Source organism: Orcinus orca, chromosome 9, assembly GCF_937001465.1.
Source record: "Orcinus orca chromosome 9, mOrcOrc1.1, whole genome shotgun sequence".
NCBI lineage: Eukaryota > Metazoa > Chordata > Mammalia > Artiodactyla > Delphinidae > Orcinus > Orcinus orca.
In genome coordinates this window covers 48,083,153-48,659,868 of record NC_064567.1, presented here as the reverse complement: position 1 = coordinate 48,659,868, position 576,716 = coordinate 48,083,153, and the positions used below count along the sequence as shown (strand labels likewise).

General features: G+C 41.3%; 5 protein-coding genes, 2 long non-coding RNA genes and 3 pseudogenes across 12 annotated transcripts in view; 5 read left to right on the top strand and 5 right to left on the bottom strand.

Moving 5' to 3' along the window:
- Positions 1–3,768: 3,768 nt before the first annotated feature.
- HOXA13 (homeobox A13) lies at positions 3,769–6,911 on the bottom strand. The gene is made up of 2 exons (XM_033420407.2): positions 5,970–6,911; positions 3,769–5,262 (listed from the first exon to the last, which is right to left on the bottom strand). Exons 1-2 carry the CDS (start codon positions 6,886–6,888, stop codon positions 5,018–5,020), a joined length of 1,164 nt encoding a protein of 387 aa, XP_033276298.2. The 5' UTR covers positions 6,889–6,911; the 3' UTR covers positions 3,769–5,017.
- Positions 6,912–46,141: 39,230 nt separating this feature from the next.
- On the top strand, positions 46,142–49,916 carry EVX1 (even-skipped homeobox 1). The gene is made up of 3 exons (XM_004265668.2): positions 46,142–46,801; positions 48,361–48,608; positions 49,249–49,916. The coding sequence occupies exons 1-3, from the start codon at positions 46,375–46,377 to the stop codon at positions 49,789–49,791; spliced, it is 1,218 nt and encodes a 405-aa protein (XP_004265716.1). The 5' UTR covers positions 46,142–46,374; the 3' UTR covers positions 49,792–49,916.
- A 55,335-nt stretch (positions 49,917–105,251) lies between these two features.
- On the top strand, positions 105,252–252,956 carry LOC117199856 (uncharacterized). Its single transcript, XR_004481205.2, has 6 exons — positions 105,252–105,800; positions 112,265–112,311; positions 127,121–127,296; positions 231,627–231,741; positions 242,142–242,269; positions 247,240–252,956. It is a non-coding gene; the product is annotated as an uncharacterized LOC117199856 (long non-coding RNA).
- Positions 252,957–253,754: 798 nt separating this feature from the next.
- HIBADH (3-hydroxyisobutyrate dehydrogenase) lies at positions 253,755–386,935 on the bottom strand. Of its 2 annotated transcripts, none has more exons than XM_033420588.2 (8): positions 386,736–386,935; positions 376,945–377,105; positions 365,772–365,881; positions 363,189–363,310; positions 296,354–296,487; positions 294,702–294,778; positions 287,216–287,372; positions 253,755–253,873 (listed from the first exon to the last, which is right to left on the bottom strand). In XM_033420588.2, exons 1-8 carry the CDS (start codon positions 386,824–386,826, stop codon positions 253,853–253,855), a joined length of 873 nt encoding a protein of 290 aa, XP_033276479.1. In that variant the 5' UTR covers positions 386,827–386,935; the 3' UTR covers positions 253,755–253,852. The 2 variants fall into 2 exon arrangements, with proteins under 2 accessions (XP_033276479.1, XP_004265717.1); XM_004265669.3 differs by lacking the exon at positions 253,755–253,873 and adding an exon at positions 281,599–282,561 and having other exon boundaries at positions 386,736–386,932.
- Positions 386,936–431,222: 44,287 nt separating this feature from the next.
- Positions 431,223–431,782, top strand: LOC117199809 (AP-2 complex subunit sigma-like; annotated as a pseudogene).
- A 10,777-nt stretch (positions 431,783–442,559) lies between these two features.
- On the top strand, positions 442,560–530,762 carry TAX1BP1 (Tax1 binding protein 1). 3 transcript variants are annotated; one of them, XM_049714843.1, is made up of 20 exons: positions 442,560–442,701; positions 450,074–450,242; positions 458,485–458,587; positions 464,740–464,927; positions 468,450–468,608; positions 484,478–484,626; positions 484,722–484,812; positions 492,320–492,505; positions 498,166–498,390; positions 498,970–499,116; positions 499,473–499,596; positions 500,839–500,936; positions 504,324–504,449; positions 507,055–507,126; positions 517,040–517,223; positions 517,579–517,727; positions 528,157–528,239; positions 528,859–529,014; positions 530,297–530,462; positions 530,554–530,762. In XM_049714843.1, exons 2-19 carry the CDS (start codon positions 450,081–450,083, stop codon positions 530,421–530,423), a joined length of 2,529 nt encoding a protein of 842 aa, XP_049570800.1. In that variant the 5' UTR covers positions 442,560–442,701; positions 450,074–450,080; the 3' UTR covers positions 530,424–530,462; positions 530,554–530,762. The 3 variants fall into 3 exon arrangements, with proteins under 3 accessions (XP_049570800.1, XP_049570799.1, XP_049570801.1); XM_049714842.1 differs by having other exon boundaries at positions 530,297–530,762; XM_049714844.1 differs by having other exon boundaries at positions 442,561–442,701; positions 528,859–530,762.
- On the bottom strand, positions 472,246–473,179 carry LOC101288544 (endoribonuclease YbeY-like; annotated as a pseudogene).
- The window catches only part of JAZF1 (JAZF zinc finger 1), a 339,872-nt gene continuing 293,904 nt past the window's right edge, over positions 530,749–576,716 (bottom strand). For 2 of the 3 annotated variants that reach the window (XM_049714869.1, XM_049714871.1), the window contains exons 4-5: positions 538,868–539,037; positions 532,871–533,177 (exon numbers count right to left, since the gene is read on the bottom strand). In XM_049714869.1, coding sequence (XP_049570826.1) covers positions 533,001–533,177; positions 538,868–539,037 — 347 coding nt within the window. In that variant the 3' untranslated portion in view covers positions 532,871–533,000. Of the gene's footprint in view, positions 530,895–531,426; positions 531,509–532,870; positions 533,178–538,867; positions 539,038–576,716 lie in introns of those variants that run through there. The other variant, XM_049714870.1, reaches the window with a different exon arrangement.
- Positions 539,032–550,398, top strand: LOC125965412 (uncharacterized). Its single transcript, XR_007479255.1, has 3 exons — positions 539,032–539,275; positions 547,415–547,549; positions 550,228–550,398. It is a non-coding gene; the product is annotated as an uncharacterized LOC125965412 (long non-coding RNA).
- LOC125965410 (heterogeneous nuclear ribonucleoprotein A1-like) lies at positions 551,374–574,927 on the bottom strand (annotated as a pseudogene).

The following is a 576,716-nucleotide window of genomic DNA, read 5'->3' as shown; positions in this document are numbered from 1 at the left end:
CCCCGAGGGGCGCGGCATCGGGTGGCTCCCCAGGTCCGCGGCGGTGCTTCTCCCGCGCGTCCCCGTCCCTGCACCTGGGAGAGGCCCCGCGCCGCTGCGCGACCGCCCGCAAAGGTTCGCACATCTCCGAGGCCCCGTTGTGAAGACTGCTGCCGGGTGGATCCAGCTCTTCGGCGGCGCGACGGAGCCAGGCAGAAATGAAATCAACTGTGGCGAGGCCTTCGCTGCTTCCACGGAGGACTTTTCTGTGCCAGCGTCTTTTTCCTTCCCTTGAAAATCAAATTAAAAATAGCAAACACCTTTCAGGCATTCGTCGGCGCTAGGCAGATGCGCTAGGATTGAAGCAGCCGATCAGAAAGTGGGTATTTTCATAAAGAATGAAGCCGGCTGTTATTGACCCGGCGGCCTGGCGGGTGAAAACTTAATTATTGTGTGCGTGTCCTAAAACTGAGGCATAAATCTCCCCAGGCCTCTTGGATAACGTTACATCTTTGCTTATGAAAAATGGGATGTGGACAACTCGCTGCACATTTCTCTGATTCTCCAGGTCTTGGGCTGCTGACACGCATTCGGTCAACTTTAAAGGAATGAGCATAAATCAGCAAGCCCCTAGCGTCTCCTCCATAGAGGTTCGCAAATCCGGAAGGGCGCCTCTGAACCCCCTGGGTCTGGAGCTTAGCAGTCCCGGGCAGGCTCCGTCTCCCCTCCGAAAGAAACTCGGGAATTCGCAGAGAGGAAACGAGTAGCCGCATCTTCACCAAACCCTCCAAACACACTCAGCAGAGTGTAATCCGCACACGTATTATCATTCGGAGAAATGTGTCATTAGCTACCCGCACACACATGTATCATCCTCAGCTGAATTTCGCTGCCTCGTGAATTTTAAGAAAATATCTCAATTAGGTTGAATTTTTAAAAAGAATAATTTTCTCCCCCTTTCTTTAAAAAGTTGTTTTCTGTTTTCAAAAAAAAAAAAACAACAACTTAAATGGATGGCTTAAGCTCTGTATCAGGCATAAATAGTTGTGAAATGCAAAGTGGCGTTTTACAATCATCCACTTAAAATACCTCAATAAATTTGACAGTATTAAGAGCAGATGGAAAAAGTAGATTTTTTAAAGTACCATATTTACAATTTTTTAAAAATGGTCACATGACAGGCCATTACAGGATTAAAAATCATTGCTAATTTAATAGACGGAGACGGTGTCTAGTTGTTTCCATATTACAATTTCTTATTCTGAAAGTGTGTCCCTTTTAGGAAAAAAAATACTTGAATCAGCTATTCACCAACACTATCCCAGTGTTTGGTGTTATTATTCCTACATAGTGGCTGGCATCCTCCTGGATGTCTTTTTCCTAAAGGTTCAGATTAACTGCTATTTGGGTATTGGGGAGTCATCATAATCCATGCTTACTTCAGGTTATCTGGTAGATCCAGGGGAATTTTAAGTAAGAGGTAAGACCCACATTATCAACATCTGTTTCAGAACAGGCAGAAGAAAGCTCTGAAATATCTTCTGTCATTAGTTTCAAAAGCTGAAGGGAGGAAAAAAAAAAAGAAAACTACTACTTTACCCAGAGTTCCTGCAGTGGCGATGGCTTGTGAAAGGGGTGGTATTCCGGCTGTAGAGCTGCTGTTGGCCTCCTTCCTAGGCCTGAAGCTCAGAATATTTCTTACATCTAAAGAAAAATATCCCCCAGTCAACAGAAGAGTCCCCTTCGGAGCTGTTCGTAAACACACAGTTTGATCCAGCTTTGAGGGGATTTTCCACCACTTTAAACACTTTGGGAGAAAGCTGTTATTTGGGCTTGATGGCAGCTCACTTAGAAACGGAGTGCTGTGGAACAAGCTGTGGGGACGTTGATCTGAAGCATCATTTTCATTTGCTCCCACAAGTGGAGTGAAAATCCTCGGGGCAGCAAAATTTGATTGCACTTCACAAGACCACTCCATGCGTACATTTCAAGACCATGCTGTTTTTGAGACAGCTTTAGAGATTCTTTCTGTAATTCTCCATCAATAAAGGAGGTTTAAGTCTTCAGGTTGGAGAGGTTTCCGTCAGCCAGGTTTGTAACCAACCAATACTATCTTCCATAAAATGATGAATACGTTTACTCAGTTCACAATTACTTTCCTCTAACATAAAGATAAAATTAACCTCATCTTGAAATTCTGCACCCTAAGGATCCTGCCTCCACCAACGTTTCAATACATATTTGCGTAGCATGTTTCTGACAAAACACATCACCTTATGTTTATATTAAACATATAAACATACATATGTGTTAGTTACGACTCTAAACACATCTGATGTATTGTTTGGGGTCAATAAGTAGTAGAGATGATTATTACCAGTATAGTTTTGATGGTGGTTGTTAATATTAAATGTATATATTTCTTCTATAAATCAAATGGCAGCTTAGAAAACATCAGTATAAGATTGCACACCACCCAGGCGCAGCACTCAACCCTGAGCTATCCAGGATAACTCTCCTTCTGCATCCGTATTATGGTCATTTTGTAGATATGAGATCTTTAAGCTCTCCATACTGACCTCTTAAGAGGTGAGTTTCTTTGAATTTCTGAAATGTAACTCTAGAGCTCTAGAGTTAGAAAGGCATCTGAAACTTTTAATTTACCGTATAGATTCCCCTATAGCTCTAATTAGGATGGTAGACCACCTTGGAGGGTGAGGGCCAAGAAAGAATGGTTATTTAAGAACACCTCTTAGACTGTAACAAAAATGTACAGCTTAAAAGCAGATCTGCAGAAATCCGATGCAGAGCAAGCCACTGTGAATACAAATCAAACCTGGCCATTAAAGAAAAGGAGCAAAACTTCATCAGGTACATTTTGTACCTGAACTCTTGAAATCACCTTAAATTATATCATCCTGGGTCATCAATAATTAATGATACTATATCTGTACAGATTCTACAAATACATATACAAGCACACACAAGCACTGATATGCAAATGTATACACGTATACACATATGATATATATTCACATATATACAGGCACATGTATAACTTACATATATTCAAATTTGCTCCATCTGGAGCCAAAGAAATGAGTACTAAATCTCTAAAACAAGGAGTCAAGGAAGTAAGACTTTTGATTCCCTTGAAGCTGAAGAATTACAAGGAAGCTTGTCAACGCGAGGTGGCGCCCTTGATCTACTAATCCAGCCGAGGCCAATTCACGAGCTGTCAAAAGTCAAGGTCACAAATTGTCTTTTTTCATCAAGGTCAAGGTTTAAGGCCTTTCCTAGTCCTGTCATTTCAACAAATATCAAAACCTGCCCTCTCAGACACATGCAGACCCAACAGCAGACTTTAAAATACGACAGCCTGGGCATCGCTGATACTAAACAACTGGTTTTCATTTTCCACAGGGAGCCTGGGAATTTATATTATCTCTTCCTCCTTTCTTTCTCTCCCTTTTAGAATACCTGACACTTTAACCTTCTTGAAGCACTTATCTAAATTTTTAGGATTTTAGTTGTGAGGGATTTCTCCTTTTGCTTGAAAAATTTGTAGCCAAAAAACAAAACAAAACTGAATAATATAGAAAAGAATGGTCCTTGGTTTGTATAGGACAAACCTGCTCCTTTTCTTTCTGTGCAGTGCATGTTTAGCATAGGAAAATAACGAGTATTTCCTTCAGATTTTAATGGCAGTGACTACTTTATTAACATAATTAATACCACTATATCAACTATCTACAGGTCTAAGTTGTTTCTTTTTTACTATTATTTTTAGTAGAAATATTTGAAAAGCAGGTGCACAAATACATTTTCACAGTGTGCTGAATGTCTTTATTTACAAGATAGCATTTTATAGTGAATATGAACAAGATGAATGTGCTGGTTGAAATAACTGCTTGATTAAAGATGTGCTGTGAAGATGAATCCCTAAACTTTCTAATGCAGTCTCATAACACAATAAACAAGGAAAAAATACTAATCCCTTAATAGATCAAAATATAGAAAGTAAACATCTAACTGTCACAGGGGAATGGATTTCCATTCTGACTTTTCTAAAAAATAAAAAAGGAAAATTATTTCTCCAGCAATATGTTTATTAAGTATTGGGGAATATCAATTTAAATGAAAAATTGTGTTCAAACCAAAGGCCACCATGTTAGGGTAGGACCTCTCAGGAGATCTGACACAAAGTGAATTCCGTGAATTATCTGATGCTTTAAATATTTTTTAAAGCTATCAAATCCTTTGAAAAGTAGATTATATTGGGGCGGAAAATATTGTCCAAATGCCACAAAAAATCTTGTCATAAGCAAGTAAAAATTATTATCAGAAGGACATTCCCAACCTGGGGTTCCCCTGTAGCCTCAAAGGCTCACTCAGCTGGTTGTATTTACTACCAAGACAAACGATCCTCGGAAGAGCTTTCTCTCCCTTTGCCCCTTCATAGTAAATAGTCCAAGATCATTATTTCAGTACCTTCTTCTCCTTTCCTTTCTAAATCTATACATGACATGTTTTGCAGAATATACAACAATGGTAGGACTTTCACTGAGATTTACCTGAGCAGTCACTTAACATGCAAAGGGGATTGTGATGGTGACCCAAGGACAAGCATACGTTTACAACAGCCTCTTGCATTTGTAACCAACTTTCGGATTATTATCATATAACATACTGTCCTAAAATATAACGGTCACATAAATACTTACAAGATTTCAGTAAATGTGTAACTTATCTGAAATTGCGTATTTCGGGGTTGATGTTTGACTCTAGAGTTTTTCATTGAATGGTCTGGTGGGGTTGGCGGGAGAACTGGCAGTCTTTACCATTTCTTAGAGTAAAGTTTTAAAAGAGTTGTAGATTCCACAGGAGAAAAAGATTCCCCTTAGGAAAGCAAAATGCCAGTATCTCTCTTTCTCTTTCCCATTCTTCAATTATTATTAGCATTATAATCATTATCTGGACAAAGCAACGAGTTCTGAAGCATTTCTTCAAGTTGCCCTCTAGCTCCACTTTTAATCCATTAACTAGTGGTCTTCAGTTTGTTGATAACTTTTTTCTCTTTGACCCTCCTGTTCTGGAACCAGATTGTAACCTGCCGCTCAGAGAGATTCGTGGTGGCTGATATCCGCCTCCGTTTGTCCTTGGTAATGAATTTGTTTGTAGCGTATTCCCGTTCGAGTTCTTTTAATTGCACCTTGGTGTAAGGGACGCGCTTCTTTCTCCCCCTCCTGTAGGAGCTGGCGTCTGAGGGATGAGAGACCACATCTGGAAAATAGGGAAGGCAAGTTACAGAAGGGTCAGATCCAGGCCAGGACACAGGCAACAGCTCTATCTGAGACACCGCCTTGCAGTGCCCGGCTGCCCTTTGCCAGGCTGTACAATCCAGCCTTTCTGCCAAAATCTGGAGGGCCAGTGGGGAGGGTGGTTAGTTCTGCACTGAAATGAAATCGCCCAGGGATCCAATGACCACCCCAGCCCAGGCCACTCTGCCCACACAGCAGCGGGCTTTGCTTGATCTCCTGGCCCAAACGTTAGCACCAGGCTCAGGGGACAACACTTCTACGCCCAGATTCCTCGCTGTATCCCCAAAGCCCCAACACTTGATGTTTCTACACTGAAGGATTTTTGAGAGAACGAATACGGGCAATTTGGTGAACCATTTCCAGGTCAATTTCCCATCCTTACTTAAGTCGATGTCAAGGGCTGGCGAGGGCGGGGCGCAGAGGGAGAAGGAAGCCAGCTAGGGTCCCCACAAGCTTCTTCTCAGCTATCCCTCACCCAGGGAGAGCCAGGACCAGCCCAACTCAAGAGCAGTGCGGGCAGGGCAGGCCAGCCGGGATCGGGCTCCCAGGGGTGCAGCACCACTAGGACAGGCCAGGGAGAGAGCAGAGGGGCACGAGGGTGACCCAGGAGCGAGCGGAGAAGCTGGAGCAGAACCGGAGGACCGGGACTGAGAAAGGGGCGCCATTTACCGGGCAGAGTGGACTTCCAGAGGTGGGAAGGCTGTGCCTGCTCTTTGGGGCAGTACATTTGGCCGTTCCAGCCGTTGGGCAGCGCCCAGGGCTGGTAGCTTTCCATGGGAAGACCCAGGGGCTCGTGGCGCGACTCTCCAGGGCCCCCGAGGCCGGGCACCACCGGCATATCCAGGTAGCCAGGCACGGGCTGATGGTGGTGGTAAGGCCCGGGCGCATAGCCCTGGTGGTAGAAGGCGAACTCCTTAGCGCGTGAGCTGAACTCCTCGGCCGCGGGGCCAGCGGTGTCCATGTACTTGTCCGCGAAGGCAGCGGCGGCGGCCGAGGCTGGCTGCGCGCACGACTTGATGGCGTTGGGGTGCGGGCCCATGCGGGCGCAAGGGTAGTAGCCGCTGCCGAAATAGCCGTAGGGCAGCGCTGCGGGCCCCGACGAGCTCTGCGCCGCCGCCGAGCAGGGACTGCACTGCTTGGCGGCCTCGGCGCCCGCTGGGCCCGCGGGGCCCGGTCCTCCCGAGGACGACGCCGCCGCCGCCGCTGCTGCAGCAGCGGCGGCGGCGGCAGCGGCGGCGGCGGCCGACGGGGGCGCCTCCCCGGGCGCGCTGCTGTAGGCGGCCGCGGCGCCGGGCGCCAGGGGCGCCGGGTGCGCCATCAGGTTGCGGCACTGGTTGGCTGCGGCCGCCGCGGCCGCCGCAGCCGCCGCCGCCACCGAGAAGTTGCCCCCCGCGGCCGCAGCCGCCGGGTGGGGGAAGCCCCCGCCCCCGGCCCCAGCCGCAGCCGCCGCTGCCGCCGCCGCCGCCGCCGCCGCCGCCCCTTCCATGTTCTTGTTGAGCTCGTCGGCCACCAGGCCGCCGCCGTTGTCGTAGAGAAACATGACGGTGGGCTCGATCCAGCGGGGGTGGAGGAGCACGGAGGCTGTCATAGCACGAGCCGCATGGAGAAGACCCCAGTGGCGCTGTTTTAAAAAGCCCCCAAGAAGTGAAGAGCGCGCGGCGCGGGGCCGGGGCCAGAGCGAGGGGGGCGGATCGCGCCCCGCGGGGTCGCGCCAGGCGGCCGCCCATTGGCCCGGGCCCCCCCCTTCCCGCTCCGCCCATGGCGTATGCAAAGCGGGCGGCTCCAACCCGGGCTCTGCTCTGTACACCCGCCGTCCCTGCCGCCGCCCGCGAGGTCCCCAGCGCCAGCGCCCGCCGCGCGGCCGCGCACCATTCACCCAAGGGAGAGGCGGGGGGTGCGGAAGGGTAGGGGCGGAGGACAGGGCGGGCGGGACCTGGAGGGAAGAGCGACCTCCTTGCAGCTCCCCTTCCCTTCCCCTCTCCCAGTGAGGCTCGGAGCAGCCTAAGGCGGGGAGGGTATGGGGCGAGATGTTGGGTTGCGACCTGAGGCGATGGGAACAGGTCAGGTAAATCTGCGGACGGCTGGGGAGGCGTAGCGAGGCGTAGTAGCGAGGCGTAGACCAGGCTGGGTGTTTCTTGGGGCCTCCGGCGCTGTTTTCTTTCCAGGTATCCGCGCCTCTTTCTGCAGCGAGACACCAGCACGGACACTTGCGCTTTCGGCTTCGACAGCGTCGCGATTTGGCTCTCTTTCCGGGGGAACCGTGGCGGGGCGTTTGTGGATGCGCCTGGCTTATGGGTCCCAGGACATCCCACTGGAAAACTTGGACTACATATAGAAGCTTCCTCCCCTTCTTTGTCCACAGTGTTGGTGGGCAATCTCCTACACTCGTATTTAGGCCCATATGCTCAGAACGACCCATCACACCCACACGGACACACGCGCACACACACAAACCCAAGTGTGCTCTGATCACACACTCACACTTTTATATACAGACGGTTCCTCACTTTGTCCCAGTAACAACTCTTCCTCCTCCAGAGACTTTGAGATGGAGAGAGCGATCTTTGTGCACCGTTATTCAGTGCTCCCACATCTCCAGCCTGGCTGGCCTGTCTTGGAAGGTTAAGAGGAACAGGCCCCAGCTGGGTGCTGAGCTGGGACTCGAGCCCCCCTTCTGGGGCTTTAATGAGGCTTCACAGAGCCTGGGCCGGAGCTGACTCTCCAGGCACCTGGGCACTCTATTGCACTCCGTTTGGGGACAGGAGAAAGGGACTCTTTGGGGCCACTTCATACCTTCCCGCCCCCCCCCCCCCCCCCCCGCTAAGTAGGACTGGGGAGAGCACTGTCTCCAGCCTGCAGCGGGTGCCCGGTCCTCCTCTGGCCATGAACCAGCTCGAGAAGCTTTTTTTCCTCTGTGCCTGGGAAATGCGACCCTTTCCTGAGAGCACAGTGGGGTGTTGGTGCTGGAAGAGGCAAGCAGCTGTCATATTTTGGAGAGGGATTCTGGGGGTCCTGTCGCTTTCGGTCACATACTCTCACCTCCGATTGTGGATGCTGTGAGCTGGTCAGATGCCCAGAAAGGGAACATGCATTCAAAGTGAACATGAGTGCATTCCACCAGAGCATCAGAGTTTGGAAGAGTGCTGGACTCCCTTCCATCCCGGGCAGACTGGTGAGCAGCCAGGCTTGGACCTGTCTCCTGTCTCAGCTTGCAGACTCAGCCCTCAGATCAGGGCGCTGCGAATATCCCCATACCCTTACCAATATCCCCTTACCCCCGCCCTGGTCTGCTCTCTAAGTTTCCTGTTCTTCCCAAAGTGTCCGGACCAACGAGGCTGGGCTCCGGCTTTTATCCACCCTAATCCCAGGTTTGCCCGGACCAATGTAAGTGTTGCCCAATAAAACCTTCCATAACCCGCCCCCCCCCCCGCACCGCCATACACATACCCAGTGTGCCCTTTCCCTCCTGCCTTTTTAGTAGCTCCGGGTAAATATTGATTTGCCCCCAGTTTACCTCCTCCCTGACTGACCATTTGCAGACTAAAGAACCAGCCTCTGTAGGGACCTGATTTTTGTGTTACTTTCCGGCCCGTTCGCCCCCCTTCCTTCCTCCAAGTGGCATTGTAAAACTCATGATGACAAAGAGACAGGGTAGGGTTTGAGGCCCCAGTTCCTGAGGACTTAAGGGCTGTTTTACATACAGGTCAGACACGGCTGGAGGCCAAGGTCAAGTTGAAAGTTGCAGTCTAGCCATCTTGAGAACTGCCATGCAAGCCTGGAGACCCAGGCAGCTCCTAAAGGCCCACTGCCCACCTACCCTCACCCTTGATTCCCTTTTCCTTTAGAATTCCTCCTGTTTCTGGCTCTGTTTGGTTACCCAGCAATTTTTGCTGCCTTTGTGGAGTTTTTGGGGCGGTGTTTACAGACTCTTCTTCTCTGCCTCCGCCCTGCTCTTGGCCCAGGCTTCGTTCCTCTTCTGTTTTCCAGCCAGACCCGGAAAAACGAAAACACAGCTCGGGGAGCCCCCACCAGCCAGCGCCTGTGCCAGCTCACCTCTGGCCATGGTGCAGCTGCCTCCCGGTGCACACCGCGGCCAAGGCCAGCTCCACATTCCTCCCTCACTCTCCCCACTTCACCGGAGACCGAGCCCTGCATGCAGAGGAAGGGCCCCAGCTCCACAGACTGCCAGAGCCAGCTAGGTCCCTCCTCACCAAAAATGGTGAGACAAGATTTCTGCTGAGGAGCCCCAAGAAGGTTTGTCTGGGAGGGACGGCACTGGGGGGAAGGCTTTGGATTGCATCTCGAATTAAGCTTTGCTTCCTAAACTCGGTAACCCCGCAAAGGAAGGGCGTCAGGCCTGAATTATTTATTGAGCTTTGTGGTGGATCTTTCGTGATCAAGTTATTGGGATGTTTTCTTAGTTCTGAATATCTCTCTATCAAATTTTAAAAACTCGCGAGATGTGATTACTTAGAGGGAGGCAGCCCTGCCTGTTCCCTTATTGTCTTGGATCTCAATATACACAAAGTGATTTTTCTACCAGGCAAGTTAGTGGTGTCCTGGTGTGCCTTCACTGTTTTTAAAAGTCTGCGGGTCCCTTTAGATACTGAGTTGTAGCCACCAGTGGGGATGGTTTATAGAATTTGAATGAACTCCATGAATAATTTTGGGTTTCTAGAATTTCTCCTTACTTTGAAGTAAACCTCTTTCTCTCCCCTTCTTGTCCATTGCTGAGAGACCCAAGAGATCCACTGTAAGTTCCCAATATCGTTTCTTAGCCTCTTAGCCCTCCAGGCAGCCACCAAACCTGCTTGCTGTGGAAAAAGAAAGGTTGGAAGGCAGTGAAGAACTGGAGAGTGCTCTGGGAAGCGAGCACAGACTCTCCCAGCGTTCTTCCTCTTTTCCCAAAGCAAGGTCAAGACTCACTTGCCTGCGCAGCTGGTTGGGTCTCATCCTCTGAGCTGTCCCTCTGCTTTTTTGTCTACCAGGCTCAGGAATTCCTATGGGATTGCAGGGAGATGCCTCAACTTGAATCCCGGCAATGACAAGTTTATCCTCAGACCCTTTGTAGGCTTTGCTGGGAAGCCATGGCACTCATTGGGATCTGCGGGTGGCAGTGGCCCCTTGAACAAGAGGGTGGCAGGAGTGGAGGTGGACTTTGCCCGGCGCTCCCTGATTTCCTTTAGAGGAGCCCCGAGTGGGCAGCACGGCAAGATTGGAGGGCAGCAGCTTTTGTTCCAGGAGCTGCCAGATCCTCTCTCTTGCCAGTGCCTTGGCAGGCATAGCTTCCGACCTCCTAGGGCAGGCTGGGGTGCCCTGAGGGACTTTGGTTGCTCTGGAGCTGAAGAAAGATACTGTGGCTGGGTTTTTTTGGGAGGGGGGTGGGGACTCGCTGCCAGCCTGAGCTATGAGGCCCTGGGTTCCCAGGGTTGGAAGAGAAAAGGACAAAGGGAAACCGGGTTTTAATCGAGTTTGATTTTCACTAGCAAATGAAATTTACCTGCTCTCACTTTAACTTGGAGGAGGCTGTCAGCACTGCTCTCTGGCACTATTTCTCTGCATCCATCCAGCATTAGGATAAACATTCCTTGGTTGGTTTTAAAGACACTTTGTATTTCAGGATATTCATGTGTTTCTAATGTATCCAAGCAGCTTTACGAGCTGCATTTGCAGAACATCTTAACCCTCTCTCTCCCATTGCAGGAGGGGTAGGGGCTCAGAGATAATGGCAAAGGAAGAAAGATCCAGACCGGGAAATGGCTGAGGAGCTGAGGCTAGCTAAGAGAGAAAGAAAGAGAGAAAGGGGGCAACACCAGAACAGGATAGCACTTCCAAAACTGTAGTCAACCAGACTGTTTGGGACAGATGCAGTTGAGGGACAGCTTTGTCCATGGTGGGCTTTATGAGTTTCCCCACCAGGGTGGAAACTGTACTCTTTCTTAAGGAGAAAGCGTAGGTTCTGAAGAAATCTGGGCCAGCACTGGCCAGTAGGCAGAGAAATGGCACATCCTGAACCACTTGCTGAAGCTTTTGTTCTAGATTTTTTTTCTTTTCTTTCTTTCTTTCATTTTTTTTCTTTTCTTTTCTTTCCTTTTTTCTTTTCTTCCTTTTTTTTTTTTTTTTTTTTTTGCCATTTGAAGGCAACACAAGGCCCAAGGCTGTAGGGACAGTTTTGGGCTGTGGGAAGTCACTTGGCACTGTGGTGACTGAACGCGAACATGGTGAAAATGGGAGGGTGTGCAAGATGCAGGAAGATCCACGAAGACCCCACTTTGCCTTCAAAGATGCCCTCATCCTGTGGGTTTTGAGGACAGTGAATTTTTGGAGGAGCAGCTGTCCCTCTGCCTGGTGTGTTCCTTCTGGTACCAGGCCTTCAAGGCCACCAGGGCACAGAGCCCCAGAAAGGACCCCACTTCCAGCCCTGCCCTGTGGTATTTCTCACAGAAAGTCCTTGAGCAGGAATAGGGGCGTCTCCCCTTTTAGAACAACCAGGCCCAGGTCCCAGGCTCCCTTGAGGAGCAAGCCCTTCTGCACAGTGCCAGCCAGCGGTGCCCAGACTCCGCAAGCTTGGCGCAAACTTGGAGTGAAGGGTGCGTTCCCACCTCTGAGACCAGCGGCCCTCCGGCTCAGGGAGGCCTGGGTGATTCCCCCAGTGGCGGCGGAGGCAGTGATGGTGAGGGGAGTGCTGCCTGCCCCGACGGTGCTGCCGCTGCTCTGCTGTTAACAGGACCTGGAAACTCAGCCTCCACTTAAAGGACGGGAGCCTGCGTTAGAAGCAGAGGGAACTCAGAGAAGTGCTCCTCAGAGGCAGGAAGCGCCTTCTCGAAGTCCTCAGTGGGCCGGCCAGGGTACCGGTCCACAGGACTGCGGGGCCCACGCCACCCAGGGGGTGAGCTCCCCATCACTCCGCCGGGGCGCCGGGAGAGCGCAGGAAGGCCGAGGAATTCTGGGAGGCTGCGGTGTGAAAAGGGCGAGAGATCTCTGTCCCGACGCTGTCTGTTTGTCCCTGCCACAACCCAAGAGGAGTCCCAACTGCCGGCCTCCACCCCCATCCTAGCTTGATGTTCGGGCCCGCAACAAAACAGGAAACCAGCTCTGGGGGCTGTGGATTCATTATGTCAACAAATACAGCGAAGACATTCGAACATTTGAAGGAAATAGGGGGCTTGGACGTAAGCCTGGCCCCGCGGGAGCCCCCAGCTTTCTTGCCGAGAAACCGGTGCAGGCGGCCACGCGGCCTGGGCCTGGGCCCGCGTGAGTCCGTCTCTCCCCAAAGACTCCCACGTCCCTGACCCGGGTGGCAGATTCTTAATGCATAGAGCAGCTAAGGGAAGAAAACTCACCAGCGCAGCCACGAGAAAGGGGAACTCGGAACAGAGCACCGAGAGGTGTGATCAGACTTTTACGTGCAGGTTATATGCCCTAATCGTAACGATGTGTGTGCACACACAGATTCACGCATCAAATGAGCGCACACACCCAGTGAACGTGGACATCCAAAGCCCTGTGGGTGAAATACAGGCATCATACCAAGTCTTGAGGAAGAATAGTTCACCCTGTCGGACCAGTCTGGTGACATATTTCGGGGTGGCTGGCGTCTCCCTACCCTTGCTGATTTTTCCAACCACTCACCGTTCCCTCCCCCGCGGTTTTGCAAATACACCTGTCCCCAGTGGAAGGCAAGCCCCCGATTGGCATTTACCTGGTTCGGGTGTTCTCCCCAGAAACTTTGGCTGGCTCTGGGGACCCGCGCTGAGCCGATCAGAAGCACCGACGTTACTCGTGGCGCAGCTGCCGCTCCGTTGTCCCGCTGCTCTGGCCCCGCTCGCCCCAACGCTCAGGGAAACGAAGCAGCTCAATAAAAACTTTTGATATTAGTTTTTATGGGTATTTACACTCTGGTCAGAGGAGCTGAGTACGGAAGCTCCATTAATCAGCCCCCAACCTCGGGTTCGGATGCTCAGTTTATGGGTTGGGAAAGTGAGCTTGCCGGAAAGAAAGCATGGGGATGGCTGGCTGATTCCAGAGAAATGAAGAAGGGAGCAAGGTCGTTTACCGTTTTTGGAAAACGAAGATTAAAAGGGTAACTCCAGGTGCTACCCGACGGACTACGTTTTTATTTGACCCCCTGGCAGGGATAATTTTTCCACCTTTGCCTAGCGCAACATTTTTTAAAAAATCTTTTTATTATGGAACTTTCCAAACACACACAAAAGTACAACGGACCCCTATATACCCAACTCTTAGTTTCAACCATTATTATCATTTAGTCTTTCATGTTTCATCGTCCACTTCCACTCTTTTTTCCCCTGGAGTATTTTAAAGTAAATCCCAGGCATCACATCATTCCACTTCCAACATAGGATTTTGAAGATAAATTCAAGGTTAAGCAAAATTGCTCAATAAAATGAATCCTTCCTATGTCTGAGGGTAAGAGGTCAGTGTGTTTGAACTTGAATTTTTCTGATTACAATCTAGAAAGGACTTGAGGGTCCACCAAAGAGAAATCTGGACAAAAAAGGAGAGTGGTGTGTTGGGCATCTCGCCTGAAATTTTATGTGTCTCTTCATCAAGAATACATATGTATGAGTGAGACACATGTTACCCTTTACCATGAACGTGTCATCCTTTAATTGAAGATTTCTACTGCTGCATCAGGATTTGGGAGGAGAGATGAAAACCATGCCTCAGTCCTTTCTATGTCCTAAATTGACATCTATTTCCCTCTTATTGGACAAATAATCATTTCCCATTTCAACACACCTCCTCCCCTTGTAGAAAGCACAGAGAGACTTCTAATGATTAATCTAGGAAGGGAAAGTTTGTTCTGGGTTGATATATCATTGCAGTAACGACAGTTTTCAAGAACAAATGCAATTCTATGTATTTAAAAAAACTCTTCAGCAGTAAAATATTTTTTAAAAAGAATTACTAAAGGTGTTGTGGCTTGCTTTGTTTTAATTCAGTGGTCTAATTGACAATGAGTATGATCCTCCTCTGAGGCGTGATTTCACTAAAGCCTTGGCAATTTTAGAAAGCAAAAAGGCAAAAATGGAAAATAGCAAACCGTTGAATCTGACAAATTCTACACCACCCAGCTACTTAATAAATTCGAATCCCACTTGTCTGCGTGGATATTGGCTATCCTTTCTGGGGCAGAGTATTGGGTTATTTTGCATTTGGATTGTTTATGTCTCCTTAATTAATTTTTTTGAGGAGTTGTGAAATATCTGGGACACTTTGACCCTGGGATGCTTTTATGCTAATAATATATCCTAAGATATATGCTAAAATCACTGCTCATCACAGTAGAAAAGAGCTATTTGGCTAAACTCATAAGAGATGTGTAAATTAAGCAAAAGGAGAAATTACGTGCACAGATTTTATATAACTTTCTGACAACTCCAACTACACCCAGCAGAAGCCCCTGGAGACGTTGGCCTCGAGTCCCTCCCCTGCAGGCTATGGAACATCAGCGAGATCAGTCCCTACCAGGGATCTGGGCAGCTCCTTCAAGGGTCCCTGGTCTCCTGATTCTAGGATGGAGTTCACCACCACGGGTATTACGGTTTGGGTCAGGGTCACCGGTGGAGACTGCAGAAGTGGGAAGATTCGGAGGAAGAGGGAGAAGGGACGAGAGATACCGCAGCAAAGCTGGGAGACAAAGAGGAAAGGGGAGACGGGAGGGTGCAACATAAAAAGGAAACCATAACTCCCATCAAAAAGTCAAGCCATGCAGCCCAAGTCAGGCCCATGTTTTTAAAGCTGCACAGAAATCCATTCTCTGCGGAAGCCTGTTCTCCGAGGAAGCTTGGCTGGGCCCCCCACCCCCACCCCGCTGGGGTGGAGGGGACGCTTAGGCTGTAGGTCTCCCTGCGATTTCTTTAACGGCACAAAAATAATCTGAAGCTTGAAAAACCGATTGGAGTCCAGAGTTAAATGTGAGCATGAACTTCTGCCCATAGAGAGTGGGAGCAAGGAATTCTGGCTGGTATCCGCTGCCCCGGCATAGGTCTTGAGCCATACTTGGGACAACCCCTCGAGCCTGCTAGCAATTATGTGCTCTCAGCCACTTTTAAAAAGGCCATATTTCTTTACATTTCTAGGACCTAATGTGGGGTTATGTCGGGTCATGGGACCCTTGGCTGGTGCAAAGTAATTTGATGTCACTGAGAGCAAACAGACTCATTTGTCACCCAGAGGAATAGACATCCCCACGGGCCTGAGCTGGGAGCAGAGCAGAGCGGGGCTGGCTGGGGCTGGGGGATCCAGCCATGGGTCCAGGGCTGGCTTAGCCAGGTGGGCTGGGAGGGGGCTTTCTGGGTTGTTCATGTAGGTGCAGGGGAGTGAGGAGTCAGCTCTGTTCCAAGCACACATATCAGCCCGTTGAGCTTGTGTGGGACCCAGATTGTTTCAGGCCCTTGCATCCCAAGTTCATTTTCAACAGGACCCAAGTCTCAGTTTTTCATTCCCTGAAGTTAAAGCTGGTTAAACCGGGAGCAGTCCTTTCCCCCTCACCCCACTCCACTCACTGCTGCTCTCATGGTCTGTATCGGACTCAATAAAACCGAAGGGAGTCTCTCTACCTGAGGAACGAGATTCACCCAGCTAAGAGGTATGAAGAGGAGAGGGCACAAGACACCATACACCTTATACTCCTTTGGGGATGACTTCAGTGTTGACAGGGCTGGCTAACATCTTGGTGAAGGGCTTCAAATCGTTTGCCTACAATTGTCTTATCCACTGTTTCCAGTTCCTTTCATTTTGGGGGGAGTAGGATAACACAAAACAAAAGAACAGGATTCCCTGAGCCCTCCTTTGAGAATCAGGGAATGTTTAAGCCCTGGAGTATGGGTAGGTGTGGAGAAGGCAACTTGATGGACAAAAGGAGGAGGGAGGAGGCCACTTCTGACAGCCCTGGACTGAGCATGAGGTGGGAGTCCTCCTATCGAGGGCAACTCTCAGCAGTCATCACTGTCCCCTGCAGGCCCCACCCCAGAGGGCCTGGAGGGTCTATCAGCGGGGCCGCAGGCCCACTCTTGGGGGCCCCGGTCGTGGATCCATGAAGTCCTGGGATTCACACATTGCAATGTGGCACATACATATCCCTTGGCCTCCTGCATCATAAGAAGGCATCCCGGGGCTGCTCCTCGTCCCTGATAATTCTTAGATGATGTAGTGGAACAATCAATGGAACAAGAGGGAAAAGTTAGATCCAGCCAAAGTGGTCCACCATGAGGGCCCGAGGAGAAGACCCTGCTTTAAACAGGTGAAGCCAGCCAAGAGAGAAGTTGCAACTGGCATCTCTGAGGCAGATGGGGAGACCTGCAACAGAATCCACCTATCTTTCTGCCCACCTCCAGGTTAGGAAGAGGTGCTGGCGCAGCTGGGAGAGCTAATGTAAGAGACAGCATTTCATGGCGGGGCCCGTTCTCCCAGGGTTGTGAAAGGCGCCCAGTCCTCCATAGAAATGAGACAGTCTGGGCAAGAGAAAGAAGACAGGGCAAGGTCCAATGGCTCTGCAACAGAGATGCAGTGAAAACACACCTGTGCATCCTGGGAACCTGGGCTCCTACAGCTCTGCAGTGTGCCTGGCCAACACCAGCCCGCAGGTGGTGAGGGCTCAAAGCAGACCACTGGGTGGGATGGCCTTCAGGGCATTTGCCTCACCTGAATTCTGCAGCGATCTTTTGGTTCCCAGAGTCACTCGGTACCCTGGAGGAGAAACCACATATGTCGCTCCAGCACTCTACTGGCTCTGGGTTCAGGATTTCCAGGAAGAGTTGAATGGATATCCGAGGATCCTGGGCCCAAATGCCCTCCGTTGGCTGACCAGGACCCCAACCTGGAGAGAGGAAAGCCAATGAGAGCTAGACCTTTCCTCTCTGAGGTGGAAATAGTGCCTCGGTCCTGAGTGGGATCCCTGCCCTGGCCCGGGAACATCGAGGCAGCCGCATGCTTCGAAGGGGCGGCCGGGGAGAAAGGGTCTTCTCTTCTAGGCCCTCCCACCCCCGCACAGTTTAGCGGCAGTCACGGTCGCGGCCGGCAGAGGCCGAGGATGATCTCAAGGCGCCGCTGCAGTTGCGACCTCTTCCCACTAGATGTCTTCCCAGTTAATCGGAATTGAAGGGCGTTGTCTGTTCCCGGTGCCCGAGACTCGATTTCCCCCGTTGCTTTTTGAAGTCTGGAGTTCCGCTGGGAAAGCAAACCTTTTTCTTTCTTTCTTATGGCCCCTGCCCCGCCCCGTGCTCCAAATTCTGGCTCTGGAAATCTATCAGAATTAAGCTCCGGCTCCCTATGGGCCCACTTCGGACCCGCTCAAGGCATTGGAATCTTTTTATGACCTTTGATGTGTTTAAATAACATGGCAAGGCTGAGTGCACACCTCGGATTAAACTTTAATCGGCTGCAGTCAAGGTCGCCCAGGTGGTAAACGCGTTTCCTCCGACGTCTCCTGGCAGACACTGCGGGGTCCAAGGTCTGGGACTGAGGCCCTCACTGTGCCCTCCTGCCTCTACCCAGGCCTGGGTGGGGGGGCCAGGGCCAGGGCCATCCCACTGTGCCCCAAGGAGTACTGAAGAAATGGGATCGGAGGCAGACACCCAGGGTGGCCTAATGACCCGAGCAGTTTTTATAGCTACTAGACAGAAGAGTTAAAAATTCCAAGAGGCACTTCCAGTTTCCCCTGACTCCAGAGAATAGTTGTAGGTCCAAAGTCATGGTCAGCGCCTTGATTGTCTCCCCCAGCATGGTTCTGGTCGCTCAAGGAGAGAGGGGTGTTGCTGGTAACGATGGATTGAGCAGCCAAGTTACTGATTGTTTTTAAGGTTGCCAAGCCCTTGAGAGGTACTTCTGGATCTAGAACCCAGGCCCTTCCCCCATGCCAGGCTACACAAAGTTAGCTTGAATGGTCAGCTGGATTGAGTCACCAGGGCTGAATATAACTTTCTGAACCAATATTCGTGTCATGGAGAATTGTCTTGGACAGTTATTTAGGAAAAAAAAATCCAAGGCTAGAGCAGAATGTATATTGAAGGCTACCAGTGTGGTTTATAAAAAGGGGGTGAGTAATAAGGGCTGGAAGGATAGTCAAGCCACCAATAACAGTGGCTTCCTCTGGGGTGAACTGGGGGTCAGAGGGTCAGATGGAGAATTCACTATTTTGTATTGTTTGTAATTTGCACAAATTTCACGTGCTAGCCAGTGGGGTAGCACTTGTCAGGAAATAGGGTGCCCTGTTTATCTCATGGCCAAACATCCTAGGAAATTCCCTCCACATATCAAACCAGATTTGGATTCAGAGGAGACATTGAAATAAGGCACCTCCAAACTTAGATCTCAGCCCTACAGGCATCCACTCAGATTCCCATCCCCTGGGAGAAGTTCTCAGGCTTTTCTCTGCTGGGCTTACCCTGACCTGGAAGTGAACATGCCACCCCAGGATATAGAACCCCAGCTATTCACAGCAACAGGAGAACCCCACTGTCTCAAAACGAATTAAAGCCTTATCTTCAATTTTCCCCCAACTCATGAGTGCCTGAGGGTTTGTAGACAAAACCCCTCTATGCTCCTTCAGTCTAGAGTGCTTACAGCCCCTAACCATGGTGTGGATAGTAAATATCCTTTCTGTGTATATTTGGTTTGTCAATTTTTGTCTCTAAGGGTCAAGAAGCTCCACATACTTGACTGGGGTGTTGACTTCTTGAGTTAGAGACAATAATATTATCACTGACTAAAGTTAGTTTTAAAAGTGCTTCTTTGTGGAGCCTTTTGGGGGTTGGTAATGCTCTATATCTTGATCTGGGTAGTAGTTACACAAGTGTATACACATATAAAAATTCAGTGAGCTGGGTGCTTAAGATTTTTATGCTTTGCTATATATGTAAGTTATATGGCAATAAAAAAATTTTTAAGTGCTTCCTCATAACAACCTGCGAAGTAGGTCCTGAGGTTATTATAATCATCTCCATTTTACAGACACTGCAACTAAGACTCAAGGGAAGCTAGAGCGTCCCTGGCCTCCGTGGGAGAAAATAACCACTCCCAGCTTCCTCCTCCCAATCTGGCTGCTTCAACAGGGAACTCTTTCTTTCCCAGCAGATTTCTCAGGTAACAGGAACCAGCCCAGTCTAAAGACGCCCTTCTCAGGGTGGTTGTGAGGCAGGAATGTGATAGCCAGCTCCCTCTTCAAAATTTTTAGGCTTTGAGTAGGGAGAGGATGCGGAGGACAGTGCCCAGAGGCTGTAAGGCTTAGAGGGCCCCACTTGTGCCCCTCTAATGAGGAAAAGCGGCCTCTGGGCCTCGGAACCTATTTTCTTCTCCTTATTCCAGTCACCCCTGCCCAGGCACCCTGCACCCTGCAGCAGAGCCTGCGTCCTGGAAGAACCCTCGTCCCGGGAGACGCCTCCAGAAGGCTGCACCCTCCCGCCTGTACCCCCCCCCCGCACCTTTTCTCAAAAGCACTAGAGGGGGTGGCGTGGGGTGTTCTGAGATTACGGTGGCTGCAGCGAGATGGCCGAGGATAGAGAAAGCGGTTGTTGTTTATTCCAGGCACAGTCGCAAAAGGCTTCCAAAAATATCGAGCCGAGATATTTTATTGTTCAGCCTGTCTGCAGCCTGTAATTATGCGTTCAAGATGTTAAATGTGTGCAAATGCATTAGCCGCTTTCGCTGGTGAAAACCCTAGCTGGGGGCGGGGGAGAGGCAAGTCTGGAGATAATTATGTCGTACAGTCGCAAACAGTATTCTGCTCTTACTGTAAACGGCCCCGGCCACCTTTACGAGAAGCCAGGAAAACTTGGAGAGTGGCTCGTCGCGTTTACGCGGGCAAACTGGTTTCTTCCTTTCGTTTTCTCCCGTATTGTTCGAAGTGTCTATTGGGCAGCGTCTGTGCCAGGTTCAGGGGGTCGCCAGAGAGAAGGCGCCGGCCGAGGAGAGCCCGGAGCGGCCGGCACGGGCGTGCGGAGCCCGCGGCCCTCGGAGGCCGGGCCTGGCGCGCGGGCCTGGCAGCGGGAGGCGGCTGGGCTGGTGGCCCGGAGCCCTGACGGCCCCAGGCAGCCCCCGGCTTGGGCAGGAGCGAGCACTCCCGCTCTTCCCGGCCGTTCGGGTCTCTTCCCTCCTCACCTCCTCATCAGGCCGCGATCGGCACACCCGCAAGCCCACTGCGAGGCGGCTCCGGCTGCAAATGCGAACGCTGGGCCGAGGCCCTGGGCCCGCGAGCCCTTACTGGGGAGGGGTGCGGGGTCGGCTAGCATTGGGCTGACCCGGGGTGAACTGGCTCTTTTGGGTCCCGGGTGCTGAGGGGCCGAGAGAACAGCTGGGTTGGGGGAACCCCGCCTCCACACCACCGGGCCGGCCTGTCGGCGCACCCACTCCACCCGGCGGAGGCTTGGCGTGCGGCGCCAGGCGCTCTCCGGGAAATTTGTAAGGTCCTGTGCTGGCACCTCCCACCGCGCGACACGTACATCTCGGTCCCCATATTCAGGCAGCGGCTCCGCCAGCCGAGCGAGAGTGACCAGCGCAGGGAAAACAGCAGTCCAGGACGGACACCAGCCCCCTGAGGGACCAAGGCGTACGTTTGCAAGACAACAACAGCTCCCGACTCCCCAGATTTCTGTGTCAGCTCAGGCTTTTAGGACAAAAACAAGGCCGCGGTGTGGAGCAGAGGCGGCTCTGGCCCGAGTGCCAGGCGGGGCGCATCTCTGGCTCCGCGATCCCCGGACGCGAAACCCCTGGAGCGCGGGCCTTGGGAGGCGGGTCTGGGGCAGCTGCGGGAGGCTCCTCTTTGCTGGAGGCCGGCAGACTCCCTACGGGAATCACTGGGTCCGGGGTCCCATTAGTGCAACCTTCCGCCGCGGACCTGTGTCCTCTCATTTCTCCTTAGGAAACGACCGGATTTTGAAACTCAATTTTGGCCGCTGATTTCAAACAAAACAAAACGTAAACATTGGGCGTTCATTCCATGTTGTGGGACACGTAAGAAAATCGGTGTAGGATCCAGGGTGCATTTTCTGAGGCCTGGCAGCGCTGTTGCCCCTGCCAACCCCCTGGCCCCAGGGCATGGAGAATAGGCGGGTGTGGAAGGATCCGGGAGGATGACATAATCCCATAATCCCAGGAAGGGAAATACTCGCACAGAGCAGAAAAACAAAACCCACCAGAGATGATTTGTTTCTGCTTCAAATGCATGATCCATGGAGAATCCCTTTGGGCTACAGTGAGTTGGGCTCCGGGGTCGGGGTCCTTAGATCTACCAGTGCTGCGGAGGCTCCCTGAGATGTGAGCTCCCAGCCTCTCCCCTGCGGGTGCAGGCTCCAGCTAAGGGGGATGAAAGGGAGAAGGAAAGCCTAATGGGGGTCCTGGGTGGTTACAACCCCTAAGCAAACACCATGCCTTGGATGCCTCCATGAAATGAATTTGCCAGGCTTGGAGGAGGTTTCCAGACTTGGAGGAGGCAGTAGGTTAGTGATGCAGCAGCTAGAAATCTGGGGACAGCCAGACCTGGCAGGAGGTGCAGACTGAAGCTTTCAGACTCCCTCGCGTTGTTCTTCCTCCTTCCCCTTGTGTCTCCCTTTCTCTCTCCTATCTTTACCCCACTCAAGGGGGTCAGGCCTCCAGGTGCAAGTGGCTTTGTTCCCAGGCTCTACTTGGATTGGATGGAGAGACTGGGAAGTTTGAGGAGGGGTCTCACTAGTGGTTCAGATTTCGGAGACTCCAGAAGTGGCCACCTCCTACTCCCCCACCGCCCCAAAAAACCCTCACAAACTTAATCACTTTCAGTGTCCCACAGGCTCGTGCCTGGAGGGCCTAAAAGATGCCGTCTTCTAACCCAGAAGTTCCTGGTTGCCTGAGCAGCTAAACAGAATTTTGCAAGCAGAAGGGAACGGGGGTGGGGGTGGGAAGCCACTGTTTCTGTTGATTTCCTAACTTAGTTCAAAATCAGTGCTCACAGAAGAAGGGCATGTGTCCCGTTACTGCTCTCTTAAATGTAATTTTTCTGTCTCTCTTTCTCTCTCGTAGAGTTGAGGGTTTCTAAATGCCCTCACAGCAATTCAATATTTGATCCTCCCTCTGGGAAGTGAATCTGATCAGGGCCTTCCTTGCTCTCCTCCTCCTCTGTTCTCCAGCCCCTCAAAAGAGCCCACAGAAAGTCCCAAGGGGAGTTTCTTGCTCTTGGAAGTGACTCTGCCTGGGACCCAGAATCCAGAAATGGTGAGTGGTTTCTCTTCAAAGGCTGCCTGGGTCCTGGGGCTGGGGGAAGGCTGGGCTGGGCTGCCAGGGGGCCTCCCTTGCAGCTGCACCCAGCCAGGGAAAAGGGTAGGCTCTCAAGAAAATGGGTGAATATAGGCCACCTGGAAAACTTAGATTTCTCAGCTCTCTAGATTGCCCGGAGGAGGAATTCTCTGGCTGGGACTGATTGTTGCGAATTCCACTTTCCAGATTTGGTTTTCCGGCCCAGGAAAATTGGGGCCTTGTTTAAGTCTTTTCCTAGAAGTTGTATGCTCGTTCTTCGGCTTTCTGTTTCCTATTAGCCAAAGAGAGACTACACATAAGATAATCTTGGTTTCTCCCTGCGACCTCTGAAACATGTAATTTGGGGGAGATACTGTATTTAAAATGCCAATCCCCGTAATGAGCCCAGTTTAGCAGTGTGAGCTCCCGCCCTCCCCTTAATGAACGGAGCTGTCGAGAAATAATTTCACTTTGATCTAGTTTGTGACCTGATTTTCTGGCTTAAAGAAGACTAGGCAGCTAATTGGATTCTTCAGGTGCCTTTAATCTCCACCTCAACACTTGGAACCTGACCAAGCTGAATTAAAACGAGTCTGATAAACAAGATGTAGCTCCCAGGGTAACCGCAATAAGAAAATCCCCCATCACGGTGGGGTTTAATGATCACAGCGTGGCTGGCACCTCACAAAAAATGTGAGGCTGTAGGCCCCCAGAACCTGCAGCACGGAAGTCTTCAGAATCCTTTCCCCTTCCCTCCCAACACCCTGGATGTGGTTTAATTAGAGCGAGAAGGCGGGGTAGAGGGAGGTGGGGAAGAAAAACTTACAGTTGGTGAAAGAGGCAGGGTTTGGGGTATCGTCTCAAAGGGAGGCAGGACGTTGAGGAGACTTTGTCTCTAGGAGAGGAAGCAGGCCGAGCCTTTGAGGGCTGGACAGTAAAGATTGCAATTTGAATTTCCAACTGTGCTCCAAGAGTGAGGGGTGCAAGAGGGAAATAGGAGATGAGGGGCAGGGTTATGCAGCCTGAGGGGCTGGGAATCATGGGTTTCATTTAATCTTTTCAGATGCCAGGATTCTGTGTTCTGGACGCAGAAGCAGGAGGAGGATGGAGTCTGCTGGGACCTCCCCATTCTTAGTGTTGGGCCTGAGAAAGGGTTCTCTAGGGCTCCCTGCCCCACCCCCAGCCCCATGCTCCAGTTTGCTCTCTGCTTAACTTGCTGGAGGAGTTCGGAGGGATTACTTCCTCCAAGGCAGGGAGAGTTTGGTTTAGGTCCGGATCTCTCAGTCTAGGCACTATTGACATTTTGGGCTGGAATATTCTTTGCTGTGGAAGGTGTCCTGTGCAATGTAGAATGTTTGGCAGCATCTCTGGCCTCTATCCACTAGATGCCAGTAGCCCCTACCCCAGTTATGACCATCAAAAAATATAACAAAGCTGATTCACTTTGTTATAAAGCAGAAACTAACACACCATTGTAGAGCAATTATACTCCAGTAAAGATGTTAAAAAGAAAAATGTCTCCAGACTTTGCCAAATGTCCCCTGGGGCCATAATCACCCCCTGTGGAGAACTACCAGTTTAGGCCTCGGTGAAGCAGGCATTTCTGGGAAAAAGAGTGGAGTACTTTGCTTGAAATGATCTTTGTAGGGTTCTAGAGAGCCGGGGGAGCAGGATGGGGGACTCTCTCTTCTTTTTTGGCCTTCTGGCCAGCCGGGTCATGAACACCTTCTCAAGGCTGCCTTGAACCTCCATTGCAACACCTTCATGAAGCCTTTCAATAACCATGTAGCTTCTAGAGCATATGATCCAAACCTTTAGACATACTGAATCTAGGATAAATGTGTGCGTGTGTTTAGGTGCTGCAGGAAGGGGATCCAGGCCTCACCTTTTCGGGCAGATTTGAGTGAATGAAAGCTCCTTTCCTTGGCACACCTGGCCTTGAAGTGGGAAATGGCTGAGCTTTTGTGCAACCTGTGCTGTTGATGCTATCAGGGAGTGGAGGGCCTATTGCAAGTGTGGAGGTGAGAGTCGGTCTCTGTGATGCTGGTGGGGAGATACTTATGCAGTAAGGGGCCCTATAGCTTTGCAGCCATTGCTTCCCTCCAGCTCTGAGACCCAGCTGACCTGACTCTGAGCAACGTCTTCTGACCTAGGTTTTCTAGAAACTGTAAGGTCCAGGAAATTATGTTGGGCATAATTTATTGAACATTGGGCATTATTATTCTAATGCTGATGGAAAGTAATTTAAAAAATAAGAATTGGGCTTCCCTGGTGGCGCAGTGGTTGAGAGTCCGCCTGCCGATGCAGGGGATACAGGTTTGTGCCCCAGTCCGGGAGGATACCACATGCCGCGGAGCGGCTGGGCCCATGAGCCATGGCCGCTGAGGCTGCGCGTCTGGAGCCTGTGCTCTGCAACAGGAGAGGCCACAACAGTGAGAGGCCCGCGTACCACAAAAAAAAAGAAAAAAAAAAGAAAAAAGAATTTTACCACAATCCAGCCATCTCAATCTGATCCTTCCTCCCTTCTTCCCCTCTCCCTCCCCTTCCTTCCTTCCTTCATTTCCTTCTTCCCTTCCTTCCTTCCCCCCTGTTTTCCTTCCAGAATATGTCCACGTATAACACAAATGAAGGAATGTAAAGATTGAGAGAAATTAATTTATTCCCAAGGACAGTTCTTTCAGGGTTAAATATCAATAATAAGACCAGGGTTAGACTGGGTAGTCCTTATGTATATTTTTACTACAGGCATCCTCAGTCTCTCCTCCAGAGCAGGTTATAACCATTTCGGGCTAGCTAGACACCTTTAGTAGTCAGGGTCTCTAGGTGCATTAAGCTTTAGGTATTTGACAAAAATCACTGACCGAGTGCTTACAGAGTGCTAATCGATGTACAAAGATGAACTCATTTAATCTGTTGAACTCTAGGAACTATTACTGTCATCATCCTCATCTCACAGATGGAGAGACAGAGACACAGCCAGGTTCAGTAACTTGCCCAAGGTCATCCAGCAATAGGATTGAACCCAGGCCCTGGGTCCAGGGGCCATGTTTTCAACCACTCATGTGCTGCCTCTTGTTAATGTGCTGTGTACAGACAGTGGCCCAGAGGACAGAAGTTGGGGAGGTGGGCATCTCTGTGCTAAGCAGGTAGCCACTGCTCTAGGACCCTTACTCTGAGCTTCAAAGCCAGATTCCTGGTCAACAGCAGGTCTAGTAACTGAAGCTTTTCTGATCATTGAAAGTAAGTTATGGGAAATGTAATGCATATCCCTGGTATTTACTACCTCAGGAACACAGGAGACGTAATGAAGGAGGGAAGGTTGTAATTGTAGAAAAACATCAATTCTAGTAACAGAAATCAGTGGCAGCCAGAGACATTCTCCCCAGGTTTCTGGCCCTGCTGGTGGCCCCTCCACCAGGCTCCATGCCCGGCAGGAACCCCCCAGAGGCGGAAAGGGGCCTGTTATAGGAGTCATCAACCTGTCACCATGGCTAGGGTGAATATGGCTTCTGAGTTGGGGGGAGGGGGTGGAGACTTAGTCTTTAGCACCACCAGCTGCAGGGAAGGGGGCAGGGGGCTGTGGGGTGAGGTTTGGGAGGGGGAGGCTGGAGGTGGAGCAGGCCTTCTCTACCTACAGCCCCCAAACAGACATTTATTGAGTCAGCAAGGCTCTGTGCTGGGCACCACTTTGCATTTAACACTAGCAAGGTGGGACATCCTCAAGCAGCCTTAATAGTCCATAAGTGTGTGCACGTGTGGGTTTCTGAGAGAAAGATGGGGTAACCCAGCTACATAAATGATTGCACTGAAGGCTGAGATAAGGACCCAGGGACAGAGCAGTATGAATAGTGCGCTGAGAAGGGCGAGGGAGTGGGGGTCCGGTTGGGGCAGGCAGCCAGGTGGCCAGGGTGCTTGTTCTGGGCCTAGAGGGTGTCTCTGACCTGGGGCAGGCAGAGAGGGGGGTTGTTGGGAACAAGCACAGACGGCAGTTTGGCTAAGGGTCAGGGAGGGTAAAGGAAGTACTGTCCGGTGCCCACTGTGTTCTAAATGATGTGCTTTGCAGGATTATCTCATTTAACTCTCAACACACCCCTATGAGTTGGGCAGGGTTATTATTCCAGTTTTACAGATGAGGAAACTGAGGCAGAGGGTCAGGGAGTCGTGCCTGGTCCCAGCGCTGGGTGGCTAAGGCCAGGATCTGTGTGACTGGGGAGCCCCCTCTCTCAGCCACTCTGAGCCAGGTCCATAGGTGGCCTTGTGTAGCTAAGTCCAGGTCAAGGGGAGCCCACGTGGGAGGTTTTCGTTTGCGGTTCGCATAGGAAAAAGCTGTGTTGTTCTTACAGTTCTGTATTTCCCTCCTGCCGCCGTCACATCCTACGTTTGATATCCAATAGTGCTGAGAAATTGGGTCTTTTTTTTTCTGGGGCGGGTCAGACGGCCCCGTCGCTCGGGTAAGGGGACCAGGGAACGGAGGCCGCGAAGGCTTGGACGGACGGACCGGAGCGGCCGGGAGGACGGCAGGCCCGGCGAGCGACCGCGAGAACGCGAAGCCCGGGGGAGCGCGGGCCGCGGGCGGAGACCGCGCCGGCCTGACCGAGCGCGCTGATGCCTCCTCACGCCCGCCTCCGCCGCGTCCTCGGAGCTCGCTCGGGGCTTCGGGCTGGAGAGTCGCCTCCGGCAGCCCGGCTTCTTCCGGCCGCCTCGCCCGGGGCTGCAGCAGGACGGGCCGGCGCGGCGGCGAAATCGAAATGGGGCAGTGATCCACCCTCTTCCGGCTGGGGGACAGGAACCGAGGCTCCCGGCTCTGCGACTTAACCAACTGCGTGGTGGGGCAAAGTCCTGGAACGTCTTCTAACCTGTGAAGAAAGGTTAGTAATGACAACAGTATCAACAGCACTCTACGCGTCTGCTTATCCTACGTGATAGGATCAAATGCGGTCCTTTACTCCATGAACACATATGAGATGTCCACCTACTATATGACAGGCATTACGCTCGGCTCTTTTCATTCCAAACTATTTTTCATTTGTGCCTTTTCGGATAAATTTTATTGAAATACTATGTACCCAAAAGTGCGTAAGATCAACAAAATATCCCGAAGTACCTGCGTAACCAGCAAGAGATCAAGAAACAGAACATAGCACCTTACTACTCCCCAACGGGAGCCACTATCCTGACCTCTAACACCAACAAATAGTTATTTTCATTCGACGAATAAATGATGTGAAAGGGCACTGCACACAGGCAAGAAAATGCTATCATTATCAAAGTTAAGTGCTGTTGAGCCAGGGTGGCATTTATCTGAGCATCTGCTTCTCCTGGATCTTTCCAAGGGACTGGAAGATTTGGTTTCTCATCCCCAGAAGACCTAGGCACCTCCTGTGATCTCAGGGCTTCTTCCGTGGAATGAGGGGCTCGGCTTCCATTCTGAGGACCCTTCCTTCTGCAACGAATGAGGGTGGCTTGGGTGTATCTCAGAAATAATAGGACAGATTTGGAGCATGGCTTGTTGTTGTGTTTATTATTCATAAAACAAATATTATTAATGCATTCATAATACTGACACGTTTGAAGGTGAATGTTGCCAGCCTGAGGCTCATCATGAAACCTCAAAGAGGTTTTACTATTGTACTTTAAACAACAACTGGAGTTTTCTTTAGAAATCTTTAGACAAGAGTGTTTCTGCCTGTGCCAGCAGAATCTTCCTACTAAACAGTTTTCTCAAGTACCACTGGGTGGTAGATGGATCTGAATGTTCTCAGAACAGGGCAGCATCAGGTATGGAGAATATGATGGAGTGAAAACTCCTTACATATGAGTGGGGATTTACAATTGACAAAGCCCTGGCCATTTCTCCATCTCTTTCGTGGGGTTAATGTGAATGTTTCCTTGGATTTTGTTTTTGTGATGCTGGAAGGGTATGAAATTTCAAGATTTGTTAATTTTGAGGGTGACTCTGGCTTTAGTTCCTGTGTGAGACAGATTTAGATTTAAGTCCCCACTCTGCCACCTACTTGATTTGTGACCTCGGGTAAGTCTGCTCACAATTCTAAACTTGTTTCCTCAACTCAAAAATGGATATGATATCACCTAGATAAACCCATAAGACGGTTGTGAAGTTTAAGCTTCATGATGCAAATAAAGCAGTTAGCCCAGTGCCTACAGTAATGTAAGTGTAATAATAGCTTTAACTATATAATATCAATATTGTTATATAATGTAATTCTCATAGACATGGTAGCAATCATTCTAATATTACAGGCAATAAAACAGGAAGTATTGAACCACTAACATATGCTACATTATGGATGAACCTTAAAAAATTATGCTAAGTGAAAGAAGACACAAAAGACTAGTTATTGTATGATACCATCCATCTAAAATTATTCAGAAAAGGTAAATTTTTAGAGACCGAAAGCAGATTAGTGGTTGCCTCAAGCTGGAGGTGGGAAGAAAGATTAACTGTAGGTCATGAGGGATCTTGGGAGGGAGGGAGGCGAATGAAAATGTTCTAAAACTGATTTATTGTGATGGTTGCACCACTTGGTAAAGTTACTAAAAATCATGGAATCATACATCTGGAATGGGTGGTTTAATAATATATAAAATATATGTCAGCAAAGTTGTTTTAAAAACTCAGAGGTTATCACAGAAGAAGAGGTAGGACAGAATCCAGGTTTCTAATTAGATGTTCTTTAGACTGTGGTATAGTCATTTGCCTCCCACTGGGTAGGAGAGAGAAGGCAGAGCACAGGGGAGAAGCTATTGTTAGAATCTCCGTTAAATCAGGGATGGAGCTGAAACAATTAGGAGAATGTGGCGTGGACAGTGTCTTGAGGAGGCGAGAATGGAGGAAAGCATAAGCTTTTTTAGGGGCTGTAAAAGAGTAAGTAATAGCTGTGGCTAACTTTTATTAAACTCAGTATTCAGCAAGCTTTATATTCTAAAGCTATGTTCTTAGTATTCTAAAGAGCTTAGCATTCTGAAAGCTTTATGCACATCACCTTGTTTAAACTGCATAGCACATTGTAAAACTTACAGGAAAAATGTCAAGAACTGAGATCGTGAGGACAAACGGAATAATAACTAAATTCATAACTATCAAAATTGCCTCCAAAGAGGTTTTAAAGGTTTGTATGTTTGTTTTACCTTTAACCAACAGCGTGAGGGTGAGTGTCCTTGTACGCCGTCGTCCGTCTTCAAAGTTCTTTTGCACAAACTGAACCATGTAGAAAATCGGCTTCCGTATTTGAACTGGCCAGAGCTCCACCTCCGTGGAGGGCTGACCTGAATAGGTGGGGGGCCTGGAAAGGAACACCACGTCGGGGAGCACTGAGGTGTGTCCAGGAGAGGGGCGGGTCGGAGCAAGGGCCCCCGGGGATCGGGGTGTCTGCAGGGCTCCTCACAACTCGGAGGGATGGGACCCTGCCGCCTGGAGCCCAAGGCTTTCTCGCAGGTGGAGGATCCATGTTGAAGCCGGCAGGAATGGTCTCGCCCAGCCCACTGTTCCTCCAGGGTCGAATTTCCTCCCGATAAATACGTGGCGTCGGTTTGGAGATTCCCCGGCTACGCGCCCCCCTTTCACCCCGCGCCCCCCAGCCCGCCCGCCGCCGACAGTGCCCGCGGCCTCCAACGCCTGAGTCACCGAGTCGCCCCGCACCTGCCCGCGGCATTGTTGGCAACGAGCCCGCCCGTCTCCGCTTTGGCTGGACCCTGGAGGTCCGGTACCCACAGGCGAGGGGTCGGTTCCTGCCTGCTACATCCTCCTTTTTCCACCCCGGGAGTAGAGGTAAACAGGCCAGGCTGACCTACACCACTGCAGGTGGGCCCGGGAAACTGAGGCTGGGGTAGGCTGGGGTAGGAGCTCAGACGAGCCAGCCCAGCTTTGGCCAGCACAGCCGTGTCCTCCACGTGGGGGACCCTGCATCTACCACCCTTCCCCGCCAGGTCCCCACCTAGTCGGTCTCTTCCTTGGGTCAGTGGAATGCAGAAGTCCCCAAGTGCCTTAGTAGGGCACTTCTGACCTAGAGTCATTGGCCAATACAGAATTTTATAACAATTCAAATTAGTTGCCAACATGTAAAAACACTTGAAAATGAAACATCTGGCAACTCTATTGGCTGGTGCTGAGAATCTGCCATCCCAGTCTTCTCAATTTCCTAATATAACCAAGACATCTCTCTCATTGCTACTACAGGGCTACTCCTGTAGGTATCGGTGTGCATCCCCTGCTGGGGTCACAGAATGCCGTGGTGGGGACACCCTGAAAAACAAATCCCTTTAGCTTCCTCTGATACTTGATGCTGTGAATTGGCCAAGGTCACCAGTGTGTGACAGAGTTGGGATTGGCACTCTGTTTATTGACAAGGGCCCAGAGGAGTGAAGTGACTTGTCCAAGGTCACCCAGCCAGGCAATGGCAGGGGCAGTACTAGAGTCCATTTCCCTGACCATTGGCCCATTCTCTTGGTTGCCCAGGGGCCTCAGTAAAATGCAGTCATTGGCCAAAGATGTTGCATATGACCCTGACCTGGGCTTTTGGGCTTTTGACCTAGTCACTGGTTAGACCAACCATGTTTCCCTTGCTTCCATCTACACCTATAGAATGGAGAAATCCGTAATGGCTGGCGTGTGTCTAACTTTCAGCTTTCAGGGGATGGATTCTCGTCTAAGAAACATCACAGGCCTGTGGCAGCTATTCCTCATCCTCATGCACAGTCTGAAAATAGACCTGGTTGGTACTATAGCAATTATACTTGAATGTGCTAATCTGATCCCATTGGAAATCCACCTAGCCATCAGGGGAATTTTCCAGAACCTTCAAACTTGCCACCTACAGGGTGGATGAAGACAGCAAAAGTAAAAGCTGTGTCACGTGAGCAGCCCTGTCACAGTTCCTCGTTCTGTCTCCGGTTTTTCACTGGGGAGCCAGGAAGAATTGGCTAGACTAGCAGAGGGCCCACAGTGGTGGAGACTCCCCATCATAAAACCAAAACAGGGAAACACGGTGGGTGAAAAGGGAGTTGTCAGAGATAATAACTGATGTAGAAAAGGAGGAAGACTTCTGAAACGGCTTCTTATTTTACTTTGGAGCTTTTCTCACCCAAGACTAAAGCGCATAAAGCAGGCCAGAGACCCTCATGTTTCTCCATCAAGGAAATAAAAATCGGAGGCATTTATGTTAGATTAGAATATGGAAGATCTATCTGTAACTGCACGAGCTCTTCAAACAGATCCCCTTACCTCCTTAGCAAAAAGTGAACAGCTTTTTCCAAAAGCTACATTTTTGTGTGTGAGAGAGGATCAATTTGGATTTGAAATCAAGAAGGTTTAACAATAGTCACTCTACATGACATTACCACCCATTTTAATAAGGTCCAAGATGTTTAATAGCTCACTTAAGGTCTTACAGCAAATTGAGAACAGAAATAGAAATACAAGAGTTGGCTGTTTTTCTCAGTTGGTCTCCTGAGAAAGGCTTGTTCATTTTCATTCTGTCTCCAGAGGAGCTTCTCATATGCCCTCTTCACAATCTCTCTACAGTATCTCACTTAGGTGTTATCACTGTGCAGGTAAAATGATTTTTTAAAGTGACATATTGTACATGTACACATAATTAGATGACTGCTTGTACTCTAGCAACTTTTTCTTCGGTTCAGCTGCCTGCCTGGAAAAAGGCTTAGTGTAGCCTGAAGTTCTATTAAGATGTTGTATAATTTGTCAGTGGAAAATATCACACACACACACACACACACACACACACACACACACATACACATGCGCGTGCACACCCCTTTATCACCACCCAGAAACCTTGGGAAATTTACATTTTCTTATAGTTCTCTCTCTCTCTCTCTCCACCTCCCCCCTCCCCGTTCTTGTTCTCTCTTTTTATTTTTTTATTATTATTTTAAATAAATTTATTTATTTATTTTTGGCTACATTGGGTCTTCGTTGCTGCGCGCGGGCTTTCTCTAGTTGCGGCGAGGGGAGGATACTCTTCGTTGCGGTGCTTGGGCTTCTCATTGCGGTGGCTTCTCTTGTTGCAGAGCATGGGCTCTAGGCGCGCGGGCTTCAGTAGTTGTGGCTTGTAGGCTCAGTGGTTGTGGCACATGGGCTTAGTTGCTCCGCGGCACGTGGGATCTTCCCGGACCAGGGCTCAAACCCGTGTCCCCTGCATTGGCAGGAGGATTCTTAACCACTGTGCCACCAGAGAAGTCCTGTTCTCTCTTTTTAATTTGGAAAACAGAACTCCTTCACTTCCCGTTCTCTTGTGGGCCTGTGCTCTATGATGTCAGAGACCCAGGCTTCTTCCGCCTCGTTGCTCTGCCATATCTAGGTCCAGGATGTCAGTAGACAAGCTCCAGGCAGCAGGACAGAGGAACAGTAAAGATGACAGTGCAAGGGCTTATATACTTCTGTTTTCAGTGAAATGTTGGGAGGTGGAAGGAATACATTACAAAGATTTCTCCTTTCTCCAGAGAGCTGGCTTAAAAGTACAGCCAATTCAGAAAGGAAAACTACCTGATTCCCCTTCACCAGCTTCCACTTCCAGCCTCTTACCCCCATGCCCACTGAAAACAGTGCCCAACATGGCAGCCTCTTTGCATTTCTTACACTATCCACCTCCCACAGATACCAAAGAAAGTCCCATGCCACCAAAACTTAGTCTCTTCCCTCAAAATAGAAAAGAGACTGACAGGAATAGTTCTCATTTAGCAATTTACTATACTTGTGGCATCAAACCAGGGACATTACTGTAAGGCACTGGGCGGGATGCTCCTCAGTTGACAATGTGAAGGAAGTGAGAGGTCTTGGAGGTCCACTCATATCCTGCTCTCCTCACTTCCTCAATCCTGCCTCCGTGCCTCCTTCCTGCCCTGCCCCGGCCTTCCTCTCACCCACTCCCATAACACTGGTAAAGTGTTGTTGGGTCTCTAAGGACTGAGCAGGTGATGGCGTAAAATGTCCTTCCTCCCAGAGGGCGTACTCCTTAATAAGCAGAAGAAAACTTCATGGTTCCAAAGATTAAAAGCTAAAATGTAGGCAATAGGGATCTATCCGGGCCAATAACTGCATGAAGACGGCCATGCAGCTATTGTTCACCCCCATTTTACGGGGAAGCTCCTGAAGGTTGAGAGACTTGTCCGAGCCAACTAGTGGTGGAGTCAGAATTGAACCCCAGGTCTCTTTGGCTCTGAATAGAAGTGGCTCCCCACTGGTATATTTGCCCCAGGCATGGAGTGCTTCCTTCACTCATCTTCCTTTCATTCCACAAACTCACAGAAATCCCTTGGGCTCACAGGGAAGTAACACACCACAGTAGTAATAACTAGCATTAACTGAGACTTACTACAAGCTAGATACCCTTCTAAGTGCTATATATGTACTAACTCATTTTATCTTCATGTGGCCCCATTTTACAGATGAAGAAAAGAAGTTTAAAGAAGGTAAGTAATTTGCCTAACATTACACTGCTAGTACAGTGAGTGTCAGAACTGGAATTAGAACCCAAACAGTCTAACTTGAGTTTGGGCACTTAACCATTATGCTAAATTTCCACTACAGTTAAGAAAGCAACAATGGTTCCCTATTATTATTTATGTATCATCTGCCTATGCCTTTGATCTACCATAAAGGGGAAATTCCATTATCACACTAGACATATCTAGATTTTCTTCTCACTACCCAGTTCCCAGTGAATGGAGTTACAGGGAGGACACAGGAACCTGGACGCCATCTATGATGGTACTGCAAAGATGCCAGCCAGATAATTTCTTTACTTCAGTTATACAGTTACCATCTCCATATTTGTTTGAACTCCAACAAGTGCATGAATGCACGCCAGTTTTGCTATGTAGCTATTTCTGGGAAATGTTAGCCACCATGTAGGGAGAGGGGCGTAAACATATTACTGGTTCCCTGGGCACCATTCCACTTCACATTCACTGCTGGTTCTCACTCACCAAGAGTATAATGTTGAGAAAAGAGGATCGGAAACATAGGGTGAAGTAGGGGCACTGAAGTGAGTACCCACTGTAGGCCAGACACTGTGCTAGGCCCTTTCCACGTGGTATCTCATTCAATCTTCAGAACAGCTCTGAGAGGCAGGCCTCACATCATCCCTTAGATCTGACATCCTGCAGCTTCGATTTGCTCAAGGTCACTGAAGTAAGTTCCAGAATTGGAGTTCAAGCTCTGGCCTCCAACTGCATGCTCTTATCTTGTTACCAACTGTCTTTGAGGCACCAGAAGTCTTGGCTGGGTGAGTTTGAGAGCACTCCCCCACCATCGATTCTGTTCTCATAGAAGTTGCAGATCATCTTCTATCTTCCCAAAGGTCTCTGGGATCTGTCTTTCTTCTATCTTCCCAAAGGCCTCTGGGATCTGTCTATCTTCTATCTTCCCAAAGGCCTCTGGGATCTGTCTTTCTTCCTCCTGGACTCAAAATTCGGGCCTCACTACACTTCAGAACAGCTCCTTTTTGTTCCTTTCCTGCTGGATCAGACCTCAAAATCTACATCCACAGGGAAAGTGGATTTACAGCTATTGGAAATAAAATTTTGTATTTACAAGCCTGGATTTTCCCCTGACTCTCCCATTGACTATCTGTGTGACCTCAGGCTAGTTGGTTAGCTTCTTTATGCCTCAGTTTCCTCATCTGTAAAATGGGGAGACCCATACTTTCCTCTGAGGATTGTTGTGAGGCTTAGATGAGAACACATATCATGTCCTTAGCTTAGAGCCTGAGCACACGGGCTTTTGCTTTTTCCCATTAACTGTACTGAGAAAAGATAAGGGTTGTAGTGAAAGGCAGATTCTAATAAAAGGAAAATTCATCAATTTTTGGAGGTAGTCTGGCTCTTCACTTGCAGATGGGCCATATTCAGGATTAAATGTATGGCCTGAGTGTTGCCACTTGTGAAAGTGCAGACCCCTTCCTCAGGGCCTAAGACCAGGGCAGAGTTACGTCCTGGATCTGGGTTTCTTTGGTCCTTTCCATGCCTATTTTTAAAAGTGACCTTTCTCTCCTCTTCTAATTCTTTCCAAGAACAGTAAGGCTGACTCCAGAATAATTAGGAAAACATTCCAAAGTTGACATATTGCCAATAATGGAAGTTATGAAAGAACTTTAAGTCCATTCTAATAAAAACTTGCATTAACATTATGTTTTATAAACTTGTAAATTGTCAGTAGTATTTCACAACTGTCTGCCTGTCTTTTGAGCGTCTGTCCGTATTGCCAGGCTTTAAGGATGGACAGGGACTAAGAATAATTCATTCTATAGAGTTCTCTGCAAAATTCACACTCTTGTTTGTGAAATGCCCAAGACTTCGATCCTTATTGCGGCTCTGTGACCTTGGTCAAGTCCTCTGAACTCTCTGAATCTTGGCTTCCTCAACTGGAAACTGGAAAGAACAACTCTGACCTCTTCGACCTCATTAGAGACTTGGGGAGGAGCGAACAGCAGCCTGAACTAGTAGAGAAGTGTCAAGGCTTAATATGACATACATGAATGTGTGTTTAAAGTGAGAATGAAAGAAAAAATTAAGAAACAAAGCCAAAGAAGTCAAAAGGAATAACAGTGTTCCTTGCTTTGCCATTCATTAGCTGAGTGATTTGGGGGAGGCACTTACCTTCTCTGGGCCTCAGTTTCCTCATCTGTCAAATGGGGCTTATGATAATAGCTGCTCTTCCTGTTACACAGAATTATTGTATCAAATGGGACAGTGGGTGTAAAAATGTTACCTAAGTAAGAAAAGACCACCCAATGGTTAATTGTTCTTAATATTAGTAGTAGTAATGCCTGGTGAAGTTGCATTATCCACAGGCATCAAACTAGTTTAGTCTTCTTTGGAAATGAAATCAATCCACTGAGATCCCAGGGCATGACCTGTTGGCTTCCACAGGCACAGGTTGAATCCAGTGAGTAGGAGAGTGGCCTCTAGCATCATAGTGTTGGGATTCAAATCTCACCTCTAACAGGATATGTGACTTTGAGTCAGCATTTTACCCTTCTTTGACTTGATTTCTCCATCTTGCCTCATGGAGTTGTGAGTATTAAATGATATAATACATGTAAAGCATTTAAAGTAGTACCCAGTACACAAAGTTATTTAGGCCCTCTCTTTTTTTTTGCGGTATGCGGGCCTCTCACTATTGTGGTCTCTCCCGTGGCGGAGCACAGGCTCCAGAAACGCAGGCTCAGCGGCCATGGCTCACGGGCCCAGCCGCTCCACGGCATGTGGGATCTTCCCGGACCGGGGCACGAACCCGCGTCCCCTGCATCGGCAGGCGGACTCTGAACCACTGCGCCACCAGGGAAGCCCCTATGGCTCTCTTTATTCTTGGTGGCACCTTGGCCTCTTGCTGCCTAATTTATAACATTAGTTGTAAATTTAATTTATTAAATAACATTCCAGAGTATGTCTGATACTAGATAAATATGACTGAATGAAAAAGCATTTACATATATAATTAGATGGTTAGGCCTTTTTGATTCCTACTAAAGCTGCTTGCTTTTAACCAACCACAGCAGATGCCTGAATCACCATCTTGAGATATCTGAAAAGAAAAATACTTGTATATCTCAAGCCTAAGAGGCTGCAGGCAGGAGGTACTGACAGAACCCCTTGAGTCCCTGCCCATAGTCCTTGGGGGACCCTTAGAAAACCCATTTCTATGCCTCACCTTTCCTTGTACCCAGTTACTCCCATGGCCTTTCTTTCCATTCCATCTGTCCTCTAGCAGGATAGGGGTACACAGACATGGAAGATCTACTCTTCCCCACTCTAGAGCCAACAAACCAATCACATCTCAAGGCCTCTGATTTCTTTTGTGAAGGAAATGTCTGGGTAGGGCAAGTTTTCAACTCTGCTCCAGCTGCTGCAGTTGCAGAGCAGTTTCTAATCTGCCACTGAGTAAGGTATGTCCTTAGGCAGTGGATGAATGAGAAGATGAGTGAGGAGCTAAGTTAGATGATGACATCATTAGGTAGTAAGTTAGTGTGCAAAGAGATACCTAGAGTTGCTAAAGCGTAAAGAACATGGGTGAATAAACATGGGTGAAAGAGGCATAAAGCTCTGCACCAGAAATTTGAAATAAATAAAGAAATAAACAAAACAAAACAAAAACACTTATAAGAAGCCATTCCAGGCAGAGTGGAAAATCATGGGAACTTAGAAACCAGGATGATGGAATCCACAGGGCAGCAGTTCTTAAACTAGAGTGTGCACCAAAATCACTTGGAGGGCTTGTTAAAGTGCCAGTCGCTGGCCCCCCTCCAGAGTTTCTAATTCAATAAGTCTGGAGTGGGGCCAGAGAATTTACATTTCTAACAAGTTCCCAGGTGATGCAGGGACCACACTTCAAGAAACTCTGTCGGAGGGAATCTGAGAATTGCTACGAGCAAAGTTGTTGCTCAGAACTAAGTGAGGCTCAAAGAATCGCTGGAGGACTGTGGAGACAGGAGTGTCCAAGGGGCTCCCCAATGCCTGGGGAGCACCACAACAAATAGGGTCGATCCGTGTGTTGGGGGCATGATTTGATCATACTGGCTGATCAGGGGAATCGATAAGGCACCCTCGCCTATGCGACCCTCCTTTAGGCAAGCCTCGACTGGTTGGGGGGGGGTGCGGTGTCAGAGGAGGGGGGAGGGTAGCGTCCCAGAGCTGTTTTGCTCCCTCCAGCCCCTCACGGGTAATTACCCTTTCCTAGAAGCCAAGGCTAAGGGACCGCGACCTGCCTTCCATCCCTCCTGGGGTCCAGCTCAGAAGTCGGGCGCGCAAGGCGAGGTGAGACTCCCTACCGAGCGAAGGTGGGCTTCCCGGATAGGGGATTTGGGCTGCCGCCCACTGCAGAGTCGCGGGATCAGAGCCAGCGAAGATGCTAAGACAAGCCGCGACTTCCTCCTCTGGCGGTCGGCAGTGGGGGGCGCACCAAGACAGCAGTTCAGGAGCTGCGCTTTGTCACTGCGGCGGCAAGGGGCGGGAGCGGAGGAGGGCGCAGAAAAGGGCCGCGGGGACAGGACGGGGCGGTTGACCGGCTCTCAGGCCGGACAGGGACGTTCAGGGGGCTCCCGGCCGCACCTCGCACGGCCCTGTGGGGGACAGGAAGGGACTGAGGTTCCAGGTCCGGGCCCAGACTGTGCGCGCACTCCAGTGCTGGGCCGCTGACACCCTGTCCTCTGCGCCGACATTCCTCCTGCTCTCCCTCCACTACAACAACCCCCTGATAACTGGTACCCCACCTACGAAACTCACAACTGCAGGCTCGTGCGCACCCTCACTGGCTCGCCGAAAGGCTCTGAACCAGGAACTCACAGTCCCTCCACGTCGCGGCGCCCTACGGCCCTCCCTGTTCTTAGCCGCCCTTCCCGCTGTGCCCCGCTCCTCTGAGACTTACGGTAACAGCTGAAGCTGACCTCCGCTCACCGCTCACCCTCTGCTGGGGCCGCAGCAGCATCCACCCAACCAACCCGAGAAAGGTGGCCTCTGTCCAGGTCTTTCAGTCATACCCAAGGCACCACAGTGGTCTATCTGCGGTCTCAGGGAACGTAGTCCTCGGTCCTGGGGGCGCAGCATTAACCTCACAAAGAGAATCTGGCTTTTGCAGGCTGGACTACTTAGGTTAAAATCCCAGCTCGGCCACTTCCCAGCTGTGTGACCCTGGGCAAGTCCATCAACCTCTCTGAGAGTCAGTTTTCCCTCTGCATAACCGGAGGCGCTGTACCCCATCGGGACTCCGTGAAGCTCAATAGGAGGAAGGGACTAGCCCGGGTCAGGAGGGGCTCTACAAAAATCAGTCCCCAGAACTCCTCACACAAAGGTTTTTCCATTTCGTAGAGAGAGGCTTAGCCGGCCCAACTGGTTGGACTTCCTCGCGTGGGGGCGGTTCCCCTACCCCTCACCCGGGAGACCAACTCCTCCGTTCGCAGTCCGGCGCCACCGCGTCTCCTGACCCGGCGAGGCCGAGTGGGGAGAGAGGAGGGGGCTGCGGCCTCCTCCTTGGCCCGGGAACCGGGAGAGACAGACACGCGGTCAGCGAGCACGCAGAAACAGAGACTCACACAGAGACCCGCACCGGGAGGGAGCGGTTAGGGCATTTAAGGCTAGTTAAATCTTAGAAGAGAGATCCTACTGGGTAACGACTCCACCAAGTAGGGGTCCCGGATCTCTCCCCCCCACACCCCGCGCTGGACCACCCAGACGGGCGCCTCAGTAGGCGGGTTCCCTCTACCAGCACCGGGGTGAGAGTGGGGGGCGGCGCCCCACTGGAGGGGGGAGGGGAGCTGTCAGGCTCTTTTGGCCTTTGGGCAGTCCAGAAAGCTTGGAAAGGGTTTGTGACCCGGTCAAAATCTATTAAAAATGAAACCGAAGGACTACTACCGCCACCCCCCACCACACCCAGGAGGGAAAGCAACCCATGGCGTGTGGGCCTCCATAGTAACCACCAGCTCCTTGCACTCTGGATTGCCCTTATCCCAAGGGAAGGTCAGCCCCAACTAAGTCCTGCCTGTTACAGCAGAATCACCAGCGCCGCCATTCTCTCCACCCAGATGCACCTCCAGGGTCTGGTTTTAAATGGAGGCACGTGCAGAGCCTTGAGGATGTGTGGGGAGGCCTAGCCAGTCCCTCAGGTTTTGTCCCTTGGGCCAATCAATCCTGGAAGACAGGTGGAGAGAGGTAGCTGCCATCTAAGGGAAAACATCTGGTAAAACCATACCCCCCCCCCATCAAAGGGATCAGGCAATTGTGTCTGAAGTTTGGTGGCTCTGTAGGGGCTGTAGAGGGTAGGGGAATCTTGGAAACTGAAGGCTAACTTCAATGTCTCTGTGCACTTTTCTGGAGAGAGATTTGCCAGATATGTGAATGGCCATGACTCCCAAGATGTTAAAACTGGTTAGGTAAGCCTGATGAGTTTGCCCCTTTCCAGATAGGTGCTCAGGGCCTCAGTGGATTGTAATGGTCAAAGACGGACCAGACTTTGTGTCTTAGGGTCTCCAGAACCAGCTGCTGCAGTGACATTCCTATTTTGGAATTCAGGCCCTGAGGACTCTTCCCACCTGCTTGAGTAGATCAGTTAGTCTCTCTTACCCCACATCCCTAAGGGTGACTCCAGCCACTCTGCAGATATGCATAATCCCCACCCAGCCTCTGATCCCTTTCTTAAAAGAGGGTAAGGCCTGGAGGACTTCTCTGGGACAAGTTTCCAAATGGCTTTGGGCCATTTTATTATTTACTCTCCTTCATGCCCAAAGTGAGTGGCTAGAGGTTAGGTGCCTACACCTCTCCCCACACACCCCCACCCTCCAATGCCCGCAACACACACTTCTCCTAGCCCCTGTGAATTTTTCTGGGAGTACGGAGGAGAAAAGGCCTTGGCAAAAAAAAAACACAAGTGGAGTTTTGGGAAGGAAAGATTCAGAATGCGATGCCTGGCAGTTTCTAATGGCTCCAGTTTTGAGTGTGGACCTGAAGTTAGAGGGATGGGAGTTGAGTCGTTTATATATGAGCCTCCTCTCTGTGCTTCAGAAAATAGGGATGATTCATAATATCTTCCTTAGGGCCTGTTGTGACAATGAAAAGAGCTAATACAGGTGAAATGCTTAGAACAGTGACTGCTCTTTATCATGTGGGGCTTCCAGATTTCCACATGGGGTTCCTCTTTGCCCTCCTGGGAAATCATGGAGGAGCAGGGTGAGGACAGCCCAGGTATGTGGGTCTTGAGCCTTCTGATTCTGGGGGCGGGTGGACACCCTGTGAGGCCCCTGGACCCAGCTTGATCCCAGAAAAGCCTGGGGGTTTGTGGAGGATGCCTTATGGAGAGTTAAGGCACTGTTGGGTGTTTGGGCATACCTGCTCGCCAGGGAGGGACAGGGACTTGGAAGGAGCATTAGTCCAGGGCCCAACATTCAGCCAGGCCCTGGCCATGAGTCAAGACCACCGGTCACCCTATCTGTGTGGGAGAAAAGGCGCTGCTGCTTGTTGAGGTCTTTTAAAGGAAGTGCTATGTAGATTAAAGGAGAAATGGGCATCAATGCACTTTGTAATGAAAGCAAATTTCAGGATACTAATGGTGAAAAAAACCCATACCATCTCTGCTAAGATAGGGGAGGGGGACGTCTGGGTCTTTGGGTGCTTGCATGTTGGGGAATTACTTGACCAGAACTTGGGCCCTTGCAGCTGGTGGCTTGAGGAAGGAGCAAGCCTTGAGCCTGGGGAGGTCCTCAGGACACCAGTCCTGCCCTTGGTCCTCCAGCTCCCGGATGGGCAGGTGGTAGGTGTAAGGATGTGGGCTGTCCAGTCCATAACCCCAAGCTCAGGGTTCGGATGTCCCCGGGCTCAGGCCTACAGGAGCCTAGAGTTGACAGGTGTAGAAGCAAGAGTGGCTGCAGGACTGGCTGTCTGTGAGTACCTGAGGAGCAGGAGTGGTGGGGTGGTGAAAGCCACCAGTTTCCTGTCCCTGGTGCCTTCACTCCAGGAGGTACAGAGAGAAGGGGGTGCTTGTTTGGAGTTCCAGAAGCCGCAGGTTCTGCCTGCCCCAAGGAGAAGCTGCTCTGTGGAGCCCACTGCCACCAACTCCCTCTGCACGGTGGGCGAGGGGCGGGGCGGGGGATGTGGTCAGGGATGATCCGCACCGCCGCCCCCCCCCATCCCGGAAAAACCCTACCTCTGGGCATCTGAGATCCAGTGGACCTTGGTCCAAGTGGGGCACACCCTGAGGTACCTCTGGGCTCTGGGTTCCCAAATGGGCGTCGGCAGCTGCCAGGGATGAGACGGGGACCGACCGCCAGAAGTCCCCTCACCTCCCACTATTACAGCAGCGGCGACCCAGCCGCGCGGGAACTTCGACCGCCACAGCCCGCGCGCCACAGCTTGGAAGATGACCGAGGGCCCCAAATCAATGCCCCGGGAGCCCGGCGACGCTTATTGTTCAAAGGGAAGCTCCCTTTGTTCTTACATTTTACTAAAGTGAGAAGCGAAAACAACTTTTCCCTGATCAATATTTTGCTGGCACTGAAGCAGCCAAATTAGCTCCCGAACCCTATTCCCCTGTCCCAGGTCTCCTCGCCCCTTCCTTTCGGCGGGGACTCGTGCTTGCTGCCGGGAGGCCCCGCAGCTGGCTGGAGAGGGTGCTCAGGGCCTCAGACTATGGCCCCGAGAGGGTCCGCAGGCCACCGAGGCGTTCCCTACCCCCTGCCGCCGCTCTCCGGAGCCGGGGTTTTCTCGGGAAGCGAAGAGGCTCCAGCGGATCAGCGCGTCTTGTGCCCAGGCCCGGCTTCCGATTCCATTTAACACAACCCGCGCATCTTATCTCCGCGTCTCCTCCCCGGGGTTCCCACCCACCCCCTGCCCAGCCCAGCCGGGCGGAAGCGGAGCCGCGAGCTTTTGAAGTCCGGAGAATTTCAATCCCTGAGGAGCCGGCTGGACCTAAAACCGCCGCCCCAGCGGGGGAGGGGACAGCAGGCCCGCGGAGGGGAGGGGGTTGTCCTCCCCGCCGAGGGAGGTGAGAAGCCTTGGGGGCCCGGGCCGGACCCCAGTTAGGCTGCTATCACCCCCTCTCTGGTTTTATGAGGTTGCCCAGACCTCGGCGACGCGGGCTGCATCCCCTCTGCGAATTTACCTTTTTTCTCCTGCCGCGTAGGGAATAACCTTCATGACACAGTGATAACCACGCTATCAAAACGCCTCCCCCTAAACCAAAAAACCAACCAAACAGAAACAAACACCCCCCAAAAGAAACACACACAAAACCCCAACCAGAAACAGTGCTCTTATCGAGTCCCGCCTGTTTTCTTCTTTCTCTTGTTAAAAATTCGACCTCTTCATCTGATGTTGGTGAAAGATGCTTTTGGAAGAAGTGACATTTGGTTAAAAAAAATTTTTTTTTCCTCTTGCGCTCGGGGGCATCTTAGGCCCCTAAAGACAGGGAAAATTGAGGTGTTTTGAAAGGGCGGAGGCAGGAACCGGGAGAGGGATGGGGCATCCCTGAAGCTTCAGCTCCGAAGCCACAAGGAGGCAGCCCCCCTACCGGAGAGGCTGAACCCGGACTCGAGCCTCCTTCCTCCTGGGACGCAAGGGGAAGCCCCGCTCGGATGGGCCGGACCCAGGAAGGAGACGCAAGTGCCACCTCTTGATCTTTCAATCCTACTCCGCTTTCATCTCGCAGGGAAAACCCCAGAGGAAAAGAGGATCAAACGCAGAGCACTCCCATTGAATGCAAAGTGGGGGCGGGGCGGGGCGGGGCGGGAACCGGGAGTCCCTCTGAGGAACTGGCCTCTTGGAGGTGAGCACAGCGGGGACGGCTGTAAGTTGGTGGAGGTCTGCGGGGGATGAAGGGGGGGAGGGAAGGCTTGCCCCAGGCCCAGTGCTGGAAGGGCCCTGCCGAGGGTGGAGGACAGTGGCAGATCTAACACAAACGCTGGTGGCTCGACTTTGACAGGAAGGAAAGAGCAAGCCAACTGCTCCCTCAGCCTCTGGCTACCAGCTGGAAAGCACAGGGCACCCCAGCACCCTAGGACAACTCTGCACCAGGGCAAAAGCCTCTGGGATCTGATCCCAATTGCTCCTCTCACCTGTAAAATATTCTCCAGGATTTGGGGGCTAGCAGTGCTCAGCACCTGGTGGCTTTGGGAGTTCCAGGGAGTGGAGACGTTTGTGCAAACATTACCGTCCAGATCCTTCTGCACACCCCACCCCAGGGGAGGTTAATGAGCATCTTCTCATGGAATGGGGGAGAAGTCAAAGGCAGTACTTGAGAAGGGACTTTGTGTTTCCTTGTTTCCTCCACCACCTCTGGAAGCCCACAGATAGGAAGACTGAGGCAGGGAGAAGAGAGAGGAGTAGAGAAAAAGAAAAAGGAGGAGAAGGAGGAGAGAAAAGTAAGAGATAGAAGACCAAAAAAAAAAAAAAAAGAAAGAAAGAAAGAAAGAAAAAACTTAGTGACAGAAGGACTTTTCTTTAGAATTTCACAAGTTGGGGCTTTGTCTTGGAACATCTAGAAGGAGGTGGTGCAAGGCAGACTTCTGCGGCTGTCAGCTTAGCGCTAGAAGCTCTGAGGAGGGGACAGAGAAAGGAGAGTTGTAGGGTTGCAGAGCCAAGGAGGGGCCTGCCTCCCAGCCTCAGCAAAGTGGGGAGAGACCCAGCCCACCTACCTGGCCCGGACACACTTGCTCAAAGCTGGCAAGGGGTCAGTTTCCTAATGGGTTCCACCTTCCCTGGAAGAAGACCTGAGAGGGAGCCTGTGGCTGTTCCCAAATATATTCAGCACTGCTCACGCCCCTCAGCCCTGCCACGGGGGTCCCCTTTCTGTTCGCGACGATTGATGAGAACCCCAGTCACTTGTGCTTTCATGGCATTTTCGATGACTTCTCTCTCTTCTCTCCCAACGCCACCCACTTTTGGAGCAGGGGACCAAAGCCCCGGGGCAGGGCGTGAGGGAGAACCCTGCGAGTCAACCCTCTGTGAACCCCAATGCTGCGTGCTGGTCGTTCTCGACCCCTGCACCAAATCTCTGGGTGAGAATAACACCTTCTCCCAGCTAGGAGCCTCTGCCGCTGCCGCTGCCGCTGCCACTGCGGGGGCCGCATTTGCCGGCGCTTCTGAACTCCCAAAACCTGTTTCGGGGGAATTCGTTGACTCTGAACAAATACCTTAAAATACAGGCAAGAGAAGAAAAAAGGCTACCCTTAGAACCTCTCCCCACCCTACATACCTGAAGTGCAGGCGAGGCCCGAGCAAATGGGAAAGCGATTTCTTCCATGAATAGCCTTCTGGAGGTCAAGCTGGGCTGTGGAAAGCTTAAGGCCACCTAGATGGGGAGGGGGGGATTTAAAAAAAAAAAAAGCGAACATTTGGAGTCAGCAGCCAAGGCCGTCTTTAAAGAAAAATATTAAGACATTTATCTCTTGCCCCTTGGGGACGAAAAATGGCAAAGTTCTCTTTTAGTTCCCAGGAGGAAGGAGACAGCTGGGGGTAGGGGCTGGGAGGGAAGAGGAGGGAGGAAAGAGACCCCAGGCTCAAGCTCTCCAGACAACTTGCGGGGGAGGGAATATGCTTTTCAGTAGCTGGTAAAAAAGACGTTGGAGCCCGGGCGAGGTTAGCTCGCCAGGGACAGGCAGTTGTAATAATGACGAGAGAAGGGAGGCTTGTGAACCGGCCTTCACACTTCTAAAATTCAGTTAAGGATTCTCTCATCGGTGTTAGAAGAAGGCACCAAGTTAAGAAAACAAAAGCCCGAACAACAATAAGAAAAAAAAATATTCCAAAAGCGTATTCAATTACCGAGTCCCGCAGCCTCTGCGGAACTCACCGCGTTAAGCTCTCTTTTCTTTCTGCGGAATTCCATTTGCATCCCCTCTGCCTGGGTGTCTCCCTCTCTCAGTGTGTGTGTCTCTCTGTTTTCACACTCTCCTCCCCATTCGAGCGAGGCCCACACCTGGCGCATCACTGCCGAGCCATTAGCTGCGGGTCTCCTTTCATCTTCGCTGTAGCAGACGTTTCTATTTATCCACTTGCGCTCGCCGAGTGGCGTCACCAGCGGTACTGTAATGACGATTGCAGCAGGAGGATGACAGCTTAGAAAGAAGAGGGCAATGGGGCTTCCTCCCAGAGGCGGTGCGGCACAGAGGAGCGCTCGCATCACAAGGTGACCCCCAGCTCCCCACCGCCACCACCGCTGTCACCGTCGACACCGCGTTCCGGCCGCTCCGCGCTCGCCCAGTCGCCTGGCCTCTTTCTCCCCCCCGCAGCCAAGATCTGTCGGACCGCTGGGGACCCAGGGAGCCGGGGGGCTAGGAGCTCACTTGGGTCTTTCCCCCTCCCCCCACTCTGAGAGCCCGGGATGGAGAGCCGAAAGGACATGGTTATGTTTCTGGATGGGGGTCAGCTTGGCACTCTGGTTGGCAAGAGGGTCTCCAATTTGTCCGAAGCCGTGGGCAGCCCGCTGCCCGAGCCGCCCGAGAAGATGGTGCCCCGTGGTTGCCTGAGTCCGCGGGCTGGTCCTCCGGCCGCCCGGGAGCGCGGCGGGGGAGGCCTGGAAGAGGAGCCGGTCGACGGACTAGCAGGCAGCGCTGCGCGGCCGGGCGCCGAGTCGCGGGCAGCCGGGGCCGCAGTGCTCGGCCCCGGACCTCCGGCTGCCTCCGCCGACAGCCTCTCAGGCCAGGGGCAACCCAGCAGCTCGGACACCGAGTCGGATTTCTATGAAGAAATCGAGGTGAGCTGCACCCCGGACTGCGCCACGGGGAACGCCGAGTACCAGCACAGCAAAGGTAGCCACCGCGCCCCTTCTCTCCCCCGGCCTCCCAACGCGCCCACCTTCCACTTCAGCTCTGGAGGAGAGGAAGACACTCCTTTCCCCCAGGGCGGGGTGGCTGGGGGGACCCACCTGAGCAACTCTCCCCCGCTATCTGCGCCCTGGCGGGGGGTCTCCTTCTGTGCTCTGGCATTGGCGGGACTGAGGGTGACAGCTGTGCTTTGGGGGAAGGAGGGAGACGCAAGCCCTGGGCTTGAGGGGGATTCAAAGCGCACCCCAACCCCCCAGAGCTTTGAGGCACTGCTTCAACGGCGCGGGGAAGACACCTTCTCCCGGCGTGGGCGAGATCAAACGCGGGTCCGGGCAGTTTGTGGCTGGCGGAGTGTAAGGAGTATCCAGGCGCGGAAGCCGGGAGTCCATAAAGGACCGTAAAATCGCGGCCAACTCGGGCGCCCGGGTGCTGCGGCCCTTCGGCCAGTTTGCACGTCGGTCAGAGGTCCAAATTACCTTGTCACTTCCCGGGCTCGGTGGCGCCAGGTCGGAAATGGTCCCAATGATCTAATTGCCTTTGGTCTCCGGTTGCATTTGAAAAGGCAGAGCTCTGGCCCTCCCCCCTTCCCCTTTCCTTCCTAGTCCCACTTCTCCACCCAAAGGAAAAGGAGCTGCAGGGGGCAGGAGCCCCCCCTTCCTTGGGTTACACTCATATGGGGGGGCCGTCACACTGCTGTAGCTGGAGAACCCCTCCCTGACCAGGGGCTAGCGGGGAGGGGGGGGTGAATGAGCAGGAAGGGAGTCTCCCTGAGAGGGGTGGAAAGCTAGTTGGAAGAGCCCACCAGCAGACACTCCTCCACAAAGCCGTGCGGGTGGGTGAGAAGAGCCTGGTATGGACGAAAAACCACCCCCTGGCCTTGGCAGCCAACACCTCGTTGAGTACCCACATCCACCCATTACCATCTTGTCCACTCGGTCCAGACTAAGCATAGCATACCCTCAGACTAATCCATACTCCATTCATACGTAGTGAGGTAACAGGATACTCACACACCCCTGTGCCGTTCCACAACATATGCAGCCTAGTGCACATTCCCACACCTGCACCGCAGCCTGGCACACAAAGCAAGGAAACTCAGTCCCTGCCCAACTTCCTGCAACGCTCCAGCACAAAGGTGCATCTCAACTCACTTGCCTGTCAGATATGCATATCCTTGCCCACACCTGTCAATGGTGGGCAGAAAGTTCAGAGCGGCTGCATCTCCCCTGTGCCCCGAGGCAGGTAGCCAGGGCGGCTGGGGCTTTTGTTCCCAGCAGGCCTTACAGAGAGGCCTCCCAAACAGCAGCCCAGCCAGGCCTAATGGTTGCTGTGTGCTCCTCTGAATGGTGAGCCTCTGTCCTCCATTCCTGGGTTCTCAAAGTCCCTGCCACCCCCGCAGAGGCAGAGTCTGAGGCTACTGAGAAGGGGAATGTCCCCTTCCATCACCCCTCCATACACACCCTTGGCCTACAGCCCCACATGAGCAGTGTCTGTGTGTCTGTTGTGTGTGCTGTGTGTGCGTATACTCTGGGCTCCCTGCACAGGGCCTGGCTCCGAGGCACTGGCCAGCAGTCCCAATGGCAGCGGCGAGGCTCCCAAAAGCAATGGCAGTGGTGGCTCCCAGGGCACCTTGGCCTGCAGTGCTAGTGACCAGATGCGACGGTACCGTACTGCCTTCACCCGGGAGCAGATTGCACGGCTGGAGAAGGAATTCTACAGGGAGAACTATGTATCCAGGCCTCGGAGATGTGAGCTGGCGGCTGCTCTAAACCTGCCGGAAACCACAATCAAGGTAAGAGCTCCAGGGACCAGGAAGACGGGGTGCACCCAGTCAGGAGGAGATAAATACCAACTTCCCACTTCCTAAATCGTTAGCTAGGAATTGGGGCCTGGAGTCTCCCTGCCCACATGGCAGCTAGGCCGGGGGTGGCTAGGCCTGGTGCAGGTGCCAGGTGCCAGCAATTTGCCCACCTGACGGTCCCTAGGCGAGCGCGGCTGCCATGCGCTTGACGGTCCCTTTCCTAGCCAAATAAACAGCGGGGATGAAGTGCCTGTGCAGGTGACAAGGAAGTGCCCCATGCGAGAGCAGCAGGAAAGGGACATGTTTCCGGGGAATCTCTGCCCGCCGCCTCAGACCGGTGGAGTCCTCGGTGCCCCCATTACTTTGCCATCCACACCGGGTTCCGGCGTCCTGGCGGCGTGGGCAGAGGGGAGGAGGGACAGAGACTGGAGTGGCTCCCTGAGCCTCTCCGGGAGGGATTCCAGCTCCGGGGCGGGGGGGGGGGGGAATCTGCATCCGCCCCCGCCCAGAGGGGCTCCGCCTCCGCTCTTTCCTGTGCTGCCGGCACCGTCGCCCGCAGTGGGGCGGGACTTCTGGGCTCTGCGCACCGGGCCCGCGCGGCCGCCGAACCCGCTCCTCTCCTCCCCGCCAGGTGTGGTTCCAGAACCGGCGCATGAAGGACAAGCGGCAGCGGCTGGCCATGACTTGGCCGCACCCGGCCGACCCAGCCTTCTACACGTACATGATGAGCCACGCGGCGGCCGCGGGCGGCCTGCCCTACCCCTTCCCGTCGCACCTGCCCCTGCCCTACTACTCGCCCGTGGGCTTGGGCGCTGCGTCCGCCGCGTCCGCCGCCGCCTCGCCCTTCAGCGGGCCGCTGCGCCCGCTCGACACCTTCCGCGTGCTTTCGCAGCCCTACCCGCGGCCCGAACTGCTGTGCGCCTTCCGCCACCCGCCGCTCTACCCGGGCCCGGCGCACGGACTGGGCACCGCGGCCGGCGGTCCCTGTTCCTGCCTCGCCTGCCACGGCGGCCCGGCCAACGGGCTGGCGCCCCGCGCCGCCGCCGCTGCCTCGGACTTCACCTGTGCCTCCACCTCCCGCTCGGACTCCTTCCTCACCTTCGCGCCCTCCGTGCTCAGCAAGGCCTCCTCTGTGGCGCTGGACCAGAGGGAGGAGGTGCCCCTCACGAGATAAGGGGCCGCCCGCCGGCAGCCGACTCCAGGACGCCCGTGGGCAACCCCCGGGGACTCAAGACAGCGCCCCTCCCCGCCCCCGGGGTACCGAGGGGAAAGAAGAGGGCCGCTGAGGACCAGCGGGATTTGGCCTCGAGCATCCGGACGCCCGGGAAGCGGCCGTGGCTGGCGCTTTTGGGGAGCAAGAGTGGGGGTGGGGAGGCCGTGGCTGAGAGACCTTCCTCTGGGGTGGCGCCTCTTTGTCGTTCTTCACCGGCCGCACTCCCCCTGACCCGGGCTGAGGCCGTGGTTCCAAAGCTAAACAAACTTAGCTGCAACAGCAACCGATATGCAGCCCCTAAGCTCCCCAGCCCCCCACTCCCAACCCCTTTCTCACCTGGAACCCCTCCCCACTGCCAAGGCCAAGCCCACGCAATGGAAAGGGAAATTGCTGTCTCTCGGAACAAAATGCTGTGTATGCAGAGCAGGTAGAGATTAATCTTTGCCAGCTTTTCCAAGGCATGGCAAGGGGTTTGTGGATGGCAACGCACCAGCCATCTAGGAGAAAGAGGGAGAGGACTTACTACGGCGGAGAATCCTGGCCCTCCCAAGGAAGCTGGGGGCTCTCTGACCCTCCTGGAGCCTCAGTTTCACAATATTCTCTGATTCTAGCATCTACCACCACCTGATCTCTTTCCTTTCTCCTAGCTTCTTGATATCTCTCTTGTAACTTCATCTCTACCCCTACTTTTTGTGTACCGAGGGCAGGGAGGCTGCAGATACCCCAGGCTCCCCTGGCAGCTTCTACCAAGCCTCTTCTCCCTGAGCCCAACACACACCCTGATTAGCAAGCGATGTGTGTGAGGAGGGTTTTTGAATGTTGAATGTATAATATGATCACCATGCGGCTGGCTGGCCGTGGAGCCCAGAGCTGAGCTGTTAACAAGGCGCCCAGGGAAGAGCTTAGGGAGCAGGGACCTCATCTCTCTCCCTCGGTATCTGGTGGCAAATTAGAAGCAATTTCCAGCCCTTGCCTTCCCTTCACCAGGAGCTTTCTGGCCCTTCCCTTTGCATTTGGCATTTTACATTCTTCTGTCTCCCAAGCTGCCAATGGGGCTTGACTTTCCAATTACTAGCGGGAGCCTTCTGCCCCTTCTGGGGACCTTGTCTCTCCCCTCCATCAGGGTTTGTTTGGGAACCACTCCCAAACTCTCACTTCCACAGTCATTCTTGCAGCCAATTTTTGAGAGAGGAGAACTTGTACCCCACCCCACCCCCTACCTCCAAGGCAAGTTTCACCCTGACTGGGAGGGAGTGGTTCTTCCTGTAGGGAATGAATTTGATTTGGTTTTCCTTTGACGCCCAAAGAATTTGCTGTTACAATTTGTTGACCATGTTGCAATAAAGCTGGATATGATTCTCACTTTAGCATTTTAAATTTTTTGGCAGCGGACAGTATGTTAAGTCCTTTTAAATGACTAGTTCAGCCGTCATAGGCTTGGGTAGGCAAGGAGTCAAAAGACGGACACACAGTCTCCCAAGCCTCTATTGGGCATTGGGAGGCTCCAAATGGACATTGCACAGAGGTGGAGAAGGAGGGTTCTGAGCTGAGCTGCCCTGGCGTGTAAGTTTCCTTAATTCTGTGCATGCTAGGAGACTTGGCTCAACTGGCCCAGCAGAGCGCTGATCCCATCAGGGGCTCACCCTGATGGTTCCTTCTCCAGTTGCCCCAACCCTTTGAGGAAAGGGGACTCTGGACTCTGGTCTCTGTGGATCCTACCTCCACCCCAACCCAAGGTGGAGACGAATGAGGTAGTGGGGGTGGAGCTTGAGCACTGCAGAGAGCTGGGTTTGTTGGTCAAGCTGGGTCTGCATCTTAGGGTGAGGGGAGAGGAGGGAGGAGGACTCCTGAGTTGGGATGGGAGGGTTTGAATCTTCTTCAGACTGGAAGTCATCTCCAAGGATGGAATTCTGGTCAGGGCAAAGGGACAGACAGTGCTGAGTGGCCACCTCATTGTCACCCTCTGTCCCCATAGGAGAGCCACTGTGGCTGTCTCTGAAGAGATGGGTGTCATCAGCAGGCTGGGCGCTCAGGATTGCATGGACTCAAGGGTCCTCTGCTGGTGTATCCATGGGCAGGCAGGGACTCTTTAATCTGCCTCCATCCCCCCTTGGGGTTTAGAGCAAACCCTCCCAAACATAGCACCCCCCGCCCTCCCAAGCAAAGCCTTGTGCTGAAGTTTCCAGTATCCTCTCTGCCACGCACCCCACCCCCCAGCCCTGAGCAGCTCCCTCTGCAGTTGGGAAGCTCCAGGTGCCAAACCCCGGCAAATTTCTCGGTTACTTCACATCGGACCAAGATTGCTTGCGACAGGTAAATGGGCTGCGGGTTGCCGTAATGCCAGGCGTATTTTCAGTTAATAGGGAGGGAAAATGAGGTGTCTGCAGCAATATTGGAAAGTACAAGATCGATGATCTGGCCTCGTGTCCAATCAGCAGCCTTTAATTGACTGTATTTTCTGGGTAATTGAGCCTCTCTTCCTCCAAATTGCAGTGGAAGATATAACAATACATCTTGCCAGGAGGAATTACTCATTATTTCATAATGAAATTTCCCTTTTGCCAAGGTTTGCGGTTTGGTGCTAGGCACGCACTACTCACACTCCCTCGAAGACCCCCACACCTAAAAATAGGCTTTTCTGCCTGTGCCGGCAGCAGCATCTGGCCGGATACTTCCATTTTGGTGATGGGGTGGGGGGCGGCTGGATGGGACATGATCGTGAACAAGGCCCTGCTCGTCCACAGCCTCCATCTCTTCATCTGTAAAAGGAGAAGGCTAGACCAAGCAGTAGGACTGACACTGTTGTTTTCGTATTATTGTTTTTGTTTTTCAATTTTCTGAGCATCTCTACTTAGTTTTCCCCCATCTCGGTCCCATTTTGCAGGTGGAAAAACGGAGGCTCTGGTCTCACACAGCTATTAGTGACTCATGTAGCTATGAGCTCCCGGCTCCGTTGGCTTCCCCTCCCCTGTCCTAGGCCTCTTTGGGGCCCAGAGTCCATGGTCACCCCTCGCGAAGTCTGACACCTCACATCCGACTCACACTTTCCCTGGGCTCCTCAACCTATTCGAGACCCAGCGGGGCCTGGGAGCGCAGACCAGCGCTCAGCCGCGGTCCATCGGTCCGGGAAGGGAAGACCAGCCACCCAGCAGCCCGAGTGCGCGCTCAGCGCGAGCCGTCGCCGTCTTGTTAGCGAGTGATTGATTGCCTTATTAAAGCGTGTTCTTGTAAGTGTGACCAAACTGATTGCATTGCATATGTTTGGGATAATGCTCATTTTAAACAACAGGATAAGGAGGATGAGCTCGGCAGAGCCTCCGAAGACGAAATGATTCCGGCCAGCAGCTCCTTAACTCTGGCATTAAATTGCCCAGTTACATAGCAAATCACTTGGTTCCTCCACCCTTGTCCCCATTTTTTTTCCTGGCCTGCAGTTTGATCGCATCCCCCAATGTTGTCTGTCCCACGAATGATTTCTCTAGTGACTATATCGGCCCTGCTTTCCCAACCGGGAAACCCGCGCCGGCACATTCCAGACATCGAGTCCCTCTGCCCCCATCCCAGGCAGAGGGAGAGGTGATTCAGAATGCACCCTCTCACCCCAGGCCTCCCAGGGGTATATGGCCCTAGACGGTCGTGGCAAACGGGAGCTTAGGTCCCCGCTGCAGTCGCGTGCCTCCCCACCCCCAGCCTAGGACTTTCGCAAAAGTTTAAAAGATTCTTTTGTTCTCCAGGCTTTTCCCGCTCGATTGCTTCCATTATTCCGCAATCGAGGAAACACCCTTCGCCATATGTCGGCTGAAGAGCGTGGGTGTCACGGGCGGACAGTTGTCGAGGGTGGCCAGACGAATGGCATTCTCGTAGTGGAAAGAGCTTTTCCTTCCTAGCATCCTCTCCAAGCACCGTCGTCCGGAGTGAGTGAGGGAGTAGTGTCAGAGAATGGGGGGAGGAAAAGGAGGTTGGGCCAAAGAATTGGGATTTTCTTCCAATTACTCTACCCCCAACCAATCCTTGTGGCCAGGTTCTCTTTCTGGGCCTGTTCCCTAACAAAGAAATCCTCAGCCAGCCTCCACCCGCTCCAGTCGACTTGCACGGGAGCCAAACTGCTGGCAGATTGAACTTCCTAAGGGACACCTTTCAGATACTCTGGAATTCTGATTTGTTCAAGCTGATGGTGGTTATCAGGACAAGTCAGAAACGACGCCACTCTTTGGGGTGTCATTTGTAAGTGTAGTCGCACGGATTCGTTTGCAAGACCCAGCTAAAATGTGTCTGGATAAGTGACTTGATCTAAACGGCAAATTTCTCCCATCACCCAGCTTTTCCCTGGCTTTTGCGGGGGCAGACATATCAGACCGCATTAGGGCGAAACCGAGGCCCAGCTCACCATTGGTGCCAGGTTGTGGACCCCGAGATGTTGATTCTGAAGGGGGGAAAAAAACCGACGGCAAAACGCATGCTACCATCTACAAAGCACAAAGAAACACAAAGTCGTTTCCAAAATCGCCTTCTCAGCAAATAAGTGTGTGATATTCTGAGCAGGAGAGAGAGAAAGATTGCCACTTAAAAATAACATGAAAGCATTAAGTAATTATTTAAAACAAGGCTGTTTAGAAAAATATTTGTATTTATCGCAGCTGCTCAATTGGCCTCGTTAAAGTCGGCGAGCATTTAAATTGTGTTACAATCTCATTTAAATCCCACGCCGTTCCAGCAGGCTGAAGAGCTTGAATAGACCAATCACTTCATAATGATGATGAATGAGAAATTAATTCAGATACAAGCAAGACAATTTAGGCCTTCATCTGTTTAAATAGGCTTCCAATATTATTCGCGATCGCGGGTCACAGATTGAATCAATTGTCCAATCTTGTGAAAGTCATATCCTTGCATCTTCATCGAGATTATTTATAGCGCAGTGAGGACTGCTGAAAGGTATACGCTGTTAACAGGGACAGTTACTCAAAGGGAAGCGTTTATAAAATGGAAAACAAATGCCGGGGTTAGTAACAAATGGGATCAAAAGCAGTCATTGCAGTCTGGCTCCTCGAGGGAAGCGAGCTGGCGTGGCCCCCGCAGTATGAGGGGCGCTGGGGGCTCGGCCTCTAGCCTCTCCTCCACCCAGGTGAGGCCGGGGCTTCCGGGCGCGCCAGCCAGCTCTCTGGCTGCCGTGGCGACCCGGGGCCGCCCTCGCCTAGGCCCGCTTCAAGTCTGGCGGGAAGCCGCGGCAAGGCCCCCGCGCCCCGGCCCGGGCGGCGGCCGGTGTGGCCCGGGCCCCGCATCTGGAGGCACCGCGCCGCGGACATCGACCCCAGGCCGTGCCCTTTGCGCCGGGGCCTCGGCCACGCCCAGGATCCACCAGAGTCCGACATACTCTGGCCTCAGCCGCAAGGGTCGGGAGGCCTCGCCGCGCGCACGGGGCGGGGTAGCAGGACTTCTGGACTCTGGACGCTCGGTTTCTTCTTACCCTTGGCCTCGGGCTAAGCCGACAGCCGAAGCGCCCCTATTTCCACGGGGTCGCTCACCCCGCCATTCCAGGGCCGGAAGCTCGCCTGGGGTCGCCTCACTTCCTGCGGGGCCTGGGCCCCTCCCCGGCCTGCTTCTCCGGGTGCCCTCGGGCCTGCGAGTGGCATCCAGCTCTGCAAAGAAGAGCCAGTTCCTTCCTTCTGCCATCGAAGTGCCGCTCCCCGCATGCTGAACTAACCCCTCCCGGGGACGCCGGTTCCCACGAGCTGTCCGCCTCGCATCCCCAGTGCAGCCCAGGAGGCCGTCACGACTTCGAGGTGACATGTGCCTCCCCGAGGTGTCCGCTTCCCCTTCCTCGGCCGGGTTAGGCAGAGACCCTGAGCAGTGTGCGCGGGGAAGTGGGTTTGTTTTTTCCCCGAATCGGTCCGGGCGCGTTAGTGGTAACCTAGTGTGCCGCGTCTACACGGGCTCTGTTTGTTCGCGGGCCCAGAGGCGATCGAGTCTTTCCAGGCGGAGCTCTGTGGGGATAAATGTGAGATGGGCTCAAAACAGACGAGCGGGAAAGATCGTTTGAGGTGCCGGGCCTGGAGTAGGAGAGGAGAGCGTGGGGCTCCCAGCGAACACAGAGCGGGGTCCACGCGGTACAGCACCCGCCCCACCCCCGTCGCGTCGAGGTGCTTTTTATTTTATTTTTTATTCCTCTGTATTTCTGTGTTTTGAAACAAAGGCCCAACTAATGGATTCCTGGCGCTCTGAGGACCCACTCCCGGGAGCGACTTTGATGTATTGCTGTCCAATTAGTGCCTTTAATTGGTGTCCTCGGGGACAGGCCGGCCCGGAGCTGGGACACAGCCTCCTCTCGCCTCTCCTACACACTGGAAAGGTAAAATTTATAACGCACTGTAGCAATCCCTTGGGAGAGCGAGCGAGGGAGGGAGGCCGGGAAGGAAGGGAGAGGTACAGCTCCGTTTTGTAGAGCCCGGACCCTCCAGGCGCGAGGTCGTGGATAAGGGTCCAGATCCCCCGGTTTCTACAGTTTCCTGACTCCCTCGCGGTCCTGGCAGGAGGGCTCGGGCGTCTGAGTCGCTGAGGATTATAAATTTGCTCGCAGAAAGGCCAAGGGAGCGCGCATCGTCTGTAGAAGCCCACCCCATGTGGTCTCTCATCTCGTTAATAATGGCTGTTTGTTAACAAGGATGCGGAGGTTAAATAATCTGGGTGGAAGATTAAACACGCCTCATCAAGGCGCTGGGAGCCGAGTTGCACAGAGACCTGAGCCGGAGCCGCCTGGCTCCCTGGAACCTAGAGGAAGGTGGGAATAAAGCGCCTGCAAGGAGCCCTGGGGTAGAGGAGGAGTGAAGTCCTAGGCCCCCTTTTCAGGGTGTTTCCCCCATAAAGTTAGCACAGACCCAACCCCATGTAGTGTTGAATAGAAAATCCATCTAGGAGCCCACCCCATTGAAGTGTGGATGTCAAACCCTGCCAGGAGAGTCTGCTGGAGATCAGAAATGGAGACCTCGGTCTGAATCCAAGGCCCCACTTTGAGGAGTGGTGGCTGGCTGCTGCCTCTCAAGGCTTACAAACTCATAACTCTGGGAAGTAAGGGGTATTTGTACACACGTCATTCACAGTGAATTGCAAAGCGGAAGATGAGGCTTCACGCTTGGGTTCTGTCCTTAAATAGCTGTGTAATCTCTATTACATTATTTTCCTAGCTTCATTTTCTTATTGTATAAGATAGACAGTAGATAGGGCTTGATATAGATGATATATAATATTTCTTTTTCTTTCCTCCAGCTCTCACCAGAGTTAGGGATGTGGGCATCTTCTCAGGTACTCTGTCTCCATCCAGCCTTGGAGGGTTCAGTCAAGGAGGATTTTATTCAGCAAACACTTGAGGGCCTACTATGTGCCAGTTACCGTGCAGTGTGTATTTTTTTTTTAACTGTGACAGCAGAATATCAATTTGTATACCCCCGTGTGTATCATTCCCAATTCCCCAATATAATCTTTTGTGAAGGAAAACAAGACAGAAAGAACTCAAGGGAGAGAGTAGAATAGAATGTGCGTACGTGTAGGGTACAGTAGAGAGACTGTAGAGTGCGGGACAAAGGGATCAGTAAAAGAAGTACAGAACTTGTTAAAATGGCAAGGAAGTCAGGGAGGATGAATACTGCAGAGGTAGTTCCGTGATGGAGAGTACTTTCAAGGGAGCAGAGAGAAAGTCCTCTTCTGGATGCCCCAGTGCTTTGACAGTGAACTAAAGGTAAAGGATCCCTGAACTTGACTAGGAGACCCGTGACTTATTCATCTGGTATTGCTAATTTTCTACTTATATGTTATTTCCATAGTTAGAGTTCCACTCTTACTAATTCCCCAAACATACCACTTTCTGAAGCCACCAAACAGGAAACCCAGCTGCTAGGCAGGGTTTCTTCAAGCTTCTGGCTGATGGCATCTGGGCTCAAGAAAGGCAGTGGGCAAGCGCTCCATTGAGGTTTTTCTTCAGCTCAGCAGTAATTGTGGCTCCTACAGTTCTCTGCCTTCACTTGGAAAGTCCAGTGACCAGATTTGTGGCACTGGGCAGTGAGGTTGAAGAGCTAACCTTTATCGAGTACTTGGTCTCATGCATTTACTGGTCTATGCTTTCCATGCATTACTTCATTTAATTCCCACAACAACCCCTTGAGGTGCATACTGTTATAATTCTCATTTTACAGATGAGGAAATGGAAGCATAGAGAGCTAGTAAGTTGCCTGTTTCACACAGCTAGTAGATCAGTCTGATTCCGGAGTTTACATTGCTGATCATGTCACTGAAGCTGCTTTTGTGGTGTAGTATGGTGGCTAAGGGCAGACTGAGAGTATGTCGCGCCACGAGTTACTAACATCAGAAATGGGCTCTAGATAAGGGCAGCTAGTGAAGGAGGCAGGGTGGACTCGTGTCTGCTTGTAAAGACCACAACCCTACTCTGCCTTCCAAAAATACCATCTCCAATTTCTTTGGTGGACGTGCAGTGAGCAGTGCAGTCCAATGACTATATCAATAAGTATTTATTGAGCACCTACTCTATGGCCATACCAGACTCATGTTTACACAGTATTTCTCTCTCCTCCAGTTTAGTGCTGATGTGGCTTTGACTGTGTTTGTAATCTATTACAGCTGCCCAGCTTCTCCTTATCATAAAGTTATAGCTTCAGCTGGAGCCATGAAAGATGATATGGCATGAATGTAGTCCGGGGTGTGGGGAGGCAGTATGTCAGATACTTGGTTAGGACTCCCAGTCCTACCTGACCTAGCTAGTACTATCGACTTAGCTAAAAGCTGACTCAAAAATGGGCAACCAGGAGGTCCAGTAGCAGCACCCGAAGGGGCAAAAGCTTCTTCTTTTTTTTTTTAATTAATTAATTTTTGGCTCCGTTGGGTCTTCGTTGCTACACGTGGGCTTTCTCTAGTTGCGGTGAGCAGGGGCTACTCTTCGTGGTGGTGTGTGGGCTTCTCATTGCAGTGGCTTCTCTTGTTGTGGAGCACGGGCTCTAGGTGTGCAGCCTTCAGTAGTTGTGGCTCATGGGCTCTAGCATGCAGGCTCAGTAGTTGTGGTGCACGGGCTCTAGGGACGTGAGCTTCAGTAGTTGTGGCATGAGGGCTCAGTTGCTCTGCGGCATGTGGGATCTTCTCGGACCAGGGCTCGAACCCATGTCCCCTGCATTGGCAGGCGGATTCTTAACCACTGCGCCACCAGGGAAGTCCTCAGGGGGCAAGCTTTTGATACTGGGCTACATAATTACAGAAGTGGAGCAAAAGTAGCAAAAGGATGGAAGATGCATTATTACTCAGCAGCCTGAGGTAAAAGATAAAAGCTATGGGACTGGCAAGAGAAATTGATGCAAAGAGAGCAGGACAAATAAGGCTCTCAGACTTGTTAGGCTGCTGATGACGTTCAGGTGAGGGCTGCAGTCCTAGAGGGGAAGGCTGGAGTAACAGGAGGAAAACATGGCTGAGACCTAATTGCCCCTGTCCTTTTATAGTAAAAGAACCCCTGTTTTTAGCTGGATAAATGGCCACCCTGTAATAAAGGCTACCAGCAAGATGTGGCCATGTGACCAAGTTCTGGCCAATGGGAGGTAAGCAGACCTGATGTGTGCGGCTTAATAGAAGTGTCTCTTTATTGTCTTTAAATATACTTGATATACTCAGATTATCTACCGAGTAACCCAGGTTTTAGTAGTTTGGATATCCTGCGTAACTGGAGGCCCCCTGATAGTTCAAAGCCAGGAATAACCTCAAGGTCATTTAGCCAAACTACTTTACTTTACAAGTCTTTCAGTTTTCTCTAGGTAAAATGAACCTCGTATGGCTACTGTGGTTTTAGAGCAGACACAGGATGTTACATAGGATATATGCCACCTCTATTCTCGCTTTATTTTTGAAGCCAAGTCTGGGGTGACTGCACATTCCTTTCGTATTTGCCTTGGGCAATTCTAAGTCCCAACACCAAGTCCAGATCCAAAGGCCAAAGCTGCATTACTTCACGGCACTCTAGGAACTTCACTGGAAGCTGGCGTTGCAACTGTACATCTCCAGGGTTAGCAATTGAAGTTAGTGAAAGGCAGGGTGCTGAGAAAAACAGGGTAATTGGGCATACTCTTGCCTGGATGTTACCCTCCTAAACCCCCAGGAAGGAAGTGCAAAGGAGGATTTACAAGCGGCTCCAGAAGGTAAGCCTCCTGTTGACTTTAGTGTGCCTAGGGGGGCAGAACCTTTGGAGAGCCCCACCAGTTTCTGTTATCTAGAGGACCAGAACCGGCCAGGTGACTTTGGGAAGCACGATTGTTCAAGATCAGAGATAGGGTTTGGGGGTGGCGGTGACTCTGGAAGAAATATGTATAAAAAACAGTCTTGCATCTCCAAAGAGAATTTCTAGAATTCCAGAAAAGTGATCTTCACACTGCCTGAAACAGGGTCTTTTTCTGAACTATTATGATGTTGTTGCAGAAGAGCCAATAATTCTACTTTCTGCTGGGAAAAAAAGGGTTATTTTATTTCTTTCAGAAATTGATTTGATTCAACACATACATAGTAATTCTTGAAATACCAGAGGCATCTTGGTAAGGATGTCTTCTCTCGGCTGCCATAGCCAGAGGCTTGCATTTGCTGGGATGTCTGGATCCGATCAAAGGAGATAAAAAAGAAAAGAAAGGGGAGAGTGGAGTATAACCACAAGTCTTAGCAAACCACTCAAGTAATAAAGTGGATGGATGGAAACAGGAAACACCACTTGGGTTGGAGACCCACACTTGGATTTGAACTCATGGAATAAAGTGCACAAGCTCTTGATCGCTTGGAGGAAAGTCACTAATCTCACCCCTAGAATATACTAATGACTCTACCCCAGATCTGATAATCTCTTAATAAATTAGAATTACCATTTTGGCCTGGTGAACATGTTACTCTTATTTTATCTATAACAAGGTTTTTGTAAAATGTGACAAAGTGTTCTTAACTGGTCTCATTGTATTTCTCCATCTTTGGAGGAGTCAGGATTATGGATACACAAGTGGGAGCACTGCAGAAACTTAGATGACTTCAAATGACTGTCTATTTGAGGGTGGACACTGTTTGTATGTTATACGATTGCCTGTCTCTGGTTTGGGAAGAGGAAGCGAGAGGTTTATATAGGCTCTGAGAAGCAGCAGGGGAGTTCTTGGCTTTGTTGATGGCATGTGCTGGTTTCCTGGACTATTTGTGGGAAGGTCTGTGTCAGACTTAATTTCTTAAACCTGGCGTTATCCTACAGTGAACTGAAGTTCAGATCTACTTCCCTTGACCCCTGTATCCACAGTACTACCCAGGAATGCTCTGCAAATCAGAATCTCTACCTTATTAGGATGAGTTTCACAAAACTTTTAAAAGATTATTAGAAGCCTTTCAAGCGGCAGTTTCTGCTTAAGGTTAGATGTGAATTTAACTGAGTGCTATTTTAACAAGGTATATCTACTTCCGGATGTGTGGTATGGGTTTGCCTAGTGATGGGATAGTACTTCACATCAGTGATGATTTTGAGATGGAATCCTACCTTCAGTGATCAACTGTGGAACCCTTAATTTGTCTCCTCACCTGTGAAGTTAAGTCCCAGTGACATATAGTGTTAGTTTGGCCCTTTTACTACAACGTAATTTTTAGATGCTGTCCCTAAGAAATTGCCTCGACTTACATAGTGAGTGTTTGAATGCTCTGTTGATGGACAGTTTCGTTGGTTAAAGGAAGTAGCCTTGGTTATTGGCTAATAAACATGGTTTAGAACAAGTTCTGTGCCTTATTCCTTCCTTCCTTCAAAGTCAATTATTCCAATTTCAGGACAAAGCAACACATTCTTGGGAGAAGGGGCATGTGAAATAGCCTCATTTTTGGCTTGCACTCTGCCTTTAATCCCATTCTTCAGGCCATGTCTCATTTCCCATCAAGTAGAGTCATGAAATACAAATGAACGGCACAGGGACCTAACAGTGCTGTATGGACGGGTGAGGATAATTGAGTCCCAAAATTTTGTTTATCAGTTACTTGGTAGAGTATAGTAAGTAGGTCAGTGTATATGGTGATTTTATAAAAGGTGAAAAATTAAGCTTCTTTAGTGTGGCTTATCTCAGAGGAAAATGTATGATTTGAGAAGCAAAAACTGAGCCAGATTAAAATGAATATTCATGTAAGAGTGTTAAACAGCTTTCAGAGAGTGAAGTCTTAAAAAAGCACCTTTTCATTTCAAGGATTTTTAAGTACTAGTTATAAATATATGAAGGGTTGATACAAGTGGACTTAATTTTATATACTTGGTGGGGGCATGAAAAAACTTTACTAAAAGAAATTGTGTATTTTGAACCATACTTTGCTAGTGATTTCTGTTATAATTTTGGAAATATGTCCTTATATAAACAATTTTCATCTAATACATATCAGAAATCCAGCACTAGACTTCTGGTATTCATGTCAAGCTGTATTATCTATGCTTAGTCTCTGTGCATTTAATTCTCCTACTGTCTCTTTAAAGAAGCAAGTCAAATGAACAATCAACCTGTATGATTTTCAATTCCCATTGAAAACAACACTGATCCCTGTTCATTGTAAATTCATTTCTACAACACTGGTCTTTGCTATTGCTTGAGAGTCATTTGAACACTTTAGCTGGGAGAGCAGTATGAACAGTTTCTAAAACAGCTCAAATGGAAGTAGATCCAGATTCCTATGAAATGTCAGTCAGAAACAAAAGAGGCAGCTTGAAGTAGTGGAAAGTGTAGGCTTTGAAACCAGGAAAGCCTGAGCTCAAGTTCCCTTTCACCACTCTAGTATCTGGGTGTGAAAATTAACCTCCTAAACCTCAGGGTCTTCCTTGAGGAAGGTACCGACCTAGTTCTTGTGTAATATGGAATGTAAAACTGATAGCAATGCCATAAACTTCCTGCCTGCCCCCAAAGCCTGAGCGATTAGTAACACACTTCCTCCTAACAATTCCGGCACCTGAAGATAAGGTAGGAAGCTTTGAAGTGCAGACTGTGTCAGCAGGGGTAATCTTCCCTGGAGGCAATGTATACCTAAAATCTTCCAGGAGCGAGAATTGCAAATTGTATCACTAAAAGATAAGTTTAAAATCCTGTTTGGACCATTTTGAATTTTAGGAATATCAAGGTGATGTGAGACACAGCAGCTGGAGCAAAGACTTTAGAAACCCTGGTTGGTTCGGCATGGTGAGTTGTTTGGTGAAAAATAAGAAAAGCCAAGCCACTGGCATATGTCAGAGCCTGGGAAGCCTTTCTCTCTTCCCTTTTCTCAAGGATTCTGAGATAAATTTCAGAGGGTCAGGTTGGGGATTTGGGCCATGGGAGCAATTTCAATCCTGCTCTGTTCCATACCTTCTCTCAGCCCTATTTCTGGTCTGGAAAGATACCTCTCCTTATCCCCCTCTTTCTACAGACAACTAGATCACTATTTTTCAAACTCTGGAATGTTTTTCACATTAAAAAAAAAACAAAAAAACCCCGGCATCTTATATCATGACGCAGTACACACAGATTCCCGCCCCCCCCCACAAAAAACCACAAAGGTTTGCTTAAACAATATTTATACTTACTCAGGCACTCTGATGGTTTCTTTTCCATTCCATTTACTTACATTCCATTCCAAAACATGCTGGTGGTAATCCACTAAATTTCTTGACTCATTCAAGGGTCTCGATCCACGGTTTGAAAAGCAGTAGACTTGGATGACTTCTCAGTGACACTGACACATTAGGGAAGATTCGAACACTAGAGAGTAGCCCTGGATTCATCCTCCCCACCCACACTGCCTCTCAAATCTTGTCCAGGCTGTAACTGGACCACAAAGATTGGCCTGAACTAGATTAGGCATTTGAGGGCCATTCATATTCTTTCTACAGTTTTGGGACCCCCAGAAGTTTCCAAACTGGACTTCTAGCTCTATTCCTAGGGCACAGCTGATTCGGATTATAAAGTTGTGGACATGAAGGCCAGAAAGGGTAAGTTAATGACCTTAAGTCAGAAAAAGGAAAGAAAGCGTTGACCATGTTCACATCAAAGTGAAATGCTGGTTCTCACATCCTTGCCTTCATCCTTTATAGCAAGTCCTAAAACTTACTTGAGTGGACTAGCTCAGATCCTTTAGGCTGTTGAATAATTGGCCTGGCTACGTCCAAAAGTCTGGCCTGAAGGGACATGAGGAAGGGTGGAAGAGGGCAGAAATGACAAAGAATTTAGTAGTTTGCTGAGGTACTTGGAAATATGTTCCAGAGAGTGCTTCTCAAATTTGAATGTGCTTCCAAACCACTTAAGGAGCTTGTTAAAATCAAGATTCCCAGCCTAACCTCCATAGTTTCTCATTTAGATCTGGGGTGGGGTCTAGAAATCTTCTTTAAAAAAAAAGTTTTTAATTGTGGTTAGAAAAAACATCTAATATAAAATTTACCCTGTTAATAATTTTTAAGTGTACAGTTTGATAGTATAAATTATCTTCACATTGTTGTGTAACAGATCTGTAGAAGCTTTTAATCTTTCAAAACTGAAACTCTGTACCCATGGAAAAACAACTTTCCATTCCCCCCTGCCCCGTAGCCCCTGGCAACCATCATTCTACTTTGTTTCCATGATTTTGACTACTCTCGATATCTCATCCAAGTGGAATCATACAGTATTTCCTTTTTCTGACTGGCTTCTTCCACTAGGGATAATGTCCTCCAGGTTCATCCATGTTGCAACATGTGACAGGATTGCCTTCTTTTTAAAGGCTGAATAATAGTCCATTGTGTATATGTCATAGTTTCTTTATCCATGGAAAATTTGGGGTGCTTCCACTTCTTGGCTACTTCCAGAGCATCTCTCTCCTGTGTCCAGTGACTTCCTTTATCTCTTGAGAAAAACTAAACCAGATATAGTAGATATTGTGTCCTGACATCAGAGTCACGATGTTTCATTCATAGACACAGTGTCAGTTAGACAGATAAATCCTCAATCTGTAGTTTTTTTTTTTTTTAAATAAACTTATTTTTGGCTGCATTGGGTCTTCGTTGCAGTGTGCGGGCTTCTCGCTGTGGTGGCTTCTCTTGTTGTGGAGCACGGGCTTTAGGCTCGCCGGCTTCAGTAGTTGCAGCACGCAGGGTCAGTAGTTGTGGCACACGGGCTTAGTTGCTCCGCAGCATGTGGGATCTTCCCTAGCCAGGGCTCGAACCCGTGTCCGGTGCATTGGCAGGCGGATTCTTAACCACTGCGCCACCAGGGAAGTCCTTTGGAAAGGGTTTTGAATGGTCAGTTGATTTCTGTAGGCACTTGGTGGTGTCAAATGATAGCAAATAGAACTAGGTGCTAGATTTGGTTTGGTCATTATCTCCTCACTCATGAGAGCAAGAAGCAAGTACATAAGTGAAAAGAAAGAAGTAAACTTATTTACTTGCTCTGTATTTGTGCTATTGTAAAAAGACCCCTAAAACGAACTGGATGAAAGGACCTAATTTTCTAGATTTATCTCTGTTCTGAGCATTGTGCTTATTATGCCATTCCAGGACTCTTCCATTTCTGTGTTTAAAACATTCTCCTCTAGTGTTAACAACATGTGTCTCTCCTCACTGAAGCAAAATGTCCCACTAGAGAGAAGCATGTGCAAGATTTGTGGAACCTTGTGAAAGAGAAACATGACAAATATTTTATAATAGAAAGCTACCAAGAAATGAAATTCTTGAACATGCCAGGGAGGTTGCTATATTAAGAGACATTCACCTTTTTTAAAAATGTGCTTACAACAGACCCAGTGAGATTTTGTAATTATCCTTATTATTAAAAGATTTGATTTACATCCATACAACTGATGCTGAAACTGCTCAGCAATAGATTTTCAAAACGCTGTACTTTATACATAGCATATTCAATTGATTTTCTCATTTCTAGATATTACGGTTTAAACGTTTCTTAAATGCTATGCAGAATATTGAAGATTTCAGCAGACAGGGATTTTATTGAGGATGGTATATGTGCCCTGCAATTGGGCTTCCCAATGGGGCCATACATTTCTGAGAGAAACAATTAGTGTTGAGTAATTAGTTACAGAAGGTGCAAAAAGGTATCCCGAAATGTCAAGGTAAAAATGCTTGATGATTAAGTGCAAATTATTTAACAAAGATGCCATGTGGTAATATGGTATTTTTGTAATTCAGCATTTTGATGTTTCATGCCATTTGATATTTTTAATGTACTAGGCACAGTTTCATATGTGTGTATGAGTATACACACATATCATTTATTGCACTTTTAAAAAGTTAACTGATATTTTAAATTATAAGAGTAACATATGTTCGTGGAAAAAAATTAAAACTATGCAAAAGACAGAAATATACAAAGGGAAAAAAAAAAGTCTGCCTCCCTACTTCTTTCACTCCTCAGTCCTACTACCCAGAGGTAAACAATGTTAAAATTTCCTGCCACCAAAGTTCACTGTCATATATACATATGTCCTTTTAAAACTCTATAAATATGCTTATAATAGTCTTCTGCAGTTTGCTTTCTTTAGTAAACAATGTCTTAAACTTCATCTCTGTACATCTGTACATACAGATCACTTTCATTCTTTTTGATGCTGCATTACATACCATTTTAAGAATGTGCTTGTATTTATTAACCAGATTGATGGAAATTTTGGCAGTTTCTAGATTTTTTTTCTTTTCTATTGCAAACCTATGCATAAAAATGCTCTTTACATCATTATCTATCCATACATGTGCAGGTATAGTGCTGGATGGTTGAGTAATTTCCTAGAAATGGAATCTCTGGGTAAAAGGACATGTATGTTTTTGATGAACTAGTTTTATACATTTACGAAAATATGCGCTTAAGGTAAAAAATCAATCAGTACAGAAAGTGAAAAGCATAAAGTCCCTTCTAAAGCTCTGACCTCCCCACCAGCCATGGTTAAAAGATTCTCAGTACCCTCATAACTTTAAGGTAATGTATATTTTATGTATGTGCATTTAAAAAATACAAGTGAGATGATTCAATATGGGGTATGTTCACTTTACATTTGCTAGATGCTGTGAAATTGCTCTTCAAAAAGATTACATCTGTTACATTCCCATCAAAAGTATGTGAGGGTACCTCCCCACCTCCACTATCCTTGACAATAACCCTGGATAGTATCACACTTTTCATGTTTTGCCAATCTGACAGATAAAAATGGCATTAAAAAACATTTAACTTTGTATTTCTTCATTTATGAGTGAGGTGGAGCCACATTTGATTGACTTCCTTACTGGTTTCTGTACTTTCGTGGCACTCATAATTACACACAAGTGTCTCTACTGTTACTTGAAGCAGATGTCTACTCTGTCCCTTGGTAAGATGCTGTATTTCTTCCTGATTTCCTCCAACCCCCAAAACAAGACCTTTAGATGAGACCTCTGTACATCCCCGTTTCTCTGTTTCCTTCCTCTTCCAGATGAGATCTTTGAAATATTTTCATTCCTCTTCTCTTCTTATCTCCTAGGTTAGGCTGAGATATCTAGTAATTTTAGTTCTAGACTGTCATTTCTTCAGACGGAATACAGGGGTGACACATTCTTTGAATCCTCCCAGATGTGTACATATCATCCTTTCACCTCAATAGGTGAATGATATCTTGAAAGACTATAGCATTCTTAGGTTGTAGCTTCCTTTTTCTCAAATACTTGTGAGGTTAGTTCAGCTTCCCGTCTTGGGGATAAGAAGTCCAGGGTCAGTCTGTCTCTTTTGTGAGTTACTTATTCTGTCTAGAAGCTGTTAAGCTTTTCTTTTTATACTTGGAGTTCAGGAATTTTACAATGATTTTCCTAGGGGTGTATCTTCTATCACTGAACTGCTGGTAACTTGGCATGCCCTTTTAAGCTGAGACTAAGGAACAGTTCTTCCATTTGTTTAATTATTATGTCTCCCCCATCTCTTCTTTTTTCTCTCTTTAGAACTCCTATTATTCACATATTAGATACCCTCTAAGGCTCTTAGTCCTTTTCCTCATAATTTCTATCTCTTTGTATTTTGGTTCTATCTACTCAAAAGATATTTCTAACTTTTGGCCTCTAAATCATACCTCCGCAGTGACCAACCATCCTCTTCTTTATTACTATATTTTTTTAAGTCTTTATTGAATTTGTTACAATATTGCTTCTGGTTTGTGTTTTGGTTTTTTGGCCCTGAAGCATGTGGGATCTTAGCTCCCTGACCAGGGATCGAACCCACACCTGCATTGGAAGGCGAAGTCTTAACCACTGGACCGCCAGGGAAGTCCCCCATCCCCTTCTTCTTTTTTTTTTTAATATAAATTTATTTATTTATTTATTTTTGCTGAGTTGGGTCTTTGTTGCTGCATGTGGGCTTTCTCTAGTTGCAGTGAGCGGGGGCTGCTCTTCGCTGCGGTGCGCGGGCTTCTCATTGTGGTGGCTTCTCTTGTTGGGGAGCACGGGCTCTAGGCGAGCAGGTTTCAGTAATTGTGGCACAAGGGCTCAGTAGTTGTGGCACACGGGCTTAGTTGCTCTGCAGCATGTGGGATCTTCCCGGACCTGGGCTCGAACCCGTGTCCCCTGCATTGGCAGGCGGATTCTTAACCACTGTGCCACCAGGGAAGCCCCTCATCCTCTTCTTTAATTTGTCTATTAATTTTTTAAGTGAAAAAATCAGTTTCATCTCCAGAAAATCATTTTGTGCTGTAACTGAATCTCCTTAAGTGCTCTTATTAATTTTTAGATAGAGTTAAATAAGCGACTATCTAGATAAACCCTTACTTTTACTGAGACTCAGTGGGAGTTCCTAGGTCTTCTCACAGGTACAATGCAGATAAAATCTGGGCCACTGAATCTCTGATCCACTTTCTTCTCCTCTTTACTGGGCTATTCACAGGAAACAATTTTGATGATATCCAAATAAATCCTATTCTGAAGGTCAGAAGGTAAGGCATCTCTGTGCTCACTTTAGCAGCACATACACAGAAGGTAAGGCATTTATTTCTGCTGATATTTTTAAAAGCAGGTAGGATAATATTTTTAAGTTCATGGACATATAATGGAAGTAGTCACGTGGATTTGTGCTATGAGAATAGCTCTGGAAGGACTACCACCAGGAAGTCTCTGATTTCCTTAAGGTACTCTTTCCTAAATGTCACCAAGTTTCATTCCACTGTGATTCATAGCTATGACTCAGGGTTGTCTCCCTTCTCTCTAGTAATGACTTGAACCATATCACATGACAGTTAAATGAAAAAGGTAAAAGTTTATGGGGCAATTATTCTTAAAATCTCCTCACTCTAAACTAGTTTGTGTGGCTTTCCTGCCAGCCTACTAATAATAATTGTGCATGAAAGTTACATAAGGCAGAGTAGATTTAGGGTGTGGTAAAGATTATTGAATGATGTGGAGGCGACTGCGTATTCCAGTGGAGAAGAATGAACATGCTTGTTTTGGGTCCTCTTCCAGATACATGTCTATCTCCTGGATTATTATTAAACTATTTTGATTTTTTAGCATCCTGAGTGCTTAAATGATTTTATTTTTGTTATTTGATACCAAGGTAGGGAGGAAAGATTTAAGATCTTTCTCATGCTGTTTAATAAGTAGAAAACTGAAGCATTAAAAAGGTACCATATAGTGTCTCTTAGAGCCAAGAAGGAAAGCAGACCACTGACTTTCAGGCCATTATGTCCTCTCTGATTCTGAAGCTCTTTATGCAAGAGTTAGAATGTGTACTCCTTATATAACCTCTAAACTCAAGTTACCATGGTCCCCTCCTAATCAAATTGACTGATATTTTCAACTCTTCTTTCTCTTTGCTATTTTTACGATATCTGATGAGGAAGAATCCTTTCCTTCCCCTTCTGAAGCCCCTTTGGCCTACGTATTACATGCTCCTTTGCTTTTTCTCTTAACTCTCTTATCACTCTTTTTCTCCCTTTCACTGGTTCCTCTTCCTACTCTCATTGTCTAAGACCTAGTTCTTGATGATGTGTTCATTCATTCATCCATTCATTCAGCAAATATTTATTGAACACTTATTATGTGCCAGGCACGATGCTAAGAAGTGGTCGTAAAAGGGTGAACAAGAAGGTGGTATCATGTTCATGTAGCTCACATTCTAGAAGGGGAGACAGACAATGAGAAAACAGGCAAAATAAGGACCAACTGTGCTAAGTGGAATTAAGGATTGTGATAAGTATAACTAGGAAAATAAACAAGGTTTGGTGAAAGAGAGCAATGGGGTTTGAGCCTGTGAGACCTGCTTTAAATAGTGTACCCTGAGAAGATTTCTCTGAGGAGGACGGATCTGCATGAGAAGGAGCTGCTGGGTGAGACGTGGGAGGGGAAATCGTCCCCAAGTCAGGAACAGGTGCAGAGTTCCTAAGGAGGAACTAACAGAAGGTCGTCATGGCCATGAAATAATGGAGAAGAGGTGAGGAGCCATAAGAAGTACAGTTAGAGGCGTAGGCAGGACCCAGATAGTGCGGAGCATTGTAGCCTAAGTAGGGAGGTCAGACTTAATCTAGGCAAACTGGAAATCTTTGAATTGTTAAGTAGGAGAATAATAAAATCAGAGTTAAAATTTTAAAACAGTGATGTGTAGAGAATGGACCATAGGGGAACAAGTCTGGAAACAAGAAACTAGTTAGGGAGCCATGGCAGATACTGTTGATTGACCACATAAAACTTATTCCTATCTCTGCTCCATACTGTCTGGAAGCCTAGTTGTTACTTTCCCAGTCTCCCTTGCAGCTATAGGTGGCCATGTCACTTAGACCTGACCTTTGTGCCATAGAAGCAAGTTTTCTGGAAAGCTTCTGGCACAGAAACTGTGTTTCTTGATAAAAGGAACAGATGTGAGGGTTGGCTGGTACTGTCTTGCCCCCATAGTGATGTGTCCTTGCTTTCTGCCTTTGATCTAATGATACCTGGAGTGGTGGCAGCCACTCTGTGACCGTGAGGGAAAGGCCAAGAAAGTTACAGAGATACAGACATGGAACCACTGAAAGAACCCTGGAGCCACTTTGTCCAGACTTTTTGATCTAGAAACAACTAAGTGCCTTTATTATTTAAGCCACTAACAGTGAGCTAAATTGCTACCTGCAGCTGAAAGCATTTTTATTAACCCAGAACCTCTTGTAGGACATAGGTGAGAGCTGGTGGCTTGGACTAGGGTGATAGTGCCAAGTACCAGCTTCATGCAGGTTACTTCATATTCAATTCTGATCTCTTCTCTCCTTTTCTCTCTCTCTCTGTCTTACCCTCTCTCTCACTCTTTCAATTGGTAGCTCCATTTTCTTGAAGTTTCCTCATGTCTAAACACTCCAAGAGGGACTTCCTTGGTAGGCCAATGGTTAGGACTCCATGCTCCCAATACGGAGGGCCTGGATTCGATCCCTGGTCAGGGAACTAGATCCCGCATGCCTCAACTAAGACCTGGCCCAGCCTAGTAAATAAATAAATAAAAATAAACACTTCAAGAGCCTCTAGTTTCCAACCACTAATTGATACTTTCTCCATCCAATCTTCCCGGAATTGTTGCAACAATATCAAGGTCACCTTCCCCAACCTCCATTCAAGAGCTGACAGGAGATCCCGATAGTGATTTTGAACAAACCTAAAGTGATTCAGCCTTGTATTCAAGGCACTTTGCTGGGTGAACCCACTCTCTTTGTACAACCTCATGGAGTTGTTACTCTTTAAACATATTCTTTGTGTCAACTTCTGGTTACAACTTTGTTCCCCCCATTCATTTAAAGAGCATCTCCATTCCTTTTATGTCAAACACTTAAACACCATACTTTCACATATGCTCACTAATTTAATCTTTGCAACCAACCCATGAGATAGGTTTTATTATCCTCATTTCACTGATGTGACAACTAAGGGTTATGGGGCTTGCCTTGTTCAAGGGCAGAACGCTGGTAAGAGGCAGAGCCGAGATTTCAACCCATGTTTTCTGATTCCAAGCCCAGTGTCCTTTCTTGGGCCTTTATGCCACAGTGTTAATCATCGCAATCTGTAGTAACTCTCTTTTGCTTTCTGCCAGTACACATCTACCTCTACTCCCTACCCCTTTCAAGACATTTTTTTGAGATTTGCCTCATCCAGGAGTCTTTGTCATCTTTCCTCAGAGCTTTGTATGTAGTTGAAATTAGATCATTATAGATTGGGGTTTTTTAGTGGTAATATTAATTGCAATTGGTTAATTGATCTCTGGTGATTCCATTTCTCTATGGCCTGTCTCTCCAACCAGATTTCAGACTTCCCAAGGGCATGAGCAAGCAACATATACTTCTTAATTTTTTAGTATTCACTTTTAATACTTAGGAAAATGCAGTAGGTGATTAATTGATACTTGTCTAATAAAAGGCCAAATAAAACAATGAGAATCTTGCATTAAATCTATGTTTCTGGCTCCAGATAATTCCCTATATCCTTTGATTTCATTCTTACATACATTCACAAAATCTAAGTACTAATAAACACCATTTTCTTGTTTTTTACCACAAAAATTCCAACATGTTCCCTATTATAGTAAGTATTGTATTTGATAACCTTTCTAATTAGCATTACATTTTAAATGCCTTTAAAATGCTCCATTACATATTTGTCCGATAGTCCATGACAATCCAGATATGTAATTGCTGTTATGGATTACCTGGTGACCATCATTAAATAAGTAGAGAGACTTAAACATGTGTGATGCTAATTAGGAAAGTTATCAACTATGGGAAGTTAAGATAATAGGGAACATGATGGTTTTGTTTCGCAACTGCAGTAAAAACATGGCCACAGGGATACAGACGCATCTTTTGTGAATTTAGTGCCCTCAGAAGCAAGGAGCCATTTTACAATGGAGAATACAGCACAGCAGAAAGTGACTTTGTGAACTGTGCCCCCTTTTTGTCACTCCGTTAATAACTGACTGTGACTGCCAAAACATTTCTCCTGGACTGTACCAGGGAAGCACAAGAGGTCGAGCCCTGAGCAAAATATAGCCAGAGAGGACCTCTTTTCTGTCCCCTTGAAATACTCCCCCCAAATCAATATCACTCTGTTTCTAGCCTTGCTTTCATAGCCCTACAATCTATTAGGCCTCTATTCAACATGTTCTATTAAGTGATGTGGGTTTTTTCCTTTACTGAAGAAATTGATGAGTGCCTTATTAAAAAATCATCCAAGATTGCCCCCAGTTCTCACAAAGGCTACTTGACCCTGACTGCTGTTCCAAGCAGTTCCTGGAATCTTGGAGAATTGTTATAGCATAAAAGCTAGGTAGCTTCTCTGAAGGAACACGACGTGGTTTGGGGACATTTCATTTTTTTAAAGAAATAATATTTCAGTATTCCTAAGCTGTAAGAAGTAGGTTTGGTGGGAGTGGTGAGGGAGCAAACTAGTTTTTTTTTTTTTTTACATCTTTATTGGAGTATAATTGCTTTACAGTGGTGTGTTAGTTTCTGCTTTATAACAAAGTGAATCAGTTATACATATGTTCCCATATCTCTTCCCTCTTGCGTCTCCCTCCCTCCCACCCTCCCTATCCTACCCCTCTAGGTGGTCACAAAGCACCGAGCTGATCTCCTTGTGCTATGCGGCTACTTCCCACTAGCTATCTACCTTACGTTTGGTAGTGTATATATGTCCATGCCTCTCTCTCCCTTTGTCACAGCTTACCCTTCCCCCTCCCCATAGCAAACTAGTTTTTTAAATGTCATTTCGGAAACATATATGAAACAATATGCAACATTTGCACATATATGTGCATTTTTCTTAGGAGAAGGACTAGAGCTTTCATCAGATTCTGCACATGAGCCTTTTGGTAAACTGTGAAATAGATGCACGTTACATGCCAGGCACCAAGGAATAGTACCATGTAGGAGACTTAGAATGTTCTATGCTTAATATTAGCAAGAAACCAAAAAACAAAAAACAACAGGCTAAAATCCAGGGGTGAAGCAAACATTCCCTCACGGCGCTTTCTTTCATAATTATATGGCAAAGAGCTGTGGAGCCTTCGGTCTCAGCTCAGCGTTGCCTGTCGGGGACCTGCTGGCTCCCTGGAGCTTTCTGGAGTCTTGGGAAAATAGAGAAGAGGGTGGGATTTTTACCTCTGTTTACCACAGAGCCTTCCAGAATCACATTGCCACCTTATGAGTCAGGCAGTCATGATTTGTTTCATAAAGCCAACTTTTAGGTAGGTTTGAGGTACATCTCTCTGGAACAGGGGTGGCTGACCTCTGAAAAGATTGGGGGCCAGGCTCATACCAATAGCTCATATAGACCCATATCTGTGCTCTAACTGCCCTTTTCCCTCCCCACCCAATCATAATTGGGAACCCAAATTGTGTGTTCAGACACTCGAGTTTATCATTTGATTTTATTCAGTCTTGATATCGGGGCCTGGAAAATTTCTGACTTCTTCACACATGGAATTCAGAAGGAGATAAACAGAGTAAGGATGATAGATTTAGCAGCTATTTACTCTTGCAGACGAAATAAAAGCATCCTCATATATTCTGTCTTTTCCTCCAGTCGAGTGCCTGTCTAGGTGTGGCTGGGCGGGTTTGCCCTACTCTATGTAGATTGGAAGCTATTTCCTTTTGCCCGACCCAGGTACGTGGGAGAGTTTCTTGCCTTTGGGGAGGTCTGAGGTCTTCTGCCAGCGTTCAGTAGGTGCTCCGTAGGAGTTGTTCCACGTGCAGATGTATTTCTGATGTATTTGTGGGGAGGAAGGTGATCTCCGCGTCTTGCTCTTCCGCCATCTCGAAGCCGTCTCGGAAGCTATTGTCACTCTTTTATTCTCTTAATTCGGCAAATGTTTGTGGCGCGCTGCTGTGCTGCGTGTGTGGCGCTGGGCTGTGTGCTGTGAAAGAAGCGAGACAGGCCTGCGCACTGCCCACGCCCTGGGGCCATTGAAGAAGGCAGGCTTATCATGGGAAGTTTAGGAGTGTAAGCGTTGAGTAGAATTCAAGGCCGCGTTAAGGGAGGCCTCACAGGCTCTGATCACGGTGTTCCCCTGCGTGAGGTAAGGCTTGAACTGAGTCTTGAAGGATGGCAGAGAGGAGGCGAGGAGGACATCTCAAGTGGAGAAATTAGTGTAAACAAAGGTTTGGGGTTAAGGAAACCTTTAACCCCAAGGGCATGCGTGTGTGTGCGTGTGTGTACTGAGTGCATGTGTCGAAAGCAGAGGAAGGAGGTAAAATTAGAAAGGTAGACTTGGAATAAATCATGGGAGACCTGGAATTTTAAAACTTGATCCAGTAGATAACGGAAATTATTAGAAAGGTTATTGATGTGTTGAAAGAGGAAATCTGACATTTGTAAAGCACCTATGATGTGCCAGGCTCTGTGCTGGCCCTTTACTTACACATAAACAATTTGATCTCAAAATGATCTCTCCAGGAAGCATCCCCATTTTTCAGTTGGGAAAAACAATTAAAAATATTTTATTATGGACGCTATGTGCCTCCTGATAAAAGTACAAAAATCATCTATGAAATATTCTTGCCCAAAATAGAATTTCTATGTGATCAAGTCTCTAAACGCCACTAAGAGTTTATAGGACATACAAGAACAGAAGAGCGTGTTAAATGATACATGAGATGCAAACAACAGAATCTAGAATCTGAGAAATTGCAGGATTGAAAGCGAGTTTATCTTGAGAAAATTTCAAAAGAAGAAGAAATACTATAATGAACCCCCTATGTACTTATCACTCAGCTTTAGCAATTACCAATTATGGCCAATCTTGTTTCATCTTCACTCCTCACTTTCCACCCACCACTGATTATCTTGAAGGAAATCCCAGTTGTCATACCACTTCAGAAACATTTCAGTGTGTCTTAAAAAGGTAAGGGCTCAAAACCAAAAGCCAAAAACCAAAACCACAATACTATCATCGTACCTAAATTAATAATAATTCCTTAATACCACCAAATAGTCATCATTCACACTTTCTGAATTGTCTCATAAATTAGAAACAATATCTTTTGTTTCAATCAGAAACCAAATAAGATCTATATATTGAAATTGCTTGCTGTCTCTCAAGTCTCTTTTAATTGAAAAGCTCCTCTTCCCTCTCCTTTTTTTTCCCCTCAAAATTTGTTTCTTGAAGAAATCAGGTTTTGTTCTTAGAGTTTTCCACATCCTCTGAACTTTGCTGATGCGTCCCCTTGTTCCATGTAACATGTTCCTCTGTCCCTTGACTTCCTGCAAACTGGTAGCTGGCTCAGATTCTGAGTTGTTTTTTGGCAAGGATACTTAGAGGGAGTGGTATGTATCTTCTAATTTAAGCAACTCTACAGCCAGGAAATGGAGAAGCCCTGGAGTTTCACTGAAGCCTCTCTGGTTCCAAAACTGTGTTCTGGCCAACTCTTCCCTCTAAGATTAATCTGACAGAGAAGAATGGGAAGAACTGACGGGATGGAGGCTGGGCACTGTGAGACTGATTCATCTCAACGTTCATGTGCTAGACACTCCACTGGGCAGGAAGAGAGCAGGCAGCTGTTGTAATGACCCAGGCATGCGGTGATGAAGAGTGCGACCGCAGAGACTCTTGTCTTTTTGCAGAGGAAGGTGCAAGCCACAGGATCTTGTAATATTTTGGTTCCTGCAGTTATGTTCTAAGGGGTTCCAGGCACCTGGTTATGCAGAAATGTTTAGGTTTCTGTGATTTTTGAATGCTCTGCTGAACTCTGGGGGTTAATGGAGGAATCAGAATTACCCAGACTGTTAATAGATAACTTTGATGACTTTTAAAATATTTTTATTTCTTTGTTCTGCCCCTTTTTCCAAAAAGGATTTGAGATGGAAATTTTTTCCTTTTAAAATTACAAACTCTTTTTTTCAGATAACAGCATTACGTGTTCATTCACACACACACACACACACACACACACACACACACACACACACACACCCTCTATCTCAGAAATATTTAACATAGAAACCCCACATGACAGGGCTCTGCTAGTGGTGGAAGGAGAGGATTACCTGGAGCTGACATTTAGAGCTAACTCATTCTATGTTTGAATTTGTTTGTCATGTATTCTATTTGTAATTAAAAAACCCCAAATAATACAGATGTGATTAAAAATTATTATAAAATGGCATCATGTTGGACATCCTTTTACAACTTCCTTCTTCATTTAACAATCTATCTTTAGAAGTGGAATAGTTATTATATAGGCAGAGTTATTATAATAATTATATAATAATTATACAAATTATTTATAATAAAGTAATATATTATAATATATAATATACATTTATATAATATATTTATAATACAACTTAATTATTAACTATTCTTATGTTAACTATTATTATACTATTATACAATTATCATATAATTTCTAAGCAATGCCTATATATAGTTACTAAATATTTTCTGACTTAAGCATAAATTAGAAAAAATCGGATAGAAAGATAAAAATCTAATATAGTTACTATATATAGATATTGCTTAGAAATTGTAATCATGGAGGTGAACAATTGAAATCATACTTATTAATTGATCAGTGGTAACTCTATATATTCCTTAGGAGAAATAATTGGTTTGCTACTGTCTTAATCCTGCTGTTTATTTGTCCTGCCTCTAGCCACTGCCTAGATTTGGCCCCAAAGTCAGTGGTCCAGGAAGCTCTGTAGCACGTGAACCTTCTCAGGACACTTATTTCTATTATGGGCAGAGGTTCTCTTTCTTTCTTTCTTTCTTTCTCTTTCTTTCTTTCTTTCTCTTTCTTTCTTTCTTTCTTTTTCTTTCTTTCTTTCTTTATTCCTTCCTTTCCTCCTTTCTCCCTCCCTCCTTCCCTCTCTCTTTCTTTCTTTCTTCTTTCATTTTTATCTTTTGCTTCCATAGACTAGGAAATAGGATCCTCTTTCCCAAAACCTAAAAAAAAGATTTCCACTACAGTATATCAAAGAGAGACCTTGTGATAAATGTACTTGTCTATTAATCAAGTACCTGAGTGTGCAGGAATTGAAGTGAGCACTGAGGTTCAAGCAAAAGTAAGAAGCAGAGTCCCTGCCCTGAAGTTCTGAAATATATATTTTCCTTAATAACCCAGGGCTGAAATAAAACTGTCTTAACTTTGACGGTAGTCCCGGTGCCTTCGAATCCATGTCCCCTCTGTATCGCCAGGTTGTAGGATGGGCTCGGAGGTAATGCTGCAGCCAGAGACTGATCATTGGGTTTCTGCATTCATCTGCAGTTTCCTCAAATGCAGTGCACAGGTCACCATGCAATTAAACGCCCGAACTGCCAAGTTCAGTTTCTGAATCCAGTATATCTCCCTAGGCCTGACCTGCATATTAAAGACATCCGCTAAATATACAATTTGGATGTATAATCTGTTTATCTGTCATATGCACTGATACCAAGTTTATCTTATTTTAAAATAATTATTTTAAAGACTAGTCATCGTAGATACGGAACTTACAATATAATTATTTAAAAAATGCACTAATAATTAGCAAAACAAAACCACCCTGGAAATTGCACTCATGCAAGCATATTTCTGCCAGCTTGGATTTTACATTAACACATTATCTGCAATAGTTTTCTCAAATGGAGTGCCATTTATAGATATCTGCCAAGCCTCGTCAAAACAAACAAGCCCCTATAATAAGAGTTAGCATGTAAAGTGAGGGTGGACAGAGCAAAAATCTTTTCCCCAGGGCTCTCTTTTATCAAACGACCCTGCCTGAAGAATAGAGGCCAGTGTTTTATGTTTCAAGTGGACCATATGGCACGATATGAGTGCACTTTAATGACTTATTAGCATATTCTTCCAACTAGGCTTTCCTAGTTAAACCAGCTTGACAAAATGTGAATTTTAAAATATTTGCATGAAACCTCCTGGAATAAACAAGGCTTGGTGATTTGTTTGCTCTTCCTTGTGGATGAAAGAAAAGACGGTTGATCCTTCATGACAGTGCTCATGAAAAAATCAGGTCAGCCACCTCCTCTCTAGCCCTATGAGTGGAAGATTTTTGGAATGTCTGCAGCGTTATTCAGACGTTTTGGCTCTCCATGACAAGAAGATTCCCTGCTCTACCTAGATTCTGTGCTTTAAAAATGCTAACTCTGGGGCTTCCCTGGCGGCGTAGTGGTTGAGAGTCTGCCTGCCGATGCAGGGGACGTGGGTTCGTGCCCCGGTCCGGGAAGATCCCACATGCCGCGGAGCGGCTGGGCCCGTGAGCCATGGCCGCTGAGCCTGCGTGTCCGGAGCCTGTGCTCCGCAGCGGGAGAGGCACAACAGTGAGAGGCCTGCGTACCGCAAAAAAAAAAAAAAAGCTAACTCTGTCTTCTGTGACCGTGATCCTTCCTGGGGAATGAGATGTTCTGGCTGAGATCTAGTTGCCTGCCTGCCTCATTAAAAAGCCTTTTAGCATTTGAGGAAGACCAGGAACCAGATCAGGGCTTGGGGCTTAGGACTTCTTATCGTGGCTTGGTTATGGAGGTATGTGAACCTAAAGGCTAGTTGTGTCTGCTGTGACTGCTCAAATAGTCTCTGAAAATGGAATATGTAAGGAGGAACAGAATGGAGCTGCCCATACTACCTAGGCCGAGAAAGCTAGCCTCTCTATATGCTATTGCACATGCTGGAGCACTTATTGTTCTTTTCAGATTTGTCAGAATGTAAATGTCTCCTTTTCTCTCTTTCCTAAGTTAGTTCTTGGTACTTTTTGTGGATCAGGATGCTCTTTGTGGAGGTTGCCACTGATCACATACGATGACAATCCTTGGTGACTCCACAATTAAGACTGTCATCTCTAGTACAACCACAGTGATGTGGGCATGTGAATATGGATTTCACTCCAGGAAGCTTTTCTACTTTATGGCAGATACTGCCACAACCCCGTTTTCCCTAGTTATTTTCCAGTTAGAGGTCTCCCTGTGACAATATCATGGCCAATGAGATGTAAGTGGAAGTTTGTTGGATGCAGTTTCTGGCAAAGCTTTTGCTTTCCTGGGAAAAAGAGACAAACCTAGCTGACCTGTGCCTTGTCTTTACTCCCACCTTCTCCTTGGGTGGAATGTGGATGAAATGGCTGGAGGTGCTGTAGCTCTCTTGCAATTATGAGTTGGCAAGCAGTAGGAAAGAAGCCAACACACTAAATACATGAAACAAATAAACTGATTAGGAAACTGAAGCCAAAGTGGCTGAGTGACTTGTTCAAAATTTACTAAACAAGTCCTCTGACTTCAAGTACTGTGGTCATTCTTTATATTTTGTAACAAGTCAAAAGGCAATACTTCTTATGGTTATTGCACTCTTACTAAATGCCAGACCCTAAGCTAATTTTTAACATGTATTACTTTTTTTTAAATTTATTTAACCTTTATAAAAATCTGGTAAAGTTGTGCTATGGACTGAATTGTGTCCCCCCAAATTCATATGTTGGAGACCTAACCCCCAATGTGACTGTATTTGGAGATAGGCCTTTAGGGAGTAATGAAGTCATAAGGGTGGGGCCCTAACCAGATAGGATTAGTGTCTTTTTAAGAAGAGGCACCAGAGAGTTTATGCTCCCCTCCCCCCACCCCCCTGAGTCTCACTCTCTCTCATTCTCTGCTCTGTGAGTACACAGAGAGAGCGCAGACTTCTACAAGCCAGGAAGAGTGTTTCACAAGAAAATGAACTGCCTGGTCCTTTGATCTTGGACTTGCCAGCCTCCAAAATTTTGGGAAATAAATTTCTGTTTAAGCCCCCACGTTGGTGCTATTTTTTTAACAGCAACTTGAGCAGACTGAGGCAAGTAGGTACTATTATTTTGCCCCTTTTGCAGGTGAGGAAACTGAAGCTCAGAAAGATTAAGTATCTTCAAGGCCACATAGCTAGTAAATTGCACTTTTCCTTTCTTCAACAGATGGTGTCCCCTTGGCCAGTAAGTGGTCAGTCCTGTTAATGAGTTTATACTAGTGATTCCAATTTCTAAAAGTAAAACAATAATACTTGAGAACAGGGGTTGACAACTTTTTCTGTAAAGAGTTAGATAGTAAATAGTTTAGGCTTTGTGCACCATATGGTCTCTGTTGGAACTGTTCAACTCTCCCTCTGTCGTATAAAAGCAGCCACAGATAATACGTGAATGAATGGGCTTGGCTATGCTTTATCTGAAAGTTTTATTTACAAAATCAGGTGGTAGGCTAGATTTGGCCCATGGTCCAGTCCGTTGTTTACCAGCCATTCTTTAGAACAACACTAAAAGGACAATGCTTTCTGAATTAGTTGTACTGGATTTGAATTCTGCCATATATCTTTAGGTGAATCCTATCATCTGGGCCCCATTTTCCAAGTTAGAATGGTCATATCTGCCCTGCCAGACGACCAGGGTCATTGTCAGGATCATGAAAGATACTAGCTGTAGAAGGGTTCTGAAGAAGAGCAAGTGCTTATGCAGATACAATTTGATACCAGTAAAGTTTGATACCCATATAGTTCAGAGTACTCCTGGAAACTCCACCCCGGGCAAAACATCTTTGGTTTAAAGAGTGGAGTCAACTGAGGCTGATCTGGCTGCCCTCCAGGGAAGGTCCCTCTTCCTCTCACCAGGGCTCTTTGGGTGCCCGTCAGGCTTCAACTTCCAGTTAGATCTGGGGTAGAGTTGTCCTTGGGCTGATTCCAGGCTCCCTGGCATGCAGAGCTCTCTTTGGCTTTAAGCCTGCATCTTCAGTGACTGAGTTGTTTATTTGAACTAGGGATGGGTAGGGAGGGGTGCCACGGTGTGTGATACTCCTGGTAAGGCAGAAATGGGCCAGCCTGGATCTCTGCAGGGCACAAGTCTAAAAGTGAAAATGGATTCTGTCTCCTTCTCCATGCCTTGAGAAACCAGGTTGGGGGCCCAAGCCAGAAACCAGAAAAAATTCTGCCCCTTTCTTCCATTCTTGCTGCTTTCACTTTCTGAAATATTAGTTATTTCTTCAAGTGAGATCATATATGTAATTTCTGGCCTATGAAAATTATTTTGGTCTCTGAGAATTTAGGATGCCAACCTCTTTTAAAAATAGAGAAGAAAGGGCAGAAGAAAACTCTTAAAAACATCTTGGGGGTCCAGGGAGAGCTTCTTTTAAATGTTGCTGAAGTGTTTTAGAATGCCATTCAAAGGCCTTTGGATTTGGGCCTCAAATACTCTTTTAAGCTTCCTCTCCAACTGCATTCCTGATCTGCCCATGAGCACTCAGCCTGGATTTCTCATCCTGGCTGGATCACGTGGGTTAAAGTGCGTGCCTTAGCCAGCAATTCCTCTCCCTGGAATGCGCTCCCATTTTTACCTTCCCTCCTTGTACACATTTTCTTCCCTCCAACCAACTCTCTGGGCAACTCTTACTTTGCCTTTGAGGAAGTCTCAAAACTAAAGCAAGCCTTGCCCACCCTGCCCTACGCAGCAGAGCTATCCCCTCTCTCTACCCTATCCCCTCAACGCTTCATGTAGATCTTCAGTTTAACCCTGCATTTTATTCATCTATTCCTCAGAGTTGCTTGTACATAGTAGGTACTTAATAAGTACCAACAGAATACTACTGAATGAAAGCAGCCAGGAGTAGAGGAAAGCAATGGCCTGGGAATAAAGAGACTCTGGTTCCCATCTCTCCATCAAGAGCTAAGCAGGGTATGTTATGCGCGAGAAAGTGCTTTGTAAACTGAATATGCCACGCACATTGAAAGTCATCCTTTTTTCTCAGGATCAGTTGTATTCATTGCCTTCCTGCTGCTTGCCTTTAATTCCTACTTGTGTGTCTCCATAAGAAAGATCTCAATCAATGAAATAGTGATTTGAGAACAAATTAGTGCCAGTCATGCTCTTTTATCTCCAAATAGAACTGAATCTTCTCTGAGATTCAGAGGATTTTATTTCTGGCCATGTCCTCATGTATTTCTATTTCCATGTTCTAACCTAATACCAGATTCGGTTAGCATGTCAGCGTGAAGAGAGCCTGCTCTCTGAAATCCGATCCTGACCAGCTACATCTCTAGACTGCATTTTCTGGAACCCTCCTCCTGATGACTACCCTATTAGAACCTCAGCCTGCTGCGTGTCCTCATCTCCTTAGCTGTATTTTCTATGTTCGTAAACTCAAGGGACAGCAGTGTTGGCAAATTTCTGAGGCTTAATGTGCCTAATTAACTCGCATATGCCACAGACAGGAGCCTGTGCTATTTATGGCACCGCGAAGTGAGAAAATGTCCCCTACCATGGGTATCAGGTAACTAAGGCAGTTCTGCCAAAGTTTGGTTGTGAAACGCGAAGCCTCTGAGACCCATTGGTGTTAAGTGCACACCAAATATTCAATCCAGACTTGTCGTGCTTGAGCTATTCTGGGGCTCATAAACCTTTCATCAGCATCAGAGGTGAAATATTTGGCCTTATTTGTAAGTCCCATATTTCTAAAGACCTCGGGGGCTCATTTAGTATTCCCAGCAGAAAGGTCACAAGGTTGGTTTTCAGGGGTCCTGGTTGAGTGGAACTGATGACTCGAAGCAGGAGATACTTTCATGATTTTCCAGGAACCAGCACCTTACTCCTCCTGTGTGTTGTCTGCTCTGTCCCTTCCCCTAACCGCCCCCCAGCCGATCCCCCTAAACACAAGCACTGTTGTATAGAGCTGTTCAGGGCCCTTACATTCTCTGACCAAAACACTGAAACATTTATTTACTAGTAATATTAAGGAAGAAGGCTACTCGTTTTTAGGCAAACTATATTACAAAAGGCTTTGAAAATTGTCGTTTTATTGGCAGAGGAGAGGTTACTTAATTTCATAGAAACCTGAAATCTAAGTGTTAGAGAGTCCTTTGAGATCATCTAGTCCCCCCTTAGTTTTCCAGGTGAATGGCCTGAGGTCCACAGAGGTGAGGTGACCAGCCCAAGAGCTCACAGCTGGGTCGTGGCAGATCTGTGCTCTATTACATACCAGCTCTCGGACCTCAGGCAAGTCACCTAACCACTCATGGCCTCAGTTTCCTCATAGAGGTTCTGAGGACTGAGTGAGATAATCCACTCCAAATATAATAATTGGCACGGTGCCTGGCACAGAGTCACTATTAGCTGTTGATGTTACTGTTACTGCTATTATTTCCCAGATCACTTATTTCTAAGTTGCACTTTTCCTAGCACCAAGTTCTGTCCTTATACGACCGCAGTACACCTAAATCTGGGCCTCAGAGGCTACCTTATAATGGGATGCTGTGATGTTGTTTTAGAGAATGCAATGATCTTCCTCTCTGAAATATTCAAAGCCTCCAGAGGTTCAGAAACCTCATGAACAAAATAGCACAATAGGCCACTCCTAGATTCCTATTATCACATAAGCTAAGAACTGAATTTTTAAAAGAAAGGTGAAACTGTTTCCCTCATAAACAAGCTGCATACTTAAAGTCATGGAAAAGCCAATTTGCTGCTGTTTCCCTAGGAGTGGTTTATTTCTCACTTGGTGATTGTTAGAGATGTTTGGTCAACCTGGGCCCATTACCTGTAAGCATTCTCATTTGCTGACTTCGCTGCCTAGAATGTCCTCAAACAGCCTTGCTTGAAGATGGTGGCACTAAAACAGGTCTCTGGGGGAGTCTGAGCTCTCCCTTACCTCCCAACACACCTGCCCTCTGGGTCCTGTCTTAGAAACTGTGCTGTAGCCCTCTCCTCCGGAAGGCGGTGGGCAGGAAGGTGGTGGTTTGGCCCGTGGCTGACTAACAACAGCTAATGTTTCTCGAGCACATATTACGTGCCAGGCTTTGCTTTAAGCATTTTGCATTTATTTTCTCTTTGAATCTACATAGCAATCCTATGAATTAGGTATATTACCGGTTCCATTTTGCAGATGGAGAAATTGAGGCACCCACGAGTTAAATAACTTTCCCAGAGTGACATAGTATCCTCCCAACTGTCCAGGCCGGGATCTGACTCCCAGAGCATATGCCCTGCAGTGCACTGTCCCATCCATAGTCTTATCTGCTATTGGGCAAATCAACTAGGTGTTCATGCAAAACAGGGTTCAAATGTAGTAATGTTCCTTCCTGAGCAACCATTTTTTTCTAGTTACTAGTATACTATATATGGGTACTAGTATACCCATAAAGAAACATAAAGAGTTTCTTTATGCAAAATCAAGCAAGTAGGAATATAGACTTCCTATCCAAACTTTTATTCTATTTTATTTTACCAAAAGTTGGCATACATATGTACCTGCTCAGCACCTTCTCTTCTTCATTTAACCTTATATGCACTTTTTTTTTTTTTTTTTGCGGTATGTGGGCTTCTCACTGTTGTGGCCTCTCCCGTTGCGGAGCAACAGGCTCCGGACGCGCAGGCTCAGCGGCCATGGCTCACGGGCCCAGCCTCTCCGTGGCATATGGGATCTTCCCGGACTGGGGCACGAACCTGTGTCCCCTGCATCAGCAGGCGGACTCTCAACCACTGCACCACCAGGGAAGCCCCTTATATGCATTTTGAAAATAGTATTTTTGTCTGGGAAGATTTTTCTTTCCTGTTTGAACTTTTCCTCTCTGTGCTTGAAACTTGGAGATCCACAGTCCTGGAAACACTGATCTGACTTCCTGTCCTTTAACAAAGAAAAAAACTCGATTTTCCCTTTAAACTTGAATTCAGATTTCAGTCAGGTCCCAGCCAGGTCTCAGCCAGTCAGCGGTCTCCCTCCTCGTTCCTTGCATGAGAGCTACTCATTGACTCAAGTCCCTATGTCATTTGATTATTTTGGATTATGTGACAAGCTTTTTTTTTTTTTTTTAAATTTATTTATTTTATTTATTTTTGGCTGCACTAGGTCTTTGTTGCTGTGCACGGGTTTTCTCTAGTTGCGGCGGGCGGGGGCTACTCATCGTTGCGGTGCACAGGCTTCTCATTGCGGTGACTTCTCTTGTTGCGGAGCACAGGCTCTAGGCACGCGTGCTTCAGTAGTTGTGGCACTTGGGCTCAGTAGTTGTGGCTCGCGGGCTCTAGAGCGCAGGCTCAGTAGTTGTGGTGCACGGGCTTAGTTGCTCCGCGGTATGTGGGATCTTCCCGGACCAGGGCTTGAACCCGTGTCCCCTGCATTGGCAGGCGGATTCTTAACCACTGCGCCACCAGGGAAGCCCTTTTTTTTTTTTAAATTAAATTGTATAAATTAAATTGGTTCCCTCTAGGACAGGGCCAAGCATTGGTACTTCTTGGAAATCAGCCAGCCTGTGAGGGGATGCAGACAGTGTTGATCTGGACCTTTGCGCAAGAATCCCCTGGGGCGTTCTTAGGCAGCATTTCCAACGGTGGCTGGAGGGGACCCTAGGAGGGGACCCTGGCAGGACAAGTACCTCTCGCAGGACAAATAACTCTGGAAGCTCCGACTGCACTGGAGGTGACCTAGACATTCGTTTAGAACTAGCTCCTCTGGATTTCAGTGCAGAGGGAGAGTGGCTCCCTTTGCCCCGTTTATATATATGATGGGCCTCCAGCAGCCCTGAAAGGCAGAAACTGGGAGGCCCAGAGAGACTCCTAAGTTGCCTTAGGAGTCTAAATGTTCAAAAGGCCTAGGAAGAAAAATGTGGCTTGGTGCCAGTGGTGTGACTCTGTGATGGGCACTTCATCCCGTGGAAGCAAATGAATGGTGTGTTTTGAAATTAAGCACTTAGTGATTATTATGTTAGAGGTCTTAAAACATTTAGCTCTCAACTTATCAGGCCTCCATGTATGACATTTCACGTTAGCCAAAACGGCTGTATTTTTTAAAGACCTAAAAGATAAAATACATACCAACTTTCAAAATTATAAACAAAGAATTAGAATGACAGATTACTACAGGTTAAAAGAAACTGTTATCTTGGGTGTACATACAAAAGGTTCTCTTCTGATTTGGGAGGGACATGCTCAGGTCACGATAATTAAACATTGTTTTTCTCTCCTTAGTTCCAGAAAGTTTAGCACGAAGTTGCAGCAGGCAAAAAGAACAGCTGGATCATGCATCTTTCAAATGGGAAAAACTTGTGCCCTTAATCATGGATGAACCTGTGAGGAAATACTTTAGAAAAGACTGAACTCATCCATCCTTTCCTAGAATATGCAATCTGATCAGCACTCCTAGAAAAGCAGAGGGGAAGGATTAAAAATAATAGTCTGTGTTTATTTTTGTCTGGGATCTATGGAAATGTAGGTTTATGACTTGACTTGGGCTCTTATAGTTAAAATAGATGGTGTATATAATAGCCCTTGCTGCCAGGCCTGGGCTGGGCCTCACTGGATTTCACGAGCTAAGTGGTGGACCGTGGGCCCTCTAGAGTTGCAGACAATTTCCATTCCTGTCTCAGGTTTGGAACTCCTTGCACCAAGCCCTCAGCGGAGTTCCTGACTGCATAGTGGCCAGCTGTGACCATTGCCCTGCCGTCTCCTACCCTCCACCTTCACAGTCACTGACCCCCATAACAAAGTCACAGTCAGGTCTCTGATAACCGTATTTAGTTATAGTTTGCTGGAAAGAGAGACACCCAATAGTTTAGGTCTTCTTTCACTATTTTATTTTTAGTATACAAACTAATATAGTTTATTTCAAGCTTGAAAATGATATTCTATTTCTTTTTTGCAATTTGATCTCAGATTTTTGATTTGTAGTGTGTTTTGGGGGACGAGTCTAGGTACTCTTTTTTTTTTTTTGAACAGCTTTATTGAGATATAATTCATATAGTGTATAGACCATCCACTGAAAGTATACAATTCAGTGGTTTTTAGTATATTCACAAAGTTGTGCAACCGTCACCAGATGTCATTTTAGAACAGGTTCATCACTCCAAAAAGAAATTCTATGCTTCTTACCAGTTACTCCCTATTTCCCCCACTCCCCTGTGATTGGCAACCATAGTCTGCTTTCTGTCTCTGTAGATTTGCCTATTCTGGCCAATTTCATATAATTTGAAATCATTCAATATATGGTCATTTGTGACTGGCTTCTTTCACTTGGTCCATTCATGCTGTAGCATATGTCAGTACTTCATTCCTTTTTATTACTAAGTAGTATTCCACGGTATAGATATACCACATTTTATTCATTCATTCATCAGTTCATGGGTATTTGCATTGTTTCCACTTCTTGACTATTGTGAATAACATTGCAATGATCATTCATGTACACGTTTTTGTGTGGATGTGTGTTTTCATTTCTTTTGGGTACATATCTGTGAGTGGAATTGCCGGTTATGTGGTAACTTTACTATTCTCTGATTTTTTACAGAGCCAGGGGTCTCTGTCAAGATTTGGGTGAAGAGCACATATTTGAAAGGACAAAGAAAAGTCTTATCTCCAGACTTCTAAAAAAGTGCTAAATGAATACTATACTCAATTAAGTGTAACTTTTAATGATTATTGAATTGAAAAATATGAGGTGAAAATGAAGTTAATCAAACACTCTCATTATTTGAGCCTTAAAGCTTTTATTTAATTGGGCTTTATCTCATTGACCTTCAAGTGACTTCATTATTTGGGAATCTAAAGTTAGCTTTATTTTTTTCCCTTTTTACTTTTCTCCTGTGTTCCTACTGCCATTTCAATACAACTTCCCCTAAGACTTGGTGCCGTATTTGTCAATATAGAGGAAGGTTTAGCCAATCTGCAAACAAAAAAAGAAGAAAAGAAAAAAGAAAACGCTCCTCCCCCAACAGTGGTTTTACATAAGCATTAACATATATTTCACTTGCTAATAAGGTACAACATTATACTAATCTAGTTGAATCTTTTCTTAGTCATCTGCCATCTGGTCTGTACCCTGAGTTACCCTTGAATTCCAGTTTAACACAGCAGACCCATCTAACCTCCCCAAAAGTTTAAAATTCAAATATGAGGTCTTCACTGCTACTCAACTTATCAAAGAAGGCCGAGTTCAACCAGGGTCCAATCTTTCTGGGGTGGAATCTAGGAAAAACCCAAGTACTTTCTTGTAATACTGTGAGCAAAAGACTTCTGAGCCATTGACTCACTTTGTTCCAATACTCCACACCACCCTATGGCAAGAAGAAAACCAAAGTCTGACAAATTAAACCCCAACTTTCAAGGCTTTGAAAGCGCTGTGGAAATAATTTTCTTTCCTATTTTAGTGCTTCATAACCCTGATTATAATAATAAATAATGCTTCCTTCATGTCTAATGGGGCTGACATCACGTATCATGGCACTTTATCTGAGGAGGCATAAAAATAGAGCAAGAAATCATTACTAAGAATGCAAAGCAAATTTGAAAAATCAGCAAAGTTTAAAATGAAATCTTCCTGGTTGATTTCATGTGCTACTTGCCTAATGATATTGTAACAGATAATTATAACTCAATCTAGAACATTTTTCAACTTCTTCTGTGGTACTGCACGGCTTGGGTGACTCCTCTGTGTATACCTGGGCACATCTGTTGCTGAGGAAACTCTTGCTTCTGGGCACATAATGGGTACCTACTCTTTTTGTCTGCCCGGCATTCATTCCCCTCTTTTCTAGTAACCAGATTATTTTTAGGGAATTCCCTCTCCTGTATTGCATGCAGTTTTGGAGGGACCACCCTGCCATTCCCCTGATTAGGTGAGGGTCACGTGACCTGAGCCTGGCCAATCAGATGTTCTCTCTTGGTAATCTGACTCTTGAAGAGTGGTGCTTGTAAGACAAAGGTGGCAGGTAATGATTCCTCCGGAGGCACACTGAGGAGACTATCCTTAAAGCATGGAGCTGCTCTGGTCCTGGCCTTTCAGCCTTTCTAGATTTTTCCATTAAATTCTCTTATCCCCTTGTTAACTTTGTCAATTCACTTCTGTTTCTTGCAACAAAAACCCAGCTGCCATGAGGTTCTTAGTGTGGCAGTACATGCACTCACGCACCAAACCTTACTTCAGAAGGAAAGGTCATGTCTGTACCTTCTTAGAACAGAACATCTCTCACTGAGCACCCACCTATGGTTTAGATTTCAATTGTGGTACATTTTCTTCCTTAGAAGGCAGCACAGTGTATTGGGAAGACAGTCCATGCCCTGGAGTCAAACTGCCTGTGTTAAAATCCTGGCTTTGTGTCTTAACTAAGTCTCAGTTTCCTTATCTGTTAAAAAAGAATAGTAGCATCTACTTTACAAGGTAGTTGAGAAAATTAAATAAGATCATTCACATAAAGTGCTTAACCTGGTGCCTGGTACATAATAGATCCTCAACAACATTAACTATGGGGACAATAAGCTTAAATATACTTCCTTGGATTTCCTTTTATTTGGTCTGTGTGGCATCTCTCTTGGGATAATAGGATCAAGCAAATGTGATGTCCCTCAGATACAAAGATACATTATCAGGTGAAAATGTGTTTAGATTTATTTAGCAAGTAGTGATTGTAAGAGCCTTGAGTCAGGGACTTTGTTGGAATAGAGCTCTCTGTATTTAATTATTATCTGTTACATTCTCTCTCTCTCTCTCTCTCTCCCATTACGTCATCTCTTTGGATTCCTCCTTTTTCCTTGACTCTTTATGGTCAAATCTTGAAGCTGAACAGTACCTCCAATTCAAGAAATAGTTATTGAGGACCAGGCCCTGAACATAAGGATTAATTAGAATGCTTTCTGTCCTTAAGACTTAATACTCTCCCGCGTCTTCATGTCCATTTCTTTCCCTGACATTCATGCTCTTGGGAATTCTTACACAAATGGTCAAAAGGACTTCCTAACTGATCTTCCCTACTCTTCCTTCCAGCCCTCAAATCTCCCTGCTAGATTAATCTTCCTAAAATTCAGCTCTGACTACATATATCAGCAAAACCCCCTATAGCTCCTCATTACCCACCAAATAAGGGCACCCATCTTATCTCTAGTGTGTGGGGCTCTTACTATATGGTGTTACCTTTTCTTCTCTGTTGCCTCCCTTCTGTTCTCCATTGCCCTAACCATTGTCTCTTCCTTCCCAGCAGGATTTGCAATCCCCTCCCAACATGGGTCAAAACCCTGACTATTCTTTAAGGTCAGGAATAAATGCCACTTGTCTAAGTTTTTCCTGGTTTCCTAAAACACTCAAAGGCTCTCCCTCCCCTGAGCCTCTAGAGCACATTGTAACGCTGTCTCAGCTTTTTAGGACTCTGCCTTGTCTCATAGACACTGAGGTAAGACAGAGAGGACTCTTGGACTGTAAGAAAAGAGACTCTGAAATGTACTTCCAAGGAAAGAGTGGGGAATTTAGCTTTCTCTGGAAAATTTAAAGAAAGAAATATATATTTCAGGGAAATTTTTTTATAAGGTTCTGTCCTGCCTGGAAGTCAGTCAATGAACTAATGTCTGCCAAAAGTTTGGGCTAATTAAAATTCTAGTAAATTTCTTGAGATAGTTTAAATTTCTTGAGACAGCACACACATTTAGTTTAGATTGGAGAACACTAGCACAGACTCTCACGAAGAGATTAAGGACTAACATGGAGGTATTTTCACTTTGCCAAAGGAAATAGTAGTCATGATAAAATCCTAGAGGATGGGTTGTTTTGAGATTCTCTGTACTTTCTTGGGACTAGATAAGTTATTTTTCTTTCTTCCATGGTGAGTTGGGTTCTGGGATCCTTATCCAGTTCATTTCATGGTTCTTTGCAGAAACTTTGAGTACATGAGTCCCTATCAGGAAACAGTGTGAAAGAGGAGAGATATTGTATTGTCAGCACTTATCACATGTATGTTTAACTTCCATATCAAACCATAAGACACATACTACTTTCTCCATTTTTACAGGTGTCAGAATATTAATATTAGAGAGGTTTATGGACTTGTCCAGGATTACACAATAAGTGTTGAAGTGGGTATTCAAACTGAGGTCCCACTCTTTCTGATTCCATTCAAACTTCCCACCACCCCTTTCTTATCTGTTCTCTTTTATTGACTTTCTCTCCCATGTGGCCCCAGAGCCATCCTACTCCCCAACTCCTTGCCCCAACTCCCCACTGACCTTTCCCACTAACATATCAATCTAAGGCCTGTCCTTCACCTTCCAAAAGAATCAAAGGGAACTTTTCCTGTGTTTCTTTCCTTCAGGACTAGGTTACAAGCCATCTCAGAGATGATTTTGAGCTAAATTATCAGTCATATATCATGACTCAGAGACTACAATTTATTCACCTATGATTGCAGATTTATTTATTCCTCCTTTTAGTTCTGTCAATTTTGCCTTGTGTATTTTGAAGTTTATGTTAAAAGGCACACGTGAATTTAGGATTGTTACATCTTTCTGATGAATTGACTCTTATCATTATGAAATGTTTCTCTCTATCTCTGGTAATATTCCTTGAAGTCTACTTTGATAATATGGCCACATCACTTTTTATGGTTGGCATTTGCATAATAATATTTTTTTCCATACTTTTATTTTCAACCTCTTTGAGTCCTTATATTTAATCTGTCTCCTGTAAACAGCATATAGTTGAGTCATTGAGTCTTTTTTTTAAAAAAATCAAGTCTGATAGTCTCTGTCTTTTAATTGGAGTGTTTAATTCATTAACATTTAATGTAATTATTGACATAGCTGGATTTATGTATCCCATCTTCCTGTTTGTTTTCTGTTTGTTTGTTTTCATGAAGTACTGCATTTGAATAGGAAACTCATGGATACAATGCTTCTACCCTTATTTGGTAATATATTTAGAATACCTTAGCCCATGAAGTAAGGGGTCTTTCAGATATTACTCAGGTGTTGCTGGGTAAACATCTGAATTTTTTGCCTATCAGTAAGGAAATGCCCAAATTATTTGACACTTAAGCTATTTTCAGTTTTTACTTCTATAAATGGCAGCTCAGAGACCATCTTAGCCCATACCTTTTACCCCATTTTGGGCTGATATAATACAATAGAGTTCCAGAAGAAGGATCATTGAGTCAGAGTATTAAACATGTGTATAGTTAATGGTACACATTACTGTGTTGCTTTCCAAGTGGGTGGTAGCAATTTACTATGCAACCAGCAGTGCATGAGAGTGCCAATTTTGCCACACCTTTACCAGCATTGGATGTTTTCATGTAATTTAAAAATTATTTTATTTACAAATTTAATTATACCTTAACTTTTGGGATTGTATTTAGTATATCTTAATTTTTTTTATGTTCTGTAAGAACCTCAGAGCAGTAGGGGAAAATACAAAATCACTATTATGCTGAGAATTCTAAAGAATGTTTTTATATAGGCAGAGTGAAAAATTGTAGAGAAGATCCAGGGAGACTAAAGAATTCCCTGGTTGATTCCTGAGGAGCACAATTGCTACTTAATAGATCTCTCCATCCCCTCCTTTTCAAAAATCTCATGCCAAGTCTATATTCTGTTTCATTCTAAGGCATTGTCTCAAAAGGAATTTGCAAGATGCAAATTTTGATGCACCTAAGGGACAACTATGTGCTTAGAATAGTGATGCCTGCCCCACCCCCCCCACATCAGGGAAAAATGAAAATCTTTGCTAATTAGGTACCTTTGTAGTAAGGAAACACGATTTCTATTATGCAATCGAGTATGAACATTTCTTTCATTATAAACTGCAATTCTTCTTTGTTACGTGAAAGCAAGAACTAATTTTATTTTCAGATCAATAGTTGGTGTGATGAATTAATAGATGTGAAATGTTGATATAGTGTAAAATAGCAAATTAGGCTGGTTGAGTTTGGGAGCATCTTTCTCATCAGACCACATGGCTATGGACAGGTTGCATGAATCACAGTAGGTTGTTGCTCTGGAGTTTTCTGGGTTGTAGAGACCTTCCTGATTGAGACAGGCCTCCTGAAAAATCACAGTGGGACTTTGAATAAATGCTTTCATCTTTCAGGCTTGTCTCATAAAGTTGGTGTGGTTCTGAAATGTGTTTTCTAAAGGGGTGTAATGTGCATCTGCTTTCTGCTGGGCAGGCTGAGCCAATAATGATTGCAATCAATAAGAAACTCTTTCATCACTAGAGTTTTATGATAGCGGCTTTAAGGGTCTCCTGACATGAGATGAACTCAGTTAAGTTTCATTGGTAATTTGCCAGATATACTTCATGAAATATACTCAGAGGAGTTCAGAATTCATTTTCACCTGCACCTATTGAAAGCCTCCAAAGATTATAGGAGACCCAAACCCATTTCCAACCTGGCCAGCACCTGAGGGTACTAGCCTACACAATCGGCTCCCAGCTGTCTCAACCAGTTTTCACAGGGACATTGGCTGGCACAGATTTTCTTTCTTTCTTAAAAAAATATTTATTTATTTTCTTTATTTTATTTTTGGCTGTGTCAAGTCTTAGTTGCAGCATGAGGGATCTTCTGTTGCGGCACGCGGGCTTCTCTCTAGTTGTAGCTTGTGGGCTCTCCCTAGTTGTGGCGTGTGGGTTTTTTTTCTCTCTAGTTGTGGTGCACGGGCTCCAAGGTGCATGGGCTCTGTAGTTTGCAGCATGTGGGATCTCTCATTGAGGAGCACGAAGGTCAGTAGTTGCGGCACACGGGCTTAGTTGCCCCCCACCCCGCATGCGAGATCTTAGTTCCCTGACCAGGGATCGAACCGCGTCCCCTGCATTGGAAGGTGGATTTTTTTATCACTGGACCACCAGGGAGGTCCCTGGCATGGATTTTCTATCCCAGCTTTATTCCTCTCCTTTACCTGTCTTTCCTCTAACTGCCCCTCCCCACCCCTACACACATACACACTCACATACCCTATCTAGTTGCCCCTTCCCCACCCCAGGAGATATTCCAGTTTTGATGGTGTCCTAAGCTCTAGCAGCCTTCATGAAACTTAAAAAAAAACCATAAAACACTCCTAAATTATTTTTGAGTTGTAGTGATGCTTTACAGCTATCATTTCACCTAAGCCTTACAATGGTATTTTGAGAAAGTAATAATTATTTTATAGAGGAGGAAATTGAGGCTCAGAAAAGTTAAGCAACTTTCCAAAGGTCATGCAACTATGACTTGGTGGATGAGGGATACTGAACCCAGATCTAATTTGACTTCAAAGCCCATAACCTTGCCAGATACTACTTTGGCTTCTAGGGAGAACTAGGTAACTGAACACTTGCTTTAACCTTGTCTAGACCAGTGAGTAGGTGAATAATCCATACTTTACTTGCTCAAATGAAAGGTTGTGTGTAGATATGCTTTATAAGTGCAAAAAGCACTATAGAAGTATAAGTGGATATCATAACATGTGATGTGATTGTTACTTGTTTGAAGGTCAACAAAGACATCTAGGTCCAAGGATCTCCTGACATCCTGGCAAGGCTTCTAGAAGTGTCTTTGTACTTAATTCTTTGGGTTGATGGGTCTGGCCCACCTTACTTCTTCTACCTCCGCCATCCTTGGCCAGCACCAATTTATCTATTAGGCATACTAGGCACAGTGCCTAGGGCCCATGGTACTTTTAGAGGTCCACAAAAATGTTTTAGTTTCTTTAAAATCAGAAGAAAAAATGTGAATAGAATCCAGCCTGGATTTTATTTGTGACTCCGTCACAAAATAAAATTTTTAGTACATATAATATAATTTTAAATATATGTATATTTTAAATGGAAGAAACAGCCCATGAAGGCAAAAGTGCCTGGGGTCTGTGAAAGTAATAATGTGGTGCTGACCTCAGCTCCTTCTGGCTGGGGCCATCGATGGGTCCAATCTGAAGTCTGCACTCCAGGCCACAGCCCCACTCTCCAGTGGGGTTTGGAGTTAAGTTTGGGTGCTGTGAGCTAGGGTTGGTTAGCCAGTTATAACCAATCTTAGTTGGTTTGTGGGCTCTCATGTATGTCCCTGCTTACCATGTGTGTCCTGAGACTTCTAGCCCACACTGCTTTCTCTGTCTGAATGCTTTCCCTTCCAATCTTTACCTGCCTAACTCTTGTTCAGCCTTTGAGATAGCTTAACTATCACTTCCTTAGAAAGTCTTCCTTGACAACCTCTTCCCAATCTAAATTTTGTATCCTTGGTGTAATCTAGAGCAGGGGTCCCCACCCCCGGGGTCGAGGACCAGTACTGGTCGGCGGCCTGTTAGGAACGGGGCCGCACAGCAGATGAGCGGCAGGCGAGTGAGCGAAGCTTCATCTGCCGCTAAACCATCCCCCCATTTACATTACCACCTGAACCATCCCTCCCATCGCTCGCAGTGCCGCCTGAAAAAACCCCTCACCCCAGGGTCTATGGAAAAATTGCCCTCCACAAAACTGGTCCCTGGTGCCCAAAATGTTGGGGACCACTGATCTAGAGCATCTTGATTCACCTATGAAGTACTTGCTACACTCCATTGCTGTGTTTATTTGTCTGAATCCCATAATGGCTTAAGATCTATCTTCCTCTCCCTCAAAATGGGAGAAAATATTTGCAAACAAATCAACGGACAAAAGATTAATCTCCAAAATATATAAACAGCTCATGCAGCTCAATATTAAAAAAACAAACAACCCAATCCAAAAATGGGCAGAAGACCTAAATAGACATTTCTCCAAAGAAGACATACAGATGGCCAAGAAGCACATGAAAAGCTGCTCAACATCACTAATTATTAGAGAAATGCAAATCAAAACTACAGTGAGGTATCACCTCACACCAGTTAGAATGGGCATCATCAGAAAATCTACACACAACAAATGCTGGAGAGGGTGTGGAGAAAAGGGAACCCTCTTGCACTGTTGGTGGGAACGTAAATTGATACAGCCACTATGGAGAACAGTATGGAGGTTCCTTAAAAAACTAAAAATAGAATTATCATATGACCCAGCAATCCCACTACTGGGCATATACCCAGGGAAAACCATAATTCAAAAAGACACATGCACCCCAATGTTCATTGCAGCACTATTTACAATAGCCAGGTCATGGAAGCTACCTAAATGCCCATCGGCAGACGAATGGATAAAGAAGATGTGGTACATATATACAATGGAATATTACTCAGCCATAAGAAGGAACGAAATTGGGTCATTTGTAGAGATGTGGGTGGATCTAGAGACTGTCATACAGAGTGAAGCAAGTCAGAAAGAGAAAAACAAATATCGTATATTAACGCATGTATGTGGAACGTAGAAAAATGGTACAGATGAACCAGTTTGCAGGGCAGAAATTGAGACACAGATGTAGAGAACAAACGTATGGGAGGAAAGCGGTGGGGGGTGGAGGTGGTGGTGGGATGAATTGGGAGATTGGGATTGACATGTATACACTGATGTGTATAAAATGGATGACTAATAAGAACCTGCTGTATAAAAAAATAAAATAAAATTCAAAACAAAAACAAAAACAAAACTTAACAACAAAAAACCAAACAACCTGATTGAAAATGAGCAAAAGACTTGAATAGATATTTCTCCAAAGAAGAGATACAAATGGCCAATAAGCACATGAAAAGATGCTCATCAGGGAAATGCAAATCAAAACTGCAACGAGATACCACCTTACACCCATTAGGATGGCTACTATCAAAAAAATAGAATATGAGTGTTTGCAAGGACATGGAGAAATTGGGACCGTGGTGTACTACTGGTGGAAATTGGTACCGTCACTATGGAAAACAATATGGTATTTCCTCAAGTAATTAAAGATAGAATTACTATATGATCCAGCAATTCCACTTATGCACATATATCCCAAAGAATTGAAAGTAGGATCTCAAAGAGATATTTGTACACCCATGTTCATAGCAGCATTATTCGTAATAACTAAACCATGCAAGCAACTCAAGTGTCCATCAGTGGATGAATGGATAAGCAAAATGTGGATATACATGCAATGGAATATTGTTGTCTTAAAAAGGAAGGAGATTCTGCAGTATGTTTACAACATGGATGTATCTCGGGGACATTATGCTAAATGAAATTAGCCAGCCAGAAAAAGATACATACTGTATGATCCCACTTATATGAGGTACTTAGAATAGTCAAAACCATACAAACAGAAAGTAGACTGGTGGTTACCAGGGGCTGGGGGCAAGGAATAATGGGGAGCTATTGTTTAATGGGTATAGAGCTTCAGTTTCACAAGAGGAAAACAGTTATGGGGATGGACAGAGGAGATTTTTGCACAACAATGTGAACGTATTTGATACCGCTGAACTGTACACTTAAAAAATGGTTAAGATGGAAAAAAAATTGTTTGTCATGAAATATATCAAATACAAAGTGTAAATAAAATACATATGTATAATTTAAAGAATAAAAAAAAAGATCTATCTTCCTCTGTTACATCTATGCATTTTCACTGGGTATCTCTGGTACCTAGTACAGGGCCTGATAATTGCTAGATGCTTGATAAATACTTGTTGAATGAATTAATGATTGATAAAATGTCTTCATAGCCAACCAAGTCCTGTAACCAGTGGTCCAGGGCAAGCTCTGGGCCATATCCATACAACCCTCCCATACCTTCCCATCGTGTTGGATCTCCCCCACGATAGAGTTCCAACTCATTGAGCTCTAGCTTGCTTGGTTACCTTGAATAGTGCCTCAGATCCCCTGGGATTGGGGCTCACCTTCCACTAGTCAGAAATTAGACTGACACTTCTACCTGGATGAGACAACCATACTGAAAGTTTGCCCAGTTTACTTCTGTGATATGGGGTCAGATCTTTGGCAAGCATGACTAGCACCCTCCCTGGTTCCTGAGTGTTCAATTCTCATCTGAATTCATCCCTTATGAGCTCTGCTTCAAGACTACTTCACTGTGGTGTGGATTCTGCTTTGGTCTCAGATTCCTCTTTCTCTTCCATGGCTTCTATGTCTCTGTAGGTTTCATGCTGCTGCCCATCCTAGGATAAAACAGAAGTTACAGAAAGCCTCAGCTGAAATGGAAGGGGTTTATCTATTAAGCCATTATCAACCATTAACACCAAGTGACTTTCTTTTCTGAATTCTTGCAATTCAGGTGAAGCTGAGGAAATATGAGGCATGATCAATACTTCAAAAATTTTTCATTATGAATCAATATATATTCATTGTTGAAGATTTGTAATACAAAATAAGCAAAAGAAAGAAAATAAAAATCATTCAATAAATGTTTTTCTTTTTGCTCATCTATATTTTCAATTTTTCGACATTCAGTATTTTTTTGGGGGTTTTTTTTTCTTTTTTTTGCGGTACGCAGGTCTCTCACTGTTGTGGCCTCTCCCGTTGTGGAGCACAGGCTCCGGACGCACAGGCTCAGCGGCCATGGCTCAGGGGCTCAGGCCCTCCATGGCATGTGGGATCTTCCCGGACTGGGGCACGAACCCGTGTGCCCTGCATCGGCAGGCGGACTCTCAACCACTGCGCCACCAGGGAAGCCCCTGTATTATTATTTCTTTTAATTTAATTTAATTTTTTATTTCTTTACAATGGTGTGTTAGTTTCTGCTTTATAACAAACTGAATCAGTTATACATATACATATGTTCCCATATCTCTTCCCTCTTGCATCTCCCTCCCTCCCAGCCTCCCTATCCCACCCCTCCAGGCGGTCACAAAGCACTGAGCTGATCTACCTGTGCTATGCGGCTGCTTCCCACTAGCTATCTACCTTACGTTTGGTAGTGTATATATGTCCATGCCTCTCTCGCGCTTTCTCACAGCTTACCCTTCCCCCTCCTCATATCCTCAAGTCCATTCTCTAGAAGGTCTGTGTCTTTATTCCTGTCTTACCCCTAGGTTCTTCATGACTTTCTCTTTTTTCTAAAATTCCATATATATGTGTTAGCATGCAGTGTTTGTCTTTCTCTTTCTGACTTACTTCACTCTGTATGACAAACTCTAGGTCTATCCACCTCATTACATATAGCTCAATTTCGTTTCTTTTTATGGCTGAGTAATATTCCATTGTATATATGTGCCACATCTTCTTTATCCATTCATCCGATGATGGACACTTAGGTTGTTTCCATCTCTGGGCTATTGTAAATAGAGCTGCAATGAACATTTTGGTACATGACTCTTTTTGAATTATGGTTTTCTCAGGGTATATGCCCAGTAGTGGGATTGCTGGGTCATATGGTAGTTCTATTTGTAGTTTTTTAAGGAACCTCCATACTGTTCTCCACAGTGGCTGTATCAATTTACATTCCCACCAACAGTGCAAGAGGGTTCCCTTTTCTCCACACCCTCTCCAGCATTTATTGTTTCTAGATTTTGTGATGATGGGCATTCTGACTGGTGTGAGATGATAGCTCATTGTAGTTTTGATGTGCATTTCTCTAATGATTAATGATGTTGAGCATTCTTTCATGTATTTGTTGGCAGTCTGTATGTCTTCTTTGGAGAAATGTCTATTTAGGTCTTCTGCCCATTTTTGGATTGGGTTATTTGTTTTTTTGTTATTGAGCTGCATGAGCTGCTTGTAAATTTTGGAGATTAATCCTTTGTCAGTTGCTTCATTTGAAAATATTTTCTCCCATTCTGAGGGTTGTCTTTTGGTCTTCTTTATGGTTTCCTTTGGTGTGCAAAAGCTTTGAAGTTTCATTAGGTCCCATTTGTTTATTTTTGTTTTTATTTCCATTTCTCTAGGAGGTGGGTCAGAAAGGATCTTGCTGTGATGTATGTCATAGAGTGTTCTGCCTACGTTTTCCTCTAAGAGTTTGATAGTTTCTGGCCTTACATTTAGGTCTTTAATCCATTTTGAGTTTATTTTTGTGTATGGTGTTAGGGAGTGATCTAATCTCATACTTTCACATGTACCTGTCCAGTTTTCCCAGCACCACTTATTGAAGAGGCTGTCCTTTCTCCACTGTACATTCCTGCCTCCTTTATCAAAGATAAGGTGACCATATGTGCATGGGTTTATCTCTGGGCTTTCTATCTTGTTCCATTGATCTATCTTTCTGTTTTTGTGCCAGTACCATACTGTCTTGATTACTGTAGCTTTGTAGTATAGTCTGAAGTCAGGGAGACTGATTCCTCCAGCTCCGTTTTTCGTTCTCAAGATTGCTTTGGCTATTCGGGGTCTTTTGTGTTTCCATACAAATTGTGAAATTTTTTGTTCTAGTTCTGTGAAAAATGCCAGTGGTAGTTTGATAGGGATTGCATTGAATCTGTAGATTGCTTTGGGTAGTACAGTCATTTTCACAATGTTGATTCTTCCAATCCAAGAACATGGTATATCTTTCCATCTATTTGTATCATCTTTAATTTCTTTCATCAGTGTCTTATAATTTTCTGCATACAGTTCTTTTGTTTCCTTAGGTAGGTTTATTCCTAGATATTTTATTCTTTTTGTTGCAATGGTAAATGGGAGTGTTTTCTTGATTTCACCTTCAGATTTTTCATCCTTAGTGTATAGGAATGCCAGAGATTTCTGTGCATTAATTTTGTATCCTGCAACTTTACCAAATTCATTGATTAGCTCTAGTAGTTTTCTGGTAGCATCTTTAGGATTCTCTATGTATAGTATTATGTCATCTGCACACAGTGACAGCTTTACTTCTTCTTTTCCGATTTGGGTTCCTTTTATTTCCTTTTCTTCTCTGATTGCTGTGGCTAAAACTTCCAAAACTATGTTGAATAAGAGTGGTGAGAGTGGGCAACTTTGTCTTGTTCCTGATCTTAGTGGAAATGCTTTCAGTTTTTCACCATTGAGAACGATGTTTGCTGTGGGTTTGTCATATATGGCCTTTATTATGTTGAGGAAAGTTCCCTCTATGCCCACTTTCTGCAGGGTTTTATCATAAATGGGTGCTGAATTTTGTCGAAAGCTTCTTCTGCATCTATTGAGATGATCATATGGTTTTCTCCTTCAATTTGTTAATATGGTGTATCACGTTGATTGATTTGCATATATTGAAGAATCCTCACATTCCTGGAATAAACCCCACTTGATCATGGTGTATGATCCATTTAATGTGCTGTTGGATTCTGTTTGCTAGTATTTTGTTGAGGATTTTTGCATCTATGTTCATCAGTGATATTGGCCTGTAGTTTTCTTTCTTTGTGACGTCCTTGTCTGGTTTTGGTATCAGGGTGATGGTGGCCTCGTAGAATGAGTTGGGGAGTGTTCCTCCCTCTGCTATATTTTGGAAGAGTTTGAGAAGGATAGGTGTTAGCTCTTCTCTAAATGTTTGATAGAATTCGCCTGTGAAGCCATCTGGTCCTGGGCTTCTGTTTTTTGGAAGATTTTTAATCGCAGTTTCAATTTCAGTGCTTGTGATTGGTGTGTTCATATTTTCTATTTCTTCCTGATTCAGCATTGGCAGGTTGTGCATTTCTAGGAATTTGTCCATTTCTCCCAGGTTGTCCATTTTATTGGCATAGAGTTGCTTGTAGTAATCTCTCATGATCTTTTGTATTTCCGCAGTGTCAGTTGTTACTTCTCCTTTTTCATTTCTAATTCTATTGATTTGGGTCTTCTCCCTTTTTTTCTTGATGAGTCTGGCTAATGGTTTATCAATTTTGTTTATCTTCTCAAAGAACCAGCTTTTAGTTTTATTGGTCTTTGCTATCGTTTGCTTCATTTCTTTTTCATTTATTTCTGATCTGATTTTTATGATTTCTTTCCTTCTGCTAACTTCAGGGTTTTTTTGTTCTTCTTTCTCTAATTGCTTTAGGTGCAAGGTTAGGTTGTTTATTCGAGATGTTTCCTGTTTCTTAAGGTAGGATTGTATTGCTATAAACTTCCCTCTTAGAACTGCTTTTGCTGCATCCCATAGATTTTGGGCCGTTGTGTCTCCATTGTCACTTGTTTCTAGGTATTTTTTGATTTCCTCTTTGATTTCTTCAGTGATCACTTCATTAGTAAGTAGTGTATTGTTTAGCCTCCATGTGTTTGTATTTTTTACAGATCTTTTCCTGTAATTGATATCTAGTCTCATAGCGTTGTGGTCAGAAAAGATACTTGATACAATTTGAATTTTCTTAAATTTACCAAGGCTTGATTTGTGACCCAAGATATGATCTATCCTGGAGAATGTTCCATGAGCACTTGAGAAAAATGTGTATTCTGTTGTTTTTGGATGGAATGTCCTATAAATATGAATTAAGTCCATCTTTTTAAATGTATCATTTAAAGCTTGTGTTTCCTTATTTATTTTCATTTTGGATGATCTGTCCATTGGTGAAAGTGGGGTGTTAAAGTCCCCTACTATGAATGTGTTACTGTCGATTTCCCCTTTTATGGCTGTTAGTATTTGCCTTATGTATTGAGGTGCTCCTATGTTGGGTGCATAAATATTTACAATTGTTATATCTTCTTCTTGGATCGATCCCTTGGTCATCATGTAGTGTCCTTCTTTGTCTCTTCAAATAGTCTTTATTTTAAAGTCTATTTTATCTGATATGAGAATTGCTACTCCAGCTTTCTTTTGGTTTCCATTTGCATGAAATATCTTTTTCCATCCCCTTAGTTTCAGTCTGTATGTGTCTCTAGGTCTGAATTGGGTCTCTTGTAGACATCAAATATAAGGGTCTTGTCTTTTGGTGGGAGCATTTAGTCCATTTACATTTAAGGTAATTATCGATATGTATGTTCCTATTCCCATTTTCTTAATTGTTTGGGGTTCGTTATTGTAGGTCTTTTCCTTCTCTTGTGTTTCTTTTTTAGAGAAGTTCCTTTAGCAATTGTTGTAAAGCTGGTTTGATGGTGCTGAACACTCTCAGCTTTTGCTTGTCTGTAAAGGTTTTAATTTCTCCATCAAATCTGAATGAGATCTTTGCTGGGTAGAGTAATCTTGGTTGCAGGTTTTTCTCCTTCATCACTTTAAATATGTCCTGTCAGTCCCTTCTGGCTTGCAGAGTTTCTGCTGAAAGATCAGCTGTTAACCTTATGGGGATTCCCTTGTGTGTTATTTGTTGTTTTTCCCTTGCTGCTTTTAATATGTTTTCTTTGTATTTAATTTTTGACAGTTTGATTAATATGTGTCTTGGCGTATTTCTTCTTGGATTTATCCTGTATGGGACTCTCTGTGCTTCCTGGACTTGTCTAACTATTTCCCTTCCCATATTAGGGAAGTTTTCAACTATAATCTCTTCAGATATTTTCTCAGTCCCTTTCTTTTTCTCTTCTTCTTCTGGAACCCCTATAATTCGAATGTTGGTGTGTTTAATGTTGTCCCAGAGGTCTCTGAGACTGTCCTCAGTTCTTTTCATTCTTTTTTCTTTATTCTGCTCTGCAGTAGTTATTTCCACTATTTTATCTTCCAGGTCACTTATCCGTTCTTCTGCCTCAGTTATTCTGCTATTGATCCCATCTAGAGTATTTTTAATTTCATTTATTGTGTTGTTCATCGTTGTTTGTTTCATCTTTAGTTCTTCTAGGTCCTTGTTAAATGTTTCTTGCATTTTGTCTACTCTATTTCCAAGATTTTGGATCATCTTTATTATCATTATTCTGAATTCTTTTTCAGGTAGACTGCCTATTTCCTCTTCATTTGTTAGGTCTGGTGGGTTTTTATCTTGCTCCTTCATCTGCTGTGTTTTTCTGTCTTCTCATTTTGCTTATCTTACTGTGTTTGGGGTCTCCTTTTTGCAGGCTGCAGGTTTGTAGTTCCCGTTGTTTTTGGTGTCTGTCCCCAGTGGCCAAGGTTGGTTCAGTGGGTTGTGTAGGCTTACTGGTGGAGGGGACTAGTGCCTGTGTTCTGGTGGATGAGGCTGGATCTTGTCTTTTTGGTGGGCAGGTCCACGTCTGGTGGTGTGTTTTGGGGTGTCTGTGGACTTATTATGATTTTAGGCAGCCTGTCTGCTAATGGGTGTGGTTGTGTTCCTGTCTTGCTAGTTGTTTGGCATAGGATGTCCAGCACTGTAGCTTGCTGGTTGTTGAGTGAAGCTGGGTGCTGGTGTTGAGATGGAGATCTCTGGGAGATTTTCGCCGTTTGATATTATGTGGAGCTGGGAGGTGTCTTGTGGACCAGTGTCCTGAAGTTGGCTCTCCCACCTCAGAGGCACAGCACTGACTCCTGGCTGCAGCACCAAGAGCCTTTCATCCACACGGCTCAGAATAAAAGGGGGGAAAAGTAGAAAGAAAGAATTAGTAGAAGTAGAAAGAAAGAAAGAAGGGAGGGAGGAAGGAGGGAAGGAAAAAAAGAAAGAAGGTAAAGTAAAATAAAATAAAGTAAGATAAAATATAATAAAGTTATTAAAATAAAAAATAATTATTAAGAGAAAAAAAGAAAAAAAATTAAAAAAAAAAAAACGGACGGATAGAACCCTAGGATAAATGGTGGGAGAAAAGCTATACAGACAAAATCTCACACAGAAGCATACACATACACACTCACAAAAAGAGGAAAAGGGGAAAAAATCATAAATCTTGCTCTCAAAGTCCACCTCCTTAATTTGGGATGATTCATTGTCTATTCATGTATTCCACAGATGCAGGGTATATCAAGTTGATTGTGGAGCCTTAATCCGCTGCACCTGAGGCTGCTGGGATTTCCCTTTCTCTTCTTTGTTCTCACAGCTGCCAGGGGCTCAGCTTTGGATTTGGCCCCGCCTCTGCGTGTAGGTCGCCGTAGGGCGTCTGTTCTCCGCTCAGACAGGACGGGGTTAAAGGAGCCGCTGATTCGTGGGCTCTGGCTCACTCAGGCCGGGGAGGAGGGAGGGGCACGGAGTGCGGGGCGGGCCTGCGGCAGCAGAGGCCGCCGTGACGTTGCACCAGCCTGAGGCGCGCCGTGCGTTCTCCCGGGGAAGTTGCCCCTGGATCCTGGGACCCTGGCAGTGGCGGGCTGCACAGGCTCCCCGCAAGGGGGGTGTGGATAGTGACCTGTGCTCGCACCCAGGCTTCTTGGTGGCGGCAGCAGCAGCCTTAGCGTCTCATGCGCGTCCCTGGGGTCTGCGCTTTTAGCCATGGCTCGCGCCCGTCTCTGGAGCTCTTTTAAGCAGCGCTCTTAATCCCCTCTCCTCGCGCACCAGGAAACAAAGAGGGAAGAAAAAGTCTCTTGCCTTTTCGGCAGGTCCAGACTTTTCCCCGGAATCCCTCCCGGCCAGCCGTGGTGCACTAACCCCCTGCAGGCTGTGTTCACGCCGCCAACCCCAGTCCTCTCCCGGCGCTCCGACCGAAGCCCGAGCCTCAACTCCCAGCCCCGCCCGCCCTGGCAGGTGAGCAGACAAGCCTCTCGGACTGGTGAGTGCCGGTCGGCCCTGATCCTCTGTGCGGGAATCTCTCCGCTTTGTCCCCCGCACCCCTGTTGCTGTGCTCTTCTCCGCGGCTTGGAAGCTTTCCCCCTCCGCCAGCCGCAGTCTCTGCCCGCGAAGGGGCTTCCTAGTGTGTAGAAACCTTTCCTCCTTCACAGCTCCCTCCCACTGGTGCAGGTCCTGTCCCTATCCTTTTGGCTCTGTTTATTCTTTTTTCTTTTGCCCTACCCAGGTATGTGGGGAGTTTCTTGCGTTTTGGGAGGTCTGAGGTCTTCTGCCAGCGTTCATAGGTGTTCTGTAGGAGTTGTTCCACGTGTAGATGTATTTCTGGCGTATCTGTGTGGAGGAAGGTGATCTCCGCGTCTTACTCTTCCGCCATCTTCCCGGAAGCAAAAAAACCCTGTATTATTTTTATAATGAGAAAAAAGTTGTTTTTAATATTTAAAAAGTTCAGGAAGGTATATTCCAAAACGTTAACAGCTTTTTTTTTTCTGGATGGTAGGATTGTGGGTAATTTAAATTTTCTTCTTTGGGCTTTATTTCTTCCTATTTTTATATAATGATAACTGCTATTTTTGTGATAGAGGTGAAACAATTTCACAATAACTGTTATTAAAATTAATTCCACCACTCAGAAAGAAATATTGCCAATATTTTGGTGTGTATCATTTAAGTCTTCTTCCCTATGTCTAGACAGAGGTTTTTTTTTTTTTTTTTTTTTCCAGTACGCGGGCCTCTCACTGTTGTGGCCTCTCCCGTTGCGGAGCACAGGCTCCGGACGCGCAGGCTCAGCAGCCACGGCTCACGGGCCCAGCCGCTCCGCGGCATGTAGGATCTTCCCAGACCGGGGCACGAACCCGCGTCCCCTGCATCGACAGGCGGACTCTCAACCACTGCGCCACCAGGGAAGCCCTAGACAGAGTTTTTAAAAAATTGTTGTAGTCACACTGTATTGAAGCCTTATTATTATTATTTTTAAATTAATTAATTAATTTATTTTTGGCTGCATTGGGTCTTTGTTGCTGCGCGCGGGCTTTCTCTAGTTGCGGTGAGCGGGGGCTACTCTTCTTTGCGGTGCGCGGGCTTCTCATTGTGGTGGCTTCTCTTGTTGTGGAGCATGGGCTCTAGGGCCCGTGGGCTTCAGTAGTTCGGGCGCCTGGGCTTTAGTAGTTGTGTCTCACGGGCTCTAGAGCGCAGACGCAGTAGTTGTGGCACGTGGGCTTAGTTGCTCCGCCGCTCGTGGGATCTTCCCGGACCAGGGCTTGAACCCGTGTCCCCTGCCTTGGCAGGCAGATTCTTAACCACTGTGCCACCAGGAAAGCCCTGAAGCTTTATTTTTAAACTTACCCACACATCTTAAACATCTTTCTCCACGATTAAGATTTTGTCCACAAAATCAGTTTAAATGACTCCCTAGTACTCCACTGTACAACTATAACATAGGTTATTTAAACAATTCACTGTTGTTGGACATTTATGTTGTTTCATACTATCATCATTGTTAGTAAAACTAATGACTATTTCCTTTGAGCAAATTCCTAGATCATTTTTTTTTTTGCATGCCCATTTGTAAGGCCTTGTATTCATATTGGAAATCCAAAATATAAGGTTCTGTTGGTAGAATCACCACAATGGGAACTTGAATGAAGTGGGGGACCTGAGAGGGAACAGGAGAAAAATATTATGGTTATGGAGGACCACAAGTCTGGGTTGGGTAATGAGGCCTGTGTAAACTATACCAAGGTAAATACTGGTAAAGCCATGACAGCCTAGGATGAGGCAAAGAGTTATGTTCTTGCTGTGGATGCCTGTACCCATCATCCAAAATCCAAAATTTCTTCTTGGCTTTGACTCTTTTGCCCAGACTCTTCACTTGAGTTCCTGATCCAACGCTCAGTCTCGTTGCTGTGTTTTAAATTTCTGTGTCACTATTGCTTAGGGTTGCATTGCAATTTGTTTAGGCTGTGTCCTATGCTTTCTAGGGGACACCACTCGTTGTAGTTTGTGAGTTGTACTGTCTGCACCACACAAGGGCACAACTCCAATGCAGTGGTCTTGCTCCTAATACTATTCCCATTCACTTTAGAAGGTTGGTGCTATTATGAATGTAATAGAAACTCTGGATGGAAATTCGGACAGAACAGTTCCTTGAAACTCAAACTATCTAGGTTTCCTACAAATCTTTTTTTTTTTTTCATTTGCCTTGGGAACCAGCTGAAATCAGAAGCATTAAGTATAACTGATCTTAAAATACATTAAAGATAGAAAAAAGATCCAAGTACCTGGTGTGCAGTCTAACTGTCCCAAATACTAAAATTTTATGTTCATCCATTATACTTTCCTCTTAGAATAAAAACATCTGAATGTAATAGTAAAGCAGCAGGGACTCACCAAAGAGTGAAGTTATCACCTGCCTGCAGGAGAGGAGACATTTAAAAGCACTCTCTTCCTTGTGACCCTCTCTATTATAAAAGTTTCATGATAAATCCACCCCCAGCTCATGCCTAGGGTGATTTAAATATATGGCAGCAGAGTCTCCGGTGGTCAATTGAGGGATAATGAGTTGTAGAACAACCAAAGTGAACCGAAAAATCTTCTTAGTTCAAGCTTTTTGTTCTTCCTTTTTGAAGAGATGGACCCATTAATTGCAAAGGAAAATAACAGATGAAGAGGAAAGGGAGGAAGAGAGGCTAAGTGAAAAGACTGAGTCTAGGCTTTGTGCTTACATCCAAATAAACACCAAGTAGTGTGCTAAAAATTCTGTATAGCACACAGCATATTCCATGTTGAATGTCCAAATGGAACATTTCTAACATCTTCCAGTGTTGGTCATAAGCAAAGAAGTGTATTTGGCATAAAGAAATATTTGGGTATATTTTGTGAAGTGGGAGATAACAGAAGATTCACCTCTGAGATCTGCCTGTCCCACTATGTACGCACACACACACACACACATACACACACACTCACAGTTGTTATGACTTTCCACCTCTCTATACTTTTAAATATACCAAAGACCTTGAGGTTGGAAATCTTCCTACCCTTCCCTCTCAGGTCTCCCTTCTCCTCTCTGTGAGTACAATCACCAAGTATAATCAGCTTCAGAATGATGCCTTTCCTTTCAAAATACATGGACAATGATGAAAAATTTATTTTTCATTTGTGACATTTTATCTGTGAGTAACTTTGAACACTCATCTTTGTCATATGTTTAGGAGTACTTGGCAATAGGCATCCTCAAGAAAAATAAAGCAGAAGTCTGGAAGCTTGAATATTGAGTATTTTATACTATTTTCTAGACCACAACAAATTCCTATAAGGCAAGGAGAGTGTCTGATTTATGAAGAAAGTATTTCTCTGTTACATATCCTTGGAATCCAAAGAGCCAGGGATTCGAAGTGAAAACATATATATGTTCTCTTAGACTTTATATTCTTAGAGAGAGGAGAGAGAGAGGAAGAAAGGGAGGAAGAAGAAAGAAAAGTAACAAAAATAATAACCCCTTAAGCATTGGAACACAGTAGTTCTTAATGAAAGTCTTTTGTATTTACCACACTCTCTGAATGATTTTAAGATTTTTCTCTTTATCTCTATTTTAATTATGACATGCTTTTGGCATGGTTTTCTTTGAGTTTCTAGTGCTTAGGGTTTATTGAGCTTCCTGGATCTGTGGGTAGTGAAATTTGGAAAAATTTCATCCTCATTTCTTTACATATTTTTTCTGCCTCACTCCCTCCTTCAGGGATTCCAGTTACATATATGTTAGGCCTCTTGAAGTTGTCACACAGTTCACAGATGCTCTTTCCTTTTAATTTTTCCTCTCCGTGTTTCATTTTAAATAGTTCCTATTGCTGTGTCTTTAAGTTCACAAATTCTTCCTTCTGCCATGTCTAATCTGCTGTTAATGCCATCCAGTGTACTTTATATCTCAGACATTGTAGTTTTCATCTCTAGAAGTTTGATTTAGGTCTTCTTTTCTTGGCACGTGATGTTTTGTGCTGTCACTTTTTAAAGACTTATTTTGAAATAATTTTAGACTTAAAAATGAATTCAAAGAAAATTAAGTGCCTTGGAATGGTTTGATCCTTTCAGGTCTTGTTTTTAAGCTTTTTTAGACAAGACCAGAGCTTTAGTCTAGGGCTAAAAAAAAAAAAAAAAAAGCCCACTACTGAGGCAAAACACTTCTGAGTACTCTACCAAATGCCCCATGAATTATGAGTTTCTCCACTCTGGCTGGTGGGAAGAGGAACTACTTCAGCTCCTGGATTTCTGGAGATTATTTCCTCTAATCCTTGTGTGCTGCTTTTCTCAGCTGTAGGCACTTTCCTTACTACAGGGCACTAATCAGTACTTAGTGTGAGTGCTTGCTCAAGGGCAAGTCCTCTGTAAATCTGTGAAGCTCTCTATGCAGTTTTCTCTTCTCTGGTACTCTGTTCTGTGTACTGTAGCTGCCTTGGCCTCCCTGTATTCCCAGTTCTCCCCAATGGAGGGAGATCTTGGGGTTTTCCTTGGGGTTTTTCCTGGGTTCCCCCTCCCTATGCCAGAGCCAGGTCGTAGAAGACTGAGGTAATTTCAGGACTCATTTCATATGTTTTCCATCTTTCAGGGATCGCTGCTCTTCATTGTCTTATGCCCAATGTCTTGAAAACTATATTTTGCATTTTTGTTTGTTTTTTACTGTGTCACGGCCAGAGCAAAGTCAGTAAATGTAATAAATATTTTTTGAATGAATGAATAAACTCTGTATCCTGTCCTATGGTGGGAGTTATTAAAATGTTTTTACTGAAAATTGTTCTGTTCCTTGGAAAGCTAGATCCGAAGAGAACAGTAGTTCCTAATGGCAAAGAAGTTGGAACTATTTGACCATTTTGTCAGGAAACTTTGCTGTAACAGATGACCTCCAACCATTTAGTTTCCAAAATCCCAGGGGCCTGATGGGTCCAGCTTGGACCACATGCTCTTCTCTTGGCTTGAGAGTGCAGTGTGCCTTGGTTGACAATCCTATCAAAGCTGCTTACTGTGACAGGAAGGTAAGGCGCCAAAAAGAAAGCAGGGGTACTCTGTCCAAACAAAGGAGATGGAATCTGTGTAGCCAGACAAATAAATGTGTCCTGCCAGGAGTCATTTATGAAGAGGTTTATTGGATTTTTTAGTAATGAAATCTTATTAGCTTATGATACCATGGACTTGCAGGTAAATGACTGCTGATCCCTTTTCGTGTGTTCTAAAACATTTCTAATGATATAATTCTCAGATGATTGATGTTTCATCCTATTATTAGGAGAATTTAGACATATATGCCCTGCTACACACACTTGGCTCCTTTTCTGAACTTTTAAAAATGCTCTTATACCTAACATATTTTGGCAGCAGGATGGCTACAAGATAGGGCAAGCCTAGAGGCCTCTGGTCTGGGAACCAGGCCAGGTTGGGTCAGGCAGAGAGCTTGATGTGAGGGTAAGAGGTTAGGAGTACAAAGGTTCAGAAAGAATAGTTGGAAGTGTGTGTGTGTGTGTGTGTGTGTGTGTGTGTGTGTGTGTGGTGTTGGAATCCAGAGAGCATGATTAAGATCTAGACCTGGGGTGTCTGCAGTACCCCAGATGGGCAGATGGATGAATCACAGCATGTGGGCAGAAACAGAGACTAAGCATACAGGTACAATCCAAACTGAGCTTGAAGGAATAAGCAAAGAACTTATCCTCTAAGTTCTGTAAGATGAGGAACCATAGCACAGCGTCAGTACACATGGGAAGACATACCCAGCACCTGAATTTCTTGTGATCTTTGAGGTTGGGCCGTTTGTTCCCTGTTGGCTAGTGATTAAGGCATTGATGCCCTGTGGGTTCCTTACAATTCTAGCATCTGTTTGTTTCTTAAGTAGCTTAGCTGGTCCTTAAACTTGTGCCTGTGGCAGGACACCTGCATGTCATGGTGCTCTTTATGAAATCTCATAAAGTATTGATATGACAAAATATGTAATTTTGTGCTAAATCAGATATCACCTTATTTGGATTCTTGTACAGACGTGTAGTAATATGTGTTAAAGATTTAAGAAGAACTTGAGATTGAAACTCAAAAAATAAGAAAACATGCATTATCTGGGTTTTTGTTTTGTGAACATGGAAAAAACATAATCTTTTCATCTTTCATTAGTGGAATACTTTGATTTAACTTGTATAACACTGGGGTTCTGTGTGAGTAAACGTCAAGAACACTTAGAATGGTGCAGTCCTTTTTCTTAAAGAAAAGCTTTTAATTGCAATATAATATATTTACATATCACATATATTCACATATCCATATTACTGTGGATATATAGTTACTATAAATCCATAGTTCACCCCCTGGACTGTATGGATCTATGTACTGCTCAAACTGCCTTTAAGAAAGAACTCATTTTCCAGTTGTAAGGAGTGTGGTCAGCTGACAGCTTCTCATTGTTCATTCCTTCAGGTCTGCTTTTGAGCTGCTCTTCTCAAGGTGGCCCCAGTCAAGACCAGGTAAGGCTTTTTACAAAGACTTAGTCATTTCTACCTACCATGGAATCCCTCCAATGAACAACTTTTGCTGTGGAGCTCCGAATGAGCTGGTAGATTCTTTGCCAGCTCTGCCTGATGGTCTGACAGCTCTTCCTGCCAGTCCTACTTCTTCCCTTTTCCTCACCAATGTTACTCTCTAATAAACCTTTTGCACCCTCTCTCCACCTTGGCACCTGCTTCTGACCCAGCTGACGGACAAGTGCACATATCACAAGTGTACAGCTTGATGCATTTTTATAAAGTGAACACACTCATGTAACCAGCACATTATGAAGAAGATTATAAACAGCACTCTAGAAGTCTCCTTGTGCTACCTGCCTTCCAGTCATTACCCCGCTTCTAAGGGTAACCACGATCCTAACTCTTTAACATCCTGGATTAGTTTGTCTGGTAGTACTTCATGTAAATGAAATTTTAGTGTATCTCTTTTGTTTGACTTCTTTTGCTCAAGATTATGCATTCATTTAAATTCTTTTAAGTACATAATAGTTGAGGTCTAAGTTTTCAAGTGAATGTTTGTACTTTTTCATCTTTCCACTCTGTTTACTTTCTCTGTCTCTTTGTTTCTCTGTCTCTGTCTGTCTTACACACACACACACACACACACACACACACACACACACACACACACACACACACACACCCCCCACACACAGAAAACAGTGAATCTTTTCCAGTTCAATTTCCAATCTGATGTAGAATATATGTGTGACAATAGTAAAAATTTCATAGTATGTTCAAAATACTAAATTAGCAAAATTAAGATAGGCTGGAATTGTCCATGCCTCTATTTGTCTCAAGCTTACCAAGTTTCTCTACTTTAGCTTCCACTAGATCTGAGTCATGAGAGATAGATCACCTTTCAATACTATTCCAGAGGACAGTGACTGGTTTCAAATGACTACCGATGGACCATTGATACGGCACCTATGTTAAGCAGATCTTTCCCGAGTTTTAGTTTAATCAGTTCCCCAGCTCTGCCCTAGAGAAGTGGGGATCTTATTACACAATCTTTTTTTGTTCAATTCTAAAGACATTTCTTTGCTCATTAACTGCCTCCTGGTTCAATAGCTTCTAGAAAAACTCCTCTTTCTCAAGTTGTTTGATGGTCTAGGATTTCACTATATGTCTTGAAAGAATTTCCACCTCTTGATTCTTACTCCCTACCCAATTTAGGAGCATTCTTGAAAATAATAAAAGGAAATTTAAAGGCATTTCTCCTACTTGAGTATGTGCACTTATGTATATTATAGAGTCCTCTGGTGAGAGGACATCTTCCAAGGTGTTTTTGTTTATAGCTCTCTTGTTGGTGGGATTATTTTCAAACCATTTTGGAAAGAGAATTCTCCATTTCTCCCTGGAGCAGAGAACATCTTGCTACAGATTGCTGTACTTTTGCATATGATTTTGTTTCAAACTCTTGAAACCAAAATGTTAGTTTAGTATAGTTAGCCTTCTCTTTCCATCCTTGCAAGCATTCCTAAATCTTCATGTTAGAAAGACAAATGAGATCAGCGTTCTTCTACCTTAGAAAATCAGTTTTTCCCTAATGCAGTGATATGTCAGTAATATTGACCAGATATAAACTCTCTATTGGCTTTCTTTGGGGAATCAAATGCTGCACTATTCAGAGTAAACTTCAATAGAATGAATTGAATTCATATAAAAGCCTTTTATGTTTATATGTTTAAAAATCTAAATAGTGACTCTAAAGAGAGGGGTAAATGATGTGAATTTCTTCCCAAGATTTTAAAAGGTTTCTGTTTTTATGACTCACACTAGAAGTAGAGTCTGTTATGAAGTGGATTATGTGTGAATCTAGGTAATTTCTTTGAGATCTGATCTGTGAGCAACAATGAAGTTTCATAGCCTTTAGCAGGGTTATAGTTAATTAAATGTAGAATCTTACTATTTTAGAACTATAAATGACCTTAAAAATAATCTAAGGTAACTGCCCCTCCCTTTGCACACCTTCACAGATGGGGAAGCTGACACAGAGAACTGGGAAACAACTGACCATGTCACCCAGCTGACAGATCTGGGGCTTTTCATATTGTCCACACTTTAGGGACTCTGGCTAGCCTGGACAATTGTTTTCCAGAGGTTGTTAGTGTTGTAACCTTGAATTTACATATTTTCAGTAAAGAAATGACTGACATCCAAGGGTCATCTCATTTACCTCAACATTTAATGTTATTCTAACCTATTCTAACAAGTTTCTCAGTCAATGTCCATAAACATGCATTTAAAAAATCCAAACTGTGCTGGATGAACCAGATTTAGGCCCTGCCTTCAGGGAGTGCAGAATCAAGAGGAGTTGTGATGATCACAACACCACGTGAAGAGTGTGATGATAGACGAAAGTTACAGAGGGACCATTAACCCCAACTTGAAGGGGGCCTGAGGAAACAGGAGCGGACAAGAGCACTTCAAGGAATGGGCAGAGTGTGCCGGGTTCAAGAGTCACACCTGTGAGTCTACAGGGAAAAGTGATTTTAAATTTACCATGGAGAAAACCAGAAGGGAAAACAACAGAAGTGGAGAACTTGATCTAAGGTTAAGAAAACCAATAAGCTCTGGATGGGAAGTCTGGAAACCCAGATTGTCTTCCTGGCTCTGCTGGTAACTGGCTGTACGACCTGGGCACGTCACATAACCTCTCTTGACCCCGGGTTCTTCACCTGAACAAAAAGGACTGTGGGGTGATATCCAGAGTTCCTCAGACTCTGACATCTGAGGATTCTGTCAGTCTAGGTAGCTTTATGCACTTATGCTTACTACTTGAGGACATGTAATAAATAAAATTTCTGAATTCTGTCCCATCCTGATCAGAATTAGATTACTAATTAATAAAACTGATTTAGAGAGGCATAGGCAATGCAGACTTTCCACTGTCTTCCTTACCTTTTCTAAGGGGAAGGAGAATAAATATTTATAATTTATTGTGTTTCAGGTATTTTATTTAACCATTAAAATGATATTGCAGGCTAGGGATTACTATTTTCATTTTACAAATGAGGAAAGTGGGGCCCACAGAATTTAAGTCATTTGCTCTTCCATATACATTAACAGTGGTGCTGCTGGGATTCGAACCCAAGTCCATATACATTAATCCACTCAAACAAGTTCAAGAAAGAAGCACTTTATGTAAGAATTAACATGGATCTTCATGGAATTCCATGAGTACAGCTAGAAAAGGACCAGGACCTTACAAAGTCCAGAACTCTAGGGCATTTCTGGATCCAAGGTAGCCCTTATGACCCAAGGACCAGGAGTCTATGAGCCTTACTCTGGTGTTCCATCAGTGATGTGATTTGACCAACAATCAGGGTATCTATTTATCTTTGTCTCTGATTATGACTAGCTCCAAAGCACTTATTCTTTTCATCTACTTTATCCTTTAAAAAATTCATAGTTTTTGATTTCTCATGGTTTTGGCTTAATCATAACTTCAGCTTGCCAGGACCCCTCGCAGCTCCTACTCTACCTCCCTCTCATGACCCCTACACTACTTCATGGTTGCCTTTTCTACATTCTTTAAATTTCTACTCTTTCTCCTAATTGCCTACATTACTCCATGTTTCCCAAACAAAATTACCAAGGAACTGGCCCAGCTCATCTTTCGTGTGAGCAATGTGAAACACAAACCTCCAAGCACACCCAGATCAACAGTGGGCACCTGACTCAGAGAAGACAATTCAGTGGCTAACCAATGACTTATGACAGAGCTTGGAATGAAAATACTAGTAAGACTTATAATTCGTTGCCTGAAAGCTTATTTTTTTTTAGGAGGAAGTCTATGGGAGTCCACTCAATATGTTAACAAGTAAGCTGAAAGAACAAGAGAATTAATGCCCCCCAAAGCAGCGCTCAACCAAAGATGAATGGGGATTGACAGACATGTTCCTGAGTTGCTCCTGCTGGAGCACTTCTAGGTGCTGAGAGTAGTAAATGACTTGATAAAGCACCCCATTTTGGCTCCCTTCCCTTCCCTGATTAATTTCCCACCCCCTATTGGCAGTTCCTGGGATCACCTCCTAAGTGTACTATTTGTATTTTAATCCTTGACCCAGGTTCTATTTCTGGGGGAACCCAAACCAAGATCCTTCCCTGTTGTGTGTGTGGGGTACACATCAATTAACATCTAATAGGTCCTGAGAGATGTTGATCCAAGGTACACGAGAGCTAGGAAAAATGACCTTTATCTCAAACTAGTTGAATTTCCTGAGACTTGTTGATAGCCAAATGAATAGCTCAAGTATTTTTGATTCAAGGTGTTATTCACTGGGAATAATTTGACATATATGAGGATCCTTGAATCTTAGATGTGTAACCATTCCATTTTTATTTTGCCTCTGTGTTACTCTCACTGAAACACAGTTTACATTGTATTCTTTTGTATCTTCTTACACATCTCACAAGGAAGACATAGTAGAGCATTTTTCTCAGCATGACTGTAAATCCTGGTTGTGCTTTTGAGCTGGATCATTTTAGGTGTGATTCTGGGGACTCTACGAATTACCACAAACATCTTTGTGATGTTAACAGAGGCAGAGACACAGTTTGGTCTGTCAGTATAAGAACTTTCTCCATTGTAAGATTTAGAAGCATAATGGTTTTCCAAGACTACATTTATTATACAAAGCTTTTAACTAATAGATTTCTGACCATTTCATTATTCTGATCTCTGAATTTTTAATCACATGTTATTATTAAAATACTGAGATGATTCAGGAGAGGGGTGAATTTGGAGAGAGGAGACCTAAATTTGTTTCCTGACTTCAACAGTTACCAGTATGACCTCAGGTGATAAATCAACTCTTCTGAGTCTTAGTTTCACTACCTGTACAGTGGAAATATTATCTACCTCACAGATACCTCGAAGCTCGCTGTGAGGATTAAATAAACTTGGATGCAAGGGAGAGTGCTTTGTAAACAATTAAGATCCATACGTGAGAGATATTTTAAAAGAGGAGAAATAATCTGCCATTTATGTAAACAAAAATAACCATGCTCGAGGAGGCTGCAAGGAAAAACACCTGGAAGAATTAGAGTGTATGAGTAGGTTTTCAGTGAAACAAAGCTGATTGATGAACAATCTCAACAAAGTTAGTCTCTTCAAACTTTTTTTAAAATTAATATGCTCAGGAGGGGGTTTAGATGTACAAATGTGTCACCTGTTCTTTCAACTTCTGAGCTTAGGAAGGGGTACACTGGCCCGAGACTAATTAAGAAGCATGTAGACTTATGTTTTAACACAGTTAAGTCTGGAAACCAAAGGTCTTCACCATCACAGCAGGCTTGCTCTCTTCATTATGACCAAGTTCACACAAGGTCCTGTTACCTGGTGAGAAAGCTTGGTCACCTATTTAAGTTCTAACTAGCTCAAACCTGTGCACTTTTCCAAATGGCCTACCAGAAAAACATAATTTTCTTAACTAATAAGTTACTGGATCTCAGTTTCTCTCCCTTCACCCTCATCCCTTCAGAGACTGAATCTTCCATTTCCAGCCTTGGTCCTGAACTTCAGTGGCTCACATTGAAGGAGGCTCTGTTGACCGTGAGCTCGAGAATTTGTTATGTGTTTTAATATGGATGTCATTAAAATATAACATTTACCCGCTGAGAACATTATACTATTTATGAAACTGTACAATTTCAATAACTAAACTCAGCAAGATTTTATTGCTCTCCCCACCTGTAATCACAGAAGTGCTGACTCATCATTCTAGAACCACAGCTTACCGGTATGCAGCTTCACTAAAATATGCACCAAGTCTTGTTTTTCCATCATTTCTGTGTAACCCTTTTTTTTCGTAGTTAAACAACCCCTTTCTAAAAGGTTATAATTAATTAAAGGCTCAAATTAACACCAGGAAAACTTTCATCTCACAAAATTCTCAGTGCCGCCATGGTTAGAAAGAACTATATTTCTAATACTATGAAGATAAATTAAAATTCATGATTGTCTTTTAAAATTTTATAGTTTTTTAATGAATCTTTTTTTAAGATAAATTTATTTATTTTTGGCTGCATTGGGTCTTCATTGCTGCATACTGGCTTCTGCTCTTTGTTGCAGTGCGCGGGCTTCTCATTGCAGTGGCTTCTCTTCTTGCGGAGCACGGGTTCTAAGCGCGCAGGCTTCAGTAGTTGTGGCACGTGGGCTCGGTAGTTGTGGCTCACAGGCTCTAGAGTGCAGGCTCAGTAGTTGTGGCTCATGGGCCTAGTTGCTCCGTGGCATGTGGGATCTTCCTGGACCAGGGCTCGAACCCACGTCCCCTGCATTGGCAGGTGGATTCTTAACCACTGCACCCCCAGGGAAGCCCAAAATTTTATAGGTATTTTAACAGTCAATTTCGCTTTCTCTGAAGATATACCAAAAGAAGTCTTTGATGTACTGAAGTGACTTCTTCCTTATTTCCTTACCCTCTACTCTGGCTTATGTATTTTATTTTATGTTATACACACACAATTTTTTCTAAGTATCAGTCCATTTTTATTGGAATGTTTAAGTGATTTTGTATTTCTCTTAAGGTCCTTTAGACATAGTCAAATAACCATTTATACTGCATTACATCTTGATTCCCCCCCCAAAAAAGGGAGGGGGAATAAAGAGTGCCACATAGAAATGGACAAATAGTTCACCTGATCCCATTTTCACTTTGAACCGCAGTTGACATGAATACAGTTAAGGTGAGAGGAAGGTATGAGAACAGCAGAAAAAGTTAATTGTGCACCAGAGAGTGCTATATTTATATCTCACCAACTTATTGTTAGTATATTGAGGGCATGAGAAAAGTCTTCCGGTCTTCAACTGTGGTATGAGTGTATGTACAGAAATGTGACGATTGATAGAGTTACCAGTCACTAATACCATTCTGATGTCTAGAAGTTTTACATCATTTAAAATTTTTTACTAAGCTGTTCACCTCAATCATACCCTGAAGCAGTTATTTCCACAGGTTAATAATGTGTTATATAAAGAACGACTTCCTTTTTATTCTTGGTGAATTTGCCTTTTAATTTCATTTAGTGACCATTTTGTCTTACATGATGGAATGGTGTAGATTTAAATGAACTCTCCAAAGATTGATAAAAATCGATGTCTGTTCACCACGCTTTGAACTATACTTCAACCTGATAAATGAAATTTGCTGTTTTCTTTTAAAAGGGAGGATCATAAAGAATATTTGATTATTTTGGTAAAGACAGGCTTCCCTTTGTAAAAAAGATGGTCTATTATGGAATGACATTTATAACCTAATGTTATTTAGATAAAGTGGGGGGAAAAAAACCCAGCAAGACCTCAATGAGGGAAACAAATCTGGAAAATATGGAAATCTGATAAAATATAAGGCAACCATTTTCGTCTTGTTCTGTGGGACCTTGTCGTTACCTGCTGGGGAAGTCTGGCAGGTCTGTTCAGACAGAGGCTGGCAAATGCATTTATTAATCATTTCAGGAAAGATGAAGAAGGCCTTCAAAGACAACACTCTCTCCTTGGCTTCACAGGATCTTTTAAGGTTTTACTGTTAATAAGATTAAATAGGAGATGGGCAGTAAAGATATTGGAGCAGAGTTTATTATGAGAAAAAGTACACATTAAGAATCGGGCTCCTCCACCACTTAGTTCAGCATTCTGTACACATTCTTCCATTCAGATTTTTTTATTGCTGTTTGCTTAGGGAAAAAAAGTCCCTGGTGAAAGAATGTGGGCATGAGTACATTAGCTGCCTCTCTAGTGCTCTGTCTGCTGTGCGGGGCCACTACAGCTTTGTAGTTGTCTGCTGGTCAGGGTTGTAGGCCGTTGCTGGCTACAAACCAATCTTCTCCTTACAAATAAAGGAGTCATCTGCCAGCATTGTATTTGTTGAGGCTCTTCGAAGCCAATCAGGACTGCCCTGGATGGAGGGGATGAGGAGAAGTTTATAATAGGATCAGTTTTGTTTGCAATTTGTTTCTAATAGATGCCAATAAGCCAGTTAACTAGGCTCCAGTTAATGGACATTTTATTGTTTCTCCCCCTGCTGTGCACATGACCTCTCCTTAGAAGCATTTGCAGTGCCCGAAAGCATGGATCTGCCGCCTGGTAGCCGAGCGCTCTCTCCACTCTAGAAAACTTGTTCACCAGCCCCAGGCTGCAGACCAGGCCAAAATACTTTGATCAGCCTGTCATGGGAAATTTACAGCAACATTCAGGCTTTTGTTCCATGTGTATTTCTCCAAATATAATATCTCCCTCAAGAAATCAATGATAAGCTGTTAAACTAAAGAGCATGGTAACATCCACAGAGCAGTAAATTAATGGTCTTTTGTGGATAGATGGTTACAGATTTCATCATAAAAAATGGATAAAAGATTACATATCACGTAGAGCGAAACTTTTAATAACTCAACATGACTTTTCTTAATGGGTTTTATTCATTTTAATCATTATAGTGTCAATGATGATTATAGCCTTATTAGATTGTAGTGATTGAGGGGACTGTTTATGAGATATTGAAAATCTCAGGCTGCTCAGAATAGCCCAGCAGCCCGTGTGGGTTTGATGTGTAAGTTTATCTGGAGGAGTAGGGCTTGTCAGGAGAGTTTCAATTAATACTTTTACTAAATTGCTCCTGTCTTTAGTGACCTAGGTCACAGATGACTTAAGGATTCCACAACATCAGCTTTTCAAAATAGTTGAGCTGCAGCAGTGTAGATCAAAGAAGGTTCTGAGTGAGCGTGTGTGTTTAAATAAGGTAGGGCCAGGAAAGGCCTCGGACAAAAGTGGCATAAGTCCCTCTACCTCATTCTGCAGCCAGGAGAGTCCTCATTCTGCCTTATAGTTCCTCCCCAGAAAGGAGGTACTTTAATAACAGGATATAAATTTGGCCACAAGAATTTGGAAGGTTAAATTCTCAGTTTTTCTCTTAATGTCTGGACACATGATTAAAATGTAAGCCAGGACTCTATTAGTGATTAATAAGGTGTTATTCCAGAGAAATGCCCCAGGACCCTGTCATCCTAGGAAAATTATAGTAACTAAGGTGTAAATGTAACTAAAAAAAACAAAAAGAACCCTACAAATGAACACCTTCAATGAGACCATGATCAAAATACCATCCACCTGATATCCTCTTGATTTAGTATTGATTCTTTAGAATGTCTATTTCCATTACGAACAATTCTGTCACCTATCAGTTATTCCAAATGTTTCACTATAATGGAAGTCATATACAGCAGGCCCAGTAGAAGCAGTGCATCATGGTGTCGTAGCAGGAGACCTGGTTTGCGTTTGGGCTACCCTCCTTTAGCAGCAGTGTTCTGGGGGGGCAAGTCACTTGAACTGTCCCAGCCTCCATAGGAATAAGAATAATACCTGTTTTGCTTATCTCTTTCACAAGGTGATTAAGATAATCAAATAAGCCCACATCTGTGCTTAAGAAACCTTATGTTTTCCAGTTAATCTTTAGAGCTCCACTAAGATCCAGGAGCCAGAGGACCTGGCTTTTGTACAGGGTTCAGCAATAGGTAGAAAATATCAAGTGGTTTGATGAAGATCTGGAAAAATCAAATTCAATCTTCATTTAATTGATCTAGCCCTAATTATTTGAAAAAAGAACAATGAAAGTCAAGAGAAACCTAGAAGAGCTTCTCTTTCTTTTTCTGGAGGGAGAAGAGGTGGATATTTGAGTTCAAAAGCATAGTACAAGCCACTGGGAAAGACTTAGGAAAGTACGAGTTGTCTGTGTTCATCTGTCAGATGGGCAGAGCTGAGAATCAGCCTTAGTCTAGACCTTACCAAAAGAGAAAGGAACCAAGGGCTGCAGAGGAGAGCAGTTGACAAGCAGCAAGTGGGTGAAGACTATTGAATGTTCCAGTGAAAAGGGAATACACAGAAAGTAGGGAGGTGGTCTAGTAGGGGGAAGAGCATGGGTCTTGGGATCAGACAACCCTAGTGCAATTCTCCACCACCAATGATGATGCTCCCCGCCCCACCCTGGCCCCCCAGTGGCCAGCCCTACTCAATATCCACTCACCTAACAAGGGAAGCATGTGGAGTCAGCCATGTTTACTTCTGCTAAGGGTAGGTCTAGTCTAGTTGGTGGCTGGGGACACTCAAATGGCCTCAACATTTAATTCCCTCTGTCTGTGCACTCTCCCTGGGAACTTCTATTCAAACCTATGGCCTCCTTATATACCAGTCACTCCCGGATTTCTGCCTCTAGCTCCAGCTTTCTCCTGGGGTCTTGACATAACTTTCTGTCTTGCTGGTCATCTTTGCTTCAGCATGTCCACCTTAAATCTACCTTTTTTTCATCAAACATGTTCTTCCTCCTGAATTTCATAACTTGATTGGTAACATTCTCACTGACCCAGAGGTTACAAATTGAATGTTTTTGTACCGCCTCCCCCCAATTTATATGTTGAAATCCTAACCCCCAATGTGATGGTGTTAGGAGTCGGGGCCTTCAGGAAGTGATTAAGTCATGAGGATGGAGCCCTCATGAATGGATTTAGTGCCGTTATAAAAGAGACTGCATGGGGACTTCCCTGGTGGCACAGTGGTTAAGAATCCGCCTGCCTACTCAGGGGACATGGGTTTGAGCCTTGGTCTGGGAAGATCCCACATGCCACAGAGCAACTAAGCCCATGCACCACAACTACTGAGCCTGTGCTCTAGAGCCCACAAGCCACAACTACTGAGCCCACGTGCCACAACTACTGAAGCCTGCACTCCTAGAGTCCGTGCTCCGCAACAAGAGAAGCCACTGCAATGAGAAGCCCACGCACTGCAATGAAGAGTAGCTTGCCGCAACTAGAGAAAGCCCACGCGCAGCAACAAAGACCCAACACAGCCAAAAATAAATAAATAAAATAAATAAATCTGAAAAAAAAAAAGAGAGAGAGAGAGAGACCCCAGAGAGCTCTCTTTTCCCTTTTGCCATGTGTGGACACAACGAGAAGCAGGCTGTCACCAGACACTGAATCTTCCAGAACCTTTATCTCAGACTTCCCAGCCTCCAGAACTGTGAGAAATAAATGTTTGTTGTTTCAGTCATCCAGTCTATGGTATTTTTGTTATAGCAGTCCAAACAGACTAAGATACCAGGTGACTGATTTTGGAGTCATCTTCCACTCCATATTCCTCACTCCCTACATCCAATCAGTCACTAAGCTCTGTCAATTCAAATTCCTTACTTGGTGGTCTGAAAATAGATCCCCAAGTTCTTTGCTATTTCTCCCATTGACAGGTGAGTCTATGTCTCTTCCACTTGAAACTAGACTTCTGTGACTGTTCTGACCAGTAGAGTGTGAAAGTGACACCATGTGACCCAAGGCTAATCCATAAAAGGTGGCTCAGCTTTGGTGGTTTCCTCCTTGGAACTCATCAGCAAAAGGCCTTCATGCTGTGGGGAAGCCCAAACTAGCACATGTGAAGGGATTGCATAGAGAGGCCCTGGGACAGGAAGAGACAGGGATGCTTGGCTAGCTCTCACCAACTCTGCCCTTCCACTTCTGAGGTTCCAGCCACCATCTGACTACAACTATGATAAACCTCTGAGTAGATAAACTGCCTGGCAAGCCCTTCCCAAATTCTGACCCACAGAAACCATGAGAGTTGATAAAATAATTGTTGTTTTTAGGAATCTGAAAAGAGGGTTCAAGTGAACTTACCTACAAAACAGAAATAGAGTAACAGATGTAGAAAACAAAACATGTTTACTGGGGGTAAGCCGGGGGAGGGGAGAGATAAATTGGGAGATTGGGAGATTATACACACTACTGTATATAAAATAGGTAACTAGTAAGGACAGGGAACTCTGCTCAATGCTCTGTGGTGACCTATATGGGAAAAGAATCTAAAAAAGAGTGGGTATATGTATATGTATAGCTGATTCACTTAGCTATACACCTGAAATTAACACAACATTGTAAATCAATTATACTCCAATAAAAATTTTCAAAAAGAGAAATATTTAAAAAATAAACTGTAAAAAAAAAATTGTTGTTTTTAGCCACAAAGTTTTGGGGTAAACTATAACTTAGCAATAGTAACTGGACCGCTTACCATCCATCTCTTCCGTCCTACGACTGCCACCTCAGGCCCTCATCACCTTGCATGGCCAGTGGCTGGCACAGAGGAGGACTAATCATCAGTTTTGCCTGAAGGAAAGCCAAGTCCATGAGAACAGGCTTTGTGGACAAGATTAGGATCTTAAATCTAGTTAAGCCAGAATTTTCTGACAATAGATTTCTCTCTACATTGTAAAACTACAGATCTACAATCCAGATAAATCCAAGAACGATGAGACACGTGCCTCCACCAGAAATGAACAATGAAAAGGAAGAGAAAAGGTTTTTAAAAATGAGTATTATCAGGTCGTATAAGAATGATTTGTTTAGAGTTGGTTCAGATCATTTTTTCTCCCCAATTTACTCGTTTTGTTGTCTTGTCAGTTGAAATCAGTCCAGTTACTTGAGTTTTTCTTCCCAAAGGGCAAAACAAAGATTGTCTTACATTTTTCTTTTCATGCCAGCTGGTACTCTCCAGTTACCGTTGGAGACATTAAGGTTTTAACTTCTGTTAATCCTTAGACAACACTAAAAGGATTCAGAGAGCTTCTGATTTACACATTTAGTGAGAAACAGCCTTCTGATTCCTATTGCCTTTTACATGTTCCATTTTTCAGTTTTATCTATTGGAATGTAAAATTTCAGCTCTTTTATAAATTACCTATTAATATTTAATTTCTTATATCATTCTGTTGTTACCGGATAACCACAATTGCTACAAGGAACAATAACAGAAGATGCGTTAACTATCAATAGACAAGGACTCAGATAGAAGAAGTAATATACATGAAAAATAGACTGTCAAGCAACATCAGCCTCAATGAGCGTGAATTTACAGTCGTGTACAGTAGCCACAATGGCTCTCACTGTTGATTCATCCTCTGATTACTCTGTGTGCACTGTAGACAAAATGGTCTAAATGAAGACCAAGGTAATAAGTGAACTATCTATCATCTCTTTTATTTTTATTCCAAGCTAGGGGAATTGGCAGAAAGAGAACAGTAAATTGAGATTCCTGCTGGTTCTGTGTCATAGGACTCTTAAAAACACTGAAGTCTCCGTGAATTATTTAAGACAGAGGATAGAAAGTAGGACTTTGCAATTTTACTGAAGCTTTATTTCAAGTTCCTTACCACAACTGTCATCTCAGGCTATGGGTTTTTGTTGTTGTTCCGAAACTATCAGTACAAGAACATTTGCTTTCAGTAAAAGGTAGAATGTCCAAGTCAGGAATTAATGGAAGAGTCAAAAATGGAAACAAATATTGTAGGTGCAGGTTGAGAAGTCAGAGGAATATTTTCAGTTACTCAGAGAATCTCTGATTTTAGACCCTCTTTAAGTAATTTTACCACCTTGACATGTCTACTTGGAGGTCCCACAGCATCTTAAACTCACCATAGTTAAAATAAAACTTGCTATTATATTTTCCCCTAACCATTCTACAGCACAACAAAACTAACCCCATCACTTTCGTCTCGATTTTCTTTCACGCCTTAATGGCACCATAATTTTTCCCCTCACTGGTGCTCATAACCTTACTTCCTGCTTCTATGTCCACTTACAATATTCAGTCATTGCTGGAAGAGACATTTACCATGAAGCAGATGAAGCTTACGTTCAGGGCTGCTCTTGTGCACAGGTCTTTTCCAGGGCTCTGGCAGCGGCACGGCACTGTGTTTTTGTAAAGGCCATATGTTTTTGTAAAATTGGGGGAAATAAAATATTTCGGCTGCTGTCTCTTTCCACCGTGACCTCTCCTCAGCCACACTTGCCCTCTTGTCAGGTGCCAGCTTGGAGACTGGGCAAAAGGGACGTCGAATTGAGTTTGGGGACACATTTATTTGGGTTTAATGGGACATATTTATGTGTTCTGGAGGCACTTCTGTTTATATTTAGTTAGTGCTAGTTGTTCCAATGTAGGGAACACCTTCCAGTATATTCCTACTGTCCACTGTGCTGAATCTTTGGTCTCATAATATAAAGAAGCAAGGCCAGCGGTGCATCATGCAGTGCGGGTGGGGAGAAGAAACAAGACATGAGTGTGTGGAACCAGAAGTTGGGCTATGGAAAGTTCTTTCAGTTCCCAGGCATGTAAAGTTGTAAGCAGATGATTCGCTCCTCATCAATGCCTGGTCAACAGAATAGTTCTTTCCTATCAAGAATGTACTCTAAAATGCAGTGTATACAATTATGAATCCACCATACATTTTTTTCTTTTGCAATGGGAATAGTGAAAAATAGAGTTTATCAGCCTCTGTTTGTATGGTACAAATTGGTAGCAGGTCTGTAAATATTAAGTCTGTCTCTAACAACTTACACACAAAATAAATTTAATAGAAATGTTTTTCAACTTTAAAGAATCCTAAAAATTTACATGACATCACCAATAACGAGTTGTGAGTCCAAAGAAACTTTTCTCAACTATCAATAATAGAAAACGAATTTTGGTCACCGATGCTAGAGGAGAGACTAAGTTATCTTCCTATTCTCTCCATAGAAAATGGTATTATAAAATATTGGCTATATGAAGAAGCAATCAAGGAGTGTATAGCCAAAAGTGTACAGAAATAAGAATTATAGAGGTTTGGCAGGCAGTTCATTTTTAAAAATATGTTGTTTTTTTTCTCGATTTTGTAATTCATGATTTCTTTTCTCATTCTAAATAGATATTCACTTTTATACTAATACTTTATTGTTTTTCTTTATAAAGGAATCATATAAGCTTCTTGATTATATGAACTTCATACCCACCAAACCTGGATTCATCCTGACCCAGCCCTATGGATTCTTCCTCCGTGGTGTTTCTTGACTCTGCTCCATCTTTCTGTTTACTGCAGAACATCACCTTTCTTCAGACACCATTTCATCTTGTGGTGGTCCAGCAGAGTAAGTACCAAAAGTGGTTCTCACTGCATCTTCTCCTTACTCTCATCCATGCTGCTTCCTCATATCAGATTACTCTTATTGATAACAGCAACAAGTACGATCTATGCAGTACCTGTTAGGTACCAGGTACTTTATAGATACTGTCTTTAATTCCCACAATCACCCTAATAAGTAGGTACGACTACCATTGCGGAGATGAGGAAATCAGTTCCTTATAGTCCTTAAGGAACTTGCCCAAGGCCACAAAGTAACCACATGACAGAGGCAAGATTCAAACCCAGTTCCCCCAATTCTCAGTCTGCCAATAGCATGCAGCCTCCCTCTTTTCTAAAACGCTCAGCTTCCCTCACTGGTTTCAGAAAGAAACCTTAACCTTCAGCCCTCCACAGTAAGATGCTGGCCTCTCCTTCCAGGAAAATGTGTCACCTTTCCTATTTACATGCCCCCAAGGCAGCCAAATGGAATCCCTGATGGTGCCCAGATGTGGCACATCTTTTCCCTGGCGCTGAACTTTCCCCTCCACAGTAACCCCTTCTCAATTTTCTGCAACCCTTGAATGCAAGTTTCACATGCCATCTCCACAGTCTCCCAAATGGGTGTGATAGCTGCTCCTCTTTAGGTTGCAAAGCATTTTGGTGTTGCTGTTAGGGATTATAGCACTTACTCTTCTTTTGATTTATAGGAGGAATATGGGCACTCATCTGTACATTGTTGCAATCATCTCATTTTATAGTTTACTTAGTTCACTTAATACCATAGACATTCTCCATATTTCTGCACAGTCAGTAGTTTCCATGTTGAATGGCTACATGTTTTATTTTTTGACATGAGTTATTTAAATATTTCCGTATATGCAGACTTTTTTTGTTTCAGTTTTTGTTTATGTTTTTATGGTTGTTGTTGTTTGTTACTGTTAAAGTCAGCATTGGAAAGAACATCTTTGGAATGTAGATTTCTATGGCATTATTTCCCCAGGGTAAAACTCTAGACATGGTCTTACAGGATCAAAGAGCGTGGACATTTTATGACTCCTGTGGCCCTGTTGCTTTTCAAAGGTTTCAAATTTACGTTGTGATTGGTAGTACTGGATTGTACTAGTTTCACCTTAAAGCATTGGATGATATTTAATTTTCTGGTTTTTGCCACAAGAAGGTTGTTCCCTTTGTGTCTTGGTTTTCTTTTTGAGATTGTCTTTTGAAATTGGGGTAGACAAAGGAGGGACACGAAAAATTACGTGAATAAGTTGCTTTAAATTTTTAAAATTTTAAGTTGAATGGTGGAGGAAGGAGACAAGCTTGTGAATAATTTGATACACAAATATATCATAGTCTTCAAATCTACACAACTGTTACCTGATAACCAGGCTCAGTTGGCTGATTGGTTGACTATATGCAGATGCAAATATTATGACTATGCCAGATGTGTAATTGGACAGCCACTGCCAATTAAACGAGGCAGCAAATTGAAGAGGTCTGGGAGATAATTGATTCTCCAAATTAGTAACGCAATTGGTCAAAATTACAATACCTGTTGAAGTTACTTTAAATTTTGATCTAATAGTAATTAGAGGCTTTGCCTCATGTTCTATGAAATATTCCTCTTTGCCGATGAAGTATTAAGGGACTGGTAATTTAGGCAAATAAATGATGATTGCCTGATCAAAGTTGCCAGATTAATATAAAATGTAATGGTAGTAAATTCTCCAATAAAAGAAAATTGTTTAATATCTCTGTAGGGAGGTAGCCAAAAATACATTCTGCAAATATTTGGATACATTTTTTACAAGGTCCAGCAGCCCATTCCATTTTGCAGGTTTTCTTGATAGGTTCATAGACCCATCTTTTTTCTTTTACTATGGCAATAAGTAATAGTGTCTATTCCATGCCTTTGTCATACCTAATTGCCACTTTATTGTTCCCAAAGGGCAATTGGACTAAGACTTAAAAAGCTGAATTTAAAATGACTAATAAGAATTAAAAGAAGGAACCCAGAGATTGCAGAGCCATCACATTCTGATCCTATTTCCTACAGTTATATTTTAAGGTAATTAATAAGAATCACACATTGTTGAGAGAGTAACTGTCCTTTCTCAAGACCTAAACTTTAAGAACCACCTATTTACTCTCATTTGTGACACAGCATGTTCTGATTCTCTCAGATACCTTTGGCCAACCTTTCCCATCCAACACTGTCATTTATTGAAAAGTAAAATTATCTCGATGTTGAGCAGGATCCTGAAAGGAAAAGGAATCTGAAATAAAAACTATTGCTTCTCCACATACTGAGAATTCCACTTAATATGCAGCATTTAGAGTGTGATAGGATTTCTGGCATCTTCTTAATTGTGGCTCCTGGTTGCTTTATAGAAAAGAAGACTACGGCTCAGTCTATGCCCCCTAGAACAGAGAAATCTGGAGAGCACTCACTTTTCACTTAAAAAAAAAATTTTAAGTACCCACTAGTTGCAAGACCAAGTTCTGCAGCCATGATACTTCTGCATAGGTGAAGAATTCGGCTGCCTTGAACAAAAGTTATAGTCGAAACTGTTTCTGGGACTCTTGAGTAAATATAACCTAAAAGTATAACCCTCTACTGCTGCAGAAGCAATGTAAAACTTGAACATGATTTTTAGAATCTTTTTTGACAAAGCAAGTTTCTCCTGGATCCTGGGTAAGTGCACTAGGAAGGAGGCGGCGCTTTCTGTGTTTAGAACTTACTAAGAGTTAGTGAATCCGAACCTTAATCATTGCAATTCTAGTTGGTATGCTCCAAGTAGAGCACTAAATTGTGTTTTAAAGGGGTGAGTAGATGCTTTAAAAATGTTTTAAAAATAAATGTCTGAATGTCAGTTTGGTTTCTGGGTTAAATTGCCTCTAAATTACCCAGTTCTAAAATCGCATTTCAAAGCTTCGGGAAACCCTGTCTGGGGCCTGTCTAGACCTCAGAATTGGCCTGGTTTGTTTTAAGGTTTCAACAAGGCCCCGGCCTGCTGGGTTTGCCTAATGCCAGGGAGAGGCATGTGTGAGACGTGATGCAGATTTCTGAGGTACTGTTGTGGTTTTTTTTTTTTATTATTAGTATACTCTGTGTGGAAAAACAATTTAAAATATGATATCATGGTATATTTCTGGAATTGCATTATCCCTTGTCTTCAGAGCTTCTTAAGTGAAGAAGGGCAGAGTGGTGGATCACAACCAATGAAGTGGGATCAGAGGCCTGGCTTCTAGTCTGACACCATCACTAACCCACTGGGATCTGGAGAAGTCACTTAATCTCTCTGTGCTTCATTTCTAAAATGAGGACATTTAGAATATAAACTCTCTACAGTCTCTTTGGTTCTATGCATCTATAATATTACAAAAAGTGCTGACAAGTTTTCTAAATTTTATTGTATGCAATATGTTTTTACTGGAAAACAAACCAACAGTTCAGCTCTAACTATATACCAGGCAAATCTAAACCTTAGAATGGACTTAGCAGCTGGGCTGTCATGAGTTAGTAAATAGGGGTTTATGGAGCCTCAGAAGCTCACGCAATTAGGGCACCAAGCCAGCTGGGGTTATACATCTGTCCCAATTGGTGTGATGAAAGAGTCTAACTGAACATACACTTTTAAGACATAGACAAGCTTTGGCTATTTTTTTAAAAGTAAAGTTTTGGAGAAAACTAGAAACATTGATCAAGTCAATTAGCTCATACCTTAGCAGTTCTGCTTTGCATGCATTTGACAGGATGGAACATTCATAAATAGGTATATTTAAGCCCCTTTCAGGGCTGGATTATATACTAGTCTGGCATGTGTGACTTCTACATTTCTTTAATTACTGCTTCATGCAGCACCTGCATTACAAGTCGAGCACTGTGGGTCTGGTGGGCCCAACTCACACTGAAGGGATGAAGGGTATCACTCATGTCTGTTGCCTGATCCTTTGAAGTTGGACAAGTAAGCGGGTCAGTCATTGGAGGATGGGCAACTGGGCATCATACTGGGCCCTGTCATTCTGGCCAACAGAGGTGTTCCCTCAACAACCAAAGCCATTTACACATGAACTTTGAGCAAGGAAGCTCCTGGCATACAACAGTGCTCCTACTTCTGGCACCTCCATCCTAATTTATGTGGTTCTTGCTTTGTGAGGAAACCTCATCTAGAGAGAGATATATTCACTGTCTACCTAGGGAAAATGAGAGGAAGTCTTTTTAGCTAGTTGAGAAAAAACACTCTTCTGTCTCATACAATACCTATTGAACAGACTCATTGGCTAATTGTTAAACTCTCTTCTTTAGACCCATTTGGTGATGTGAATTTTCTCTTGAAGCATATCCCTGAAACTCTGTCTCATAAGAAAATTGGCTATAGAATGAAAAGGGAATGAAACCTGTGACAAGAGTGTTTTACATTTTTAAGAAATTGAGGCGCAATTCACATAACATACATCTAACCATTCCAAGGTGTACGATTCAGTGGCAGTGCACTGAATTCACAGTGTTGTACAATCACCACTTTCTCTCTAGTTTTCAAAACTTTTTCATCATCCCCAGAGGACACCCCATACCCATTAAGTAATAGCTCCTCATTTCCTCTTCCCCCATCCCCTGGCAACCACTCATCTACTTTCTGTCTCTGTGGATTTGCCTAGTCTGAATGTATTTTAGGTTTCGAGGAGCTACTTTTATTCCAAAGTATTCAGCTCCAAAAGATAGGAAGGAAAAGAGTATGGATCTGAAGAGAGAGCGTTTCTGTGATTATTAAATGTTTATCTGTCAGGGCCTCCGGCTTCCTTCCCTCTGAATTACAGCCACCTTCAGAGCACAACAGGCTGCTGACCAGCCAGGAGGGAAGAGTGATGTCCATTTAGAGTTCCAGGAAAGGCATAAATAGGGCCGAATAAAATGATTTTAGTTGGAGTTTGGTAATATTCAAGGGCTCGTTAATGGGGATTATGAACAAAGTGAGGAATGTGCTCCCAGCTGCCACCAAGTTATCAATGTGGTAAAGGATGGCCTGTGAGTTTCCTGACCTCTGTAGAAGGACACCCTTGTGCTCCATCCAACATACTGAATCTGTTAAGTGCTGAAGAAAACTGGACTCTCGGAAAAGGATGTGTAGTCTTTTATTCAGTCTCTGAGAGGTTGGTGCTTAAATCTGTGGGAACTTGGACGTTCACTCTTTTTTTTTTTTTTTTTTTTGCGGTACGCGGGCTTCTCACTGTTGTGGCCTCTCCCGTTGCGGAGCACAGGCTCCGGACACGCAGGCTCAGCGGCCATGGCTCACGGGCCCAGCCACTCCGTGGCATGTGGGATCTTCCCGGACCAGGGCACGAACCCATGTCCCCTGCATTGGCAGGCTCTCCACCATTGCGCCACCAGGGAAGCCCCAAACGTTCACTCTTTTGATCTCAAATCTCAGAGGGAAGTGGCTTGGTTAGCAGGCTCTGTTAGGGTACCATTCTGAAGCTTCACAAAGCAAAAGAAGAGATCTTCTACCTTTTTCCCTTCTAACTCAGACAGTTACCAGTTCCTACAGTTGAACTGAAAATATTTCTATATAGGTACAAAATGAGAAAAAAAATGCATGAACCAAAAAAAGCAGCTCTGTGATCTTGTTTTTTCATTAAGTATTTTATAAACCTGGGAACTCTAGGAATGCTAGGCTGGGAAGAGAAAGGGAAATGAAGAAAATAACAAAAAATGCAAAAAGGTCTTTTTATCCCTCAAGCATCATTCTTCAGTGAGTAAAAAATGTTTCCAAATACCTGCCTATGTTCCAGGAATATTTAAGAAATCTTAATAAACTCACTCCCGTTTCCTTATTATTCCATGACCTAGTCATTTTTTCCTCTCTAGAATTAAGTACCAAGTTGCACGGGATATGGAAATACATGAGTTTCATCCAAAACCTGTAATTTTTTCTAGGTGAGCTCTTTCATTACTCACATAAAGTAGCATTGTACATAAACATTTTGTGATTTCCAGCCCATTTTTTTTTCTCATTTATTTTCATTTTGTATGATCTGTCCATTGGTGTAAGTGAGGTGTTAAAGTCCCCCACTATTATTGTTACTGTCGATTTCCTCTTTTATAGGTGTTAGCAATTGCCTTATGTGTTGAGGTGCTCCTATGTTGACAGCATATATATTTATAATTGTTATAACTTCATCTTGGATTGATCCCTTGAGTGTCCTTACTTGTCTCTTGTAACATTCTTTATTTTAAAGTCTATTTTATCTGATATGAGTACTACTACTCTAGCTTTCTTTTGATTTCCATTTGCATGGAATATCTTTTTCCATTCCCTCACTTTCAGTCTGTATGTGTCCCTAGGTGTGAAGTGGGTCTCTTGTAGACAGCATATATATGGGTCTTGTTTTTGTATCCATTCAGCGAGCCTGTGTCTTTTGGTTGGAGCATTTAATCCATTCACATTTAAGGTAATTATCAATACCTATGTTCCTATTACCATTTTCTTAATTGTTCTGGTTTTGTTTTTGTAGGTCCTTTTCTTCTCTTGTGTCTCCCACTTAGAGAAGTTCCTTTAGCATTTGTTGTAAAGCTGGTTTGGTGGTGCCGAATTCTCTTAGCTTTTGCTTGTCTGTAAAGCTTTTGATTTCTCCATTGAATCTGAATGATATCCTTGCTGGGTAGAGTAATCTTGGTTGTAGGTTCTTCCCTTTCATCACTTTAAATATGTCCTGCCACTCCCTTCTGGCTTGTAGAGTTTCTGCTGAGAAATCAGCTGTTAACCTTATGGGGATTCCCTTGTATGTTATTTGTCGTTTTTCCCTTGCTGCTTTCAATAATTTTTCTTTGTCTTTAATATTTGCCAATTTGATTACTGTGTGTCTCAGCGTGTTTCTCCTTGGATTTATCCTGTATGGGACTCTGTGCTTCCTGGACTTGTGTGGCTATTTCCTTTCCCATGTTAGGGAAGTTTTCGACTATAATCGCTTCAAATATTTTCTCGGGTCCCTTCTCTCTCTCTTCTCCTTCTGGGACCCCTATAATGCGAATGTTGTTGTGTTTAATGTTGTCCCAGAGGTCTCTTAGGCTGTCTCCATTTCTTTTCATTCTTTTTTCTTTATTCTGTTCCACAGCAGTGAATTCCACCATTCTGTCTTCCAGGTCACTTATGTGTTCTTCTGCCCCAGTTATTCTGCTATTGGTTCCTTCTAGTGTATTTTTCATTTCAGTTATTGTATTGTTCATCTCTGTTTGTTTGTTCTTTAATTCTTCTAGGTCTTTGTTAAACATTTCTTGCATCTTCTCGATCTTTGCCTCCATTCTTTTTCTGAGGTCCTGGATCATCTTCACTATCATTATTCTGAATTCTTTTTCTGGAAGGTTGCCTATCTCCACTTCATTTATTTGTTTTTCTGGGGTTTTATCTTGTTCCTTGATCTGGTACATAGTCCTCTGCCTTTTCATCTTGTCTATCTTTCTGTGAATGTGGTTTTTGTTCCACAGGCTGCACAATTGTAGTTCTTCTAGCAGCCCATGATTTGTTAAAAGCAACTTGCCTTCCCCCCTAAAGTTCTGCCCAGGTAATACAATAAATGAAAATGCTTATTCTTTGCCATCTAGCTTTTAAAATTTGTCAACAGTGAACATTCACTGAAATTTGCTCTACTGCATGGGGCATAAGCACTGTTTTAAGAGAAAAGGGAAAGGTATAAGCAAATGGGAATGTAGTTTGTTTTCCTACTTTTGAATTGAAAGAAGAGCTATTTTGCATTTCCTCAAAATTTGGAAATAAGTGGGGCAGGTTGGGATGGGTATGCATGGGGCAGGAGGATGAGAAAGAGGAGAAGAGAGAAAGCTGCCTGCAGGGATTTCCCTAAGCATGGCTTGGGCTGGGCAGGCAATAAGTCTCTGAATAGACAGGGGCTTATGGGAGGTTTGTGACTCTCTCTCTCACTGGGAATCCCTCCCAGGTGTGGCTTTGGTGGAAGGCTGAGCTGGCATCATGAGTATGTGACTTGTGCAATGGCGCAAGGCCTGGTGCTCAGAGGCCCACACCTGGTTTAAAGCTCTGCTGTCAGTATCTTGAAATTCTTAATAATTTTATTTTTGAACTTGTGTTTTGTATATTAATCTGATGGGGCATGGAGTATGCGTGTGAGCATTCCCGTAATATTCGAGTTCGCTGTTCCTTACACCCCATTTGTATATAGGGCTTGTGACGCCTCAAAAGCACAAAATTCTAGTGGACCCACCATGTGTGGGAGTTCAGCAAGACTCAAAGTGAGTACATAGGTAAGCCTGTTATGCCTGTCACTGAGTCGGGGGAGCTGAAAGCCCCAAGAGGCCAGGCTTTGAAAACTTGCTTTCCAGAATTTGCATCGAATGCAAAAAGAAGTGGAGTTCTAGGAAACACAGATGAGCAAGGAATGCTATCCTTTCTTACCTTTGTTACTTTCTTGTCAGAGTTACCATTTATCCTGAAAGTGATGATGTAAAAGGAAAGGGAAATATAGGGCAAACCATAATTGCTTTTCCTTTCTGTCTGACCCTCCTCAGTCAGCCAGAGCCGAAAGTAAAGTGCTGATAGAACACGTACTTATGCAAAAGGGAAAGAAAGCCAGCTGAACTCATTTTGTGCAACATTTTCACTGTTTTTGATAAGAACAAAATACATATGCATGGATGAAGTACAAAACATGAATTGTGTAATTTTGGTGATTCCACATATACGTTCAATGCTCTTATATTTTCATGTAAAACTGGCATTGCACGTTATAAAGATAAACAGTAAAATAAATAAATAAAATGCTAAATAAATAAATAAATAAAATAAATAAATAAATAAATAAAATAAATAAAATGCTAAAATTTAGATTTTTAATTTTTCTTTATTTAGTACTGCATGTGGCAAATAAGAACATACCATGACACGTTGAAAGACTGAGAAAGGCAGGAAAAAACTTTGCAGTTTAGCACCTGTAGTTCCTCCTGATTTTTGAACGAGGAATGCCACACTTTCATTTGTGTAGCTGGCCTAAAGGAAGGTGTGCAGGTGCAGTGCTGGGGCTGGTGGGGCTACATAGTTTTTCAAAATGACTCTGCGTACTTTGACGATTCCTTCTTTTTTCTTAATAATTTCTTAATACAGAATACCATGTTTCTCCTCCAGATCACTTTGCCCTGCTCTATTTCTATGAGATGGGCCCATTTTTCAAGTGAAAGCATGAGCCCTGAGGAGTAGTTTGTACTTGGTGTCTCCTTGGGCTGATGCAAGGGCTAAGAGCTCAAGTCCCTCTGTTCTTTCCCCAGAGCTGGGCTGCTTCCAGTGAACCTCATGTTCAAGTTTATATTATGGGTCATTAAAAACTTTCTATAAAAAATTTTAAAAGAACAATAGCAATGTAAACAGTTTTTAAGTAATATAAAAAGGGTAAAAAAAAATCATTTGGGTGCTTTTTTTTCAAAGGCCTAAAACCACTATCAGATATTAGTATAATTTGGGGCATCATGAACATCTCTTTTTTTTTTTTTTTTTTGCAGTACGCGGGCCTCTCACTGTTGTGGCCTCTCCCGTTGCGGAGCACAGGCTCCGGACACGCAGGCTCAGCAGCCATGGCTCACGGGCCCAGCCGCTCTGCGGCATGTGGGATCTTCCCGGACCGGGGCACGAACCCGTGTCCCCTACATCGGCAGGCGGACTCTTAACCACTGCGCCACCAGGGAAGCCATGAATCATCTCTTGAATGTATTTTCATATTGTAACTGTGGGACTTACTCATCTCAGAGCTGTAATACTTTTTATAACTGTAAGTGGAAGCTGTTCCCTAGGTTTGATTTGTTAGTCTTCTCTTCTGCTGTTAATTTATTGGTTGGGTCTACATATTTTACAAAATTTAGCCCTTGAAAAACAAGCCTTGGCAATTGAGCACCATATACACTTTAACACTTAAGAAACGGCTAGATGTATTTCATTTATATTCTTTATTATTCATTTGACTTACAAAGTATATAGGCATAGAAATTGCCTGTCAGTTTTACTACTGAAAGCTCCAGCTACTCTTACTTAAGATTAAAGTCATTCTTTTTATAATCACTCACTTTCCTCCAGGAAAATTCTCTGTGTGTGGGGGAAATCTTCAGTGGAGAAGGATCCTCTGTGGACTTCCACCCCTTTAACCTAGATTATAGTAGGATGGTAAGTCAGGAAATGACATATCGGGGCAGGAATCAGTTGTGCTCCCTCCCGAGTCTATTTTAAAGCACTTTCCATTTTAAATATAGCAATAAAATATCAGCCTCGAAATATCTGATAAGGATAAAAGCAATAGATCCAAATCCAATCTAAATCTGATACTGCCAGGAATAAGAATTCACATTGGTTAAGTCAGGACTCATTTATGGAGCCATAAATGGGTGGACCAGCTATAATTTGGGTATTAAACTTGTAAAATATATTGATGGTATGTAAGAGCTAAATAAATAATTTACTACAAGAAAATTGGAAATCTTACATGGTACTTAATTGACCAGTTGGTCTCCCAGATTCTTGATGGTGCCTTGCTTTTGCATTTGTGTATTTTTCACAGGCTAGATTTTTCTTTTCCTCACTTCAGTTTAATTTCCCTCTGCAGTGAATGATCACAAGTTAGTGCATTTCTGAAAACACACACAATTTCCATTTAAAATTCTGCCGATCCATTACATGCCTTTGACAATTTCATTTACCTTTTAGGAGGATAAATGTACCACACACTCTGTCTGTTCTGGGATTAGACAAATTTCTTTCTGGCCCAGAAAATCTTCTTCAGTACTCCATCTCGGATTTCTGTTCCATGCACAGAACAGGAGGGGTTTCAATGAGATGCTTTAAAGAATTTACTGTATTCTTTTGTTTGGTATTTTGGGGAAATACTGAATGGGGAGAAAAATTGACGTTGGGAAGCTCTGTCACTGCCTCCTACACATCTATGAGATGCTAAGTACAACTGGGGAAGGGAAAGGAGAAAGAAATAGGGAAACTCAAACTAAGGCATTGTTATTTACCCACGTGTATCCAAAAATACAAGTGGATTTCTTGGACACATTATAAACTTACCTATGAAGAGTAACAGCATCTCACATGTATACAACAATGACAAGTTTCAAAGGGCTTTTTTGTATCTTTGATCTCTTCAACCCTAGTAATATTTCCCCAAAGTAAACAGGACAGGTATTATGATGTCCAATTTTTCCTCAGATGAGAAAACTGAGGTTTGGGGAAGTTGGGAATTGCACAAAATAATTTGTACAGTAAATAATTAGGCTGGAGCCTAGCACCCAATTCTTCCAAATCCCAGATTGGCTCTAGTTTGAAAGGTCATTGTGTGCTTTCAGCTACAAGGAATAGAAAGGCCAACTCAAGCTTAAACAATACAGAGTTACACTGGCTTGTATAATGGGAAGGTCAGAGGCGGTGGGCTTCAGGCTTGGTTCCATCCAAGTTTTGACTCTATTTCTCTGCAGTCCTTCCTCCTCCATGCTCTTCTGGGTGCTGACTTTGGCTTCTGGCTGGCTTTTCTCACGGCTGCACAATGGTGGTCAGTAGCAATGGGGGCAGCGTGCTCCCTAGTTCACTCCTAGCAGGCAGGAGAGTCTGATTTCCCCATTGCTATTTCTTAAAAGCAAGGTAGAACTTTCCTAGCAACTTCCAAAAACCCCTTTCTTTCTCCAGAATGATGGAGCTAGGGTCATGGGATTAGTATGATTGATTTAGTCTAATCAAAGCAATCCCGAGCCACATGGAATATTCAGGAGAAGGGAGCACACCCAGACAAATCAGGGTTCTTATAAGAAGGAAGAAGTGGGAAAGGTTGCTGAGTAGATAATCAACAGAATTCTCTGCAGTTAAAGTGATTCTGGTAGCCAGTGGATATGAGAAAATCTGTGTGTTTGTCATGGACTGAGGCAGCAAAAACAGATTATTTTATTTGGTCAGAGGGACTGACCAAAAATTAAATTCTGTTGTTTCACTGTCTCCTATGTCTTTCCTTATTTTATTTCCCTAGCAACATCTCTGTTGTCCCCCGTGGCTTCTGCTTGCCCATGTCAAGACCGTGGACTTCTCACAGGCACAATGATTGTGCACCACTCTTAGGAACCCACTGCTGTGGCGGAGCATCCACTTCCCCAGAGGCCCAAACTTAATTCTATGCTGGACCCATTTTAAAAGGGAAAACGTGCAGGGAAGTTAGTCGTATGGAATCCTATGTAATTTTGAGGAAAGGCAGATGAGAGTTCATTGCTTTTCTGTAGTGATGTCTGGCAGTCCAGAATATTCCCAGATGTGCTGAAAGTTAGTTTATCAGCAATGTATTTTTCTTTTTTTAATTTTAAATCAGCTTTATTGATGTATAATTTACATATAATAAAATCCACCCATTTAATTTACTTTTTAAAATTTAATTTATTTATATAACAGGTTCTTATTAGTTATCTATTTTATACATATTAGTGTATATATGTCAATCCCGATCTCCCAATTCATCCCGCCATTGGTGTCCATACGTTTGTTCTGTACATCTGTGTCTCCATTTCTGCCTTGTAAACTGGTTCACTTGTACCATTTTTCTAGATTCCACATATAAGTGTTAATATATGAAATTTGTTTTTCTCTTTCTGACTTACTTCACTCTGTATGACAGTCTCTAGGTCCATCCACGTCTCTACAAATGACCGAATTTCATTCCTTTTGATAGCTGAGTAATATTCCATTTATATATGTACCACATCTTCTTTATGCATTCATCTGTTGATGGGCATTTAAGTGGCATCCATGACGTGGCTATTGTAAATGGTGCTGCAATGAACATTGGGGCGCATGTGTCTTTTTTTTTTTTTAACATCTTTATTGGGGTATAATTGCTTTACAATGGTGTGTTAGTTTCTGCTTTATAACAAAGTGAATCAGTTATACATATACATATGTTCCCATATCTCTTCCCTCTTGTGTCTCCCTCCCTCCCACCCTCCCTATCCCACCCCTCCAGGTGGTCACAAAGCACCGAGCCAATATCCCTGTGCCATGCGGCTGCTTCCCACTAGCTATCTACCTTACGTTTGTTAGTGTATATATGTCCATGCCTCTCTCTCGCCCTGTCACAGCTCACCCTTCCCCCTCCCCATATCCTCAAGTCCGTTCTCCAGTAGGTCTGTGTCTTTATTCCTGTCTTACCCCTAGGTTCTTCATGACATTTTTTTTCTTAAATTCCATATATATGTGTTAGCATACGGTATTTGTCTTTCTCTTTCTGACTTACTTCACTCTGTATGACAGACTCTAGGTCTATCCACCTCATTACAAATAGCTCAATTTCGTTTCTTTTTATGGCTGAGTAATATTCCATTGTATATATGTGCCACATCTTCTTTATCCATTCATCCGATGATGGGCACTTAGGTTGTTTCCATCTCTGGGCTATTGTAAATAGAGCTGCAATGAACATTTTGGTACATAACTCTTTTTGAATTATGGTTTTCTCAGGGTATATGCCCAGTAGTGGGATTGCTGGGTCATATGGAAATTCTATTTGTAGTTTTTTAAGGAACCTCCATACTGTTCTCCATAGTGGCTGCATCAATTTACATTCCCACCAACAGTGCAAGAGGGTTCCCTTTTCTGCACACCCTCTCCAGCATTTGTTGTGTGTAGATTTTCTGATGATGCCCATTCTAACTGGTATAAGGTGATACCTCATTGTAGTTTTGATTTGCATTTCTCTAATAATTAGTGATGTTGAGCAGCTTTTCATGTGCCTCTTGGCTACCTGTATGTCTTTGGAGAAATGTCTATTTAGGTCTTCTGCCCATTTATTGATAGGGTTGTCTTTTTAATATTGAGCTGCATGAGCTGTTTATATATTTTGGAGATTAATCCTTTGTACATTGATTCGTTTGCAAATATTTTCTCCCATTCTGAGGGTTGTCGTTTCATCTTGTTTATAGTTTCCTTTGCTGTGCAAAAGCTTTTAAGTTTCATTAGGTCCCATTTGTTTATTTTTGTTTTTATTTCCATTATTGTAGGAGGTGGGTCAAAAAAGATCTTGCTGTGATTTATGTCAAAGAGTGTTCTTCCTATGTTTTCCTCTAAGAGTTTTATAGTGTCCGGTCTTACATTTAGGTCTTTAATCCATTTTGAGTTTATTATTGGGTATGGTGTTAGGGAGTGTTCTAATTTCATTCTTTTAAATGTAGCTGTCCAGTTTTCCCAGCACCACTTATTGAAGAGACTGTCTTTTCTCCATTGTATATCCTTGCCTCCTTTGTCATAGATTAGTTGATCATAGGTGTGTGGGTTAGCTCTGGGCTTTCTATCCTGTTCCATTGATCTATATTTCTATTTTTGTGCCAGTACCATAATGTTTTTATTACTGTAGCTTTGTAGTATAGTCTGAAGTCAGGGAGTCTGATTCCTCCAGCTCTGTTTTTTTTCCCTCAAGATTGCTTTGGTTGGGCTTCCCTGGTGGCGCAGTGGTTAAGAATCTGCCTGCCAATGCAGGGGACACGTGTTTGAGCCCTGGTCTGGGAAGATCCCACATGCCACAGAGCTACTAAGCCTGTGCGTCACAACTACTGAGCCTGTGCTCTAGAGCCTGTGAGCCACAACTACTGAAGCCCACGCACCTAGTGCCTATGCTCTGCAACAAAAGAAGCCACTGCAGTGAGAAGCCCACGCACTGCCACAAAGAGTAGCCCCCGCTCGCCGCAACTAGAGAAAGCCCGCGCACAGCAATGAAGACCCAACACAGCCAAAAATAAATAAATTTATATATATATAAAAAAGACTGCTTTGGCTATTTGGGGTCTTTTGTGTCTCCATACAAATTTTAAGATTTTTTGTTCTAGCTCTGTAAAAAATGCCATTGGTAATTTGATAGAGATTGCACTGAACCTGTAGATTGCTTTGGGTAGTATAGTCATTTTCACAATATTGATTCTTCCAATCCAAGAACATGGTATATCTCTCCATCTGTTTGTATCATCTTTGATTTCTTTCATCAGTGTCTTATAGTTTTCTGAGTACAGGTCTTTTACCTCCTTAGGTAGGATTATTCCTAGGTATTTTATTCTTTTTATTGCAATGGTGAATGGGATTGTTTCCTTAATTTCTCTTTCTGATCTTCCATTGTTAGTGTATAGGCATGCAAGAGATTTCTGTGCATTAATTTTGTATCCTGCAACTTTACCAAATTCATTGATTAGCCCTAGTAGTTTTCTGGTGGCATCTTTAGGATTATCTATGTTTAGTATCATGTCATCTACAAACAGTGAGGAGTTTTACTTCTGCTTTTCCAATTTGTATTCCTTTTATTTCTTTTTCTTCTCTGATTGCCATGGCTAGGACTTCCAAAACTATGTTGAATAATAGTGGCAAAAGTCAAAATCCTTGTCTTGTTCCTGACCTTAGAGGAAATGCTTTCAGTTTTTCACCATTGAGAATGATGTTTGCTGTGGGTTTGTCGTATATGACCTTTATTATGTTGAGGTAGGTTCCCTCTATGCCCACTTTCTGGAGAGTTTTTTTTATCATAAATGGGTGTTGAATTTTGTCAAAAGCTTTATCTGCATCTATTGAGATGATCATATGGTTTTTATTCTTCAGTTTGTTAATATGGTGTACCACATTGATTGATTTGCATATATTGAAGAATCCTTGCATCCCTGGGATAAATCCCACTTGATCATGGTGTATGATGCTTTTAATGTGTTGTTGGATTCTGTTTGCTAGTATTTTGTTGAGGATTTTTGCATCTATATTCATCAGTGATATTGGTCTGTAATTTTCTTTTTTTGTAATATCTTTGTCTGGTTTTGATATCAGAGTGATGGTGGCCTTATAGAATGAGTTTGGGAGTGTTCCTTCCTCTGCAGTTTTTTGGAAGAGTTTGAGAACGATGGGTGTTAACTGTTCTCTAAAAGTTTGATAGAATTCACCTGTGAAGCCATCTGGTCCTGGACTTTTGTTTCTTGGAAGATTTTTTTTTTGCAGTATGTGGGCCTCTCACTGTTGTGGCCTCTACTCTTGCAGAGCACAGGCTCCAGACGCGCAGGCCCAGCGGCCATGGCTCACGGGCCCAGCCACTCCGTGGCATGTGGGATCTTCCCGGACCAGGGCATGAACCCATGTCCCCTGCATCGGCAGGTGGACTCTCAACCACTGCGCCACCAGGAAAGCCCTCTTGGAAGATTTTTAATCACGGTTTCAAATTCATTACTTGTGATTAGTGTTCATATTTTCTGTTTCTTCCTGGTTCAGTCTTGGAAGCTTATACCTTTCTAAGAATTTGTCCATTTCTTCCAGGTTGTCGATTTTATTGGCATAGAGTTGCTTGTAGTAGTCTCTTAGAATGCTTTGTATTTCTGCAGCGTCTGTTGTAACTTCTCCTTTTTCATTTCTAATTTTATTGATTTGAGTCCTCTCCCTCTTTTTCTTGATGAGTCTGGCTAATGCTTTATCAATTTTGTTTATCTTCTCAAAGAACCAGCTTTTAGTTTTATTGATCTTTGCTATTGTTTTCTTTGTTTCTATTTCATTTATTTCTGCTCTGATCTTTATGATTTCTTTCCTTCTGCTAACTTTGGGTTTTGTTTGTTCTTCTTTCTCTAGTTCATTTAGGTGTAAGGTTAGATTGTTTATTTGAGATTTTTCTTGTTTCTTGAGGTAGGCTTGTATAGCTATAAACTTCCCTCTTAGAACTGCTTTTGCTGCATCCCACAGGTTTTGGATTGTCGTGTTTTGTCATTTGTCTCTAGGTATTTTTTTATTTCCTCTTTGATTTCTTCAGTGATCTCTTGGTTATTTAGTAATGTAGTGTTTAGCCTCCAAGTGTTTGTGTTTTTTTACATTTTTTCCCCTGTAATTCATTTCTAATCTCATAGCATTGTGGTCAGAAAAGATGCTTGATATGATTTCAATTTTCTTAAATTTACTGAGGCTTGATTTGTGACCCAAGATGTGATCTATCCTGGAGAATGTTCCATGCACACTTGAGAAGAAAGTGTAATCTGCTGTTTTTGGATGGAATGTCCTATAAATATCAAGTAAATCTGTCTGGTTTATTGTGTCATTTATAGCTTCTGTTTCCTTATTTATTTTCATTTTGGATGATCTGTCCATTGGTATAAGTGAGGTGTTAAAGTCCCCCACTATTATTGTGTTACTGTCGATTTCCTCTTTTACAGCTGTTAGCAGTTGCCTTATGTATTGAGGTGCTCCTATGTTGGGTGCATATATATTTATAATTGTTATATCTTCTTGGATTGATCCCTTGATCATTATGTAGCGTCCTTCCTTGTCTCTTGTAACATTCTTTATTTTAAAGTCTATTTTATCTGATATGAGTATTGCTGCTCCAGCTTTGATTTCCATTTGCATGGAATATCTTTTTCCGTCCCCTCACTTTCAGTCTGTATGTATCTGTAGGTCTGAAGTGGGTCTCTTGTAGACAGCATATATATGGGTCTTGTTTTTGTGTCCATTCAGCAAGCCTGTGTCTTTTGGTTGGAGCATTTAATCCATTCAAGTTTAAGGTAATTATCGATATGTATGTTCCTATGACTATTTTCTTAATTGTTTTGGGTTTGTTTTTGTAGGTCCTTTTCTTCTCTTGTGTTTCCCACTTAGAGAAGTTCCTTTAGCATTTGTTGTAGAGCTGGTTTGGTGGTGCTGAATTCTCTTAGCTTTTGCTTGTCTGTAAAGCTTTTGATTTCTCCGTCAAATCTGAATGAGATCCTTGCTGGGTAATCTTGGTTGTAGGTTCTTCCCTTTCATCACTTTAAATGTTTCCTGCCACTCCCTTCTGGCTTGTAGAGTTTCTGCTGAGAAATCAGCTGTTAACCTTATGGGAATTCCCTTTTTTGTTATTTGTCATTTTTACCTTGTTGCTTTTTTTTTTTTTTTTTTTTTTTGCGGTACGCGGACCTCTCACTGTTGTGGCCTCTCCCATTGCGGAGCACAGGCTCCGGATGCGCAGGCTCAGCGGCCATGGCTCACGGGCCCAGCCACTCCGCGGCATGTGGAATCTTCCCGGACCGGGGCATGAACCCGTGTCCCCTGCATCGGCAGGCAGACTCTCAACCACTGCGCCACCAGGGAAGCCCCCTTGTTGCTTTTAATAAATTTTCTTTGTCTGTAATTTTTGTCAGTTTGATTACCATGTGTCTTGGTGTGTTTCTCCTTGGGTTTATCCTGCCTGGGACTCTCTGTGCTTCCTGGACTTGGGTGGCTATTTCCTTTCTCATGTTAGGGAAGTTTTTGACTATAATCTCTTCAGATATTTTCTCGGGTCCTTTCTCTCTCTCTTCTCCTTCTGGGACCCCTATAATGTGAATGTTGTTATGCTTAATGTTGTCCCAGAGGTCTCTTAGGCTGTCTCCATTTCTTTTCATTCTTTTTTCTTTATTCTGTTCCACAGCAGTGAATTCCACCATTCTGTCTTCCAGGTCACTTATGTGTTCTTCTGCCCCAGTTATTCTGCTATTGGTTCCTTCTAGTGTATTTTTCATTTCAGTTATTGTATTGTTCATCTCTGTTTGTTTGTTCTTTAATTCTTCTAGGTCTTTGTTAAACATTTCTTGCATCTTCTTGATCTTTGCCTCCATTCTTTTTCTGAGGTCCTGGATCATCTTCACTACCATTATTCTGAATTCTTTTTCTGGAAGGTTGCCTATCTCCACTTCATTTAGTTGTTTTTCTGGGGCTTTATCTTGTTCCTTGATCTGGTACATAGTCCTCTGCCTTTTCATTTTGTCTGTCTTTCTGTGAATGTGGGTTTTGTTCCACAGGCTGCAGGGTTGTAGTTCTTTTTGCTTCTGCCGTCTGTCCTCTGGTGGATGAGGCTATCTAATAGGTTTGTGCAACCTTCCTGATGGGAGGGACTGGTGGTGGGTAGAGCTGGGTGTTGCTCTGGTGGGCAGAGCTCAGTAAAATTTTACTCTGCTTGTCTGCTGATGGGTGGGGCTGAGTTCCCTCTGTTTGGCCTGAGGCGACGCAGCACTGGAGCATACAGGCTCTTTGGTGGGGCTAATGGTGGACTCGGGGAGGGCTCACGTCAAGTAGCACCTCCCAGAACCTCCACTGGCAGTGTCCCTTTCCCCATGGTGAGCCACAGCCACCCCCTGCCTCTGCAGGAGACCCTCCAACACTAGGAAGTAGGTCTGGTTCAGTTTCCTATGGGGTCACTCTCCTTCCCCCCTGGGTCCTGATACACACACAACTTTGTGTGTGCCCTCCAAGAGTGGAGTCTCTTTTTCCCCCAGTCCTGTCAAAGTCCTGCAGTCAAATCCTGCTGTGCTTCAAAGTCTGATTCTCTGGGAATTCCTCTTCCCGTTGCTGGACCCCCAGGTTGGGAAGCCTGATGTGGGGCTCAGAACCCTCACTCCAGTGGGTGGACTTCTGTGGTATAATTGTTCTCCAGATTGTGAGTCACCCACCCAGTGGTTATGGGATTTGATTTTATTGTGATTGCGCCCCTCATACCATCTCATTGTGGTTTCTCCTTTGTCTTTGGATGTGGGGTATCTTTTTTGGTGAGTTCCAGTGTCTTCCTGTTGATGATTGTTCAGCAGTTAGTTGTGATTACGGTGCTCTCGTAAGAGGGAGTGAGCACACCTCCTTCTACTCCGCCATCTTGAACCAATCTCCAATCCACCCCAGCAATGTATTTTTCTAATACCAAACTACTGTCCCAGCCACTACCCTGTTTAAGACAGTAGGGCCATATAGTAAACATAATCCTATCTATCTTCCCTGGGAATGACCTTATTTAACAGTACATACTAGGAGCTTTTATTTTTTGGTCTGGAAGATTCCCTGGTGTTCTAAATATGCTAAGCCTTCCTTACAGTGGGCACCTGCCTCTCACCCTGAAAGTTGGCATTACTGGTTAGCTGTAAAACGAGGCAGGTCACACACACTGGGTCCCCATGAAGCAGACCCTGCTTTACAGGGGATACACACTCAGAGAGCAGTGTTTCAAACAGCACTCACTGGAGTTGCTGAGGACGAGAAGGTCAGGTAGACATTGATAACATCGCATGTTTTCCACTGGAGGAGTCACTGAAGCAAGGGAAAGTACTTTTTCAATAGGCATCGGGCCCAAGTAGGTAATAAAAGCAAAGAACAGAACTTTAAACCCCAAGTGCTTTTTTTTAAATGAATTTTATTTATTTTTTTATACAGCAGGTTCTTATTAGTTATCCATTTTATACATATTAGTATATATATGTCAATTCCAATCTCCCAATTCATCACACCAGCTCCCCCCACACTTGCCGCTTTCCCTGCTTGGTGTCCATACGTTTGTTCTCTACATCTGTGTCTCTATTTCTGCCCTGCAAACCGGTTCCTCTGTACCATTTTTCTAGGTTCCACATATATGCGTTAAACCCCAAGTGCTGTCTTTTTAAATGAGGTTTGAGGCTTAGTTACTCACATGTGACTAGCAGGACTGGTGACATAATTTGCAGGGCCCCGTGCAAGATGAAAATGTGGGTTTCTCATTGGAAATTACTAAGAATTGTAAGACAGTGACAGCAGAGCATCAAATCAAGCATGGAGCCCTTTTAAGTGTGGCCCCTATACGCCCGCACAGGTCTTAGGCCATATAGCCAGCCCTGGTGACTGTATTCTTCAAAGTGACAGAACAAGTTTTCTATCACTATTTACTGTATATACTTCTTAGCTCTAAATAATCATTTCTTCCAAAGAGCTCAGAACATGGAAAACTAAACTGCTTGGCTATTAAGAATTGTTGTAATTGGAGGGGCAGAGCTTAGAGAGAGATTTAAGAGAAGTGGAGATTGCATCAATAAAATTGTTTTTCTTCTGGAGTCACTCTTGGTTTGCTAGGGTCACTCCTGGTCGGATTCTGCTTTAATCCTTGAATGGCTTTAGGTGAATTGCTTAAGACTCAATGTCTTAGTCCCATTTTCTGTAAACTGGGAAGAATTCTAGTAGCTACCTTATTGGTCTCCTGTCAGGATTTAATGCAATATTGAAAGTAAAGTGCTTAGCATAATGCCTGGCTCATAGTAATTGCTCAATAAATATTAGCAGTTGCTATGATAATTATTCCCAGTTCCCAGAGAGAAGGGATGGTTGAGGACTGGGAATCCTCCAAAGATGTCTTAAGGTTAACAGGCTCAAGCTGTGTTGTCTTTTCTGAGCCTAGTTACCACCAGAAAAAATTTAAGTGTTTTTTTTTCTCTAATAATATTGCTTTTTAATTGTAGAAAATTTAGAAAAAAAAATTTAATGATATTTACTCATGGATTGATCATTCAGAGATAACAACTGTGAGTATTTAATATATTTTTACATATATATTGTATATATATGTATAAAAATTGAATTCTAGTGTATATAGTTTTAATTAATTTATTTATTTATTTTTGGCTGTGTTGGGTCTTCATTGCTGCGTGCAGGCTTTCTCTAGTTGCAGTGACCAGGGGCTACTTTTCATTGCAGTGCGCGGGCTTCTCATTGCAGTGGCTTCTCTTGTTGTGGAGCACGGGCTCTAGGCGCGCGGGCTTCAGTAGTTGTGGCACAGGGCTCAGTAGTTGTGGCTCGCAGGCTCAGTAGTTGTGGCACACGGGCTTTGTTGCTCCGCGGCATGTGGGATCTTCCCAGACCAGGGCTCGAACCCGTGTCCCCTGCATTGACAGGCTGATTCTTAACCAGTGCGCCACCAGGGAAGTCCCTATATACAGTTTTATATCCTGCTTTTCACCTCCTGACTCACAGTGAGTATCACCTCATAACATTGTGACTATCACCTCATGTTATTAAGTGGTGTTCAAAACACTTTCATGACAGCTTCATCCAGTATTGGGCAGGTGTTCCACAATTTATTTGTTTCCCTATCTTTTGAACTTAAGTTGTTTCCAACTTTTCACTATTATACATTATGCTGCTATGAATGACCATGTGCATGTATACCTGGTCACCTCTCTGGTATACATCTGATATAGAGAAGTGTTCTCTTTTATAGAAGGGTAAGGAGCAGGGACAAATTTGAGCCTCTTGATATGTACTTCCAAAAAGATTATGCTAGTTTCTCTCCCACTGGGTGAGGATGGGAGGTTCTACCTCCTGAAACCTTTACCAGCATCAAGTATATGCATAGCTGCAAACCTTTTACCATTTTATAGGCAAAAAACTGATTGTCAGGCTTATAATAATTTGTTTGCTTTGATCAGTAGTAAGGTTGCACATGTTTTTATCTTTATTGAGTATTTGTCTTACTTTTTGTGAATCTTAAGTTTATGACTTCGTCAGTTTTTCTACTGGGAAGTTTGATTTGTGCCCTATATTATTCCCAACAACGTACCCCAAATTCTTGCATCTTCCTCTAATAATCTCATACATCAGGTAGTTTTCTGTAAGAATGTATTTTTATTTCTAAAAACACAGAGGACTGTGGACGGCACCTCTCTCTTTCTCCGGTTCTCTCCCCACCTCACCCTTTGTCTGTCTCGGTCTCTCTCACACACCACACACTCACACTCTCTTTAACCTCAACAAATTGTTGTGCATGTTGGAGGGTATACATTAGTTTATTACTTTCAACTGATTTTCGTTTTACAACATCTGGTTGTAACCACAAATATGGTTAAAACAACTAATTGGAAGAAGATTGGAGACAATCAATGACAAGTTTAAATTAAATAATGTGTTCCCTTTAAATACAAATATATTACTTTTAAGCATACTTTATGACTGGAATTAAGCATTAGAAAACAGAAGTCCTGCTGGGCCCTTTGGAATCAACAGACAGACTCACTGTGATTAAGACAGAGGCCCAGAGATGCAGTCAGGAGAAGTCCTTAAAACAGCTCTTTCTCCCAGGTACACGGGTAGGCCCTATCAGTCTTAAACTAAATGCTGCCTATCGAATTGGCAAAGAATTACAGCGACTCTAATGCTAGTAAGGAGAAATAGGCATTCTCATATTCTACTAGTGAAGTGTAAATTGAGACTGTCATCTGGATGGTATTGAACCCCCTGTGTATCATGGATGAATGTACAGTTAGGTGCAACTAACAGAAAACTTAGACAAAAATGACTTAAATAAGAAGGAAACTTATTATTTCACATAACAACATGTCCAGAGGAAAGAGAGTTCCAAGGCTGGTTAATTGACTGACTCAGTGGTCACCAGGATCCAATGTCCTTTCCATCTTTCTGCTCTGCCATCTCCAACATGTTTGGGTTGTCTTTGTGATTAAGTCCTCATAGTTGCAGGATGGCTGCAGCAGCTCCAGGCATCACAGACTCATTCAACAAAGTACAAAAGCTGGGAGAAAGAATGTCCCTTTCTTATGTTGCTACTTAAGAGGAAGAAAATTTCCAGAAGCCCCTCTGTCTACCCCACTGTGCAATTTTCCTTCATGTGGTTCATTGGCTACAATCATATCACTTGCCTATTCTGAACTCTGTCATTGGCAAGGAGAATGAAATTACACAGTTGACTTGGGGCTGGCTCTTAAGCACAGACCCTCTCAATATCTGAATCAGATGTAAGGTCAGTTAACAGGGAGGAAATTGGTGAATTCTTACTGTCTAGGCATCAGTAGGTTCTGCCATCTTGGCTAAGGTAGTACTTTCCAGTGATTTCCACACATAGAAAATTATAATACCTGAATGCCACATCGGAGGAAATTGGAGGGGATTGGGGAGCCTCTATGGGGCTTGGTGAATATAATCACTACTTATGTTATATAATTATGATAAGAAAAATAATTAAAAATACTAAGGAAGATATTAAACATTGAATTTGTATAACACTTCCAAATAAAACCTTTTCAAGTTTTAAAATGAGAAACTTGAGCTTTCTTCTCTAGACATATTTTTTTCCATATCGGGTTTCATGTTTGAAATGGCTACATTCAACTCCTAATCAAAGACTTTTAAAGACTCCCTGTAGCCACCAGAGAAAAACTTGATTCTCAAAATAGGTGATAAAAAGATTTTAAACCACTTTTACAACCATTCAGAAATTTCTACAGTTGCAAATCTATTAAAAATTTAATAGGTCTTCCTTTTCTTTCACTGACAAATATAACGTTGAAAATTCTGTTATTAATGCAATTGCGTTTCAATCTCGTTTGAACTTTTTCATAGCAAGTCTTTCAAAGTGACAACAAAGTTCTCATGTCCGCATGCAGTGTTAGAGCATACATCAGTACCTAGCCTAGAAGCTAGGGCATCTCAGCTGCACACAGAGGTATATGGTATATGTGAAGAAAATGGTTCCCTGATGTATACACTGCTGGTGAGAATGTAAATTGGTACAGCCATTGTAAAAAACAGTATGGATTTGATTTGTGGTGGTTAAAAACAAAATTCAACTGAGTAATTTTAAAGATCTTACTGGCTTTATTCAGCAATTCATAAACAGGGCAGCATCCAGTCTAGCAGATAGAAAGGAGCTTCGAAGAGCTATACAAGGCAAGGAAGGGTTTTATAGGCAGAAGGGAGCAGGAACAAGGAAGTTGTACTGGGCAAAACAATGGATAGGTTAATGCAATAACTTTCCTTGTGGGGGATGGCAGGGGTCTATCAAGCAGATTACCTAACAAATGCTGCTCAGGTGATTCCTGATTGACTGGTTAAGATTCCATTTCTGGGAGAGCTGAAACTATAATGAGGTCTTGGTTTGGTGATGCGAGGCTTAGCATAAGTTACTCCATTTAGGGCCTATTTCCTTGTTTTTAACATGGTGAAGCTGAGACTTGTATCCAAGTATTTTGACTCTAAACACTGTCCTCTTCTTGCCCCAATACAAGAACTCCTTGTCATTTCACATTACTCATCCTCAGCAGATCAGAGTCAATCTCATTCTTATAGACTTTAATGATGTTCTTTCCTGGTTCATAAAAAGTGGGGGAGTTTGGGATTAGCAGATGCAAACTAGTATATATAGGATGGATAAGCAACAAGGTCCTACTGTATAGCACAGGGAACCATATTCAGTATTCTGTGGTAAACCATAATGGAAAAGAATATGAAAAATGTATATCTATAACTGAATCATTTTGCTGTACAGCAGAAATTAACACAACATTGTAAATCAACTAGACTTCAATAAAATCTTTTCCTCACCTCAACTTCATGAAGTAATTACTCATCTAGCCCCATTTTTTGGGTAAGGAAAATTGAGGCACAAGGTATTAAGTAACTGTCCCAAGATAAAATAATAAAACGACTAGGGGACTTCCCTGGTGGCACAGTGGATAAGACTCTGTGCTCCCAATGCAGGGGGCCTGGGTTCGATCCCTGATCAGGAAACTAGATCCCACACGCATGCCTACAGCTAGGAATTCACATGCCCCACAGCTAAGGAGCTGGTGGTGAGCTGCAAGTAAAAAGCCCGCCTGCTGCAACCAAGACCCAGCGCAACCAAAAAAAAAAATCAAAAAAACAAAAAACCAATAAGTGGTTAAACAGAGATTTTAAGCCCAGATGGTATGACTGCAGAATTGATGGGCCTAACTCCAATACCATGTTGACTTTAAATAAAGAGATCCCTGATAACCTACTTCCTTTTTGTACAATTCCTTTATTCTGTCTCTCCAAATAAATCCAGCTGCTTTTGTAGTTTTCCCCAGGTCTTACCATCCAGTTCATCTCTTTTTTTCCCATTAGCCAGACTTCAGCAATAAACACAGGCAGGAGCCTTTTTGTACATTGTTTGATTCCTGGGTTATTACTTACACTGTGGTAAAACTGTTATACCTAATTTGGGAGTAGAACTCCCTCAGGAAGTTTTTCCAGGTCCTACCTCTTTAAAACTAGCAGGCATTTCCCTTCTATACTCTGCTCCTATTCCCTCCAGGCAACATTAGATAAAGACTCTGCCAGGACTTCCCTGGTGGCGCAATGGTTAAGAATCTGCCTGCCAGTGCAAGGGACAGGGGTTCGAGCCCTGGTCCGGGAAGATCCCACAAGCCACGGAGCAACTACTGAGCACCACAACTACTGAGCCTGTGCTCTAGAACCACAACTACTGAGCCCGTGTGCCACAACTACAGAAGCCCGCGTGCCTAGAGCCCGTGCTCCGCAACAAGAGAAGCCACCCAGTGGGAAGCCCGCGCACTGCAACGAAGAGTAGCCCCCGCTTACCGCAACTAGAGAAAGCCTGTGTGCAGCAACGAAGACCCAACGCAGCCTAAGTTAATTAATTCAAAAAAAGACTCTGCCAGACGTTTTTCTTGAACCTGCTCTAAAATTTCCCAATATAATGAGTACAAAAGATTTTTCCATTATTTTGAATAATTTTCAGGTTAATTTACATGGACTAATCAAAAGAAAATAACATCAAACTAAAGTCAAATTTTCAAGTGAACCTCTTTCAAAAACATGGAATTCAAGGACTCTGAAAGGAATGGGATTAAGCCCATCAGACTGCAAGGCTAAGAAAAAGTGCTTTCATCATTATTTCTACAAATCCAGAGCAGTTCTGGGCATGAGATTGGGGAACAGACACAGGGACTGACCCATCCAACAGGACACCTGTTTTTTCCCTGGAATGAAACTTTTTGCTAATTTGTTCTGAACCGTCCCTAGCTACCGGCATTGTCTGTGTCCACTTAGACATCTCCTTCTCTCTAGGGAGCCTTCCCTGATGCCCCCAAATTTGGATTATGTGTCCCATCATGCCTCTCCCGCCATCTCGTACTTGCCCATTCTGCCTAACAGCATGGCCTCCATCCTCACCCACACTGCAGGTCCTTTTGAGGAATGACCTTGTCTTGCCCTTCACTGGATCTTAGTCCTACCTACTAAAGGGACTCATTTACAGATGCTCAATAAACATTTAGTAAATGAATGAGTGAGTCCCTGTTAGTTGGAGACACTTTTTTTGTTTACTTTTTCATTTCTATAAAAAGGCAACCTGACTTTCCTATGTTGGTGAACATAATTAGAGTGGGTTTTTGTTTCCTGACTTCTCTCCTTTAATTATGTGGATCATGAAAAATCACAAAGTCCTATTAAAAATGAACTGGTTCGGAACACCCCTCCCCATTATTAGCAGCTCCCAAGGATTCCACAGAGTGCTTTCGAGTTGCTCCCCTTTCTTCATTGGTATTTCCAGAGCCTGGGCCCAGAAGAACGTCATCGAAGAGAGAAAAAAATGGCGTGCTGCTGGACTGCTCTTTCCAGGCGGCTCCCAGCCAAGCCTTTTTCTCCTACAGTTTCCCAGTGATCCAGCTGGTGACGGCTTCCTGCCCGCCTGCTAGGCTAGCCTGGGGTCGGGGTTGGAGGGCTGATTGTTTTACTGTTCTTCAGTAATCATGCAGATTAACAGCAGTGTGTTCAGTAGCTTGAGGCCTCCCTTAAATTGAGAAGGCTGGGGCCACACATTCCACAAGCGGTTGGAAACATCTCCCCCTTGGAGTCCTTATTATGAGAATGTGACTGTGGCTCTGGGCCAGACGAGGAATAAAGCAATGGTTTTGATGTCTTTTGTTTCATGCAGCCCATAAAAAGGTAGCCTTGCATCCCCAAACGCCCTTGGTTTGGGCAAGCAGACCCTCTGCCGTGAAGCCCTGAACTTTCTCTCTCACCACCCTCCCTGTTGCCTGCAGCGGGATGTCTTGCCTATCACTTTTCACTTTACACGGCAGGTAGCATCCTCACAACGCCCACACCCACCCAGTTGCTCTGAGACCCTGACTCGGGCCGCTAAAGAGTATTGTCTCCATTTGGTCTTTCTTAGAACTGTACACAGTTCATCGGCCTGCTACCACCTTCCTTCCATTAAGTAGCTACGGCCGAATTTTGTGATATCGTTTTCTTTTTTTTTTTAAATTAATTCTTTCTCTCACCAAGTTTTTTTTTTAATTTATTAATTAATTTATTTTTGGCTGTGTTGGGTTTTCGTTCCTGTGCGAGGGCTTTCTTGAGTTGCGGCGAGCAGGGGCTACTCTTTGTTGCAGTGCGTGGGCTTCTCACTATCGCGGGCTCTCTTGTTGCAGAGCACACGCTCCAGATGCGCAGGCTTAGTAGTTGTGGCTCACAGGCCCAGTTGCTTCGCGGCACGTGGGATCCTCCCAGACCAGGGCTCGAACCTGTGTCCCCTGCATTGGCAGGCAGATTCTCAACCACTGCGCCACCAGGGAAGCCCCTGTGATATCGTTTTCTTTTCTGCCTCTGAGGTGATTTCAGGGAATACGTGGAAATCTAAATCTGCTGGTCAACAGGCAAGAGCTGGGTACTAGAGGCCCTGTGGTTGATGGGGTATTTGTTTCTTTTTCATTCTGATTAAGCCCCTGGAGACTCATAGTCCAAACATGAAGGACAAACGGATTTTAAATTAGTTCTTCAGATCCAAAAACTCTGGGCTGCGAGTACAAAGAGGTTAATGGTCTTATAGGCATTTTTACTTGCGTCTCAGTTTTACAGCTTTGACTCCTTATATGAGCCACTGCGGGCTTCTCTTTGGCCAGAGATGTGAGAGAACTAAATCCAGGAATGATAGATATAGTTTAAGGAAAGACAGGTAACCTGAAGAAAGACTATGAGGCTGTTTGTCCCAGCAAGCCTGCCCTCAGTAGGGCAGAGGAAGACATGTGAAAGCCCCCTGTATCGGTCTGTAAGTGTCTAGACAGCACAGAATCAAGGGCAGGGAGTCAACCTTCCTCCCTGTTCTGAGTTATCCACCCAGGGGTGATGGCCCTGTTGCTTTTTTTTTTTTTAATTTTCTGAAGAGTGGACATTTGTTAAATAAGGAAAAAGTCCACTTGCAGATCTTTGTGCAATATGCGATTGTTCATTCAACACTGGGAATGGTGGAAGTCACACGTAAACAGCATATATGAACAGCTAAGCATGAGATGTGTGATTTCCTCAACTAGTACCAAAGAAAGTGATAAAATAACAGATACTTGATTAAGAGAAACTCAGATGAAGAAGATAAATAACCATGGCTGAAGTTGTAGTGGTCTTCGTTGTATATCACAATCATTCTTTCAGCTCAGATGAAGGTTTGAACATACAACTACCAGAAGTATTTTCTGATTCCAAAATTGAAAGCAAATTTTCAAGTGCCAGGATGAAATCTCCTGCAGTAATATATAATGTAATAGCTCCATTTACTATTACAGAGATTAGTAAATCTGTTGCTGTTTTTAATGGAAATGTGTCTTAATGTGAGTGTGCTTTTTCTTTTATCTCTCTGATGGAAAAATGGCCCTGAATCAGCATAAAATAGCCCTGCTGAGCACATTTCACACCTCTGCACAAGGCCCTTGGGATTCTATGGGAAGAGTCCGCTTGCTTGGGTTGAAAGAGACTTGATTTGGAAAGGGGGAGGGGGATTGTTGAAGGCAGGAGGTACTTCCATTCAATTAAGGCCACAGATAACTGTTGTCCTTCTGCCACCTTCCTCTAGATCATGGGGGCAGCAGTGGGTTAAAGGCGCTGTTGAGTTGGTGGAGGTAAAGAAAATAAAGTCCGTGAAGTCGAAGACTGAGTGCTAAGTGGAAAAGTTTTACCACCAAGCAGGGAATCTGTGTCTAGGCTGTGGGGTATGAGGTGTGAGGAGTGGGGAGAAATGGGGTAGGTCCTTCAAAGCCAAAACACCATAAACTTCTATGAGTTATATTAGAAAGCAAAGTCTCTGAGTGTGGTTGGAGGGCTGCTAATGTATGACCTGGTCAGTGGGCTGGCCGGACGTGGTCAGCTGCACATGTAGGGCCTCTGTCTTGAGGTATGGAGATTGGGATATGAGACACAGTGTCCAGCTGCCCCTGTTTGGCACGTGACACCCGGGTCAGGATTGCATGGTCCCATCAGCTCAGCAAGCTCATGGCCAGGTCAAGGTTTGTCAGTGGCCAAAGTAGTGGGAGATGAAGAGAGGGTCCTTCTCATATGTCGCTTTGGTTTATGATACTCCCTTGGCCGTTTCTACATTGAGTCGCAAAGGAGTCAGGAACAAGCTGTTTGATCTGGGCAATTTGCTTACCTTCTCTGAGCCTCAGGTTGCTCCCTGCTGATGACCCTCACCTCCCTTTATGCCCACCCCCAACCTCCAACCTCAAAGTGCGATTCCTTATTCTTGCATTTCTTCCCATATACTACTAACTCCTCCAAACACTGAATAACTCATTAAACTGGCTAATTTAAAAGGTGATCAATTGAAAAGTCAAGATGAGGATTAGGGAGCCACCTAGCAGCCCCAAAGTTGTTAATGTCTTCATATTGGGAAAAAAACATTTATGCTTTACAGAAGAAGAAAAAATGCATTAAACTCTGTGATCTAGAACATTTATAACACATCTGACCCCAAATTGCAAAACCCACTTAAATCTCATAGCACCCTGAGATTTAGCCAGCACCAGTGAAGAATATAGCTAAGAGATTGTGTTTCTTCTTTGACCTGAAGTTTTTTTCCTTTCAAATATGGTCTTGATAAATGATTTCCCATATACCTTCTTCCTTTCTCTGTTACCTAAAACCCTGAAACTTGATTTGCTATCCCCTGAGCAATACTGATTTGCAACTTGACTAGATGAGATGGGGGAGGAGGGATTTGCAGACACAAAACAACCCTGCTTTTCCCATTTCAGGGGCCAGAGAGAGGCCATCTCTGAGTGGGGCTTTGCTGGGTGTTACTCAAGGTAAGGATCTTGTGGGTGGTATTCCCAGTCCCCAACTGGGTGAATTACCCCAGGGAACCTTAGGCAGCCCACTGCTAATGCAAAAATGTGGGTCTGCTCTGCAGAGTGGTGGTGTTAATGCCCACAGGACTCTGGCTGCAGTGTTGAGTCATTGGATGAGAAAGCTGTACAGAGTGGCCTTCAGGCCTCCCAGGTAGAGCACAGGCCAGTTCTCTCTGTATGCATCAATGGTAAGCTAATAGAAATGCGTTTAAAAAAGCACGAAAGAGACATTAACTTTTTCATAGAGGGTGGATTTTCGTCCTAGTGCTAAAAACACATTATTCTTTAATTGTCTTATTTATGTTTCTATAATACCTATCATCTACCTTCTCTATCATTTCTTCTTTCTTGTATTCCTACCTCCAGTCCTGCATCTGGGCATCCTGAGACAAAATTGTGGTGTAAGCAGAGCTTGCCTGTGGCAGCTCCAGGACCCTGGAGTGCTGCCCTTCATCCCCCTGCACCCCACCCGCAGGGCCCAGGAAACACCCTTAGTGACTTGCTCTCCAGCAGGTGTCAGAACCCAGGCTGGGGGTTAACCACCAGCTTCCACTCCAACTTCTGTCCTTTACTACAGAGTCTCCAAAACCACTCTCTGCCTTGGTCTCTCCATATATATATAAAAAGTGATAATAATCCTCACTCTATCAGTAGGATGTTTTCAGCAGTGAATAACAGAAAATCCAAGTCAAATTGTCTTCAACATTCAATGCTTACTGACTCCTAGACAGGATGCTAGGGACGGGTTAACCCAGTGGTCCCGTCTTCCTTTCCCAGCATCTCCTGCCCTCCTTCCCATGTCAGCCACACCCTTCAGATAATCCAGAAGTGGTGGCAGCAATCCCCAGCCTGACAAGGGGGCATGGAAGCACCCAGTAGAGAGAGACAGGGTTGCCTCTGGAAGCTGTCCTGAAAGAGTAAGGTGAGCAAGAAATTGCCCAGCAGCCTGGAAAACCTGTTCTTGAATCCTAGTAACCTGAACTGAGTCACAGGGGAGTGGGATCACCCTTAGACCAACAAGGCTCACCTCTGGAGCCAGGGCAGGTAAGCTTCCCTGAGGGCACCGGTGCTGCCAGGTGAGGGAAGTGTGCTGCAGCACAATCTGAACTCCCATTAGAAAGGGGAGGGGGTAAAGGAGGCCAGGGCAGCATCTGACATTGTCTGCTACATGTGCTTTTCTGGATTGTCTGAGGCCCAAAATAAAAAGGAAAAAAGGGATGAAAACACACTGGAGCCTGAAAATATTAAGTTAATATAAAGTACAGTTAAAAAGTTAATGCTGCCAGGCTGTAGATGACGTTGTTTAGGGGAGCATCCACCCTACTAGGAGATTTTGACCTATAAAGGTCCCAGTCTTTAATGATGAGAGTTAGTGCCCTACAGTCACTGGCATATATTTGGGGTGTGAGGTGGACTTCCAATATCTGGCTGTCACAGCTTGCAAAAGAACCTAGGGCCAGCCTGGCTTCCCTTGGCATTCTGGAGTATGTCCACACTGCAGCATAGGAGCTGAATGGCTGTGCCTTCTGTGGGATAACGACTGTAACCAAAAATGATGCTCATTTTAGAGGAGGCAGGTGCTGATGTACTCATTAACACCCAGAGCTGAAGATGCACCTTGAGGCTAAAATTCTAAAACTTGTCCAGAGACGTCAGGTTGTGTCACTTTGGGTTCTCTCAGAGGAAAGAATGCAGAGTAAGCCAGCACTCATCCTGTTGATGGGTGGTCTTCTTCCAGAAACCACAGATGGCCGGGCCCCACCCCAGGAGTTTCTGATCCAGGAAGTCCAATTTGCGCCTTGCCCAAGTTTCCAGGTGATGCCGGTGCTCCTGGTCCAGGGACCACAGTTAGCAAACCACTGACCTAGGGGATGAACAGTGGACTGTGATTTGTAGCAAAGCAAAAACAGCAGCTATACAAACTCAGTTGTCTTCCTCCCTACTCTGTCTTTGTTCCTTTATTCTCAGTATGCTCCCCCATTCATTAAAGTGTCCTAGGTCATTCATTCATGGAAGGAACCCCATTTTTGCTCGATAGTCTGGAGCTCCTTGTGGGAGAGTGGTAGGTTTGTAGTTTGTCAGCTATGAGGAGCTCAAGATGTTGCCCCCATGGCTGTTTATAATGTACAAGAGAAGAATCAAGTTCCTAGAGGTGCTGCCCTCTCTGCACTGATATTCAACACTGGAAAGCACAAGGAAGTTCAGAGCAGAAACCCTACACAGTGGCTCTGGAGAACTTTTAACTAATGGGCACTTGTAAATCTAACAGGATTTCCTACCGGTGTGAATGTCTTGGGTAACATGCTCATTAAACTGTCAGCCAGCAGAGAGGTGTTGCTCCTGGGAAGAGGGTCACAGCATCCTGGGGAGGAAAGAAGCCTCCCCAGGCCACCAGTGTCCTTCCCTCCCCCGATCACTCACCACCCACTCCAGACTCAAACCCTCTTTCAAAAGCCCTTCAGAGAGTTTTACAACTCTGCACCAGTTCCATCAGGAAATTCTTCTTTTTCTCCAATCCAAAATATGTATTCACTTTAAATTTGATCTTTCTTCTTGTTGGAGATCTCTTCTATGGAAATTGAGAATGGCTAGCCACTGTCCATGGTAGAATAGTACTTCTATACTTAAAATCACTAATAAAACCATTTTGTTTCAATACTGAAAAAATCAATATTTATTTTTACTCAAATAACACTTGCACAATGGTAAAAAACATTTATATAGCACAAGATGGTATACAATGAAAAGTGAGTTTCCTTCCCATCTCTGGTCCCTGGGCTGATTGCCTAGAATTAACCTCCAACACCACTTTAATGTATACCTACCAGAAGTTTCCAAACATGTATTTGTGTACACACAAACACTCACATTTTTTTTTAGCTTAATGATACATCTTGGAGTCACTTCACATTAGCACATATACTTCTTTGTAAGAATATACTGTAAATTATTTAATTAGTTCTCTGTTTATGATCTTTTGGCTGTTTGCAGTTTTGAACTTCTAGACAATGTTGCAGATGCATCTTTGGTTATACTGGAAAATGTAAGATTTCCTAAAGCAGAGTTGCTGGGCTAAAAGTTTTGTGTATTTTTAATTTTGGCAGATTTGGTAGAGGTTACACCAATTTTTACTCACTTCAACAATGTTCAAAAGTTTCATTGTTTTGCTATATACTAAACAATGTGTTAAAAAACTTAAAATTTTTTTACCTGATAGGCAAAAATAATGCTATTTCAGACCTATAATTCACATCTCTGTCATTATGAGTATCACTGAACACCTTTTCATATGTGTAAGAACCATATGCATTTCTTTTTCTTTGAAGTTTTGTTTATATTCTTTTACTTATTTTTTTATTGGTTGTTGACATTTTTCTTATAGTTTTGTAGGCTATCTTTATATATCAGGAATTAGCCTTTGTCATACAAATTTTAAGTATTTTTTCCCAATTTGTCATTTCTCTTTTGCTTAAGTTTTGATTTAGTTTAAGGTGTTTTATGCCATGGAGCAATTTCTTGTTTTCATGTAGTTAAATGTAATCATGTTTTTTATTAGTGACTTCTGGGTTTTATGTGATGCTTAAAAAAGAAAGGGCTTCCCCACTCCAAGATCTTTTTTTTTTTAAAGTTCTTCCTTGTTTTCTTCTAGTAATTTTGTGGTCTAATATTTATTTTAGTATAAGGAGAGAGGTCTGGATCTGGCTTTGTTTTGCTTCCTGATGGCTCCCCACTTTTTCCAACATGACTTACTGAATAATCTATTTTTAATTTATTGGTATGCAGTGTCACTGTGATGATAACCTAAATTCCCATTTGAACTTGAGAATCTTATCTGTGCAATCTGTATTCATTCCATTGATTTGTATTTCCATTTGCCAGAATCTCATTATAAGATATAGTGCAACTTTGTAATGCATTTTAATATCTAGTAGGACTAGTATCCTCCATTACTCTTCTTTTTCAGAATGTTCTAGCTATACTTACTTATTCACTTTTTCATAGAAACTTGAAAATTAAGTCTGTATGAAATTGAATATTATCTTGTTGGTATTTCTATTGAGACTGCATTAAATTAGGTTAATTTAGGGAGATATTAAGTCTTCCCACTCAATAAAAGCATTTACATTTCCATTTATTCAAGTTTTCTTTCATATCCCTTAGTTAAGGTTTTATTCATCTATAACTTGAACATTTTTGTTGAGTTCATTTCTACATATTTCTTGGTTCTTTATTGTAAATGGATATTATTTTCCATTTGGTTTTCTAATTCATGTATATTTTTGTATCTTATTTTCATATCCATCAATTTTCTGATTTCTTTTAGTCTATTATCATTTTCAATGGAGTATCTTTTTATACTCTGCAAATAATAATTTTACTTACTCTTTCCCTATGTTTTCACTTTTTAATTTCTTTCTCCTGTTCTATTGGAATGATGTGTACGTCTAGAACATTGTCAAATTTCAGTGAGGTTAGTGGATACCCTGGTCTTCTGATTTGAACAGGAAGGCTTCTAGGGTTTCCCCAGGCAATCAGTATGATTCATGCTTTGGTTAATGATCTTGTTATTTTATTGAGTTAAGATATTAGGGAAGCATCCATCAATAATATTTTGTTAAAATTGTATAAAAATAAAAAATGAATGTCAGGTAATTCCATGATTCAGCATCTGTGGAAGTGATTACAACATTTCTCTTTTGATCTTTTAATATGGTGAATGATAGTAATAGCTTTCTCCACTATTAAATAATAAATTGCTAGTATTTATTCAGTATTTAGTACGTGCCAGGGGCTGTTCTAAGCACTTTACGTGTATTAATTCACTGAATCCTCTCAATACACTATAATTAATGAGAAAACTATGGCATAGAGGAGTTAAATAATTATGTGTCCAAAGTCCTATACCTGATGAGTAACAGAGCTGGCAACTGAATATAGGCATTTGACTCCTGAATCTATGTTCTGGACAGCTATGCTCAGCAGCCATCTTTGAATTTCTGGTCAGGAGGTAGCATTCTCTCAATGTACTGCAGGCTTCTGCCTGCTAAAATTTTATTTAGTTTTTTTTTCCCCTCGATATTAATAGATTAGTTTGGACTGTAGTTGTCCTTTTTGTATGTGCATATTGTCTTTGTCAGGTTTTGGAATTGATATCTCGCTAGCTTCAAAAATTAATTTGGAGGTTTTTCTTCTTTTGCTGTGGACTGAAACAATTTAAGTAGTCCTGGAATTATCTTTTCTGTAAAGGTTTGGTAGAAAACATTCTTTACACCTATGAAAGTGTCTGATTCTGTTGCTGGGGAAGGGAATGAATTTTTGATAATTTTGTTTTCTATTTTTCTATGGTAATTAGTCACTTAGATTTTCTACAACTCCTATGGTTGGTTTTAGTCATTTATATTTTTCTGAAAACCATCCATTTCATCCAGATTTTCAGCTCTGTTTCAGTAGGTCTGAGCAAAGGAGTATCTCAGAATTTAAAAAAATTGGTGTATATCTATTAGTTCCCCACTTACTATTTTCATTTTGTATTGTTCACTTTTCCCTTAATTATATTAAACGAGAGATTTATTCTTTTGTTTTGTTTGTTTTCAGGGAATTAGCTCTTGGATTTATTTGTTGGTTCTCTTATAACTTTTCCCTCTTTATCTGTGGTTACTTCTAATTTTATATAATTTTGTTCCACTTTTTTACTTGACTAACTTGGCTCATGATTAGTTTTTCTATTTTATTGTTTTCTTTGCTTTACTTTTACTTCTTCCAAGAACCACCTCTTGAATCTATTTATTAGCTCCACTATTTTTTAAAATTAATTTATTTATTTTATTTTATTTTTTGGCTATGTTGGTTGTTGTTGCCGTGTGCGGGCTTTCTCTAGTTGTGGCGAGTGGGGGCTACTCTTTGCTGCAGTGCACGGGCCTCTCATTGCTGTGGCTTCTCTTGTTGTGGAGCACGGGTTCTAGGTGCGCAGGCTTCAGTAGTTGTGGCACGTGGGCTCAGTAGTTGTGGCTCATGGGCTCTAGCGTGCAGGCTCAGCAGGTGTAGCACACGAGCTTAGTTGCTCCGCAGCATGTGGGGTCTTCCTGGGCCAGAGCTTGAACCCGTGAGCTCTCCCAGAGTCCGCCATTAGCCCCACCAAAGAGCCTATCATCTTATTTTATGATTCATTATTTTGCTCTTTCTTTTTTATCTTTTCCTGTATGGCCTAGGCTTTCTTGTTTATGCTCTATGCTGAGTGAATGTACTTGCCTTCTAGTAATTTTGAAGACTGACATTCTGATTTTTGTTATTCTAATGATACCCCAGTAACTTTTAATAATATATTGAAAACTTTCTTGATTTGTCAGCTTCAAACAATATATTTTAACAGCCTGCTGTAAAAATGAGAAAATTAGCAAGACTTCCTCTTGCCCTCCATACCTTCCTGCCCTTGAGTATTAGCTCCCCTCCCCCATTATACTACAACACTACCATTAGTTTAGTTCTTCTTGGCACTAATCACAATGTATAATTACACTATTTATTAATGTTTGTTCTTCAAGTCCCTCAGTGGACTATAAAACACTTGAGGCCAATGGCTTTTTATGCTTTTGCGTGATCCAGAAAGGTGACACAATTGCAGAATAAGAGCCAGCATTATGAGACCTTTGGGATCACCTCACCCAAGTTTCTCACTTTACAAGTGAAGAAACCAAGCCCCAGGTGGTGGAGACACTTGCCCTACATCATAGAGCTAGTGTGTGACAGGAGCTGGGTTAGAACTTAGATGTGCTCACCCAAGCTTGTTCCAAAACTCCAGGCTCCCTCAAAATGCATCACACAAAGTTTACATCTTAACGCCAAGGGAAGGTTCACACTTAATGCCGAACCAATGTGGAAAATGCTTTTTCATTATTTCAGTTACTATCACTCAGTGCCTTCTAAATGACATACTTGAAAATAGCTCCATTATCATGTACAATTTAAAAAGATCATCATTGCATACATCCACAATAACTTCATAACTATTTACAAATATATTCTGAATCTCCAGACATGTCTTGACTGAGGAAGTCCAACAGGGAGACTACCCCCACTGTAAGTTGGGAATCAAGATTCTACTAAGTGACACACTCAAAGACACTTAGAATGGCAAGAATTCATTCCAGAAAAGAATCTCTGTTTCCTGGTAACCAGTTCAGTACTCCCTGAAGGGCACTTTGAAGGAAAGTTCAATCAATGGAAGGGTCAAATGTGTTCTTTTTCAAATATCCATTTTGCGTGTAATGGCTGCTCCGTGCAGACTTTACGGGGTGTTCTTCTCTTGTTCAGGAGATCTAGGGTCCTTCTGCATAAATACTTGTGCTATGGGTGAGAAATTACTTCAACTGAGTTTATTGGCATTTCTTAGAACATATGAGTTCAAAGAAAATTATTACAGGTATGAGCTCTGTCCATTGAAATACCACTGTCTAGATTACATAGTGATATCCAAGAAAAGCTCAGTACAGAGCTTGCCAGTTCTGAAGATCAGCCTTTACGATGGGTTGATAAATCTTTCTCCTGACCCCATAGCCACCTGCTTGGCCTTGATTATTTTTTCAATCTGACTGAAATCTCCCTCGTGGAAATGAATGGAATATAGAAAGGGTACTGTAGTCAAACAGTCCTTGGTTTGAACCCGGGCTTTTGCATGGCCCTGAGAAAGGCACTTAAATTTGCCAAGCCTTGCTTTCTCTTGATGTGGACGGAGTGGAATGACACGATTTTAGAAGGTTGTTGTGATACTTCAGTAGGATTACATGAAGGAATCTGCTACTTGGTATGAACTTCACTTGACAGCTTTATGGGTTATCAAAGATGGGCATGGAGGTGTGGACCAAATGGAAAATGGAGGACTAAGTAATGCTGTATTATCATTTGTGCTCAATTAGAAGCTTATGTCAGTGTCTCTGCCAGCTCTCAAAATTATATTAAGCATATATATGATAACTCCTTAGGACTTGGGAAAAGGGATTTTCACTAAACAGAAGGAAAAGTGAGGTCATCAAGAAGTAAGGTCATAAACCTCAATCTACATGAGTCACTGGTCAGTTCTGTGGGTGAGCAGCTCTCACCTGGGGCACTGTGGTGTTCTGGAGGCTACCTCTGTGATTGTGAAAGGGATGTCGTGGATCCCTGGAGCCTCGGTACTCTGGAGAGCTCTCTGTTTCTGACCGATACGATACATTTCCTTAAATTGCCCATTGCCACACTGCAGACATTCATTCCCCTGTCCATAGCCATTGTTACTTTGTGTACTAGTTAGAGAGAATAGGGCAGGCTTTCAGAAGACAGACCCATGAGGCATAACACCAAATAGAAATAGCTGCCGTTTCTCACTCACTCAGCTCAGGTCATGGAGCACTTATATAGTGTGCTAGACCCTGTGAGTGCTGGGTGGAGGGACACACAGGTGACTCACACTCAGCCTGTCCAGTGTAGAGCTGCAAATAACAGAAGACCGTGTGGTGTTAACCTTGGCCAAGTTAACCTGGACCTCAATTTCTTAATGTATTAAAAAAGGAGGCCCGGGCCAGGATTCATTTTACATCTCTGATTCATATTTATATGAAACTTTACCCTAATTTCCTTAAAACAAAACAAACAAAAAATAAACCCTAAAGGACAGAGGGATGTAATAAGAAACAGAAACATTTAAAATGATTTTACAACATCTTAAATTTCCTCTCTAAAAAGATTTAGACTGAACTAATAATGATGGTTTCATCCAAGAAGCCAATTTTAGCTCATTGTGGAAGAGTCCCAAGAGTCTCAGTTGTCTTTTCCTTTTTTCTTTTTGCTGCTTCGAAGTTTTCCATGTAGACTTTTTGTCCTTCTCCTGCTGCTGGCTGTTTCCTCCATATTGTTTGCTGCCTGTGTTAATTCACTTTTATTTGACCCCTCGCATCATCCGTCAAACTCTTACGTGGCCATTAGCATGTCATTGTTTTAGTCGGGGGCTTAGTGGCTTCAATCAATCTCTGGCCCAAATTCCTATAACTCTTGCTGCTCTTTTTTCTTCCTTCCTCATCTGGCTCTAGCTCTTTATGAGTGATATGAACATTTAGAGGTCTTCCCCTACCCTGTCCACCCCCATCTTTCTCCCCACAAATCTCAGCTTTCAAAAATGAACAGAGCAATAACGCAGTAGACATTATTATGTTAAGAAAACTGGGACTTTGCTTATTAGAGAAGCGAGGTTTCGAGTCATAACGGAGTTGAGTCTTTCTTTTGAAAATATTACATTCAATTAAGTTGTGTGTGAGCTAGGCTCACAGCCTATGGTTTATACTGTTATAAACCACAGATGAAATAAGGATTATAAAACACACTGAAGAGGAAAATGCAACTTGGGAATATGATAGAAGTGCTAATTCAAGACATTTACAGTTTTTTTTTTTCATTAGCCTCTTTGTAATTAGAAGCACAAGCTAAATGAAACTAAAGAATAGGATAAAAGGAGAAAGATATTCTAAAAGACCCAATTTAAGGTAATTATTGGACATTCCCAGTTTTGTCCAAAGTCATCTCCACCCATCTGTCCATCTGTCCATTCAATAGCTGGGCACTGGACGGGTAGCGTTGTGCAGCATATAGCAAACAAATTAAATGTTGTCTCTTCTATGGAGTTTTTATTCTAATAGTGGAGACCAAATAACAAAACAAGCTAACAAATAAATGAACATAATAATTTCAAAATGTGGTAAATTCTATGAAAAATGGTGGAGGGGGAGATGGTAGAGAATACTTGGGGAGCCTTTAGGGTACTAATGTCTGAGTAGGTGGCATTGAGAGGAAGCCGAATGGTGAGAGGGAGGTAATCATGCACATATTTGAAGAGTGTTCTTTTTTAAAAAAATTGATTTCATTGAAGTCTAGTTGATTTACAATGTGGTGTTAATTTCTGCTGTACAGCAAAGTGATTCAGTTATACATATTTATACATTCTTTTTCATATTCTTTTCTATGATGGTTTATCACAGGATATTGAATATAGTTCCCTGTGCTATGCAGTAGGACCTTGTTGTTTATCCATCCTATGTATAATAGTTTACATCTGCTAATCCCAAACTCCCAATCCATTCTTCTCCCATCCCTCCTCCCCCTTGGCAACCACAAGTCTTGAACAGAGTGCTCTGAGCTGGAAATATTGATGTTCTTTAAAGGGAAAATGAACTCCCACCCTAGAAACATATTTTCTGAAAGGGCTTTAAGAAGATGAGGAGAGAAATGGCCCGTCAGGAGTTAGTTCTATAAATAAAGCTGTAGCCGCAGGAATATAAATCCTTATGTTATAGGAGCTGGGCAGGCATGCGGCTGTTAGTCAGCAACCGTTAGCGGTCCTGCTCAGCCATTGGTTGGCATTGCAGTGTGTCCCTCCCCCACCCCTTCCTCTGTATAAAAGGAGCACAAATTCGGACTGAGGGAAGATGGTTCTTTGAAAGACTAGTCTGCCATCTTCTCGGTCTGCTAGCTTTGAGATTAAAGTTGTTATTTCTTGCCCCAGCAACTCGTCTCCCGATTTACTGGCCTGTCGTTCGGAGAGCAGAGCCTGCTTGGGCTTGGTTATCATTTACAGTGACAGTTTCTAAAGCCAGAGGTGATATGAGCCTGACCCCCAGCAACCTCTCTGTTCTCCGCTTCTCCTCCTTTTCTCTACTCAGTCACACTGACATCCTTGCTCTTCCCTGAATATTCCAGGCCACCTCAAGGCCATCACACATGTTCTTCCTCTGGAATGCTTTTTCCCCAGAGTCACATATCTTGCTCTCTCATTCCTTTGGTCAAATATCACCTTTTCAACGAGGCCTTCTGTGGCCATCCTATTTAAACGTGAATGCCCTTCTCCCACCCAGCTTTATTTTTTTTCTGTAAAACATCATCATATTATGATATATATTTTATTAATTATTTTGCTTATTGGCCAGCCATCCCTCCACATTCTATGTAGGTTCCATGAAGGTAGGGAATTTTGTCAGCTTTGTTTAGCGCTGTATCCCCAAGGCCTAGAATAAGGCCTGGCATAGAGTAAGTGCCCTCTCTCTATTTAAGCAAGTGAAAGAATAAACGAATAGTCATATTTGCAGAACTAAATCCCTAGTATTATAAAAGGAAATTATTATACTTCAGGCTAAATACGGTAAATGAAACATATATGTTTATCTCTGTTCCCTCCAGAAACTGCTGTAAAAGAATATAAAAGGCATAAACTCACAAGGACTAAGAGAATGAGAGGAGACAGTAGCAGAAAAGAAATTTCAACAAAATTTTCATGGCTGATAGTCTTAACTAGTTTGCCAGGCTGGGAAAAGCTGAAACATAAAAAAGCCTGCAGGGGAGAAACAAATAAGAAAGAAGTCTTTTGTACCATGGATCCTTAGACAGGTTCAGGATTTGGAGGCATCTTATATCCCCCAAGCACCTTTCTCAAGAAGCTACTAGAGGGTATACTCCACCAAAACATGGGAGAAATTGAGAAAGAAAAACCTAGGACTGAGGAAATAGGAATCTAACACAGGAGAGAGGTAAAGGAATTTCCAGAATGAGAGTGAAGGGACGTCCCAGCCTGACAGATAGTCATCAGGCCTAGGGAGCAACCAGTCCAGGCTGTAGCAGAAAGACAAGAGACTTCAAGGTTGATGTCTTAAAAGAAAACAACAACGATAGAAGAAACTGATAGACAACCTGGTATATTTGAACTTATGGAGAGATTTTACAGTTCTATCAGAGGATTTAAGTAAGGTTCCATTATGTTATAGGGACATAGAAAACTAAACAAATGAGAAAAGCAGTGATTAACTCTGGGGAAAACAAAAAGCTATACAAAAAAAAGAAATGGAGTTATAGTCTACTATTGTGGCTCCACTGCGGATAATATTTACTTATTCATCACAATACTACAACTGAGAGGTTGGAGGGGAGGGGAAGTCTTTGATGTGTGTGGGGAAGTGATAGTATAAAAAGAAAAAACCCAGTATCTTCCATAGTTGGGAGTCAGTAGATATTATCTAAAACTGAAATATATATTAAAAAAACAATAGAAACATATTATTTAGAAATATGGAGATAAAAACAAGAAGTGGCTAAAAATTGAAAATGACCTCTGGAAAGCAAGATTAAGGGTAGGGAGAAGTAGAACAGGAACTGTAATTTTCCTTTACAAGCCCTATAAACCTTGACTTTCTGAGTGACATGGGAACATTATATATTGCTGTAAATAAAAATTAAATTAACAAGAGGAATGTATGATTTCTTATTAATCTCAAGGGGAAGATGTTGAAGTAAGACATGTTCATCTTGGAATACCCCTACATAGAACATATAGAAGATATTTGTTAAGTGATGAGTGGATGAATGAATGAGTGATGAGAGTTGTCATGAGTTTATTTAGAGTTAAGAACCTATCACTGGCAGCAGGTGAAATGAAGAGAGGCTCTGCACTGGAAAATGATTTAAGGAAGCCCAGAAAAGCTATGCACTTGTGTACCCCACCACAGTGGAGCCCCGGGGTTTCTGCTCAGTTTAACCTATTACACAGTATAAGGCTGGCAAAAATTGCTCATTTCCATAGAGCTGACTTCGCAGATTTAAAAAGTCCTGAATGGGAAATAAATATGCTGCTCTTAATAAATGTCTAGTTAAGGTAGAGTTAATATAGTTAAATGTGAAAGTATATAAATGATATATTTTAATAGCATTCAGAGCACATTTCAGCACTGAGATAAATGCAAACTTGAAACATCCTCTTACATCCTCTAAACACATTGCCTTATCATAGTAAATGATAAATTACTAAGGAAAAATGTTATTCTGCAATGTTTTGAAGATTAAGTAGAGTATGAGTGAAATTAACATTGTGTGTAAGTGGAGCTGTGACTATATCATGTCAGAGTGGTGATAAAATTTCAAAGGAGAGAGAATTAGAGTTTTATGCCACAGAAATGGAAGTAGTTTTCATTTTAGTTGTTTTTCTTTAAATGGATTGTTTCTGTAATATACTATAGTCTTTCCAGTTCACAGATGTTCAGGAAGGATAAAAGAGTTATAAAATATTCTAATGTGAGCTTTTAAAGTAGCTTTTTTGGAACAGAAAAAGAACAGCCTAAAGAATTCAGAATTTTAAAAGTACAATAAAGCATTCACATTGCAAATTTAGTGATTTGCGTTTTGTGATATGGGAAAACAAATGGACTTTTAACATTTATGCCACCGCTGCCCTTTTAGTCGAGTAAATCAGTTTCATCTATGATATTCCATTTTAAAAGTCAGGTATCTCTGCAATTCAGTTTCTTTCTTCCTTGTCTCATCTCCTGCTAGGAGCTCTTTATTCCTGGCATTAGAAAAGTCCTCCTTTTCTCTATAGCATAAATATGGTTCTGGGCTTCACTGGAGCTAACTCAGCTGGTTGGATTTGTTGTGCCAATGTCAGAGGCTCCCAGCTGTCCCTCTGTCACCCTCAGAGTCCCCTTCTCCCTTCCCTCATCCTGAAGCCCCTACCACCGTCTACCCGGAAGCTCAGCTGCATCAGCACCACAGGGATCCCATGTTCCTCACCAGTTCTCCACATGGCACTTCTCTTCTCCTTCTTCGCTGCTTCTTATTTCTTTTTAGAAGGCCATCGTTGGGGCTTCCCTAGTGGCGCAGTGGTTAAGAATCCACCTGCCAAGGCAGGGGACACAGGTTCAAGCCCTGGTCCGGGAAGATCCCACATGCCATGGAGCACCTAAGCCTGTGTGCCACAACTACTGAGCCTGTGCTCTAGAGCCTGCAAGACCCAATGCAGCCAAAAGTAAATAAATGTGTAATAATAATTTTAAAAAGAAAGCCATTGTTTTTCCATGATTCTAAAGCTATTTGTGTCCCTTGTGCTGTGTACAAAGGCTCCTTTTAATCCTGACGGCCCTGATTTTCTCTTACCATCATAGTTGCCTTTTCCTTCTGGACACATGGTCAGAGCCTCATATATATGTCCTGAGAGGTGGGATCAACTGCCCTGGGTGGGTTAGAGTTCTGTGGGAGACTAGCATCAGGGTTAAAATGGCACTTTATTTGCTTATTTATTAAACATCAACAACAAATATTTACTGAGCGCCTACTCTGTAGCAAGCACTGTGCTAGGTTTATAATGTTGAACAAGATAGAATGAGCTCTGCCCTTATGAAGCTTACAATCTAGTGAACAAAATATGCATTAAACGTACAATCGAAATGAATTAATCAGTGAACCCATGAATTCCAAGTAACATAAGTGCTAGGAGAAAGAAGTACAGGGTGCTCTGTGTGCATATAACTGGGGCATCTGACCTAATGAGCAGGTTAGGAAAAGTTTCCTTGAGAAAATGACATTTAAAGAGCTGAAGAATAAGTCAGAGTCAGCCAGGGGAAGTGTAGAACATTGTCCACAGAAGGAACCTGAGAAGCAAAGGCCCCAGGCAGGGGAGACAGCGAGGTGTTTGAGAAACTGAGAGAAGGACTGTGAGGCAGGAGCACAAGCAAGGAGAGGGCCCAAGGATGAGGTGGGAACCAGAGGAAGGAGTGGATCATGTAGGCTGGTACCCAAAGGGCAAGAGGGGGCTTAAATGGAAGCATGAGGGGTCAGATTTGCACTTTGACGAGACTGATGTTGTACCAAGTGGATTGGAAGGGCATGAGTGTGGATGGAGGACATTTACTCCAGTCCTCTTTCATATCTTAGGTAAATTAGTACTCCAAGATTCACTGGGTTTATCCCAGGGCTTCCTGTGGTGCTGCCACTCTGTCACACATGGGGGGTGGGGGAGTTGGGGTAGGGTGTGGCACACTGACCCCCATTGAGAAGCACAGATGCCTTGACTAGGTTCCTCACCTAACAGGAACACGGCTATAAGGAGACTCTCTCAATTTGGGGGGGGGCATTTCATTTCTCAATGCCCAGTCAGTGACTGTTTTAAGCTTGGCTCTGCATTCCTAGTCTGACCCTCTGATCCACCTTGTGGGTGGAACATAAAGGCACTAAAGTAACAAAGAACTGGGAGCTTTCCCTTGTTTAGCGTGTAGGTCATATCATTGTCCACAGAACAAAGCTACCCTTGAGGTAGGGAAACATGTGCAATTTTGAACGGAAAAATCTAGTCATTAACTACATTGCCAGAATTGTTGACAAGAATAAGACCAGTGATAGAACGAGGCATTAAAGAAAAACACAAATACAAAAGCTTCCTTTTGCCTAACTGGAGAGTTGTATTTTCTTCGGTTTTAAAATTCCATCAGTCCAGGCAGAAGTTTAGGGTGACCCACCCCTCCTAACCTCCTCTGCACAACCCAATAAAAAACATATTTACTGTGGGAAGCAACGCTATTTGGCGATATTTTATTTTCTATCAACTATTTAGAAAAATAAGTTATTTTACTCAACATTCTATGTATAGTTTTCAGCATCAGAGTATTTTCTAATGTTTTCCTTGTAATTCAGCACTTAGTTTCACCAGGCAAAATGCTTTCTGAGTATAAGAGCAAATTCCTCCCTCCCTCCTCCTTTCCTCCCTCCTCCCTTCGTCCCTCCCTCCCTCCCTTTTTCCCTCATTGCCCCTCTCTCTTCCTTCTCTCTCTTTCTCCTTCCATCAGTAAGTACTGTTTATGACATTCAAAGCATTCACTTCACTTCAAGGTCAAATTTGGATGAAATTAGTAATTTTGACAATGATTGTCCTAAAATGGCCCGATACTACCTGGTCAAGTCAGATGATGTCCTGGCCACATAGATTTTGCAGATACAAATCCTGTCTAGCTTGTTTATTTTGGTTCACCTGGGCCTCCCCTACATGTGTGCCTTCTTTGGAGGTGTATGAGAAAAGATTGAATGTTTGGGGAGAGGGGGAGAGTCTGTTCTTTTGCTGAGTGAGACCCAGCAAGCACTGCAGAGGGTGGAGCTGGTACCCACAGGCAAGCGACAGAAATCTGTCAGGGAGAGAAGGTGGGAAGCAGCAGGAAGCCTGGGGAGATGGGTTTATCCAACCCATCATCATGCTAGACTAGGGCAACGCTGCCTCCCTGACCAGCCAGTGGAGATGCTGAGGACATCACACAGCCCTCTCAGATTCTGTTCATTTGCACTCTGTTCACCCATCATGGGCTCAGCAGACATTTATTGAGCACCTCGTATGGAAACACCATTGAGATGATCACAGATCTTTTCATTCTTCAAGGAACATAAAGTCTGGTAGGAGGGAAATAAATAGAGTGGATAAAGAAGTTACTCTAACAGAGTGACATTGGCAGGGATGCAGAGAGAAAGGAAGATTTCATTCTGGTCGAGTTTGAGGTTCAAATATGGGAACTACATTCTTAGCCATGAGAGAAGGTCATGAAATAGGAGACTGTACACATAACATACACATGAGGTGTCTGTTAACCCTTCATATCAAAGAAGCCTGATGTATGAAAATTTAATCTTGGAAAAAATACGTAGGACTGTTACATTATAAATAGGTGACCTGCTTTACAAAACAGATTCTTTAAATAACAAGTGTGTCTTATGTTACTATAATATTGACTAACAGAGGGTGTAGACTTAGGTAAAGGATTTGTAATGTTAATATATCTGTGTGAAATATGGTTCAAGCTACAAACATGTCATTGCGTGTGACTTTTCATAATATTTCTGTTGTGAAAGTCAAAATATACCCATAATTGTGATCACAAACCACAACTAACATTTTATAAATGCAAACATGTTAATTTGAATGTACCCAACCAACTGAAAATAGGTAGGATGGCCAAGAGGCTCCCACTGTAGGTTACTTGGCAAATGGCCGCTGGCATGGATTCTTCCTTTAGTTCTTTTTCCTGGCTGCATATTAAAATCATATGGGGAGCTTTGTAAAAATCTCAGATCCCAGGACACACTATTAGAATCTCTTGGGAATAAGACCCAAGCATCAATAGTTTTTTAAGCTCCCTAGATAATTCTGGTGTGTGGCCACTGCTTTGGGGAAGTGCTTCTCAAATTGTAATGTGCATAGGACCTTGTTAAATGCAGATTCTGATTCAGTAGGTCTAGAGTGAGGCCTGAGATTCTGCACTTCCGACAAGTGGTGGTGATGGCTGCCAGCCCAAGGAGCACGCTGTGACAATGACATTATATCTAAATCTTGTGCACCAGTGCATCTGGGGAAGCATCTGATTTGACAACGGGGACTTGGTTTCTCCAGGGCTCCTCATCCTGGAGTACAAATGGATTCCATGACAACAGTAACCTGAATTCCACTAGCTCTTGTTTAAACCAGTTCTTCCAGGTGTACAGCACCCCTGCTGCCTCCGGAAAGAGACCCCATAAATGTGTCCAACAGTCCCTTGATAGTTCTTGCGGGGGGGGGGTCTTAGGAAGGTCTCATATGGGCTCACAAATATTTCTCTCCTTCTCTTGATTAGCTCTGCTTGTTTTTACTGAGACCCCACCCCCAGCCCCCAATCAAAGGACCCACAATGATTCCAATGGGGGCTCCAGCCAGCAGACAATTCTGGGTAAAAGACACTACCTTGTCTTCAGAATCACTTGTCCCAAACTACTCTGGACAGCTCCAGGGGTCAGGGTTCTCCTTCCCTTAAAATGACTTCTCTCTCAGGAGGGTCCCCATGGCCTGCTGCCACTGTCCTGTCTGAATCCTTGCTCATTTTTGAGTAGGAACCGGGGACAAACCAAGTTTTGTTTTGCTTTTAGAAAGAACAGACCAGGTCCAATAAGGAGTGTGGAGACAGGAAGAAAGGAGTTCTTGGGAGGAGTTCATGCCAAGGAGCACTATAGCCACAATCTCCATAACAACAGGAACACTTCCTGTGATCACTGACCAATAGGCTATGCTGGGTCAGAAGGACTGGACTCCCTGGCAGTGTGTCAGTGTCAGGACTTACAACTTTCCACAGACGGGCTGTATCATCCTAGTGTGGCCTTACGTGACTGGGTAGTGGATGGGCAGGGTTGCTCATCAGTGAAGAGTTCTGTGCTTAGGGAAGCACCTCTCCCTCCCTCTGTGATCAACCAACCTTTCTGTGATTGCTTCTCACCATTTTTCCACGTTCTATTTTTTCTCTCCATGTGCTCCATTCCCATCTTATATGTGTATGATATATGTGTTTACAGCCTATGCTACGCTTAAACACACAATTATCTTTTCTTTTCCCAAAATGAACATTTATTTTGGTTATCTTAGGGGTAACTAACCAGTCGAAGTGATCCTCATAATGATTTTAAATGCCCCCTAGCAACAATTTACAACCTTCAGGAAATACTGTCACAGTGTCTATTAACATTGTAGTATAAAATAGTAAATCCTGGGAAAATTCAACAAGGCCCAGATTTCCAAGCCGTTCTGCTGACATTTCTGCCAAGTGTGTCTGTGACATTATATGCCTCACTCTTTTGTGCATATTTCTATTGTTTTATAAATAAAACTCTCTTGAATAAGCATCATTTGCTTTCTAAGTGGAATGGAGGTGCCAAGATCCCCTAAAGTTTTGTCTCACCGAGGCAAGTAGCTTGAGTGACACTACGTTCAATTATGTTAGCATAGTTAATATGTAGGAAAGCAGAACTGTGCCTTACTGCAAATCACCACCTCTACCACCGCTGATGTGTGAAAACCCAGGCTTTCCAAACACACAAACTAAATTAATATTGGACCCTTCATTTTACAAAATCTCCCGTTAAATAGTGGGTTTCTAGAATCAAGGCAGCTTTTCAGAAGTTAACCTCCTGCACAATATGAAGCATGCGTGCTTCTCATTCTGCATGAAACATGCCAACCAATTTTCAATTATGCAGTCTGGATTTAAATGCTTTTCAAGGAGGAAAAAAAAAACCCCACGTTTTCACATTTGTAACGAGAGGTTAAAACAAGAACAAAAATCATATTTGAAGACAAAAAATTTAGTCCTGGAGAGCAAATAATAGTGTACAATGATTGCCAGTGTTGCAGCACCCCTGGCAGAGCTGCAAAACCAAGTGGCTCTCCGTTCGGGCTACAGCGAGCGGTTGCTTGAGCGCGCGGGTCCCGCTCTGGCTGGCACCTTGTGTAGGATGACAAGGCAGTTGCTGGCTCTGGCTGTGGCGCTCAATCTTGTTCACCGTGTGGGCAGCTGTTGGCTCACCACTCACTATGACTTTCCCCAGACCTGGTAGACTCATCCAGCCAGCCCTAAATGGGTGATTGACGAAGCATTTCTGGACTGGAGGGGTCTCGGGAAACCATGTATTTCAGTCCCCTTGTTTATTATGGATGAAAAGGTAAAGAACTTGCCCAGAATCATAACACAACTGGAGACTGGCGTTCAGACTACAGGCTCAAGCTCTTGGCTTCTAGTCTGAGACTCTCTCTCTACCTTTTACCATAACTCTGCATCTCTTTACCTCCAAAACGGAGTACTTCCTATAGTTAACTTGCCAGTTAACCTGTTCATTAATACTGACCAAGGAAAACTCTGGGCCCTAAGCTTGTACAGCCATAGCTTGGGTTCATCAGCTGGGTGACGTAACCAACCCCAGGCTTCTACAGATGCACCTGCTGCTGAACCCAGCTCTCTGGGCTCTTAGGCAGGGTCTCAGCCCTCTCTAATTCACTCCCGGTAAAAACCTTAACCTGATACTTTCAGCTCTGACATTAACGCTGCCTTGATTTCCTCCAGGAACAAGCAATAGCTCATGGAGTGTTTTCTATCGGCTCCACATGGCTCCAAATCACAGCCCGTGGCCAGGAGAGCTGCCAGCTCCCTCAACCAAACTGGGAACTTTGTGGACCCCACGAGAGACCTTATTTATTACATCTCCCAGAGAAAGCAGACGGGGGCAATAATCGTCAAAGTAATATTTACCCCTTAATAACTGCCTATTTTTATACTGGTGTTAGAGGTTAATAACAGTGTTATTTACTCCTCTGCCAAAAAAGAACTGAAGGATGTGAAATGTGGCAGTCAATAAAGCTGAACAGTCAGATAAATAACATTCATATTATTTCCTGACAAATCCTTCTGCAACCCGGGGATATAAATAACCCTAAGAAAGCAGGTCCTGCATTACAAGTTTACTGATGTGTAAAATGTAATTTTAAAAAGAGCTTCAAACCCTAGAAGCATTGGATTCTATAACTATATACACCGACACACAGCCCTCAGGATGTGCGCGCACGTGTGCGTGAGTCCTCTGGGAACACACATGCATTCGCCGACGTACTTACCATCGTGTGTCCATGTGAATGAGGTGTCAGTGTGTGTAGTCATTGCCTGTCACTTCCTTTCCACTCCTGTGACATGCACTCCTCTGCTGCTTTTCCTACCTTACTGATGGCTCTTTCTCAACATCCTCCTCTTATGCTCTTAATTTGGAGCACATAGGGGCTACTGTCCTCGTCCCAGGTTTTCTGCTCTGGCATCTTCCTAGGTGATCCTATCCATTCCCATGGCTGACACACAAATGTGTATGTCTAGCTCTCAATCTCCTGGAGCTCTAACTCCAGTATTAACAGACTCCTTGACATTTCCACTTGGATATATGATAGGCATCTTGGTCACACTCTGGCCACGGTATAGCTCTAAATTCCACCCCTAAACTGCTCCCCACTCCCCTACTCTCTGCTGTCTTCCCCAGATCGGCAAATGGTACCACTTCCCATGCAGCTATTCAATTAAAAACCAAGCACCTTTTTAATCTCTCTGATATTCACCTGCCCTCCACCTTGTATCTAATCCACAAACAATTTCTATAAACTTTTCCTTCAAAATACATCTGGAATCCATCCATCCATCTTCTTCCTTCTGTCTTCACCACTCTCCCCGAGTCCAAGTGTGCCATCTTTCTGACTGCTTTCCCAGCTTCCACTCCAGCCGCCTCATTCATTCTCCTCCCAGCAGAGTAAGCTCTTAAAATATGAATCCAAACGTCTTTCCTTGGCCTGCAGGTGCTGTGTGACCTGGCCCTGTTCCTCTCTGACCTCCTCTCCTGCCCATCTCCCCTCCCTCGTTGTCCTCTGGCCACAGTGTCCACCTCTTTGATCTTCCAACAGATCAAACACGTTCCTTCTGCCTGGGATGCTCTGGAGCTGGCATTCCTACGCTGGCTTCCTCTTGTCAGTCCATGAGCAGGTCCTCCCTGATGTCCAACCATCTAGTCTGAATAGATGCACCACCACCCATGTCACAACCTTCATGTCATCGTTACTGTTTTCTTCATAGCATCTATCATTTCTCAAAATTATGCTGTTCCTAGATTTGCTTACATGTTCATTAGTTATCTCCAGTAGAATGTAACCTCCATAAAAGCAGAGCCCTTGTCTGTCATCTTCCCCACTGTATGTCCAGTGCCTGGGAAACAACCAGGCACATAGTAGGTATCTGCACTAGTGTCCTAGGGCTGCCATTAAAAAGTGCAACAAATCCAGTGACTTAAACAATAGAAAGTTATTTTCTCAAGATTCTGGAGGCTGTAGATGAGGGTGTTGACAGGGTTGGTTTCTTCTGAGGTCTCTTTCCTTGGCTTGTAGATGACCACCTTCTCCCTGTGTTTTCACATGGTCTTCCCTCTATATATGTCTGTATCCAAATCTCCTCCTCTTATTTATAAGGACACCAATCATATTGGATTAGAGGCCCCCCTAATGACATCATTTTAACTTAAGTACCTCTTCAAAGGCCCTTTCTCCAAATATAGTCACGTTCTGAGGTACTGGGGGTTAGGACTTCAACGTATGAATTTTGGGGAGGGACACAGTTCAGTCCATGAATAATAAAACAAATAGTGATCATCATGAAAGCTAATATTATTGAGACATTATGTATTGACATTGTTTTAAGTACTTTTCCTGTATTATCTTTACCTTCATTATTAAGGTTAAGAATTAAGAATGTCACTATTATCAGTTCCATTTTCCAGATGAGGAAACCAAAACAAAAAGAAATTAGATGACCTGCTGGAGGTCACAGGTTATAAGGGTGGAAACTGTTTGATTCTATGTCCTTTTCCACTGCCCTACACTGCTCCCCTGTGTTTGTAAATCTCTGTTGAATGAACGGGTGAAGGGGAAGCATGCATGTTATTCAGCATGCTGTAAGTGCACAGACACCAAAGGCAGCATATTAGCCAGACTACCTTATTTATATCTTGGGCTCCCTTCTAAAAATGATTTGAAGCAAAATATCTTAAAGGCATCTATACAATATCATTAGTAAAATAGAAATTAAAATCAGAAAATCAGGAGGAAGAAAAGGAAGAAGAAAGAAACGTATAAATCATGAACAGGGATAGATGTTGAGATTAAACATCAGTTTTGTCTCTGAGCTTCCTTAGTTCTTTCATTCCAAAAGAAAGCCTACCAATCCCCTAAAAAGATAAAAATTATCCTGGAACTAAATTCTAAATGCATGTCGCATGCAAGCTCTTACATAATAGCAATCTTTAAGTGACATAATAGAAAATAGTCTTTCATCAAACTCAGGAAAAAGAACAGCTGGATTTTACTTTATAAGGTGTTCCATTTGCATTATCCTGAAAGGATCCACATACTTTTTTCTGCCCATCAATGACATTCTGTGACTTCGCTCATTCTCATTTTACTAATCCATTCTGAGTTAGGCTCAGGAATTCCGCAGAGCCCTCACTGACTTTCTACCAATTAGGTGGAAGAGCCTGGCTGCATCTCCAGCAGAAAGCCTCAGAGGGCGTTTATCTTGGTACTGAAATGCTAACCACAGGGAAAGACGTCCCCATTTCAAAGGGGAGGGCTGGGTGTATGCGAAGGAATGAACTCATCGTTTTCTTTTCTTTTTAAAATTAAGGTGGGAGTGGAGAGTTGGGAAGGCCAGAGAGATTAGCTCCTCTTTTAAGAATCAGTTCCCCCAAGAAATAACTCAGTTTCAACTTCCAGCAGCAAATCAGAATTTGACAATGGACATTGCTCGTAAAACACCCAGCATAGGGCCTGACATGTATTAAGTAGCACTCAGTAAGTATTTGCTATTGTATTAGTGGCTTAAGAGAAGTGTTTGGAACTCCTCAGGCATTTTGATGAGGTGTTTTCCCTAGTATTTTTAATAATATGGACACGGAATAGATGTTTATTAAATTGTGGGATTTCTGGTAAAGAAAAAATTGGAAGAACATTTCCAGAGGCATTTTTAAAACTATCAATCTATAGCCTTAATAATGGTCGTTAAGGCCCAGTTCTAAACACCTATGATGTTACTCTGAAATAATAGCATGTAAAATGTGTAAACAGACTATGAACAAAGATGTTCATTATGGAATTATGTGTAATAAAAGAAGAAATTAGGGGATTAAATTTAGGTAGATCCACAAATGATGGTTCAAAAATTGAAAAACTCTGAATAATACTACATACATTTTTCTGCAACTAATTTTTTTTCACTTAATCTGTCTTGGTTTTCATAATATCATCTATAAGTCTACAGTATTTTCTCCCTACTGCCCAACTTTCTATCACAAAAATTTTCTAATAAACAGAAGAGTTTAAAGAATCAGACAGTGAACATCTGTGTATTCACTTTCTCAATTCTATAGTTACTACATTCGTTTTAAAAGGCTGCAGCAGGGCTTCCCTGGTGGTCCAGTGGCTAAGACTCTGTGCTTCCATCGCAAGGGCTGTGGGTTTGATCCCTGGTCCTGGAAATAAGATCCCACATGCCACGCAGCCAAAAAATAAAATTTTTTAAAAAAGACTGTACAGGGCTTCCCTGGTGGCGCAGTGGTTGAGAGTCCGCCTGCCGATGCAGGGGACACGGGTTCATGCCCCGGTCCGGGAAGATCCCACATGCCGCAGAACGGCTGGGCCCATGAGCCAGGGCTGCTGAGCCTGCACATCCAGAGCCTGTGCTCCACAGCGGGAGAGGCCACAACAGTGAGAGGCCCGCGTACAGCAAAAAAAAACAAAAAAAAAAAACAAAAAAAAGACTGTACAGTAGCCCATCTAAGGGCAAGCTAACTTGTTCCTTACTGAGGCACATGTATGCTTCTTTCGGTTTTTGGTGTCACACAGCACATCAATAATAATACTTGTACATACATTGTTGTGTATGTGTACAAATAGATCTGTAGTATAAATTCTGGGAGGTGGGAACTGATAAGTCAAAAGATAAATGGATTCCAGAAGTTGATATATACAGTTGACCCTTTAACAACATGGGTTTGAACTGCACAAGTCCACTTATACACAGATTTTTTTCAGTATATATGTACTACAGTACTACTTGATGCACAGATGCAGAACTGTGGCTACGGAGGGCCAACTATAAAGTCATACTCAGATTTTTGACTGTGCAGGGGTCAGCACCCCTACCCACCTACCATGTATAGTTCAAGGGTCAACCGTATTGCCATGTGGCTTACCAAAATGGTTGGAATAAGAGAGTAGGGAAATGCTTATTTCACTTCACATTTGTCAACATTGGGTATCAGCAAACATTTAAAAAAGCTTACAATCTCACAGATGAAAATGGTATCTCTCTTAGTCTCCTGGGCTGCCATAACAAAGTATCACAGAGTGAGTGGCTTAAACAACAGAAATTTATTTCTCACAGTTCTGGAGACTGGAAGCCCTGTATCAGGGTGCCAGCATGCTTGGATTCTGGTTAGGGTTCTCTGCCTGATTTGCAGGCAGCTGCCTTCTCCTTTGTCCTCACATGGCAGAGAGAGAGAGGGAGAGAGAGAGAGAGAGAGAGACAGAGAGACAGAGAGAGAGACAGAGAGAGAGACAGAGAGAACGAGATTTTTTTTCTCTTATAAGGGCAATCATCTCATCATGAATACCCAACTCTTATGACCTCATCTTAAACTAATTATCTCCCAAAGGCCCTATATCCAAATACATGACACAAGGAGTTAGGGTTTCAATATATGAATTTGGGAGGGACACAAACATCCAGTTCATAACAGCAGCTCATTGTTGTTTTTATTTGTGAATCTTTTATGTGTTTATTTGCCGTTTGTATTTATTTTATCCATTAACTGCTTGATTATCTTCTTACCGATTTTCCTACCCTACTGATTAATAAGAATTTTTGAATTTTAGACATATTAGTCCTTTGTCATCTATACTGCAGATATTTTTCTGAATTAGTCATTTGTCCCCTGATTTGGTTTATATGGTTTTTTGAGCAGAAATTCTAAATTTTTATAGAATCAGATCTATCAATCTTTTTCTTTTTTTTTTTTTTTAATAAATTTATTTATTTTTTGCTGTGTTGGGTCTTCATTGCTGCGCACGGGCTTTCTCTAGTTGTGGTGAGCGGGGGCTACTCTTGGTTGTGGTGCACAGGCTTCTCATTTTGGTGGCTTCTCCCGTTGCAGAGCACCGGCTGGGCACATGGGCTTCAGTAGTTGGGGCACATGGGCTTAGTTGCTGCGAGGCATGTGGGGTCTTCCCGGACCAGGGCTTGAACTCGTGTCCTCTGCATTGGCAGGCGAATTCTCAGCCACTGCGCCACTAGGGAAGTCCCAAAATCTTTTTTTTTATGGTTTCTTGTCTTGCTTAGAAATGTCTTTCCTTCTTTAAGATTTATAAATTGGGGGATAGGTTTTTCTCCCTAATTTTTGAGCCATAAACTGTTACTTAAATAGGCCATGAGAGTAATTCTTTCCAGGAAGACTTAAGCAATGTTTTTCTTAATCTACAAAATGAGAGATATTCTACCTGGAATATAAGGGTGTTAGAGACAGGAAAATTTGTTTTCCAGATAGAATGATTAAGCAGATTAGGGAAAGAGGGGGAGGAAAATACAAAGTCTGGTATGAGCAGGCTCACTTGGAGATTGACCCAGAAAGGCTTAGACCTCTATTAGTTGTAAATATCATAGTCTTTAAAAAACAAATACCACTGAAGTATGGCATTCATGGTATTGTGTGTCCCATTCTGGAAATTTCAGGCAGCTACGCTGGCATCATGTAGCTCATCATCACTATCTCTTCTGCAAATTTCTGAGAAAAAAAGAATTGGCTGAAAAAACTCCTCACATCTCCATCAGTTTGTAATCAGTGAATACAGTAAGTGCAGGAGGTTGATGACTGTTTGCAGAGTATGTAATTTTATATATCTTGTGGGAGAGGTTGAGAGGATTCTGTTTAAAAAGGCTGCCCTAATAAATGATTTACCAGGGCCAGAGATCAAAGAAATTGCTCAGAAATTGCATCTCAGGGCACCTAAAATTGTAAGCTTATGGAAGTCCTCAGAACCCCAAACATTTTATGACTTTTATATTAGCTAACCACTAAATTTTCAAAGCAGTGTGACTGCCATTGGTTTTAATAAGAGCTGCATGCTCAACCCTTCCTCCCTTTAATAAATGTAAGGGTGATGTTGCCGAGAGACATTTTGAAAATATGGCAAATGTCATGGAAGATCTACCATGGACCAAGGCTCAGGCCGGATAGCAGAAAAGTTAAATTCTGATGAGAAAAAAAATTGACTCCAAACAAATTCCATAGATCTTGTAAGAAAAATAAAAGGAATTCTCCCTTGGATGCTATCTCTTAGCTGGAGTCTGCATGTAAGAGCACTGTGAAGGAGGCTAAGTCACTCTGGAGATCGGAAACTGAATTTAGTGATGTCAGTCAGGCTAGGCACTGATTGCTCTTGCCCACTGACAATTAGGAAAGTTCCCTAGCGCCCTCAGGACTTCAGAGATTTTCCCCAGAGCTAACTGGTATCCCTCGTCCCAGACAAGCCATGGTCCAGTCTGAAAATGAAGAACCAAAATTAGGTCAGCTAGTGGTTCTCAAAGTAGGTTCCAGGGACCCTTTGGGAGGTGATCCCTGAGACCCTTCTAGATGTAAGGTCAAAACTATTTTCATAATAATAATGAGATATTGTCTTTTTCATTCTCATTCTCACATGAGTGACCACCAACAGGACTGAAGGAAGAACCACCCAGCTGAACACTGTTCAGATTGCAGAATCATGAGCAAATAAAATGGTTTTAGTGTGGCTTGTTTTGCAACCATAGATAATTGGAATAGGCATGTCAGAGATGCATACTGATGCTGGTAGTATTGGTGACCTTGATTGGGGATCACTTTAAATTTTTTCAGCCATGTAGGGACTGAATCTGGGTGTCACTAGGGAAGATGGATAGAGGGATTATTCACAGGGACAGAGATCAGAATGACTGATTTCCTAACATGTTCAGAAATCAAAAAGTGAGGCTCTAAGCTCAGTCATGGTTTCCCCCTCGTGGACAGAGCTAAAGGTGTCTACTGACAAGTGAAGGAGATTTCTTCTGATGAATAACTTTGACGAAATTCATTGCAATGATGATGAAAATGATGGTATGAGGAGGGTGGTGATGATGACAAGGATGATGAGGGTGATGGTGGCGATGGCAATGATGATTGTGTAGATAAGATGGAACTTGGTCCTGGGACTCCAGTCCTGAAATGAGAAATGACTCCTGTGGATAACATGTTGTGATGGGGAGGGTGTGTAGGCTTTGGTGTCAGAAGACCTGGTCCAAGTCCCGGCTTCACAGTCTTCGATAAGTCATGCTTCCAACCTGAACTTCAGTTTCCTAACTGCTAAAATGGGAAGAGCTATATTCCCTGCTCTTCCCCCTGACACAGTTTTCATGAGGGTCAAGTGAGAGTACGTGAAAGTGCTCTATAAACTGTAAAGTACTATGCAAAAGGGAAGAATATTAAGATAAGGGATATGAGATTGTTGCTAAAAGGAATCTTCCCTATACTTAAGCAGTTCTGAGAAAACACAGAGCAGATGATTAAAGACCTTTCTGCAGGAAGTTTTTAGTTTGCTTGTGGGAGTTACTGATCTTGCTGCCCCCTATGACAGCCAGCCAGGAAAGGTGATGTGGCTCCGAAAAGAAATACAGCCTCCACGGTTCCCAAGTTCTGGAGAGTGTGGCGTTTTCTGTTCTTTTTTCCAGCATTATATATAAACCGGTCAGCATTTCCTAGATGTTCAACACTGTGCTAGAAATTGAGGGTAAGAGCTGAGGAAGAAAAGTAGCTCCTTCCTTTCTAGCCTGCTTGTGGTAGGTAGAATGATGGCCCCCAAAGATGTCCTAATCCCCAGAACCTGGGAATATGTTAGGCTGTGTGGCAAAGGGAACTAAGGCTGCAGATGGAATTATGGTTGCTAATCAGCTGACCTTAGGATGGGGAGATTATCCTGGGTTATCCAGGCAGGCCCGGTGGAATTACCAGCAACCTTAAAAGTGGAAGAGGGAGGCAGGAAAAGGAGAAGCAGAGAGTTGGCAGTGTGAGGACTCAGCCCAATGTTGCTGGCTTTGAAGATGGAGGAAAGGGCCATGAATCAGGGAATGTGAGAAGCCTCCTGAATCTGGAAAAGGCAAGGGAATAGATTCTACCCTAGAGCCTCCAGAAGGAAAATGATCCTACAAACACCTTGGTTTTAGCCCAGTGAGACCCATTTCTTACTCCTGATCTCCAGAACTGTAAGCTAATAAATTTGTATTGTCGAAGTCCCTACTTTTGTGATAATTTATTATGACAGCAATGGAAAACTAAGATATTGCCCCACAGTCTCCTAAGGAAGCCACCTTTGTGGGAGGACTGGGCAAAAGAATGAGAGGTTTAACTCAGTGCCACACATGATGTCAATGGAATTTTAGTTCCATTTGTCATGTTAAGTTCGAAGACCTAAACCAGTAGGCAACAAGCAAGGTCTGCAAATTTCCCCATTTCTGAAGCTACAGTTGTATACACAGGAAGTAATACCAGCACCATTGGTCAAGCTGTATACAACTTACCATCTGACATTGATGTATTGACTTATTTGTTTTATGTCTGTCTTCCCCTCACACAGAATATAAGCTTTGTCAGTTTCACTGCTGTAGCTTCAAAGCTCAAAATAATTCCTGGGTCACAGTAAGTGTTCAATAATTTTTTATTAACAAATTCACTTATTCAACAAATTTTTGTTAAGACTATATGCATCAATACTAGAAAATAAGTTCAACGTAGGCAGAGATTTGTATCTGTTTTGTTCGCTGCTTTATTTGTGTTCATAGAATAGTACCTATCACTCAATAAACATTTACAGGATGGAATGAATGAATGATTTAAAGAATGAAACATAAAAGCCCCTGCACTTCAGGAGTTCGTAGTCTAGTGGACTTTGGTTTCAGATTTGTCAATATAGTTACCTACACCAAAACTGGATTCGCCTTCCTCCTCAAATTTTCCAATAATTTTCAATGATTTGTCAAGTCACTGTGTTGTAGGGGAGGAGAATGAAGGCATGGAGAAGGGTTAGGGAGTTAAAATGGGATTCTAAGTTGATGCTATTTTTTGCCAGATAACATGAGGACTCGTCTAGACATTTATTTTCTGACACAATTCATTTCTATTTTTATTATTTTTATAAATGTATGTTATTTGTAATTTGACTAAAGTATGTGCTCACTGTAATAAAGTCAAGAAGCAATAGAGCCCTCTACCTCCTAAGGTCTGCTCCAACCCCCCCTCAGAGGTAACCGCTGTTAAGAGTTTGGTTTATATTCCCCTGTCTTCAAATATCTTATTGGATGCCTCATTTTCAGAACTGCTTAAAATAAGTATAAGCCTAGACCTTGATCTGATCCAAAATTGCTGAGAAAAAGAGTTTAAAAACATATACTAAAAATAATGTGAAAGAGGACCATGTAACAGAAATCCCTACGTGGGAAAAATCATTTTTAAAATTGTTGTGATTTGTACAATAGCTGGTTTTCCCATGCTCTATGTTTTGTCCCTTTAAATTTTTTCATATCTTGAAATTACCAGGATCCCCAAGTCTATTTGCCTGAGAATGAACAAATAAGCCTCTATTACTGTAAAAAAAAAAAATTTCCTGATGCTTACAGGAATGATATTTTTGTGAAAATACTTTGAAAAACTTTTAGAAAAATAAGGAGGTGAGGTTATCAGTCACTGTCTATCATCCTAATGATTCTCACCCAGGATTGACATCGGACCCCTTGAGAAGAAAGACATGTCAGCAAACTAGGACTGAAGCCCAGTCGATGACTTTATGGTTGTCCTTGAACTTCTCTTTCACTTACATTCCTTTCTGACTTTGTGTTGGCCTGACATTTAAAGGCCAGGTTTATACTGTAATAATAATTAATAGTTGTGTATCACTTAACAGTTTACAAAGCAATTCCCCACCTATTTTCTTATTTGCTCTTTGAACTTCCCAAGAGATGTGTGCTATTGCTCTTTTGGTGACTATTAGCTTCCATTACTCAGATGAGAAAACTGAGGCTCAGGGAGCTTAAATGACTTGCCGAAATCACATGGTCTGTTAGCAGCAGGACTCCTACCTTTAGGTCTCTTGCCTTTTCCTTGAAGCAATGTTGGCCCCCAGATAAGCAACGTCGGGTCATACTCTCCCATTATCATCAAAATTCTCAACAACTTGAGGAAAAAAATTAGACAAGGTGTTTTATATCATTGTATTTTTTTTCAGGAAGCCAATACAAAGTGTCCAGTGTGTCTCTGAGGTGTCTGCTGAGATGAGGCATATGGACTTGCTTGTGGGGAAATAGTCAGGACGTACATGTGGCCACCTCTGACTCCAAGCCCTGACAGGGGCCCTGGCTAGCATGTTCCACGTGAATCCAGGGCCATGAACTCCCCTTTTGCTCAAGATGGCACCGGCGTTCCTCACAGCATGTTTGCCAACACCACTCACCCCAGCCCAGCATCTTTCTTTCTCTAGCCTGCTGTCTCACTGTCCATACCAGCCTTCAGTGGGCCAGAGAGGCAGACGAGTGAGACTGACAGTCCAGGAGCCTTCCGAGACTTTACTGAGTTTACCGGCAGGTCTAGAAAGATGGAAGTCCTATGGGTAGGCCCTCTAGGCCCTCCTGGAGGGTATGTCAGGCTTCAGGCCTCAGGTGGTTTGGCTCATGAGCTCCATTTGTGCTCATGGTTGGAGCAAAGCACCTTGGGAAAGCCCTGCAGTGAATAAATACAAGATGGGGTCAGGGGGAGCTGAATTTGAATCCTGCCTTTGCCCCCAAATAGCTAGAAGCTTCCTAACCTCAGAGATTCCCTTTGACCATGGAGGTGAGATGGAAGAGCACACTTCTGTTATATAAGGTTGTTGTAACGACCCAATGAAAAAAATTTGTGAAAGCACTTAACAGCTCTAAAGCACTAAAGCAACATCTGTTTGGGTTTTGTTGGTGGTGGTGGTTTGTCTTCCAGATAGAAATCTCTGCCCACAAAGTCTTCCACAGTAAAGGGACACTGATACAAACACACGGCTCCTCTCCACTATTTCATCAACTGTGTGCTCTTTTAGACAGCTCACCAATGAATTCCTTTCTTCTTCTTTTTCCCTGTACCTACTGGAGTCCTTTCCCTGACGATTTATCTTAGTACCAAGCTTTAGTCCTCCTTCCCAAGTCATCTGAAGAGACCTTGAGAGAGACCCATTTAATGGGTGGGAAAGTAACTATAGGGTGAAAATGGAAGTTTCCTTTCTGTTCCTCCTAATTTTAGCAACACAGCTCAGACTGCTACTCTGAGTGTGTTAATAAAGTTGGGGTTCTACGTCTAGGACTTTATTTTTGTCCCCCCCCATATGTCTTTTCTTCTGTAATTACAGAGCTTTTATCTAGGCACATGGCTGTTGAATTAAAGATCACATTTCCCAGTCTCCCTTGGGGGGTTCATGTGACTAAGTTCTGGCCAACGGGAGTGAGCAGAAGTGATGTGTGCAAATTCTGGGACTTATCCTTAAAGGGAAGGAACACAACCTCTTTCCTTTTCCCCTCCCTGCTGGTTGGAATGCTGATGTGATGGTAGCTTGGGACAACCATCTCAGACCACATGATGGAAGCCATGTGTTAAGGATGGCAAACAGGACATTAGAAGCAGCCTGGGATCCTGACCCTGTTGATACATCCTACTTTTGACACGAGACAGAAAAATGAATTTCTTTCTGGTTTAAGCTATTATTTTTGTAGGTCTTTTGTGACGGCAGCCTGAAATACATCATAACAGAGGTTATAGAGAGGAGTACTTTGAGCTCTACAGCTTCACACTTTTTGAGCTTGGGAAATTCCATGTTTGCCCCAGATCCTGATCTAAAATAGGAAAAACTCATAGATGCTCTCCTATGACTTCCTCCTTCTGTGTTAGTGTTCAGTGTTATTATTAAAGTTGTTGTTATTGTTGCCATTAACATTGATTTAAATAAACCAGGTAAAATGCGCATGAATGACAACAACAAATAGATAAATTGGCATTCATCAAAATTAAAAACTATCGTGCATCAAAGGACATTATCAAGAAAGTGAAAAGACAACCTACAGAAAGGGAGAAAATATTTATAAATCATTTATCCAATAAGAGTCTAGTATCCAAATATATAAAGAATTCTTACAACCCAACGAAAAAAATAACCCAATTAAAAAGTGGGCAAAAACTTTAAACAGGCATTTGTACATTTGTTTCAAGCACATGAAAAGATGTTCAACATCATTAGTCATATGGAAGTGCAAATCAAAACCACAGTGAGGGGGCTTCCCTGGTGGTGCAGTGGTTGAGAGTTCGCCTGCTGATGCAGGGGACACCGGTTCGTGCCCTGGTCCGGGAGGATCCCACATGCCGCGGAGCAGCTGGGCCCGTGAGCCATGGCCATTGAGCCTGTGCATCCAGAGCCTGTGTGTCCGGAGCCTGTGCTCCGCAACGGGAGAGGCCACAACAGTGAGAAGCCCTCATACCACAAAACACACACACAGACACACACACACACAGACACACACAGACACACACACACACACACACACACACACACACACACACACAGTGAGATGCCATTTCATGCCCACTAGAATAGCTATAACTTCTTTTTTTTTTAAAAACAAAGGAAAATAGCAAGTGTTGGTTAGGATGTGGAGAAATTGGAATCCTTGTACACTGATAATGGGAATGAAAATGATTCAGCTGCTGTGGAAAGCAGTTTGTTTTTCTCCTCAAAAAGTTAAACATAGAATTACCATATGACCTCCCAAAGAACTGAAAACAGGTACTCAAACCAACACATGTATACACATGTTTATAGCAGTGCTATTCACAATAACCGAGAGGGGGATTCAAACGTCCATCAATGAATGAATGGATAAACATATGATGGTATAGACAAACAGCAGAGTATTAGTCAGCCAAGAAAAAGGAATGAAATACTGATACATGCTATAACATGTATGCACCTCAAAAACATTACACTAAATGAAAGACATCAGACACAAAAAGGCCACATATTGTATGATTCCATTTGTAGGAAATATCTAGAATGGGTAAATTCATAGAGACAGAAAGTAGACTGGTGGTTGCCAGGGCCTAGGGCAAGAGAAGAATGAGGAGGAACTGCTAAATGGGGTTTCCTTTCAGGGCGATGAAAATGTTTGGGAACTAGATGGAGATGGTGTTTGCACAATATTTGAACATACTAAATGCCACTGAATGGTTCACTTAAAACTTGAAATGGTTCATTTTATGTTATATGACTCTCACCTAGGTTTTTTTTTTTTTTAAAGCCATGGGGCCCCAAAGCAATAGTAGCATTGTTTGTTTGCAGAAAGGTAGCCGGTGGTACAGGGGTCTGCTTGAAACAAGAGCCTGAACCATCTGAGCAACTGGACCGCTAACGAGCACCTCTCCTCTCCCAGAAGCAAATGTTCCTGTCCTCGTTCTCCCAGCCATTCATTAGGCTCCAACCTGCTACTTGTCAGGTAGCATTAGTCATACAGGTATCCAGGGGACTGGAGAGCTCTTGCTCTTCCCGATTCCTTATTTATTATGCTAATGAGAACATGACCACGGCTCTGAGGCCCAAGATGGATATTTGGACTGTATTCAGTGGCAGTGGCACAGGGTGGACTGGGGGACTCACCCACAGGTCTGGTTTCAAGCCCAACTTTGTCACACCCTTGCTGTATATTCTTGAGAAAGTCGGGTACCCTGAGACTGCCTTCTCACTTTAAAATTGGACTAAATAACATTTTCCTTAATTCATTTCAATATCCAGAAACTGATTATTTCTCAGTACCTCCCTTGCTACCACCCTGGTTTGAGTCACTGTCATCTTTTCTTGATAAATGCAATGGTCTCCTAACCCATCTCCTTTCTTCTGCCTTTGCCCTCTTCCCAACCTATTGTTATATTGCCATAAGACTGGTCCTTCAAACATAAGTCAGACTGGGTCATTCTTCTGCTCAAAGCCCTCAAGTGTGCTCATCTTAGGGTAAAAGCCAAGTCTTTCCACTGGCCTTCAAGGTCCTATAGGATGGGACTCTTGCTTCCACTCTGATCTTATTTCTTACCATCAGCACCTTGCTCACTTCACTCTACACCCAATGGTTTCCTTTCTGTTCCTGCCTCAGGGCCTTTGTACTTGCTGTTCTCTCTACCTGGAAGGTTGCTCTTGCCCTTGCCTCCTTCAGGTCTCTGCTCAGATGTCATCTTACCAGTGAGCTCTTCCCACCCTGGCACTCCCTGTTCCCCTTCCCTGCTTAGTTTTTGTTTTCTATTACAATATAGTTAGCACCATTCAGCATTTAACACCAAACAAACATACTTTGTTTACTTCTATTTTATTTTAAAATTTGTCTCCCCCTAAAATGTAAGTTCCACGAGATGTTTTGCTCAGTACTATATCCGGAGTGCCTAGAATAGTGCCTGGAACATAGAAAGTGGTCTATAAATATTTACTGAATGAAAGAATGGGTTCCTTTGAAGAGCAAAGAGGACAATGAATGCGAAAGCACTGTACAAAGCACAGTATTTTGTTGTTTGTATCAAAGTGAAATTTGCCTTAACAAGGCCTACACCAGAACGATTTGCGATATTTGGGGAAAATAAATAACGCAAATTAAAATTTTCACTATTCAGAAGACTTCCATGAACCCCCGAGGATACTTTAGAACCTGACAGAGCCTCCGTTTTAAAGCCCTCATCATTAGTAATCTTCCCAGAACCCATTTCATCAACCTTAATGGAATGGACTTGAGATGAGCAGCTTCCTGATGAGTGTGAGTCGAAAGAGTCTGGGTATTTCATAGCTTGTGTGGGATTTTATGAACATAGCAAATTGGCTTTCTATTTGCTACTGCAAAAAATTAAATTAGGAATGAAAGTAATTTGGTTCAATGAAAATAAAAAAAACTAAACTCGAAGTAGTGGGGGAAAAAGGCCAACTCACACAGAGGTCAGGACTGCCAGGAAGGTTCCTTCTTAAAGTCTTATAAATAGAAGGTAATTTCTAAAATGTCAAGGGTTTCTCGGCTCAATTAAAATTATTTGTAGCACAAATGGTTGAGACCAGGGAGTACTTTAAACCATGGAAATGCAGTAACAAAAATAATAAGCAACTAGGTTATTGTTGTTTCGGAGAAAGCTTATTTAAATGTTGAAGAATTTCAATCATGTGGGATGCCAGAAAGAGCCAGTTATAAAGGGAAGTGGAGCTCTTTGCCCTCAGATTCCTTTCCCCCTGCTTCCACTTAGAAACAGGAAGCTGCCAAGAGGCATTTTGCAATCGAAACAACTTCATTTCCCATGTCCGTGCAGAAGAAAGAGCTATAACTCAACGAATACACATTTAGGACAGGCTGGGGAATGGCTGTGATGCTGCAGCCCTGAGCTCAGAGCATATAACTTCTTTCTAAATGTGTTTTGGACTCCGTGGCTGTCATCTGCTAAAGGATGAATTTTGCAAATATTATGAACTTATCCATTTGGCAAGCAAAAACAAATATCGGATAGACCCAGCTTTTGTCATAGATAAATAGTTCTTTACGTAGCAAGCCCAGGAGTGTTCAGTGCTACCTCGCAAAGTCCAATGAAGTGTCAGTTCAAGCCAGAGGTGTTATCATTTACTGTCAACATGGACTGTCACCACGTATGGCCATAATCGGAAAAATTACTGATGATTGATACTGACGGCGATGATGATTACTCTTGCAATAACCTTAATTAAAATAATGAAGTGCTACTGCATGCGACTTGTGGCACGGGGGGGATAATGTATACACGCCACAAGGAAGTCACCAGCCAGCATGGCATTCATATTTCAATCCTGACACAACTGGGGAGCCCCAGAGACATTATGTGATTTCCATAGTCTCCACAGTTCCTCATCCCTCTTGTACACATAATTGCTGGAATCAGTACAATAACAAGGGTTCTGCTGGTCACTCCTTTCAGCTGCACATAGAGCCCAGCAGATGATTGGGACAGTCTCCTCCTTAGTGGCCTTCCCATGGAGCTACTTACCAAACTCTGTGGGGATGACAAGTTCAGCTCTGTACTTTCCCCACCACTAGCAACTCACACAATCAAAGGTGAGGGCAGCCCTACGGAGAGAAACACTTCTGACCTCCTGGAACACCAGCTCTGAAGGCTGACTCTCGCCTAGCCCGTACCATCCGTTCCTTTTTCTTCCCAGAGCTTTTTGCTGTTTTCTTTTCCTCTGTTCCTCCAGTACCTGAGATGAGAGGGAGACAGGAGGAGAAAGAACAAAAACCTTGGAGGGACTTCTGAACCACCCAGAAGGCCAGCCTCAAACCCAGTCCTGCGTCCATTTCACATAATTGGTGAGGGCCTTAAAAACACAAACAGCTCTCATCCACAGCGAGAAGATCAAAGGGACATTTACCCGCTCACTTAACTTAGAAAAAATAAAACACCCAGCGCAAATTGTGGGCTTTTAACTATCTTGTGGGACCAAAAACCTAATCAGAGTGCTGAGGACTATAAACATGTAGGAAGGGAAGCAGACGGTCATTAAAATCTGATTATGAGGCCAGCAGCGCTGATAGGGCCTGACGGCACGCCTCCCTGCACAGGGATCAGCTGAGAGAGCAGGGAGGGTGAGCGAAATCAGCCTTGAGCATCTTTCCTGCACGTTTAGAAGAATGTAGAGCCGTAGGGGCTGCTACACCTTACCTCTTTTCAAGAGAAAATTTGGCCTCAGCAGTTCATGGAATTTTTTTCCTTTTGCTCACTCACAGAACATTCATTGTATACTGATCGTAGAAAAATGCGAACTCTCACGTAGCATATAATAGCAGCTTTCTCTGACTACTGGGAACTGGGATTTGTTTCATTTGTTCATTCAACAACTATTTATTGAGCATCAGCTATATGCCAGGCTGTGTCTTGGGCGCTGAGGGCACAGCAATAACATGACAAAGATCTTCGCCCTTATACAGCTTATATTCTAGTACAGAGAGATGCACGATAAACACATAAGCAAAATGTGAGTGTGTCAGATGTGGAAACGATGTAGAGGAGGATAGGAAGTGTGAGGGGAGGGCTTCCATCTTAGATACACAGCCAGAAAAGACCACACTGAGAAGGGGACACTTGAGTAGACACCTGAGGAAGTGCTTCTTAGAAAAACTAGGATTGGAATCAAGAAGAGCTATCAGCACAAGTTCTTAAAGAAGGGACACAACTGGCCTTTATGGAATGCCACCCTGTGACAAGCACAACATTGGCCAGTTTCTCTCTCTAATTTAACAGTGCCCTCTGTTGGCACTCATCTAATTGCAACAAGTTAGGTGATCAAGGCCAAATGCACTTAGGCCAGTGCCTCAGGCTGTCTGTCATCCAAACTCTGAAGTCCTCTTGGCGCCTAAGCGACTCAAAGGAGTCACTCTTGGATTAAGGTCTTGCTTGCAGCAGAGCAAAAACACACATTTCCTGGACCTGCTACCTCTAGTCTATTAATTTTTCTATTGATTGTATTACCCTTGGCACTACCAACATTTTAGACTGGGTAAACCTTTGTTGTGGGGACTGTCCCATGCATTGTAGAATGTTTCGCAGCATCCCCGGGCTCTGCTCAGTAGATGCCACTAGTACCCCGACCAGTTGCAACAATCAAAGATATCTCCAGACTTTGCCTTGTTGCCCTGACCACACTCTCCCCTCTACCTCAGTTCCCGTTCCTCACTTTTAAATAGCAAAGACTCCCTTATCCTTTAACGCCCAGCTCCAATTGCATCTCTTCAGCTAAGTCTTTCCCAATATTCGACTCAACCCTTTCAAAACAAATGGCTCGGGCTTCCTTGGTGGCGCAGTGGTTGAGAGTCCGCCTGCCGATGCAGGGGACACGGGTTCGTGCCCCGGTCCGGGAAGATCCCACATGCCGCGGAGCAGCTGGGCCCGTGAGCCATGGCCGCTGAGCCTGCGCGTCCGGAGCCTGTGCTCTGCAACGGGAGAGGCCACAACAGTGAGAGGCCCGCATACCGCAAACAAAACAAAACAAAACAAACAAACAAAACAAATGGCTCTGGAACTACATTCCCATAGCACCTTGATTACACTTCTACTACTGCATTAGATCTCAGCTCATCTATCTGTCCGTCCATTTATCCATCCACTTATCTATTTATCCATTCACTTATCTAGCCATCCAATAAATGTTTATTGAGCACCTGCTATATGCCAGGTGCTCTTCTAGATCCTGGGGATTGAGATGTAAACAAATCTAGCAAAAAACTCTGCCTCTGCTGATCTTATACTCTAAATAGGGAGCTAGAAAATAAAATAACTAAATACATGTCGTATGGTCATGGTGCCAGGTGCTACATTAGGTTCTGGAAATAGACATAAGCTAGGCCCAATGCCTGCTTTCAAAGAGCTCATGGTCATGGCAGGGGTGGGTAGAGCAGGGGGGCTGTAAGAAGTGGGAGAAATAGCAATAGGGGCTGGGGGAGAAAGGAGGAAAGAGCACTTAAATACTATGCCCAAGTGTGAGGAGTCCCCAGGGTCACAGAGAGGTCAGTGAGATCTGCCTGAAGCCTTGGGGAAGGCTGCAATTTTGAATCTTCTGGTCTAAGCTTCAGGAGAACCTTCTGAGAGGGTTAGGACATTTACAGGGTGGAATGCATCTTAGGGAGACCTAGCCTCAGAGGTAAGACAAAGAGACAGTTTTTAGAAACAGTTAAATGGAATTCCTAACCAAATTTACCTCAGGCCAGAATTTTTCCCTTTGCTTCAAGGTCACATGACAAATGATAGTGAAGACTGGACTGGAAGCCCTGAGGCCACACCCCTGATTCACATCTTGTTCCTGAAACCCCTAAACTTCCTGAATTCCTGTGCTCCTCCGGTGGGACTTCCTGTCGGTGATGGAGCTAAAGGAACTGAACAACACCTCCATCCTTCCTAGGATAGGCCTCATTTACACATAAAGGTAGACACGTTTCCATAATGCTACCCTGGAGGAAACATCAAGGCTGTCTCCCATGCATACTCCCCCAAACCAGAATGTGTAAAATAAAAAGTCAAAGATCATACCAAGAAGTGACATTAAACCGACAAAAGACCCTGTGGGCTTTACTGGCGCTGTTTACCTGGTTTGTCCTAATTCTCTCCCACCTCCCCATCTGCCAAGACTTCAGGGATGTGTTGACTTTCATTTCCTTGAAATGGTTAATTTTTGCAACCAGGTTCCAAGTGGGAGGTTTGAACTGGGGATCAGCTCACTCTATGTGCAGGTCATTTAAGAGCTCAATCTCATCTTTGAAATATAGATTAGCCAGGAGAGTATGAGTTCAGCATTTCTATGTAATGTTATTTCATTGATCCTGCAGGCCAGCTGGACATGGCTTCAGACGGATACCTAAAAATTAGTTCTAAAACTTTCCCATCTTTTAATATTTTATAACCTGTCAGAAAATCAATTATGGACTCTGCCCTCTTCCAATGCTTGGTTTCATAGGAGCCGATGTTTAACCAAAGTGAGGTTCTTTCCTCTCCTTTACGAAAAGCAATGGACAAGTTCAGAGTGAATGATAACTTCAGGGAAATTCTTGGATTTGTAAAGATTTAGAGATGAATTGAATAGCTTTGACCTGCAAAGGCCAGAGCTTGGATTTTTCTCTCTCCCATGCAATAACCAGAGACTGGTTTCCCTGAACCCTGATGATCAGGGATCCAGAGCTTAGTGCTGTGGCGACCCAGCCATACTTTGAATTTGTCAAATATCTTGATATATTTCTTCAAGCCCAGTGAATCATGAAGGGCTTTCTCCAAAACCCATCCCTCCTTTTATGTACACGCATACACATGGAGCACAGTCTTTCAGATTTAAATATATTTTCCCACTTTTTTGTAGTAGAGGAGGATTTAAAGGAAAGAAAAATGTTAGAAGATATGACAAAGTGATTTTTATTTTCTTCCTTGCCTTTTCTATATTCTGTAAAATTTCTAATATGAAAAATACATTAATGTTTTTTAAAAAATAAGAATCTAGGTAAAGTCCCACCGACGTAACCCCAAGAAAGTGGAGTCAATTTCGGTATTAGTTTAACAAATAAAAATTCCAACTTCCATACCATGGGAGCTATTAAAGAAAACATGCATGCACCAGTCCCTACTGAATGGCTCTGTACATCAGGATAAACCACAGTTTGTCCCATGAAAATATCCAGCATTCATATTCAAGAAATGGGGTGAGGAAGGAGGGAGAGAGAGAGAGGAGAAAAGATCAATTTCTGGGCTAGGAGGAAAGGGAATAAAAGGAAGAGGAGATGAAGAGTCAGAAAAAGAAGGTGAACTGAGTCAGATGGCTGAGGAACCAATAGCGCATTGGGTTCAGTAGGGAAATTCCAGCTCGCCTCGTACCCACATTTATTATAGTAATAGCAGAAGCCGCAGTACAATAACCCTCGTCCCTGGTAGAAGCCATGGCACCACTGAATGTTATTCTTTAAGTGGAAGTAAAACACTTGCTGTCTTTGTTATTCTGACATTTAACAACCAGAAGAGTCCTGGGAGAAAGACACCCACAAGTAGCTGCCTCTGGAATGCTGGCCACTGCTCCCAGAATAGTGATGCCAGTTACCTGCCTCTCTTTCCACTTTCTAACAAATTATAGCCTGAAAACCAACAGTCAGCCGTCTAGCTACCAGCTGAGTCTCTCAGACCTCCCGGTGGCTAAAAGCTTGGGAAGTCTTGGTGCCTAGCCTGGGGCACAGAGAGAATGTAGCGGTTTGCTGGTAAAAAGAAGGCAGACGGGAAAAGGGGATGGGGTGGCCGTGTTGAATCACAGTGAACAGTTACCTAACAGATTAACAAAGAATACGTTCAATTTGTGCCTACCTGGTTCTGAGAATTCAAGTTCTTTCTTGCTTATCGCATTTGCCAAATTTGCCAAGTCCCTGAAATATGTCACCAGGCCAATTAACCAGTTTGTTTTTTGGACGGAACAAACAGTAAATGGAAGGAAACATGTTGTTTTCTTAGTCTCACTTGGCAACGACATTTCACCTTGGTTGAGGGAAATGTCTAAACATCCTCCTACTCAGTTACAGTTATGAAGGTGCCCCAATGTAGGCCTCACTCTCAGATCCACCTCTCGCTAGCAGTGGGAACTTGAGCAAGTTAACATACCTCCCTATCTGAGTTTCCTCACCTCTGAAATGTAGAGGATGATAATAGTACCTACCTCCCCCAGTAGTTGCAAGGATCACCTTTATTAATGAATGTGAAACATTTAGAAAAATGCTTGGTGCGAGTTTAGAGCTGTTATAATTTTGATCATCGACACGTATTTTTAGTACTTGTTATGTGGCAGGCACCAGGCTGAACACCAGGAAGAGAAAAGTGAGGATGTCTTTGGAGCTTACATTTTGGTGAAGTAATAAAGTCATAACAAAAATAGCAGTAACAATGGCAACTAAAATTTATTGGGAGTGTAATATGCGAAATCTGATTGGATCTTCATAATAACCTTAAGAGGTAGGTAAGAATATTATTTACAGGAGAAGAATCCACGGGCTTAAAAAGGTTAAATACCTTGATCACATAGCACAGCTGGTGAGCGGCCGAGCTAGGGCTGGAACCAGCCAACATGGCTCTGGAGTTCTAGGTCTTAACTGTGTCTTTCTATCATTTTAGGGGAACATGGGCTACTTGCAAATAACAGTCGTAGTACTGGGGAACAGCACACCCACCTTGTGCCTACACATTAAAGCGTCATTACCCTGTCTCTGCTTCTTTTATGCCAGGCATTGAGGTTTTGGGAACGACCCATTTAATGTGATAACATTCAACTACCGGGTGTAAAACATTTTCCCCGCTGGTCAGAGGAACAACTCAGCATCTGAAAGAACATTTAACACTGTTTAGCTCGGGCCTTCGTGCTGGGAGACAAGCGCATATCTCGAGGCCTACCCAGAGCCAATCACTGGAGACCGGTTTAATTGGTTAATCATATAAATTACAATCACTTAATCATTTTAATCACCATCAGCCAATTAGCTCAGCGTTATGGGCTCTGAGGTAACAGTTATGCAAATGTTTGTTCCATTGTAGGCTATTAACAGCCATATTTTCTCCATCAAGCAGACAGAGACTGATGGGTGGGGGAAGAAAAGGAAAGTGAGCATTTGTTTAGTTTAACTTCTTTTCTGATGGGTTATAATGAAGCATTCAGTGGGGAGAAGCACCCAGCACAGTGACTTCTTTATTTTACTCAATATGCGCGTGCTGCGTGGATTAGGGGGAGGCCCCTGAGGACAGTGCGGTGATGGAGGGGTGGAAGGACCAGCTAAGAAACTTGCGTGAGGCTGAGCTTAGCACGCTGCCGCCGAGAGTGCCGGCTTTGCTGGTTGCCCAGGGTACTGTCCGCGTTGCAGATAAGGAAATTGAGGACCAAATGGGGACATGACTTTTGCTGCTGCCTTTCCTCCACTAGGCAATAGGGAATGTCCACCAATAACGTAGTGCAATTAGATCAAGTGTGGACAGAGCATCTGTCTATACTTCTTCATTACCAACTATAGTAATAATAGTTACTATATAGTAACAGTGACAAATATATAATAGCCCTGGAAAGAGAAGCCATGATCAGTGGACCAGAAACTTTGAAGGATCCCTGAAACATTGGTGATGTGGGAGTAGATGTGCTCTATTCAACCAGCGCCTGGTTTAGCACCTGGCACCTGATAGCTGTTCAGTAAACACTTGTGAATGGACAAATGATTAGTGGCTAAATGGGAACCTTTTAGGAAATAAAGGAGTTCTAATCGGTTTAATGTGAATGAGCTCTGCAAATATGTATGTATGTGCTAATGTGCCCAAGATGGTTGGCTTCTGCAGTGCAGCCTTCTGCTTGCTTTTATCCCCCTTAGCACCCGATGTAATAGAGCTTTCTGTTGTGTGGTCAACAGAGTGGACCGGCTTATTCGTGAGCCTCCCATTGTCATATTTTCAAGAGCTATGACAGGGAGAAACAATCAGAATTTCAAAGAGAACTAATTTTGTAAGGACTGTGCAGGAAGTGACATGGCTTTGCGGTACCCAGAAAGACACTTTGTGACTATGGCAGTCTAGTCTTTCTTCAAGGAAAGCCTCAAGTGCCCCTGAGACTTTGCCTGCCTTTGCTGGTAGTTAAGCATAGGCTTGGGGTTGGACCCTCCCCCTCCCTTTTATAAAGTGTGTGTGTGTGCGCGCGCGCGCACACACACACACACACACACACACACCATGTTTGTTACAAAATCTTTATTCATTTATTTAATAGTTCATATTGAACTACTGTTATGTGCCAGAGATCATGCAAGGGACTAGGCAGACAGCACTGAACAGAAAAACACTTGTGATATGATGCCAAAGTATTGTCAAATGCAGAGAGGAGAGGTCAGTTCTTGAAGGCTGACAGTCTTGGAGAACTTTAAGTAATATCCACGTCATTAATGTAGGGATATAGTTTTTTAAAAGGCTTTCTGTTTTCCAATTTAGTAGTTTTTAATTGCCTGAAGGGAGTAACTGGCCTTGTGTGAACTTGTTTACATAGATGGTGCCCAGAGGTGCTTTACCCCCAGGCTGGTGGGTCAATAGAAGTTTCTTGGTAGTTTCTTGTTGACCTGAACTGATGACATTTCCCCTCTTGCTTGCCTTGCTTTTCTCTTCCTCAAACAGGGAAAATGATATTGACCTAGCCTACCACTGTTGTGAGGAAAAACATAAAAAATATGGCAACACACTTTAGAGAACAAGGAACTGCTGTAAAAAATGCCTAACAATGAGTATGCTTAGCTTAGTGAGAAACAGAAAACAATGGGTAGAAATGGAAAATTGGACAAAAATCATATACAGAGATTTTAAAGATTTTCTTCCTTTTGCATTTACAACACTCTATTATTGCCTTTAGATTTTTTCTTGCACTTAATTAGTCAAAAGCTAGGTGAACACTCTCGGAAATCCTTTTATAGGTCAGACACTAGCTAGGGTCCATATTCCTAAGGACAGAGCTGTGGACCCACTTCCATCTTACTCCTCTGTTTTTCAGTTTTCATACATACAGCTTGCACTATATTTATTTGCCCGTGTAAGTAGGAAGTCGTTTTGTCTTTGGGTATCCCCCCACCTTCACCCCAAAATATAATATAGATTCCTGACTTCCTGGGGAGCGTGCTTAATGGAGACACTTTGGCAAGACAGCTCTCTTAAGAGAGCTTATAAAATTAGACAAACAGACTCAAAACTGATTCTGACGCCAGCACCTATGGTGGTCAGGCCATATGCCCAGTTTGGTTCAAATTCCTCTTATTTTTCATGGTTTAGGATGGAGTTGAAACTTACCCTAGGCATCCCCTAGACTCTAAGTCCAGATTGATTTATATAATATAGCATGTTTTGTGTCCTAGTTTGAGTCTCCCCAGAAGCAGACCCAGAGACAGGGATCCAAACACAAGTAATTTATTTGGGAGCGGTAGGAAACACTGGCAAGGGAGAAGGAAATGTTACAGTGGGTGACTGGAGCTAAACCTGGGGAATGGTATAGGACACACATCTCAGAACTAGCCCACTAGACGGCTGGTGAACCAGGTTATTTAGACACCAACACCGGTCAGTCATTGGTTGAAGGCTGCTGAGGGGTGGTTAATTCCTGGCAGAGAGCTTTGCGCAGTTCCAGAAAGAGCCCTTGGGCTTGCAGATGCAGGGACTGGCAGCAGGAAGTCGGCCTTCTTGGGAGCATACTGAGATGGCGGGGTTAGAGGGACGTGGATGGGACAGGGAGGGCAGCTGCTACAGTTTGGGTCATAATGTTTGTCCTTTCTTGCCTAAGGGTGCAAGTTGGAAGATGCTTCAGGGACAGAGTAGTGGGCTCTCACCAGGTGACTGCCTCCTTCCTCCAGCAGCTATAAAAATGGCAAGGTCATTTGGAATCACTGTTGGCAATGTGCCTTGAGTAACACTACAGTGAAAGGGTCTGATGTGCAGACTTACTATAAACTTATAGCATAATCACAAATATTCACCGGGATACAGAGGATGGTACAAAACAGCCCTTTAGTTTTCCCTTGGATCATCTGTCAGAGGGAGCTGGACCTGCCCTGGCGCCCTCAGGGGAGTCATGTTTGGTGGCTTCAGTCCTCTTGCCAATGATTGGTGTAGACATGGTCACGTGCCTGCATGGCCCCAGCTGTGTCATGGTCCCAGCTGTGGCCCATGAGACCTGAGGAGAAGTTAGAGTATGGGTGCAGGGAATGTGGAAAATGTTTTTCCTGCGCGGAAAAGAGATGATGACTGGATAAAAACATCCTTTTTTTTTTTTTTTGCTAGACATTGTAGGGTCTGCTTCTGATGCCTGGGACTTCTATACCCACTTTGTCACCATATGGGGGTGATCACTGACATGACAGGGGAGACACAATTCAGTCTATAACATTAACCATTTAGATGTAGGGGTGGAGAGGAGGAACATTCTCCTTAGTTGTTCTTGATTTTCTTGTGTTCATCCTCCATTTATAAGCTAATAATTATTATTTATTAAGCCCTTCTGACCTCACAACTTTATGCTAAGCATTTTGCATAAATCAGCAGTCTCCAAAGTGTGGTCTGCAACTCCTGGGGGGTCCCCAAGACTCTTTCGGGGGTCTGCAAGGTCAAAATTATATTCATAATAACTTTAAGCCCTTATTTGCCTTTTGCACTGTGTTGACATTTGCACTCATAGTATAAAAGCAGTAATAGGTATCCAGGTAGCAGCACAAAATGATATAGTCCTATTTTTAAAAACCACCACACACTTTCAGGGGGAAAAAAAGCCAGTTTTGCTTAAGAATGTCCTTGGTAATGCAGTAAAAAGTGTTAGTTTTATTAAATCTCAACTCTTGAGTATACATCCTTTTAATATTCTGTGAGATGAAATGGAAAGTTCACATAAAGCAATTCTGTGTAACAAAGTATGACAGTTGTCTTGAGGAAAGGCATGTGTGCAATTAAGTTGGAAGTTGAACTAGCTGCTTTTTTCATGAAATATCATTTTTGACTTGAAAGGACAACCAACAAATAAGCTATAATTAGCCAGACTTGGGAATTTTTCAGACTTCCTCTTGAAATTGAACAAAGTGAGACTGTCACTTCAAGAAAAACAAGTGACAGTTTTTGTTACCAATCATAAAATTTGGTCTTTCAAGTGAAAATTAAAATTTTAGAAAACTTCTATTTGCTCCTGGGAGCTTGATAGCTTCCCAATACTTCAGGAGTTTTCTGATGAGATTAGAGATAATAATAATTGATATGATTTCTTTAATATTATATAATGAAATGCTGAATGTATATTTTCCAAATGACCGATGTGTGGTGTTTCAAAATCATGCATGGGTAAAAGATCTAATCAAATTGAAAGAGATATCAATGAATTTTAATATAATAGCATATAAAAAGTTCATTGATTGCAAGTAACATTTAAGAAAGTACAACTTGTCGAGTTTTGGTGTAGTATACGAAGAACGTCCGGAATTACTTGAAAACCTATTAATATCTGAGTAAAACATTTTTATATACTTCAACCAAAACAACATATTGCAGCAGATTAGAAGAAGATACAAAAATTGAGCTGACTTGAATTTACCCAGACATCAACGAGACTTGCTTAAATAAAAGGAATATGTTTTTCTTCTCACTAATTTTTTGTTTTGGCAGGTGTAGTAATTTTTCATAAAAATATGTTATTTATGGTGACGTGAAATGGGTTTACTGTTATTTTTAAATGTATAGATATATGTTAATTTTTTTAAAGATATAATATGGCAAATATTGATACATACAACCTACATAAACAAAAATTCTTTGGAATCCTCAATAATTTTTAAGCAAGTGAAGGGATCCTGAAACTAAAAAGTTTGAGAATTACATAGAATAATCAAAACCATCTGAAAAGATAGCTGTGTCAGTGTTCTCAGTGGCAGACAACAGAAACCCCTCTAACTAGCCAGTTTAAGCAAAAAAGGAATTCATTTAAATATATTACATTACTCCCCCAAAGCTAGATGTTATCTCTACCACCTTTGTGAAAAGATGGATTCCATGCCTTCTCACCAAGAAAAAAATGACATACTCTCTACATAAAAATGTGTTGGTTCAATTCAGGTGTCATGTTTCAGAGTCCCAAGATTTGCAAGATAATGTGAAAACAGGAAAGGGACATTTTAAAATTCTCCTTTCTTGTGATTGTCAGATATCCAGCTGTTACAGAAACAATATCCTGAGATGGTACAATTGATAGTGGTCACAGGCTGATATTCTGCAGGATACAGACCAGGGTAAGCCGTGAAGCTTAAATAGAAAGCTGAGAAACATGAAAAGTATCAAAAAGCCATTATAAACTCCTGATTTAGATGTTTAATACAACTGAAAAGTGGCATTGCTGCCAGTAAGGATAACGACTAAAAATCATGCCTTTTTCCAATGGTGGAGAGAGAGAGAAAACAGTGAGGAAGACTAGATGAAAAATAATGTGGCTAGCTTTATTTTTAGCAAAGAGCTGTTAAGCTTCCAGTATCCAATAACCAAAAGATCCTATTCACTTTGGTCCGAGGAGAAGTTCTTCCTGCTCATTTATCGTGTACCTGGGAAGGTAACTCTATGAGGGCAGGCACTGTGGGTCTTGCTCATCACTTCACCCCAAGCGCCTAGAACAATATTTGGCATGCGGTAGGTACTCAATAAATATCAGTTGAGGAAGTGAACAAAGGAGAATTCCTTGCTTTTCTTTTATACTACAGCCTCTCTACATTCTCCAATTCAGTACAACAAATAACTGAGCTCCCACTAACCGTACTGGGCATGAGACATAACGTGAACAAATGGCACCGAATCTGCCCTTAAAGAACTCTTGACTGACCAGCGTATTATGCCCGTGCTTCTCAGACTGCAGTGTGCCTATGAATCCCCGTGGATCTTGTTAAAATGAAGATTTTGCTTCAGTCAGTCTGGAGAAGGACCTGAGATTCTGCATTTCTAACACACTCCTAGGTGACACTGTTGGTCCACAGCACTTTGAGGAACAAAGTGTTCTGGTACATCTGACTGTGTCATGGCTACTGTTTAGATGGCGGTGTCAACAAACTGAGTCATAGCCTGATTCCCTTACCAAGTGTAGCCTTAACCCTGGTCTTGTTATCCCCGGCAGTGTTTGAGTCCCAGCGTGCAGGCTCCCCAGCACAAGTGTCGACCTCACGTTCTGCTGGGGTGTGGAAGACACATGATGGTGGATGCAGTCTGGGTGTGATGGGAGGTAAAGCATTTCTATACATTGTGCCGGTAATAGAGTCAGGATCTCCGAATATATCATTTCTTTTCCACTGCTGGAGACAGTTAAGCACATTTTCATTGTCACGCCTAGTTGAGATATTTCATAAATCTGCAGGGTAATCGTTTAGAATGTAAGTTCTTTCCCACTAAAAAGTATTCATAGAGGATATGAAACTTAGCAAAATGTAAAGGCTTTTTTTCCCCTCACATCTCGAATGTGCTTCCTCAGCAACTAACAACTTTCAAATGATCTGTCACACTTTGCATAATTAAATCACAGTCTCAGTGGCAGCGAAATCATTGCAGGAACAGCTAGACAGCGCTAATAGAACATGGAGTATGGAGGGGGAGAATTTCTTAGTTAGTAAATTTCTCTGCTATCAGGCTAAGTACTCCACTCCAGCGAATGGAGGTGGAGGGAAATAAACTCTCAATTTAGATCCACTGAAAGAACATTTCTAGAGCACCAGCTGGGTGGAGTTCACCCTTGGTGTGTCAGGAGCGCCATCCAGATAATGATGTGATAATTACAGATTGGTTATAATAAGGGTCATTTGACGGAGTCACTTTAAGTACAACTTTTCATGTCCACTTTCCTCACACTCATGTCAGCCACCCAACAACATGGGTTCTTCATCCCTTGGAACTTTTCTCCCTCCAAGACTTTAAATTCAGATTCAGTTCCCCATCACATCATTATTACCCTCTACTTTCCTTGTACCCCACCCTCATTAAGCATCACCAGGACTTCCTATCTTTTTAGACGAGTGTGGTGTTTTGGAACCTACAGGAACATAGACTCTGGAGCCTGACTTTCTGAGTTTGTGTGACCTTTGGTGAGTTACCTAATTACAGTGTGCCTCAGTCTGCTCATCTGCAAAATGAGGGTAACAGTGGTACTATTTCATAAGGTTATCGGAAAGATTAAGTGAATTTAGTAACACATGTAAAGCACATAGAACAGTAGCTGGCTCATAAGCACGAAGTATGTGTTTGCCCTCATTACAATCACTGATCCTTAATCCTCACAGTTCATCTCCAGCTGCATGGCTTCCCTCGTCTCCTGACCGATAGCAGTTGGTCTACCATGCCCGCCTTCATGCTGTACAGCCCTGGAGACCCCTGGAGTCAGTCTTCTCCACTCCCACTGCTAAGATGTCAAGTGTCATTAGAGAAGATGGGGTCACGGACCCCTCTGGCCGTGTCTGTGAGGCTCACTGTGATCTCCATTCTTGGGAACTGTCTCCAGTACACAGGGGGTGGGCTGCCAGCCGTTGTGAGCCCTTGTCCCCTGGCTGCAGCTGATTGGTCTATGAACAGGCCACTGGCCCGTGCTGGGCCCACCATTCTCTCTCCCAGGAAGTTGAAATTGGAACAGAGGTCTTGATTTGAGCCTTTGATGGTTGAACTTTAGAGAGAGGATCCCTGACCTCTTGATGCTGAGGCCCCTAGCATTGCCCTGGCTCCCTCACTTCTCTTGGCTTCTGCTGAGATACTCCCTTATCTTTCCAAGAAATTCCTTTTTTCTTGTATGCTGACTATTTCTACATTCCATACACCAAGGGAACCTCAACTGAGACTTCCAAGAAACAATTACAATGAGTTCTTCTTCAAAGCCATGCTATTTAATCTCAGATGGTCCATCACTACAACTCAGCACTTTTTTTTTTTAACATCTTTATTGGAGTATAATTGCTTTACAATGGTGTGTTAGTTTCTCCTGTATAACGAAGTGAATCAGCTATACATATACATATATCCCCATATCTCCTCCCTCTTGCATCTCCCTCCCACCCTCCCTATCCCACTCTTCTAGGTGGACACAAAGCACCGAGCTAATCTCCCTGTGCTATGCAGGCTCAGCACTTATTTATTCATCTCTTTTTTTTGACTCTGGAGAATTCCCCACAGGAGCAGTTGGAAATTCTCTCCACTCAGGATGCACTCAACCCTCCACCTCTTCCTCGCCCCTATTCTTCAGCGCAGAGGTTCTCAACCCCAGCTGCACGTTGGAATCACCCAAGCGTGAGAAATACCAAGCCTGGATCCCACCCCCAGAGATTTGATGTAATGGGTTGAAGAGCAGCCTGGGATACTCCGATGTGTAACCAGGGTTGAGAACCACGCCCAGCCAGACAAAGACTACCCTACATGAGTTCCTTCAACAGACTTCCACTTACGCCCACATTTTCCCTTTCTCTGGTCCTTTGCTCCTTCCTTCCAGGCTTAGAGGATGACATGTACCTGCCCTTGCTAAGGCCTCTGCTGGTGAAAGTGGCCAGTCCCTACACTCTTAGTTACCCCAGTCCTCCGCTTCCTCCTTGTTCCTCCAGCCGAGCTGCGCTGCAGCCTAGGTTCCATCGTGTGCTAAACCAAATTAGGAAGACTGAAAAATATATTTACCCTTCCGGGTATCACATGACCTTTTTTCCCCTTAACTATTGCAATTAAGAGTTTTTAATGAGTGGAAAATGTGCAATAATAATAATAGCAAACAAATAATAGAGCACTTACTATGTAATACTAGGCACTGTACTGTGCACATCCCGTATGTGTGTATCTGATCTCATTCTCACACCTACCCTATGAGGTAGAAGCTATCGTTGCCACTTTACAGATGGAGAAACTGAGATACGGAGAGGCCAAGGAGCTTGCCCAGAAACACAGCTGAGACCTGTGTAGCTGGGACTCAAAGGGATTCATAACAAACATTTAGTAACAGCCATTGTTTTTTTATTTAAGAAACATATACATGTCTGTTTTGTTCTAACAAACAGTTCCCTACATATGGTTAACCTGGAGTTTGATTTTTTAAATGACAGTCTGACAGAATTCTAAAATTAAGACAAAAATTAAACAGCTGCTGTCCCTTAGCCTACAATCACTTATTTCTGTAGTAATAGCCCCCCCCCTTTTTTTAATGAGAAAGAGAATGTGGCAGGGTAATTGACAGCATTTGAGAGTCTGTGTGAAGGCCAACAATTGTCTAATATAGCCATGTCATATGCTAATATTGATTAAATTCAATGCCGAGATTTTTCAGCAAAGAAAAGAAATTCAATCTATTCGTGTCAGCCTAAGAGGGACCATTTATGGAATTCTTGCTGTTTGTGATTGACTGCTGCTAGGGCAGACACTGGGTAATGCAGTTACTCTCAGTGATTATTTTCTGCTTTCCTTTGGCAATTACAAGTTACAGCAGTGCTCCCTGGGAGCACTCTTTGCTGAGCCGGTGTGTGCGGGCCAACAGCGGAATTACCAGCCGAGCACCAGCAGGCAAGCGAGGCCACCGCTACCCCCACCATCACAACCAGTTCACTCACGTGACAAACAGGCCAACGCTACCACCTCTGCTACAAAAAGTAATTGCTGCTCAATTAAGCAGAAATGAGACTGTCACTCACTGAGGTGGAGACGTGAGAAATGCCTTATCTGCTTCTCAATAGCAGTTTGGGTTTTTGAAAGTTATTTTACAGTTGCAATGACAAAGGGAAATGAAGTCTGCTTTGGCGATGTTACCAGGTGCTCTTCCTTCCATTATGACCTGGATGAATAGCCCCCCAGAGCAAACGCAGTGGCTGGTCTGCTAACTGGTTCTATTACGCAAATCCAGGATTGAAAAAACACCATTCAGTCGAGGGAGCTGCTTAAGACCCAGGGAGGCAGGTGTCTGTCCTCATTCAGACCTTTAGGTGAATCATACAAACTATCTCTAAAGTCAACAACATCCTTTTAGACCAAGGAAACCAGATTCTAATCTAGAATTTTTACTTAAAAATTAGATCTCATGAACAAGGATAAACTTATTGCCATCGGCTGAACTCTTCTATGGACTTGTTCCTAGTCCCAGTGAATCACCCGAGACAAATGTAATCACATGACAAGATCTTAAGTTGGTTTCAGGGAAAGCAGAACTTTTCTAGAATCTTCTGCTTATTTCTCATGGTCAGGTCACAGGGTAAGTCCCTTCACTTTTCTGTGCTCTGCTTTTCCCTTAAGGGAGTTTTCTAAAATGGAATCACTTCTAAGGAGGACTACTGAGAAAAATGCTATAGAAACAGACCAGAGCAGGGGCTTCCCTGGTGGTCCAGTGGTTAAGAATCCACCTTCCAATGCAGGGGACGCGGGTTCGATCCCTGGTCAGGGAACTAAGGTCCCACATGCCATGGGGCAACTAAGCCCGTGCGCCACAACTAGAGAGCCCACACACTCTGGAGCCCACGGGCCACAACTAAGACCCGATGCAGCCAAAAAAAAAAAAAAAAAGACCCAGAGCAGAGTCAGGGTTCCTAGAATGTTGGAAGGGACTTGAGCAGCCATGCCATCTTGTCCTCTCTTTGACAGTGGAAGAGATTGCGGGCCTAGGAGGTAGACTTGACTGCCTGCCCCAGGCCACATAGGGCCAGAGAGAGAAGCAAGTCTCTGCGTTCCAGGCCAAGTGCCTCTTTAGAAAATCCTTAAGTGCTGTGTGGAATCCAATGCAAAAAATCACAACTTACTCCTTCAACTTGACACCCAGTGGGTTTTACCGTATTTATTGCCTGTATCTCAGAAAGAGCACTAGCTGATGGGCAAATGGTCTAGGCCATTCCCTCTTGAAATGGGCATCACTGCCATGGCTATATTAAAGCAGGCACCAGTGATATGACATTTATTAAGCATGGACCATCTGTCAGGTGCTGCCCTGATCAGTAAGCTTTCGGATGGGATTCCCATCCACCACCCACCAGTGCCCCCCTGCAAATAAATGAGTAGAGTCGGATCCTTTTATACCCTTCTGCCTAAAAAGTTTTTTCCTCTGAAGCTCAGACACACCAATGGAACTAACCAATGAATCTTCGTCTCCCAAGTATTTCAGAAACTCTACACCTCTGGTGGCCAGAGCAAGAAATCACTTGCAAAGATTTGGGTTGGTGTGCTAAGAGCTAACCTTCTGACCCTTGCAATAAACAAATAGTAAAGTTGTCTTTTGCTAGTCAGTACAAAACTCCCTCTCGCTGCTCTAAAAACCATTTGGAATTGGTCCAGCTAACATATCTGTTGGATGTTTTAGAAATAGATTAAGAGGTCAGCAGGGAAAACGAGACATCTCCAGATGGTTGTCTAAATGGACAATGGTAAGAAGAAAGGAGTGTGGGGTGGGGGATTGGGGGAGTCCGTTGTGGTGAAACAGAAAGAGACTACTTGAGACCACAGAACCAGGGAAGCCTAGAGTCACCAGGTGAGGGAGCCTTCAGTTAACAGTAGCAGAAAACCCAAGTCAGTGGGATTATACTATATTGGGCAGTGCTTCTTAAACTTTAAAGTACACATTAATTACCTGGGGATCTTATTAAAATGCAGATTCTGACTCAACAAGTCTAGGATGGGGCCTGGGATTCTGTATTTCTAGCAAGTTCCCAGGTAATGCTGATTCTGCTGGTCCTTAGACCATACTTGTTAGGGTATTTGATAGGCCATGTCCCTGACAAGACAACTGTAGGAGCAAGCTTCAGGATTCCTTATCCAGAGGCTCTACCTTGTCCTCAGGAATCCAGTTTCTTTCCACTTCTCTGCACTGCCAGCTACAGCTTTGGCCAAAGTCGAAGGATGCTTCACCTACTGGTCAAATAATGGCTTCCAGTCATAATCTGGGCTGCTTGCCTCTTCATTCTCGTACAGTAAGGGACAGATTTCTAAGCAAAGCTCTGGAAACTCACCCCATTGGATCAGCTCAGGTCACGTGCCCACTCATGAGTTGGTGGCTGATCAGAGGAACGGGATAGGTGAAATTTGTTTAAACTCATCAGGCCCCATCTCTCAAGATGGGCAACGGAGGAGGTTCTCCTGAAGCACAAGGGCTTCATGGGCAAGAAATGGCCAACAGATTTTAAAAACTGGGTACCTCGGCGGGGCACGGAGGCATGGATGCTAGGTAGCCAATCAACAGAGGATTTGGTTATGAGACTTGGTGAAGAGTGTGGGCCCTGCATTCTTTGCCAGTCTTGGGTCCCCTGATGACCTGAAGTGTCTACTGTTTGCAGAGTCACACCCATAAAGCATCCTGACAGTGTCATCCCCGCCCCCCATAATCCACTCAGTGAAGAAAGTAAAACATTTGTGTTTCCTGAGTGAAGTGTGTTTTCCAGTCTCCCTCTTCTATATTACAGACCTCCTTCCTTGACCCTACCATGTGTATGGCACCGCTACAAGACCCAAATGTTTTCTTGGGGGAATCTAGTAAAATGTACCTACCCTCTGTTTCACTGTCCAAGGTGATAACTAGCTGACCTGATAAACTAAGTGATACCATGTGTGCCCAACAGTGAAATGTGTTGTTTCTCCCAGAGGGACCATAATTAGATTTTCAACTTGTGTTCTCTGGAGTTTCAGCATCTTGAGTTAAAAGACTAAGCCCAATAATGGGATTCCAGGTGTCGTAACAGGCCCCTGGGAGAAGACATTTCTGGGTAATGGAGCTTTTGGAGCCCCTTAGGCCATAGCGTGTTGGTAGCCACGTATTCTCACCCAGAGAGAATGCTAGCCCAAGACTGCTGGGAAAATGACTAACAGTTTAAATGCACTTTCCCATAGGGAAGCTTCCTCTAATTGCAGCACGCACACACACACACACACACACACACACACACACACACGCACACCCACCACCTCCACCACTTCCACCATTAGGTAAAAACCATGCTGTTTACAATTCTGTTTAGAACTTATTTCACTCCAGCTTGCTGGAGTTTGTTTCTCTCCCCCATATTGTAAGTTCCTTGCAGGCGGAACCTTCATGGTGCCAAGCACGGTACTTGGTACAGTGCAGATATTAAATAAATGTGTGTGGCAAGTGGAGCTGAAGTGGTGAGGACAGTCACAAAGCCACACCAAGATGCTTGCCGTGACTGTTCTCCTTACTAGAGATAATCTACAACAAGCATAACAAGCATAGCACCACAGATTCACAGTTGTTTTTGAAATTGAAAGATACCATCAGGAGTGTTCATTTCCAGCCATCAAGAAATATATTCCAAAATGGGGAAGCAGTAATAGAATCAAAGATTGAGAACTAATAAAATCTAAACATAGTTTGTCCCCACATTTATAACACCCTTTCTCAAAAAAGGAAGGGAGGGAGAGAGGAAGAAATTGCTGGCAGGGTGAATACTTTGGCTACTGGGCAGTGGGGCTGAGTACTGACTTATTTTCTCTTTCTACATAGGTTCTCATAAGATAAAGCAAAATTAAAGTTTAAAACAAGAGTCTTTTGAGGATTACACGGTATTGTCTATATGTATGTTCTATTAAATCCCCATCTGAGAGACAGCCGAGGCAGCCACGTTAGGAGTGGGACACTGCCTGGTCTCCTGATGAAGGCCAGAAGTGCCGTCGCTGAGAGGTTCCTGTGTAACCACCGTCATCAACTCTGACACCCAGAGGAACCCTGTACCAAGGGGGAATTAGAACAATCTTGGCTCCCCTAGAAATCTTGCACTTTTTTCCCCCAAACTGGCAGGAAAACTATTTAGATTTCCATTTTTAAATATGCTAAGTTTTGCTTAACGCTGGTTTAAATGATTGGATATTGGACCAATAAAAGAATAGTTTCAGGTATAAGTTGAGACTGTAAAAATGTTCTAGAATCTGCTTCCACAGTAAGTTATAAAAGCTGCTGCTTTGCTCAGAGAACCACTAGAGGTAATTTTCAGTTCCTTAGATCTGGCTGAGGAAGTAAAAAGAGTGGGGAAAGGAGATATTTTTAGTTTTCTTTCCTCAAAATGGGCAAGATTCTATTGGAAAAAAGACATAGGAGATCACATGATTTTGTATAGCTCCATTGTGAATGTAAGTTCTTGGGCTTTCAGCTTCTGCCCTGGAAAACACAGGTGGGCGTTTGGAGAAGAGAAACAAAGGGAAATTTCTTTTTTCAACCCCCAAGAAGCTCATCCTCAGCTTCCCCTGCAAAGGAAGATATGAGGATGAGGCCTTTATCTTCAGGGAATGCTTAGAACGTTCTAGCTATGGGTACAACTGTACACAAGAGAGAAGCGTCAAGTATAACTCCCTATGAAAAATGAAAAGGTTTAGGTTTAATACGTAAAAGCGAAAGAAAAACAATTTAAACATAATAACTAAGAAATGGACACCAAATTGTTCTAGATGCCTGTTTTCAACTCTGGCTTTCATAAAACCACATTCTAAGATGACATTTAATAAGGGAAAAGAGCTACATTACCGGCCAGAGGCTTGGTCCATGGTGCCATTTCTGCTATTCACTGCTGTGTGCCTTTAGGAAAGCCACTTAACCCAGCAGGGCACCCGAATAATCCTGATTCTAGCCCTGAAAGTCCGGAGTCCCTGGAAACTTCTCAGTCTCAGGAAAATTAGGATGGTCTTTCACTCTCCTTAGCCATGCTGAGTCTTTTTACTCATTTATAAAATAAGGGAATTGGATTAGATCATCTCTTAAGTCCCATGTAGCTCCAGATAATACTGATTACCTTAAGTCGTTCCATTATTTTATTTGTTTATTTACACATACTTGGACGAGTTTACCAAAGATTTGAGGAAGCTTATGAGGATAAGCAGTATAAAATCAAAAAACTTAAGTAGATTTTTTTTTGTTTTTGTTTTTTTGGGGTTTTTTTTTGCGGTACGTGGGCCTCTCACTGTTGTGGCCTCTCCCGTTGCGGAGCACAGGCTCCGGACGCGCAGGCTCAGCAGCCATGGCTCACGGGCCCAGCCGCTCCGCGGCACGTGGGATCTTCCCAGACCGGGGCATGAACCCGTGTCCCCTGCATCGGCAGGCGGACTCTCAACCACTGCGCCACCAGGGAAGCCCCTTAAGTAGATTTTTAAAACCAGCGTCACAAAAACATCTAGAATAGAAGAACAAGACCAAGGGTAAAGTGTAACATAGATATGCTGCTTTTTGATCCAGTAATTATTAAAATTGAGTGGCAGATCTGGCCCTGAGCTTCCTGTCAGTCAAAGCAAGAGGGAAAACATAATATATATGTGATACACATTATCCATGAGGGAAAGTATCAATTTCTCTGGGCAATAAAAGATCTTTCTGGGATTTTGTCTGAAAGAAACTTTACACACTCATCCTTATGTAGAGGACATTGAATCCTGTCAGAAACACTGCACTTAAGAGTATCCTGAGGGTAAAAGGAATAACGACTCTCATATGGCTGTTTTTTGCATGTCTGTCAATGTAAGCAGAGGGTATTATACCAAAACAAACTCAGTGGAAATAATCCTAGAGTCTGCCAAAACAATATGGTACAAGAAGATATTTTTGAAGTTGGCTTGAAGAAGAGAAAACCTACATAATCTAGAGCACCTGGTGTACTACATGGCCATCAAACAATCCTCTCTAAATTAATATCTTTCAGTCAGACTTTTTCTTGGTGTTCAAGAAATCTAAGATTGTAAATCATGGAAGAGAAGCTTAAAACTGGATCTCAGATAGAACCACTCTAAGGGTCCATTGTCCCTGGTCTTGTGGGAGGCCGCCCACTGGATCCCTTTCCTCATGCCTTCCCCTCCCCCCACCCAACGCCCACATTGCAGGCCCTCTTACTTCTCCCAAATGGAGTTCTCAGGACTAGTTTCCTCTCTCTTTTTAACAAATTGAAAAAAATATCAGCCCATAATATATAGATTCCTCATATTACTGTCCAAAACTATTTATCATGAAACTTCTAATTCAGAATTTGATTTGGATTTTATCTTTTTAAAAATATTTATTTATTTGGCTGCATCAGGTCTTAGTTGCAGCACACAGGATCTTCATTGCCACATGCTGGGATCTTCATTGCAGCATGCGGGATCTAGTTCCTTGACCAGGGATCGAACCTGGGCCCCGTGTTGGGCACCTGAGTCTTAGCCACTGGACCACCAGGGAAGTCCCTGGATTTTATCTTTAAATAACTAAATGTCTATTTAAGTGTTTTGTCCTCAGTAAGCTCAAACTCCCAAGAGTGAATTCAAGTCTCTACCTTGAACTATATGAGAAATTTTAAGGCCTTAGATAAAAGTATGGTAGTCTTTGCAAGCTAATAGGGTTTCTCCGAGTAGTTATTGCCTGGGGAATGTGGGTGGGGATTTTGGAAGAGAACTTTCTTCCTTTTCCATGGCAAATGCCAAGGATTGTGAACTTTTCTTTTTTATACCTACATACAGATGTAAAGACAGGGAAATTAAGAAATTAGATCCAGGTGAAGGTGAATGAGCATCTTGCAGAAGCAGGGTCCTTTTTAAAAATTAACTTTTTAGGCTTTGTTTTGCTTTTATTATTGTTATAAAGTCATTGTATGCTAATAATTAAAAATTTAAACAATAAAAAGGGTAAAAAGTTAAAAGTAATGTTTCTCTTCTCACAAAGGAAGATATGCTTCTTACATATCGGATGCAAAAATGATCAAAGATGGTCTGTGAAGGATCTGAATGCTGATTTAACAAATAACATTACTTTTTTTCCAAAAAGTAGTTACAAGCTACTGAGTATAAAAGTCATGGTTCTCAACTGGATCTCAAATCAAAGAATGCACCTTATCATTTCATAACCAAGACCCTTACTCACTTAACACAGGCTGCCTAACATGGGTAGCCTAACATGACAGCAGGCAAAATATTCCAGAAGGAAGAAATGTGTCTTGAGTAGTTAACTAGCAAATGCAAAGATTCATTAGGAAATCCTGTGAAATTCAAAAACCTATATTACCATGATCTATACTAATTTAGATTTTCTAAGATACAACTTGAGATGTCTTGATATGAGATGGTAGATCTATTAGATTCAGGTCTTTTAAGTTGGTGGGATCCTTCAGGTGGTTAAAAGTTCCAAAACTATATTAAGGTTATTGGGTATTGAGAAGTAGAGTATAAATGACACCAAATTCAGCAAGGAGAAAGAAAATAACTCCCTCAATACTTGCCTCACTTTTTTTATCTTCATGGGTCCTTTTGAGGGAATCAAGACAACCATAGCAGGGATGTCTTTTTATGTTCCTCAGTGTTGGTGGCAGCTGGAATTCTGAAAGTCTGAGAGCAGGAAACGTCTATAGGCTCTTCTCTCATATGACTGGAGGTTGAGGCTGACTGTTGGCTGAAGGTCTAGCTGGGACTGAGGGTCAGAATACCCGCACATGGCTTTTTCCTGTGGCTTTGGTTTCTTGAAAACATGGAAGGTGGGGTTCAAGGGCAAGTGTCCTGAGAGAATGAGCCAGGTGGAAGTTATATCCTTTTTATGACCTAGCCTTGCAAGTCATATATCATCACTTCGACCATGCTCCATTGGTGGGCAGTCATACCAATATTCTAGGGGAGGGAATACAGACCTAGGGGAGGTCTACAGACCTCCATCTCTGGGTGGAGAAGTGTCAGGCACATTGCAAAAAGATCACATGGGATGGGATAAATGTGTCAATGTGGCCATCTCTGGGAAATACAATCTGCCATACCATCCAAGAGAGGAGAGGTTATAGTTAGTAATAACATTAATGCTAGGAAGGTCCACTAGACATGGTTAATGGCGTGCCTCTTTTGTCAGATCCTGGACTAGCCCCATGCAAAATCAGAGATATAGGTAAGGCGTATCTTCAAAGATGTGTACCTGCCCCAGCCTTCTACTTCTGTCTTCTATTTTTGCTTCCTTCTCTCCCAAAGGCTCATTGTTCCCTAATGCCTCCTAGATGCCCAGGCTCCTCTACCTTCCATACAAACTTATCCTTGGCTGTCCCATTCCACCAAGACCCTCCAGGAGATCTCACTTTCACTTGCTAAAGTGAAAACAGCTTAACTTTTTAGCCATCTCGGAGAATAAACACATTTCTACAGTATGAGGGCTTTGTGAAAACAATGTCATATGCCAAGGCATGGTCTGGGGAACTGGTAAAGCCAATAAAGCTCTTGATAACTTGTGCTTTTAGGGAATTTACTCCTTTCTTCAAAAAAGCAAAAGAGTGTCCTTGATATTCACCCAACTGTTAACTCTTGTTATCTGTGGAATTGTGTTTGGCTTTTATTTTATCCTTTTGTATTTTCAATCTTTTATAAGTTTTCCACAAAGAATGTGTATTGATTTTGTAATTCGGAAGCAAAGCTATTTTTAAACAGGTTTATTGAGATATAATTCACATACCCTACAACTCACCTGTTTAAAATGTACAATTCAGTTGCTTTAGTATATTCACAAAGTTGTGCGTCCATACCACAGTAAACTTTAGAACATTTTTATTACCTCAGAAAGGAACTCCATACCTCTTACCTGTCATTTTCTCAACCCATCCTGCATCCTATACCCCTTATTTTCTGTCTATATAGACTTGCCTAGACTGGACCTTTCATATAAATGGAATCATATAACACGTGGTCTACGTGACGGGCTTCTTCCATGTTTTTAAGGTTCATACATACTATAGAATGTATCAATACCTCTTTTCCATTTATTGCTGAACAATATTACATTGTATGGATATATCACATTTTATTTATCCATTCATCAGTTGAGGGACATTTGAGTTGCTTCTACTTTTTGGCTATTATGAATAATGCTACTATGAACATTCATATACAATCTGTGAATGGACACGTTTTCATTTCTGTCTAGGAGTAGAATTGCTTAGATCATACGGTAACTCTCTTTAACCACTTGATGACACACCAAACTGTTTTCCAAAATGGGTGCATCATTTTACATTCACACCAGCAGTGTATAAAGGTTCTAACTTCTCCATTTCCTTGCTAACATGAATTATCATCTGTCTTTTTTATTCTAGTCGTTCTACTGGATGTAAGGTGACATCTCATTGTGGTTTTGTTTTGCATTTCACAAATGGTTAATGATGTTGAGCATTTTTTTCATGTGCTTGTTGACCATTTGTACATCTTAGGAGAAATGTCTATTCGAATCCTTTGCCTTTTTTTCAATTGGGTTGTCTTTTTTAATGGAGTTGTAGTAGATCTTTATGTATTTTATTTTATTTTTAAAAGGTATTTATTTTTTGGCTGTGTTGGGTCTTAGTTGCAGCACTCGGGCTCTTTGTTGTGTCACGTGGGCTTCTCTCTAGTTGTGATGAGCAGGCTCCTGAGTGCATGCGTTCTGTAGTTGCTGCATGCGGGCTCTTTAGTTGTGGCACGCGGGCTTAGTTGCCCCATGGCATGTGGGACCTTAGTTCCCCGACCAGGGATCAAACCCGTGTCCCCTGTATTGGAAGGCGGATTCTCAACCACTGAAGCACCAGGGAAGTCCCTTTATGTATTTTAGATACAAGTCCCTTATCAGATATATGACGTGCCAAATTTCTTCTCCTATTCAGTGAGTTGTCTTTTCACTTACTGATGTCTTTTGAAGCACAAAAGTTTTAAATTTTGACGATGCCCAATTTACCTATTTTCTTTTGCTGCTTGTACTTTAGTGCAATATATAAAAACCCATTGCCTAATAAAGGGTCACAAAGATTTACCCCCATATTTTCTTCTAACAGTTTTATAGTTTTAGCTATTACATTTAGGTTTGATCCACTTTGAGTTACTTTGCACATGATGTGAGGTAAGAGGTCTGACTTCATTTTTTTGCATGCAGATATCTAATTGTCTAAGTACCATTTGTTGAAGACACTATTCTTTTCCCCATTGAGTTGTTTTGGCACCCTTGTCAAAAATCAATTGACATACATGTTTATTTATGGTATTTTGTTTCCACAAAGATTTGTTTCTGGTTTATCAGTGTTACTCACTGCTCTATATGTCTACCATTAATGCCAATACCATAGTGTCTTGGACACAACAGCTTTGTAGTACATTTTGAAATTGGGACATGTGGGTTCTCCAACTTCGTTCTTCATTTTCCAGATTGCTTTGGCTGTTCTGGATCCCTTGTATTCTCATATGAATTTTAGGATCAGTTTGTCAACTTCCACAAAGAATGGGATTTTGAAAAGGATTGTACTAATATAGATCAATTTGTGTAATACTGACACCTTAACAATATTACATCTTCTGATCCACTAACATGTGATGCTTTTCCATTTATTTAGGTCTTCTTTAATTTCTTTCAGCAACATTTTATAGGTTTCAGAAAGAGAGTTTTGCATGCATAATTTTGTTAAATCTACTAAACAATAACTTTTTGTTAAATGTATTCCTAAGTATTTTATTCTTTCTTGGTGCTATTGCAAATGTAGTTATTTTCTTAATATAATTTTGGTTGGTTCATTGCTACCATACAGCAATACAATTGAGTTTTGTGTGTTGATCTTGTATTTTGCAACCTTGCTGAACTCATTTATTAGTTCTAATAGTTTTTTAGTGGATTTTTAAGGATTCTCTATACACAAGGTCATGCAAATAGAGACAATTTTATCTCTTCATCTTCAATCCATACAACTATTATTTCATTTTCTGGCTTAATTGCCCTGGCTGGACCTTCCAGTACAATGTTGAATATAAAAGGTAAGGGTGGACGTCCTTGTTTTGTTCCTTGATCTTAGGGGGAAAACATTCAGCTTTACACCATTAAGTATGATATTGGCTTTGGCTTTTCCGTAAATGTCTTTTAACAGATTGAAGAAGTTCCCTTCTATTCCTTGTTTGTTGAATGTTTTTATCAAAAAGTGGTGTTGAATTTTTTCAAATGCTTCTTCTGTATCTATTGAGATGATTATGTAGTTTTTGTCCATATTCTATTGGTGTGGTGTACTACACTAATTGATTTTCAGATGTTAAACCAACCTTGAATTCCTGGGATAAATCCCACTTGAGCATAGTGTATCATCTTTTTATATATTGCTAGTATTTTGAGAACTTTGGGGTCAATATTCAGGAGAGATATTGCTCTATAGTTTTCTTTCCTTGTGATATCTTTTGTCTGATTTTGATATCAAAGTTAAAGTGCCTCACAGAATGAGTTGAAAAGTCTTCCCTTCTATTTTTTGGAAAAGTTGGTGAAGAATTGGTATTGATTACTCTTTAAATGTTCGATAGAATTCATCAGTGAAGAAATCTGGGCCTGAGCTTTTCTTTGTAAGAGGTTTTTGATTCTCAACTCAATCTCTTTACTTATTTTAGGTTTAGTCAGGTTTTCTGTTTTCTTCTTGAGTAAATTTGGTAGTTCATTTCTTTCCAGTGATTTTTCTGTTTCATCTAAGTTACCTAAATTGTTGGCATACAGTTGTTCATAGTATTCCTTCATAATGCTTTTTATTTCTGTAAGGTCAGTAATAATATCCCTCTTTCATTTCTGATTTTAGCAATTTGAGTTTTCTCTCTTTTCTTGTTTAGTTTAGCTAAAAGTTTGTCAATTTTTGTTGATCTTTTTGAAAGATCAACTCCTGGCTTCACTGCTTTTATCTACTGGTTTATGTTCTCTATTTCATAACTTTCTTCTCCGATCCTTTTTATTGCTTTCCTTCTGCTTGCTAAAAAAGCTGTTCCTGAGTTATTGAAAAGAAGAAAAACTTACTTATCCAATATACTATTGATGATCATTTGGATTATTTCCAGATTGAAGCTACTATGGATAAAGTTGTATGAACATTTTTAACATGTATTTATATGAATATATATTTTCATTTATCTTCAGTAAATAGGTAAATATCTAGAGAAGGATTAGGAGTGAGGTAGGTGTATGTCTAACTTTTCAAGAAACTGTCAAACAGTTTTCCAAAGTAGTTGTACCATTTTACCTGCCAACCAGAATCATCACACCTTCCCAACATTCAGTATTGCTACCCTTTTTCCATTTAGCCCTTCTGCTAGAAGTATAGTGGTATCTTCTGGTTTTAATTTGCATTCCCCTGATAATCAATGAGATTGATCACCTTTTCACTTCTGTCAAAGTGAAGCGAATTTCTGCTCAAATTTTTATCCTCATTTCTATTGGGATGCCTGCCTTTTTCTTAATGATTTGAGTTCTTTATATATTCTGTGTATGTATCCTTTGTCAAATAAATTATAGTACTGATGGGGTTCAGGACACACTACCTCAAAATATGGTACCTTGGCATATTGAATATGTCAAACTGAAGGAATTTGAGAAATTGCATGTGCAGGAAGGACTTTCTGATCTCCTCCTGAAGTAGGTCATAAAAACCCTCTCACCTCTCACATGTCGTCAAGTGAGAGATGGCCTCCCAATATTCAGAGGAAAAGAGCATCCTTGTCTCTAAAGATGAAGGGACACAGAGAGGGAATGAATGGGCCTTGCTAAGTTTCCCCCAGTTTACTGCACTTACCTCATACCCTTTGTCCTATCATATCTTTCACAACTTTCCACCCTTCATCAAACCTAGCATAAAAAACACCCAGATTTAACCATTTCCTCAAGTCTCCATTTCCTTATGAAGGCTCCTGTGTCACATAAAACTTACATTAAATAAATCTGTATGCTTTTCTCTTGTTAACCTGTCTTTGTTATAGGGTCCCAGTTAAGAACTTACAAGGGAGGAGATATGGGGATACATGTATATGTATAGCTGATTCACTTCGTTATAAAGCAGAAAGTAACACACCATTGTAAAGCAATTATACTCCAATAAAGATGTTTTTTAAAAAAAGAAAAGAACTTACAAGGGTAGAGGAAAAAGATATTTTTCCTCCTTTACAGTAAAAATATTTTTCCTCCCTTACAGTACATTTACACAATGGACTACTAGACAGCAATCAAAGTGAATGAACTATTGCTATATACAGTTAATGTGATAAATTCACAGACATAAAAATGAGCAAAAGAAGGCATTATAAGAGTATATACTGTGTAATTCTATCTGCATAAAGTTCAAAAACTGGCAAAACTACCCTACTGTGTTATAAGTCAGGAAAGTAGTTCCCTTTAGAATATTGGGTAATAACTGAGATGTTGCATATGGAGCTCTCTGGGGTCCTAGTAACGTTCTGTTTCTTCAACAGATCACTGGTTACATGGGGGAGCTCACTTTGTGAAAAATCCATTGAGTTGTCACTTTGTGGTTTGTGCACTTCTCTGAACGTTATGCTTGAACAAACAATTAAAAAGAAGGAAAATTGTGTTCTTGAGAAAATGTGGTAGTTACCAAATACTTGGTATTTACTAGCACGTTCTCACTTATTGTATTAAGGTGTTTTTTTTTCCTTTGCACTAAATATTTTCCTTTTGTGCATACTTTCTTTATATTATAAGACTAAAATTTCATCTAATAATAGGTCAATAGCAGAGTTTAATTTTTCCTTTGCTCCGGACTGTAGACACCTTGGCAAATAACACGGTCTGAGTTCCCAAGGGCTATAAGATTGTAAAATCTGCCCCTTCCCCATCAATCTCATAATGCTGAATACAGTGCTCCTGCAATGAAATGCCGCAGCTAACACCACTGTAGCTGCCCCCTTAGGAATTCATTGTAAAAGGGTTTCACTGTACTTTGTAAAGCAATTTGGAATCCTTCATGATGAAGGGTTCTATATAAGAAGGTAATATAATGGACTTGGCTTTCAACTTCTTTCACTTAAGCCTTCACAGAAACATGAATCTACTATATTAGCATCATAAACCAATAGGTGCTATACAAATGCTGAATAGAAATATTCTGGGTGAATAAAATTGCAAATATAGCCATGTATTAGCTAAGTGCTTTACCAATTATTATGCAAATGAGGGTTAATAAGGCAATTATACGTAATTAAAATAATAATAATAATAATGCTACATTCTTCTAATTCTCTTGGCACGCATTGACTTAGTTATTTGGTGTGTGTCTGCCTCCTAAATCCCAAGTCTAAATGCAAATGCAAAGAACCTACTGTATAGCACAGGAAACTATACTCAATATTTTGTAATAACCTATAAGGGAAAAGAATCTGAAAAAGAATACACACACACACACACACATATATATACACATATGTAGGGGAGTTCCTTGGTGGTCCAGTGGTTAGGACTTGGCGCTTTCACTGCCTTGGCCCAGAGTTCAATTCCTGGTCAGGGAACTAAGATTTCATAAGCCACGTGGAGCGGCCAAAAAAAAAAAAAAGAACATATATATATATAAATGAATTGCTGTGCTGTACACCTGAAACTAACACAATATTGTAGATCAACTATACTTCAATTAAATAATTAAAAATAAAGAAAATGCAAACTCACATGAGATGCCTCTTTGGAAGGAAACCGTCTTCCTCTGAGTTGAAACCAGACAGAAGCCCCAGCAAGTTAGGAGGGACAGGGGCAGAGGAAGCCTCTCTCATACATGAGATCGACTTGATGTATTTAAAGAGGCCATGGTACTTGCAGGCCCTAGAAAATATGTAATACTGCCCAGAGTTACTTTTATGCTTCTCAGCATTTCTTTTGGTGACTAGATTCTCCAGTGCTTCCCAACACTATGATCACCAGGCCTTGCATCATTAAACAGTTGCTGTACTTCACCCCAAAGATGATGATGAGCAGAAATACCCAATGGCATCCCTACATGGAGTCTAAAAAGTTATTAGAATGCTTTTGATAAAAGGTGTGTTAATATGAATCATTATTATCATACTGTTCTTTCTTTATAACATCTTTGGGGACTGAGTGGTGATCCCCACTTCTATAGGATCTGTAGTCCGAACAAAATTATTTTGTGGGTCTTCAAGTTCAGATTTACAGAGTAATGTACTAAATCTACAATTATTAGTTTTGCATGTATCTCAGATGAACTACTCAACTTTATGGGTGAAAAAGAGGCATTTCTATTTCAAGCTCTTATTTTTGATCCTTACCGTGATGGGACAGAGCACAGTAAGGATCTTGCTAGACGCCGATTTTCTCGTGGCCCCAATGCACAAAATGATATAAATCATCAATCCTTTTGCAGAAATCTTCAAATTTCACTTTAGATAGGCACAAAAATTTGAAAATGGTGGGGAGGAGAGATTGCACAGACTCGAGAGGATGCTAAAGACAGGATGATGAGCAGCTGTTTCCTGTCTCACTGAAGATGGGGCAGGGCTGGGAAGGGTGGGGTTTTATGTCTGAAAGGAGCCGCATTGAAACGTGCAAGTCCCATATCTCAAGGAAAGCCTAGAATGAACCCCATTCTTGGCTCTATTCCTTTTGGTTGCAACATCACAGATATTTTACAAGAAATAGCATATTCTTTGCAAGAAGATTCTGGTCTTAAGGTTGTCCAGTGGGTTCCAGAGCTCTTTTTGATAAGGAACACTTTGTTCAAGGAAATCTTATAATGAAACCCCAAACAGAAAACAAATTGAAGCCCTGCAAGGGAACCTTCAGCAGTCTGTTTCCTCAGCTCTAGTCTAGTATTAGGTAGATCTACACACTCTTCAGTGACGTCTTCATGGAGAAGATGGGATGTGAACCAGGCTTTACATGGCCAATAGACTCTGCCTGGATGATGTGTCTCTCAGGTTTCAATGCAGGAAAAATAAACCACTCCAGGCATGTCAAGCAGAAAGAGATGCAACACAGGGAATTAGGTGCCTACAGTATCATTGGAAGGACTGGAGGAATAAGTCAGGGGTTCTTTTGGCTTCAAGGTCACACTACAGTAGTTGTGATGCAGAGATCAGGAAACTGCCAAGACTGTACTGCCACCAATCTGGCCACTCCAGGGCCACCCACCACACGTGAGCTGGTAGAGCTGGGCTGCTGCAGCCAGTGTCAGTGTCTGTGTTAAGCAGCAACACTGCAGGAAGATAGCATCTGTCTCCTCCTGCCTTCTGATCTTCATGTGAGAGCATCTCACTGCAGAACCTAAATTGAACCACAGCCTCCGAGAAGTCTGGGAATAGAGCTTTTAGCCTGTTTTCATTCTCTTTGACACAAGATGGAACCTAGAAGAAGCTGACTGGATCCAGTCCAGAAGAAATGGGAAGAGGCAGTGTTTGGGGAGAGACTTAGCGAAGGTGGAGCTGATGCAAACCGGAGGACCAATTCTGGGTCAAGTGGAAATCTGCAGCCTCGCTGTGAAGTCAGTAAGAAGCCTTGAATGGATAAATGGAGGGCAAGGAATCACTTTCCATAGAAAGTTTAAGAATAGCCCAAGCAATCTTTTTAGGATGATTTGAGATGCAGTCTTTTATTTCTTTCCTGCTTTACAGCATAAGTAATCTATGTTCATTGTAAAAATATTAGAAAATGCATTAATCCAAAAAGAAAAATAAAAGTCACTCATAATCCCACCGTTGGGAGATAATCATACGTTGGTGAATCTCTTTGCAGATATTCCAGGGTTTCCTTTACTATGATATCATGGTTTTTAACTTTTTTTAACTTATGAACAACTTTCCACTTTAATAAATGGCCGTCTAGCGACAATGTCAATATGTTACCAGCCGTACTGTCAATAGTATTCTGTTATAGGGATGTCTCCTATTTTATTTAGTAAATACTTTATTTTAAAGCCCGTCTTTGTTGGACATTCCAATATTTTAGATTAATAGTGATGGATGAATAGAAAATGCAGTATTTCAGAGAGGGGTCGAATTGTGAGGTGCTAAAAGCAAAAATATCAGTGAGAGGGGAGATGTAGCAAAGCTCATAATGTGTTAAAGCTGGAAAGAACTTAGAGGTTATCCTCGTCCATCTTCCTCATTTAACAGATGGGTGCAGTCGAGACCATATTTCACTCACGTTATCCCGAACTCATCAGTCCTTGTTCTCCATCCTTCTTTCATCTTTCCTAAGCCTTGTGTACGATTCATACTGAGATCCAAATCTAAACAACTGACAGAAAATATGACTTAAAGAACAAGGTCAACAAAAACCCAAGTTATTACAATTCAATTCACTCAATGCATCTAGCGTTTATTGAGAGGCTTCTCAGTGGTTAATACAGTGTTTGGGGAGAAGGGGATGTAAAAAAAATTCGGATACTGACCCTACCCTCAAAGCACCTACTGTCTTCTCTCCTTTGATGAGAAGGAAGGCTTCAGGCATGTTGAAGCACCTGCCGGTCTTTTATGTGGGAATGGCCTTGGGTCCCAGAAAAATTCCCTCCACAATTCCTCACCTCTTGGGTTTTGGTTGTAGAAAAGCAGGAAAGTGAGAAGGAACTGTATAAGGTTTTCTGTTTTCCAGTACAAGAACATTTAAGACATTATCTCTGATATTTTTCTTGTCTAGACATTCTCATCTTTTTACTTTTTAATAAAGCAATAGGCAGTTATCCCTTGTGGTTTGTAGCTACAGTTCATTATCAGAGGAACGCCTGGCTTTTAAACGGCGTTAACACTGAAATCCTCTTCTCTTGTCTCTTTCTAGTAAAGATTTCCTTGTCTTGATCCTCTCTCTCCACATATTGATCACACATTGCCTGCTTCAAAGTGTTCTCTTAATCATTTCACTTTTTCCAAGGGAATATCTAACTCTTAATATGCTGCAGGTTTCCTATTACACTTCCTTTGCCTTAAAAATATCTTGAAAGAGTAAATCTGCCAATAAAGAAACTACCCAGACCAAAAAAAAGCCCTTCCACAAATTCTCCCAAATGGAGCTGGACTGTAAGCAGAGAAAATGTAGCAGTGACATTCGAACACTGTGTCCGAGCTCCTGGACCCATACGTGGACTGGTCCAACTCCAGGGGAAGCCTCAGCCTGTCACTCCCTCGCCACTTGACTGGTACCTTCTGAGATCTCAGCTGGATGCACTGGAAGCTGTTTGGGGATAATGAATTCCAAGCATGGTTTGAGATCTAGTCATTTTGCCCTGTTGTTCTTGTATTCCTTCTGTTTAACAATTTGTAGCTTTTAATGTTTTTGGTCAGAGTTATAGCTCTTAAGCAGATGGTTGTAATCAGTCCCCAGGGGTGAGCCTTGGAGGGAAATTGGATGGGAGACTCAGCAAGGAATGAGAATTCTGTGACTCACTCTGCTCGACCTCAGGGCCAGCAGTGAGGGTGCTGATTGCTCTCAACCTGTTCTTGGGCAAGTAGTAAATGTTGATTGATCTTTCCTCAGACGGTAGGGACGATATCCACATAAGAGAACATGAAAAGTAGTATGTGCCAAAAATGTATTCACGGGAGCCAAACGCATGCGTGCTTAGAATCAACTTGCTGAATCCAGTCCATTTGTCATTCTTTTTATGTCCGAGTTTTAGTAACAGGATGTTTACAAATAGTTTACATTCCTCTTGGGACATCTTCCCTAACCAAATGTCATACTAGTGTTAGCCGGGAGTTATTTGGACTTGCTCAGTTCTTGTTTCCAGCCCCATGATTTAGGCTATTTATGTAAGCAGAATCCTGCATTGAAGATAATGGGCTTCTCTTGTCTGTCCATAAGGAGAAAAATTACTAGATCAGTGGGAATTTTACAGAGTATCTTATTAAATCCTCAGACGTTAAATATTTCAGTTACTTGGAATGCACACATGATAGAAGCAAACTTCAGCTGACATTCAAAAGCATATTTGATGAAAATGTCAATGCTGACATTTATTTTTATTAATATTATTTTATGTAATGCTATTCTCTAAGGAAATTATATTTATCAGGCCTTTCTTTTTTTCGCTAAACCCTTTCATTGTACTCTAAAATATCTTTCTTTTCTGGTTATAGAGTGGTAAATCTTTATTGTAGAATATTTGGAAAACATAGAGAAGTATAAAGAAAACTAAAAAGTACCTATGATTCTTCGATCCTGGGATCTTCAGTTTTTTAAAAGATAGTCAACAGTGAACACTACTTGAAACCTTGTAAAACTTTAAAAATTGTTTCTGAATTGAATATTTCCCAGTTTAAACCCTGATTCATTCTTCTGATAGAAATCTTACCCTTAAGTGTCAGGGCTCCCTGATGCCACACATCAAATGGAGCTTAGTTCTAGAATGACCCCTTTTCAGATAAGTAGACAAGAAGATGGGCAAGAGGTCGTTTAGCCTGGTTCCTTTTACTGGAGTCATGGTTAAACTACTATTTCCTTTTTTTTTTTTTAAATAAATTTATTTATTTTATTTATTTATTTTTGTCTGCATTGGGTCTTGTGTGTGCAACCCAATGCGTGTGCATTACTGCACACGGGCTTTCTCTAGTTGCGGCGAGCAGGGGCTACTCTTCGTTGCGGTGTGAGGGCTTCTCATTGCGGTGGCTTCTCTTGTTGTGGCTCGCGGGCTCTAAGCGAGCGGGCTTCAGTAGTTGTGGAGCACGGGCTTTGTTGCTCTGTGGCACGTGGGATCTTCCCAGACCAGAGATTGAACCCGTGTCCCCTGCACTGGCAGGCAGATTCTTAACCACTGCGCCACCAGGGAAGTCCCACACTATTTCCTTTTTAATGTAATATTCTGAGAATAAAATCTAGAACCATGCATGCAATAGAGGAGATCACTCAGTTGTAATAAGAGAATATATTCAATAGGTTAGAAAATGAAGCCTCAGCCTTAGCTGCAAGGAGTCCTGGGCGGTGAGTATTCTGAGTTGGACATATTGCTGCTGTGGGCAAAATGGTGTTTCTGAAGTGAGGGGCAAGAAGAGAGTGAATAGCCGGTAGGCAGCCAACGAGTCTGCTGAGGCAATGTTGCTCACAGAGCCAGTCGGGGCAAATCTGGGACACTAACTGGAGGCCTCTAACCCCACATGCCACAAGCTTTGAACTAAGTGGACTTCTTATGCCCACTTTTCCATATAAACCTGAAACCAGATGAGCAAGACAGTTAGGTTTTAGAATTGTTCAACATAAGTAGTGAAAGATAAAGTAATATTCTTTTAACAGGGTACATGGAGTTTTTACTGAACCAAACCATGTAGATGTATTTATGACTGAATTCACCTCCCATCTCCAGCCAGGTCTCTGGAAGTAAATTCTTTCCAGATACAACCATGCTAAGATCCATGCCAAGAAATGCTTATTCTAGAGCCAGTAGTTTTTCCCACAAGCAACTTCTAAACTGAAAAATACACTCTGGCTGATAAACATCAAAAACCTATGTATTTAATTCAACAAATTTTTATACTGGTATAACTTAATTCTACGGGTTTGTGTATAGATGTAATTCTAATCTTGTAGTATATCCTTCATTTAATGTGCTTCATATATATCTTGATTCTAAAATTCTCTCTCAAGTGACATTTCTGTAGCTTTTTCTTAGGCGTATGCCTTCCGATCCCTGTTTGAAAGTGAAGGCATTCTCCAGCTAATACCCACCACCTGGAATGCTAAGCTGAGAACCTGCTAATTATTCATCACCTCTCCATTCTTTGCCTTCTTTTTCCTCCTATTTACCACCTCAATTCACTTACTCTAGCCTATAGATGGAGAGAACAATCTAGAAGCATAATTGCAGATATTATTTGGAACAACAGCTGTCATACAAGTTTTTGTTTTACTGCTGTCTTGGCCTTCCTTGCTCTTTTCTGCAAGTGAGTGGCTAATTGCCCAGACTTTCTAAGATCTGGGGTTTAAAACTCCACCGTCTCAAGGCTGTACCTGTTATCAGATGAGATAACTACCTTTGGCAGAAGTGTGTAGAGCTGTTTTGATGGCAGAGAACATTAATTTGCAACTACTGCCACACAGAACGAAAGAAATGCAACTGCTGTCCTCCTGGGAGAAGCCACTTAGGCAAGAAAATAAATAAGAGGATTTTGATTATATTAGGAACTCTTATGCTTGTGTCCAGGGAGGCTCCATCTTTTTTTTTTTTGCGGTACATGGGCCTCTCACTGTTGTGGCCTCTCCCGTTGTGGAGCACAGGCTCCGGACGCGCAGGCTCAGCGGCCATGGCTCACGGGCCAAGCCGCTCCGCGGCATGTGGGATCCTCCCGGACCGGTGCACGAACTCGTGTCCCCCGCATCGGCAGGCGGACTCTCAACCACTGCGCCACCAGGGAAGCCCGGGAGGCTCCATCTTTAAACTTGTGTAGTTTCATGTTTACACAAGAATTATAATGGAAGAAAAAAGGCTCAGAGCTCTCTGGACCAGCATTTCACATTTTTAAAATGTATCCATGTTCTGTGAGGGTGATAAAAGCCACCATTTGCACTTGTTCATTATTTAATCTTGTTAAATGAGATACCAAATGTAAAGGGCCCAGCGCAGTCCCTGGCATGCAGTAGGCCACCTAGAGATGTCCTTTCTCTTCCCTTCTATCTCTCTCGCTTACATCTTTTTGCCCCTGTTTCTTGTCAGAAGTCGTATCTGAAGAGAATCCAGAACTCCAGCATGTCGGTGCAGTAGTCGGTCAGAGCCAATGAACACATGCTCTGCTGTTGTGCATCAAGCTCTCCAGGTCCCACTATTTTCTGTGAGTATCGTGGCTCATCCTTGTTGGGTACAGAGAATCATGTTCATGCAGGTTGCTCTTACCAGACCTACTACTTATGGAACAAAGGGAGTGTTGGTCTAGTGGAGGGAGAGATATGCACTTGAATAACTCATCATAATACTCTGTGCCAGGCACTGGGTGATCATACTATAATAATAATAACCATTGTTAGTATAGCTAGTAATTATTGAGCACTTACTATATGCCAAACACTATTCTAGATGTTTTTACATACTGGATATACTTATTTACTGAAGGAGCCCAATGAACTAGGCTTCAGTCTAGAAACACCTTTATCTCCTTCAAACACAGTCTGTCAGAAATTCGACAATACCAGATTCTTACCTTTCCTTCTCACTTGCAGTTATGAAACCAGTCCCAATTTCAGGTATGACAAAGTCCAGACCAGACTAATACAAAACTTCAGACTCAGGTCAGGTTTAAATCTGCCTGGATCCCTCCTGGCTTCCCAGTGCCCATCTGCAGTCCCCATGAAGACCAGCTGTGCCTGACTGCATGAGCTGCCCCTGTAATTGTTCAATAGCCTTCTCTCTTTATTTGAGCAAGCTGGTAACCTTACAACGAACCTTCCTTGACTAGAAGAAGATGGGCAATAAATTCTCAGCAGAGCTTTTGAGAAACAAGACACTTTGGCTGCTGCTACCACATTGGCCACCACCCAGTTGCTCTGGTAGTAATTGGTTGCCTCTTGCTACATTTTTCCCTTGGACAGCTCATGTGTTGTGGTGTCATGATTTTTTAACTAACATCTTTGTTTCTGTAAAGGGATGTTGAGGCTGAAGGCACCGAAAGAGGGGAAAGGGGAATTTTTCTGAGGAGGGTTTTTTGGCGGAAAGCTTCACCCTCTATCTTGAGAGAGATTCTGCCCTCTCACCTCCAGTGAGATGAGGTTACTGGGCAAATTGAATATGTAAACCTCATGAAGTTCACTTCCTCTCTAGCCTTCTCTCACACAGTCTTTTGGGGCCGTGATTGCTGCATCTCGTAGGCCCCTCTTTGTAAATCCCAAGGAATATGTCTTGTTCTACTCTTTCACATGGGGTTCCTTATCACCTCATGGCCACCCCGGAGATTCACTGGGAAGCTAAGGCAACAGGATAAGCCCCCTCCCGCTACAGTTCCTCATTTGTAAGGGAGATTAAATACCTTATCCTAGATCACATACTCAGTAATGCTATTACTGGAATAAAACCCAGGCTGGGCTGATTCCAAAGTTCATACTTCCCACCACACCCTGGCAAAGAAGGTGAAAATATTACAGAATAAGCAGGGCTGTGAGGGGTGAGCCTGCGATGTCTGTGTCTCTGATGGCAAGTGCTCCCACATGGGTCCACAGAGGAAGCCTGAGGCCAGACTGTGGAGGGCCATGAGTAGGTGACGGGCCTGGAAAACAGGGCGGGGGAGTTTGGACTCTGCCAGAGGTAATCAGAGTCATTCAGAGTCATTTGAGCAGGCGACTCCCTCATTTCTCTGCTTCAGAGATTGTCCAGGTGGTCGAGTGGAGAACAGGTGGAGGGAGCAGGGCTGCAGTGAGAAGTATTGCAACTGTCTGAGTGAGAGAGGGTAACAGTTCACCAGGCAGCGCTGGTGGGGCTGGAGGAGGAGGGGCCAGTGCAGGAGCAAAAGCGGTGCCCACGGTGCCCGCTGGTTCTCCACACACACACACACACACACACACCGAGGATGGAGGCAGGGACAGGAAACAGCGTGGGTGCTATCCAAGGTGCCCTAGAAAAAGGCAGATCTCCAGGCTTCCCCAGGCAGCCCAGCCCAGCTGGTGCACACCACGTAGAGGTGCTGAGCTTTGCAAAGGGAAGATAAATGCTCAGCAAAACACATCTCTGCAGCTTAGGCAGGGAAGGCCCGAACATGTGTTTGTAATGGGTTCCCAGGCTGCAAACAGTTAACACTGTTAGTGACCTGTGGAGAGTGCAGAGTCATGGGTAAGGGCTACTTGAGAAGCTTGGTGCTCACCTCTGAAGTCTGCAAAGTGAGCCTGGGCTGGCTCTCTTCTTCTCCTTTTCAAAATACAGATGCTAGAGTCTTAAGGGGGTGTCGGCGTGCACGCATGCAGGTGTTCGTGTCTAAATCGTCTTCTCTCCATGTTCAGCAGACTGATTTCCCTGCCTGAGTCAGGTCACCTTGCTGTGGCTGGGAAACTCTATGCCACGCATGAAGCTTTTCATTCTAAATCACTTGTTGTTTCTAAATGAGTTTTACAAAACAGCAACCATTAATCAACACCTTGGGAGACTTCCGGGAAGATGGCGGAAGAGTAAGACTCGGAGATCACCTTCCTCCCCACAGATACACCAGAAATACATCTACGCGTGGAACAACTCCTACGGAGCACCTACTGAACGCTGGCAGAAGACCTCAGACCTCCCAAAAGGTAAGGAAACCCCCACGTACCTGGTTAGGGCAAAAGAAAAAAATAAACAGAGACAAAAGGATAGGGACGGGTCTTGCACCAGCGGGAGGGAGCTGTGAAGGAGGGAAAGTGTCCACACACTAGGAAGCCCCTTCGCGGGTGGAGACTGCGGGTGGCGGAGTGGGGGAGCTTCGGAGGCGGAGACTGCGGGTGGCGGAGACTGCGGGTGGCGGAGTGGGGGAGCTTTGGAGCCGCGGAGGAGAGCACAGCAACAGGGGTGCGGAGGGCAAAGCGGAGAGATTCCAGCGCAAAGGATCGGGGCCGACCGGCACTCACCAGCCGAGAGGCTTGTCTGCTCGCCCGCCGGGGTGGGCGGGGCTGGGAGCTGAGGCTCCGGCTTCTGTCGGAGCGCCGGGAGAGGACTGAGGTTGGCGGCGTGAACACAGCCTGCAGGGCGTTAGTGCACCGCGGCTAGCCGGGAGGGAGTCCGGGGAAAAGTCTGGACCTGCCGAAGAGGCAAGAGACTTTTTCTTCCCTCTTTGTTTCCTGGTGCACGAGGAGAGGGGATTAAGAACGCTGCTTAAGAGAGCTCCAGAGACGGGCGCCAGCCGCGGCTAAAAGTGCGGAGCCGAGAGACAGACATGAGATGCTAAGGCCGCCGCTGCCGCCACCAAGAAGCCTGTGTGCGAACACAGGTCACTATCCACACCCCCTTCCGGGGAGCCTGTGCAGCCCGCCACTGCCAGGGTCCCGGGATCCAGGGACAACTCCCCCGGGAGAACGCACGGCGCGCCTCAGGCTGGTGCAACGTCACGCCAGCCTCTGCCGCCGCAGGCCCACCCCGCACTCCGTGACCCTCCCTACCCCCCACCCCCACCCCGGCCTCCGAATCAGCGGCTCCTTTAACCCCGTCCTGTCTGAGCAAAGAACAGACGCCCTCCGGCAACCTACACGCACAGGCACAGGCGGGGCCAAATCCAAAGCTGAGCCCCTGGGAGCTGTGAGAACAAAGAAGAGAAAGGGAAATCTCTCCCAGCAGCCTCAGAAGCTGCAGATTAAAGCTCCACAATCAACTTGATGTACCCTGCATCTGTGGAATACATGAATAGACAACGAATCATCCCAAATTTAGGAGCGGTGTGGATGAAAGGCTCTTGGTGCTGCAGCCAGGAGTTAGTGCTGTGCCTCTGAGGTGGGAGAGCAAACTTCAGGACACTGGTCTGCAAGAGGCCTCCCAGCTGCACATAATATCAAACGGCGAAAATCTCCCAGAGATCTCCATCTCAACACCAGCACCCAGCTTCACTCAACGACCAGCAAGCTACAGTGCTGGACATCCTATGCCAAACAACTAGCAAGACAGGAACACAACACCACCCATTAGCAGAGAGGCTGCCCAAAATCATAATAAGTCTACAGACACCCCAAAACACACCACCAGACGTGGACCTGCCCACCAGAAAGACAAGATCCAGCCTCATCCACCAGAACACAGGCACTAGTACCCTCCATCAGGAAGCCTACACAACCCACTGAACCAACCTTAGCCACTGGGGACAGACACAAAAAACAACAGGAACTATGAACCTTCAGCCTGCAAAAAGGAGACCCCAAACACAGTAAGATAAGCAAAATGAAAAGACAGAAAAACACACAGCAGATGAAGGAGCCAGATAAAAACCCACCAGACCTAACAAATGAAGAGGAAATAGGCAGTCTACCTGAAAATGAATTCAGAATAATGATAGTAAAGATGATCCAAAATCTTGGAAATAGAATAGACAAAATGCAAGAATCAGTTAACAAGGACCTAGAAGAACTAAAGATGAAACAAACAATGATGAACAACACAATAAATGAAATGAAAAATACTCTAGATGGAATCAATAGCAGAATAACTGAGGCAGAAGAACTGATAAGTGACCTGGAAGATAAAATAGTGGAAATAACTACTGCAGAGCAGAATAAAGAAAAAAGAATGAAAAGAACTGAGGACAGTCTCAGAGACCTCTGGGACAACATTAAATGCACCAACATTCGAATTATAGGGGTTCCAGAAGAAGAAGAGAAAAAGAAAGGGACTGAGAAAATATTTGAAGAGATTATAGTTGAAAACTTCCCTAATATGGGAAAGGAAATAGTTAATCAAGTCCAGGAAGCACAGAGAGTCCCATACAGGATAAATCCAAGGAGAAATACGCCAAGACACATATTAATCAAACTGTCAAAAATTAAATACAAAGAAAACATATTAAAAGCAGCAAGGGAAAAACAACAAATAACACACAAGGGAATCCCCATAAGGTTAACAGCTGATCTTTCAGAAGAAATTCTGCAAGCCAGAAGGGAGTGGCAGGACATATTGAAAGTGTTGAAGGAGAAAAACCTGCAACCAAGATTACTCTACCCAGCAAGGATCTCATTCAGATTTGATGGAGAAATTAAAACCTTTACAGACAAGCAAAAGCTGAGAGAGTTCAGCACCACCAAACCAGCTCCACAACAACTGCTAAAGGAACTTCTCTAGGCAAGAAACACAAGAGAAGGAGAAGACCTACAATAACGAACCCAAAACAATTAAGAAAATGGGAATGGGAACACACATATCGATAATTACCTTAAATGTAAATGGACTAAATGCTCCCACCAAAAGACACAGATTGGCTGAATGGATACAAAAACAAGACGCATATATTTGCTGTCTACAAGAGACCCACTTCAGACCTAGAGACACATACAGACTGAAAGTAAGGGGATGGAAAAAGGTATTTCATGCAAATGGAAACCAAAAGAAAGCTGGAGTAGCAATTCTCATATCAGACAAAATAGACTTTAAAATAAAGACTATTAGAAGAGACAAAGAAGGACACTACATAATGATCAAGGGATCGATCCAAGAAGAAGATATAACAATTGTAAATATTTATGCACCCAACATAGGAGCACCTCAATACATAAGGCAAATACTGACAGCCATAAAAGGGGAAATCGACAGTAACACATTCATAGTAGGGGACTTTAACACCCCACTTTCACCAATGGACAGATCATCCAAAATGAAAATAAATAAGGAAACACAAGCTTTAAATGATACATTAAACGAGATGGACTTAATTGATATTTATAGGACATTCCATCCAAAAACAACAGAATACACATTTTTCTCAAGTGCTCATGGAACATTCTCCAGGATAGATCATATCTTGGGTCACAAATCAAGCCTTGGTAAATTTAAGAAAATTCAAATTGTATCAAGTATCTTTTCTGACCACAACGTTTTGAGACTAGATATCAATTACAGGAAAAGATCTGTAAAAAATACAAACACATGGAGGCTAAACAATACACTACTTACTAATGAAGTGATCACTGAAGAAATCAAAGAGGAAATCAAAAAATACCTAGAAACAAATGACAATGGAGACATGACAACTCAAAATCTATGGGATGCAGCAAAAGCAGTTCTCAGAGGGAAGTTTATAGCAATACAATCCTACCTTAAGAAACAGGAAACATCTCGAATAAACAACCTAACCTTGCACCTAAAGCAATTAGAGAAAGAAGAACAAAAAAACCCCAAAGTTAGCAGAAGGAAAGAAATCATAAAAATCAGATCAGAAATAAATGAAAAAGAAATGAAGGAAACAATAGCAAAGATCAATAAAACTAAAAGCTGGTTCTTTGAAAGGATAAACAAAATTGATAAACCATTAGCCAGACTCATCAAGAAAAAAAGGGAGAAGACTCAAATCAATAGAATTAGAAATGAAAAAGGAGAAGTAACAACTGACACTGCGGAAATACAAAAGATCATGAGAGATTACTACAAGCAACTCTATGCCAATAAAATGGACAACCTGGAAGAAATGGACAAATTCTTAGAAAGGCACAACCTGCCAAGACTGAATCAGGAAGAAATAGAAAATATGAACAGACCAATCACAAGCACTGAAATTGAAACTGTGATTAAAAATCTTCCAACAAGCAAAAGCCCAGGACCAGATGGCTTCACAGGAGAATTCTATCAAACATTTAGAGAAGAGCTATCACCTATCCTTCTCAAACTCTTCCAAAATATAGCAGAGGGAGGAACACTCCCCAACTCATTCTACGAGGCCACCATCACCCTGATACCAAAACCAGACAAGGATGTCACAAAGAAAGAAAACTACAGGCCAATATCACTGATGAACATAGATGCAAAAATCCTCAACAAAATACTAGCAAACAGAATCCAACAGCACATTAAACGGATCATACACCATGATCAAGTGGGGTTTATTCCAGGAATGCAAGGATTCTTCAATATACACAAATCAATCAACGTGATACACCATGTTAACAAACTGAAGGAGAAAAACCATATGATCATCTCAATAGATGCAGAGAAAGCTTTTGACAAAATTCAACACCCATTTATGATAAAAACCCTCCAGAAAGTAGGCATAGAGGGAACTTTCCTCAACATAATAAAGGCCATATATGACAAACCCACAGCCAACATCGTCCTCAATGGTGAAAAACTGAAAGCATTTCCACTAAGATCAGGAACAAGACAAGGTTGCCCACTCTCACCACTCTTATTCAACACAGTTTTGGAAGTTTTAGCCACAGCAATCAGAGAAGAAAAGGAAATAAAAGGAACCCAAATCGGAAAAGAAGAAGTAAAGCTGTCACTCTTTGCAGATGACATGATACTATACATAGAGAATCCTAAAGATGCTACCAGAAAACTACTAGAGCTAATCAATGAATTTGGTAAAGTTGCAGGATACAAAATTAATGCACAGAAATCTCTGGCATTCCTATACACTAAGGATGAAAAATCTGAAAGTGAAATCAAGAAAACACTCCCATTTACCATTGCAACAAAAAGAATAAAATATCTAGGAATAAACCTACCTAAGGAGACAAAAGACCTGTATGCAGAAAATTATAAGACACTGATGAAAGAAATTAAAGATGATACAAATAGATGGAGAGATATACCATGTTTTTGGATTGGAAGAATCAACATTGTGAAAATGACTCTACTACCCAAAGCAATCTACAGATTCAATGCAATCCCTATCAAATTACCACTGGCATTTTTCACAGAACTAGATCAAAAAATTTCACAATTTGTATGGAAACACAAAAGACCCCGAATAGCCAAAGCAATCTTGAGAACGAAAAACGGAGCTGGAGGAATCAGGCTTCCTGACTTCAGACTATAGTACAAAGCTACAGTAATCAAGACAGTATGGTACTGGCACAAAAACAGAAAGATAGATCAATGGAACAGGATAGAAAGCCCAGAGATAAACCCACGCACATATGGTCACCTTATCTTTGACAAAGGAGGCAGTAATGTACAGTGGAGAAAGGACAGCCTCTTCAGTAAGTGGTGCTGGGAAAACTGGACAGCTACATGTAAAAGCATGAGATTAGATCACTCCCTAACACCATACACAAAAATAAGCTCAAAATGGATTAAAGACCTAAATGTAAGGCCAGAAACTATCAAACTCTTAGAGGAAAACATAGGCAGGACACTCTATGACATAAATCACAGCAAGGTCCTTTTTGACCCACCTCCTAGAGAAATGGAAATAAAAACAAAAGTAAACAAATGGGACCTAATGAAACTTAAAAGTTTTTGCGCAGCAAAGGAAACCATAAAGAAGACCAAAAGACAACCCTCAGAATGGGAGAAAATATTTGCAAATGAAGCAACTGACAAAGGATTAATCTCCAAAATTTATAAGCAGCTCATGCAGCTTAATAACAAAAAAACAAACAACCCAATCCAAAAATGGGCAGAAGACCTAAATAGACATTTCTCCAAAGAAGATATACAGAGTGCCAACAAACACATGAAAGAATGCTCAACATCACTAATCATTAGAGAAATGCAAATCAAAACTACAATGAGGAAAAAAAAAAAAAAAAAACTACAATGAGATATCATCTCACACCAGTCAGAATGCCCATCATCACAAAATCTAGAAACAATAAATGCTGGAGAGGGTGTGGAGAAAAGGGAACCCTCTTGCACTGTTGGTGGGAATGTAAATTGATACAGCCACTGTGGAGAACAGTATGGAGGTTCCTTAAAAAACTACAAATAGAACTACCATATGACCCAGCAATCCCACTACTGGGCATATACCCTGAGAAAACCATAATTCAAAAAGAGTCATGTACCAAAATGTTCATTGCAGCTCTATTTACAATAGCCCAGAGATGGAAACAACCTAAGTGTCCATCATCGGATGAATGGATAAAGAAGATGTGGCACATATATACAATGGAATATTACTCAGCCATAAAAAGAAACGAAATTGAGCTATTTGTAATGTGGTGGATAGACCTAGAGTCTGTCATACAGAGTGAAGTAAGTCAGAAAGAGAGAGACAAATACCGTATGCTAACACATATATATGGAATTTAAGAAAAAAAATGTCATGAAAAACCTAGGGGTGAAACAGGAATAAAGACACAGACTTACTAGAGAATGGACTTGAGGCTATGGGGAGGGGGAAGGGTAAACGGTGACAAAGCGAGAGAGTGGCATGGACATATATACACTACCAAACGTAAGGTAGACAGCTAGTGGGAAGCAGCCGCATAGCACAGGGAGATCAGCTCGGTGCTTTGTGACCACCTAGAGGGGTGGGATAGGGAGAGTGGGAGGGAGGGAGACGCAAGTGGGAAGAGATATGGGAACATATGTATATATATAACTGATTCATTTTGTTGTGAAGCTGAAACTAACATACCATTGTAAAGCAATTATTCTCCAATAAAGATGTTAAAATGAAAAAAAAAAAAAATCAATACCTTGTTCGGCCATGGGTCCTTTTCAGCTGTATTAGGTGTCGTGGGAGCATCTGCCTGGGGCTCCCAGATGAAGTCCACATTCCTGTTCCTCCAGCCCTTCACGATCTGCCTGCTTCTTGCCCTTCCAGCCTCATCTCTCACCGCTCAAAAGCTCCCTAGTTCTCAGACCTTCTGAACTTGCAGTTCACCCTACATGCTTCTTCACATCCAGGGGCAGGGGCACATTTCATCCTTTCTGCTTGAAAGGTCCTTCAAGCACAGGCACCGTGAGCCCCCTCCCTTCTCCTGGCCGTTCCAACTCACCTTCCATGCTTGGCGTGGCGTAGATGATGCCTCTTCTGAGAAGCTCTCCCTCACTTAACGGCTCTGAGTTTTCTTCTTCTGTGTTCACATGACTTTGTCACACTTTCACACTGTATTTTAAAGTCTTTTTCTTTCATTATAAAAGGCACTCAGACTTATAGTGGAAAATTTGGTCAAGACCAAAAAAAAAAAAAACAAGCTTAAAGAGAAGAAAAATTAAGACAAAAGTCAACAACTTGGGGCTATAAGTACTGTTAATCGATGAATTTCTTTCCAGAATTTTTTTCTATACATATATTTATACATTTTTACATATTTAGAGAAGGAAAAAAAATAAAGCTGCAAAAAAGACAAGGACAATATTGCCTGTAACAGTTCAGTGCATGTAGTGTTTCTAGGTGAATGGTAATTTTTAAAAATAGTTCAGAAAGTTTACAAATCAGATTGCAAGGGATTTTTTAGCACTGGTTTAACAAAAACATATGCTGGAAAATATGCTTAAACAAATCTGTTTAAACAGTTTGTATTCTCTTTTTTCATTTGGTATTTTTCATGTCCTAAATCTTCTTTGAAAATGCATTTTTAGTCCATAATCCTCTGTTTTATAATTCTCATGGTATTATAGTATTTGCTTACTTTTTGGTAGTCCCTACCAGACTGCAAGCTTATTTAAGGCTGAGCCTGTGAATTTTATCATTTTATCTTTAATACCTAATGCAGCCTGAGTGGGTTCAGTTGGCATGAAATACAATGAATGAACGAAAGATTACCTCATTCTTTCTGAATTCTTTACTCAGTCAACCAACCCCTGACTATTTGTTATCTACCTCTGAGGTGACCAAGACTATGCTTAAGTCCACAGGTCTCGTGGATGCCGGGAAGCAGCACCACAAGCCACATGTCCCTTCGGGGATGAAGGTGTGACTCTCCCCACTGCTGACAGAAAGCCCTCGGGGATTGCCTCTCCTAAAGGGAGCTGCTTTGTCCAAGGTCAGCCCCTTTCCTAAGGTCGCCTGCATCCAATGACTGGTCCATGGAAATATAAAGCTCTGGTTCCTTCTATGAAGAGTTGCTGTCTCAGCTTCTGAACTCCCCTTAGCGTGCGTCTGCTGAGGCCGCCACAAAGACAGCACAGCTCAACTTTTCCCTTTGCCCACTCCTGCTTCTTTCTCTTCCTTTACTCGGGTGTTGACCTCAAGAGCACCGCCCCCAAACTTTCTGTGCATTAATCTCCACCTCAGAGTCTGCTTCCTGGAGAGCCCAGCCTGCAGCAGTAGTGATCTAGAAGATGCGTAGACACACCCCTAACTTGAATCTCATGCACTTCCAGATCACAGACTGTAACACCTTGAGCAGAGACCATGACCTAAACCTGTCATAGCATTAACCTCACAACAGTCTCTAGTACGTAGAACACTCTCAAATTCTGAGTAAGCATCAGCTGAGTGTTGCCAGCTATTGGGATTAAAGGCAAGACTGACTGGTTCTCGAGTTTCAAGTCTGAGAGGCTGAGTGAAGGAGATGCTACTGGGAGCAGACATTCATTCTGTGGAAAATTGGTTTGATGTTAGTTTGGTGCAAACATGTTGCATTTGAATGTTGCATTTGAACGGTGTCAGAATCTTCAAAGGGAAATGTCTGATAGGCAGTAGGCATATAGAACCAGGTCTCGTGTACGAAACAGTTTGGAAATAGAGATTGAAGCACTATAGATTCACACAGAGCTACTAGTTGAACCTATGAGAATAAGGAAAGCTCCGAGTTGGGGGTTTTTTCTTTTTAAAATTAGAAACAGAAGAGTAGCAGATCCATCAAATGATGGCCCCTCGATTAAAGAAGGAGAGAAGAGGATGCATTGAAGGGAGAGAGGAGGGGTCAAATATATTAGGAAGAGACTCAGTATGGTGCAGTATCTCCAGAAACAAAAAGAAGAAAATTTCAATAGTGATTTCTTCATGTTAATTTGGCTCAAGCCATGTTGGAGCTGCACACTGAGTTATCTGTCCCACGATGCAAGTATGGTAAAGGACACAGAGGCAACGCAGGGATCAGGGCAAAACTTCAGGGAATAATGGCTGTTATCTTCAGAGAGGAAGGGAAATAGCAAGATGCTAGAAAAGAGGAATATCCAGTGTACAATAGAAAGCTCTTGGAAATTAAACACATGATAACAGAAATTTTTAATGTAACAGAATTGGAAGATAACTGACTAACTCTTCCAGAAAATAGTATAAATAGGGAAAAGTATGGAGAAGAGAAAGCTGGAGAATCAATTCAGGAAGTCTAATTTCTGAAAGATGATAGAACAAATAAAACAGACCAGGGAGCTATCAAAGAAATTACATAAGAAAACTTTCCCAAAGGATATTTTTCAGATTGAATGAGCTCCACAAAGGCCCAACACAATGAATGAAAATAACCCACAACAATGATATTGATAGATATCAAAGATATCGTAGATTTCTGGGGATAAAGAATAAAAGCTCTGAGACAGAGACAGAGAGAACAGATAACAGATCACATGCAGAACCAGGATGGTATCAGACTCTTCAGTAGCAGTACCAGAAGTTAGAAGACAATGGAAAAATGCCTTTGAGGTCCTAAGAGAAAATAATTTCCAAGCTAGAATCTCATACCCAGCTAAGCTTTCAATCAAATATGATGGCAAAAAAGGACAAGATCTCAAAATGTATCTTCCATGTGTCACTTTTTTTTTTTTTTTTGGCCATGCCTCGAGGCTTGCAGGTTCTTAGTTCCCCGCCTAGAGATTGAACCTGGGCCACCCGGGGCCACGGCAGTGAAAGCACCGAGTCCTAACCACTGGACTGCCAGGGAATTTGCCATGTGTCACTTTTCAGAAAGTTCCTAGAGGATATGCTCCACCAAAACAAGGTAGTTAAGAAAGAGCAAGACATGAGATTAACAACATCAGTCACAACAAATAAACAAAAATTAGAGGATCCAACAGAGAAGAGAAGAAAAAGGAATTTCAAGGATGACAAGGTGGAGGAGCATGAGAGCGGAATTCTCATTTCCACGACAGGAGGTTAATGGGTAGTAGCTGTAACTGAAAAACAAATAGCAGTATAATATTGTTATTTAGATATATGAAGGTAAATAACAGGAGGTACAGCTAAAGAGATGAAAGGAATTTCCTGGAATCTCACGGAAGAAGAAATTGGGGGAGGGGATCGGTTGGGGACAGGGTTGCTGTTTTTCTTTCAAAGTCTTGTAGTAGTATTGGACTTTTAAACTAAGCACATTTATTACTTTCATACAAATTAAATTTAGGTAAAAAGTCCATGAGTATGCCAGAAATCATTTGTAAAATGTGTGTAAAAATAGCCCCTTCACCCACACTATTAGAACTCATCTTTCAGGAGAGAAGGCAAGCTCCTCTGATTGGTCTTTCTTCTTCTGCAAATGGTTTTTGAGCAAACTCTTGGGAGCCCATCAATCTGCCAATTAGAAGAAAATGCAAGAGTAACAGTAGGAATCAGGACTGCAAGGAAACAGTTACCATCCCATAAAATTATTGCCTTTACCAAATTAGAATAAACCTGTCAAAGCGATGTTTAACTATCTTTATGTAAAAATCAAAATGGTCTGACTTCAGCTGTCAAACAGACTCTTCCAACTTGTCTGTAACAAAGTGCTCCCTTAGTAAGTCATATACTTGAGGTTGCATTTGCACTTTGGGGAGATGGAGCTGCCAGCCCAGGAATCCCTGCCTTTTCCACGGCTGCCTCTGGCACACACAGAATGGCCCGCTAGCTAAGTTGGCCTGGCAGTTGCAGCAGGATGGGTGAATGTCGCTCCTGCAGGAAAACTATGAAGTAAAATATAATTGTACCTACCTCACTGATCAATAAAACAAAATTAAAAATCTAGCTTCTCCACCTGAATGAGAGGCAATTTTCTGTGGCTTCTCACATTTGCTAGAATTTTACAAATATGTTTCCCCCAAACCACCAGATGAGAAAAATCAGTACAATACTAGTTATTTTTATGTGCTGCCTCATCCTTTATACAAAGTATCTCAGATCACTTTAAAGTGAGCGGGAAGAAGGGAGAGTGTGATTTATAGAGCCTGAGGGACCAGGGCTAATGCTGCAGAAGTAGGGGATGGCCCACGGAGTACTCAGGAAGGAAGGAAGTCTAAGAGTCGGATACGAACCACAGTTACTGTCCCTTGCAGGGACAGGGAAAGAATTGTAGCAGGAGTCACAACTTTACTCTCAGAGTTGAGGAGGTCATCATGGAGGGATGGTCAGAACTAGAAGATAGGTGAACACTAACAAGGGTTGAAATGCTTATAAATCTCTCTTCACACTAATTATTTTTTAGAAAGAGCTTTACTGAGATATAATTTACACTTCATGCAATTCATCCACTTAAAATGTAAAATTCAATGGTTTTTAATATATTTAGGGAGTTATGTAACCATCAATCAATTTTAGAACATTTTCATCACCTCCCAATACAACCCATACCCCTTAGCGGTCACTGTCCCGTCTCCCTCCCTGCCTGACATACAGTCATACGCAACCACTATTCTACCTTCTGTCTCTATGGAGTTGCCTTTTCTGAACATCTCATATAAACAAAATCATACAATATGTGGTCTTCTGTGACTGGCTTCTTTAATGTAGCATAATTATTTCAAGGTCCATCCATGGTGTAGCATGTATCAGAAGTTCATTCCTTTTTATGGCAGAATAATAATCCATTGTATGTATGTACCACGTTTACTTACCCATTCATCAGTTGGACATTTGGATTGTTTACACTTTTTGGCTACTATCGCTAATACTTTAGAGAACATTTATGTATCAGTTTTAGTGTGAATATGTTTTCAATTCTCTTGGATACATCTCTAGGAATTTCTGGGTTAAATGATAACTCTATGTTAAACATTCTGAGGAACTGACAAATTTTCAAAAGCACCGTTTTACATTTCCATCAGCAATGTATGAAGTTTCTAATTTTTCCACATCCTCATCAACACTTGTTTTTACCTGTCTTTTTAATTATAGCCATCCTAGTGGGTATGAAGTGGTATCTCCTTGTCCCAATAATTTCTCATCTTTAATTTCGTTCCTACACTCTCATGATATGCGGGCTTTAATGGCCAGTGGCTGTTTTATTAAAATTCCAAAATGGAAAGAAAAGGATCAATAAAGAACTCTTGAACCTCAGTGCACCTCTTAAAATTGTCCACAGACCCCAATGTTTGGAAGAAAAATTACCCCGATGCTTGGAAAGGGTAAGCACAGAGATTAAATAAACTATACATTATCACTATTCATTACCACCATTACTTACTGAGGACATATATACCACCAAAGGACCATGCCAAGTGCCTTAGAGGAAATGAAAAACACACAGGCTCCTGACCACCAAGGATTTGCAGAATTCTGGAACTCATAATGATGGCAATAATACTGTTTGCACACAATTTAACAGACTATAAAGGGCTTTGAGATCTTAACTCTGGGTTGTTTTGGGTTTTTTCCTCAGAAGTTGAAAGTTAAAGCAGCCAGGGGCTCTGTGAGCCCTCTACTCCCACAAGACAAGGGATCAGGGGCTTATCAGGAGGTAGATGTGCCATGGGGCAGCATGGCAGAGGAAATGTATCTGACAATGGCTCTGACAAGGAGCCCCACGTGCACGGAGCATATGAAGAGCCAGGAAGGACTGGTAGCCTGGGAAGGAAGTCCGATCATGTTATGACACCATGGGCAGGAGAAACCATGGGGTACAGAGACATGCACTGGGGGGCCTAGGCGCCCAGACAGGAGATTGGGGACCAAAGGGAGGGTGCCTGGGCACACATCTGCCATGACCTCGTGAGCTGCCACTGGCTTTCCCAGGCCACCTCCACTTCCCTAGCAATACTGGCCCATTTGTGAATTTTTGAATGTGCTGCCCATTCTTATCTTTGTGTGTTTCTTCTATAGGTCGTTTCCTGAAACACGTTCCTCCAATTCCTACACAACATTGCCAAAGACATTACCATTCAAGACGGCATCGGTTGCTTATTGAAAACCTTTTGCTCCCTCACCACCACTTAAGTAAACGTGACCAAAATGTGGCATTCAATGCTATTCTCAATCTGCCCCAGTCCCCCTTTCCCAGCTCCACTGTGCCACCAGGTAAGCCCACTTCTATATCCTTTATGAACTGGAATCAAAAAAGAGCTCTAGGGCTTCCCTGGTGGCACAGTGGTTGAGAATCCGCCTGTCAATGCAGGGGACACGGGTTTGAGCCCTGGGCCGGGAAGATCCCACATGCCTGCCACAGAGCAACGAAGCCCGGCGCCACAACTACTGAGCCTGCGCTCTAGAGCCCTCGAGCCACAACTACTGAAGCCCGTGCACCTAGAGCACGTGCTCCGCAACAAGAGAAGCCACCGCAATGAGAAGACTCCGCACCGTAATGACGAGTAGCCCCCGCTCGCCGCAACTAGAGAAAGCAGGAGTGCAGCAATGAAGACCCAATACGCCAACAATAAATTAATTAATTAAAAAAATAGGATATAGAAGTATTATTCAACCCAAAATGCAAAATGACAAAATATAAATGAAAAAGTGAAATGCAAGCATGCTTTTATTTAACAGTGGTCGTCAATATCAGTGAGCCAGAAGAGTAAACAGAAGCATAGCTCCTGAGCCCGATTATTCTCCATCGCAGTAAGATGTGTATAAAAAAGGAGGGGATGGTGCTGGCCTTCGAGTTGATTTTTTAAGAAATGCAGTAGACTTGTACATTTGTGAAACAATTGGGCAACGTCAGAGATACATTTTGTGGTATACTGTGTCCTCAGCAAGCAAATTGATCTCTAGGGGAGAGAATACCTATAGTGCCTTAAACATGGCTGCAAGTTCTTTGCCACTCCTCTCATTAAGAGGTGGATCTATATCCTTTCACCCTGAGTCTGCGCTGGCCCTCTGACTTTCCTCATCCAATAGAAAGCAGCAGAAGTGACACTGTGTAACTTCCAAGGCTGAGCCTGGAGAGGCCTGCAGTTTCTCTTGTGTGCGAGAAATGCTCCCTTTTGGAATCCAGACTATGCCATGAGACACACAAGCCATGTGGAAAAACCGAATGGAGAAGAACTAAGGTGCTCTGGTCAACAGTCCCAGATGAGCGTCCAGCCACCAGCCAGTGCCAGCTGCCAAGCACACTGGTGAGGCAACTGAGAAGTTCCACCCTGGTGAAGTCCCCACCCAGCACCACACAGAGCAGAAGAAACATCCAGCTGAGCCTGGTTAACGCTCAGAAATGTGAAAGACAGTAAATGGCTGTTATTTTAAGCCACCAAGTGCTGGTGTGGTTTGTTTTCCAGCAGTAGATAACCAAAACAAACCCTGATTCAGAGCCAGGCAGGGTGAATTTACTGGAAAGTGAGACCAATTCAAAATTCTGCTCAGCCCTAGGAATACCAAAGTGGGACAGAAATAAGACTTTCTGCCTCCCAGGCAATTCCCAAGAGAAAGAGCTCAGTTGGCTGTGGAAGAATTAATAAAACAATGCAGTAAAGTGGGATAAACTGCTTTGTCAGCAGTGTCACTGGCAAAGTGTACAAAACCTATCACGCCGTTAAAGTAAGCAATCTAATTACTACAATATGTATGAAGTGAAATAATCAACTTGCAGTTTGATGAGAAGAGTATATAAAATCAGTAGCTGGAAACAGCACGGTGAATCAGTAAAGTTTATGAAAATGGGATTTGTTTTGTGTGACTGTGAGTAACAAATGCACAACATGTCTTGCTCTTAGGAAACGAGGAGAGGGCCCTCTGTGGTCTGAGGCCACATTCAGGATAAAGGGTTGATGTATATCTATCTACTGCTTGATTTATTTTGCTTACATCCAGGGCTGTTGGGTTTATTCTAATTTTTTAGGTTTCGCATTTGCCCAGACACCTGTCACTTGCCCATTTTGCCTCCAGCCCAGTAGACTCCTACTTATCAATGTCCAGTTAATACCACCTCTGTGAAGCCTTCCTTTATTCCTCCTACCAATAATTAATCATTTTCCTTAGTGTGTCCCAATGACACCTTTTACAAGTTGTTAAAACAGCACATATCACCTTGTTTCAATTTCTCATTATGTGAGCTTACTGGGGGCAGAACTAAGCCCTATTCAGGTTGGTATGCCCTCTAATGGGTAAGACCTGGTCCTGGGCATGTAGAAAGGCTACACAGTGGGTATTCAGTATTCAAATGGATGTGGAAGGACAGAAAGAAGGTTAGATGGGGGTGGGGGGTAGATTCCCCTTAAATGGTGACTTATGGAAAATCCTAAGGGTTGAAAAGATAGGAAAGGAAATTATGCAATGGCTTGAGAATTTCTCTACGGGAAGGGTCTAAGCATGGGAGTACTGTTGGAAGGAGAGGTTAGAGAGTCTGCTTAGAAGCACACTCTTAATTTAGACTTCATGTTTATTTGGGGTGGATTTGGGGCTCTGTTTGAGGCTATGGAAAAGCTAAAGCCACCCCTTGGTACAACCACTGAAAAACGTGCTTGCAAAATAAGTTTGATTGGTTCTCAAAAGCTTACTGGTTGGTGGCAACATCTAATGTGCCCAAAGAAGGCAACTGGGACTGAGAACAAAATTACCTGATTGGGGTTTGAAGCTTGACCACTGGGGCAACAGCAAGAAAGCGTCATGATTTCACAGCACCGGGCATAGAGATCTCTGTAGATGGGGTCTCTGTCTTCCAAAACTGTTTCTCAACCATGCCTGGGCTCGCCCCCGTTCCTTGGAGACTTTGATTTGAGGACAGAGCCCTCAGCATTTTCTAAAATCTTTCCGGGTGTTTCTAATGGACAGTCAGGATCAGAAACCATTCATTGCTCTAGGAGCTTACATTCAGATCCAAATGCAATGACAGGGACCATAGTGTTTTCAGGATACTCTGGCAACAGAATAAAAACATTGCCTGCATATGAAGAGAGCCACATTGTATATACATTAATTGAGCTGACATTTATTGAGTGGCTATGATGTGCCAGGCCCCATGCCAGGGGCTGGGAAACAACAATGTGCAGCGCTCGTGGCGTTTACATAAGTCTAGTTGGGCTATTAGACATTAAATAATAAACACATATGTAATTACGAATTGTGATGAATGTTCTGGAGGAAAGGACAAGATGCTGTGATACAGGATAATCCAGTTTAGGTGGAGTGGGGCAGGAAAGGAAAGCAGAGAGCAAGTCCCATTTAGGTTGAAACCTCAGAATACAATTCAGTGATAGATGTGTTTGAGGAGATGGAGGATAGCATTAGGTTGAACCACATGAAATTGCTGAGATTTAACCATTTATGACCTACAAAATGGCAATTTCATACGGTTCAACCTAATATAAGCATGTAATCTGAGCAGGGACCGGGGAGAGAAGGCATGGGGTGTTCTCCTTTCATCGTAGCAGGTACAGATGGCTGCAAGATTAGAGACAATTGCAGCCAAGGAGGAAAACCTGCAACCCCACATTACAAAAGTAGCACTGGAATTTGAGCAGTATATCGAATGTTTATAGCATCCCTTGATTTTAAATACCCATACTTGTTCTCAAATCACTGAATCGATGTTTGGAGAAAAAGCCAAACTTCCGTTATCTCCCCTCCTTCTAAAATAGAAGTGGAGAGGGGCTGTTGTTTAAAGTTTGGTTCCTGGGGGCTGTGCATTTCTGAACAAATCAGCTGCTCCCATCACCAGGTAACCACACAGCAGCACACAACATGGTCCACTTACCATGACTGCATAACAAACCTCCCTGAACTTAGTGGTGCAAAACAACCACCATGTAGTATGCTCATGGATCCCAGGGATCAAGTATTGGAAAGGCCACAGTGGGGATGCTTCTTCTCTGCTCTACCATGTCTGGGGCCTCATCTGGGAAGATTTGGACTACGAGGGGCTGGAATTGCTGGAATTGGAGGATCTATCTCCCACATGGGCTCTTCACTCCCTTGTCTGCTACCTGAGCTGGGATAGGTGGAAGGCTGGCTCAACTGGGACTGTGGGCTGGACTACTGCCCTTGGGCTTCTCACAGTCTGCTAGCTAAGTTCTGAGACGAAGGGTCCCAAGACGGGACCTTTGAAGAGCGAGCATTTCAAGAAGACCAGATCAAAGCCAACTGGCCTTTTGACCCTGTTTCAGAAGTCACAACGAATCCTTTCTGCCACACTCCATTGATGGAAACAACAACAAGCTTACTCATATCCAAGCAGGGGGAGAGAGGGACAAAAATTCCACCTCTTGATGGGAAGACTGTCAAGGTCACATTGCAGAAGAGCATGGGGGATAGGAGATATTACTGCATCCATCTTTGAAAATGCAATCTGCTGTGAAGTGATTAGAGAGTAACACCCAGAGAAGCCTTCATGAGGGGCCAGGTAATGGCTTTGCACAGGATAGTTGTGCCTGGAAAAAGTGAAGGTGAGGGCGAGCTACCCCTGTTACAAGAAAGAAGTGATTCCAGCAAAAGGAGTTTCCACAAACAACACTTCTATTGTCATAGTGTCTGGTTCTTCTTGAGAGGATGGAGACACGCACACGCAGTTTAGAGAGAGACAGAGGACTTCTGCTGGCAGAGCCAGAATTTTGCAAAGCATGTTAGAGGGAAACAGAGTCTTCCAAAGAAATCAAAGTCTCAGTTTGAAAAGACCTCTTAAAGAGAACTGCAGAAGCAATATCTGAGATTTAGTGACTGGAGGCAAGAAGCAGATGTCAAGATTTAAGACGCCTTAGACTGCAGCCTGGAAGGAAGGAGCCAGGGGGATAAATACCCTGACCTTTCTCAACTCCTGCCCTTTGATCTCCTGCCAGTACCTCCCTTTGGCCAAAGCAAACCAGAAGCCAGAGGGCAGGAAGTCTGGGCCAGGCAGCCCCTGGAGGCCCGCTTTTCCAGGTACAGAGCGGTGTGGACAGCGGTGGAGGTGGATCCAGAGCACAGACCCTGAATGAAAGAACACACTCAGAGTCTGTAACCCACACTGTGTGGACACCTGGACCTGGGAGGTCCAATGTGTACGCCTAACCTAACTATTACATTCAAGGTTTGGCCACCGGGATGAGCACAGCTGGGATAAGCATTGTCCTTATTTTGTGTTACTGAGGCTGAACTCTGTTCACATACGGGATTTGTTGGAATGCTCCTGCAGCATTAGTACACACAGACAGAGTGAGTGTCTCTGTGTCCCATGTTATTTATTATATAAGGCAGGGCAGCGAGGGGGTTGAGATCCAAGCTCTGGAGTCACACAGCCTGGGTTCAAGTCCTTGCTCTGCCACAGATTAGTGCAGTAGGTGAGTTACTTAACTTCTCTGTGCTTTAGTCCCCTCATCCTGAAAGGAGGGATGAAGATTACTCTGCATGGGGTAGTCTAAGGGTAAAATGAAATCGTGTGTATCGAGCACAATGCTTGACATGTAGTTTAAGGATCTGATAAATGCTCTTATTGTTCTCTTGCAACAGAAGCTTTCTGAGGGTCGTTTACATGCAGAGAGCTCCATACTTCTTCAATGCAGTGTGAAGTTGCTTTAACACCCTTTTCAGTGCTATTTTAATAACATGTCTCTTAGTCATACTTTAACCCTTACCCCCGATACACTGTCAGGCGGACAAACATGTAGAACATTACAGTCACAATTTAAAATACGTATGCCTTTTGACTCAGCAATCTAAGAGTAGGATTTTAACTCACAGATATAATCACAGATACATCTATTGTACCCAAAGAACTATGCACAAGAATATTCTCTATAGTTTATATTTCAAAAGATTATAACACAGTTTAATCTTTTAAAAAACATCTTTAAAAAAATCTTTTACTGCTGAAAAACTGTGAGAACAACACAGTTTTTCAGCAGTAGGGGACTGGTTAAATTACGGCACACAGAATGAGGCAGATCATTCTGATATGAAACAAACTCCAAGATATACTACTGAGTGAAAAAAATAATATGCAAAAACAATGCTTACAGTGTACCACCTCTTGAAGTTCAAAAAGGATACGGTGTATATATACGCATGTGGGCGCACGCGCACACACACACACAGGCTGGTATATATGTAGACTAGCTCTGGGAGGACACAGGAAAACTAGTAACTGGGGATGCTCCTTGTGCAGGGGAAACAAAGGCCTGGGTGGGAGAGGGGCAGAGGAAGGGAGCCTATTCTTTGTCATACATTGTTTTGGACATGTTCAGTTTATAACTAGGTGCATGTATTACTTGGTAAAATTGATTAAAAATCCCAACACAGTAAATACACAGCAAAGGATACTGCTCTATACAGTATACAGCAATGACACGTTTGGGGGCTGAAGGAATAATGTGAGCACATTATTGAAAATGTAACACTTAGGTATCACATTTCTAATGATGTACAGCTAGGATTTCTAGGGATGTGGAGGAAATAGAGAGGGACGATCCACATGAAGGGGAACATTACCTCGGTTTCCTCAGCTAGGAGACGTGGCTCCACGGTGAGGGCTCTGACGATGAGCAGGGGTCTCTCTCTGGGTGGCTTGGCCAACTGTCCACATCAAATATCATTCTCACTCCTGCCGTCTGGCAAACTGGATGTGAATTTTAAGAGGCAAAGCATCAAACTCTGACTTGTCCCATTCATTCTTTTCCAAGATGTCAGTTGCTAACATTTTTTTAGCAAAATAGGACTATCTTAAGGATACAGAGAGAGTGAGGAAGCCTGGCAAATGCTGGGAAAGTGAAGGCCTTGCCTGGAGAGCAGGAGAGGTTTCTGAGTGACCTTCAAAAGCATGATTTACCGCCCTGCGCCCAAAACCCTCCCTGCTTCCGAAGGGGAAGGCTGCCCATGCAGAAGCGATGCCTACACCACACGGGGCTCTCTGAGCTCCACCACCGGGTTGCTGCCGGCGCAATTTAACCTTAGCCTGGGCCCCAGGAGCCGACCAGAAGTGGCAGCCTTCCCGTGAGGCTCAATGGCCTCCAAGACCACACTGCCTCCTTAGCAATGGCCCATCTGCAAATGACCAGGGCTCTCAGTGACCCCCCTGAAGAAGTCACAGCCCTGGACCCCCTTCCCCTTCCGCCCACTCTGATGGACTGAGCCAGCACCTCCGTTGCACAGGGGCAGTACTCATGCTAGAGTCTGGTCACCTAGTAGACAGTGATTAGACCCTGAATCAGGCAAAATTAAAGCACAGACTTCTAAATTCTGGTGTGCAGAGCTTGGTGGAGTGGAAAGTTCCCTTGACTGAAATCGTGTGGACAGATAAATATATCCCATCTCGGTGCCTACATAATTGTTCACAGGCTTCCCACATAGGCCAGAATTACCACAATAGTACACACGTTTGATGCAGAGAAAATCAAGGAAACAAAGGCCTGAACCATAGCAGCAGGGCACTAAGTAGCTGATAAAATCCAGCTCCTCTGATTTCTCTGGGGTCTGGCTTCCTCTATTGGATACTCACCTGGCCCAGGAGTCCTACAGATGACTGCACGCTTCTCTTACCTCTGAATCCCACTTCATACTGGGCATATTTGCCCAGAAGGAATTCATCTGTCCTACATAATTTTTTTTTAAAGAAATATACTTTTCTTTTAATGAGAAGCCTGTAATTTTCACTTGACCCCTGACTGCAGTGGAGGTCCCAACCCAGGTAGCCTTTTCCCTGGAATCTGGAGTGTGAATAAGTCCTAATTTGCCCTCACTTCCTCTGGGCCAGGCCCCTACTAGATGGTTAACAGCATCATCCCACCTAATCTTCACAACATTTTCTGAGCTGTGTTTTATTTTTAGCCCCATTTTACAGAGAGGAGACAGGTTCAAAGAGGAAAAGCAAGTCACCTATAGTCACCTGGGCAGTGTGACTATCACTCAATACACCTCATGCTCTTTAGTAGTTTAACAAACAACAAAAACTCAAAAGTTAAAAATCCGAGATTCCATTTCTTGACTCCCAAAGTCCTGCTTTTGAATTCAATGACATGGCCCTGAAGTCCAGGCCACGCAGGGTGGAGATCAAAGCCCGGCAGCTGCACGGTACCCAGGTGCATGCAGGGAGAGGGCACCGCTGCCCGCCGCTGTCCCAGGGGTGGCACCTTTTCCTCTGCCAGGCCAGATGCGTTCCCAGGTGATCTGCCCCAGTGAGAAGCGGCTGCTTCCAGGCAGGTGGGGACTGTGTGTAGGCAACAGCAGAGTTTGACTAGGCAGGCTCCTGGGAGTGGGGTCTGCCCTGGCAGCCGTCATTGGGCATTCCCTGGGGCTCAGGACGCCCAGCTGCGGGTGTGCGTGGGGCGTCTCCTCAGGGGCGGTCCTGCGCGGGTCTCCATTCAGGCTTCCTTGCACCTTCTCCCAGCGGGGAGACCGCCTGTTTTCATCAACCTCTAATGAGGTCCCTACCTGATTTAACAAGAGCCAGCGCTGTCTCAGCTATTCCTGGAGTCTTTACAAATCTTTACTTTGAAATCCCTGGAGAGAAAGAAAGGTGCCCTAAACCTTTCTGCCCTACCTTTAAAGGGGTTCCCATCCCACATCCTCTCCACTCCCCCACTTCCCTAAACCAAAGGAAAAGCATTCTTTGCAATCCCTCTAATTAACAGTTTGTTTTTATTTTTCAATATTTGGTGGCCGATTTAGTTTAAGGTCCTTGGGGAATTTAAACTACATAGATTAAATAAAAGCAGCTGAAAAATGGAGAATGTTTCAGCAGAGTTTCTTTTCTCTTTTTAATTGGTAGCAGCACAATCTGTAACAAGGTGAGTCTAATTCCATTCTGCTGAAAGAAGAAAGTTTTATTTTATTATCCTTCCAAGAATATCTAGCAAATTGGCAGTGTTGGTGGGTTTTTTCCCCCCCTAATATAATGAAAGGGAGAAAAGCCCCAATTTCTTTCCATTTCTGAGGAATCATCAAGTGTGGGAGTCAAATGAGGACATGGATACGTCCCTTGCATCAAGACTCTGCCTTACTCCAGAGCCCTGACCCTGGCACCCATTTTCTCCAGTCCAGCACAGGCTGGCTGCCCCATCCCCAGCCATGAAGGCCAGCCTGCTCCCGCTCCACTCGGCAGCACAAAGTGCCTTCTCCCCTGCAGCCACTCTGAGACATCTCCCCACTGGGGACAGGCGGGCCTCTGCTTCACATCAGCTGTTTCCTTGACCTCTGGACCAGTCAATTACCTGCTTTCAAGCCTCACCTCCTCCATGAAGCTTCCCCAGACTAACACAAACTCATCAGACTACTCCCTTTCTGTGAATTCCACACAATCCTGCACTGTTGGGCATAATTCTCTAGCATGGACAGCAAGCTTCAAGCTTTCACAGACACTGTTAAAAACTATTATTTATGTATTCTCAGTACTCTTATACTGGTCAATTAAAAAGCAACTAGATACAGCCTTAATGAAAGGCAGCTTAGTAATATGAATCAAAAAACTTAATATTTCATCGGCCCTTTGACCCCAATTATACCTCTAGGAATATATCCTCAGGAAAAAACATGTATGAAGGAATGCTCATTAGAAATATTTATTACTTCTAAAATTTGGAAATAATCCAAGTGTCCAACAATAGGAAAATGGTTAAATAAATTATAGAGCAGCTATACAATGGACTATTCTACAGCCATTAAAAATATTATATAATAATACTTAATGACAGGGAAAGTTATTCAGGTTATATTTTTAAGTGGAAAAACAGGCTTTAAATTAATGGCAAATTTTACTTTTAATCATCTAGATTTAGCTCAGAAGAGCTAAAAAGGGAAATAGACAAGTCATAAAATTACAAGGCTCCCTTTATTCTCCCTTCTTCACATGTTAGATGAAGAAAAAATTAAATATAGACAAGCAAGGAAAAAATTAACCAAGTTGTTTCCATCCACATATAACCACAATTAACATTTTGATGGACCGTCCTATCTTTTTTCTATGTGTGCGTGCATGTATGCATGGGGGTGATTGCATGTATCATGTTATACACTCTTTTACTATTATTAGAGTCATTGAGACTATAATATACATCTTTGATTTTAAAAAGTCTAATGTTATTTTGTATTTTTACTCTCTTCTGATGATACAAGAACCTTAGGTCACTACTTTACCTCTCTTCCACTTCTGATCTCATGTGATATTGTTGACATGTATTTTAATTCTATATATATTATAAATTCCACAAAGCATCTTCATAATCAATATTTATTTATGTTCCCTACATACTTACACTTCCCATTACTCTTTATTCCTTTCTACACCTCTTATTTCCATATGTGATCATTTTCCTTATGAGTAAAGAACACTCTTTAGTATTTCCTTTAGTACATGTGACAAACTCATCCATTTTTGGCTGAAAAATCACCTTCATTCTTGAAGGATATTTTCACTGAGTATAGGATTCTAAACTGGCAGTGATTTTCTGTCAATTCTTTGAAGATGTTTTGAACAATTTTACTCTGATTTGCCTAGGTCTGGTTTTTCTTGTATTAGTCCTGCTTGGAGTTTGTAGTGATTCTTGAATCTGTGGCTTGATGTCTTTCATCAATTTTTTCAAATCCCAGCAACTATCACTGCAATTGCTTCTGCTCAATTTCTCTCCTCCACTTTTGGGATTCCACTTACACATTATGTTAGACCTTCTCACAGATTCTTCATATCTCTTATTCCTTCTTCTGTTTTTTCCTCATCCTTCAAAATATCATTCCAAATATTTTTTAGTGACCTTTCAGTTCATTAATTTTCTATACAGCTATGTCTAGTTTTCTATTAAACCCATCCAATGAGTTCTTCAGTTCAGTTCTACAGTTTCCATTTCATTTCTCTCTGCCCAAAATCTCAATTTTATCTTTTATATCTTTGAACATATCAAGCATGATTATTTTAAAATCTTCATTAATACCTCCATTGTCTGGATAATACCATTGTTTCTGTGGGTCTGTTGTTTCTCTGGGTTTTTATATGTGTGTTTTTTTCCTTGTGTGTCTGGTTATTTTTGACTGAGAGTCTGCAATTGGATAGGAAAAACAGTAGAAAGAATTTGAAGTCTAGGGTGATGTTATCATTCCTTCAGAAAGGATTTATGTTTGCTTCTGGATGATAACTAGGGACATAGCAATCCAAATTCAGATATGAGAGGATTTGAAACCAGGGTTCAGACTCTTTGAAAGTTAGTTTACTTCTGGTCACCTTTACTTCCAAAATATAGATATTTAGGGTTTTAACCAAATTATGGGATGCTTACTAGGCTCCCTCACCTTGGGAAGACTTAGACTCCAATTTCTGTCTCCCCATGTCCTGCAAGGCTACCACAGCCCTGCTTAGCTTCTCAACCTCCCCACCACCTCTTCTGTAACTGGCAGATGTGACCCTACATGCTACTGGTTTCCATTGTTCTAGGTGTCTATCTTCTCCCAAATCTTAACCTGGTAATTCTTTTCTGCCTTATTCACTCTCTAATGCCTTCAAGCGGATTTTTTAAAAAAATGAATTGGCCCAGCTTTTCTAATTATTCTCAACAAATAAGTTGATCCAAGTGTCCTTATCTGCCACTACTGAAAGTAAAAGTCTGTCACCTATTATGAAATTCAGTTTTTAAAGGGCTCCTATAAATATGTTTAACCCTTGTTATTGGGTAATTGGCCACTGTCTGTTTCTTGTCATTATTATTGAGTTAGTTGTTCTTTGTTCCTTTGAATAGCAAAAGAATTGCCAACAAAAACTGTAGAAAATCACTTCTGCCTGGGGTAAAGTTGGGGTAGATAGCCATTCAAGGATCCTTTCTTTGTGGTTTATCTACTTTCCCCCACTTTACTGGTCAGAGACTGATCCATGATGTTGCCTATTTCCTGGCAAACCAAGGCCCAAGTGAGACTAAATCCTGATGTCTGAGTACATACCACACTGCCTTTTCCTCCCTGAGGTCTAATTCTGGCCAAGAGGTGGAAGCCTGTAGTGAGTCAGTTCTACTGCCTCAATTCTATTGCATGGGGCTGTGGAGAAGAAGGAAAATTACAGTCTGCAATTCCACACACCAAATACCTGGGAAACCAAGCTGATGCATCCACAAGATAACATTTTAATTTGCCTTTTGCCCCTCTCACTTGAATTGGTGAGATCTGCAGCTACTGGCCCCTTTTCTGAGTGACTCACACACTTCTGTGGCTACTGCTGAGTTTTGCAGCTACCAGAAAGAGAATCTAATGTTTCTTTTTCAAAGGTCAAGTATATCAGTGTTATTAATTTCCTATTTAAGCTAATTTTAAGAAACAGCCTTTGGAAGGAGAGAGGATGAGGTGGTATTCTATAATAGCGCTTCCCTCTCCAAGGCTCCTGATGAACAGAAGTGGGTCTCGGGAGGAGGTGAATGTAGTGGTGTTGAGGACCTCAGGGCATGGTGCTTCATGGTTTCTGGCTTCTTAAGGAAGCATCAGAAACAATGGGTTTTCTGTGCCCCATAAAGCCTATGTCAGTTAGTGACCTTTGGACACCGATTAAGGATGAGTACCATAGAACTCATGCCTTTAGAGAACTGGGAGGTTTCTTTCTGTTCCTTTTTTTTTTTTGCCATGCCACATGGCTCACAGTATCTCAGTTCCCTGACCAGGAATTTAACCTGGGCAATGGCAGTGAAATCTCAGAATCTTAACCATTAGGCTACCAGGGAACTCCCTAGACAACTGGGGGTTTCTAAGCCTGGCAGGGAGGGAGCTATCCTAGTTCTATCACATTCCTTCCATCTTTCTATGAGAGGAAGATCTGCCAGACTGCACCTGCTCATGTGAGCACCAGCTCCCCTCATGGCTCATGAAAGATTTTAACAACACTGCTAGCCCCTCTCCCTCAGGCAAGTTCTTAGTGTAGCTCTTTCCCCATCCTAACCCGGCTTCCAAACCCATGGGATCTAAAGTAATAAAGGCTCTGGGGAAGCAAACTTTAGAAACTGAATTCAATTTAAATCACCTTTGTTGAATTCTTGGGGCTGAGGATATGACCAGGACATTGCATCTTTGAAAGAATCAACAGTCTTTAGTATTGATATAGTGACCTCAAGATGTCTATCATATGCTTTTGGGGGGAAAATATTTGATAATACCATTTTAGACAAATAGACACATCTACATATAAGTAAATGATAGTATATACATTTTAAAAATCTAAAAGAACACAAAACATGCTGTTAATATAATTAGGAAGGGAGGACTTAGTTTTTTACTTTATATACTTTTTTCCTTTTTCCTTTTTTTTTACAAGCAAGAATTACTTCTTAATAAAGATTTAAATTTTTTAAAAATAGAGGCTTTGGGGCTTCCCTGGTAGCACAGTGGTTGAGAGTCCGCCTGCTGATGCAGGGGACACGGGTTCGTGCCCCGGTCCGGGAAGATCCCACATGCCGCAGAGCGGCTGGGCCCGTGAGCCATGGCCACTGAGCCTGCGTGTCTGGAGCCTGTGCTCCGCAACGGGAGAGGCCACGACAGTGACAGGCCCGCATACTGCAAAAAAAAAAAAAAAAAAAATAGAGGCTTTGGAAGAGTTTCAGGAAAAATAAAATTATAACAAAATACACAGGAATACTCAGAACTTTAAGTTATTTTAGATTTAAAATTCTTTTCAGTAATTGATTCATTTTTTATTCATTCCACACATATTTTTGAACATCTCTGTTCTTTGCATTTTATTACTAGGTGATTTTTAAACTTAAAATGGATTGGGTTAGGGGAGGGTAGAGGGAGCAGAAAAGAACCATGAAAGGAAGACCAAAGAACTAGAAAACAAGGTCCTTATGCTTAAACTTACATAATTTATTCATCTCACCCAAGCATCCATCCATCCTCTCAATGAATATATACTCATCAGATACTTAACTTCTTGCAGGACTCTATGCTAAGTACTTCAGGGGATAAAGAGATTAGAAAAATCACTCCCACCTGTAATGATTCCACAGTCATGGCCCTAGAATGTTTGTACAATGTCTTGGACATAGTAATGCACCTCCCAGATCCACCTTAAACAAAAGATCTGCTAACTCGGCTGCTGGGAGTGTTGGACAAGCAGCCTTCAGTTGTCAGTTCCTTCAGGGATGGCCTCAGCTCCAGAGAGCCACCTGGCCCAAGGTGTGGCCCCTTCCCAAGTGGCCGATATCCAGTGACTGATCGTTACAGGAGCATAAAGGCCCAAACATCTCAGTACAACTTGGGAACACTCTGAGGGGATATTCTACGTCCAGAGCTCCTGTGGAATTGGCTGAGTCTACTGCTGGGCTTGCATCACAGCTTGGCTTCTCTATCTACTCCAACTCCCCTCTCCCCCATTTTCCACAGGTGATGATACCAAAGGCATTCCTTAATAAACATTCTATTCATTAAACTCACTCTCAGAGTCTGCTTCCTAGGGAATTCAATCTGCAACACACTAGCCCTAGAAAATTGAATGGTTACAGAAAATGTTAGAATAAGTCAGGTTCATCTACTTCTTGGCATTAGTCCAGCCAGGGCTACAGAAGCAGTATTGCATAGGGCAGGGGTTGGCAAACTTTTCTGTAAAGGGCCAGATAGTCGGGCTTTGCAGGCCACATAAAGTTTCTGTTGCGTATTGTGTGTGTGTGTGTGTGTGTGTGTGTGTGTGTGTGTGTGTCTATGTAAGTGTTTAAGATGTAAAAATCATTCTTAGTAGATTGGCAGTAGAAAAACACAGGCAGTAGAAAACAAGCTGCATGCCGTTGGGTCATAGTTTACTGACCCTGGTGTAGGGTATTAAGAGCATAGACTTGTTAGGAGACCATTCTCCGTGGGTCGCTTGTATTTCTGCACATCTAGCAAAGCAGAGCCATGAATAACATTGTCCCACACTACCTTTTTAAGTATTTTGCATAGCCCACAGCCTAGGAAGATACAGCCTCTCCCTCCACAGAAGAGGTCAGGCATGCTCTCTGCCCACTGTAAAAGACTGCCACTTAGGTAACATGGGAGATAGAGCCCATCTAAGTCTCTCTTGGCGTCAAGCCTATTTCATGATTTTTCCAAAGTATACTGTGCCTCCTTCTCTACCCGCTTTCTGATGTGCCTTCATGAGGGAACATGTTTCCTTCCCTCCCCCACTGAGAATCTCTGACTTAATGTCAGTGGAACCTCAACAGGGTAAAGAACTATAGACCAAGTACTGTAGAGTGTGTTCAATTTTTATTACTTAAGTGAATTCTCTGTTATTTGTAAAGTGTAGGCCTACAAATACAGAGAAAGGAAGACTTTGCTAAGGGCTGAGTGCTGTACACGCCTTCCCTCAATTAACTACACAACAGCTTTCACCATGGCAGCATCAGCACCTCCCCTTTGCCGATTAAAGAAATCAAGGACCCAGGAGGTTGTGCCTCTGCCTGAGGGACTGCCAGCTAATCAGTGGTCCAGGGGGATCCCCACGTCTACTGGACCCCGAGGCCTGTGCTCTCTTTCATATCATGGGGTGTCCTCGCTGTTCCTTTCTGTTCGTGGGTCTCTAATCAGGCCGAACCAGGATCACCTGGGAGTTTTAAAAAATATGGCTGCCCAGGCCCCAACCCAAACCAATTCAATAAGAAACCCTGGGGGGCTTCCCTGGTGGCGCAGTGGTTGAGAATCTGCCTGCCAATGCAGGGGACACGGATTCGAGCCCTGGTCTGGGAGGATCCCACATGCCGCGGAGCAACTAGGCCCGTGAGCCACAACTACTAAGCCTGCGCGTCTGGAGCCTGTGCTCCGCAACAAGAGAGGCCGCGATAGTGAGAGGCCCGCGCACCGCGATGAAGAGTGGCCCCCGCTCGCCGCAACTAGAGAAAGCCCTCGCACAGAAACGAAGACGCAACACAGACAAAAATAAATAAATAAATAAATAAAATTCACCTCTTAAAAGAAGAAAATTTAGGGCACTGAAAATTATATAGGACTTCAGCTTAAAAGGGAATCCTTGCTTCTCAGTTGCTGGAATTATTAAAAACAATAATAATAATAAAAAAGAAACCCTGGGGATGGAGTCTGGGCATCTGTATTTTTAAAAAACACCTCCCCGGGTGGTTCTCATGTGCAGCAGTGTTGAGAGCCACTGACCTCTCTGCCTCTGGGGGGAGGCCTGTCCCTTCAAGGCCCCGCGCTCGCCTGTGGGTTGAGGGGAGGGGAAGGCTCACTGAAGCCCGCCTGTTCTGCCGCTTTTCCCCACACACAGAGCGAGGTCACTGGCTTCTTGGGTGCCTGGGAAGCTGCCAGTCCTGGGCCTGCCTGCTCTGGCCATGGCCCTGGAACAGAAGGCTGGAGTCCCTGCACCGCCGATGGCACTCTTAGTCTGCCACTTGCCAGGAACATTCTGTGGCTGAATATTTCTGTCAAGAAGGTGACCAATAAAAATGGTACCTGCTCGAGAGAAAGAGCAGCTATTAAAACACCGGGATGCCTGGGGTGGAGGCTGGGGGTTGGGAGCTTACTCACAGGGCCAGACAGGGAGAGGCGTGACCTGGGCTTCTTTCCAGAACTCCTCCAGAACCAGAACTGCTGCTCTGACCCTGCACAGTTATTCTCTTCTCGGTGCCAAGTGGGACGGAGCGCGGGGCTCCGGGATGTTAGGTCTGGCAGATTCCAGAGCTGATCATCTAGCAGAGGGTTGTCCGAGCTCCTTGCCTGCTTCTGCCTCCGCCTCCCTTACAGCCCACCTGGTGGTCATTTCACTGCTCATTAGCACCTCCCCCAGAAGCTGAGGCGTTGGGGAGGAGGTGAAACTCAAACCCAGCAATTCTGCCTGTTAGCAGCGCTTATAAAAGCCTTGACGCTTATAAAAGCCTTCACGGAGGAACAGGTGAATGCAGTTGGCTAGAACCCGAGCCTCCGGCATCCTGGTGCCGCAGCTGCCTGGGGCCTGGCATTTGCCGAGCATCTCCTGTAACCACCAGAGCAGCAGCTGATGGTGTGAGAGGCGCTTGGGAATCTGAGAGGTGCTTCAGAAGTGATCCTCCACCAAGCCTGTGAGGTGGGTACAATTCTTGTCTTCCTTGACGGATCTGGAAACTGAGTTTGGGAGAGGCCAGTGACTTGTCCAAAGCCACGCAAACTACAGCGAGTAAGTCCACCAGGAGTGTGAATTCTGGAAGAAGTCGGAGTCCAGATGCTACAGGCCTTACTCTACCCCTCTGGTTTCCTACCATGCACGCTCCATGTGAGGCTTAAGGTCCCCACTCTCAAGGGACTTCTGACCCAACAGGAAAGGAATGTCATTTTTTGAGTTAAAGTTGAACAACCCACAAAACCCAAAAGGGAAGTGACGTGTGAGAGTCACAGCTGCTGAGAGGAAGAGAACCAGGAGGGGGATCTTGAAGGGGCAGCATCGGAGACCCACTTTGAAAGGCGGCAGCATTTGGGTAGATGAAGATCAGAGGAGATTCTAGGCAGGGACATGCAACGTCGGGGCTGGAAGCCCTTCGGAATGACGGGGGCTGTGGTCAGGTGAGCAGAGGTGGGATCGCGGCTGGCCTGGGGCAGTGGAAACGCCTGCTGCTGCCTGGCAACCTCTGAAGGCTGAGCAGGTCAGGTCTGAGTTGCGGTTGTGCTCCAGGAAGGCCGCAGGGGCAACCGTGGGTGGGATAGGCGGAGGGGAGAGCGCACAGGAAGCAGGATCAGTTCTGCTGCCATCCTGGTCCAGGCTGAGCCAGGAGGGAGGAGGGGCCCGACCAGCAGAGAGATGCCCCACAAACCAAATCACCCCGTTCTTGGAGCCTGTAACCAACTCCAGGCGGTGCCTTTAAAATGAGACTACGGGGCTTCCGCAAAGTCAGGTTACCTTGTTACGGCGTCAAAGGGGTTAGTTTTTGGTCCCCAGATGGCTGATATATCTGCTCTGGGATTTACAATTTTTCTAGAAATACTCAAGTTCCTGGAATTCTTAAAGATTTCAAATCCTTCAGTAATAATTTTTTTTTTTTTTTTTTTTGTGGTACGCGGGCCTCTCACTGTTGTGGCCTCTCCCGTTGCGGAGCACAGGCTCCGGACACGCAGGCTCAGCGGCCATGGCTCACAGACCCAGCCGCTCCGCGGCATGTGGGATCTTCCCGGACCGGGGCACGAACCCGTGTCCCCTGCATCGGCAGGCGGACTCCCAACCACTGCGCCACCACGGAAGCCCTTTCAGTAATAATTTTTAAACATTAAAATTTTCTCCAGCAATTTCTTCCAGGCTTCATAAAGTCAGCTATGCTATTAGGCTCTCGGAAGAGATATAAGGGGGTGGCCTGTCTTCTGAATAATCACCCAGCAAATCTCAACCAGTGCGACTGTCTCTCACCAGGCTCCCATGTACATAGTTTTCTATCTTGTCATGATATGTCTCTAAAATGAACTGGCCCACAGAAGATCTTAAAATGAATGCTCAGTTCCCCATACACATCTTTCCTCCTTCCTACCCTAGAATAGGTCTGGCAATAGATGATTTAGGAAAGTTTTCTATTGTCTTGGCGCACGCTGACATTTGCCTTGTGAAGCAGGTAAGTGCTTTTTTTCCAAGATGCATTCAGAATTTCATGCTGTGTTTCTTAGAAGCTGTGATTAGATTGATGGGTGGTCAGGAGCCCACCTCTCAGGACTGTCTCCCTGCCTGCCGGTCAAGGAGCAGCCTTTATGCAGCCCATTTGCCTCCCATTGAGCTGATCGAAGAGTCCAGTCCATATGCTGGCCGGTGACTACGGGTGGCTGGGAGCAGAACACTGAACTGGGCCAATCAGATTCTAGCTCTTGAGAATTTGATCTGGCAAATATGGAGGAAATCAGGCACCAATATGAGCTGAAGTTGAAAGGACGTGATGATGGAACAAAGTATTCAGAGAGGGACCATGATGGGCCAAGTGGAAGACAAAGTTACGAGGCAGCAGAAGCAGAGGGCAGCCCACTCCCTAGAGCTGCCTTGGGTCTTGATTTCAGATTCCAGCTCGGGTCCATGTATATCCCATCAGTAAGCCTTCTGCTTTTGGAAGTGCTCTCAGTCTGTGTTTTCTGCTCCCAAAGAATACCCCTTCAAACTAAAAACTTACTAATTATAACCTAACACAGTATCCCCTAACACAGCATGAGCTGAGCCCTACTCAGTCACCAGCTCTTCTCAGACCTGAATGTGAAAAGATCCTGTTATTTTGCAGATTCTGATTCAGCAGGTCTGGGCTGGGTGCGGCTGGGGTTCTGCTCCCAGGTGATGCCATTCCTGCTGGTCCTAGGTCCACAAGAGCCAGGGGATAGGTAACTGTTGTTACTTATTTGGAAAGAAAGAAAAACCTAAACCAAACAAAGCCAACAAAGACTAGGTTTCCAAGCTATCCAAAAGATAGGCAGTAAAGAAGCGAAATCAGTGATACTTTCTAGCCCTTTTCCTTTCTATGGCATTTAGAAAGAGAGTGGATGTAGATGGTCAAAAGTGACACGACTACGGGCCACTGAAGTTTCAGGATACTGTAATATTTGAGGCAATCTTTTTTTCTTTAATTTTTTTTTAGAGCAGAACTCTTGGGTTTTTAAATAAATCTGTTCTCTGGCATCAATAAATTCCATCATTTGCTAAACGGATTGGTTTTGAATAATGTCTATGACTCTTACAAGAAACTGTTACATTTCACTAGAAGGGAGTATGATGGAAGTTGGTAATCATTCTAAACTCAGCAAGTAAGTTTCCTGCTGCGTCATTTCCAACAATGCTGCTTTCCACTGCTGCTGAAGTTTGGGATGCATATTTTGTCATTGAAATTAGAAGGCTAATTCTTGACTGAATGCAAACATCATCTTCCTCACATGTATTTTCCTGTTCTAACTGCAAGATGGATCAAACTGCACACCCTCTTCCAACACCAAAAAGCCCCGCTGGGGTAGAGGTAATAGTGAGATGGGAAATAAAGGGAAGACAAGGGGTACGTTACTGCAAACATGAAAGTCAACCTTGGAGCTGGTTTAATGAAATCCAAAAGCATAATATAAAAATGTGAGCTCTAAAAATATCCAGTAGACTACATACTTATCTTAAGGGGAAAAAAAGGACTTTGCCTCGGTGGTATCTTGGGCAATGGCTCTTTTAGTCCATTACAGTTGTGAGCCTTTACTGCCTGTGATAAGCTGGAACCTCACCATGAATTTTTAGTGCTTCAAGTAGGGCGATCACAGCTTTCCAAACTGTAAATTACTTTAGCAAATACTCTGGACAGAGGAAGTAAAACAGAAGACTGAAGCTGAGAGGACCGTTTTTTATACTCCCTCGACCCTGCTGCTTATCTGCATGGGACATTTGGGTAAAAGCAGGTTTATGCCACCCCCAATCCCTAATCTGAGCAGCCTTTTCAGTTGGATTTTGAGTAAACTTCAAAGCCCTCTGTCACTCATGCAATAGATATGAACACAACTCACCACGATGATGAACACAAGTGCATATTGCAGGCCTAAGCACCGCCTTTCATGAGATCACATTTTTCAAATGTTTCTCTTGGCCTTACTAATCTACTTCTTCACTATTCAACCAACTTCTGCTTGAATCAATCAACAACAGGGTCTTTAATCGACAAGGTTAGTACAAGGGTAAATGCTTTAAAATCTCACTAAGATAATGAAAAGTATGCAAACTATATAAACCAGACCATTCACATCTGGGACATAAAATAATTTTAAAGATGCTGCATTGATCATGTCCTCTGAATGTGAAATCAACGCACATTGTACAGCCCACAGTTTTCTTAAGGGGACAACAGGACCAAATATTTGAAAGTGGAACTGAGTTTTATCGAGTATCTTCCATGGGTCAGATGCTTTATATATACTCTTTCATCTCATTTATTTCTCCCGAAAGCTCTATGAACTGCTTTTCCATTTCAAAAATAAGAAAACTAAACTTTAGAAATGTTAGTGTGCTAATGCCATGCTGGTTTTCAAATATAAGTCTGCCATACTCCAAAGTCACTATTCTTTCCCCCGTCTCTCTAGCTGCCAAATAAAGGCAGCTCTCTCTTTACTTCTCTCTTCTCCCCTATTCCTGACCCCGTCTTCTCCTGGCTGTGCACAGTAGCTCTATTTTATTTTCTATGGCTCTATTATTTATTCTAGGATCACGTTTGTCTGCCTATGTACAATCATTTGCACTCCCTCTCCAATAACTAGGAGGGCTATAGGTAGCTAGAAGCAAGGATGGATGGATAATTTTCACTGGCCATGCTGTGCCTCCATTGACAATTTAACAGATGTAGGGAGCATTCAGGGGTTCCTATAGTCCTGTGGTAGCTCTTCATACCTTTCTCCCACCTCCAAAGCCAAACCTCTTCACCAGCTGACTCTGGGCCTGACAAAGCTTGGCTGGAAAGAGCCCGAGAAGGAGGCTAAAGCACAGAAAAGGCACCGAACCACTTGTCAACACTATAAAAACGAGCTAAGGGGCTTCCCTGGTGGCACAGTGGTTGAGAGTCCGCCTGCTGATGCAGGGGACACGGGTTCGTGCCCCGGTCTGGGAAGATCCCACATGCCGCGGAGCGGCTGGGCCCGTGAGCCATGGCCGCTGAGCCTGCGCGTCCGGAGCCTGTGCTCCGCAACGGGAGAGGCCGCAACAATAAGAGGCCCGCGTACCGCAAAAAAAAAACAAAACAAGCTAAGATGAAGGAGTACACTTGTAAATATATCTCTGTGTGCTCAATTACAAACAAATGTTTCATTATTTCTTTAAGATGCATTACTAGGGATGACATGACTGGGTCAAAGCATTTACTCTGTGGCAGGCACTGTGCCACGCGCTGCACATATATTGTCTTTTTAAAGCCTTTCAACTCCCCCGTAAGGTAGGTAATGTTATCATCCCTATTTTAAGATGAGAAAACTGAGACTGAGGGAGGCTGTCACCTGTCCAAGGTCACATACTAGGAGATGGTAAAGCAGGGATTCACGCTCAGGCCTGACCTCTTTATGGCCCAACCATCCTGCTTCAACGTTGCCATGTTAAAAGATTCAGGAGGTGAGTGAGGGAATGAAGGGTGGCTTTCATCATTATCTTCCAAAGTTTGATTATAAGTTTGTAAAATAAAGGTGGGTTTTTAAACCTATGTCGCTCATGTATATAAGCCCAGGAAAACGAGAATAAGCAAAGCTTCTGGCTTTCTGCTACGATGGGTTTCCACGTTCCCTAAGCTTGGTGATTAGCCAAGCAGCACTTCAACGAAACGGGCCTGTGAGTCCAGTCGAAGCTTTTACCTGCCAGCATCCAGATACAGCCGTACTGGGACAGGGACGTTTATTGAGTATCTGCTGTAGGTCAGAGGCTGGGCTAGTGGTTTTACATGTGTAATCCTGATGCCTTGGAATTGGCCTTGGGGCCCTTAATAACGGGCTAAGCGTTGTTGCTAACTCAGGAGAGCTTCCAAAGCTTGGGGCAGCACCCAGATGGCGCCCCCTCAGGCTTCCTGAGACCTGGCAGACCTGCCCCACCACAGCCAGTCCGCTTCCCTCCAACCCCTCCAATCCCTCGTGCTCAGAGCGCATGGCAGCAGAGCCCACAGGAGCTTTGGCTTTGGCTCTGTTCCTGGTGTTCCAAAGGAGGGGGAGTGTCAGAGTATTACTAATAAAAACTGGGGATGCTTATAACAAAAAACTGGTATCTCATTAATTCATTCATTTATTCGTTCATTCTCCCAACAAATGCAGTATCTAGTGAGTCTATACTATGTGTCAGGCACTGCACTGGGTGGCTGGGACACATGTAACCACAACGGACCTTGTCTGCATGGATCTCCATCCGGACATCTGCTCAGGCACTGGTCTTGCTGACCTGCCTCAGGCTGGCCTGAGCTGGGAAGAAGTGGGCTGGAGAGTGATGTCTATAGAAAGAGGGAGAGGAGCCAGGATTCCCACTGTTGCACGTCTAGGATGTAGGTGTTGCCATGTGTCAAAGACTCCTGAATGGCAGGTTGGAGCCTTCTTGTCAGTAACCACGTAGAGGGCTCCCCCCAGGCAAGTGCACCTGCCTGAAAGACGCCGTCAGGTGTATTCCCCCATGGAAGCTGAGAGAGATGTAGAAAAGGGCAAGTTGGAGGGGGATCTCCCTATGAGGAAATACTGTGTGTGTGTGTGTGTGTGTGTGTGTGTGTGTGTGTGTAGATGCGGGGGACGTGAGTGTCAGAAAAGGGACCTGTAAGGCCCTCCAAGGCCACATGTATGTTCCCTTGAGAGATACAGAATGCACGTGACCCAGCTTTCCTAAGGAGTACAGGTGTCTTGCTTGGTCACAAATGGATTTCACTGGAACCCTCTCCCTAGCAATCTTCACAAGCAGGCAACTCAACAAGATGTCCTCTTCCTCCTCAGCCTAATCAAACCCATCTGGAGAAACACAGGGCACGGCCTCCCTTTACACCCCCTATCCATCTGAATTACCTGGACAGGACCTGGAGTCCTGGCCAAGTCAGTATGAAATTGTCCCTGGCCTTTTTTCTAACACTTCCCAGAGCTGGAACTTTTTTTTTTCCAGAGTGGAATGTCTCCAAGGTGACATTTATACGAGTGTGCTGATTTGATCTGGCTTCTAGGAAGCAGGGTAAGGTTGAGGTCCTTGGCCTTGACAAGGCAAGACACAGAGACTGAAGGTTATTATTTAAACCCAAGTTCCCAAATGAGCAAGTTAGTGTCACCAATGTTTACAATGCTTAAAAGCATCTCTCATAAGCAGAACGACGCTGCTGCAAGCCAGAGAAATAGACCACTGCCCACCGTCAACTCACTGCCCTTTTGGAAGGTCAGAGTTGAAAACTTCCGATATCATTTCATTTTCTTGAGAAACTGTTTATTTTCAAAGTTCTCAGTTGTCTCTACTGAGCTGCCCATTTGTTATCTATTCAAGGATCAGAGTAAGCAAAGGTTTTCTTTTGACATTTTCTTCACTCCAAAATTTAAGGAGAGAAGATATTCTTGATTTCTGATAGCAAGGCAATTACTAGTTATTCTGAAAATCAAAAATAAAAGTGCAGTTAGACTGATCAGAGGATCTTTTCTCTCTGGGAATACTGGTCTTGCCATCTCTCAAGCAAAGGGCTGCTAACTAGCAGAGATTTTAGAACATGTGTTTCCTTTCCTCTACTGTTCCTATTTCACCTAGAAGGTTCCCATTTCACCTAGAAGGCTCTAGAAGGTAGGCTCCGTGAGGGCAGGGCTTCTGTCTGCCTTGAGCACTGAGGGAGGGAAGCCCGGCCCATAGAACACAGCCTGGTTCCAAAGAGGTCCTCCAGAAACTTTTGAAGGTAAATAAATATTTGTGGTCTGAGTCTGCAGCTCCATGTTACCTTTTCTGTGATAATTCAGATTAATCCTCCTTTATCTCTCAAATAACATAGAAAGGGAGAAAAGCCTTTTTGTAACCTAATTTTAAACTCATAACCTACATCCTTCATTATATCCTTCACCATTTGGAGCAAGCAAAACAGGTCATCATTTTCCCATTAGCTGCAGACAGCAAGGGTTCACTTTATATGAATATTCTTTCCCTTTCCCACAAAATAATTACCTAAGATTTCTAGCTAGAAAAAAAAAAATGGTGTAATTTCTAACCTGAAACAGCATCGCTCATTAAGGTTGAAAAAGTGACTGGGGCTTGCTGAATCCTATGCAAATCAGTCCTGATGAGCCCTTAACTAATCTGTTTACAAACCAGACCTGCTGGACAGGCCTCAGTGATTTTCTATCAAAGCAAAGCACTGCTCTTTATGGGCATCTGGCTGTCCCTGAATGGGGAGTTTAAACATAGACTCTTTCCTTCAAAGTAAGATCAAAGGCTTTATTACTCTTAAATGAGTGCATTATTTCCACTTACTACCTTCTTGTTTGTAATCTGTGTTTATTAACAGCACTGTCTCAGGTTTACTTTGTGAATTACTAGTTTCTGAAAACAGCATAGCAGTTTTATGGACCACAGTATACATTGGTGGAGATTATGTAGCATATAATACATAGAATGGCCCATCAGATAGGACGTTACGCAAAGAAAATTCTCTGCAAAGATGACAATACCTGACCATGCAGAATTCATTTATGATTTCTTTTTTTAAGAGGAAACCATCTGGGGACTTCCCTGGTGGCGCAGTGGTTAAGAATCCTCCTGCCAATGAAGGGGACATGGGTTCGATCCCTGGTCTGGGAAGATCCCACATGCCGCGGAGCAACTAAGCCCATGCGCCACAACTACTGAGCCCGCGTTCTGCAACTACTGAAGCCTGTGCGCCTAGAGCCCGTGCTCCGCAACAAGAGAAGCCACCGCAATGAGAAGCACACACACTGCAACGAAGAGTAGCCCCTGCTCGTTGCAACTAGAGAAAGCCCGCGCACAGCAATGAAGACCCAACACAGCCAAAAATCAATCAATCAGTCAGTCAATAAAATTTAAAAAACAAAAAAAGAGGAAACCATCTGGCATAACAGGGCTAACATAAGAAAAGATTCCCCAACTCTAAAGAGCTGGAGATTAGGTAACTCTTTGACTGCTTTGAGGAGAATTTTCTTTGAAGTTTTATTTCTTCCAAAGAGAGCAAGTACGCCAAGCTGTACCATAGATGAGGGATGCTATCAGTACTGTTCCAGGAGAAGCACAACCAGGTATTTTCAAAAGATAACACGCAGATTGTTTTTAAAAACCAAAAATGCCAGCGTGTGACTGATATCACTAATGGAATCCTTCTTTCAGAGAGTCCTTCAAGCCAGCAGTCTCCCCAGGGCCCGAGTGAGGGAGGACAGAGGCATCTGCCCTCCCTGGTCTTAACATGGAGATTAGAACCCTGTCCTTCACTCCCACCCTCCAATTCATCTTAGGAGGATGAAGCTGCCAAGAAAATTGCATCTTTTAAGATTTGTGGTGACACAGGTATACAAGGTGTCACCGGGTGTCGAGGGTGTCACTGACCTACAAAAGGGGCCAGACTAAACTGCTATGAGCACAGCGCAACTCAGGGAACACGCAACGTCGGAAGAGGCAGCTTTTAATGCCGCTAGTTGGACCAGCCAGAAATTAAATGGGATGGCCGGGAAAGGCCATAATCAGGGATCAAGCCACTGTTCAAAGTCATATCAATTTTTAATAGTGTTTTATTTTGGACACTGAAGCAAGCATAAATTAACAAGGATAAAAATACATTTGTCAGAACCCCATGGTCAGACCCCTACCAACCCAAAATGAGTTGGGCTGAAAGTGGAGAGGCGGACAACAGGGGAACTAAACCTATCGTAAATCTCTTTAAAAGTCTCTTCCTGCTTATCACTTTCCAAGCGTCCTTGATGGCCCAGGTATGCCGCTGCAAAATTGAAAAAAAAATCAGATAATATGTATTAAAACCATGTCAAAAAAGCATTCCCGGGCCTCCCTGGTGGCGCAGTGGTTGAGAGTCTGCCTGCCGATGCAGGGGACACGGGTTCGTGCCCCGGTCCGGGAGGATCCCACATGCCGCGGAGCGGCTGGGCCCATGAGCCATGGCCGCTGAACCTGCACGTCCGGAGCCTGTGCTCCACAATGGGAGAGGCCACAACAGTGAGAGGCCCGCGTACCGCAAAAAAATAAATAAATAAAAATTTTAAAAAAAAGAGCATTCCTGCACACACAAACAGGATCAGAAATTACGTTACAGAGACTGGAGAAATAAGACATTCAGACCGCAAAGTCGCAAGCACAAAATTATTTAACCTGGAGACATGACTCCTACAACTCAGAAGAGGAAAGTGGTTCCGCGAAACTGCACATTAGGGCGTAACTGCACAATAAAATATGTTCTTAATGAACGTTTGTACTGTTATCTATAACATGGTACACATATTTGTGTGCAGAGGCACGGAATACAAAGACTCCCTCCTTCTCCAGCAGTTTGCTTTATCTTTCATTCCTGGGTAGTATCTGTCTCCTGACTGGCTTGTTAATGTTAACTGTTTGCATCTCCTTTGTCTAAAATATGGACTTTTCATCTCTGAGACAAAGGGTCAATTCTAGGCAAAAGTAAAAGCCAAATAAATGAGTTAGGAGTTAACTAGTAGAGCATACTTATATTAGCACAAATAAGCTATCAGGTCTCCCCTGGTCATCTTGGCTCATTAAAGGGACAAAACTAAATCAAGCAAGGAGAATGAATCATGTTTGGCACTTATAGAGAGCAGGCTTGGGGTCAGGGTTAAGGTCATTAAGAGGAGAGAGGGATTAAAGCTACATTTGCCCTTAGGGTCTCTGAGATTGGAACTCTAATGTGAAATTTCTGGAGAAAGGCTTCAAATTGTCTAAAATTACCATAGACTATTTCAAGTTCTATCCATAAATGGAATGAAAATTAAGTTCAACAGGCATAAAACAAATGCAAAATAGCGAAATTGATATCATCTGAGCTCTGCTCAGAGGGGCTGAGAAGCTCCATCTGGAGGTGAGTTAACCCTTTCAGGGCACAAAGCTATCTCTTCTTAGAGTCAGGAGGAGTAATCCACCTCCAAAAGGGCCAGACCGTACATTTTTATAAGGAGAACTGGTGACAATTATGCCCAATTTCCTATGATTTAAAGGGAAAATTATGAAGGATTTTTTATTTTCTGATTTGACAATGTCAGTGAGAAGTTTTCTACTGTAGGATAGCGTTTGGTCCTGAAACAATATTTGTTCTAACCTACAATAATCCCAACTCTCAAGCATTTTAGGCATTTATCATTTTTAATGACTACAGCAAATGCCAAATTTTGTCCTTTTGAAGATAAAATGCTACACTCAAAAAGTCACGGGATTTGCATATACAGCCAAGGCTGAGAAACACACCCCAAACCTGCCCTTTGATTTTATGAGTCTGGCTGTGAGGAAGGTTTCCATAGTCTCTCCCTCTGCCAATGTCATTATTTTACAGAGAGGCCTGCCAAAATGCAGCTCGGAGCTAAGCGTGTGTGTCAGGTTTATTCAAGTGGTTCATTCTAGATGAGCTCTCTTGCCATCTCTTTACCAGGCATGATGGACTATCATTAATAAAAATGTATTGATCTCTGAATCTATTCCCAGCTATATATATATTAAAAAAAAACCGTAATACATGAAATGGCTATATGAGCAATAAATAATCCCTAACCAGACAGAGTCCAAAAACTGTCAGAAGCACATGTCTCACATTTTCTTAAACCCTTAACTAAGAGGAATAAGAATTTTAAGCTAAAACAAACCTCGGAGATCAGAGCAATGCCCTCATTTTCAACAGAAGGAAACTGACCCATGATATTGGACAGGTGAGTGCTGACCCAGGGCTAGAAGGCAGGTCTCCTGTCTCCCAGCCAGGGGCAACTCGGGGAACCAGGACACTGGAAGTCACTCCCTACAGGCTGCTTGCAAAGCGCCTTAGCTTTACTGTATTTTCCTATTAACATTCTGAGAGAGTCAAATTCTAGTCTGAATGAAGAAGTCTTCATCCCTTTTAGGTATTCTTGAATTATTAAATGATGAATACAATTAAATAGTAAAAGGTCATCTTCAATCTCTCTGCCACCGACGAGAGACGATTCCCCGTGCACATCGGCGCGATGGACGTGCTGGTTTATGGGCCTGACACCTTGCATGGAACGTTACAAATCCCTATGATGTCCTTAAGCTCCCTCTTCAATTGAACTGAAAGATGGCTAAAAACCCTACTCAGGCAGATGACTCCCCATTGGCTGGCCATCTGAGAATGCTCAAGGGGGCAGTTACTGCAGCTGAGGCTGGTGGTAACCTGTGCGCTTTTCCTGAGCAGCAGCAGGCTTCTGACAGTAGCCTGGGTAGGATTTATGCACCTGGATAACACCGCCCCCCATTCTCTGCCCACGTTTGCCTTTCTCTCTCACCCCACCCCCACCCGCCACAGGAAGCAGACAGACCGCACACATTTCTGAGTGCTTAGAAAACAAGTCAAGATCAAAATCCCTGCAATGAGAAGAATGGCCAAAGAGTAGACCCAAACCATTTGGGGTTCCCTTACATATGGACCCAGCTGTGCCTGAGCATATGCTCCATCAACATGGTGTCAGATCACTAGGATGGCAGAAGAGTCTCTCAAACACCTAAGTATTCACAGAACCCCTTGAATACATCAAACTTGTGTTATTACGAAATTTACCTTATGCCTCAAGGCCTAGGCAGCACGGTATAAAAGATCCCATTCGGAACTGCTGTGCTCCTTAAAGGGGAATATGTGTGCTTTATCTGCACGCAAGTTGACATTTAAAGTACATAAAAACATGAGACTAAAGCTTGCTATCAAAAATGCGTATTTTGACCCCGTAAGTTTCTTCAAACAGCATACGCTAACCTTTTGACTAAGAAACCTTTGTAAAAGATCCCCACTCTGCAAGACTTCTGTGTCTAGCAAACTGCATCATTTATAACCCAAAGGAAAATAAACTTGATCTGCTAAGGAAGCATCTTTCAGGGAAAAGTTCATGCAGTTTGTAGTTGACCTAACACAAATGCAATGCCGCCGCTTCCACTCACTTGGTCATTTATTGAGCTCTTATTCAATGCCAGGTGCCGTCCTCGACAGGGGGACTCAAAGCTGAATAAGATACATTCTGTGCCCTCAAAGAGCTCACAGTCTGTTGTAGAAGACAGATGAACATAATGCAAACATAATGTGAGAAGTCCTATGATGCAGGCTGTATCAACAAAGAGCTATGGAAACATAGGGGAAGTGACTCAGCCTGAGGTGGCCGAAGAAGGCCTTTCAGATGATATGGTGCCTGAGCCAGTCGGCCAGGAGTGGAGGAGAAGGGCGTTTCAGGTGAAGGGAGCAGCACGTGCAAAGGTCCTGAGGTGTGAGAAGCATGGCATGCTTGGGAAATGGCAAGTGCTGTGATTCACACCCTGTTGCCCACAGGGTACCATAGAGGAAGCAAAGGGCAACAGCATTGGTGAAGTAAAACAGGAGCCAGAGCGTGAAATTGAGGGGTTCACACTGCACCCGAGACTAAAGTTTGATGCAGGTGAATTTCAGCCTTCCACTTCCCTTGCAGCGGGGTGAAAAATGAATTGCGGAAGAACCAGACTGGTGCCCAAGAAGCAGCTGCGAATCTACAGAGGCAGAAAGATCAGTGGTTGCCTGTAGCTTTGGGGTTGGGGGAGGGAGAGAATGCGAGTGACTAAATGAGACTTTTCAGGGAGGGGGTGGCAGTGATGGAAAACTGGATTGTGGTGATGACTGAGAGTCACTAAATCATACATTTAAAAGGAGCAAATTTTACTGTATGTAAAATTATACCTCAGCAAAGCTCTTAGGAAAAAAAGAGAAGCAACAACACAGAGACAGAAGTATTCTAGACAGGAATCCATGACGGTGTGAAGTAGGCACCAGAGATTTAGAATTCGCTTTGGAGAGTGGGTGGAGGAGAGAGCGGAGTCAGGGATGGCTCCTGGGAACCTGGATGGGACAGGGACCAGGAGGAAAAGCAGGTCTGCTGGGGAGGATGCAGAGCTTGGGTTCTGACACACTGAGTTTAAGATACTTGTGGAATATACACCTGAGCAAGGTTTCTCAAACTCCCTGTTACTGACATTATTCTGATTGAGGGGGCCTGCCGTGTGCACTGTAGGATGTTTAGCTGCATCCCTGGCTTCTACCCACTAGATGCCAGTAGAATCCCCTCCCCCAATGTCTCCAGACATTGCTGTATGTCACCCAGGGCAAAACCTGGTTGAGAACCACTTATCAATAGAGAAGGATCTTAACTCATGACTTTTCCTTAGTTTTTCTTTTTCAAAGTTATTTCACACACCATAAAACTCACCATTTAAAGTGTACAATTCCGTGGTTTTCAATGCATTTGCTAAGTTGTGCAACCATCACTACTAATTCCAGAACATTTTCATCACCCCAGAAGCCCCATACCTAGTAGCAGTCACTTCCCATTTCCCCCTCTCCCCTAGTCCCTGGAAACCACTAATCTACTTTGTCCCTGCAGATTCACCTTCTCCCCGACAGTTCGTATAGAATCACAGTATGTGGCCTTTTGTGACTGGCTTCTTTCACTTGGCATCTGTTTCCACAGTTGATCCATGTTGTAGCGTGTATCAGTACTTCAATAAATTTGTTTTTTATTTTTGGCTGTGTTGGGCCTTTGTTGCTGCATGCGGGCTTCTTCTAGTTGTGGTGAGCGGGGGCTACTCTTCGTTGCAGTGCACGGGCTTCTCATTGCTGTGGCTTCTCCTGTTGAGGAGCATGGGCTCTAGGCGCGGGCTTCAGTAGTTGTGGCATGCAGGCTCAGTAGTTGTGGCTCGCAGGCTCTAAAGCGCAGGCTCAGTAGTTGTGGCGCATGGGCTTAGCTGCTCCGCGGCATGTGGGATCTCCCCAGACCAGGGCTCGAACCTGTGTCCCCAGCACTGGCAGGCGGATTCTTAACCACTGCGCCACCAGGGAAGTCCCTTCATTCCTTTTTATGGCCAACCTTCCATTGTATGGATATACCACGGTTTGTTTATGCACTCATCAGTTGAGGGATGTTTGGATTGGTTTCCACTTTGTGGCTATTTTGAATAATGTTGCTATGAACATTCATGTACAAGTTTTTGTGCAGATGTATATTTTCATTTTTCTTGAGCACTTTCTAGGAGCAGAACTGCTGGATCGTATGGTAACTCCATGTTTAACCTTTCGACGAACTGCCAAAGTATTTTCCGAAGTGGATGCACCGTTTTACATTCCTGGCAGCAATGTATGAGGGTTCCACTTTCTCCACATGCTTGCCAACACCTGTGATTGTCTTTGACTCATGTTTTGTTTCAAGTTTCCAAAAGAGCACTTAATATTACGCTACACTGTTTATGATAACTTTATACATGAGAAAACTAATGGTCAGGAGGGTGACCTACAGGGGTAAGGCTTAGAGGTCAGTAAAGTACTTTCCAGCACTAAGATTTATTATTCTCTGTTGAAAAACTGTATAATTAATTACAATACCACTCTATCATTCATATAAGATGCTGGCAGCTTGACACATGATGTCTGTGCCGGGTTTTAGTTTTTACAGCTCCATCCATGCTTCTACCCTTCCTCTCTCTACTCAGATCCCACTTAGCAAGTATCCTCTTTTGTGCATCATTGCTTTTTCCCTCTATGTGATCATTCCACCTCCATCAGCATAACCCCATAACATCTCCCATCCTAAAAATATAATTAAACTTCCCTTGACCCCCATGTTCCCTACCAGTATCTATACCATTTGTTTGTTTTCTTTTTACAGCAAAACTTGAAATTTGTCTCTCTTCACTTCTTCCAGTTTCTCTCCTCCCATTCCCAATCTCGTTTCTAACACTCCACCAAAGCACCTGTCAGAGTCAACGACTTCTATTTCACCAAATCCAAATGACTGATTCTCAGCCCTTATATTACTCAACTTATCAGTAGCTTTTGATACAAACTTGCATTCCCTCCTTAAAGCCTGTCTTCATTTGGCTTCTAGGACACTGTTCCTAGAACTGTTTTTTACCTACTTTACTGGTCACTGAGTCTCATCTGCTGGTTCTGCCTCATGTTCCCAACCATTAAAAGCTAGAGTAACACAGGGCTTGGTCCTTGGACCTGTTTATTAGGCACCTCTATTAGGTGCCTAATCTATTAGGACGTCTATTAGGCACCTCAAATAAACCCCTGATTTTTTTCTCCTATACCTCCCCCGATCCTCCCTCAATTCTTCTCCTACAATCTTGCTCTCACAGAAGATAGTCTCCTTTCTTCCACCTTCTCTACCAACCTTGGAGTCGTCCTTGACTCCTCCTTTTCTCTCTCTCCTCATCCATCAGTTAGTGGCTCTATCTTTTATGTTCAGAATCTGACGACTTCTCGCCTCCCATCTTTATCATTCTGGTCCCAGCCACCATCACGTCTAGATTATTATAACTGCCTCCTACCTGGCCTCCTGGCTTCCACCTTGCCCCAGGGTCTATTCTCCACACCACAGCCAGAGTGATCCCTCTAAAAAGTAGCTCAGGGCACATCAATCCTCTGAACAAAATCTTCCATGGGCTGACTGTGATATTACGGTGTTTGCAAAATCGCCCCCCTACTGCCCCCTCTGTGTCCACACTCTTACGTAGTCCCTGTCCCATGCTAACTCTGGACTTGGCTAGGTGACTTACTTTGACCAATGGGACAATAGAGCCATAAAGCAAGCAGAGGCTTAAAAAGCGCGTGTTCATTTGGTCTTGTCCTATGTTGCTGCTGGGAACCTTCTGCCACCAGGTCAGCAAACTTGGGTTAGCTTCCTGAAGGATGGGTGACCATGTGGACAGAAGCCCCAAGCATTCCAGCTGTCCCTGCTGAGTGAGGCCAAACTAGACCCTTCAGAGCCAAATGAGTTAGCCTAGTCAGATGAATAACACGGCCCACCTTGAGAATCTTGAAAAATAATAAACGTTTGTTATTTTAAACCACCAAACTTGGGGTGTGGCAGTGTATCAGTTAGCTTTTGCTTTTGGTAACTGACACACTGCCTGTTTCACTCAGAATAAAAGCCAACATCCTAACATGGCCTCCAAGGTCCTACACGATCTGGCCTCCCTCATTTTATGGCACTTCACTAACAGCCTCGTTGGTCCTCATATCTGGTGTTATTCTACCTCAGTGCCTTTGTACTTTCTGTTCCCTATGCCTACAGTGTTCTTTCCCCAGATATCTACATGGCTTGTTCCCTCACTTCCTTCCTATCTCTGCTCAAATGCCACCTTACAAAGATAACTTCCCTTACCACCCTAATAAAATACCCCAGGACTCCCCATCCATCCCCCTTACCCTGCTTTATTTCTCCTTTTAGTCCCGATTATTACCTGACATACACATTAAACATTTATTTCTTGTCTGTCACACCTCCTCACACACACACATGCGAGACACCAGAATTTATGGTCTACAAGGGCAGGATTTTATCTGTTTTGCTTATCACTGCAGCCCCAGCACTTACACTAATGCCTGGAATTTTTGATCACCAGGAAAATGATGGACATAGCAGTCCTTCTGCTAAATCTGGTATCTAGGCCTATCGCCTTAAGTATTTCTAGGGGCTGTGGTGGGGAAAGCGGCGACTATGCTCCCTACTGGGACATATTTCATTTATTGCAGGCCAAATTCCTACAGCACCCACAACCCAGAAAACACTGAAACAAATTCTCGCTAAGGATGCAGGCAGAGCAGTAGGATGAGGGCTGGCCACCGGTCAGTTCACACTCGGTTCCTCTCGACCTCCCCGCTCCCTTCCCTTCCTTCTCATCCTTTCCCCATTAGTCTGCAACACCAGTTTGTCAGATCATTTGACTGTTCACCAAATGGTTAGGAAGACACAAAAACTCCAAGAAAGTATTATCAGCATAGAAATTTATTTGAATTCAAAATAATATGGTTATATTTAGGATAATATAATAATTATCTACAGCACATATCATCGTAGGCTCTGAAACAGTTCTAAAGATGCCATTCTTTTGAAGTCAAAAAATATGTAGTAAGAATGTACAAGGAAGCAAAAATATAAAAAATAAGTTTGCTGAGTATTGGGAGTTGTTACAAGAGCGGCACACCACGGTAATGTAACAGAGTCCAAATTACACAGCATGCGGCAAGGAGTTCTCTTGCTTTATCAAGTCCTGGAAAATAAACCAGTAACCTCAGAATGCAAGAATACCACCACTGGGTTAACAGGGCAAACTTGCTGAGGGACACAGCGAGTAATTCACTATACTTCCCCTTTCTCTAACTCCTTTCCTCACACCCATTTCTTTTCTTTCCTCCAGGAGAGGTTTTATCCTGTGGAAAAAAAAAATTGGTTTTATTTGTAAAGTGGAGTAAACAATATCCTGATTGAAGTAGGCAATGTTTTAGCTAATGATGCTCAGAAATCAAACTTCTGAAAAAGGTCAATCAGCGAGCTAGCAGAGCCCATCAGCGGCTTGCAGAAAAAAAAAAATTCAGATAGTATGTGTTTGCTAAATAGGTAAAAAGAATAAGCAGTTAAAAATGGGTGAAAAAATCCCAGGGTTTATTGTGAACTAGACAAACAAAAGCAGACAGATGACCTTTGATTAAGTCCATTTACTTGTGGAGTGAGCTATAAGAGGCTCCAAGATAGAGTTTGGCTCCCAACAGTGTCCACTGCCAAAGGGCAAACTCAGAACGTCTCCTCCTCTCGTAGAAACTGGAACACGGATGAGAAGTCTTTTTTGGAGTAGCCCTTCGCACACATCATCCTGTAGATCTGATGGGCCTGACTGCCCAGAAGGATTGGGCTCTTCGTGCTGGTAGCAGAGTCTTGTGCTAATCCCAGATCCTAAGTCAAACAAGGGCGGAGGGAATACATTGAGGTTGGTAGTTAAGGCTCACTTCAGAACTGTGGCTCCTAATGCTTGGGTTTCAAAGAAGAAAAAATAAAGCCTGAAAAAATAAGATACTTACAAGCACGATGTTAAGTTATATATATATATTTTATACGCCCTTTCTTAGCTGCAAAACTGCTCCAGAGAGAAAACCTTGATTTCTGAGTGGTCTCTCCACTCCTCCACCCTCCACAAAACCTATCTGTTTTGTTTTGACTTCGGCCAGGTGTTCCTATCCAGGTGAGATCACACAGAGAAATGCTTTTTCAAATCTACAGAAGCCTGTAAGCCTAAGACAAACCCCATTATGAAATTAAGCATGATGAAATTATCAATGATGAAAATATCCATTCAATGTCTTAAGTCAACACATATTTAACAACTGCTGTGTGCTGGGCACTGTTCTAAGTCCTGGTGATATGCAGTCATGATAATAAAACCAAGTCTCTGTTCTCAGGAACGTACTATCCAGCGTGGAAGATAGACAGTAAAACAAATACTAAACTTCCAGACAATGACAAGTGCTCTGAAGAGAAATAAAGCAGGGTCTGACCCCTTAGGGTCAGAAAGTCATATATAGCAAGGGGTGGGGTGGAAGGAAGAGAGTTCTGATTGATGAGATGTTTAGGGAAGACCTCCCGAGGCAAAGACACTTGACCTAAGATCTGAATGTGAGGGGGCAGTGAGTTCTTCGGAGAGCTGGGGGAAGAGAGTTTCAGGTGGGTGGAAGAGCAAGGGAAAGGCCCCCTGGGGGGGGGCATGGCTTGGATGCTCAAGAAACAGTAAGAAGGCCAATGAGGCTGAACTAGAATAAGCAAGGGGCTGGGGAGGGAATTGAGACTGGGGATGGCAGAGGTGCAACATGGAAGCTTTATGATGTCTGGAGACGAAGCTGGATTTTCTTTCAAGTGCAACAGACAATCAGCTTCACAACAACACTTTAACATCTCTGAGAGCTAATGTTTCATTCAGAGAGTTTTGGAAAACTTATTATTGTCTATTGTTTAAAAACAGACAAAAGTTAACATAATGAATCTTTTATAGTTAAACTGTAGTTAATGGTATCCTCTACTATAAGAATGGAATCTTGTCCAACCTTGAAATATCTGGGGGTAGATGGAAGACAGTGGAGGCATGGTTAACTGAAACAATATTCCCCATATTTCATTTGTGATTAAATAAGTGCTGCAAACAAGTGGCAAAACCAAGACTTCCTTCTTACCATTACCATCTTCATTTCCTCCACCAATGGAAAAGCCAACAAGCAATGAAAGAGGAAGACAAGAAGCAAGATGAGGCCTATTTGTATTCTTTGAGGAACACCCCTGATAACGGAGTAGTTGCTGATACCATCCACTCAAAGGAGGAAATGACTCAAGGGAAAAATAAGCAAAGTTTAAAGAATGGATTAAATCTCTAGCCTCTTGGATATCTATGATGCTATAGGTGTTAACAGTATTTTGTGCTTACTTGTAGAATTTTCACATGTAAACCCACAGATTTGGAAAATCTACTTAACCTTAAAGTCTTCTACAGCTTCCACTAAAAAGCAAGTTTAATTACTACCCACACACTTCACAAATGTGGACAGCTACATTATTGCTTATACCCAGACAAGCAGATAAGCCTCTTTCTGTCAACATCATTTTACTGCACATCTGCAAGATGCATTTATTTAAAAACGACAGAAAATCTACATAGAAAGACTGCCTATCATTTTTAACCTAGTAGTATAACTAGAACATAAGAACTTAGAGTAAACACAACATATCGAGGAGAAGACAATGCTATTGAGAAGAAAAGGCTATTCGAGGTTTTCAAAGGGGCAAGTAAATATCCCAAATAAGAGCTAATAAAACCAAAAAGGGGAAGCTAAAATAGCTTTGGTGGCTGCTACCTTAAAGGGTGGACATTCTAAAAACAGAAAGGTGATTTAGTCTATAAAATCCTAAGTGGCTTGTCAATCCTGAAATGTTAGAAAAGAAGGTATCCTTTGAAGCTTGTAACATAATTTAAAATAAACAAACACCCCACTTCACTAATCAAATAAAAATATTAATGAATTCTGAGCTCAGTGGGTGGTACAGGAAAAAAATACAAAAAAATTGCAAAAGGTTTCAACAAATTAATGGAGGACCAAATCGTTACGTATTACAAGGACACAGGTACACTGGGTGAGTAATAAGAGTGGTCATAATTTTCCATAATTTGTTCCTAGTGGCCATCAGAAACAGACTTCTAGGTTGTGGGGTTTAGAAGAAAGATCTAGTTTTTGTATTGATTATGTTCTGATTATATACACACTATATATTAGAATTTTATGATGTTAAGATATAGAAATAGGGCTTCCCTGGTGGCGCAGTGGTTGGGAGTCCGCCTGCCGATGCAGGGGACACGGGTTCGTGCCCCGGTCCAGGAGGATCCCACATGCTGCGGAGCGGCTGGGCCCATGAGCCATGGCTGCTGAGCCTGCGCAGCCGGAGCCTGTGCTCCGCGATGGGAGAGGCCACAACAGTGAGAGGCCTGAGTACCGCAAAAAAAAAAAAGACCTAGAAATAAATGTACAAGCCTCTACTTCAAGGACACATTAACGTTATCTCCCCCAACACAATGAGATCTAATGGCAGTTGAGCAAAATATCTCCTAGTAAGTAAAGGCCTGATCTGCCCAAGCAGGTGTGATTGCTTTAATCAATGTAGCACTGATGGGGACTTCTTTAATCTCTATCAATTTCTGTACACAAGTCTAATTAGTTACGGTATGTTTTGCTAACAGCTATCTGAGGTGATGAAAGCATTTTTTAAGTTCCTTTCTAAATGCTTTCATTTTAAGCAAAATTCAGAAATCTTGCTCTTTATAAGCGAAATGACAACTTATAAAGAGCAAAAGAGAACAGGAATGTCCATATGTTTTACTACTGTACTGTCTTATGCTATCTTTTATTATCAAGAAAATAATTTTAAAGGACCTCAACAGGAGCAGATTCTTCCTGGGCAGGGACACTGGAGAAAATGATGGAAGTAAAGGTGTGACGTAGAGGAGAGTCCCCAAATAAAGCCAGCACTGCTTACAGGTTACTTGTCAGCTGCTTCCTCTGTTGGAGCTATTAGCAGTATTTTAGGAACCAAATAAGCTAACAGGTCACAACCCACTTCATACATGTACATAAAGCAAACTGGGCATAAATGCGATTCTTTCACTCTTCTGTGTGCCCTAATAAACGACCCTGCAGCTTTGTGAAAACAATCCACTTAAGGAGCTACTTTCTGTTTGCAACAAGAGCAACAGAGCACAACTTACAAAAGCCTGTGTGGAGGATACGCAAACCTAAATACAAGGTACAGATTGGCATAAAAATAAATATTTTCTTAAATGAAACACGAGGAGAAATAAAACTACAAAATAAGAAACGCAGTTTCAAACATTGCTTCATCCAATAAATATTTAAAGTGAGCCAACAATGCGCCAGGGGTCCGGCTGGAGGGGCAAGGAAGGAAGAGGCAGGCTGAGGGAAGAGCAGGCGTCGAGGGCTGCCAGGGAGAGGAGACAAGAGGCCAAACGAGTTCGGTGTGGCTGAAGCAGAGGAGGCGGGTGGGAAGGCAGAAATGAGCTGGTGAGGAGAGCAAAGGCCTTTAAGACAATGTGCAGAGATGGACTTTAATCTACAAGTAACTGGAAACCATGAAAGAGACTTAACAGGAGAGATGACATAACCAGGGTTTTACATTTTAGGAAGTCCACTCTTTACCACAGAAAATGAACTGGAGAAGAAGATGAGAATGAAAGGCCAGGAGACCAGTTAAGGGCAGATGTTGTAGAAGCTAAACAAGGTTCAGCCAGGGTACTGGTAGTGGTAGAGAGGGCAAGTGGGTGAATTCAGGGCACAGCCGAGAAGTAGAATGGATGAAACATCCTGGGAAATGAAGGAGAGTAAGCTGAATACGGTATACAACTGTACATATTCTTACTTCTGTCAAAAAGTAAATGGCAGGGGTGTGGGGAGTGGGGTAGGGAATAAGCTCTACACAAAATCTGCAAGTCGTTTGTCTAAAAAGTATTTTCTAACGTTGAGATCACAAATGAGAGGAGGCCAACAATTTGCTTTTCAAATGACTTTATACATAAATGTATATATTCTTAAAGTAGGAAGATGTATTTAGATATCTAGCATCATGCGAAAGGTCCTCTCTTCTTTTGTGATATGTATATCCAATGTCATTATACTATTAACCGTCGGAAAATGCTTATTACTGCTTCCATTCTAAGGACTTGGTAAATAATGTAAATTTATGATGAAGAACAACATTTTACCGGCTCACATTACAAACAAACCCCAGCACAAAAGAAAAATCCCAGCCTATTCTCATCTGGAAGGCCAGGATTAAAAATGAACAAGATAAAAGGTTTTTATCCACGCTAAGTTTTAAATAATTTCCAGTGACTGGGTCACTAGTTTAGTGATCTTGCCTTCTAGGATAGACGTATGATTTGTTACGAGAGGGGAGAAGTGGGGGTAGGCTGAGGTGGGGAGAGAGAGAAAGGAGGGAAGGAGAACGAAACCACTAAACATTTCCCCGCTCTCTTGGGTAGTCTCTGCATTTACCATACCTTAGCCATGAGTGTTGTTCCGAATCCACCCTGATAGTTATTAGCCGAGGGAACTCCATCCATCACCCCAGGTACAGGATTATAGGTGTCACTTGACCAACATCGTCCTGAGCTCATATTTAGGATTTTAGCCAAGAGTTTTGGGTCAAGCCCTAACCTGTCAAAGAAGGTCAAAGAAAAGAAGTGTTAAATGTCAAAATATACAAGTCACGTGTGATTATTTATGTGTGAGGATGCTCCATCTTCTCTCTCCATTTATGATATGTCTTCAAATATCTAAGCAGACTGACTAGAATGAAGAATCCAATCTTAAATTATAGGGTATTGAAAGCTAGTGATTAAACATTTCTGAGCCAGGACATTTTCCACTGAGAGAAAACCTTCTGCACTACCCTGCTTTTAAGAAATAACATACGACTGCATAAAAGTATTGTTGGTTTACCACACACATGGGTTTTCTAGTCTTTTGGACATTATTGCATTTATGTGTCGCGTAAGAACCTTAAGCCAAGATGATCATCTAAATTCTACAGTCTTTACTCACAAGTGATGTATTTCAGAAAGAAATATTGACAGTTAAATTATGTATCACGGGAGTCCATGTGGATGCATTTATATGTATGTTTATTCCTTTAGCTCTTATGAGAGAATAAATGCAAGAGATGAGCCACAAGCAGTAAAATGAGCTTCAGGGAAGTTATCGTTATAAAAGAAGACATTTCTTGCTGGAAACTTTTCCTTATTTATTAAATCTTCATTAGACATTCTTGCTTATGAAGCAAGTCTGCACAGAATTGTGACATATGCTATCTATTCAGAGACATGCATTATAGTTCTGGGTCAACTGCTGATAAGGTTACTGATCCTGATAAAACAAAGCTTGCCCAAGCGGAAACATCATTTGTTCTATCACTGAGCTGATGGCATAAACGGCTGTTCAATGTGGACCCAGAAAAAAAGTAGAATTAAAATGCTCTATTACTTTATTCCAAGTATCTTAGTGAAGCCTGGGAAGCACAGTTTTGCTACGTATCTTTGAATCAAGTTTCAAATAAAACTTTCTGCTTTTTCTTAAAACCAATCCCTTCCAGAATTAAAAAAAAAAAAAGATTAAACAGAGACACATGTAAATATTAAACGAACTGTGCATTTTGAGGTGCTGCTTAGTACTTGTGTGTTCAAAATTGTCTGTCTATTTCCAGATCAGAATAGAATGACCAGTAAAACCTTTTTCCAATGCTCGAGCAGGGTCTAGGGCTAATAGCCAGGATGTGTACGGACTTACCACATAATACAACTGTTATGTAATCAGGCTTTCAAGGAGCAGCTGTGGTTCAAGGAATACTATATGGCATGCCATGAAGATGAACTCACATGGTAGCCCGTGTTATAATGAGCGGTTTTTACTAAAGATTATAACAGATAAAGATTCCATCTAAATCAGCTGTCATACATTCTGTTCAACTGTACACTGCTGGAAAGAAACCTGATGGTTTCATTCATTCTTTTATAAAGATCCAAGTTTGTTACATGTATAATTTGCTACTGATGCTTCCTTTCCCCTTTCAAATATAATTCGGCTATCAGGATGCTATGGTAACAGATGACTTAGGAAAAGATAAAGCCAATGCACTTAGGCAAAAATTGTGAAAAGTAAAATCACAAATGAACAACTAGTTAATTTGCTATAACTGCAAATATATTGTCTAAGCACAAATATGCAAGAATGTATATGTCTAATGTGCTCTATGAGCAGGGGATATTTTTAAAGACCCCAAAACACTGTCTTTACCTTCCATTTGGAATATAATTCAGGCTTCCTAATTTAGATTTTCTTTTAAAATGGCTCATTACATTCAAAGCAGCAGAGATACTCCCCCTCCTTATAACCTACCAGGTTAGACTCAACAGTGCCTCACAACACTCTTTATTGCTAAAGAAATTCATACTCTGTCTATAATACTCACCAAAATGGGAGCAAAGCTTATTATCCTTTGTAAAACGCTACATTTCATTTTTCTTGAATGTTCAGGGAAAAATACTGGCGCTGATTTATGGAACCCTTTTTGGTGAACATATTACTATTTAGAAGCATCCTGAGGGGCACACACAAAAATGAGGTGGCAGTTGTTATGTGCTCACTTTTCAAATCTGATGCTTCCCCACCATGCTGATTCTCCTTAGGAGATGGCTACTCCCTCTCCAGTCCTCCCCAACCCCCCAACAGCAAAGTGTATCATTAAAAAGTGCAAGTTAGAAGTGTTTTGCATTTCATCTTTCTGAGGATTCTTTCACTGGCATATATATAACTGACAGTTAAAATTAGACATGATATTAAAATCAGTTACTGAGTCCTCTGTCTTCCACTGTGCCCAAGGCTTGTAATGGTCTGAAACCAGCTAGAATACACAGTAATTGTCATTCAGGGAGTCTATCCTAGAACGTCATGCTTCACTGGAGAAGACTGAGTTTCATTTGAAATCAACAAATTAATCCAAGACAGGTATCTGAAAGGGCAAGTTTAATAGGAAGCAGCTACTGGGCTCTCAACCATGATAAAATGTTATTGCTGTTTCCCTGTAAATTGGCTGGGAACATATGATACCTTCTGCATAAGAGCCCCATTGCTGTTCAGGAGATATACAGCTCAAGCCATCAGAAGGATGACAGTCTGTCAGTCCCCATAATAACTTGCCACTGGATGTGGTTCGAGAGTGTGCGCATGCATGCATGTGGCTTTACAATTGCTGGAATGTTCTCTGATATAAACAGAATGAATTCATTGCTCTGACCGCATATATAACACAACTCAAATAAACGTCACTGTGTCAAATCTACTCACCTTTAAAACACAAGAATTTTAAATGAACTTTTGGGAGAAGTAAAAATGATGCATAAACTATAAGAAAAATTAAAGAGAAGCCAAGTGTTTGCCTTCACTGTAACCAAGGCTTTTAAGGGCCAAAAAAGTTTGTTCACCTTATAGTCTCTGTAAGTATCTATACTGTCTGGTTTTATGTAAGAACAAAGCAAACAATGTCCCTAAACTGAGATGTCTGTATCACAGGAACCGATCTGGAAATGAAACATCTAAGACTATGTCAACTTAAATCAATCATTCCGTTATTCACCAATGTTTACGCAGACCTGCCATCTAAGAAGAGGCTGTGCCTGCCCTCCAGGAGTGGGCCAGTTAAGACACCTGCCCAGTAACGTTTACCTGAGGCAGGGGAAGAGCCCCCCGACCCCCACCTCATTCGTCTGACAAATCTTCATTGAGTGCCTATTACATGCCAGGGATGTTCTTAAGTGGTGAGGGACTTCCCTGGTGGCACAGTGGTTAAGAATCCGCCTACCAATGCAGGAGACACGGGTTCGAGACCTGGTCCGGGAAGATCCCACATGCCACGGAGCAACTAAGCCCATGCACCACAACTACTGAGCCTGCGCTCTAGAGCCCACGAGCCACAACTACTGAGCCCACGTGCCACAACTACTAAAGCCCGCACACCTAGAGCCTGTGCTCCGCAACATGAGAAGCCACCACAGTGAGAAGCCTGAACACCTCAACGAAGAGTAGCCCCCATTCTCCGCAACTAGAGAAAGCCTGCGTGCAGCAACGAAGACCCAATGCAGCCAAAAATAAATAAATAAATTTATTAAAAAAAAAAAGATACAGTGGTGAGCAGACAAAGCTCATAGAGCCTGCATTCTAGTTGGGAAGACAGACAATAAACAGACAAATAAATATATAATGCTAGCCAGTGAGAAGTGTTATAAAGAAAAAAAACATTAACGTACAATTCAATTCAAATACCAACCACCACCACCATCACGTCAATAACTACCATGTATTGAGCACCTACTATGTATCGGGCACTGTTTTAAAAGGTTTACATGGATGATTTAATTTACTGTTCACAACAGATACTACTGCTACTGTGGATAGATACTATTATTTTTGTCATTTTACAGATGAGAAAAGCTTAAGTCTGTGGCAGAGCTGGGATGTGGTCATCAACAGACACCCACACTCACTGCCCTGAGTCTCACTGGGTCATATGGGTAGTCACTTAATCAGCCAACATGATGGCATCCTATCAGTTTAATAAGAAATTTGGCCAAACCTTTATTATAAACCTTTTGCCATATGTTATATCTATCAGGTTATACAACTTAGAGGTTTCAGTCATCACCTAAATGAAACGGCAACACCTTCTTAGGGAAGTAACCAGGAAGCTAAAATTATGCTTGTGGGAAAGTTCTCATCTTGAATGGCCTTCCAGAAGTTTGCCTGTTTTAAGCTTCTTTTGGTGGAAGGAGACAATATGGCTGTTGCTAGAGGGGCCTGGGCCCTGTTGGCAATGCAAACAACTTGTTATACCACCCATATTGGAAAAAAAAGCAAACCAAACAAAAAACATAATTTCCGGCAGAACAAAAATGAAAACAAAAAACCAAAACTTATATTACCAATGTTATTCTTATGTGGTGCACGGGAATAAAACCTCTCTAACGCAAGTAAGGCCCTTTCAGTACCATAAAACTATGCTCTGAGTCCTAAATAGATCCCAATTAGAAGGCAGAAAGTTCTAGTAAAAAAGAATTTCTAAATATGTTGTATACCAATATTTTTTATGCTTTACTTTTTTATAGCATTTAAAAATCTCACTAACATCCATAAACACTCATTGTAAAAGATCATAGGGTCAACAGTTTAAAACTATAAGGTTTTATTCTTCTATTTATAAAAGGGAAACGTCAGTGTTCAAGACACGACACTGACTTATGAGAATGAAATTAATCAGAAACGATCACTTCATGGGAATAGGTAACTCAATTTGTAAATGTTGACATTAATTCTCTAAAAAAATTTTTACTTCAGAGTGAACAGAATATAATGTGGCTGAACCACTTTGATGCTATACTACTTTGTGGGAATTTACTACTTGGGAATTTATGCTTGCTGATGCCAATTTTCTCTTTCACCTTGCAATGCTCAATAAATCGTGGCCGCTCTCTATACTCTATTAGAGAACATTCCTGTCATTTTAAACCATGTCTGTAAACCATGGAGAAAAGACAATAGCAGAAGCAATCATTTTTAGGACTTTCAAACCACTGAGAATCTCTGTAAGATAAACCGATAAAATCCTAATGTCATGAAAATAAGCAATTCATTAGTACAATGTAGAGCACCATAAACTTACAAATTATTGTAACAGTTAAGTAAAAACAATGAGTTCCTGCTTTGTGTTCAGACGTGTGTGTGTGTGTGTGTGTAAATATTTCATTTACACACATATACATCAGTAACAGTAATAGTAATAGACTTTTGGAAAAATTAAACATTGAAAGTTTCATATTTCTTTTTTTTTTTTTTTTGCGGTATGCGGGCCTCTCACTGTTGTGGCCTCTCCCGTTGCGGAGCACAGGCTCCGGACGCGCAGGCTCAGCGGCCATGGCTCACGGGCCCAGCCGCTCCGCGGCATGTGGGATCTTCCGGGACCGGGGCACGAACCCGTGTCCCCTGCATCGGCAGGCGGACTCTCAACCACTGCGCCACCAGGGAAGCCCTTGAAAGTTTCATATTTCTAAATATTGTTTTTGTCATAGTGGATCAAGGCCAACAATAAGGGAAAATCTATTTATTGCTTCTGCTCTTAATATTGCTGTTTGGAATTTTATCACTTTCTTTTCTCTTTGATAATAAACTTACTCTAGTAGCCAATGTATACATTTCATTGTATACATTTTATTCATTTGATTCAACTGATTTTCATACTACTCTTCATTAGCTGGCTTTTGGAGTTAGACTTCCATAAGCACTTACTGTACAAAAACTTCATTTTAGAATGATCATCTAATAAGACTTTTGCTAGGAAAATTATTTGAGGAATGCTAGAGGATGCCTAAGGAACATTCTGATCCAGTGACGTTTAAAGTAAGCAGCAGAATATAAAATAAACTGGCAAAAAGAGAGGGAAACTTCAGTATAGTATAACCTAGGCTTTTACTTTTTTTATTATATACTAATTTATATCCAGAAAAATGAAAAAAAAAATTCTAAAGCTGCAAATGCATACTAATGCTCTAATCCTACTGTCAACACCAATTAATTTTGTATGCAATTTTGGTTCCAGAAATTTACATTTTCCTCCTCCATAAAATTAATCTAGAGGATGAAAATAAAAACAAGTTACTGGTAACCGGTTTTTCAATTATGATAAGTGACCCATAGCCTAAACTGGCTACAATACAGACATAACACCCTGAACAGCTTCTTATATACCACCAGTTTTATTAAGGCTTTGTACAAATATGCCTTACCATCTTACAGACATTCAATTTTAAAATGTAAATGGTACAGGATATTGATAAACCAATTAGCGCTGATGCAAAGCAAATTCCTCTTTTGTCTCAATTACAACATGACAACTTAATAGGTCAAGACAGTTTAACATCTGAGACAAGGGCAATTCAATAAAACAACAGCATCTTGATATGGTAATTAAGAGGAAATGTGAATCCATTACTGTGTTTTAAAAAATATCTCAAGCACTTTGGCTCTTTTTATTGCTTTCATCAAAAGCTATGGTATGAAACACTACTCTGATTTGTGATATATTTGGCAAGCAGTTTGGGGACGTGTGAAGAAAACACCTCAGTAAAAGCATCTTTCTCATTAAGCATTTTCTAAAGTAAGAAATGTATATTTATTATATTCATGAAATGCAAAACACCCCAAAAATTAATTAGGTGATTAATCATATGTAGCATTCCTAACCCAAAAGATTAAAGGCTAAAATTAAGACATTAACCTTAAGCATTCTAAAGGATGATCACCATCATAGGAAAAACTGAATTCCTGAATCACTTTCAGCAAAGTATGAATGCCATTTTATTTCAATGAAAAGATATATCCTTAATGTAATGTAACAGAACCCTAGGGAAGTTAAAATGAAAAGAGTTATGCATACGAGTTTCGGCTTTATGAATGCCATCCAGTTTATCCTGAGAATAAACAACCAAGAACCCTTTTAGTGTAGATTTTGGGGACTATATTTAAAATAGATACATAAAACCAGTCACATGGTAGTATAACACCTGAATTCACTATACATTAAAACTGTATTTTATACAAATGTGTCCTACACTGCCAGAGATTGTTTAAATTTTATAGTAAAAGTGTCTCTTGCCTTTCGACATAATAGAAGAAATGGAGCTCCCATATAAAAAGGATAATGTAACTTCAAATATAAAGCACAATACATTTTATGGCTTATGGCAGAGAGCATTCATGCTCTCCAGGGTCCTATTGGTCGTCCAATAAGCAAAGTCTATTAAAGTTCAATAATGAAATACTTTCACAATGTTCCTGGATCAACTGATTTATCTCTCATGAACATTTGTTTTCAACATCAGAAAATCAAAACGGAAAGCTCATAAAAACTGTTAGTATATGAAAATGTACTATTCAACAAACCTGATTCCCAGATTCATAGCTTCAGCAGTTCCAATCATACTAATAGCTAACAGCAAGTTGTTGCAGATCTTCGCAGCCTGAAAATAAATTGAGTACATATTAAATATCTTTATTTTCAAGCTATAACTCACAGGAAGATTTCTTCACCCTATTCCACGTTTCTAAAAGTAAGAGCATTCAACTGTTGATTCTTTCAAAGGAGGAAAGGCACTTGGTGCTGCAAGCCTCCCTCTGAGCCTAACACAAGATCCCAGAGCAGACTGGGAGGGGGTCCTCTTCCCCTAGGGAAGAGCTCTGCAGTGTGGCGACTGAGCTACTCCTATGGGCGCAAGCACAACAGGGAATACTGATTGATGTGGCACAACTGCTCCTTCAGGAATGAGGCTGACATTCTAACTGGGGAAACAGGAGTAACACACCAAATGAAAAGGCAATGAACAAGCAAACACAACTAAGTGGTAAACTGTATGGTAGAAACTGTAAGACAGAGACAGTAGGAGTTCAGAGAAACCAGATCACTGAGGGCAGGTGCAGAGAGGAAGCAGAACCTGAAACCATCTCTCAGAAGGCCAGGCAGGATTTAAATAGGCAAGAGAGGGAAAGAAGGAGAGCAGGGAAAAAAATAAATACGCAAGGGCATGAGATATTCCTGAGAACAGTAAGAAAATGGACTCATGTGCAGTGGTTTTAAGGAATGAGGAGAAGTTTGATCGTTAAGACTAGGTCAAGAGCTACGGAAGCTAGTGTCCACATTTGACGTGGTACGAAATAGGGATCTGTGCAAAGTGTCAGAACTGGGAAACCTATGATGATACAAGCATCTTGATGGAGTGGTTTTGGTTACAATGTTGGCAAAGTGGTAAACCTGGTATCCAGAGATCTACTAGGCCCTGTGAACAGTAAACAAGGTGTGAGATAATGGAAGACTGAACCAGGTAATGCGTGGAATGAATAAGATAGCCAACAATGAGAGCCACTGAAGCAAAAATCAATAGAACCTGGAGACTGACTGGACCAGGGAATGGAGACAACAGATATATCTAAGATCATACCAAAGTCCTGAATAAGATAAAGCTGGTACCAGTGACCAGGACAAAGCAGGAAGAGGAGTGAGTGATAGTGTGTGTGTGTGTTGGGTGGGAGGGGGACAACCAGTTTGATTTCAGAGTTCATTGCAGTCATTCACCTCTACCTGATCAGAGAATCGATATAACACATTTCTTAATGAAAATGATCTGGTTTTTTAAGAAAAAGATTAAAGTGCATAGGTTACTTCTACCCGACAGCACTACAAATAGAGCTGTGGCGAGCAGTTACAAAATTAGAGGGAAGATAACAGCAAATCAGATAACACGAGCACTTCATATAGAAGCCGTTTTAAGGATAATTTCTGTGGTCACTGGGATAAGTATGTCAAAGTTTGAAACGATGGAACTTTTGATGTCTTTTTAAATTACTGGTTTATCTCTGCTTACTTCCAACAGGAATGATGGAAAACTAACTCATTCCAAATTAATTTTAGAAAATCTGAGCAAACAAAGAATCCACAGATTGAACAGAGTAAGGAGGAATCCAATTGTGGTCAGGAAAGAAAAATGAACGTTAGCTGATTCTACATCATCAAGTCAGTGTCACTGCTGTACAAACGTTACCTGCCCAGTCCCAACGGCTCCACAATGCACCACATTGGAGCCCATGCACCCCAGAAGCTCTTGGGCAGCAGCAAATTCTTCTTCGACTCCTCCCACCATAAACGTGAGGTTCCCAGACCGAGCAGCTCCCACACCTGAATAGTTTGGGGGGTAAAGGGATAGAAGAAGAGGGTTACATTTCTTCAAGTGTTTAAGTATATTATAAAATTAGAGAAAATCCTCAAACCAAATGAAAACACCTTGCCTCCAAGTTATATTTATGTCAGGCATAAGCCTCTCTTGGAATATTTTAATTGTCAAGTATCATGCAGGTTACTTATAAGCCAAAGGGGACATACAGATTCAGTCAAACTCTGCATTCATCTCAAATATTTTGGCACGATCATGGAGTACCATGGGGATTTAAAATGTGAATTTTATTATTTCCATGCATCTCTTATTCTCCTGAGAAACCTATTCAGTAATAGAAAGTATATTAAAAAGATGACCTGTGCCCTGACCAGCACGGGAGCAGCCAGAGGGGTCAGCTGCCCGAGTCTGGATCTGGGGTCTCTGGCTCACTCGCTCGCTCTCTGCACACTATGTACAGATGAGATCTACAAAGAGAGGAACTTTCTCTTTCTCCCATAAACAAGTAGGCATTTCAGATGGAAAGATTCTTTGTAGGTAAAGATTCTTTAAGGTAGGGCTTCCCTGTTGGCGCAGTGGTTGAGAGTCCGCCTGCCGATGCAGGGGACACGGGTTCGTGCCCCGGTCTGGGAAGATCCCACGTGCCGCGGAGCGGCTGGGCCCGTGAGCCATGGCCGCTGAGCCTGCGCGTCCGGAGCCTGTGCTCCGCAACGGGAGAGGCCACAACAGTGAGAGGCCCGCGTACCGCAAAAAAAAAAAAAAAAAAGGTTCTTTAAGGTAAAGAAAGCAGTTGCTTAGCTTGACTGATTACTCTGATGTGCACTTTCTAATATTAGTTGATTTTTCTTTTCCCTCCTGCTATACAGGCACACATAGCTTGAAGATTTTGTGGGGTCAGTTCCAGACCACCCCCATAAGGTGAATATTACAATAAGGTGAGAGTCACATGAATACTGTAGTCTATTACATGGGCAATAGCATTATGTCTATAAAAACAATGTACACACCTTAATTTAAAAATTCTTTACTGCTAAAAATGCTAAGCATCATCTGACACCAAGGTTACCACAATATGTCTTTTTAAAATAAATTATTGAAGTATAGTTGATTTACAATGTCATGTTAATTTCCGCTGTATAGCAAAGTGATTGAGTTATACATATATACATTCTTTTTAAAATTATTTTCCATTATGGTTTATCACAGGATATTGAATATAGTTCCCTGTGCTATACAGTAGGACCTTCCTTGTTGTTTATCCATTCTATATACAATATAATAGAAAAACCCAATATTTGTGAAGAGCAATAAAATGAGGTATGCCTGTACACCTTTTGGGCAATTCATTCTTAGTGATATGTCAGGAAGAAGAAATAAACTTTAACATTGGTTTGGTCACTCCTTAGCAAAGGTTTGGTGTATGTTCACTAATGGAAATGATTGGAGAAGCAACTTCTACTTCAGCACAGAAAATATGGCCTAGACTTGTCTTAAAAAGGAAGTGGGGGGGAACTTCACTCATCTAAATTTTTATTAACTATAAAATAAAACCGAGAGCATTATTACTACTTTTAGCATTAGAGAAATCTTCATTTATAATTTTCAAGTTAGGTTTTGTTGTTCACAACCAGGAAAGTGTGTGGAAGAGCTGTATTAGTACAATTTTTGCCTTTACAACTTATTTATAGTACAGCTAGGAATAAAGAAACCATAACTGGGGCTTCCCTGGTGGCGCAGTGGTTGAGAATCTGCCTGCCAATGCAGGGGACACGGGTTCGAGCCCTGGTCTGGGAAGATCCCACATGCCGTGGAGCAACTGGGCCCGTGAGCCACAACTACTGAGCCTGCGCGTCTGGAGCCTGTGCTCTGCAACAACAGAGGCCGCGATAGTGAGAGGCCCGCACACTGCGATGAAGAGTGGCCCCCGCTCGCCGCACCTAGGGAAAGCCCTCATGCAGAAACTAAGACCCAACACAGCCAAAAATAAATAAATAAATTTATTTTAAAAAAAGAAACCATAATTGTACTATGTATCAAACCTGGCCATTCGAATATACACAGCTGCAAGTAATGGCCTACTTTTGAATTTAATTTATTCAATGAATACACAGTTTTTAATACATAAAAAGCCAAATGAGGAGATCCTTATTTCATTCAAATTGTGAATATTTTGCTACTGCCAAACCAAGTAGCCTTTCTATTTTACAGTTCATGCTATTTTTAACTAATTATTAAAAGCAAAAGAAGTCAGCATTATGTCAGCCAAACAGTGTCGGTAGAGGAAGTGCCCACATGTTTTGAAAGCCTGAGATGCTTATATATGGTTAAATTACATTATTTCACAATATTTTCAGACACTGTGGAACTGGTTATGTACAAAAAGCCAATTATAAGAAATGCTTTTAATTAACTCATCTGTGTCATTTGAACATTCTGATAATGTTGAAGTTTAAGTGACTGTCATTTCGTTAGTTTCTAATTTCCTTCACCAAGATGGTGGGATCATTAATGTTTTACAATTATTTTTGCTCAATTTCTATGGCCATTTTAATTTGAACCACATAACCAACCTCACTCTAAATCCTGTGGCTCCGACCTGGAGAAATTATGTAGACGATATAAGTCAAAGCTTACAAACAAATCCAGCACCATCCATCATAGGTCAAGAGCTTTGTATCTAGATTACAGGCTGCTAAATAGCTTCAGAGAGTCATTTATTAAAGGAAAATTAATGCCGACAATGGTTCTCAGCTGGTTAATCTTTTGACAGGTGTACTTTCTCACGTGTTCAAACATGCACTTCAAAAAGAAGAAATAAGTTACTTAAGAGAAGACCACAAAAGAATAATTCATCTTTTAATTCAGAAGTCTGTGGTATTTCCACTCCTTCCTCCGCTCATTATGGTGGTGTAATTATTTCCAGCTTTATCATAATCTACATTCAAATGTAAGGGTCTGACTAAACTGGGTAATTCTGAAGTTTTGGCATTCCCTGGGACCAAATTCTAACTTTCCATGCATATTCAACCATATGACACTATCAAGGCTAGTCCCATTGCAAAGGCAAAATTAAGAACTAAGTTATCCCCAAATAAATGCAACCATTTTGAGCTTTGAAATAACATATAGAAAGCCAGAACGCTAAAGCTGTGTTAAGACATCTCATGGACTTCAGAAGACATTGTATAGAAATATTTTGATGTCTATGAATAAGAAACCATAAATTACACTGCCATGCCATTTTAATTCAGGTCCACTCCCCAAAATAGGAAAATATAGAATATATAATTAGGCAGCTGAAAGAATATTGGGAGAAGTATTTATTTTACCTTATATTTTAGTAATTGTACATACAAAACCAAAATATGTCCTGTGCTTAATTTTATTACAGCATTTATACACCTTATTAAATTAAAATCTTTGACTTTCTTACCCAATTCCTCCGTGACACCATAAAGCACTCACAAGGTGAGCATTGGGCCATGTTTATGTCAGCATTCCCTTATCTGTCACAGTGCGTGAAACATTCAATGAATAGTTGTTCAGTAAATTAATTTATGAGCATGGTACAAACAGTAAAGGATCTGGAGATGAAATATCTGGTTTTGGGATGTGCTGGCTATGTTATTTGTTATTATAAACAAATTACAAAACTTCTCTGAGTTTCAGTGTATAAAATAGGAAAAGCATTAATAACTTCTTCATAGAGTGGCTGTGAATATATGATGCTGTAAAATATAAAATGCTATTTAAATGTAAGGCCTTACTACTTTATAACCTGAATCTGCAAAGTGGGAGTTTTATCCTCACCTATATAATGCCTTGAGTCCTTTCCTATTTGGTTACCTAAGCCACTGTCTTTACCATGATAATTTTAGCCTCTCTGGCTAAACACTGGCTGGCTTGAGCCAATCCTATAAATAATGGAAGCAGGCTGGTCCAGATTAAGAAATACAGGACTTCCCTGGTGGCGCAGTGGTTAAGAATCCGCCTGCCAATGAAGGGCACGTGGGTTCTAGCCCTGGTCCGGGAGGATCCCACATGCCGCGGAGCAGCTAAGCCCATGCACCACAACTACTGAGCCTGCGCTCTAGAGCCCGCAAGCCACATCTACTGAGCTTGCATGCCATAACTACTTAAGCTCGCGTGCCTAGAGTCCATGCTCTGAAACAAGAGAAGCCACTGTAATGAGAAGCCCGTGCACCGCAACAAAGAGTAGCCCCTGCTCAACACAACTAGAGAAAGCCTGAGCGCAGCAGTGAAGACCCAATGCCGCCAAAAATAAATAAATAAATCTTAAAAAAAGAGAAATACTAAAGTGGTCCATAGCCAGTGATATTAAGATTACAGTGAAGACCTCTTGTAAAACCTTTCAAAAGCATCATAGCATGGGAAGATGACAAGAATGCTGCATTTGTTTGGTTTTATTCATTCAGCAAAGTTAATCTAAGAATCAAGTCCATGGTAAGCCCTAGGGTTATAGATGAATAACATATGTCCCTGATCCTTAAGTTACACATCCGCGATCCAGCCCCTTCTCTCCTTAGCCATCACTACCACCTGGGCTGAGCCATCACCATCTCTCACCTGAATTACTGCAATAGCCTCCTACCTGATCTCCCTTTAGCTCTTGCCTCCAAAGTCTATTCTCCATACAGCAGCCAGAGGAATCCTCTTAAAATACAGCTGACCCTTGAACAATGCAGGGGTGAGGGGCACTGACCCCCCGCACAGGTGAAAATCTGAGTCTATTTATGGTCAGCCCTCTGCAGCTGCAGATTCAACCAACCATGGATCGTGTAGTACAGTAATATTTACTATTGAAAAAAATCTGCATGTAAGTACATCTCCTGTTGTTCAAGGGTCAACTGTATAAATCTAGTTCATGTTCCTTCCCTACTCTCCAGACTCCAAAGTGTCCCATCACTCTCATATAAAATCCAAAGTCCTACAAAGTGGTACGTGATGTGGCCCTTGGCTACCTCTCCTATCTCATTTCATACCATTCTCCTCATTGCTCTCTGCTTTCCAGCCACCCTGGCCTCCTTGCTGTTCCTGAAACAGGTCAAGTAAGTCCCCATCTCAAAGCCTTGCACTTGCTATTCCTTCTGCCTGGAATGTTCTTTTCCTGGATATTTATGACTTGTTTCCTTTATTTCATTCAGGTTTCTTCTCAAAATTCACCTCTTTAGAGAGGCAGTCCCTGACCCCTCAACCTAACAATCTAAAATGGCATCCTGCCACTCTCTATCCCTTTTTCCTGATTTAATTTTATTCACAGCATTGATTACCACCTGTTTATATTAACACCTCTATTTGTTTCTGATCTGTATTCCCTACATGAAAATTAGCTCCATGAGAGCAGCGACTCTGGCTTATTCACCCCATATTCCCAGTGTCTGGTACATAGGAGATGCTCAGTAAATACAGTATGTATTCCAAGAGAGAAGAGGAAGCAACGGTGAAGGGAAGAGCAAGGAAATGAGTGACTGCAGTATGTGTGAGAGCTGCTCTCCTAGAGACACAAACAAAGCATTTGTCGTTCTAGCAAGTTTTTTCACCTATAAGGTGAGATGATTAGACAAGATTATCACTGAGTTACTTTTAAGCTTTTGAAATTCTGTAATTTGGGATTCTCAAGTTCACATACATACACTTTCCCACATCATATTAATACACAAAACTGCTGTATGTTTCATTTTATGCAAATAATATACAAAAAGTTCCAGATTAGAGAAAAGAGATAGAAAATGAATTTTCTCATGTAACGACGGTAATTAAATCTGACAAGCCTAAAGACTTGTGGTTGCCTTTAATGCTTTATCTAACGCTTTCCTGTGATGATGCCTCCCGTGTTTCTCTCTCATGACCCTAGAATCAGAAAAACTGAACTCATTTGTACAGACAAATGAAAAGGCAAATGCCCAAACCATTCAAAATGGGTGGCGGACTACCCTGCTTTTAAAGTGATAGACATCTATCACTTCTCTTGGTAGCAGTTTGATTTCAATCAAGCACTTTAAATCTAATCTAAGTCTCTAAGTCTCTCCTCCCCTTTATAGAAAAGGTATCACAGGGAGCCTCCATTATCTAAACTACCTTCCTTCTTTCTTTCCTGCCACTCCTACTAATAGTTGACATAAAAAATGTGACCATTCGAAATCCATTCCTCAGTGGTTCTCAACCCTGAGAATGACAAAGAAACAGTCCTTGCCCTCAAGGAGTCTGACAACTAGTGTTTGTGGTGGTGGCAGTGTGTGGGTGGGTGTGTATGGAGATGGGAAAAGAGATAAGGAAAACACACAAATATGATGAATAATAAAAGACTGTTGGGCTTCCCTGGTGGCGCGGTGGTTGGGAGTCCGCCTGCCGATGCAGGGGACACGGGTTCGTGCCCCGGTCCGGGAAGATCCCACATGCCGCGGAGCGGCTGTGCCCGTGAGCCATGGCCGCTGAGCCTGCGCGTCCGGAGCCTGTGCTCCGCAACGGGAGAGGCCACAACGGTGAGAGGCCCGCGTACCGCAAAAAAATAAATAAATAAAATAAAAGACTGTTAATGCATGCTACAGGAGAGGTATACACATAGTTGTAAGGAGGTTCAAAGAAGAAAATATCAGCAGTAAGTATCTCTTCAGTGCCTTTAACAACTTGCTAGATCTCTGTGCTAGGTACAATCATTCAGGGAATAAGCATATTTTCTAAATCAAAAATTAGGACCCGTTTTCTGGTATTAGGAGACTATCTGAAACACAACTATTCCAGAAAGTTCAAAATGTAAGGTCATGATAGGTATAAAACACAGTCTTTGCCCTCAAAAAGTCTAACACATAATTAGGAAAAAGAGACATATACTCAGAAGTAAATGCCAAAAGGTAGCGTCGTATACAAAGTGTCAGGTGGATGAGGACAATCTCCACCATATCCCGATTCCCCCTTTCCTTCTGTTTTTCAACCTCTATCATCAAAAGAATAATGATCCTCAGAAAGAGAAAGGGTGAAGAAGCAAATAAGAAATTGTTCTCGGAGAGTAATGGTCTTACTGTTAACTGTCGGTAGGTTTGTGAAAACTTTGATAAGAATACAGGTATTATGAATCCACTTGTAAATTGTGTTCAGAGCAGTTTCAAATAACATGAAGTGAGCAAATAATTTTGTCTGTTTATACAGACACTGAGTTCTGCCTGTTATCTAAATGTACCTAATACCCTACGTCTCTTTACAACAGATTTGAGTTTGCTTACTAGAACAAAACAATCAGAAAACTGAAAATCAGAATTAAGAACAAAAACCAAAATGAAACCATAAGATTTCACAATGAATTTCAAATACAGATCTCAGTTTTTTGGCAAACCCTATTTGGGAGAGAAATAAAGCAGTCTCAAGGAAAACATAACTTATCCTTGAACGAAATTACATGCTTAAAATATTATTTGGAACTTTATGCAGGTGACAGTAAATGAAGTAATGGACAATGTTCTTCACATTTTTACATCGAAAGCAGTGATAATTTTTTCAAGTTAAACTGAGCTAAAACTCAGTTCCCACTTTACATCATTTTCTGGCTAATCTTAGCCTTGTACCTGTAATATAAGTCAATATTAATAACCTCATTCTAATATTTATGTTTATCCTAATCTTTGGCATTTTTATTTGACAGAAGAACCAAAACAGGCTTAAGTCTTAAGTTATGCATTAACATGAACGTGACCAGCAGCTGAAGACATTATTCATTATTCCTCACCATTTCTATATAGTCTCACAGTTTCTATATTTTTCCATTAAGTTATTTTTTCTGAAGTACTTAAATGTTTACGTTTCGGCAAAAAAGAGAACTACATAATTCACTGTATCTTCCCCCCTTTTCTTGAGTTGCAGGAAGCAGTAACTTTCTCTTCTTTCTCCTTAAATGGTTTCTGATAATTTCATTTTTAATATTCTTCTCAATGAACTCCAACCACTTCTCTGGTTTCCTCATCTACCCCCTGCAACAAAACCCACTATGCAATGCATACTGGAAACCATTTACAGTGGCTGTCATGTGCAATGACTTTTCATGCATCCATGCCTTTCCTGGGCTGTTCCCTCGTAAGAAATTCCCTTCCCTTTCTTCTTTGCCTAACTCCTGCTTATCTTTCAAGACTCAACTCAGGTCAACTCTGAGAAGCAGTGCATGACCATGACCCCCTTCTTCTATTCTTATAACATTCCTAGTGATATCTCTAGTAAAGCACTGATACTAATCAATGATTCTTCTGGTGTCTTGATAAGATCCTTATAGGCATGAGCTGTTTGAATCTTAGCATCCAGCATGTGTCTGATAAACATTCATTGTCTTTTTAGGAGGTAGGCAGAGAAGAAATCAATGATCAATAAAATGACCAAGAATAGTAAGACAATGTTTTCCAGCTTATCAAAAAAGCTCAACTTTGGAGCAGCATGATTCTCCACATGTGATAATAGCATTTTCACTTATTGATGAATAAACATGCGTGAGCGTAAGTGCACACGTATGGAGACATTAGAATGAAGACTTAAAAAATGAACTTGTGATCTGAGTTGTGACCTGGAGTGAAGGTCACACCACCTGGACCAGTTACAACACCTCTCAGTCTTGGTTGCTCCATCTACAAATGGCGATATAAAAACACCTGCCATACTTAATTTGAAGCTCAAATGAAAGAATACATTGGAAAGATATTTTACACAGTTATTACCCTGGTGTTATAAAACTTAAATATAACAAAAAGTAGATCTACTCAGCTTGAACACGTCGAAGAACTTAGCCAAGCAGTAGCAAAGAGCTGAAATATAGAATTTAGCCTTGCTGAGAAGCTGAACCAAGGGATTTGACAGCAAAACTATTATGCAAGTGCAGGTAACTTAGAATAACCATTTATAAGTCACAAATAAGGAGATCATTTTCGATCCTATGACTCTTGAAAGAAGTCTTCAAATCCAGAGAAGGAAGAGATGGAAATCTAAAAAGTACAATCGAGTTAGATTTGTCTTTAATACTGTAAAAATCCTGCCACCAAAGCACTCTCATTGATATATAGCAAAACGTAGTAAATCACTTAATTTACTCAAAAGAACTTAAATGTTTTAACCAGTCTGCCATCAAAAGAGATCAAGAAGAGGGCCAATGGGACTTGGGCTGCAATGTGAGCCATCTTTAAAATGCAATTGTTCTAATCATTTTCTACAGATGCAGCCTCACAAGGGGCTGCTGTCACAGGGACCATTTACGACTTGTTATGGTGTCTCTATTGTTTACCAGCGACATTCGCTGAAAAAGGCGACAGCTGGGACAGAAAGCTGCTACTCAACGAACAATATAATCTCGTGAAAGTAATCAACAAATTTAAGGGTGTTAATTAACTTTACACTTTATCATGTTCAATTAGTTGTCCTTTCTAGAAAAGATTGCCGTGCACAATCAGTTTAGAGCGTGCCATGTTTGATTTGTAAGTGATCACTGTTTCTGTTTCAGAGTCCATGTCAGATGTTCTCTTGGGTTTTGGTGACACAGATGAATGGCTCTGCACATGTTAGGGGGTGATCTGGTTTAACATAAGCCAGCATAACATAACCCCTTGTTAACACTATTTCTGGCATTATCCAGGCTGGAAACGGAAAAGCAAAAACGTTCACTGCACTAAACAAAGTTTAGTTCGTTTTTTCCTGAAATAAACATAGACACAAATACATGGAGAAATAATCAATTTTTCATCGTTATTTTTCAAAATAAGACTTTTCTTTTGGGGGCATGTTTGGGATCATTTCCTCCCAGCAAGATCTCGAAGCTCTGCTACATTATGCACAAAGCACCACTGTATCCTCAGCCTTTACAAAGGCAGATAGCCTTTTCCATGGCAGGTGAACAAATGCTAGGGATGTGTTGTTAAGTACTAGCTGGTGTTAAATTCTAGAATGTGACTTTTAAATCCATACGCTCTATTTTATAAGTGTGGGAAATCTGCAAGGGAGTATATTAATCTATAAATGCAATGTGTTTTTCTCTTACCTTTAATGCACCTGTTCCTACTTGCTAATAGCGTAAGGAAAAGTTCACGACGCAGTGACAATATATTCAGTACTGCATTTTAATGAAAGTCACTGCGGTTCCTCTGAACTGATAAATAAAGCTTTGTATCAAAATATTTCATAAGTCACTGATGCAGTGAACAAAACCCAAATCTGAGGTTTGGCAAAAGGTGTCCATCTATAAGAAAACAGAAGCAACGGACATGCATCTATCTCTTTAAAAACAAAACAAAACAAACAAAACACCCATCTACATAGGATTTTGAAACATCTTCATAAAGCTGCACCTTGCTCTTTCAGGCTAGCTGTTTCCCACATAATACAAATTAAATGCATACAAATAAACTACAGCTGGTCAGCTAGTTATAGCACACACAAGGACAAAGCTGAACTTCTTCAAAATAGAAAAGTTGTTAACTCTGAAAGCTAATAATGTCCTAAGTTAAATATTAAAGAAGGAAATTATAGGCTCTATCTGAAACAGCTGAAACCACAATACACAGCAGCAGAAAACATTAGTTTTCTGCAGAAGATCTGCAGGGAGAAGGGAAGTGGTCGATAGATCCTTAAATTGGAAGCAATAGCCATTCTTCTATCCCAAGTTGGCAGCTGCTACATTTGCAGACCTGGTTCATTATTTACCCATAATGACCATCAAGCTGCAGTCAAAGTCAGATCACAACAACTGTCAGCAGCTCTTTTAATTAGCCTTGTTTGAATTCAGATAAATATCACAATAGACCTGCTTATGCTGAAAGAGCAACAGAATGTTCCGCATGGAGCTGGGCTGGTTTGAGAAGGACCAACGCAGAAAAGAAGCCATCAGAGTGGGGTTTTTAAAGGGTGGGGTAAATTAGAGAATGAAGTGGTTTGCTTTTATTTTGAAAATCACTTTAAAAACCAATTCTCTGACATCCACCCCCGATCAAGATAGTACATAACATTGGATTTGCTATGAAACTCTAGCCTCCTAAAAGCTACATATCTGGAGCCCAAGGAGAAAGTTAATGATGTCTTGGGAGAATGTAATTTTTAAAACTCCATCTTGCACATAATGTATCTTTCAGTTTTAAAAAAATCATTTTTAAAAGCCAAATAAGAAATCTGGTATTAAACAGCTTGCAGCCTTTACATCCTTTTATTTTACTTTCTTTACGAGTTGCATAATTTGCAACATTTTTCTGTGATAGGAGTCAGACACTTCCCTGTACATTTTCTATACATTCCTTGCATTCAGCATGAACAATCACAAAGTATAGCAAAGGCTAATAATCCAAATTGAGTAATCCAATCACCGCCATATTCCACAAACCTCTGGGGTTCCCCTTCATCTCCAGCTTGCTTGAGAAGAAACACAAGCATAATGATCATCCGCCCTCTATTTTTTTTTTTTTTTTTTGCGGTACGCGGGCCTCTCACTGCTGTGGCCTCTCCCGTTGCAGAGCACAGGCTCCGGACGCGCAGGCCCAGCGGCCATGGCTCACGGGCCCAGCCGCTCCGCGGCATGTGGGATCCTCCCGGACCGGGGCACGAACCCGCGTCCCCTGCATCGGCAGGCGGACCCTCAACCACTGCACCACCAGGGAAGCCCCCCCGCCCTCTATTTTATAGAGAACTGATCGTTCACATGAGTTCTGCTATAACTTTGGGGGAAGGTAAAAGAAGTGATGGCTGACAAAGAAGGGAGGGTAGACAATAAGGAGGAATAAGCAAAAGGCCAGGTGATAACACGGCAGCAAATCAGAGTAAACTCAGGATAGCAAGAAACTAAAGATTATGAAGGCTGTGCTAACAAGCTACACTCAGCTAACTGGGAATTATCGCCTCCAGAACCCACTGGGGAGTCCCTTGAGAACCTGGACTCTGGAATTGTGGGGCAGGCATAGTTGAAGAGGTGGCACTTCCAAATGTAAGCCAGCCGTAGTCCACTCTGCCATTCTTTCCAGCCCCTTAGTTATTCAGTACCCTTTTGCCACCACTTCTATGTTGCATGATATCATATTAAGAAAGGGTAATGATCAGATCTGCATGAGGATCAAGGACACATTACTGTTTATACAGAGTTTAGATCCCACTTACTATTTCCTTACTGAGTAGAGAAACAATCCTATAGGAAGTAATAAAAAATTATTATATTTGTGGTCAACTTCAAGCACTAAAACCTACAGAACAAAACTTTTACTGAATGCTGTGAGACCAAATATGTGGTAAAGGCCACTACTGAATGTTGACGATGTAAGTGGTATGAGAACTCTGCACTGGTTTCATGAGAATGAATCATGGCAGAAAGGAATGTTTCTTGCCCTACCTTTTTTTTCCCTGAAAGTAAAGAATAAGCCATTATACATCATCCTATCACAGATGACACGACAGCCTTCTCCCTCCTCACCTCTTAATACAAACTACCTCCTGACTACACTCACAGCCAGCAGCTTCATTTCGTTCAGGATGCTGAATACAAAGTCAACTTGTCAGTTCCAAGTCTGGCTCAGCGTACCTGAACCAGGATCTATTCTGTAAGAATACCAAAGAAAACCTCACGTCCGTTAGGATAGCAACTCTAAAACAAAACAGAAATATAACAAGCAATGGCGAGAATGTGAGAAACTAGAAACCCTATGCGTTGTTGGTGGGAATGTAAAACGGTGCAGAAGTACAATGGAGTATTATTCAGCCTTAAAAAGGGAAGAAAGGGGCTTCCCTGGTGGTGCAGTGGTTGAGTCTGCCTGCTAATGCAGGGGACACGGGTTCGAGCCCTGGTCTGGGAGGATCCCACATGCCGCGGAGCAACTAGGCCCGTGAGCCACAACTACTGAGCCTGCGCGTCTGGAGCCTGTGCTCCGCTACAAGAGAGGCCGTGATAGTGAGAGGCCCGCACACCGCGATGAAGAGTGGCTCCCACTCGCCGCAACTAGAGAAAGCCCTGGCACAGAAACGAAGACCCAACACAGCAAAAATAAATTAATTAAAAAAAAAAAAAAGGAAAGAAATTCTAACACATCCTACAACATGGATGAAACTTGAGGACATTGTGCTAAGTGAAATAGGCCAGTCCCCAAAAGACAAATGCTGTATGAGGTACCCAGAGTAGTCAAATTCATACAGACAGAAAGTAGATGGGCTTTCCAGGGGAGAGGGGAAGAGGGAAATAGGGAGCTACTGTTTAATGGGTACAGAGTGACAGATTTGCAAGATGAAAAGAGTTCTGGAGATCGATGATGGTTTAGTATTTGCAACCACTGTACGTTTAAATTAAATAAGTAAATTAATTAGAATACCAAAGAAAATTTTTTAATTGGTGGCATTCTGATTCTCACATACTCCAAAAGATCAGAGTATTTCAATGAGATGCTATTAACTTCAATATAATGAATTTTACAAATCATTAATGCAGTTATGTAGAGAAAATTGAAGACTAGAGTCTTATAACCTCCATTTAAAAAATACACAACAGTTAACGGGAAATAAATAAGTGTACACAGTTGAGCCAAATGGCTCAAAACTAGGCTCCTCTAATTTTCAATATTACGCTCATTCCACTAGGCCAAGTTGCCCCCCCAAAGAAAAATGCACAAATTCTGATGAGAGGTCAGCTAGGAGTTAAGGTGAAAAAGGACACTGATCAAAACACAAGGTCTAGGATCAAGAACTGGTTAAACTAAAAGCATAGGCTAAAGAAAGAAGCAAATGATTTTAAGTCCATGCAGATTGGTACTTAAATTTAAACCACAAACATGGGAGCAGGGAAAAAAATCCCAATATGTTATACATGGCATATATACACATGCCATCATACATAAAAATAACACCTAGTGGCTTGACTTAGTTGAGGTGAAGGGCACGCACGTGGAACATGAGAAAATATAAAACAAAGTGAAATGGCTTCAAGATTCAAGAGAAGGCAATAATCCCAAAGATAATACTACTTGGAAGCAGAGTGACGGTTGTCTGATTTGCCTAATTATGAAGCCAGATTTAGGCCAATGGGTTAGGGTTATTTAATCTTCTTCTAACCCAAAGGCATGAGACATGATGGTGCCTTTGTGTGAACTGTGAAAAGGTACCCTTCAGGGCAGATGACCCAGAAAAAGGCAGCCCCTTTGGGTGGACAAATCAGAAAAAGGCTTCACCTTAAACAGACAGAAGGAGGTGAGAACACCAAGTTTGGCACGTGGAGAGTACACTGAATTTCACCCCCAATTCAGGTCTCCTCAGCAGGGCATGATGACCTTCAGAGCGTAACACCTTGAGAAGGCATGCCAGACCTATGTTCCAGCTCCAGTTCTGACAGGACAGGGTTATTCTGGGTAAATCAATTGCTTTGAGCCTTAGAGCCCTCTCCTATAAAATGAATCTCATCTCCAACTGTACCAATCTGTGAAAATGACAAGTTAATCACAGGTAATCCACATATCCATTCAGCATTACTGAACTCCTACTACAATCCACAGCACTAGGCTAGGCAACTTCAAGGCAGGGTTATAGTCCCTTGGCCCCAAAAGCTTCCAATCCAAAAAAGTCCAATCTAACGAGCTCAGCATGTTTCGTCCTCCCAGCCCTCCTCTCACACAGACCCCAACCTGGTTCTTCCTTCTGCACGTCCTTTCTCAGTTAAGACATTACTACTATCCGCATACACTAGAAACCCCACGGCAACATTTCTCAAGGCCAGTTCCTCAGAACACTACTTCTACAGGATGTTTTTGGATGTTTACAGTGATGTGGTAGCTATGTTGTTTGTTTCTGGCCAGTAAGGTTTCCCATTCTCCTTCTGTTAACAAATCCTGCCTCTCTGGCCAAAGGGTTGCGCTCATAGACAGTAAGGGTGCTCCATCCTCAGGAAAACAGTACCTAGTCCATGGGGCCAAGGAAATACAACAAAACCAAGAGTTCTGTCCTGGGTTGCTAAGCTAAGGTTACTGAAGGCCCAGGTGAACAGTGTCTGCAGTAAAAGATAATGAGGTTGACAAGCAAAAGCACAGCAGAAACTAGCAGATAATAAAGACAAAAAAGAGTATTTTAGCCGCATGAGGTGCTCAATTCTAGTCACTAAAACCCTGGCTCTTGAAGCTCTTCTTTCAATTTGAGAGCTACCCCAGTAATTTCCTACCCTCCTGCCTCCAGTCTGTCAAACTGATTAAAGGTTCTGTGGTAAAATACATACTGGGTTAAACAAAGTTAAACAGATACCTAAGAATTTAAGGGCTTACTTTAATATGCAGATATGCACTTTGAATAGTTCCAAAAGGGGGACAAAGAATGCATCATTTCTCAGATTTATTTGAATACAAAAAAAGAGACCTCCTCAGAATTAGTTTTCTCAGGAAATGCTACTTCAGTCATCTGGCTTCTTTTTAACTGTCTATAACCAGCTACTAATTTCCGTTGATTCTGATCTGAAATTTCTATTTTGGTTAATATTTTCTCAGTGTGCTTTCTCTCCCCTTAATGTTTAATCTTTTTGTATAGCTTTTTTTTTCTTACTTTCTTTCCTTTTTTTTTTTTTTGGCCACACAGCTCGGCTTACGGGATCTTAGTTCCCAGACCAGGGACTGAACCTGGGCACTTGGCAGTGAGGGCATGGATTCCTAACCACTGGATGCCAGGGAATTACCTGTTTTCTTTTTTTAAAAGATGTTTGGTACATGACTCTTTTTGAATTATGGTTTTCTCAGGGTATATGCCCAGTAGTGGGACTGCTGGGTCATATGGTAATTCTATTTTTAGTTTTTTAAGGAACCTCCATACTGTTTTCCATAGTGGCTATATCAATTTACATTCCCACTGACAGTGCAAGAGGGTTTCCTTTTCTCCACACCCTCTCCAGCATTTACTGTTTGTAGATTTTTTGATGACGGCCATTCTGACTCGTGTGAGGTGATACGTCATTGTAGTTTTGATTTGCATTTCTCTAATGATTAATGATGTTGAGCATTCTTTCATGTGTTTGTTGGCAATCTGTATATCTTCTTTGGAGAAATGCCTATTAAGGTCTTCTGCCCATTTTTGGATTGGGTTGTTTGTTCTTTTGATATTGAGCTGCATGAGCTGCTTGTAAATTTTGGAGATTAATCCTTTGTCAGTTGTTTCATTTGCAAAATGTTCATTGCAGCTCTATTTACAACAGCCAGGACATGGAAGCAACCTAAGTGTCCATCAACAGATGAATGGATAAAGAAGATGTGGCACGTACATACAATGGAATATTACTCAGCCATAAAAGGAAACAAAATTGAGTTATTTGTAGTGAGGTGGATGGACCTAGAGTCTGTCATACAGAGTGAAGTAAGTCAGAAAGAGAAAAACAAATACCGTATGCTAACATATATATATGGAATCTAAAAAAAAAAAAAACAACTGGTCATGAAGAACCTAGGGGCAAGACGGGAATAAAGACACAGACCTACTAGAGAACGGACTTGAGGAGACGGGGAGGGGGAAGGGTGAGCTGGGACAAAGTGAGAGAGAGGCATGGACATATATACACTACCAAACGTAAAATAGATAGCTAGTGGGAAGCAGCCACATAGCACAGGGAGATCAGCTCGCTGCTTTGTGACCACCTAGAGGGGTGGGATAGGGAGGGTGGGAGGGAGGGAGACGCAAGAGGGAAGAGATATGGGGACATATGTATATGTATAACTGATTCACTTTGTTATAAAGCAGAAACTAACACACCATTGTAAAGCAATTATACTCCAATAAAGATGTTAAAAGAAAAAAAAAGATGTTTGGGTATGTCTCTTACAGGGGGTAGACAGCTGACTTTTTAAATTACAATCTCATGAGAAATGAATTTAATTTGCTTATATTTATTGTAATTAGATTTATTCCTAACAAATTTTTTGTATTCACTTTCATTTTTCCTTAATTTTTTTTTTTCCTCTTCTCTCCCCTTCTGTTGGATTGAAAAAAGTTTTCTAAGATCCTTTTCTTCCCCCCTGTGGGCTCTGGAAGCTATGAATCACTTTTCTATTCTTCTGATGATAGTCCTCAAAAATTTTACAGATACAAAATTAACTATAAAATTTTCTAATAATATCTGAAGGTTTTCAGTGTTTCTATTCTCTTCTCAATTGTGAACCTTAGCATGCTTTAAGCCAGAGGACACCTCTCTACTCCCCCACCACACTCACACTTCAAATCTTAGTGTTGTCCAGTTTTAGTTTTATCTTTTTTTTTTTTTTTTTTGCGGTACGCGGGCCTCTCACTGTTGTGGCCTCTCTCGTTGCAGAGCACAGGCTCCGGATGCGCAGGCCCAGCGGCATGTGGGATCTTCCCGGACCGGGGCACGAACCCGTGTCCCCTGCATCGGCAGGCAGACTCTCACCCACTGTGCCACCAGGGAAGCCCCTATCTTTTTTTAACACACAAAAACAGGTTTTTTAAAGTCAGTCCTTAAAGTTTGTGATTTGATTTTTAAAATCATTTCGTGTTCATGGTTGTTTCTTTTTTTTAAATTAATTTTTATTGGACTATAGTTGCTTTACAATGTTGTGTTAGTTTCTGCTGCACAGCAAAGTGAATCAGTTATACATATACATAAATCCTTATATCCCCTCTTTTTTGGATTTCCTTCCCATTTAGGTCACCACAGAGCACTGAGTAGGGTTCCCTGTACTATACTGTAGGTTCTTGTTAGTTATCTATTTTATAGATAGTGGTGTATACATGTCAATCCCAATCTCCCAATTCATCCCACCCCCGACCCTTCCATCTCTGGTATCCATACGTCCATTCTCTATGTCTGTGTCTCTGTTTCTCCTTTGTAAATAAGCTCATCTGTATCATTTTTCTAGATTCCACATATAAGCGACATTATACGATATTTGTTTTTCTCTTTCTGACGTACTTCATTCTGTATGACAGTCTCTAGGTCCAATACATGTCTCTGCAAATTGCAGTTTCGTCCCTTTTTATGGCTGAAGGTTGTTTCTTATATTTTATGCCTTTCTCCTTAGATTCATTTTTAATTCTTACTGAAGAATATTTAAAAATAATTTCTTAGGTAAGGTTATTATTATGATTATTTTCTTTCTTTACATGTGTAGAATTCCAGTTTGCAGGCTCACAAGAATGAGAGCTTTTTGTTTAATCCCTACTCCCCACCCTCCCACCTCTCCCTCTGGCCATCTGTGCTCACTTCTCCCTGTATATTTTATAGTTGACTCTTTTGGCCTCCCAGGCCCCCAGTTTAAGACCAGTTCTTACACCGGTGGGGGTTGGAGCTCCTGCTGTGTGGGATATTAGGGACATTCCAGAACCAGGCATGGAGTCAGCAGGCAGCTTGGTCAGTGCCTGGTCTTACCATTGTAATTGTGTCTTCCCATGTCCTAGGTTCAGAACTTGCTTCTGGACTCAGAGCTTAGCTGGCTGATGGCTGTAGTGCCACTCAATGCACTCTATTTCCACTCTATTTTTGGTCCATGGAGACACGTATCTTATCTTAAAGCACAACTATGTCTTACTGACTTTCTCATATATTTGATTACAATATTCTATTATTTTCATGCACTTGGAACTAGTACATCAAAACATGAAGTTAGGGCTTCCCTGGTGGCGCAGTGGTTGAGAGTCCGCCTGCCGATGCAGGGGACACAGGTTCATGCCCTGGTCCGGGAGGATCCCACATGCCACGGAGCGGCTGGGCCCGTGAGCCACAGCCGCTGAGCCTGCGCGTCCGGAGCCTGTGCTCCGCAACGGGAGAGGCCACAACAGTGAAAGGCCCGTGTACTGCAAAAAAAAAAAAAAAACCCACAAAAAAAAAAAAACCATGAAGTTATTCTACCATCTTAACAAAATACATTTTATTTTTCTCTAATTGCTCTTTTCTTTCCATTATCATCTACTACGCTATGACTCTGTTCATCTCTCACCTAGAATATCACAAAACTTAGGTGGTCTTCCTCAGTCTGCAAACACTCCCTTGAATCCAATTCTCACCAATTCCATGAGAGCCATTCATCTTATTTGTCTCCTTGAAATCTTTCAATCTCTCTAATTTACCTCAAAATTGGAGTTTTCTTAGCATGGCATGCTAGGTCCTTCAAGGTCTGGTCTCGCTCACCTTTCTAGATTAATTTCTCAGCCTCTGACACCCAACGCCTGACACTCTAGCCAAACCAGATGACTCTTTCTTTTCCCCACTAGAAAAGATGAACATCTTTCTTGCCTGCCACACTCATGCTGTCTCCTCTTCCTGGTATGTTGTATCCACATGCACTCCCTACTCCAGCACTCATCTCAGGTTCTGCTTAGCCAGCAAAACTCTACTTACTCCTCAAAGTTCAGCTCAAGGGCTATATCCAACCACCATCCCCTAAAGTACTCAGTAAGCCTGTCTATGCATCCTCCTCAAGTGCTTTATTCATCCCTCTGTTCTCAATCACATCACTGTTATACTTGTTTACCTGTTTGCTTGCCCTAGACCATGAGCTCTTTACATAATGGCCGTTTAACAAACTGACAATTTTTCAGCAGAGAGGTAGAAGAGGTCTTATAATGTAGAAAATAATGACTAAGAGAAATAATGAATAGCATTTTATTAAAAATTTTTTTTCTTTATTTGTCAATGAAAACAGAAGGTGAGGAAAGCCATGGAAATCTGTATGATACAATGTATAAAATACTATTGAGTTCTGGTCACTGTAATATCAGAAAGAAAGTCATTACATTACCTAAAAAGAATAAAAAAAGAGGGTTTGCTCTAGCACTGTTGGTGGGAATGTAAATTGATACAGCCACTATGGAGAACAGTACAGAGGTTCCTTAAAAAACTAAAAATAGAACTACCATATGACCCAGCAATCCCACTACTGGGCATATACCCCGAGAAAACAATAATTCAAAAAAATCATGTACCACAATGTTCACTACGGCTCTATTTACAGTAGCCAGGACATGGAAGCAACCTAAGTGTCCATCGACAGATGAATGGATAAAGAAGATGTGGCACATATATACAATGGAATATTACTCAGCCATAAAAAGAAACAAAACTGAGTTATTTGTAGTGAGGTGGATGGACCTAGAGTCTGTCATACAGAGTGAAGTTAAGTCAGAAAGAGAAAAACAAATACCGTATGCTAACACATATATATGGAATCTAAAAAAAAAAAAATGTTTATGAAGAACCTAGGGGCAGGACAGGAATAAAGAGAAGATGTAGAGAATGTACTTGGGGACACAGGGAGGGGGAAGGGTAAACTGGGATAAAGTGAGAGAGTGGCATGGACTTATATATACTACCAAGTGTAAAACAGATAGCTAGTGAGAAGCAGCCACGTAGAACAGGGAGATCAGCTTGCTGCTTTGTGTCCACCTAGAGGGGTGAGATAGGGAGGGTGGGAAGGAGATGCAAAAGGGAGGAGATATGGGGATATATGTATATGTATAGCTGATTCACTTTGTTATAAAGCAGAAACTAACACACCATTGTAAAGCAATTATACTCCAATAAAGATGTTTTAAAAAAAAAAAGAGGGTTTGGTGTTAAAAAACCAACAAACAAACAGAATTTAACTGAATAAATTTTAAAGAACTTATTGGATTTATCCAATGCTTCATCAATCAGACAGCAACCAATCTAAAAGACAGAAAGGAGTTCTAAAGAGCTATAGAAAATGAAAGATTTTACAGGAGGAAGGAAGTGGGAACAAGGAACTTATACTAGACAAAACAACACACTGGTTTTTGGAAGGTCATTTTCCTTTAGGTGCTATCAGGGGTGTACTGGGCAGATTACCTAACTAGTGCTGATCAGGCAATTCCTGATGGACTGGTTTAAGTTTACATTTCTGGGAGAGCTGAAACTGTAATTAAGGTAAGTCTCAGTTTGGAGATGTGGGGCTTCGCATAAGTGACTCCATTTTGGGCCTGTTGTCTTGTTTTTAACAATTGTTAATCGTAGGATTAAAAAAATAAAGAAAAAAAAATTTTACCCACTAAATTTAAAAATACATACACACACACACACAAACACACATATATAAATATATACAACAAGAATTAAGTACACTGTTCAGGAAAATATTTTTTACCAAAGAAAAATGATAAAGAAGCCATATGTCATAAAATAATCAATTGCATGGCTCCTCATCAAGCTTCCAAAAACAAACAAACAAAACACTGGACCATCAACTGAAAGGCAATTCAATAAATATTATATACCAGGAAGTATCCACTATGCCCACATCTAGAGACTAGATTTAAGCAGTATTCACCAAAATATAAATACATCCTTGCAAAACTCATGTTTATCTTCTCAAGTCAAATACACATGTGTATGTGTTTGTATGTCTTGAAAGCCTGACTAGAGGGTGAAACCAAGAGTCACATGATCAAAGGTGTAAACTGCATTTCTTTCCTTGCCCTCTTCAGGGACTATACTAAATTAACACCAAAAATGTATTCTGAAAATAAAATTTACATTAAAGATAACCATAAATTAGAGAATATATAGTTTCAATTTAATGGAGAAAACAGTCCACTCTCCTTCCATAAGCTGCAGTATTGGAAGAAATGTCCATCAGTAAGTTAGTTCACTAATCCTAAGACTCAGTTTTCTCTTTTCTTTTTTTTTTTTAATTGGAGTATAGTTGATTTACACTGTTTTTACTTTCTGCTGTATAGCAAAGTGAATCAGTTATATATATATATACATATATACACTCTTTTACATTCTTTTCGCATACAGGTTATTACAGAGTATTAAGTAGGGTTCCCTGTGCTATACAGTAGGTTCTTATTAGTTATCTATTTGATATATAGTAGTGTGTATATGTCAATCCCAATCTCCCACTAACACTTGTCATTTTGTTTTGTTTTTTCCATAGTAGCCATTACAATGTGTGTTAGGTGGTATCTCATTGTGACTTTAATTTGCATTTCCCTAATGATTAGTGATGTTGAGCATCTTTTCATGTGCTTATTGGCCATTTGTATACCTTCTTTGGAGAAGTCCACTCAAGTCCTTTGGCCAATTTTAAATTGGGTTTTCTATTATTGTTGTTGACTTAACTTTATTTTTCAAAATGTGTTTTGAAAATTAGAAAGAAATTTAGGATCTCTTTCCTATACTCAGCTTGCTTCCTTATAATATACTTTCAAAATCTATTCAAAATTTGCATTTGCATTCTCCCAGAAGTCTTACTTTAGCTGCATCGCAGTTGAATATATATTTTTTCCATTATTGTTGAGTACTATTCTTTTTCTCTCATATGACTTCTTTGAGTAAAGAATATGAACTCTTTAGAAATGTGATTTTAAATTTCAAATGTATAGAAGGTTTTAATTGTAATTAAATTGCATTGCTGTTAGACAATGCAGTCTATAAGATATAGATTCTTTGGAGTTAGAGACTTGCTTTATAGCCAACTTTGTGGTCACTTTTTAGTACTTTTTCCATATGTCTTGAGAAATACATTTCTTCTTCAATTTCTGGGTATGAGGTTCTATACACGTCCTCCAGATCAAGCTTGTTAATTGTGTTACTCAAATCTATTGCATCTTTTTTTTTTTAACTGATCAATTGCTTAAGAGAGGTATACTGAAATCCACTATTATGGTGGACCTTTACCAATTTCTCCCCGTGGTTCTATTCTTCTTTGCTTCACAAATTTTGGACGTTACTTTATTACGTGCAGTACATAATGTTTTTAAAGTAGGTCTGCTGGAGATAAAGTCTTTTAGTTTTCCTTTAGCTGAGAACGTCTCTATTCCACCTTCATTCATGAAGGATATTTTACCATACACAGAATTCTGGTTTCAGCACTCTAAAAATGTTGTTCTACTGCCTTCTGGGCTTCATGGTTTCTCTGACATCATTCAAATCATTGTTCCTCTGTAATGCATCACTTTTCTCTGGCTGCTTTCAAGATAATTTTCTTTTTCTCTGATTTTCGGCAGTTTGTTTATGATATATCTGGGCATGAATCTCTGAGTTTATTGTTTCAGGCTCACTGAGCTTACTGGATTTATAAGTTTGTCTTTTGTCAAACTGGGGGCCCTTTCAGTCATTTTCTCAGTCATTTTTTTCTTCAGATATTTTTTTCTGCACCACACTCTCTCATCTCCTTTGGGAACACCAATGGCACAAACATTAGACCTTTTGATGTGATTTCACAGGATCCTGAGGCTCTGTTCATTGTTTTAAAGTCTTTTTTCTCTCTGTTGTTCAGAACAAATAATTTGTATTTGTGTCATTTCTATCTTTGAATTCACTGACTCTTACCTTTGTCATATCCACTCTGCTTTTGAACACTTAGTGATTTTTTTCAAATTTCTAGGTACTGTTTTTTTCAGTTATAAAATTTCAATTTGGTTCTTTTTTATAGCTTCTATTTCTTTACTTCTTGGAACATGGTTATGATAGCTATTTTAAAGTCACTGCTTGATATGAAACATCTGGGTAATCTGAGTTGGCATCTTGATTGTCTTTTCACTTGAGAATTTATCAGATTTTCCTGGTTCTTTCCATGTCAAGTAATTTTTCATCATATCACAGACATTTGGAATATTATATGCTATGGGACTTTGGGTCTTGCTCAAATTCTATGGAGAATACTGTGTTTTGGTTTTTGTCTGTCTGTTTGCTTTAACAGACAATAGGCCAGGTTAGGGTCAAGCTGCACACGACACTGCAAACCTTTTGTGGGTTGTGGTTTCAATGTCAGTTCAGCTTTCAAAGTCTCAGTGGTGCTATTTGAATTATACTACATATGCATTAGCAGGGGCCAGTCTGATACTTAGGAGATGGTCTACCCCATAGTTAAGTTCTTAAAGCTTTTGGTATGCTGCTTAGGGTGAGATCCATGCTGTATGGCTCTGGGATGGATCCAACAGAACAGAAAGGTAGAGATTCTTGGCAGAGAAATATAGACTATTAAAAAGGACTAGGGCTTCCCTGGTGGCGCAGTGGTTGAGAGTCCGCCTGCCGATGCAGGGGACACGGGTTCGTGCCCCGGTCTGGGAAGATCCCACATGCCACGGAGAGGCTGGGCCCATGAGCCATGGCCGCTGAGCCTGCGTGTCCGGAGCCTGTGCTCCGCAACGGGAGCGGCCACAACAGTGAGAGGCCTGCGTACCACAAAAAAAAAAAAAAGAAAAAAAAAATAGAACTCCTGTATGATATACAGGAGTAAATGATTTATGTCTGTTTTTATGCCAATACCATAATGTTTCGATTACTATGGCTTCCTAATAGTTTGAAATCAGGGAGTGTGATGCCTCCAGCTTTGTTCTTCTCAAGATTGCTGTTGCTATTTGGGGTCTTCTGTGGTTCCATACAAGTTTTAAGATTATTTGTTCTACTTCTGTGGAAAATGCCGTTGGAATTTTGACTGGAATTGAACTTAATCTATAGATTGCTTTGGGTAATATGGATATTTTAACAATATTAATTCTTGCAATCCATGAACATGGAATATTGTTCCATTTATTTGTATCTTCTTCAATTTCTTTCATTAATGTGTTATAGTTTTCAGTGTACAGGTCTTTCACCTCCTTGATTAAATTTATTCATAGGTATTTTATTCTTTTCAAAACAATTTTAAATGGGATTGTTTTCTTAATGTGCTTTAGGTGTAAAATGAACACCAGATTTTAAAGACTTAGTGTGGAAAAAAAGGATGTAAAATACTTCCATACTTTTTATATTGATTACATGTTAAAATGATAATATTTTAGGTACACTGGGTTAAATGAAATATTATTAAATTATGTTCCCATGTTTTTAATGTGAGTACTAGAAAAATTTTAATTACCTATATGGCTTGCATTATATTTCTATTGGACAGTGCTGTTCTCAGAGTTTAAACCTAAAAGTTAAAAAATTTGATACTGTAGCACACTATAAATAGAGAATCAAGAGGAAGAACTTGTTTTATAGAAAAGATGAGCTTGACTGAGAAAATGAGTTTAATTTAAGGAGTCCAGTAGATTAAAATGCAGGTCTAGAAAGTGAAAAACCTGTGATGGAAATACAGAATTAGGAAAACACTTCAGAGATGAGCTACTTAAATTTTGGAAGAGTAAATAAATGCTCATAGGAAAAGTTAGAGCCCACAGCTTAGAAAGAGGAAGAAGCAGCAGTAGGTAGATTTTCTCAAAGGACAGGAAGGGCTGGCATCCTGGCTGGCATTCCAAGCTGGATCTCTGAAATCACTTCCCACAGAAACATGATACTAATCGTAACTTAGGAATATTGTGTTGACTACATTTGAGGTAGAAAATAGGGACCTAAATATATTAGAAAATGTTTCCAAGGAAAAGTATATTCCAAATTCAAACAGGTAACATTTTACCTTTTTATAAACACTCTGCAAGTTAGTGTCTATCATAATAAAGTACATACTTTATTCCTCTAATAATATGGAATTTACATATGTATTCAGTCACTGGAAATAATAATTGAAAAGAGCTGGAGAATACAGTTCAAGTTCAAAATGCACATATCCTCCAACTTTTTAAAATTTTGATAAAAACACAAGAAATTTGTAGCTGTTAGAAGCAAAAGGTTATTATTATTTTTTTTGCATTACGCGGGCCTCTCACTGTGGCCTCTCCCGTTGCGGAGCACAGGCTCCGGACGCGCAGGCTCAGCAGCCATGGCTCACGGGCCCAGCCGCTCCGCGGCATGTGGGATCCTCCCGGACCTGGGCACAAACCCGCGTCCCCTGCACTGGCAGGCGGACTCTCAACCACTGCGCCACCAGGGAAGCCCGCAAAAGGTTATTTTTAACTAAACTCTCAATCTCTGTATAAATAGAGCTATGCAAATATGAGAAACATCATTTCAAAGAATTAAATACATTTTCCTCTCCCCTAGGAGACTTAATAAAGAACTATTTGTACTTAATAAGAACTGTTTGTATTTTAGTACTTTTATTTGCCAATTTACTTGCCAAGAATCCTTGGACTCAATGGATCTGCAATGTAGCTGAGGAGAAAACACAGGTACACAAGCCATTACAATGCAAGGTGGGATAGTAAGTGCCCTGTATGTTACGGTGGTTCACAGGAAGGGTGACCTCTACCTAAGGAGAGTATCACAGGAGGTGGCATCCATGTTGGGCTTAGAATTTGACAGACAGGAAATGAGGAAGAGATTAAAATCCCAGTAAAAGAAAAGTATGAACAAGAACCGGAGACTTGAGTAAATGAAGTATACATTTAAGAAATAGTCAAGGGTCCAGTTTGGCTAGAAGTTAAGGCATGTGAAGAGAAGTAGTAAGAAACAAGAGTAGAAGAGTTAGTTGGCTCCAGACTGTGGAGGACCTTGAATGGCAGGCTGAGAAGACTGGGCTGGCCTGGGTGAACAATATATCTGGTGCAGACAGAAGCAACCCTGACAACACTGAGTGGATACAGGTGGCACCTCCTACCTGTGAATGCGAAAACTCGGGTACCGAGGACCGACTGTTCTATGCCTTTTATATAAGAGACTTGGGCACAGGTGGATTTTGGTAACCTCAGGGGGTCCTGGGACCAATCCCCTGTGGATACTGAGGGCTGACTGTATAAGCACTCGGCAGTTGCCTAGGAGCAGGGATAGTAAAGGCAACAAGAAGCAGAGGAAGTCTGAGCAGCAAAGCGCTGAGGTACCTGCTTTCTAAGCAGAATGCACAGAATTGTTTTCAAGAAAATGAAACACGTGTGCACGTGTTCCCTTTTCTTCCCTGTGATTAGGAGGCCTCGTCTTTAAGGAAGAAAACAAATTTTTATCACATGAGCAGGGAAATCTGCCTTTTCCTTAATGGATTCCGAGCTGGACAGGCTGAGGAGAGACATCTGCTTGGAGCAGCGGTGGCGGTGGCGGTGGCAGCAGCAACACAGCACACTTGCTCACACGCATACAGTCTTCCCTTTGCTGGCTGGCTCAGTCCAAGTCGCCCACCCTGGGATGCCTTTAATATATGCAGTAAGAATCACATTCTACTACTCACTGAATCAAGGCTGGAAAGCTTGAGGAGAAACAGTCACTGAGTAAATAAACCAGCTGATTCACATTAAAGTAGAAAAGGAGCCCAAAGGAGGGAAGAAAGAAACCAGGTGAGACAAAACAGAGAGCAGAGATGGGATCAAGAGAAACCAAGAATGAAGCATGAAGATTTGAGACAGGGGAAAGAGGGTGGAATGGATCAGAACCATTACATCTATGATCACATAAATGGATCTTTCATTTACAGTGGAACTTTAGTTCAAAAGAACCTTTGGTCCATGAAAGGGGTGAAGGTGATAACAAAGTTAATTACATCTCATAATTAGTAATTAAGACTAGATAACAAAGCCTTTGGCAATACTACTCTAATGATGGAGGCCAGCATCTCAGAAATAGTATATTAGCATAAGCACATATGCAAAATACATAGAATCACTGCCACAGTTAACTTGTCATTGAATGATTAAATATGAATTCATAATTAGAAAAACCCACACTGTAATTTATTGGCTTTCCTGACTGTTCTGGTTCATTAAACGTTGATTACTAAACAGTGACCTCTAGTGGCCTGTAATTTTCTAACGCTATGTTTCTCTTTGAGTCAGCATAGATTCCAAGAACGTGTTTATTCTAAATAAGGCTGTTACTTTAAAGATGTTAATATTCCTTTTCCCTATAAAGGGAAATATTTCTTTTACCATCCCTCCTTAAAAAACATTCTGTGTGACAAATACAAAGTGCTAAGTAAGTTTTTCTGCTTCTGCCCAAGTGTCACATATTCATTAACAAATCGTTACTGAGCACCCATCTATATATGACCCTGAGCTGGGTGTTTGGGGTATTTTATTACTACTTGGAAACTGACTTCATTCATTCTACACTGTCCAATCAGAAACTAAATTAACATTAGTACAATAGTAATGCTACTACTATTCATTGCCTATACACACACGGGACATGCTGAAAACACATTTTAATTTAAAACTCAAAGAGACTAGTAACTTCAGATTCACTGCATACTGAACTACTGAAGTTTATCTTAAAAGGTAGTTGCTTAGCAGCTGTTCTTTAAAAATCTAGCCCATTTCTTAAAATTTTCTTTAAAAATAGGTTTTTCTAACAATGACACTTCTCAAGAAATCTACTTCCATAGTACATAAGTGAACTTTCCAAGTATCATCTCTCCCTTAAAATGAATACATCTTTTAAAAATATCCATATGCCTAAAATTTAAAATTAAACCCAACTTAAAGACTGTAAACATACTTGCTTTTATTAGTTGCTACGCAGGTATACTCATTCTTGACAGGTTCACAATATGAAGAGAAGACTTTGGGTATGTTATTAAAAGAATTCTACATCCCTTTGTCCCTTCAGATCAGTCAAAGTATTGATCCCGGTTCTCTAAAGTAGTGGCAATGCTGCAGCTTCTTTAGAGAACATGATTAAGCCTCCAATAAATTTAAGATGTATCAATAAACAAAAGACATACTTCCTCATCTACTATTTCTACAGAACACACTGGTGTGGGATACCAGTTGTTTTCCATGATGATTTAATATAGTAGCTGGATAATGAGTTGTACCTTCTGCAACAACCGAATCACCATTTAATGCTATTATCAACAGTTCATGACCCACCAGCAAGAAATGTCAACCTGATTAATCTAAACACTGCTGACCTCAATTAAAAAAAAAAGGAAAAAAACTTACTCCCCACTGTTATTAACATCTACTGTTCCTCAGTATGAAAATACAGAAAACAAATCTTTAGACGAAAAAAGTATTTTTAGAGAATGTGGTATGCAAATTTTGCTAAGTGAAAGTTAGTAAGAGTTCTGAAAAGGTAGAGCTGAAGACAATACTTAAATATAAACATTTGTTACAACTAAGGGAACTATTTTTTTGGAGATACCTGTTTTTATAAGTTCAATATGTTATTTAAAATATTTGCTTTATTTTCTTAAACAGAGAACATCCTAAACCAGGGTTAGAGTAAGAAGTCATTTTGGTTTTAAAGTTCACTGTTAAACTCTTACTTCTTATACACAAGTTTCAAAATTAACCAGAGACAAGCCCAGAATAATCTAAAAATACAGATTTTGGAATGCCATTTGCTCCCATGAGCATAAGGTATAAGAGTGCTGGTATGAAATACTCATTTTCTTGGTATTATTATAGTATATCCGCTTGCATTTCAGCCTGTTTCTGTTTTACACAATGGGCATTTCTGATGGGATGTAAACCTGAAAGGGTTGCATTTCAGAAGAATTTATTTAATGCTGCTGTTCAAAGATTTCTATGAGGTAACAGAAAAGCACACACCCTACCATCAGGTTTCAGAAAGGCTCATTAGATCACAAATTGGACAGCTGATTTTTGCTTAATAAAAAAAACTTTCTTCTTCACAATATGCCAGGTTTTCAGTATCTACAAAAAAACAAATTCAACTGTTGCTGCCTTGTACCTGACTGAGACGCTAAGGAAAGCACCTGAGAATAGGCAGAACAAGTCAAGATTCTCTACAATTGAATGTCAACTTTTTTTTTTTTCAAATCAAGCCCTGTATGGTAACTAAAAAGGTTTAACTTGAGACCAATAATAAGGAAATAATCAGACAAATCCAGAATGAGAAAAATTTCCATAAGATGACTTATCTGGACTCCAAAAATGTCATCATGAAAGTTTTTTTTAAAGGACGAATATGGGAACTGTTCTAGATTAAAGAAGGCTGACGAAACATGACAATCAAATGTAATACATGAACCTTTATTAGAAAGTGGATCACAGAAAAGGAAAAGCCCAGTTATTTGGGGGAGTAATTGAGAAAATCTGAATATGGGCTATATATTAGATGACACTGAATCATTGTTAAATTTCTCAGATGTGATAGCAGTCTTGGATTTATACAGGAGAATGTCCTCGTTCTCAGGAGATTTATGCTAATGGTTTTTAGATGGGAGTGAATGCTTCAGCCAAAAAGAACAAAGTATGGGGGTCTTCCCTGGTGGCACAGTGGTTGAGAGTCCGCCTGCCGATGCAGGGGACACGGGTTCGTGCCCCGGTCCGGGAAGATCCCACATGCCGCGGAGTGGCTGGGCCTGTGAGCCATGGCCGCTGAGCCTGCGCGTCCAGAGCCTGTGCTCCGCAACGGGAGAGGCCACAACAGTGAGAGGCCCGCGTACCGCAAAAAAACAAAACAAAACAAAACAACAAAGTATGGAGGGAAGAGTCTACAAATTGAAATGAAAAACAGAACGAACGCAACGTCGTAAATCAACTATACTCTAATAAAATAAAAAAACTGAACAAATAAATAGCACTGATCCACATATAAATGGCATGTCTGTATACTTATTATTTAGAAATGTTTCACTAATTCTACTTTTACTGTGTCTTTTAAAAAGTCAGGAGGTGAAGGAGGAAAAATTCTGATGGAAAGACCAATGGAGGTAAATACTTGTATCTTGATTTACAAAAGATACTTTCCTAAAACATCTGAGTCAAATTTCTATAAATGGAGTAATTCTTCATTCATTTACATTATTATATTGCTGAGTTACTCTGTATCTCCATTTTTACAATCAGGTTTACATATGTGCTTTCTGTCCGTAGTAGCTCTGAGTCTACCCTGGCAATAGCTTCCCAAGTAAATGACTAACCACACTAATGGCATTTGTTCTAGGCTATCTACCACGGCATACATATAGAAATTACCTGAGTGCCATTTTATGTTTGTTTTACAAATAAACATCCAATTGCCAAAAAACAAGCTAGTATCTTTATCCTAATATTATCTGACTGACATCAGTAAGTAAACAGGGCTCAGGGACTATTTCTGTAACATAGTGCCATGCTGTTGAGTTACAGGCCATGAAAATCCATAATGCTTGCTTCTGTACTAAACCACACGCATGTATACTGCACATGTACATTTTCAAAATACACAGAAGTCCGAATAGCCACATTTCTATAAATTAGTATTTAGGGAAAAGAGATATAGAACAAATTGAAATATGTGTGGCTGTTTTTCCTATGAGTTTCATGAAACAGAGGTGTCAGGAAAATAAACACTCTTCTTCTGATTTTAATCAAAGAAATTCAATCAATTAGATTACGGCCACAATAGAATCTGCCTCCTTAACAGGAGAGAAAAAGGATGGAGCAGGCATCTGAACCCAGGCCTTCTGAGCAGCAGATTTCTACAGATCCACTCATTTGTGGAACTGCCACCAATGAAATCCATTTGAAAAGGCTTGAGCACTTAGATATCGGAAAAACCTCAGCTCTCAGTAACCGAAAGATATCCAAATAACTAGAATTATCTGCAAAAAAATTCTAGGAAAAAATTTCAGATAAGCATATTCGTAGGATCTCAGTAGAAAACTCTTTAAAACAATTATTTTTTGGTGAACAGATCTGAACTTCTAATTATAAAACACAGGAAAAGATCATTTATTAGGTATGTATGTTTTGTCCTTTTCAGAGCTTATAATTTATATCTTTCTTCTTTCTAGAAAGATTCATTCATTCACTCATTTATCCATTCAACACAAGTCTGGGTGCGTAACTATTATGGGTTATGTACTGTTACAAGCACTGAACAGAACAGAACAAATCTCTGCTCTCAAGGAGCTTATATTCTAATAGAGTAGTTCTTAACTGCAACTGCAGAGAACAACTGCTAGAGATTCTGATTTAATTGGGGAGAAAGCAAGAGGGGTAGAAATCAGAGCAGAAGTACAGAGGTAAACTTTAGATAGAGCCCTCAAGGTTCATCCACTGCGACAGGAGGGAAGGCAGAATATATGCATAATATGCATGTAGGTTAGTAGATGTGGTGCTGGGATCACGTGGAAGTTCTTTCAGGATTGTCTATTTTCTCAGTGAAAGTTAAGAAGGAAGCTCACTAGCTGACGTTGGGGAAGGGTCCCAGAAGTCTGAAGAGAGACGAGAAGGTATGAAAGAATTGTTTAGGTAATGGAAAGGGTGGATGAACTAAGGAAATGAAGACCTGCCAAGCAGCCTTAAGGGCCCACTTGAGATTAGCGATAATTACTCAATAATTTAAAAGGGAAACCAGGCCAACATGGGTATCCATTTATTCCAACCATGTTCAGCTCCTCAAGGGCAAGTGAATGGCAGAACAGTTGGATTTGGCCAGGGATGGGGTAAATTCAACAGAGGGAAAGAGGAGCAAGGGCGCTGATCGTGTAAAATCATGTATCATGGCACATAAACTGAGTAGGAAAAGAAGTGAGACTTGAGGAAGACAGGGATAAAGAATAGACTGTTTGGGGCTTCCCTGGTGGCGCAGTGGTTGAGAGTCCACCTGCCGATGCAGGGGACACGGGTTCGTGTCCTGGTCCGGGAAGATCCCACATGCCGCGAAGCGCCTGGGCCCGTGAGCCATGGCCGCTGAGCATGCACGTCCGGAGCCTGTGCTCCGGAACGGGAGAGGCCACAACAGTGAGAGGCCCGCGTACCGCAAAAAAAAAAAAAAAAAAAAAAAAAAAAAAATAGGCTGTTTTACTATTCTGCTTCAGTTCTTGGTTCCACCAGGCACAGCCAGTAACTATATTGCTTGTCTTCTCAACATCTGAAACTCCCTTCTTTTAAAATTACTCAATTCTTTTTCTTTTACAAGAGGTAAATTTCTTGAATACTACTGTTTAGGAATAACCAAACATAGCCTATAATCTTGGTCTTTTTTACATGTCAGGAGAATTTAGTATTTGCAGGTCTTTCAGTACTTAAAGACCAAGACACAGAATATCATTTTTCCATTCTCACCAAAAAAGAGAGGGAGATATTTTTTTAAGGGAGACTTCCTTTTAATCATCTCAGTGTGGAAAAGGTCTTTCCAACTATGACACAAAACCCAGAAGCCACAAAAATTTATTTTACTACACTAAAAAATCTGCATAGCAAAGTTAAAATGATAAACCAAAGAAAATACTTACAATTTACATCTTGAAAGGCTATTTTTCCTTATATGTGAGTCAGGTACCAAAAATGAAATGGGCAAAGACAAGGACAGTTCACAAAAAAGAAGACAAAGAGCTCTTAAACGTATGAAACAATGCTTGAGCTCTTCTGAAAGAAAAAGAAATACAAATTAAGCCTTCACCAAGACACCATTTTCTACTTAGCAGTTTGGCAAACAAAACAATCTGGTACCTCACTGACTGGTGAGTGTTCTGGAGAACAGCCTTCACATGCCCTGTGGGAGGTTGGGGGGAAGGGCAGTACAGGCAGAGCCCCAACAGAGGGACATTTGTCAAAGTTCCTCAAGATGACAATTTTGACTTGACCTTTGGCTGAACAATTCTGCTAGGAATTCACTCTGCAGGTATCTTTTCACATTTGAATAATGCTGTTCTTACAAAGTCTTAGTTACTCTCTGTAGCACTGTTTGGAATAGCAGAAGTGTGGAAACAAATGCCAGTCAATAAGAAAAAAGATATATTATAGTACATCCACACAGAGAAATACTATACTGCTGTCAAAAGGAATGTGCAGACAAGGAACCATGGGGGGAGAGGGGGAGAGAGAGAGGGAGGGGGGGAGAGAAAGAGAGAGAGAGACGGAGGGAGAGAGGGAGAGGGAGAGGGAGAGAGGGAGAGAGAGAGAGAGAGCGAGAGCGAGATTCTATTATAAGAAGAATCTGAAAAGAAGAGACCAATCCAAATGGGTTTGGTTTCTTGTGGTTTTTTGATAAAGGCAGATCCTCTAGATGAAATACTGTACTTGAAGCATATTTATATGAGAGAAGATAAAAGAAGTGGTGTTTGTTTTCTTCTCTTTGGATACAACTAGTATCTGAGATTAGGGGCAAAAAAGACTTACTGCTTTTGACTTAAGATGTAGGGTCTCTTTTGAACAGAACAACCACTTGACTGTTCCTCAGTTGGTAAGGAAATCTATGCTTCTTTATTCTCCTTGAAACATTATATTGTATGCTTTGAGTCCACAATCCCATCCCTACAACTCTGTTCTACAAAACCTCTAAAAGCAAAAGGTGTTTTCTTCACTCATTTGACAGCAAAACTTTACCTGAACTGACGTGAGGTTATTTATATATTTATAGTCTTTATTTATCTCTCCATATTAATGGCACATATTATGCTTAGTGTGAATATTCATATATTTCACTGCAGAAATAATTAATGTGTTTGATTACAGAGGGTGGCCCTGCCCTGCTAGGGATGTTACGTAATATATGGTTAAGTATATAGTATTATCTTCCTAAAAATTTTAAAACAAAACTCATGGTTCCAAGAGTTTCAAGTAAGGGATTATGAACTTAAAGTGATATTTTTTACTTTTCCTATTTTATGACCAGGAACCCAAATTCTGGCTTGGCCATGGAGTTATATCAATAATAATTCACTTCCATTTACTGAATGATTATGATGTACCAGGCACTGTTTTATATATGTTATTTTAATTTAATTGAACACTGGGGAATAAGTCTTTAAGACCCAGAGATCTTGAAGTTTATGAACCTTAATCCAGGTTTTCCCCACCTCAGAATCTCCCAGAGTGAGGAGCTAGGCTAGCTGTTGCTGTGTTCATCCGGTGGTTTTCATTTCTCTTTTATCAGAGGCAGCATATTATAGGGTTCAAAGCACAAACCTTATACGTCTGAATTTACTCCACCTCCACAAACGACTGAAGACATGTTCTGTAACTTCTTTGTTCGACCATTTCTACATCAGTAAAATGGGGGTAACAACAGTCCTTACTTCAGAGTTGTCGTGAGGATTAAATGTGATAATGTCTGTAAAGCATCCGGCTATTTTACAAAAAAGTACCTGGCTGAGGACTTACGTAACTGCAGCTCATTAAATACTAGTTTCCCTTACCTATCTTTACCAAAAGGCATGTGTATGATGCTATTTACTTTTTGTATTATAGCTATTGGTCCACAGGTATTTTTTTTTCCACAAAAATGACAGTCACCTGATACGCTCTTCTTGTTTTCAAAGGACCCTTATTTTGACTTCAAAGGAAGATTTACTAGCCACTGAATGTCACCGATACACCGCTGGCATACAGAATTTTAGAGCTGAGAGAAATGTTAGAGGGAAGTAAATACATAGAACAACTATCATATACCAGGCATTATTACCTCACTTAATTCTTTCAACAAACTTGAGAGGTAGCTATTATTGTCCTGATTTTTAAAATAAAGGGAAAAAAAGATGTGGCACATATATACAATGGAATATTACTCAGCCATAAAAAGAAACGAAATTGAGCTATTTGTAATGAGGTGGATGGACCTGGAGTCTGTCATACAGAGTGAAGTCAGAAAGAGAAAGACAAATACCGTGTGCTAACACATATATATGGAATTTAAGAAAAAAAAATGTCATGAAGAACCTCGGGGTAATGCAGGAATAAAGACACAGACCTACTAGAGAATGGACTTGAGTATATGGGGAGGGGGAAGGGTAAGCTGTGACAAAGCGAGAGAGTGGCATGGACATATATACACTACCAAACGTAAAATAGATAGCTAGTGGGAAGCAGCCGCATGGCACAGGGAGATTAGCTCGGTGCTTTGTGACCGCCTAGAGGGGTGGGATAGGGAGGGTGGGAGGGAGGGAGACGCAAGAGGGAAGAGATATGGAAACATATGTATATGTATAACTGATTCACTTTGTTATAAAGCAGAAACTAACACACCACTGCAAAGCAATCATACTCCAATAAAGATGTAAAAAACAAATAATAATAAGGGGAAAAAATTTCAGGTTAGGTAACTTGGTCAGTAAAGAACAAGATGTTTTCATCAAAAGCCAGGAGGAAACAGTATCTCATGATGCAGCCTAACATTCTTACAACTTTTTTAGACTTTTTCTACCTCTTTCAACTGCTTAATACATGAGTGTTACAGAATACATTCAAAATAAACATATTATATATTTATAATGATTTTTAAATGGAATACTGTATACATTGTTTTATAGCCTGCTTTTCTTACCTAACAAAATACTGTAACATTTTTTCATGTCAAACATTTAACATTTTGATTCATATTATGTAATCTCATCAATTCTCCCCTACTGGACATCTGGGTTATTTTCAAGTAATCATTATTTTAAACCAGTGATTCTTAAACTTTCTGGCCTTAAATATTATTGAGGACCCCAAAGCTTTTGCTTACGTGGATTATATCTATCAGTATTTACTACATTAGAAATTAAAATTAGAAAATTTTAAAATATTTATTCCTTAATTCACTTAAAAACAATAAAGCCATTACATGTTAACTATTTTTATGAAAAATAACAAGACTTTCTAAAGCAAACGGTGAGAAGAGTAGCACCGTTTTACAATTTTGCAAATTTCTTTAAATCTGCCTTATTAGAAAGCAGCTGGATTTTCATACCAGACTGAATGCAGAAGCAGATGTATGTTGTTTTGGTTGATGAATATAAAGAAAAGTGGGCTTCATATGGGTATGAAGTTAAAAAAGGGAGGAGTATTTTAAGAACCTTTTCAGATAACTGTGGACATTTTTCTTTGATAGTAAACCAAAACTTTGAAAAATCATTGGCAACAAATACTTGAAGTAACAGGCTCACTTTGTTCTTTTTCTGTAAAATGTCTTATCGGTCATTCTTTTAAGTAAAAATGATATTCCACAGAAAAACAGATAGTTCAGCTGGCAACTCAATCACAAAAGTACTTTTCCTTAAGACAATCACAGTACCTGTTATAGCAGAAGTGTTTTTATGTATGCTTTCCATTTTATCACATGGAATCTTAAAAAAAACACATGTATTCAAAGATCAAGATTTAACAAAATTAATTATTTGTATTGCTTCATCAAGGCCATTCTTATGTGAAATTGCATGCAGGTGGCAGCGAAGAACATGATGCCAGTGTCTCGATTCATGCTGAGGGCCAGTACTTCTACCCACCATTCCTTTTGCACTGTAATATTAGTATTACTACGAAAATAATTTTGACCTCATGGTCCCACTTGGGGTCCACGGATGGCACAACGGGAACCAGTGTTCTGAACAACACTAAACGTGCATTCTCACAGCTAAATCTTTACATACATTCTGAATTCAGGGGGATACATTCTTAAAAGCAGAATAACTAGATAAATTACTTTACATACTTTTATTAAGCTTTTGATGCATCCAGCCAAACTGTTCTCCGAATTGGTTGAAATAATTTACATCCCCAATAGCAGTCAGTGAGGCTACATATTTCCCCTGTCTTAGCTAAGAACAGACTTTTCTATCTTTGCTAATTTGAAGGTTAAAATAGTAACCTTCTGGACTGTTTTTACTGCCATAAAGTCCAAGTTGCTCCAGTATGAACTGTGTTGTTTCACTAGAATTCGGTTGTACTGAAAGTAAATGAACTTGGGGCTAGTAACAGCAAATTTCTCATTTTACTGAAAAATGCTTCTAAGTAGAGTTTTCCTGCCCTTAAAAAAAAGTTGTATTGTCTAGTTACATGATTTTTTAGAGCAGAAGTGTTATAAGATGGCAAAATTCTCAAGAACACAGATGTAAACTTCATTAATAGCAAGCACAGAGCTGGCCTTCCTCCATGTTTGGTCTAATCTGAGAAGATGGGTAGTTATATAATTCTTCCACATAAATGCAGTCCACCTGGACATAGGACCGGGGGCGGGGGGGCGGGGGGGGGCGGGAGGTGGCCTAAACAAACTAACTTCATACCAGTTCACTCACTTTCTCTGCAGCTTATTCTTGAAACATATGGTTTTTTCCTATGAGCAATAAATCCAAGATAAATCATTAAAGTATCACCAATTTCCCCCCAAACAAATACGCCCTTGTTGCAAGTATGCAAAGACAGAGGGAAAACATAAAAAATAATATTCTCTTCCATCTCGACTGACAGTCAACACGTGCTCCCAGGAAGGTGGCCACCTTGGTTTCAAGGTTTTAAGAATACAACATAATCCAGAATGACTGCAGTCTAGAGCAAATGTGTTTAAAAAAAAAGCCTGTCCTCTTTGAAAAGGAGGGGAATTGCCCTGGGAGGCGTTAGCTTTGCGGCTGCGACGGTGACCACCTCTACTTCCCTGGGACAGATTTCTTCAGCTTAACAACCCTCACTGGTGACTTGTGACATTCTCCTGCCAGTCCCTGCAGGTCCCGTACCCTGACAGGCCATTATGAAAAGGCTCTCTAACAGGGCCACTGGCTGTCAGAAGCCACCAGCTGGCCTGCCACAGCCCTGCAGTCGCCAGGGTCCAGCTGCCAGTCTGGGCGGTGCTGTCCATGCTGAGCAACGTGCCGCCCAGCTGCTGCGTGGTCACGTCCATCTGGAGCTCGCTAGCTAGACAAATCTCTATGCCTGTCAGATCTCCTCAGCAAGCCTTATTATGCAAATTCAATTACTCAAGTGTGCCCTATTACTGCTGGCTAACTGCTCATAGAACCAAGCTCACACTGACAGTCAGTTCACATTTTTTGCTCACCAGAAAGTACCTCATTTATTCTTGCTTTGCTATTCCCTTGTATCATTAAAGCTGAACAGCCGAAGTCCACGGTATTCTAACCTCTCTGCAGTGGGCTACGGTTCTCCACAAAAAGCTCAGAGGAAAATTAATTACAAAAGGAAACCTTCTAATCAGACATGAAGTGGTGTTAAAGCTATAGCCTCCTTACACTTGACAAGGATGATTTTACTACTAGAAATGTGAAATTTAAATCTTAATGACCGAAAGAAAAATCTAGTTTAACAAGTTATACTGGGCCAAAAAAAAAAAAGAATTATTAGGAGAAAAATGCTGTAGTAGTACTTTTACTAATATCCACTTTCAAATAAAAAGGAAAGAAGTGACAAGAAATTTCATCAGGTACAGTTCATGTTGATGGCTCACTGCCTTGTCTACATTCCTCCCTCCCCAGCCAGGCACCCCAGAGACATGCACACCCTCCCTCCTTTGCCTGCACCCTCTTCACCTCCCCTTTCAATTGGGTTTCTTTCTCTTTTAACACCTCTTTTTAACCAAGCAATAATTTGAAGATTATTTGGGATGTGAGTATTCAAGGGCATTTAACTATTTCTAACCCTTTCAAAAAGCACCTGAGAAAATATTCCACCAGGCTAAAGCTACAGTTCAGAGAGTCTCACCCAAGTAATGTCATTATAAAATTAGACATTTTAAACAAGTGAGAAGGTAAGAGAAAAAGATGAGTTTATCAAGTAGTTGTACTTCCAAACTAGTGGTTTCTATGCTCTGAGTACAGCAGTTTGGGAGGCAGAGGGTCTAAGTAAATGTTTGTTTATGAATCATTCAATGGTACAAATACCAACAGAAACTTAGCTAAAACAGATATTGCAGAGTGACAGAATGATATTTGGACCTCAGTCCCCAAGGAATGTTTCTGGTACAAGAAAGTTTAGGGTCTTTACTCTGAAAATAACAATTTACTGTTGACTGCAAAACTGAAAGAAGGAAGACACAGCTGGCCAGGCACAAGCCACATTTAAAACGTATTTCAGGTTTAAAGCCTAAAGACAAGGGAGGGAGGGTTACTACTGGGGTTTTTTTTTTTTGATTTTGGGTGGGGTTTTTGCTTCATTTTCTAGCTAGTAAGGAAATAAGGAAAGACAGTCCAAGATAAATGCAAGGCAATATTTTGGTAACTATTGATACAGATATAGTATTTTTAATATCAGTTTTACAGTATTTTTACATCGGTATATACACTATTTTCAATATATATAATAAAATATATAGTACTTTAAAATATATCTCAAAACTATCTTGTTATCTGATAAGATGATTTAATTCATAATTCTCTAGTTTTGCTTCTAGGAATTACTAACATTTCCTTAATTATAGCTGAAGAATAAACACTCTAAAAGCATATAATAGGGAATTCCCTGGTGGTCCAGTGGTTAGGACTCCTCGTTTTCACTGCCAAGGGCCCGGGTTCAATCCCTGCTCGGGAAACTAATTCCGCAAGCCATGTGGCGTGGCCAAAAAATTAAAAAAAAATTTAAATTAAAAAATAAAAGCATATTATATTCTCTAATTATTTTTACTGCTTTACCTGTTCTTGATCAAATGGGGAAAGCACAGTGCCTATATGCTTGGCCTTAAACCCCTAAAAATGTATTGCTTAAAAATCGCTTCTCAAATGCTTCACTTGTCATGATTTTAAAAATCAAGTATCTTTTAACTTATGAGAGACAAATTTCAAAAGAAATTTACACAAGTTAAAATTGAAATGGGAAACAAATGATTTCACTGAAGTATATAAAAGTATAAATATATTATGTATGCAAATTAGAAACCTTTTGTATTTGTAAGAACAAATAGCTATCCTATAGTCATGACGTTAAAAATAAACACTGTAATGGCAATATCAGGAAATAAAGGTAATACTGAAAATGTATTTTTATCTAATGAAACGTTTTTATCAACATGCTATATTTCTACTTATAAATTCAAATTAATAAAAAAGGGTAAGTATATTTCTGTTACATTTAGAAATCATTAAAATGTATATACTTTGATTAGGAGAAACCTAAGATTTATTTTAGTTGTTTTCATTTTTATGGTGGTGATGGGATTCAGAACACACTATTCCAAAATATGGCACCCTGATACACTGAATATTTTAAACTGGAGGAATATGAGAACAGCAGGTATAGGAAGGACTCTCTGACCTTCCCTTTTCCCTAAAACAGATTGTAAGACCCTCACGTGAGAGGTGCCCTCCCTACATCCAGAAGAAAGGAGCATCTTTATCTCCAAAGACAAAGAGACACAGAGGAAACGGAATGAACAGGCTTTGCTACATTTACCCCAGTTTACTATCCTTAACTCACACCCTTTTGTCCTATCATGTTTCTCTACGATTTTCCACTCTTCATCAAACTTAGTATAAAAACAATCAGGTTTAAACACTTCTTCAGGTCTTCATTTCCTCATGAAGGTTCTCTATTTCACAAAACTGATATTAAAGAAATGTTTGGGACTTCCCTGGTGGTCCTGTGGTTAAGAATCCATCTTCCAATGCAGGGAACATGGGTTCGATCCCTGGCTGGGGAACCAAGATCCCACATGCCACGGGGCAACTAAGCCCGTGTGCCACAACTAGAGAGAAGCCCGCGCACTGCAACGAAGAGCCCACGCACCTCAATGACAGATCCCATGTGCCACAACTAAGACCCGACACAGCCAAAATAAATAAATAAATATTTTTTTAAACAAATAAATAAAGAAATGCTTATGTTTTTCTCTTGTTAATCTGTCTTCTGTCAGTCTCATTTACAGGGCCCCAGCCAGAAACCCTAGGAGGGTAAAAGGAGAAAAAAAGACATTTTTTTCCTCCTCTATAAAACCATTTCCCCCAAATCTTTGTATACAAAGTAGAAAATCAATAACTTGGACTCACCCTTAAACTACTCTGCTCAAATTCTTATTAACTAAATGAGAACTTCACCTTTTTCTCCTTAATACAGAAAGTTCCCAGCTTAGTATGGTTCGACTTAATATTTTTCAACTTTACGATGGTGTGAAAGCAATATGTAATCAGTAGAAACCGTACTTCAAATTTTGAATTTCTATCTTCTCCCTGGCTAGCGATATGCAGTATAACACTCTCTTGTGGTGCTGGGCAGGGCAGCAAGCCACGGCCCCCAGTGAGCCACTTGATCACGAAGGTACACTAACAACCCTTCTGTACCCAAACCACAACTGTTTTTCACTTTCGGTATAGTATTCAATAAATCACATGAGATATCCAATACCTTATTATAAAATAGATGATTTTGCCAACTGTAGGCTAATGTAAGTGTTCTGGAGACATTTAAGGTAGGCAAGGCTAAGCCATGATGTTGGGTAGGTTAGTTGTATTAAATGCATTTCAAATTATACTTTCAACTTACAATGGTTTAACGGGATGTAACTCCATGTAAGAAACATCTGTGAAAGATCTATAATTCCAATGTGATTTTAATGATAACAGGAGTAACTAACACTATTGAGCGCAACTACGGACCAGGCACCTTTCTCTAGAAGCAACCCTATGTGGTAGGTATTATTTATAACATCCATTTTATACACGAAGAAACCGAGGCACAGAGATATTAAATAACTTGCTCAAGGTCATATGGCTAGTACGCAGCAGAGAAACTGACCCTAAACTTCACTACCTCCAATTTATTGTAGAAACTAAGAGAAAAATAGAAATCAACCACCTGGTGTAAGACAATCCTAAAAACGTGATCTGGGGAAATACCCCTCAGCACATAAATTAAATTGAAAACAGTTATGTTCTCTGAGCAGTTTTCTCTATGGCAGAGATTTTATGGTTCACTTCTGGAAATGTGTGAACTTGAAGTCCAGACATCTAGTAAGCAACCTGAACTTGAATCCTGAATCCAAATCCCGTGAAATTTCCATCGCACCATGCTCCCTCTTCTCAAAGCTCTGGAAGTCCTGTTTTGGGAATCGGAGTCAGATATCTGATTTGGGATACAACATACCCAAATAAATAATAACGTGTATCCTTCCTTCCACTCTGATTACATTAGAACATTCTGGTAAACGTGACCCTGAAGTTGGAGTTTTGGTGAGGAAAAAAAAAGGGAAAGACAAAAATCTCATTATTTTATTTTCACAAGAACCACAGACCTTAAAAATGGCATTACAGAAAGGAATGTGCTCACTCTGGAAATTCATTGGTTTTATTTTTATGGACCAATAAGAGTTTTCATCTCATACAATATTTCACTTAAGCCTCAAAATAAATAACATATATAGACTCAGTATTAATACTCTCACCACTTTTATATATACCCAGAAAAGCCGAGGCTCAGAGAAGTCAAGTTATTTTCCCAAAGCTACACTACAGGTGGTGGAAACAATGGAACTTAAACCTGTCTTCAGATTCCTCCTAATATAAGTGCTCTTTCCACTATACCCAACTCGCTTTCATACTGTTATTAAATACTCTGCTGCTCCACTATAGTAAATCAGAATTTCCTTTCTATGCAAATCTGTCTACTTTACAAAGCAAAAATACTGGTCTGCAACCATCTGAATAGTTTCTTCTTGATTCTTTCATAAGCATAAAGGTTTCCCACAGAATCAAGTCAGCAAAAAACAAGCACCATTCTTAAAAGACCTCTGGTTTGAGGATTTTAAAAGGAACATCTGCTATTACTTAACTACCACCAATCTGATCCCTTTAGAGCTTTACCTCTATCTATACCTCAGTTGTAGAGCATTCTGAAAGTATCTGTTAATTCCTTCAGAGTCCTAGATAAGGATCTCACTTAATTCTGTAAACTAGCAATATCACTTTCTTCAAAGTCTGGGCATAATACTAGCACCTGGAATTAGAAAAGTATTTTCTTATCACATTTAGAAGATACTACGAGAAACAGTTAAGTGAAATTATATCTCCAGCCTTTCAGTGAAGCACTCTGCTAGTATCAGTGCTTGAAGAGCTCTTTCAAGGAATAGAGAAATGGTTAACAGGAGAAAACAGCTCAGGAAAAGTGCTAATACTGCAAGAGAACTGCCTTAGTTTTCCTTTTCATAAGTGACTTAAATGATAACACCATCATATTTTGGTATCAAATGGTCTCATCTAAGGTTAAATTTTTTTTATAAGCTTAGCTTTCATTTTTTCTGAATAGAGGCATTATCCAATTCGATTAACTGAGTAGAGTCAAAATTATCATTTAAAAGACTCTCCACAAACCTCAAGTCTCTCCAGGCCCTGAGCCCTCTCAGCTCACTCAGATATCCCTGAGCCCACTGCAAGTTCTAACTGCGTCCAGTCAACGACACAGGCATTCTCATTATTTAGTTTTATTACCTGCAAGCATTTATAGTTAACACAGCATAAGGCATTTACAAAGATGATATTTTCTACAAAATACAACGAAATGTGCCTTCTTGAAACTCAGTTTAACAACTTACTTGTTAACTAGGTAAAAAGACATTTTTTAAAATGAAATCATGGGGCTTCCGTGGTGGCGCAGTGGTTGGGGGTCCGCCTGCCAATGCAGGGGACACGGGTTCGTGCCCCGGTCCGGGAGGATCCCACATGCCGCGGAGCGGCTGGGCCCGTGAGCCATGGCCGCTGAGCCTGCGCGTCCAGAGCCTGTGCTCCGAAACGGGAGAGGCCACAGCAGTGAGAGGACCGCGTACCGCAAAAAAAAAAAAAAAAAAAGAAAGAAACCATGAGCTTCTAAAAACAAAATATTTTGTTATGTTAATTTCTCAGCTAGCCTCTTCTACTCCCCAGTCAACACAAATGCTTTTCTGAATGCAGTGATTCTGGAAGAACCTTCGCGGTGAATGTCTTGCCAATCTGGCCCATTTCATCTCTTGCCAATTCCCCCTCCATTTACAACCAGAAACGCCCAAATCCAGAAATATCAAACTGCCCTATTTCAGTAAAAACACTGTGCTATTTCAAGTTTCTGTATCCTTGCACATGCTATATATTCCCTTTGCCTGTTCTCCCCTGGCAAATTTCTATTTATCTTTTAAAATGTAATTTAGACCTCACCTATTCCAAAAAGCCAACCATGAGCTCCTCCCCGCCAAAAAGGATCAATAACTTCATTTTGCATGTTTTATGTTACATTTAGTACAATGTGTTGTTTTATGAATATGCGTCTGCCTCATCTAATACATTATGATGACTTTGAGGGCCCACTCATCTCTTCTCCCAGCACCCAGCAGAGAACACAGCACATGAGGTGCTCAATAAATGTTTGCCAGATGAAGAATGCTGAAGAATAAAGGAGAGAAATCTGATGAAAAGAGACTGGATTTTCAAGTCAGGAAACAAAAGAGTAAAGATGAGAAGCAATAGAAGACAAGGATAGAAACAAAACAAACCACTGGGATGAACATGGATATTTTTTATTCAAAAGCTGCACCTCCGCCTCGCTTCCCCCATCCTGAGTTATTCTTGGTGAATTTTATACACTGACTTCTTGTAATGCCTAAATCTAAGATACTTTTAGGAACACAACCAAATGAACAATCAATTAGGTTACCATTTTCTCTAACTCCACAACCACAACTCTAGTTCAAACTGCAATCCCCCTGTGCCTGGCCTATTGCAATAGCCTCCCAATTAGTCTCCCAGCTTTTACCCTCACCCTGCCTCTAAAATATTTTCCACACTGTAGCTATTGTGATCCTTTAGAAATCCAAATCCGATCGCGCTGCCTCCCTGCTTAAAACTTTCAATGGCTTCCCATTCTCCTGAGCATAGAGAACAAAATGAGTAGCATGACTGAAAAGGTCTTGATAAGTCCAACCTAACTCCTCTCTCTTCAGCAATGTCCAACACCATGCTTCCCTGCAAATGTGCCACCCTCTGCTTGGAATGTTCTTCCCCTGTGCCTACTTAATTCATTCCCTTATCAAAGATCACAAATCAGTGACTACTTTCTCCAACAAGAAAATCTCCCTATTTATATACTCCTATAGCCCAATGTATCCCCACTGCACCACAGGAGTAAAAATACTGTACAGCTTTTTGTGATCATATGACTAACATCTGACTCCCCTCAACTAGATTATAAATTTCGTGAGGGCAGGGACTGTGCCTATTCTGACTGCTTACTTTCCAGTACCAACGTAGTGTCTGACCCACACTAGAAACATAATAAATATCTGTTGAGGAAATGAATAACGAAAGCACACATTAAAATAAGAATGATGGAATACTTCCCTAACATAAGTTTTTCAATCTCCCTCAAACCAAAAGCTACCACTGTATTTACGATCAAATCCATAAAAGCATTCTCATTAACGTCAGAAACATGACAAGGGCACCTGTTACCACTACTGTTATTCAAAACTGTTCTGGAAGTATTAACCACCGTAATTAGTTAAGAAAGAAATAAGAGATCCGAAATTTGGAAAAGAAGCAAAATTATTATTTTAGAATTGGAAAACCCAAAAGAACCAACTGAAAAACCACTAGAAACAGTAAAAGAATTCAAAAGGGAAGTGAAATTCAAATTAATATATAGAAATCAATACTTCTCATATTTATGAACAAGTTAGAATTATACAAAAAGAAAGGGCTCCATGTTTGCCAACAACAATAACAAAGATAAAAAGACTTTGGAGGGACTTCCCTGGTGGTGCAGTGGTTAAGAATCCACCTGCCGATGCAGGGGACACGGGTTTGATCCCCCGTCCGGGAAGATCCCACATGCCGTGGAGCAATTAAGCCCGTGCGCCACAACTACAGAGACTGCTCTCTAAAGCCCGTGCTCCGCAACAAGAGAAGCCACCGCAACGAGAAGCACACGCACTGCAATGAAGAGTAGCCCCCGCTCACCACAACCAGAGAAAGCCCGTGCACAGCGACGAAGACACAACACAGGGAGAAAAGTAAAAAACGACTCTGGAATAAACTGCATGAGAAACATTTGGTGCACAAATAGAAAACTTTAAAATCCTAATATGAGACATAAAAGAAGAAATCAATAATGTGTAAATCTTACTCTTCAATAGTTTCGTAACTATATTAATTTTTCATAAATTCATCCATAAACTCAGCACAATCCCAATCAAAATATTAACAGAATGTTTTGGGAGGAACATGATAAAATGCCTCTCATGTCTATTTGGAACCATAAACAGGCAAAAGTAGTCTGGAAAATTCTGAGAGGGGAAAAAAAAGACTAATGAAAGAAGACTAACCTCCTAGACAGGAAAATAAAGCAAAAGAAAGTTAAAATGTCCTACCTAGGAAAGAATCAACAATAAGGTATCAACAGAAGAGTATAGAGAGCTCAGAATAGACTCAAATACATATGGGAATTTGGTGCATGAAATTAAGAGTATTTGAAATTAATAGGGAAAGATGGATTTTTCATTAAGTGAATTAAAAAAAGTAATTTGGATCTCTACCCTCATTCCCTCCACCATAATAAATTCTAAATGAATCAAAGATTTAAATTTTTTAAAAATGAAATCGTAAAATAACTAAAAGAAAAATGTGAAATTAAAAAAAAATTTTTTATAATCTTGGAGAGGGTAAGTCTTTTTTAAATAGGACATAGGGAATTCCCTGGCGGTCAAGTGGTTAGGACTCCACGCTTTCACTGCCAAGGGCCTGGGTTGAATCCCTGGTCGGGGAACTAAGATTCCACAAGCCGTGCAGTGCAGCCAAGAGAAAAGACAAAAGAAAAAGAAAAAGAACTAGGACATCAAACTCAGAAGACATAAAAGGTAAGACTGACAAATTCAACTACATGTAAATTCAAAACTTCCATATTTCAGAAAGTACTATAAACAAAATGAATAAAGAAAGGACAAACTGGCAGAAGACATTTGCAGAATATGTATCTCCCTACACATATTCACACTCATTAAAAATATAGCCTAAGAGCATGTGTGTGTCCACACACATGTGTGTGTTTTCTCATTTATGTATTCCCAGGCCTGGACTAGTACTTAATATATGGTAGATGGTCAATAAATATTTGCTGAATAAATGAACGAGCATCTGACATTCATACATATCAATTAGAAAAGATCAATGCCTAGCACAGTGCCCCACACCCTCTAAGTACTCAACAAATAGCTGCTGAAGGAATGAATCCAATAAAAACATGCCTAAAGGACAGGAAGAAGCAATTACTGGAAAAAAGAAAAACAAATAAATGGTCAATAAACATTCTTAAAATGCTCAAACGAACTCATAATTTAAAAAAAAGAAGAAAGTAAGAAAATCAAGGCCACACTATGACATTTTTAAACAGATTAAAAAAGAAATGTAAAGATAGTGTTGACAAGAGTGTGAATAAATACTTTCCTACATTGTTGGTGGAAGTACAAACTTTGGTGGAAAAACTGGCAATGTCTAGCAAAACTGAAAAGACACATACTCTTTGACCTAGTTATTCCATTTCTTAGAATTTCTCTGATAAATTTGCATATACTGGAAAAGACCAATGTTCAAGAATATTCAGAGTAGCTTTTTTGTAATAGCAGAAGTCTGTCCACATAATAGAATACTTTGTAGTAATTAAAGTGTAAAATAAATCTATTACATATTAAAAGATACTAAATTACATTAAATTAAAAATAAGTTGCAAAAAAAGAATCCCATTTTTGTTTTTTTAACAAGTGTGCATATGCATATACATGTACTAAAGTATTTTTAAAATATTAAGATACAGTCTTCAATTACAATATACAGAAGCTTTGAGAAGAAACGGGAGAGAGCCTTCACTTTGTTTTAAAAAACTGAGGGGTAGGGGATTAGGAGGTACAAACTATTATGTATAAAATAAACTATAAGGATAAATTGTACAACACAGGAAATACAGCCAATATTTCATAGTAACTGTAAATGGAGTATAACCTTCAAAAATTGTGAGTCACTGCACTGTATACCTGTAACCTATATAATACTGTACATCAACTATATAACTCAGTAAAAAAAAAGAATAAGAAAAATAAACATTTTTATTTTACCTTTAAAAAATAAATAAATAACTTAAGAACAAAATAAGCAAAAACTAGAAAAGGCAGGAATAAAAGTACACAGAGGAAGATTTTAAAAAGGGAGTGAGAGAAGTGATAAGAAAACCTTATGGCCCTGAGTCCATATTTATGACTCATATCCTTACTTCCAAAAAAGATTTTGAGATAGTTGATAAAATGACACAAACACATAGATCATAAGCACTAAGAGTAGGGAAAGCAGGTCTCTCATGTTCACCATTGTATTACCAGTGTCTAGCAGCAGACAGTACGGACCAAATAAATATGTGTTAAGCTAAAGCTACAAGTGAGAATGGAAACCATATGGAAGAAGGGAACATTGGGGAAAATAATGATTACTACTGGGTACCTTAGCTCTGAGTCTCCTAGCAACCTCAGTAAAAGGAAAAATACGATGCTGCGAGTCAATAATCTTCCAACAGGTACATCACGGTGGGAAGTACTGCCAGGATCCCCCAAACCAGACTCTTTTGCATCCTATACCTCAGATGCAGTAACCATAGTCAGAGACCTGTGTGCACTCCAGACACCACTGAGACCACCTAGTATTCTTATTCTTTCCCCCAATACCAGCAAGAAGAGGGGCTTAAGACTGTGGACACCCTTACTATTATGCTTTGATATGTTGCTCCGGACTATTGAAGCTATGAATACGTTAAGAGGTAGAACATAAAAGATAAAGGAGCTGGAAGACGGAGTTTCAGATCAAAAACTACAATCTATTTTTAACTTCCTATATTAATGTAAGGAAGGAAGTATTAATGCAAATAACTGAAATGTGAAGATAATAAAAATTGGCAAATTGCCCCCACAGACTCAGTTCAGGCTCCAACTTTACTCCCAGATGTGTCACAGCCAATCTAGAGTACGAATCACCCAAGAAAGAAATAAACTGTCTTCATTTTTTTTTGGCCGGGCCACACAGCTTGCGGGATCTTAGTTCCTGACCAGGGATCTAACTCGTGCCCTTGGCAGTGAAACTGTCTTCAAATGCCAGGTAATTTGGTTAGAACCTCCTATGTGTTTTTAGCTACAAGTTTATTCGTAAGGAGGATTCAATCAATCAAAATTTACTTCAATACAGTAGCTAGGTGGTGGACAACATCTTTCAACTCCACTGTAGATGAACCACAGATTTGCATAAAAGCTAGAACTACACAATTATCTAAAAATACTACTAGTCTAATTAATCAGAATTAAACTAAAAAAGTTGTGGCCAAAGAGGGAAATAAATGCCTCTTACAATATTAGAAACAAGCACCAGGAAGTCTTTTTAGCCATAAAACTAAGGATAGCTATGCTATAAAGACTTCAACACTGTCCCATGAATAATCTTTCTATGAACACAAGAGAACTGCGTAACTGCTTTGCATTCATTCTTCTTTTATAAAACAGGAACAATCCTTCATTACAGCCATCTCTCCCCGTAGGCTCTGAGAAAAAAAGGTTTGACTATTTTTACCACTTATTTTACTTCAGACAAAACTGATCATCATGTCTAGCTTTTATTCCTAAACCTTCTTTTTTAAAGGAGGGGGGAAAGCCACAAGCATCCATGAGAAGTACACATTATTACTGTTGATCTGCTGATGGGCTTGTTTGCTCAAGGGTTTGAATACTCTTGATTCCATTTTCTTCAGGAAACTGAAAGAAATAGTAATCTTTCCAGATCAAACTTCCACCAAGCAGTTTTAGTACAACATTTATCATACCTAGCAAAACCACCAGAGGACAACTCCATCTGCTACAACAAAACAGAGAAAGATAAAGGTCTCCCAACACTTAATAGCACTTTCCAAAAAAAGGGCCATAAACCTAACACCACTGAAAGAGAAATGCAATCTGCACTTTGCAGACCTAGACAGGAATTGCTTCAATACTATCTTTTTCCCTCTTCCTCGCCATAAAAACTACCCACCCCTAGTTGTGATGTACAAATCTACATCCCAAGGCTCTTAGGAGATTAGGAACCCGCAAGCACCAACAAAGACAGGAAACAAGGACTTCTTTCCCACACAAGCTTTATCACCATTTCATTTCAATAATTACGTAGAGTGAACATTGAAAAGAAAAGCAAAAACTGTGCCCACTTAGAAGCATAGCCAAGACAAAGTGGGTACAACTCAAACTGGACATACAACATAATCACCCCTGTCAAACAAAGGTTAGATGCAGAACACCTTAAGAGAATCTGAGATTGATCCCATCCATTTTAGATCATTACTGAGAAGGAATCATTAAGGAGCCCTTCAGAATCCAAACACTGTATCAAAGATGTGTGTTCAGATATGAGTATATATACACCAATAAGTCAACGTTTGGGGTCCAGAGGAAAAAAGTTAATGAAATGCCTTCCTTGGGTTTAATTTAAAGCACGGTTAAAAGGAAGGAAGTTTAAGAAATTTCAGTAGAAAAAAACAGATGCAATTAGATAAATTTTTCATCCTAAACTTTATTTTGAATCCTTTACATTTACATTTTTAATTAGTTTTTTAAATTATGATTAAAATTAAGCAGGAGAAAGGATAATAATGCAAATAAAATTAAATAGCAATGACTCAAAAGATCAGGGATTTTTTTTGTTTTTGGGAAGGTTTTTGAAAAGTTTTTCCTCAAAAAAGGTTTGCATGAAAAAATCATACATAAAAAAAAAAAAAATCATACATAGATGCTTGTTCCTTTCTTTGTAATTGTGCACATTGTGGTATCATCATACAAAAAAATTCAAGTACATTTAAAATTCAGACATAAGTAAAAGGAAGGTATATCACCTTCATTTTTGTTGCCAAGGGAAAAAAATTCAGAGTTTAAGTTACTAAAAGATGTGGAGGACATAACAGAGAAAAATAACCTCTTATTTCTTGGACATTCGGAAATAATATTTTAATTGTCTTTATTTGACCAGATAGGGGAGAAGAACCAGATGAAGATGCACATCCACACAGATGCACATCTATCATTCTCAACGGAAAGTAAGTGGGAAATAGTAAATGGTTAGGGCATGAAACCACAAACAGCTCATTTTCACAGTAACTTTTCCCAAAACTCATTCCCCAGTTGTGACTCTCATATCCACATGACACATACTACAAATTAAAATAAAAGTCAACAACTCCTTATTTTGGAATTTATTTGAAGTTTATTCTGGTGTTCAACTGTACTGCAAATATACTTAATAAGGGGTAGACATCAAAGTTACCATTACAATGCTGTTTTTCTCCTATTGTTAACTTTACATCTACATATAATTGATAATATATACAAATTCCCTAGTTCTCTCCCTTCAACAACAAAACAGAATAGGTATTGTTCCTTTAGGTTCCATATTATTCTTTACCTCATTACTACAGTTTTTCCGTATCACCTCCCCTTCATGAAAACACTGTCATATGTTCACATTAGCATACTTCCTGAAATATCACAGTTCACTCTTTTAAAGTCACAACCTCTATCTTCAAAAAACACATCACCACTTAAAACTGATGCATAGATAAAAAACAAGAATTCTTCATTTTTTTTCCATGAAGAATCTCATTATCACAGGCTGCTTTGGTTAGAAAAGATAACATCACTGAAGTCAGGCAAAGCTAATCTTGACCTTACCATAATCAGATGATCCACTAAAGGTCCCTTCCAGTACAACCAACAACAGGAAAAGAGAGAAAAACCACACAAAAGTTACATTTGACTAACTTCCAGTTTTCATCACTATCCAGTTGGACAATTTTCTGACCAGCAATAATCATTATTCCCTTGGAATTTCAGCCCAGTAAAGAGCAGAGTCAAAATATCCTTAAGAAAAAATTTTTTCCAGAAATTTCTTGCCAGTATTCTCTACTCTGCCTTTTCTATCCTTGCTTTTCACAGCAATCCACCTAGTATGCATTTCTGGAGACAACTGGGTAATCCTTAGAATAAGAACAATCTGAAAAGGAAGAAGCTTCTCATATGGCTTCCAAAATAACCTGGGAACTGGTACAAGGCTCTTCTTTAGCGTTCTGAGCTATAGTAACAAGAATGGTCATTTGTTTTTTCCCTGTTTAACACACCAATATAAGGGGAAGAAGGGCCTACTCATCACTCTTCTTTCCAAACTACTGCCAATCATGCTTGAAGCTAGAAATCTGTGAGGATGAAACCAGACATATCACACTTGAAATTCTCACTCTTAGCATATGCAAAGTAAGAGGTTAGGCGAGGTTCAGTTTGTTTTCCAAATATATACTAGCATTTTGCACTTCAGCACACTTGATCTTTACAAAATTCAGAGAGAAAATGGCAAAGCAAAATGTCATAAACATCGTATTTTCTTATGGCTTTCAATGAAACCTATGTTTTCTACTTAAGCTATGAGGAGTACGGGTTTGTTCATTTTTTTTTTTTAAACTAATCTGAATTAGGTATAGAGTTAACTTTAGAATAAAACTATCAAAAGACACAGACAAACACACACCCAACACTACTCCTAAAGGCCTTCTATAAAAGCTGTTGGGACAGACTTCTTTTAATAATATGACTGAAGAACTGTGCATATTGAGAGGGGTTAAAAATATGACAAGATAAAAACCATTAACTCCCGATACATTATAATTCTTTCAGTAAAACACATAATGATAGTCATAATGTCAAATCAGACTAAATACTGTACTTTATTATTATCGAGCAATAAACTTTGATACACTGTTAGTCGTTAAGTCTTAATGTTGAATAATATAAGCATACTAAAAAAAGTATACATGAACACTGAAACCCATTATTTTTGTAAAGGCCAATTTTGGGTATTTAAAAAGTTGTAAAAGTGCATTTAAATAATTTATTTTTGAAAATAAAAATTTTAAAACACAAGTTAAAAGAGTAAACACATGTGAAACTGTCCTGTGTACTCAATACTTCAACTCCATAGCTAAAAAGATACCCTCTGGCTCCTTTTAATATTCCAAGGAGGTTATTTTAGAGGGTTTAAAACTTCTGGTTTTGCATTTTCTTGTCCCTTTTATTCTTGTAGTTGACTAGATTCAAGCATACAAGACCAAAATCAAAATCGGTTTAAATTACCTAAGTTGACTTTCAGTTGGTTAATGATTCCTCCTATATCTGGGGAGGTGAGGGGGGGCGGGGTTGTCACTGAATGGTGATAGCAATGGAGCATGAAGAAGTATTTCTGTTGATTTTGTTTTTAAATTACAAAAAAAAAAAAAATCAAAGCCTTCTTCGTTATTCTAGCAACCAAAGAAATTCCAAACTTGAAGGTACTGCTCCTTTCATAATATCTTAAAATCCTCTACCTAAAATGTTTTCTTTTTTGCTATGTATCAGGCTAATTCTTATAATAATTCCATGTTGTCATATCGTCCCTTCCTAAATGAGCCTCAACTTGCACACTAAAAAAATGAGGACAATCTGCATTTCATGAAGTTGCTATAAGGATTAAATGGTTTAAAATACACAAATCACCTAGCATGACAGCCTGCCACACCAAAGGTACTTAATAAATATTAGTTGCCTTCTTCTAAAAATTTCTGTATTATGAATTTTAAGGTGATTAAAGATATTCTGAATCTACTTATCGATAAGGCTATGTGCACTTTTATGCTTTCCACTCCATTAAGATTGTCAGGTTTTTTCTAAGGAAGGGGGGGAGGGGAAGCAGCAGACAAAAACTGAAACAGAAAAACAACACAGATGCTGTTGCCCTTACTTTCATTCTCATTTTTTTTATAAACTTGACTTTTTATCCCTCTCGTCTATTTTTTCAAGAAATAAAATTTTTCTTTGTCTTTTTGTTAAGAAATCAAGTCTACAACTAGGCTGACATTCTATGTCAAAAGTACACCTAAAAGTGAGCATGGTATATCTTGGTTGCTGAATATTTTATACTGTAAGGGCCTCATGCAGTCTCTTAAAAAAAAAATCACACTGAAGATTACTGACGACTAAGCATTCTCTCTCAGTTATGAATTATTTCACACCACTTGAAGGTTTCACTTGATTAATTTTATATGAAACATACTTTCTCCTTCTTTACTCTCATTCCCGTTGTTTTTTAAGCCACAGAATCCACTGATGACTAAACTCTTTGCATTCCAGTTCATTTCTCAACACCCCAACACCCACCCACCCCAGGAGATGCCAGCATTGTTTGTGAGGAGTTGGAAACAATACACTTCCACTGCTGGTTAATTTACATCAGATTCAGCCAGGCCTGGGGAGCAGTGTGCGGTCTTTTCCCCCTCTTCCTCCTCCCGTTCCCCCCTCCCTTTTTTTAAATTTAAATTACTCTTTTTAATTTAAAAACTTCTGGATGTTTTATATACCTTGGCAGCTTTACTTTTTCTCTGGATAGACGAAAAAGGTAAAGCTTAAACAGTTTTTGTCAGGTTAATGTCTTTTCTTTTTTTTAACACATGTATCTGACATCCAGAATCCATAGTGTATAAAACTGCGATAATGATGTTGCATTTTCCACACTAACTCATGTTTGGCACAATTTCATTGGTTTTTATAACATAAATATCAGCAGCCTCTTTTTCAGCAGCTACACATGTGCTCCTAAACGATATAAAAGGATTTGATGCTTGCTTTTTGCGACTTTCATTCTTTATTTTAGAAAACCACACAATATTATACATGCAAATACAGTAAGTCATTGTTTCCTTGACCAATATTTATAGAAAAGTACAAACTTCTTTAATTAAAAAAATCTAATATTAAAAATACTATGAAGTCTAAAAGCCAGCTTTTCTTTGAAAGCCACATTAACTGTCTCCTTGTCAGCAAAGTTATGGTTTAAAAAAATTTTTTTTCAGATATCTGGAAAAAAATTATGTTAAACTCTTTAATAAAATTTATAATTAAAGCCATCTCAGAGACTGAAATCCTAACTTTCAACCAAAAAATTTCACTGAATTAAATATTTTATCTAAAAATCAAGTAAGTTAAACATGTTCCATCAACACAGTTTACAAATAAGGTAGGCAAAGACTCCCCAACATATGCAAGTGATACAAATAATTAAGAATCACATTTCATCCATTTAAATTTTAAAATACTTCCACCTATGAGACTCCAAAAGTATGAGTACATGATTTTAACTTTTAATATTTACTTTCTGCACTACTTTCTCTTCCCTTCTTATCCTAGCTCCCCCTAAACCCCCAGCACATACAGAAAATAGATCATTTAGGCCAGTGGTATCTGAGTACATTGCCCCTCCTCCTCTACTTAGACAGTCTTGCCTTTTATATCTATGTGGAGGTTCCCATGGCAACACTCACTTACACCAACAGTATTCCAACTGAAATGAGAGAAGCCAAAATCTTAATGCTTCATTACTAAATTACACACACCCTAACTAGCAAGGATTTTTTTCCCATTATTTTTAATAAAAAAGTAGATTTCTAGAATTTCAGCAAAAAAAGTCATTTAATATTTTAGAAATAAGTAGAAAAAGTCACTGTAGGCAATTATAAATATATATGCATATTATTACATGAGATTTGCATGTGCTTATTCTTATTACATAAAAGCTGACTCAATTATAATTATAAATGGTAAGTATAATTTTTACTAATCCAGCCTACTGTATCAAATTCTTTTTTTTCCCCCTTAATGTTGGCTACATAGCTCACAAAAACCCTGGTGAGAAATTCTAACAAAAAAAGGCAAGAAGCAATTCATGGACAGCAGGAGGCAATTCCAGAACACAGGCACAATCTTTAAAGAAAAACCACTACAGCTTTTTGATGTTAAATAAGTAGAAATATCAGCATACAACAAAGCTAAGAAGCAGACTGTTGTATCAAGTTTAAAAGTAAAATATTCAGTGTCAAATGTCACGAGCACCTTTGTCTAGACTACTTTCAAATGTGAAATTTTCCTGATTTTTAAAACAAAGTTTTCTTTGTAACACCAAAGGTTCGAATGTATTTAGTTTTAGTACGACACACATTACAATCGAGTTATTCAAAATATAGGGAAGGGGAGGGTTGAGTGTGTACAAAAGCGGGAACAACAAGGTGGGAGGTCAAACATTTACTTTGAAAACATATACATTTCTTAATCAGGCTGTACACACTAAGAAGCCTCAGAGGAAGAGGTGAGAGTATAAAATGAGCAACATTTCATAAAGCTTTTTGATAAATAATCAAAGCTAATCAAAGCTAAGCATTAAACATCTCTCTGTACAGTGAACACATTTTTTAAAAGGATAAAAATCAATAGAATGTACACTGAACCTTATTTATTCTGACAAATACTGTAGCACCTGAATACTTGTATTAAACAATGTTTTCTGTACAGAGTTTATTAACTTATATATGAGTTCATAAAATAGAACATTAATATGTATTTTAATGAAAAAATCTTTTTTATTAAAATTTATAATGAGCCTTTTTTTCCTGCTTTTACATTATCACTTTCTTAAAATGAGCTGATTCAAAAGACTTCCTCAAAACCAGTACAGGAAACTGCAAGAATTTACTTTCCCAAAAACAGCTTTTAAGACATGAACATGAACTGCCTAATGAATCTCATAGTTAGGCTTGTGAAAAGGACCAACTTGCACCTTTCAGAGCTCTTTCCCTCTTTTTAAAAATTCCCATACAGTGAAACCTGCTGACACTTTTTTTATAAGGGCTGGGGCGGGTGTTGAGGGGAGTAGGGCAGTGATTTGCTGCACTGGGGTGGTTTCTGCAACATTTGTGAGGGTTTTATAGGCAGGATCCTCTCTTGAGTGTTTAGACAAGTAAAACAAAACCAAAAAAATAACCAACTGTTAAATGTTCATTTTATTTAATAAAAAAAAAAAAAGGCAATCCTCTGCAAATGTTTCAACATTTTAATTTACTTTCATTTCAGTATTAACCACCTAAAAGCAAACACTTGCAGACTTCAGAAATCTTTTTCAGTTCTTTGGAGAGAGACATTTAATCAACCTTGATATTAGATGTATTTTTAAGCTAACTTAAAAGCAAAATCTAGAAAAAGTATTATGACCTCTCCTGAACAAAAAAGAATATTTTAAAATCCTCCCTTTATCACAAGCAGGTTTGGATGCAATGCCACCTGGTGGCACAGAAAAAAAATTTTTTTAACAAGGCTTAGGTTTTTAGAAACTGAGCTGTTCTATGAAACACCAACCATCCCTTTTGACTACTCTGCCTTCCTCCTAAACAAGCTATTCATCCCATAGTTTAACAATAACAGCTAATTTTTATTTTCAAACTTTAAAAATTTTAAGCAATTAACTGCATGCGACAATTTCCTTAGTGTTTAAATATCATAAAGGAAGCAAAACATTTTTTTTCAAAAACCTAAATTGTACGAAAGCTTTAATTTTTAAAAGGTGAAATTCTTAAGAATCGGGGGTATAGGGACAGAGTAACCAAACTGCTTTGTAAAATTACACTGTATAATTAATTCCATGGTAAGAACGTTTTTATGGTGTGTTTTGGTGACCTTTTATTACCATCAAGTTCACAATGCTGGTGGGCTGCCTTTTAATCCCTCCGCAGACAAAGGCCCTAAATAAACACAGATCCCTTCCTGGGAAAAAGTCCACTCTGGTTAAATGGTAAGGAAATGAGTAAATCATTAGTAATCTTTAAAGCCAAAGCTATAAACTCAAGTTACCTTAAGTTGAAATGAAAGTGTCCTGCAAGAGTTTCAAAGTTCTGTCACAGATAGAAATCTCCAGCTCTTGACTCCAGACTAGGCGCCAGCTGATAAACAAACAATTTAAGTCAAGAGCTGGAGAATTCCCAGCTTTTTCATTTAATGGCTTTGGCCCAGAGTATTTACTGCCTCCAGTTTTATTCTCACTTAGCTCTAAGAGGAAATTTAAACTCATCATTATCTTAAAGCCCCATATGGGTAGCAGTCAGCTCACCTGATAGAGCTCCGCTTACTCAGTAGAAGTTTGAGTCTCAACTAGAAGTGATGTCATAATGTAAACTAATTAACTAGAGTTTTAGGTTGACTTTTTAACAGGCTAAATAAATTTTGTTCAATATAGTTTATATTCCCACTTGGGGTAGTAACAATTCCAAAAAATTTAATTCTGCAGTTTTAATCCAAACTACCAGCTAAAATGGAGGACAGCGTAATGGCTTTCTCACTCCCCGACAGGCGCCCACCCTGCCTCCCTCTACCGCCACTCTCACCCTTGCCCACTAGCCCTTGAATATTATATAAAGCAACTTTTCTGCATAAAATATAGACTATTCCTATTAACTTCAAAATACCCAGTGTTGCTGGGTGTGTTTCCTAACAGAGCAGTGTGTAAGATTTAAGATGTAAATGCTCAATCATGAAAAGCTGTTGATTTTATACGAGTACTAATAAGAATATAAAAGTACAGCCCAATTAAAGCCCATGAGATACCATCAAATATTTCTAAATGCTGTTTTTAAAAGTTTGCTACTAAAGATTATAGATCTCAAAGTCAGAACTATACTGTTGCTCCTATTCCTTTCTCAAAATTATCATTTACTTTTAGAGAAAAATCTCATCTCTACTCAGGATTTTATGTCAAAATAATTCTTTCAGCTATCTGAGTGTTTGCAGATATTTGACAATTACAATAAATCAACTATCCTTCCGCTAGCTGCTTATCTAATGAAAAAATGCTGCAAGAAAATTTTTATAGCCTAAGGTAAAGGGTTAATGTGGCATTAATGCAAAGAAAAATTCTTTCCCACTTCTTAATCTTCAGAAAGTTTCATAAACCTACCTTGGCTGGAAAAGCAAATTAACTATTTCAGTGTCTGCCAAGACTATTTTTCTACTCTTTAATATATGTACATAGTACATTAACAATGTTGGCTACTTGAGACCAAGTATTACCCTCACACGTAAGACTTAGTGGAAATGAAATATAATTAATGATAAAATCACTTGTATGCCTGGCCTCATATTATATTTCACTTTAAAAAAACTCCTTACGAACAATGTTACCTTAGAGACTGCAGTGGATAAACATTCTGATGACCACAACTAATAGTCAATAACTCAATAAAAAAAGATGTCAGATACAAATCTTAAAATTCTTAATACTCTTCTAGAAGAGTCCACATTTCTCCATCGCTGGAGGTAATCTCAGCTAAATACAAAACAATAACAAAAACCCTCTACCTTCAGGTCAAGTTAAATTACTTAAGGCAGAAGGGAGATGGCGAGTCGGCTATCATACCTTCATTGGCCACGTGGGGAGGATGGCTACTATGAAGTGTGCACGTATACTTAAATTTTTCACAATTAAAACACCCCAAGTAAAACAGAATTGTATGGCAAATATATACAGAGAAGGACCTAACCTCAACTTAACATACTTTTCAACTGCTAACATTATCAAACTTTCTTTAAGAAAATCAGACATCTAAAACACTGCAAGTAAGTCTGATAATGGTTTGATTGCGATGACAAGGCCCTTGTCAAATTCTTAATTCCACTGCATCCTCCCACTTCACCCCCAATAGCTATCCAGGGATCACAAACAAAACACAATAAAGACATAAGGGATACTGGAACTAATTTCACACTGCTTAGGCATCAATAGATGTTAATGAAAAATAAATTATATACAATTAATAGCTTTAGAAGGTTTATTTACTAAATCTACTTCACCTTTATATAAATACTGCTAGGCAGTCCTGAACTATGTGACCAGACCCAGTTGTGTCTGGTCTGACTTACATCCTGAATGGCAATTAAAGGACATTAAAAATACCCTGGGATTACTTGAGGCAGGACCCCTGCCTTATCCACGCTCTTTCCAACAGACCCATGTGAGGAGAACCCTCCACCACAGGACAGAGCCTGGCAAGAGCAACTCTGGTAACGGTTACTTGACTGGAAATTGCAATGCAGTTAAAATCTGGCCTGCAGATTTGGAGATGAGGGAATCGCAAACTGCAATAGAGTAAATTCTTAGAAATAAACTAGGTTCTTGTTAGCAATAATATTACTAACAATAACTGATAGCAATAATACAAACACTGAGTGAAGTGATCACTTTGCCTTCTCTAGCCCACTCTTCTACTATTTTCTGAGGAGACAAATTATTAAAGCTGCCTCAACCATGTTATCTTGGGCAGTGAGTCAGCAGTCTTCTCTAAACATGCTAAGAACTCATTAACACCTTATGCAGGGACTCTTGTCCCTGACAACTGTTGTAAGGGAGTCTCAGGCACGCCAAAGAATGTAAAAAGAGGTTTTTATGGGCACCTCTTCTTTGGGACTAATTTCAAAGAAATCCTTGGAATTTATTTACCAAACATTTCTGAACCACTTTGTGCAAACTGGAGAAAATCCCAGGCAAAATGTATTCTCCAGAAACAGAAAGGATACTTAATGGATCAGGGTGATAAGTAAAATTATGGTTAAATGTAAGTGGATATCATAATTAACCCATTTCTGGGTGTACTGGTACTGATGAATCTTATGTCATTTCTGAGGAAATGGATTTGTCCATTAAATCAAGTTAAAGAAAATTTTAATTACTTGAGCTACTAACGCTTTAAATACCACAAATCAGACCAAGCAGAAGCTCACTTTAATATTTTTCAAGATAGAATAATCCAAGTCTCTGAGACAGAAGTCAATGCCACAAAGTACTTTTAAATTTTATAATAAATAACAGAATCGATCATTTTAAAAGCATCATAGTAGTACAATTCTTTAAAGGGAAGAACCCATGAAAATGAATTATCTTAATCATGTTAAATCAACTTATTTCAAATCATTAAAAAAAAATGTTACTGAAGACTAAAATCTAAGAATAAATACTGCACACAATACTACTGTGTAATCAAACAGCTTGTGAGAGCATCAAAGACCTATTGATAGCCCGTTCCCCTCCATACATTCTAAACTATGGCAAATTCAGTTATATGAAATTTGATAAAAGAATCTGCTTTTGGACAGAAATAGCAATGTTTCAGCCCAAAGCCAAGTAAAATTGCCAAGTTATAAACCTCTCTAAGAAAATGTTTTAATGGAAATACCAATAGACCTTTAACCATAATGGTGTTAGGTGCCAAAATATAAATAATTTTTGTTTTTGTGCTCCCTTTACCATAAATTAGGTACAGGTCAAGTGGAAAAACAGTAGGTATCCAGCTCAGTGAGCAGTTCCAGTTCAAGGCCAAGACTTGCACACTTGATTTTAAAAACAATAATGGAGTCTATATGAGACTTTCATTGAAGAATTTAGCAAGCAAGTCTATCTCTCTAAGAGAAAGTCCTTAATAGGTTTTGTGCTTACTATTCCATATTCTAAGAATATCTCAAACAAATTACTAAAACTTAACCCAGCCAAGTAAGTAGAGTATTAAATCTGGTTTCCTGGTAGGGAACTGTTATACAAACACATACACACAAGTTCAATTATTTAATTTTGATATTAATCCCTAACCGGAGCAATATTTTAGCAAATCTATGAGGCTTGCCAGCACAGAAAGCCTGGGGCTAACTACAAGGGCCACTTCAGAGTCTCTTCAACTCAAGGTTTCTATGCAAACCTACAGACATACTAGGCAATCAGTGAGCTTATTCTTCAATTATTCAAGCACAGTTAAGTGCTATAGTTATGCCCTTGGAGCAGACTGAACAGTAGTCATTAGTCTCAAACAATAGTTTTTAATTTGCTTTATGTCTAGCATTCATTATACAAGAGAGCTAATCAAATTGGAACTAACATTGTGATAGCAGACCCATTCCATACTAAAAAAAAATGCATGTGTCCAAATTGGTGTGACTAAACAACATTTCACATTAAAGGATTACAACTTTCATAAAGATGTGATTTACACAAGACAGATAAACAGATTAGGGCATCATACTTATGAGGCCAGTGTCATGGGCTACTAGAGAGCCTGGTTAGCTTTAGTTTGAGAACCACAAACGGTTAAACAAAGGCACGGTATTAGACATATGGGGAGTCAGTGTAAAGATCATTCAGTTTAACTAACTCCGAGTGAAACTACCTGCTAAATCCTAGGGATACAAAGATAAATGTTCCACAAACATACCAAGCTTGTCCATGCCTCAGAGCCCTCACAGAGCACCTCCATCTACTGAGAACACTTTCCCTTGACTGCACATTCAGATCTCTGCTTAAATGTCACTTCCCCAGAGAAGGCATCCTGTCCACTCTATGTAAAAGAGCCCTCCCCATAGTCTCTGTCTCCTTAACTGTTTACTCTGTTTTTTTCCTTCATAGTACTTATCATTGAAATTATTCTTGTTTACTTGTTTATTCTCTCTATTCCTACCAAATCATAAGCTCCATGAGGCAAAAGATGTTCACTATCTTTAAAGCTCTAACTCTAGTACCTAGAACATACCTAGTATATAAGTACTCAATAAATGTTTATTATATGAAATCAGCAATCAAGGTGCTCTCAGCATAATAGGATTAGAATGTATAATCAGAAAACAGGATATAATCTTGTAAGAATTATATAAATACAATAATTTAAGTATAAGACATTTCATTAAAGAAAAAATGAAGACCTTCATTTTTAGAGTTACTTTTAAAGTTCCAGGCTCTCCCTAATATCCAAGTAAACTTCTTTTAACTTATTAACAGAAGTACAGCAGAAAATGAAACTAAAGGTGGTAGGAGAATTATAGGAACTAACCAATTTCCTTTCTTCCTTGCTTAAAGAATATTTACTAAAGAACCATCAAATCGAATTCCAAATTCCACTGGTTCCCCCTCGGATATAATCAGGAATCATCTGTAAGATTTCTAGTTGATCTTCAACATAAATTTTCCATTTCTAGAACTAAAAATCCTTCTCTAGCCCTAGAATCGGCTGTATAAATCAGATCTGGTGTTACTCTCTCTCTTTAAATATCCATAGAGGTGAATATAAGATAAAAGTCAAATTAAGTATTAATAGAGCAGAAGAAACACACAAGGTAACAGTAAGGCTCTATTTCTTAAACTGGGAGGAGAGTACACATGGGCCTGATGTATACTTATACTTGGTACCTTTATAATTTTATAAATATTTTGTATATAAATTCAATATTTAACAAAAATTGAAAAAAAAAAAGTGTTACTCCCTGCACTCAAAAAGCTTAAATTCTACAGGAGGAAGTGAATCAATGCCTATAAATATAATGTAATGTGGGCTTTGATAAAAGCATGTACAGTTTGACAGCTTCTAAAGGAAGCACCAAATGGGCTGAGGCATGATCTATGCTACAAAGTGTTAACTGTACAAGTAGAAAAGTTACTCACATTGGTTTCAGGATGATAATGATAGCAGTTTAAGCATCACTTGCTTTTGATTTTTTTAAAAAGTCACATGGAATTTAAATAAAATTATATTATTTGTAATAAGGATGATGTATAAAAAGCTGCAATAATGAAACCTGAGGAAAACCTTCAATGTATTACTCCATGGGCTAGTAAAATGATACAGTAAAGATTCTTTTCATTGCATTCCCCAGAATAAAAGTTAGTAGAAAGCAGAAGAAGGGGCTGGACTAAAGAAATGAATCACTATCTCAAAAATCTATGCAACTTCAAATTCATCTAGGTTAAAAAAAAGCTTGTCCTTAAAATGCTAACCACAGAATAAGGAGTATAATATGTTCCTATTTTAATTTTTAGAATACTACTGTATTTGTAGGTAATAGCTCTATATAAATACACAAAAATGCATTTTTTTTAAATCTAAGATAAGGAACAAATGAGGGGTGAGGGAAAATGGACAAACATGGGGGAAATTTTTTAAGGTTTTATTCAAATTACCTCAAATAATCCATGTTTAAGACTGACAAATATAGAACCTCTATAAAATTGTGGTCCCATCTTGGGTATCTAACTTGGGTATCTATGCTTTTTCCAGGTCCCTTTTCCTTAATTTTATTTAGTTAAAATATAATGATTTTTAAACCAGTCAACTCTAACTTACAGAAAGTTTCCTCTGTTTTATTTTAACTGAAAAAGTGGAGACATTTTTAATCCATCATATTAAAAATATAAAGATAATAACTATGAGAAGACAAACATAAGCTTCTATTATATACTGGCTAATCTCATAATGATCGTGTCAACCGATAAATTATCACAAACCACCTCTACACAAAGCTTCCAGTCTATAAGCACAGATTCAAGTATTCACTATTACAAATTAACATTTTTGCATTCTTAAACTACAAAAGTGGGTTTAAAAACAGCTTGATAAGAACAAGGAGTAATTTCAAAGTTTTATCCCAAGGAAGACTATATTATTTTTAAAACTTAAAATAACACTTAAAAAATCAAGTTGGTATTCTTCATTATCAAATGATAATTTCAGGCTATGCTCTTGAAGCAAAAGATCAACCAACAGCAAGATCATATGTACCATGTATCAATTTTTTAATTAAATCACAGAACCACTCAAAGAAGAATTGTTCACTTTATTAAAACCATTCTACAAAAAAAATACCAACACCAAGCTTAAAACTGCTTATTAGTATTTTATGATCAAAGATCCATACCACATTATAAACCTTTACAACCCAAATCCTACTTAACCAAGTCAATATAACCATTATAGGGGCTAAAAATTATTTATACCTCCACCTATACTCAAATGTGGTTTGGGATATAAGATACCTTTACAAGACCATTAGGTTCTTTATGAAAAAAATAAACTGATTTAAATCATTATATATATATATATTTTTTTTTTTTTTTTTTTCTTGCGGTTACACAGGCCTCTCACTGCTGTGGCCTCTCCCATTGTGGAGCACAGGCTCCGGACGCGCAGGCTCAGCGGTCATGGCTCATGGGCCCAGCCGCTCCACGGCACGTGGGATCCTCCCAGACCAGGGCACGAACCCATGTCCCCTGCATCAGCAGGCAGACTCTCAACCACTGAGCTACCAGGGAAGCCCTATTTTATTATTTTTTAATCCCAAAGCCAACAATCGAGTTTAATATAATAGGAGTAAAATTGCTACTCCATTGTATACTGCTATATTGCTATAATTACATATGTATGTATGTGTATATGTATACAAATACATGTGTATGTGCATATATATTATATTCGATCCTGCTATTAGTATTTTATATACTATTAAGCTTTTAGAATTTTATTAGTGGGTCTCCTTGTCCTCTGATTGAGATGATGATGATTTCTAAGTATGTCAATGTTGTGAAATTTATTTATTTATAGACCTTCTAATATTAAGCCATCTGTACATACATGAGATAAACCAAACTAGGTGGTAGTGTTTGATCTCTTTCATATACGGTTGGATTTAGTTTGCTAATATACTTTATAAAGTTTTTACTTCTATATTCATGACTGATGTAGACCTACAGTTTTTCTCTTTCATAATGTTTCTGTCTGGTTTAATTATCAGAGTTATACACATCTTACAGAGTGAGTTGGGGAAGCATTTCCTCTTTTTGTATTGCCTGGAAAAGTTTGTATAAAATTGAGATGGGGTTCGAGCCCTGGTCCGGGGAGATCCCACATGCCACGGAGCAACTAAGTCCATGCGCCACATCTACTGAGCCTGTGCTCTAGAGCCCGTGAGCTACAACTACTGACCCTGCATGCTACAACTACTGAAGCCCGCGTGCCTAGAGCCAGTGCTCCGCAACAAGAAAAGCCACTGCAATGAGAAGCCCACACACTGCAACAAAGAGTAGCCCCCGCTTGCCACAACTAGAGAAAGCCCGCACGCAGCAACAAAGACCCCACGCAGCCAAAAATAAATAAATTAAATAATTTTTAAAAAAAATTGAGACGATCTGCTCCTTGAAAGTCTGGTAACACTCACCTGTAAAACCACCTGGGCCTAATGTTTCCCTTACGAAATTATTTTTTCTTTTTTGCCACTTCTTCAGTTTCTTTAATAGTTACAAGATTATTCAGGCTAATTATTTCTTGAATCTGTTCTGAAAAGTTAAAATTTTCTAGGAATCGATCTATCCCTACCCACAGTAATTTGGACCAAAAATTCATAGCTCTTCAAAGCTGTAATATCCTATTATCCGAATTTAGAAAAAGCATTGTATTTTAAGAGTATTAAATAACATAAGTCAGTTTTGCTTTGTTTTTATTTTTAATGAGGAAATTGAGAATCTGCAATAGCTCTAAAAATAACTGGATATATCTTGGGTAGCACAAAATCATAACTGTTACTTATGACAAACAGAATAGATGTGCATATATTTTAGCTACCACTTACCACCAGAAACAGGGGCATCCATGAAAACTGCTCCCATTTTCTCAACTTCTTTGGCCAATTCTTTTGAAACCATAGGATCAATAGTACTGGAATCTATTAATAGTGAGCCTTTCTTCACTTTTCTAAGTAAATGAACAGAAATATAGTTTTTAAAAACTATAGTTTTATAATTTGAAAAATATAGTTTACAACTCTGAATAAGCATTTCATGCAACTACCTATATCAGAATCTGCTAAAATTCACCAGATATCAAGGAGGTCTTTGGTTTAATATTAAAAACATTATTAGAACTGGTTCAAAATCTCAAATTCATTTTCAGATCAATTATAGTTCAAAGTAAACTCGAACTATTTCAAAGAAACCAAAATAATCTAATAATCTATATGGTATAAATTCTGGTTTCAGGTGAAATACTAACCATAATAATATAGGTAAGCTAAGATGTAAGCAATTTAAAACACCTATTAACTTTAAAAGGGCTATTTAGTAGGATTTAAATTTTTGTTTGTAAAGTAGCTGGGTCTCTTTAAAAAGTAATTTATTTGTCTTTAACAAGCCATATTGCAAATTTCACATATCCATTTTCATTTCCACTAGGTAGAATAAACATAAGCAGTTAAAATTTAGCCATTTGCTTTAGGATGGCATATTCTTTAATAACTGCAACTTTGGAAAGACAAAATAAGACATCAAACAGGCAGAAAGGAAAACACAGGAATGGACCTATAAATCTCACAGAGACTTTTTGTTCTTTACAGTAAATTTATATACAAACATTGGTAAAAGGGGGAAGCAGTCTTTTCATATATCATATTTTACATCAATAGTTAAGTGGCATTCTTAAAGTAAAACAGTTCTGTTTGCACTATAAGTGCAGACTATATACCTTACAGTCTATAATCTATGCCTATCTTCACTGGCTTGGAAACCGACCTAAATTACAATTTATTTAAAGGGCTATGGCTAACCTTGAATTCAAACGTCCCAAAATTCTTACTACAGATAAACTAACCCAGAGGACATTTAATCATAACCATGATTGGAAAGTTAGAACTGAATAAATAAAAATATTGAAGGGGAAATAGAAAATCATTGCTAAAAACTATAAAAAAGAAATTTTTTTCTACAGAAAAAAATAGCACGCAAAATGCTTTAAACAACAATTTTAGACATATGAATTGATCTGGTCCAAATGCAACGGCTGGGTATGTTCCATAGAAAAGAAATAGCACACTCTGTTATATAGATCACCTCAGTATGTGGAATTCCACTTTACATACCCTAAAATATAAGAATTAAGTTTACCAGTCTTCAGTGATATTAATATTTTTAAGATCTTAAAGCTTTAAGCAAACGGGAAATGGTCTCAAAAATTATACACGCACAGGGTGTGGGGAAATGATCCTGACCCAAAAGAAAATAAAGAACTACCCATGAGAAGCAAATTACACTTCAATGTAAAGCCAAAATCTTTCAAAGCACTCCCTAGACAAAATTGCCTGGTTGTTGGCCACCATATTCCGAGTAAAGGATATTAATAAACGTAGGATTTTGTCTCCACAAAGTTTTTAGTAACTTTTTCTTCAGAGGTAAAACAGGGCCATAATTGGAACAGACTAGGTAATGAGACAGCTAGGTCACCTCAGGACCACATACACACTGTGGGCCTGAGGGCTCCATCCAAAATGAGGATCTTTCAACTTTCCCTGAAATCTAAACATTTATCTTATCAGTTTTCTGCCTAATATTCAAGTGTCTGTTGCTTCTAAATTTGCTAGTTTTCCAAAGCAATTCAATTTCCCAAAACCTCAAATTTCATGTATTACAGCTTCAAGAAATTAAACCCTTTCTTTTAGCCCTTCATGTGTCTACAAAGCCTACCAGTTTGCTCTAGCTCTCTGCTGAACTTCAACAACAAAACAAGTTAGGAACAGGAATCAGTAAGACCAGAAAACTAAATTCAACCGCTGTCATCCTAACATAACCACAAGGGTCTGGCAATAGGTAGCAAGTAACCAAAAGGTTCTCAAAGCCAGGGAAGCTAGTTACTGGGTAGGAAACTCTGACCTAAATTATATATTATTTAAAGAGCTACTGCTAATCTTTAATTCCACCCTCTCAAAGTTCTTACTACAGATGTACTAACCCAAAGGACATACAATAACTTTTTATTTTATAATAAATTTTAAATAATGGTGTTCTTTCCAATGCTTCGTTTCATTTTTCATAGAAATCTCTTCCTGAATTTCTGTAAACCGTAAGAAAATTATGCTTGTAACATTTGTACAGTTTAAAATGCAAGCTTTAAAAATCTCTTAAACAGGTTACCAATGTAAGTTTAACGCAAGATTAAAGGGAAGAAACAGAAAGCAAAAAAAATGTATTCCCAAAAGTCACATACTTGACTTCAGTGAAAAAATAACGCTTTACAATGAGAGAAACCACACCATTCACTTTTAAGACATAAAAATACAGTACAAGAAGGTTTAACAAACATAATTGTAATTTCACAATAGTTCTAACAAATGTGAAATTCATAAACTATCATAACAAGAACATATCTACAGTTGAGAAATACATACTTTAGAATTCCATTTGCTCCCGAATAAGCTTCTATTGCATTGATGCTGGTGGGCAACATTGTAATAATTCTGTCAGCTTTTTCAGCTACATCTGCTGGGGAAGACACTACCTTTAAAAAAAAAAATTGCAACGGCACATTATTTAAATTAAATGCAAGCAGCTCCTACAGTACAAGTAGGATCCACTTTTTATGCATGCCCATAATAGTGACAGTGAATAAAAACTAATCCTTGTTTTCAAATGACAAAAACAAAAAACGAGCAAAAAAACCCGTTACTGCCTAAAATAGAGTCCATTCCTTCACACATACAGATGCAATTTCTATGGAATCACATCCACTGTTTACTTTAAAAAGTGTGAAGTGAGTTGAGGGGGAAAAGGGCAAAACCCAACAGGCCTGGGAACGGACACACTTCTCATGGATTCCTCTAAGTTGGATTCTTAAACAGCATACTTTTTGGTAGATGCTCTAAGAAAAACATTCTCGTATATCAGACTTGGTAGCTGAACTACAGGATACACCAATTAATTCATGGGCAGCAAAATCCACAAGTAAATTCTCAGGCCCCCATTACCACTATCTTCCAGCCTCTATTTTCAAGAAAAAAAAAATTAAGCCTGTTTTATAAAAAGTCAAGACAAGGACATAAGCATGTACTGCACTGAATGTGAGTACCACCATGAAGTCTGAGAGCATGAGCTGTCAGGTCTCCTGTGGAAACCATATATACAACAACGACATACGAACAGGCATCAAGGTACGCTCTCTCTCTCAGAAGTCAGAACCCTGACTTCTGCTTTAATGATGACCATGAACATACTGTACAAGAAAGCTGCTCTGCCCATCCTCTGTACATATGTTTACAAGTATGGGTGTACATACCCTCACTCACACTTCCCCCACCCCTTGCTCTCTCGAATATATACACCATGATACACCTGGCCAGCTGGTCAGCAACCAAAGAGGCCAGAAGAGACCAGATCACTTCTTGACTGAAACTCTCCTTTAACAGAAAGAATCTATCACCCCAATTATCACGAAAGCTCCTTTCCAAAGCCTTTTCTCTCTTTAAAGAAAAGACAAGGAACTATCAGGAGGATAATCAAAACTTTCTCCATAGGAGAACTGGCACATAAGCATCTTAGGAATGGGAACGCCTCTGCTTTTCATGTGGTGGAAGTAAACGAAACACTTTCTTTCTGTCTTTGATGTACAGCTGATGAAAAAATGAGAAACCAAACACAGTGTGCAATCTAAATATTATGAGCTAGAAGCAATTACATTTCATTCTTCCGTAAGAGACTATCAGCTTCTAAATCAAATTCTACATAAAGGCAGTTTTAACATAATTTCATAAGTTGTATTCTAAAATTTCGGATAATCAAGTATCCTGGCACTTTGTGTACTAAGTGATAATATTAAACACCTCAGACTCTAAAGCCAAAAACAACAAAAAAAAGACAGTCTCTCTCATCTAAAGGCAATACAGCATTTTAGAGTCTACAAAGTGGCACATTCAACAATATGTATATTTTGATATATAGTGGGGATCGGCCACAAATAATTCTGGAAAAAATTTTTTTCCATCAAATTACAAAGTAATACTTAAGTTAGGTGAAAACCTTTCTTACACTCAAACAAATACTGAGATTTGAAAAGAGGCAACTATTTCCTGGCAAACAATTCAAGTTTCCTTAGGAAAAAAAACAGCTCAGTAAGATGAGAAGAAAAGGAAAAGCTATAGGAGTCATAATTCTCTACTCTTGGACTGTGTCAAGAATATGGGTTACATAGAGAGCCCCATCTGTTCATCCTATTTAAATGAAGTAATAAAGGCATGCAAAATGGTGGCATACCTTTCAGCTGCCTTTTCTTCTATCTCAGCTCCATCTCTCTTGATCTTTCAGGGACTGTAGTAAGCCAGCCCTGAGGTCTAAGAGTCAACTTCAGACTTTCTCTTAGGAATTCAGAGTCTCTTCCACTGAAGGAAATTCAATTCCATCTAGATAGCTCCTTGAGACATGCCCTCAGGGGTACCAACAATTAGCTCACAGATCTAGGAATACTTCACACCTCCAAGCTTCTTGTGCCAATTCATGCAACTGCCAAGTGCATGGGGTGGCCAATCAGCCCCCTGCATCCCTAGCATCTGCTTCTTGGGATGCCTGGGTTGCCAGAGTACTGCTAACCCCTCAAATATACAGGAAAGTAGTGTCAAAGCTCACAGGTCTGGAAAAAAACACACAATGATAGTGATAGCTGGAATGTCACCACTGTACTGGCCACAACTGCTCCATATGTAACAACTATATAAATTTGGTACATTATAATAACAGTCTCTAATTTGCACTACAGAAGGCATGTTTATTAGACAGACAAGTGTGTCCAGTTATTCAAATCATCTTGCCTTCCATGTGATGACTTCAAGACTCTGAAATAACTGACTAACAAAATTTGGCCATGACTCAAAAGCTGGCAGGAAAAAAACAAACCTTATTGCCAGTCTGACACTCACCACAAAAGCCTTTAGGAGCCAACCTAATTAGAGTCCCTTCAGTTACATTTGCTAATTGAATGGATAAGCAAAGACAGCATGGATCAGGGAAAGGAACACTAATTTGGGAAGCCAGAGACTGGGTTTAGTTATAGCTCAGCCACTAAATCATCTGTGCTTTTGTGCAAATCACTTAACCTCTCTGGCTTCAGTTTACGAATCTACAAAATAAGAATAGTGATTTGGATTATCTTCAAGCGTTTCTATCTCCAAAGTAGAAAGGAAACTTAGCCAAGGGAATTTTTCACATTTAGTAACCTTAAATTCTAGGAAGGCACAGACTGTGAAAAAGGGCTGATGGTATAGGGAAGCATCTGCAATGACTCAGTACAAATGTAAAGCATTAGCAGGACTCTTCTACACCTCCACATGTGTGGACGGTCACTGACCTGGCTGACCCTGGAACCTGGCTCTGCTCTGATTGTCATGGCCATCCCAGAAAAATCTCTTGACAATTCCAACTGCCTCATTCTTACACCATTGTGAATTAAGGTGACCCTACTTTTCCATTATTTTAATTTTGATTACAGGAGATTGGTTCCCTTCACAATATCTACAGTCATTAAGAATTTCTGCAACTAGATTCATCTGTATGCTAGTAAGTACCAATGGCAAGTGTACAATATAAAGATTAGACAACTGGACAGATTAAAGACAAAATCTGCTTTGCTGGGTGGGTGGCGGGAGGAATGATGGGGGCATCAGGGCCCAGAGCAATCTGAAGTAACTGCACCTCCTTTTTACATATCCAATGGAAGGAGACAACAGTTAACCTAGTTGTTTTACATAAAGAGAAAAATCTCACTGTCTCTGCTAGACAAAACAGTCACAAAAGTGAAGCTCAGCATTGCTTCCACATAAACCAAATGGGTAAGAGAAACTTGCAAAGAAACAAGATGAACATGACCTTGGTTAAACCTGCCACTCGGTGTATTTTAATCTTTCCAAGTAGAAATGCATACTGTTGCTTCAAAATTGCACTACCCTTGGGCTTCCCTGGTGGCGCAGTGGTTGAGAGTCCGCCTGCCGATGCAGGGGACACGGGTTCATGCCCCGGTCCGGGAAGATCCCACATGCCGCAAAGCGGCTGGGCCCGTGAGCCATGGCCACTGGGCCTGTGCGTCCGGAGCCTGTGCTCCGCAACGGGAGAGGCCACAACAGTGAGAGGCCCGCGTACCGCAAAAAAAAAAAAAAAATTGCACTACCCTTAAAAAACTGACCAAAACGGTTTTTGCCTACATCTTGAAACATGTGGTCAACAATGATGAAGCCCACTCAGCAAGAGACTTTTAAAGTTCTCATCTAACAAAACCTGAGTGGATGCCAGATTAGATCTCAATAGAATTACTTAACCAAACATGTTCAGCCTTATAACCCAGGAACAAGATGGTTCCCAAGTTTTTAGAGAGAAAACAAGAGAATCCAATTAAGCCTAGTTCAACCAGAAAACTCATACAGAAATGCTGCATAAGTCCCAAGACTTTTGGCACCACTCAGAGGCATCTCCAAGGAAATTCCCACACAATGAAAATGGAAACGAAGCACAAGTCACATGCCCTGGATGCTACCGCTTAAAAAGAGAAATTGGTATCTTCTGTAAAATAAAAGGACACAAGACTCTGCAGAATATGTTCTTAAACAGGGATGCAGTCAAATCACTTTATCTCCTAATTTGGTTTTAATTTTTATCATCATTCTTTCATTTAAAAATACGTCTAGGGCTTCCCTGGTGGCGCAGTGGTTGAGAGTCCGCCTGCCGATGCAGGGGACGTGGGTTCGTGCCCCGGACCGGGAGGATCCCACATGCCGCGGAGCGGCTGGGCCCGTGAGCTTATGGCCGCTGAGCCTGCGCGTCCGGAGCCTGTGCTCCGTGACGGGAGAGGCCACAGCAGTGAGAGGGCCGCGTACCGCAAAAAAATAAATAAATAAATAAAAATATGTCTACAATTCTATTCCAAACAACTCTGGACTCAGTGACTCAGCCAACACAGTGGTGCATTTATATGTGTGGTGTTGGGGAATGCAGATTTGGGAGAAATATGGTATAGATACTAAAGCAACAACCATAACAGTAGTAACAGTAGTGGTAGTAGTAACAGCACTTTCTATGTGCCAGGTTCTCTAGGGCTAAGAGGAAGGTACTATTACTACTGCCATTTTATAAGATGAGAAAATTTAAGTAGAAAGAAGTTAAATAATCTGTCTAAAAGTCACACGGCCAGCACATGATGGAGCTGAGATCTGAGCTCAGGCAGCCAGGTTCCTCCTGGGTTTATGCTTTTAAACCACTACAGTCACAATTTATTGATTCATGATTTCTAATACCCAAAGGCCTGATAATTATCATGGGTTACATTCTTAGAATAGATGCTAGAAGTTGAAATGATGCATTGTATGTTAAACCCGAGTTTCCAACAGAAATAAAGATATAATAAAGGGATACGGAGAGAGGAAACTGTAAATTTTTTATGGGAATGACCACAAGTAACATATTAAACCAATTATAAATGCCCTAATAGAATTGGTTAACATGTAAAGGTATAAATAAGTTCATTAAATACAGTCAGGCACGTGAAGCATTTTAACATGTCCAAGTTTTTATTTCCTTCATAACCCACGTAGTATTTTTTACTACTAGGTACAGCTGGAAGGAAAACCTCCAGGGTGGTAACACCCTAAAGCACTTCACCCAGAACTGCAGGTGGACCTTGCACCTTGAGGGGAGGGAGGAGCCAGGCCCGTGGAAAGCAGAGCCAAGAAGCAGACAGAAACGGATCTAATTACATCTGTGCCCAAAATTCGGCTGTGCCTGGGTTCAGGCCACTCCCCAACTCTTCAGTTACATGAAACAATAAATGCCCAGTTTTTGCTTTTAAAAAAACAAAAAAACACTTCTTCAAGGAGATGTCCAAAGAGCTTTAGAACTATTGATTGCTTTTTGATCCAGATATGTCTAGTTTGATACTTTCTCTCCCTGCAAATTTCCCACTGAAAGCACAGTTGACATTTGAAATCAACTAGCCATGTTTTCTGCAGACTTTGAGGGAAAAAAATTCTGTTTTCTTTGGCTGCCATTTCATCGACTTCACTTGAGATAGTAACATCAGGGAAAGGAAGGGACACCTGTCCTTAAAATGTAAGAGTCAACTCAAATATACTTTGAATTTTTGAACTCTTAATCCATTCACCGCACTATTGTGCACAATGGCAAGAAGTTTCAAAGTTTTCACCTATATTTTTCCATTTCATCCCAAGTCTTCTCTTTGTCTTTTAGTAGTAAAATGAAACTCATTTTTTCCTTTATCAAACATTTTAAAACTAAATATAGCTATGAATTAGTACTACTGACATTTTAACACATCAGAAGTCACACATCCAAATTAACATTACCTTTTAAAGTAGGGGTCTTAGGAAATTACACTTGCTCAAATGACCAAAACGGTTTTTAAGCTGCTGGCATAAAAATCATTTATCAACAAATGTTTTCATTTTATTATGACAGAATATTTCCCCTCAGGCCCAAAGCTTTTTTATACCCTTTACCCTTCTCCTGTCATTTATCTCAATTTCACGTTCTCCTGCCCTCCACTGCTGTTGTAATCAATACTCAGAGGACCTCTTAGAGTCAAGACTCTGAGAGGAAGCAGAGCGGTGAGGGAGATGGGACGTGGGAAAAGAGGGTTCTGCCTTCCAGGCTCTGCCGCCCCAGTGTGAATCGCCCACGCAACTTTCCCACCGTGTGCTGGGAGCGGGGCAGGGCTGGGAGCTGTGGGCAGAAGCTAAGAGAGTCTCACGCTTCACTAATCTGGGACAGGCAGCCACCCAGAACCCATCCTCCTTCCTTCCCCACACCCACTTATGTATCTCAAGGAAGAAGAAAAGAAGGAAAATCTAATAACTGAGTCTGTGTCCTAGAACCCTCTGATTTCTATCCAGGAATCCAAGAGATCTCGTCTCCATGACCTTCATTTCAGGCTACAGCATTTCTGTTTGTAGGTGAGCGAAGATTAAGCACAATATTTATGTAGCTCTCTATCAGAAATGAAACGACTCTTAAGAGTTACTTATTATTTTTCCCCTCAAAACCTGCTTCAGCACTTTATTACTGTCAAAATACAATTTTAATAAAAACTCCCTTCTATTATTTAGTCTTGCCACCTGAGACACATCTAATACATTGCCACATCCAACTCAACCTGTTTTATTCTCCACAGCACTAGGTGGACTGCTAGACACATGCAAGGTACTCAACCTGTATCGGTCGACCTAACGTAGAAATCTCTAGAAACCTGGAGAGGCTTCCACTTTTAAAGAAAATTGCTCCTTTGTCCCCATTCTTCACCTGGATAAATCCTTATTCTTGTGCTATCTACCTAAATGTCTAGTCTTCAGAGAATGTCCCTGACTGCCCTCTCAGCCAACGTAATGCAGATTTTACTGAAAACTGAAGAGACACTTCTTTCCACATCACAATTTGGAATCACATATTTGTGTGATGTGATAATCTAACACCTCCTGTTGGTCCCCAAAGGCAAAGACTGTAACTGTTTTGTTCTGGGCTATATTCCCAGTACCTAGCACATAGAAAGTACTCAAGAAACATCAGTCAAATTAGTAAATTAATGAACGTCCTATCCCGTTTTGCTAAGAGATTCTAAGGTAGCCTTAACCCATAGTGATCAAAGCAATAAAAAGTAACTTTTCTTCACAAAGAAGTGAGAGACTCTGACATTGTAATGTGAATAGAAAGCATTAGAAAAGGAAATAACAGCTCTGTAGAGCAGAGGTGAAACCAAGACTTATGGGAACTTACTTAGAGCTAACACACACACTCCTTACTGTGCCAAACATCATTTTAAGCTCTTTACATATATGAATTCATTTAATCCTCGTAACAACTCCCTGAGAAAGGTTATTATTATTATCCTTATTATTTTACACATGAGGAAACAGATATAGAGACACTAAATAACTTGCCTGAGATTGCAGATACTAAGTGGAAAGGGCAGGTTCTAAACCCATTTTGTAGATTCTAGCTGTACTGGTTTCCAGTGGCTGCCGCAATGTTACCCCAAGCATGGTGGCTTAAAACACAGAAATGTATTCTCACGGCTCTGGAGGCCACAAGTATGAAAGCGAGGTGTAGGCAGCACCATGCTGCCTCCAAAGGAAGATCCTCCTTTGCCTCTACTAGCTTCTGGCTGACCCTGGTGTTCCTTGGCTTGCCACAGTATAACTCTGAAGACTGCCTACGACTTCCCACGGCCTTCCCCTTGTGGCTCTCTGTAAGGACACTCATCATTGCCTTTAGGGCCCACCTGAAATCCAGGATGACCTCATCTCAAGATCTTAAACCTAATTCCATCTGCCAAGACCCTGTTTCCAAATAAGGTCACTTTCACAAGTACTGGGGGTTAGAACTTGGACATTTATCTTTTTTAAAAATCACTTTATTGAGATATAATTCACATAACATATAATTTGCCCACCTAAAGTATATAATTTGATGGTTTTTAGTGTATTCACAGATATGTGCAACCAACACAATTTTAGAACTTTTCATCAGTTCAAGAAAAAAAATCCCATATCCATTAGCTATCTCTCCCCTATGCCTGCCTCCCTCTTTCCCCTCCTCTCCCAGCCAGCACTAAACAGCCACTAATCTACTTTCTGTCTCTACAGATTTCTCTGTTCTGGACTTTCATGTGTCAGTGCTTCATCCGTTTTTATGGCTGAGTAATATATCATTGTATAGATATACCACATTTTGCTTACCACTGATGGGACATTTAGGTTGTTTCTATCTTTTGGCTATAATGAATAATGCTGCCATTTATATACAAGTTTCTGTGTGGGTATGTGTTTTCATTTCTCTTTCATATATGTAGAATTACAATCTCATCAGCAGTGTGTGATAGTTCAATTTCTCCATACTTCTTGTTATCTGCCTTTGTAATTCTAGCCAACCCAGTGGGTGTGGAAATCTCATTGTGGTTTTGATTGCATTTATCTGATGACTAATGATATTGGCATCTTTTCATGTGTTTATTCAGATCCTTTGTCCATTTAATTGAGTCACTTGTCTTTCTGTTTGAATTGTATGACTTCTTTATACATGCTAGATACAAGTCCTTATCAGATATATGATTTGCAAATATTTTATCCCATTCTTTGGGTTACCTTTTCACTTTCTTGCCCTTGTTCTTTGCAGCACAAAAGTTTTCAATTTTGATGAAGTTTTATTTTTAATTTTGTTGCTCATGATCTTGGGTGTCATATTTAAGAATCCTTTGCCAAATTCAAGGTCATGAAGATTTACCCCTATGTTTTCTTCTAAGAATTTTGTAGGGCATCTTTTGGGGGGCCACTATTCAACCCACTGTATACCCACTCACTATACAATCCATCATAATAGATAACTATTATTTAATTCCAACAAATTTCATTGGTGCAAAACAACATATTAAACAAGGGTGTGGTATATAATCATTACTGGCCTGACATTAACTGATCCAAAAGAAATCTAGGCACTTCGTTTTCTAGTAGACTAGTTTATAAATAGGTAACAGGTAGCTACATTTCAGAATCATCAGATGTCACACATACACTTAAAAATGTCTCATACATAAATTTCATTAATTAGTGACTACACATCATGTAATTGAAAGAGCTAAAGCTCCAAAGTCAAAGACAGACCTTTGTTCAGATCCTGGCTCTTGCCATTCACTCACTGTGCAACCTTGGGGATGTTATTTAACTTCTCCAAGCATCAGTTTCCTGAAAATACTTCTGTTACAAAGATAAAATTAGATAATATGTACAAAATATTTAGTAAAAGACCTGACACGTAGGAGGTACTCATTAAATATTAGTTTCTTTTATCTCTCTTTTAAAATGTAAATGTCTCCTTCACTCAAGTGTAAGTCTTATTCTTAAGGTGGCCTTCCTTCACACCTACCTAAAATTAGCAAACTAAAAAAATAAGAATTTTGTTAGGAAATGGAGGTAAAAGGATAACTTCAGAATATGAGGCAATTCAGGCAGAGCATCAGAAAGCTCCAGAAATCTGGCAAGCAGCAGAAAAGAGATTCATAAAGGGATGATGACCATTTCAGTTCTCCATAGGCAAGTTGTTAAGTGCTACAGGAATAGAGGGAAGAGTAATGGCATTGGTCACAATTTGAAAGGCCCTAAGCTTCTGCTTTGCCAGTCCAAGGTAAATCAGTTTCCATTCAATTTCCACCTCTGTATTACTAGAAGGGGTAGAAAGAGGAAGAGAAATTCATGTGATCTTTCATAAACACACACACATGAAAACCTCGGGAACATTATTCTCCAAAATGCCAGAAGAATATGCTGTTATTACTTTGATTAAATTCTGTATTTAATTGAAGATATTTCCTCTGTTTAGAGACCAAGTACCGTTGTTACTCTTACAAATAAATATATAAACCACTGAAAAATGCCAACATCAAATAGATATGTTATCCCAAAAAGTAATATCCATCTCCTCAGAAAAACAATCCATCCCAGACTGAATATCAGCTTGGAACTCCTTACCATCCTTGAAGATGGTAAAGCCATCTTTCCCAGAACAAAGAATTGATCAAACCTCTCCAACAAGTCTAAGTCCCTAAGCTACTTAAGCTACTGCACTGGTGGTACAGTGTCAATATTCAGAGACTATATGGGCATAAGCAGCCACAACCCTACCCTGAAAAGTTCCAAGATGATACTCACACATCCTCAAACAACACTGCTGCCACCCCCAGATGGCATACAAACCATGATGGAGGAGGAGATGGAGGATATCCAGATCTGCAAGTAGCCTCTAAGTTGCTTAAACCTGTTCTTTATGTACGCATTGCATTTTCTCAGTATTTATTTCAAGCCTATTACCTAGAAGTTGACAATTTATTTGTTCTCTAACCTTTTTCTATACTTCTCAGGAATTTTTTAGTATTCACCCAGTTCTGGGATTACATTCAGCCCTCAATTACCACTCTACAACTTGTACAAGAAGAATTTCCTTCATATCTTGAAAAAAAACTCTAAATTCAGTTACTAGTAAACGGTCTCGTGTGTGTGTGTGTGTGTGTGTGTGTGTGTGTTTGTACACATATTTTACATATCATATAATATACACATATATAATATTACATATAGAGAAATAAAACTAACAAGTTAACTTTACAAATCCATTGTGTATACTTCTAAGAAGATGTCACTTATTTGAATGTGGAACATCAAAATCTAGAAAACATTTTTAAACATCAAAATCTAAAAGAATCGGGGGCTTCCCTGGTGGCGCAGTGGTTGAGAGTCTGCCTGCCAATGCAGGGGACACAAGTTCAAGCCCTGGTCTGGGAAGATCCCACATGCCGCGGAGCAACTGGGCCCCTGAACCACAACTACTGAGCCTGCGCGTCTGGAGCCTGTGCTCCACAACAAGAGAGGCCGCGATAGTGAGAGGCCCGCGCACCGCGATGAAGGGTGGCCCCCGCTCGCCGCAACTAGAGAAAGCCCTCGCACAGAAACAAAGACCCAACACAGCCAAAATAATAATAATAATAATAAATAAATAAAGTTTAAAAAAAATCTTAAGAAAAGGTCTTACCTGTTCACCTGCATCTAGAAACTCTTTGCATGCATCAGGGAACACATCATAAATAATGAGTGGATAGCCATGTTTCATGAGATTTTTTGCCATTGGATTCCCCATGTTGCCTACTCCAATGAATCCAACTGGAGTCTTAGAAGCCATTGACCTAGAACACACTGATTTCAATACATTAGTTTTAACAGGAGCGGATAACATGCTTTATTGTAAATATTCACTCAATATTAAGAAGTCATTGTGATTTTGATATTTTCTATTAAAAAAAAACTTTTTAAGGATTAGTTTAAAACTAATGATCATTTAAAGATATCAACAATGTATAGGCAGACTAACTTCTGAGTATATAGTTCTCCAGGAAGCAATCATAAAATTTTAAGCATTCTCTCTTCTGCTTTCTATCTCTATAACATCCCCTTACTATTTTTAACAATAAACTTAATGTTATCATTTATTAAATACCTATTATATACTTTACCTGTTAAGTGAAGTATCCTAGATTCTCTTATCTATATTACCTTCTCTAATAATGTGTATTAAAAACTGGAAGTATTCAATAAAACCTGTATCTTGGACAAGGTCCAAGAATGGGAAAACGTTTTACCTTCCCACTTCCACATTTACAGAAACCATCCCCTCCAATGGTATAAAAAACAATCTTAATAAAAATGTTAAACCCAGAAGAATGTATTTCAACCAGAAGTCACCAGTTTATAAATGGGGTCCTAGGAGAGAGCAGGGGGACACTTCCATGGGCTTTCCATGGCCAGGGTAACAGTCTCGGGACCCTGAGATAACAACTCCGCGCACTTTCAGAGAAGAGGCATCTCCATTTACAGAAAAAGAAAATTGTTCTTAAGATGCTATATGCAGGGCTTCCCTGGTGGCACAGTGGTTAAGAATCCGCCTGCCAATGCGGGGGACATGGGTTCAAGCCCCGGTCCGGGAAGATCCCACATGCCTGCCGCAGAGCAACTAAGCCCATGAGCCACAACTACTGAGCCTGTGATCTAGAGCCCGCAAGCCACAACTACTGAAGCCCACATGCCTAGGGCCCGTGCTCCGCAATAAGAGAAGCTACCGCAATAAGAAGCCTGCGCACCGCAACGAAGAGTATCCCCTGCTTGCCGCAACTGGAGAAAGCTCGCACACAGCAACAAAGACCCAACACAGCCAAAAATAAATAAATTCACACACACACAAAAAAAGCTGTATGCAGATTTTGTTTGATTTGATTTTCTTCCTTTTTACAAAAAGCTTTTTGAAATCACACTGGGGCATACAATTCAAGGTAATGCTTCTTGCAAGAGAGCAGACAGGCTTCGCATCACCATGAAAATAATATTAGACACGATTTCTCTATTTCTAGATTTAGAACTCCTCTCAAGTATTTACTGCATGAAGTACTATGACACAAGCAAGATGTGGTCCTTGCCCTCCAAAAGTTCACAGTCTAGTGAGAGAACAAAGAGAAATAACTCCACTTGCCCATTTCCGTATCATTTCCCGGCTTTATTTTTCCTTTTTCTTTCAAGGACTCCAGTTTTAAAACTGTGTAGTGCACCAACTAATCACAGTCACCCTTTTTCAGATCCTCCCAACTAATGGATCCCTGCTCCTCCTTCAACTTAATCTCAATGTAATGAGATTTCCTAAAAGCAAATGATTTGAAGCCCTAATGCTTAAGAAATAGAGGCCTTCTTGGGTCAGAAGCACATTTCATTCCTATGAACTCCATGACTGTCTCTAACATTTCTGTTAAAGAGGGTGTCATTCCTGTGCATCATCACCTTACCAGTGCTGAGTTTAACATGCTGGGTATGATAGGAGTCCTGTGCCTAACTTTCCGGTTCACAAGGGGTTTAATGACAGAGAAATGACACCTCACTGAATTTTTATTTTGATATTAAGCAGAATGAGAAGTATACTTTGTAAGAGAACTCTAATACTAACAACTAGCATGCCTGACTACTGTGTTAAGCTTGAAAAGGTATAATTTAACTAAGAACATGAGAAACTAGGAATATTATTATTTAAATGCAGTTAATTTTAATAGGCAACTCACTCTAAGTCAAACACTTAACTATGGCAAGGTAGAACCATAATTCATTCACACATTCAACAAATATGAAGCAACTATCATATGTACCATGGCAGATGCCATCAAAGACACAAATGACATACAGTCCTTGCTTTCAACCAGCTTAAAACACAAGAGAACAACTATGTACACAGACACTAAAACATGAAAGTGAAGGATAAAGTATGAAAAATAATGCTGATACTAAAGAACTCATCTGGTTTGGGAACTTGAAAAAGCTAGCATTTGACCTGAGTATTCCACGATGGGTAGGCTTTCAAATGGAATCAGAGTAGGAACAAAGGGAGCTCCATATAGTAAAGGAATGAGTATGCACATGAGTATATGCAAGGAAATAGGAAAGCCAAGAAAAAAATGCATAATAGTAAAAGTTAATATTTGTGGCAATTTTACTACATGCCAGACACTGTACTCAGTACTTTATAAATAGCACTGTCATCCCATCCCATCATTAAGCCTATCTTCCAGCTCAGGTCCCTGACACTTGGTTAGTTTAAATAAAATGCCCAAGACTTTATAAGGTTGTAATGCCAAGATTCATATTCAGCCAATCTGACTCTAGGTTCTTCATTTTTAAGTGCCCTCCACTCTTCCTACAGGACGCACAAAGAAACAAAACAGCAAGATTAAGATTGAAAGAAAAAATGCAACCATAATGTGGAAGGCTGGGAAGTATGCTCTAAACAATTTGAGTGTATTTTGTAAGCAAGTGGTGGTACCCCAGACTGAATGTTTGTTTGGTCCTCCCAAAATTTCTATGTTGAAAAAATAATTCCCAGTGTGAGGGTATTTGGAGGTGGGGCCTTTGGGCAGTGATTAGATCATGAGGGGAGAACCCTCAGGAACGGGACTAACGCCTTTACAAAAGAGGCCGCAGAGAGCTCCCTCATCCCCTTCCACCATGTGAGGACACAGTGAAAAGATGGCTGTCTTTGAACCAAGAAGTGGGCCCTCACCTGACACTAAATATGCCAGCACCTTTATTTTGGAATTCCCAGCCTCCAGAACTGTGAGAAATAGTCCTCTGCTGTTTATAAGCCACCCAGTCTATGGTATTTTGTTACAGCAGCCCAAACAGACTAAGACAGGTAGTTACTGAAAGGTTTGGGCAAGAGAAATGACCTGACCAAACCCATGCTTTAGGACAGAAATGAGGCAGCAGTGTACAATGGATGAACTAAAGGAAGAGCCTGGAGGCAAAAAGACCAACATAAAAGTGACTGTCTAGGTCTGTCTTAGTCCATTCCAGCTGCTGTAACACATAGACCATAGTATAGTTGTTATGATGACTTAAACAACAAGCATTTATTTCTTACAGTTCCGGAGGCTGGGAAGACCAAGATCAAGTAGGCAACAGGTCCAGTATCTGGTGAGCGCTCACTTCCTGGCTTGCAGATGACCATTTTCTTGTATCTCTGGAGAGCAGAGAGAGAAGACAAGCTCTCCTTCCTGTTTTTAGGACACTAATCCCATTCATGAGGGCTCCACCCTCATAACCCAATTACTTCCCAAAGGCCCCACCTCCTAATACTACCACAGTGGGGATTAGGATTTCAACACATGAATTTTGGAGGGCTACAAACATTCAGTCCACAGTAAGGGCAGAGTTAATAAAGACTGGTGGCTATAGAAAAGACAGATATGAAAAATATTTCAAATACAGTAGTAAAAGGACAGAGCAATAGGTTGGATTATAATATAATTACAGAAGAAAAGGACAGTGACCTTAAAACAAAGCAACAGAAACTATCCAAAACAAAACACAGAAAAAAGAATTTAAAAAATAAAAAGAACATTAGTGAGCAGTGAGACAGCTTCAACCAGCCAAACACATAGCGAAATTGGAGTCCTCAAATGAGAGGAGAGCAAAGTGGGGACAAGAAAAATATGTGAAGAACTAATGGGAAAAATTTCCAAATTTGATGAAAACCATAAACCCCATGCATCCAAGCTCAGTGAACCCCAACACAAGAAACATGAAGAAAACTATACCAAGACACATCATAATCAAAATGCTCAAAAGCAACTGGCAGAAAAAAGACATTATGTACAAAGGAACAAAGATAAGAATGAAGGCAGATTTCCTGTCAGAAACAAAGCCAGTGAGAAAACAGGAGAGCATCATCTTTAAAGAACTGAAACAAAAAACAACTGTCAAGATAGGAATCTATCTAGCCAGTGAAACTGTACAATTATAGATGTTTGAGTATGTAGAGAGGCATGAGGAAACTGATGGGGGAGGGGTGAATGCATACATTCACTGTCCTGATTGTGACGATGGTTTGATGGTTTCACAGGTATATACACGTCAAAACTCATCAAATTGTAAATGTTAAACAGGTGCAAACTGTAAATGTTAAACAGGTGCAGTTTATTGTAAGTCAACTATATTGCAATAAAGCTGTTTTTAAAGAGTCAACATGTTTACAGAAAAAACAAACAAGAGAAGACATTTCTCAATCTAAAGATACTAAAGTGATATATCAACCGAATGCAACGTGTGAAGTTTGAATGGATCTGGATTTGGGTGTTGGGGGTGAAAGTCTTATGACATTCTAAGGAAAATTATGAAATTTTAAATATGAGCTGTATATTAGGATGATACCAGGGAAGTGCTAATTGTCCTAGGTAATGGTAATATGGTTATGTAGGAGACAGTCCTTCTTAGGAGATTCACACTGAATCATTTAGGGTTTAAAGTGTCATAGTGTCTGCATTTTAATTTCAAATGATACAGGTGGGATATGAATATACCTGGAAAGAAATAAAGCAAATATGGCAAAAGGCTGGTTAACAACCGTTGACACTGAGCAAAGAGTACACAGATGTTCATGGCATTATTCTTTCAATACTTTGAAATTGTTCATAATAAAACAAGGGGGAAAAACTTAGCACATCTCAAAAAAAATCACAAACATGACAAAACACAAATAACTAGGAAGAACACTTGCAACACACAATAGAAATAGGGCTACTTTACTATATATGCAAATAACTTTAAAATCTGGAAGAAAAATGTAAATAATCCATTGTTTTAAAGTATGCCAAAATGACAGTTAACAGAAAATATTAAAAAAAAACTTTGAAAAAATGCTCAACTTCTGTCATAACTAGAGTAATGCAAAACAAAGCAATGTAATACCATTTTCACCTATCAGCTGGACAAATGTGTTTGATAAACTCACGCCTGGTTAGAAAGGACTGATAAAGCATATACTCTCATACACTGTAGAATTGTATTTTATGTCATCCTTTTAGAGAGCAATTTGAAAAAAGGATCTACATTTGAATTTTATTATAAAATTTAAATTTAAAATGTACATACTCTTTGACCCAGTAATTCCACTTGCAGGAATTTATACTATACGTAAGGGGTCAGCACACTTTTTCTTAAAGGGTGAGAGGGTAAACAATTTCAGTTTGGGGCCACGAGGCCTCTGTCACAACTATTCAACTCATCCACTATAGTATTAAAACAGCCATACACAATATAAAAACAAGTGGCTGTGCTTGTTTTCCAATATAATTTTATTTACAAAAACAGGGACCCAGCTATTGGGCCACAGTTTGCTGACCTCTACTACATATAAACTCTGAACAACACAAAAATATAGTTTACTATAGGAATGTTTGTAACAACAGAAACGTTATAAATAACTAAATACACATTATTAACAGGGCACTTAATTTATAATAACTAAATATACATTAACAAGGTACTTGATATTTCATAGAAAATCAATACAATGAAATAGTATGTAATGTTCAAAAGAATGTGATATATCTATCTAAAAGTATAAGGAAAAAAATCTCCAGGACATGTTATTAAGTGAAAAAAAGCAAGACGTAGAGCATTATCTATAATAACATACAGTATATGAGAAAAAAGAATACATATGCATTAAACGTTTTCAAGTTTCTGTAAGATGCTTAAGAAACAGCAGTTACAGCTAGAAAGTTGGACTGATGGGTCAGAGTTAGAGAAAAGACTCTTACTTTTCATTTTATAATCTTTTGAGTTTTTACCATGTGCATATAACTTTTATGACTACTTTTATAATAAATGAAATAAATAAATTGGCACACAGTGTTTAATAGTGTTATATGAATGAATTACTAACTAGAGAGAGCTTTCATCAAATGAGGATAAAAGTCAGTGCTGAAGCAAGAGTAAAGATAGTGATAAAGTGGATCCATCAAAGGTAATTTGTATTGCAGCAACCATTAAGCAAATGCTGCAGGTTGACTCTCCAATATCCTTTCCTCCCAGACCTATGGTGAAGTTCCAAATTACCTAAACCAATTATGGTACCTGCATCTCTCTGCAAATGACTGTTCACAGATTGGCAGCCCTAAGTAAAAGATTTAGAAAAATCTTTTTTAAAAATCTTTTTGAAAAATCTGTGAAAAATCAGAGTATGTAATAGGAAATGAACTAGAGATTAAAGAAAAGATTGTATCTAATCAGCAAACTCTTGTGACTCTCCGTAACACTACTTAAGCGGCAGCCAGGAGGAAGAAGAAACTAGCCAGAAAATTTGGCAAAGTTAGTTTCTAAATATACAGATGTAAATTTACAGATTATGACCTTTTCTCCAATGGGACATGGACAAAGTTATCCATATCTTGGTAACATGAAGTGCCACCAAAAACCAGGAGACTCCAGGTTTCAAAATGCAAAAATTGGTAATAGGTTAATTATTTTACACTTCTAAAAGTTTTTTTTCTCTCATCAAAGTAATTCATTGTAGAAAACTGAAAAATACGAAAAAGTATAAAGTCATAAGGGAAAAAGTTAATCTCACTACACAAAAATAATCAGTTAGCATTTTGTATAGCCCTTCCAGTCTTCTGAATGCATTTTTTTCATTATGAGACTCTATACTGCATACACAACTTTGTGTCCTACTTTATCACATATTACATCATAAGCATTCTTTTTGCTTTAATACTAAGAGTTACTAAACTAAGGGTAGTGACTTACTCTATAAAGGCCTTTATTATTTGGGTCAAGTTATTTTAGAAATACAGTTGACCCTTGAACCATGAGTGGGGTTGGGGCACTGACGCTCCTCACAAAATCCAAGTATAATTTACAGTTGGCCCTGCACAACCTGCTCCAAATCTGCAGGTTAAACCAACTGTAGCACAAATTTATTGAAAAAAATCCATGCATAAGCTGACCCATGCAGTTCAAACCCATTTTGTTCCAAGGTCCACTGTATTCTCCTTATGCAATTTCACAAGTTTAAGGTCAACTTTTGGTCCCCAGAATCATGTGCAGCTTTTCAGAGTTTTATGTGCAACCCTAGAAGCTAATGTAAAGAGGGAAAAAATGGCATATATTTGATTTATACAACGAGTTATGCTGTCTTGAAGGCAGAGTTCGTACACACACAAAGAGCCAATAATGAAAAAGAACTGTATTCCCATTTGTCTATAATGCTGGCTAATTTTCCCACTCCACTTTTGGTCAAGTGGTCGCTTTAAGATGATCTGTTACAAATTATTTTTCCTTGTACTTGTTAGTGAATCAAATGACTGTAGAGGGTCAACATCTGTCATTTTTTTGTCTGTACAAAGAAGTCTGAAACTAAATTTAATTACCTTTTAAGATAAAACATAAAACTTACTTTTATTAAATGGTGATGAAATAGTAATGTATGAAAAAAATAGTAATGTATGTCTAGTTTAATAGTTCTCATTTTTCTATTTCCTTTTCAATGCTTTAAATATTTTAAAAGACATGCTATTACCAGCAACTTTTAGATGTCATTTTTTTCAAACTGTAAATAACTGTATAGATCTTTATAATATTACCCTCCATATGATACAAACATCTTAAACATACCATGGAGACAAACATCCCACAGAATTCAGATCACTAAATGTTACTATTTGAACACAGTTCTTTTTCTTAATGTCCCTAGACTCCAAACTGGCACATAATTTTTCTTTTAAGACTCCAACATCAAAAAAGTTAACACTTTTGTAGTAAATTAAAATTAACAAAAATGTTTAAAACAATTCCACAGAGTAAAAACAATTACTGAAGCATTTTAAACAATCATCACACACACAAAAAAATTTTTTTAATTTGTCATAAATCTATATTCTTACAATGTATTTGGGTCAAAGAACAAGATTATATGCCAAAGTAGTCTACCAGCATTTCAAGGTAGGCCTTTCCAGTCTACAGAAGCATTTATTATAGTCACAGGCCTCAGACTCTTCTTCCATAAATTTTAAGAACTTTCCTGTAACTCTAAAAGGTACTTCAAGGGTTCATTAAAATACCGTTAGAACACCTTGTAAAACCACTAAACAGCACGTATGTCTTCCTTGACTAATCAAAACTGAAAGAATTGTGCATTCATGTGAAAACTGGTGCTACGTTTACTACTGCAGAAGAGTGTTTTTTTTAAGTATCTCCAATGTAGGAGGCATTTTTTGTAGTTCAATACATGTAGCTCAAACAGTGGTTACACTCAAGTTTGGCACTTTCTGTGAGTTTGTATCTCATTACTGTGATTCTGTATCAGACATCTGTTCTCTCCCATCATATGGAGCTTTCCCTTTTAAAGCCAGAGAGGAAATTCACTCTTCTGCTTAGATTTTTACTGAGGGGGAGGAAGGGAAGCTGTTAAGAACTCAATTCCCAGCCTTTTTTTTAAAGTAAAGATCAGAAAAAATTAATACCAAGGCTTTTTCAATCTCCCAAGTATGAGAGTGATAAATAGTGCATTTTCAAAACTAAAAATTTTACAGGAAGACAATGGCAGTTTCCCCACAAATCAACCTATTTTCCAATTAAAGAGGAATCCTGCTGTGGAAGAAAAGTGCAGGAATCATAAAGAATCAAGGACTACTTTCTAGATCCTGCTGTAATATCCTAATTCACTTATCCAAGGGGCTTTAGGTTCTTCCATCTGAAAAATGAAAGATTAGTTCTCTGTGGGTCTAAAAACTGCCTCTTCCTAAATCGATGGTTAGCTTCCATAACTTATAATGATATGAGGGGTGGGAGGGGACGGAAGCAGGATAGGTTCAGGCCACAATTTTGAGAACGTTGAAAGTATTCTGGTTAATAATTTGACAGAAGTGTCATCTTCAGGTGGCCCAGTTACAGAGAAGCGGTGGAAGCCCGCCTGGCCGGTCAAGGGTGACTTAAAACTTTGCTGGAAAGACTGATCACCTGATTCGTAAGACTTCACTTGTGTAAAAACATCAGAAACAATTAAGGTGATTAAAACAAAAATCAGGGCTGCGGCCGGAGAGCGCGCCCACCCGGGGCGCTGCAAGGCCAGCCAGCGCTGCAAGGCCAGGGGTCGCTGGGGCGGGTAAGGGGTAGCCCCTGGGGCTGGGCCCTCCAATTGTCCTCAAAGCCCTAACTCCAAAGAAGCAGGACTCCGACCCAAATACTCCTCTCTCTACCCCAAGCTCTTCCCATTCCTTCCTAAGTCCCAAAAGAACGCCGAACCCCATTCATCTAGATCTGGGTGGGGAGAATGGGGGGAAGCACTAGTGGCGCGGGCCGCAGAAGAGGCCAGGCCTTGGAACCAGTCAAAATGTTGGGTTTTAAGCCCCAATCCAACCGCAGCGCCACCGGTGAAAAGACCTCTTCAGCCATCAGGGAGCGCGAAGCGGGCGGCCGGAGGAGGGACTGGGGAAGAAGGCGCGAGGTCCTTACCCGCTGCAAGGCTGGCCACTGCCGGTTGCTGCCGGCGGCTCCAGTACCGGAGGCCGGAGGCGGCTCCACGGAGCCGTAAGGAGGCTGCCATGCTGCCCCCGCCCCGCCTCCCCACGGTGACCTCCGCGGCTCCCAGCTCACCCACTGACTGCTAGGGTGCGTGGTGCGGCGGGCGGGATCAGCTGCGGCGTGGGGCCGCATGCGCACGCGCTCTGCCGCTCGGGGCGGGCACCTACCCGCGAGGGGAGGAGCGCGGCCCCGAGAGGCGCGGCCCGGCGGGACATAGGACGTCAATCCCCTTACGGACAGGGAATCAGACCAATCAGAATTCCCACATCCTCCGCCCTTTGCGAACCACGAATAGGAGGCCTTCTCGGAGTAGCACATCCGGAGCCCTGGCCCCGCCCCCAAGTTCCTCCCTCATGTACAGACTGAGGGCTGGAGTCTCCTTGTTTACCAAAACGCAAAGGGTTTGTGGGAGGCGGCGGCTGTCACTCACGACCGCCTCCTTGGAGCATCTGACCCTCAGAACCGCCCCCTTGGAGTGTTGTAACTGCATGTGTTGCTTCCTTGCAGTCAAGGGCATAACTTTGACTCGCGGCAGCTGCTGCAATAGTTAAGCAAGAGCAGAAATTCCCAGTCTTTACAAGTACAGGGATCCACTTTTAACCTCAGTAAAACGTGGGTCTCTTGATGTTAGCATTTGTATTTTTAGTGTCTGTTCGTTGAGAAACATTCACAGAAATCTACCATGAATGCAATAAGTGTTTAAAATTATTTGATTTTATTTTACCCAAAAATTTCTCCATGAACTTGAAAAATTGTAGGAAAACAACTTAATATTGTTTTCTTTGAAGGATAGAATTGCTAGAAACTTGCACTCTCTGTTCCAGTATATATTCCTCTAATGTTTGAAAATCCTGCATCCATTTCATAAGTAAAAACTAAAGGTAAATGAAAATGCAGAAGGTAATGTATATGTATGTGTGTCAGAGAGAAGGAGACATTCATTTCTTGTATCTGTGCTTGGTGTACATATTTGAATCTTTGAACCCTTGGGCGATAGTTAGCAGGGTTCTCATCCTCTCTGAGCCCATGAAAGGGTTGGGAGCCATGGGCACACCAAAGAAAGACTTGCAGTTTTTACGGAAAGGTAGTACAGGAGGAAAGAGTGAGGAGTGGCTAGGGCAATAGGAACCACTCCCCTGAATTCATTTTATTTATTCACGTGCCTAGGTTGTTCTTAACCTTTTAATCTGAGTAGCAGAATCAACAGAGTTGACTTTAACCTTTTTTAACCTCTGCCCAGTCACTCACAGGTGTTGAAAGTACCTTAAGGAATTGGACAATTTCCAAGGAGGCTCTCTCAGTGTTCTTGACATGCTAGCAATGTTTCCAAAAACTGATTCAGAGTGCAAGATCCGCATTTGTAACTGATAGAGAAACAATTTCCTTCTTTGCTTTTGTCTTCACCCTAACCCTCTACTCCACACAAACCAAAACCGGAGGAAAGGAGGAAGACAAGGAAGAAAAAATTATTTCAGGTATTGGGGACAGTCTCCTAGATTTGGGTCCCTGCCCAAATCTATTTATTGCTTTCTGGAGCATTTCCTACCTGATCCTCTCTTCCTGGTTTATTGAGTTTTAGCTGGAATAGACCTCCTGCAACCAATAAATATAGCCCTACAGGTTTCTATAATTAACTGCTGAAATGCTGTCTGCCTTTCAACTATGTGAACCTACATAGCAGAGCTATTTACAACACAGGCCGACATATCAATTGATCTCTCAGCTCCTAAGGTTTATATCCCTATCCTCTTGAGATTTTATATCCGATCAGGTGGTTTTTGTCATTTTTATTGTGAGCTACTGTTTTTGTTTCTCTAGGTTGTTTATAGGTTGTTTATATATTCTCGAAAATGAATATTTCTTTACAAAAGTCTGCCTCTTATGAACAGCATTCTCCTAGGACTGGAAGGGGAGAGAAGAAGAAACTCAGAAAGTAGAGGAAGCAGAGATAAAGCTGCACATGAGGCCTTTTCAATTTGCTTTTCTTAAAAAACAAAACAAAACAAAACAGATGTGCTGGCTTTGAAAAGGGAGTGAGCAGCATTGAAAGTTTGATGATTTTGGCTCAACTAGGACCAGGGGATACAATTTCTCCATATTCCTACATCATGTGTTTTAAATATCTCCTCATGGTAGCCCTATATTGATTCATAAATTAAGGCTCTAAGATTTTCATAAAAGTTTTCTCATAAGTATTATGATTTTTTTAAGTAACTGTTACTATTTGAAGATGCTTACAGATCTTATTGGATCTGAAAAGGCAGTTACTCCTTACGGCTGGCTTTAGTTGATTGCCTTCCTGATGTCTTTGTTGGAAAGGCCCTGTAACTTCTCCCTAAGTCACTGCCAAGTAGTTTTGCTTGAAATTGTGTTTCAATGCATTATAGGCTCTTTACTTCTGCTTCTGGGAAGAAGTAGTGGATATATTTTTCTCTGTTCCTCCCACTAAGTACAACAAAACTCTGGACATTATATCTAAAATAAACATAATGAAACTGAGTCCCTCTAAAACCAAATTCCCTTAGTAAGTCTATGATTAATCTCTCTACGCAAACCTTTATTCCCTTTCTTGTCCCACCCCTGTACCCCTCAAGATTGAGGAGTATCAAAGAAAAAGGGGGGTTTGAAACTGATCAGGACCCTGAGGGGCCTTCCCAGGTACAAAAGCCCCTCTATGTCTTCCATTTCTTGTTTGTAGGAAAAAAGGCTTTAGTCTCCTAGGTCTTTCCTGTGTTCCAAAGAGCAGGCTCAAGCAGTTAATGATTAGGACTGTAGAATCACAGGACTCCCTCCTAAAGGGATATAGATAACAATCTGATGCATACCTTTAAGTTGCTCTACAGACGCTGAGACCTTCACCCAGGTGGAGGATGGTGACTACACCCTGACGGCAAGCAGGTAGACCCCAGACTGGTTGGGATCAGAAAGCTGAGATTCCCAAAACATCATCTTGTTATTTCACCACCAACTGATCAGAAGAAGCTGGTCATGCGTTCCACAGCCCTCTACCCTAACTGTCTTTAAAAACCCTTGCCTGAAAGCCATTGAGAAGCTCAAGTCTTTCTGAGCATGAGCTGCCCATTCTCCTTGCTTGGCACCCTGCAGATAAACCCTCACTTTTGCTGCAAACACCCACCCAAGTCAGAGTTTGGCTTTCCGCACTGTGGGCACACAAGCCCTTGCTCTGTAACAATAAGAAGATTCTGAAAGGTGGAGAAAAGAAGGCATACCAGCTAGAGACCACAGGGTCCAAAGAGGAACACAGCGGTAAGTTCTTGGGTTTTCATTTAGCCTTTTATATCACATACTAGGTACTGGAGAACCCAAAAACCGTAAACTCAAAATTGCTAAGAGGCACAAACCAATATGCCCCAGGAAAAGGCTACTCTCCTTAGCCAACGGACCAAAAAGGGGCAGCCTAGCAAGACAGATAACCTTCAGAAAATAATCACACTACTGTAGACAAACACTGCATAATAAAAACCTATGGCCCCACTCCCACCCATGCCGGCAAAGGCCAGGTGAGGAGCCCGCTTCCACACGCTAAAGGCCATAATGGGACACCTCAACATCCTAACGCCTCCGTCCCCCTACACCTCAGTCCCACTGGTGTGGTATCAGAGAAGGCCACGTAAAGAGCCAGGACTTTTCCCATTTCTGGATGGTAACAAGTACCTATCCACACATACTCCCCACACCCCTGTCCCCAAGGTGTCACTGGAGACCACATGGGGAGCCTGGACTTCCACCCCCAACTGACAGCAATGAGGTACCCCTCCCTCTCCTGGCTAGGGTGGAGTCAGAGTGGCCTAGCGGAGAGGCTGGTCTTCCTCCACTACCCTCCCCACCATGGTGTCAGTGGAGGCCATGTGGGGAATGCTCCTACCCCTCTTAGCTAGGGATGCGTCAGTGGAAGCCCAGTGAGGAGTTGAAACTGCCACTCCCACCCGCCAGTAATGAGGAGGCCCACCCCCACCCCATAGGTGTCAACAGAGGCAAAATAGGGAGCCTAGACTTCTATCCCCACCTGGCACTAACAAAGACAATGCCGTGGAACTTCCCTGGTGGTCTGGTAGGTAAGACTCCACTCTGCCAATGCAGGGGGCCCAGGTTTGATCCCTGGTTGGGGAACTAGATGCCTCATGCATGCCTCAACTAAGAGTCCGCAGGCTGCAACTAAGAAGTCTGCAGGCAGCAACTAAGAAGCCCGCATGCCGCAGCTAAAGATCCCACATGCCACAACTAAGACCCAGTGCAGCCTAAATAACTAAATAAAGACAATGCCCTCCTCCATGCCCTTGCCAGACCAGTGTCAGAAAAAGCCAGCTGAAAGAGGGGATTAAAATAAGATCCAGAGTGCCATAATATCTAAAACATCCAGGTTTCAATCAAAATCATTCATCATGGGCTTCCCTGGTGGCGCGGTGGTTGGGAGTCCGCCTGCCGATGCAGGGGACACGGGTTCGTGCCCCGGTCCGGGAAGATCCCACATGCTGCGGAGCGGCTGGGCCCGTGAGCCATGGCTGCTGAGCCTGCGCGTCCAGAGCCTGTGCTCCGCAACGGGAGAGGCCACAACAATGAGAGGCCCATGTACCGCCAAAAAAATAAAAATAAAAAAATCATTCATCATACCAAGAACCAGGAGTTGTGTAAACTAATGAAAAGGAAAATGTCAATACAAAGGTGACACAAAAGTTAAAATTATCTGACAAATGTTTTAAAGCAGCCATCAGAAAAATACTGTGATGAGCGGTTAGAACACACTTAAAACAAATGGAAAAAAAAATAGTCTCAGCAAAGAAATAGAGGATGTAACAAAGAAATAAATGGAAATTTTAGAATTGAAGACTGTAATAACTGAAAAAAAATAAAACAGTGAACAGGAAACTAGAACAATAGAAATTACCCAATCTCAACAACAGAGAGAAAATAGACGGAAAAAAACCCAAAAAAACAAAACAAACAAAAAAACATGGCCTCAGGGGTGAACGTGACAACAGAAGATCTAACATTCATATCCTCAGAACCTGGGAAAGAGAGGAAAAAAGACTTTCCCAACAAGGCCCATGCTATCTAATCATTTTTACATCTGTCCCCAAGCTATTATTCTTTTTCACTCACCTCCATGATAAAATGATACTATCTCCCTTGCCAGATCGCTCTGAACTCCCAGGCTCTCTCTCTCTCTCTCTCTCTCTCTCTCTCTCTCTCTCTTTCTCTCCCTTTCTTTTCCACCACAAGTTCTGGTATCCATTCTCTACCCCCTACTCTTTAGGACTCAGTTCTAAGTGACCTTCATCATACAAACTCCCGGTTATAAAATATTTCACAGGTATGAAATGTGCAGTGTGGGGAATATAGTCAATAACAGACCTTATGGTGACAGATGGTAACTAGATTTATCATGGTGGTCATTTTGAAATGTATAGAAATATAGGATCACTATACTGTGCACCAGAAACTAACATAGTGCTGTAGGTCAATTATGCTTCTAAAACAAAGTCATAGAAAAAGAGATCAGATTCGTGGTTACCAGAGGCAGGGGGTGGGGGGTCAGGGGAATTGGATGAAGGTAGTCAAAGGCATAAACTTCCAGTTATAAGATAAATAAGTACTAGGGATGTAATGCACATCTTGATAAATATAATTAACCCTACTGTATGATATATATGAAAGTTATTGAGAGTTAATCCTGAGTTCTCCTCACAAGGAAAAAATTTTTTTTCTTTTTCTTCTATTTTGTATCTATATTAGATGATGGATGTTTGCTAAACTTACTGTGGTCATCATTTCATGATGTATATAAGTCAAATCATTATGCTGTACTTTAACCTTATACAGTGCTGTACGTCAATTATATCTCAATAAAACTGGAAGGAAAAAAATAAATTAATGACCTTCCTCAAGAAATTTTTTTTTGGGGGGTGGGGGAACGGACAATAAGCAAGCAGTCAAGAAAAGGATCGAGGGACTTCCCTGGTGGTCCAGTGGTTAAGAATCCACCTTGCAATGCAGGGAACTACGATCCCACATGCCGCGGGGCAACTAAGCCCTCGGGACACAACTACTGAGCTCCTGTGCCACAACTAGAGAGAAGCCCACGCACCACAAGGAAGAGCCCACATGCCGCAACAAAAAGATCCCGTGTGCTGCAATGAAGACCCGATGCAGCCAAAAAATAAAATAAACATTTAAAAAAAAAGAAGAAAATGACAAAGTTTGGTTAAGAAACTATATCTAAAGGTACTTTCAAAAATTGTACCAGTTAGCATCAGGTTTAGCTGAATGAAACAGAAAGGCAAATGATAGCAGTCTGGTTTATCGTCACATAAAAGAACTCTACATGTAGACAAACGAGGGTCATTATGGCAGCTCTGAGTTATCAAAAACCCAGGCTCCTCTTTTTGTTTTACTATCTAGCACTGGTTTCTAGCTTCATGATTACTTCACCATCCATGGTAGCTGCTGGTGATCACAGATAACAGAAAAGGAGGAGAAAAGGTAAAGGAAAGGGACATGCAGTGGACTGTCCTCATTTTCAGAATTCTTCCTTGTAAGTCCCACCCAACAATTTCCCTTCCCCACTGGCCAGAACTTAGTCACTTAGCCATTCTTAGCTGCAAAGAAAGATTAGAAATGTAGTCTTTTAGCTGAGTGGGGCAGGGCAGGGGTTCGGGGGTGGAGGGAGGTGGAAGGAGAATGGATTTGGAAAGACAATGACCAATCTTTGCCACAGGCAGTTTCAAAAATATTTTGGAATATAAAACATTGGTAAAATAATCGAATTGTGTCCCAAATTGAGAGCATATCTAAATACATACTGTTACATTTGTTTAAATGGATTAGAGGGGCTTCCCTGGTGGCGCAATGGTTAAGAATCCTCCTGCCAATGCAGGGGACATGGGTTCCATCCCTGGTCTGGGAAGATCCCACATGCCACGGAGCAACTAAGCACGTGCACCACAACTACTGAGCCTGCACTCTAGAGCCCGGGAGCCACAACTACTGAAGCCGGCGTGCCTAGAGCCCATGCTCTGCAACAAGAGAAGCCACCACAATGGGGGGCCCGCGCACTGCAACAAAGAGTAACCCCCACTTACCACAACTAGAGAAAGCCTGTGTGCGGCAGTAAAGACCCAACACAGCCAAAAATAAATAAATTTATAAAAAATAAATAAGTAAATAAATGGATTAGAGTTTGTTACATATATGCATATTTATCAATATGTATATGTATACACAGGTTAGTATATACATATACAACTCCTTGTTCTGGCATCTGACAGGGCCTAGAAACAATGATATTCCAGTAGCAAAGAGCATACCTAGTATTTTGTGTTTTCCAGCTACATGTCTACCTTTGACTGTGGTGGTCAATAACTATCAAACCTTATAAATATGGACTACACAAGGTTATTGAATAAATTTAATTACAAAGGTAGGTACTATTTTTTTTTTAACTCAAAGAAGGATGAAAAGCTACAGAGTAACAACAATGGCTGTCAACCTCAGACAGTGATGGAGCAAATTAATACATGAACACGACTCTAGACAGGTTACTAAACTGGAGCTCCAAGCAAAATATGGTCCCTAAAATGTACTACAGTGCTTTTTTTTTTAATTTAGTTTTTAAATGAAGTATAGTTGATTTACAATGTTGTGTTAATTTCTGCTGTACAGCATAGTGACTCAGTTATACACATACGTACATCCTTTTTTATAATCTTTTCCATTATGGTTTACCCCAAGATATTGAATATAGTTCCCTGTGCTATCAGTAGGACCTTGTTGTTTATCTATTCTATGAGTAATAGTTTTTTGTTTTGTTTTGTTTTGTTTTTTTGCGGTACGCGGACCTCTCACTGTTGTGGCTTCTCCCGTTGCAGAGCACAGGCTCCGGACGCGCAGGCTCAGCGGCCATGGCTTACGGGCCCAGCTGCTCTGCGGCATGTGGGATCTTCCCGGACCGGGGCACGAACCTGTGTCCCCTGCATCGGCAGGCGGACCCTCAACCACTGCGCCACCAGGGAAGCCCTGTGTGTAATAGTTTGCATCTACTAACCCCAAACTCCCAGTCCATCCCTCCCCCACACCCCTCCCCTTTGGCAACCACAAGTCTGTTCTCTATGTCTGTGAGTCTGATTCTGTACAGTGCTTTTAAAAACTGGCATCAGAATGCCTTTGAACAAGTCATGCATTCACCAATATTTACGTCATATGCTTATATAACCCACTGGCCCTTTTGTGATTGAGGATGCAGCACATCACCTTTGTTCTATATCCAATATATCAATTATAACAAAAATAACAGCGGTTTTCGGTTTTACTTTTGTTTATTTAGTTTTGCTTAAGGCTATAATTACCAGAGACCCATGACATAATTTTGGTAGCCTTTGGTCACTCTGTTTCCTAGTCAGATTATTTCTGTATGGTCCAGTTCATCTACAAAGATCATAAAGCCATGGTTTGGAGTCCCAAATGCATGTTAGAACTTTTCCAAAATACCAAAGCCCAGGCCTCATCCAAAAGCAATTTCTGGGGTGAGTCATTGGGCAATTGGATTTAGTTTTTAAATTTTCTCAAATAATTCTGCTGCAGAATGAGTAGTGAGAGTGGCTGCCATATAAGGTAAAACTATCTTAAAACATGAGAGATGCTCAGGAACTAGTCATGCTGGCAAGGACAGTGGGCATACGGAGAAAGAGACAGGTAGGAGAGATATCTGGGAGGCAAAATTGATAGTACCAGTTACTTCCAGAAGTTGAAGGAGACTTGAAAGAGAAGAAATAATCGATGTAGACTCCTAGGTTTTTGGCTTGGGTGACTGGGTAGATGAAAGTGCAATTTCCCAAAACGGAGAACTGGGTTATATTGCGTTTGAACTGGACGTGTCCAGGGCAGTTGGCCAGATGGAGAGTTGAAGTTAGGCGTGTATATTTGGAAGTCATGGGCTAATAGATGATAATGAAAGTCATGGGTGTAGATGGGGTCCCTCCAAACATTTCTACAGTGGATAAAACTCCAGAGAACACTCTAGGGTATGGGTGGAAGAATTAGAGCATATAAAGACCAAGAGGGAGAGTCCAGAGAGGGAGGGAAATGAGGACAGAATGATGTCAGAGAAGTTAAAGTAGGAGAACAGTTCAAAGAAGGAATATTTCCAGTGCCAGTTCTTATCAAGTGAGGGGTAAGATAAGCACAGAAAAGTCTTTGAAGGCTTTTGCAACTAAGAATTACTGTTGCCTTTAGTAAAGGAGAGCAGGTGCAGTGAAATGGTGGGACCAGATCACAATAGATCGAGGAGAGAATGACAAATGGCAAAATGGACAAACAGAGACAATGAATATTGTCTTTTTCTTCCCCCCCCAGGAAACTTGGCCTGTGAAGGAAAGGAGAAATTAGCAGGAAGTAATTTCAAGGGAGTTTTTAATTTGTTTTCATTTTTTTTCTTTTATTGAAGTATAGTTGCTCTACAATATTATATAAGTTTCAGGTATACAACATAGTGATTTACAATTTTTCCAGGTTATACTCCATTTATAGTTATTACAAAATATTGGCTATATTCCCTGTGTTATACGATATATCCTTAGCTTATTTTAGATCTAGTAGTTTGTATTTCGTGATATCCTGACTTCTAAAGTGGCCCTCCCCACTTCCCTCACCCCACTGGTAACCACTAGTTTGTTCTCTATATCTGTGAGTCTGCTTTTTTGTTATATTCACTAGTGTGTTGCATTTTTTAGATTCCACATATAAGTGATATCATAACATTTTGTCTTTCTCCGTCTGACCTATTTCACTTAGCATAATGCCCTCCAAAGCCATCCATGTTGCTGCAAGTGGCAAACTTTTGTTCTTTTATATGGCTGTGTTTGCTTTCATTTTAAAGAGAAAAGAGATTTGAGTATATTTAAATGCTTAGGGGGAAGTCAATAGTGAGGCTGAGTTGAAGGAGGGGAGCTGATGCAAGACAGCTTTGGAGGTTATTACTGAACAATCCCCAGGATTCTTCCTCCTTAATTCATTTAACTTAAAGAAAAATACTTCCCCATTTAGTTTGTACATGTAAGACCTATAGTCAGAGAGAAAGCACATAGAGAGCCTCAGTTAATAAAGCTGTGGGTTTTCTTTCCAGCAACCCCACAAATTTGGAATGATACCAAAATATAAGCATAGTTATATATAATAATTTTTTAAGTACAGGTCAAGGCAGGAACACACAAACATCCAAGATGACTATTTGGCAGCAAGAATTTTAGAGAAAGAAAGTTGCTGTAAACTTTTCTCCTATTACTGAGTCAGACTTCCTCTGTATATGGGTAAGAGTTCACTTAGAGTTCGAATCAGAGGGAGAAACTAGTTAATACGTCTTGTTATCTCATGGTTCCCCTTTTCTAGTACCAGATGATATGGAAATAACCAGTAAGTTCAACTGAAGCCGTGGGTTAATTAATGACCTTCTGCTCCAAGTACTCATCCCTTAATGAATCTTGACATGCAGTAGTAGCATTCTGTGTGCTCTTAAGCATGTTTCTTCTTCAGATCTCTGTATAACTTTGATCAAAGCACATATTGAGAATATGTTTATCCATTGCTCCAATTTTTTTGAAAAGCACTTTGAAAAACTTTTTAAAAAACCACACCCTTTGACCCAAAGGATACAACCCTAAAAATCGATCAAAAAGAAATAATGGTAGATATAGAGAGAGGTGTTCACACAAGTGCTATGCATAAAAGAGGAAAACAATTCCAATGTACAAAAGGAAGGAATAGATTAATGCATTCTGTTACATGTACACTGCAGAACACTGGCCCCCAATGTCTGTTCTTCCCTTCTTCCAGAATAATAGAATTTCTAGCTAAAAATATGGTTAGTCAGCATTTTTTTCAGATTATATTCCATTATAGGTTATTACAAGATATTGAAAATAATTCCCTGTGCTATACAGTATATCCTTGTTGCTTATCTATTTTATCTATCGTAGTTTGTATCTGTTAATCCCACACTCCTAATTTGTCCCTCTTCCCCTCCCTCTCCCCTTTGGTAACCATAAGGTTGTTTTCTACATCTGTGAGAATGTTTCTATTTTGTATATAGAATCATTTGTATTATTTTTTAGTTTCCACATATAAGTGATACCACAAAGCATTTGTCTTTGACTAGTTTCACTAAGCATAATATTCTCTAGGTCCATCCATGTTGCTGCAACTTCTGTCTTTTTCAAAGTCACTGTTGTTTTGAGATTTGGGTCACTTGCAGATAAACCTAATTCTAACTAGAATAACACCTAGTGATAACTAGAATACATCTATGAATGTTTATGAAAACATTTAAAATATTGTTTCCTAAGAATTTTTAGTAGTATAGTTTAAGAAAAGTCTCATAATATAATGTTAAGTGAAAAAAATCAGGACACAAAACTGTTATTGCAATATTTTATAATTTTGTATTTTATTAAATGTATACATATATGCATAGGGGAAAAAAGTAGGATTATAGATATTTTTTCTTCTCTCTGCTTTTCTTCACCTTCTCTACCTCATTGTACACAAAACTCAATTCCAGACAAACCAAAGGTTTATATATGGAAGGCAAAACTTTAAAGTTATTAGATGAAAATATGAGGGAGTTCTCCGGCTGTCTAGTGGTTAGGACTCTGCGCTTTCAGCACGGCCATAAAGAAAAAAAAAAGAAAATATAGAAGGATATCTTTATGACTTGGGGATAAGGAAGAATTTTTAAACAAGTTACAAAAGCACAAACAATAAAGAAAAGTATTAATATACTCAACAGCATTATAATTAAGAACATCTGTTCATCAAAAGATACCAAAAAGAAAATGAAAAAACAAGCCACTGGGAAAAGATATTTGCAACATGTAAAACCACCAAAGTACATTTTTTAGAAATTCCACAAGGCAACGTGAAACATAAGCAGCTAATAGAACAGAAAAAGGTGAAAATTATAAACAGGCATTTTATTAATAATCGTGGAATGCGTATTAAATCATAATGAAGAGAGGAACAACAGGAACTTTCTTACACAGCTAGGAGGAGTGTCAATTAGTCAATGACATTGGAAAATTATTTGATATTACTTAGTAAAGTTGCACAAACTTGGTACTTCCACTCTTAAATATTTAGTTTAGAGAAAAGCATTTATATATTCATTAGGAGCCCTCCTAAGACCACAGCACCATTGTTCCAAATGGCAAAAAACTGGAAACAACCCAACAGAACAGATAAATATGCTGTGGTCTGGGCATAAAATGGAAAGTCATTACAGCGGTGAGAATGAATGGAAGATAGCTGTTCTCGTCAACATGCATGACCCTCAAAAGCAATGTAGAGAGAGACACAAAAGAATAGATAACTTTATATAGAGCTCAAAACAGGCAGAACAGAAAGTGTTTCTTTTTATGAATATATACACAGGTAGTAAAACTATATGAAAGCAAAAGAATGATTAACACAGATTTCAGGGTAGAGGTTACCTCTGATTGGGAGGAAGGGGAGGCAGAGGTGACTGGGAGGTACACAGGGACTGGCCAAACTATTAGCAAAGTGCTATTTATTAAGATTCATGATAGATAGCAGTATTCATTTTATTATTATTCTTTAAACAATAATAAGGTTATTGTTATGTTGTTATATATATATCGTACACTCTTTTGTAGGTATATTTTGTAATTTAAAAGAGTTTTAAAAAGGAACAACTTGGGGCTTCTCTGGTGGCGCAGTGGTTGAAAGTCCGCCTGCTGATGCAGGGGACATGGGTTCGTGCCCCGGTCTGGGAAGATACCACATGCCGCAGACCGGCTGGGCCCATGAGCCATGGCCGCTGAGCCTGCACGTCCGGAGCCTGTGCTCCGCAACGGGAGAGGCCACAACAGTGAGAGGCCCGCGTACCGCAAAAAAAAAAGGAACAACTTGAGCTAATTTTTAAAAACTAAGCCACAAGCCCATAGTGTGTCTCAGCAATGTAAATTTTTAACAAATTAACAGGTAGGACACATTTCACAGGGATCATTTACAGATTCTGACAAATTATTCAAAGAAATCAGTGTTTTGTATGTTTTTGGTCACAGGGCATAAAACTGAGCAGAACATTCTCAGTCCCTTTTGCAGCCAGTTATGGCTGTGTAACTAAATTGGGGCCAACAGGATAAGAGTGGAAGTGACATGCGCATTTCTAGGGGTTTTCCTTAAAGTTGCAGTCCCTTGCCCTGGATGTTTTCTTTCTCATTTCCCCAGACATGGAGGGGGCTGGTTTCCACCGTCCGGATAAAGACAAACTGCCAAGGGGATGGTGAAACAAGACGGAATGAACCTGGGTCTCTACATGAAACCTGGGCCTCTGCTCTTGTGGAGCAGGACCACGAGGCCGGCCCTGGGCTTCTTACCCTAGACTCTTGAAGTGACTATATTCTGGAATGTCTTTATTGCAGCAGCTTAGTTTGTACCTTGACTCATAAATCCACTGTCATACTTTACGTGTTCCTTGTAAACATCAGTAGAGAGACATGACTCTGAAAATGGAACAGTAATATATGGTATTATCTACAAGAAAACCAGATGCCTCCACAGCCTAGAAATTTCCTTTTCTTCCACAGCCTAGAAATTTCCTTTTCTCAGTGTCTAGCAGTGATCAGGCCCCGAGACACTGGGACAAGTCTAAAATGCACAAGAGACCAAAGTAGACACCTGAATGCAAATTTATTAATTTACTGGGAGAAATAAAACAGCAACAGTCCTGTAAGCATAATTAACACATTCTCTCCCCTGTGATGAAACTACATAGAAATCCAAGTTATCAAAAGCCATTTCAGAAATGTTTAAAGTTCATGGAATCAACTCATTCTCTCTCTGTAGGCAGAGCTATATGGAACTTAGAAGGTTGCTTCATGAGCATGAAATCAAAACAAGGAGAAACCAACGAATCAAATGTCTAGTGAATGTCCTTTCAACCTTGTGACCATAGTGACAGGAAGTACTCAAAATCAGATGCCTAAGTCTCCTATATTTACCTTCGCATTAGAAAAGGTGTTGCGGACTTCCCTGGTGGCGCCGTGGTTAAGAATCCGCCTGCCAGTGCAGAGGACACGGGTTCGAGCCCTGGTCTGGGAAGATCCCACATGCCGCGGAGCAACTAAGCCCGTGCGCCACAACTACTGAGCCTGTGCTCTAGAGCCCGTGTGCCGCAACACGAGAAGCCACCACAATGAGAAGCCCACACACCACAGCGAAGAGTAGCCCTTGCTCGCCACAACTAGAGAAAGCCCGCACGCAGCAACAAAGGCCCAACACAGCCAAAAATAAATAAATAAATAAGTTTATTTAAAAAAAAAAAAAGAAATGGTGTTGCAACTGGGACAAGGAAAAGGTCAGAGACCGACAGTAAGGCTTCCTTTTCCCTGGAGAACAGGCACTACCAATGTTTCCCTCTGTGATCCTTCTTTTCTTATCCCAAGGGCTGGTCCAAGAGGGTGTTGTTTGTCTTTAATGAGATTTTCACCTGTTTCAGAAGAAAAGAAAAAAATATCTCCCTGGATTAGTGGACTTTCTGGGAACAATTTTGTTTGTTCTGAGAATATGGTATTTATTAATTTTTGGTGGTAAACTTCTTTTCTTTTTTGCCATGATGGTGGCAGCAGACTGGTGGATCTTTTTCATGCCTGTCTTTGGTAAATTGAAAAGTTGGCAGCACTTCATCAGATCCTCCTTTTTTTTTAAAAAACTGAGTCATAAAGCCTAAAGGCCTGGAACTACTGTTCTATCCTCCCGCAGATGAACAAACACTGTTTTTGACTGACACATTCTTAAGATATGGTAATGACTTCAAACTGGTTATACTGAAATTTTCTGAGCCTTCAAGCTATCCTTTGGGTGATTCATTTTTTATTCATTTTATGGCTCTAAATTCTTAGAGGTTTTATTTTATCTCATTTACAAGTTAGCAGGGCATATCTTTATAGCCCTCAAGTATTTAGAACATCCTATAAACTCACTTTCTAAGAGCACAAGAAGTATGTCGTATTACAATAATAACATCTACCATTTCTTGAGCATATACTATATACCAGGCTCTGTGAATTCTTTTCTTTATATGGATTAATTTAAGTAGCCCTTTCACAACACTATGAAGTAATTATAATTATTATTTGCATTTTAAGATGAGATGATTAGGGTGTAAAGAGTTTATTAATCTGTCCAAGATCACATAGGTAGCAGCAAGACCTAGAACTAAAAACAGGCTTCTGATTCCAAAGTCCATTTTCATATTATATCTCTCAAAAAATCAGGGTCTGCCTTCTCATTAGGAAATTAAACCCTGGTTTCCTGTGAGATAGTAAAACTAATGAGGCCTAGTATATTTTTGAATATTTGATAATTTAAAAATATTTGGTGCTAAACCTAATTCACCCTATCCATAGAAATACATAAACGACTTGCATTTTCTAGGGAAAAAAATGAAAATACTTCTTAATAACTCCCTCTATCCTTTTTTAATCTTCTATTTGTGAACATTTTGTCCCTAAAATAACTTCTGACTGCAGCTTTATCAAGAACAGTATTTCTTTTTTATACATTTATTTGTTTATTTATTTATTTTTGGCTGCATTTGGGTCTTTGTTGCTGCGCATGGGCTACTCTTCGTCGCGGTGTGCAGGCTTCTTATTGCAATGGCTTATCTTGTTGTGGAGCATGGGCTCTAGGCACGTGGACTTCAGTAGTTGTGGCACACTGGCTCAGTAGCTGTGGCTTGCAGGCTCTAGAGCGCAGGCTCAGTAGTTGTGGCGCACAGACTGGTCATTGAGATGTGTGCTTGTCTTGGAAAGCCAGTGCCATGACAATTTTCTGGGCCTCACTTTATCCATTACCACAGCTTCTTTGGTGCCTGCCAATGTCTAATGTCTCCTAAGTGACTGACACAGACCCAAGCAACCTTTCAGAAGTGCATCTGTGGCTGAGGCTGGCTTCTGTGGATATTGTCCCCACGACACACAGCCAGCTGTTCTTGAAGAAGGGCCCCCTCCTCAATTCAAATCAGACTGCCGGTGTCCCATGCTCCTTGTGAAGAATGAGACCGTATTTCAGGAATTCTGTGACTGCACACGGTGACCACAGGGCACCTTTATCCACTAACCTCCTTCTCAGCCAGTATTAATGGGTCCCGAAAGGTTCATCAGAGAGTTGGGTCTCCAAGGAGGATAGAGCCTTGGGCATGTCTCTCATGCCCAAATAAAAACATTTTTCCAAACCCAATTCAAGCTGTTTGAGTACTGGTTACAAATATTACTACTGTTTTCTTGCATTAATTAAGGATATGTTTATGACTCTCTGGATTAATAAACTTCTTTGCTCCCTGGATCTTGCCTCGCATGAGCTGAGGTGCTGAAAGTCCTGGAATGAAATGGAGGCAGAATATTCATCTCTGGGCCAGTCCTGAGAAATTCACCTGTAGATGCCTTGAATGCCGAGGGAACCTCCTCAGACATGAGAAAGAGTCATAGATTTCGGATTTTCTAGGCTCTGGACACACTTTCAATAGTCTAACCATCTCCCTGACTTTCCTCAAGAGCAGTACCATGCAAAAGAAATATGATGTGAGCCACATGTCATTGTAAATTTTCTAGTAGCCACATTTTAAAAGAGTAAAAGAAACAAGTGAAATTAATTTTAATAATAAATGTTATATAACCAATATTAAAAAATCATTTCCTCATAGAATCAATATTAAAAATTATTAATGAGATATTTCCATTCTTTTATCATGCAAAATCTTTGAAATTTGGGGTCTATTTTATACTTCCAGCACATCTCAATTTGGATCAATCTCATTTCAAGTGCTCAATAACCACACGTGACAAGGACCTACTGGGTAGCACAGGGATCTATACTCAATATCTTGTAATAACCTATAATGGCAAAGAATCTGAAAAAAAAAAAAGAATCACTTTACTGCACAGCTGAAACTAACACAACATTGTAAATCAATGATATTTCAATAAAAACTTTTTTAAAAACAGCCACGTGTGGCCAGTGGCTACCGTATTGGACAGTGCAACTCAAGAGAAAGACCGAGAGGTCACTCAGAATCTAGCTACTGCCAGAACAGTCAGGAGGCTGGAGATGCTGTAATGTACTCTACCCCTTGGTAGGGTAATAGAGACTGATGCTTCCAATGCCTCTGTCCCAGGAAAATGCCTGGGCAGGCGCCCTGATATACGTTCAGTACTTTCACACAGTCTAATGCCACGTGAACTTAATTACTAGGATAGAAAAGTAGCTCCTCACCATGAAGTTCACCTTTAACCCCTAAAGACATACTTCATGTTAGTATGTTAGAATGACATACTTAGTCAGTTCAGAATGAAACCCTGAACAGCTATTGCCCTTAGAAATTAAGGGCAAGGCTTAATTCTTCCAACGGTTAATTTTAGGTTTGAATGTGCTTTGAGACCAAGAAGTCAGAAAGCTCTCCCATCCCAGATCAGCCATTCAAAAACCTCTGTAGTCCTGAGAACTCAAAAGGATTGACAAACCTCATCCAGTGCCACCAGAAGAAAATTCCTACATCTGTCCATGCTCGGCAGAACTCTGGGAACACCCTGACAGTTAGCACTGTGAACTGGGAATAAGGAAGGCCTCCTGTGCGACTACAGCCAGTTACATTTACATGTCCCTGCAGACAAGCTTGGATCCAGGCCTTTCTGCTGTGCCAGGATGCAAACTGATAGGGCCACTGGGGACTTTTCAAGAGAACTAATTTGACTCATTAGGGACTCTAATAGTCGCATATGCAACATAACTTCTTTCATTAATCAGACAAATGCAAAGGATACTCTCAGCCAAAAGATAAGTCAGTGATCCCCGAGGAGCTATTTTGTTCCTTTTCCTGCTCCCTAAGCCTGCTAGTCATGCAATTTAATCGTAAACCTTCCTTTTTCTCTGTGTCCATCTCAGGGTGATGGGGCTATTGTTGAGGAGAGTTTATATATCACCTGTGTCTGTTCACATAGCACCGGACACTCAACCATGTGCCTGCAAGATACCCCTGCATCATGCACCTGCAAAATGTGGTGGAACGGTACAGACTACCAAATACACTCCTTTTCTACAGAGCCCTTGGGGGGCACCAGACTTGTGACCCCTCCATAGGCATTTCAAATACAGGTCCAAGTCTACTTCTCATCACCTCTAAACTCACGGCCAAGAATCCATGAACCAAATACCAGACTATTTCAGATTCAGGCCATCTTATTAATAGGGCAGTTATCCCTCATAGAGCAGCCTTCACACTATGAAATTTTTCTATGACTCTGTTCAACCAGTATTTAAATATCCACTACAGTTATGGGTTTCACTCATTATTCACTTCGATTACCTCTCCAGCAACCTACCCATAAGAATTCCATGCAGTTCTGGAGAAACTTCAGGCTTTTTGAGACCTACACAATAGGACTCTGAAGTCTGAAATATGGCGAAACTGTTTTGTAGATGGTACGCATGAAATTTTCAGGTTTACTTGCACTCTGCAGTCACTCAGGAATATCATCTTTTGCTAGGCATACTATGAGAAACAGATAAGCCAGAATGTTCAGGATTGCTGTTCCTTCCCCTGAGAATACCAATATTTACTCTAAATTGGTTTAGATCTGGAAGAAACAGAATGTCCATAGTATTTTAACTTGATTCTATTATTAGCAAGGAAATATTCTGTTGCTTATTTGTCAGGCTTTTTGTGGGTTTCTTACTGTAACTTTTACATTGTTTCTTCTTTTTTAAAGAAAAAAATATATATGGTGTGTTTAATTACATTTCATAGAATTATTATCCCTGAATCATAATTCTGTTAGTACACCAGTATAGAGCTTATTTCTTAATATTTAGGTAAGAACCATTTCCTTCTGTTTTTGAGAATAATTCTCTAAACTCATTTCCAGTAATGGCACTCTTCCCCAAATCAAAGGTTTAACAAGGGAGATGCAAGCAGAATAATCATAAAAACACAAAGCAATACAACAGCAACAAAAAAATTCTAACTTCCAATAACAGCTCAATTTAGAAGAGAGTTTATATCTTCAGAACAAAAGCATTCCTCCTTAACTTTGTAACCAGTCAAAATCTGTGTATTCTACAGAAAATCTGTGGTTATTCCCAGAAAACTACCCTTTACTGCTTCTGCCTCCATTAGATTTCCTAAGCACTAGTGTTTTATTTTTACTTTTTATTTTTCCAACTTTATTGGTGTGTAATTTTTTTTTACATCTTTATTGCAGTATAATTGCTTTACAATGGTGTGTTAGTTTCTGCTTTATAACAAAGTGAATCAGTTATACATATACATATGTTCCCATATCTCTTCCCTCTTGCGTCTCCCTCCCTCCCACCCTCCCTGTCCCACCCCTCCAGGCAGTCACAAAGCACGGAGCTGATCTCCCTGTGCTATGCGGCTTCTTCCCACTAGCTATCTACCTTATGTTTACATTGTTTCTTTTCAGCCAATCATTAGTGAGGGAAAGTTAAGTCTAATGAATTCCACTTTGGAGTTTATAATTATTATACATACATCATGATGAGCATTATTCTATATTCTCTCCAAGCCTGACCTTCTTGAAGGATATAGTCCTATTCCCCCGAGGATTGTATTCTAAGTAATAGGATAATCTAACAAATGACCTATTCTATATCAAATGGGAGAGCTTCCTATAAATTACATCTTTTTTTTTTTTTTTTGGCCATGCAGCATGTGGAACTTCTCCAACCAGGGATTGAACCCGTGCCTGCTGCTTGGAAGCCTGGAGTCTTAACCACTGGACCACAAGGGAAGTCCTAAATTATATCTTTTCAAAGGATATATCATGATCATTATGGCCAGGCTTTACTGCATTGCTGCAGAAGACTAATTTATTTTCCTTGACAATAATTTTATGAGTTAGAATAATTTTGGGAAGGCAATAGTAAAAAGACTTTTGTAATAGCACTGAGGAAGATTAGGATGGGAGTAATGGTCATTGTTGTTTTCCTGCAAGACCCATTTCCATTTCCTTCTCTCCCCTTCCTAACAGCATCCTAATTTGGGTACTAGTAAGACTCTTTTTCATGTACGTCAGGGGAAACCGTCACACCCAACTCCAGAGAAAAACTGTTTTGAATTAAGGATAATACTATGTCCCTTGTTATACTTACTGGTGCTGGAACCCAGGCCTAAGCTGATCTGCACATGGCATACCTCTGACCCCAGGGACTGGTTCAGGAAGAACATAGTAAACCTGTTTGGGCTGATAAGAAATGAGAAGAGACATGCAGAAACTTCTGAGAAAGAGTTTTCCTTGTTCTTGCAAGAGAATCACAGGAAAAAATACTCTTTCTTTGGACATTGAGGAGAGCATATGTGAAGGCAGCATTTTGCCATAAGAAAGCCAGTGTGAAGATGAATCCGACAAACAGTCCTAACAGGCTGAACTAGGCTGAACCTGAAGCCCACCCTTCTCCAGACTTCCATTATGTGAACCAATGAATTCCCAGTTACATGAGCCAATAAAAACTAAGCGGAGTCTGGTTTTCTGTTACTTTGGGGCAAAAGTATCCTAAGTGAAAAGGTGAGTTAGTTTTAATTTTGTTTCATTTTCCGAATGTTTTAAAGCTTAAAAACAATTTTTACAAGCAAGCATATGGTAAAATTCAAGCAGTGTAAAAAGACAAAGAAAATGTCCATCTCATTTCAGACATCATTCAACCTCTCCAGAGTCAACCACAGAATAAGTTTCACAGATGTACATGTGTGTGTATTCTTGTTTCTACTCAAGCAGAAGCACAATGTACACATTTTTCTAACATCTTGTTTTTTGTACTTTCTATATCTTGGAGATTATTTCAAATCATACCTACAGATTTACCTCATTCTTTGTAAAGCCTGTGTGGTATTCTATTGTATAGATGTACCACAATTCCTTTAACCAATTCTAATTTTTTGCCACTATAAATAATGATGAAATGAACATCCATAAATTTAACTATTTGAACAAAGATATGAATATAAATCTGAGGATAGATTCCTAGAGTGGAATACCTGGGTCAAAAAGTGTATACATTTTATATCTTAATAGTTATTGCCAAAATTGATAGAACCTCTTTAGAAGGGATTTTGGTAATAGCTATTAAAATATAAAATGCATACATATTTGTATAGTCAAATACATTTTTTTTCCCTTGTACTCTACCAATTGCTCAAAATTATAGTGCATTTTAGATTGATTACTATTTGGACCACAACTATTTGTTTTCTCTATTTTTCTGGAGTTTTTAATTGCCTTTTTTTTCTCTTGGGAAAAGGAATATGCCTTCTTCACCATATCCAAATAACTTCCAACACCTTATTTATTCTATCTATAGCGTGGAATTTATTCTTTTCGTATTACAGACATTCTTTTCGGTCCCCACTGAGTTCTTGTTCCAATTTGGAAAGACATTTCTAGGCCTTCAGTGCTAGCAGTCATTTGGGATTTCTGTTCATTGAACCCTGGGTTAGGTCCATGTTTTTCTGTACTCCAGGTCATTTTCTTTCTAATTTCCCTCGCTCCTGTTTTTTCTCAATTACATCAAGTAAATTCCTAAGAAAAGGAGTTTCTGAGTTCTTCAATTTCTTTACAGTGGGCCCTCCCTATCCATGGTTTTGGCATCCACCATTATGGGGGGCCAACTGTAAGGGACTTGAGCATCTGTGGATTTGGTATCCACGGGGGTCCTGGAATGAATTCTCTGAAAACCAAGGGATGACTGTATCTTGTTCTATTGCTTACTTGACAGTTTGACTCCAAGTTTCCAACCTCAGAAAATCTCTGAGGTTTTACTGGGCAAATTCACTCCTACTGCCACTGCAGCCCCTCCTGATTGTATCTGGGTTGTGGCTTCTTTCTCTCTGTTTAATCCATCACATGATTCCATCTCTTTTCTGACTTCCATAAAATTTTTAAAATCTTTCATCTCTTGGTGATTCTCTTCCTATTCTCTTCATTCATGTAATTTTATTTCCTTTTTTGATTTTTGTTCCTTTACTATCATTTTAATTGCGTCCAGACCAAATACATGTGTACAGTTTGCCATTCAAGTGGGAAGCCTTTCCCTAGTCCTTCTTATTTTTCAGAGTCTCAAAATAATTTTGTTGGTTGTCATCATACATAAGAATTTACCTGTCTACTTTTTCCATGAAAAAGGAAAAAGTAGCTCATGATGAGATCTAACCTCTTATATAATTGTATAAATTTGAACTTCCAGAAATATTAGTCACTTAGCACTTCAGGATGGTTTTAAAGTAGCACCATAGATGTCATAGGAATTCACTTGTCTCTTTCCCAACAAAGTACTTAAGGAAACAACTGAATGTGTATTCCTATTAAGTATTGGTAACAGCCTGAACTTTTTTGTAGCATAGTTGGAGTATGACTCAGGATGGAATCGTATTACTCTGGAACTAAGTGGGTGTGAGTGGAATGACGTGATGCATTATTTATATTTTGTAATTATTAGCAATTCATTATAAACACATAACCTATAAGCAGTAGTGTGCTAGTAAATGATAGTCAACTCTTCAGGGAAAAAGAGTGTGCATATATATATGTTTATTGCAAATTTTTATAAAATAAAGAATGTGTAGCATAAACTTACAAATAATAATAAAATATACAATACTTTTATTGTAACTGCCACATAGCCAATGGATTCTTACACACTGCTTTTGCCAAACTTTTGTATCTGTGGCCAAAATATGGTTGCAATTGAATTATGATTTGACAAATGGAGTTGCATCCCAGTCTGCTAACTCTTTTCCTGATAAATCTATTGTCATTAAATCTGACATATGTAGTCAATTTTTCACGACGTTTTTGCTTAACAACGAGCTTGCAAAATTTCTAAAAATTTAATAATCAGCTCTGGCAAACTGGCACAAGCGAACTCCAGGACATCTATAAACTCCCCTTCGGGGGATCAAAATGAAGACCCACCTATTTTTGTTACCCAAACAATACTTCTCTGATATCATGAAAACATCCTTCTTCTCAGTAATCCCCACTCTCTAACCATTCCTCATCTCCCACCATATGAAATCCATACACCCCAGTGACTGAGAGGTTAGCCCCACATAGGTCACCTACAGAAGAGAAAACTAGAAATTCAGCTGTTCAACCAAGGTGGCATATTAGGCTGGGGCTAAGCTGTTGCTGGTATCACAGCCACATGGTGGCACTATTGAAACACAGGTATTGCAACTGCCTCAGTACCCCTCCCCACACCACCCCCACCTCAGCTTGCTCCCAGTTATGCAAAGCTTTACAGCGCACCAGCCTACACCTCCTCTGAAAACCTAGCATCCCTCTCCCCTTTCACACACAGCTCCTTTCATGCAGGAAATTCCATCAAGGCAAACAAGCTGATGCACATTCTGCTTGTTAAAAGTTATATAACAGGACTTTCTGGTGGCGTCTGTCCCAGCAAGTTCTACTTGTTGACCTCTGGTTTTTAGACCCTGTCATCCATATGTCACTGGGAGCCGTCCTGTCTCAGATTTACCTGTGATGCAGGTAAATCTTTGACTACCAGTTCAGGGCCTGGGGAAGCTCAAGCCCTTTTTATAATGTATCTGTCCTTAACTTATTTGCATCTTTCTGTCTTTTGCTGTCCACTGTATCTACATGGCCTGCTAGGTTTCATTCCACATTAAACCCCAATGGAAATGCTCCATTATTTATCATTTTCCATAAGAAATTCAACAAAACTCAGCATTTTTGTGTTTGGGCGAATTGCCCCCAATTTCATGTAAATATCCCAGAGAGGGACTCTAATTGGCCCAGCTTGGGTCATGTGCCTACCACTGGGCCAGTGTATGGTCAGGAGGTTGGGATAGTATGACCGACCAGACCTGTATCACATGCCAGCTTCTATGATGGGGGCAGTATGAGTGGCAGCCCAGAACTGCACGGAGTGAGGAAAGGAGAACACTCCAAAGGAAATGGAGAAATCTTACCTGAAGATGAAAGACAGAAATGCTGAAAGAACAAAAGCAACAAACATTCACTCCTGGTAGAGATTCGACCCTTCCTCGTGGCTAGTTTGTCCTTTTTGGGGTGTTTTAACAATTCCTAGAGAACAACAGGGAAAGATATTCTTTGTAGGAAACAATTGTAAAATGAAAACATATTTAACACAAAGCAATGCTGAAGGATGTCCTTTGAAGCATTCCTTTGAAATACTAGCTTATCTATTATGAAGTTTAGATTTTTATATTATTGGTGTTTCTCACAGTGGGGCATAAGTTTGCATGCTTTCCAACTCTCTGATGTGTGGAATTATTTTAAATTTTCACTTAATGTGACACAATAATTTAGAACCTTCAGTGGTAACATTAAGAAGATCCCTTATGCTACTTAGGCAGAGGCAAAAAAGGCAAATAATCTCACTGCTAGTTACTTACCATGATTCTAGCTTTATGATTTTGTATCTTATAAGCTTTTTCATCTCTTAAATGTTCTGTATTAAAATATGATTATATTCTGTATTAAAATATGATTGGAATGTGAGTGTTATGATAGGAAGCATTAACAAAGTAGTTCCCTTTGTCCTACTGAGTTTCTGGTATGCCTGTTGCCGTCTGAGTGTCTCACCATTGGAAGGCTATCTTGTATCTTGAATCTCTGTACCACATGTACTCTTCCAAATAGGGTTTAGAGCAGCCAACTTCAAACTGGGTACTCATGCTCCTAGGGTACAAGAAGACTCTCCCAAAACACATGGTGATTGGATAGTTTTAATGCAACCAATTTCCAGTTCTCAATTTCCACAGGTCCCTTTCCTGACAGCCCCCTCTGTAGGCCTGCCAATGTCTCCTTTTACACATTCACCCTTCTCCCCCCTCAGAGAAGACGGACACATCTCTCTCCCTACCTGAATCTTACCTTGGTGCATTGCTCCAGGCTATAAAAATTTCGAAGGCAACTCAAAAGGGGAAAATTAGACATGCGCTGCTCTTGAGGGGGCATCCTCCCATTCCCTACCTTCCCCCCAAAAAAGCAAAGAAAGCCTCAGTAAAAAGTACTGAAGTCTTATCTTATCTAGGTAACAACTCTCGGCAAGTCTCCATGCCTTCTCTATCTCCTGTCTCTGTTACGTGAAATTAGGCTTCAGAAGGATATCATCTCAATTGTTTAAATTTTAAAATGATTGACAGTAAGTCTGATTTAACTGATTGGTTTGACAATGAAGACTGGCTTCAAAAGTGTTATATTCATATATTGGACTTATTCTATAAACTGAATGAGCTAAACCTACAGCTCCAAGGATTTGATAAAAACAAAGTTAAAATATATGTTCAAATTACAATACACCTGAAAGTACGTTCTTTGCAATGATTTAAACTTAAAATGTTATAAAACAGTTTTAGATGTCAATGTAAAATGTTCAAGGGGCCTTATGTTTTTCAAAATTCTTTCAGGATTACATATGCAAAGAATTTTGAAGATCCCCATGTAAGAACCGACAAACCACCTCAAGCAAATTAAACTCTTCATTAGGGAAACACAACCATACATACAACTTACAGCTATAATTAACTATGAAAAACATCCCTTTTAAAAGAAGGTTGTAAAAGAACATAACATCTTAGTAAAAATTCATACTTAACTGAGCTAACATTTTTCTTCTGTTGATTTAATTACTCTTGAGTCTAATCAAGTGTGGGTTTCTCCCTGTTAAATATAGAATTTGGCCTGAGGACATACTAAAGCTTTCCATCCTGGTCTTTCAGCCTGTTTGTTTATGCTGTAGGTGGGAAGTGGTTGGTGTTTAAACTCCATTTTCCCCGTATTTAAGCCAATAAAGTCTATATTTGCATCCCCACAAGACCAAAACTTTCTGATTACAGTTCTTCTGGTGGTGGTTTTTCCCTCCTCCACTAAATATCAAAGAAGAAAGTAGCCATTTTTCCAGACGCTGGTGGATCCCATGACTGTTTCAACTCCATGAAAAACAAAATTACAAAAGCACTACTAACTCTTACCTTCCACCTCTGCTGCTTAGATATCTTTAGGGTCTTTTACCACAATAAGATGCAAAATTCATTACTAAGGTGTGATTCTATTAAATTGCCAGACAGGTTTACTGACCCAGAGCCAAACTGGTTTTTCTGCGACCAAAATTTTCCTCCCTGTTTCTAATAACTGAAAAATGTTGAAACATATAAAGAAGTTGTAAATACTTAGAAGCACAGTTTTCTCCACAAACGTACCCTCTTACTCATTAATTAGCTGCCAATTGAGAGCAAAATTTAGCCAGGGACAGAGAGACCCCTGAGAGCAAGAGGGAAAGAGAAGAGGTGGCCACCAAGGGCAAAGGGAGCTGTTTGGAGAGTGTACCAGGGACAAACTTCCTATTGCACAAGCTTGCCCCTGGCCAGCCCAGTCCTTGAGGACAAGGCCCTCTTTAGCCACCACATTTAGCCTGGCATAACCTTGGCTTGGAGAGAAAGCCTGTGCTTTTTTTTTTAAAGTTGCATACTGTGCATATCCCATTTTTAAAAACCTATCAAAGGTAAGTTTTCCCAATAATCAAATATCCTTCTTTAGCAGTAAGTTAGTGGCTACCCTGTATACTATAAGTGTCATTTAGGATTAGATTTAGCTATAAAAAAATAACAGTGATTAAACACAAAAGTAGGCCGATCACAGATGGTATGTTGGCTCCAAGAAGTCAAGGCTGGCTACATAATTGTGGAGTCCAGTGCAAAATGAGAACGTGGGTCTTCTTGTTTAAAAAGTAGAGAGTTCTGCACTTCCCTGGTGGCGCAGTGGTTGAGAGTCCGCTTGCCGATGCAGGGGACACGGGTTCATGCCCCGGTCCGGGAAGATCCCACGTGCCGCGGAGCGGCTGGGCCCGTGAGCCATGGCCGCTGAGCCTGCGCGTCCGGAGCCTGTGCTCCACAACGGGAGAGGCCACAACAGTGAGAGGCCTGCGCACCGCAAAAAAAAAAAAAAAAAAAAAAAAGTAGAGTGTTCTGAAACCATGCCCCACAGGGTTAACAGAAACTGGTGACTAACAGAAATTCTTGAGCTTGTCCTACAGAACAGCAGGTAAGGGAACAGCTTGTTGAAAATCCCTCTGCTTGTAACCTGCTTTTCTGAACTGTTTTAATTATTTTTGACTCCTTAACTACCTTATAGATAACACCTCGCTATTGTAACGGGGGGCTTAAGTTGTTTTTCAGAAACTTGGAGTCAGCTCTTGTCCAGTTCAAGCCAGCTAAGACTGGTTGGCACCATCGACCCTAAAACTGGACCTGCGCAGGTGTCTGATGAATGACCTTTTGATGTCAGAGGGCCCAAAACCCCACCCTCAAATCATGCTAAATACCTCCATTTTCGAACATGTATCCCATGAAGAAGCACGTAACTTGGATGCTTCGGATTTGAGATTTGTTCCATTGTCTTCTGACTTGTCTGCCTTGTGAATAAACTCTTTCTCTGCTGCAAATCTTGGTGTCTTAGCATGAACTTGCTGCTCGTTGGGCAAACGTTAAAAGTACTAAAATACAGGGGGAGACTTCCCTGGCAGTCTGGTGGTTAAGACTCTGCATTTCCATTGCATGGGTTTGATCCCTGGTTGGGGAACTAAGATCCTGCAAGCCATGGGGCATGGCCAAAAAAAAAAGAAGATTCTTTCATTTTGAGATCTCTTTCTTGATTTGTTATGGTGTTTTTTTATTTTCCATTTAATGTCATTCTAGGTAATAAAAAGATAAAATTTTAAGTTATTAGTATGTGTTGTACCCTTCATGTTTATATTGAGTAATGCCAATTTAAATGCAAATATAAGGGACTTTCCTGGTGGTCCAGTGGTTAGGGCTTGGTGCTTTTACTGCCGTGGGCCCAGGTTCCATCCCTGGTCCGGGAACTAAGATCCCACAAGCTGTATGGTGTGGCCAAAAAAAAACCCCAACAACCAGTAAATAGAGGAATATTTAAATTGTATGTGGAATCACTAAAATCACATTCATTCATAATTCGTAGCATGTACAAACATTTGTACCTTGTTCTTACCAGAACAACGTTGCACAAAAGGAAATCAACTGTTTTTATTTCAGTTCTTGACACACACACCTTCTACCAACGCTCTACCTTCAGCATACTATTGAGTAAAAAGGACTGAAATGAAAAGGATCTTTGGGTTATCTTCTTTTTTCCTTCTATGTCATCCTTTGCATAAGTTGTTGACTATTACAGGGAAGTAACATAACATGAGTAAGGAGTGATATAACAGGGTTCCTTGGTTGTCGTATTTCTAGGAACGCCATTGCCTTCTTACCGAGTAGCAAGTTCTGGTTCAAACAAAAAGTGTGTCCTCTCAGGGCTCTCAGGGCCCCGGTTTAATCAGCTGTATAGATGTAACACGCTTTCCTTGGACTCACTTTGAGTCTTGCTGAACTCTGGCTCATTGTGGGACCACGGGAATTCTGAGCTCACGCGGCTCATGCAAATGGGGCAACAAGGTACAGCAACCAAGCATATTGCATGTAACCCTCTTCTCACACACATGCTCCGTCATTCTATCAGACTTCATTTACAAAGCACAAGTTCAAAGACAAAATTATTAAGAATTTCAAGATAGCCACAGTAGAAACCACCAATGCAGAGCCCTTCTGAGCAGGGTCCTCGTGTGATAGCATAGCTTGCATGCCCATGGAGATGCCATGCTCCACCAAGTCTGCAAGACTTCTTTTCTCTTTTTGCTCCTTCATCTTCTGTGTGGGGACTTCCATCCTCAAGGTCACTTCATGATCCAAGTTGGCTGCTGGAGTTCAACAACAGCAGAAAGGAGAAAGGGAGAAGTGCAAAAGGACCAACTCTTCCAGGCCGAATCAGTGCTCTGAAGGAGCCTTTCAGAAGGCCAGCTCTGCTTCCATCTCACTAATCAAGACTTAGTCATGAGTCTACATTTAACTCTCACATCGGCTGGAAATGTAATCTTTTTGCTGGATGCATTGCCACCCTGAATACCCGGAATGAAATCAGGTTGTTATTAAAAAATAAAGGTTAATTGACATGGATGGGCAACTAACTGTTCCTGCCATGACAAAAGATAATATATTTAATCAAACCTTAATTTTTATTTTTTATTTATTTATTTTTTGCGATACGCGGGCCTCTCACTGTTGTGGCCTCTCCTGTTGCGGAGCACAGGCTCCGGACGCGCAGGCTCAGCGGTCATGGCACGCAGGCTCAGCGGTCATGCCTCACAGGCCCAGCCGCTCCGCGGCATGTGGGATCTTCCCGGCCTGGGGCACGAACCCGTGTCCCCTGCATCGGCAGGTGGACTCTCAACCACTGCACCACCAGAGAAACCCAAACCTTAATTTTTATTTACGTGGGTTTTTTCTGATTTTTCACTATTATCAACATCATTTAAAAACTTTTAAATTACAATTTAAGTTTAAATTTTAAATTTACTCTAATTTTTTAAAAAGTATTCCTGTGGGACTTCCCTGGCGGTTCAGTGGTTAAGACTCGGTGCTCCCCGTGCAGGGGGCCTGGGTTTGAACACTGGTCAAGGAACTAAGATCCCACATGCCACATGGCGCAGCCACAAAAAAAAAGTATTCCTAAACAACTAGCACATTTCTTTGGAAGAATTTTTCCACTTATGAGGTCAAAATAAACAATAGGTACTTAATGAAACATGTAATGATAACAGCAGTAGAGTTTTTTGGTTTTTGTTTTTTACAAAAACGCGGCGTGGGGGGGGGGCGGGGGGCAATTAAACGTTTATACTGATATGTAGTCCTGACATAAACACTGTGTGGGTCAAGGAATAGATAGCTAAAGATAAAGACGTGTTAAATTATGTGGCTTTTATGACCCTCTGATCCTGTACAGTATCGCTAATTTGTGTGTGACTAGATGACAAAAAGCAAAAATAATATAAGTAACATCTGAAGGTTGTTGATTTTGTGAAGATCACCTACTTCTACTGGAATCAATCTACTGTCAATATCTGGATACATTGTATCATCTTGTGTTAATATTATCTGTTTCTAATATTGACTGTCAAGATGCCTTCTATAATCTTGTTTTTTTTTTTTTTTTTTTTTTTTGCGGTACGCGGGCCTCTCACTGTTGTGGCCTCTCCTGTTGCGGAGCACGGGCTCCGGACGCGCAGGCTCAGCGGCCATGGCTCACGGGCCCAGCCGCTCCGCGGCATGTGGAATCTTCCCGGAGCGGTGCACGAACCCGTGTTCCCTGCATCGGCAAGCGGACTCTCAACCACTGCGCCACCAGGGAAGCCCCTATAATCTTGTTTTAATGTTATCACATCTCTGATATTGAGTATCTGGATGCATTGTGTCATCTTGAATTAATATTATCTACTTGAAGCTGGCCAGAATACGACACCTAGGTGAGAACTAGCTGTTGTTCATTTTCCCATTAGCATCTGCATAGCATATAATCAAGCTGTTCTTTAATTGGTGAAAACTAGTTCTTTGTTCAGTGCTAGTAACTCAGGACTAAAATAACTTGAATGTTCTTAGCTCATTTGTTTGTCACATCCTTGCCAAGCTTATCAAATTATTTCCATATGAAATGAAGAAAATGTTTTACAAGCCTCCAAAACACTTTTATTTGCAGTAAACAACTGTGAAAGAATTTACTTATTCTGTTTTTTAACCAGTTCTTAAATGACAAGAACTTGTAATTTATTAAGCAGAACAATACCTGCATATTCAGATTCTAATATGAAGTTTTTCCTGAATGAATTTGGGTACAATTAGATTTCAGAAATGGAACCATTAAAATCTGAGCAAACCTTATTTATAGAGTATAGTTCTACAAACTCTAACATTTTGTCCTTCACGTATAAATATCTCGGTACATGCACCATCTGAGTGTATAAAATTAAACTACCTGAACACCTTTAAAAAATTAGAGTAAAATGTAAAAATGTCTATAAAAAGAAATTCATTAGAGATTTCAAAATATCCGTAAGTGCTAAATACGTTTTCCAGAAATCAGTGATTATGCCGAAACGTGTCACAAGGGGAACTGTTAACAAGTGTTACTTTGCCGATGGTAGGAAGATTGCCAACCTTTAATTGGCTTTAAAGTTGGTGTTCTGTCAATGGTGTATTGTAAAAAGCAATAATGCCCACATTTATGATTTAAGCTTGAAATGGGAACTCTAGATCTGACTAAATGTGGCACTATGTACTAGTCCTTCTAATTAAAAATATTCAAATGCTTGCCTTTTAAATTTGATTAGGATGTTTATTATCATGCCTTTGTTAACAGCAACAACAAAAGATGTTTGTCTGCAGTTTATAATGTACAATGACCAGTCAACCCCCTCTTGCATTGCTGGGCATTAAGTGTTCTGGTTTTATGGAAATACTGAGAATAGCTCTTTTGAGGCTGCTGGGAAGATGGAATTCTACTGAATTAAACAAAAATCTGGCACGGCGTCATTCTTTGGATTCTGTAAGGAAAGGTGTCCTCATTAATAAAAGCAAATGAGAAATCATATTATCTTTAATAACAGAGTAAACCATGCTCTGTCCATTGGCTTCTGGATTTCTAACTGTGAATTCCTAAGTACCTACTGACCCTGATCCTCCGGCATTGCATGAGAACTCATGAATAAAAATACGTGAACAAACAAATACAGAGTAAACTTCCAGGCAAACCGTTAAGAGGGGAAATCTCAACAGAAAGATCACTTTCAATATGCGTGAGGCTTCAGAGAGTGGGGAAAAGATCCAGTAAGGTCTTCCTGGGGAACACTCAGTGCTTAGTATTCAGTATTCAGCATTCGATTACCCTGGCTGATTTGTCCTACTGAGTTGAGTGGCTTTGTGGATTAGGGAGAGTTTACAACTTTTCTGACTCTTGCAGGCTACCAATTCATCAGCCTGCCTTTCTATACCAGCCAGATGTTTTCCACTCTCCTCTTCCTCCTACTCCCTGTGACATGGCACACTCTGTATTTTTGCTCATTGGCCATTAGAAACCGGCAAGGCACATGCAGTGACCATAGCTACAAAGCCCCTGGGCAGACACTGTTGGCTGCCTTCCCAAGGTCAACCTCCTCTCCCTTGTCTTCCTGGCTGGCAGAAATGTCTCCCACAGCAGAGGCAGAAAATACCAAGTACTTGCATTCTCAGCCTCTCTTGTGACCTCAATTCTGGCCTGTGATGTAAGGGGAAGTCTGCTGGGAATTTCTGGGAAAGAAGAAGAGAAAGAAAAGTTTATTCTCCCCACCTCCCATTCCCATCTTTTTTGTTTTTAATGTGATTGTGTGAAAGTGTGATGCTTGGAGCCCAGGAGACCATCTTGTGACAATGAGGATAAAGATCAAGAAATGGCAGAAAAGTCATCTTTGAGCTTTCTGGACTTTTGTTGTGTGACAAAAATAAGTTAGTTTTGGGCTTCCCTGGTGGCGCAGTGGTTGAGAGTCCGCCTGCCGATGCAGGGGACACAGGTTCGTGCCCCAGTCCGGGAAGATCCCACACGCAGTGGAGCGGCTGGGCCCGTGAACCATGGCCACTGAGCCTGTGTGTCCGGAGCCTGTGCTCCACAATGGGAGAGGCCACAACAGTGAGAGGCCCGTGTACCGAAAAAAAAAAAATATAATAATAATAATAAATCAGTGACAGCCACTATAATTCAGCAACCCCAAATTTGAAACCTGTAGGGCCAATTATGTTCCAGAGTTCATAAGATTTAGGGTTTTAAAATGGTAATTCTAAAATAAAATAACATAAAATGGTAATTGTATTATATAGTACCCCCAGGGGGTCTGGAGCAAAACCCTCTAATCAAGTACATTAATATTTCTGCAGTAAAACATATAAATAGTCACGGTAACTGGTTTACATAAAGACTTTAAATAAATTAATGTCAGTGCAGGTGATGATTCACTACTAAATGAGTCCAGATCAGTATAAGGTTTGGGCATCAAATGAGTTGTGAACAAAATGCCAGCTTTCACAGTTCCTTAGATTTCAGTTTCTGAAGAAAACGTTGTGGACTTGAATTAAGAATACAAGGTCTTTGCCCTGGGAACTGAAAACCAACAAACCAAGTCACTAGACTCTAGCTGTCCTCACTGCCGACTCCCAACAATGCATCATTGATCTGACCCTTTACAAAATAAACTGTGCTTCCTTTGACCCATTCATGTTTTACTAAGCTAGCTGAAAACAATGCCCTTTCTAAGTGCATCGATTGTTCTACCACTTTGGCAAAAGTACTTGGTGTCGAGCAGACAGGCCTCTTAGATGACTATAACAGTGCAGAGATTTATTAAATGATGCCCCTCTAGTTAACAAGCATTCATACAACTCTGAAACATGCCTAATTATAACCAGGGAGTGTCAGGCACAAGGCTGAGTTCATTGGAGATTTTATCCACCTTAAAGAGTATAGAGTACACCCCTTAGTTATTAGTCCCTTTAAAGTATTATTTTCTGGCTACTGTCAGTTGATTATACATGTCATGGACTTTGGCCAACCTCCTTCTACTATTGAATGGCTGATTTTTTTTTAAGTTTAAATAAAGGTAGAATAAAAACTATAAATTTAATCTAGAGTCCTCAGTTTTCTTACATTTATTCTTGGGCTTGAGATATTTACTATCAATTAATTGACTTATTTAAAATAATACAGTGTAGAAAGCTTCATGTGATGCTAAAAATATTTTTAGTATTAACTTATTAGAGCAATAAGAGATATTTTTAGCACAATGTCAAAAGTGCCCTAGGGCTTTAGAATTGAAAGAGTATGTTTGTAAGTCCACAGGTTGGCATGAAATGTAATTTTCAAGAAATACACCAGATGTTAAACGTTCAATTCAGAACAGTAGTTATCGTTGTAGGAAAGGGAATGCAATCTTTGAAGGGGTACATAGGAGCTTACACCTGTAATGATAAAATTTTATTCTTTGAACTGGATTAAGGGTAAATGGGTGTTTATTATTCTTTATACATTTAATGCCTGAAATATTTCATGATACATTAGATATACCTGTACAGTTTGCATTAATTCATCTAAGCTAGGGACAGAGAAGCACGAAATATACTTCTATGTTAAATATCTTGAGAATGATGAACTGTTTACTATTCAGCCATCCTTCTGTGGATTAGCTTCTTGTGTCCTTTGATGTTTCTTGATCATTGAATGCCCTTCATGCTCAGAATTCTTTGTAGGAATTAGCTGGCAGATAAAGAGGAAGGCTTGCAGACAAAGTGCCTGTGGAAAATGATTCCTTTTTTTTTTTTTTTTTTGGCCGCGCCGTGCAACATGCAGTATCCCAGTTCCCAGACCAGGGATGGAACCTGCACCTCCTACGTTGGAAGCACGGAGTCTTAACCACTGGACCACCAGGGAAGTCCCCCATGATTCCATTTTGAATGTGAAGTGTGACATTTTAGTCTTAGAGGGAGATTGAAAGCACTGGAGGAACTCCTGGCCTCCTCCAAGGCCTCTGCGATCACATTCCTGCCCCCTCAGTCATCTCTTGCATGTCTCCTCCTAGACTTACCTTTGCATGGCGCAGAAGTTGGTCATTTGTCATGCTCTCTGCATTTTTGGTTCTGTGCTTCCTTTCTCATGGAAACTATTGAAAATAAGGCATCATTATTACATGGGAGAGACCTTTCCCAGAATCCCAGTCTTTTTCCCATAAAAGTTTACATGTAAAAAAAGCCAGAGTCCACATTAGTCAGCCTTAACAAGATGTGGGAATCTAATCCTGGATCTATTTGGTAGGCAGAAAAATCTTCTTGAAAGCAAATGCTAAACAAGCATTATGAAAGTGCTTATTTAGCACTATTTACACAAACTTTACTATATTTAATAATTTCTCCTATTAAAATTTTGTTCTCCTTTTAGATATCATCCCAACAGTTATATAACTTTCCATTATGAATGTAGTTCGGATAAGAAAGGTCTTTGATATCATGTACGTATGTGTTATGTATAATGCTTGCAATACGATTGTTCTTAGAATCTTGGAGAAATATATTTATTTTCCTGAAGTAAAATATGCTAAATTTGAAATCCTCAAATAAACTCATGCTTTTCAAAATTTCTTGCTTCAGAAAGAGGACATCTAAGTTTTGCTGGTGACATTTACCTTCTGCCTGTGGGCTGGTCTTTGTGGAATGGGCAGCTTTAAGGCCTGCTGGCTCAGTAAGTGTCTCTGCTATTAACCTCCCAAAAGAGGTGTGGGGAACAACCAGGAGGGGAACCAAGGAAGAGCGAGAAGTCAAAGGCTGCTAAGAGTGTCCGATAAATAGGGTAAAGGAAAGAGAACTAGGGGCATGGATCCTGCAAGTCTCTGTGATTTGGGGAATGAAGCCTGGACCCTGGGTTTCTCAGTTCCATGGACAGTGGCCAGGGTCAGTGTGAATGTGCACACCTGGTCCTGAGAAGGCTCTACAGCTGTAAGGAGCCCAGAGTAAATTCACTGCTATTAGAAAAGCAATCCAAAATTATGCTCTTCAAAGCATGGAGTGATTAAATATCTTCCGCAAAAGGAGACTCCAGTGTCCAGTTGTAGAATATCCTAATGGTCTGTTTCTAAGGGTTAAATTAGCCAGAATACATTTGCCTGTAAGCAGTTACCTTGATAAGAGCTGATTTCTACGGCAGAAGATTTTCAAGACATTGCAGACCTGGTGACTTCAGCATAGTGATCTAATAATTCCTTTTTAGTGCCTCCAAACTGTATTGGGAATGATGATAACAAACCTATATAGCACCTTAGCATTTACCAAGTGCTTTCTCCCACCCTTAAACACAGGAGTAGAACTCTGGACAGAGGATCAATTGGTAGTATATAAAGGAACTCTGCATAGCAAGAATTCTAATCTGGCTTTGATGGGGACTGTAAGCTGTGTAACATGTACATTCATTCATTGGTTATCTCTGGTGTTTCTCTTACATGCCAGGTGCTGTTCCAGGCATGGAGACATTGCAATAAATGAAACAGAGTCCCTGTCCTAATAGAGCCTACATTTTTACAAAAGAAAATATGGCAGGGACTTCCCTGGTGGTCCAGCAGTTAGGACTGCACGCTCCCACTGCAGGGGGCCCGGGTTCGATCCCTGGTTGGGAAACTTGATCCCACATGCCGCAGCTAAGAGCCCACATGCCGCAAAGAAGATCCTGCATGCTGCAACTAAGACCCGGTTCCGCCAAATTATAAAAATATATATATATGGCAAATACCAGTTAGTGAGAAGTACTCTGAAGAAAAACATAGGAGGATAAAGGGCTAGGAAAGTAAAGCAAGAGAAGAGGGATGCTGTCTTGTGTAAAGTAGTCAGAGAAAGCACTTCTAAGGAGATGACATTTGAGCAGAGACTAGCATAGATCAAGGAAGTATGCTATGTGGCTGTCTGGAAGAACAACATTCCTGGCAGAGGTAACAGCACGTGCAAAGCATATTCTGAGGCAGAGGTACATTTACCTCAGTTTTTACTTTTTATTATGGAAACATTTAAACATATACAAAAGTAGATGGAATTGTATAATGAACCCCATGGATCCATCACTCTGCTTCTATACTTCCAGCCAATTCACCAGCCTCCCCCCGCCTATTGGATTATTTGAAAGCAAATGCAAGACATCAGATAAATATTCAGTATGTATTTACAAAGGTACAAATACTTTTCTTTGACTTGACACTATATCATTATCACATAAAAATTATCAACAATTCCTTGATATCATCTGATATTCATTAGTGTTCAACTTCCCCATATGGGCTCATATATATTTTTATTAACTGGTTTGTTAAAATCATTTTTTAAATGCGGTTATCTGGAGTGTCTGAAAAATAGCAAGGAGTAATAGTGTGGCTGGAAACAATAGAACTCAATACCATGTCTCACAGCCAGTTAAAGTAAGTGAAAGAAGGTGATCAGAGGTTATCAGGAGAAAATGAACAGGCTGGTGCTGGCCGGCAGAGATGCACAAGCTTCTGTTTGCATTTGTGGGGAGTATTGGTCTGTTTGCCCAGCCTCCAGAAGGAGCCATCTAGGAGATGAGATTGCCCCACTCCTGAGGTCCTTGAATTTTTTGCTCTCAGACACTCCTCAAAGTGGCCAGGCAGGAGAGAATACCAACATTTCTGCTCAGCACTGAACTGGGAACCTTTATACACCAGCTCTTCATTCTCACAATAACCCTGCAAGATACCAATTCTTATTTCTAAAACATGAAACTGAAGCTCAGAGAGGTCAGGTGTCTGGTACGGTGTAGAGAACAGAACTGAGCACTGGCCTATATGACCCCAAAGCTGGTCTTCACTTCCTGATACTATGTATTATATATGCATTTGTTTATTGTTTGTCCCCGCCCCACCACCAGAATATAAGCTCCACAGGGGCAAGGATCTTGTCTGTTTCATTCAGGCCTAGATAAAGTACCTGGCACATAGGAGAAATTAAAAATATTAATTCAATAAGTAAATGTACATGTTATATACTTGAGTCTCACAGGAAATGCTTTTGCAAGGATCATCTCTACAAATTTCAGGGTCTTCATGGCTCAGTACGAGACTTTCCACCTTCTCTCTACCTTCTTCAATTCCTTCTAGATCCACAGCTACATGCCACTGGTGGGAGTGTGAATTGATACAATCACTTCGAAAAAGCTTGGTACTAGCTTCTAAAATTGAACTTGCTCATCCTCTGAGGCTCAGCAATGCCGACCTCCACCCCTGCATTCCTAGACCTTATTCGTAGAGAACTTGTAACTGTTCACCAGGTGACACATTTGCAGCAGCATTGCTCATAATGGCAAAAAAATTAAAATAAAAACCCACTAAGCAACCCAAACATCCAAGGACTTTAGAGTGAATTCATACGTTTTGCTATCATCAAGCAGCAACACAGATAAATCGTAGAAACATAGCTTTGGGTTAAAAAAAAAAAACAAATGAAGTGGCAGAAGACTAATTCAATATGATATTTTAATAAAGCACAAAACAAGGAAAATGAAACAGTACAAAGTTTAAAGATATATACATACGTGCCACAACTACTTTTTAAGTATTGGAAAAATAAACACAAAAATTGAAGATTGTGGCTACCACTGAAAAAGAGGCAGAGGCGAGGTAGGAGAAGAACATGTAAGTAGATGCAAAAAACCCCCAATAATGTTTAGTTCTTAAGTTTGGGTGGTGTGTTCATGGCTGCTTATTAAAATGCCTCAAATCTTAGCTATAAACGACATGACTTCTTTTATATGTATCGGCTATCAAATAAGTGCGTAAATGAAGCCAGCCCGCCCAGGATGGAGCTGTGTGTGAAGGCACTATGTCTGTCATCCACATAGACATCTGCTGGCTGCTGTCAGGAGTATACTTTGGGCATCTGGAAGCTGTTGTTTACTGCATCATTGGCGCCAAGAGGTGAGCTGAATCCCATAAGTGAGAAATGAAACACTCAAACTTGGAACTCCCAAGTACACATCTAGTAATTATGCACCAGAGAGGAGACTTCATTCAAGGAAAGAATAATTTATTTGTATCTAAACATTCCTTTACTGTTTGACAAGGTGGTGATCCCACCGAGAGGTACCAGGGATTCAAATGTGTTCTTTTATAAACATTTTTCTTCATACCCATTGTGTTGTATAAAACTGCCAATGATCATGCCTTAGATTCACTTGGACTCTTCTCCACATACAGGGAGGCACACAAACTCTCAACTACATATGTGGGATTAATGTGTCTGATAACACTTGCCTCATGTGAGAAAAGTCGCTGATTTCATCACTCTTTCTAGCAGTTTCAGGACTCCTGGCAGCTCTTGCAATCTATAAATGGGGTAACTTCATTAATTCTAATTAAGTGTCAGAAATGAAAATCAAAAACACACATTAAGACTTTTCCCTTGATAAGGAATGTTAACAACATGTGACCTTAGCTGTGTGACAAAGACAATGCTCGTACTGCACTCTACGGTGTCAGACTCTTGTGGAGAATATTAAAAGTGCTCTGAAAAGGAAATTTCTTCATTATTTTTAATGATAAGTTTTAGACAAGAAAAATCTATAACTAGGCTTACTTTCTTCATAATGAAGATGAAGATTTATAAATTGATTGATATGATCAATGTAAATAGGCTGGTCATTTAGATACATTTGTTTTTTGGTTTATATTGTCAATGAAAGTGCCTTTATCACATGAACCAGGTAATTGCTAAATCTTTACCTTACTTTCTTCAGACAAGACACAGTGTCAATCATTGATCTAGGCTACAAGGCAATTTTCTTACAAAATTAAAAATAGCTTTTTAGTGGGATGGAGCAGCATGGCACAGGGAGATCAGCTCAGTGCTTTTTGATGACCTAGAGGGGTGGGATAGGGAGGGTGGGACGGAGGGAGACGCAAAAAGGAGGGGATATGGGGACATATGTATGCATATGACTGATTCACTTTGGTGTGCAACAGAAACTAACACTGTATTGTGAAGTAATTATACTCTAAAAAAGATCTATTTAAAAAATAGTTTTTAATAAACCAATTAAAGAAGGCTATGTGTGTATGCATAATATTACATATATATATACACCACATATATAATATACATACATATATATGAAAAATGTATTTTTAAACTGCCCACTATTCTTAGAATAAGTAGCAACAGGTTTATAAAAATAGCAAACTGATTTTCTAGTAAATGAATTCACATGTAATTTAAAAAAATTATGGTCATCCAAAAATGGCACATTGCATAGAACATGATATACAGCAGTTATTTTGTTGCTTAAGGATCTGGTCACTTTCCTGGGACTATTTCTTACATTGTTATTAGTATTGTCCTTTATAAACTTTTGATTTTTAGGCATCATGATAATACAATATCTGTCCATCCATTCATTCAACAAATATTTATAAAATGCCAGGCATTTTGCTATGATAATGATTAAAGAGGATGCTTTACCTCACAGAACTTTCTACTTAGTGATGGAGAAAGATGTTAGTGAGATATCACAAAAAGAAACTTACAAAATGTGGATAAAGAAAAGGTATATGGTGCTTAAAGATTATAATAGGGTGAATACACCTTATTTAGAAAGGATCTCAGAAGGCCTCCCCCAGGACGTGATGTTTGATGGAGGAAGCCCAGATATATAAAATCAATGATTTGCATCTTATTTTCACTAGAATTCCTTTTAATGCCTGGTGTTTTGATAGAATCACTCTCAAAGATATATGATTAATTTTAATCAAATCTGCAAAAATTGATTACTTTGTGACAGGTAGCATGGAAAAGAACTAAAATAATGAAAGTTCTTGCCTTCAGTGAGTTTACTGAGTAGGGAGAAAAGCACAATAGGACAATATAAAACAAAACTTGATAAGCAAAATAAGTGATATACAAGCAAAAGCACAGACGAAAAAAACTTTCTTCTAGTTAGTAGACTCTAAAATATTTTCAGCCACTGTGCGGCATATACTTTGGGCCTTGCACTGTAGGTGGGAATTTGAAGATAGACATGTGAGAGAAAGCATTTCTGTTAAATGTACAAATGGGAAAACATGAAATGTATTCTAGAAATTGTGGGTCCAGTTTGAGTCCTGTAAGAAGAAGTGGTGAGAGTTGAGGCCGGAAAGTTAGATTCGAATCAGCCTGTGACAGCTCTTGATTGCTATGCTGAGGTTTGTACAAGACTCAGAAAGTAGCAGAAGATAAATTATTGGACGCGTGCAACCAGCCCTGCTCAGCTCTCGCATTTCATAATGTAGCTCTGAGCCTAGGAAATGATAAACTCTGACATCCCCTGTTTCTATCTGTTCCTTAAGCTGATTAAAACAGAGACCAACTACTTGTATGCATTTGGAGAAACCCAAAGGGCTTGTGTCTTTGAGGTCAGGAACCTAGTCCTATTCATACTGTTATGTCTAGTACGTCACATAAGCTTGACCTGAGATTAATGTTTAATCATTGTTAGTTCCTGTATTTATCTTCTCAATCATTAGGTAGAAACCAATAAAAGAAGGACCAAAGCCGATAATATTCCCTTATATTTTTTAAATTACATTTAAAAAATCTGAACAGACATAATCAAATACAATGTACTGTATTAGGCTTTGGCTTGAAAAAAAAACAGGTGAAAAAGGCATTTTGGGGACATTTGGGGAAATTTGACTGTGGCCAGATACATGAGGATACTGTGGAATTATTATTCATTTTCCTAGATGCTTGCAACTAACTTTTAAATATTCAGCAAAAAAAATACATATATACACACACATACACAGATAAAGCAAATATACCAAAACATTACAAATTGTTGGATCTGGGTGAATGATATGCAAGTGTTCATTTTAGTATTCTTTTAACTTTATTATATGTTTGAAATTGTTCATAATAAAAAGTTAGGAAGGATTTAAATTCCAAAGATATATTCCACCAACACCTGAAATTAATATAATCTTATATCAACTATATCTCAATTTAAAAAATCACACACGGGCTTCCCTGGTGGTGCATTGGTTGAGAATCCACCTGCCAATGCAGGGGACACGGGTTCGATCCCTGGCCCAGGAAGATTCCCACACACCACGGAGCAACTAAGCCCGTGAGCCACAACTACTGAAGCTAACACGCCTAGAGCCCATGCTCCGCAACGAGAGAAGCCACCGCAGTGAGAAGCCCATGCAGCACGACGAAGAGTAGCCCCCGCTGGCTGCAACTAGAGAAAGCCCGCGCACAGCAACGAAGACCCAACACAGCCAAAAACAAATAAATAAGTAAATTTATTAAAAAAAAAAAATCACACACACTCAAATATACTTCATCAGTCAGCGTTCTTAGTTTCTAGTAAAGAAACCAACTCTGGCTAATTTAGGAAAAAGGTTTTTATTAAAAAGGTAATGGGTAGCTCACAGATTTGGGGACAGCTTGAAAATCATACTACCCCACACATCCTGTGAACTCCTCACTCTGTCCCCATCGACCTCACAACTTTTTCTGCCACTGATGCTGCAACGGCTGCCTTGTCTTCCTCTGGAGACAGAATATAGCTGCCATTGAACTGCTGCCTCTCCTGGGCCAGAATGGATTTTGTAAGCACCTGACTGGGGTAGCCCATGCCCTGACCACAAGGGAGTCTGAGAAAGCACGAATCTTACATTTCAGTTTCTATAGTCGAATGCTTAGCCTGCTTCATTAGGTGGGGGATTCTCCAGAAATAGCAAGGTGGTTCAGATATTGAATGCTGAAGAAGAGTAACAAAAGCCAACTGCTTCTGCAACTGATATAGAAGTCGGTGTTATTAAAGGTGAAAGTTACACTCCTTCCCAGAGGAAGTCACAATTTAATATGTATGTACGTATCTGTCTATCTATCTATCTCTCCATCTATCTAAAGTATTGATAACATACACAGACTTTTTTACATAAACAATAATAACATTTACTGACAATTGCCATGTACCAGATACCACTTTAATATATGTTTATATGAATTAACTAATTTAATGCCCACAGCGACCCCAATGACCCTATGATATAGAGACTAACATTATTATTTTTATTTCCCTTTGAGGAAACTAAAGTTCCAAGGTTAAGTATATTTAAACTATCCCAGTTCCCAGACATAGTAAGGGGTGGAGCCAGGATTATGAATCCAGATGGTGCTTATGCTCATTAAACACAGCTTCTCTGGTATCATTGTTTTATTATTTTCTTCATTCACTTATCAGTATATGATTGTCCATTTCATTCTGTTAATGGCTGAGTAATAAGGGCAATCGCAATTAATCTAATCATTCCCCTATTGATAAACATTCAGGTTGTCTGATTTTTCCCTAATTAAAACAATATTTCAATAAATGTCCTCTTAGACATTTTCTTTGTGCATATGTATAAGTATTTCCAAGAGTCCTAGAAGTGCAATTGCTGGGTCAAATTGTACAAGCATCTTAAAATTTATAGATATTGCCAAATTGCCTTCTAAAAACTTTTGTACCAATTTACATCCCACCTCTCTAACAGAGTATGAGTATCTGTCTCTCTTAACTGTTTTCTACATTTGTGACAATTTAATAGTGAAAAATATTTCGTTGTGATTTTAGTTTATATTTCCTTGATCATAGTAAACCTCAGCACCTTTTGTGTGTTCATTGGCTCTTTATATTTTACCCTCTATGAATTGCCCATTTACATTTTTACCTTGTTTTCTCCATTGGATAATCTTTTTCTTGATTTGAGGGTATGCTTATATAAAAATCCTTTGTCTGTCATATGTTATCAATTGGTAAACTTTAAACTGAAAACTGAAGAATTTAAAAGCAATGAAAGTGTGTTACGTGTGTGTGAGTATGCAAACATGCACACTTCTCTATGATTAAAAATCAATCTCAGGGGAATTCCCTGGCGGTCCAGTGGTTAGGACTCTGTGCTTTCACTGCTATGGGTGCGGGTTCAATCCCCGGTTTGGGAACTAAGATCCCGCAAGCCGCGAGGTTCGACCAAAAAAAAAAAAAAATCTGGGATGAAATCTGAATGAGGCCTGTAGTCTAGTTAAACAGTATTGTGCTAATGTCAGTTTCCTTGCTTTGATATTGTTAAATTAAATATTACCATTGGGGGAAGAGGAATGTTGAGTTTCCTAGAGCTGCTGTAATAAATCACTACAAACTAAGTGACTTAAAACAACAGACATTTACTCTTACATTTCTGGAGGCTAGAATTCCAAAATCAGGATGTTACCAAGGCCATGCTCTTTCTGAATGCTCTAGAAAAGATTGCTTCCTTGCCTCTTCTGTTGCTTTTAGTGGTTTGCCAAGAATTCCTGGCATTCCTGGGCTTGTAGATACATCACTCCCATGTCTGCCTCCATTGGCACATGGTGTTCTTGTTGTGTCTGTGTCTGTGTCCAACTTTCCCTCTTCTTATAAGGGCATCAGTCATTGGATTAAGGCCCACTCTAATCCAGGATGACCTCATTTTAACTTGATGTGAAAGGATGGTTTGAAGCCAGAAGCTGAGAGACTCAATGGAGATGTGTGCATTTATCAAGGTAAGAAGAGACCTGAGCTGGCACACAGGTAGGGAACGGCAAGGAAGGTATAAATGTGAGAAACATTCAGAAAGTAACATGTACAGGATTTGGTGACTGGTTGGATATCACAGAGCAAGTAAGAGAGAAAAATTGAGAAAAACTCCCAGGTTTCTGGCTAGAGAGCCTGGATGGTTGCGATGCCATTCACTGGCATGATGTGCTGGTGATTCTCCAAGTGCCCCACCAAGCTATTCTCCACCCTTTAGCCACTGCTTTGTGCCCCAGAAAACTGACCTTTGTGGACTGAATCACCTGGGAACTTTGACCTCTGGTTTCATGGGGTCTCTATGATCCGCTTCATCCCCATCCAGATCCTGGTGGGCAAGACACATCTGGTCGAGTGGTACATGCAGTTTGATGACAATGAGAAACCAAAGTTGATAGAAGAGGTGCACGCCACCAGAGTCACTGTTGGAGATGCCAAAACACCAACTTTGTGGAGTTCTGGAACTTTAACATCGTTTACTGAAACTATGCCAGTCTCTACTTCTGCATCTGGGTGGATGTCCATGACAACAACCCGGCTATCTACCACTTTGTGGAGATCTTAAACAAATATTGCAACAATGTTTGTGAATTGTCTGCTTTTACATCCAAGGTTTATTTGGTGACAGACTTGACATTGGTGACTAGCAAGATCTGTGAGACCAGCCAGATGAAGGTGCCGAAACGGCGGCTGAGGCTGCAGTCCCTGGAGTCCATGCCTGGGGACCATCTCTGACAGCCCCTCCTCAAGTGCGCAGGAGGAAGGCGCCCAGCTAGGTCTGGGTCTCAAGAGAGGAGACCGCACCCTACTGCCTCCAGGCCCCAGATGCCCTTAGAGGCCACCTTTGTGTGTACTGAGTAACTGTGCTGTCATTGTGTGATACTGTCAGTGTGTGTGTACAGACCCCTAATAAACTTGTGGTCCCTGCCTGAAAAAAAAAACCAACCTGAAATCAAATCAGGTTGGATATGGCCACAGCTTCTGTTAGGCAGCTCTTCCTCCACAGGCAGGTAACATCTCTCTCCTCCGGCCCCTTGAGGGCATAGCAGGGATAACAGCTTCTGTTGCTAGAGAACCCTTATTGAATAATCTCTTAAACCCTTCACTAAACTCTCTTCAGTGACTTCTTGAGCGTATTATCTGTTTCCTGCCAGGACCTTGATTGGTACGGAATGTGAATAAAGGGGAAGGTGGGGTGAAGTGAGGAAAGGATTACAAATTCACTTTAAGAAACACTGAGTTTAAGGGAATTCCTTTTCCTGATGCTTCCACTGCAGGGGGCACAGGGTCAATCCCTGGTCTGGAACTAAGATCCTGCATGCCACATGGCATGGCCAAAAAAATTTTTTTAAATGAATCAAAAAATAAGAACATTGAGTTTAAGGTGTTTGTGTGACATCCGAGTGTCAACGTCTATATGGAACTAATGCCAGGAGGAAAGCCTGGACTGGGATATCGATCTGGTAGCCATTGATAAAAGTATTAGTATATTTGGCAGTTGAAAATAAGTACTAATAATAGGAAATAATTTAAAGCTCAAGGGACAGAAGGCTAGACTCAGGGAAAGATCAGTATTTAAGGAGGCAACTGCGAAATGAGAAGCCTGCAAATGAAATTGAGAAGGAACGTTCAGAGAAGGAAAAGAAAGATGAGGATGCAATCCTGTCGTAGAGGAGAGGTAAGGAAAAGTTTTAAGAAGGAAGGAGTGAACAGTAATATCAAGAATATCAACCAAAAAAAAAAAAAGAATATCAACCTCTTGATTGAAAAGTTCTGAGAATTGAAAATTAGGCTGGGAAATCTTAGGGTTATGGATGAGCTTATCATGAGAAGTTTCAGTGGACTGGTAGGGTTTGAGCATACTCCATGGTGTGAGGAATGAATGGTCAGTGAAGAAGTTGGGCATGCAGGGTTAATGAACACATAGAGTATAAATATTAGCTCAAAACTCAAGTCTGTAAAAAAATGTGTTTGAAACTGTGCACCTCAGATTGGGACTTGAACCCATGTGTTGGGACTCAAACCCACCCTAACTCAGATTGGGACTCGAATCCATGCAGCCAGGACTCGAACCCGGCCAAAACCCGTGGTCTTCCAACTGAGATCACACACCTGGCTTTGGGACTTAGTGGAGCTCAGGTTCTTGATGTCTCATCACAGAAAGAATTCAGTGAGAGTCAAAGTGATAGGTAAGAAGTGGATATATTTAGAGAGAAACACACTCCACAGACAGAGTGTGGGCCATCTCAGAAGGTGAGAGCAGCATCAGGGTATGGGGTTGTCAGTTTTTATAGGGGTGGGTAATTGCATAGGCTAATGAGTGGGAGGAGTATTCCAGCTATTTTGGGAAGGGGCGGGATTTCCAGGAACTGGATCACTTTTTTGATCATAAGAATCACTCTTTGAACGTTATGGTCAGCCTTGGAACTGTCATGGTGCAAGTTCCAATGATGTGGAACTTGATGTGTCATTTAGCTTGCTGATGTGTTACAATGAGCATATGCTGAGGCTCAAGGTCTAGTGGAAGTCACTTGTCCGCTATCTTGGACCCATTTGGTTCTAATCAGTTTATGTCATGTCCTCTGGCTATGTCATTCTTTCAAAGGTGCCCTGCCCCCTTCCCTCTGTTTTCATATTGATACATTCCACCAATTCAATTTCTATTTTGAATCCCCCACTTTCAGTTTTGTCAGGATTTTGGAAGATTACTCAGTACAAAGATAGGGGAGGGGATATTTGGAGACTCAGGAAGGTTAAACAGACTGGGTGGTTTTGTCCACCTAGATATACCCTTCCACCTTTCTCCAGCCCAGAGAAACCTATTTCTAGAGTTGGGGAGGACAATGCCCCCTGTTCTCCCTCCATCTTCATCTCCCTGCCCCTTGCTCCTCTTCAAGTCATTTTCTCTGTGGCCTAAGTTCTCTCCCCATTTGAAGGCTTGAAATTTTGAAAACAAATGGCAGAAAGATTTTCCTTCTCTATCCCTCCCCAAGGCAACAAACTTAATAGATTTGATAGGAAGCAAGATCTGGGAAAGTGGCAAGCTATAGAAGGAGAAAATACCAAGAAAAAAAATGGGTTAATATCTCAAATATATTATCTTGTCTTATAGATTGGCCTTTAAAGAAGCTAAGTTGGGAAGGGAAGAAAAAAAATAGGGTGATAGTTGAAAGAAGATATGGGGTAAAAGAAGGTTCTCCTGGAATGACTGCAATTGTGATTTTAAAAGCACAAGGAGGGTCCCTTATCTAAAGAAATCTTCCCCATGGATGCAAGAAAACCTACCATAACATTCTCATTGCTTCATGCTCACAAGTTTTATTTTGAGAATCTCATACTTGGATTAAGTCCCTCATAGTCACAGAGATTAATTTATTGACAATCAGTTTTTTTGTTTTCCTTGGACTAGACTGTTTGTTGCCTGAGGGGTGTGGGTTATTGAGCCTGGGAAGGGTGGGGAAAGTATTAAAAAGGAAGGATTTAGGAAGGGGAATTTTGTCTACTATCAGCTTCTTAGAACTTGCTATATCACACAAACCAATCACAAAAGTAAATCTTCACAATTTACTAATAAAATATATTATAAATCACTTTCTAAAGATGCTCAACATTCAGTACTTTGTAATAATTTCATTTTTTCCTTTTGTCCTCATGGCAGGATCAGCATGGCCATGATCTCTTCTGGGAATAAAGTCATTTCTTTTATCTAGGAAACCCAATGTTAAATAGCAATAAATCATCATTCATTGGACTTCCCTGGTGGTGCAGTGGTTAAGAATCTGCCTGCCAATGTAGGGGACACGGGTTCGAGACCTGGTCTGGGAAGATCCCACATGCCTGCCACGGAGCAACTAAGCCTGTGTGCCACAACTACTGAGCCTGCACTCTAGAGCCCGCGAGCCACAACTACTGAGCCTGCGTGCTACAACTACTGAAGCCCGTGCGCCTAGAGCCTGTGCTCTGCAACAAGAGAAGCCACTGCAATAAGAAACCTGTGCACCGCAATGAAGAGTAGCCTCCACTCGCCACAACTAGAAAAAGCCCGCACTCAAGCCGCAACGAAGACCCGACACAGTCAAAAATAAACAAATAAAATAAATTAAAAAAAAAATCATTCATTGAATTCTACAACCTAATATGTTACAGAAGAAATTCTAACCCCTGCGCATCGTAATTAACATCAAGTAGCAGTCCAAAATTGCAGTATAACAAAGAGATACATGGCAATAGCCCTAGCTGGTCAGAACTAAAGTAACTCACCAAGGAATTACTTAAGGAGAAGGAAAAATAATCTAGGCTGATGAAACTAAAGGAAACGTTATAATTGTTGCATTAGTCTGGGTCCAATCAGTAGAGAGAAACCACACAGTGATTTGTGTTTTTTTGTAAATTAATTAATTAATTTTTGGCTGTGTTGGGTCTTCGCTGTGGTGCGTGAGCTTTTCATTGTGGTGGCTTCCCTTGTTGCAGAGCACAGGCTCTAGGTGCGCTGGCTTCAGCAGTTGTGGCACGTGGGCTCAGTAGTTGTGGCTCGTGGGCTCAATAGTTGTGGCTCGCGGGCTCTAGAGTGCAGGCTCAGTAGTTGTGGTGCACGGGCTTACTTGCTCCGCGGCATGCGGGGTCTTCCCGGACCAGGGCCCGAACCTGCGTCCCCTGCGTTGGCAGGCGGATTCTTTTTTTTTTTTTTTTTGGCAGGCGGATTCTTAACCACTGCGTCACCAGGGATGCCTCCCATACAGTGATTTGAATGGAGAAAGTTTATTGTAAAGAATTATTATCTATAACAGGGGATTGGAGTAACTAAGCTAGTAAGGAGTGAAAAGACCTGTAAAGACTAAGAATAGCAGATATAAGGAGCAGACACTACCCCCATGACTGAGATACATGCCCAGTAAGAGCACTTTCAGGGCTGAAATCCAGACCTTGGAGAGGACATGGCTATGGGTCACTGAATGAGGAAGTCCCACAGACAATCTTACAGAGAAGTCCCTGTGTTGCTGAGGTGGTGGAACCCTCTGGAACTTGCCAGAAGTTTATCTTGAAATTTACCTTCTGGACATATACGTGGAACTTGCTGAAAATCTGCATTCTGCATCTTCCTGGAAATCTGGCTTTTGGAACTTGTCGGAAATCTGCCCTGTAGGGTCTGGGGAAAGTTGTTCATGAAGAAGTATTTCACTGCAGGCACTCCACCACTAAATTGCCCAGAGGGGAACACTGGGTGCTGGCTGCTGCCAGCTTCCATGCACTGCAGGAATCAGCAACAGAAAAAATCCCCTGCACCACAGGAGCTGGACACTGGGAAAGCTGAGTGGGCTGCAGAAGCAGGACACTGAAGTCGTAGGCTCTGCAAGAGTCTGTTGAGTGGGTACATAGGAATGAGGAAGCAGAATCCTCTCCTCTTTTCTCCTTTTTCTGGCTGTGCCACGCGCATGTGGGATCTTAGTTCCCCGACCAGGGATTGAACCCGTGCCCCCTGCATTGGGAGTATGCAGTCAACCACTGGACTGCCAGGGAAGTCCCAGAATCCTTTCCTCATGTCCCTCTAGCACTTCTTACCGACAAAGCTTAAATCATTCCAGGTGGCAACGGAAAAATATTGAAAGGACTTAGTGCATGCTCACAGAGCAGGTAAAAAGGGTGAATTTAGAACTGAGAGGCAATGCATTGATAATTTACACAATAATCTCCAAATTCCAACCCCGCCCCCAATTTCTGGACCCCTCAAAAATGTTTTAATGTCGTATGAAGCAGGCTGAGTATTAATCAGGTAAACAGCTGAACTCTCCAATCACGGGCAAAATTCAAATTCCTTTCCATGGATCTCTTGAGATGTAGCCAAATCATGGGATGTGACCAGATACCAGGTTAGCATTGGTGGGATGTGCATGAATAGTAAGATGGATTTGCCTGTCTAGAGCACAATATGCACATTATGATATTAATGTAACTACTTTTGGTGTGATGGGGGCAGCATCCAGAATTAAGTGGGGTAGGGAAAGGATGGGAAATGATGGAGTGAAATATAAACAATTCTTTTCTTTCTTTCTTACGCGGGCCTCTCACTGCTGTGGCCTCTCCCGTTGCGGAGCACAGGTTCCGGACACGCGGGCTAAGCTCACGGGCTAAGCCGCTCCGCGGCATGTGGGATCTTCCCTGACCGGGCGCGAACCCGTGTGCCCTGCATCGGCAGGCGGACTCTCAACCACTGCACCACCAGGGAAGCCCTAAGCAATTCTTTTTAGTGAGAAGTTTGGTTGTGAAGGTGAAGACAAAAAGGCAGTAGTAGCTGGAGGGCAACATGAAGCTGGGGAATTAAAAACAAAATAAATGATAGAGCCTTGAGCATGTGGAAAAGACAATGGGAAAGATCCAGTGGAGATAGAGGGCTTGGCTATAAGAGAGATAATGTAGACTTCCTGAGAAGGTGGGAGGGGACAGGCTCTATGGAAATAAAAACACATTTCAGCTTAAAACTTTGATTCAAAGCTTATTAAAATTAAAACTTTAAAAGATTATTTTAGTAACATTTTCTTAAAATAACTTTTATTAATTTTAAGTATCATTGTTATGCAAGTGACTCAACAAATAAAGGTATGTGATGAGAAACGCAGAGGAACGGACCTTGTTGACATAAGTACTTTAAGAATTCAAAGTACTGTGCTGGCTATTCCTCTTCTCAGTAAGATAAGGAAGAAAGGTTAGAGAATATTTACATACCAGTGAGCTCATTGCACAAGGAACAAAGAATACTGTTAGGAGCCAGGTGGGGCAAAGGTCTTCCTAAAGTATAAACCACTGCAGGCTCTGTTTCTTAATATCATAAATTATATAGTTTCTCTCTTTGATAGTGATACCGAGCAGGGCCCTGTGGGGCTCCTGGGCACAAAAGCCTTTCTGTCTCCCCCATTTCTTTGATTACAGGGAACAGGCTTCATTCAGCCTCCATGACCTTCCCAGAGTTCCAAGGAGCAGATTCAGGCAGTTGTTCATCAGGGGAGGGAGGGAGGGGATGCGAGACAAGGGAGAAACAGTCAAGAGAAACAATAGTGCAGCCTTGGGACAAGGTCCTGGTTCCTCATCAAGGGATACACACAACGTCTTTGAGCTGTTATGCAGAGACGGAAAATCCCACCAGGTGGGAGAAGTTAACGGTTAACGATGGTGTGCTGCCCACAAGCATGTAGACCCCAGACCAGTTGGAATCAGAAGGTTGATGATGCTGACTCCCACTTAGCTCACCACCAACCAATCAGGAGAATGTCCACAAACTGATCATGCCCTCTTTGAACCATTACTATAAAACTTCTCACTACCCTCTCCAAGGTGGGACACAGTTTTGAAGGCATTAGCCAGCTGTGGCCCCCTTTGCTTGGCAAAGCAATAAAGCTATTCTTTTCTACTTCACCCAAACCTCTGTCTCTGAGATTCAATTCGGTGTCGGGGTACAGAGGCCAGATTCAGCTTCAATAGTGCAGAAAACTTCCCCAAACACTCGATTTTACCTTCAAAGTTTTTGCTTCGTATTCCCAGACAAAACCTTTAGTGATAAAACATATGATGACCAGAGTCTGTAGACGTGTTTGTTATGGGAAATTGTACTTAATCTGCAAGATGAAAAGTCAAGGGAGTTTGGGGTATCCAGAATAATGTTAATAAAATGATAGTCCATGGACTCTGGGTTGGATAATGAGGGAAGTATTAAAAGGAGAAAGCTTAATGGATTAGAGATCCTGATGAGTTTGAAAAATAGTTACTGTGGCCATATTTTATAAGCAGGTTAGAGGAACAAGAGGTTGTCCCCAGAGCAGGATACTTGATTTTGAAGGTGAAACAATTATGGGTGATGATAAGGTCCAAGGTACGAACATGGAAATATATGGACTAGAGTGGAGGAGATTATTGGAGACGAGGGATTCAAGAAATTAAAAGGCCAGGATGTTAGCCTTTTAATTTTAATCTCATCCAAGTAGACTCTGAGGGGCTTGGAATGGAGAGGAAGACTATGCACTTGGTAACAGTCTTCAATGAATGAGGAAGAGTGACCTGGAGATCGACAGATGACAGCAACAAAAAGGGAAAAGGGGGTTTAACTTGTTGGCATGCAACTCAGAGGAGCAAAGTTTTATTCAAATATTTGGGAGAGTAATGGTAGGCAAGCTATAAGGAGCAGAGTACATCGACTATCTTCCAACATAGGGTAAGAGGAAATAAACCACCCTACTTTAGAGTGTTCTGAATCTTCTCTTTCTCTGTTTATCCAAAACATAACCATTATTCAAATCTTGTCTTTAAAAGCACTCTTTTTTAAACAAACGTTCACATATCTATTATTTTTTAAGGAAAGAATCATTTCTAGCAATAGGAACATTTAATACAAACTCTAAAGAAAGCCACTGTTTCAAAAGATGAGGACAACTCCTTTTATATGCTTTCAAACCTGCAATGATACTTCTATAACGTGCCTATGTGAACTTATTTTTTTCTGATTTTCAACCCATATCGTATTACCTAATTGTCCCATTTGTGCCCTTTTAATTATTCTCTCTACATAAGCCCTTTCTATACCTTTTCAGATCCTGTTACTCTTTCAAAGCTTAGAGTCCAGTTTCTTTAGCAAATAATAATAATTCTGTATCAATCCTTCTTTCCACTTTACTTCTCAGAGTCCATTTCCTACAAAATCTAACACTTCACTGTCCCATCTTGTAATATCTCAACTAGATTTAAAGCAGCTTTAGGGAAGAAACTGTGGTTTATACTTTGTTTTCCCCAGAGTACCTAGTATAACCCAGAGCACATAGTAAATGACCAAAAAGCACTCATCAAGAAGCAGCATGGCTTGGTGGAAAATGCAGGAACTTTGGGAGTGATAAATTTGAGCTCAAGTCTGGTTTGCCCTTTTTGGGATTATGGGCAAGTTATTTAACTTTTCTGAACCCACATTCCCCTGCAAAATGAGGATAAAACCTTACAGGATTTTGCTGTGAGGAGTGGAGACAACCTTAAGTATCTACACAGTGACTGGAAGGCACTGTGTACTCCACAGATAGGAATTATTATTGTTTGTTAACAATCCTCTCCCTACATGCCTCCTTTGCCCTGGCTCTTATATCCTGACTTGAAGTCTTCTTCCATGTCTTCATCAAAACCCTACTTAACGGTCTAGGCCTACCTCCACCAAGAGAAGTGTATTGTTCACACAAGCCTATAATTAGTTCTCCCATCTCTGAATATCTTATTTTATACTTTATTTTTATACTATATTTTATACTTTTGTCACCCACATTTTTCATGAATTTATTTATTTTCCTCCCTTTGCTGTCATAAGTTCTTCTAATAGAGGGTGTCTTTCAGATATTTTCCCAGTCAAAACACAGGTGAGATAGTTTGTGCTAGGTTAGGACAACTGCTTCAAAACTGCTTGAAATTGTGATTGCTCCAGAAATACCACGGGATGCTGAGGGAGTTTCTTTCCAATAGTTCTTTGATCAGGTCTACAATTCCTCATTCACTATTTCGTAATCCAAAAAACTTTGAAAATCAAATGTTTTCTTAACATTTGGTGGCAAAACCTATCCTGACCTGAACTCAGTTGTCAATAAAACGTGACCTGAACCCATGAGGGCAAAGTGGCAAAACCTGATCTGAAAAACCTGCTCTGAGCTGAAGATTATATGCTCTATTTATCCTACTTAGTGGTGTCATATTCATAATTTGTCCTGAAAAAAATATTAACTTGATTATGGAGTGCTGCCCCAGACTTGTAGAATATTATGTAAGTACACTTCTCTAAAATCTGAAAAATTCTGAATTCTGAAATCCTCTCTGGCCCAGATCTTTCATATAAGGAATTGTGGATCCATATCCCTTATACTCCTAGTACACTGTTGTACATATAATAGGCTAATTTAAAAAATTCAATTAAGTACTTAAGGGATATATATTTACCTTGCTGGGAGAAACACCATCTAAAATTCATGGGATCATTATTAAAGGGATTAAAGCAAGTTAAAATTCCTGAACTAATACCTTCATGGGGAAAATAAAGTCTAAAAATTCAAGAAATTCCTAAAAATAACAAAGTAAAGTAAAAATACCTGCACAAAAAATATTTTCCAATTATGGCTTTTATTAAGCATACTGTTTCCCTGATTTCATTAACTGAAAATTGGTGGTAATGAGAAATTTATTACATGCAAATTATCATGTGATTAAAAAATACAAAGAGTGACACTTCTGAAAAACTGTGCTTATAAAGTTCACTTTTGTGTTTACATTTTAAAAAAGAATTTTTTAAAAAATTAATTAATTAATTTTTGGCTGCATTGGGTCTTTGTTGCTCACCCAGACCAGGGCTCAAACCCTTAGCTCCTGCATTGGCAAGCAGATTTTTAACCACTGCACCACCAGGGAAGCCCTATATTTACTTTACCTAAGAGACACAGACTACTACTAGAAGGTTGCTAACAGTAACACGAGTGATTACTGATATTATCACACCATTTTCTTCATCGGTAAAATACGGAGATTGGTACTAAATGATCTGTAAAGAGTCTTCTGAAATCTATGATCAAATATGATATACAGAATACGTAGTTCAAAGATTTCAATATACAGGGAACAAATCAGTCAGCAGATATTAAGAACCTATATTATCAAAGGCATTGTAATCTTAAAATATGTGGAAGTAAATTACATTGAAGAGGATTTTGTATGTTCTGAATTTAGAAGATGCTTCAACGTTTAACTTGATCTAATTTATTATCCTTCCTTCATTGGTGATGTTGCAAATTTTATCAGGGCTTTACGGCAACACAGGAACATAGTGAATTAGAACAGAACACACTTACTTCCGAGGAGTTAGAATTTAAACTGAATGCCTACTCTAAGGAGGGTAAGATGTATAAAAGAGTGACTTCAGAAATTATCATTGAACGGAGAATTCAGGGCTAAATTCATGCACACAAAATAACATAACAAAAGGATTTAACAACTCATAGAACGAGGTCAGTGCTGGAGCAAGCAGAAATAGAATCACTGAGCATTAGAACCGAAAATTTCCTAGGAGAAACCGAGGATTTACAGAGAACAAAACCTCGTAGTTAAGCAAGCCCCGGACTGGATGAACCAGGACTTGGGAAAGAGCCCAGGAGTGAGCGGTCGCCGCCCCAGCCGCGTGATCCTCCTTTGCTTCTATGGTTCTCTACTTTCCGATCCACAAAATAAATGGATTCGCTTAGATAGATTTTTAAAGATCCAGGCAATGACATGGTACTAATTCATACACCTCAGGGCTACCCCTTCCACTTAACTGGTAAGTTACTTAACTTTCGGCCACAGTAATAATTAAAAAGTCAAAAATGCATTATCCAAACGGACCCTGTTTGGTTGCCACAAGGTCTCTGAGCGAAAACGGCGAAGAAGAAGAAAGAGGAGGAAGAGCCGAGCCGAGAGAGAAGGCCGGTTCGGATCTGTTCGGATCCAATGGCAGGGCGTCAGGAGCTAGGGTGGTTAAAAGACCGTGCGACCAACTTGGCGTTTCAGCGATTGGCCCAGACCGACGCAGCTCGGCGGCGGCGGCGGCGGCGGCGGCGGCGGCGGCGGCGGAAGGGGCCGGGCCGTGGACGGAAGTGACATACGCCGGCTTTTGGCCTTGTGGGGAGGTGTAGCAGGTCGGTAGAGGGAGACTGTGCTGGCGGAAGAGGCTCGGCGGCTGATGGCGGCTCAGGCTCGGAAGCCTCTCTAACATTCCCCTCTCCTCAAGAGTTCCTCACTCGGTAAGTGCCTTCCTCGGCCCGCCCCAGCGCCTTGTGCGGGGCGGACGCCCGCTGGAGCTATCTGGGGGCTCGTGATACGTCCCTCTGCTCTAGCGTCTAGGGGCCTGGTCGGTCTCGGGAACGGTCTCCGTGGTGACGGTGCTGCCGAATGACGATGCTTTCCTTCCCGACGACAAACCTTTCCTCCCGGACTGCGATTGTGACGGTGGTGTGGGCAACTTCGGTTAGCAGTGGAGTTGGAAAAAGCGACGGGTGGCCGCCCCACACGGTGGGGAGGCCCTGGATAGGCTTTCGCTGTTTGGGGGAGCCGTGTGGGACGTGGGCCCTTTGGCGGGGGGGCGAGTGACGCGGGGGACCCCCGGAGAAGAAAGTGCCTTGCCCGAGGCTCCACTCTAAGGTGAGTATTTGGAGGGCAGCGTGTGTGCTGCCGGGGCAGGTAAGCTTGGGAAAACATCTAGGTCGTGTCGTGATGGGACGCTCGGGTTTGCCCGTGCATAGTGAAGCCCAAGTGTTTTGGTTTGAGTCGCCATGGATTAGGAGGCGGAGACTGACTGCGGGCCGTGGGCGGAGTTAGCGGTTTGGGCTGGTTCTCCGACTTCACCTGGGCTGCAGAATTAGTGAATGCTTTCTTGTCTGCTTATAAATGGCCTTACGCCTAGTGCTCGAGGGATCTTAAATATTCCGAGGAGAGTCACGTTTCACTTTGCTTAGGCAATTTTTCTTGATTTCACAACTGTCCCTTCCCAACACCCCCGGAGGTCCGCAGGTTGTGGACAAGTCCCGACAGGCGCTTGTCGTTTCGGGGAATCTTTGTTAAGAGATTAGTGTGCGTGTGTGTGTACTGATAAACATATATTACCTTATTGGTAATAATTTCGTTTGAGAACGCCGTGACATTTGACTTTCTACATATATATATTTTTTTATTTTGATTTTTTAATTTTTTTAACATCTTTATTGGAGTATAATTGCTTTACAATTGTGTGTTAGTTTCTGCTTTATAACAAAGTGAATCAGTTATATGTCCCCATATCTCTTCCCTCTTGCGTCTCTACATATATTTTTAGGTTTCACAAAGTAGTTATGAATTGCTATTGTGTCAGGGATGGGAAAATAAATCTTGTTTTCGATTCTTCATTCCGCTCATCGTAGAATTTCTACAAGCTGCATGCAACAATTACTAATTATAGTTTTGGAGCTCAATTCCCAAAGTATTTAAAGAGATCATTTGAGTAACATGTTAATCTAAAAAAATGGGCTGATTACCCTCAGAGTGCTATTTGGGTATAGAAAAGGGGCTGAGGCCAGGCCTTCCTTTCGTTCTTATCAAGGATAAACTTGATTTCTTGAAGGATTACTTGATTACGTTTTCTAGTCATCACATTGTTAAATTGCACACCGCTGTTTACAGTTATGGCTGCAGACATTTGTGTAGACTTAACCAGTAAATATCTTTTCCTTAACAAAAATAACAGGTATTTTGGAATTAAAATTTCAACCGTTTTAATGATGTTAAATATTTATGAAGGATCGTAACTATGCTCCTTTTTTTACTGCTTTGGGGGAATTGCCTCACGTGAAGTTTATTGGATTGCATTCTTTTGGAATTTGTATGTTACTAAGTAAAATTTTGGCTGTATCCACTTCTAGCCTTTTAAAGTTTATTTTGCCCCAAATAAACTCTTACAAGAAGGTAAAGATACCCTCCCCTCTAATATAATAAAAAGCCAAGATCATAGCTTTTTAGAAACCAACTTTTAAAACAATCTAAAAATTAAAGTGGTGTGAGTGACACCTGGGCAGAGTGTAGTGGTACTCAGTTGTAAATCATTCTGGAGATTGGGAGGACTGTAAGAGTGCAAATTGACAGATTGGTGGATTTGCTTCTGCCTCCGGGAAGGATTGCTGATAATATTTTTCTGGTCTGTAAACCAGCTGATAGTCTTTGTTTGAGCTGAAGTATAAATAATTGGAAGCTATTAGAATATCAGATGTATTTTTTCCCTTCAGATGTTCAGTTTCCTCCAGGACTGAAGTTCGGAGATTAATTTAAAAGTTCATATAGTTTAAACTGAATATTTTAAAAAACTTTCACTAAGTTTGTCAACCACTATGTGTAATGTGTTTCTATTGCAGAAGGTCATATGTGAGTTTTTATTACTAATTTTTGTCTACTTTGGTTTTACTAACTTTTATTATGGAAATTTTCAAAATACCCAGAAGGAGAACAAACAGTTAAAGGAACCACTATTTTGCTAACCTTGGTTTATTACACTGTCAGCACATTTATTTTTTCCCCTGGAGTTTTTAAAGCAAATCCTGGACAACAGGATATTTCACCTATAATTAGTTTACCGTCCGTCTTTAACTGGTAAGGACTTTAAAAGAAATACAGTCACCATAATAATATTATCACATAGAACAAAATTACCTTACTTCTTTTTGAATTCTAAGTGTTAGAATTGACAAATTATATACAATATTTATCTAAATTAAAAACCTTAATTTGATTCTGGACATTTAATGCACAAATTCTTAATATGGTCAGTTTCCTACTTTATTTGATTAAGGCTTACACATTTTGGGCTAGTTAAATAAAATGTGTATCAGGAGCCACTGGAAAAATACTACCACAAAAGCCAGATCTGGTTTGGGCTTGAAAAAGTTCCAAGAGGAAGAAGTAAAGATAACATTGAAATCCTCACCCTTCACCCCCCAAATTGATTCTAGCTACTTAACTGAGTGACCACTGCATATTAGTTATTTTTTCCTTAGGTATTGATGAATCCTCAAAAATAACAAAATTGGACTGTAGACCAAAGTTTACAGCATAACACATAAAAGGAACTCTAGAGATGTTAGAACTTTGGGGAATAAAGTAGGAAACATGGGAGAGGGCACTGCAAGGCAGCATGTATTTCAGACTTTGTTTCCCAGCCAAATCTGTCTGGTCCTTTTTTTTTTATTTTTATTTTTTACTGTTCTCACATATCTTTGTTTTTTATTTATTAATATTTTTAATTGATGTAACATTGGTTTATATTATATTAGTTTCATGTATATAACATTGTATTTCTACTTCTGTATACACTACAGCATATTTACCACCAAAACTTTAGTTTCCATCCTCCATCAAAGAGTTGGTACCCTTTACTTATATCCGGCCCCCCCCCCCCCCGCCCTGCCCCTACTCTTGTTCTTCGTATATCCAGGTTTGGTTTCGTTCATTTATTTTGGGTTTTTTTGTCTGTTTCCTTAATTAGAAAACTTTTACTAATTCTTCGCTTAGGTCTTAATGTACGCATGTTTCTAGAGGTGTACTTTACTTTAGAGAATGGGAAACAAAATTTGATATGGTAAAGCTTGTTCCACTTCCTTTTATGGTGGGGGCTATATTTCCTGTCTCCAACTGAGGCAGTTTTTTCTTTACTCAGGATGTTAGTGAAGCTACACTTCCCAAGCATTACCACAAGGTGATGCAGTGACTTTGTGTATTACTTCTCCACTGGGTGGTGTGTGGGTCTGTGTGTGTGCGGGTCTTTGTGTGTGCCTGTGAGCATGTGTGTAGTGTATAAATCTGCCTGTGAATCATCTTGATACATTAGCATTCTCAGTGAATTTCAACATTTTTATAAGCTTGCCCATCTTTTCACTCTGTTTCCTATCTGTGTGAAGAGTGAAACAGGAACTGTATGGGAATTAGATATTTTACTGTTTAAAATAAGTTGATTCATGTTGTAATTACATTCAGATTACATTTATCCATGTTAACTTTTTTATGACTAGAAGCTGTATTGGAAAATTAATTAAAAAGTAATAATGAGAATGGAATGACTTTTGTAAAATATTTCTATAGTTATAGTTGCATTGAAATGTTTAAAAAGGTTGGAGTGTTGGTGAGAGATTAATGAAGGTTATTAATGGGATAATTACAGATTATCATGCTATAAAGATTTGTAAGCATCGTGAATATATTTAAAGTCTGATGTTAGGGTTTTATATTAAAAACTTGAATTTTGGGGAGAGGGTTTAAAAATGAAATTTCATGTTGATGTGTTTATTTAAAATAATGAAAAGAATACATTAAATATACTGGTAAAAATTCAGTCAGTTGAGTTAAAAGTTAAGGTCCTCTTAAGTTCTCCTTTCACACATAGCCCTCATGAGTAAATATTGTATGATGTGTGCTTTTTGAGTCCCTTTTGATGCATTTATAAGCATGTATACACATGTACATATATAAATACATATGTGTATACCTTAATGCTATTTTATACCTTAAAAACTTTTCAGTGAAGTAAAAGTCTAAGGTTGGATTATCGATTTTTAAACACTGTTGTAATTGAGGTTAAACAAAAGTTTAAACTCCACTACCTTGTTTTATAACAAATAATTACTGCTTTGTTTGTTTAGTTTACTTTAGGAAACAAGTTTTATGAAAAAAGTTTCATTCTTAAATGGCTTTTAATTAAAAGCATGGGAAATTCATCCTAAGCTAGCCTTATTTTCTCCTTACTGAATATCTGTCTCAGAGAAACTTAAATATTCACTCTCTTCATACAAAAACATTACTGGTTCACTTGCCTCAGTTTTGGTAGTTGTTATCTGAAAGAGTTTGGTTCATCAGTTAACTATAGTCTCTCTCGGGTATTTTATAACCAATAGTGAACATTTTTTTCAAAACCAGAATCAAGGGTTTTTTTTTTTTTTTTTTTTAAGGAAGCCACTGACTTGAAAGGAGATTATCATTAGTGACTTCATTAACATCATGACATCCCCTTGAGCCCATATTTGCTCAGACTATTCAAAGAAACAAAGTAGTAGAACTCTTCACTTACTTTAGGCAGTTTCTACCGTTTGTGCTACCTTTTCACTTTCCTGAAGGCTTTGGGTTACCAGCTGGAGAGTATTGACTGTTAAGTCCTTCTGTGAAGTAGGGTCGCTGGTAATAAAGCCTTTTTGTTAGTGCAGAGGTACAGGAGGTTTATTACTGAATGCATTCTCTTTACCTTGGAATCCTGGCAAACCTCAGGTGGGGAGAGGCTGACAGACATCCAGCCTGGAATTCTACCACAGTGGCTTCCAGGTTGATGATTGACTGTCTCTTTATGGGATGTCTAGTATATTGTGTGTCCTGTAAGTACAAAGCAGTATTTTGACCATAACAGAAGCAGAGAACACATAAGAGGAAAAGTAGACATTTTTTAAAGTGTTTATTTCAGAACTTTAAAAATTTGCCTTAGTATTTCAAACAGATCAGCAAAAGAAACATTTGTAAAAGCATATTGTCTTAGATTTTCCTAGCAATAAAGACTTCTTAGTAATTGTTAAAATGTGAGTAGTTTTGGGAATTCCTTGGTGGTCCAGTGGTTAGGACTCGGCACTTTCAGTGCTGTGGCCCAGGTTCAGTCCCTGGTCAGGGAACTAAGATCCCATAAGCCATGCAGCGTGGCAAAAAAAAAAAAAAAGTGAGTAGTGTTACTTCTGTGCTTGTCCTATAGAAAATTCATAGATTTGTGAAGTAAGTTAGAATAATTTGGTCAGCAAATTCTTGTCCCAGTTTTTCTCATTGTTTACAGAGATTCCTGTTTTGATGACTCAGAAGTTAAGTGCCATAGTGTCAGTGTCAGTGTTTCTGATGTGGTACTGTAGGATCAATGACTGTACTGAGTCTGTGACACACTGTACAGAGATATATTTTTTGAGTAAATCCTCAGTTGTATCATTTTTCTCAAAAGTAGAGCACAAGATACGGAAAACATTTGGGTCTTGCAGATTTTTATAGGCGACTTTTACCATTCATCTGCTAGCTGGTGCTTGGTGTTCACTAAACCAGTGAGCATTCACTGAATCTATAATAGATTCTCAACAGTATGTGTTTCATTTACACTATACATTTAAAAATACATTTATTTTTAATCAGTGAATGTATGGAAACTGTACAATAATACTGGAAGTCAAGGTAGGATGAAAGGGTAGAATTGGTATAGGTAGAGAGGAACAAATAGGCTCTGAACTATTTCAAGTAGACCAACTGAGATTTTACATCATTTGAGAGATTTGAACAAGTATGAACCAGAAGCCCAAGAAGACAGCCTAGGTCTGGGAATCTAGGTGACATTTGCTAATGGAGACTTAAATTGTTGGGTTGGGTCAGAGTCTAAGTAGTAGTTCTCTATCCTGGCTGTATACAGGATTGAGATTACTTGGGGAGGCTTAAAAAAAAATGCTTGGATATACACACACATGCATGTGTGCGCCCAGGTCCCATTTCCGGAAATTCATTGTCTTTTCTTTTTCTTTTTTAAGACCCCTAATGATTCTGATATCTAGCCAGGGTTGAGAAAAAGCTGGTCCAGGCGATCATGAGTGTGGGTCAGGAATGCAGGCACAGAGAGGTTAGCATCAGTTACAGGAGCCTAGGGGAGGGACGGGATGGATCAGATTAGGGAGGAAAATGATGAAGTTCAAGAGTTCAACATAGAAACACTGCTGGCTCATTTGGTTTCGGTTGCAAAAGAAGCAGAGGGTTAGGCTTTGCAGGAGAGTTGAGAGTTTGTTTTTGATTTTGGTTTTTAAAATTTTTTAACTCGGGACTTCCCTGGTCGCGCAGTGGTTAAGAATTCGCCTGCCAACGCATGGGACACGGGTTCGAGCCCTGGTCCAGGAATATCTCACATGCCACGGAGCAACTAAGCCCGTGCACCACAACTACTGAGCCTGCGCTCTGGAGCCTGCGAGCCACAACTACTGAGCCCAATGCCACAACTACTGAAGCCTGCATGCCTAGAGCCCATGCTCTGCAACAAGAGAAGCCACCGCAATAAGAAGCCCACGTGCCGCAGCGAAGAGTAGCCCCTACTCAACGCAATTAGAGAAAGCCCGCGCACAGCAACAGACCCAACGCAGCCATATATAAATAAATAAATATTTTTTTAACTCATGTAACTTTCTGAGCCATATTGTAAGTTAGTTACTTCTCAGTTTGTATTTTTATATTTAATCACATTAAAAAAAATTTATTTATTTATTTGGCTGTGCCAGGTCTTAGTTGCGGCATGTGAACTCTTAGTTGTGGCATGTGGGATCTAGTTCCCTGACCAGGGATCAAACCCAGGCCCCCTGCATTGGGAGCGTGGAGTCTTAGCCACAGGACCACCAGAATTCCCTTTAATCACATTTTTAAGAAGGAGTTCCAGTATTAAATATATTATATTTACAATATAATATAAATATAATATAAAAGTATGTCTTTTCAGTAATTATGGTATGAAAATATCCATGTAATTTGCATTAAATGTTATGTATTTTCTGAAGGTATGAGTTTTTTCTTAGTTGGTATCATTAAATTTGTATGATTTACTTGTTTCAGATTCGCAATGACATCCTTTCAAGAAGTTCCACTGCAGACTTCCAACTTTGCCCATGTCATCTTTCAAAATGTGGCCAAGAGCTATCTTCCTAATGCACACCTAGAATGTCATTATACCTTAACTCCATATATCCATCCCCATCCAAAAGATTGGGTTGGTATATTCAAGGTAAGAGGACTTTCTCCATATTTCTTCCATGTAGGTACTCTTTATTTTCTTCTTAAGAGGTTGACAAGTAGTTTATACTAGTCTTGTCTTAACTCTACTTTAAGGGTCATTTTTGTAAACATCAAATGTAAAACATTGTGTAAACATGAAATATTTAATAGTGCAGCGTAGTGTACAACAAATGATATGACCTTCAGTTCAGCACACTTTCCTCTCTATGATTAAAAGGTTCAACTTAAGTTCTTACAGAAATTTTTTCAAATCTTTTTGTTTTTTCTTCTTCTGTTTTCTCCATTCCTTACCTAAAAAACATGATCTTTTCCTTTGGGTTACTATATCATTTACTATCTTGTCATTTGTAATTAATTTTGTATAGCTCTACAACTATGTTATTATCTCTTCTATTGTCCTGCATTGTTTAAATATTCCTTATATTGTCTTATGCTTTTATAAGAGTATTCTGTTTTACATGACTAAATAGTAAATTCTTTGATAGCAAGAGTCCCAGTTCTAATATTTTGCCAATCATTTTGTATACTATATGCTTGAAAATTACATTGAAATGATCATTAAAGTGTTGGAAGTTTTTTGGCAATTTCAGTTCCTGAGGATGTAATGGAGAACCAAAACATACGAAGGTCCGTTGAACAGTCAAAATAGTGTCATAAATGTCTAAACAGTAAAACTTACTTTTCTCCTTGGTTACTTTAGATTCTCCCTAAGAATCAATTTATTTTATTTTAGATGTGATTTATTAAAATCAAGACCATTAGGTCTTGAAATTTTGATTGTGTGGTCTGTATAAGTTAAATAGCAAAGTAGAAAGAAATAAGAGTAGCCGCTAGAATTAGGCACATGTAAAGTACTTAGAAGTGAAAGTCTGGCCTAATAGAGTGAGGAGGGCAGAAAAACTATATTGGACAAAACAGAGTTTTGGCATTTAATGATATTTCAGTTCCTTTTTTTTTTTGCGGTACACGGGCTTCTCACTGTTGTGGCCTCTCCCGTTGCGGAGCACAGGCTCCAGACGCGCAGGCTCAGCGGGCCCAGCCGCTCCGCAGCATGTGGGATCTTCCCGGACCAGGGCGCGAACCCGTGTCCCCTGCATCGGCAGGCGGACTCTCAGCCACTGTGCCAGCAGGAAAGCCCTCAGTTCCTTTTTGAATTGAATCCCTTATCCCTGGTGTTGCTGGATAGATGAGTCATTTATTCTTTATTTAATTTTTTTTTTTAAGGCTTGTTAGATTCCAGTGTGGATTCCAGTATGGATTCCAAAAGCTTCATTGTAAGCTTTTTATGAAATCAGTATCAGTTTAAATTTTATGTAAGAGATGAATAGCAAGTTAAAGATACTAAGAATTGGCATTTTCTGCAAGAATGAGTCAGAGAGGAAGAATAGAGCAGGGTAATGAGATTGAGGGAAGGGAAGGGCATTCCTGGCAGGAAAATGGCTTAAGCAGAGGCACCGGGGTGAGAATGTTCATGAGAATGAATTAGTTTAACTAGAACATAAACGTAATTTAGGGAAGTGGAGGGAGATGAAGTTAAGCGTCAGTCTTGCCATGGAGGATCTTCAGTGTTAGGCTAAACAATTTGCAGACTTTTCCATATGGGCAGTGGGAAGTCTGCATATGTAGGTGTGGAGGCTGATGTGTGATAAATTGTATTTCAAGAAGATGAATCTTCACGGTTTTCTTTCAGACTAATTTATGTCTTCCTTTTTTTTCTCCCCATTTTTAGTTAATGGCCTATTGTTTAAGCCAAAAGCTTATGAATTTCTCTTCAAATCCAGCCAAACACCAATTCTATCTATTTTCCTGCCTACCTATTAATGCATTTTTAATATCACAGCCCTAGTTCATGCCCTCCTTATTGATTTCTAAGATGATTGCAATAGGTCACCTGTTTTCCCTGCTTTCTTTCATTCTTCTATTTGTTCTTCAAACTGCTCTATATAAACTATAATAGAAAATGAAAATCTGAACATATCTTCCTCTTGTTTAAGTGGTTCTTCATCCTCTATGGGATAATGGCAAGACCAAATAACTTAGTGTGCCAAATAGGGCTCCTTTATACGACTTGATTTATAGCTTCCTTTTTTGTCATTGCCTGCTTATTTTTTGGCTTTGATAACGTTAAACTATTATCTCTTAACTTGTGTACTCCAAGGACCGTAACTTTTCTCCAAGCAGTAATACTTACATAAATACATACATGATAAATAAGTTTGTATAGAATACCCTTTCCATCTTTTTTGCCTGGATAATACTTAAAACTTAGTGGGAAGTTTAAGCATGTACTAAAAATTTTGAAATATACAGGAAGACTCAAGGAAGAAAATAGATCATGTTTTAATACTATTTTAATGCTTACCTAGAATAAGCATTGTTAACATATTGGCATATATCTATAATTAATAATTATACACATACTTTGTATGTAATAAAGTATACACACATGCTGTTGATGCATTGTGGAATTCATGGAAATGTTTCCAAATGTTTACCATTAAACAATGCTTAATATAGATCTCTGTATCTGTTTTTATTTTGTTTGTCATTGTATTTCATAGGATAAGTTCTTGGAAGTGGAATTGCCATGTTTATAGCATTGAATTTTTTTTATTCTTATTTTTTATTTTTTTTGCGGTATGCGGGCCTCTCACTGTTGCGGCCTCTCCCGTTGCGGAGCACAGGTTCCGGATACACAGGCTCAGCGGCCATGGCTCACGGGCCCAGCCGCTCTGCGGCCTGTGGGATCTTCCCAGACTGGGGCACGAACCTGTGTCCCCTGCATCGGCAGGTGGACTCTCAACCACTGTGCCACCAGGGAAGCCCGGCATTGAATGTTTTTTTTTTTTTTTTTTTTTTGCGGTACGCGGGCCTCTCCCTGTTGTGGCCTCTCCCGTTGTGGAGCACAGGCTCCGGACGCGCAGGCTCAGCGGCCATGGCTCACGGGCCTAGCCGCTCCATGGCATGTGGGATCTTCCCGAACCAGGGCACGAACCCGTGTCCCCTGCATCGGCAGGTGGACTCTCAACCACTGCGCCACCAGGGAAGCCCAGCATTGAATGTTTTTAAACACTTGACATGTACTGCAAATTGATTGCTGTCCAGAATGATTTTGATAGATATGATATTGACAAGGTAGGCAGGGAGAAAGTGCCCAGGTAGTAATTTTAAGGGGAAGGAATGAAGGGAAAGTGTGTTGTGTGCTTGAGAGAGTGTTAAGGAATTTAATTTTCCTGGGACAGGTACCAGGTTTAGAAAATGGGAAAAGTTAGTTTGGATCACGTAGATTGCTTTAATATTTAGCTGAGGAATAATTTTTAAGCAGAGAGTAATAGAGTTTAGAGGTGAACTTTAATCTCCTAGTGCTGAATAAGATAAATTGGAATTAGAAAAGAATGGTGGTAGAGAGAATGGTTTTTTTTTTTTTTATAAATTTATTATTTATTTTTGGCTGTGTTGGGTCTTCGTTGCTGCGCGCAGGCTTTCTCTAGTTTTGACGAGCGGGGGCTGCTCTTCGTTGCGGTACGTGGGCTTCTCATTGTGGTGGCTTCTCTTGTTGTGGAGCACGGGCTCTAGGTGCACGGGCTTCAGTAGTTGTGGCACTTGGTCTCAGTAGTTGTGGTTCGTGGGCTCTAGAGCACAGGCTCAGTAGTTGTGGCACACGGGCTTAGTTGTTCCGTGGCATATGGGATCTTCCCAGACCAGGGCTCAAACCCGTGTCCCCTGCATTGGCAGGCGGATTCTTAACCACTGCGCCACCAGGGAAGTCCCAGAGAGAATGTTTAGACCATCTTCATTTTCTAAGTGAGATCAAGCCTTAGAGAAGGGAATCAGTTGTGGGTAATAATCTGTAAGAGGCATCTATAGGGTTTGTCAGCTATTAATTGAATGAATTGGGACTGGAACTCATTTATTGAGTACACTCAGTAATGAGGAGCAAGGTCATGTGCTGAGTTGGGGAGGGCTTGAGTATGGAGAAGATATGGTCTTGCTACTGTGGAAGAATGTCATAGGGAATTGGAGTAGGTTAACCAGGAGATTTCTGAGCAGCCATTTTGTGAGTTTGTCTAGAGAGATTGAGCACCTAGAATTGAGTGAAGAATTCCAAAAGTGGGTATCATTCAGACTGGGAATTTGGGAAGGGAGGTCAAGAGGACAAAGGATACTAGGGTGGTTTTGGGTGCATTATTATTGAAATGATTAATTGACCATGAAGTCCAAGTTGGGTAGGGGAATGAGTGAAGCCAGGCAAGGGATGTAGACTGTGTTGGAGATTTTCTTTTCTTTTTTTTTTTTTAACATCTTTATTGGAGTACAATTGCTTTACAATGTTGTGTTAATTTCTGCTGTATAACAAAGTAAATCAGCTATATGTATACATATATCCCCATATCCCCTCCCACTTACCCTCCCTATCCTACCCCTCTAGGTGGTCACAGAGCACCGAGTTGATCTCCCCATGCGATGCAGCTGCTTCCCACTAGCTATCTATTTTACCTTTGGTAGTGTATATATGTCAGTGCTACTCTCTCACTTCGTCCCAGCTTACCCTTCCCCCTCCCCGTGTCCTCAAGTCCATTCTCTATGTCTGCATCTTTATTTCTGTCCTGCCCCTAGGTTCATCAGGACCACTTTTTTTTAGATTCCATATGTATGTGTTAGCATACAGTATTTGCTTTTCTCTTTCTGACTTACTTCACTCTGTATGACAGACTCTAGGTCCATCTACCTCACTACAAATAACTCAATTTTCTTTTTTTTATGGCTGAGTAATATTCCATTGTATATATGTGCCACATCATCTTTATCCATTCATCTGTTGATGGACACTTAGGTTGCTTCCATGTCCTGGCTATTGTAAATAGAGCTGCAATGAACATATTGGTACATGACTCTTTTTGAATTATGGTTTGCTCAGGGTATATGCCCAGTAGTAGGATTGTTGGGTTGTATGGTAGTTCTAGTTTTAGTTTTTTAAGGAACCTCCATACTGTTCTCCATAGTGGCTGTATCAATTTACATTCCCACCAACAGTGCAAGAGTGTTCCCTTTTCTCCACACCCTCTCCAGCATTTATTGTTTCTAGATTTTTTGATGAGGGCCATTCTGACTGGCGTGAGATGATATCTCATTGTAGTTTTTTTTTTTTAATAAATTTATTTATTTTATTTATTTATTTTTGGCTGCATTGGGTCTTCGTTGCTCTGCGCAGGCTTTCTCTAGTTGTGAGTAGGGGCTACTCTTCGTTGAGGTGCACAGGCTTCTCATTGCAGTGGCTTCTCTTGTTGCAGAGCATACGCTCTAGGCGCAAGGGCTTCAGTAGTTGTGACACGTGTGCTCAGTAGTTGTGGCTTGGGGGCTCTAGAGCGCAGGCTCAGTAGTTGTGGCGCACAGGCTTAGTTGCTCTGCAGCATGTGGGATCTTCCCAGACCAGGGCTCGAACCCATGACCCCTGCATTGGCAGGCGGATTCTTAACCACTGTGCCACCAGGGAAGCTCTCCTTATAGTTTTGATTTGCATTTCTCTAATGATTAATGATGTTGAGCATTCTTTCATGTGTTTGTTGGCAATCTGTATATCTTCTTTGGAGAAGTGTCTATTGACTTCAGACTATACTACAAAGCTACAGTAATCAAGACAGTATGGTACTGGCACAAAAACAGAAATATAGATCAATGGAACAGGATAGAAAGCCCAGAGGTAAACCCACGCACATATGGTCACCTTATCTTTGATAAAGGAAGCAAGAATATACGGTGGAGAAAAGACAGCCCCTTCAATAAATGGTGCTGGGAAAGCTGGACAGGTACATGTAAAAGTATGAGATTAGAACACTCCCTAACACCATACACAAAAATAAGCTCAAAATGGGTTAAAGACCTAAATGTAAGGCCAGAAACTATCAAACTCTTAGAGGAAAGCATAGGCAGAACACTCTATGACATAAATCACAGCAATATCCTTTTTGACCCACCTCCTAGAGAAATGGAAATAAAAACAAAAACAAATGGGACCTAATGAAACTTCAAAGCTTTTGCACAGCAAAGGAAACCATAAACAAGACCAAAAGACAACCCTCAGAATGGGAGAAAATATTTGCAAATTAAGCAACTGACAAAGGATTAATCTCCAAAATTTACAAGCAGCTCATGCAGCTCAATAACAAAAAAAAAAACAACCCAATCCAAAAACGTGCAGTTCTTTTAAGAATTGTATAGTCATTGACTCAGTGTTGGAAGGAAGGAAGTGGAATTTCAGAAAGTATGAGAGTATTTTATATCCTGCTAGGAGGAGAGTGAGTAGTGTCCTGGTGGTTAAGAGCTTGAACTTCAGGTTCAGATTCTGACTCTGCCATTTACTAGTTTCTTAATTTGTAAGATGAGGGTAATATTTATTCCAAAACGAACAGTGAACTGTATCTGTTACTGCTATTCCCAGTGCTACTTGAATCAGGTATCTATAATTCTGACATTAGCAGTTTTGCATGTCAGCCATCACAAATAAATGGTACACTTAGCATGTCTTTTGACCACCTGGTCCAGGTAGAGCCTTAGGGAGATTTTTTTTCAAGAAAGATGTAGCTCTGAGTAGTATTGATATTCCTTTCAAGACCACCATATGGACAGGGACAAAGAATGCAAGGTATGACTTGTACCAGGTGTATCTTTTGGGAAAAACTTCAAATAGGCTCTTTTTCAGGAGATGATAGAAGCACTGGGGGATATGGAATGAGAGACAGAACATTTTAGAGTCAAGATCACTCTCCCTAATACATTGTGTCCCCTTGGGTATTAATGAATGGTAACGTTTAATGAACACTAATGTGCTAGGCACTGTGCCAGGTGCCACTACGGTGCTGTATCTCATTTAATACACGTATAAGCCTTTATCTCCATTTGAAAGAGGAGGGAACAGAAATAACTTGTCTGAAGTCATTTTAGCCAGTAAGTGATCTTTTTTGGCAGTCTGACCTTACTTCCTATGCTCTTAATCACTGCAGTATACTGTGCTTGCAAAAACTACCATTTATGGAGTGCCCATCACGGGTCAGGCCCTCTGCCAAATGCTGCTTTTATGTTCATCATCTAGTGTAATCCTTCTAACAATCCTGAGAGAAAAAAACTGAGCCTTAGGTCAGGAAAATCACTTACATCATGGTTTCCTCAAGCTTCTCATCTGTAAAGAGATGAATAGTGTCTTTCAAATGTTTTTGGCCATGACACGCAGAAAGAAATAAAAATAATATGATTCTGTGATTTGACCTAGCAAAGTTGCATGCAGATACACCTGAAACAAATTTTCATGAAGCAGTACTTAGCCTTCACGCCCTCTGATGCTTTCTAATTAAAAAATAAATGTGGTTATGAACCACTAAATTGATATAATGTTACCACTTACTACTGGGTTGTGACTGACAGTTTGAAAACTCTCCTTTAGAGACTAAAGATTACTAAGATTCTTCCAGTTTCAATATTCTGGACCCTCTAATCCTAAATCGATCAGAATTATAGAACATATGTAATCAAACCTCGTGGATAATGCATAATTTCTTGTAATATACTGGCAAATGGATATCTAGTACCTGTTTTAAACATATCTAATATTCAGTATTTACCACAGTACAGTTCATCTGGAAAATAAAGACTGAGATATGTAATGTATATATTCATGTTGTAAGGTGGAAATGTTTTAGAGATTGGTGGGACATAGGTGGTCTTTTTGTATATATAAACACCTTAGGAATAAAGGTAAAAATAAATTTTTACAAAATTTACCATTGCCTGTAGGCAAGACTTAACTAAAGATGACAGACTAGTGAAGTTTAATTAGTGGATTTAAGGAGGAGGGGGAAATCTAACTAAAAAAAACACAGTTAAATTCAAGGCATAAAATAAATTTTAAAAACTTATGTTTAGTGAAATCAAATTTTAAGTGCAGCATGTTTTTATATTTGATCATATGTGTACTAAGGTTTTCCTTGAGAAATTGGATATCAAGTTGCATTTTAATACATAGTAGAAACTCTGCTGTTATAGATTTTTATAGCATTAGGTTATAGCTTAATAAAAAATTATAATAAAAATTTGACGTGATTGTTAAAATGCTCAGGATTTGTAAACATTCATGCATGCTTTAACTTTAGGATGCAGTGAAAAACAATATGCTATAAGATATCACTCATATTAAACCACTTACTTATAATATCCATGTTTTTGTTGTTTTCCTTTAGGTTGGATGGAGTACTGCTCGTGATTATTACACGTTTTTATGGTCTCCTGTGCCTGAACATTATGTAGAAGGATCAACAGTCAATTGTGTGTTAGCATTTCAAGGTGAGAACTGAAAAGCAGAACTAGATGAAATTAGATGTTTTATTGCCATTAAAAATGTTGTACCCCATTGTAATGATCTACTTAAGCATGTCTAGTGACTAAAGTTGAATGAATTAGTATCTTATCTTTCTTTATCAGAAGTCATAAGAATGTAAACATCTAGTGTAGGTCACATGATATTTTATGTAGAGAAAGGTTTTTTCCTTATTGTCTTTCATTGAAGAGCAGTCTTTTGATGATCTTTTTTTTCAAATGAGAAAATAATGCTGTTACTGATATTAGATAATATAACAAATTAGAGGTGAGAAACATATTCCGTATGAAAATCACAAAGATGATTAACAGGATTTATAGAGTAGAAATTCTATAGGGAAAGTTGCTTATAAAATGGATGTGAGTAATATAAAATTCATTTTTGTCTTAGCATTATATACAGATTTTTAAAAATTCTCTTATTTAAAGGAGAAGATATACCTGGTATTGCCCCTCCCCCCACATTCTGCCTTCACAAAGGTGATGGCTAGAGCTTCAGCATCCCTCCTGTGGCCATGAGGGGAAGGCATAGACAAGAACATATATGTCTGTCCTGACATGTCTGAGCCACTGAATCAAGGCCAGCAGGCAACTGCCTCCAGATTGCTTGTTATATGAAAAAAATACACCCTGTTGCTTTAAAACAAAACACAAAAATTTTAGTTAGAAATCTATAACGGCATTTGCTGTAGAGTGATTTTTGTAGTAAAATTATACTGACTTTGGATTGTATTAAAGCAAATTCTTAGTCTTGTTTATACCATGGACTGTTTTTGGTCTGGGGAAGCTAATGGACTCTGTCTCAGTATAATATTTTAACATACATGAAATGCCCAGAATTGCAAAGGAAACCAGTTATACTCCATTGTATGGATGTAACACAGCTTATTCATCCATTTGTCTGTTAAAGAATATTTTGGGGCTTCCCTGGTGGCGCAGTGGTTGGGAGTCCACCTGCCGATGCAGGGGACACGGGTTCGTGCCCCGGTCTGGGAGGATCCCGCATGCCGCGGGGCAGCTGGGCCCTTGAGCCATGGCCGCTGGGCCTGCGCATCCGGAGCCTGTGCTCCACGGCAGGAGAGGCCACAGCAGTGAGAGGCCCACGTACCACAAAAAACAAAAACAAAAAGAATATTTTGGTTGCTTCCAAGTTTTGGCAGTTGTGAATAAAGCTGTAAAGCTGGTATAAACATTCATGCACAGGCTTTTGTGTGGATATAAGTTTTCAACTCATTTGGATAAATATCAAGGAGTATGATTGCTGTATTATATGGTAGGAATACGTTTAGTTTCATAAGAAACCACCAAACTCTTTTTTACAAAGTGGCAAAAACATTTTGCATTCCCACCAGCAGTGAATGAGAGTTCTTGTTGGACTGCATCTTTACCAGCATTCGGTGGTGTTAGTGTTTTGGATTTTGGTGGTTTACTTCTTTAAAACTTTTTATTGCGAGGTTTGTATATGTTTGGTGTGAACATCAGTTGGGAATGTGATCACATGGAGCTTGCATATACAAAAAAGTTTCTTTACGTACTGTGACAAGAAACACATATTCAGAGAATAAAATTTGTACGGTAATATAGACAGAGATTTAGGTCCTCATAAATGTTTTATAGATTAAGAAAGTTATAAATTATATATGTAGTTTATCTTTTTTTTTTTTTTTTTTTTTTTGCGGTACACGGGCCTCTCACTGTTGTGGCCTCTCCCGTTGCGGAGCACAGGCTCCGGACGCACAGGTTCAGCGGCCATGGCTCACGGGCCCAGCCGCTCTGCGGCATGTGGGATCTTCCCGGAACGGGGCATGAACCTGTATCCACTGCATCGTCAGGCGGACTCTCAACCACTGCGCCACCAGGGAAGCCCTGTAGTTTATCTTTTAATTCATAGCCTTTTTTTAGATAATCAAATTCAAGTGTGTATATTGGAACTGATTTTGTTATTAAGATATTTGTTCTTAAAAGTTGTGGTTTTATTTCCAGTCATTCTTTTTTTTAATCTACTTTTAAAAATTCATTCATTCATTTATTTATTTTTGGCTGCATTGGGTCTTTGTTGCTGCGCGCGGGCTTTCTCTAGTTGCGGTGAGCAGGGGCTACTCTTCGTTGCAGTGCACGGACTTCTCATTGCAGTGGCTTCTCTTGTTGCGGAGCACGGGCTCTAGGTGTGCAGGCTTCAGTAGTTGCAGCATGCAGGCTCAGTAGTTGTGGCTCGCAGGCTCTAGAGCTCAGGCTCAGTAGTTGTGGCACACGGGCTTAGTTGCTCTGCAGCATGTGGCATCTTCCTGGACCAGGGATCGAACCCGTGTCCCCTGCGTTGGCAGGTGGATTCTTAACCGCTGTGCCACCAGGGAAGCCCTCCAGTCATTTTTAATGTGATTAGTTTTCTTATAATAAATAAGAAACTTACAGAATTTGTTATAGTGACTGATGAATTTGCTTATTTATGACAGCAGAAAGTTTCAAAGCAGTTAGAAAAAAAGGAGAAAAGCATCCAGTTTATTTCTGTTCATATTGTAAAAGCATTTTCATGGGAGCTAAGTTTTACATGTTTTTGAAAAGTCATCATAATTTTTACTTTGAAATTTAGAAATAAAATCTTCTGCCTGCCTAGAACTTGTTTGTTATATAAGGAGCTCAGGATAGAGTCATGAAAAATTTAGTCATAGAGAATTAGAGCCAGAAGGAATCTTAAGCATGATCCAAACAATTTTGCTCATTTTGTGGAGTAGTCATGAGAATCCTGAAATGCAAAACTCAGAACAACTAATAAAGTGTACATAAATGTAACTGTTTTCCTAAATGGACTCTTATTTGTTTACTATAATTTGATTGCTAATGTTACAGGCTATAAAATTTGACTTGGAGTTTGGTTTTTACATTTTCCTATTTTATTTTCAGTTTTACTGATCTGAGGAGAGCTATTTCTAGGTAGCTTTAAATTTCAGTTCTGAATAACTATATCTTGTATCTCAAATGGTATTTGAACCATAATTTTTAGTGAATTATTTTTGTGAGATTTAAAAAAAATCAGACCTCGAATATCTAGTTTGTAGAATTTCTAATTCCATGATACCAGAGCTGATTAGTCAAATTATATTTTTCTTTTCTATTTAAACTTTAAAAGTAAGTGTAGTGGCCTTTGCAAAGTTACTCAGCCGCGGATTTAGTAGTAGATAGTAGGAGGATGGGGTTTTTAAAAACTTCAAAAATTTATTGCTAGATGTACCTTTAATTACTTTTTTTTGGCTGTGCCTCTAGGCTTGCAGGATCTTAGTTCCCCAACCAGGGATCGAACCTGTGCCCCCCTGCAGTGGAAGCACAGAGTCCTAACCACTGGAAAGGACCGACAGGGAATTCCCTGTATTACTTTGTTTTAAAACTTTGTATTTTGAAATAATTTTAGATGTAAAGTTGCAAAAATAGTATACAGAATTTTCATCTACCCTTCACCCAGCCTCCCATAATGTTAACATGTGGCATAACCACAGTACATTTATTTAAAAGAACAGGAATTCAACATTGGTACAACACTGTTGACTAAAGTACAAACTTTATTCAGATTTCACTAGTGTTTCCTGTAGTGTTCTTTTCTCTGTTCCTGGATCCAGTCCATAATCCCACATTGCATTTAGTTGTCGTATCATCATAGTCTTCTCCAGTCTGTGATAGCGCCTCATTCTGTCTTTGTCTTTCATAACCTTTACATTTATGAAGAGTACTGTTCAGTTTTGTTTTGTTCTGGTAGCATGTTCCTCATTTTGAGTTTTTCAGACAGCTTCTCATGATTAGATTGAGGCTATACATTTTCAGGAAGTATATCATAGAAGTGATGATGTATTCTTTTCAGTGCATTGTATCAGAGAGTACTTGATGTCTGATTGTCTTCTTAGCAGTAATATTAGTCTTTTTAAAAAAAACTTATTTATTTATTTATTTTTGGCTGTGTTGGGTCTTTGTTGCTGCGCGTGGGCTTGCTCTTCGTTGCGGTGCACGGGATTCTCATGGCCGTGGCTTCTCTTGTTGCGGAGCACGGGCTCTAGGCACGCAGGCTTCAGTGGTTGTGGCACGTGGGCTCGGTAGTTGTGGCTTGTGGGCTCTAGAGCTCAGGCTCAGTAGTTGTGGTGCACGGGCTTAGTTGCTCTGTGGCATGTGGGATTTTCCCGGGCCAGGGCTCAAACCCGTGTCCCCTGCATTGGCAGGTGGATTCTTAACCACCGCGCCACCAGGGAAGCCCGTAATATTAGTCTTGATCACTTGGTTAAGGTGGTGTCTGCTGGGTTTCTCCACTGTAAAGTTAGTATTTTTCCCTTGGTGATTTAACAGTATTATGGGGAGCAATTTTGAGATACCTTGTTTCTCCTGAAACTTTCACCCACTAATTTTAGTATCCATCAGTGGATCTTGCCTACAGTAATTATTGTTGTTTTTGCCTGATGATGCTTTTCTATTCTCATTTCTTGGACATTATTAATTGCAATTATTATGTTAGAAAGAGTCATCCTTTTCTCATTCATGCATATATATTTTCTTCTGTGGAATAAAGTTTAATGCTATAATTTTTTTGTTGCTCAAATTGATTTAGCTTTCTCTGGCTATTGGGAGGTCTGTCAAGGGGGCTTCTGTGTTTTTTGACTCCCCCACCCCCTTCTTTTTTGACAGCTTCTTTCTTATTTTTAAGCACCACAGGATGTTTCAGGCTTATATTTTCTCTGCCCCCTCCCCTCTGTGGACAAAATTCAGCTATTTTTTAAAGAATGAAGTCAAGTGAAGTCAATATCATAATAATGAGGCTAAAAATTTCAAGATATGAAGGAATAATAGGCATAGTGAATGCACATTTCTGGGTAGATATTAATATCCAAGATAAGGGGAATATATTCACCTTTGTGTGTTCGTTTCACAGTCATTGAATGCTTCCTTGTTTCAGGTTATTCTGGGGGGAATTCCAGAATGTTTATATTTATTAATAATCTGCCCTCAGTATTTCTGAGTTCTGGATGTAGGCTATAAAGCATGTGTATAATGGTAATGCAAAGTACATGGTGGAGGATTTTTTTTTTTTTAATGTAAAAAATACCATGGGAGCTTTGGAGAGGATTAATTTTGAGCTGGGATTTGGAGAGGATTAATTTTGAGCTAGGATAATACAGCAAAATTTAAAACAGGGTAACAGTTGAGCTGAAGAGAGAAGGAACAAATATTGAACACATATAATTTGTCAGATAGTGGGCTAGATGATAGAACTACATAATCCATGGTACTTTGGAACTTTGAGATAGATGGCTTCAAATTTCTTTTATAGATAAGAAATTTGGGCTCGGGGAGGTTAAGTAAATAATAATTAGTGGCAGAGCTGGAATTCCAGAATAAATCTGTGTGGTTCCAAAGCTTATTTTTGTTCTGCATCAGTAGACCTCATCCTCTTTCTGCCCTTACACAGTGCATATGTGCAGTGTATTCCGTTTGTTAATATCTCTCTTATGCATTTAGTTAATGTCATATTTGAGGGAACATTTCTTTAAATGATGTATTCCAACCCCTGGTCCTCCTAGGCTTTTATGCTGGTTCTTCCATTGCTCCGCCTTCAGCCTCTTTCTCATTGAAAACTGCATACTTGACTCTCCCAGATAAATTGGTTTTACCCTAGTGAAGATACAGGGAAAGAATATTCTGAGAGTATAAGCTTAGACCTAAGATAAGAAAAATATGGGCATATTTAGGGAAGAAAGAAGAGTCTAGGTTTTTTTTTTTTTTTTTTTTTTGCGGTACGCGGGCCTCTCACTGTTGTGGCCTCTCCCGTTGCAGAGCACAGGCTCCGGATGCGCAGGCTCAGCGGCCATGGCTCACGGGCCCAGCCGCTCCGCGGCATGTGGGATCTTCCCTGACCGGGGCACGAACCCGTGTCCCCTGCATCGGCAGGCGGACTCTCAACCACTGCGCCACCAGGGAAGCCCAAGAGTCTAGTTTTGATAGATAATTTGTGAAAGATAGGAAAGACATATCCTGAGTGCTTAGAAACAGGGTCATAAATGAGAGGATATGGCAAGATTTGTTAAATCCAAATAATTTTATAACAGAAAATTTAATACTTTTTTTGTTTGTTAACTTCCTCTTAGGATATTACCTTCCAAATGATGATGGAGAATTTTATCAGTTCTGTTATGTTACCCATAAGGGTGAAATTCGTGGAGCAAGTACACCTTTTCAGTTTCGAGCTTCTTCTCCAGTTGAAGAGTTGCTTACTATGGAAGATGAAGGAAATTCTGACATGTTGGTGGTGACCACAAAAGCTGGCCTTCTTGAGGTTGGTACCAACAGTGAGCTGGTGATTCATAAATTTATATTATGAACTGGATTATTTTGTTATGAACTGTGACTTAAAAATAGTGAATGTTTTAAAAAAGACAAATCAGTCATAGATAAATTACAAACAGAGCTCATGTTGGTTGGCATTTTAAGAATTTTTAGGTTATGCAGGAGTATAACCTGAAAATCAAATGCTTTTTAACTAAAATAATAAACTTAGAGTGTTGTTTTTGAAATACTTAAAAAAATTTTCTGTCACAATTATGTTACTGATTTCACTGTGGCAGGGACTGTCCCTAGGCTTATCAGTATTTTGTGCATAGTATATCTGCAATAAGTAATTATTGAGAGAGTTTAGACCTAAAACTTCCTAATGTTCCCTCCCCCTAACCTTTCTTCTTTAGGGATGGCCTAATCTGTTGATTGTAGAATAATACACATTTGGGGGTGAAGCTGATGGTAAAGTGGTATGAAGCAGTAAGTCTAACTGTAATTGGATGTGAACTTCATTTCACTATAACACAAGCATGCTCTGTCTCACGTGTGGCAGTGAATCAGTGAAGCGTCCCAGTCTCATAATTTAGGTTCAGCGTTTTTAGAATGATTTCTTTTCCTGTTTATTTGATCAAATGAATAAGCTGGATTAACCATAATTTTAAAAAAAAAGGTGAAAAAGTTTCTCACTCTTTTTCACTGAATATTTTGGAGTCATTGCACTTGCATCAAAAGAAATTTTCTGTGTAGATGGTCTAATAATGCCATATGTCTTAATTTTTAGTACTTAGTGAAGGAAAAAAATAGAACAGCATTCCTATTTCAAGATATTTCTCAATGTCTTTACCCTAAACCTAAAAAATTAGAATGTTATATTGAGTTTCTGTGAAAAAGATCTTCTTTAATTGGTTCAGTATACATTTTTGGTTATTTTACATTCCTATTTAGCCTATGGCGAGTCATTGCTTATTCTTTATACTCGGATGTTTTTTATATGTAAATATTTTATGCCTCTGATTTTATTTATCTTAAAAAACAGACTACAGAAAAAAGACAAGAGGTTATAGATATTAGACAGTCAAACTAAGAAGGTTAGAAGGAACCAGTAACTTACTGTGAATTTTTCTGTATCTTTCCTTTCCCCTTCCAGAAATTCCTCTCTTATCTTAAATAAAGAAATGTAACTTTTATAGGGTGACTAAAACATTTTGTGGTGACAACCGCCTGATGATCAAGGTTTTTAGCCTGGTATTTGAATGCTAGTCAAAGATGCTGAAACAAGCCTAGATCTTATGAAGAATGCAGTGACTGTTTATATTGCAGTTTTTTGGATACTTGTTAGACCACCCTGATTTTAGGACCTCCAACAGAAAAACAACAGGCATTTTGGCATCTACCTATCTTTTGTGCTCCAAGTAAATTGGGACATTGCACAATTTAGTTCTCTTCTTCCTACTCATAAAATGTATGCTGTCTCTTATGTAAATGTTTCTGAGATAAGGTATTTATATCCTGATCAATTTTTTGACGAGTCTTTTAAATTTCCACATTTATCAAAATCTTTAATGATTTTACTAAAAATGCACCAAATTAGTACAAGTGTGAGACATTATCTAGGGCACTGTTGTCATTAAGAATGGTTGAGCCACAATCCTTCAGTTTGTGAACCTTGGTTGTATCCTAGATTTCTAAAAAGTAGATACTTGGGGGTAGTGTAGTATATTTTAACTGTGGACTACCCGTTGGGTGTTATAAAATTATTGTTAATTTTCTTAGCTATGATCATGGTAGTGGTTAAATACAAGACTACTTATTAGGAGATGCTTGGCCTGTGCACTTAGGGGTGAAGTATCTGCAATTATGTTTCAAATGCTTTAACAAAAAAAAAGAAAGAAAAAGAAATAAAACTTAGGTATATAGAGGGAGAGTAAATATGGCAAAATATTAATAATTATTGAATTTAGGTTATGGGTGTTCATGGTACAATTTTAACCTTTTTGTATGGTCGAAAGATACCAGAATACAAAACTGGGGACAGGAATTAGACTTGTATACACTTTCATATAATTTTAATTCCTTTTAAAAATTTCTACTTAAGATTCAGTGAACTCTAAAGTATGTGTCAGTTAAATGAATCACTGGGAAAAAATGGTTCTTTTATAATGTTTCTGTTGTACTGTGTCAAGGTGTATCTTTATTTTTAAGTGGCCAGAAAGTTTAGAGCCAAAAATGATTTTTTAAAAAATAGGTAAGGTAAAAAATTAAGTGAATAAGTAAACTTTTTTCTTTTTTTCTTTTTTTTTTTTTTTTTTTTTTTGCCGTACACAGGCCTCTCACTGTTGTGGCCTCTCCCGTTGCGGAGCCTGTGCTCCGGACGCGCAGGCTCAGCGGCCATGGCTCACGGGCTTAGCCGCTTCGCGGCATGTGGGATCTTCCCAGACCGGGGCACGAACCCGTGTCCCCTGCATTGGCAGGCGGACTCTCAACCACTGCACCACCAGGGAAGCCCAAACTTTTCTCTTTTGAGGGCATTTACTCCTGTCATTTTCATTTAGTCTGATGGAAGAGATAGATGGGTCATTTAAAAATTTTACAGTTCTTTAACTTTCATAAGAGCCATTTTAGAGTTTAATTAGAGTTTGATTCCATGACCCTGGAAAAGTGACTTGGGGTTTATTGGGGGAAAACATTTTATTTTAGCTAAATGTATGATGCCTCCTTTGTGAAGTTTTCCCTCTGAGTCTCCATTCTTCCCTTGTTAGAATCAGACTTCTTTTTTTTTTTTAATAGAATCAGACTTCTTGCTGTAAGAGAAATATTAACCATTTTATTTACTATTTTAGGTCCCTTAATTTGGTAATTTTTAGAATACTGGAGTTTTAGATTTTCCTGAACTAAGTAACTTAGTGTTCATGTAAGAGTCAATTATATTGTTAATATGTTACAATGTGCATTTTTGTCCTAAAATTTGCATTTACTTACAAAGTTTCTTTTAATTTAGCTAAATAGAGGCCATTTTATACATATAGAAACTTATTCCTTAGTACCTTATTTAAAGAACTTTTCACAGTAATCCCATAGATGAAGGCCTTATGTAACACACAAGGAAGTTCTTAATAGATTCAAAGATTTCCCATAGATTTGCATTCAAGAAGAGGAGGTACACATTTTTCTCCTTGATTATTACCCAAAATAAGAACAGCCCAGAATTAGGTCACTTATGAAACTTAATATGCCTCCTTTTTAGTACTGATTTGAAAAGTGATTAGCAGGCAACTTCATAATAAAATTCATTACTTTTATACCTTCTTGTAATGTTTTTTTTCTTTGCCCAACCAAAAAATGGTTTAAGTTTATGATTCATGAATTTTTCTAACTGAAGACTAAAAGAGTCTGATTGATATGAAGTAGATAGTATGTAAAAGTTCTTTCTGCAAATTTCTTCACTATTTTTTTGAAATGGAAAACTGAATTAGTAATGTATTATAAGATTATAAAAAAACAATTTGAGTTTTCTGTTTTATAGTTGAAAATTGAGAAAACCATGAAAGAAAAAGAAGAACTGTTAAAGTTAATTGCTGTTCTGGAAAAAGAAACAACACAACTTCGAGAACAAGTTGGAAGAATGGAAAGAGAACTTAACCATGAGAAAGAAAGATGTGACCAACTGCAAGCAGAGCAAAAGGTTAGTTGTGTCCTATGTAACTGATTGGAGTTATAGTATATTGTCTGAAACCCACTTTTTTCAGGAACTGAACCAGTTAAAATGAGTGAAGACCACATGTTGAAAAAAGTAGCATTTAGATAGATGTTTGTATGAGAATAGGTCAGAGCCTATCAACCTTCTGTCATAGCCTCTTTTATGTTGTAAATGGTTAAAATACTTTAGATTTTTGGTATCAGGCTTGTGACATTGTCCCCGACAACTGTTTCTAGATGCTTTACATCTAATTGTAGGATACTTGATTGATTCGGGGGAGAGGGGTTAGAAATACAATTAGGAATGATAAACACTGAATAAAGGGAAGAATAGAATAAAGTAGTTAAAATTACTCTTCTAAAAAGCAGAATTTAGTGAAATAAGATGTAATGTTAGAATTCTGAAATCCTTGATGTGAGAAATGCAATAAATTATACTAAAAACCACCTAATTAAAAATTGGCACAATTTCTTAATCTAAGAAAAAAAGAAGTATAAGTGTAAAACAGTGTGGCTTGATTAGAGATACAAATGGATTTAAGTCAGTAGCCAAAAACAATGGGAAAAAACAATCACCTAATTTATTTAATATTTTCATAAGAAAATTTGTTAGTTTTGACAAACTTGCACAGATTATGATTATACATACCACAGTCTCACATATGTTGTAACTAGTTGGATATGCTAATATCCATTGACAGGATTGATCTATTGTTCCCTAAGGATGGGGTCTGTTCCATTATTCTTTTGTGCAGCAAGACCTAGAACAGTTGCTTAATAATTGTTAATTGAACCATTAGTACAGTGATTCTTAATAGGTTTTATACTCCAGTGAAGTGGTTGTATATTGCACACCTGAGCAGAGATTAAATACAGATAGGGCTCAAGCTGAAAAGATTTTTTTAGCCTTATTCTGTTTGTTTGAGGATTGCTTATTTGAGTTAGAGGGTAAACATAACTTATAGCAATGTATACAGTTGTGAATCTCCTTATAAACATCTGTAAAGTCTTCTGTCCTTGTTACCATTAGCCTTTTTAGTTTAAAATACAGTTATTCCCCCAATTTTACTCTTGGGGAATACTTGCAGTCCTGCAGTAGGAGTATCCTACAGTAGGAGTAAGATACTTTATTTGGTTAAGAAACCACTTTTTTTTTTTTTTTTTGGAGGGGGGGTGGGTACTGTGGGGCATGTGGGATCTTAGTTCCCCAACCAGGGATTGAATCAGTGCCCCCTGCAGTGGAAGCGCAGAAGTCTTAACCACTGGACCACCAGGGAAGTCCAAGGAACCACCTTTTTTTTTTATTTCCGGTGCACAAGCTTCTCACTGCAGTGGCTTCTCCTATTGCGGAGCACGGCGCGCGGGCTTTAGTAGTTGTGGCCCAGCTGCTCCGCAGCATGTGGGATCTGCTCGGGTCAGGGCTCGAACCCGTGTCCCCCGCATTGGCAGGCAGACTCTCAGACACTGCACCACCAGGGAAGCCCTCAAGGAACCACTTTTTAAATTTGAACTTTTTAAGCAGATGTACCAAATATTATAAATGTTATGATAAAATCTCATTGTATGTGCCTAGCTTGACTATTAGGACATTCAGCTAAATTTTTAATTCAATTGTTATAACTCCTTTGCTATCCTTTGTATAATTCTTACCCTTCTCTTTCTATTCTTCACGCATTTCTCTCGATGTTTGTACCTGGATTTGATAGTTTTCTAAAGTGGCCCATTACAGCATGAACTTAGCCCATGAGATCAAGAATACCCTGAAATATGGCCTTTAAGGTTAGACTCTCATCGCCTTGAAATCCAAGGGAAGAAAGGTTGATTTGCAAGAGTAGGAATGGCAGAATGAGAGGCCTTTAATTGCGAGAAATACTGATGTACATTAGGCCATTTCTCTGGTTCAGTCGAGTATTAGCTGAGATTTAAACAGTCTCAGGTTCTCTCTGCTGTCCAGGTGACAAGGGGTTAAGCACTACAGGCAAGACTAAAGATTATTCTGATAGACTTAGGTTGAGAAAGTGGTAGATTGAGGTCAAGGGATTAATGAAGCAAAATCTGTAGGAGATTGTGGCTGTGGTGCCCAGAAGAGATCTTTGGAAGTTTTTATGGCAACTCATAAATCTTGATGACAGTCACTAATCTTGAAAGGCACTTCTTCCTTGCTGCTATCCTTCCATTGGAATATACTCTCTGGGAAGATGAAGTATGTGGAAGTGATTTTTAAAAATATGTTATACTGTAGAAAATGGTGATAAAAGGACCTAGAATGGTATTGGTTATGTAATAGATGCTCACTAACTTTAAGTAGCTATATTGTTGTATTACCTTTCATAGTGATAGACCAGAGAATCATCGAGGAAGAACTAAAATATGAAGAGTGTCATCCAAGAGGAATAGAAATTGACAGCCTTTTCCCGAGATTTTAAAAGTATTGATAATACTTATATAATGTTACATATAAACAATTATGAGTTATATTTTGGCAACTGCTTATTTCTGGGGATAAAATAACATGCTTGCCAGGAGAGAGAGTTCTTCTTTGTTCCTAGTTGTGGGGCTTCTAGTTTTTTATGAATTTGCTTTTTACTTCCAAAATTATAGTCTACATCTTAATCAGGGAGGCCTGCTGGGCAGTTAGAACAGCTCAGGAACTTTCACACCCGGGTTAGTTGCGTGGCTTATTAAATCTGTGACATTTCTTGGCATCTGTTTAAAATCTATTCCATGGTATGAATTCTGAAAAACGATCTTCATATAATAGTCCTAAAGGGCTTCTCTTTGAGGTATGAGTATATAGCCTCTGAATATCTGAAGGACTATTAAGATATTTACCAGTCATTTAAAATTTTATAATAGTATACTAGGAATGATCTGTAGAGAACTTCAGTTTCTTCATGGTAGAAGAAATATATTGCATTTTCATTGTTTTATAAAATATGATTGATTAACTTATTACCCATTCAATACTTGACAAATACTAAAACAGTTAAATGTTTATAATAATTTAATGTTTATAAATAAAATCTTCCATCTTTTGTAAACATTGACTTTTCTCATTGTAAAATACCACTAGAGGGAACACTCATTTTGTAAATTAAAAGAATTGGACAAGTTAAGATTATCAAAACCAATTGGTATAAGTGATGCGTTTAATTACATTTAACGTTGGCTCCTTGAAGGTATAAGGTAGGATTACAAAGTAGATTAAAACTGAAACCAAATAATATTTATAAATTGAGAGCTATAATTTATATATTGTATTTCCCCTAGATTATTTTAATGTGATATGTATGTTCCATTATTCATGTACACTCTAAATTTAAAAAGTAACAATTTTCATTAAGGGTAATTTTTACATTCATTTTTAGTTCAACTTCAAAGAAGTGTGGATTTTTCTCTCTTGTAAAAGGCTGATTAATAAGAGTAACGCATATAATACTTAATGTAAGCCAGGTGCTATTCTGAGTGTTTTTATGTCTGTTAACTCTCTTTATACTATGAAGTGTAGGTTACTTAACCTGCCTACAATTGAACAGTTTATATAAGTGGTACAGGCAGGCAGTCTGGCTCCAGCCAGTGCTCTTAATCACACTGTATACTATACCAGTGTTCTTAATGACACACTATACCTACTGCTGAGGGCTTATCTAATTGATCTTTTTTAAAAACAGCTTTGTTGAGATGTAATTTACATACCCCCAAAGTTCATCACTTTAAAGTATAAAATTCAGTGGTTTTTATTATATTTATAGAATTGTGCAACCATTACCATAACCTAGTTTTAGAACCCCCAAAATAAATTTTTTTTTTTCTGAGCACTTAGAACTATTTTATTTACAACACTGAAAATAACACACCTACCTGTGTCCTGAACAAAGAAATGAGTGGAAATTTCTCTAGTGTTTTAAGAGGCAGGTTCCACTCATAGAACTCAGCACCTGCTAGGGCTGGCACTTCTGCAGCCCCACAGGACAGCAGTGGCCAGCAGGGACCTCAGCGTGGGGGACCCCTGATCCTTGGGGCCCAAGGGGGGGGAATCCACCTTTCATTCACACTGTGACACTTCAGTCAGAAGAGGCCCCTGCTCAGGGGCGGAAACCTGGTCCCTGTGTGCCTGCTCAGCTCCTTGAGAACCTGCTTCTCCTTCTGGTACCGCTTCTGCCACTCGGCCTCCGTGCTGTGTGTGAAGCTCAGCAGGTGACAGAGCCCGTGGGTGGCAGTCACAGTCAGGATGTCATAGGAATCTTCATTTTCTTTGCAGTGCTGGAAGATATACTCTACTCCCAGGAAAATGTCTCCTAAATTATAGTAATCTGGAAAATCAGGCTGGGGAATTTTGCCTGCTTTCAGATCCTCGTGAAATGGAAAGGAAAGCACATCTGTTGGGGTATTTTTGTTTGTGTAGATTGTATTAATCGGCTGAATCTGTTGTCGACACAGACGACCCCCAGGTCGAACCTCTGCACCCACAGGGCTCTCCGCACTGCCTGCACCTTCTCACGGAGCCGCGCCCGCCTCGGGCACTGCCCGCTGCAGGTTCCTCAGCACCAAGCTCATCACTCGCCCCAAAAGAAATCTTGTACCTATTTGTCGTCACTCTTTATTTCCCACAAGTCCCAGGCAGCCACTAATCTAAGTTTCCGTCTCTATGGATTTGCATGTTTTGGACATTGCATACAAATGAAATAATATGTGGCCTTTTGTGACTAGCTTCTTTCACTTATGTTTTCAAGCTTCACCATTTTATAGTATGTGTCAGCAGTTCGTTCTTTTTAATGTCACATAATATCCCATTGTATTAGGTTTTTAACCCCCAACTTTACATTTATTAGACTTATGTAAAAATTAGCAGGTTGTATGTATATTCCGTGTGTTCTTGTTTTTGTTTTGGAGTGCTAGATATATACTTGAAATTAGAAGATTGAAAACTAGATATATATTTGAAATTAGAAGATTGAAAATTGAATGGTATTGAATCTTGTTTTCCAAGTAGGACTAAAATGGGCTGTGATCCTGTTAAGTTTTCTAGTTAGTTTAGTTTATAATTTTTTGGTGCCTAAACTATGAATTGAGTTTTTTCCATAAAGTAAATTATATTCTTAACTTGAATATTGGTAACTTAAGATGTACTTCAAGATAATTTAAAACCAATTTCTTTTGTGGGGTACTAAGTCAATATTGCTTAAACAATATGAGGAGCATGTTATGAACTATTGTATATATTCATATTGTTTTGGTTCTTAAGTTTCACAAACTAGGTAGGGTACCTTGAGACATTACCAGGCATTTGGGAGTTATCATAGGTATAGGAGTGAGAGAACATGAAAGATCTCTCATTATGATGGTGGCTCTGGCTAGTGTGGACCTCTTCAAATATCTTTATATTTTTGGCTTTCTTTTTCCTTGCGTTGGATACCTGGTTTTGGACAGAGGTAGTTTAAGGCATTTAAACTGCTTAATGTATGGATCGCCCCAGTTGCTTATGTCTATCTATCTATCTATCTAATGTGTAGAATTGCTAAAAACCAATTTTGAAGTTAGGATATCATTGAATTTCTAATTCTCTTTTACCGGTTTTTTATTGAGAAGACACAAAGGCTTAATTTTAATGAGTAATTTAATGTATTTAGCAATACGTTTCTTTAAAGCCAATTACTTTCATTTTGCACCTGATTTGCTAAGTAATAGTTTCAGAAATTCATAATACTTTGTTTCTAAAATATATTTATATACTTTGAACTAGCTCATAATCTTGTATAGACTAATACAGAGGTGTAACATGAAGCATTGTTTTTTAACATCTTTATTGGAGTATAATTGCTTTACAATGGTGTGTTAGTTTCTGCTGTATAACAAAGTGAATCAGCTATGTGCATACACATATCCGCATATCCCCTCCCTCTTGCATCTCCCTCCCACCCTCCCTATCCCACCCCTCTAGGTGGTCACAAAGCACCAAGCTGATCTCCCTGTGCTATGCGGCTGCTTCCCACTAGCTATCTCTTTTACATTTGGTAGTGTATATATGTCAGTGCCACTCTCTCACTTCGTCCCAGCTTCCCCCTCCCCGTGTCCTCAAGTCCATTCTCTACGTTTGCATCTTTATTCCTGTCCTGCCCCTAGGTACATGAAGCATTTTTTATAGTTTGTTTCACAAGACTTGTAGCATTGAGTATTTTTCATTCAGTTCAGGTGTAATTGATGAAATTTTAAGATATTTAAAGTGTACATAATGATGATTTGAATATGTATAAAGGAAAGGATTGTGAAAAGAATCCTTGTGAAAGGATTCCTCCCATCTAATTAATTAACACATTTTCAACTACATATTTATCTTTTTTTTTTTGTTTTGGCTGCCCCCCATGGCTTATGGGATGTTAGTTCCCAGACCAGGGATCGAACCCATGCCCCCTGCAGTGGAAGCATGGAGTCCTAACCACTGGGCCTCCAGGGAATTCCCCTATTTACCCTTTGTGTGTGTGTGTGTGTGTGTGTGAGAGAGTGTGTGTGTGAGAGAGAGAGAGAGAGAGAGGAGAACATTTTTCTCTCAGCAAATTTCACTTATACATTATAGTGTTGTTAACTGTAGTCACAATGTTATACATTAGATCCTCTGACTTTATTCATCTTATAGCTAAAACTTTGTCCCCTTTTATCAACCTCCCTGCTCCCCACCCCTCAGCCCCTGGCACCCACTTTTCTATTCTTTTTCTATGAGTTTGACTTTTTATTTAGATTCTTCATATAAGTAGATACCATGCAGTATTTGTTTGGCATATTTCACTTAGCATAATGCTCTCAAGGTCCATCCATGTTGTTGCAAATAGCAGGATTTTCTTCTTTCTCATGACTGAATAGTATTCCATTGTATTTATGTACCACATTTTCTGTATCCATTCATCCACTGATATACATTTAGGTTGTTTCTTTATCTTGATTGTTGTGAATATGCTGCAGTGAACATGAGAGTGCAGATAAATCTCTTCCATATCCTGTTTTCATTTCCTTTGGGTACATACCCAGAAGTGGGATTGCTGAATCATACGGTATAGTTTTCATTCCGTATTGGCTTTTGCATGGTGCCTGCACCAGTTTACATTTCCACCAACAGTGCACAAGGGTTCCCTTTTCTCCACATCTTCACCAGTATTTTGTTATCCATTGTCTTTTTTTTTTTTTAATTTTTATTTATTTATTTTTGGTTGCACTGGGTCTTTGTTGCTGCTTGCGGGCTTTCTCTAGTTGTGAACGGGAGCTACTCTTCTTTGCGGTGCACATGCTTCTCATTGCGGTGGCTTCTCTTGTTGAGCACGGGCTTCAGTAGTCGTGGCACGCAGGCTTAGTTGCTCCACGGCATGTGGGACCTACCCGGAGCAGGGCTCGAACCCGTGTCCCCTGCATTGGCAGGCGGATTCTTAACCACTGCGCCTCCAGGAAATTCCTATCCCTTGTCTTTTTGATGACAGCCATTCTGATAGGTGTGAGCTGATATGCATTGTGGCTTTGATTTGCATTTCCCTGATTTTGAGCACCTTTTCGATGTACCTGAGCACCTTTTCATGTGCTTGTTGGCCATTCATGTGTTGTATTTGGAAGAAAATGTCTTTTCCGTTCCTCTGCCAATTTTTAAATTGGATTGTGGGGTTTTTATTGCGGGGGGTGGCTATTGAGTTGTGTGAATTCTTTAAATATAATTTTGGATATTAACCTCTTATCAGATATTTGATTTGCAAATATTTCCTCCAATTTCAGAGGTTGCTTTTTCATTTTGTTGGTGGTTTCCTTTGCTGTGCGGAACCTTTTTTAGTTTGATGTAGTCCTGCTTGTTTATTTTTGCTTTTGGTATCAAATCCAAAAATTCATTGCTAAGACCAGGGTCAAGGAGCGTATTACCCCCTGTGTTCTCTCCTAGAAGTTTTATGGTTTCAAGTCTTAAATTTAAGTCTTTTATTCATTTGAATTAATTTTTGTGTATGGTTTAAGATGGTGGTCCAGTTTCATTGTTTTGCATGTGGCTGTCCAGCTTTCCCAGGACGATTTGTTGAAGAGAGTACCCTTTTCCTATTGTATATTCTTGGTTCCTTTGTTGTATTGATAGATTGATTGAACACATATGCATGCGTTTATTGCTGGGTCTCTTTTCTGTTCCATTGATCTGGTGTAAAGTAAATCATTCAATTTTAATTAAAAAAGCAACTTAATATAAGTAAAATTATACCATCCTAAATTTTTTCTTCTTTAAAAACGTATGTGAAACCCAACATTAAAAGTTACTTGTCGGGACTTCCCCGGTGGCGCAGTGGTTAAGAATCCGCCTGACAGTGTAGGGGACACGGGTTCGATCCCTGGTCTGGGAAGATCCCACATGCCACGGAGCAACTAAGCCCGTGTGCCACAACTACTGAGCCTGTGCTGTAGAGCCTGCAAGCCACAACTACTAAAGCCCACGTGCCTAGAGCCCGTGCTCTGCAACAAGAGAAGCCACTGCAATGAGAAGCCCGCACAGCAACAAAGACCCAACACAGCCATAAATAAATAAAAAATAAAAAAAGGTACTTGTCTGTGGAATGTATACATGTTCAGGAAATAACTTAGACATTTATAGATATATTTGTAGCCTTTCTTCCCTCTCCTTTTTCTACTCCAACCAAAAAAATTTAATCCTTTGGATCTGGAATTCTCTTGTAAAGGTAGAATTTTTTTTTAACCATTTATTTATTTATATTTAATTTTTTTTTAATATTGGAGTATAGTTTTTTTTTTTTTTTCTTTTTGAAGAGCGCAAGGGCCGCGAGCGCCCGGGAACCCCGGCCCACCCCCGCGCCGAGGGTGGCGGAGGACCCGGATGCGGATGTGTCCGCCGCCCCTCCGGCCCTACACGGCCCCCCTGGGAGAGGGGCCTGTGGGGCTGGCCCTGTGACATCCCCCGCCTCTCGGTCCGCACCCGCCCCCACCTTTCTGGAGTATAGTTGATTTACAATGTTGTGTTATTTCAGGTATACAGAAAAGTGATTCAGTTGTACACACACACACACACATATATGTATTTATTTATACATTCTTTTTCAGATTCTTATCCCATATAGGTTATTACAGAATATTGAGTAGAGTTCCCTGTGTTCTTCAGTAGGTCCTTGTTGATTATCTATTTTATATATAGTGGTGTATGTATGTTAATCCCAAACTCCTAATTTATCCTTCCTCCCAACATTTCCCCTTTGGTAACCATAATTTTTTTTTTTAATTTTATTTATTTATTTATTTATTTTTACTGTGTTGGGTCTTCGTTGCTGCACGCGGGCCTTTTCTAGTTGCGGCAAGCAGGGGCTACTCTTTGTTGCAGTGCGTGGGCTTCTCCTTGCAGTGGCTTCTCTTGTTGTGGAGCACAGGCTCTAGGTGCGCGGGCTTCGGTAGTTGTGGCATGCGGGCTCAGTAGTTGTGGCTTGCAGGCTCTAGAGCACAGGCTCAGTAGCTGTGGCGCACGGACTCAGTAGTTGTGGAGCGCAGGCTCAGTAGTTGTGGCGCACAGGCTTAGTTGCTCCACGGCATGTGGGATCTTCCCGGACCAGGGCTTGAACCCGTGTCCCCTGTATCGGCAGACGGATTCTTAACCACTGAGCCACCAGTGATGTCCCCATAAAGTTTGTTTCTGAAGTCTGTGAGTCTGTTTCTGTTTTGTAAATAAGTTCATTTGTATCATTTTTTTAGATTCCACATATAAGTGATATTATATTTTTCTTTTTCTGACTTCACTTGGTATGATAATCTCTTAAGTCTGTCTATGTTGCTGCAAATGGCATTATTTCATTCTTTTTTATGGCTGAGTAATATTCCACTGTATGTATATGTATATGTGTATATATATATATATATATATCACATCTTCTTTATCCATTCCTCCATTAGTGGACATTTAGGTTGCTTCCGTGTCTTGGCTGTTGTAAATAGTGCTGCATTGAACATTGGGGTGCATGTATCTTTTCGAATTATGGTTTTCTCTAGATATATGCCCCGGAATGGGATTGCTGGATCATATGGTAGTTCTATTTTTAGTTTTTTAAGGAACCCCCATACTGTTCTCCATAGTGGCTGTATGAGTTTACATTCCCACCAGCAGTGTAGGAGGGTTGCCTTTTCTCCACACCCTCTCCAGCACTTATTATTTGTAGACTTTTTGTTGATGGCCATTCTGACTGATGTGAGGTGATACTTCACTGTAGTTTTTTTTTTTTTTTTTTTGCGGTACGCGGGCCTCTCCCGTTGCGGAGCACAGGCTCCGGACGCGCAGGCTCAGCGACCATGGCTCACGGGCCCAGCCACTCCGCGGCATGTAGGATCCTCCCGGATCGGGGCATGAACCCGTGTCCCCTGCGTCGTCAGGCGGACTCTCAACCACTGCGCCACCAGGGAAGCCCCATTCACTGTAGTTTTGATTTGCATTTCTCTAATATTTTGTGATGTTGAGCATCTTTTCATGTGCTTTTTGGCCATCTGTATGTCTTCTTTGGAGAAATGTCTATTTAGATCTTCTGCCTTTTTTTTGGCCGTGCAGCTTGGCTTGTAGGATCTTAGTTCCCTGAACAGTGATCGAACCTGGGCCCTTGGCAGTGAAAGCATGTAGTCCTAACCACTGGACCATCAGGGAAATTCCCTGCCCAGTTTTTGATTTGGTTGTTTTTTTGATACTGAGCTGCATGAGCTGTTTGTATATTTTGGAGATTAATCCCTTGTTGGTTACATCGTTTGCAAATATTTTTTCCCATTCTATGGGTTGCCTTTTCATGTTTTTTTTTTTTTTTTGTGGTACGCGGGCCTCTCACTGTTGTGGTCTCTCCCGTTGCGGAGCACAGGCTCTGGACGCACAGGCTCAGCGGCCATGGCTCACGGGCCCAGCTGCTCCGTGGCATGAACCTGGGTCCCCTGCATTGGCAGGCGGACTCTCAACCACTGTGCCACCAGGGAAGCCCTTGTTTTTCTTTTTGTTTGTTTGTTTGTGTGTGTGTGTGTGTGTGTGTGCTGGGTCTTCATTGCAGTGTGCGGGCTTCTCTAGTTGTGGCGCGCGGGCTTCTCTAGTCTCTAATTATGGTGTGCAGCCTTCTCTAGTCTCTAGTTATGGCGTGCAGGCTTAGTGGCGCCATGGCATGTGGGATTTTAGTTCCCCGACCAGGGATTGAATCCGCGTCCTCTGAATTGGAAGGTGGATTCTTAGCCATTGGAACACCAGGGAAGTCCTGTCTTTTCGTTTTGATTATGGTTTCACAAAGGTAGAATTTAAGTGTATTTGCTCATAGCAGACTTTTGATAGTAGAAGTGGCTCTTATTACATTTTATTGTATTTAAACTTTGCTCTCTTGGAATATGGACAATATTCTCCATGGAAATTGTCTTTTTTTTCTTTTCTAAAAATGTATTTATTTTGGCTGAGCCTGATCTTAGTTGTGGCATGTGGGCTCTTAGTTGAAGCATGCATGTGGGATCTAGTTCTCCAACCAGGGATCGAACCCAGGCCCCCTGCTTTGGGAATGCGGAGTTTTACCCACTGGACCACAAGCAAAGTCCCTTCATGGAAATGTTCTTAGTGCAATTTTTTGCTGTTGTTGTTTGAATAAAAGTATAAGGTTTTCTTAAGATAAATTTGAAGTTTATTACCGAAGAGGTTATATGAATATTTGTTGTTTAAATTCAGAGATCTAAAGTACTGCAAATTGAAATATGCTAAAGTAAGTTATGGTTTCTATCAGGTTAGTTTACAAATAAAAAGTTTACAAATAAAAAACAAACAAAAGCTGTAACTGAGGGACTTCTCAGGTGGTACAGTGGTTTAGACTTGGCACTCCCAGTGCAGGGGGCCTGGGTTCGATCCTTGTTCCGGGAACTAGGTCCCACATGCATGCTGCAAGTAAAAGTTCGCATGCCACAGCTAAGGAGCTGGCGAGCTGCAAGTAAGGAGCCCACCTGCTGCAACTAAGACCTGATGCAACCAAATAAATAAATAAATATTAAAAAAAAAACTAACTGAAACTTAAACAGGTTGTTTTTATGGGAGCAATGTTAATGAAACAGTTAATTCCCTAGTTATTATTGTTATTTATTTATTTTGCCTTTTAACACATTATTTTAATGCCATGAAGATAGTTTATTATAGTACATTGTTGTCAGTTATATATATATATATATATATGTTTTTTTTTTTTTTTTTTTTTTGCGGTACGTGGGCCTCTCACTGTTGTGGCCTCTCCCGTTGCGGAGCACAGGCTCTGGACGCACAGGCTCAGCAGCCATGGCTCACGGGCCCAGCCGCTCCGTGGCATGTGGGATCTTCCCGGACCGGGGCACAAACCCATGTCCCCTGCATCGGCAGGCGGACTCTCAACCACTGCGCCACCAGGGAAGCCCGTCAGTTATATTTTTGTTTGGTGTATTTCTAGGAACCAGAGAAGATACATTTATATTCTCTAGAACTATCTACATAGCTTGGTATTATAGCCGATTTCAAGAAGCACAGTGTTTGAGAAAAGCCAGTTACCTCAAATGAGTAAGATTTATTTTAAAATCTTTTAGCAATTTCCATAAATGACATAATCCTTTTGCCAATGATTTGCCATTTAGAGTATTCAGGAACTAATTTACTAAATTTTCTTGCTGTATGTTTGAATCCAGAATATCATCATACTTTTTTCTAGATAATTGTCAGTGATATTGTATCTGGTTTCTTTACATGTATTCATTTGTAGTCAGAGTTAATTTTGTCTTTATTTAACATAGGAATAAATGTGTTGTTAAGATATTTTTAGTGCATGTTTAGCCACATAGATGATTCACAGTCTTTTTATCTGGTTGTTCATATTTGAGGGTTATGACTTGGGGGGATTGGTAATAGTAGGTCATGGTGACGTGATCCTTCAATTTAGGAGGAGGGGGCGAAGTCTGCTGCATGAATCTGAAATGCCCAAATCTCTTAATCTCCTTTTGCCACCACTTTTGTTACTGTTCTTATCTTGGTGCACGGTGTAGCTGACTTACTCATCTCTAAGTTTTTCTCTGTTTTAATATTAGAATTATGGTGCCCTTTTGACATATCTTGCAAATACTGACCAAATGAATATTTATTCCAAATTTCAAGTGTTTTTCAAAGACTATGTTGTAAATTTTACTGTTTTAAAAATGTTATTATTATTTTTTTTAAAGAAAACATGTTTCTTAGTTATTTGTATGTACACTAAGGGCTTTGATGTCATTTTCATGCTAAGGAAACTTAGACACATTGAAGATGCTTATCCTTCACTCAGATATGAGTGCTACAGGCCTGAAGAATAATCCCCACTTTAGTATTTTCATGCCTTTTGCAGTGGGCTTGGATGCTGAGAAGCTATTGGTTGCTTTTATAGGTACCAACAAAAGATTCCAAGACTCTCAAGTATAGTTAGAATTAATTTGTGACTCACTATAGAGTTAACTGACTCATAGATAAAGCAGTTAATGTTTTGTGTTTAGTTGCTTATGAATCTTTTCTAGTTATTCTCTATGCATTTTCTTTAGAATGCTATTTACCCACTATAGAACTTCATTAATTTCAGAATCAGAAACTAGTTTTTGCCTCTGGGCAATCTAATCTTTTTCCTAGGAAGAAATACCTGGATTAAATCTGTAGCCTATTCACAGTACCAAGAGAGCATTTGGTAAAAATAAAAACTAAAAAAAAAAATAGTAAAAAACTATTTAGAAACCTCTCTGACCGTCCTTATAAATCAGCTAGACAAATACTGAAAATGTGTCAAATATTAAAGGATCATTGGATAGTGACAACAATTATGGGAGAGGGAGTAAATATCACCTGCTTTCTCTGGTGTTGTGTAGAATTGAAATCAGAAAAGCATTTAGTTTTGCATAACAGTCTTTGGTTTATGTTGCAAATTCAGTAAGGCAAACAGTTGTTTTGAGCAAAAATAAAACCAATAGAGTGTATCTGACCTCTGTTGTGATAAGCTTCTTAATGAATTACGTTGTTCTTAGATGCAGTTTAGTAATTTTCATATTCTAGCAAGATATTTAAAGTGATATTCTACCTATAAGTAAAAAATTTGGCTGTTACTTTTTGAAAGTCAAAGTGGCTTATAAATACTTTGTAACATTTGATACATTTAAATTGGCAGAATGGTGATTTTCTTTAGTTTTCGTTGTTGGGTTGATGGGTGGTACTATTATTTTTTTTTTGGCTGCGCCACAGGGCATGCAGGATCCTAGTTTCCTGACCAGGCATCGAACCCATGCCCCCTGCAGTGGAAGCACGGAGTCTTTTTTAATTTATTTGTTTGTTTGTTTGTTTGTTTATTTGTGGCTGCATTGGGTCTCCGTTGCTGCGCCCTGGCTTTCTCTAGTTGCAGCAAGTGGGGGCTACTCTTCATTGCGGTGTGCGGACTTCTCATTGTGGTGGCTTCTCTTCTTGTGGAGTACGGGCTCTAGAGCGCAGGCTCAGTAGTTGAGGTGAACGGGCTTAGTTGCTCCATGGCATGTGGTATCTTCCCAGACCAGGGCTCGAACCCGTGTCCTCTGCATTGGCAGGGGGATTCTTAACCACTGCGCCACAAGGGAAGGAGGAAGCGTGGAGTCTTTTTTTTTTTTTAAACATCTTTATTGCGGTATAATTGCTTTACAATGGTGTGTTAACAAAGTGAATCAGTTATTCATATACATATGTTCCCATATCTGTTCCCTCTTGTGTCTCCGTCCCTCCCCCCCTCCCTATCCCACCCCTCCAGGAGGTCACAAAGCACCGAGGGAAGCGTGGAGTCTTAACCACTGGACTGCCAGGGAAGTCCCGGGTGGTACTTTCATTAGTGGGAAATTGTAAAATTATTTTTTTAACAAACACAATTTGTCTTAATTTATCAGTTCTTTTGATGTATAGTTTCCCATAACTATGTGGAAACCTCCAAATGCACTGTTATATTTGGTTCTCATAATTTTATAAACGAGGCAGAAAAGGCCTTATTATCTCCATTTTACAAATTATAAAACAGGCTTAGGGAGAGGCTTGATCGAATTCTCATAAGTTACTTAATTGTCTTAATTGATGTGATAAAAATTTTTAAATTATCTGTTTAAAGTGAAATTCATCACATTTACTACCTCTTTTATATCCATTTCAGTGTCTTTAAATATTTGTTCCAGCCTCTTGAATCACAGTGACAGGAGCTTTAGGAACATGGCTTTAGGCATATATCTTAACTTAGTGCTTTGGTATAATTATCAGTGGCACTTAGTGATTTATGCTAGAAGAAGTTGGTGTTAACTTTGTTTAGTATCATGAAACTTGTTTTGTCATTAGGGTAACATTGGAAAGTGAGATGTAAAAAGCAAAGTGACTAATTTTTAAATTTTTTCCTCACTTCAGTTGCCTGCCCTCTGGTGGAGAAGTTAGTGAAATCAGCAAACAGTGTGTGAAAAGTCCAGGAAAAAAGTTAATAATTGATTTAGTATTTGAAAAGTTTAATGTATGTTACCATTTCAGGTTTAGTTTTTAGTCTTATAAACTTTGGAGGGGGGCTTCCCTGGTGGCGCAGTGGTTGAGAGTCCGCCTGCTGATGCAGGGGACATGGGTTCGTGCCCTGGTCCGGGAAGATCCCACATGCCGCGGAGCGGCTGGGCCCGTGAGTCATGGCCGCTGAGCCTGTGTGTCCGGAGCCTGTGCTCCGCAACGTGAGAGGCCCGCATACCACCAAAAAAAAAAAAACTTAGGAGGGGACAAATGTGGGATTAAACTTTTAACCATAAATAGATTTCTTAGAGATATACAAATTTGTATTTCTAATTATGTTTCTGTGTTTCTCAAAATATTTTGTTATTGTTTCTAAGGTTCTTTTTGAAGTCTCACAAAGTTTAAAAATGGAAAATGAAGAATTTAAGAAGAGTTACAATGATGCTACATCCAAAGCCCTCCAGCTTGAGGAAGATATTGTGTCAGTCACACATAAAGCGATTGAAAAAGAAACTGAATTAGACAGGTATTCATGATGCTTTAAAAAAGTATCTTCGTGTTTTAAAACTGTTTTAAGAAAGTTGTTTTTGTCTATGTTAACGTTATTTGACTTTAACTCAGTTTAAAGGACAAACTCAGAAAGGCACAATATGAAAGAGAACAGCTTGAATGTCAGTTGAAGACAGAAAAGGATGAGAAGGAACTTTATAAGGTAATTTATTCTTTACATTTTTATTAGTTATCTTTTGCTGTGTAACATGTTACCCCAAAACTTAGTGGTCAGGAATTTGGGAGCAGCTTAGCTGAGTGGTTCTTGCTCAGGGTCTCTTGTGTAGTTGCAGTCAGGATGTTTGGCAAGGGCTGCAGTCAGCCAAAGGCTCAATTAGAACTGGAAAATCTGCTGTCAAAGTGGCTCACTCACATGACTTTTGGCAGGAGGCCCTTCAGTTTCTTGGAATGTTGCCTCTTCAGTGGCTGCTTGAATGTTCTCACAGTATGGCAGCCAGCTTCCCTCAGAGTGAGCTATACAAGAGAGAGCAAGGAGGAAGTCAGTGCATTTTATGACCTGGTCTCCAAGTTGTACACTGATGCTTCTTTATTTTATTAATTAGAAGCAAGTCACTCCAGCTGATACTCAGGAGAAGGAAATTAGGCTCCACTTCTTTAAGAGAGGAGAATCAAAGGTTTTGGGAGTATATTTTAAAGCTGCCTCATTGTGTATAGTCCCTAATTAGTTTTCAGGGAATTAAATTGCTGGTGTTTTAGATACTTAGCAGGTAATGTATAATAAGTCAAAGAGTTGTAATGGTAACAAGATACCTGTTTATCAGAATTTGTGCAACTAATTATTTTCCCCTTTTAAGAATATATAAACCTTAAGGAGAGCATTAATTTACTTCAGTGATGATCATGTTTTGGAGTTTGCCTTTTGGAATAATAATAATAATCTTCAGAGACTGTCATTTTAAAAAAGATCCTGTTGACAAATCTTCACCCTTTGAAGTTTTTTCCTCCTTTCCTTTTTAAGTGACTCTGCAGTAGGGTAGTGAGCTTTAGTTGTCAATAATGTCGTGGATGCGTATTGGGACTTACTTATTTTAAGTGGCTCATAAGCAGTTCCTGAAGGAAGTTCCAGATGAGGAATTTCAAGAACAGTCTGAGCTAAGTCAGTATTATTTGGATAGATTCAATCTCTTTATTAGATTAGAAAAGGACAGTACTCATTTATATATTGATATTATGGTATATATTAAAGATAAAACATAAAACTCTGCATATATTCAGTATTTGAGAGTCTCAATTTGTACTAAGAAACTAAAATATGATTTATTATGTTACCAGTGGGTTTCTTCCTCCTTCTCTTTAAAAAACAACTATTCATTTATTTATATACATTGATAAGCTAGATACCAACATTGGGTACCCAAGTATGAAATTTCAAATCTGTTCTGAGGATCACCTCTTTTTTCTTCCATTTTTATTGAGATATAATTGACATATAGCACTGTATAAGTTTATAGTATACAGCATAATGATTTGACTTGTATACTTGTATACATCATGGAATAATTACCACAATAAGTTTAGTGAACATTCATCATCTCATATAGGTATAAAATAAAAGATTTTTTTCCTTGTAATGAGAACTCTAAGGATTTACTCTCTTAATAACTTTGATATCAATATATAACATACAGCAGTGTTAATTTTAGCTATCATGTGGTACATTACATCCCTAGTACTTACTTATCTTATAACTGGAGGTTTGTACCTTTTGATTACTTTCATAATTCCCCCCTTCCCCCCACCCTCTGCCTCAGGTAACCACAAATCTGATCTCTTTTTTCACGAGTTTGTTTGTGAAGTTTAATTGACCTAGTTTCTGGTGCACAGCATAGTGATTTGATATTCCTGTACATTTCAAAATGATCACCACAATAAGTCTAGTTACCACCTGTCACTATACAAAGGTATTACATAATTATTGGCTATATTCCCCATGCTGTACACTTCATACCTGTGACCGATTTTATTTTGTAACTGGAAATTTGTACCTCTTAATCTTCCTCACCTGTTTCTCTCGTCCTATCCCCTGTAGTCCAGCAACCACTTGTTTGGTCTCTTCATCTATGACTCTGTTTCTTTTTTATGTTTGTTCATTTGTTTTGTTTTTTAGATTCCACATGTAAGTGAAATAATATATTTATCTTTGACTTATTTCACTTAGCATAATACTGTCTAGGTCTGTCCATGTTGTTGCAGATGGCAAGGTTTTTCTTTTTTTATGGCTGAGTAATAGTCCTCTGTGTGTGTGTGTGTGTGTGTGTGTGTGTGTTTATGTGTAAGTATGTACACACCACGTCTTCTTTATCCATTCATCTATTGATGGGCATGAGGCGGGATGAATTGGGAGATTAGGATTGACATATATACACTATTGACACTATGTATAAAATAGATAACTAATGAGAATGTATTGTATAGCACAGGGAACTCAATGCTCTGTGGTGACCTAAATGAGAAAGGAAATCAAAAAAAGAGGGGATAAATGTATACGTATAGCTGATTCACTTTGCTGTACAATATAAACTAACACAATATTGTAAAGCAACTATACTCTAATTTAAAAAAAAAATGATAGGCACTTAGGTTGCTTCCATATCTTGGCTATTGTAGGTAATGCTGCAACATAGGGGTGCTTATAGCTTCTCAAATTAGTGTTTTGTTTTCTTCAGAGAAATACCCAGGAGTGGAATTGCTGGATCATACGGTTCTATTTTTAACTTTTTTTTTTAAGGTCACACTGTGTGGCATCTTAGTTCCCCAACCAGGGATCAACCCTGTGCCCCCTGCATTGGGAGCACAGAGTCTTAACTACTGGACCACCAGGGAAGTCCCTATTTTTAAATTTTTGAGGAACCTCCATACTGTTTTCCATAGTGACTGCACCAATTTACATTACCACTAACAGTGCAGGGGGGTTCCCTTTTCTCCACATTCTTGCCAACACTTGTTATTTGTTGTCTTTTTGATAGTAGCCATTCTGACAGGTGTGAGGTGATAATCTCATTGAGGTGGTATTTGATTTCTCTTTTCCTGATGATTAGTGATGTTGAACACCTTTTCATTTGCCTGTTGGTCATCTGTATATCTTCTTTGGAGAAATGTCTATTCAGGTTCTCTGCCCATTTTTTAATTGGGCTTGTGTTTTTGATGTTGAGTCGTATGAGTTCTTTGTAGATTTTAGATATTAACTCAATGTTGGTTGGATATATCACTTGCAAATATCTTCTCCCATTCAGTAGGTGGCCTTTTCATTTTGTTGACAGTTTCCTTTGCTGGGTAAAAGCTTTTTAGATTGACATAGTCCCATTTGTTTTATTTTTGCTTTTGATTCCCTTGCCTGAGGAGAACATCCAAAAAAATATGCTAAGACTGATGTCAAAAAGCATACTGCTTATGTTTTCTTCTAGAAGTTTTATGGTTTCAGGTTTTACATTTAAGTCTTTAATCCATTTTGAGTTTATATATGGTGTGAGAAAGTTCAGTTTGATGATTCTGCATGTAGCTGTCCAGTTTTCCCAATACCATTTATTGAAGAGGTTGTCTTTTCCCTGTTGTAATATTCTTGCCTCCTTTGTCATAGATAAATTGCTTATATAAGTGTGAGTTCATTTCTGGGCTTTCTGTTCTGTTCCACTGATCTATGTGTCTGTCTTTTTTTTTAAATTTTTGGCTGCATTGGGTCTTCATTGCTGTGCGCGGGCTTTCTCTAGTTGTGGCAAGGGAGGGCTACTCTTTGTTGCAGTGCGCGGGCTTCTCATTGCGGTGGCTTCTCTTGTTGCAGAGCACAGGCTCTAGGTGCGCGGGCTCTCAGTAGTTGTGGTGCACGGGCTCAGTTGCTCTGCAGCATGTGGGATCTTCCCGGACCAGTGATCGGACCCGTGTCCCCTGCATTGGCAGGCAGATTATTAACCACTGCGCCACCAGGGAAGTCCCAAAGTTGTTTTTTGGGGGGGGGTGCGGTGTGCCTCGAGGCATGTGGGATCTTATTTCCCTGAGCAGGGATCGAACCCATGCTCCCTGCAGTGGAAGCTGGAGTCTTAACTACTGGACTACCAGGCAAGTCCTAGGTGTCTGTTTTTTGTGCAGTACCATACTGTTTTGATTACTGTAGCTTTGTAGTATACAAAGTATAGTTAATGTGATATACTGCATTAAAAAATTGAAGGATAAAGATCGTATGATCATCTCAGTAGATGCAGAAAAAGCTTTTGACAAAATTCAGCATTCATTTGTGGTAAAACCTCAAGTGGGTATAGAGGGAACATACCTCAACATAATAAAAGCCATATATGACAAGCCTACAGCTAACATTGTAACGTACTCAGTGGTGAAAAGCTTGAAAGCACTTCCTTTAAGATCAGGAACAAGCCAAGGATGCTCACTCTGACTGTTTATTCCACATAGTATTGGAAGTCCTAGCCACAGCAGTCACACAAGAAAAAGAAAAGGAATCCAAATTGGAAAGGAAGTAGTAAAACTGTCGCTGTTTGCAGATGACATGATACTATATACAGAAAATCCTAAAGATGCCACCAAAAAACTAGTATTCCTCAATGAGTTTGGTTAAGTTGAAAGGTACAAAATTAATATATGGAAATATGTTGCATTTCTATATACTAACAACAAACTCTTGGAAAGAGAAATTAAGAAAACAATCCCATTTACAATCAAAAAGAATAAAACAGGAAAAAATCTAAGGAGTTACAAGCTCTTTACTGGGAAAACTATGAGACATTGATGAAAGAAATTGAAGATGACACAAACAAATGGAAAGATATGCTGTGCTTATGGACTGGAAGAATATACATTGTTAAAATGACCATACTACCCAAGGCAATCTACAGATTCAGTGCATTCCTATTAAAATATCTATGGTGGTTTTCACAGAACTAGAACAAATAATTCTAAAATCTATATGGAAACACAACAGACCCTGAATAGCCAAAACAATCCTGAGAAGAACAAAGCTGGAGGTGTCATGTTCCCTTATTTCAAACTATACCACAAAGCTACAATAATTTCCTTCTTATTTTGGGGGGGTGGTTAATTTTTTTTTAGTCTTTAAAATTTTTTGCCTTTAAAATAAAAAATTTGAGTCCACTGTGCACCTCATTGCAGAGCATAGATAGGAACATTTTGCATGTCATGGGTTATACCCATTCTGTTTCTTGGAACAGCCATCCCTGGAGCGTGAGCGAGTGAGTGAGTGAGTGAGTGAGTGTGTGTGTGTGTCTGTACCATCCCCGGAGCGTGAGTGTGTGTGTGTGTGTGTGTGTATACCATCCCCAGAGCGTGAGTGTGTGTGTGTGTGTGTGTGTGTGTGTACCATCCCCGGAGCGTGAGTGTGTGTGTGTGTGTGTGTGTGTGTGTGTGTGTGCCATCCCCTGAGCGTGAGTGTGTGTGTGTGTGTGTACCATCCCCGGGGCATGAGAGAGTGTGTGTGTGTGTGTGTGTGTGTGTGTGTGTGTGTGTACCATCCCCGGAGCGTGAGTGTGTGTGTGTGTGTGTGTGTGTGTGTGTACCATCCCCGGAGCGTGAGAGTGTGTGTGTGTGTGTGTGTGTGTGTGTGTGTGTATGTACCATCCCCGGAGCGTGAGAGTGTGTGTGTGTGTGTCTCCCCCAGAATAGGAAGGAAAATAGTGAAGACTCACTGGTGGATGATTTTATGATTTGACTTTAAGGAAAAGTGCCCAGGTATAATGTTTGGTTTTTGAACAGTTGGATACAGTGTCTTTGTTTTTTTTTGCTTTTTTTGCAAACTACTTTCAAATGCAGTTTTTTAAAGTTATAAAGGATTTTTTAACTAAATGAAGATTTTGCATCTGTAATAATTTTTTATTTAATGTTATATGAATTTCAGTGATAATGTTTCAGTTTTGTGCCAGGAAAAGACCTGGGCATTATTTCTCTGGATAATTAAGTACTTTCCATGTTGTTTCTCTGTTAGAACAGTGGGAGATAATTGGGTAAATAGCATGTCTATGTTTTCAATCATTTTACTTCAATAATAAATTACATAAAATGAATTCTGAAGGTATACTAGTTAGTATTGGGAAGGGTTTAGGAAGGTCCTAAGTAAACCAGGACCTCGTTTACTTACTTTTCTTACCTGGTTTAATGCTTGAGAGGTGTAATGATAATTAGAATGACTTATTTTGGAAAGAGGAAAACTTTTCCCTGAAGCTGTCACCTTTCCATCCTGCCTTTCTTTTCTCTCTTCTATCCTGAGAAACAGTACTTCCAATGTTTTGTAAAGGGTTGACAAGTACATTTTAGGGTAAATCCAGAATTTATTTTTCTTTTACTGCTCTAAATTATTTATTCCTTATATTCCTTTTTTCTTACTTTCTGCAAAGATTTTGTGTGTCTCTGTTGTACACCTGAATGACGAGTCCTGTGCCTAAGACTTGGGAGGGAGGAAGGGAAAGAACGAGTGTCTTGGGGGTTTATTCTTTTACAGTGTGCTAATATCTCCTGTTTTCTGTAAGAATTAGCAGTTGGGATCAAAGTGACTCTGAAATTTCCATTTGAATACACTCTCTCCCAACCTCCCAGTGTCCTGAACAGTATTTCATTTATATGCATGTATGCCGAAAATTGGAAGTAAAACTTCCCTAGGGATTTTTGTTTTGTGTTTTTTTGGCAAGGAGATTCCATTTACCGAGTGTGGTAAGACCTACTATACTGTTAATCTCAGAAACATACTTTCCCTTTCAAATTGTTCTCATGAGTAACCAAATAGTTTCCTTTGCCTCTCTCCTCTAACCCCTGTTGGATCATGTGACCCATCCCTGGCCTAACAGAATTTAGAGGGATTGGTAAAAAGTGCTTTCATGAGCTGATGATTATGAAAATTGGGTAGTGTTTTTAAATTGATGCTGCAAAGGTCTTGGCTGCTGATACCTTTAGATTATCTGGAGTTATATTCTTTCATTGTGAACAGGAATTAGTCTTCAGCATTGCATACATTAAGAGTAAAGTGCAAGAAGTATGTTAATTCATTTCTCTTTGATGCTCTTAACCAAAGCAAGGTACTCTTTATAGTGGAAACCAGATACTTGTACTCTTTATAATTTCAGTTATGGAATTTGATTTGTGTATATGCTATGAACAACAGCAGCCAAAGTCCCTGGAAGAATCAATATAGTTGGGTTAATTAATCAACAAATATATTTTTAGGCACACAGGAAGTAAATGACATAGTATTTTTTCATAAGTAAAAAATTGAATTGCTTAAGATGTTCTTGAATGTATTCCTTTAGTTTTCCAGAATCTGGTCTTTATATATGAATATGCCTGTAACGTAATGTTTCCCCAAAAGAACAACCAAATTCATTTGAAATTTTAAAGAGAACTAACTTAAAATCATCAAAGGAAAAGACTTTAGAGATCAGGTAGTGTTAGACCTTAGAATTAATCTCTTTGGAAAACTAAAACAGCAACAACACCCAATTCAGAAAAGCTGTGTTCTGCGCCCACGTACTTGGCTAGTCATTTGGCAGAATTTGGGTCTCCTGACTTCTCATCTAGTGAATCTTCCCTTCTCTTGGATCATATTTGGGTTAGAGATAAATAGTAATATTTTAAACTTTGAGTAACTTAGGTTATAGAGTTAGAAAGAATATTCTTGACATTTTCAAGCACTGTTTCAGGTACATTTGAAGAATACAGAAATAGAAAATACCAAGCTTGTGTCAGAGGTCCAGACTTTAAAGAATTTAGATGGGAACAAAGAAAACATGATTACTCATTTCAAAGAAGAGATTAGCAGACTGAAGTTCTGTTTGACTGAAAAGGAGAATCTACAGAGGGCTTTCTTGCTTACAACCTCAACTAAGGTAAGTACGTTTGCAATATGTATTTGAAGATTGTAAAATATTATCTCTATTAAACGTATACAGTATGGTCGTTTTTATTTTTAATCTTTCCTCCCCCAGCTTTTTTGGAAAAAGTTCAAACTTATAGAAGAGTTGAAAGAACAGAAAAATGAATACATATATATCCTTAAATATTTTGCTATCTTTATCTCCCCCATTTATATGCCTTCTCCTCCTCACCCCAGCCATTTGAAAGTCAGTTGCAGGCATTATGACATTTCACCCTAAATACTTTAGCATGTTTCTCTTATTAACAAGTACATTCTTCTGTATAACCGTAATACCATTATGACATCTAAGGAATTTTATATTGATATAATATTCATGTTCGTATATAGTTTTAGTCCACATTCAAATTGTCCCACGTGTATTTTTGCATAACCTTTAAAATTGCTTGATCCCTGGTAGTCAGAGATCACACATTAATGATTATTATTGTGTTCTTGGTCTGCTTTAATCTAGAACAGTGTCCCTATACTGTTTGTCTTTTATAACATTGATATTTTTTAAGAATTCAGGCTTGTCTGAGAGAATATTCCATAATCTAGATTTGTCTGTTGTTTCATGACTAGATTCAGGTCGAAGATTTTTGGCAAGAAAAGGCGTAGATGATGTTTTGTATATTCTGGTGCAATCACATCAAAAGTCATGTAATATCAATTCCATTCTTGCTGATATTAGGTTTAATCATGTGTTTAAAGTTATGTCTGGTTGTCTCTCCATATATTGGTGCCTTTCTCTCTTTGTGATTATTGAGTAATCTGTGGGGTAATACTTTGAGATCATGTGAACATCCTACTCCCCAATACTCTTTGACCCAGTGTTTTTTATCCCTTCATGATCCTTTCCTGCATCAGTTATTGAATTAATGATTACAAAATGGTGATTTTAAAAATTCTGTCATTCCTTTTATGTTTATTAGTAGGTATTCTTTTATTATAATGAGGTGGTTCCCTGTTGCCCTCTCCCCTTTTTTTATATCACTATAGACTGATTCTTTTTTGTTCAGTATATTATACATCAGCGGTCCCCAACCTTTTTGGCACCAGGGACCGGTTTCGTGGAAGACAGTTTTTTTCTCGGGGGTGGAGGTGGGTGTGGGATGGTTTGGGCTGATTCAAGCACATTACATTTATTGTGCACTTTATTTCTATTATTATTACACTGTAATATATAATGAAATAATTATACAACTCATCATAATGCAGAATCAGTGGAAGCCCTGAGCTTGTTTTCCTGCAACTAGATGCTCCCATCTGGGGGTGACGGGAGACAGTGACACCTGAAGTGTGTTGCTTATGTCCAGTCTACTCTGTAAGATGCAGCTTCATTGTCACTTGCCACTCATTGATAGGGTTTTGATATGAGTCTGCAAGCAGTTGATTTACTGTGGTGTCTGTGCAGTCAAGCCTCTCTGCTAATGATAATCTGTATTTGCAGCTGCTCCCCAGAGCTACCGTCAGCGCCTCAGCTCCACCTCAGATCACCAGGCATTAGATGCTCATAAGGAGCATGCAACCTAGATCCCTCGCATGCGCAGTTCACAGTAGGTTCGCGCTCCTATGAGAATCTAATGCCTATGCTGATCTGACAGGAGGCAGAGCTCAGGTGGTAATGTGAGTGCTAGGGAGCGGCTGTAAATACAGATGAAGCTTCGCTTGCTTGCCTGCCGCTCACCTCCTGCTGTGTGGCCCGGTTCCTAACAGGCCTTGGACTGCTAATGGTCTGTGGCCGGGAGTTGGGTACCCCTGTTATACATCATCATTATTCTTTTTCATACTCAAATTGTCCTATATTTAGCTAGGGGGGAACCTTCTCAAACCTGCTCTTGTGTCTTTCTGATATGTCCCCCTAATGCTTTGAATGCTTCCTTGTTTTGTGGTAGAACTGTGTATTACAGTTTTAGTTTCGGCTCCGGATCTGCTATTACCGATTTCTCCAAAGAGCCTGATTTTTTTCATTAGTGAAGGGTATTTTGAAGCCAAGCCACTGGATCCTTTTGCTACTTTGCACTTTCAATAGACAGACACTTTAAGTCTTAAATTTATATTGATATCTCCAGTTCAAATTCAGTATCTCCTAGGGTTCTTCCTTATCTTCCTCCATTACATATTTATGTATCTCTTCTCCCAGTGTGAGAACCCTTGTTTCCAAAACGTATCTATTCATGTTTTCTAACCAGCTGTACATACCAGTAGTTTCAGAATTATTATATCAATGCCACTTCTAACAGTATGTCTACTGAATAAAATTAAGATCTTTTCCAGCTCTTTTATCTTAGAGTATTTCACTAAGGATGTACAGAGTACCATGTTCAAAGGTTACTTGAATTAATTTTTTTAACATATTTATGTTATGAATTTGTAATACAGTTCAGTTTTTTTGTTTTCTCCTAACCTTTTTCTTTAATTTTATTTTTTGAATATGTAAAATAGTTGTATCATTCACAGTCAAAATGAAACAAAAAAATTTACTCTTCCCTAAAAAACTCCTTTCTTACCTGTACCCATAGGTAAACATTTTCACTAGTTTCCAGTTTTTTCTTATGTTTGTTTTTGCAAAAATAAGCTTGGTGTATGTGTGTGCATGCACACACCCTTCTCTATCCCCTTCTTTCTTAAAAGTGCCATGCTATTTATACTCCTTTTCACTTTGCTTTTTTTTCAGTGAACAGTATAGACTGGAAATCATTCCCTAGCAGTTCATAGAGATCTTCCTAATTTTTTAAAAAATGGCTGTGTAATACTACATTGTTTAGATTTACCTTGATTTATTCATTAACTTTTATGGATGGAGTATTATGTGGTTTTTAGTAGTTTGCTAATAAATACACTCAGATATAGTTAATGTAACACTTAAAACATCAGATGTGCATGATATTTAGAATTAATGATTAAGACCCAAGTTACTTTTCAGGGTATTGAATATAGCAGATGCAGACAGGAAGGTGAAAAGCATGTTTGATTGTTTATTTGTTATTTAATAAGATGCTACTTAAGCAAGACTTCTGTGAGGAAAGCATAGGTATAGAAGTACCTGGAGAAATTGATGCCTGGTTGTTAAAACTTTTTAAAAAATTATAAAAGCAATACAAAAATCATGGTTATAAAAAAATTTGAGTAGTATGTGAGGGTACAAGGTAAAAGTAACCAATATCATTTCCCAGATATATTATTATAGTAATTTTACTAGAAATCTGTGAATGTACATACAATATTTATATTTTAACAAAAATGAGAATATAGTGTTACAAAAACCTTTAAAAAATTTATGGAATGTCTAGACATCTTGCAGTATGAGTTCACACACAGATCTTCCTCATTCATTAGAACAGCTTTGTAGGGAATTCCCTGGTGATGCAGTAGTTAAGACTCCACGCTTCCACTGCTGGGGGCCTGGGTTCGATCCCTGGAACTAAGATCCTGCAAGCCGCGAGGCCAAAAAAACCCCCAGCTTTGTAGTATCTCTCCTTTATTTAACAGCTGTGTAGTATGCAATTGTTTTTAGTTTTAGTGTACAACCCTTAGGTATTATAAGCATGATGGCAGTAAACATTCTTGTACAGATATCTAGGCATGTGTATAAATCTGTAGAATAACTTCCTCAAAGTGCAATTGCCAGGTTGAATGTTTACATTTTCAGTTATTTTCAAATTGCCTTTCAAAAAAATTAATGTATCAACAGGGTATGACATATACTGCTGCTAGTAATGGTTGCATAGGCTTTCATTGTGTGGAGGATATATCATAGTTTGTTTACAATAAATTCCCATTTAGACATTTGATTTTTAATAATTTTTCATAATCTTAATATTTTACTGGATCCCTGCAAAACTAACCCTGCAAAACTAAACCTATGTCCATACCCTTTAATCAGAAACTCATGAAAATTAAATTGATAGATCAAAAGCCATGTGCTTTTTAAAGGTGTCGATGATTGTTTCAAAAATCTGATAAGAATGGTTACCACTTATAGATTATATGAGCCCACATGTTTGTAAATGTGCCAGTTTTCCTAAACCATCCAAATATTAGAGCATTACTTTTTTTCAGTCTTTGTTAGCTTGAAAGAGGATGAATGGTATTTGTTTTACCTTCTTTATTTGAATATTTTAGTTAAATATTTTTTCTATGTATAATAGCCGTTTATTTTAAAGAAATTTCACGTTCATGCCTTTCTCCATATTTTTCCTTTTTTGGGTTTTTTTTTTCTTTTCTTTTGCGGTACGCGGGCCTCTCACTGTTGTGGCCTCTCCCGTTGCGGAGCACAGGCTCCGGATACGCAGGCTCAGTGGCCATGGCTCACAGGCCCAGCTGCTCCGCGGCATGTGGGATCTTCCCGGACCGGGGCACGAACCCGTGTCCCCTGCATCGGCAGGCGGACTCTCAACCACTGTGCCACCAGGGAAACCCTTTTTTTTCTTTTTTGGTTTAAAATTTTTCCATTTCTTATTGATTAGAAAATCTATTTATATCAGAGTATTATACATTTTTTGAATATATTACAAATAATTTTCTTCTAGTTCTCTTTTTTGCTTTTTTCCCTTCTGATATATAGAAGCTGATAACATTTATATATTAGCTCTATTAGTGTTATACTTAGAAAGATTTTCTTCACCCCAGCATTACATAAATAATCATTTACATTTCCTTCTAAGTAGCTAACAGTTTAAAAACTGCGAATGGGTTGCACTTTTTGAGTTTACATTATTTCTAATACAGAGATAAAAATACCAATGTTAAATAAACTAGATTTATTGAGCTTATAATGTATGTTTAATATTAAAGGAAATAATTTTATCATGGCAATTTTTATTTTATTTTTTATAAATTTATTTATTTGGCTTTGTTGGGTCTTTGTTGCTGTGCGTGGGCTTTCTCTAGTTGCGGCGAGCGAGTGCTACTCTTTGTTGCGGTGCGCGGGCTTCTCCTTGCCGTGGCTTCTCTTGTTGTGGAGCACGGGCTCCAGGCACACGGGCTTCAGTAGTTGTGGCACACGGGCTTAGTTGCTCCGCAGCATGTGGGATCTTCCCAGACCAGGGCTCGAACCCGTGTCCCCTGCAATGGCAGGCAGATTCTTAACCACTGCGCCACCAGGGAAGCCCTATCATGGCAATTTTAACTTTTTAAAGATACTTTTAGGTTTGGTAAGAGGTGCTAATGTAATGGTATATTAATATTATATTGGATATGTTATAGGTTAGCTCATAGGAAACATTTTTTTAACCAACATTTTTGGAGTTACAAAGAAGTTTTTGTAATTATTGCTTACCATAAAAAATGAGGGTCAGCAGTTGTAGCTGGAGAGATTCTGGGGGACAGAAGCTTCCATTCGGGTCTCTATTTAGCTAAGCATTGGTTATGTTGCCTGACTTTCTGTACTTCAGGTTTGTCACGTATAAAGTGATAGTAGTGATGCGTAGGGTTGTTATATGGGGGTCTCTAAAACAAAGTCACATCTTAAATTTTTTATAGACATACATACTTCATCTAAGTCATGAATAGAAAAGCAATATTTAATTTAAAATTTTAGATCTGTTGAAATAGGAATAAATATCGTTTCTGCTTCTGTTTTTTACGTGAATGGTTTAATTACAAATATATTTATCTGCCTTTCTTCAGGAAGATACAGTTTTTTTCAAGGAGCAACTTCGTAAAGCAGAGGAACAGGTTCAGGCAACTCGGCAGGAAGCTGTCTTTCTGGCTAAAGAACTTAGCGATGCTGTAAACGTGCGGGATAAGACGATGGCAGATCTGCACACTGCACGCTTGGAAAATGAGAGAGTGAAAAAGCAGTTAGCTGATGCAGTGGCAGAGCTTAAACTAAGTGCTGTGAGAAAAGACCAGGTAAAGCGGGTTAATTTTGAATTTCCATTTTGGTCAAAAACTCACGATAAGCTTATGAAAGAGAATTGAGTTATGTTAAAATAATTGAGGTCAGATTCCTGGTCACAATTTTAAATTGCCATTCATTTTGTTTTAGTCATTGTAACTTCTTGGGTTGAAATTAATGCAGGCTTTAAGAAAAACTTCTGTAAGCAAATTCCTAATTGTTAGTAAAAATGCTCTATTATTGTTAATTAAACTTTCTGATATGAGGTATATATTGCTTTGTTTAGAATTTATTTACTAGCTGCATAAAATGGTACTATAGTTATTTAACAGGATATGCTTGCTTCTCAGGAGATAGAATATTCTTTTCAAGTGTTTGGTTTTTGTTTGTTTGTTTTTTAATGAACCTTAGTCCTAGGAATATAAAGCTGGATTTGTTAGGAGACCTAATGTGACTCTGTAGCCAAAACTCCAAAACAAATAAAAACTAAGAGCCAGAAAGAAAAAAGCGAAAAGAAAGTTGGATTTACTACTACATTATGAGATATGAGATTTTTATGTTTCTCTTAGAGGAAGAGTTTATTTCTCTCTTAGGAAAAGACTGATACACTGGAACACGAACTGAGAAGAGAAGTTGAAGATCTGAAACTTCGTCTTCAGATGGCAGCAGATCATTACAAAGAAAAATTCAAGGAATGCCAGAGGCTCCAAAAACAAATAAACAAACTTTCAGACCAATCAGTAAGTATAATTGAATTCATCAGAGTAAAATAATTCCTTTATCAATATTTTTGTTTACAAATCAAATTTACAATGTTATACCCTTTGAATATAATTCCTCTCTGCTTCATTTCACATTACTGGCCTAATATTGTAGTGATAATTTTTTTAGAATCTGGAATTTTTATTTGTTGGAGAAATGTTCTGTTTTGTAACATTTAGGTCAGTTAGTAAAGTGATGTGTGTAACTTTAGTGTTTGTTGGGCTTTAAGACAGCAGCAGCTTTGTGGACTTTCAGGATTTATTTATATGATGCATGGTTGCTGAAGGAGGGAAGTGTAACTCATTTAACCATTGATTGTTAACATTTTGAATAGGCTAATAACAGTAGTGTCTTCACAAAGAAAATTGGGAGTCAGCAGAAAGTGAATGATGCCTCAATAAACACAGACCCAGCTACTACTGCCTCTACGCTTGATGTAAAGCCACCACCTTCTACAGGTAAAAATCTTTTAGACTTTTTGTATAAAGTGTCCTGCCTTGAAAAGTATTTATACTCATTTATACTGCCTGTTCCATGTGTCAGGATTTTAGGGAGCTTTTAAAAAAATCCTTCTAAGTGAGGGATTGAGGCAAAGGGAAAGTAAAGGTCTAAAAGCAAAGGGAAAGTAAAGGTCTAAAAGTAAGTCATGCATGTGGTGAATATACAAAATGTGAGTGTGAACTAGTATTTATCTTCGTGAACATGGTTAATCAAATGAGCTAGTGTTTGTAAGTGCAAATGGTTATAGTATTTGATCTATAGGAAGGGAGCCAAGAATTGAATTTTTAATTAATATTCTAACACTGGAATTCTGAACCATTTATGGCACTTTAATTGTACCATTCTGTGGGGGAAAACTTAAAAATCCCTTTAATTCTATTCATGTTTCTCTCTTTCTTGCCTTTTTTTTGTTTTTGTTTTGTTTTGGCTGCTTTGGATCATTAGGGTACTTTCCTCATTAGTGTACCTGTTGGTAGATAAGTTAAATATTTTATTAGTTTATTAACTTACAGAACAGATTAGAGAGACATAGTGAATACATGAACAACATGAAAATTTAAATTAACTCTAGGTTTTCAGTTGTCCTAATGTCTTTTTTCACCTTATGTTAAAGATTTGACAATAACAAAAATAAATACTAGAGCATGTAAAGTATATTTAATTGTGTAGTGTTTGGGGCAATTGGTGTTTTAGACTTTTTAAATGTATTATAAGTTTCCTATACTATTAAATATTTAGATTCAACTGCTGTAGAACAGGATCCTGCCTTCTATTTCTATATATCCTGTGTAGTACCAAGAAAGGTGTTATATTGACTTAAAGACTTATTGAATAGTAGCGAAGGACTAGAAAAATGATTTAATATGTATTCTCAAAAGAGTATGGCTTTCCTATATATCTATTAAGTATATAGAGAACAATTTCTGTGCCATTTTAGAACTATTTTTAGCTAGTTAAAAAAATAATGATTTTTCAAATTATTGAATGAAAAAATTAAAATTAAAAAAAATTCTCATCTAATGTTTATATTGTCCTCTATTTAGAGTATTAATAGATGGTTTAAAATAGATGTTTCTCTCCTTTAGTATTCCATTTATTATATTTCACAGTATACTGACCCTCAAGTTATTCTGACCAAGAAGATAATACAAGGATCAAAATAATTTTTAATAATCTTTTAATTTTCTTCCTTGTTATAGCTGAGATAGATTTTGACAATCTAACTAAGGGACAAGTCTCTGAAATGACCAAAGAAATTGCTGCAGAAAAGTATAATAAATGTAAACAACTCTTGCAGGTAAGCTAGCTCTCTTGTAAGATAAAGATTTATCAAATGTAATGGCTTAGCTTATCTTTATTGTTTTGATTGATGGGTATCCCAGGGTTTCTTTTTTATACCCATATGCTGATATTTAGTTTCACTTTTGAGATGATAAGTGGAGGTTGTTCTGTGTACCTGTTCTTGTAGGCATGTGTGTAAAATCATGATCCTTGGGAATTCCTTGGTGGTCCACTGGTTAGGATTCGGCACTTTCACTGCCGTGGGCCTGGGTTCGATCCCTGGTTGGGGAACTAAGATCCCACAAGCTGCACAGCATGGGCCAAAAAAAAAAAAAAAAAAACACGATCCTAAAACTGTTGTTTTCTGTTACCCTGATGTCCTTCTCTTGATAATGGACAAGTGATTAATTGAGGTTGCTGTTGGATATTGTCTGTCTTCTTCTTCTGATAAGGATACATGAAAAATGTTTGAACTGCATAAAAGGGAAGTATTGTTTTTTACACTTACTGTAATAATAGCAAAGACTTTCACCACATCCTAAAGTGACTAGATTTGTAAAGTGGAAAAAAAGGAATGGTACCCAAATGAGTGGTTGCCTTTATGGTATTATTTTGATTATATTAAACTATTATTCAAACATTTAAGTTTTGCAACTTCCTAGTAGTATTCACTCCTGGAGTATTTAAAGGACAAAGGGAAAATACTTCTTATTTGTACCTGATTTGGGGAAGAGAGGAAAAGATGTTTTGTGTATGTTTTTCATTCGTTCAATTAAATATTTTTTTGTGTGTTTGTTTCTCTGTTCATGTGGAGAGGAGAGGGATAATTTTTAGAGCCATATAAGGAAATTCATATATTATTATAGTAATTAACTTAAAATATTTTATGTTACTGTCTTGATAATATTAGTTTAATGTAATCCTTTAATCAGACTTTGAACTGAACATTTTTGTTGCTTCAGAAGATCCTTCTGTAGAGGGTTGATTAGAACAGTTTTACCCTGAGGTCAAAGTAGTTGCTTATAAGGGACTAACCTATTTTTTAGTAAGTATGAAACAATTTTGGATGAATATTTTTTAAAATCTCATTATATAGTATTATTGAAAGGAAGATAGAGTATTCTTTCAAGCTAGAAACTTCCTCAAGGTAGTTTTTTTTTTTTTTTACAACTGTGTTGTAGTACATTTGAAATTCAGTAAACTGCATATATTTAAGGTCTGCAGTTTGTTCAGTTTTGCTATATATATATATATATATATATATGTATATACTTGTGGAACTATCACAGTGTCAAGCTAATGAACATTTCCATTACTCCATTAGCTTTTTTGTACTCATTTACAACTCATCCCTCCCTCTCTCACCACTCCTGGGAAACCATTGGCTTGCTTTCTGCCACTATAGATTAGCCTATCTTTTGTCCCGTTTCTATAAATGGAATCATATGGTATGTTCTTCTTTTCCTGTCCCCTTTTAGCACAGTTATTTTGAGATTTGTTTATGTTGTTGCTTGTTATTGGTAGTTTATTCCTTTGTTTGTTTGTTTTTTAATACATTTTATTTATTTAAAAAAATTTTAACATCTTAATTGGAGTATAATTGCTTTACAATGGCGTGTTAGTTTCTGCTTTATAACAAAGTGAATCAGTTATACATATACATATGTTCCCATATCTCTTCCCTCTTGCATCTCCCTCCCTCCTACCCTCCCTATCCCACACCTCTAGGTGGTCACAAAGCACCGAGCTGATCTCCCTGTGCTATGAGCTGATCTCCCTGTGCTATGCGGCTGCTTCCCACTAGCTATCTGTTTTACATTTGGTAGTGTATATATGTCCATGCCACTCTCTCACTTTGTCCCAGCTTACCCTTCCCCCTCCTCGTGTCCTCAAGTCCATTCTCTAGTAGGTCTGTGTCTTTATTCCCGTCTTGCCCCTAGGTTCTTCATGACCATTTTTTTTTAGATTCCATATATATGTGTTAGCATACGGTATTTGTTTTTCTCTTTCTGACTCACTTCATATAGTTTATTCCTTTTTATTGTGAGTTCATCTTCTGCCATTTAAAAAATTGGGTTCATCTTATTATTGAGTTGTAAGTGTTCTTTATTCCAGATACAAGTCCTTTGTCAGATATGTGGGGTAAATATTTTCTCCCAGTCTGTGGCTTGCCTTTTTATTTCCTTAATGGTGTTTTTAGAAAAAATTTTAGTTTTGCTGAAGTACAGATTATCAATTTATTGTTTATGTGTTCTTTGTATGTTCTAAGAAAACATTTACTACTCCAACTTGTAATGATTTTCTCTTGTTTTCTAGAAGTTTTGTAGTCTTAGGTTCTTTTAGGCCTGTTAACCATTTTAAGTTTATTTTTGTGTATGGTGTGAGGTGTGGTATGTATAGTAAGGATATTTAATTGATCCAGCATTATTTGTTGAAAAGACTTTTCTCCATTGAATTGCTCAAAGCATAAAGCATATATTTTTTCTTTTCTTTTTTTTTTAATTAAAAAAAATTTTTTTATTGGCCTTGTTGCATGGCTTGTGGGATCTTTGTTCCCTGACCAGGGATCAAACCTGTGCCCCCTGCAGTGGAAGCGTGGAGCCCTAACCACTGGACCGCTGGGGAAGTCCCTTGTCATGTTTTAAAACTCCATTCTTTTAACATTCTGGGTTGTAGAGAAGAGCAATGTATAAGAAATCCTTCTAAAGATTGTCTTTATCAGGAAATCCCAGAGTTTTAATTATTAATATATGGAAACAATAGCATTATAAATATGTGATTTTTATTATGTCCTTTGCAAAAGTAATGTGTGCTTATTGTGAAATCTTACGGTGTTACAGAAATGAAAAATAAAGGTGGTAAAAAGTACCATTTTGATCCTGATCCCCAGATAAAAGGGCTATTAATATTTTATTTATGGAATTCCTTGGCAGTCCAGTGGTTAGGACTTCGAGCTTTCACTGCCGAGGGCCCGGGTTCATTCCTTGGTCAGGGAACTAAGATCCCACTAGCTGTGTGATGTGGCCAAAAAAATAAATTTGGTTTATTTTTTCTACATATACTACATAGACATCATATAAAATTGTGTTAAACAGCTTGTAAAGCAGAAATGGGATTATACTATATATTCTGTTTTTGCAACTTGATATTTTCAATTAATGTATTTTGCCATTTTTCCTTGTTAATTTTTAGATCACTTTGTTCTTTTTCAATAAATATATTCTGTTCCACTGTATGGATATAAAATGATTTGTCCAGTCTTCCACTGACAGACATTTTGGTTATTTCAGTTTTTATACCTTTACAACAGTGTTATAATAAGCATTCAGCACAAGTATGTTTGTATAGATATTAGCTGTATATGGATTTAAAATCTTTTGGTAATTATACTTATTTCATTTAGGATGAGAAAACAAAATGCAATAAATATGCTGATGAACTTGCAAAAATGGAGCTGAAATGGAAAGAACAAGTGAAAATTGCTGAAAATGTGAAACTAGAACTAGCTGAAGTAGAGGAGAATTACAAAGTAAGTTTACTATTCGTATAACTTGAGGCATAGTACCTGATACTTTTGAAAATGTGCTATCTATAATTTGGTCAATCTAATGTAAAGTTTCAACATGGGTAATTGGGATAGTATTTTCGTGTATAGATAAAAATGTACTATGTATTTAGTTATGTTGAATACAGTTCATTAACTATGAACTGAGAAAATAGATACCCATATGCATTGCCATTGTGGCTTTCATTTTGCAGATTCAGATGGCTGTTGAAATTATATCTTTAAATCATGCTTAGTTTTTAAGATGAAAGTCATCATTTCATATTCCTTGTTCACTTAATTATGAATGTGTTTGTAAAATTATTCTAGGGCCTTGGTGGTTTTTTTTGGGAGTGTAATAAGATAGGATCAGTAATTTTAAAAATTTATGTAAAGGTTTTAAAATTTATCACCAAAATGTGTTACTTGTGATCCTAAATGAGATACTGCAGAGTAAGCAATACAGTCTTAATTAATGAAGATTATTTTTGCCAATTTAACATTAGGCAACAAACAAGCCTGAATGCTAAATGATATTTGTAAAAATGTTGGAGAAAAAAATTAGTAGGCTGTCTAGCTAATTAATAAGTGGAAAGACATTTTCCCTCTAAGTAATAAAATGTAATCTTAAGTATTTTAAGGTATGTGCATGTGTGTATAATTGGCATTTTTTTGTGTGTGTGACTAAAGGCCTGGAAATTCTAAATGATTTAAATTTGCTCTGTCATAGCTGATTGTACCTATAATCTAATTTTAAAATATAACATTCTTAAAGACACCAAGAATTACTTTGTTTGGATTGGTACAGGCTAAGGTAATTTAACTGCTTGATCCTTTTTTATCTTCATCTGCTGTCAGAATGAAATTTTGAAACTTATTTGAAACTTGTTGTTCCTGGGATCACTGTGAATATTGTTTTTATTGCCTGGGAACTTCTGTTATTATTAAAAAGTATGAATACTGAATTTATATGAAACTTTATTTTTGCAGATTGATTAGGAAAAATAATTTAGTAAATATTTATTGAAGCCTATTAAATATAAAGCACTGTTAGCTATAATGTGGGTGATCATATAAGTAAGGCACAATGCTATGCTTAAGGAGTTTATAATCTAGTAAGGAGTGCTAGAAGTGTAATCATGATATTCAAAACTCTTTCACATTCACAACCTAGGTAATCATCTTTCAAACCCATGGGAAGCTAAATAATACTTTTATTTCATTAATGATAAAAATTAACATCGAGATTAAACAACATATTTAAGGTTGTACAACTGGTGATGGTGCTTGGCTTTTTGTTTAGTGCCTTTCCCCTTATTTTGTGCTGCTTAGACACAAATACCACGAGACAAGGCAAAATGTGATGAAGTTCTGCATAAGCTGTAAGTCCAAGTACTTTAGGGCTGTTTCCAATGGAATATTTAGGAGTTAGGTATTATGGAGAAACTAGACCTGTGAAAGACCAAACAGGAGGGGAGGATAAACAGAGCTGGGAAAAGAAAGAAACATCTTTCTAAACAGATGGAAAAGCATTACAGGTTTGGAGGTCAGAAGTAGAGAGCATAATCTGGGAGCTGTGACAGTCTTGAGTAATAGGACTTCAGTATCTGTGATGGAGTAGATAGATGTGAAAGATAGGTTGAAGCCAGATTTGGGGGGACTTAAACTGGAATGTGGGTGCTATTTGCTGTTAAGAATTTTCTAGGAGAAAAGGGACCCAACCAGAGTGGGTCTTTATGAAAATAATTTGGTAGCACTGAGAGGATTTACAGGTGGGAAGGGTTTTTGAAGGTAAGAAAATTAGGTACAAATATTCTTAGAATGAATTGATAAAGGATACCTTCCCCAATCACCTACCATTGAATCTATCAAGGAAAGCCTTAGGGAAAAACCATTGAAGAATAGTTTTATTTGTATCCATAATGCTTATGCTGTAATAGGCAAATAATGGGTAGTTGTTGAATAAATGAAAGACTTGGAGACTGAAAATGTTGAAGAGTAGAGGGAGAGGAGAAGGAGTGTTTAATATAGTTTCCTAGCTTCAATCACAGTGGGCTCTGAGATTAATAATATCAGTTAACAAAAGTATGAAAGTAGGTTTGGGACATTTTACCCTTACAGTGCAGAAGGACAACAGTGAAAACATGTTTACCCATCAATTAAAAAGGCAGATTCGGATCTTGGGAAAGAGAGTGTGGCACATGAGTTAATATTTGTGGTTTATTCATATGAGCATGATTGTTGAAGGCATAGAAGAAAGGGAGTTTACAGAGAATGTAGAGAGAAGAAGCCAAAAGAAGAAACTTTGGAGCATACCTATATTTGTAATGGTGAAGAAGCAGACTTTAAAAAAAGAGCATGAGAGGATGACAGTGTTGGTGCAGTTTCACATAAACCGGGGGAGAAGCTTTAAGAGTAAGGGAAGTTAGTCAATAATGACAGGTAATTCAGAGATGTCAAAGAATAAGAACAAGGAAAATACATGGATATGGTAATAGGAATTATTTTGATAGAATGGTATAAACTAACTCTTGAAGGGTAAGGAGAGAGTAGATGATGAAAAATAATGATAATTTCTTTCTCTCTTCAGCTTCAGTTGGCAGAGAAGGACGAAAAGATAAATGGTCTAACTTCATATTTGGAAAACCTCTCCAGGGAGAAGGTATTGAACAGTGTACTTATAAAAAAGTTTCATATGACACTGAATGATAATACAGCTTTATGAAGGGACACACATTTTACAGTTATGTAAGGGTGATTTTTTTTTTAAAGTTAAATGACTAAAGAAAAGACAAACAGGTGTTAAGACTTTTAGGTGGAAAATGGTTTTAGTTAAATAATATTTAAAATTATTTTGTTAGGAGAAAAATGCTCAAGTGTTGAAACTTAGTTTGATTTTTGTTACATAGTTTGTATTTAACAAACAATTTTACAGTGTTCAAATTTAAGAGAACAGTAAACAAATTTAAAATTATGACTAATGTATTTATCTGGTTTTCTTTTGTAATAGGAAACATTTTAGAAGTTGTTTAATGATTTGTAGCGTAACCTAACATTCAGAGCATACATTTATAATATAAAATATGCTGTAGTGCAACATTTCTCACAGTATGGTCTGTGATCCTTTGGGGATCCCCATCCCCTTTCAGAGGTCTACAAAGATAAAACGGTTTTCGTAATATTACAGTATTTGCTTTTTTCCCTATTCTGTTACATTTGCACTGTTGGTATAAAAGCAGTGGTGGGAAAACTGCTGGTGTATTAATATTGAAACAAGGCAGTGGCACCAAACTGCACTAGTAGTTACTGTATTCATCCTAACCATGCGTTCACAATTTAAAAAAAAAAAAAGTTTCACTTAAGATGATGAAACAGTAAAATACTAATTTTATTGAAGCTTGACCCTGGGGGGTGTTTTAAATATTCTGTGTGATGAAATAGGAAGTACTCCCAAAGCACTTTTGCCTAATGAAGTAAAGTGGCATTAAAGTACCTTTAAAGGTAAAGCACTGTGTGATTGAGTTCTAAGCTGAACTAGCCTCTTTTTACATGGTACATCATTTCTATTTTAAAGAATGGCTAATAGACAAAATTTGGTTATTCAGCCTAGGGTATTTGGCAGATATTTTCTTGAAAAGAAGGGAAGTGAGCCTGTTACTTTTTTTTTTTTTTTTTTGCTGTACGTGGGCCTCTCACAGTCATAACTTATTATAAGCCAAACAAAAGTTAGCAGAGCTTGTGCCTTTGTGGGGAAAGGTCAACCATATATATAGAATGCCACGGACTAGATTATCTTGAATACCTTTTTCACATTATGTTCATATAATTTCATTTAATATAGTTTGTTAGGGTACCACATTTTTTTTTAAATTAATTTTTATTGGAGTATGGTTGCTTTACAATGTATTTGTTAAAACACAGATTTCTGGCTTCCAGTCCCAGAGTTTCTGATTTGTAGGTCTGGGGTGGGGCTTGAGATTTGCACATTTGACAAGTTCCTGACGCTACTGGTCTGGAGACCACACTTTGAGAACTGTTGTAGTCACTCGGGCCTTACAACTCATGAATTGCTTTCTTGTTTCAGGGCCCTTGTTCATGTACTTTGCTAGGAATATTCTTGCCTACAATTTTTTGTAAACTTTTTTTTTTTAAAGAAGAATTTTTTTGGCCGCGCCATGTGGCATGTGGGATCTTAGTTCCCCAAGCAGGGATCAGACCTGTGCCCCCTGCAGTGGAAGCACGGAGTCTTAACCACTGGACCGCCAGGGTAGTCCCAGAAGAATTTAAACATATGTAAGAAGAGAATAATATAACGAACTCAGTTGTACTTCTCACCCAGCAATCAACAGATGTTACTTTGTGGCATCTTATTTTAATTTTCTTTAAGTCTTTTTTTTATTGAATTTGTTACAGTATTGCTTCTGTGTGTTTTTTTTTTAAAATAATTATTGAGCACCTACTATATTCCAAGTTATTTATTTATTTTGGGCTGTGTTCGGTCTTAGTTTCTGTGTGAGGGCTTTCTCTAGTTGTGGCGAGCGGGGGCCACTCTTCAACGTGGTGCGCGGGCTTCTCACTGTCGCGGCCTCTCTTGTTGTGGCTCCAGATGCGCAGGCTCAGTAGGTGTGGCTCACGGGCCTAGTTGCTCCGCGGCATGTGGGATCTTCCCAGACCAGGGCTTGAGCCTGTGTCCCCTGCATTGGCAGGCAGATTCTCAACCGCTACGCCATCAGGGAAGCCCCCTTGCTTCTGTTTTGGTTTTTTGGTTTTTTTTTTTTTTGGCCGTGAGGCATGTGGGATTTTAGCTCCCTGACCAGGGATCGAACCCACACCCCATGCATTGGAAGGCAAAGTCTTAATCACTGGACCGCCAGGGAAGTCCCGGTGCCATCTTATTTTATCTGTTCAACCATAATTCCCTTCTCTCTTCCGCCAGTGGTATTTTTTCAAGTATATCCCATAATTCCTATTATTTTCCTCTGAATATTTAACTATTCCTACTACTGTTGACTTATTCTTTAAGTCTCAGATTAAATCTCTCTTTTTCAGAGAGGACTTCTTTGACCTCTCAGTCTAAATTAGGTACCTTTATTAAACCTGGGAGCTATACTTTTATTTTATAGCACCATAATTTGTAGTTAATATTTCTGTGCTTATTTCTCTTAACAACTCCCTTTGCTTAATTGTAAGGTCCATGAAGAAGAGGGATTATGTTTATTTTATTCACCACTGTATTTGCAGGCTCTAGTACAGTGCCTGATATTTGAAGTTAAATATTTGTTGAATGACTAAACAAGTTAATGGGGCAAACATAATTTATAGCATTTGCTTATAAAAATATTTGGTAAAAGAAATGTAGTGGGATCAGCAGTTTTATTGTCAATTAATCCCCTGCCCTGTCAGGAATACAATAGAAGTAGGCCAGTTTGCTTTCTACTTCCTGTCTTCTTGAGTTACTCTTGATTTCCCTGCTACTGACACTGTAGTTTTATATTACTTCTAACGGCTCTATTTATAAGAATTTCTGTTTGCTATTTCAGCAACTTGCTTCATGTTTGTCTTCTCCCCCAGTGTTTCTCAGTACCCTCACTCCTACCACAATCCTCTGCAGAGTTAGAATTAAGTCCTTTTTGTTAAGCACTGAAACCTAGATCCAGACAGTGCCTGGAATGAACCAAGTGATCATTAAGCATTAGTTGAGTGAGCAAATGACAAAATGGATATATCACCATCTAACAGAATGTGTATTTTACTTATTTTGTTTCTTGTCCATCTGCCCTGCTCTAGATAAAGACTTCATGTGGGCAGGAATTTTTGTGTGTTTTGGTTATTCCTAAATCTCTAGTGCCTGCTGCATATTAGATACTCAAAAAATATTGAACATATGTGTGGATAAAAACTCACTATAAAAAAAAAACTCACTAGTTTTTTTAAGTAACTAGCTCCCTAATATTATAAAAATATATATTTTAAAAATAACTTTTAATAGTATGAAGTAATTTAGGATTAAAAACCCTACCAATTTAAATTTATTTAGAAACTTAATATACCTTAAAGTATCTTATTTTTGCATGTCATTCCAAAACCACTATTTAGAATTATCATTTTCATACTATTTCAGATATTCTGTATAAGCCCTTTACTAGAAATATGAAAAGGGACGAGTAAAGAAAATAATAAAGCACAAACACAATGGCAAATAATGATAAAAATGATGGTGGGAAGTACTTTATTAACGATTACCAGAGAAAAAATTAAAATAAAAAATTTTTTAAAGTAAAACTATTTCAAAATGTTGTTTAACATCAGGTACCTGACTAGCGATTTTTCTGAATCATCATTTCATATTTCCAGATGATCTGCTTCCTTTTTAAGAATAGAAGAGTAATATTTGTATATACTTATAAATGATTAATGGAAGGTGTCTTGAGTATATCTGTGATGTTTTGTGGGTGACAAAATTAAAGGTATTGCAACTGTTGCTGTGTTTTTTTGCCTACATTCATAATTGAAGAAAATGCTAAATTTCAGTTAGAAGTTAGTGAAAAGATATAAACTTTTTTTTTTTCATCTAAGTTTATGGATTTCCTGAATTCTAAACATGGATCCTTTTGGAGTGGGGAGGCATGCATTGTGAATACAAATTTAAGAATCTTCTCTAAGTCAAGAGTTCAGTCTTCTAATTTGCCAAACAACCTAATCATAACTATTTTGTCCATGTTCCTGTATTCTGTTTACCCTGCCTCCAGTTTACCCCATGAGGAATCAAAGCTGCTTATTCCTCCTTTTCTTACCCTTATGCTATTTGCAGAGGATTTATTTCATCTTTGATGGTAGTGGAGTGGAGTATGAACCTAGAGGAAACTCAATTAGGTTGGAATTCTCCATGAAGTTCCTTGGCTCTATCAGTGCATGCATAAATGTTTTGATGAAATCCTTGACTCCATTTAAGTAGTTTATTGTTTGCTTACAGAAGAACTTAACCATGCTCCTTTAAATTGATTTGCTTACACTTTTTTTTTTTTTTTGGTGGTACGCGGGCCTCTCACTGTTGTGGCCTCTCCTGTTGCGGAGCACAGGCTCCAGACGCGCAGGCTCAGCGGCTGTGGCTCACGGGCCTAGCCACTCGGCGTCATGTGGGATCGTCCCAGACCGGGACACGAACCTGCGTCCCCTGCTTTGGCAGGCGGACTGTCAACCACTGCGCCACCAGGGAAGCCCTGCTTACACTTTTGTAGAAGTATTTTATCGTCTCTTAACTCTTTTGCTGCTTTCATGCCCTTTTTTCACTTTTCTTGAATCATCTTTGAAATATTTTAAAAATTTACTCTCTCCCTTTTTCTCTCTGCACATTTCCACTTAAACATCCTGAATTATTATAGTGGTATGTCAGGGGTTTTTGAGTCTTGACAGGAGATGAGGGAACATCCATTGAGGGCCTGCTGTGTTCTAAACACTCCCCTCATTTCTCAGTACTCTGAGGCCTGGGAAAGGTAAGTTCCTCAGGGTTATTTGTGCTGGAGCTGATGAGCAAATTCTGGTCTGACTCCAATCAACCATGTCATGCTGCCCCCCTGATTATTTGTTTCTACTTTCAACTGTGCCCAGTATAGTTTTGCTAGATTAACGTTGCTAAGGACCATTTCAGTGTGTTATTATTGTTCATGAACTGTTAGGCCCATTGTAGTAAACTGTATGACACATCTGGCACATTTGCCCTTCAACCTGTGTTTTTAGCTGCATTTCTTCTACTCTTAACATGCATCCTGTGTTCTAAGTAAATCATTCACTTCCCAATCCTGCAATATGTTATATTTCATATGCCTTCTGTACTCTTTTCACGTACTTCGGAAGAACTTTTAATTCCCATTTCTCTTTTCAAACCTAAATTGACTTGCATTTTTCATGTTTACCAGTTTTGCTTTCAATGATAATGACTTATTCTATTTGAAGGCCACTTACTCTATTTTAAGGTCATTTTATAGGTAAAAATTTGTTAACATAGAGTGTCATCTCTACTCCCAAGGGATGACAATCAGCAAAACCAGCTGAATTTTACTTTACAGATGAAAATTTTCATCCTTGTATCTTTGGTAATATTTTTGGTTGAATTCTTTAATTTTAATTTTTCAAGTTTTTTTTTTTTTTTTGGATGTGGACCATTTTTAAAGTCTTTTTCGAATTTGTTACAATATTGCTCTGTTTTATGTTTTGTTTTTCTGGCTGTGGGGCATGTGGGATCTTAGCTCCCTGACCAGGGATTGAACCTGCACCCCACCGGCATTGGAAGGCGAAGTCTTAAGCACTGGACTGCCAGGGAAGTCCCTGGTGCAATTTAAATATGATAAAATTCTCTCATTTTAAGTGCAATTTGATGAATTTTGGCAAATACATATAGTTCTCTACCATTACATTCAAACTATAGAATGTTTTATTTCTGCACATAGTTCCCTCATGCTCATATGTAGTCTATTCCTCCAGCTACCCCTAGTCCCAGACAACCACTGTTCTGCTTTCTGTTACTCTGTAGTTTTACTTTTTCTAGCATTTCACATAAATGTGGTCATACAGAATTTATTCACTAATTGATAGATGTTAATCCTTTTACCAGCTGATGGGCATTCAAATTATTTCTCATGTTTTGCTGTTACGAGTAATGCTGCTCTGAACATTCTCTTACAAGTTTTTTTTTGTGGACATGTGTTTTCATTTTTCTTGAGTAGATACCTAGGAAGGGAATTGCTGGCTTATATGGTATATAAGTGTATGTTTTTAAGAAACACCCAGATTGTTTTCCAAAAAGGCTGTACACTTTGCATTCCCACCAGCAGTGTGTGAGCATTCCAGTCACTAGCCCTTGGTATTGTCAGTTTTTAATTCTAGTCGTTCTAGTGAGTGTGTCAGGTTACCTCATTGTGGTTTTAGTTTTAATTTCTCCGACGACTAGTGTTTTTTTAATTATTATTTTTTAATGTTAAACTTAAAAAATTTTTTTAATTGAAGTATAGTTGATTTATAATATTGTGTTAGTTTCAGGTGTACAGCATAGTGATTCAGTATTTTTGCAGATTATATTCCATTATAGGTTATTACAAGATAATGGGTATAATTCCCTATGCTACACAGTAAATCCTTGTTGCTTATCTATTTTGTATATAGTAGTTTTTATCTGTAATCTCATACCCCTAATTTGTCCCTCCCACCTCCCCTCTCTCCTTTGGTAACCACGTTTGTTTTCTATATTTGTGAGTCTGTATTGTGAGTCTATATTATTTTTTAGATTCCACATATTAGTGATACCATACATATAGTATTTGTCTTTGACTTATTGAATCAAGTGCACACGTGGGCGCACACACACACACACACACACACACACACACACACACACACACACACACACACACACCTGTCTTCTTAATCCAGTTGTCTGTTAATGGGCACTTGGATTACTTCCATGAATACCTTTGCTATTTTAAATAGTGCTGCTATGAACATTAGGGTGTATGTATCTTTTAAGATTAGTGTTTTCATTTTTTCCAGATAGTCCCCGATGACTGACTGGTGATGCTCGACATCTTTTCGTGTGCCTACAGGCCATTCATATATATTCTTTTGTGAAGTGTCTGTTCAGATCTTTCACCTGATTCTTTATTGGGTTATCTTTTTTGGATTTAAGAGTTTTAAAAAATATATTCCACATACAATTTCTATGTTATATATTTTGGAAATATTTTCTCCCAATTTGTGGTTTGCCTTTTCATTTTTAAAAATACTATCTTTTGAAGAGCAAAAGCTTCTAATTCTGAAGTAGTACAGTTTAGCAATATTTTTCTTAATGGTTCATGCTGTATGTGTCCTATCTGAAATTTTTGCCTAACCCAGGGTTACAGAGATTTTCTATTTTTTAATCCAGTATATTTTATAGTTTCAGCTCTTAGGTTTAGATTTATGATCTACTTAAAATTAATTTTTGTGTAAGGAATGATATGTAGTTAAAATTTTTTTATTTGTATGCAGATATCCAGTTTTTTTGCATCATATATTTAAAAGAACATGTTTTTCCTCCATTGTATTACTTCTGCATCTTTGTTGAAAATTAATTGACAAGAGTATGGGTATATTTTTGGGATCTCTTTTCTGTTTTATTGATTTATATTAGGGGTCAGCATACTAAGGCCTACATCCAAATTTGACTTGTGGCCTGTTTTTGTAAATAAGGTTTTATTAAAGCATATTGCCATGCCCATTCATTTTTAGGTGTTGTCTATGACTGCAGTAGCAGAGAGAGATTTGAGTAGTTGTGACAGAGACTATGTGTCCTACAAAGCTGAAAATATCTACCATCAGGCCCTTTATGGAAAGTTTGCCTACCCCCGGTCTGTTTATCCTTAGGCTAAGACTGTACTCAGTTGATTACTATAGCTTTATAATAAGTCTGGAAATCAGATTGTGTAAGTCTTGAAGTTTGTTCTGCTTTTTAAAAATGGGCTGTTCAAGGACCTTTGTGTTTCCATGTACATTATAATCAGTTTGTCAGTTTATACAAAAGCCTGCTGGAATTTCGATTGGGATCGCATTGAATCTGTAGATCAATTTGGGGGGAATTAATAGCATAAAAATAAGTTTTCCAGTCCATGAATGTGGTATATTTCTCTATTTGCTGAGGCTCTCTTTAATTTCTCTCAGTAATGTTTGTGGCTTTTAGTTTATAGACCTTGCACATCTTTTGCTAAATTTATTCCTCAGTATTTAATTTTTATCTATGAATGTTACTATAAATAGAATTTTAAAAAATTTCATTTGCTGATATATGGTAGTACAGTTGGTTTTATATATTGACCTTATATACTGCAGCCTTGCTAAATTAACTCATTCTCCTAGTTCTAGTGTATTCCTTAGGATTTTCCACTTCTATGATGATATCATCTGTGAGTAAAGATGGTTTTACTTCTTCCTTTCCAGTCTGTCTGCCTTAATCTTAATCTTGCCTTAATCTTAACACTGTTTAGAACCTCCAGTATAGGGACTTCCCTGATGTTCCAGACTCTGCGCTCCCCCGTGCACAGGGCCTGGCTTTGATCCCTGGTCAGGAAACTAAATCCCGCATGCAGCAACTAAAAGATCCTGCACGCCGCAACGAAGATCCCGAGTGCTGCAACTAAGACCCGGTGCAGCCAAATAAATAAATATTAAGGGCTTCCCTGGTGGCGCAGTGGTTGAGGGTCCGCCTGCCGATGCAGGGGACACGGGTTCGTGCCCCGGTCCGGGAGGATCCCACATGCCGCGGAGCGGCTGGGCCCGTGAGCCATGGCCGCTGAGCCTGCGTGTCCGGAGCCTGTGCTCCGCAGCGGGAGAGGCCACAGCGGTGGGAGGCCCGCGTACCGCAAAAAAAAAAATTAAAAAAAAAAAAGAAACTCCAGTATAATGTTGAATAGAAGTGGTTAGAACAGACATTTTTGCCTTAATATTTGATCTTAGGTAGAACCATTTAATTTTTCCCCATTAAGATTCACTGTAGGTTTTTATAGATGTCTTTTTTTTTTAAATCATGGATGCCTGTTGAATTTTATAAAATGTTTCTTCTTGAAGTTATTGAAATGATTGTATGCTTTTTTCCTTTAGTCTATGAACGTGTGATGAATTACATTGATTTTTGGATGTTAAACTAAATTTGCATTCTTGTGATAAAACCCACTTGGTCATGATTTTTTTAAATTAATTTTGGCTGTGTTGGGTCTTTGTTGCTGCGTGTGGGCTTTCTCTAGTTGCAGCGAGCAGGAGCTGCTCTTTCTTGCGGTGCGAGGGCTTCTCATTGTGGTGGTTTCTCTTGTTGCGGAGCACGGGCTCTAGGCATGGTCTTTAGTTGTGACACACGGGCTCTAGAGTGCAGGCTCAGTAGCTGTGGCGCACAGGCTTAGTTGCTTCGCGTCATGTGGGATCTTCCCAGACCAGGGATCGAACTCATGTCCCCTGTATTGGCAGGCAGATTCTTAACCACTGCGCCACCACGGAAGTCCCAATGTATTATTTTCTAATATTGAATTTGATTTCTTAATTAAGTTAAGGATTTTTACATCACTATTCGTGAGGGTCTGCAGTTGAGGTCTGCCGTTTTCCTGTGATGTCACTGGTTTGGGTATCAGGATAATACTGGCCTTGTAAAGTAAGCTGAGACTTTTTTTTCCTCTAGTTTTTGAAAGAATTTATACAAGATTAGTATTTTTTAAAATGTTCGATAGAGTTTACCAGGGAAGCAGTCTGAGTTGTTTTTGTCTTGTGATTTTTACTAATAGCTAAGTTGTAAGAGATTCGCAATTTCCTCTCAATTAGCAATAAAAAAGGTACTTTATTGGCACAAATAAATTTGAAAATATATTGGGCTTTATCCTGCTTTCTGATTTTGTTAGATGTGGAAGGGACATTTATGAGAAGTTGAGAACCAGCCTTTCCAACTGTGTACTTTAAATATAATAGGGAAATCATTTTATTGTTATATTTTGGCTAAATACTTAATGCTCTTCTTGTTAAAAAATATTTGGTTGCTTATTCACCTTTGTTTTTGTTAATTTTAGGAACTTAAAAGGAGTATAGAAAATCAAGCAGAAAGGAAATTGGAGGGTCAGAATTCCCAGAGTCCTCAGCAGATCTCACAGTGTTTCAACACAAGCTCAGAGCAAAATGGTCATGTTCCTGCAGTGCCAGATACACAACCAGTTCTGCAGTTTGGTAATCCTTATGCAACACAGGAAACAAGAGGTTATTAAAATATTTTTGGTTGGGGTTAGCTGAATGTGGAGGTTTTTTTTGTTTGTATCTTCCTGGGATTAGAGAACTGTTGGTTATGATCAACTCTAATAGAAATCTTGCTTTATAATAAGCAGTTTTAATGTTTAGCACTAACTGGCTTCATCTAGAAGCAGTACACCATGAATGAGGAGTCTATTTGCTTATTGCACATAGTTCTTATTTTTAAAGATCATTTGGGTTAAAAAAAAGACATTTTTTGGATACACTAAAGTGGTTCTTTATATTCTGTTCATCATAGCTATACACGGAGATTCTAATTTTAGTACCAGGTTTTTACCCTACCCTTCCAAAATTTTTATTTCAGATGGAGCAGATGGTGCTTTTTACCCAGATGAAATCCAAAGGCCAACTGTGAGAGTACCCTCTTGGGGACTGGAAGATAATGTTGTCTGCAGCCAGCCTGCCCGAAATCTAAGTCGACCTGATGGTTTAGAAGACCCTGAGGATAGTAAAGTAAATTGAATTTCTATTTTCTGAGCCTGTCCCTTTTATTTTTTGTCCTGTGTAGAGAGTTGTGTGTGTGTAGAAAGAGAGAATGTGTATGCGCGTGTGTGCACATGATTGCTTACTTGATTTTTTGAAAAATCTGCTTGTATTTAAATTTGAAAAATCAACCATTAATATGCTTCAGACTTATACTTTAGGATTTATTGAGAGAATGACCTTAGAATATTGTAGTTATAAGATAGTTTAATTTTAAAAATTTTTTAAAAGTTGAGCTATAATTGACATATAACATGTTTCAGGTGTGCAACATAGCGATTCAGTATTTGTGTATATTGCAAAATGATCATAACAAGTCTAGTTAACATCCATCATCATACAGCTATAATTTTTTTCTTGTGATGAGAACTTTTAAGATCTACTCTCTTAGCAACTTTCAAATATACAATACAGTATTAACTGTAGTCACAGATAGTTTAATCTTAATTATCACAGAGTAATTTACTATATTCTTTTGATTGTAGATGTACCAGGTTGCAAGAAGCAAAGCGTTAATGACAGTGTTATGCTTTGGTGTGCATCTTTTCAGTTTTGCATTTATATCCCACTTTAAGTTATAAAGTGGACTCTTCGTTATCTTTAGCAAGAAAAAGGAAGAAGTGTGTGTATCATAGTTTTCTTTTTCAGAGAAATACTCTTGTAGACATCATTAGTATTTAATCTCTCAGCAGTACAGTACTGATGATAATTGAATCAGTTTACATGGCATGGCATTCTTTTTATTTCTTTAAGAGATTTCTTCACCATTTAATAGATCCTTTTCCTCATAGCAGCTTTTTGGATTTTCTGGTCATTAAGGTGTGTTTAAAAGAAATGCTTTATCATGCTCTTTGCAAGTACAGCGGTATCATGACCTGTTTCTCATTTAATCTAGTTTGCTGCATTTAATTGCTATTAACCTTTGCAGAAACTGATCAGTGTTCAGACAGGCATGATTTTAGCCCTAGTGCTCAACACCCATAATGGAGAAAAATGTATTTCTCTCTTCTGCCTTTTGGCCTCCTATATCCATTACTGGGGATAATTAGGAAAACTGTCAGAACTTTGGTAGCCTATATGAAGTCTAGAGTATCATCTTACTGCTTTATCACACCTTTACTTCACATTTTGCATATTTAATCTGATCATTCTTGGCACAGATGTTACATGTGACAAGCTCTTCTCTTCTGTAGTCATCTGCTTCAGTTTAATTAGTAGAGTGTTCTTTCTGATCTGTGTGCTTTGCCCTCCTGCAAACCCATGAGAAGCAGTGTTAGAGTCTTGTGCTCATTTGCTGACATGCTTAGATTTGGTAATGAGATGGAAGGGGTCTTAATAGGCACACCTTGGGTAATTGTATTTTGCTATCAGAGGATTTTTCACATTAGAAACTAATTTTTTTGCACATTCAGACCTTATTTTTTTAAAAAAATTCTTGTCATTACAACAACAAAAATCACTTGCAAATGAAGTGTTTTAGTTAAGTAGTTTTAGTTAGAATATAAAAAGCAGCTCTGAGTTGACCTGTTCCTTTTCTCTGGCTCTTTGCCCTGGAAGTATTTAACAGCCTGGGACCCAGTGCCTTTCAGTTGGGGTTGAAGCGGCTGCACTTCCAGCCCCCTTCAGTCACACCTACCATATCTCCTCCCTTCTGTACCAAAAACTTTCTGTCTCACTCCCCTTCACCTCATAGTTGTAATTATGATGATAGTGATGGCAATAGACATTTCTGTAGTTTTATTGGACAGCTAATGCTTAACACTTTAAATATATTAACTCTTCATAGCTGTCCTATGAGGTAGAAACTATTACTATGTTTTATAATGGAGGAAACAGAGACAGACTACCTGGCTTGCTTGAAGTCATACAGCTGGTAAGCGTGCAGCCTCATCAGTTTGGCTGTGGAAGTTGTGGTTTTACCACCTATCAGCCTACCAAGTGGCTAAACCACAGGTTCCCAAACTTTCTCAGTTAATGGCACCTTTAGCATCTCAGTAGCCTCCTGCACAGTTTTTGGAACCATGGTCTAAACTCTTCCTACACAAAAACATCATTTTTGGACCAACACTATTGGTATCTCCTGGGAGCTTGTTAGAAATAAGGAACCTCTGGCTCCACTCCAGACCTACAGAGAATCAGACTGCATTTAACAAAGTCTTTCGGTGATCATGCGCTTAATAAAATTTGAGTTGCACTGGTCTAAGCTTCCTAAGGCCCATCAGGCAAGGTTGGATTACTTTCTCTTCCTTTAACACATATCCCACTTTCTAGTTGTTTTTATGCCTTTGTATAGTGTTTCCCTTTCACCTGACTAGCTTTACTTCTTTCCTTTCTCCTCTATCTCTGAAAGACTGAGGTTCACACATTCTGTTAATGTGTAGTTTGCAGCTTTCCACATGAATCCTTCACTATGAACCCCCCAATTGAAGACTGACAATTTTTGTATTTACATTTTTTTCTCATGAGTTTTTTAGTTTTTATTCTCAGAAGGATCTGTGGTTTTCAAAGGGGCTATGACTCCACAATTGTTGGGAATCACTGCTTTAAAGAATCAAGGCCTGTTTCCCATTGTCATGACACATGGAATTTTTGCCTTTCTTAAATTTTGCCATTTTTCATATGTTGTCTTATTTTTAAAATTTTACTTTGAATATAACCAGTATGTTTTCTGTTTACAAAAGTAGTATATAATTACAGCCAATTCACTTTTATCAAGACTGCCAAGACATTTATTTAAAATTAATTAATTTATTTTTGGCTGTGTTGGGTCTTCATTGCTGTGTGTGGGCTTTCTCTAGTTGCGGTGAGCGGGGGCTACTCTTCGTTGCAGTGCATGGGCTTCTCATTGCGGTGGCTTCTCTAGGTGTAGAGCATGGACTCTAGGCACATGGGCTTCAGTAGTTGTGGTGTGCAGGCTCTAGAGCGCAGGCTCAGTAGTTGTGGCGCAAGGGCATAGTTGCTCCACGGCATGTGGGATCTTCCTGGACCAGGGATCGAACCCGTGTCCCCTGCATTGGCAGGCAGATTCTTAACCACTGCACCACCAGGGAAGTCCCCCAAGACATTTCAAAGGGGAAAGAATAATCATTTCAACAAATGGTGCTGGGACATTTGGATATCCATATGCAAAAAAATGAAATTGGACTTCTACCTCATACCATATACAAAAATTAACTCAAATTGAACCTAAATATAAGAGCTAAAGTATAAAATTCAAAAGAAAACATAGAGATAGATCTTTGTGATGTTAGGCAATGGTTTCTTAGATATGACATCAAAAGCGCAAGCAGCAAAGGAAAAAATAGATAAATTAGACATCATCAAAAAGATTACATGAGGGGCTTCCCTGGTGGCGCAGTGGTTTAGAATATGCCTGCCAATGCAGGGGACATGGGTTCAAGCCCCGGTCCGGGAAGAGCCCACATGCCACAGAGCAACTAAGCCTGTGTACCACAACTACTGAGCCTGCACTCTAGAGCCCACAAGCCACAACTACTGAAGCCTGTGTGCCTAGAGCCCATGCTCCGCAACAAGAGAAGCCACCGCAATGAGAAGCCCGTGCACTGCAATGAGGAGTAGCCCCCGCTCACCGCAACTAGCCTGTGTGCAGCAACAAAGACCCAACGCAGCCAAAAATAAAATAAATTTTAAAAAAAAGATTACATGAATTCTATATGTTCTGTTTTTTGTTTTTTTTTAATACACACTTTGTTCTAGCTGATTGTGTATCTCTGGTTGGCATCTCTTTTTGTTTTTTTTTTTTTAAATATTTATTTATTTAGGCACGCCCGGTCTTAGTCGCGGCATGCGGGATCTTCGTTGCGACATGTGGACTCTTAGTTGCAGCATGCATGTGGGAACTAGCTCCCTGACCAGAGATCGAACCCAGGCCCCCTGCATTGGGAGTGTGGAGTCTTACCCACTGGACCACCAGGGAAGTCCCTGGTTGGCATCTCTTAATGCTGAATTTTACCTTCTCTATACCATATAGTACAATGCCTTTCATATACAGTAGAGTCTATTTAAATATTTGTGACTAACGATTTTAGCTAAAGAAATGCTTTTAATTATTTTTATTTTCTGCCTACTAATGTTCAGATCATCTTAGAAAGGTAATTTTTGGTAACAGCTTTATTGAGATATAATTCACATACCATACAATTACCATTTAAAGTATACAATTCAGTGGTTTTTAGTATATTCAGAGAATTGTGCAGCTATCACCACATTCAATTTTAGGACATTTTCCTCACCACAAAAAGAAGCTCTGTACCGTTTAGCAGTTACTTTGTCTCTGTAGAGTTGCTTATTCTGGACATTTATGTAAGTCAGATCTTATAACGTGAGGTCTTTTGTGACTGGCTTCTTTCACTTAGCATAATGTTTTCAAGATCCATCCATGTTTTAGCATACATGCATATTTAGCTTGAAGAATGTACTGCATTCCTTTTTATTAAATGCTGAATAGTGTGCTGTATGGATATACCACATTCTGTTTATCCATTTCTCTGTTGATTAACAGTTGGCTCTTGTGAATAGTGCTGCTGTGAATTTATGTACAAGTTTTTGTTTTGAATACATTTTTCAGTTTGGTTATATACCTAGGAGTTGAATTGCTGGGTCATAGGGTAACTCTATGTTTAACCTTTTGAAGAATTGCATGATTCCTTTTCCATTGGCAGTGTGTACGTGTAAGAGTTCCAGTTTATCTACATCTTTTCCCACACTTGTTGTCTGTTGTTTTGATGATAGCCCATCCTAGTAGATGAGAAGTGGCATATCATCATGATTTTGATTTGCATTTCCCTGATGGCTAATGATATTGAGCATCTTTAATGTGCTGGTTGACCATTTGTATATGTTCTTTGGGAAAATGTCTATTCAAGTCCTTTGGCCATTTTTATATAGGATTATTTGTCCCTTGCCAGATAAATGATTTGCAAATATTTTCCCATCTGTGGATTGTCTTTATATTCTTTTGGTGGTATCCTTTGCAGCACAAAAGTTTTAAATTTTGATGAAGTCAAATTTACCTATCCGATCTCAGAAACCATTGCTTTATCTAAGGTAGCTCTAGCTTCTAATTTAGGTCTTTGGTTTGTTTTAAGTTTTGAATATGGAGAAAAGTAACTTTTTTTGGTATTCTTTTCCATTATGGTTTATTACAGGACATCGAATATAGTTCCCTGTGCTGTACAATAGGTCTTTGTTGTTTATCCATTCTATATGTAATAGTTTGCATCTGCTAATCCCAAACTCCCAATCCAACCACCCCCCTCCACCGGCTCCCCTTGGCAACCACAAGTCTTCTCTCTGTGAGTCTGTTTCTGTTTCGTAGATAAGTTCATTTGTGTCATTATTTTAGATTCCACATATAAGTGATATCATATGGTATTTGGCTTTCTCTTTCTGACTTACTTCGCTTAGTGTGATAATCTCTAGGTCCATGTAGCTGCAAATGGCATTATTTCACTCTTTTTTTAAAAAATTTTTTAACATCTTTATTGGAGTATAATTGCTTTACAATGGTGTGTTAGTTTCTGCTTTACAACAAAATGAATCAGTTATATATATACATATGTTCCCATGTCTCTTCCCTCTTGCGTCTCCCTCCCTCCCACCCTCCCTATCCCACCCCTCCAGGCGGTCACAAAGCACCGAGCTGATCTCCCTGTGCTATGCGGCTGCTTCCCACTAGCTATCTACCTTACGTTTGGTAGTGTATATATATATGTCCATGCCTCTCTCTCACTTTGTCACACCTTACCCTTCCCCCTCCCCATATCCTCAAGTCCATTCTCTAGTAGGTCAGTGTCTTTATTCCTGTCTTACCCCTAGGTTCTTCATGACATTTTTTTTTCTTAAATTCCATATATATGTGTTAGCATTACGGTATTTGTCTCTCTCTTTCTGACTTACTTCACTCTGTATGACAGACTCTGGGTCTATCCACCTCATTACAAATAGCTCAATTTCGTTTCTTTTTATGGCTGAGTAATATTCCTTTGTATACATATATACCACACCTTCTTTATCCATTCATCTGTCGGTGGACATTTAGGTTGTTTCCATGTCTCGGCTCTTGTAAATAGTGTTGCATGAACATAGGGCTGCATGTATCTGAGAAAAGTGACATTTGAAAATAGAGATCTTACAAAATTATTTGCTTTCCTATTTTTAAAATACCTTTAAATTTTATGGAGTTGTAATTCAGTGATATTCCTTCATTGACATATTACTAGAAATGGATGTTTGGCTGAGCTTAAACAGTAACATCTCATAAAAAGAGAATGTTGACGAATTTTACTTAATAATACAGAGTTATAAGGATAAACATTAATTCTTTAGTTTTATATAAAAGTTACCCAGAGTCATTGGTACTCTGTTCTTAATGTGTTGATTTTGGCCTTAGCAAATGTTTCTTGTAGGATGCTCTTGAACTAAAGTAGTAATTATTAACTTAGTAAAAGTTCTATTAAGTGGTGGATCTTTCTTCATTGATATTCATTACTAGATCCTTAATGATATCTAAATATTTCAATTAATAATTCCTGGCAAAGGTGGAATCATAACACAGTTTCAGAAATTCTGATTGTCCGAATCCTAATGATTCAGATGGTGTAACTCAATCATTAGCTCCCGAGTGTGTATTGCTAGTTTGATCACAATTGCATTTTTTATTGTGGTTGAATACACATAACATAAAGTTTACCATTTTACTATTTTTTAGTACATGCTTCTATAGCAGTAAGTACAGATGACCCTTAACACGAGGGTTAGGGGTGCCAACCCTCCATGCAGTTGAAAATCTGAGTATAACTTACAGTTGGTCCTCTACATCTGTGGTTTCTCCCATATCCACAGATCTGCATTCAAGGATCCAACCAACCTCAGTTCATGTAGTATTGTAGTATATACTATTGAAAAAATCCCGCATAAAAGCAGATCTATATAGTTCAAATCCTCATTGTTCAGTGGTCAACAGTATATTCACATTGTTGTGCAACAAGTCTTCGGAACTCTTTTCATCTCGCAAAACAGAAACTCTATACCCGTTAAACAACAACTCCATTTCTCCCTCCCTCTGGCCCCTGGCATTCTACTTTGTCTCTCTGAATTTGACTATTCTGGATACCTCATATAAGCACAATAGAATCATACAGTATTTATCTTTTTGTGATGGGCTTATTTCACTTAATATATGTCCTCAAGATTCATTCATGTTGTAAGATGTCAGAATTTTTTTCCTTTTTAAGGCTAAATAATATTTCATTGTATGTGTATACCACATTTTGTTTATCCATGCATCCACTGATAAACATTTGAGTTGTTTCCACCTTTTGGCTATTGTGAATAATGCTGCTATGACCATAGGTGTACCAGTGTATCTGTTTGAGTTCCTGCTTTCAGTTCTTTTGGATATATACCCAGAAATGGAATTGTTGTATCGTATGGTAATTGTATTTTTATGATTGATTAAATGTATTTTGTTGTCTAAGAGATTAACCAATTTTAATACTATTTCAGATGTTCAAACTGGTTATATACTTTGATAAGAAAAACAAGAATATTTTTTAGAGACTAGATTTTGAGTTGAGCATCTCATGAGAAGTTTTGGGTTTCAAACAGAGCTTCAGTTTACCGTAGCATGTTTCCTTTGCTTAAAAACCAGTTTGCAAATAGAAAGAGTATTGTGCTCATGGGTCTAAAGGTACATGAACAATGTACAGTGGTTTAGACCTTTGTGGAGATTAAAATGCTATTGAAAATATTTTCTTAAGAAAAATTTAATTATTTGGAATTGTTCGTAAATACATTTTAGTGTGGTATTCCCAATAATATTTGCTTACAAGATTATTTCAGCAGTTTAGCTAAAATACTAGGTACTTATACTTTAAAACTTGCTATTCAAAATTCTTTTGACTTGACAACTTTCAGTGCTAAAACTTGATTGTTTTAGTAGTTTTGGGTGGAAATCTTGCTAAAATAGAGTACTAATAACCTTGATGACTGAAGTTTATTAATTAAAAACTTAATATTGAATGATGTCCTCACATTCTTTTAAGGTGTATAGTAAAGCTGTATGATCCAGTGTTGAAATCCTATTTGATGTTTTGGGTTCTTGTCTGCTTTCCTCTTTTTTTCACCAGTAGCCATTTTTTGTTGCGGCAGTGAGCCTGCCTTAATAGCCTCACTTCCTGGGCTAATTTGTTATATGTAAACTAGTATGGTTTGGAAACTAATTAGCCAAGCTTGATGAGTAAAATGGAATAACTGTATTTGGGAGTGAAAATTTGGTCATTTTGCATGACAAGATCACCAGAGACTTTATTATATGAATTGGTTACTCAGATTTTATTACATACTTCTTGGTTTTAAACTATTCTCCCAGTAGGTGACTTCTTATTTCATGAGGACTTATGTCTCATTATTACATCTAGAATTCTACTCTTCAGTTCCTCTCCCCTTTTATTCTGGTAGAAGATACAGAATAATAGTTCCCTTACCAAATTATATATGGCTTAGAAAGTATAAATTGCTTTTTTTGCCCCCCTCATCCACATATTTTATAAGCAGACATATTTTTAACATGTCTGATAGGTGGTCTGAAACTAGCACCTTAGCTAGTTCCAAACTCTATTGTTAGCTGCTTCATGGAAGCAGTGAATTGGTGTGAGCTGCAGCTGTTGTAAAACACAGGGAAAGGTGGTTATGAGATTTTTGGTTCCATTATATTTTTCGCCCCTAGAAAGTTGTATTGTACAATATTATAAATATGTCTCATCAAGAATTTTGAAAAGTAGAATATGAAGACCTTTTGTTTTATTCTTTTTCTTCAATAGCATTTCAAAAAATTTTAAAACATTTATATATGAGAAAATTTTGTTCATTATTTTATATGTAATTGTTTAAGCAGATTCATTTTCGGATATTGTTGCTGGAAGGCCTAAGTATGGCAGCCAGAGTAATGTGGCACAGAATCACAATTTGCCTGTTATACATATGTAAGCTTAGCAGATTCAACTACTAAATCATCTTCCCTCTTTGTCCCTGCAGATTTAAAAACTGTCTGGATTTTACTTACTTAAAGACTTTTAATTTTTGAAGTATATGAAGTACTTCCCCCAACATTCCCCAACTTCTCAATGCCCTATTAGGTTATTGATCCTGTTTTTCTTTTGCCCAGTTATATCCTAAGGGAATCATGTAAACAAAAGTGTTTTCTCATGTGATGCACATGGGAAAAAAAAGTCTCTCACCTCCTTTTTTGAGCTTTTACGGGGGTGGGGGATAATTGTCAGAATAATAGCTAAGTTACCACGCCTTCCCTTACTGTTCCTTCCCCCCCCCAAAAAAAAATTCAATTTATCTTTTGTTTGGTCACTTAAAATTTCACATCACATACACTTTTTTGGGACCTCTTCCTATGACAGACCTGACTTATGAGCCTATTAATAGTTCTGGGGCAATCATGACTACCCAGCAACATAAGGACTTTAATCAGTGCCTCTTCCACCTGTTGTGTGCTGTTAGTTCATGACATGAGAGAAGCTAACAGACTGCTTAGGGGAAGAAAGCAAATGGGCACTTCAGATGATGTGGCTGCTTTGGATATGAAGTGACAGTCTGTGTTTGGATATTGATGTAGCAGCAGTGTGCAAATCTATAAAAAGTGACTAGAGGGATGCAGGCATGGAAATTCAAACCAGCATTTTCTTTCAGATTCAGACTCAGATTTACAGGGTTTTAGGAGTCTTCCTTGATAATGTTAATCAGATATTTAAATTTGAATCTGATTGTTCTACATTAGGGTTTTTGAGGCCTGTAGTTTGGTGCATTGCTTCACTTTAACATGGTTTTCCAGTTGGGTTTGCTTGTGTATTTGCCCCAAAACATACACACACACACAGAGTTTTCCTTTATTTATAATTTCTACGTATTGTGCAGTGGGTATATATTATCAAAGAAGATCCTGCCTATCTTACAGATTAATAGTCATTAAATGAGAATAAAAGGAAAAATAATGCAGTCTTAAGATTTTTATGAAGGTGGTCACCCAGTGTATGGAATGAAAAGTCGGTAAAGTTACCTACATATCGGTCAAAAAAGTCTATTGATCTCTACTTCATTCACACACACAGGTGTAGTATACTCTCCATTCCACTGAATACTGCTTTTTATTTCAAGGTATGACTTAGTCCATAGTGAAATACTCTCTAAAAAACAAAAAGTTACTTTCAAACATGTTTACATGAAAATCTAATTTAATGATAATAGAAGTAAATTTTTAAAAGTGTAATCTTATTTCCTTTATATGGTGCTAGATTGAATTAATTAATTGAGGAACTTCTATTTGGTTTCACTTTTCTCAAAAGTTGCACAATTATTGTTTGCCTAGGAAGATGAGAATGTGCCCACTGCCCCTGATCCTCCAAGTCAGCATTTACGTGGCCATGGAACAGGCTTTTGCTTTGATCCCAGGTAATTTTTCTCTTTCCTGTGTAGAATTGGGATTACCTGTGGCTCTCAACGTATGGTCCTTGAAAATTTGTTAGAAATGCATATGGTCCAGGGCCCTAACTCAGATCTTGTTGAACCCCAAATCCTTGCTGTAGGGCCCAGCAGTACACGTCTCAGCATGCCTCCAGGTGGTTTTGATGCGCACCGTACCTTGAGGACCAGTGCTGTAAACACCTTTAGTTGTTAAACTGAATGAACACTGTTGGGAAGCTACAAGTTGTATGAATCTTTATAGTTTTACGAAAGGCATATTTTGTTAAAAATTGAAGAATTCTTGTCACTGAGCCTCATTTCACATAATGTGATTGTATTTTTTGGATTTTGATGAGAAAAAGATTTTCTTTGTCAATCTAATCGTAAAACTAAAATTAGAGGCTTTACAAATGGTTTACACAGTTGTCAATAGCAAGCTTTTAGGAGCAGAAAAAGAGGTTCCTGGCGTAACTGAAGAGTTTCAAGGTAAGTGTTAGTATGCATATCAGCTTAACTAGATAAATGTAACCTCACTGTATCTGAAGGTTACTGCTGTTAAAAATCTGTTTATTAGAAATAGGTAATTCTTTCATTTTATTTCCTCAAGCTTTGATGTTCAGAAGAAATGTCCACTCTGTGAATTAATGTTCCCTCCCAACTACGATCAGAGCAAATTTGAAGAACATGTTGAAAGTCACTGGAAGGTGTGCCCAATGTGCAGCGAGCAGTTCCCTCCTGACTATGACCAGCAGGGGTTTGAAAGGCATGTACAAACCCATTTTGATCAGAATGTTTTAAATTTTGACTAGTTAATTTTTATTAGGAGTTAATAATACAGTTCAGCAGTTGGAAAAAAAACACACCTCAGACCACTAAGGAGACCACAAGGTGTCACTTTCATGTACCCTCTATTGCACTTTTCTGACCAAGAGCTACTTTGAGTTTGGTGTTACGTAGTGTCAGGGTCAGTCCTTGGTTTATCACTTATCAATAAATATAATTTTAACCTCTGTTAATCTTACCTGCTTAAGAAGTTCTTGTGTATTTGTATCTTTATTTATTCCCCATTTTGAAAAATTATATGAATGAAGGAAACGGATTATTTTAACGTTACCACACTGAAAAAATAGGTATGTATAGTGTGTTATTTAGCAGAATATTTACACATCTCTGTTGACCTTGTTGATTGAGCATGACTACTAAAAGTTATGTAACACAAAGAATTTATCATAAGTCTTGCAAAGTTATTCTTTTGAATACAGAAACTTCATAATTTAGCCCATGAAATATTTTTTTTTAACCCTCTTTAGAAGGGGAGCTGCATGTAGAATGAGATCACATGCTTCCAAGATAGCAAATATCCTTTTTATATTTGAAATGTTTGCTTTAGGAATTAATAGAATGCATATTTTGCTAATTTTATGACTAAAAAATTTTAGAATATCTGATTATTTTTAAGCCATCTTAAAGTTGTATTTCTATCTGATGGGGAAATGGAACAAGATATGTCAGTGTAATTGTTTCATATTAAATGATCTACTAAACAGTTATGGTTGTGGCATAAAATCACAGAAAATGTATGTCTTTTTTCACATTTTCTTGATGAGTATAACTTTGAAAAAATGTTCTCAGTAAGTGATTAAATATGTAATGCATAAACCCAAATCAAACTATCGTGTTCGTTATGACTCTGCTGTATATAGTATTCATTAACATTAAAGTAGACACATTTTTAGAAGTGTGTAATTTCATTGTCAAATTTATTTGTGATAGTTTTTCATTAAGTCTAGCATCTTGAATGTCTTTTTGGTCTGGGTCACTAAAAAAATTTTCTGAACTACAGTCCTTTCCCCTTTTAGAATATGAATGTTAAGGATTTAAAGTACTGACTTTTTGATTTTGCTGTTTTTGTGGTTATCAAAATATTTAAGCTTGTCTTAAGCAAACTAGCTATCTAAGATGTTAACTTAATATTCAGTGTAGTGGCATTTTGGGGTACTATATGTGAACCGCATATACACCATCTCACTTGTATTTGTTTCTAGGAGCAGAATTCATGTATCGTTGGAATCCTTTAAAAGGTGTGAGTCTAGGGCAAAACAGTATTGGGCAGTCAGATATCAGGACATGGCAGACCTGGGATGCAGCGGTAATGAAGACTCCATGTTTTAAGCTTCTGGATAGGTTATATGCTAAGCAGAATATATTCAGGTAAAATATGTTCAATGATACGAACATTTTTGTTCCATCAGTTAATAATTATGGACCATACTAACCTAAAAGTATCCTTTGAATATTATAGTGCTACTACCAGTGAAATGAAATTGTTCATCATACTAACCTAGGCAAAACATTGATGAAATCTACATGTCAGCTGAATTCTGCCCCCACCTAAAAAAGGCAGCCTTAGAACAAGGTACTGAATGGATATATTCGTTTCTGTGGCAAACTTGATACTGGTCTTTATAATGGATGCTAATGAAAATAAAGAGCCATGTTTATTTTGGGTCAGAGGCAGTTTATTTTAAATGTGATTTCATTTACATTTATAAGCAGCTTTTCTTGACAGCAATTTTGTTTCATTAAGTTGCCTTCAGTTCTAAAACAAACCTCTGTTGCTTTCAAACTTAAATGTGCTCTGTCCTGAACAAAACATATGAAAATATAATTTAAAGCACAGTTTTCACAGACACAGTACAATACATTCACTATACACGGTATAACAAAATATTCCCATCCTTACCTGTTTGTTTAGTAATACTGTCACAATGAATAAGTAAATAGAAACTGGAAATTTTTATAGTTGAAAGAAATTTAACATGCACAATGACTATTTTATGACTGTTTAGCTGTTGAACTACTGATCCAGCCTATAGTTTCTTGCACTATTGCACTAGAAGGAGCGAAGCTAAATAATAATTGCTGGCCTAAAAAAAAATTTGGTCAATTCTAGGTAGATATGAAATAGCCAAGTAGGGCCTTCTTATGCACCAACTGGTGGCTTCTCATGTCTGTATCACCCTTTAAAAGATAAAGGATAACACTGTATATTCAGGACCAAGACTACTCTTCAGAGATCTGAGGACATTTTTAGCAGGTAGTGTCTTTATAAATAACTTTTAAATCCCTCATTATGAGGGATTCACAATTTAAGAGTGTATTAATAGAAGCTTACCCATCTGGCTAACAGAATTGTCTTCCTTTCAAAACGTCTGAAAAACTGAGGAGGGAGGAACACCTGCTTTCCATCTGTAAGACTTTCAACAAATGGAAACACGGGAAGAAAGTTATTTTACAAGCATTTCGAGTTTGATTTTCGTCAGTTTTGTGGGCAGTTAGCCATCTCAAAGCAATTTTTATTGCATAATTAGGCAATTGGTAAACTCATGTTTAAGGAATAGCACTTGGGAGAAATGAACACTCAAGGCATGATGGTACTGTTGGTAAGAAAAACGTTAGGAATGGTCCAGACGTAGGTTATACTCTAATGGGTCACGTATTAGTCACTGACCACCTGCTGCAAGAAGCACTTACCTGTCAATAAGGCTCAATTTCATATTTCAGCAAAATGTCTTACAAAGCTAAACAGACATTTCCAGTGGGAATACAGACATCTACAATGTGATGGAAAAAGTGCCTTTAAAAAAAGTCTGAAAACACAATGAGCATGAGGAGGCAACAGGGGTCTTAACAAGATGCTCCTCTTGGAAACGCGCTTGGCATTTTAATTCTTATCTGCAACCCGCAGGTTGTTAGGGCAGTGGTTGCAAGAACTGGCAACACATAAAACATCACATCTGTTGGCAATAGAGAACGACAAAGTGCTTTAAAACTTCACCTAAAGATGAAGATAGAACTGAATTTCACACACACAAAATTTGCACTTAAGTATTTCAAAGTGTTTCCTAACAGATTTCAGGGGAAAGTATTTCAGGGGAAAGTATTTCACTAAACTGGTATCTTGGTCCACCGACATCAATAGGCATAAATTGAATCCCTTGCACCTAGCAGGCACTCAATGACTGTGTGTTAATGAGTGAACTGAATAGACTTTTTGTACAAAAATGCCATTTGTAACACTAAAATGATTGGTAAGTCACATGGCAAGATTTTCAGCTTTTTAAAGGTCTAAAGGATTTGCAAGATAATATAAAACACAGAAAGCACACCTTTTATGCATGTTATTTAAATATGAAAATATTTTTAGCATATTATGTTAAACATTCTTTCTTATTTATATTTCCGTTACCTAAAGTCTTTCTAGTCACAGGTACTAACTAACTCCATTATGTAAGGCATGGTAACCAGTTTGACAGTGAAGGTATTATTTTGGTTTTGAACACAATGAGTTGATGTGTTGAAAAACTTCAACCAATCACATTATAATCTTGGGGGAAAAACCCTCAGTGCTAGCCCCTCCTCCCCCGCAAATGATATCACTGCAACACAGCTAAACGATACACAACATGCCCTCAATTTCTGTCTTGTTTTGGGGGAAATGTGCTGAAAAACCTAGAGCTTTGTTTAGCACCTTATATCAAAGTAATGAAAATGGGTATGATGATTACATGTGCAAATGTACAAAATCATTAACTCTACAAAGATACATCATTCCAAAATTACAGAAAAAATTTAAAGCATGCATTTATTCTTTAAAGGGTTGCTGAATGCTTCCCCTGAAAAAAGGTGGCTGTTTTCAAAATCAGCAACTGCTGGTGAGGATTTCTTGGCACAGTTATGACCAGCATGTTACTGCTGCATCTTCCTGATAATGTCGGCCGACACCGGGGGATGGAAATTGATTGTGTGGTGCCGCAGGCCCTGAGCTGTCTTGTAACTCTTACCACAACGACACTTGAATGGTTTGCGGACACGAATCTGTGTTCTGTGGCCATTCTTAGCATGGTACTTTATGCCATTCACATTCTGTGGAGAGGACAAAAATATCACCTATTAGACGGAGTCACACAGTGTCAGATGGCGGGGAAAGCCTCAGTGCAGGTCTGACTGCAACTGGACAGCTCCTGGATGGCAGCTGTAGACAGAACAGGCTTTTTCGCGAACTCGCAGTCGTGTGTTAATCGTGGGCGGTGCAGACTAGGTCATGTACACAGCTCACCCAAGGCAATTTCAAACACACCTCAGTTACCCTGAAAGTACTGACTTCTGACTTTTACATAAAATACGTATTTAAGACCCAGACTTTTAAAGAGGCACAGCTCCCTCTGAATCTTGTTTCTACTCTGAAGAATGTTAACGATGAAAAATTACATACAAATATCCTCAAGATGGCCCCGAAAAGAATCTGAAGAAAGAAAACATAGGTTAGGGTAATGAAGTTCAAGACGTGTATAAATTCTTCATTTGGAAACTCAGCTTATGTCTTGCTCCCAGCCAACCATGATAATCGCTACCTTATGTAGGGATTTTTGGTCCATTTTCTACTCAGCTTTAAGCCAGTATCTGTGCCCAAATCTTGCCCCAGCACTGTTGTGTGTGTTAAATAAACACCTATGGGCAGACAAGGCCCTACTTTTTATTTATGTATTATTCCAAACATACAGTGAACTTTAAAAATGTTAGGTTATTAAAGCCTCAGCAACAGAAAAGTTCCAAACTTCAAATTGGCCTACAAATCCTAAATGATAACATGAAATAACAAAATGCTTTCTGGATTTCTATCAATTGGTTTTGCTAGCTCACTTGCATATTCTATTTAAGACGTCATGCCTAGAATCACTCTACAGATTCAACCAAGTTAGTTTTGCTTATCCCAATTACATGGTGAGTAAACAGGCTCAGGACACTGAGTAAACTGATGGAAGATTTAAGTAAGAATAAATGGCAGAAGTGATGCTAGAGCATAGGTCTTAATTTCCAAGCCAGCTACTGTCAGACTGAGGAGTAAGGGAAAAGAGAAGATAGGAAGTTGTTGAGTACAGATCACCAGAAGAGTGGACTGTTTTCTAAAGTATTATCTGAATCTAGGCCCACTGAGGCCAGTCCTGTGCCCAACGAAAGGTTTCCAACATAGCCGTCTTCCACTTCGTAGGATGCCCTTATCGAGCTCCCAAAGAATAAGAACAAACTGCAGTTGTTTCATGAGCATCTAGCACCGTGCCTGGCACATAGTAGCTGCTCCACTAGTACCTGTGAATGAATGAATTTGTTAGAGCATGCCTCATTCTGGAAGAAATTGAGAGTTGCCATGAAACAAAATATGTTCAGTGGTTATTACTATTTATATTTCCCTATTGGAGATTCACAGTGCACATTAATACTTTTCAAAAGTCCTATGGAAGAGAATCCTCTCGACTTTGTTGAACCCAGGGGTGACAAGGAGCAACCAGCTGTCTATGCTTTGAGTCTGAGGGCTGTCCAGTGAGTTGAACCACAAGGACAGACACGACTTCTTCCCTGAACGTCCAGCTGTTGGCCTTCTGCGCCTTCAGCCCTTGTCATCCCTGCATTAATCCCTGCCTGCAGGGCGACGAGGCACTTCACTGATCTTCTAGAGGCATGCTGGGGAGTAGGAGGTTGCTGCGCTGGGATGTGGGGAGGGCAGTGACGGTGCAGAATCCGACCCATTAACAGAGATGGGTGGATACGCCCTGCCAGCCCCTTGCTGCTCCAACCATCCCACCAGGGGCCCAGGCACATGGGTAAAGAAGCCAACCTGTGTTATCTAGCCCCAGCTGGTACCCTACTGCAGCGGCATGAGAGACCCAGGTGAGAGCCACCTAGCTGGAGCCAGGCAACAAAGATAAATATGAAAATATTTTTAGCATATTATGTTAAACATTCTTTCCCTCCTATGGGAGGGAGGGAGATGGGGAGGAAATAACTGTTTTATGATCATTAGAAAAAGACTGTCAACTTTCTAATAGTAACACTATGGTAGGAAGTCTCCTGACTCACAAATGCTTAATAATTTACATCTGCCTGCTTAATAATATTCCATTAGCTCAACAGATATTCACTGAGTACCTCAGTGAATGAAGGGTTACTAAAACATTCCTGTGGCTGAAGCGCTACTAAAACATTTCATGTCCTCGCTTTCACCGGGAACTTGTTGCAAGATGGATCATTATAAATCCAGCTTACCCCTGTGTCCCAGTGCCACTCACGCCTTGTCAGAAAAGAGAGGAAACCAAAACTAATAAACATTTGAACAACAAACAAAAAGGCATATAGCAACTCCAACAGGACCAGGTCTTAGATATTCCATCCAGGCCCGAGTTCTTTGTTTTGTTTTTTTTTAAATAACTAATTAGGCGAGGGAAGGTTTGAAACCAGAAATTGCCAAAGCCCCCAGAAGCCACTCCAACATGAAACCAGATCTGGAGTTCACCAGGGGAAGGGCACGCCCAGGGTTGAGTTGATTCCAACAGGTTCCGTGGTCAGTTCCCAGCTGGAATGTCAACACTGTGTTGTGCGTGGCTATGGCACTGACACATGTCAGCTTTATTACTCTGGAAAAATTAGGAAGCCAGTTGCATGTGTGGAAACACATGGCATTTCCAGGGTTGGCCAAAGAGCCTACAATAAACTACCTTACCATCTCTTTCTCTTTGTTGCTGTGATTTAAAATGTCCACAAGTGTCATGGGACAGCTTATCACAAATGTTAGTACAAGCTCTAATCAGACATAAGATTTCCCCCATCTGTTCATTCACAGACAGCAATGGAAACTTCACTTTCTAAGACTTGAGGAGCTTAAAAAGCTTCACTGAAACTCCGAATTGCAGAGGCCCTGAAATGAGTTTGGTCTTTCAAAAATATTAATAACAAAAATAAATAATGTTAGGCAACTTGAAAATGAAATACTTATTAAATCCTCTGGTCTCTGAAAGGGGGAAAGGGAATTAAGCTCCAATAGGACAAGGAAGGTCACTACAGTGAGAACTTTTCCTCATGCTGAGAACTTGATAACTACTGTCTTATTCAGTATTCAGGTTTTAAATAAAACTGACATTCAGGACTTTCCTGGTTGGGATAGTGGTTAAGAATCCACCTGCCAACGCAGGGGACACGGGTTCGAGCCCTGGTCCGGGAAGATCCCACATGCCGCGGAGCAACTAAGCCCATGCGCCACAACTACTGAGCCCTGCGTGCCACAACTACTGAAGCCTGCACACCTAGAGCCCGTGCTCCGCAACAAGAGAAGCCACTGCAATGAGAAGCCCGCACACCGCAATGAAGAGTATCCTCCGCTCACTGCAACTAGAGAAAGCCTGTGCACAGCAACGAAGACCCAGCGCAGCCAAGAATAAATAAATAGATAGATTAATTAATTAATTAGAAAAAGAAAATGAGAGGTACTGAAGGAGAGCGGAGGGGAAGGGGGGCATTCTAGGCAGAAGAAATAACACGGGAAACAACTCGGAGACCTAGCTGTACTGCGGGCCCTGCTCCCTTGCCCTACTCTGCATGAAGTCTGGGGAGTTAGATGCTCATCTTCTCCCAGTTCTGCAAATGCCAATGAAATGGTGAGAAGAGCTGATCCTCAGTCAGTGCCCAAGAGACTCATGGTTGAGAGACTCCCTGCCGACGGGGGCAGGGAATGAGACACGTGTGAAGTCAGCCCTGGGAATGAACAAGATGGCAGCAGCTGTGGATTCTGCCTGACTCCACAGCACACCAAGCTCATTACGCCCTCCACTCACCAACACCCATTCCAACCATCACGCAGTAAATAAGATGAAATAATTATACCAGAGAACACCTGGTACACCCTGCGGCCAGTAACTTCCCAGCAGAAGGAGTTAGACTAAAACTGTAGGGAATATGACCACACTCATGTCAAGCACTTGGTCAGGAGAAGCAGTTATGCATTTGTTCCTGTCCCATGTGCACCGTTACATGGCACTCTGGCTCAGAAAAGGAAACTCACACTTCCCTCATGGAAAGCAGGACCACTAATTGCCACCCATGTCGTTCGCCAGTTAGTGGTACTGAAGCAGGCAGCCTCCGTAGCCCAAGGTTCACACAATTTTCTTTTGGCCTCAGATGGAGAAACAACACTGCAAAGGCCCCACCAACCTAGACACAGACAAACTGCAGGAGAGGAAACTGCTGGAAACTCAAGAAAAATAGAAGCCAAAGAATAATGACAAGAAAATAAAAATGACCAGGGGAAAAGGATGTAAAAAAGGAATGAAAGAGAGGTGGGAAAGAGAGAAGGCCTCATCATAAAGGGTGTAGCTTATACCAACCCCCCACCAGCTTTTTGGTTTTTTTTCGGTCAGCTACAATCTGGGTCGTTACTTTGCTCTCTCTTTTAACATCGCTGATGTGCAAGACATCCTTTAGACAGTGTTTGGACCCTTGAGAGAAGGCAGCAAGACGGCAGAGCACAGAGGACCAGCTCTCATGAAGCATGGAGAGAAGGTGCATCTGGAGGTAGGCAGGGTACAAGGACAGCATCCCTGTCCAGCTTTCTCCACTTTGAAAGAAAGAAAGAAGGGAAAAATCTCTTTCTGCAAGCAGAGCTGTCCTCTGGACAAACTAGCTTGTCGAACGATTCCCCTGGGCTCCTGAGATAACAATTTTGTTGCTTTCTCACCCCTGCACCCACTTCCACGCCGCCTTCTGATCCAGAGGAATGTACATGTGCACCTGGGGTACCCAGACAGCGCGTCAGGACACCCTGATGGGACCTCACATCTCCATCCTGGGGTTTTTCACTGTAGTTTAAACAAAGCACATCTGTGCTTCCCATGATAAAAATTTAACAGTATATAGATCAGGTGAAATCATGGGCAACTTACCTGTGATACATTTGGGTTTCATGCTTTTATATCAGAAGCAGGTATAAAAAGTATTGAAATAGATTTTTTTAGTGTTCAGAGACATACTAAAGAAGGAGCGATACGGGAAGTGCTTATGCTGCCATACATTTTTCAAGCCTTTCTTTAAAAACAGTCAATCTGCTGGGGAAAGTAGCATCTCGTCAAATGCACCAGGTATGTTTTTGATTTTTACATTTCTATCTCACAGTTGGATTTTAAAGAACTGCCAACACCTCATGGGAAAGTTTGCAACTTTGTTTTTCGACATGCCCTCTGGACCCACACTTGAGTGCTGTGGGTGTTCTCACTGTTCTGTCCCTTTGAGTCTTCTTAGTAGAGAATTTGGCGCCCCCAGCTGCCCTGACACCCAGAGGCAGGCCTGAGAGACACAGGCTCTGCGCCGCCTACAGAGAGTTCATCGAAGCTACAGCGGGTGGGTTTGGTGAGAAAAATACCAAAGCCCCTTTTCTCCTGAACTCCTTTCAAGCAAGGCCTTCCTCAGCTGGAAGTAAATACCCTGCAGCGTTTTCCAAAAGGGCTCTGTGAACCGTCTGCAGAGCCGACCGCTGCGGAAGGTGTTCGGCAAATAAACAGGTGACGCATTTGATATTCTGACTGGTCTGACATGAATCTGAAGAATATCAAAGACATGATTCTCCCACCAAAAAAACTCTCTTTTGACGTACCGCTCCCACACAGGTCAGTGAAGGGGACAACACACCCAACGGCCAGAAACCAGGGACAGCACTGACCTGCGGGCAGCCTGGGCCCAGGCCTGGCTTTCCGGGGGGCCACCTACGCCAAGCGGGGTGGCACCTCTCTTACCTTGTACCTCTTCTTACAGCCGGGAACCGGGCAGGCGAAGGGCTTCTCCTCGCCGCCGTTCATGCACATGGAGCTGAGGATGGCCTCGGAGCTGATGGCGCTCTCTGTGGTCCAGGACTCGTCGCTGTCCGACTCCTCGTAATCCACCTCCTCCTCGTCGTACTCGCTGCCTGTGGGGCCAGAGGAGAAACACAAGGGCTGTCAGGACACCCCGCACGGCGGCGGCTCCTGCTGCCCTGGGAGAGAGCGTCCAGGCGCCAAGGGGCCGCAAGTGCATCTAGTCCCCGGGACAGTCCTGGGGGCAACATATCTGCTTTCCCATGGGAGAGACCAGGGAAAGGGCTTCCCAGCGATTCATGGCGAGGAATGAGCTGTGCAAGAGCTTGGACTCAGTATTCTGCGGGAAAGGTGATTGACTGCAAAGGTGCTGGGAAGGCTAAAACCAAAACTAACCAACTACGACAGACACACCCCTGCCCCAACACACACACGCACACGCACACACACACACACGATATGCCTGACGTTACAATGGACAGAATTCTGTCCCCATAGTTTTATGCTTTATTGGCATGGTAAACACACAAATCTGTAGGAGGGGGTTACATTCTACACTTACTAGGTATTTACACTTCGGTGGGAATTAATTTCAGTTCTTTTTCTTATAAGCTGAGCTGGGAAGACCATGAAGAAATTTAGAACTAAAAGGGTGTTACCCCAAGCTAGGGAGCAGGGGGACAGAAATGCCCAGAGCTCTGAGGGCACAATGTCATCATCATCCTCAGAAGGCAGGTCCAGCTCCAGGAAGACCAAACGATTCTCTACCGCACCTGTCCTCAGGGAATAGCACCTGCCTTTCAGCTACACAAAACCCTCCCTGGGAGGGAGGGCTGAGCCGTTGCAGCAGACAGCTCAGACAGACGAGGGGATTCCCTTGTATCCTGGTTAAGAGCTCTGCTCAGAACTGAATTAAAAATCTGCTGTGCTGACTTCTGCCCAGGACGGCAGGGATGGAGAACCACTTCAACAAGCAGCCCCTCTTTGCTCTTTCTTTAACGAGGTCCACAGCCATTTATTTGGAGCTTTTGCACAATATAACCCTGAAGGACATAATTCTACAGATCATAAACAGTGTAAAATAATATGTTGACAAGTCCTAATGCATTTACAAGCCCCGTGGAATAAATAGGAATTACAGCACAACATCAATAAGAATTATATGGTAGCAATTACAGTTGTGAAATTCATCCCCCAGGTGTGAGGCTAAATTGCACCTGGGGCCTGCCTGGGTGCTCCACGGGGCTCCCCCTGCTACATCAATTATTTCAACACCAGATATTGGCATTTTTATTGGGTTTCATTTTAATAGGCATTAATAAGATTGTTTGAAGAGCCAGTTGAGCCAGGAACAAGGACGCCAGCCTCTGAGGCGAACACTTAAAAGGATCCAGGAAGGAAGGGACCTCAAGGTGAACGAGTGCCTCATATGGTTCAGGCACACTGGCTGCATCAGCTCATTTAATCCTCTGGTGACCCTGTGAGGTGGGGTGTCACTTTCCTACACGAGAGGAAATGAGCCCTGTGAGGCTCGAGAGCTGCCGCATCCTCAATTAGCTAGTAAGGGAGTTACCTTTTCCCAGGTTGCCTCCCGGCCTCCAGTGCCGGCAGCTCTCTGGGGGTGGGGTGGGGTGTGTCTCTCTCAACCTCCGTGTCGCTGGGCCTCCACCATCTACCGCTCAGAATTCAAAGCAGCCTGCTTTGAAGCCTGTTTAGAAACTCAGGCGGTACGGAAAAAACAGTTTGACAAAAATGAGGCTCTGGTATTCAGTGTGGGTTTCAGTAAGCCCCGCTGCGCTTGGCTGGAGCCCCCAGAGACAAGAGACCCAGCTGGGAAGCGCTCGTAGGACACAGCACAGGGGTACCTGCTCTGCCGCGTCCCTCGGTCCATGAGCAAATCTGGAAACCTGTTTCTAAGTAGGGCACTGTTTAGGACGTTTTACTCTTGAACAAATGCCACACGCTGGTGTCCTTTAAATTGCTTGTTAGAAAACTATAAATACTATTTCGCAGAGCTCTTCCACCAGGACTTGAGAAAGTGAGAATGACTAATTTACCCATCGAACTGAGCTAATTTGTTAACCTGAATACCAGGAATCACACAACGTTTACAACTGGGGGCAGCGCGAAAGCCTCAGACCAACCGAGGGCTTAATGAAGCCCAGCAGAAGATAAAACTTCAAAACTCTTCGGGATCAGAAGGGGCCAGGTCTGGGGGGTTAATGCTGTGGACACACTCGCCTGCAAACCGTGCAGCATCCAGTCCCAAGTGGGGCAGGTAGGAGGACCACATGACCTACTGTCCGTGTCAGGATGCCTTTGCGAGTGAAAGCCAGCACGGGGACAACAGGCATACACAACTGGGCCCCACACACACACATCCTCGTCATCAGCACACCACAAGGTCCTTCGGGTGCTTTGTGAAACTGTCTCGCCTGGATGGGGGTCGAGAAGGATCTGTTTCTATTTAGTTCTGTCCTATAACACAGCCGAGCAAGGCCCAACCCTGGGTTCATGCCTTGGCTGGACATTGTCAGCTGAGTGACCAACCTACTTGGCCTCTACTTTCTCTTCTGTGAAATGGGAGGAAACAATCTCTTCCTTACAGTTTAAGGATTAGAATTAATGTTTATAAAGCACCTGGCACAGGAGGACCTGCACGTAGTAAGTGCTCAAAAAAAGAGAAGACAGTATAATACTATTTTTGTAATAATACTATTTATAATATTACATGTAAAATAATACTATTTTTAGAAAGGCCTGTTGCGAAACCAAACAAAAAATAAGATAATTCTGATAGGTTTGGGCATCTCCACCAGAAAAAATACAAGAGGGATTCCATAACAAGAGAGGTGCTGTGCTGGCTGAGGACTGTTCGTGCAGATGCATCTACAGGGGCCAAGCTGGGAGCCCAGGCTGGGAGCCCGTGTGAGCCCTGGTGCTGCCACGGACAAACTGTGTGACCCCAGGCAAGTGATGTTACCTCTCTGAGTTTTAGAGTCCTCATCTGTAAAATGGGCTGATAATACCTCTTAAGGTTGCTGTGAGGAGCAACTGAGTTCCTGTTTTTAAAAGTATTTAGAACAATGATACATGGTAAGCATTAAAGAAGCATTTGGTAAATAAATAGGCAAAAGGTCACGTGAGCAGTTTACTTCATCCACCGTTCCCTCGCTTTCTCTTGAGGGTACTCACGTTTTAAAAACAGGAGTGGGGGGGTCTACTGTTGCTTGTGTTCCTGTACCCCAAGTGCTACCCTGTCATCAAACAGGAGAAATGTCGCCAGCTGTGAGGCGGGTCCTGCAGCCACAGGGCATCCTGCAGGTACAGGGGTTGCTATTGTCCCAGAAAGCCACACAAGCTCAGACGCTGGCATCCGCTCAGTGCGCATATCTGGAAACCTCGCCAGCAGGGCCTGCAGTGCTCTGAAGAAAACAACCGAGGCCCCGAAACCTACTGCTCTTCCTCTCTTTTCACACATCTTTGAACCCTAGGAAATGCTAACCTGAAAGGAGTTATGGCTTTAGTTCAGAAACATGTGGGCCAACCCTCTCTGCTTTGTTTTATTCATGTCCTCATGCCTTTCGAAGGAGAAAAGTCAACCCCAACCTGGTTCATTTTCAATCTCTCCTTCACCTGCCATCTCAAAACTAACTTCTGAACGAAGGGATCTGCAGCGCTTGCCAGCCCTCTGCTAGAGATTTCCGCCCCTGCCCCCCATTTAGGGAAAGCAGGATGGAGCGAGGCTGACTCTCCTAGCAGGGGTCTCCCAGCTTTTCCATCCTCTCCTACATCCGGGTCAATAAGAAATTGTGGGCACTGCCTCCCTGAGGGGGAGCGTGTGTGAATATACTGTTTATAAATGACATACATGTACTGACATATCACTATATAAAACAGATATGCAAATAAAAGGATGAGGATGAAATAGTTTAATAAATATATATATTAATACGAGAAATATTTTCCTTCGTAAGTGTAAAGATCTGATATCTCCTTCCTCCACCTCATAGATTGTCTTGCGCACCCACTTTGGAGCCCACTGCCCTCCAGGCCAGCTGGAGGGGTCAAACGGGCCCCATCACAGCCAGCTTTGAGGCTATCAGATATGATGAGCCTTTGGATTGTTCCAGGGGAGAGGTATGGCGTGTTAAGGATGGAAACGCTCATTCATTCACCCTGATCTTGAGTTAATGGGTGATCTCTGAGGCCCCGTGTGAGCCCCACCCTGTCAGCCTATCAGAGCGGGTGCTGGGCTCCAGCCACCAGACAGAGGGAGGATGCAGAATCAATTCAAGCTTCTAGTTTTGAGCGCCCATCACCCAGAATCCATAAAATGTTAATCGCCACATCAGTTTCTGAAGAAAAAAATTATAAGAAGTATTTCCTCTGTGTAAAAGAGGAAAAAGACCCCCAAACACCCTACCTGTAGTTGTAAGTAACTGGGGCAGGGAGGTGGGAGGAAAGCATGGGAGTCACAAGAAGAAATTTACCCCCCTGGGGCCCAGAACAGGTGTCTGGGGACAGGCTGGCAGGTGTCCTCCTAGCAAGCAGGGTTGGGGAACATTGAGTCGGTGAGTCGGAATTTTGCAACTAGAAGGAGAGGTGCTCCGCAGTCTATCCGGGCGGGCTCCCTTTCTCCAGGGCTACTGCCTGGGGATTCTAGCAGGGAAAGACTACGCTGTGGTGAATACCGGTTCATCTTCATCTCTCCCTTCTTCTCTCCACCTCCCACCCTTTCCTTCCTACAAGTCTACCCTAAGCCCTGGCAACTGAAAGGGACAAGCACTCAAACACAAAACAGAAAACTTGCTGTAGGCCAACACCTCCTCCCCACACTGACCGTCTTGAAGAGTCCAGAGGAGAGCATTCTCACAACTAAAGAGAAAGCCTGAAGACCTTAATTAAGAAAAGCAGATGAAAACCCCATGGACGTGGCTTCTTTAGAGCGACGGTGGCTGGTTCTGTGGCTTCTAGAAGTGCCACCCTTTCCTCTGGGTTGTGGCACCTGGGGAGGCTGTCAGCACAGGGACACAAACTATAAAGACATTGCCCTTGTATTTGAAAACAAAGATTGACTGACTGGGTCAGATTTCTAATTTGGATGAACTTGTTCTCTTAGAAGAGAGAACACCTTCAAAGATCTGCATCTCAAGAACACAGAGGACAGAGGGCTGGGATGCTGGATGAACTGTCAGGGCGGATTTACAATGGGGATTCAGCCAAGCAATTATTTTGTTAGGATGGTTACTGTTTTTGCTGATGCTCTGGTTACAAAGTCCCATAGCTTTGGGGCTCTGTCCAACCTCAGTTCTCCCGTAAGTCCTGTTATTTTTACTGCACTAATGGGCACAATATGAAGATTTGAGGAATGCACAAAGGCATGATAGCCAAAATACCTGTTTTCTTTGATCTGGCCTCCTTTTGCTTTAAATCATTTGCTACTTAAATTCTATTTTTTTTTTTTTTTTTTTTGCGGTACGCGGGCCTCTCACTGTTGTGGCCTCTCCCGTTGCGGAGCAACAGGCTCCGGACGCGCAGGCTCAGCGGCCATGGCTCATGGGCCCAGCCGCTCCGCGGCACGTGGGATCTTCCCGGACCGGGGCACGAACCCGCGTCCCCTGCATCGGCAAGCAGACTCTCAACCACTGCGCCACCAGGGAGGCCCGCTACTTAAATTCTGGCACTTAATTCTCCATCTAACCTGACCTGTGCCTACTCGGATTTTTTTTCTTTTTTTTTTTTTGGCTGCGTTGTGTCTTCGTTGCTGCGCGCGGGCTTTCTCTAGTTGCGGTGCGCGGGCTTCTCATTGCAGTGGCTTCTCTTGTTGTGGAGCATGGGCTCAGTAGTTGTGGCGCACGGGCTTAGTTGCTCTGCGGCATGTGGGATCTTCCCGGACCAGGGGTCGAACCCGTGTCCCCTGAATTGACAGGCGGATTCTTAACCACTGCGCCACCAGGGAAGTCCCAACTTGGATTTTTTTTTAAATAAAAATTGTAGCTGCCTAAGAGCGAGCAAATTTTGCTTTACACATGCATTTCTGGAAGCAGAAGGGGTTGGGAGATCCCTCTGCCATTTAGGTGGTGGGGTGGCTCCTGTGAGCCTGGCATGGGGACAGGTGTTTTCCATGGAACCTGAGGTTCAGGAGGTGAGGGATGTGCCCAAGGTCATCCAGCTAGATACAGGCAGACTGGACTGGTACTTGGGTCTTCAGTTTCAAAGTTTGTGCTTCTTTGATTTATTTTCAAACGGAATATCCCTGGTCGAGGGAGATAAAGATTTGACACACAGAGCAAAGCCCTGGAAGTGCTGGGGAGGAGGGAGTCCCAGCCACATGCGGGGCGGGCGTGTGAGCGTGTGGGAAGCACAGGTCTAGCCTCGTACAGTCAGGCAGGGGTGGGCCCTGCCCTCCTGGGTGGTGGCCGTCCAGTGTTCCAAAGAAAAGCTCCATGAGTTGATTTTTTTCAGGCTCTTCTTAGTCTTAGTCACTAAGCAATTTAAAAATTACTTTCACCAAGGTTAGCCTTTCTACAAGAAAATGGCACTTCACCTTGCACGGTCACAGGTAGGAACGGGCAGGCAGTAATTTTTCTCAGGTTGAATTTTCCAGTGTCATCCTCCATGGCTGCACAGTCCCCATCGTGGGGGCCTGAGGCAGGCAGGACAGTGGCTAAGGGAAGTGCCTTTGGGTGGGCCCAAGAGCTCACAACAGCATTTCAGTGTGGGAAATGAGCAAACCTAGTAGGTAGGATTTCCTAGGGCAGGACTATAAAAGATTCTACAGGACTGCCGAAAGATTCCTCCTGGTTGTCGGCCAAGGAGGTAAAAATCAGAGCTGGTTTCATGAATCACATGAAAAGACAAGGGGGTCCAGAGTCCGTGTACACACGTCCATCCATATCCATCCACCTGGACGAGCCCACTTCATGGCCCAGGAGCCAGCTGAGTGTCTCCGTCAAGCTCACCCTCACTTGCCACAAGGACCATTTCAAACCTTGTTCACCCCCTCCAGCTTCTACCCAGCACCTCTGTCCTCTGCTCACCTCTTTTCTCCGTGAAGATGGCCCTGACCTATTTTAGTGCCTATAGGGTTCTCGTTCTTTGTATTTATAAACAGAGTGACACACAGATAGATAAAAATAAGTCAACCTTTTCCAGAAACCCAATATGCCACATTTTTCTTTCCACACAGATCATTAATATTCATGCAAAAGTGATAACTGCAGTGACAGCAAATTCAAACTCTCCTGGGGTGTCAAACTCTGGCAAGGACATTAGCAAAGCGTTGCCTTTCTGCCTTACGGACTTATCATTATAAATTAGCTTTAACTGGTACTGACCCACTTTATACGAGCTGAAGCAACAACAATCTAAATGAACTGACAATGTGTGATTACGACGGAAGACACACTGTTGTCTCTGGGGACCATCACCAAGTCTCAAAACTTCTTGACCTCCTAGCTCCTGGCTTCCGCTCATTCCTAGAATGTCACTCTCCCCTGTCTCCTCCTTAACTGTGGAACAGGTCCTGGTTCTCCAAGTCAGAAGTAATGCCTCCCTCACAGGACTAAACACTTTCTAATGTATTAGGAGGCTCTTGGTCATTACCTTTGGTAATGACCACAGTGCCCAGGGCAGTGCTTGCACTTAAGGAGCCAACAGACATGTGTTTGTTGAATGAATGAATGAGGGAATACACTTCACAGACTCTAGTGGTAGAAAGGGAGCCAATATTACACAGTCTCTACTCTTGGCCTCCTATGGTCTTAAACAAAGAAAAGTAAATTAGATGATCTCAGTTGCCTGCTTAAAACCCTCCAATGGCTTCCCACAGCAAGGAGCAGATCCACACCCTGTCGTGACCTTACTCCATATCGTAGTTGCTTGGATCTTTACTGTCTGGAGGACTTTTTTTTTTTTTTAATAAGAAAACTTAACAACTACTTATGCAGTTGACCCTTGAACAACATGGGTTTGAACTTCATGGGTCCACTTATATGCAGACCTTTTTTCAATAGTAAATACTTAGTACCACACGATCCTTGGCTAGTTGAATCCATGGATATGGAGGAACTGTGGATGTGAAGGGCCAACTAAATTATACTCAGATTTTTGACTGCATGGAGGGTTAGCGCCTCTAGCACCGTCCCTGTGCACACACACACCGGTTTTCAACAATTGTATTTGGTTTAGTGCCAAATTTTTACACCTATAAACCTATCTAACAAACATTTCTAAATATTCAGATGCTATTAAATAAATAAAAACATTATCTAAAAATAGACTGCACTTACACATTTAAGTGTTGGTTACAAACTCAGATTCTACACATTTCAACAAAATGATGCCAGTTTACCATTTAAGTAGATAAGCTTAATATCTTAAAAACAGACAAATCATACAAATGATCACAGTGACCACAAAACCTCCATTTAACCTATCACACAAGTTGGCCTTACAGATTTATTTCTTCATTATTTCCATCCTCAGGTTTGGCCTTCTTGGGGTACAAGAATCTGGTGACTAAAAGAAACAGGAGCTGATGTTGGCCAGTGGAAGATGCGGGTTCCAAGTTATTGACCAACTGACCCTTGGCGAGGGTCATCAGGGCAACATGATGCAAGAGTGAGTCTGCATTTCCCGGGCTGGATGCCTAGGTCTTCTTTACTCAAGGTTTGCTCGTTCCACAACAGGATTTTTAAAGCCCCTGTCTTTCCTGCCACTTGATGTCTTCAGTATAATTCCCAGGCCTGCTGGAGAACTCACCTCCCAGGGGACCGGGGATTCCCTGCCGGCCACGCGGCTCCTTCCCCCATCTGGCAAGCCACTCCCACTCAGGACCTCTTCCCACTTGTTTGGGACCAGGGTGTTAGCTGGTCTTTCCTACTCTTGCCCCAGTTGCTACTTTTCCTGCAACTATAAGGCTTACTCACAATTCCCTGCCAATCTGCTAACGGAGGTGGGGAAAAAGAACACCTATATTTTATAGACAGACATCTACTTCAACACAACCCCCACCTATGCCGACACTCCCAATTTTGCTGTAGCAAAATTTACAGAAATATAAATGCACACTATTATTTTCACTGTCCTTGTATTATAGCTACTTTTGGGCACACTTTATATTAATTTCCCCATGTTAAGTATCATTTTGGACTCAATGGTTTTCACCAATTAATTACCAATTAATCAATTACCACCGATTCAATTAATTACTATTAATGGTAATTAATAGTATGATTAATTAATCATACTAACTTGGCCCGCAGAAGGCCCCTTTGGCCATGCCTCGCGGCGTGTGGGGATCCTAGTTGCCTGACCAGGGATCGAAGCCGTGCCCCCTGCAGTGGAAGCGTGGAGTTTTAACCACTGGATCGCCAGGGAAGTCCCTCCGTTATCCTTTTTTAATGAAAAATTTCTTCTCTTTAATCAAAGCCATCATTGTACACAGTAAAAAAAAGATAGATCTATGAGGCTATAATGAAAAAGAAGAGCCCTCTCTCCGGCCCGTTCTCCCTCTCCACTCCCCCGTGGCAACCAGTCACGAGTCTTTTACCTGGATTTACTCCCCATTGCTAAGTAGCATGCCTCTATTGCTATTTTCTGATGTTCAGTTTTGGGTATCTATTGACCTCCCTACACAAGATAAGAATTCTGATCTTTCAGGTATTTCCCAACCCTCCTTCCATCCTCCCCCTCCTCCTAGCAGAATTTCATGATAATATTTGATTTCATTGTTATTCAATGTCTGCATTCTTAGCACACCAGGCCATGTAGCAAACGAGGATCACATTTTTGTCGTCCTTGCAGTTAGTAAACACCACCGCCATAGGCTCTTTGGCTGTTGTCATCTTTCTCACCTGCATCCTCCTCCTCTCCTCAGCAGCATCGTCGTCATGAGGGCAGCTGACACTCACCTGGGGCTCATCCCGTGCCAGGCACAGTTCTAAGCGCTGTGCATCTGTTAACTCATTTAAACCTCACAACGGCCCTATGAGGCTGGTACCTACTACGATATCTTCATTTTACATAAAACGGAGGCTCAGAGAGGCAGAGTGCCTCATCTGAGGTCACAAAGCTCTTCCATGGCAGAGTAAGGGTTCTAATCTGGCCGTCTGGCTCTAGAGCTTGCCTTCCTAACTGAACCACGGTCCTGCTAACTTGAATTCATCCCCAGCTCCGGAAGTGTAACTCTCTCAGTACGTTCAAACCCGTCAGGTGTTTGGCTTCTCGCGGCCCCTCCTCCCCGACTCCTTCCTTGCCCTTTCTCCCGTTGCCATCCACCTCCCAGGCCTGCTGCACAGCTGTCACCCTGCATCCACTCCCCCTTCCTCACCACCACCAGGAACTCCCTTTGCCTCTCCCGATGGAGGGGGGGAATCCCTTTTTCATAGATTCCATGTCTTTCTCTTTCTCTGTTTACTTCTTGCTTGGGTTACGGGAGGTAAAATGTCGACTCCCTGGCCTGTCTGAAAATGTTTCTTCTACCCTCACACTTGATGGTAGCCTCTGAAGTTCATGCCCGTCCTCTCTCGGGATTTTGTAGGCATTGCTCCAGCGTTTCCGACCTCCTTTGGGTGCTGCCACACCTGCTTCTCAGAATATGTCCCCCTCTCAGGAGACTCGGGAGCTTTCTTCCTTGTCCTCACATTCAGAGGTATCTGTCGCTCCAACTCTTTTTAAAAAAATACAGAACAGGGGCTTCCCTGGTGGCGCAGTGGTTGAGAGTCCACCTGCCGATGCAGGGGACGCGGGTTCGTGCCCCGGTCCGGGAGGATCCCACATGCCGCGGAGCGGCTGGGCCCATGAGCCGTGGCCGCTGAGCCTGCGCGTCCGGAGCCTGTTGCTCTGCAACGGGCGAGGCCACAGCAGTGAGAGGCCCGCGTACCACAAAAAAAAAAAAAAAAAAAAAAAAAAAAGATGAAAAGTAAAAACGAGCCTCTTTCTCATCAATGCTTTCTTATTATGCCTCAATCCTTTTCTCCTTTCTCCTTGAGACTTCAAAGAATCCCTCTGTACTTCTCTCACCTCATTTTGGAGTCAACCCCGCAGCTTGTTCCTAACTCTTGAGTTTTGGTACCTAATTTCCCAGCTCTCCATCTTGGTGACAGGAGAAAGAAAGTACCCCCAAAGCACAAGAAAATAGTGTCTCCATTACTGTTCCCACGTCTTGGCTATCTTTCAGGGAAAAAATGAGCACTGAGGAACAACAAAGTCCCTGCAGTACTGAAAGGATCTCAGTGACATCACTATCCCCCCTCTCCTCCCTCCTCATCGGCTCCACTATTTTATTATCTTTGCAGGAGATCAAAATGGCTCCTTTCCCCTGAGCCTTCCAGTTGCTGCTCAAGATTCATGGAGACTTAACATAAAGGTTTCCTGTGGCAACAGGCAACTCTTAAGACCTACTTCCGATGCAGAAGTGTTTTCAAATTGCGACTCATAAGTGGGTCGTGAAATCATTTTTGCGGGGCACAATCAGCATTTAAAAAAATAAAAGGACAGAATGGAAAAGAAAGTATCAGAGTGTGAGATGTGTTTGTAACACTTGTTTCAGGTATGTGTCTCAGCGTAAAAATCATTTGGACCACAAGTCACAGGAAGAAAGCATAAAGCCATTCTTAACCACCAGCATCTCATTTACAGAACTTCTTTCTAAAAGAACCAACATTTCATCCAGAGGAAACAAATCAAACAATTGGAACCTACATTTAAATAGGGTATAGAACAGGCTGAAACAGAAGAGAAAGGTCGTTTTTGGTGCCTGCCAATAAGGCATCGTGTCGGCTAGCAGGAACCTACAATGTAACGGGGAGGCAGGCTGTCAGCAAGCAGGCCTCAGGGGCACCAGGAGGGCACACACAGCGTCTCCCGGTGAAAGTGACAGGCACGTATGATGGAGAGGAAGTATGAAGACAGTTCTTCACTGATTCAGGTGTCCTTTTGGACCATGACACTTCACATTTTTTGGGAACATTCTCCAGGGAAGCCAATCTTTGTTTGTGGAGTGGGCAAATCTGCTTCTAAGAAATGGCCCAAGTCGTTCAGGGCCCTCCTGCTGAATTACAAAGTTCCTGCAGGGTGCCCTGGACTCTATTACCAACTGTCATCAGGTTGCTGAACAGAATAGGTTCTCAGAGTTTCGAATCTTGCAGCTGAGCTAAGGAGCTAAGGAGGGCTGGCCAGCAAGCAGGTGCCTGTGAGGGGTGAGTGGCTGGACCCAGAGAATCACACCTGCCCGGCGCTGGGAAGGAGCTGCAGGGGAGCCGGGAAGGGGGAGGTCTGGGTGTGTCCAAGGCTGGCTGGCAGACTTGTCTTGCCCGTCACCCTCACATGTCTCCTGGGAGATTGCCATCAGAGGGTGGGCTCCTCAGGCTGGGCTGTTCTAACTCCCAGCAGACCCCAGCACCCAGTATGGCTCAGCCAGTCTTTTTGGGATGAAGGGACTCCACGGCAGAGGCCCTGTGCACTGGAAGGATGGAATCACATGACATAATGCACACAGGTATCTGTATGTAACATACACATTTTGTGCTTCGTAATTACGCTTATTTAATACACACTACAATTTGTATATGATAAAATGAGAGGAACAAGGATGACGCCATTAGGGACCACAATCTGTGAGATGCACGCACACAACGGCGCCATCTCCCATTAAACCCGATTAGCACAACCACAGAAACCAGCTGGACCCTGGCCAGAGGCTGTGTGTGAGGCAGGTAATTCAGGGACTTGGGAGCAGGTGCCTGTATTAGGATTCTGGCTCTGCTGTTACCACCCGGTGCCCTTAGACCTGTTATTCCACCTCTTTACACCTCCATTTCCTCATCTGTAAAATGGAAAAATATTAGAGCTAACTTCATGGGGCTGTTGAGAAGACTGTATGATTTAATATGTATAAAGTGCTTAGATTAATTTCCGGCACATAGTTCTGTACTACATCAACTCTGGATGGTATTATTATTTTAATCAGTAATTTAAAATTGTCTAGACTTGAAAGAGATGGCCAGGTATGGACAAAGCCAGCAAGAAATCATCTGGTCAGAGTCATCTGTCTAAAACGCATGGACAAAAATGCCTACGATGTAGTTTGCACTTCTAATACAATGGATGAGGGTACTGATTTCTAATGCTGTCCGAAATAAACAGACTGCCCATTCAGGCTTAAAAGCCTGAACTTATTCTTCATTAATTCACCCATAATACTGGAGACCTGGGGGTGAAAGAGACAAGCAGTCTCTCTGCCTTCAAGGTGTGCAGTGTGACAAGGGCCCCCCAACAGCTCATCACACCGTGGGTTCCTCCAGTGGGGAAGTGCCCTGCTCTCAATAATGTGAATTCTGGAAGCGATGGGAGCAGAGGACTGTCTCTTGAAACAAGTGCAGCCTTCTCTGCGATACAGAGGCGCTTGCCAGGGCTGGGTATTGGAATGGTGTTTTCCTTTCTAACTATAAATTTAATGTGCTATATGGACAGACAGGATGGACATTTTTATGCCAAGAGGAAGCTCAAAGGGGAGGGCTGGGAAGAGGAGGAGGATGGATATCCAGAAAAATGATGCAATCATCAAGGTAAGAGGTAACTAGGGTCCGCCAGCAAAAACCGCTTTCTAGGGAAACAGAGTCATCGTCTCTTTCCACACCCAGCTGAGGACCTGAAAATGTGCCACCAGAGAAAATACGTCTCTTCTCTGGGGAATAATGTCATGAGAGTCACTGTAAGTTCACAGAAATCTCGACGATCTCCCATAAAAGCTTTGTTTCACACTTCATCCCATGTGGAAACTTTAGCCAGGGCCACATGAAAAACGAGTTTTATGAGAGTACTTCTGATTTGTAAGAAGGCTAGTTGGCTTCTGAACAGGGCAGCTTCCTGAAAGCCCCGGGAATGGCATTTTTACATATTGCACAGAGCAGGCGGCCTTCATAATGATCAGGGCCGCGTTTAAATCTGGTGAAACGTTACGTGAGTGACAAACCTCGACCAAAGCAATTGGGAGAAACTGCAGGGCCAAGAATTTCCTGGTCACAGAGATTGTCTCAAGCATGATATAGAAATGAGTCTGACTTTTGGCATCCAGGCACGAGGGTAATGGCTCGAGTGAGATGGGGAGAACATGGCTTTTCCCGCTCGTGGTCCTTTTCATTCCCTACATGATTGTTACCAAGCTTCTCCCGGGCCCTGGTGTTGCGACAGGCCTTGAAGTCCAAGGTCTTAGTGTGACCATCCAGTGACCTTGACAATGCTTTCGCCTGTATTTCTATTTCTTTGGCAATATCTCACGTGGCCACGAGCGCACGCTTTGGGGCCCCGACAGCCTGGATTCCAATGCCGCCTCCTTCACTGAATCGCTCAGTAACTTCGGGCAACTCAACTTTCTCTTTGCCAAAGAACCCACAGCAGAGAATTCAGTGAGTCAATATCTGTGTAAGTGCTTAAACCAGTACCTGCCACATAGCACTCTCTGCTATTAGTTAGTATTTTCATTGGCTGAGCAGACACACATGATTTCACAAATTAAAGAGCCAACCAGGATGATGGATGTTGCTCAGTGGCTTTTTTTAAATCCAGGGTCAGTGTCAGAACCCCAGGAGCAGCAGAGGTCCATAAAGTTGCCCGATTTCCCGTGGCCATGGCTGGTTCCTGCCCCTGTGGTCCTCAGGCTCGGCTACGATGTTCCACGTGGGGCTGGTTCCCGTTCTCACGCCTCTCCCTCCTGGCTTGCTCTGGCCTGTGTTTTGGCCACCTGGCCACTGCCTCCAGATTTACCTGCCCCACGTGCTGTTCTTGGTCAGCCTCCCTGGATTTTCTCACCTTGGACAAGAATGTGGGGTGGCTTGCTGTGGCCTGGCAGCCGGCTCCCTCAGTTACTCTGCCCCAGCCCATCCTGGCAGATGTTCTGTGACAAAGACGTCCTCGGAAAACTGGCTTCCTTTCAGTTGGTCAGAGTTGACTTCAGAAGTGGCTTTGAGCTTTCCCTGTTGCTGTGACTTTCATACGCATCAGCTCTGGCCACGAGAGGCTGCCTAGTGATAGGAGCATGGTTCCTGGACTCAGATGCCAAAATTCAAATCCTGTTTGTGAGATCCTAGGGAACATACCCACCTCCTTCAAGTCCCGGTTACCCCACCTGAACAATGAGACCTGCAACAGGCTCTACCTGACAGCCATGGTGCAAACTGAGCCGGAACACGGAAAAGGCTTTTTACGGCGCCCAGCAGAGAACAAGCTCATCACACACCTGCTCACATGATAGCACGTCTTCTTCCCTCCTTGTCCAAAATAGAGGTGGTGGGCTCCTTCCTCTCCTCCATCCTTGCCCCTCTTCAGGCCACTTCAGGGTTCCCTGGACACAGGCATTGTTAGGTGGAAATCCTACATGTGCCAGCTGCTTCCTCTCACTGTGTTTACAGTAAGTATGTCATGCCTAACAGAACGATGCCATATAAATGCCACACGGCGATAAACAAGATGTTTTCCCACGGCTTAGTAACAAGACTAAGGGTTTATCATTAGATATCTGTTGAAGGCTGAAAACAGGAACAGTCCTGGCCTAATAAACCACACCTCTTGGTCCCCAGATGGCCTGCAACAGAAATAACAACAGACCCACCCGCTCAGCCCAAACGCTCCCATGGAGATGTGATGGATGGTCTATTTATAGATCGGACTCCAAATCTCAGGTGCGTGAATTCTGTTCTGCCGGCACTGCCTGCGGCCAGTCTGGATGGGAATTTTTATTATAATGGATGAGGACGGACCAGAGATTTCTGAGACGTTAGACAGCTGTGTCTTGAAGGTACCAACCCGGAGACGCAAACATTGTGGCATCGACCTCCTTCTTCCCCTCCCCCCTTCCTCCCCCGTGTTTCCAAGACAGATTATCAAACTTCAGCAGGGGCTTCTATGTGGGTCGCCTCCTTGTGTGGTAATTCCACGGAGGGGATGGGTGCTGAGGGGCTGCTTCTGGCCTGTTTTCCAGAATGATCCGGGACAGGGCAGGCCAGGAAGACACCCCACCCAGCATTTCCAACATGTGGGAGGAAGAAGGCCTTGTCCATAAAGAACAAAAAATAGAAACCCAGTGACATAAGATACCATCTCACTGTCCTTTTGCCATTTCCTTCATGTTTATAGTTAGGAAATGGTATTTCTATACCAAGATCTGACACTCTATGCAAAGTGAAGGAAGAATTTATTTTGAATTTCTGCATCTCATATTCCTAGGCCTTCCATGAGCTGGTCCCAGCTCTCCAGCCTCATTTAAAAGGCCCCCCGTTAGCTCTTCTGCTCTGACTTCACACCTCCCTCAGCTGCTGCCCTTCTACCTTTGCTCTGGTTTCTACCCGCCCCTTTCATGTACGTCTTCCAGGTCTGTTTTAAGTTCCAAGAGAGCCTGGACTCAGTTCTGTGCTTCTCTCGTACACCTACAAGTCCTGAGCGCACCGTCTGTACTTACCTCCCGACTGATTTTTAAAACACCCAAGCTTGACCTTTATAAGTTGTCACTACTGGGTCATAAAGTGATAACGTTTCAAGGCTGGAAAGGACCTCGGGTCTTTTGTGCCAAACTCCCCTGTTACAGGGGACAACACTGAGGCCTGGGGAGGTGACCTGTCCCTGGTCACATACTCAGCAAAGGTACAGGCAGGGGCAGATGTCTGATACCCAGGTCCTGGATACCTCCTCCTCAAGCTGATGTCCTGTCAGTGGATTCCCCGGGTCAAATAAATGGGAAACCCAGCATTTGCAAGCCAGAGGACAGAGACCTCCCTCATTTCACAGAGACTGCGCATTACACTGTCTAAAACTTGTTCGCCCAGTGGACACCCAGGGGTTCTCCCAGTGGACACCCACAGTCCTCCAAGGTTGTGTTTACCCACACCAGCTGCCTGTTTACTTTTCAGAATGTGAGGCTGAAAGAGTAAGTTCTGGAAACCCATGGCTATCTTTTTCTGGAAACTACAGGTAGCTAGCGATGCTTCCTAGGTAGTTTTGACTGAGTCCACGTAGCCCCCAGCCACGATCTGTATACACAGATACAGCTTCATGAGTATTTAAGGAGTAGGAGGTCAAAACACTTCTCTCCAACTGTCACTCTAATGTCAAGGTAGAAGTTTGGTCCTGAAGGGAAGATGAAGGTGAGAATTTTCAATTCGAAGTTCTCACGCCACTGGACAACTTTACTGCCCCAACTTCCTCCCTCCATTATGGTCTGGAGTTTGATTTGTGGCCAGCACTAAATCTAGATGGTCCATTTTTCAAATCCATCTTGGTGCACAGGCATAAAGGTGGACCTTGGAGAGGCAGTCAGTCCCGTGTGCCAAGGGGGTGACGTTTGTAAATGCGATTATTACAACCCTTAGTCAACCTCCTATTTTTCAGCTCAGGTCTACTAACTACTTCTTCATTCGCATTGGTTTTGCTCTGTAAGGAGAATGTTACTTTTTATCCAAAGGCAAACCAACCACGCTTTGCAAGTCCCATAAGCCATATGTCATCTACAGATTTCCTAATGGGAAAATCCATGTGTCACAGACTATAAAGGAAGCATTTTCCAGTGGCCTAAATGAGGATTAATGAACTGATATTCAGCGAACCTTTGAGGAGACACAAGAAAACCTCTGGAATGGGCAACGTCATCAGAGTCCAAGCAACCTGCACAGTCTGTATTTATAAATGGCCCCTTCAGACGACTTCAGAGACATAATTTTTAAGTTTTGGCATCCAAGAGAAATGCATGGCTATCTTTTTCTAAAAGGTGAAAGTGGGGAATTCCCCAGCAGTCCAGTTGTTAGCACTCCCCACTTCCACTGCTGGGGGCCTGGGTTCGATCCCCGGTCGAGGAACTAAGATCCTGCAAACCTTGTGGCGGCTCCCATCCCCGCAATAAATAAAATAGAATAAAAGGTGAAAGTTTAGAAAGCCAAGCCAAACGTAAATGATATGATGGTGCCAATCTTTTGGGGGTGGGTTCCAGAAAGAGAAGCGTGTGAAGCTGTGGTTCTGCCTCCGACGATCAAACAGGAACTCGTCAGGCATGTGCTCTGTTCAGCGGGATGCACTTCAGAAAATGCAGCCAAAACACACCTAGGGCCCGAAAGCGAATTGCTGTCATGTCCCTGCACTGGTGAGGCTTTCTAGCCAGAGTGCCCGTAGTCTCTGGAAGTCATTCTGCATTCTCACATAAATGCTCTCCTCCCCGCAAACTCTGTTCGCGGGAGAAAAAGGCCTTTCAATAATGAACAGCCGTCTGTTCCACAGAGCACAGGAAAAACACGACAAACCGAGTCACACGGCCTTGGCTGTAAATATATTCTTACACGAGATTTCTACAGCTCCATGTGAAGGAAGAGAGCATAAGCTCTTAACCATTGCAGAACTACGACAACAACGATAAAAAATGCACTGGGTTTCCTGCAATTAAGCTGCAATGTTTTACAGTGCAATTTTATTTATACCTGAAAGAGAGTAAATAAATAAATATATAAAAGGTGGAACAGACCCCGCCCGCCCAAGGCTTAATCTGCAAATTAACTTTGCAGTAATAAAACCCCTGCCAGCTGGACTCTTTCCCCTGGTCCTCTGTGGCACAGGCAGTCAAAGCAGGTATATGGCTGAGAAAAAAACAAAGTAGGGCATTTTCCACCCTCAGCCAGGGATGTTAATTGAACTTTGGCGCACGTTTAAAGATTTCTCTCTTCATGTCCAAGAAAGGATTAAAAACAGTTGAGCTGGGGGAAAATGGACATCTGTTCCTGACTTACACTCAGAACCACAATGGAAAACATTCATAATTAAAGCGATTTTGTGTCCCTGCTAGTTAGAACTGTAGTCTTGGGTTAAAAATACAAATGTGGAGGGTCCTCATTGTCTTTGGGGCCTTCTTCTTATGGCTGCTTGTAAAAAAGGTAGTTTATGCTGGTTGAATTTTTTTTCCGTTGGAATAACAATATGAGGAAACAGATTTGCGTAGAAAGATAGGGGATGACAGCACAGAGCACCTACACAATTGAGCCCCGTTTTATGGAGCTATGAAACAGTAGTCAAGAAGTGTTTTCTATTTGGGAGTTAAATACACTTTACAGCTGTGTAAAAAACCAGAGCCATTTTGGGCCGAACATAAACATTCCAACGTCTGCGAGGTTTACTTCTGTTGAGCAAGTGGGCAGGTTTCTATCAACTGGGAGGGACTCGTGGGTAACGCAGAACAGCGCTGAAAAGCCTTCCACATTAAGTCATTTCCCATCCGACATGCAGAAACTTCATCAAGAAAACCAAATCTATTTCCATACCTTCACCCTGACTACGGAAATAACCTCCTCCCTGACGGACCAGCCCCCAGTGTCTTTCCCTTCCAAGTCATCTTCCTTCTGTTGCCTAATTAACATTCCCCCAAAGAGCCTCAATCCACAATATCACTCTTATTTGATCACATTAGTTACCTCTCTTATTAAAAATGGTTCCCCACTGCCAAGTCTATTAAACACAAAATTCCTTAACCTAGCAGTTAAGGTTCTTATACCCAGGTGTATGCTCTGTGAATCCAATATACCAATCAAATCGGTGTGTAAACCATCACTGGTCCCCAAACCACCTCTGTGCTACCTGGCTAGGTTTTGGGGGCTTGGAATACACAATCCCTACCCTCTCATCCTTACCTGCACTCATCCTTTTTTTTTTTTTTTTTTTTAAATATTTATTTATTTGGCTGTGTCGAGTCTCAGTTGCGGCGCGCGGGCTCTAGAGTGCACAGGCTCTAGAGTACACAGGCTCAGTGGTTAACACAGAGCACAGAGGCTCAGTAGTTAACGCGCGTGGGCTTCGTTGCCCTGCGGCATGTGGGATCTTAGTTCCCCGACCAGGGATCGAACCCGCATCCCCTGCATTGGAAGGCGGATTCTTAACCACTGGACCACCAGGGAAGTCCCCTACACCCATCCTTAAAAGCCTCTCTCCAATGCTACTTTCCCCAGGTAATGAAATACTAATTGAACTGTTGCCAAGTAAAAGTGACTTCTCCTTCCTTTGACCATCACAAACTTAATAATTTAAGGCTCTCAGGTTCAGGGCCTGATGGGAGCTTTATTTGCACACTTGTCTTCCCTTGCAACTAGATTCTCATCTCCTTGACGACAGTGATTCTTTTTTACTCACCTCTCCATCCCCTGCAGACCTCAGCACTGGGTCTTCCAGCACAGTCATTAGACCCACTTCCCTGGTCGTCTGTTTTCTAGAGAGTTGGTATAACATTTTTTGATTCTTGTCTGATACGCTGCTAAGGTATATGCAGATGCTCTGGGGTAAGTATCACATGGACTAAAAATCAATCATACTTGCTTCCATCAACATAATGTGTAATTTGGTCAAACAGATTTGCCAGGCATGGGATCTAACTGGAATAGTCATCTCAGTCCCTTTTCTTGGTCGGGGCGAGAGGGAATGCATTAACATTGTTTTGGAAGAATCTTAAAACACAGTGTAAATGAGCTTATCTAAAGTTCAGCATCACTTTGCCTGCTAAAGGTCTAAGGCCGCCACTGCCTGAGGAGGTTAGTCCCATCTTGGAGTGCGTCCGTGGGCTCAAGCCAGTTCTGGCCCTGCTCCCACACCATGGAATCAGTTCAGGAGAGGAGATGAGGCTGGAGAAACCCCAGGGAGAGAGGCGGAGAGGGCAGAAAACTATTCTACCTTTAGCAGAACGGGAGGCTTTTTCTGAGGCTTTGGAAACTCGGTCTGGACAGTTTTCTCTCAAAGTGGTATTTGGTCCAGCACTCCTTTCCTTTCCCTCGCCACCCGCTCAGGAACGAAAACCAGAAGTGCTGAGGGAGCTGCGATGTTATTCCTGGCCCCAGTGCGCACGGGAAGTGCTATAAATCTCTCAAGAAAGCCCAGGCTTGTGGGATTTCCAGAACCATCATGACAGAGGTGGTTGATGATTTAAGATCATGTCTTGATTCTAAAAGAATTCTTGACTGTGTACCACCCTGGAAAACCTGCTCCCGTCCCCGCCCCCCGTGCTCAGGAACGGCACCACCATCCACTCAGCTGTGCAGCAAAGGACCCAGGAGTCACTCCTCTCTTTCCTCCTCCAGCAACTCATCCAGCTCCTCCAGGCTCTACTTCCAGAATATCCCGAGTCCATCCATGTGCCCCCACTAGCCTAGTCCCATCCCTGCCATCTCTCCTGGTACTGCTGCAGTAGATAACCATCCCCAACATTCATTCATCTGTCAGAATAATCTTTTAAAAATGTAAAGCCAGGGCTTCCCTGGTGGCGCAGTGGTTGAGAGTCCGCCTGCCGATGCAGGGGACACGGGTTCGTGCCCCGGTCCGGGAAGATCCCACATGCCGCGGAGCGGCTGGGCCCGTGAGCCATGGCCGCTGAGCCTGCGCATCCGGAGCCTGTGCTCCGCAACGGGAGAGGCCACAACAGTGAGAGGCCCGCGTACCACAAAAAAAAAAAAAAAAAAAAATGTAAAGCCAACCTTGACATTCTCCTGTTTAAAACCCTCCAAAGGCTTCAGGTTACACTTACAAAACTGGGCAAACTTTTGTTGCCTGGGCATTTTTCTCCCTCCCCACCCATTTGAACCAGCCAGCCTCGTATACCCTCTTCTTTTTCTTCCTCTAAGATGTGTTCATTCTAAAACTCCGTTTGGATATCATCGCCGCCCAAAAGTCTCCTGTGACTCCCCACCCCAAGGCTGTGTACACACCAAGCTTGTCTCTACCAGGGAACCTAGCATCCTGTGTGGATTTCATCGTCTGTCTCCCCCTGCTAGTCTCTGGGCTACCTGAGGACAGGGGTGATGTCTTTCATCTCTGTGCACACGTTTGGCATGTAGTGGGCACTCAAATGTTTGTTCTGTGTATGACCAATAATACCTCCAAGTGACACCTGAAAAATAATCATTCTAGGAGCACAGGAGGAACTGAGCACTTCTGAAGGGCACACAAACGAAATCAGTCATACCTCACATTTTCAGGAGCCAGAGAGGACAGACAGCAGGAGTGGGCTTTGGAGAAAGGCAGACCTAGGTTAAAATCCAGGCACCCAAACTTACTGTGTGCCCTCGGGCAAGTTACTTAACATCTCTGAACTTCTGGTTTCCATTCGTGTATAAAGTGGGGATATGAATCGCGTGCTCAGCAAAGCACCCAACACATTCTAGGCGTCCTGACACAGGTGACTAACATTGCCATTCTTATTACTCCAGGCAGGCACACCACAGGCTAACTCTAATGCCCCTCACCAAGCTGCGGTAGGGACCAGAGGGGCTCTCCGCTTCCATAAATATTTTTTTCCATAAACCATACCTCTTGATTTGCTCTCCTCCTTAGGTAATCTCTGTTTTCACATTGTTTCTGAAACGCCAACTGCACTGGACTCAACACAGTTCAGTTACCTGATTTCACGCCTACTCTTAGGAGAGAATTTGAGGGGGCTCAGGACACACCCTGCCCTTTCTGCCCCCTTCCCTCCAAAGTGCACGTTTCCATTTTCCAGTCTCATCCTCGCTATTGTTGTAACAGCTGTCAATACTTCGCTAAGTACCGAAAGTGCTAAGAGCACTGGATTTGAAGTCTGAATCCTTTTCGTCTTTCTCGGGGTAAGTGATGCCAGTCTAGTTTCTTCAAATGTCAAGTATTCAAAGTGCTTTTATCGCACTAATAATAATTAGCTTTGGCAAACAAGAGAGTAAAAGGCACAGTTGGATCGTTCTCAAAAACCACTTGCACAAATAAAATCCAGGAGAGTGTCCCGGGTTTAAAATGCAAGGCGTGGGTGAGGCTGTGTATAAACCCAACACAGCAGAGATGGTGAGGGGTGTCTTCCCAGGGATGACGGAGGCGGCGGGCGACTTTCCATCCCTCTTCCTGGAGAGAGGTCTGCGTGCTGGTGTGTAGGGCGGGTTTCCACAATGAGCGCTCTATACTGAAAAATCCCCTAAGGCTAGAGGCAGGCTTTTCTATTACTGCTCTGTAGCTTGGAAATCCCAGCTAGTGATGACTTTATGGGTTTGTACGGTCTAGACAAGAGGGTTACTCTTTGGCGAAATCGCTCCGAGGGGGAGGCCCCTGTGAAAATTCCTATCCAACTAATTACCATTCAGCGGGCAGGCAGGCTACCAGGAGGGCACTAGGCTCTGGTAGAGGCTGCAGTTGGAAAGCCATACTCCCAGCTTTATCACTGCCTACGTTTATTTTCCTTCCTGTCAAAACAAGGACAGGAAAGGGGAACAAGAGTGCTAATAGTCAGAAAGATCAACGCAGGGTAGAGTAGGGGAGAACAAAAAATGAAGGCTGCCCAGAGCTCCGACTGAGAGGGAAATACCGACCATCTGCTTCATATTTTCTACATCAACTATTTCAGCTTTCTCAGCAACTTTAGATCTTTAGAAGCGACCATGTAAAGATACAATGGTCTCAACTAGGTACGGGGTAAGATGCTTCCAAAAATATCAGTGTCACAGTGCTAAAACCCAGAGGAACTCACAACTAGTTTCACCTCAGGTTTTACGGGAACTGTAGAGGGAGGTGGCAGTATCTGTTCCTTCAATATTTGGAAGAAATCATTTTCACCTACCCCAGGACAGAGCCGAGAGAAAACACCTGTCTTGAAATCTCTGAGTTCTGGTGAGCTGACTCTTTGGGAGGGAAAAAATGGCCTTCTGTGAAGGAAATGAAGCCTGCACTCCCCAAGGTTCACATCCAAACACAAAACATCTCTGGTGGGAGATCACGTCCAGAAGCCCTTCCAGGCCACACCTGCCCCACACAGGAGCCTTTTTTGCCACTGGCACCCGTCTGCTCTCATATTATCTTGCACTAATATCAGACACAATTTTCTCACTGGTATCTCTGATGTGACACAGTTTCTTCTCTTTTCCCTGGAGTCCCTCAGGGTGTAGACTGTATCTTTTCCCACCTTTACTTTATTCAGATGTATCTAATGATGGTCTTTGTGCTGAGCGCTCAGTTACTGCCTAAGATGGATAAGTGACCAAAGAGAAATCTCTACCCAAAAAAAAAAAAAAAAGGGCACACCGAAACATGAACATTTTTCTTCCTCTTTGTGGTTAAGCTCTAGTGAAGGACGCTGTGTTCTTTCTGGCAATGGGGAACCTGGGAACATTCCGGGATCTGCAGGCCCAGAAGAAATTGTATGGCTACGGTTTGATGAGGTCTCGTGAATGAAGAACTACGATTACAGCACAACTGATGATGAGAACACACTCAGTATTTTGCCTTGGCTGGAGTGTGACTGAGAGGAATAAGCACTAGAATGGAAATCAGGCAGGTTGGGTCTTGATAGTGTTTTGACCGAATTGGGCCACATGACCTTGGGCTTGACACTACACTTGTATGAAAGGGTGAGTCTAGGTCACTGGCTTTCAAATTTTCTGACCATGATCTGGTAAAAAAATAAACATTTTATATCACCACTCAGAAAATAACACACACACACACAAAACTACAAGTTTCCTCAGATAATATTTATCCTTGCTAAGTGTGAAACACCATCTTTTCTGTTTCTTTCTTTCCTTATTTTAAAAATTGCTGGTCATAACTTACAAATTACAATAGCTAAGGTGATCTTGACACATACTTCTGGTTCTAAAATTCCACAGTGTAAAGATCTCATGCTATTTTATGGCATGTTGTTTTTCCTCTGTTGCTTCCTTTCATCAGGAGGAGTTTGGGGCAGCAATGCTCCGAAATTCAGGGGTGTTAAGGAATGACAACGTAGCTAATGAAGCCACTCCCCCAGGAATCCTCTCCCACGGGTGGGCGAGGGGAGGGAGCTGCTCTCTGACCATCACTTTAAAGAGAGCAGGAAGTGGAACGGACCCCCTTCCATCCAAGTCACAGAATCTCTGCCCTCTCTCGGCAACAAGTACCAAAATGGGTTGAGGCCGCCCCAGTCTTAACACATTTATTTTTACCACTTCGTCTTTGTCAGTCTCCTATTCTTTTGACTATTCTAAGGGCATTTGTACTGAACACAAGAGACCATGGAGATGAACATGTCACAGCAATACTGCTGCTCTGTCACTGAATAAATTGAGGCCATTCAGACTACTTCACAGACATGCACTATGAGGGTTTTTTTTAATATTGAAGTATAGTTGATTTATAATGTGTTCATTTCTGCTGTAAAGTGACTCAGTTATATACAGTCTTTTTCATATTCTTTTCCATTATGGTTTAATCACAGGATATTGAATATAGTTTCCTGTGCTATACAGTGGGACCTTGTTGTTTATCCGAGTTGGTTTTTCTCATAACCATATTTTTACACTGGCCTTGATCCCCTTGGGCCAAGCCAGAGAGTAAGGCAAATCTTTGGGAACCTGATTCACCCTACCTGTGTTGACCAGGCCTCCACCATCTCTTTCCTGAGAGATTTGAAGGGACTACGTTCAACCAGCCTCAAGGGCATGGTTCAGGGCTGGAGGATGGAGCCAAGTGAACTGGCCCACATGGGAATCAAACCCAGGACCTCAGATTTAGTCACCCCAGCCTCCGGTCCCTTGAGTCAACTTTAAGTCCTGGAGCTCCTCTGGGTGAGGGAAGATGACTTACTACCAGCCTGCAAAGAACCGGCATTCAGAACTGATTCTGTTTAGTATCTTGCTCTGTCAATGAGAAGAGTCAACAACAACTATTAACCAGGCACCTAAGTAACAATATGGTTTACTAGGTTAATAAATTCAGCCCACTCAGAGCACTTTCTAGACAAGAGCCTGATATCACTCTGAAGGACCAACAGATTGCCGTCTTCTGGAAGATGACAAAAGAGGCAAAATGTTCCGAGAAAATATCCATTCAGTTTTCAGCCCTGTCATCTTTCCAAAATATACTATTCTATAATAGAAAATACAGACAAAGTGAACAGAAATTCTAGGAGGCTGTGAGATGCTATTTTTAAAGAGGCACAGCTACCATGAAAATGAACCTACTTTCCAATATAGCATAATTCATTTTCCAGTTTGCCATTCTTGCTTGACAGAACTAAAATGACAATGTTCATTCAGTATGCCACATTTATAGCTTTAGCTAAAGGGCTCCTACATGGCAAAGGACAAGCTTTCTGGTCTTGGCAAACCTTCCTCTTTTGATGATGCCAGAAAATAGATCTTTATTATGAGCCAAAAAAAAGAGAGAGAGAAAAAAATCTTCTTTGGAATATTTATTACTTATTCATTTAGGAAACACAGCCCTACAGATTATTTACAAATGGGTTAACTGGATTCTACTAAACTTTCCATTTGTTATTTACTTGCCAAGTACCATGTATTAGTTACCAATAGTATGTTTCTGTAATGCATGTTTATTATAGTTATTCCAGAAACTCTGATTAAAAATTATTTTTAATTCCAATTTTTATACTTATAGTTACTTCATAACTTTAATTTTATGGTTTTAGTTTCCAAAAAGGTCTTATTCATCTCCCAGGGAAAAAAACCCTCCAGGCTGAGGTGTGTTGTCCACAGGTGGTGGTAGGAACCCGCCTAGCCTGTCACAAGCATCTCCAGGCGGGCGCCCTCTGGCACCTCACTCACAACGGAGCTGTAACATTTTAATTATATGCTTTTAAAAGTTCATCATTTGTCAAGTTTCGTTAGTCTTACGAAAATAATTTTCCTTTAGGTACAACATAGCATATTCTAAATTATATACACATATATTACTGAAACCAAGTGGCTCTAATTAAACATTTTTTTCAAAGACTGTTTCCTTTTAATGGCAGGGAAATACTGTTGGTAGCAACAACATACTCTGCCAAAATGAACTTCACCAGGTTGAATTTTAGGGAGACTGTCAACACAATAATGGCCTAGAACTTTATGCAAAGTTCTTATATTAGAAAGTGGTCATTTAAGGGTGTCACTTGGGGGCCTGTTCAAGATACAGGATCATGATCGTGTTTCAAAAACATCATCCTACATTGAATGCCTGGCATTGGTCCTGCTAATTGTTAGGGCCTTGGAGTTCAGCCTGGGTAACACCGTACATTTTTCTTTTCTTTTCAATTTTTGAACTTATTTTATTTATTTTTTATACAGTAGGTTCTTATTAGTTATCTGTTTTATACATATTAGTGTATATATGTCAATAAAAATCTCCCAACACACCGTACATTTCTGCCTGGCAGACAGGAACTGGAAGAGGACAGCCAATAGAAAATCATGTCAAGGTTCTTTCCACCCCTGAGCTTAAGATTCTATACAACTGTTTTCTTTCTTTTTTTTTACATTTCTAAATTTTATTTAAAAAATATTTTTGGCCGTGCCCTGTGGCTTGCGGGATCTTAGTTCCCTGACCAGGTATCAAACCCAGGCCCTCTTCAGTGAAAGCACAGAGTTCTAACCACTGGACGCCAGGGAATTCCCTATGCAACTGTTTCAAGTCAAAGTTGTGACGAGGATGTTGACTAGGATGCAGTTATATAACATAGAGAGAGCTCGCGATAGCTCACGTGGAAAGTACCATTTTCATTATTTGCTATAAAAGAAATCTGCTTTACATGTATTTTTTCTTGTTACTTGAAAATTATGGTAATTTTGAAAAATATATCTATTTGAAAACTAAAAATCCTCCCAGACCCAGGCTGCAAAGAGATGTCTTAGCTGGTAGGCAATGACGGGTGCTGTCTAGCTATTTTATTCAAAATTATTTTGACAAGAGGAAAAGCGGGTTCCCTGAGAGTGACTTGTTCTTGGACGTGTAAGCATCTGGAACACCTTGGCTACCTTTTTTGCCTTTAGGAAAAAAAGAAGTAATAATCAGGTATCTAGGTAGAAAACACAGCACATCATGGCATGATTAGATTTCAAATTCCTATATACTGGTCTCCCAACCAACTTTAGATTCTCAGGGGTGATTTTCTATGTGTGTTTCCATACCAAAGAGAGCCTGAATTGGCTAAAGAAAAATTCAGTCCAGTGGAGTATGAAACACATCTCTGATCTGATAAGATCAAGTCAACTTGTTGCTGTTTTGATGAATGTAAATTATCACCAGCATCCCGTTTCCCGAGGAGGAACTATGTAAGTTTGGTGGCAAGGGGCTTGAGTGCGTGGCCAGCATCCTTTCTTTTCCAGGTACCAGAAAGGTTCCAGCAGCCCGTTTCTCCCTTCTTGTCAGGGCACTTCCCTTCTAGTGCCCTTCCAAGGAGTATGAACAAAGCCCGGGGACAGAAGCAGGGAGATTCTGTACCTGGATTTTCTTTTTGGCAAGAACAAATTAGCTTAAAGCATTCCCATTTTTCTGCAGATTCTGTCTGTAATGCGGTGCAGCTGTGTGCGCCTGGGGATCCTTTTATTGTTAAAAGTAGACCCACATGGAAAAGACATTAAAATAAGTTTGCTGCTATGATACCCACGAAGATGAAAGGGCTTCTCTGATTTTAATATGCTGAGTTTTAGACGGGAAGGAAAATGAAAGGGGTTCCTTGGAAACACACACATTTGGCTGGGCTACGAATTCATCAGGTGTTAAATCCCCATCACCTTCGCAGTAGAGGTGCAGGGCAGCGCTGAGCGTCTGCTTGTTTGTGTTTTCAGTGGAATCCGCACCGTTTTCCATGCTTACAATGGGTGGCTCTCTTTAGCACTCATATTTCGGTTCTGGTACTTGCTTCCAGAGGAAAATTAGTGAAAGTGTGTACTGATGGGAGCTGGCATACGAATGAGCTCTGGACCCTAGCTTAAAGAGACTTCATTCTTTTGGGGGGTAGGGAGTGTGCCCTTTAAAATAACTATCTTGTGATATTTCGTGATATTTTTTGGCCAGTGCAGAGCCCCTGCTGGGACAAAGAAAAAGCAACAAGGATCAAGGGCCAAAACCATGCCATGAACTATGTTTCTAGCGCCAGGTGAAACACGACATAAAGACTGTCAAGATTTCTTGTGGGAATTAACAGTGGACATATTTTTATTGAGTTTGATTAAACAATAACACAGTTAAGAGAAGAGATGAAATTCACGTTTATAACTAAATGTAAATGATTAAGCATGGTATTGCCAAAATGGTAGGACTCGAAGATATTTTCATTAGAAGATAAACTGTTGATGCCTTTTTGTTACTGCAAATGTTAAATCTGAAGATAAGCTGTTATTAGGTGGCTGCCCATTATAGAAACGGGGCTTATTTAGAGTTTCAGAGGATGTGCCTGATGCAGGCTGAAACTGAGCAGCTTTAATTTTCTCTCCTGTAAAATTCTCACTGTCTCATGGAAAGCAAAATATTTTGGATACTGGAAGACCCAGATGCTATAACTTTCTATCGGAAACACTGATTCTGTGTCTTGAGACCCAGTGTCTGGCAACTAGTTCTTCATTTAATAAGTGTAGCAATTGTTTTATTTGACCATGCTATCGTTTCTGCAGAGTTCCAAAGCTGAGAATAAAGGATTCTGCTGTCTTTCTTCAACAGAGAGGAAATTCCAGAGATTTTCTTCTTAAACTACTGCGTGTATTTACTTCCTTTGTTCTTAAATGGCTTGTTTACAGCAGAGGAAATGCTCTTTGCTCTTTCAAGGAGTGAGTGGAAGTTGTGGGCTCCGGTTCCTCATTTCTGCCTGGGACAACAACTTTTTTTTTTTTTTAACTGAGGTAAATCCAATGCACAGATCTTAAGTGTCTAATTCAGTTAGCTTGATAAATGTCTACCTTTGTGTAACCAACATTTCAGTCAAGATATGGACTATATCTCCATCAGCCCAGAAACTTCTCTTGGGTGCGACCCTTCCCCACATTCCCCGAGTCCACTGCTATTCAGATTTCCATCATTACGTATCAGCTACCGCTACTTGAATTTCATATGTACTCTTTGGTGTCTGGTTCCTTTCACTCAGTGTAATGTTTTTTGTTTTAAAATAAATTTATTTATTTTTGGCTGCGTTGGGTCTTTGTTGCTGCGCGCGGGCTTCCTCTAGATGCAGCGAGCGGAGGCCACTCCTTGCTGCGGTGTACGAGCTTCTCATTGCGGTGGCTTCTCTTGTTGCGGAGCACGGGCTCTAGGCACGCGGACTTCAGCAGTTGTGGCTCGTGGGCTCTAGAATGCAGTCTCAGAAATTGTGGCACACGGGCTTAGTTGCTCCACGACATGTGGGATCTTCCCGGACCAGGGACTGAACCTGTGTCCCCTGCGTTGGCAGGTGGATTCTTAACCACTGTGCAACCAGGGAGGTCCCCAGTATAATGTTTTTGAGACTCATCCATGGTGGTTTCTTTTTTTTTTTTTTTGGTGTAACTGTACTTTGTTCTTCTTCTTTTTTTTAAATCACTATAAATAGTATTCCATTGTATGGACAGATCACAATTTGGTTATACGTGTACCTGGAGATGGCCTAGTTAACAGTCTGGGCTATTGCAAATAAAGCTGCCCTGTATATCCTGGCACCTGTCTTTTGTGGACGTGTGCTTCCATTCCTCTTGGGTAAATACCTAGAGTGGCACTGCTCAGCCAACATCACTTTGGTTTTGAAGCCTGAAGCCCTGGAGAACCTATATGACCTCTGTAGGGCTCTCCCTCCTTGGCCGGGTGGAGGAACAGTGACATCTGATGCCCTCTCCTCTCAGAGCCGCTTTGAGGATGTTTTCTGCCCTTCACAGGAAAGAGGGCAAGGAGTTTCCCGGACACTGTACTCAAAACTCACTGGTCCTGAAGACCTTGAGATGCCCTTTACATGGCTCTAAGACCTTGACATATCTTATCAGTGAGATGTTCAGTGGGGCATCTGACAGAGACGGTGCCTCCCCCAGATAGTGATGGCGGTTGGGCGTATGTGGGCGCATCCTTCAACAAGGGAGGGGAGAGAGCTCGTTGATAAGTGCGTGTATCTGCTAGAAACATCCAATATTCCATTTTCTTCACGCTTTGAAGTTCCACAATTAAAATGGTTATTATCGCTACCTTTACTAAAACAACAAGACAAACTATAAAAATTTGTAAACCTGCTAATGCTTTTACTTCTACCAGCTCTGGTCATAAAATGGTTATCTTAAATGCTCCTGTATTTCTGATAACAAATAGTGTCATTTTTGTTCTCAGATATGACACTCCTTCCCCTGGAAAATATGCCCATGCCCAAAAGCACATCACTAGCAAATGCCACCAGTAATGCACATTCCTGGAATCAATCTTCTCTGAGGTTAGTACAGACAAAAAATAAACATGCACAAGTGGTCCTGGCCAGGGCTGGTGAAATACTGTCTAAAAGGGCAGGATTCAGTTAAGAGCACGAAATGTTTTCTTTGTTTTGAACGTGCTGTAGAGCTACTTCAAGAAGCCCTGACAGCCTGACGTGTCGGCCATTTCCACCACTGACCCGGGGGTTCCTGAACACACTGGGTGCCTTGGATGCAGAATAGGGCTTTCAGAGCTAATGTCCTTTCTAAATTGGAGGTTTAAGTAGAGACAGTGTTAACACAAGCAGTTGTTTCCGTCCCTGTCTTTATCACATTAATCCTCATGGGGAGGTAGGCATTGTCTCCAACGTATACATGAGGAGGCCGAGCTTACAAAGGTTTAAGGCCATCTACCTCTCAGGCTGCAGAAGCAAGATTTGAATCCAGATCCCTCTGATGCCAAAAGCTCTCACCACTCTACCTCTATGTTCCCAGGGTTTTAGAAGATGGCCCAGAAAACTCCAGGTTTACGGAATCCCTTTTGTCAACATATCTGGGTCTGCTTACGAATTCCCTAAGCTGACATACCATAAGGATCCTGCTCTAAAATTGTGTGCCCCCAATCACTTTCCCACTGATTTCACCTTATTCCAACTGCTCTGGAATTCACATTGCCTTACAATTTCTAAGACATTTTGTGGATGTGAATATATAGATTGTAACTGCACTAAAACAGTATGGAAAGAATGACCCTATGTGTACCTCTATCTTGTCTAGCTAATCATCCATGCTAGTAATTTAGTCCACCTGTGTGTATGTCATGTTCATTAAGTGTCTGCTCTACACGTGTATAACCTGCTTCTACTAAGAGATGTAAGTTCTAATCCATAAGGGCTATGCCTTCTGCTTTTTTGTACTCCCAATGCCTGGAACAGTGACTATAACAAAATAGATGCTCTATAAATTATGTGAAATGAGAAGATACCCCATCCTGGTGCTGTGGAAAACAGGGCCACTCACTTAGGGACTGCTGAACTCAGGCCAGTTTTCAGATGAGCCTCGATTTCTTTTGTCTTTAAAGTGGTGTTAATAAATGGTGATGTGAATGTTTTTGTGCACTATAAAGATATAATCTATTATTATTACAGATCGGCATCGATTTGATTGCTTTCTTCAAGTCAAGAAAATGTTTTGTTTGGGAAGGTCTCTTATGAGTGATGTAGTTGAGGAAAAATAATTGAAGTACTATCTCGTCGTTGCCATCCTTACTCTAACCAACGCTTTGAGTAGTAAGACATTAAAAATAAGCATCCGCATAATGCAGTGGGGAAGGAAGCAAATTAGCTACAAGACTGGACCATAACACTCAGGAAGCAGGATAAAAATTTTACAAGTCAATCAATGAAGAAGATGAAAGGCCAGTGATTAGAACAAAGCAGTATATAAACAAACAAGCAAACAAGTCATAGGCCAGGAAAGGGTGTGTTAGTGACCCTGCACATACATACGCAAGCCAGAGAGTACTGCACCATGAAGTCATTCTCCAGCTTAAGACAGCACGTTTATGTGAAAAGGGAAATATAAATCAAGGCCATTTTCTCAATGGGAAGAGTGTAGAGAATGTTTTTTAGGCATTGTCCACATACTTAACTCTTTAGGGCAGAATCTGTTAGAAATACCAAAGCCTGGCCTCAGGACTTTATAAGTAGGTCACAAAATTCAGTCAGGCTAAAATATTTCAATTTTCTTTTTTTCTGCCATTAAATAGGATGGGATTTATCTCTCTGAGCTTTTTCCTTCTGTTTCATTCTCTTCTTTTGGGTGGGTGGGGGGAATTATGTTAGTTTCGACCTCACCTTAGTTATCTTTTCCTCTCAGATTTTCTGCCTTTAGTAAGGCTGTTTAGGTGTATTTCATTTTCTAAAAATAAAGGGACTGGGGGGGAGTTCACCTCAACTCCACTCAGACAAAGCTTCTAAATGTCAAGCTAAATTCTGTCACTTCTACCAGTCATTTCCATCCCGAGGGTAAAATTAATACTTTACTTTTTAAAATGATTTGTTGTTTATTAGTAACTCCGGAGAACTGCAAAATGTTATAATCTGAGCAACCTATTGCCAAAACTATAAAGGAATGTTAAAGGTCTACTCTCAGGCCAGATAGCAGGAGACACAGGAATATGAAATGAAACAACACAATGCAGAAACTTAAATTACACATTTATAGATATAATCTGTGACTTCATGGTCGTTATAGGCCCCCTAAACAAGAAAACAAAAAAAATTGGTTTAATTTCCTTTGGTACCTTTCTCTGGTTTAATACTTGAATTTTTCCCAAGTGGGCCAAAAAATATATGCAAATATTTTCCAGGAGAGACTGTGCAGTGCTATTATAACCAGAAATCCAGCCAACTCTTTCCACGGCTGCGCCACTAAGACATAAGCAAGCATTTGTTCAGTCCCATTGGACTCATGTCTGGAAGCTAAGCAAGTAGATTACAGTAACTTTTCTCCAAGCAAAGTGGAATACAGGTTAACCCAGGCAAGAAAACACACAGCTATGACAAGAGGGGTCCCATTTAAAAGCAGTGGTTTCCCAACTCTGGCTGTAGGTTGGAATTACCTAGAGAGAGGTTTTAAAAACCCCCAATGCCCAACCCACCAACTGGATCAGGGTCTCTAGAGTGGAGCCCATGGACAATTTCAGGATGAGCTTTTAACAGCTGGTTTGCAAGCCTGAATATTTAATAGCTGGCTCCCTGGAGTCAGCTCCAACTCACCCTTAAAGAAAACCCTGACTAAACTAAACTGGTAAGTTCTTCAGTTCTGACCTGCTATTTGAACGATGGAGTGGGGGTAAAAGTGAGGGTTACTGTGAATGAAGGTGAACCACAGTTCCTATCTTAATGTATTTTTGTATTTTAGGTTTAGAAGTAGTAACTGGGGCAGCTAAATGGCTGAAGGTCTAATGAGGTTTTTTTGGTTTTTTTTTTAAAGACACAATTTATTCAGCGTCATGATCAGACTATTACATTTAGCAACCAACATCATGGGTGCCAAAAAACAAACAAACAAAACCTACATTAAAACCCTTTGTTGGAAAAAAAAAAAAAAAACCCTTTGTTGGAATGCTTTACACTTTCCACAGAACAGAAACGAAAAGAACCTGTTATACAATTAGTCACAAATACAGTCCTCGAGTTTTTTGCCCATACACATGAGTATCGTCTAAAACATGTCTTCTTTGTAGCATCTAGGCCCTGCCACCACTGTGCTTGGCGGAGTTCACAAATCTGTTGTAGCCTGTAGCTTCCCCGTCACTTCTCTGGCTCTCCTCTCCTGCTAAGCTTTGTTTCCTGGCAGTAATTAAAGCCTCCTGCCACTGCCGTAGTTCCTGCTGCTGCTGGAACCGCCACAGCCACTTTGGTTTCGGGTTTGGCAAAGTATTGGCCTCCACCACCACAGGGGCCAGAACTTCTGCCTCCAAAGTTTCCTCCTTTCACAGGTCCAAAATTTGCAGATTGATTGTTGTAATTGCCAAAATCATTGTAGCTTCCACCACCTCCCAAACTGATTCCATCATTACCCAATCCATTATCGCCATCCTGCTGCCACCACAGCCACCGCCACCGTGGCTGCCACCAAAGCCAGCTGGACCACTGATGTTTCCTCCAAGACCAAAGCTGCCATTCCCACCAAAACCACTGCCACGACCACCATCAAAGTTTCCAGAACCACTTCGACCCCTTTGGCTGGATGAAGCACCAGCCATCTCTCGCTTAGATAGGGCTTTCCTTACTTCACAGTTGTGGCCATTCACAGTGTGGCGTTTCTGAATGACAATCTTGTCTACGGAGTCATGGTCATCAAAGGTTACGAAAGCAAAGCCTCTCTTTTTGCCACTGCCTCGGTCAGTCATGATTTCGGTCACTTCAATTTTTCTCATACTGTTCAAAATAATCTCTTTGGCGATGTTCTTCAGTGTCTTCTTTAATGCCACCAACAAAAATCTTTTTCACAGTTAAGTAGGCACCAGGTCTTTGAGAATCTTCTCTTGAGACGGCCCTCTTTGGTTCCACCACTCTTCCATCCACCTCGTGTGGCCCTGCATTCGTGGCCGCACCCACCTCCTCCACAGTGGCATACGTGACAAACTCGAAGCCTCTGGAGCGCCTGCTGTTTGGATCCCTCATTACCGCACAATCTGTGAGCGCTCCCCGCTGCTCAAAGTGGCTCCTCAGACTCCCATCGGTTGTCTCAAAGCTCAAACCTCCGATGAAGAGCCTCCGCAGCTGTTCGGGCTCTTTGGGAGACTCTGACTTAGACATGACGGCAGTGGAGGCGGGGGAGACGTCAGCAGTGCTTACCGTGCGTGCACGGGCAGAAAGGAGTAATCTACCGAACGTATCTCTAATGAAGTTTTTGAAAAGGTGTTAACATAATAATGATTAATGTGGAAATAAAGTATGAGTACACTAGAAAGACCTCATTTTTGGAAGTGACAGACACGGGACTTTGTGCAAATTAACCTTATTAAGCCTCTATTTCTTCAATCTGTACATGGGAATTAATAATGCTGTCTCAGTGGGGTTGGTGTTAGGATTAAATAATCATACATAGGCATATATAGTAAAAAATCTAAGTTGCCTTTCCTTCTCGGTAGTTATACTCTAGATTATTATTACTTTTAAAGGAGAATGGTATGAATTGTTTTAATACTTTATTTTCAGGGAATTTAATCACGTTTATCTTTATTTATATATATATTTTTTAATTGAGGTACAGTTGATTTACAATGTTGTGATAGTATAGCAAACAGATTCAGTCATACAGATAGATAGATAGATAGATAGATAGATAGATAGATAGATTTTTTTTCAGATTCTTTTCCCTTATAGGCTATTAGAAAACATTGAGTATAGTTCCCTGTGCTATACAGTTAGGGCCTTGTTGACTATTTTATACATAATGATCACATTTATCTTTAATTCTTTTTTTTTAAAGATTTTTTTGATGTGGACCATTCTTAAAGTCTTTATTGAATTTGTTACAATATTGCTTCTGTTTTATGTTTTGCTTTTTTGCCCCAAGGCATATGGGATCTTAGCTCCCTGACCAGGGATCGAACCCGCACCCCCTACGTTGGAAGGCGAAGTCTTAATCACTGGACGGCCAGGGAAGTCCCCTATCTTTAATTCTTTATCTCTGTGATTTAAACCAGGGTTGGCAAACTATGGCCTGTGGACCAAATCTGTAAATAAGGTTCCACAAAAACTTTTAGTGTTATGGAACACACCATGTCCACTTGTTCGCATAGTTCTATAGCTGCTTTCCTGCTACAGCAGCAGAGGTGAGCAGCTGAAACAGAGGCCCCATCACCTGCAGAGCCTGAAGTATTTACTATCTGGTCCTTCATAGAAAAGATTCTTGACCCACAATTTAAACCATTCTAAGCTTTCCTTAAGTGAATACTTTTTTAAAGTACATTAAAAAAGAACACAAAAAAATGAGGATAGGAAATGGAAAAAATGAGAAAAGAAGATTCCCCTAGGGTTTAGAAATTGCAAAATAAATCTTAGTTCTAGAATCCTTAAAAAATACTTGAAACTCTAGGATGAAACTGAGATCTAATTCTGTCTAGTCAAGAGAGTATATATATATTTTTATATATCTTTATTAGAATATAATTTAAAAAAATTTTTTTAATTTATTTTTTGGCTGCGTTGGGTCTTCTGTTGCTGCACGCGGGCTTTCTCTAGTTGTGGCGAGTGGGGACTACTCTTCGTTGTGGTGCACGGACTCCTCATTGCAGTGGCTTCTCTTGTTGCAGAGCACAGGCTCTAGGCACGTGGGCTTCAGTAGTTGTGGTGCGTGAGCTCAGTAGTTGTGGTGCGTGAACTCAGTAGTTGTGGTGCATGGGCCTAGTTGCTCTGTGGCATGTGGGATCTTCCCAGACCAGGGATCAATCCTGTGTCCCCTGAACTGGCAGGCAGATTTTTAACCACTGTGCCACCAGGAAGTCCCTATTGGAGTATAATTGCTTTACAGTGTTGTGTTAGTTTCTGCTGTACAACAAAGTGAATCAGCTATATGTATACATATATCTCCATATCCCCTCCCTCTTGAGTCTCCCTCCCACCCTCCCTATCCCACCCCTCTAGATCGTCACAAAGCATCAAGCTGATCTCCCTGTGCTATGCAGCAGCTTCCCACTAGCTATCTATTTTACATTTGGTAGTGCATATATGTCAATGCTACTCTCTCACCTCATCCCAGCTTCCCCTTCCTGCCCTGTGTCCTCAAGTCTGTTCTCTACGTCTGCGTCTTTATTCCTGCCCTGCCACTAGGTTCATCAGTACCGTTTTTTAAGATTCCATGTATGTGCATTAGCATACAGTATTTGTTTTTCTCTTTCTGACTTACTTCAGTCTGTATGACAGACTCTAGGTCCATCCACCTCATTACAAATAACTCAATTTCGTTCCTTTCTATGGCTGAGTAATATTCCATTGTATATATGTGCCACACCTTCTTTATCCGTTCACCTGTTGATGGACATTTAGGTTGCTTCCGTGTCCCGGCTATTGTAAATAGTGTTGCAATGAACACTGTGGTACATGTATCTTTTTGAATTACGGTTTTCTCAG

Bases quoted from the DNA above. Each gene is read 5' to 3' on its own strand.
- HOXA13 (XM_033420407.2), bottom strand. From the start codon at position 6,888: ATGACAGCCTCCGTGCTCCTCCACCCCCGCTGGATCGAGCCCACCGTC. The intron at 5,263-5,969 runs GTAAATGGCGCC...CCTATTTTCCAG, and splicing joins CTGGAAGTCCACTCTGCCCG to ATGTGGTCTCTCATCCCTCA.
- EVX1 (XM_004265668.2), top strand. From the start codon at position 46,375: ATGGAGAGCCGAAAGGACATGGTTATGTTTCTGGATGGGGGTCAGCTT. The intron at 46,802-48,360 runs GTAGCCACCGCG...CTCCCTGCACAG, and splicing joins CGAGTACCAGCACAGCAAAG to GGCCTGGCTCCGAGGCACTG. The intron at 48,609-49,248 runs GTAAGAGCTCCA...CCTCCCCGCCAG, and splicing joins TGCCGGAAACCACAATCAAG to GTGTGGTTCCAGAACCGGCG.
- HIBADH (XM_004265669.3), bottom strand. From the start codon at position 386,826: ATGGCAGCCTCCTTACGGCTCCGTGGAGCCGCCTCCGGCCTCCGGTAC. The intron at 294,779-296,353 runs GTAACGTTTGTA...ATTTATTTTCAG, and splicing joins GAGCCGTTGGGACTGGGCAG to GCTGCGAAGATCTGCAACAA. The intron at 287,373-294,701 runs GTTTGTTGAATA...CTTCTTTGACAG, and splicing joins GCTATGAATCTGGGAATCAG to GTTAGGGCTTGACCCAAAAC.
- TAX1BP1 (XM_049714843.1), top strand. From the start codon at position 450,081: ATGACATCCTTTCAAGAAGTTCCACTGCAGACTTCCAACTTTGCCCAT. The intron at 484,813-492,319 runs GTAATTTATTCT...GCACTGTTTCAG, and splicing joins ATGAGAAGGAACTTTATAAG to GTACATTTGAAGAATACAGA. The intron at 507,127-517,039 runs GTATTGAACAGT...TGTTAATTTTAG, and splicing joins AAAACCTCTCCAGGGAGAAG to GAACTTAAAAGGAGTATAGA.